The 571122-nt window shown below is 40.3% G+C and overlaps 7 protein-coding genes and 1 non-coding gene across 13 annotated transcripts; 1 reads left to right on the top strand and 7 right to left on the bottom strand.

Annotated features, from left to right (window-relative positions):
* Positions 1–27868: 27868 nt before the first annotated feature.
* On the bottom strand, positions 27869–37498 carry NOC4L (nucleolar complex associated 4 homolog). Its single transcript, XM_051972582.1, has 15 exons — positions 37346–37498; positions 36440–36560; positions 35588–35694; positions 34115–34222; positions 33265–33414; positions 32771–32870; positions 32354–32388; positions 32192–32242; positions 31815–31926; positions 31308–31368; positions 30688–30798; positions 29431–29597; positions 28700–28782; positions 28369–28482; positions 27869–28045 (listed from the first exon to the last, which is right to left on the bottom strand). The coding sequence occupies exons 1-15, from the start codon at positions 37448–37450 to the stop codon at positions 27926–27928; spliced, it is 1545 nt and encodes a 514-aa protein (XP_051828542.1). The 5' UTR covers positions 37451–37498; the 3' UTR covers positions 27869–27925.
* Positions 37499–37563: 65 nt separating this feature from the next.
* DDX51 (DEAD-box helicase 51) lies at positions 37564–47599 on the top strand. The gene is made up of 16 exons (XM_051972581.1): positions 37564–37652; positions 40794–41167; positions 41298–41419; positions 41697–41847; positions 42498–42643; positions 42805–42876; positions 43474–43580; positions 43975–44083; positions 44293–44438; positions 44751–44946; positions 45152–45267; positions 45349–45465; positions 45772–45873; positions 46015–46078; positions 46267–46401; positions 46922–47599. Exons 1-16 carry the CDS (start codon positions 37630–37632, stop codon positions 46946–46948), a joined length of 2007 nt encoding a protein of 668 aa, XP_051828541.1. The 5' UTR covers positions 37564–37629; the 3' UTR covers positions 46949–47599.
* Positions 47600–47647: 48 nt separating this feature from the next.
* On the bottom strand, positions 47648–183184 carry LOC127545356 (E1A-binding protein p400-like). Of its 2 annotated transcripts, XM_051972579.1 has the most exons (55): positions 183116–183184; positions 157515–157558; positions 153990–155325; positions 143948–144035; positions 143424–143531; positions 136354–136745; positions 135720–136016; positions 119137–119322; positions 115439–115579; positions 115273–115351; positions 115031–115086; positions 113654–113708; positions 110632–110721; positions 109476–109583; positions 106806–106993; positions 106297–106474; positions 105816–105952; positions 105189–105358; positions 103725–103899; positions 102903–103039; positions 102179–102365; positions 101827–101993; positions 98574–98713; positions 97931–98173; positions 96718–96882; positions 95191–95358; positions 93179–93264; positions 92373–92668; positions 90236–90438; positions 89973–90142; positions 88738–88934; positions 80117–80228; positions 78573–78716; positions 76993–77163; positions 76584–76667; positions 71635–71766; positions 70902–70946; positions 70651–70804; positions 69817–70043; positions 69494–69667; positions 68484–68531; positions 66962–67098; positions 65939–65995; positions 65770–65848; positions 65127–65456; positions 59706–59751; positions 59508–59617; positions 56586–56790; positions 56033–56139; positions 53231–53437; positions 52642–52795; positions 51944–52038; positions 51348–51491; positions 50921–50998; positions 47648–49885 (listed from the first exon to the last, which is right to left on the bottom strand). In XM_051972579.1, exons 3-55 carry the CDS (start codon positions 155298–155300, stop codon positions 49619–49621), a joined length of 9225 nt encoding a protein of 3074 aa, XP_051828539.1. In that variant the 5' UTR covers positions 155301–155325; positions 157515–157558; positions 183116–183184; the 3' UTR covers positions 47648–49618. The 2 variants fall into 2 exon arrangements, with proteins under 2 accessions (XP_051828539.1, XP_051828540.1); XM_051972580.1 differs by lacking the exon at positions 51348–51491.
* A 1749-nt stretch (positions 183185–184933) lies between these two features.
* On the bottom strand, positions 184934–324417 carry LOC127545360 (E1A-binding protein p400-like). 3 transcript variants are annotated; one of them, XM_051972585.1, is made up of 55 exons: positions 322932–324417; positions 321081–321203; positions 304913–305053; positions 300967–302315; positions 286041–286131; positions 285555–285662; positions 284342–284763; positions 279786–280082; positions 275691–275876; positions 274599–274739; positions 273601–273679; positions 268180–268229; positions 267666–267723; positions 262889–262978; positions 261678–261785; positions 247138–247328; positions 246444–246621; positions 243585–243721; positions 241265–241434; positions 240768–240942; positions 240512–240648; positions 239719–239905; positions 238236–238402; positions 235662–235840; positions 234497–234739; positions 232354–232518; positions 227221–227388; positions 223428–223519; positions 222556–222839; positions 219353–219555; positions 219090–219259; positions 217864–218060; positions 216898–217009; positions 216577–216720; positions 210984–211142; positions 210679–210762; positions 210022–210150; positions 209567–209611; positions 209324–209477; positions 208765–209006; positions 208413–208586; positions 205652–205788; positions 205417–205473; positions 204933–205011; positions 204463–204792; positions 199972–200017; positions 199764–199873; positions 198137–198341; positions 197806–198020; positions 195162–195374; positions 191534–191729; positions 190709–190833; positions 189964–190110; positions 189574–189651; positions 184934–188175 (listed from the first exon to the last, which is right to left on the bottom strand). In XM_051972585.1, the coding sequence occupies exons 4-55, from the start codon at positions 302278–302280 to the stop codon at positions 187909–187911; spliced, it is 9435 nt and encodes a 3144-aa protein (XP_051828545.1). In that variant the 5' UTR covers positions 302281–302315; positions 304913–305053; positions 321081–321203; positions 322932–324417; the 3' UTR covers positions 184934–187908. The 3 variants fall into 3 exon arrangements, with proteins under 3 accessions (XP_051828545.1, XP_051828544.1, XP_051828543.1); XM_051972584.1 differs by lacking the exon at positions 321081–321203 and having other exon boundaries at positions 223428–223522; positions 322971–323137; XM_051972583.1 differs by lacking the exon at positions 321081–321203 and having other exon boundaries at positions 223428–223522; positions 322932–323137.
* On the bottom strand, positions 218504–218641 carry LOC127546115 (small nucleolar RNA SNORA49). Its single transcript, XR_007949975.1, has one exon. It is a non-coding gene; the product is annotated as a small nucleolar RNA SNORA49 (small nucleolar RNA).
* An 8615-nt stretch (positions 324418–333032) lies between the features above and the next one.
* On the bottom strand, positions 333033–358318 carry PUS1 (pseudouridine synthase 1). Of its 2 annotated transcripts, none has more exons than XM_051972588.1 (7): positions 358226–358318; positions 354784–354926; positions 354427–354685; positions 348352–348489; positions 345906–346008; positions 342877–343574; positions 333033–333515 (listed from the first exon to the last, which is right to left on the bottom strand). In XM_051972588.1, the coding sequence occupies exons 2-7, from the start codon at positions 354876–354878 to the stop codon at positions 333471–333473; spliced, it is 1338 nt and encodes a 445-aa protein (XP_051828548.1). In that variant the 5' UTR covers positions 354879–354926; positions 358226–358318; the 3' UTR covers positions 333033–333470. The 2 variants fall into 2 exon arrangements, with proteins under 2 accessions (XP_051828548.1, XP_051828546.1); XM_051972586.1 differs by lacking the exon at positions 358226–358318 and adding an exon at positions 357820–358101.
* Positions 358319–382157: 23839 nt separating this feature from the next.
* On the bottom strand, positions 382158–432309 carry ULK1 (unc-51 like autophagy activating kinase 1). Of its 2 annotated transcripts, XM_051972589.1 has the most exons (29): positions 431553–432309; positions 430870–430962; positions 430481–430522; positions 417255–417287; positions 416873–416909; positions 413778–413951; positions 411278–411351; positions 407985–408086; positions 406243–406301; positions 405019–405101; positions 402247–402297; positions 402082–402167; positions 401513–401669; positions 400217–400277; positions 399764–399853; positions 398725–398856; positions 397491–397636; positions 396966–397064; positions 394936–395198; positions 394564–394754; positions 393796–393905; positions 393544–393687; positions 392151–392195; positions 391215–391405; positions 389365–389543; positions 389096–389214; positions 387516–387673; positions 385651–385786; positions 382158–384952 (listed from the first exon to the last, which is right to left on the bottom strand). In XM_051972589.1, the coding sequence occupies exons 1-29, from the start codon at positions 431640–431642 to the stop codon at positions 384897–384899; spliced, it is 3201 nt and encodes a 1066-aa protein (XP_051828549.1). In that variant the 5' UTR covers positions 431643–432309; the 3' UTR covers positions 382158–384896. The 2 variants fall into 2 exon arrangements, with proteins under 2 accessions (XP_051828549.1, XP_051828550.1); XM_051972590.1 differs by lacking the exon at positions 392151–392195.
* A 39467-nt stretch (positions 432310–471776) lies between these two features.
* MMP17 (matrix metallopeptidase 17) lies at positions 471777–537092 on the bottom strand. The gene is made up of 10 exons (XM_051972591.1): positions 537000–537092; positions 509052–509184; positions 500341–500467; positions 493250–493533; positions 492156–492332; positions 489202–489301; positions 481317–481399; positions 478949–479101; positions 474450–474707; positions 471777–473591 (listed from the first exon to the last, which is right to left on the bottom strand). Exons 2-10 carry the CDS (start codon positions 509089–509091, stop codon positions 473257–473259), a joined length of 1557 nt encoding a protein of 518 aa, XP_051828551.1. The 5' UTR covers positions 509092–509184; positions 537000–537092; the 3' UTR covers positions 471777–473256.
* Positions 537093–571122: the final 34030 nt, after the last annotated feature.

Below are 571122 nucleotides of genomic sequence, written 5' to 3' on the forward strand. Positions count from 1 at the left end.
TGTTACCATACCAAAAATTACATGGAAAGAAAAACTCAAAATATAAAAATCCATTGAAAGAAATGAAAACTGTGAGAGAGGAGAATATAGTGTCCCCATCGTCCTATCCTGTCTGCTACTGGAGATGATGCTTCCAGTAAGACCGTGGAAGATGGCCTTACATTGGAGTATTTTCATTCAATTGCAAAAATCATTCATTTTATCTGTTGTCATCATCTAGTCTTTTCAATCACAGTCAATCCTTAGTGACCCTAATTGGGCTTTTCTTGGCAAAGGGACTGGAACAGTTCATTTTACAGATGAGGAAACTGAAGTAAACAGGATTAAGTGATCTGTCCAGGATCACACAGCCAGGAAGTGTCCAAGTGGGGATTGGAACTCAGGTCTGGCACTCTATCCCCTACACCACCTAGCTTCCTCATCCCGGCTATTCCTCCATGTTCACAAGACCCTCCATGGCTTGGCCCAGGCGCATTAATTCTGGCTGTGCTCCCTGCTTGGGATGCTCTTCCTCCTCATCTCCACTTCCTGGATTCTCTGGCCTCCTTCAAATCCTCAATGAAATTTCACCTTCTGCAGAAATCCTTTCCTAATCCCTTTTAATTCTAGTGCCTCCCTTCTGTCGATTACTTACTATCTAGTTTGTTTGCCAATAGGCATGTGCATATTGTCTCTCCCATTAGATTGTGAGTTCTTCAAGGTCAAAGGCTGCTTTGTCTTTTTTTTTGTAATCACAATGCCTGGATATAGTAGGTGTTTAATAAATGTTGATTGATGACCTATTACTTCACTGACTATCCCCAAGACTGGTTTTACTTGAACTCCATCAAAAAAGAATAGAACAAGACAAATAGCAACAGCATTATAGAAACGGGGGACTTTGAACTTAATCCAGAGTTCACATTAAAGCAAAGGATGAAGATGATGTCTAGAAATACCTTCATCTCCTCAGGCAAAACACATCAAGCATAAAGAAATCAAAAAGAAGACTGAAGCTGAATACATTAAGAGATTTTCTGGCATCTTGAAATCAAAACTGAATTAGAACATGTTTAAAATAATTAACACCTATGCAGCAGCAGACAACCACCACTTTCCTGATCTCCCCCCCACCCCCTCCAGCCTCCACCCCAGTGCTTTCTCTCTGAGATTTCCTTCCTATCATTTTGTATATATCTTGTACATACTATAAATAATTTTTTGCTTGTCGTCCCCACAATTGGGATGTGAAACTTTTGAGATCTAGGATTGTATTTTAGAGGGTTTTTTAAAAATCTTCCCAGGACTTAGCACTGAGCCTAGCCATAATGAGAATTCATTGGCTGACTGAATTGTAAAATTGCAAAATAGACCATAACAGATTTGGAAAGTGGTTTAACAAAACTTTTGCTAGGGCCCACTGTACTAAAGCATCTATTAAAAAACTAACATTTCCTCATCAATATGGAGGGGAAATATTGGAGATATTCTTTGGGCACATTATAAACAGCACAAAAACTACAGGATATCTTTATGGATAAATGACGGAGGACACAGGAGGCTCATGATATGAAAGATGGAACATTTCTTACATCTGAAAGTGATCTACAGAGGTTGAAGACAGATAGTTCATATGTGTTACACTAAGGAGTTTGGTCTCAGGTCTTCTAAATCAGGTCATGGACAACTTATCTATGGTAGCCAATAGGCTTGCTGCCCAGTCTAATGATAGTTACTATGAGAACAAACAAGCCCACACTATCTCAGAAAACAAATATGATCCCATGGATTATTCCCTTGCCTTCCACCTAAGACATTACAGAGGAACAGGACAACAACAGGGAATTATGAGAATTGGGAGAGGGGATAGAACACCAACCCTGAACTCAGGAGGACCTGAGTTCAAATGTGATCTCACTTAAATTAACACTTTCTAGAAGTGAGACCCTGAGCAAGTCACTTAACCCCGGTTGCCTCAGCCAAAACAACAACCAAAAAAATAATAATAATACTGGAGAATTGGGAGAGAGGAGAGATTGGAGATGGGGATAGCTTTTCTCCATCAGCATTTTAGACTTTATAGGGACATTGTTGGGGAGGATATTTGAAAGCTTCATTTTCATAGGAAGTATCATATTTGAGTGCCCTCTTCAATCATTATGAGAATTACCTCCTCCAACAGAATTGCTTCCTCAGATGGCTGAGAATTCTATCCTGTTGCCTTCCTCTCTATAAGTAAGCCAATGACAGCACCTGGATTAAGCAGAGGGGGGTGAAATCTCCAAAATGGAGGTAACACAGTACCTACCATATAAGTAATCACTTAACATATATTCTTTCATCTTCAGCAGCTTTCATTTCCCTTTCAACAGTTAGGAAGAGAGACAAAAACAGCAGATTCCAAGGGAGACATTGACTCCCAGAAATGAGTGTCAATTTTGAAATCATAGATCCACTCAAAAATTAATAACAACAATAATAATGAGGAGGAGGAGGAGAATACAAAACTACAAATTGTTTCAAAAAGTGTTAGGTAAACTCCTGATGGCATTATGGCTATTAAGGAAACATAAGGATAGTTACAGAAATTTATTAGTGTCGATGGCATAGCTCCCAATTAGATATTAACTTCTTCAGGGGGCAGGACTGCATCTTTTTTTTTCATGAATGAATCAATGAATGAGTAAGTTATTGAGTGAGTGAGTGAATGAAAAAGCATTTATTCAGTGTTTGCTATGTGCAAAGCTTTGCGCCAAGTTCTGAAGCTGCAAAGTGAAGAATAAGACAATCTTAGCTATCAAGGAGGTCTCATTCTGATGAGGAAGAGGTTTCTGCTATAAAAAGATAGAAAGTGCTTCTTAGAGTAGGGCAGCAGCACTGATGATAATACATCTTCAAAGTCACATCCATTAAGCCACTGGAAGCTGCCTAGTCTCCAGAAGATGCTTTTCCCGTTCTGTAGTAGCTGTCCATGGTAGCTGGGAAAGCACCAAGTCATGTGTTCACAAGGCTAGCTTCCCTTGAGGATGACATTAGGGCAGGGCTGTAAGTTGGACTCCTGCAGCATCCTCACTGCCCTTTTCAAAGTTCCACACAGCAGTTCCTTACCAGATATTTACTATATTAGGTTGGATTGTCAACTTGCAGATGAGGAAACTGAAGCTTAGAAAGAAGAAATAACTTACAGTCGTGATTCAGCACCAGCCCATACATTTGGAATTAATCTAAACAACTTCAATTGATGCACAAGTTTTAGGGGAAGACAGTTATTGTGAGATGTGATGTCTGCCCACAAAGGGAAGGTTGATTAGCCATCATCCTCCCCCACATCCCCCAACACACACAGAAGATTCTTCACTAAAGCTGAGACCTCCCACCCTCCAGAGATAATTTTCCTCAACCAACCCTAAACATTTTGTTCTACAGTCTATCAGTCAAAAGGAATTGGGTCCTTCCCCTGTTCTACATCATCGAGGCAGAAAATCAATGGAGAACTGAGAAGTCCCCATAGACCAACTCATCTCAGACTCTGCCACCACATGTCAAATGCCCCAGAGACTATCTTTCCTGGCTTTGTCTCCCCCAGAGACAAGCTCGTTCTCTTGCTAGTTCCCATGTGCTTGCTCGGGCATACACACATGCACAGTAGCGTGCACATACCTAATTGGAACTGGAAGATTGTAATGGCACCCCACGGTCTCAAGGGACTCTTCAAAGAAAGGAAATGTGGCCCCATCCTTAGCTGTAGCAGATGGCATCTTCAAGGTGACTAATTTTATAGTGTGCCGCCTGCCTGGGAGCACCAAGAGGGAGAGACAGCTCTCAAATGGCTGACTCCAAGATGTTTCTCAGAGCAGAAAAGGAAAAATATTTGGAGGCAGAATTTTCTATTTCAGTAACCATGGGATTGCTGAAGCTCAGGGCCAAGAAGTAATTTGATTCACCCCTAAGTACTGTGCCTACCCTATCCCAGAAGCTAAAAAAAAAAAAGACTCTCTGTTTCCCAATGTATGACTAATACATATAAATAAGTCATTCTTAAAGAAAGGAACCAAAGTTATGAACCATATAAAAAATGCTCTGAATCCTTAATAATAAGGATAAGGTCATACCCTTTGACACAGATGCTACATTCTAGGAAGTCTTAAGTGTCTGAGGTCATATTCGAACTCAGGTCCTCCTGACTTCAGGGTGGTGCTCTATCCACTGTACCAACTAGCTGCCCCCAAGTTCTCATATATTTCTAGCTATTTACAGCAGCACCTTTTTGTGATAGTGAAGAAATGGAAACAAAGTAGATGTCCATCAACTGGAGAATGGCTAAACAAAATGTGTTAGATGAATGTAATAGAACATTACTAAGCTTTTAAAAATGATGACTATAAAGAATCATTAAACAGATCTATATGAACTGATGTGAAATGAAGTAAGTTGGACCAAGAAAGTAATATACACAGTAACCACAAAAAGTTAAGTGGAAAGAACAATCACACCCACAAAAAAAGTCAAAAGTGAATATTGTAAAAATTACAAAAAACAACCATGACTTGAAAAAAAGACATAAGACACTGCTAACCCATCCCTTTGCCAAGGTAGAAGGTCCACAAATGTTGCACACTGAATATATTTTCAAACTTTTCCAGATTGCTGACCAGTTTTGCTGATTTTTCTTTGTTCTATTCCTTTTTTTGCCTTAAAAATACTATTTGTTCTATGGGAAGGGAAATGAGAAAACTATGCTGATATGAAAAACAAAATATATCAATAAAAAATTTAAGAGTAATGCATATTCACCTCAAACTATTAGATTGAAAAAATGACAATGAATGTTTTCTTCAATTATTAGAGAGGCTCAGGGAAAGGAGGAAAACTAAAATACAATTAGTGGAACAGTGAATGGTCCAATCAATAAGAACTATGTCCCCAAAGCCACTGAATTGTGTATACCCTTTGTTTCAATAATGATCATCCTGAGACATACCTAAATGAGATCAAGGAGAGAGGGAAAATTTTTAAATACCTATGTGTATTTGTGTGTCAACTTTGCTTATTGCAGCAAAGACCTGGGAACCACTCACTGGTTGTGGAATGGCTGAACAAATTGTGGTATTAAAAATTTAGTGGAGGGCAGCTAGTTGTTGCAGTGGTTAGAGCACCAGCCCTGAAGTCAGAAGAATCTGAGTTCAAATCTGGCTTCAGATACTTAACACTTCCTGGCTGTGTGATCCTGGGCAAGTCATCTAACCCCAAGTGCCTCAGCAAAAAAAAAAAAAAAGGATGCAGTGAAATGCTATTGTGCTATAAGAAATGATGATGGGGATAGTTTCAGAGAAATCTAGGAAGACATGTTTGAACTGACACAGACTAAAGTGAGAAAAACCAGAGTAACATATAAAAACTACAACACTGAAAAGGCAAATGACTCTAAAAGACTTAAGAATTCTGATCAAGACAATGACAAACATGATTCCAAATGACTGGTGACAAATCCTGAGAAAAAGTGATGGATTGATGGTACAGAATGATAATTATACTTTTGAATATAGTTAACGTGTGGATTTTCTGTTTCTTTGTTTACCATGCGTATGCATTACAAGGTTTGGAGTTGGTTTCTTTAATGGGGAGATAGTTTATAGAAGGGAAAAATGGATCAATGGTAGATATGACAAAGGTATAAAATAAAAAAGAAAATCACTGAAGTATTGTTAAAATGAATTGAAGGGAATAGAAGAAAGTTCACAAGCAGAGACAAACAAGACAGCTCTGAAACTAACATTGAATTTATTTTATACTTTATTTTTGAAAGCAAGCTGTAGATAATAGAGATATATGGTTTCATGTCCAATTCTCTTTTTTCTTTTCCCCTATGTATATAGACATGCTGAAGTTTGTTGGCATTTGTCAAGTTCAGGATAACAAAAAATAATCATTATTATTTTTTTAAAATAAGGGTGATCCGGTCATGGTACAGAGGAAGAAAGTAGATATTTTCATTTGTATTGATGTATTTTGTTTTTACAACACTCTCATTTGCAAATATATTCCTATTTCCTTCCCTCCCCAGAGAACCATCCACTATTACAAATAATAATTTTTAAAAGTAGTTCAGAAAAACTTAAAATTAACAAAGTTTTTCTTAGTACAGTGTCTGGCACATAACAGGCACTTAATAAATACTTCTTGTTTTTTTTTTTTATTTGGGACTTAAGAAATAAAGCATTTCCATAATATAGCAAAATAGGGGGGAAAGAGGATTAAACATGAAATTGCAAATCTATTATGTACAACTTACATAAATAATAATAAAGTTATCCTGTAGCTTACACAAATATGTGTGTGTGTATATATATATTATATATATGTATGTATGTATAACCATTATTAGCTCTTTCTCTGAATCCAAATAGCACCTTCCTTTGTGTGCCTTTTGTAGTTATTTTGAGTATTTATAAAAATCAAAATGACTTAGTCACTCAAATTTGTTCTTAAAATACTATTGTTACTGTATATAACATTCTCTTGATTCTACTCATTTTACTATTCATTATTTTGTGGAAGTCTAGCCATGTTTTTCTAAAATCATCAAGCTCATCATTTCTTATAGCACAATAGTATTCCATCACAATCATACCACAACTTGTTCAGCTGGTCCCCAACTGGCAAGCATCTCTGGATTAATAAATACTTGTTGACTCTACTTGACTTGTCAGTAAGTTCAATGCCTTATATTCATAGCCCTCAATCTCTAGAAAAAATGGAGAAAGGTACATTTTCTCATCTCTTCTTTCGCACTATAACTTGACCATCTTTACACAGCATTCAGATTGTTCTTTCTACTTACATCATTAGAGATATCATGAACATTGTCTTTTTTTTGCTGGTGACTTCATTTTTTCAGTTCACCTGAGTTTTCCCATGTATCTCTGTATTTTTCATATTCATCACTTCTTCTGTATAGTAATACCGCATGAAATGAATTACCTTATAAAATTAGAGGCAAAATCTGGTCAGTCCCCTTTGTGTTCCTGCTCATTACTGTACAGATATATATTACACACTCTACCACCATTGGATCCACCAGGCTCATCTCATAACTTCCTGATCGATCTCATTCCCTCATCCCATCATCTCAGCCTTTTTTTTTCCTTTGGGAATAAGTGAAAGATGGAGAAAAAATTCAATCCCATGTGACTGATTACTAGTTAGAAAAGTATGATAACAGATGAGAGTCCTGTTTCATCTAGACCTAATGTCTAGACCTAAAGTCAGGAAACATCTTGGTTGGAGATCAGCTTACAACATTTACTTGAGAATCTTGGATTTCATCTTTTTAAACCTCAGTTTCTTTGTCCAAAAAAACCAGCCTAAATACTTATACTACCTAACTCACAAAGTCGTAAAGTAAGCAGTTTATAAAAATAATGCTATCTGATATACATAGGGGTCCAAAAGTCTTAGAGCAATCTTAAACTATTAGTCATAGCATATGGGAATGTGCTTCCCTGTAAGAATCACTAAATAAAAGATATGGACTGAAGCTAGTAGTTGTACTCTCCTCCTCAACCTTAAAACTGCATCATACTTTTGGGGAAATATAGAAGTACATAAAGAACTCTAAATTTGCAAAACATTTTATATATATATAAATTATAACAGCTAGGTGACCTTTGGGTAAAGTGCTGGACTCAGAGACAGAAAGACCTGAATTCTAATCCTTTTTTAGACATTTTGACCTCTCCCACCTTCAGTCTCATCCCCTGCAAAATAAGGATTGTAGGGTTATTGTGAAGATTAAATATGTATGTATGTGTATATATAACACACAAATTTCATTTAATCCTCACCACCTACATACATATATATGTATAAGTGTATGTGTGTATACATTTAGATACAGATATAGATAAAGTGAGTGTTATTAAGTTGTTTCAATCATGTCCAATTCTTCATGGGGTTTTCTTAACAAAGATATTAAAGTAGTTTGCCATTTCCTTCTTCAGCTCATTTTACAGGTGAGGGAACTGAGGCAAACAGGGGTAAATGACATGACTAAAACTAGTGAAGAACAACAACAAATACACACAAACACACCACACACATATATAAATATATATTTATAATATAGTCAGCACTTTAAGGTCATTTAGATTTCATTAGGTAAAAACCCTAATTTTATAATTAGGAACACTGAGTCTCGAAGAGAGACTAAGATAAAATTTCATGGAACTGTGTGTGGGTGCATGTGTGTTTATATACAGTCATATGTACATTTATATGTATATGTATAAACCAATTCATATATGTTTATAGAAAGAATACTTTGCAAACCTTAAATCACAGTCATTATGATTGCTATTATCTTATTTGTACCTCCTAATTACCCTGTGCAGGAGGTGGAGGTCAGGCTCTGAGCTTTCATCAGTATAGGGAATACCCACTGAAAACATTCCTTCTACCCATGCAGATGAGATCCCTGAAAAGTTTATCCTTTTAGAATATTGTCTGGAACACTTGGAAGCACATTACTTGACCTGGGTTCCCAAACCACTGGGAGTAAAAATCAGAATTGGACCACTGGTTTCTGAGTCCTAGCTGCATATTTATGTATGATACTAAAGAAGAGAAAGGGACCTGTAGATGCCAAAATGTTTGTGGCAGCTCTGTTTGTAGTGGCTAGAAACTGGAAAATGAATGGATGCCCATCAATTGGAGAATGGCTGGGTAAATTGTGGTATATGAATGTTATGGAATATTATTGTTCTGTAATAAATGACCAGCAGGATTAATACAGAGGGGCTTGGAGAGACTTACATGAACTGATGCTGAGTGAAATGAGCTGAACCAAAAAATCATTATATACTTCAACAACAATACTGTGTGAGGATGTATTCTGATGGAAGTGGATTTCTTTGACAAAGAGAAGATCTAACTCAGTTTCAATTGATCAATGATGGACAGCTACACCCAAAGAAAGAACACTAGGAAATGAGTATAAACTGTTTGCATTTTTGTTTTTTTCCCCCGGGGTTATTTTTACCTTCTGAATCCAATTCTTCCTGTGCAACAAGAGAACTGTTTGGTTCTGCACACATATATTGAATCTAGGATATACTATGACATGTTTAACGTGTATAGGACTGCTTGCCATCTAGGGGAGGGGGTGGAGGGAGGGAGAGGAAAAGTTGCAACAGAAGTGAGTGCAGGGGATAATGTTGTAAAAAATTACGCAGACATGGGCTCTGTCAATAAAAAGTTACAATTTAAAAAAATAAAATAAAGTAAAATACAAAAAAAAAGAATCATAGGATTTCAGAGTTTTAAGTCATGTATTTTAAATTTTACAGATAGAGAAACTGAGCCTTAGAGAGAGATTTACCCAGGATCAAACTGCTTGGAAGTAAGTAGCAATGCTGAAACCAAACTTAGGAGGCAGAATGTACAGTGGAAATAGAATTGTTTGGAGAACCAAAGGATCTGTGTTCAAATCTCAGTGCCTGCTACCAAAGTAAACCAGAGCAAATCACTGAACTTCCTCTGTGGACCTTTCTCATTGAACTTCCTGGGCCTCAGTTTCTTTGATGGTGATTATGATGATGATGATGATTTGATTATACAATAGTACTTCACAGGATTGTTGAGAGGCTCAAAAATAACATAAAAGATTTGTAAATTTTAAGGAAGGAAAGAAACAAGTATTTAGTAAGTGCATGCTATGTGTCAGACAATGATCTAAATAATTACAATTTTGTTTTACAATTTTTTTATTTACAACTGTTTATAATTCATTTTACAATTATTAATCTAATTTTATCCTCATTACAATCCTATGAGGTAGGTGCTATTATTGTCTCCACTTTACAGATATGAAAACTGAGGCCAACAGAGATGAAATGACTTGTCCAGTCAGGATCTGAGGCTGAATTTAAATTCAATGGTGCCCTGTAGCTGCCATAAAGCACTGTGCCAATGTTAGCTTCTATTCTCTATAAAATGAGGAACTTAGAACAAATAACATCTGAAATCTCTTCTCACTCTAACAATTCATGACTCTAATTGTATCACCTCAGGTCAGTCTGTCCTTGTCTCTGGGATTCAACATTCTCATCTGTAAAATAAGGGGCTACAGTATAGTCTCTAACTCAATTCCAGTTCAGAATCTGTGATCCCAGGCTAATGGACCCACTGCACCATATTGTTCGGTGACAAGGAAAATCGAGAAGCCCAAAGCTAATGTCCTGTTCACTCTTGTGCCATTCCCATCCTTCAAGTTTGGGGGTCACATGAGCCTGGTTCAAAGCTCCATTGGTTCTGGGTCTCTATGATTCAGGTTGTTTTCTTAATTGTCTTCTCTACTCAGCAGTTTGAGTTAAAAGCTTTAAAAGTATGAATGATGACTACAAATGAGCATAAAAGAGTCACAAATTTAGAGGCAGAAGGGACCCCAGAGGCCAGTTAATCAAATCTCCTCCTTTTACAAATGAGAAATCTAAAGCCTAATAAGTGTACAAGGTGGGCCTTAAACCCAAGCTTCCCTGATTCCAATTGCAATATACCATGATGTCTCTCTATAATTGTGTAGCCTTTAATGATTAGAGGGCCTGGGCTGCCAAATTTGTCCCTGTGCCCTATTTATGACAATGGAGTCCCTTATTTTAAAAAATCCTCAAAAAGGACATTCTTTGCTTCCAAAGCCTACTATTTGTAATAACTCATTTAGATTGAGATTTGAATGGCAAATGAAGACTCTATTTTTTCCAAAATATCACTGCAAATCCATCCAAGAACTTCACCCTGAGCCACTAATTCTGCAAGAAAGCAGCTGACACATCAGGCTCTCTGATATCTCTGGCCCTTATTCTAAAGACAGCAAGGATCTGTCCCCAGAAGGCCTATTCACATGACACAGGAGGAACCCACAATTGGGGATCTTTCATAACCCCTGAGCTATGTCTATCATTATTCATAGATGAGAGAATTTCTTAGCCCACAGCCTCACTGGTGGAGCCAAGTCAGAATGGGTTATTGTATATCTATGTGACCTCAGACAAGTGATTTGATGTTGAACTTGGCTCATAACCATGATCTGCCAATTTATCAGCCCTGGAAAGATGGAAATATGCATTACCACTAGGACAGACTAAAGTCTCAGGGATAAGAATTGTGTTGGATAGTCATTGGTGACAGTCATTTCATTAATAACTCTGGTAGGCTACTTCCTGATGCATTGCTTCTGACATAAAATGTCCACTCTACCCTTGACTTTCCTGCTTTCATTTCATCCCTTAGGATTTTGACATTTTAGAAAATACAACTCCTTTTTTAATGCATGCAAAGGCAGTTTCCAACATTCACCTTTGCAAAACCTTGTATTCCAATTTTTTCTTCTTCTCTCCCCCTCCAAGACAGCAAGCAATTTGATATAGGTTAAACTTGCAATTATTCTACACATATTTCCATATTCATCATCTGTGTAAGAAAAAATCAGATCAAAAGGGGAAAAATCAGGAGAAAGAAAAAACAAGCAAACAAAAGGTGAAAATACTATACTGTGATCCACATTCAAACTCCATAATTTTCTCTCTGGATGTGGATGACATTTTCCACCACAAGTCTATTGGAATTGCCTTGAATCACCTTGTTGAAAGTCCATCACAGTTGATCATCACATAATCTTGCCGTTGCTATGTACAATGTTCCCTTGGTTCTGCTCACATCACTCAGCATCAATTCAAATAAGTCTCTTCAGGCCTCTCGAAGTCATCCTGCTCATCATTTCTTATAGAAAACTAATATTCCATAACATTCATATACCATAATTTACCCAGCCATTCTCCAACTGATGGACATCCACTCAGTTTCCAGTTTCTTGCCACTACAAAAAGGGCTGCTACAAACATTTTTGCACATGAAAAACACAGCTCCTTAATCTAATCTAGCATCCAGTTCACCCTTAGGTGGATTTTGAGTTGAATCCTAACTCTTTTTCCAAGGAAAACCTTAGCTGTACTCATTATATTCATCTCCTCTCCCTAACTGTCCTCTTCCTAGCCACCTGCCATGATATACAAAAAAAACCTGACTTCTAATTCAGTGTTTACCACAAACTTCCTATGAGGCTTTAAACAAGTTACTTAACCCTTCTCTGTCTCAGAAATAGTCCTCATCAGCACTCATTCAGTACTCCTTCCACTATCTCCCAGAGCTACTATTGTGATACAAATGAAAAGATAATGAAAAAATGTTGAGGAAATTTTTAAAATTTCTCACAGGAGCCAAGACTCTCTGTTATCTCTCTTGATTCCATCTCATTAATCCTCCCCCAGAGTCAACCATATCCCTTATTAGCAGAAGGCCACAGGCAGAGATATGTAGCTCTGGGAATCATTTGCATAAAGATGATAGCTGAATCTATGGGAGTCAGCTAACAAGCATTTATTAAGTACCTACTGTGTATCAGACACTATTCTAGGCACTCTGATTTCAAAGACAATAACAAAACAGTCATTCTGCTTCAGATTACAGATGTGGAACAACCTGGAGACAGTAGACGCAGGGTAAGCTATGAGAAAAGAAAAGGAGGCATGGAATGGAGAGAAAGGAACCAAAAATGAGTAAGAGGCATACAGTGAAAGAAAAGAGATGTGGGGGCAGGAGGTAAAGAAATTGTATACCCTCATTCTGAATAAAGCCCAGAAAGTAATGGTGAGAGATTTAGCTACAGAATAATGAATGTCCTGCTGGGATAATTAATTTGCCTTAGAGGGGCTTGTTATTTCTCCACGATATTATATTTATGCAAATTTAGCGGGAGAAGTAGAACACTGGCCCGATCGAGGGCTGTGATTCATCTCCCATTACTCATCGCTCAAAGCGTGGCAGAAGAAAGATCTCACAGCAAGAGGATTTCCTTTCTTCAACAAAGGAAGGAAACTTCTAAAAGATGAATGGGGGAGATGGAGCTCTCAGACGAGAATGGTTTCTTCCCAATAAGCCCCTAATTCCCACATACTAGCAAAGGTTTGGGTCCCTTCCCAATCCCACAGGTTTGGGGATGAGCGCTGGCGCTACCTAAGCCCTGTGTCAGCACCATGGACAGAGACAGTAATGGCATAATGGATAGCAAGGATTACATACTTGGGCTACTTTAGTGGGTACCATTACTAGGAAATGCAGCAGAGCTTATCACAGCTGGACTGCCTTGTATCGCCATTATTGGCCTGCAGAGACAGCATGTTGCTGTGAGATTTAAGGAGGAGGAAAAGTAATACCTGCTGTTGGTAGTTATTAGACAGGCCAATATGGAAGAACTTTTGGCAGATTCAATTGTTTGTGGAGAGATTCAGACCCGGGAAAGACTCTAGGGACATGGCTTCATTGTTTGAAATACTCAGGAGACTTCCCAGATGTTGAGCACACTTCTGAGTCTCTCCCATTCTGCTGATTGAATATCCAGGTAGCAAGGGGAGCTCTATATTTCGTGTCTGTGTTTTCCCTGTCCCAGATGTCTGTGGGCTGTGGCCATTTGTTATTTCCCGGGTGGCTGGAGATCAGCCTTCATGTACATAAGTCTATGATGATGACATTTCTAAGACAGCAACTGTTTGAGATTCTGTTCCATCAACCTTGGGGCATGTTTGAGAGTCCCAGCTGTAACACTATGGGCCACATGCTTACATAGCAACAGCAGAATTCTGGCTTGGGGAGGAAGATCTAACACAGGCCCTGGGAACACCCAATTGTCATTCCTGGCTCAGACAACTCCAGTTACTGAGATGAGCCAGATGGGACAGACTTTTTCCTTGGAGCCACCCAGTATTGAAGAAACAGGGCTGGTTCTAGATGCAAACGAGACCTAGATTCAGATCTAGAGTCTGACACTAGGTATGTCACCTAGAACAAGGTTGTCCAAACCTCAATTTCCTCATGTGTAAGGTGAGAATAATAATAGTCATAGCACTTATCTCAAAGGAGATAAGCATAACACATGGGCATCCCCAAAGTCTTAACGCATTTTAGAAGCTTTAGTAGAATTTTAAATGCACTGATTTTTTTTTTTAGTTTGGAGATTTTTATTATTTTCATTGCATTAATCTTATCCCTCCATGAACATCAAATGTTGCTCTAGTTGTAGAGGTCTATATTTTGGCTACTATTATTTTATAGTTGCTATATATATATATATTTTAATCTTTATTTAATAATTACTTTATATTGACACTCGTTTCTGTTCCGATTTTTTTCCCTCCCTCCCTCCGCCCCCTCCCCTAGATGGCAAGCAGTTCTTTATATGTTGGATATGTTGCAGTATATCCTAGATACAATATATGTTTGCAGTACCGAACAGTTCTCTTGTTGAAATGCACTGATTTTAGGGGACATCCTATATTCATGTTAGTTGTTATCAGTTTTATTGGAAGGAACCCAACTTTGGCTAATACTAATATTTAAAATATCATCATCTCTTAGAGACAGTATGGCATCAACTGTACTGCAGCTAGTTGGCAAATGGCCAGTGTCAGGTGGGTAATCAGGAAGACTCATCTTCCTTAGTTCAAATCCATCCTTAGACACTTCCTAGCTGTGTGACCCTGGGCAAGTCACTTAACCTACTTTCCCTTAATTTCCTCATCTGTAAAATGAGCAAGAGAAGTAAATAGCAAACCACTCTACTATCTCTACCAAGAAAACCCTCAAATGCAGTCACAGAGTCAGACATGGCTGAAAATGCCTAAGAAATGATGGTATCCTGTCTTGGAAGCAGAAAGAATTAGATGCATTTGCCAGGAAGACTTGGTACATTCTAGCTGTATAGCCATAGCCTTCTCTCAGGGCCCCAGGCAGGTCTCTAATACATAAGTTACTAAGGAGCTACCAATGTGCTCTGTATCAGTGGAAGAAATTTTCATTCTACTGACTTGAAATGGGTAGAGCACTGACTCTGGACTCAGACATTTAATATTTCCTAACTTTGTGACCCTGAGCAAGTCACCTAACCCCAATTGCCTCAAAAAAAAAAAAAGAAAAGAAAGAAAGAAAAGAAATCACTAGTCCCAAACAAAAGAAAACAAAGTTACTTCCTAGCACTTATATTCCCCACTCCTTAAAGCACTTTCTTATCCATTACTCCATTTTGAGCCACACAAAAACTCCATGAGGTACATTATAATGTTTTGCTCCCCTCATGCCATCCATTTTGCAGCTGAGAAAACTAAGGCTCAGACATGGACATTTGGTGAAATGAATGGAAAAATAGGATCAAGATTTCACAGATGGCTAAAATCTCAGATGTCATTCTGTCCAACCTCTTTCATTTTATAATTTAAAAAATGGAGACCCAGAAATCTTAAATGATTTTCCAAAGATCACCCAGGAAGTAGCAAAGGCAGAATCCTGAGGTCAGAACTTATGATTCCACCTCCACTATTTTTCCCCTGTACCATGCTGCCTTGGTGCAGCAGGTACAAGAATCCAGACCTCCTGGCTCTTCCAATCAGGTAAGCCCCAACATCCAGAGCCTCCAGACAACGCTACTCTTCTTGTCGGCCCCTCCTTTGTCTGCCTTCCTTCCCTGCACCCTCGCTGCCTGAGGAAGCAGTGACTAACTATGAGTGACACCCGCATATGTCACAAGCCTCATCCTGACTCACTGTAAATGTAATTAAACTTCTAAATCCTCCGCCGGGCTTTATTATAACTTCTTCGGTCTTAATGGAGACTAACAGGCTGTCATAAAACTCAGGACGTGTTCAAACCTAAATAGACAAAGACAGTCTGCCCCCGCCCCAGCACTCCTCCCTTCCCATAAAAGAAGGAATTTGATGGCAAGAAAAAATTTGAGTCTTCTATCTGCACACACACACACACACACACACACACAAGCTTGGGCTCCAGCCCATCAGGATGGGTCTCTGAGCCTTAGCATGAGCTGCCATCACTGTAGGAGATGACTGGGACTAGTGCCAGCAGTCCCTGTGATCCACTCTCTGGGGGCCCGGGTTCTAAGGAGCTCTAATGAAACCGGACACCCCTCCTTCAGGGCTGGTCAGATGTAGCCCCAGCCAAGGGTAGTTGGTGGACCTTTGTGACAGAAAAGAGATTTCCATGGTTTGACTGAATGGAGGCTAAGACAAAATGACAGAGAACCATAGAAGTGGAGTTGAAAAACTTGGCCATCACCTCGTCCAATCCACTCACTTATCATTCAATGTCTTTTCATTTGCTTTTTAAAAAATATAATGTAATTTAATTTTTTAGATTAAGATCTGCTTTCTCTCCTTCCCACTTCCCCTCCTAAAAAAAGAAAGAAAAGAAACCTGTTTATAAAGATGTATAATCAAGCAAAAAAATCATTTACAGATGGAGAAACTGAGGCCTAAGGAAGGTAAAGTCATAAAGGTAGTAAGAATCAAAGGAAGGATTTAAGCCAGGTTCTTTGGAACCAAGGCTTGAGACATTGCCTCCTATGCCCTAACCTAGAACCCCACATATATTAGGCACTTAATAAATGTTTGTTAAATCAAAGCGGTATGTCAGGATTTTGATGTTCCCATCAAAGGGAACAAAGTTAGGGGAAAACTGACTATTCCCCAAACCCAAATCTTCACCCCAGACCTGGAAGTCTAGCTTCCCATCCGGGAGAGTAAATTTAGGAAAACCATTCCCCCTACTGGCAAGTCCTATAAATAGGCATTTTGTTTACATAGTCTGGGCATATTTGAGGTAAACTTCTGAACCATTTGGTGATGGGGAAATAAAACGTTTGGAGGAATTTGGCAGAGAGGGAGGAGTCTGACTTGAAGATGAGGATGCAGGTTCTAATTCTGCTAACACTGACTCCCCACATCATCTTTAGCTAAGCTACTTTTATAATCTGGACCATATTTTCCTCCTCATCTGGATCTGGATCTGGATCACTCTTCTGGGCTCATGAGCTCCTAGCTCAAGAGTTGAAATGGATCTTGTCCATTTCCTTACACATCTAGTCCAACTCCTTACACATGAGGAAACTGAGACCCAACATCACACCACAGATGGTACTTAACAGTGATACTGCTGCTGATGATGATGACAGTAATGATGGTGAGGAGGAAGAGGGAAAGGGAGATGGTCATAGTGGTGACAGATAACATTTAGAAAGCACTTTGAGGTTTGTGAAGAACTAAATCCTCAAAATCCAGAGCCAGTGGCCTTTCTACTGGCTCCCTATCAATTAAGCAATTGATAAGCCTCATGCACCAGACACAGTGCTGAGCTCACAATCCAATAGAGAAAGCAAATTTCAAATAACTGAATACACAAGACATACAAAGTAAATTTGAAATCATCTCAGAGGGAAAGCAATTGGATTAAGGAAAACTGGAAAAGTTTCTTTTTTCTTTTCCTTTTTTTTTTTTCCTGAGGCAATTGGGGTTAAGTGACTGGCCCAGAGTCACACAGCCAGGAAGTGTTAATTGTCTGAGGTCAGATTTGAACTTAGGTCCTCCTGACTTCAGGGCTGGTGCTCTATCCACTGCACCAACTAGCTGCCCCTCTTTTTTTTATTTAATTAAAGCTTTTTTATTTTCAAAATATGCACATGTTTAATTTTAAACATTCACCCTTACAAAACCTTGTGTTCTGATTTTTTCCCTCCCTTTCCCCCATCCCCTCTCCTAGAGGGCAAGAGATCCAATATATGTTAAAGATGTGCAATTGTTTATGTATTTCCACAAATATCATCGTGAGCAAGAATGAGCAAGAATGAACCAGTAATCTCTACTCTCAGGGAGCTTTCATTCTATCAGAGGAGACAACAAATATATATATATATATATATATATATATATACATACAGAATAAATATAGAAGACCCCAAAAGTCTTAGTCAATACTTGGGTAAGTCTTTTTTAATCAGAACTTTGGGGATAATCATCTAAAGGAGATCAATATAAAATGGTTTGGGAGGAAGGACACTAGCATGGGGGGAATCCAGAAGGGCTTCGTTTAAGAGCTGGACCCTGGGACCATATGTACATCTATACCGTCTCTTATGTATAAAAGGTATAGAAAACAAAGACTAGGTAACTTGTGGCTAGAGGCACCCCCAGTGGGGGAATCAGGAAAGGTCATGATGATGGCACTCAAGGCCAGTCTTGGAGGAAATAGTCATTCCAATTTGTAGACTTGAGGAGGGAGCAGGTCATAGAAATGGCGGGGAGAGGCACTGCAAATGCAAAGGCATGGAGAAAGGCTCGAAATGGCATTGTACAGGAAGAATAAAAAGGCCACTTTGGCTGGACTGTAAGAGTTGGATTGGCGAGCTCCAAACTTGTTCTGTGCCCTTGCCTTCCCCACCCCTTTCTATTATCTCTTTGAACTAGAAAAGATCTTAAAGCCCATTAAGTCCCCCTTCTTTTACAGATGAGGAAACTGAGGCACAAAGCGAGTTAAGCGATTTGAGTGCTGCTTTCTCTCATAGCAGGGCTGGTTGGCTTTGGCTCCATGGAACACGCTGACCAGGTCTGCCTCAGTGGTCACCTCTGCCTCTTCGCTTCCTTTTGTGGGCTGTCTTCTCCCCCTAGAGTGAGAGCAGAGCTGCTTCCCTTTCTTATTTGTATCCCCAGTGCTTAGCATGGTCCCTGGTACATAGTGGGGGGCCAATAAATGTTTATTGCACCCCAGAGTCCTGGGTGGGATGGGGACCAAAACCTGCCCCAGTCTCCATTCAGTACATGAGCACCACACCGCACTGAGCCAGCGTCAGCTCCCTCCAAGCACACCCTACAGCAGGGTCCCATTCTGGGCCCTCTGGCCCCTTCTCTGACTCCCTCATCCCATGGTCGGAGCCTCCGGAGAGACCTCCCGTTATCTCATTCACTAGAAGCCACACTGATGGAATGGCTGAACTGCCTCTGCTCCAATAAAATTATAGCTCCCCATATAAAGCAGCATCCATAAAACTACCCAGCGGATCAACAAGTTTTATCACCAGCCCCACAGTCGTGGCAGGCTCGAGCTTCACTGCCCAGCTCCCCCCTCACAGCCATTAAGACAAATTTACCATCGTTCCAACTTAATCTAGAGTTTTATTCACCGTAGTAATTCTAATTTTGCTATAATAACTGCACTTGCAGCAAAGGTGATAAAAAGGGGCTGTAAGGGAGCGAAGAGATGATCCTCTCCTGTCGTGTCCTGAGGCTCCGGGTCACCGCAGGACGGGCCCTGAATGAGATTGCATCCCATAGTCCTGAGTTCGAGGGTTCCTCCTGCTCCGAGACCCACAGTTCTGGCCTCCCTTTAGCGCCTCCCCCTGGGACGGGCAGAGGGGCCGGGATCTCCGAGACCCACAGTTGTGGGCCCTTCCTTTAGCGCCTCCCCCTGGGAGGGGCAGAGGGGCCCGGATCTCCGAGACCCACAGTTGTGGGCCCTCCTGTTAGCGCCTCCCCCTGGGACGGGCAGAGAGGGTCCGGATCTCCGAGACCCACAGTTCTGGCCTCCCTTTAGCGCCTCCTCCTGGGACCGGCAGAGGGGCCCGGATCTCCGAGACCCACAGTTATGGGCCCTCCCTTTAGCGCCTCCTCCTGGGAGGGGCAGAGAGGGTCCGGATCTCCGAGACCCACAGTTATGGGCCCTTCCTTTAGCGCCTCCTCCTGGGAGGGGCAGAGAGGGTCCGGATCTCCGAGACCCACAGTTATGGGCCCTTCCTTTAGCACCTCCCCCTGGGAGGGGCAGAGGGGCCCGGATCTCAGAGACCCACAGTTATGGGCCCTTCCTTTAGCGCCTCCTCCTGGGAGGGGCAGAGGGGCCCGGATCTCCGAGACCCACAGTTATGGGCCCTTCCTTTAGCGCCTCCTCCTGGGAGGGGCAGAGGGGCCGGATCTCCGAGACCCACAGTTCTGGCCTCCCTTTAGCGCCTCCCCCTGGGAGGGGCAGAGAGGGCCCGGATCTCCGAGACCCACAGTTATGGGCCCTTCCTTTAGCGCCTCCCCCTGGGAGGGGCAAAGGGCCCCGGATCTCCGAGACCCACAGTTATGGGCCCTTCCTTTAGCACCTCCCCCTGGGTGGGGCAGAGGGGCCCGGATCTCAGAGACCCACAGTTGTGGGCCCTTCCTTTAGCGCCTCCCCCTGGGAGGGGCAGAGGGGCCCGGATCTCTGAGACCCACAGTTGTGGGCCCTTCCTTTAGCGCCTCCCCCTGGGACGGGCAGAGGGGTCCAGATCCTGTTCCCACTATTGCACAAAATGAAAAGGTTGGATTGGAAGGATCTCAGAGGTCTTTCAACAGCATTGAGCGCTGATCCTACGGAACCTTTGGGAGAGCGCGGGGAGTGGGGGGAGGATAGAGGGCAGGCCTGGAGTGAGTTTAAGTCTGGCCTCGGACACTTCCTAGCTGTGTGACCCCGCTTGCCTCAGTTGCCTCATCTGTCAAATGAACTGGAGAAGGAAATGGCAAATCCCTCCAGTATCTTCCCCCCCCAAAAAAAAAAAATAAAATAAAAACAGAGAGAGTAGGAAACGACTAAAAAACTGATAACAAAAAGCTTAAGGAGAGCTTAGAGAGTCGAGGGGAAGTCAGAGGCAGACCTGACCCAGGCGGCCGGCCTGGGCTAACTCCTAGGCTGCCAGCGTCGGCCGGCCCTTACGAAACAAAGGGGCCGGCGCGGATGGCTGCCGAAGCCCTGAAAAGTCTCCGCTCTTGTCTGGGGGAGAAGCTGCGAATCAAAGAGCAAGGCAGGGAAGCAGCCCTCCAAGCGCCCCGGGCCGTCTCCCGTCTTCGGGAAACCCTCCTAAAGGCCGGGGCGGTTGGGCTTTTTGTTTGCTATTATCTGGCTGGTTCCCTGCAAGAGGGGAGGGAGGGGAGGGCGAGGACCACCAGCTCCGGCTCCATCCCATATTCTAGCGAAGAGTCCACACTGACCCCTGCTGGCTCCGGTCGCTCATGACACGCTGCCGAAAAGGGGCGAGCCTTAGGACTATGGGAGTGGGCGGGACCCCACGCGCCCCTCCCCCTCTCCGGCCCCCACGCTCCTTCCGCTGACTCTCCAGGCTTTCCCTTAGTCCTGCTCCCCCCGAGGGGCCCAGCCCCGTGCTGGCAAATCCCCCACCTCAACGGAGGGAGCTGGGGAGGGGATCGTGAGGGTCTTGGGGGCTAGACCCAGGCCGAGCCAGCAGCGAACGAGAGGTAGAAGCGCGTCCTGGGAAGGGGGAAGTAGAGGCAGATGGGGAGGCTGAGAGGGAAACGGAGCACTCTCAAGCATTTATTATCCTTTCCTCTCCCGGAGCTCTCCTCCTCTCAGTCACTTGCACCACCGCCACTTGGTTTGGGGTCAAATCCTGCTTCGGACACTTACCGGCAATATGCTACCGAGTAGGTCATTTAACCCTTCTCTGCCTCAGTTTCCCCGTCTGAAAAATGGGGATAATGATAACAACACTTCCCTCCTAGGGTTGTTGGGAAGATCGAATGAGATAATGTTTCTTTTTTTTTTATTAAAGCTTTTTATTTTCGAAACATACGCATGAATAATTTTACAACATTGACCCTTGCAAAATCTAGTGTTCCAAATTTCTCCTCCTCCCCACCCCCTCCCCTAGATACAAGTAATCCAATATATGTTAACCACGTGTAATTCTTCTATACACATTTCCACATTCAGCATATTGCACAAGAAAAATCGGGTCAAAAAGGAAACAAAATGCAAAAGAAAACAACAAAAAGAGTGAAAATGCCGTTGTGATCCTCACTTCCCACAGGCCTCCCTCTGGGTGCAGATGGCTCTCTCCAGCCCAAGATCCTTGGAACTGGCATCAATCACAAATGAGATAATATTTGTAAAGTGCTTTGCATATTTGTTATGTGCCAGTCACTATCCTAAGTCCTTCACAACTATTATTTCATTTGAGCTTCCCAACAACTCTGGGTGACAAGTGCTATTATTATCCCCATTTTACAGATGAGAAAACTGAGACAAGCAGAAGTTAAGTGACTTAAATATTATTATTTGCATTAACTATTATAGTTCATTCTATTAATATTGTTACAATTATTACGAATGCTATTATTATGGTTATTAATATCCCCCTATGAAGGGTAAATTAGTGATCAGGAAAGCCTGGAACATCAGACTTTAAATCTGTCAGTCCTGCTGATCTCCAGCAATAGACTTAATTAACCAAAAGCCAGAAGCTAAATTGAAATAATCATTGCTATGAATCTCTAGTATTCTTTAAAGTTAGGTAGGAACTGGTTTTTGCCCTGGTTTTTGGTTTGTTTGGTTGGTTGGGTTTTGTTTTGTTTTGTTTTTTCTATTTGATTTTTTAAATTTTATTTTAAAAAATAAGAAAAAAGAAAAACAGAAGAAATACTAAACAAAATGAAATTAAAAAGAGCATTGTCATGTATTCAGCAGAACATCAGGAAGAATTCAAAACATATAACAAAATACCAGTTCAAGAAAGTACATATGTGTATATATATATTAGTATTAGAAATTATATTCATGAATGTCCATCTTTATTTCCTTATAAATTGTTCTTTTGTTCTCTCCTGCACACCTTTTTTTACTTTATTCTTTTTTTCCCTTTCATCCTCCCCAAGCAAGCTCCAGTTAAGAAATTTATTACACATATGTACATACATTCTCATACCCCACATACACACATATATCTTTCCCATCCCTGCTAACTTTTGCTTTCAATCTGCTTCTGAACTTGCCTTGACATTACTTAACCTCCCCCCACCCATGGATCCCACCCTTATCTTCTTCACTCTTTGCTTCCCTATCCACCCGTCCCTCTCCTCTTATTTCTTTAGATTTTGAAGGTTGCTATATCCTTCATATTATATAGATAGTGTTGCCTATTTAACCCATTCCCGATGTGAATACTTTTCAGAATTTCAAGCCCTCCTCCCCCTCTAATGCTTCTGTGTTTATTCTTCCTCTGAACCTCATTTGTATAACATAATTATCATGTTTACCTTAACTCTGCCCCAGTCTTTCTTTTGAGCTATCCTATTGTTGATATCAATCTTAAACATATGGTATATATTTCCCATGTAAAAAAAATAAATAAATGAATAATTTGACCTTGTTGACTTGCTTGAAAATGATCTTATGTTAAATTTTCTATTATGTTCAGGTTTGTCTGACAGAAAGTCCTGAAAATCTGCAGGATTACATTGTCTATTTTTGGATGTCCATTTTTTCTCATTCAACATTATAGATAATTCTGCTGGATATATTTTTGGCTGGAGGCCTAGTTCTTTTGATTGTCGGTAGACATCATTCCAAGACTCACAGTCTTTTACCATGGCTGTGAAATCCTGTACGATTCTAATTGTAGCTCCAGCATATGAGATTTTTTTTTTCTTGGTTAGGAATGGAGAATACAAGTATTATTCTTGTTATTTTATAGCAGTGGTCCTCAAATTATGGTCTAGAGATTCCTGGGGATCTCTGAAATCCTTTTAGAGAGTCTTCAAATTCAAAAATAGTTTTTATTTCCAATATGGTAAATGTCTATAAATATAATCCAGATAAACAAAAATGCTTTGGAGAGATGCTCAATAATTTTTAATAGGATAAAGATACTGAAAACAAAAGTTTGAGAACCACTGGTTTATAGATTCGTTTATTTATAAAGTACTATATCCAATTCACTAAAGATGCAAAGACAACTTCTTCCCTCACACATCATTCATGCAACATATTTGAGGAATACACAGAATTACAGATTTTTTTTCCGAGGGATTAATCCTGGGATTTGTTATCATTGTGGACTGGGCAATAAGTAGCCATAGATAAATAACTTGGGTCTCTTACAGGTTAAATGACTTACCAGGATGTTTCAGAGGTAGGATTAGAATCCAAGGTTATCCAATAGGTCATGCTGTCTCCCAAGCAGACAGTAAGTACAACAAAAGGATTAATGGGGTCAAATAACAGATCCAGAAAGTGTTCTAGGAGGCAAGGACACTTCCAACTGAGGGAATGAGGGAGGACTCCACAGTGGAAGTGTTCCCTGAGTTGGGCTTTGAAGGAAGACCAGATGATAGAGATGAAGACAAACCTCATTCTGAGTATGGGGCAAAACTTCTGGGCTTTCCCAGTAAGTTTGGGAAACAGCCAAGAGTCCAACTTAAGGCTGGAATATGACGTGCATTAATGATAAGAATGATGAGCATTTGTAAATCACTTTCCATTTATAAAGGGCAATGATGTGAAATAAGGAAACTGGGAAGATATGCATGAACACACGCCGGGAGAAGGGAGCAGCACCAGGACAATTTATAATAACCTACCAGTATCAAAAAAACAAAACAAAAATAAACTCGGATCAACGAAAAGCCCAGCTGTGATTGCAGAGATCACTGGAGAAGCGCGATTCCCACATCCTGGCGGAGGGGTAATGATTCAAGCTGTAGAATGAGATGTCTATTTGTAACTTGGGTAAGCTGAGAATTTGTTTTGCCTGACTGTGTATTTATTACAAGGGCTTGGGTCTTGGTTTTGAATTTTCATTTTGGAGGGAGTAGGAGAGAAAAGAAGAGGAAAAAAGAACAGAAGGAATCTGACATATCAGCTTATGTGTGAAATTTAACACATACTGAAAAAGTCGACTCTGTGTTGTTGAAATCCACACTTTCCTGTACAATCTTCTGTCCGATGTTATTTTATGCTATTAAAGTTTAAAACTGCAATTAGGCCTTTAGAACACCAATATATTGAACTGCTTCTTGTCTTTGGTATCTAAGTTCAAAATAACATGAAATTAAATTTTTTTTAAGAATATAAGCCCAGGTCTCTCTAATTTCACGTTTTTTTAATGCTTCTTGACCCATTTTTATAACACAAAGTGCTTTCCTTACTACGACATGAGGCAGATAAGTACTACACCTATTACACCTACCTTACAGATGAGGAAACTGAGGCACAGAAATGTTATTACTTACCTCTGGTCACCCAGCCACTAAGTAACAGAAGAAGGATTTGAATCTGTCAGAAATCTCTGAAGATCTTCAATGAAGACTATGATGATTCCCCAATTACTGCTTGGGAACTCCCCAGGAACAATGGCTTCACTCATGTTGTTGTTTTCCTTTTTTAGGCCTTTAATGAGTGCACATTTTGTTGCACATCACCCACGAAGCTTCCTAAGCATCTGGACATTTATTCTGTGGTGGGTGAGGTGGGTGGACAAAGAGCAGCCAAGTGGTAAAGTGGGGTAGAATGCCTGGAGCCAGGAAGACCTGAGCTCAAATGTGGCCTCAGACACTTCCTAGCTGTGACCCTGGGCGAGTCAATTAATCTCTGCCCCAGTTTCCTCATCTGTTAAAAAAAAAAAAAGTTCCTGGAGAAGGAACAGCAAACCACTCCAGTATCTCTGCTAAGAAAACTCCAAATAGGGTCATGCAGAGTCGGACATGATTGTAAATACCAAAAAGGATTTGGAGTAAGAACTTTAGAGATTAAAACACCACACACACACACACACACACACACACACCCATTTCCTATATGAGAAAACTAAGGCCCAGGGAGATTAACTGACTTGCTTTAATTTCACCCAGGGACAAGAAAGAGCCCAGATTTCAGCTCCAGTCCAAGTGCAAATCAATGCTCTTTCCCCACATCCGCATCTCCCCCCCACCATGTTGTCTTTCTTCTAGAGATCCCTTACACTGAGAAACGTGAGCTCTTATTTGAGCATCCAGATCACTTATCCTTCTTCCTTTGTTCAAAAAACTAAGTACTTTTCAAAGTCTGCTGACACCAAAGAGCAAACCCTTATAAACCCTCTCTTCAGGCCTGTAATAAATTGATTTTTTTTCCCCCTAGGATTAAAGATTACTCAACCTCCTGCTATCTAAGGTGGACATTAATTTTTTTTTCCCCAGTGAAGTAATGGTGACTCAGCTGGGGACTAGCAGAATTACATCAAAAATATCTCAAGGATTTATGCTGGGGGCAGGATCCCATTTCATCCCTAAAGTTCCAGCAATTGAAATCCTCAGCTCAGACAAGCCAAACTTCAGGCTGCAATCTCAGGTTAAATATTGGCCTTGTCAGTCATTAAGAACAGTTGATTTCCTTATTAATACTCTGTTCAAGGCATGTCTCTTTTATGTTTTTAATAAAGGCATCATTTCTAAAATATATTGGAAAATGGTCAAAGGATATGAAGACAACTTTCAGATGAAGAAATTAAAGTCATATCTATAGTCATGAAAAAATGCTCTAAATCACTGATTAGAAAAATGCAAATTAAAACAACTAAGATACCAGCTCACATCTCTCACATTGACCAAGGTGACAAAAGATGATAAATGTTGGAGGGGATGTGGGGAAACTGGGACACTGATACATTGTTGGTAGAATTGTGAAATGATCCACAATTTGATCAAAGGACTATAAAACTGCATACCCTTCAACCCAACAGTGACATTACTGGGTCTGTATCCCAAGAAAATCATTAACAAGGGAAAAGGATCCATATGTGTAAAAATATTTGTAGCAGCTCTTTTTGTGGTAGCAACAAATTGGAAAATGAGTTAATGCCCATCAATTGGGGAATGGCTGAACAAGCTGTGGTATATGAAGGTAATGGAATATTCTATAAAAAGTTCTATAAAAAAATGATGAATAAGCTGATTTTAGAAAAGCCTGGAAAGATTTACATGAACTGATGCTGAGTGAAACAAGTAGAACCAGGAATACATTGTACATGGTAACAGCAAGGATGTGCGATGATCAAGTATGACAGATTTGTTTCTTATCAGTGGTTCGGTGATCCAAAGGAATCCCAATAGACTTTGGACAGAAAATATCATTTGCATCTAGGAAAAGATCTAAGGAGACTGAATGTAATATATTCACTTTTTTTTTTTTTCTCTCTCCCATGGTTTTCCCCTTTTGCTGATTTTTCTTTCCCAGCATGATTCATAAAGCAATGTATATTAAAAATAATTTTTAAAGGAGGGAATTTTAGCAGAGTTGACCTAGATTTCTGGTCATTTCCTGAAGATTACAACTCTAGTGCACAAAGGGAGAGAATGGGGGATGTGTATGGGTATGTGTATCTATCTGTCTGTGTCTTTTTCTCTTCTTAGGCAGTACATGACAGTAAAAAAGATCATTTTAGGTCTGTTCTCACTGGCAACACGAGCTGGGTGATCTTCTACTTGCCCTCAAAATAACTTTCTCTTTATTGCTTTTGCCAAAATGCAGCCAACAACAAAGAGGAGATGGACGGGCAGAAAAACTTCTCTGCTTGTTTGATAGATTAGAGTGTGGACAAAATGGGGCTGGCAGAGAGAATGCTGTCATACTGAGTAAGCGTTTTCATAGAGGCCTTGAGTGAAAAAAAATTGCAGGGAATCAGATTAAAGTGAAGTCCTTCCCTGCTCACACAAGGTTGCCTCGGAGGTGAGCAAGGCCGCACCACGGGAAGCAGATCGGGGATAAGTGAAATGGATTTCCACTTAGGACACAATATGGAAAGGAAAGACAAAAGCACAAAGGCCATCTTAACTAAAAAGAGAAAACAAACATTTATAGAGTATCTATTACAACCCAGGTATTATGCTAAGCACTTAATGATTATTATTTCATATGATCCTCACAACAATCCTGGAAGTCAGATGCTATTATCATCCCCATTTTACAAATGAGGAAACTGAGGAAGATAGAGGGAAGAGACTTGTCCAGGGTCACAGAGATCTGCATGCAGATTGCCACCTAGCTATGGCTTTCCATAAAGTTATATTCCGTTTTGGAACGTTCCCCTTCACACAATACTAGGCATTTTGTGGCAAGTCCCATGTGTTGGAAAGAAATCTCTGAAGAGTCAGAGTACCCCAACACCCCAAAGCATATCTGCCCCATCTTCCCCACAAACAGATACGCCGAGTCATTCTGTAAAAAAACATTTAATCCCAAACTTGGGGGTGAGGAAGTAAAAGCAAGTGTGTCAGTCCAGAGCAAAGAGTTCCATGGCGAGGTCACCTCTCCGACCCAGCAGTCCCTGGGGCTGCAGGAACTCCAGGGGCACAGGGCCAGACCCCTCCTTCTTAAAGTCTTTCTCAAAGATCTGGAGAAAGAGATCGTGGAAGTATAGGGGTGAGTCAGGTCAAGTACTTGGGGGGAATAAGAGCGTGCCAGAGACCAAGAACCAGCCTGTGGCCGTGTGACAGCTGCCTGGTCACCAGGTGTGGCGCGCTGACAGGCTCCCCATCCCTGTCCCGTCATGGCAGAGTCCTCGGAGAAAAGTAAACAGGCCGCCGGCCTGGGCTCCCCAGCAGCTTCCCTCCAGGACCAAGCTCCTCAAGGAAGCGGAGGGGCCATCAGAGGTATTGCCCCCCCCCCCCCAACACACACACACACACACACACACACACACACACACACGCCCACCTCATAAGGGGAGAGCTCCAGCAGCTGGGCAATGCTGACTTCGTGAGGGGACAGGGCCTGGTTGATGGCCATGGCTGCTCTGGCTACCTCAGGGTGATAATGTCTCTGGAGAGCCTTTAAAAGATTGAATCAGAGCAGCATTAGAGGCTCCCCTTCAACCAGAATCACCTCCGCCTCCTGCTAAGAAGCCGTGGTCTAATGGGAGCACCAGCCCCCTCCCCCTCAGCCCCTGTCTATGGGGCCTCCCCCTCCCCCAGTTTCCAGCCCACTGCTCCTCCTGGCTGGGAGGCAAAGACCCCGGCTTCCAAGCGAGCAGCTTGAGCCCACTCACCTTGAGCTCCCACAGACAACTCTCCAGGGCATGACTTTTGGCTGGATCTTCTTCCTCCATGTCATAGGGGTCAGCGGTCATATCTGGGGACAAAAAGTCAGGATAATGGAAACTTTACATTCCAAGAGACCGTGGGCACAAGGCCCAGAAAGAGCTGAGATTTGCTGAGGGCCAAAACTCAATGCCCCAATCTATATAGCTCAGGGCTCCTTGAACAGAACTGCACAGAGAGAGCTGCCTCCTCCCTGTGCACAAGGATGTGGGCTGGGAAGGTCTAGGAAGAGGAGAGGGAGAAGGCACCGACATCCCCATCCAAGAAATCAGGAGCTGCAGATTCTCCTCCATGGAATCCTTAGGTTTTAGTCCTTCTTCCCTCCTGCCTTTTACCAAAATATCAATTTTTCACTTAAGATGGGTCTGTAGTAGAGCAGACTCAAATCAAGACATATCTGAACATGGTGGGGAAGGGTTTCCTTCTTGCTAAGCCTGCCCTTAGGAACAAGATACACCTCCTGCCCTCACAGCTCATCTCTCCCAAATGGTAGCATGAGGATCTCCGTGTCCTGGGAGATACAACAGCCAGCCGGAGCACCCTGGGAGAGGAGGATTCTATTGGCCTCGAGCCCAAAATGTCTAATTCAGCTGCAGAAAGTGGTTCTCTGTCTGCCTGTGCTCAAGGCCAAAGGCCAGGACTGGGAGCTCTCCCGACTCTCACCCTCATCCCTTCTCACCACTGGCCTCCGCACTGGGGCGGTGGATCAGGGCCTTGCAGGCAGGATGTCTTCGGAGCAAGTTGCAGATGAAGGGAATGACCATGAGCAGCGCCTCAGGAGGAGCGGTCAGGGACAGGCGGCAGAGGCGCTTGGCAAAGGCAGCCACCAAGTAAGCGGGTAAGTGCCTATCGGGAAAATGCAGTTAGGGCCAGCTCCGGGTCCTCTGCCCAGGAGGCCCGCTCCTAGGAGAACAGGAGTAGCAAGCACTAGAAAATTAAACTACAGATCTTGTAAGGCAGAAACCACGGGTAACTGAAGTAAGGAAAGAATTCACAAGACACATTTTGGTTCATTTAATGTAGGTTTGACTTACAAAACTTTCCTTTTAAAACACTATCTCCTGGTTAAAGACAGAGCGACTTCGACATGCCCTTCCTCTTTCTCCCTGTGTCTTACTTGTTCTTGTCTAGCATTAAAGGTTTTCCCTGCCTCTACGATACCTACGCGGGACCTTGTCTATGATATTATCAGGATCCGGCCCGCCTGGGCGAGCAGTCATCAGGAGCCCTAGGCTGAGCCCAGCTGAGCCCCCACTGATCCATCTACTTTAACAAACTACATTCGGTACACCTCAACCTCATGCCTTGTAAATTGAGAAGGCTAATTCCCTTCCCTCTCTAACAAGCTTCTCCTCTGAAGGGTCACAAGGCCAATCTCTATACAAGTCAACGGATTTGGTTCTGTTCCATGGCCAAGATGGACCTTCACCCCAGCCAGCAAACCCAGAAGCGTGCAATGGGCCACTGGGCCGGGAGCAAGCCCAGTTACTTCCTCCTCTCAGCAACAGCTGGCTTCAGGCACTCTGACTTCTTCTCCACAGCCCCATCAGGCCCTTCACGAAGGCTCTGGGATGACCCTCCAGCTCTCTGCCCCTGCCTTTGTCCTCAAGGCTGAGCTAACACCAGCCCCCTCACTCCCTTCTGGTCCCCGCCACAGAGTGGTCAGTGCAGATCCCCAGGCTCTGGCCACAAAAACTGACCTCCGAGGCATGAGATGATGTCCGTCTCTCCCATGACACCCAGAGCACATTGAGCCAAGAGGGTCACTAAGCTGGGAGGACCCGGGGCCAACCCCAAACCATCTTTCTCATGCTTTTATAAGCATGCATTTTTTTTATATATTTACTTATATTTGTAAGCATTTAAGTATTTATAAGCATACAAAAGCATATACTTTTACGAGTATAAGAAAAAATACCCCCAGGGCTAAACTCACGAGGAAGACAAGAACAGGTCTGCCAGGTGGAAAAAGCGGGCTCGGTACTTCACATGGAAAACAGAAGGGTCCAGCAGGCTGTAGAGCTTCCGATAAAAGTCGGGGTACTCACTGTGGTGGAAAGGAACAAAGCAGGGACTCAGGAAGCAGATGAGCCGGGCTTCGGGCCCCTCACCACTGGCTCTGATCCCCTTCTAGGAGTTCACCACACATTCTCTCTGATCCTCAAAATAACTTCCGTGTGGGCAGAAAAGAAAGTCATTTCCATTGGAAAAGGAGAAGAAATGGAGGCTTGGAGAGGCTGCCCTACGTTAAATGGCAACCTCAGGGGAGAACGACTGTCCATACACTGATCTCCCACACTCCCAGACCTTCGGCTTCGGATGCCCAACTCTCCAGAGAAGGCCTGGAAGCGATGGCCATGTTGAAGAGAGAGTCAAAGGCATAAAAGAAGGCACAGTCATGGACGACGACATGGCAACTGGGCCAGACAGAAAAGGGGGAAGGCCAAGCTCGGGAGGAGGCGAAGCAGCTCAAAATTCAGGTCCCCAGAAAGATGCCGCCAACATCCCTACAAGTCTCCTGAGGCCCACTCTCTCCTCCACGCCAACCCCACTCACAGGTTATGCTGATGAATAAGAATAAAGAGTCCATTCAAGGCCAGGAGACTTATGGCACCACCTGCAAGAGACAGAGGCGCCCACCCCCATCAGCCAGAGGCCCAGCCCAGCTCTGCCCCCGAGCCAGGCCTCATGCCCTAAGACAGACACACATCCCACCAGAGCCCCAGAGCCCGCCCCCACACAGCCAGACAACCCACCACTCACAGACACCAAGAATAAACAAGCTGATACTTCTATAACATTTCAGATTCAAAGAGAAAGCTTCCACCATCATCCCCATCTCACATGTGACAATCCTGAAGACTCAGAGGGGATGTGATTTGCCTGGGAACCCCCGCCCGCCATCGGAGGCAGGATTAGAAGCCAGGTCCTGGTGACTCCGAGTCTGGCCCTTGGAACCCTCAGCTGCTCTGCCCCAGGAGCGCGCTCATCCCAGACTCAGACCCCGCCTCCCCCAGCTGCAGGACCGTGGCCCCGCCCCAGCCCCCAGCCCCATCCTCGTACCAATGTCGTAGGCCTTCGTGAGGAAGTCAATCATGAGGCTCGGCTGGCTCATGTGGGGCAGGATGGAGTCGTGCATGATCACAAGCACTTTCTTGTAGAGGCTGACGGGCAGCTGCAGTGGGGACAGCACCAAGGTCCCAGCTGCCTGGCGGCTCCCAGCGTCCCCACGCTCCAGCCTCCCACGTAAGCCCGCCCAGCTCCAGGCCAGGGCAGCGCCTTTGCTCCCAGCAGCATTGGAGCTTTACCCGATGGAGCGATTCAGCCACATGCCAAGGTTCAGACACCCAGTCTCTTCAAACCCTCAACCCAGACCCAAGCCCACTCCCCCACACGCACACCTCTGCCAGGAACCCCCCAGCCCAGAGCTTCAGTTCTACCTTGTGCTTGAGAAAACTGAACCACATCTTCTCAAACACGTGCTTGTGTTCCTGAAAGGCAAGGAAGGGCAGGAGCTTAGGGACAGTGGGGGCAACGGGGACAGCTTCAGCTCCCCCCGCCCCATTCCGCCCCGTCCTATACCTTCCTTCCCAAATCTTTACCTTCAGCTGAGTGACCTTCCACTTCTCCAGCATCTCTGTGAGAAAAAGGGATGGGGGAGGGCTTAAAGTCAAAAGCTTATGAAGTGCCCTGAAAGTCCAGCCTGCAGCGAGTGCCGTCACTGAGGTTGGACCATGGGGAGAGAGCACAGCTCGGGCCCCAACCAGCCCTTATTTCTTTCCACATGACTCAGACACATTACCCAGGACTGAACTCTCCAGCCCTCACCGAGCTCACACAAAATGACAATGTCAATGCTACTGATCAATGAGAGTTCTTCTCAGGAGATGAAAATCCTTTCATGCTCATCCCTCCTCTCCCTCTTCCCAAACAAGGACGAGTTCCTTCACCACTCAAAGGCCAGGCCCAAGGCATAAACCCCTCCTCCAGCTTCCCTCCCTTTTCCTAAAGATGCTCACCTTTATGTTTCACATAGAAATTAGAGATGTCACTCTGCTGGCGGGGTAGGCTCACAGAGGAGATCAGGGTGAAGGTGTTGTTCCAGAACGTGGAGGGAACCTGAGGGAAAGACAAAGTCAGCACACTGAAAAAGGCTAAGGCAAGTGCCAAACTTCTCCATTTTCCCTTCACTCCAATCACGTCCCTCTTCTGTGCTGATCACCCAAGATGCTTGCTTCCACCTCCCCCACCCCAGTATCATACCCTTGCTCGTGGCCTCCTGACTGCCAGCCCTTCAGCCAGGATGTAGTTTACAACGGCTAGCTTTCAATCATCCTGGCTCTATCTCTCAACCAGGACCCCTTAAATGCAGTCAGACACATAACAAATCCAGGGGAAAAAGAAACCAGACTATAATCCTAAAGAAAACCAGTCTGAATCAAAGGTCTGAACAAAGGCTGAAATTATGGCCACATCTCACGACACTCAGAGAGCCCCACCAACCAAGCATCACCTGTTGGTGTGTGTCTGTGACCCTGGCCACCAAATCCACAACGGCCTGCATTGTGTGGTATCGAACATCATCGTGTTCCAGGTACTCCTGGAACCGGGAGATCAGCAAGGACGAATCCCCCTCTGTTGGAATCAGGCCTTCCACCACAGACTAGGAGTCAACAGAGGAGACAGAATCAATTATCCACGCACTCTCTGAAAGGCCCTCAAACCAACAGGAAATTACTCTTGCTTTCATCTGTGCTGTCCCACTGTGAAATTTGCTTCGAGAAGTTGGGGAGAAGGCTGGTCTTTAACTGTTGACATTTGGGGCAAGGGTAGAGACAGGTTCTGGTCCTTTTATGGGGTGAGATGGGATAGGGAAGCATTTCAATCTCTCAATCTCATTGGCAGAGATCAAAGGAATTTCAGGGGATTACTTATTTTCAGGGGATCAAAATAAGTATATATGTAGATTTGATGAAGGAAGAAAAAATGGTCTAAACTTATTAAATCAATGAAGCACATTTCCATTATTTACTCCAGGGATTACCTGAGGAGTAACTTTTAATATCAGGTCAGCTCCCTTTCCCAGCTCCCACCCTTTGTCCCTCTAATAACCTGTAAATGCCTAGAGAATGCAAATTAAACAAGGCTGAGCCAAACCACAAGGAGAAAGTGCCTCGTCCACAGCACTCAAGAAACACTTGTTAAATGAAGAATATGCAAAACACAGTCTTATAAAACCTAGCAAGTAATTGCTGAACTACCTATCCTACAGCTTGCTTCCACAGAATCAATAATGAAAAACAAAGCTGTCCTCATCTCCCCCGCCCTCTTCATAATAAAGATCCTCCCGACAAGCGCCATACCAAGAGGAGACCCCGAGGGAACAAATAGTTGCCTTCCCATTTGGATTTCTCCAGCGGGTGTGCCCCCTCCAGCTGCACAAACTTCATGAGTGTGCAAAGGGCCAGTTCCTAAGGAGGGAGAGAAGAGAGAAGTGAACACATTCAGCAGAGGCAGAAAGCAGCCAGCATCTACTGGCCCATGTTACAAGGCCCATCTCTCTGCCCAGATCTCAGGAACAAGGACTGCTGCCTGTGGAAAGGGAAGGGCATAAGCCAGACAGTGTGTTCTTTAGAGCCAGCCTAACTTCTTCATAGCAAGGTTTCAGCCTCTACTTCTCTGAACCTGAGTGCAGATGGAGGGCCTGTGGTAACCCTGCTTGGATGGACTTATGGAAAATGCCACTGAAATTCACTGCACAAAATGACCTAATCATGTTTCTAGTGCTGGGATTTGTAGTAACAGTGATATTGAAGCTGAAATGTAGAAACTGCCCGGACTCCCATTTGAGGGCATTTGAGATTTTTAGGACTAATGGCTCTGTTTTCAGAAAAACAGAATAAACCTCTTTCATTCAAAAGCTTCCGATGAATTACAGCTTTGTTTGTGCAGTCTAACATCAGTCAGAGATCATTTGCTATCTGCATTGCCTGTATCAGTTGTCCATTAATGGCCGGGCCTGTTTCTTCTCATGTGGACGGTTCATAAGGGAGTGATTTGCAAATAGTCACATTGAATCCCATGTTTTCACACTTTAGGCCTTAACAAGTCACTCTATAGAAATCATACTCCAAGTGTCTAAGAGCTAGAAAGACAGCACTGGGGAGACCAGTGGGAAATGAGATGTTCCATTCCAGAGCAATGACCCCACTAAGGAGTGTGGGAAGTAACACGAGCCCACATCTTCTCTCCCATCCACTCCTCCCTCCAACCCACACACCCATTCTGCTCTCCAAGAACTGTCTGTTTTGTGCAGATTTGGCATTTAGCTTAAGGCATCTTGGTGGTAAATAGAAGCTGAAAGTCTGTAATGGGCTGAGGCTTGAGTTGATGCACTGAGGTCCCAAGCACGTGAGGCTAAATAGTAATGGGACCATACTCTATTAATATATAAGCTTGGAGAAAGAATGGCCCCGCCCACTCATTGTGCAAGTCCTGATGTGTTGTATAGGAAATGATGATTTTGGTGGGTGGAGGCAGGGGAGTGGAAAGAGAAGTGGAAAGAGAGACTGCTGGCTGGTTTCTTGACACAGCTACTCGCATTGCTATCGCGACCCCCCTTCACCTCCAATCCCCCTCTGCTAGCTGGCTTCCTGTCGCAGCTGCCCATATTGCTATCACAATCCCCCCTCACCTCTACTGAGAATAAAGATTGAAGCTTTTCCCTTAACCTGAATTCCTGACTCCAGCTGATTTTAAATACACGGTCATCACAAAAGTTAATTGCTACTTGATGGCAGAACCCAAGAATATTCTTCTCTGACTCCCAAACTCACCTTGACCTTGAAAGAACGATGGCCCAAGAGCTCTGAAAGGCTGTTGCAGCAGCTGTTATACCGATGTCTCATCCACACCTTATACTTCCGAAGGGCACCTCCAGACCCTGGGGAGAAGTAGTGTTTCTGTCCTAGAATCTCTCTCCCAACCTATATTCCAACTGAGACGTACTCTGCAATCCCAGACACGTAGCAGCTCAGGCTCCTGAGGCTAAGAAATCACTGCAGCCACACCAGGGCAAAGCATCACAAGCACATGGTAGCTCTCCCCAGCAGCCTCCCTTGGATTCACTTGAGGACCACATTCATGCTTGGCCTAGGTCCGAAGGCTACAGTTCTTCTACCGGATGATAAGTGACCACCCTCCAAAAATATACCTAGCTATATTCTGAAGTCAATTAGGGAAAGGATTTTTGATTACTGTGCAATTTCTTAAAAAAAAAAAAAAAGATTTGGAAGTCAGATGACCTGGATCAGACTTCCAACTGAGCCATTTATTATCCCCGTGATCCTAGGCAAGACATTTAACCTTTCTGACACTCAGTCTCCTCTTCTGTAAAATGGGGACAATGCACTACAGAGTGGCTATGAGGCAAGCTCTCTGTGATCCTTAAACTGTAACAGAAATGTTACAAAATCACAGAAGGAACCAAACAGCTCGTGTTTCTTCAAGAGAGTCTCCCGTGGCAGCATCTCAAGGCCCTTGATCATTCTGGGAACCTCATCCTTTTTTGTACCAACCCCGGCTTTTCAACGCCCTTCCTAAAGGACAGCGGGAGGCACTGCCCCTTCCATTAGCTGGACAACTGGAGGCAGGCTGGTACTTTGGCGGGTGGGGGAAGGCATCCTCACCTGCCATCGCCGCCTCCTCCTCAGGTAGGTGGCCCACGAAGAGCTCCCTCCGTTCCAGCAGAGCCCCAAAGAGTCGGCTGCAGGTGTGGATGGCGCTGAGAGTATCATCTTCCCGATCCGACTGAGGGTGCGGAGGGGAGAGATGGAGAAGGGGACGACGGGTTAATTGCTTTCCCCTTCTCAACAGCTTAAAATTTACTCAATCATTTGAGCCTTCACAGCTTAAAACTTAACTGATTGACTCAAGCTATCAATAGCTTAAAACTTAAGCGGTTTGCTTGCAAGCTCTCAGTAGTTTAAAATGTACTGACATTTGACCTAACAGTGGAAAAGCTGCGTGGAGAGTGGCCAGGGCACTGGACTAGGAAGCATCTTGAGTTCAAATCCAGGCCCAGGCACTTCTTAGCTGGGTGCCCCTGGGCAGGTCACCTCACCCTGTGGGTCTGTTTCCTCATCTGCACAATGAGCAGGAGAAGGAAATGGCAACCACGGTAAGAAACCTTCAAATGGGGTCACCAAGAGTCGGACAAAAAAAACTAAACCAAAAAAGCTAACAAAAGCTTAAAACTTGAGTGACGTGTGTAAAGTAGGCAATTTGTAACTCATTTAGTCGTCTTCGGGTTCAGTGGTCTAAAACTGACGTCAATAGCGTTAGGGTGCACTAAGACTTTGGGGACCCGGCGCATGTTCAGAATTTCACTAAGGAGAGCTCTCCCCGCACCCCCTCCCACTTCCCGTGCCCGCTCCCCGCGGGTCTCTCGCTGGGCACAGCGCCCCCTGCGTCCTTCCGCGGTATCTCACCTACTCAGAATACTTCCTGGGTCTGGCACGCGTGCACATGCGCTCACGCGCTCATCCTCCCCACCTCTTTCCTCCACCTCTCCCCGGCATCCCCTCCACTCGCACCTGCAGCACACCCAGAATATCAAACACGACGTTAGCGCCTCTCCGGCTCTTCAGGGCAGTCTCCAGCCAACGGCCCAGCTCCGCCGCCCCGCGCTCCGGCTCCATGTGCTCTTCCGGACGGTGAATCTAGAATCGCATGTGCTGAAGAGTTTGGAGGAAACTCGGCTCCGCCCCTCCTCTCGTCATCTGCAGCGCCGGCGCATGTCGACGTCATCTCCCCGCGCCTGAGTCTAGTGCGGAGTCCCTGGGGCCGCGTGGGGAGAGCGGTGGAACCCGGCTGAGCGATGGCGCTTTTTCGGATTGCCAGGTAAGCAGGGCTCACTCCGAGCCGAGCCTCGGGCGCTGTGGATTTGGAGGTCTGGCTGCTGACAGGAAGGTCTGGGAACACTTTCCTGTTACTAGCCCCGGCGAAGTTTACCACAACCCTCTCCCCACGTTGCGGGGAAGAGGCGGAGCTAGGAAGAAGGGACAGCGGCTGGGGAGAGGGAGAGGAGAACTGGGGTGTAGAAAGGGCGGGGCTGAAGGCTGGGGCGGAGCCACGGAACGGGCTGATAGGGGGATGGAGAAGGGGCGGGGCCAGAGAGGGACCTAGTAGGGGCAAAGAAGGAGGAGAAGGAAGGGAGTCAGGGAGGGAACTAGTAGGGACAGGGAAGGAGAAGGAAGGGACTCAGGGACGGGGCAATAGGGGCAGGGCTAGGGAGGAGGGGGCGGAGTCAGAGGAGATGCTAGTTGTGGCAGGGGGCGGAGTTGTGGAGAAGAGGCTGGACCAGGGAGAAAAGGAGGAGGGTCAGGGATGGAAGGGGCGGGGTCATAGAGGAAGTTAGTTGGAGTTGGGAAGACGGGTGTAGGTGCAGGATAGGAAAGGTAGGATGGTCCCTCCTCTCCCCCCTCACCACCCGCCATTAGGGAAACTAGATTCAATTCCATCCCACCTGTCTTCAGTTCCTGCTCCTTGCCCACCTGGAGTTTATCCCATTGAGCAGATAAATGGAGGGCTTTCAGTATCACATGTGGTTTCCTCAGTCATCGGCAGAGAACCATTGAAGATGTGATCAGAGCCGAGCTTGACCTGCCGGGAACGTGGAGGATACGTTTCTGAGCTCTTGCTGTCAGCGTGTCTTGGTCTTGATCTGGTCTCTACAACATGCTAGGTCTGTGACTGTGGCCAAGCCACTTGCCTTTTCTGAGAGAGACTCAGTTTCTCCTGCTATGAAATGGGAATCATAAGATCACTTCCGTCAGAGGGGTATAGATCATATGAGGTGATGCATGGGAAGCGCTTAACAGACCTTCAGTAAGAATCTTCTGCTATAAAATGGGTTTAAGAGAGCTCACTTCACAAAGTTGAGAAGGTCAAGTGAAATGATGCATGTAAATTTAAAACATGCAAACTTAAATCATACAAACCTTAAAGCAACTTATGAATACCAGTTCTTTTTATTATAATAAAAGGAAGTAGGGGGTAGTGGAGAGAACGCTGATCAGCAGGAAGGCCTGATTTCCTATCTCATAGTTGACACTAGCAGTGTGCGCCTAGCCAAATCATTTACTTTCTTCAAGTCGAAGTTTCCTAACCTGTAAACCATGGGGAGGTAGACGTAATGACTTCTAAGGTACTCTTCTATCTCCAAATGTATGATAATTTATGGAGACAGCTATATGTCTAGTCAGAGCCAGGCTAGATTCAGTCTTCACTTACCTTGGTTATGGGCTCCTAGGTAAGGATTCTCCTCTCTTTCTCCTCTCCCACCTCCAACCTCCCAAAAAGGGTGGTCTGAAGAACAGAGAATAGACTTGGAGTCAGGAGGACCCTGCTCTCTTACACTTAGCTATGTTACAGTAGATAAGTCAGCTCTTTCAGAAGCTGACCTTTAATGATATCTGTACATGTGAGCCCAAATATGTTAAATGATACTCTCAAGCATTAAAGGTCAGTCATAATGAGAAAAGGATAGTGTTGGGTAAAGCCACTGGATTTGCAGTTAGAAGACCTAGATTCAAATCCCATCTCAACTATATGTGTTAAAAATGAGGGCCATGGGGCAGCTAGTTGGTGTAGTGGATAGAGTCTACTTAACACGTTCTGGTTGCGTGACCCTGGGCAAGTCACTTAACCCCAATTGCCCAGCCAAAAAGAAAAAAAAAAAAGTTATAATAATAATAAGTAACATTTATATAGTGTCCGCTGTGTGCCAGACACTATGCTAAGCACTTTGTAATATTTTCTCATTCGATCCTCACAACAGCCTGGAGGAGGATAGTGTTGTTATTAATAAGTCACTAGCTCAGGATCCCACAGCTAATAAATAGTTGAGGCTAGATTTTATCTTAGGTTTTGCTGACTCAGGACTCGGGACTTGGTTCACTCACTGGGTCACTGTGATTTCCCTTCCCTGGATCTCGGTTTCCTCATGTGTAAATTTGAGAGAGTCAGACTGGATGGTTCTGGTAATGTCCTCATAGCATAGGAGGATTGTGGTTGGACCAATTTGGGGGTTGGGGATAGATAAGAGGACATGAGCAGGATGCTAGTCTTGGAATAAAGAGAGATGAGAAGATGGAATAGAAAGCACTTGGTGAATAATGGTCGTGAGAATCCATGTCCAATGGGGAGGGTGAGAGTCCATGAATGGAAGTAGGAGAGTGGGAGGAGGGTCTGGTTTTCGAGGGAAGATGGTGCATTGAGTTAAAGGCACATTGAGGCTGGTCTGAAGAAGATAAGAGTGAGAAGGACATGATGGTTGTCCGGAAGCATTTGCAGGAGGGCTTTGCCTTGTGCTGTTTGGCCAGAGCAGAGAACTAGGAAGAACAGATAAAGAGTTAGGGAGAGGGACGTTGCCTCTGGACATCAGAATTATTAGGAAGCTTGATTCGAAGCCACCTCCCTCGCCCCGAGCCAGTGCTCTATCTCCTCCTCCACGGCACCCGGAAGGCCCGAGTTTGCGTTTTGTTCTGTAGACCTTTGGGAGCTGCTGAAGGCTTTGGAGCAGAAGAGTAGATGTGATCAGACCTGGGCAGTTCTGAGATGGCTTTGTTATCTGTACAAAGAATGGATTGTAAGGGGAAGAGGGTAGAGGCAAGAAGGTTCAGTGGGGAGACTGTTGTGATCGTCCAGTGCCGACTGTGGGAATAGGAATGAGTGGGAAAGGAGGGGACAGCCTAACATTTGGTTGGAAGTAGGGATCGAGGAAGAGGGATGAGTCCTTGATGTGTCTGAGCCATCCAGTCTTATTGGACCTGAGAAAAGAGGGGCGGCCTGGAAAATGCTGATGATCAAAGGGTGCCAGGAACATCAGCAGGGCCTGGAGTCAGAGCACCGAGACTCCAGACCCAGCTCATTGCCGGCATGGTACCAAGGAAATAAAACTGCTTCTCTCCCCTCCCGCACAACCCCTGGGGATTCTGGGTTTAGGACCTGGCTCAGTACTAACAATTTCCTTTATCCCAGATATGAGGAACAAGAAAATGTGACCAACACCGAGGAGCGAGCCCAGGTGCTCCTGCAGAGACTTCAAGTTCAGGCCCGGGAACGGCAGCTGAGGAAGCAAAAGCAGCAGGAGGCCAAGGCCAAGGCCAGCCCCCCTGGGGACAAGATCCCAGGATCCCCCAAGCCTGCACACCCCAGCCCAAGTTCTCCAGTCCCTCAGGAACCTAAAAGAAAAGCCAAAAAGAGGAAGCGGGGGGATGGGAGCCCCCACAGGTTAGAAAAGTCAGCATCAGAGACAGAGGCCGAGTCCAGTCCAAGAGGGACCGGCAGCTCCAGAAAACCCAAGGGAAAGAAGAAAAAGAAAACTGGGAAGAAGGATCCAGAGGCTGCTGCAGGTGAGGGAAGTCCTCTTCCAAGATGGTGCCAGGGAGCTGGGAGCCCAGGGTGGGCAGGCTTCCCAGGGCAGAGACAAGGATTGACAGAGTTTTTCTCTCATCTCCCCTCACCCAATTCCCCTTTCTTCAGGCAGTGAAAAGCAGGAAAAAGAAAAGGATCCACCAGAAGCCTCAGAGCCCTCGGGAGAGACCAGTGAACCCCCACATAGCGCCCTCGTTCTGGGAGTGCCCAATAAAAAGGCCCTTCCAAAGGTAGGCCAGTAAACCTCCACATGGCGTCCTCTTTCTGGGAGTGCCCAACAAGAAGCCCCCTCCAGAGATAAGCCAGTGATGGCAGCTAGTTCTCACATCTGGGGTGTCGGTATCCTGCTCCCACAGAACTCTGGCCTTTGCCCAGCGTCTCCCGGTGATGGCCCTGATTTAGTGAGGCACCTGTGGTACAGGCAGCCAGAGAGGGCCTTTTGGCTCTGTCCCTGGTCTTAGCCTTATTCCCACACCCTTCTTTACTGACCTGCCACTCTTTTCACAGGTCCAGCCTTTCTTACCCAAATGGCTCGCTGAGCCCAGCCGGGTCCAAAAAAGTGTCAAAAACGACCTCATCCCAATCCAGGATATCCCAGGAATCCATCCTTGCCTACAAAAGAAACTAAAGACCAATGGCATCTTATCCTATTTTCCAGGTAGCCCCGATGCTCGGATCTGCCCCTTCAGTAGCAAGGTCCCTCCAGGCTGTAAAATACTGTCCCTCACAGCCCCTTCTTCTCCGGGGCCTCAGGTTCTCTCTTATGGGAAAGCTGCTTTCCCTCCCTGAGAACCTAGGTGACGGTGAGCCCTCACAGCCTTGGGCAGGCCGGCGGCTCGATGGCCTCGGCTGCAGGGTGGTGTGAGCCCCTGGCTGGGGGCCCTGACCCGCCTGGGTGAGCCTCGGCTGAGGAGCCACGCTTCTCTGACCCCAGAGGTCCCTTCATCACCTGTGGCAGCCTGGCCGCGGGCCTTCCTCTCCGTCAGGCCGGCCACATCAGTGTCTTGCAGCTCCTTTGCCATCTGCTTGAACAGATGCTGGCCTTAGGCCAGTGTTCAGGTTTGTTTGTTCGGCCTCTGATGGGTGTGTCCTTAGAGGGCTCCCTTTGTGTCCCCTCCACCATTCAAAAGGACAGTGACCCCATCCCAGAGCTTCTCCAGGACACACATCAGGTACCTGCCCTGTGTGGCGATTGTGAGAGCCCTAGAGAGGAGCCATTCAAAGCACTTTGCAGCCGTTCGGTCTCAGTTGTTGTTGTGGTCCTTATCATGCCCTGTTGAGCCTCCATCTTGTTCTCCACCTGTCTAGTGCAGGCCGCGGTGATTCCCGCCCTCCTGGAGAGTGCGTCCCATGGATTCCTGGTGGGGAAAGGTGGCTACCAGCCCAGTGACATCTGTGTGTCTGCCCCAACAGGCAGTGGGAAAACACTGTCCTTTGTCATCCCTGTGATCCAGGTAAATGATCAGGAGGGGAGGGGCCTGGGAGACCCCACCAAAGGCTTGCTGAGCTCTTCCTGGTCACAAGCCCCAGTGCTCTTGGGGAAGAGGGCAGCCTCTCTGAGGGACCTTGGCTGAAGAGGCCTCCTGGTGTGGGGCCGTGCTGTGTTTGTCCACAGGTCCTGTTGGAGCGTGTAGTGTGTCACATACGGGCCCTGGTGGTGCTGCCGACGAAGGAGCTGGCCCAGCAGGTTCGTGGGCCTTTTGTTTTCTCTGGTTTGCTGTGCTGCCTTGGGGCAGAAGCTGTTGGCCCAGAAGCCCTTATTCCCTCCCATCCAGGGCTTCCCAACTCCCTTAGGACTCTGGTTCCATTTCAGGGAATCCGTGGAGTTGGACAGGGAAAAGTTAGATTTTTATTTCAATAGAGTGTGCCTATTGTAGTCCTGTCTAAAAACATCCTGGGAAGGGGAGGTTTCTCCAGCCTCCTAAAGGCATTCGGGACAGAGGCTGTTCTGTCCTGCCTCGATTAGCCACAAATATTGTTCTTGGGGGCATCGTGTGGATGGTTCCTTGTGCAGGAAGCTGAGTCTTAATAGCATTTGTCTTAACAGCAGAGGGCTTTCTGCCGCCCCTCCTGCCCCTGCCCAGCTCTTGTTCACGTTGTCGTTCTTGGGGACTATAGGCTTTAAGCTAGTCAGTCCATCGGCAGTTTTTATTAAGTGCCGGGCACTGAGCTGGGTATGAGAGATGCGCGTAGGAAAGCTTGACGGCCCCACCTCAAGGAGCTTGTGCTCCATGGATACAATTCTGTGGGCTCGCTAGTGCCCAACTCTGCTCTCTCTCTCCAGGTGAGCAAAGTATTCAATGTTTATGCCGATGGCACGGGTCTGCGCGTTGCCCAGATCACGGGGCAGAAATCTCTGGCAAAGGAGCAGGAGATCCTCGTCCAGAAGACGTAGGTTTCATTGCGTTTGTGCCGATTCGCTTAGGCCGGGGCAGCCAGCCCTCCGCCCCGGCTGCCAAAGGCAGGGCCCATTTAGCATTCCGCTCTGAAAAGAATGAGTTCCTGGCACCAGGCTCCCTGCCTCTAATCCCCTTCCCATGAATGGGGAGTTTGCCTCTTGCACAGCTTCTCACACAAGAGAGCCCTCACTGACCCCCCTCCAAGGCTCTGCTGCAAATGGCAGGCCCTAAACACTGTCGTGAGGCTTAGGATTAAGAGTGGGCACCAGCTTGGGCCTCTTAGGAAGGGGCTTAGGATTGTGGGAGAAGCTCCAGTGAAAGGGGGGGGCAAGTGGGACAGGAGAGGGAAGCTCGGTCATCGGCTACAGTGCTGAATGGTGTTGCAGGGACTCCGGGTACTGCAGCCTGGCAGACATCGTCGTGGCCACCCCCGGCCGGCTGGTGGATCACATCGATCAGACGCCAGGGTTCAGCCTCAGGCAATTGCGCTTTCTGGTGAGTCGGCCCGAGCTGGGACCTGCCGGGCCACGCAGGTCTAGTCTGGGGCAGTGCCGGGCTCGAGTCTGCCCGCCTAGGCTGGGGGGAGGCCCGGTGTGGCTGGGGGGCCTCGGTGCTTGCGAGCAGGAGCGTTCCCAGGAGCAGGGCCCCGCCCAGCGGGAGCTTCCTCAGGGTTCCCCTGAACACGGCCACCTGCCACTCTACAGATCATCGATGAAGCCGACCGAATGATTGACAGCATGCACCAGTCCTGGCTGCCACGGGTGGTAAAAGCAGTTTTCCATGGCGACGATGCCCCAGGCTCCAGCCCACTCTTCCAGAGGGTGGCACCCCGAGCTATAACTGCTGCCAGGTACTGAGATGGACACTCGGCACCCATCCCACCGCCCACCTCCTGAGGAGAATGGGACCGTGTTTGGCCATTTCTGTTACGTGAAGGTTGTCACTGTCCCCTTTGAGGAAGGAGCCAGATCTGGGAAGCAGAGGAGGAAGGGAGGGAGGGCACATGCCCACGATGGAGAATTTCCCTTTTTAACGGGCCCATTAGAAGAATGGCCCAGAAGAGCGAGGGTCGGCGGCGTTGCCGGCTCCAGAGCCGACAGGCCGTGGGGTAGCTGATAAGGTCCATCCGGGACCCTCACAGACACTGCCCTGTCTCCTTCAGCACGAGCCAGCCTCAGATGCCGCTCCAGAAGCTGCTGTTCTCGGCCACACTGACGAGGAACCCTGAAAAACTGCAGGAGTTGGGCCTCTACCAGCCCCGGCTCTTCTCCACTGGCCTGGAGAGCCAAGAATCCACGGCTCAGCCAGGGATCGAGCAGGACATGGAGGGGAAGTACGCCTTCCCTGCAGGGCTCTCGGTGAGAGCGGGGCCTCCCAGAGCCCATAGGACCACCCCTGGTGGGGAGGGGGGGGTCCCTTGGGGGAGGGGGAGGAGGAAGGTGGCCCCCTAGCCAGACCCAACGCAAAAAGGGAGGGAATCTGAGCATCTTCCAGGCTCCCAGCTTAGAAGAGTGGGCCCACATTACCAGAGGGATCTCATGGCCTCTGCCCTGTCTCCCACAGCATTTCTACGTGCCCTGCAGCCTCAACTCCAAGCCACTGGTCATCCTGCACTTGATACGGAATTTGAAGTTCTCCCGAGTTCTCTGCTTCACCAACTCCCGGGAGCACTCACACAGGTGAGGGCCAGATGACAGGGAAGAGGGGGCGAGAGGTGCCGGTGGGTGCCCCCTCTGAGCTCTGCCTGCCCCTCTCTCCAGGCTGTTCCTGCTGGTCAAGGCCTTTGGAGGGATCCCCGTAGCCGAGTTCTCCTCCAGGTTCGGGCCTGGCCAGAGGAAGATGATCCTGAAGCAGTTTGAGCAGGGCAAGATTCAGCTGTGAGTGTTGTGAAGGGAGGGAGGTTGCTGGGTCAAGGGCAGAGAGCACCGCAGGGCTGGCCAGGACAGGACCCGGCTGCTGCCAGGGCCTGCTCACGCCCCGTTTGTCCTTAGCCTGTGTGTATGTGTGTCACTGTCACACACACACACACACACACACACACACACACACACACACTCTCACTCGCCAGTCCAACCCAGCATGGGACCGGTGAACTAGGCCTCTGGGGGGTGGGGGGCCCTGGAGGAATGGGCCTGGGGGGCGGGGCCCACAGCCCAGCGTTTCCTCTCTTGACCTCCCCACAGCCTGATCAGCACCGACGCCACTGCTCGAGGCATCGACGTGAAAGGAGTGAAACTGGTCATCAACTACGATGCCCCGCAGTACATCAGGACCTACGTGCACCGGTGAGGGGGCTGTGGGCCGCAGGGGCCGCGGTGGTGCCGCCCCTCTTCCTGGGCTTGTGGAGGCTCTAGTTGTGTGTGTCACTAACCTAGCCCCTGAACTGGAATGACGGGCACCCGCCCCCGTGTTGTGATTGATTTCAGGGTGGGCCGAACAGCCAGAGCTGGGCACACGGGGCTGGCATTCACTCTGCTCCTGAAAGTACAGGTAGGTCCCTGGAAAACGCACGTACTGTCCCATCCCTGCCACTTTCCCCGTACCTGTCCCCGCCTCAGACTGTCAATGGAAAGCCTCTGTTCCTAGTAACTAGAGACCACTGTCTGGTTACGCATGAGGAAGGGCTTAAGGGAAGGTGAGTCAGGTTCCCTCATGGCTGGAACCGCTCTCTTCTCCAGGAGCAGAAATTCCTTCAGATGTTGAGAGAAGCGAGAGCCCCGGAGCTGGGGAAGCATCTAGTTCGGAGTGAGCACCTGAAGTCCCTCGTGCCTCAGTATGAAGAAGCGCTGTCTGAGCTCCAGAAAACCATCCGGGTAAGGGCTCAGGGGGCATGATGGGCCGCAAGCTGCCGGCTCCGCACCAATCACGGGGCTGCCTAGTGGGACCGTGGGAACCTGGCAAAGCCGGGCCAGCAATTTAGGCAATGTACTTGAATATCACACTTACCCTATGGGAGTTTAGCAACCACCCGGCTGCCCAGACCCAAGAGCCTTAGCTACCAATATGTCCAAGGTCTGGAGTCCTGGGAGCTCACCAAAAAAGGGAGCAGAGACCTGTGGGTGATGGATGCCTGAGGAGAGCCACAGAGAGCCATCCATCCAGCACTGCCCAGAAGGGCGAGCTGGTCTTACCCACCCAGAAGAGGCCAAAGCAGGAAAGATAGTTTCCCAGGGAGAACCGCCATCAAAGAAGGCAAGAGTGGTCAGTGCTGCTGGCTTAGGCTTCTTGACAGGAAAGTACCACAGCAGCCTGGGCCCCTCCAGTCTCAAGCATGCTGCTCTGTGGAGAATGGATGCTCCTTTCTTTATCTCACCCTGGCTTTTGCCTTCACAGAATGAATGGAAGCAGAAGAAGGCCTGAGTCTGGCAGGGATGGACGGTGTGCGCTGGGCGAAGCCCAAGGAGGCATTGTGGGAACAGGGTCAAGAGCTGCTGATCCACTGGCTTCGGGGACTGATGTGTGCCTGCTGCCAGATAGGTGTGATCTGGGGACTTGATCACTGTCTGGAACTTGCCCAGTAACGGCTAGGCCAGCAATCATCGCAGGAATGGGGGTAGAAGACTTTAATTTTTTAAAGAAAACAGAGGCTTTGTACTTATTTTGATAGAAACAAGTATTGTTCCCTAGTGAAGTAAGAAAAAGTACATCCAGGCTGGTTCTGGACGAATATAGAGGAGGGGACATTCTCCTGGCCAAGCACTAGTATATAGCTTGCACCCCTAAACTTCAGATTGATGCCAGAGCTGCTGGGGGCCAGAGATCAGAGAAGAGTCGGGACCTTCACAGAGACAAAATCAAGGACTTGAGAAATGGAAACCACATGCACCCCATTGGAGATGAAGAGAAATGATTAAGACCAACAGGCTGGATTCAAGTCAGCTGTCAACTCATGTCAGTGAGCGCCTACCATGTATAAGGTGCTACGGGATGAGGGGGAGGCAGACGTCGCTCCATGTGCACGAACCCCTTGGTGCCTCTAGACTGTTTATTCATTACAAGTTTCTAAAATTACAGATTTTACTGTGCACACCTTATTAAATTAGAAAGAATGCCACCAGCTATAAAAACGTACACTTTATTACACTCTCTGTTTGGTAGGATACATCACAATTCCATACAATCCTACATAGTGAGTACGAGCGCCCACATTCGTCAGTAATTTAGACTTGGCCCTGCCTTCCTGGTACCAGTTGATTCCTGGGAAAGAGACTATTTTTTAAAAGTTAAGAAAGGTGTTTCCATCTTTGCTGATCAATGAATGAGCCACAGAACCAGCTGCCTGTGGCAGACCGTGATACTGATCTGTGCAGGACACAGCCATCTGTTCCAAAGCAAAGACAGGATACCTTGGCATGATTCTAAAATGGGCACCAATATGCCAGGGATGCAAAATGTTTCTTTTGTGGCCAAATTTAACCAACTCAAATGGCACCTTGAATCTATCTATTTCACTGTCCATCTAAAAGATAAATGGATGGCAAAGAATAATTTCACACTCGGGGAAACATGGTAACTGAGTGACCTAGAGAAGGGAAACAGACTGGAAAACATTCCAATACCCAGAAGACCTAACAATTGTAATCTATACCAGAACCACTGGACATGTATTTCCTCCTTTAAACTGAGCTCTGTCTCTTGCTTTACCATCTCACCTCACATCAGTAATATTGTCATATCCTTAAAGTTGTTTTGTAAAGCAAAAATGCTTTTATTTTTAATTAAGCTACCACCGAAACAAATAATCCCACACTAAAGGGGAAAAATGCTTTTTAAAAATCCACTTTATCAAATGCAATGGAAAAAATTCTCGTCACAGTCACATGAAAAGAAAAGAGCAGGACCAATTTAAGAAGAGCCCTTTGACCCTCTTAAGTAAGCAGCCTTTATTTTAAAAGGTTCATATGTGGATAAGTCTTAGGACCATACAATATATTTTATCATTTCTTTTAAAATGAGGCAGGCTCCTTTAGATTAGTAATAGACTGTGACCTCATCCTCCAAACATCTACCTGAATATACATTCATAATTCTTATTCACTTTAGTAAAATAATCATATAAAAGTGTATTTTTTGCACAGCTCAGAATTAATCTTGAGTTTTGTTTACTTTCCTCTCTTCCCCAGCTGAAGGCTGAATAGATTTTATACTGAACACAGAAACATCACAAAAGCAAATGAAACTTAAATTAAACCCCAGCAGTTAAAAACTCTCCCAAACTGGAAGTATCAAACTAGACAAATAGGAAATTTTCCAAGATACAAAGTGAATACTCCTTTTACAAAAAGGTTACAGTTTTACTATACATAGAACTAGGATCAACACACTCATTACATTCCAAGAATAACCATTATCACAAAATGAATGAAAGCAAACACACACACACGCACACATACAGCTTCAGGAAAGGTACACAAAACTAACAGCTCAAAAGAATTACAAGAACAGAAAGTGAACTTTCGTTAAAATTTTAACTATACATCCAGATTCAATTCAACAAACATTTATTAGGCACCTACTAATGTGCAAAGCAGTGCTAGGCGCAGATGGTCACACTGACGGACTACAGATTTAAGAGATCACATTACACCCAGACTTATTCTAGGAGGGAATGCTTATGTAAGAGAAGGGTGACCAGTTTGATCCAGAAGCTCGCAGCTCAGCCCAGGCCATCCCACTTGTGAACAAACAGAAGAAATGGCCTATGATATTAGGCTGTCATACTAGACCATCCACTTCTAAGAGGGTAGAGAATGTTTCTAACAAGCTCTGTGGAACTCTTAAAATGAAAATTCTTTATGTAGTTTGAATCAATGCTTAGAAATGATGGTCCAATAAGAGCAAGAATCATCTTTTTTTTTTTTTTAAACAACGAAAAAAAAAAGATTTTGACAATTTCCTTCCCAACCTTTTTGAGTTTTGTGTACAATTAAAGATTAAAATGTAACTTTAAAAGTGCTTCATGACATCAGATGACTGCCTGTTCTCTGGCATTTCCAAATTCTCTCTGACTGGCCACAATCAGGCACCCCTTTAGTTGGATTTGGACAGTGCCTTTAATCTGACCGCAGACATCTGCATATGCCCTTTGGATTGCTGACTTTGCCCTTCTGAGGCTGGAGGGACCTGTCCAGGGTTGGGTCCCCCAGGGACCTGCAGCTGTGGCGTGGCAGGGGTCACGACTTGGTGCTGTACAAGTTTCTGTTGAACTGCCTGAGGAGCCATTGATGTTGCAGGGAGCACTTGTACTTGGTGTGGACCGACTGTGGTCTGGGACATAGTTTGTTGTTGAGGTTGAACCTAAAGATTGGAGAGGACAGGACAAGTAGATGGTTGCACATTAAAAGTCTTGGGCTCAGAGTTCACTTGCTTCCTCTGAAGAGAGAACAAGCAGTTTAGTTTAGTCACTGCTATCCCTCTCACTGAGGTCAAATCCCATTGATTAGCCCTTACAATTAGTACTGTTTATCAGTATCAAGAGGATGAGGACACCAAGAAACAGCACTGAACACTGGCTGCCATGGTCCACTCCCCACAGAAACTCCCAAATTATTAGATCCTTTAGCTTAGTTCAATGTTTTAACATTCCCAAGAGAAATTAAGACTGGGCCTGTCATGACCCCCTGATATACAATTGATTAGATCTGATTCACGTGTCAAGACTACTAAAAAAGCCAGACTGGCCATTTAGGTATTCTAGTATTCTTAGCCATTTAAGGTACAGTCTATTCTGAAAATAGCATCTTAAAAAGAAATCTGGGCAGGTGACTAGAATTTTAGCATTTGTGCCTTCAGACTTACTATTCTTTAATAAATGGCAGCAAAACAGCATTGGATTATTAACATTTATTGAACTTCTATACTATGCTAGGTGCTGTATAATTAAAACCATGATTCCTGTCCCAAGGACTTCCAATCTACAATAGAAAGATGAAAGAGACAGAAGACATAACAAATGGAGTTCAGTAGGACAACAAATAAAAAGGAAAGTGTCCAGTGGTTCAGTATGCCCATCACTGATCATCTTTCAAGGATTGGTGGTCTAGGAAAGCCTTCCCCCAAAAAGTTTTGAGAACAGGTTTGAATAAGAGAAAAAGGAGTTTGCCAGATGGGAAGGGGGAGAATATCCCCAGAGTAGGAAGCAACGAGGAGGAAACAGACCCAAGAATGAGGGGATGGAGCCAATATTCCACTAGAGAGGCGAGAGATGGGAAGTGGGAAGCGTAGGAAAGAAACTGGGGAACAGAGTGACCAGAGACAAGGAGAACATGGATTGAGTTAAACATTGTGGACAAAAACAATGGTCAACTATCTTTAGGAGTTTCTGAAACTCACCTGCTGGGAAACAGAGACCATCTGTTGAAGATTGGCCACAGCTGTTTGTTGTTGAACAACTTGAGGAATCTTTGTAACCTTGAAGAAATATGAGAGCAGGTTAATGCAGTAAGAGAATAAGAATCTTTTAAGAATCCGAATCTTAAAGACCATCAGAAGTCAATGAGACCATCGTTTGCCTAAGGAAACAGCCCTAACTTAAAAGACTTATGGGGCAGAGGGCTTCCTTTCAACCCATTCCCCTCTACCACTACCTCTGAACATGACTTCCCCACTTCCACTCCTCAAAGGACAGGAGGAGACCTTAATTCCCTGTGACTAAAACAGCAAGAGTGAAGAAGAGCTGAACAAGGCCCTTCTAAGTGGCATATTTTGCCCTTCACTGTCCTTTAGAGGTGCTACCTTTGAGACCACAGGAGTGCAGTACCTTTACCGGGGCTGGCACTTGCTGGGCTCCTGTGGGTTTTGGGGCCTGGGGCAGGGGTGTCTTCAGGAACTGGGTTTTAATGCTGGGTTGAGCATAAGCCACTTTCTGCTGCTGGGCCTGGACAGTAACATGCTGTGCACTGATCTAGAGAACAGAACAGCTATCTTCAGAAGAAATTCCCAGAAATATGTAATGTAGCAGAGAGTATAAGTACAGATTAGGGAATCTACCCAAAATAATGTCAAATCTGTATTCCTAATTAAAGACTTGATTAGGAAAGAAAAGGTAAAAGTCAAAAAATATGATAGACATCGATAAGAGTTATTTAAACTGCCTCTGCAAGTGTAGTGTCAATATTCAAAAAACAGAAGGTGAGAAGAGAAAGAAGAGATGAGAGAAAAAAAAAGGGAGGGAAAGAAAAGGATGGCAAGAGAGATTGGAGGGAAGAGACAGATCCCAGAGGAGCCCAAGGGAACCCTGCTGGGTTTCCTGGGAATGGTACAAACTTCTCATAATGCAGTAAAATTCACAGCCTCTATAGTAGGTCAGGACAAATGCATACCCTGTCCATTAAAAGACTCAGAGAAGTACTCTACCTTCTGACTCTGAGGCTGAATGACTTTCTGTTGCTGGTGGTTTTTGAGTTTCAGAAGCTGTTGGACATGCAGCGGCTGAGCAACTACTGTCGGACCTATGCAAGAAAAGCAACAATGGCACTTGGCATATAAGGATGCCAGTCAGTATTACAAGAGGTACTTTTTTCTCTAATATTTTGCTCATCTGTTCAGAAAATGAAAGTTGAAATCAACTACTTAACAGGAAAGCAAACAGGCCTTCCTCTCTTCCCCACTTCCCTACTCCAGTCCTAGACTTTCCATCGGTTAGAGCCAGGGATCCTCAAACTTATTTAAAAGGGGGCCAGTTCACTGTCCCTCAGACTGTTGAGGGCCGGACTATAGTAAAAACAAAAACTTTGTTTTGTGGACCTTTAAATAAAGAACTTCATAGCCCTGGGGGAGGGGGATAAACATCCCCTGCTGCTGCATCTGGCCCGCGGCTGTAGTTTGAGGACCCCTGGGTTAGACCCAAACTCTCCATTCACAGGAAAATGTTCAAGTTCTGTCTCCTATTCTTAAAACAACAAAGTTTCAGCAGGCCAAGGACTATAGTTAGGAACCTGCAATGATGAAAAAACAATAAGTTCCATGCTGAAGTCTGACACACATCATGAAATGGAGTCACTTCACATCTTAAAGCTTCAGTGACTAAAATGCCTGAAGATCCAATTACACACCTGTGGCTTTCTGGGGTGGGCTGAGAGCCCCCCCAATTGCTGTCCTGTTCCCTGGGAGGGCTGTGACTGCCTGCGAGGACGTCACAGGGGATTTGGCAGCAGCTGCGGGGGCAATCTGTCCTGGAGCTGGAAGCTGGGAAGTAGCCACCCGGGTCTAGATGGGAAAAAGCAGGGCCATGTTAGCTTCCCAAGGCTTTGAATCTATTTACAAGCCTTTAAAGACTGGAATCAATCAACAAGTATTTATGAAGTTCCTACAAAGTGCCAGGCCTTGAGCTACCTTCTGGGGACCCCAGACTGACACCATCCCTGGTCCCCAGTACACATTCTGTTGAGAGAGACAAGTACACATAAAACCATGTAGCGCACAAGTCAAGTTAAACAAGTACAAAATCAGGTAAGGTGGCTGCTACCAAGCAGGCTGGGAGGGAGGGCCCCACGGACAGGGGATGCAAGAAAAGCTTGGTCTGCGGGCACTGCACCGCCTGAGGCAGAGGCCAGGGATCTGTGCCAGAGGCCTGAGGGACAAGACCGGTTTGGCCAATTGGTGTTTCCAGGCAAGCTGCTCCAAGCCTGATAGAAAACTCACCAGGCGAGCCACTTGCAGGTTGGCCACAGTGGTGCCGGCCAGCACACTTCCGGACCTAGGGGCTTGGGCCCCGGCGAGCTGGGGGGGCGGGGCCGGTGGCAGCACAGCGGGCAGCGGCGCCGGAGCTGTGTGTGGTCCTGCCGCAGTGGGCAGCTGAGGCGCGGCTTGGGCGGCCAGCTTGTGCTTGGGCAGCTTGAGCGGGTGCTCCTGCGCAGAGAGAACACTTCTCTCAGCCTGTAGTCCTAAGAGTTGCCCGGGCCTGTGCAGCTCCGGGGGTTCTCTCTCATGCTGTTGCAATGCTGAGAGTTCAATAAATTGATCTTTGCACCCACAATTCCATTATATACATAGATACATACACACATGATATATGTATATATTTGTGTACATATATGTATATATAAATATATATAAATACACCATACAGTTTAATATATATATTATATATATATTAATACAAAATATATATATTCATGACATGGAACGGCTGCCTATGTCTTTAATCAGCAATAGTCGAAACAGGAAATTACCATTTTAACTAATTTTAAATCTGTTCATTTCCTACTGAAATGAAATTTATATTATTTGGGGAAATGTATCTTATTTGGCAAATTTATGGTTTAAGACAGCAATAGCTTAATGTATAGAACCTCTTAATTAACTGGAAGCCCAGCCACACTTAAAGGGTCAGCCGTTTTATGCAAACTTATTTATCAGTAATCATTTTTGTTTTTGTCAGTATAAGTGACATTCATTTAAATTTTAACCAATACCTTTATCTATGTCACCATCAAATAATTCTTTATTGATAAACATGAAAATTTCCCCAAGGTCCTATTATGGGCCAGGACTCTGAACTTGAAACAAAGGCTTCTTAGAGTATAATGCTAAGTATATGTATATGTATAATCTAAGCATAATGCTAAATTAGATAACTATTGTCTCTATCAATTCCACTGACTTAGCACCTTGTTTCAAGTTCTGACCCATAACAAGACCCCTTGGGTATCTTCCACTATGATACTAATTCTGATGGTTCAATGTAGTGTGGAGGTTTCCCAAGGATATGCTCATAAATGTTTAACAACTGGCTCTTTAGGGGTAGAAATGGGGAGATATATTCACAGCATACTTCTAAAGCTAATCTGCGTTATTAACATTTTACTATCATACTTTTAACTGTAGTGACAATCAATAAAACAATACATCAAATCCTGATTTGTAGCATATGCTGATTTCTAAAGTGTAAATGATCACACTAAAAATTTAATTAGTCAGCTCAAAGTTATCTAAGGTCTACTTGCCAGCTGAGAGCATGATCTATTTGTCCTACCAATCTGGAAAAGCTTTGGATATGGACCCAGTGACAAATCATATGTACATCATCCAAGGATCAGCCTCACTAAGTTGGGAGAAGCTCATCACCAGGTTGGCTGTAGAGAGTGATGCATTTCTGCCACCCCAAAATACACACATACACACACACACACCTTCTACCAAGTCATTATGAGACTGAAATTAGTATTATGCATTAGTGAAGGAAGTACCCTCAGTGATGAAATTATGCACTCATGAAATACAAAATAACTAGAAAATGAAGGTCATTTGGAAAGTTAAGCAAAGCAAACAAAAAGTTGATCGGCTTTTGATGACAACATTCAGTCCTTTAATAATCTGTTAACAAGTGATTGTTAGTTTAAAAAAAATCATACTATTTTAAGGATGCTTCCCTAAGTTTGTTCCTCCTTCTGACTTCATTAAGATAATAAATAAGTTTAGGTACTGTGTATAAAAATACATATTAATAACAAATATCTGTATGATATTTTATAACTTGCAAAGTTCTTTTGAGATACATTATACAGATACAGAAATAAAAAATAAAAAAAACTATTTGGTACCTATTGATCCCTGAGATCCCCACGAGTGCCTAACATCAGTGAATGTCCTCCTCCTCTGCCAAGGACCACACATCACCAGATCACAAAGGTGCTAGCAAGGTAGAGGGCTTGCCCATCTAACCTCCCTTCCAATCCTCTTTCTCTTTTCTTTCTCCCATCAGGATGCTAATCCCCACAAAACCACTACTTCACTTTGACTCTTGGCCCACTTCCCTTTCCCAGCATTTATAGATTTACTCCCACTTCACTCCCATTCCCACAGAAAGGATATGAGCACCACTGACAACTTGGAGTGTTGTGTCACCAAAGTGTCACCAATTACAACCCTTCTAATAAGAAGGATCAACACCCAACCTTACTGTCTGCTCTGCCACTGCCATATTTCAGCCCTCTGGGCTTCATCATCCCCTGCTGCTATGTATCTGAACAACTGCATCTTGCTATCCCCCCTTCTATTAACCCCCACCAGCCTCTGCATCTGCCCTGAATTGAACCCCCACATATGCACTGTCTCCCCAAAAAAGAATGCTAGCTTCTTGAGAGCAGGAAGGACTCTCTAACTTCCTTTTCTATCCCCAGCCCTCAGCATAATGCTTGGAACAAAGGAAGTGTTCAATAAACGTTTTTCATTCATTCATTCATTTTGTTTGATGTTTTGTCTTTCCATTCTGTCTCCCTTCCCTCTCCACCCCAGGAGTCCAGGGGTCCATTTTATCTCCTAAACTCTCTTGTAGTAGATATACATTCCTCTCTTTTCCTCTCCACCATTACTCTAGTACAAGCCCTCATTAATACCCAAATATGCCAAAGCCATTCTACTGAACAAGCTAGGATAACTTTTCTATATTGGATCTAGAAGCCATAACAGCCTATGGCAGTCCTGGAATAGTGGAATCCACACCTGAGTTGTTGTTTGCTGCTGCTGCTGTTGCTGCTGCTGCTGCCTGAGAAGTTGAAAGTGAGCAGGAGTGATAGTTTTGCTGGAAAGCTGAACTCCTGTGGCTGTCCCTATAAAGAAAAGAGAAGTACTTAAATCCAGGGGAAAAAAGAAAAAAGAAATCCTCAAATCTAAAATTTGAGGGATGATTAAATTAGTGAATCTATAAATAAAACTTCAGCTTATGATACGCTTCTAGAAAAAATGATTCAAGTTTGGAAAAACTGAGATTTTTTGAAAAGATAGTCATGTACTAAAAAAAATAAAGAAAAATAATTTCCAGATAAATTGCTTTACATACAGCAATGAAACCCATTTTGTTGCTCTTCCACTTTTAAATTTAGTATCCGACTTCTATATTCTGTGGTAGAAAGTAAATGATCTGCACGACTAATAAGTAACAGTGGTCATCGTGCATGTTAAAAATTAATGCTGCACATCTATATAGCATTTTCTATTTTTCAAAGCCATTTTAGATCTACTCTACAAATACAAGAGTAAAAAATCCAGTCGTTACCTTGTGTTACCTGAGTCACTAATGACCTTGTCTGAGCCTGCACAGGGGTCAGGTTAGTCATGCCCACCGTGGACGCTGGGATAGGAGTGACTGCTCGCACCCCCTGTGTAGACGCAACAGAGAGGAGCTCGGCAGAAGCAGCAGGTGTGGCAGCGGGCCGAGGCTGGCTATGAACCACTGGAGCAGGAGTGCCACCTCCTGAAGCCTTTTTTAAAAAGAATGCAAAATGTCAACTTTTCTTCAAAGCGGCACAGATACAAACTAAACATTCTTTTGAAAAAGTCAGTATCTCTCAGTTATAGGTTATATGCTAAAAGAGACATGGGAACTATCTGCCACTGATGGCTGCTGCCTGAATGGTAAGCAGACTCTGTTTACACCAGACTGAATAGTGATCAAGAAATTCAATGAGAAGCTATAGTAAGTGACTTCCTCCACTCACAACCCCTCAAAAAATTGGTCTGCAAGAAACATGTAGCCTGCAAGGCTGCTACAAGAACATAGAGTTGCCCTAAACAAGTCATAGTCAGAAAAAGTCAGAAAGCCCCAGGGTGGGGACCTTGGGAGTCCCAGGGAGGAAGCAGCAGAAAACAATACAGAGAACAGCATGGTGCTGCCGCCATGCACCCAAGATTCAGACATCCCTAACATTATTCTAAGATGCCAAACAGGGTCCTAAAGAGCCAGTGCTCTGTCCGTCAAAGAGCCCAACAAATCATTCTCTGGGAAGTGGAGTCAGAACAAGACCGCATAAATGCAGGGCAAGACCATGCAGGAACAGAGCTTGGTTCTAGCACAAATCCTTGATTCAGAAACTAAAGCTAGAGATGAGTCAAAATAAAGCTAGAGAAAACATCTGCCAATTACTGGCGATTAAACTGCAAATCTAGAAATCCAGGAAAAAGAGAGATTAACTTCACAGGAACAAGAAGAGATTTAAAGAAAAATGGATTTTCCACAAGAACTACATAAGTAATTAGAAGAAATAATAGCAAGAGATTTTTCAAAAATTAAATTTTAAAGTGGAAGGATAATAGGTAGTTTAAAAGAGAAAGTGGGAAAAGAAAGAAGAGGAATCTCTGAAAATGAAAATAAACCAAACAGACAGTAACACTGTTTAAAAAAAAACAGTTCTGAAAGACTTCAAAACTCTTATCAAGGCAGTGACCAGTCACACCTCCAGAGGACCTAGATAGCGCTTCACTCACTTTCTGATGGAAAGGTCAAAGACAGTAGGTGGCAAGACATATTTTTGGATTAGGCTTCTGTGAATTCATTTTGCTTAATTTTGCTTAGCTCTTTACAAATAGAATTTTATTTAAGCCTCCTGAGAATCCTAGGAGGTAGGATTATTTCCCATTTTACAAATGGAGAAACTGAGGCAAACAATTAAGTGACTCATCTAGGATCACACAGCTAGTCAGATATGAACTGTGGTCTGACTACAGACCCAGTTTTCTATACACTGAACCACCTGATCTATCTCATAAAAGCAAAAAGCAATAATTTTAAAAGAAGACACACTCTCTATGCAAAGGAGGATATACTGATATCAAGGAAAGGATGTGCAGAGACAAGCTAAGTCTCCCAGAAAAATACGCATCCAACACTTGAACATCCCAATACATGAAGTAATACAAGAAAATGGCTCAGAACTTCTGATCACAGGAAATAAAATGTCTATTGAAAGAATCCAGAGAGCATCTCCAGAAGAAGAGAAGAAAACCCTAGATTGCAAATTCCAAGACATACAGTGGTTAAATTTAATTAATTAATCAATTTAATTAATTAATTAAATTAATTTTAATGACAAACAACAAATTCTGCAAGTGACCAGGAGAAAGACCTTCAAATGAAAAAGAAAAGAAAATTACCCAAGATGATTCTGCACGCATCAAAAACCTTAAGAAGGAACAGAATAATGTGTTCCAAAAAGCAAAGAAGTTCAAGATACAACCTATGGTGACATACCTTGCAAACCTGAGCCTAATCATCAATGAAAAAAGATGGATATTCAATTTCAAAAGAGAAATTTGAAGCATTCCTACAAAGAAAACCAGATTTTAACAGATGATTTGTTTTGTAAACACTACAGATAACAAAAATACAAGAAAGCTATATACGATTGTAATAAATTACCCCTTCTTCCTCAAAACGGGAGGACAATAGAGAAAGGCAATCTGCAACCCCTCAAACAAGTAAGTCAGTTCACTATGGCGATCCTTGGTCTCTCATCTGTAAAATGGGTCAACAAGCACTCACAAGATTGTTGGAATCAAAACACTTTGTGAGTCTTGAAGATATTTGGGATGTGGTTGTTGCTATTATCTTAAACATCCATTAAAGTTTTCCTTCAGTGCTTCACTGTGATGCAGAGGCAACCCAGGATCTTCGAAGGCTGTCAGAAAGTTCAAGTTCTGCCAGATAATGAAGGTAGAAAGGCTTCCAATGAAGGCCAGCCCATGAGCCATTATGTTTGGGACATGGATTCAAAGCAGGAAGAGACTTCAAGATCATCTAGATCACACCCCTAATTTTGGACCAGGTTAAAGTTAATTCCATCACCTTGAAGTTGACCAACTCATGATGATGGTTTTTAACCAAAGAATCTCAAGAAATCATGCAATGAAAAAGATTTCTATCTGCAAAGGTAGAATATGCACCCATACTGATGAAATCATACATGCATGAAGATCTAAAATATTAGAATACTTAACAAAATGATGATAATAGCTAATATTTACAAAGTGCTTTGCAAAAACCATTTAATTTGATCAGGCAGCCATCTCAGTTACAAGATTAGTTTTGTTCTGTGGAAATGGTTTTGACTAATTATACCCCACTCAATAGGATTCCAAGAAAATGGGACCTGGGATCTGCTACCCAGAGTATGAGCCAGAAAGAGGATAAGCCATTACTTACTGCCAGTGGTCCAGGTATAGCTGGCGAGGCAAGCCGCTTATTGATGGGCTGGAATGTAGCTGCTGGGATGCCAGCAACTGTGTTCACAATGACATTTCCATTCACAGTAGCTGAAAGCAAACCAAAGCCAGGGAAAATGGGATATGTAAAAAGTTTTTGCTGGTTTCTTTAAGAAGGTTTTATTATAAAAATTCTTACCTGTCTGGATGCTTGTTCCTGTGACTGCAGGTTTGATTGTTCCAGCCTGTTGAAAAGACAGTTTTAAATCATAACGTGATTTAAATACGGCTAAAATAATATTCAACATTGTGCATGAGGCATTTTATTTTTCTATGCATGCATTTCCATCAGAGTGGAGTGATAGATTAGGGAATTGGAAAACTGGAGCTGAAGCTTCACCTCTGCCCAGGTGGCTAGCTTTGTGAGCATGAGCAAGTCATGTGTCCTTTCTGCTTGCTTTTGTTTGGTTCACAGACAGAGCAACTGTAAGCAAGGCACAAACAAGAGTGACCTTATCATAAGCAGACGACTAGTGAACACCTAGACAAAATGAGGAAAGCAATAAGTAATGCAGGGTAAAGATCAACTTTGATCCAGCATGGAGACATGAGAAAGCAGGAAGGAAAGACTTTGCTTATCTGGCACCTTATATATAGGAGCTCTTTCTCTGCCTAAAGTAGATGTGTTAATAAATTCTTGACTTGTCTTGTGGTTCTTGAATTGTGAGACAGGCAATGAGGGTTTCTACTTACTAAATGCCAGCAGAGCTTCCTTTTCAGGCACTAAATGACCTATGACTAGATGGTCATTGAGGACCTTTTCAATTATAAATCAGTGATTCTGGAATTAATGGTAATTTCACCCTTCAAAAAGAAGGGAGAATTATTAAAGAGAACTGTCCTTCTGGCACTGTTTCTGGGATGGGGATGATGGTAGCTTTGTGGGGTAGTGACTACTCCAACATTCAATTTGTAAATATAAGAAAATGGATAACTGGACATGCCCCTTAAATTTTGGGAGTGCAGTCTTCAAAGTGCCAAATGAATTTATTGTTATTGTTCAGTCACTTTGAAGTCATACTGACCCTAGCCGAGATTAAAATTCCAGAAAAAAAGCCAGAAAAGAGGGGAAGCCCAACTTGAATTTTACAAGAACATAAGATGGAAGCAAAGGGACGTAGGTCACAGAATGACAACAAACCCTAGTGTAATCAAGGAACAGGACCAGCAGCCCCAAGGCTCAAACTGGGTCAAAGCTACCTAAGAAAGTTAAGGACAACAGAAGCTCTTTTTTCCAAGCTATAATGGAGAAGAAAAATTATCACAGAAGGCAGAAGACAAGGAAGAGAAAGAGAAGAGGAAGAGAAGAGGGAAGAAGAGAACAGACAGCAGAGAGAAGGTTGGACTCGCCTTTGGCTTCTGCTATTTTTGCCAAAGAGAATAATCTTTCAACTGGAGAGGAAATAAAAAAGTATATGTGTGTGCGTCTGTATACATATATATATGCACACTATATACATAAAATATGTGCATATGGATATGTGGGTACATATTACACACATAGATACGCAGAGAAAATACAAAAGAAATATAAAGCAGTCAGAAGGGAAGGGAAAGCACTGATGACTTGGGGTGTCAGGGCATGGAAAGGAAAGGGATTAACAGAGTCAGACCTGTATCTTAGGAAAATCCCTTTGGCAGTCACATTAAGTTATGAGGTCCTAAACTAGCTGGTGGCCATGTGAGTGAAGAAACTGGGTATGAGTGAGAAATGGAAGTTGTAGAAATAGAAATGATACGATGTAATAAGTGATTGGTTATGTGGGCTGAAAGTGAAGAATAGCAAATCCCTCAGCTGTAAAGCCAGATAACTAGAAGGATGCTGGCCTCTAAACAATAAAAGAGAAGTTCAGGAGAGGAGTGAGTTTACAGCAAAGATAATGAATTCTATTTTGGAGATTTTGAGTCTGAGGTGCCCAGAGAATATCCAATTCAGAATTTCAGATAGGAAGTTCCTAATATGTCAGGTAACATAGGAGGAAGAGGGCCACCAAAATATTCAAAACAATCTTGTGCTCTAGGAGAGGCCCAAGATTCAGAATTCGGCAGACTGTAGTCATGCTACTCTCATCTTAACCAGACCATATATGCAGTATTATGTTTGCTTCTGGGGGCAACATTTTAAGAAGGGTAACAATAAGGTGGTGAACAATAAGAACAGTGACCAGGTGGGTGAATATCATCATCAGCTCACTAGTATTTTCTCCAGCTTCCATGACTTTTCCCTGATTGCCCCTATACCTGGAATGCTTGTTATCTGGCTCCTGGCTCCCCTAGCTTCCAGCTCCAGAGCTAGAAGAGTGCCCTTTTTCCTTCCCAGACCTCCTAATACCTTCCCTCTGAGATTATCTCCTACTTACAAGGAATAGCTCCAGGTTGTATCTAGTATTTACATGCCATATTTTTCCTTAAGGACAGACAGTGTTTTTCCCTTTCTCTAACTTTCCACAGCAAGCATAGCATCTGGAACATAGGAAGTATTAAATAAAGGTTGACTGATAACTGATGACATTAGCCATCTAATATGTTCTAGATGCTAGGTTCTCAGGATACAGAGACAAAGGTGAAGACAATTCCTGTCCACAAGGAGCTTTCATTCTAGCTGAAGGAGACAATATGTACATGTGTACATTTATACGCAAGAGGCGCAAGGTTTGGTTGCTTGTGGAAGTCACAAGGAAACTAGCAGGGGCCAGGAGCCTCAGACAAGAAGGACTGGCTGTGAGCCTTGAAAATAAGTCAGGATTCCGAAAGTTGGAGGTGAGGAGGGAGGCTTCTCCAGGCCCAGGGACAGCCAGAACAAAGGCACAAAGTATAAGATGTCCTGCCATGGATGAGGAACAGCAAGAAGACTGCTTGTTGACTGGAGCGGATCACACATGGGAAACGGCTGAAAAGGTGTGTTGGTTCTGAAGGGTCTGCTCTGCCAAACAGAGAAGTTCATATTTGATCCCAGAGATGATGGGAGGCCATGGAGTTTGCTGAGTGAGAGAGTGCTGTGGCCGGGTCAGTTTCAGGAATTCGGCATGGCAGCTGTGTGCAGGGTGGACTGGAGAGGGGAGAATCCTGAGGCAAGGAAATCAGTTAGGCGACCACCACACTGGACCAGTTGAGAGCCAGAGGTAGGATCATGGGAGTGGAGAAAAGGATGCAAGAGATATTGTGAGATGCAATGACAAGACACAGCAACTGACTGGCTGCAGGGGATAGGAAAGGGGAACTGAGAAGGACAACAGGCTCATGAACCTGGAGGGTCCAGGAGGAAGGCAGTGCTCTCAACAATTAGAAATTGATAGAAGGCTGAATCTGAGGGTGAAGAGAAAAGAGCTGTTTTGGACATGCTAACTTTGCCCAGTCTATGGCAGAGGACTCAAACTCATGGTCTGTGGGTCTCAGGCAGCTCACATCACTCCCAAAATGTAATTGGGAAATATTTAACGAAATAAAGAAAAATACAAAAGAACACAGATAAGATGAATGTGTGATTTTCCAAGTCTATGCATTGCCCACAGAGACTCTCATCTAGGCTACTGGTCCTTCCTCTGCTTGATGTTCAGCTAGACGGGCCAGCCAGGAGATATGGATGAGCCACTGCAAGCAAGGGAGGACAGGCTGGAGGAGTCATGGATGCTCAGCAAGGAGAGGAGAAGACTTAGCAAGGGTATGTCACTGCCTTCATGTATTTAAGGGGAATTAGGCTTGCTCTGTTGTGTCTCAGAGGGGAGTAGGAAAAAAATTCCTTCCTCAGAAGGAATGGGCAGAAATGGCAAAGATGCTTTCTGAGGTCTGATATTAGGGGAAAACTTGCAAACAATCAGAGACCCCCAAAGGATCCTGGGCTCTTTCTCTTTCCAAAGGCAGTGGATTTGTCTTTACAAGTAAAACTTGTTTCACTGCTTCACAACTAAGTTGTAGCTAGAATTCTTGCTTAGGAATAGTCTGTGCTACAAGTGTGAGTTAAATATGAAAGGATAATATCTTTTTAAAAAAAAATAATGAAATTAAGGGGTGAGGGAGGAATGTACTGGGAGAAAGGAAAAAGGAGATGTGGAATAGTGCAAATTAACTTCCAGAAGAAAAAAGAGGCAAGAAAAAGATTTTACCGTGGAGAGGAAGAGGGGGAGGAAAGCATGAGTAAATGAATTTTAGTCTCATCAGAATTGGCTCAAATAGGAAATAACATACATACTCAATAAGAGTGCAGAAATCTATCTTACCTTGCAGGAAAATAAGAGAGGAATGGAATATGGGAAGGGGAAGAGGGTGATAAAAGAGAGGGCATACTGCGGGAGGGAATAGTCAGGGCAAAAAACTTTTGAGGAGGGACAGGATAAGAGGAAATAGAGAATAAATGGGGGAAATACAATTAGCAATAGTAATTGTAAAAAAAAAAATCTGAAGCAAGTTTCTCTGATAATATTATTATTTTCCGGAAATGATTAGCAAGATGCTCTTAGGGAAAAAAACCTGAAAAGTCCTCCACAAACAAAGTGAAATATACTGTATACAAAGTAATAGCAATGTTCTAGGATGACCAGCTTTGAATGACTTTGCTTTTCTCAGCAGTACAATGATTCACGACTACTCTGAAAGACTTATGATGAAAAATCCTATCTTTGCCCAAAGAAGGAACTGATTTTGTCTGAAAACAGATTGAAGCATTCTCTATTATTCTCCCTATATCTATTTTTAACTTAATTTTTCTGGGGGGGGTTATTTTCATTAAGTGGGAGAGCCATATTTTCTGTCACAACCTGACTTATAAAAATGTTTTGCATAGCTTCACATGTAGTTTCTTAATTGTGGATGGAAATAAGGGAGAGAACCTAGAACTCAAAAATCTTAAAAACAAATGTGAAAAAAATTGTTTCAATGTTAACTGGGAGAAAATATTAAATAAATAAAAATTTTAAAAAGTGAAAAAAAAGGAATGGTCTGTGTTAAATGACAGTGAAGCCCCCTTTGGGCCACTAGACTTAGGAAATCTGTGATTCTTTGAGACAGAGATTTTATTTGGATTGTAATTAGTAATTGTCTACATAAATATAACCTTAAACGTTAAAGTTCACTCATCTTTATTTTCAGTTATTTGTATAATGTCACTCCAATAGCTAACTTAGACCTGGTGAATTCAATTGAAACCTAATACAAACCGTTTATGGTTCTCACATAGTTTCCTCCTCCCTTCCTTCCCTCCTAACCCCTCTTTCCCCTCTGTTTCTTTCTCTCTCCCTTTGTCACCCCTCTCCATATCCCCTTTCTTCTCCCTCCCTCCCTCCTTTCCTCCTTTTCTTTCTCTGGAAGGAGGTGCTATTATATACTCTCTCTCTCTGTCTCTGTCTTTCTCTCTGTGTCTCTATCTCTTTCTCTCTAAGTGGAAATTACTGAGTTTGGTCATATGATTATTTCAAGGGATCTGCACAATATCTCTTTAATAGAATCCTCCATATACATACCACAGAAGATCACAAATAACCAAATAAAGGAGGAGACTCATACAAAGGACTATCCTTCAGCTATACATTTAAAAGAACTATAGTTTCTTTCTTTAAGTTCTTACCAAGACTGTAGAGCTGGCTACAGTAGTTGCTGTAGGCTGCACTAATGCTGCGGGCTGCTGGAATACCTGTGGCTGGGGCTGGGGTTGGGTTTGGGTTTGGGTTTGGGATTGGGATTGGGGTTGAGACTGAGGCTGAGACTGGGGCTGGGGCTGGGGTTGGGGTTGGGACTGAGACTGGGGTTGAGGTTGGGATTGGGGCTGGGGTTGGGGCTGAGGCTGCTGTTGTTGCTGTCCAACTGCTTGCTGGGTTTGTTGCTGGGTGCTCTGCTGCTGCTGTGGTTGAAGCTGTATCCCTGTTTGCTGCTGAGCTCTCTGCTGTTCAGCCAAAGCCTAGAAATAAGAGTGGGAAATACTCATTTCCTATATAGTATTTGTGCCCATCTTATGAGTATATATTATATCATATTGGGATACCCCGGCACAAAAATCAATCTTTTCATCTACCAAAAAAAAAAAAAAAAAGAAAAAGAAAAAGAAAAAACAACAAAGCACTACAGTTGAAGTTTAGTGATGGTTCCCAGGGGGACTGGAAGCATTATAAAGTGTTCTACTATGGAGGTATCCCACACAAGGAGCTCTTCATCATTCTAACATATGGATTATTACTGTGAATAATCAAGAGGCATATTAATGGCTACTTCACCTTTTTCTCCTTAGCAATACGTTCGGCACGTAGGGAAGCAACCTGAATCGGAGGCAGGGGCTTGTCATAAGTGATTCCACTAGAAAAGAAACAAGAGATTGAGAAAAAATTTTCAGAGAAAAAAACTGCTCCCTATAACTGAGAACTGTTATGAATTCTGGGTCCCTACCTTTCAGCAAATACTGATGCATGTTTGGGATTCTTCTGGAAAGGATTCATTCCAAGCCTAAAAATCAAGCAAATATTATTATTGTGATGGCTACTGCTACTGTTGTTGTTGCTGTTATTAACAACCACTGTTCTTCAGGATAAACATGTCTAGTTCATTCAACTGATCATCATATGACATGACATCTCCTCATCTGTCTGGTTAGTTTCTTCTAGATTTATTCTAGCTTGTCACAATCTTTCCTAAAGCATAGTGACCACAACTAAAAAGTCTTTTGGCAACTACATCATATTGCTGATTCATACTAAATAAAACCCCAGGGATTTTTCAAATGAACTGCCCTTAAGTGCAGTTCTATAATCGATACTTGTGCCATTTATTTTTTGAACTTATAGGCAAAACTTTACATTTATCCCCACTACACTTCATCTTGTTTGATTTTTGAGATTCATTTGGACCCAAATGCTGTCATCCAAGATATGCTTTCCAACACTATCATCTGCAGATGAAAAAAGAATACTCTATATATCTTCATCTAACCTTGGGGCTCTTAACCTGGGGTCCCCAGAGTCCTTTAGGGATCTATAGTGAGATTTCAATGGATCTATGAACTCAGATGGGAAAAACATATTATTAATTTTTCACTAACCACTAATTGAAATTCAAATTTCTTCTAATTATGAATTTTTTTTGAAAAATCATTCCAGAAGGAGTTTATAGGCTTCACCAGATTGCCAAAGGAACCCCTGATACAAAAAGATTACAATTGTCTGATCTAAGATTTTGATAAAAATGCTGACTAGAACAGAACTAAGGGCAGAGACCTTCAGCACTCTATGAAAGCTTTTCCTCCCATGGACACAGATACATTAATCATCTTGTCTAGGGACAGATTCAATCAATAACATAATATTCCTAATGGGAAGATTTGAAAGTTCTTGGGCCTGCAGACACCCCCATCTGCCCACTCAGCTTGTAAACACTGTTTATTAAATCAAAAGAGAATAATCATAAATAACTTACAAGGGCTTACTCAGGGGACTTCTCTTTCCTGCAATCACTTTTGCCATTTCAAAATGACTGGTATAAAGTTGGGTACGAGTGGAACCTTCATCTTGGGCATAGACCTGGTTAGTGCGAAGAGGACGACTATTCTTGGTCTATAAAGAAACGCGAGGGAAAGATATGATGAACAACAACCCCCCCATATATTCTGTCTCAATTGTCCTATAGTCCCTGTCCCTTATTCGTGATCCAATGCAGCAAGGCCCTTAAAACCCCAAACAAAGCTCACAGATTCTCCTCAGAAGACTAGAACACCCATCATCAAATCTTCAAGGGTCAACAGAGCCTTTCAGTAGGGGTGACCACACCCTGCAGCTGAAATCGGAAAGCACCCCCAAAAAAGGACAGTCATCGCTTACGTCAAAGACAGGATCCAACTGTTATCTAGAGTATCTACACAAGACATGGCAATCATGACTATAAGACACAAATGTTACCTTCAGATTCTAGGAACAGAGAAAATCATTACCGCTAGCAGAGTTCGGCATCAATCCATTGCCCACACACCATTTCCTCTCACTAGCTCTTAGCATTTATACTCGAGGAACATACTTTCCCTGAACATGGGGAGCTTATAATACATGTCCCCAGTCTCTTTCTTCTAATCCATCTGCTTTAAAGATATCTTACCCCTACTTAAATACCTCCATCGACTCTCCTCAGCTCACAAAACAAACTTCTTAAACCCTGCCATCAAGGAGCTGAACATTCTGACTCCCACATGTCTTTCCATCCCTACCTCACGTGCATTTTTGCTCAAACCAGACTGGTCTACTTACCATGCTGTTAGTATCCCCTGTGCATTTTTGCTTAATGTATTTTCTTCCCCTTCTTCCCAAGTCATAGCCATCGAAAATGCTTCTACCCCTTCTTTCTACATAATCTCTACTTATTCTTTAGCATCAGAAGAAATCCCACATCATCTAAGAAATCTTATCAAATGATCCCCATCCACATTCCTCTCCTAAAGTCTTTTAGCTTCAATGACTATTCTGCCTATTTGGCACATGGACAAACAGACAGATATATAACCATGAATTATCTCTTTGTGTATGTCTACAAGTCAGAATTCCGTCTTATTTAGCTTCACAGTTCCCTCAGTCCTCAGGCTATGATCTTGTCTTAAGTGTGTGTGTGTGTGTGTGTGTGTGTGTGTGTGTATGTATATATATATATATCAATCACCATATATATATATATATATCACAAAAAGTGAATCACAATAAATACCCAAAAAGTATTTATTGACAGACACACATATACACAAATACATAAAATTCACCTGGAAAGACTGTACAGAATATTGGTGAAAGGAGTACATAGAGAATAATGGAGCATGTATGTCCCTATTAGGCAAATATAACTCCTGTATCAATGGTCTAGATATAATACAGGAATTTTTTTAATATAATACCTTATCAGTACAAGTATGACTCCACCATTAACCCAAATAGTTATTTTTAAAACAAATAATGCCTACCTTATAGATGTTTTTGGCCTTCTTTTTAGGGTTCACTTCAAACACAAGCTGTCAAATAGTGAAAATCAATTATTATCAAAAAGCACTAGATTTCATATGTGCCTTATTTATAAAAGGGAGTTTGTTTTATCAAATGCATAAAAAGACATAAAAACAATTTATAGACTAGAGAATATCTTTCATAATCTCCTCTACTCCACAGCCAACTGTGCAAAATGTTATATGGCTATTTCCCTCAATATAATATCCATTTAAGCTTTGCAAAACATTTTACAAATATTATCTCCTTTGAACTTGCAATAACCCTGTGAAACATTTATTTAAATCCTCAATTCATAGATGAGAAAACAAACTGAGGCTGAAAAAGATGAAGTGACTGGCTCAAGATCACATAATTAAGTCACTAGGGTAGGATTTGCACTCATGTCTACCTGACTCTACTTGCAGCATCTGTGCAGCCACTGATAACACAATGCCCCTCCAAGACAACAACACCAAAGCAAAACCAGGGCCCCAAGCCTATTATCAATTCTTGTTGCTCTTAAAACCTAGGAGAGGAAAAAGGGTTATTTATATAAATATTTCTGTAAGAATTGAGTCAACAGAACACAATTGACTGAACAGATAAAAGCAACAATGAAAAGAACACCCCAGAAAGAACTACAAGAGGTTCTCTGTAGCATCCAGAGCTGCAGGGCATTTCCTCCTTCAGGACAGGAGAGACCTTAACAATCAGCCCAGTGACTTATTTCACATTAGCTCATGCTGGGCCATGGATGGGACCATTTCATTCACATTATGTATACAAGCGGTCTTATCTCTGCATTACAGATGAGGGCATCCATGTGCAAGGCCACAAAGCTCATCAGGGTCAGAAGCAGAACTCGGAAACTTATCGCCTGCGTCCCTAGTCTAGGGCCCTTTTCTCTGGCACGAAATGTTGTCCCCATAAAACAGGAAAATGCTGTGAGACACACCAAGATTTGTGAGCATCTCAAAAATTAACTTACCTTCCCTTCTTCCCTTGGAATGATGACATTTTCATAGCGGTTTCGACACTGTTTGGGAGAGCGATAAACTCGACTACAGGAGTTGACAAAATCACTTACAAGATCCCAATTTGGGGTGTGTGCTGGTGACACAATAGTAAGATTTAAAGGAAGTTCGAGCAGCTGTTTTACAGCCTAAAAAAAGAAAAACAAAATCATACTTATACATAGCATTTCAAATTCAAGTAAACATCACAAATGACAAGATTAGAAAATCTTCCCAAATTTTAAAAGAAAAGCAGAAAGTCTACTGTTATCTAGAGAATCCATAAATAGTTTCCCACCTGCAACAATGCCCAGTCTTCACTAATGAGCCACTCGGGGCTGTCCTGCCCAGACTCTGCTGTTGGTGAAGATTTGGTAAACTGGGTCTGCTGTTTCAACAGAATATTCTTCTTCTGCTCTTTGCTCTCTCGGCGCGTCTTAGACACCCCTGGAGTCACCCGGTCAAAGAGGGATCGAGGAGGAATGACAGTCTCCCCATACCGCTGCTTCTTCTTCCGACCAGCAGCTAAGGAGACAGTAGAGAGAGGCATTTGTAAAGGCAAGCACAAGGAAAAGAGAATGCTAAAAGCTTAAGGAGAAATCAAAGGGCCAGCTTCGGGAGAATAACATGTAGGCACTATAAAGGTTGGTTCCACCATTACTCCAGATAGCTGCTGCTTTCCAACATCTTACAGACATTGGACTCTCACTCTTATCCATATTAATTTTGACCAAAGCAACAATGAAAAGGAGCCTTGCCGATCATTAAAATCCCGCCGAGCTGAAACTGTTATTTGTGTCCATTGACAATGAATAAGATTAGGTCTAAATGTACAAATAAGCACCCTGATATTCTAGCTTATGTCTGCAAACATAGGCTGCCCACTGGACTGTGGCACCCCAGCTTAGCCCCTCAGGCCGGCCTCACTGTATTTGTGTAGCTATGGCTCAAAGGCAGCCTCTGTAAGGCAACAAGTCAATCTCACCTGCCCTGGATGCCAGACTATGCCAGAGCCCTAAAAAGTTGCAAGGTACCCAGAGCTCCTCCCAGTATTTCAGAGTAAAGAAAGGTAGGAAAGAAATCTGGCTGTCAATGGTAAGGTAAATTGTCAATGGTAAGGTCAATTAGTTACCAGAGGGCTCTGCTTTGGGTTGTTTGTGCTCCTTCCTCACATACACAGGTGGCAGCTGAGACTCCTGGAGGGGAGTAGCTTCATACATTAAACACATGACAGGATCGATGTAAATATCATTGTCATCCTGAGGCGGAGTGGGAGGGGTCCAAAGCTGCAAAACAGCAAAGTAACGCTTGTGACACAGTTGCTCAGGGCAAACACAGGAGCACACTTCTCTGATATACAAAAAGAAATTCTGTTTAACTTACTGGCATTATCTCAGTTTGTCCATCTGGACTTTCATAAACATATTCCTGTGTTAAAGAGACAATTCCGAGAGTCAGATGGTTATGGGCAATATGTGGTCCACTGCTAATGGAGAAATCACCATGACAACTGGGTAGTTTTGCAATTCCTAAATCACAGTCCATTCTAGGCAAGTTTTCTCTCTACAGCTAAATCTAAGAATGTACAAAGGAGAGTCAAAGCTATAACTACTGACAGAAAGCCAGGGCTTGGGAACCTCTCGAGTTAAGTGCGCCTTTTAAGATAAAACAAAAAGCACTTCTTGCTCAGCTTTTATTCTATCTTGTAGGATATTCAGAGCACATTCTAAGCCAATAATGCATTTTAGCAAGTTCCTTTATAAAAAGGTTATAAGTAGGTGCTTTTTTTTTAAGGCTCAGGACAACAAAATGATGCTCGTGACTTTTTTGTTACACTTTGCTCTAAAAGTCCCTTCAATAAGTGACAAGTGAATGCAGTTTATATGGGAAAGTATTCAAGGGATTCACAGAAAGACAAACCGACAAAAGCAAGAAAGTAGAGAAAATGGGTTCTATCCCTGTCTGATGTCCTGCACAATGCATACTGGATAAATAACCCTAGCTTACAGTTAACATATTCTTTTTAGATGTCTTCAACTCTGAAAATTTTCAAGCACAGATTTTATCATCCTATAATGTAAGCTATCATACATTGCATTTATGCAAGGATATGTACCTTACTATAGGCATCTTCCCTCGTGTAAGTCAATAACTCCTCTTCCTCCTCTAGAAACATGCTTTCTGCTTTTTCCTTCAATTCTCTCATATGATGTAGTTCCCAAATTTTCTTCACATTCTTCAATTTCCTCTATTTCAAAATTGAACAACAAAGAAGCTTTACATTTTTAGATTTTTAAAATATTCATTAGTAGAACTTGATCATGTCATTTGAGTTCCAACAGTCAAGGGAATAAAAGGAGAAGACCCCCCAGAACACAGTGAGATAAAACCTAGACACTTTAGGAAAGCAAATTTCAAAATTTTTTTTAAAATAATAGATATGATCTCATGACCTATGACTTGGAAGGAAGAGACAGTTCAAGAGGGATGGGACTGAATGAATTCTGACATTGATCACAAATGAATCTGAAGAAAAGGGCAGGAAAGTATCCAAAGAGACCAATGTCTCATGAACACATGAACTCATGTACACATGAAAGGAAGCTCCCTGGGCAGTTTAGAATTAAAAACAATGTATACACAGGAGTTGGAACGAGAAAGACCTACAAAAGGCTTTTCTAGAATTACAGCAACATTGCTCTTGGGAAAACTAAAACTCAGAATGAGCTGAGACAAGATAAGGGCATTCTTATATTTTAAAACAAGTAGAATAGGGAAGGAGTAGCTCACTCCCTCATGTGGATAGAGTGCAATTAAAGTGCAAAAAAATAAAAATAATGAAGAAACAGTTAAACTTCTTAACTACCTTTTTCTTATAACTTCTTTATTAAATCAGAGAAGTCTTTACACTGGAAAGTGTAAAACACACATGGATGGTTAAAATAAAGTAAAGCCCAAGATGGATGAAAATGTTGTAAGAAAACCCTCAGCTCTATGCATTAAATAAGTTTAAATCTTGGACCAGATAAATGAAATACCAGGATGGGAAAAGAATTTGCAAATAAAATTACTGTAGTGAAGGAATTGTGGAGATAAGAACAAGAAGGATATGGAGACAAAGTCTAATTTTCAGAAAGAAAAGGGAGATTGTGCCAACTACAAATCAATTATCTTTACCACCAACCTATGGCAACATTTTAGAAAAGATTATCAAAAAGATGTTTTATGAGATCTTAGAATGAGAAATGATGAGAACAAGAAACCAGCATAGGTTCATTAAAAATAAGCCATTCCAAGCTAAGATTTTCTTTTTTTATATAAGGAATTTCTATCCCTAGTAAAATCATAATAATAATAGTAATAATAATAACATAGATGATTCAAGAAAATGGCAATAGTAGTGAAATACATCACTATAGAGTGTGAATATTTAGTGCCAGCCCAATACTTACCAAAATCTCATGACTAGAATTACAGAGGCAGCCAGGTGGGTCATTGAACATATAGTCAGGAAGACCTACATTTAAGTCCAGTCTCAGTTAATAAACTGTGTGACCCTGGACAAGACATTTAATCGGTTTGTTCAGGTTGTTGGGAGGCTCAAATGAGATGATATTTGTAAAGTGCTTAGCATGGTGCCTGCTGCTTAGTCGACACTATATAAATCCTTCTCTTCCCTGTCTTATAACTCTAGAACAGGCTCATTATCACAGGCCAGATAGTTGTCTCTAACTTCTTAGGCAAAATATCAATCCATAAAAACTTAAGAACAAACATTTTTAACAAAAGTCATCATACCAAGCACTAACAATCTCTAACCCATACAGAATAAAAAAATTTCAAAACACAGACCTAACAGAGAAGATCCAAATCCCATGAGAACAAGATGAGATTCAAATCATCACTGTGGTTCTGCCTGCTACTCAAATTGGACTGAGAATTTTTTTTTGAATGAATCTATAGAGGATGAACTTGAATCCTGTCACTTTTATTGCATCAAGAGATATTTTATTCCCTCATGCAATAGTCTGCAGAATATTAATTGTTTAAAAAAACAACTAAGGGGCATAGTGAACAGTCTTGGACCCATTTCTATCTAAACTCCATTAGAACAGATGAGAACAAGATGATAATGATGATGAGGATGATGGTGGTTGATATCTATGGATTACTTTAGTGTTTACAAAATAGATTATATTATCTCACTTGATTGTCACAATGCTGTGTAAGATAAGCACTTCAAACATTAGTGTCTTCATGTTCCAGATGAGGGGAATGAAGCTCAGAGTTTAAAATTACTTGGCCTTATCCATAAAGCCAGTAAGGGCCAGAAGTCAGATTTGAACATAGTCTCTAGCCTCCAAGACCAGCATTCTTCCCATTGTATCTTGAGATCAATGTAAAGTTCAGAATTTCATTTCAAAAATAAACCAAACTAATTGTATAAGTACCAGATAAAAACTGAATGGCTTAAAGGCAGTTTGTCTGAAGAAGACTTAAGGTTTTAGTTGACCATAGACCTGATATGAGTCAAATGTATGATAAGCTCAACCCTAAAAAGCTGATCATCAGCTTTGTGTGAGAACAGTATCCAGACCATGGTGTGAGGGGATACTTCTGCTCTGCACTGCTCAGGCCCCAAAGGCCAATACATTCCAGTCTTAGCAACACAGATTGATACATGTCCAAAGGGACCCCCCCAAAAACATTAGACATGCTTTGCCTAAAGAAGAGATTTCTGGATGGCACAAGGGTAGACTTCCAGTGTTTGAAGACAGATTGCTCTGGAGGACAGAACTAGGATCAATGAGTGGAAGATATGGAAAAACTTTTTAACACTGAGGAGTGTCCAGTAATGGAAGGGCTGCCTTTTAAGATGGTGACTTCCAATGGTTGAAATGCTAGAGAAACATCTCCCATAGATAATGTAGAGGAAATTCCTGTTTCCACTGTTACACTAGACTTCTAAGATTCTTTTTAACTCTAGAGTAATCTATATACCCTGAAAAGGCTATCAGGGAAACTGAGGGTTTTCTCCATCTCCCAACCTAACTTGAAATCAAACAGGTAAGCCCTAAAAGCAACCAGCAAGTACCACAAAAAGTTTGAATTCCAACAGCACAGAGTACAAAACACTCGTGAAAAACCCAAGTAACTAACAAAGCAAAAAGGAAATGAGTAGAAAAAGAAAAATAAAGCAAGTAGAGGAAAATGTAGGATTCTGTTACTTTAATATAACTTTCTAATTATCAACTAAACACAACATTTAGTGAAACTCCTTTATAGGTGGGGTTGTGGATAGAACACTGGGTCCAGAGTCAGGAAACCTGGATTCAAACCTAGCCTCAGACACTATCTTTATTAGTCTCAGCAAGTCATTTAACTAGTGCCTGCCTCAATTTTCTCATATGTAATGTGGAGATCACAATAATACCTATCTGTCATGGTTTTTGAAAGGATCAAATGAAATAATATTTGTAAAAAGTGCTTAGTACAGGGTCTGAAAGAAAGCAGGTGCTTTAATATTCATCCTTTAATGTTCCCTCCATTTCCCTCATAGGATTTAGAGCTAGAGAGTACCTTACCAGTTTTCTAGCCCAGAACCCTAATTTTACAGATAAAGAAACTGAGTTACACAAGTCATAGTAGCAAAGCCAAGATTCAGACCCAGGTTCCCAACTCTGAATTCAGTGTTCTTTCCACTATTCCATGAGAATTTATTTTAGCCAGAACAGGCCTCAGAAAACATCTAGTCCAATTTCATTTACAGATAGATAGGGAGGTGTTATGGGCCAGAACTTGAAACAAGGTGCTAAGTCAGTAGAATTGATCTAATTTAGCATTGTGCTTAACAGTTCTTCACAGTTCAGTACATGTACTTAGTACTTACTATAGTTCCACAAGATTCACACCTTTAAGAGAGCATATATAAGCTAGGAGCCTCAACCAGGATTCAACTGGGCAGAACTAAGGAAGATCAGAGAAATGGTAGCTGTCCTCCTGCCTCCCCCACAGAAACCAAGACACATTCAGGAGGACCTCAAGAAGCTGGCGGAAGCAGAGAAGACAAAAGACTGGCGGCAGAAACTCAAGCTCTTGGAACCAAGGAGAGAAATAGGCCTCTAAGAAAGCTAACTGGACCCCAAGAAAGGGACAATACTTGAAAAGAGACAATAAAGGATTTGGACTTTAATCCCTGGCTGCACTTATGATTACTGAACTGAAACTAAGACTGCCTCCAGAGACCCCAAGGAAACCCCAAAGAGAGAAGAATATTACAGGGAGGTTGACAAACATTTCTAAACACTTAGTTTGTGCCAAGCGCCAGCCCCAAGTCAAGCAACTTATTTAGATGACCCCGGGGTATGCTTCAGGAGTCTGATTTTCCCTCAGGTGTTCTTTCCATGGGCCATGTCATACTTCTGCACAGTCAATAGAAATAGCAAACAACATGAATGCAATTATAAAAAATGTTCATGTCTCTCAGGGAATCTGTTTCATTTCTGTCTAATGTTGAGATACTCCGCTAACTGGGGCAATAAGTAGTCATGGAGAATATAAGTAATAAATAGTAACATGGCAGAGTAGGTACAGAGCTGGCCTTGAGTCAAGAAGAGAAGAGTTCAGGCATTGTCTCTGACACCAGCCATATGGCCACAGGCGAGTCATTTTACTTTTAACTGCCCCAAGACAATGTTCTGATACCACTAGTCACAGATACAATTCTCATCTCCATTGCTAGAGGGACTTTTCCATACCTGGAGATGTTTAAATGGATGAAAGCCACATATCCAAATCAGAAAAGGAAAAAAAAACCTGATGAAGTTTCCATAAAGTCCTTTATATTTCTTAGTTGTAACATTTTATCTTGTAATAATTTAATTCTACAAATATGAAGCCCAACTCAAAAGAGTAAGTCAATGCCCACAACTAACTTATTGGTTATTTTGTGGTAACAAAAGCACATAAAAGCAGGAGAGGAAGCCAATAAATGTATAACTCAAGTGCCCATTGGGATCCTTATACAACTCAGACAATCAAAATAAAATCATAACAATGGCTTACCTCTATTATTTTTTGTCCACTCTCATCACCAGAAACATGGAAGAGCTCCAGATAATTCAATGCATATTTCTCTATAGGAGTAAGCTATTTGAAAAATATTTTAAAGTTCAGTTACTACCAAGTCTTTTTTTAAAAATAAAATTTGAACCAAATTTATTGTGGTTTCTGAAGAACACAATCTATTCTAATTAAGATACAAGACTGAAAGAGGTTTATCTAGTCTATTTCTCTGCCTTCAGACAAGGCTCTATACTTCAATTCTGATCAACTGATAAGTATTTAATTCAAATAATGCATCAGGAGTAATCTTTTTTTGATGCCTCTAGCAAAATACAGTAATTCTGAATATAACAATCAACTGTCACCTTACTGTTATAAGCATTAACAATTTATAAGAGAAAATATATACTTGGTCAACAACTGCAAATAATTCCTCTCTCTGTGAAGGCTCTTCATCGCATTTTAAGTCATCCAGGTCTGAGATGAAAGCTGTTGGGAAAGATTCCATTTCAGCTGTTCTTATTTCCTCTGTGTGTCTGACTGGATCTTCTTCATCCTCTTGTTCGATGCTGTTCAAAGCCTTTTAAAATAAAAGTTTTGGGAAACAAAAAATTTAAACCAAGTTTTCAAAATCTTTTAGCCTGGTTTCAGACTTAACTACCACTTGGCTAGAGAAACAGAAGGCTCTGGTTTCAATAAATGACAAGTTCAGTAAGCATCTCTAAAATGATTTCTACAATATAACTTTATCATTTGTTGAACCGACAGCAGAGTAACTTTTAAAATAATATAACAAAAAATATAATTTACAATAACTTATTTCTGACATTCTGATCTTTGACAGTCAATTAATATTCATTATATTGAAGTTTTGTTACAAACAACCAAAAAAAAAAAAAAAGACTTTCAGAGAGAAACCCAAACATACATATCAAAATGTAGTTACATCAAAAATCTTCTCTAAAATATACTAATGCTTCTATCAAGCTGAAAATATTTTAGTTTTCCTAAATAATTAAACATTGAGAAGTTAAAAATAGCCCTAAAAATAGGAATGCCTTAAAAACTTGATATTCACTAAGAATAAAAATATTTAATTTTGTGATTTAAAAAAGTTTGCTTGGGCCAGGAGATCATTATATACTTCAACAACAATACTATATGATAATCAATTCTGATGGACCTGGCCATCTTCAGCAATGAGATGAACCAAATCAGTTCCAATGGAGCAGTAATGAACTGAACCAGCTACACCCAGCGAAAGAACTCTGAGAGATGACTAAGAACCATTACATTGAATTCCCAATCCCTATATTTTCTCCTGCCTGTATTTTGGATTTCCTTCACAAGCTAATTGTACAATATTTCAGAGTTTGATTCTTTTTGTACAGCAAAATAACAGTTTGGTCATGTATACTTATTGTGTATCTAATTTACTACTGGTCATCCTGCCATCTAAGGGAGGCAGTAGGGGGAAGGAGGGGAAAAATTGGAACAAAAGGTTCAGCAATTGTCAATGCTGTAAAATTACCCATACATATAACTTGGTTTTTGGTTTTTTGTTTTTTTTTTTTTTTGGTTTTTTTTTTAATATATATTTTATTTTATTTTATAATAACTTTATACTGACAGAATCCATGACAGGGTAATTTTTTTACATTATCCCTTGCACTCGCTTCTGTCCCGATTTTTCCTCTCCCTCCCTCCACCCCCTCCCCTAAATGGCAAGCAGTCCTATATATGTTAGATATGTTGTACATACATATAACTTGTAAATAAAAAGCTATTTTTAAAAAAAGTTTGCTTTCTGGAGGGAAAATAAATTTGGCTCACCAATCTAAATAAAAATCATGATAAATTTGGGGATATTAAGTATGAAATTAAAAGCCAAAGCAAACTTTCCATTTTTATCTTATTCCATTGATTCACTTCTCCCATTTTACCTTAGTTCACATTCTATTTACTAGACTATTCGCTATGATTTCTTACCTCTATAAAAGGTTTTGCAACCTTGGGGGCAATTGTTTCAGCTACAGAAGATTCCTGAGAGAGAAGAACAAATTCCTCAGCTTTCACTCTGAAGCCAGTATCATCCACAGGAGAATGGACCTCAAAAAGTTCCTGGATAGTTTGCTGGGAGGGAAAAAAAATAATATGGTTAACTGTCAACATAATTCTTCTATTGGCACTCATATGCATTTGATATTTTACTGGCCTTCATTTAAGAACATCTAAATTTCCAAAGAGAAAACATTTAATATTAAGGAAATGTTGTTTTCAAAACATATGTCCTTGAGAGGGACTGCAGGACAGGTTTGAGAGATCCTAGAATCCAACACACCCTTTTTATAGATGAGGCTCAGGAAGGGAAAGTGACCTGGAGTCACACAGCTATCATGTATGAGTGGCATTTCCAGGACCAGGCTTTCACATCAGACCTTCTTTCACTATACTAGTATCATAACTATATCATAAATGTTTCTTCCTGGCTATGGGAAACTTCATTAAGGCACATTCCCCAGTGACCACCTAATTTTTTTTCTATATTTTTTGATGATATCTTTTAAACAGGAGGTTCTTTTTGGTACTTAGCTGGCAGCTAAATGCTGCAGTCTGACTATATCCACCTTGCCCCTTCCATTTATCTCTAGCATAATGCTAATTTTTACTCTTCAGAGACTTTGGTGATCGATGACTATAAGACATATTGGTAATGGAAAGAAGGGAGAAATTCTGTGTAATTTAAGGAACTTTAAAATTTCCTGAAGATAATTCTGGCCTATACTTCTGTTTAATCAGAAGCCCAACTCACTGTGTCTGGTGTGGGGGGTAGAGGGGTGTACATACAAATATTATATCTATACACACATATACAAATACACATATGTAATATATATGTATATATGTATGTTAGATTGGATATGGATCATTTTGATTTATGTAGGAGGGAATCCTTGTGAGAAAAGAGCCTTTTAGGCAGTATTTTATTCTACTGATCAAATGATTTCTTAAAATGCTCATGAAAATTCCATCTAGGCGGGAAATCAGGAATATAGGTCAATAGTTGCTGACGTTCCTTCATTGCCTTTTTCTATATTTAAAAAGTCCAAGATTTTTTTCACATCTTTGGTTTTCCCCTTCCTCAAAGAGCCTGAGAATTGATCCCTCAATATTGTCACAATTTTGTTGCCTCATTTTTTTTCTTTTTTTTTTTACTTTCTCTTTTTATTATTATTATAACTTTTTATTGATAGAACATATGCATGGGTAATTTTTCACAACACTATCCCTTGCACTCACTTCTGTTCCAACTTTTCCCTTCCCTCCCTCCACCTCCCCCCTAGATGGCAGGCAGTCTTATACATGTTAAATATATGTGTGCAGAACCATACAGTTTTCTTGTTGCACAAGAAAAATTGGATTCAGAAGGTTAAAAATAACCTGGGAAGAAAAACAACATGCATTTAACTTTTCAATAAATAGATTCATTAAAAACACACACACACACTTCTTCTTTACTGAAAGTTAAATACCTGAGTTAAGAATGCCATGGTATAGTCATTTCCTTGAGCTGCTACTTCTCTAATTAAGTCTTTGGTACCATTCTTCAACAGCTTTTCTTCTACGGAATTACCACTTACAAGCCTAGAGAAAATACCAGATATAATATTATACATTAGTGCTTTCATGTCAATTAATATATTTGAAAACTAAGTTAAATAATATTCTTAACATAACTTGCAGTCATATTTGTATAACCCGAGGTCTACCACAATGCCTTACACAAAGCAGGCCACTAATAAATGCTTGTTGAATAAAGAACTTTTTAATTGAGAGAAAATAAATCCCTATTAAGTTCTTCTAATTTTAGATATAATTCAAATAAGCCATCCGAAAAATTAAAGTAGAAATAAACAGGCAAACCACTCTACTTGAAAATAACTTTTTTGTTCAACTATTTTTAATTCACAAATGCATTAAGTGCCTATATAATTTTCATTATGGTAAGTATTTAAAAAGTTAATTGCTTGTTCCTAAAGAAAGAGCATTGTGATTCTTCACAAAAAAACCATCAATACCTATTAAAATTAGAAAAGAATGACCTGAGCGGGTTAATATTTTACCATTATTTAAAAGTCACTACTGAAAAGGAAACAGCAAAATTTCACATATTTCACTTTGGAAAATTATAAATACAGTTGCTTTTCAATAATCATACCTTAGAATCATTAGTTTAGTTATACTGAGAATCTTAGAATCATTAGTTTAGTTATACTGAGTAACAAAACATATTTGCTTCATACATATTCTAATAGATCTGTGATCTCATCAATATGCATATTCCCTTCAGTGTTGTAAAGTACAATCCATTAATGACTGATCATCTTGTATGAAGATTGCCAAGTTCCCCATCTAAGTGTTCCACAAGAAGTCTACTAAATATGTTGAGTAGTCTTCCAATTCTCTGGATTTGGATAAAAAACCTCCTCTAAGACCTTACCATACAAACAATCTATTGATTGATTGTCTATACTGATTGATATAGATTGATTTCTACATTATTCCCATACTTTTTGAGCCAAATTCCTACAAAAAGTAGTCTAAACTCATGGTCAGTGCCTCTACTTCCTCCTTTTTCAAGCCCTCCAACCCTTTTCAATCTGGCATCTGATCTCAACACTTGGTTGAAATTGCTCTTTCCAACTATCAGTATAATTGGCCATATTAATAACCAAATTAACAAAAATCATATGATCATCTCAATTGATGCAGAAAAAGCATTTGATAAAACCCAACATCCATTCATATTGGACATGACCCTCTTCAACAATGAGATGAACCAAATCAGTTCCAATAGAGCATAATGAATTGAACCAGCTACACCCAGCGAAAGAACTCTGGGAAATTGAGGCCATTTTCACACTCAAATACCACTAATCTATCCTGAATTCCTAGTCCTGATCAGAGGAGGTCTGGTAAATATATCAATCTTACCTCTGTTTTGAGGTCCTCAGAAGTCCTCCAGCTCCTATCTCATGCGGATGCAGTTTGAGCACAACAGAGCATCCAAGAATTTTGGTAGACAAGCTTAGACTTTATTCACGTGGTTTAAACTCACTCTATGACTTCCTGCACTCTTAGTACCTTTGCCCAAGCCAAGCTCCAGGTAGAAAACGAGCATGAAAAAGGGTGAAATCCTTCCTCTTCCAAGCTTATATGGGGTCTATGAGGTCACAGGTACAAGCCAATCGATGATGAAGATTACATCCCGAACTTGATGAGATCTCAGAGTGAAATTTGAGGATTCCCACCATGGCTGGAGGTCCCACCCACGAAAGGAAGTCCCTAAGTACTCAACTCCAATCACATTGGGGGACCTTGAAACCATTGGCCTACTACATCTCAATTGTACTTGCCTGAGCTTTCTAATGGACCCTTACAAATCCCCTTTCTTTCAAAGTGGAGGACTGCTCGTCCCATATCAAGCTACTTAGCATCAGCTATAGTTTGCTTGATCAAGGAGAGCACCAAGACCATGCTCAAGAAGGCAGGAAGCAATAGATATATATTAATATATATATATATATATATATATATATATATAATATAATGTATTATACATATTAATATATATATTAAAAACTTCAAATTTTATCTGAGCTGTGGCAATTCTTTGTACCACCTCTATTGAATAAACCGAATCAAAAATTATTTTTACATACCCACGTGCAAGGCTTAGCGCTGTAGCCAATAAACTTTTCCACTCTGGGATGGTTTCACAATACACATCAATTTGTGCACTGATATGAGAGCTATATAATTCACCAGGTCTTGTCCTAGATAATTTTACTACTTTCTCAATAGCTTTTATTGACATTGTAACCACAAGCACTGGGTAAAATTTAAATTTTTTATCTGATTGTGCTGGGAGATTCACCCACTTCATGCGGTCTCCTTGATGAAGGATTTCTATGGGTGCCTTTTTTATAACAAAATTTGATATTTCCAATACTTTTTTAGTTATTTTTTCAGCCATATTAGATAAAGCCAATTCAAATTCTCTTAGAGCCTCTAGAGCTTCTTTTTAAAGCACTGTTTCCTCTTAAAGGTAGTACTACCTTAACTCTTGGAGATACTTTTCTTACAAGAGCAAGGTCATCAGCCACATGTCTTTGATTCAAAGAGCTGTTCTTTATGCCATATGGCAAGGTTGTCCATTCAAATCCTTTATAAGGTTCAGCTGAATTAATGCTGGGCACTGAAAAGACAAATTCCTTCATATCCTCCTTATCTAGGGAAATAAAATTCTTAATCCTAAAAGACCATTCCTCAAGCAATTGAGGAGATGGAAGCCCAAGTTGAAGAGCTTCTACTGTCTCCACGTGTCCATTTACTTTTCTCCATTCACAAATAATCATTAACAATCTCCATTCCCAAAATTTCCTTTTTATAACAAAATTAAGGGGATTCCAAGGGCTTAGAGAAGCTTGTAAATGTCCTTGGTTAAGTCTTTTCTGTCCTTTGCCTAATGAAATTTGAATTTTTTCATTTTTTAAGAAGTCTCTTCCTCACTGATTAATGGGAGACCTTTCAACTGTAAAATAAGTAACTTTTTCTGTGTTAAATTTCCATTTCCAAGAGGTAGTACTAATTTTAGCTATCATACATCCTTTTATGCGAGACACATAGGTATTTGCTGTGGTCTTTAACCAATTACTAGTCTAGCTGGCACATCTAATAGCTGTATTATCTACATCTGTGTCTACCAATCTTTTCAATGGTCTGCCATTCATACAGACGAGCAAAGGACACTCGGCTAGGAAAGCTTCGGTCCATAATATCCTTAAATTCTTTTGCCTAAAGTCAAAGTTTGAATTACTAATACTAAATTGTATTCCAGGAGTGTGAATCAATAGATCTGATGTTACGTGTCCTCCTGGGTCATAGACCACACACTATCTATACAAGTCATTAAGACAGAAATTTCCCAAATCATTCTATAAATAAACACTGTTTTATAAATACTTGTAGGGGGTTGGGCAATCAAGCCAACCTGTGGAAGTGAAAAATCCATGAGGTGAGCAAAGGGGAGTTCCAACTCTCCAAAGACTATCCTTGCAGTTCTATAGGTATAAAACTCCAGTCTCTCTAACTGCAATGTCTGCTTAGAAACTGAGCTGTGTTTTTAAAATTTTTCTGAATACTATCGTAATTACTATCCTCAAGATGCCATAAGTCTGGTTATAAAAGATATGATTTCTCAATTCTTTATGGCTTCACTCCAATCTGGAGAAGCAGTTAGGCAGATGAATAACCATCTTTCCATTGTAGGAATTTCACATGCATTTAAGACAGTTTATGCATTTGCTTATAAATTTTCTGCCTTTAGGTCTTTTTGCATTGAATTTGATTTTGCCCATTCCATTGGCATTTCTTATAACCCTACTAGTCAAGTCATTACTGGACAGACTATTTATACCCCCAAGATATTGGGGGTATTTTTAACAAGAGAAGGGAATTTTGCGACATGCACAAGATGTGGCAATACATACATGTGATTGCTCGCAATTTTTAAACTCTTTTGATTTTACATTTTCAAGTTGTTTTGATTTTACATTTTAAAATTATTTCTGTTTTACATTTTTAAATTCTTTGAATTTTACCTTAGCAATGCACTTCTGGCACACAGAGAAAGTGCAATTAAGTGACAGATTATCTGACTTTTGTTTGTCCTTTTGACAAGAATTTTCCACAGTGATGTGAAAGGCCTGAATGGCATTTGGAAAGACCCAAATTGGGTCAGGGTTTGGGGCCCCGGGTATATTCCTTTCATTCTAGATGCAGACCTAACAGCAGAGGAGTGGATTCCCACCAGAGACATTTGTGACCTGGGGATCCAAGAGAAGGACCAGACAACAGCCCAGAAGGACTGGCCAGATGTCAGCATCCCTCCAGACCCTGATGGCAGCAATGTCCCTCCTGACCATGGTACCAGAGACAGCAGGCACAGCTCCAGTGTAGCAGCTGAAATGGACTGTCTGGGGTGATGTGCAGTATAAACAGACTGTAAACTGGGAGATGACTATGAACCATTACATAGAATTCCCAATCCCTCTACTTTTGTCCGCCTGCATTTTTGATTTCCTTCATAGGCTAATTGTACATGATTTCAAAGTCCGATTCTTTTTGTACAGGAAAATAACTGTTTGGACATGTATACATATATTGTATTTAATTTATACTTTAACACATTTAACATATATTGGTCAACCTGCCATCTAGGGGAGGGGACAGGGGAAAGGAGGGGAAAAATTGAAATAAAAGGTTTGACAATTGTCAATGCTGTAAACTTACCCATGCATATAACTTGTAAATAAAAAGCTATAATAAAAAAAAAGTTAAAAAAATTACTCTTTACAGTGTTACAATGATTTCTCAATTGCCAAATTTGATAGTCTATTATTAGTTGTTATCTTTTTCAGCCATTGTTTAGCTTTTAAAGCCATTCACTGGGGCAGCTGGGTGGCTAAGTAGGTAGAGCACCATTCCTGAAGTCAGGAGCACCTGAGTTCAAATCTGGCCTCAGACACTTAACACTTCCTAGCTGTGTGACCCTGGGCAAGTCACTTAACCCCAATTGCCTCAGCAAAAAAAAGCAGCCATTCACTGACTAGCCCCAATTCATTTTTACAGCTTCACTCCTCTTCCCAACCTCTGAGATGTAATCCCTCAAACATGAAACTCCATTTCCAGTCACTGCATTTGCCCTGGCAGTCTCCTGCTCCCAGCATCTACTCCTCTTCCTCATTTTCACCTCAAAAAATCTCTCTCTCTTCAAGATAGAGCTCCAGCACGACTGTCTACATGAAGCCTTTCTTTATCCTTTAAAATACTAGTATACTCTCTAATTATCTTGTATTTAACTGTTTTATTGATATTTATTCTTTTTATTTATCCTGCGTATACTTTTATATTATTGTTGTATCCTCTATTTGAATGTAAGCTCTTTGAGAGAAGGAATTCTTTTATTCACTATAATTACATCCTCATCCCCAGTGCCTGACACATAATAGTAATTTAATTTAATTTATACCTGATTGATTAAATACTTTGAGGATTATAGTATTCCATGACTCACAGCAATATAGCATCACTGTCAGAATATTGATATTTTTAAATGAGCCTTTTTTTTTCAGGGGAAAGCCTGCAGTCACTAAAAAGAACTTTGCAATTTCTCAAAGGCAATCCAACTTGTTCTCCTCTTATTCAATTCTAGACCTCATTCACTGGGCATTGACTGTGTGTGTGTGTGTGTGTGTGTGTGTGTGTATTTAGATGAGTTCTACAGACTGCCTACTCTACCGCATATCACTGTTTGAACAACATGCTTTCTTCCCCATAACTTTTCCTGTGTGGGCAATTAGTCCAATCTTTGAATGTTTACAAATCTAAGTCAGCGAACTCTTCAGTGTTCTGGGGCCAAATGAAAGCAGCATAATGCTGTTATGGGCCAGAACTTGAAACAAGGTGATAACTCACTGGAATTGATAGAAACAATGCTTATGTTTACACCTTTGAGAGTTCACACATTAGCTCATACATTAGTTCACAAGTTAGGGAGATTTCAAGATTCAGTATGAGATTCACAACTTTACACCTCCCACAATCCCACTATCTCAGAGGAGGAATCAACCTTTGGGTTCACCCTTTAAAAAAATCATATATAAGGAACTCCTGGAGCCAGTTGGGAGGAGTAGAACAAGATTCAGAGAGAGCTGGAGGCTGAAGCTGGCAGACAAGCTGCAAGAGCTCTTGGAACCAAGGAGGGAGATAGGCCTCTAAGAAAACTAACCAGGCTATTTTGAAGGAGACAATAAAGGATTTAAACTTTTAACACCTGGCTGCATTTGAGGTGATTATTACTTGGAACTGAAACTAAGGCTGCCTCCAGAAGCTCCCCAAGAAATCTGCCCCCAGAGAATCACCATATTTTAGAAAAGAAGAGAACACCACATAATGCCATTTCAAAACAAAAAGATCTAGAAGACCTTATCATCTATCTCTCTTCAATTGATTTTGTCCTGGATCTTCTCCATGACAGTGATAAGTATCTTCAGCAAACAAGTATCTCCCTGTTTATGGATATAAAAAGCCAGAGATTTGTAGTAAAATGAATCTTTTGTCAAATCTTTCAAAGAACATTGAGTAATGCTGATGTATTCATGGGTTGGAAGAAAGTCTTTGCAATGTTATTTTCCTCTATTCATGATTCAAAGTTAATTCAATTTATCAATCATTCATTTAGCAATTATTACAATCCAAGTACTGGATTAGGCATTTGGGATAAAAAGACAGACATGAAACAGTCCATGACCTCAAGGAATTTACAATTTAATGGTAAAAACAACATACATGATAATAAGTTCCTACAAAATGTATACAAAACAAAAAGGATTTTCGGAGGACAGAGAAAAAGAGGTATTAATTACTAGATAAATCATGAAGGCTTCTCATAGCAGATTGCACAAAAATCAGGTTAGAAGGGAGTCTGGGAGTCCAAGAGCAAGAGGTAAATGAAAAGCTACTGAGCCAGAAGGCAGTTATACAGTAGTCTTAAGTTTCTAGCAGGCAACACATTGTAAGCACAGGAAAAAGAATGTTATGTAGTCATTTTGTAAAGATTGGTTGAAGACAGAGGAGAAGGTCTTTAAAATCCAGGAAGAAAGAAGGAAACACTAATGGCCAGACCTAGGCTTTAAAAATATTAAAAATATATAAAAGCCCTTTAGTCAGGAGCACCTGAGTTAAAATTTGGCCTCAGACACTTAACACTTCTAGCTGTGTGACCCTCGGCACATCACTTAACCCCAATTGCCTCAGCAAAAAAAAAAACAAAATTAAATAAAAACAAAATTAAATATATATATATATAAACTGGAAGCTTTGTGGAGAATAAACTGGAGAAAGGCAGAGATAGAGAGAGAAAGATCAATAGGAAGTTACTGCTATAATTCAGGTGAGAGATGGTAAAGGACTGAATTAATAATTGTAGTCCAAGTAGAAAAAAGAGGACCAACATGAGAGGTGTTGTAGAATCAGCAAAATATGGCATACTAATGTACATATTGAAGAAAAGGATAGAATATTAAGACAAGTACTAGGCTGCAAACCTGGGTGTCTGCAGAGATAGCAGTGCCTTTGACTGAAGGAAGAGTAGGTTGAGGGTGAATGATGATGAGTCCTGTTCTGGACATAATGGATTTGGTGTGTTTATGGAGATTAGTAGTAAAGAGATGTGGGAATGGACCTCAAAAGATTTATGAGGGCTGGAGATGTCATCTGCATAGACATAAGAGGTGCATAGACATCATGGGGACTGATAAGGTCACCAAGAGAATATATAGGGAGAAGAAAAGGATAAGGGTACAACTCTGATGTACTTAAGAATTTTATTCTTAAATATCTTTTTTTTTTTACTAGATAATCAGTACTACTGTTTCCCTCTTTTACTCATAGATGAATATGTTCTTCTCTTATTTAATTCTGGCTCCAAATCAATGTCCATTTTCAGAGTTTAGGTAGGCTGGATTATTTTTAGAAATCACAAATTTTCTTTACCAATCTCCCAAATTTCTACATGAAACCAAGACCCATTATATTCTGGTGGTACTGTAAGTCAGAAATGCTATGGACTACAAAGAATTAAAAATCAGCATCACTCAAAGGCTGAGAACAACCTGTGACTGCGTGTGAGCAAGCTACAATACACATAAATAGAAATTACAAAGGAACAAAAGATGTCATCAAAGAAACAAATACTTGAAAAAACAGATGGGCTGGCCGTGTGGTGAAAACAAGGAATAACAGAGTCTGTAAATTCCACTCAAATTATAACAAGAGGAAGTGAGGAAGGCAACCAGCATCTTAGATAGAAACCCACCCTCCATGCTGAATGAAAGGGAAGACAGAAACAAGAGTCACACAAGATGGCAGGCAGGCTTGGTAAGTTTCCTTTTGCATTGCTGAAGAGAATAACAATAACCACAGGTAACACATTAGTATAGTAAGTTATTACTTATTATTTTTTCCTATATGTTTTCAATCCCTAATTTTAAACTGAAAAAGAAAATATGGAAAAGCAGTTATATGCAACCTGTATATGTGGATGTCCTTGCATCTTCCAATTCTATCACACCATTCTTGTGCCTTTGCATCCATCACTGGATTTAAGTCATTATCATAAAATACAACTGTGTCAGCTTCTACAAGATTGACACCAGTAGAGCGACTGTGGGTGGAAAGAATGGCACAAAATATCCGCTTATCTCTGTTGAAACTCTTCATCAGTTCCTAAATGAAGAAAAAAATAATTAGTACTGAATGCTATTAACAATATAAAGTTTGGCCTAAACTTGGCCTAAAATGCAAATAAGAAGACCTCTTAAACTGTTATAATGTAAAATAATTCTTGGATTTGTACAGTTGTATTCTGATTTCCTGGTCCAAGAGTTGAGGTTTTAAACACATAACTTCAGACTGGGTCTCACAAGCTATATCTGTCCCTGACAACCTTCTTGCTTCTAATTCTCACAATAAGACAGTAAGTCAAAAGAGACGGGTGGCAAAGAGAAAATGATGAAAGGTGGGAGTGGATGAGGACTGGGACTTCTGAAGTGAAAATATTCTGATGCCCTTTGGTTTGCTTTCTACAATGGATGGCACCTCACCCTCCAAAGTTCCTTGCTTTTGCTCTTCTCTAAGCCTATGTCTCCTCCTTTTTGGCAATTATCTGCCCAATTTTCCCAACTATCTATCAGTATTCAAGTAACATGGAATACTTAGCAGTGTAGCATAATACATACAACATTTCAGAGATCTGTCATTTTGTGGGTTTGGATATTTCCTCCACCAAAATAGACTGCAGCACCTTTATCTATAGCTTGAAAATTTGGGTTAGAGTTGTCAGGACCAAAATCCCTCTCAATCAAACACCCAGCTAGTGTTTAGCATCTCTAGACTCAGGTATGTTGGTCCTAGCAGCATAATAAGGATTAGACTGGAAGCCTCTTGAGCCTGGAAGAAGCTGCCAGAGTTCATGTTTCCCCTGGATGCAGTACTTGAGAACTCAGGAACAAGGCTTTGTAAAAGGAATTCCGTGTTTCCAATTCGAGATTTTTCTCGTCCTCCACACTATTCATTAGGTTCTTAGGCCCCTTATTTACATAAGTTATGCATTTGATTTAGCATATTTTATAAGCCTCAATACCCTACAGAAGTATTATTGTTGTTATTATCATTATCATTACTATTTGATTATTTCTGGGTTTTCAACTGAGTGCTCATATAGGTTCATCCCTGTGAATAGCTTAAAATCTAACTATGTCTCACCTGACGCTGCTCATAACTGGCATATTCATCAATTCTGATGAATGTAAGGAAATGAAAGTTCAAAAATAACTCCAAGATATCTAGCATCAAAATCATCTGGGACAAAATTAGTACTCGCCGGCCTTCTGATTTCAGTTTCTGCAGCAAGACTGCCAGAGCTTCTAATTTGCCTATTTTAAATGAAATAAGAGAGACAAAAATAAGTCAGAAAGCTGTTAGTTAGCCAAACCAATACCACCCAGAGCACTTGTTTTTCCCCATACCTGAATCACACTGTACCAGCCGGAGATCAGGGAATTCTAATGAATGAGGAGCTGCTATCCGCTGCAGTTGTTGTAAATAAGGAGCCAGCTCCAGCTTGAGGTTATGTCTGAAGAGGTTCATTTTCTGGCTGTAGGATGGAGAAGGATTTGACATGCAGAGGTAGGGGGGTGCAGCGATCACGGCTGGAAGCACTCGGAGCACCCTGTGGACAATGTCAAATCCCAAACACATTAGTCCCTGAGGAGCCCTCAGGAGACTCTAAAGTCAGCCAGAGGTTGTACCAAACACTACAAAGGCCCTAGTCTTTCCCCTCCCCACCACTTTCAAATGACTAAGCTGAAGGCTGTCATTGTGCTCCATTGTATGTTATCATATTCAGAAACATTTTAGCTCATGACATCTTTGCATGAAGAGAAACAACATCCTCTGTGGGGTGCCTGCCATGGAATGAGGAAGACCAAGATTCATATCTTCCTTTTGGCAATAACTCTACCTCCAAGTGTCTCCCCAGGGCTTAGTCACTAAGACTTAGGGAGGGATGTTATTCCTATTAATACAAAAACTGAGAAAGGTTAGACAACTTTCTGAAAGTTACATAGACATCAAGAATTAAGGTCAGAGCCAAAGCATAAGACTCAGAATGGTAGGGCACATAGTAGCAAGAACACTGGATTTAGAAGCAAAGGAGCTGGATTCAAATGTTGACTCCACTACTGCTATTTCACTACTTGTGTGATCTTAGATAAGTACCTTCTCCTTTCTGGATCATGCTTTTCACAAATGTCATCTGCAGAATTCAATAACTCCCTAAAGAGAAGAGGAAGGGTCCCTGTACCATCCCCAACAGCAGACACTCAGGCTCTGCAGCCTGACTGGTGAGGGAAGAGGAGAAAACCCGGACCCCTGCTAATCCTCCCCTCAACCAGGCTGCAAGGACGAGCAGGCTCTCCTCCTTTCTTCTTTTCTCCATCCTCCATCACGGCAGAAAAGAATCCAATTAAGTCCTATGTGGCCAGCCACTACTGCCTATGGTCCTCTGTAAGCCTGATTCCCTTTGGATAAATCAGTTTCTTCCCCCTGTCAGTGGGCATGTCATTACTTGGGACCATGCAGGGAAGGCCTGGGAGTGTCTGGGGGGGAGGGGCTGGTACTCCACAAACCATTTGTGCAAGGATCCTGAAATTCCATCTGGGAGATTGTGATTCCCCCCATCCCTTGGGGATGATCTAGTCACATAATTTAATTTTATGAAATACTGCAAATTCTCCCACACATTACAGAAACCTAAAACTTGAATTTGGGGCTCATTTCAACTTCTGCCAGATGCATATGGGGCCATTCAGAGAGTGAGCACAGATCCCAGAGAGAAGGGTAGATGGCACAGCACTTCTGGCTTCACAGTGACACTTGGAGTGACTATGGGACTATTTAACAAGCTTTCACCTACATTATTATGGGTGGCTTACTGATGAATTCTGATGTTCATTAAATAATTAAATATAAATTATCAGAATGAACATGGAAAATGGCATATACCTAAAATGACCTCTAAAATTCAGCCCTTCAACGTGAAGCAAACATTAACTCAAAAACAGTATAAATTCTGCTAATCACAAAACTTTTTTTGGAGCTTACTTTATGGCAAGTATAAAAACCATAGAAACCATAAAATACTAGTATGTAGGAAAGTTTACATTTCAAAACACTTTTTAAAACTCTGAATTGTATTATCACAAGAAACACTCTTCATTCAGCCTGGCTTAATCTCAAAATATTTCAATTTCAATGTACATTTCAATGTATAGAACATGGCTACAATAATAAGTACTTTAATGTGTTTCAATTTTACAGATTACCTTAAAAACTGAATCACAAAAATTCCAAAACTCTCCATAATTACATAAGTAAAATGTACAAGCTATTTAGGACCAACCAAAAAGCAGAAATAAGCACAGAATGTTTTGTTGGGTTTTTTAAAACTCCTCAACAAAAATGAGAAAAGTATAATGCTTATTTCTAAAAATCCATTTTCTGTCAAAACTTCATGAAAGTAAAACAGGTTTTCTAAATACTAGAAAATATTACTGATTCTTTTAGTTTATTCACATGACAGTAAGAACATCTAGAAATGATAACCTTTTAATGGCATCCTGTAGACATTCATTCTGTTGATGTGATGTCAGTCTCAGATACTGCAATGGGTCTGCTGAACTTTCTGGTGTGCCCGAGGAAGGACAACAATTCACTAAGCCGGCCCACCTCCATTTGTCTGCAGGGTAATAATGCTGAGGTGCCTTCCTTTCCCCAAATAATGAGCAAATTCCCAACACATCTTTGCCATAAACAGGAGCTCTGGAACAACGCCGTTCATTGCCAGAAAATATCCTATCGAGACGCTCTTTTAAAAGTCTGCTTTTTTCTGCCAATGATATCTTCATCCACCCCAGAGATAGAGACAAGATAGAAAAGTATGTTTTTTTTTTAAATGCAATAAGATAAAATTGCTAATGATCAACAGTGGCAAGTGGGATTAAGCTGCTTGATATATTAAAACAACATTTTAATACTTGTCACTTCATGAAAAAAACAATTATGCAATGTAAAATTTTAAATTTTAGCAAATACTTGGAATTTTCAGCAAAATTTGTGACAGATAAAACCACTTAATCATCTAACTCTTTTATTTAAGAATTGGACTCAAAGTAAGAAAGACTAAATGTTTCACATTTGCCATATATTGGTTGTGTGACTAACTTCAAACACCTAAGTAACTCTTTAAAACTATAAATTGCCGAGATGGGGTTGAGTGTAATAGAAGGAGGTCCCCTGGAGGAAATTCCTTACACCAATGAAACCATAGAACTGATATTTTTAAAGTTCAAAATAAAAAAAAAAACTCCACATATTTGTAAACTTTAATTTAATACCAAGTAAACAATTACCTGGGTTTGAGTTCCTGCTGATTTGGATATGATTCTTTGTTCCCCAGAAGACAGGTTAACAACTGCAGTTCTGCTGGGTGTACCAGCTGAGAAATAAAGAGGAGGGTTTTGTTTTGTTTTTTTATTTCCCCTTCCAAACATGATTAGAATGCTCTAATTTCACTAAGGTAACAAGACTGCTAAGTAGGAATCCAGAGACCTCTTGGAGTGAATGGGAGTCACTCACCACCCCTGAGTTGTAATTACATCATTGTAAGTTCCTTGTAGGCATTGATCATGTTTTACTTTATTTTATGTTCCCAGCAACGGCACCCTCAGGGCATTACCCACAGCAGTGTTTAGGAATGTTTGTTGAATGAATGAAGGACCTGACCTTTCTGTGTATTGGTGCTCTGCTCCCTAATACTATCACACAAGATGCTATGTCTTGTTAACAAGCTGATGGAATCATTTACAATGCTGTTATTTAAGATCAGAGAACACCTTTATAGAACAAGAACTTAAAAAGGTACACTGCATATAATTCTCACTTTAAAAAGTCAAGATTCACAGAACCAGAGTTTCAGAGTTAAAGGGACCACAGAAGCCAGCTCTGCAGTTGAACAAAGAATGATCTCTACAACAGCCATGACAAATTGTTATCTAGCCTCTGCTTATGGGAAGGGTAGGTGGCGAGTACCTGCTATGCCTGGACTCAGGAAGGCTCCACATGAGTTCAAATCCATATACAGGATAAAGAAGAACTAGCTCAGAGAAGGAAGACATTAGAATTAAGGAGGACTGGGCTAGGCTCCCTGTCAAAGATGGGATTTTAGTGGAAGGTAAAGGAAGCCAAAGAAGCCAAAAGGCAGAGAGAAAGAGGAAGGCATCCCAGCCTAGGGACCACAGAAGCCAGCTCTGCAGTTGAACAAAGAATGATCTCTACAAGCCTAACTATACAGTCTAATAACTCCTCTTCCTCTCCTGTCCTGCCCCCAACCTTCCAGCTCCTTAAAAAGTTTCAGAACCTGACTTCATTATAATGGCTGGTGGGTCAGAGGGAAAGGAGAAATAAACTGATCCTCACCACCTGACAATATTGTTGCACAGTAAACAAGAAGTCTAGATTTTGTGTATTGCCTCATGTTCTTATTAATATTTTTGAGGTTACTGTTTCCCTGGGTGTGCTTTCAATTTTATTCTATAGTTGTTGGGAGGTGGTGTTGGGGGAAGGGAGAGGCAATGAAAGAAAACAGAACACAAAAGGAGCACTAAGGGTTTTAAATGCCAAGCGGAAGATCTGGGTCACCAGTTTACCCATGTCTGCAGGATTGTCTGAAGCAGGGTTGGGGTTATCAACCCTTGCGGGATTATCATGACCTCCATCTTGTCCAGATGCAGCCACAGGCTCTTCTGACTGTCATGTCTCACTGATGATTTGTTATTGAGCCTGTCCTGGATCCCTTCTGTCTCTCCTTCTACCTGGGAAGTTAGTTTCTTAAAACCTGGGTAAGACCTCACATGTAACTGTGTATAATTACAGTGCTTCAATTTCACTGAGATGACATGGTTGATAAAATGGAAATCAGGAGACCTGAGATCAATTGCTGAAGCAACACCACTGATTGTGAGTAATTTCACAGAATCTAGTAGGATTCTTTTAAGCACCTTAAGGATAAAACCCATGTTTATTTCTTCATCGTATTCCACACAGGATTTAATTCACTGACTTGCATACAGTTAATCTTACTGCTAAGTAATGCCTAGAAATGTTTGTTGAATGAATTAACAGATGGGTATCCCATCCTTTCTCAAGCTCCATGAGACAGAATCTGACCTTCCATGTTCTCACAAGAATGTTATGACTATGAATAAGTTATTGATGTCATTCTGGAGCTCTAGAATAACTTTATGGTTAAAATGTGAAAAAGTTTTATTGCATAAAATTTTTATCTAATAAAAGGATTCAATTCATCTGAGAATGTGGAACTAAGACTTAAAGCAGGCCGGGCCTGGTTAAGAAAGTGACCTACCTTGGTGAGCAACTGCTGTAGAACCTAGCATATGTCCTTGATGCTGATTTCCTAGAGTGCTGGGAGCATTTTGCCCAGTTCCAGTCTGAGGCATGGTTTGCATAACAAGAGAGGCTTGGGGACGCAAATACTGCTGTCCTGGTGCAGAAACAATCTGAAGAACATTTCCTGCAATAAAGCAGTTTAATGAAGAGTCATAATTTAAAAAGAAAGTATCAATTACTTTAACAGACAAAGAATAACTTTTTAAAGACTATCTAACCTAAAATAAACATGATGCTGATGATCTTAATGCTATCAACTTTTTATATCAATTCATTGCATCAATTATTTATCAAATACAATGGCAAAATGGTAGGAAAATAAAAGGAACACGTTTTATTATTCAACCCAATTAGCTTCATTCTGATCTGCTATTCTTCTAAACAAATTTTGTTTCTATATATCCTTGTTTACTGTGACAATTTCACATAGGTTTCCAATTATTTGAGAGCATTAAAAAAATTCAGAATTAGGAAAACAGTTTGAAATATATGTTGGAAAGAATACTGCTATCTAAAGCCTACTTTTTAAATCTAGTTCATCAAAAAGATTAGATCCTACTTTATTGGCAACAGAAAAGCAATAGCTTCCAACATAAGAGGCTGGAGGCACTGAAGCAGCCTTGTTCATTCATCTTTGGAGCAGAGTGGCACAAAACAATGGAGGGGGAAGTAGAGAGGAAAGAGCCAGTCCAAAGGACTCACTGGCAGAGCTCTGACGGAGGTGGCACTAAGGGGCCAGGGGACATTCTCAGTCTGTCAGCATTATTAAGTGCCCAAGTGTCAATGCATGTGCTATATAAATAGTAGCTATTGTTACTGTTGCTAAAGTAGATATTATAAAGACAGACAGGAAAAATGCTATGTAGAGGCCCTAATTATTACTTGTTTCCATAGAAGACAAAAGATAGCCCACAAAACCCCTCCAGCATCTAGAGAAATGAGAGACAGCTATGGGCAAGGCCATTCATCAGGACACGGGGAGCAGAGGGGCAGATGTGGGAAGGTCAGTAGACCTGAGTCTCAGGGCAGGAGGTCAGAAGCAGGACCAGCTCGAGTGAGTCACATCCCTGAGACTCACCTGGGGGCCCACATCTTCTCTAGGGCCCCTTCCCTCACCAATGTTTTATGGCTGCATGCTCCTCAGAGAGTTCCTCTCAAGCCCCAGCACTATCACCCCTCTGAGTCTTTCTCGTCCCACATCAGAACCTATCCGATGCTCCTCCCCAGTACCAGACCACATGCATTTGGGGAAGCTCTAGCTAGTGTCCTTCATGACGACCAATGAAGGGCAGTCATCTTCCAGTTAAAATCCTTCCCAAAACGTTTCTGCATTGCCTGCTTTCTAAGAGGTAACAGACTCTGAAAATGCCCTCAAACAAGGCAGGTGTCATGTCTTGGGAAGAACAGCCTGGAGGCGCTCCTTAGGATAATGTCCCCTCTCTGACAGAGGCCTCCCCCCCAGGCCCCTCGAAGGTGACAGCACCTTGAAGCTGCAGAGGCTGGCCAGCAGTGAGCTGGCAGAGCTGACTGTGGGACAGGGTGAACTTATTGCCCTGAAACTGCAGGGTCACGGGACTCTCTGGCTGAGCTATCCTGCCTTGAGTTGCTGCGAAAGGAGCCCGCTGAGCACCCTTCATCACCTCCCCACCTGAAAAAGAAAAAAACAGAGTAAACTGCATCGATGGCTTGAATAATTCTTAGGTTAGTCAGTTAACAGAACAGGAGCCCCACGCCTTTATGACAATATTGAGAACATTACTTTGTCAGTCTGGGATTCAGGGGAAGCTTTCCCTGAAAGTCTCCATCCTCCCATGTGATATACATTATTAAATCTACTTGAATAGTCACATAACACCATGTAACAAAAATAGATACTAAAATGAATTACTTGCCATTAAAAAGAAAAACCAAAACCATAATCAAGCCGTGAAATTTCAAAATTTGCCACCAAAGCAAATTGGCTATGATGTCATGATCAGACAGATGAGACAGGGCTGTCCTAAGCAGGCATAGGACAGACTTGGTGAAACCAAGCTACAGCAAAGTTACAGCAAAAAATCATCCAATCCATGACACAGAAGGCACAGACATTACTGTAGGTGCACCTCCCCGATAACAGAATTACAGCTTCCTTCCGGCTGTGAAGGCAACACCTATGCCACCAAGAGGGCCTCACACCTTCCCACAGAGTCTTCTCCCTCCCTCCTTTCCTTCCTTCCTTCACTTTTTTGACCCCCCTTCCTTCCTCCCTGTCTTCCTTCCTTCCTTCTTTCCTCCCTCCCTTCTTTCCTTTTTCCTCCCTCTCTCTCTCCCTCCTTCTCTCCCTTCTTTTCTCCCTCCCTCCCTCCCTACTTCTCTTCCTTCCTTCTATAACACTTGCAATGAATACATCTTAGATTAAAAGAATATTCCCATACAAATCAGTATTTAACATAAATGAATCGGAAAAAAAGCTAAAGTATTTGATCTGAAGGAAATCCTCCCAATAGAGGAACATGCAGAAGTAGGAAAATAAATTGCCTGAAATCCTACCCTTTCTTGTCCCAATTAAGATTCAGATTGACAAAAGCAATGAAGTGAGTGCATTGGATCGAAACAGTGGGAAACAAATGGCTGAACACATCTTAGGGTGCATGGTAACTTAACCTCACTGTAAGAAATCAATGAGAGGAACCTGGAAAGGGGAGGCCACTTACTAGGCAACCGTGCCTGGGCCTGAGAGGTCAGTACCAGCCTCTGAGGAAGCACACTCTGTTGGATGGTGTGCGAGGGGGCCTGGGGCTGGGGCTGGGTCTGGCCTAGCTGGGAGGCCTGGGCCGAGTTCTGACCCCGCTGTTTCACAGGATTGGCTGTGCTAGTTGCTGTGGTGAAGGTCGCTGCTGGCTGGTGTCTTGGAGCACCGGGAAGAGCCTGAGATGTCTGAAACTGTGCTGCGGCCGCTGTAATCAATAAGGTTTGTTTGGGCAAAGCTGTTAGAGGTTTCAACTATTACTTTAAACAACTTGAATTTAAAAGAAACTTTTCAAGCTGATATTAAGATACATTCTTACAAAATATCCATTTTGGGAATAACTCCTTTTTACAAAAGCCCAATCTAATTGCCTGCTAAAGATTAATAATCTAAGCCAAAGCACATTCAGAAATGGGGCCTGAGTAGTAGTTGCCACTGCCCAGTCCATATTCCACCACTTAGAACTCCTAAAGTAGAATTTGCCAATACACTACCAAAATGCTAGTAAGCTCTGTGTTGCACAGACCTGGTAAGATAGTTTAAGACCTATCATTGTCAGAGTTTTGGCATATTTTAATAGTCTGCAATATAACAGTGCCTCTTCTTACTTTGATCTACAATGGGGGATCTTCCTCGCACTTGTGACTGGCCTCTGGGGGCTGTGGGGACCATACGCTGTATTTGAGGGCTTGGAAAAACAACTGTTTTGCCCTCCGGCTTCTGTCCATACTGCACTGGTTGGAACAACCTGAAAACCAGAATTAGCAAAAAGCAGCCAATTAGACAACATTAAAAATATTCCCATTGTAAATGAGAACAGACTCTTGTTGATCTTTTTAAAGTATGATTCTCAGTCACATTAAAGATATCAAGGATTACTTTATATTGTATCTCATCCAAGTCACACCCAATACAATCTATGCAATAGGAGAGAAGTAACCTATTTTGTATATCTCATGCATATGATTTTCCACTTGACAATATTTTTCAGGGAACAGAAAAGCAGCCTTAAATGCCACTGCAATGGGGCTCCACCTCTATCTTTCCAGCTGTATTAGCCATCACTTTGGGATGGTCTGGAAACAAGAATGTGCTCATCAGATCTGACTCTTCCAAAAGAAGGGATGGACAGGAAGATCAGAAACCAAAAGAAAAACAAAGAGGTCATGATGACCTTAAAGTGGTCCCAAAGCAAAGAGGTCCTGCTTTCTACCTAATCCATGTTGCAAGTCAAAGTCACTGCAGAGACAGTATTAGCAGAAGATGAATGGGGACAATTGTCAAGAAGGGCTTTGGTGATCCCAACTTTTGGGAAAAGAATTCACTATTTGACAAAAACTGCTGGGAAAACTGGTAATTAGTATGGCAGAACCTAGGCATGGACCCCCACTTAATATCATATACCAAATATGAACGTTATGGAATATTATTGTTCTGTAGGGAATGACCAGCAGGATGAATACAGAGAGGACTGGCAAGACTTACATGAACTGATGCTAAGTGAAATGAGCAGAACCAGGATATCATTATATACCTCAACAATGATACTGTTTGAGGATGTATTCTGATGGAAGTGGATCTCTTCAATAAAGAGAGCTAATTCAGTTTCAATTGATCAAAGATGGGCAGAAGCAGCTACACCCAAAGAAAGAACACTGGGAGATGAATATAAACTGCTTGCATTTTTGTTTTTCTTCCCAGGTTATTTATACCTTCTGAATTCAATTCTCCCTGTGAAACAAGAAAACTGTTCGGTTCTGCACACATATATTGTATCCAGGATATACTGTAACCTATTCAACATGTAAAGGATTGCTTGCCATCTGGGGGAGGGAGTGGAGGGAGGGAGGGGAAAAATAGGAACAGAAGTGAATGCAAGGGATAATGCTGTAAAAAATTACCCTGGCATGAGTTCTATCAATAAAAAGTTATTTTAAAAAATACCATATACCAAGATAAGATCAAAATGGGTCCAAGATTTAGGCATAAAGAATGAAATTATAAATAAATTAGAGGAACATAGGATAGTTTACCTCTCAGACTTGTGGAGAAGGAAGGAATTTGTGACCAAAGAAGAACTAGAGATCATTATTGATCACAAAATAGCAAATTTTGATTACGTTAAACTAAAAAGCCTTTATACAAACAAAACTAATGCAAACAAGATTAGAAGGGAAGCAATAAACTGGGGAAACATTTTTACAGTTAAAGGTTCTGATAAAGGCCTCATTTCCAAAATATATTGAGAATTGACTCTAATTTATAAGAAATTGATAAATGGTAAAAGGATATGAACAGACAATTTTCAGATGATGAAAATGAAATTATTTCTACTCGTATGAAAGGGTGTTCCAAATCACTATTGAGCAGAGAAATGCAAATTAAGACAACTCTGAGATACCATACACCTGTCAGATTGGCTAAGATTACAGGAAAAAATAACGTTGAATGTTAGAGGGGATGTGGGAAAATTGGGACACTGATGCATTGTGGGTGGAGTTGTGAACAAATCCAACCATTATGGAAACCGATTTGGAATTATCGCCAAAAAGTTATCAAACTGTACATACCATTTGATCCAGCAGTGTTACTACTAGGCTTATATCCCAAAGAAATACTGAAGAAGGGAAAGGGACCTGTATGTGCCAAAATGTTTGTGACGGCTCTGTTTGTAGTAACTAGAAACTGAAAAATGAATGGATGCCCATCAATTGAAGAATGATTGAGTAAATTGTGGTATATGAATGTTATGGAATATTATTGTTCTGTAAGAAATGACCAGCAGGATGAATACAGAGAGGATTGGAAAGACGTACACGAACTGATGCTGAGTGAAATGAGCAGAACCAGGAGATCATTATACACTTCAACAACAATACCATATGAAGATGTATTCTAATGGAAGTGGATATCTTCGACAAAGAGAAGATTTAATTCAGTTCCAACTGATCAATGATGGAGAGAATCAGTGACACCCAGAGAAGGAACACTGGGAAATGAATGTAAACTGTTGCATTTTTGTTTTTCTTCTCAGTTTATTTTTACCTTCTGAATCCAATTCTTCTTGTGCAACAAGAGAAATGTACAGATCTGCACACATATTGTTTTTAGGATATATTATAGCATATTTAACATGTATAAGACTGCCTGCCATCTAGGGGAGGGGATGGAAAGAGGGAAAAGAAAAGTCGGAACAAAAGGGAATACAAGGGATAATGTTGTAAAAAAAAAAAAAATTACCCATGCATATGTTTTGTCAATAAAAAGTTATTAAAAAAAAAAAAAAGAAGGGCTTTGGCAACATTCAGAACCATCTGAGTAAATACACTTGTCCCATTATGTGCTGCAGACACTGGTGACTGAACCTAGTAGAGAAATCTATGATTGGAAAGTATCTCACTCTAAAACTGATGCAGCTAAAGCCCCTATAGTAGGCTTAATCTGGCTTTCCTATACATAAAAACTTTCACTCTACCCTGTCCTCATTCAAGTCTAAGATCCAACTGATGAAGGACCAGACCCCACAAAGCAAAGCAGGAAGAATATGACCATGTAGTCATCCAACCTTTTTGGGATCAGGATGTACAATTCATTGTACAGGAAATTCCCTGGGAGGACATTCTCCCTACTCAAGGTACATTGGCATTTCACTGAGAGGGACAAGTGAGACTTTTCCAGAGGCATACCATAAGTCTCAAAAGAGAGACTCAAATCTAGATCCTTTAGACTCTCCCTTTCACTCCTATGACTCCTAGAACTGGTCACATTCCTGAATTCTGCCCCCTCTTTTCTCACTTAAATACAAGAGGCCAATAGCGTTAGTTGACAGCAGGGAGCTTTCTCCCATGCAGTGGAGCCTACCTGTTGGGCTTGATCTTGACAGGCCGGGGCCTTGACTGGGGCACAGGTGAGGTGTAGATCTCCTCCATCAGCTTCCTGCTTATCTTTTGTTTGGGTAGCACCTGGGCTTCATAATGCGTCATTTTATTTTCTACCCCAATCAGATCAAATATAGACATGTCAGTGTCCTAGATTAAAACAAAAACAAAGACTTTATTTTCAAAATGTCCAATAATGACATTTAGTCCAAATGCCATACAGGTTACAAGTCAACCACTGACTTACAGGATGTCACCAATGAAGTGGGGACCATCCCTCATCAGGGGAAACAACAGCACACCCAGAGTGGGCAATGGGCAAACATCCCACTCACCTTCCAGAGCCCACGCTCCAGTGCCTGCACAATGGCGGCAGCAGTCCTGAACTCGAGGGCTTCCAGCACATATGAAGCACCTGAGAGCCTGGGGTCAATGAGGTCAGGATGATTACAGATCCTCTGCAGCTTCATCAAGACATGTAAGACACTGACAAACTGTCCACTCTTGAGAGCTTCCTGAGTTCTGTGAACACAGAAAGAGGATCCTGTCAGTCTTCATTCCATTAGCTGATCAGATTGGACATGAAGAACTTATTTTATTTCATTTGTTTATTTATTTATTTAGTTGTTCTGTGAGGCAGTCAGGGTTAAGTGACTTGCCCAGGATCACACATTTAGTAAGTGTCAAATGTCTGAGTTCACATTTGAATTCAGGCCCTAATTCTAGAACTGGTGCTCTAATCTCTGTGCCACCTAGCTGCCCCTCAAAACTTATTTTAAAAGGCCCTTATTCTAGATTCCATTCTTCCACCCACAATCATGCATTTGTGTCATTCTGCCTCAAAGCTACAATCCTTAGAATGTGGGTTCCCAGCTGGCTGGGCGGGCGCAGAGGGCGGCCCAGGACCACACATGACCACATAGCAGGTGGGACCCTCCACCCATCTACCCAAGCATCAGCTGTCAGTGATGGGCAGGATGCCCTCTCTGGACCAGGCCTCAGCAAGGTTTTGGGAAAGGAAAGACAAAGAAGGAAGTGATGGAGTCCTGCAGGCCTCACCCTGGTTGGAGGATCACATCATCATACAAGGCCTTCTGGCGGTTAGAAAGGCGACACTTTAACACATGCTCGTATTTCTTACTGAGCTGCTTTTCAACATCTCTCTTTGATCTTCGTAAAATAAATGGCTGTATCATCTAGAAAAATACACAACTTTGTTATAGAAATCCTTACTATCCATCGTAATGTGTGAAAGAAAACTAGATTCACATAAACAGACTAGATTGCTGATCTGCTTATATAAGCTGTTATTTAAGCCTGAACACTTCTAGTTCATGGAGAGTGAGTGACTTTGATATCCTACCTGCAGCACTGAACACATCACTCTTGTCACTGATGATTCCTGGGTATCTCACTCTGGATTTGAACACATTCACTGAGGTTCCCAGAACCGGCTAACTTCTTATTTCCTTTTTCACTCCTCTAGTCACTTACTTGACTCTAGACAGACAAAACTTCGCTTGATTCCCTTCCTGATGCTGAGCTTTCTCTTACACTGCTCCCTAAATCTGAAAGAACCATTTTCCTTTATATTTACTAAGCTACTTCCTTTTCTTTTTCTAAGTCTACTCTAGATCTTAGCTCCTTCATTGATTCATCCCTGAAGAGAATAAGGTCAAGGGAGATTCTCATCTAACTAAAATTCTGTTTTTCACACACAAATTATCTTGATTTCTTTCTTTCTAGAAAAGTGTCTTTGGGTCATGTACTATGTTTTCACTTATATACTGTACCAAGGTGGCCTACCCTTTGCAAACCTTAGAACACTAACAATAATCCATACATAGCAAGTGATAGAGGGAGGAAAAAAACTTGACATACTCTGTGCAACCTTATGACAAGTTTATGACAATAATCTTGATTCTCTTCATTAGCAGCTTTCACTGGAAAATCCAAATATGGTCTTGAAATCCCAGGAATCAGAAAGTGCACCATAGTCCACAATTCCATCAAGGTATTATGTAAAGGCGTGTCAATCAGGAGCAAACGATGTTGACTGTGAAAAGGAGGAATAAAACAATTCATTAGTCTTATTCTCATCCCTCAGAAATCCTTCCTATTCTGACAAATATTAGCAGTAAGAAATGGGACTAAAAAAAAAAGCTAACAATCAATATTCTATGTGCATTTTATCAAGTTCTTTAACCGCTCAGTAAACTCTCAGGCCTAATGTTTGATCAGTTCAATTACTCTTAGGAAAACAAATCTTTCAGAAATGTTAGCTTTAACTCTTTTAGCTATTTCTTGACAGAAAAAAGTAAGTTTACAGGACAGGAAGTTTTTCCTGAACCTTCCAGTAGTGCTACAGCAAAAAGTTATTAAACATTCAGAATCATACTTTCACCCCAAATGTGTAATACAGGGGTCCTCAAACTACAGCCATGGTCCAGATGTGGCAGCTGAGGACAATTATCCCCCTTCACCCAAAGCTATGAAGTTTCTTTATTTAAAAGCCCACAAAACAAAGTTTTTGTTTTTACTATAGTCCAGGCCTTTAACAGTCTGAGGGACAGTGAACTGACCCCCTATTTAAAAAGTTTGAGGACCCCTCTTGTACTCTTTTACACTCTAAGATATAAAGCTTGTCTACTTAATAACTAGTTCACCTAACAACAACATTTTTCATTTCTAAAACACTGTTGATCCCAATGCTTTTAAACTGAATTTCATTAAATTTGAGATCTCCAGATAAAGTGTAGCATAGGTATATTTCCAACAGTAACCCTTTCAGAAAACTCTGAATAATTTCCTTTGGATTTAACTTAACCATACTCTCATATATAGAGTATATATATAAATAAATATACAAAAACTAGTCATTTATCATTTCTAAAATTTGTTGTTTGCTTGTTTTTAAATAAAAGCAGGGATTCTGAAATGTGGACATTTGGGAGAAGAAGGAAGGGGAACAGACAAATACTATTTCATTACTTAACTTATATGTATTATTTATATAGACTATTCATCTCAGATTATACACTGTTAAAAGTGTATGAGATAATCTTTATATTTACTATATGATAAAATATAAAAATTGAGCCCTAAAGAAATGCTACAGAAAAGTGTAATTGAAAGGAAATTTGAAGTAAGTATATATTTCAAATGGTTGGCATTTTATCCCCACCTAGTAGGGTGTATTCACACACCTAAATATATATATTTGATGGGAATGTTCAATCACAATTCTTCCAACACCTGTATTTTTGCTTCACTTTTAAATAAGGGGTGAAGAATGGTTTCAGTAATTTTCATGAGGAAAAGAAATACTATACATGTCAGACGGACCTCTGGAGACTGAAAAGTGCCTCCCAGTGTTTTTCTGTCATGTTCCTGATCTGCTGCATTTCATCGACAACCAGGTACTTCCATCTCACTTTGGCAAAGGCTTGGTGCCCTTTAAAGAAGTGCTTGTAGGAGGTGATACATACGTTGAAGCTGTTGGGTTCAGTCCATTCCTTCCAAAAATAAAGTAATCAATTATGAAGCAGACATTCCAGACTTGTAGCAATGACCCTAAACAACATGGCAAGCAGTTCTTTCAAAGGAGACAAATGCTACCACAAAACCTGATGAAGCCAGTGCCTCTGAGGGCACTGATACCATCACTTTAAACTTTTCATTAGAAACCCTCCCAAAGGACACGGACCAAAATTAAAACTGACTAGAGGATTTCTCCAGCTCTTATACTCCCCGGAAAAGAGACAGCCCAACCTCTTTTGGTCATCCATTCCATACTGAGAAATGTGCCCCTGTTTCTAACAAAAGTCTCTCCTTCTGCAATGTCTACTTTCTGCTTCTCTCCTATATATGTATGGTTATGGAAAAGAACTGGTTACTGGAAGGTAAAGAAGAAAATGGAAAAAGCAGATGTGGTAATAAAGAAGAAATACTCTCATACCAAGAAGACAATACCTGTCTCTTTGCTCTAAGTTCTCTTTGGCCACCAAAATAAAGAAGAATCTTCAAACCAGGGCACCAACGTTTCAATTCAAGTTCCCACTTCAATATATGACAAGTCCTAACCACAATGAGGTGGGGGCCCCAGTTACCTACAACAAACACAGAGACAAGGAATGGAATAAAGGTGATAACGTTCATATAAGAAAAATCAAAACATGATAAAATAAGATAAACAGAAAACCCCAATATAATCAAGGTTTTGTTGCTTGTCTAAAAGAATCAACATTTCTTTCAGAAATTTAGAAATCCATATTTTCTAAAAGTAAATTTTAAATATGTATATTTGAAACTCTATAATTTATCTTGTAAATATATAGTAGCTACTAAAAGCAATTTACCTTTTTGATATAAAGAGTACTTGTAGTAAAATCTCGTCGTGGAAATTAAGATGCAGACAATATGTCAAATACCTTTAAACATCAGATTTACTTACCTTCATTACACGCGAGATGTGCAAAAAAGGCAATAACCTGCACCGTCTTGCCAAGCCCAGCATCATCAGCCAAGATGCCATTGAGATTCTTCCTGTAGAGTTTGGCTAACCAGTCCAGCCCAATCTTCTGGTACTCTCTGAGAACCCCATATAATAAGCATGGGGCAGTGAACTTTACCTATTCAAGAAAAGAAAAAATAATCCCACAATTTCTGGTGACTACCTTTTTTTCTTTTTTAATAAAGGAAAAGCATAGATGCTTCTCAATTTAGTTCAACAGATACTGTTGGCTTATATATTTGAAAAATGTCACAACTAATCTCTCTTTAAAAATCAATCAACTGACAAAGCGAAATGATACTTGTTCAGAGGAGCGAAGGGTTGTCCTCGGACCTCCATGAAGGATTTAACAAACACCAATGACAGTGCTTTATTTCTAGCCGTCTATGCCAGCCTGCCAGCCGAGGAGCCGGACTATTCCTGCACCGGCCGCCAAACCCCAGGCGTACCGCGGTTGTGATGCGGGCGCTGCCCTTGGGTAACAGGGTTTCTGCGGCCGCCACCACCTCTGCGATGTCTCTGGCCTGCTTCTTGCCAGGACTGGCCCTCTCCGCCCCTCGATACTGCCCAGTGCTGAGGAGCGAATCTATGACCACGACTTCCTTCTTTTCTCCGGCACCGGTGGTCTCTTCTGGGTCTAGAGAAGATAAAATATGATACATACGTGGGTCACTGCTTAATAAGGACAATGAGCTCTGCCATTTTAAAGTGCCTCACAAGAACTTACATGAAATTTAAGTATTGAACTTGCCTGCTGAAATCCAAATCTAAACAATTTAGGTTTCAATAAGACGTTCCTCCGCCTGGGCGTGAGGTGGAAAGCAGAGGTCTGGGGAGCTGGAGCTGACCGCCGGGAGCCAAAGCAAGAGCGGCCCCTCCAGGGCCCCCAAGCAGATCTATGCCAACGGCCCAGTTCTCCAGGACCCACTGCCCACGAGGTTTTCTTGGCAAAAATGGTTCCCCATTTTCTTCTCCAGTGGCCCGAGGCTAACCGAGGTCAAGGGCCTGGCCCAGGGCCCGCAGCGGCTCCGCATCGGAGGCCTCTGGGTTCCAGCCACCCCCGGCTTCATCCCCACTAGAAGGTCACGTACCTTGTAACGCACAGAGATTATTCTACACCTGCATCGCCCAATTAGCGCGACCTTCTTTAACCACGCCATTTTAAGAACTAAAACAAAATTTTCATTTAGGCCCCAATTGTATCTGACTCTTCATGGCCCCTCTGGGGGTTTCTTGGCAGAGATCTGGAGAGGCTGGCCTCTTCCTTCTCCGGCTCATTGCACAAAGGAAGAAACTGAGGCACAGGGTGACGTGGCTCGCCCAGCATCACCCAGTCCAAAGGGTCTGAGCCGGCTCTGACCTCAGGCAGGCGAGTCTTCCTGACCCAGGCTCGGTGCTCTGGCGCCCCCTAGCACTCTTGTGGAGGACCTAAGCAACTCGGCTGAGCTGCCCCTGAGGCGGGCCCTGCCTCCCTCCGGGCCGCGCCTCCCTCCGGCCCTGCCTCCCTCCGGGCCGCGTCTCCCTCCGGGCCCTGCCTCCCTCCGGGCCCTGCCTCCCTCCGGGCCGCGCCTCCCTCCGGGCCGCGTCTCCCTCCGGGCCCTGCCTCCCTCCGGGCCGCGCCTCCCTCCGGGCCGCGCCTCCCTCCGGGCCCTGCCTCCCTCCGGGCCCTGCCTCCCTCCGGGCCCTGTCTCCCTCCGGGCCCTGCCTCCCTCCGGGCCGCGTCTCCCTCCGGGCCCTGCCTCCCTCCGGGCCGCACCTCCCTCCGGACCGCGCCTCCCTCCGGGCCCTGCTTCCCTCCGGGCCGCGTCTCCCTCCGGACCCTGCCTCCCTCCGGGCCGCGTCTCCCTCCGGACCCTGCCTCCCTCCGGGCCCTGCCTCCCTCCGGGCCGTGCCTCCCTCCGGGCCCTGCCTCCCTCCGGGCCCTGTCTCCCTCCGGGCCTAGCCGGAGGCTAGGTGGCCCCCCACAGAAACTGCCGCTGCGGTCCTCCCTCCTCCCCAGCAGGAGGGCCCAGGGGGCACAGCCCACCAGGGTTGGGGACCGGGGACTTTGCCCTTTCCCCCGTGCCGGGAGCATCTCCCAGAAAAAAGGGGGCTGCCTTAGCTGTGGCAGAAAGCGGGTAGGAAGGTAAGTCTAGGTTCCCCAGGAAGTCTCTGGATCGTTCCAGTTAGAAACCCTGCCATTCTCCTTCATTCAGAAAATCACCCTTTTTTGCACTGAAAGCCCTTCATGGTCTGACTCCAAATCACACACACAAAAATTTCAACAACAGGCTGTGAAAATATAATGATCAAGTGCCAGTATAAGTAAGAGCTATGACGACAGCCCCCTCCAGAAAATATTGGGAAATAAGGTCATAGAAATACAAAGAAATCAATAAAATCCGTAAATCATTCCCCAGCAAACACAACCTGGCTCTGGACTCTCCCTCCAGGCAGATTTCACCTTCTTCTGCTTGGTGTCCTTGGAGCCAAACAAGGCCCTTGGCTGACGCCCATCCCCGTCTCCATCCCATCCCCTTGCCTCTCTGCAGCCTGCCAGGAATGCGCTTCCTCTTCAGCTCCACTGCTAGTCCCTACCTCTCTTCAAGCCCAATCCAACGGTGCCTCCTATAGCAACCTTTTCCTGATTTCCCCATTCATCAGTCAGGCAACAAAATCGTGCCTGCCCTCGGGAACCATAGATTCTATTGACAAGAAACATCATGTATCAGTACAAATTATATGCAAAGAATTTCTAGGAGGTAAGGACACTAGGAAGAAAATTAATAAAGGCCTTATCTAGCTAAGAGATTGGGCTTGGGCTGATTCCTTAAAGCTAGAGATTCTGAAATTGAATCTTTCTTTGGGGGGGGGGTTCCCATTTTGTTTCCATTTGTCTCCAAGTGTCTGGCACTTAATAAATGCTTACTGAATTAGGCTGAAAAAAGTTTTACTGGATTTGAACTTAAATGATTAAAATAAATGATCCTATATAAAGTAATTTATATACTCCTGGCAGAAACACACACACACACACACACACAAAACTATTTTATTAGTTCTGGATACAAATGATTATTACAACTTTCTAAAAGAGAAAAATGCAATGTCTTTTAATTAAATAATATATTAGAATTTACCTTCTTCACTAGTAGTCTCTTCACTGTCACATACAGACTGTGGCCATTTGAAACTTCCCACAAAAGCACCTTCATATAACTTGACTAAATCATCCAAAGGCAATTCAGCTGAAGAATGCCAAAAGAAAAATGAGGAATCATTCACTTACATTGCCTAGCACAGTGATACAAAAGTAAATCAGAAACATTTCTTGGCAGACTTTATTTTTAGGCACATTCATTGGACTAAAAGAACTATGGAATTAAAAGTCAACTCAGAACAACCACTTTCTTTCTAGTCTTAAAAGTAATATTTTCTATTTTTTTCCAATGGCATTATGGGAAATTCGGGCATTTTATAAACAATGATTAAGCCAGGAAAGAAAATTTAACATTTTATTAAGAGATTTTTGGAAAGATTCACTACCTGGTTTACATACATGTCACTGATCACCTCAGGAATTTTAATTTGTCTTTATGAATGTTACTAGATTAGTTCTAACACTCTCCTGATTATTTCTTACTTCAAGGACAGATGATGTCACCCTGGACCCTGCCTCAACTCATATAAAATATACCCCCTTTAGAGCAGAACAGGTCTTCAGAAGTTGCAGTGGCCACAAAATTCATGAGCCATTCCAATGAAGAAGCAGAAAAACCCCTTCAAACTTAGCTAGGCTGGTCCTCAGGCAACACAAATAAAAGCTATCATGGGACCCATACTTTCCAACAAGGAAAGACTTCCCCCAATTATGCTAATGATATATAGTATATGGAAATCTGTTCAACTTGCTTTTATCCGAATTATTTGTGATTTCAAGGGGGGAAAATATTGAAAATGAAATCAAATTATTTTATCCATTCATTTCTTCAGGGAAGAAGTAAAACGGGATTTACTGAACATCTCATCTCCTTAAATATTTGCTTCTAGACGACCAGCACTATAAAAACTATAAAAATATTTCTTTTTCAAGAGATTATTACTTCCATATTCAAGAGATTATTTCTTTTGTCAAATAAATTATTATAGGCAATGGTTTATTGCTATCTATTGTTATAAACAACTGCTATCAATAGTGCTAGGTCTTTTTTAGGGCATTACAGTTCAAATGGACATGAATAACAAAATCACTGGGGCAATTCAAAAACAAAACTATGATTAACTCTAATCACTCACCTTCTCGGACTAAGCGGCACAGCTCTGCTTGATGGTTTATATTTGCCTCTTTTGATTCTTGTTCTTCAATTGTCTCCTCCTCATCTTCCACTAAACACAAAAGAAAACACTGAGTGTAATTAGACTACTGCTCTAACATTATATGATTCTATGAACCCATGTCTACACTAGCAAGAGATTTTCTTTTCCTCATATTTTTAGGAAGGAGATTTGGGAGGGCAAGAACTCTAGATTTGGCATAATAAATGTATCTCAATGGAGAACAGTGCTTCTATGGGGAATAGTTCACACCCAAAATTACACCTGAACAATGGCATGACCCAGCAGCACGGGAAGAAGTAAAGACTATAATACAGAGGTACACTGAGAATAAATAACTTAGCTCATATGAATCTTCAGTTCATGAAACTGAAGATTCTTATTTAGGAGTACTACATTCAAGTGGCCATTTTACATACAAAGAAATAAAATCTTATTTATGAAGACATGTAATTGCATATACATCTTAAACACAAAAGATATAAAATTCAAAGCCTAAAATATAAAACCATTTGGGAAAAAATGGTTCTTGACTTCTCTGCTAAATTAAAATTCTAAAATCTACTGTCTTGTGCCTGAATTCCCAAAGAAAACATTTATTCACATTCACTAAGCTTTGAAAGATAACTATATTATTTCTTTAGGCTACAGAGTTCTCGTTATTAAGCAAACAAAAATGAGATTTAAAACTAAACCGGAATAAAGGTTCTGATAAAGGCCTCATTTCCAAAATATATAGAGAACTGACTCTAATTTATAAGAAATCAAGCCATTCTCCAATTGATAAATGGTCAAAGGATATGAACAGACAATTTTCAGATGATGAAATTGAAACTATTACCACTCATATGAAAGTGTTCCAAATCACTATTGATCAGAGAAAGGCAAATTAAGACAACTCTGAGATATCACTACACACCTGTCAGATTGACTAAGATGACAGGAAAAAATAATGATGAATGTTGGAGGAGATGCGGGAAAACTGGGACACTGATTCATTGTTGGTGGAGTTGTGAACGAATCCAACCATTCTGGAGAGCAATCTGGAATTATGCCCCAAAAGTTATCAAACTGTGCATACCCTTTGATCCAGCAGTGTTACTACTGGGCTTATATCCCAAAGAGATACTAAAGAAGGGAAAGGGACCTGTATGTGCCAAAATGTTTGTGGGAGCCCTGTTTGTAGTAGCTAGAAACTGAAAATTGAATGGATGCCCATCAATTGGAGAATGGCTAGGTAAATTGTGGCATATGAATATTATGGAATATTATTGTTCTATAAGGAATCACCAACCAGGAAGAATACAGAGAGACTTGGAGAGACTTACATGAACTGATGCTAAGTGAAATGAGCAGAACCAGGAGATCATTATACACTTCGACAACAATATTGTATGAGGATGTATTCTGATGGAAGTGGATTTCTTTGACAAAGAGACCTAACTGAGTTTCAGTTGATAAATGATGGACAGAAGCAGCTACACCCAAAGAAAGAACACTGGGAAACGAATGTGAACTATTTGCATTTTTGTTTTTCTTCCCGGGTTATTTTTACCTTCTGAATCCAATTCTCCCTGTGCAACAAGAGAACTGTTCGGTTCTGCAAACATATATTGTATCTAGGATATACTGCAACATATCTAACATATATAGGACTGCTTGCCATCTTGGGGAGGGGGTGGAGGAAGGGAGGGAAAAAATCGGAACAGAAGCAAGTGCAAGGGATAATGTTGTAAAAAAAAATTACCCTAGCACAGGTTCTGTAAATATAAAGTTATTATTAAATAAAAAAAAAAAAAAACTAAACTGGAAGTAAATTTTGATCCTTGATTTGCATCATATTCTAGCATTTCCAGGGTTTCTATTACCTTATCACTGTACTTGTAGAAGAAACAAGAATAAAACAATGTATCAGTCAAGTCAAAAATATTTTTCCCCATACCCAATCTGTCACCTTTAACTCCTTCCTTTGGTCTGCCAGACCAGCTATGTCCTTCTTCATTTCCATTTCACCAAAACCTTCACTTCCTGCCCCACCTGTCACTTTTGGTCATTATCACTGGTATCACTGATTTCAATCTTTCAAATAATAAATATAATCTACATGTTCAGGCCCAGTTTAGCTTCAAACAGCTTTTGGGGTATCACTTTAATCGAGCTGACATAGATTACTCTGATATGTGAAAAAAAAAAAACATCCCAACTATAGTGAATATTAGGGGGTAGTGAGAAATGTAAAATGAGTCAATTATGATCAAGATAGTGAAGGGTGTGGATATCAACCCCAAAAGCTTATCTTGAAATTGTATAATGAAGGTAATCATTCTAAGAGTGTCCTGAAGAAAGATTAAGGAAGGTTCCTGCTTATTGCTCCTCCTTCTCACCTGTCCTCCCCTCCTCTTTCCCAATCTTCCCAATCTAAGTAAAACTAGAACATATCCCACTTTCCTCCAAATAACAGTCTTTTAATCATCCCAATCAATCAGTTCTTTGAACTCCTATTGTAATTTCAATTAGTTTCATAGTTTAAGGTGGCATTGTTCTCTCTTTATTTCATATGTGTCAGTTTTATCTCCTTAACTAAACTTTAAATTCCTGAAAGATGTCTTAAATTTCTTTCATAAACATATCTAGTGTATTACTGAAGCATTTGAAAAAATACTTACTGAAAGACTTACTTAAAGAATAATAACAATGTTCAGTTCTTCCTAGATTAGGAAGAGCCACCACTCTGGCACTGACAATTAAAATATTTCTCTCCTGCTAATACTTCTACAGACTAATAAACAAAAGTTGGCAGGAGAAAAGATGGTGGCACTATGCATGCCAAATTATCAACTAACAAAAAAATAACTATCAAAACTGATCCTTAATAATAATTTTTTTTTTACCCTATGAGAGAAAATAGAATATTTTATACTTGAATGAATGGAAAAAAACAAAGATACAAGCATGCAGAAACCTAGCCTTTGAAGAAACAAACCTTCCTCATCAGTCAAAGATGTGCTTGCCTTTCTCTTCTTTCCTGGCGATAAAATCTACAATTTAAAAAAAAAAGGAAACTCCATTATCACTCTACAAAAAAGCAGTGAGTAAACATTATCAATTTCTCTCTCTCTCTCTCTCTCTCTCTCTCTCTCTCTCTCTCTCTCTCTCTCTCTCTCTTTTTAAAGCATTTCATTGAATCAAAATTTTTATTTGAAGCTTAGATAAAATAAAATCTCTGTAACAATTCATATACAAATTAAATTTTAATATTAAAACACATTCCTACTCTATCCCAGTTCTTTAATTATGTTTATTTTTTAAATAGTGGAAACTTTCTCAACTATGTCAAACTTATAAGTCAAGGAGAATTAATCTTAGAAAATATCTAGCTATCAAACAATTAAAAGGAAAATATAATGGGTGAACTCCCAAGGGTCTGTCCTGGTCCTTTCTTTTCTCCTTCTATACTATCTCATTTGGTGACCTCATCAGCAAATATGACTTAATTTACAAATTATCAAATGATTCCCAGATCTCCTGAGATTTAAACCTGCTTCTATACAAATTATCAAATGATTCCCAGATCTCCTGAGATTTAGACCTGCCACATCGATTTCTTTCGGACATCTTGAATTGATTGTGTGGAGGCATTTCAAATTCAACATGTCCAAAACAGAACTCATAATGAGAGTAAGAATTGTATTTTTACATTCCTTTTTATAATTAAAGCCAGACACAGTGGCTAGTATATAATAAGCACTTAACAAATGCCTGTAGACTTGACAATGTTAAATATATAGCTATGAAATCTTTTTTTGTATAATAATAATAATAAGCCCATATCTATGTGCTTATTTATCTTATTAAATTTATAAAAATTCTTTTAAAACCCAAAAAACAAGATTATTTTCAATTTCCTAATTATTCTTATTTTAATTTAAATCAGAAAGCATCTATTAAGTTTCTATTATGTTCAAGATGCAAGACTAGGTGCTAGAACATCCAAATATCTCTTATGAATCATTCAAATTAAGAAGGATTTTGTATGTTGAATATCTTAGTATTACTTCATATAATCCAAAGATTATTTATTCTGAGATTTCACTTATTTAGCATTACTCTAATGTGCTGAAATGGAACCCATGAGCAAAAGTTTTGGAGAAGCAGATTTTGCTTCAATAAGAGGAAATTATTCTAAAAATTATCACTGTTTAATGATGAAAAGGGTTGCCCTATAAGATTCTCTTTTCCCAAATGTATTCAAGTAGGAAGTGAATGATCCCCAGTCAAGTATGGAAGAATATTTTGAGCTAGCTAACCTCTCAAAACCCTTTTAACTCAAAAATTAGAATAATAAAAACAAACCACTTACCATACTGCTTTCATTTTCTATCTTCACTCTAGCTTCTAGTGGCTTTGGGTCCTTACCTGAAAAGTTGGATTTATAATGTTTGTGGGTTTTATTTTATCCAACAATAAAAATACAATACAAAATAATTTATATTCCATAGAATATTTACTGACAATTATATCACTTCCAAAGTGAATGTCTTATGGTTTTGTGAAATGCATTAATTTTAATTAGAATATGTAACATTTCAGTTAACTAGTTACCTTGCCTTGAACATTTCTTAATGTTTAATGCTTGTTTTTGTTTCTCTTGAAATTCAATATGCAGTTTAATTTCTACAACCTAAAAGAAGAAAAATAGAAATTAAAATAAGATAGTATAGGTTTTTTAAATCAAATATAACAATATACTGAAAAAGCAGAGATTTACCTGTTCGATATTAGACCAGAAATACTCAATTTCCCTGGCAATTGACGCAGCGATACGTCTTAACTTGTTCTGTTCCTCCTTTTTGTTTCTCATTTCATTGAGTTTCTTTTCTTCATGGTAACGAGCCACAGTTCTGACCATCTAATAAAAATCATCATATTCTGAATAAAACTCACTACACTCCATGCTAATATTAGAGCTATTTTTGACTAATAATTTACATGTACTCTGCTAGGTAGGATTTTAAAGCATTATTTCAATTAAAATGTTCATCTTCAATAAGAATTTATTATCCTTTGACATTTTCAGACAAAATATTCATGCAAAATTCCACACAGAAATAAATATTCTACTGGATAATTAATTATGATTATAGGCAAAGGTAAATTATCTTAATTCAAAGAAAAAAGGTCAAAGTGAAATCAACACAAGTCACAATAACAAGACACTTTTCTATTAAAAATTTTTGAACTTTCATTTTCAGGAATCTAATTGTAAAGCAAAAAGAATCAAGTCATCTGATAGCCTTACTCGGACAAAGATCTTAGATTGCATTTTGGCTAAAAGAAAAATATTAACAGTAAATGTTAACTTGCATTACACTGATTCCAAGTAAAAGAAGTCAAATTAGGAATTGATAAGGGGGAATGTGATCAATATGTCTAACCAAATTTGCATGAGAAAATTCAATTAAGAGGGAAAACTATGTGTACTATGTGTACTGTATGTACTGTATGCTTAAAGAAAAAGGAAAAGTATAAATGTGAACATTAAGTAAAGGAATGTTATTCTCAAAATAATTTAGGAAACTACAGAATCTCAGAAGCCATCTAATCAAAGCCACATCTCAACAAAATTCCAATCTGCAACACACACTAGCAGAAGTCAGCCAATTTGTTGGAAAGTCTCTAATGAAGGAGAAACCATCCATCACCGCCTTAAGCAGCAGTTCACTCTTTTGGAAAAGATCTCATTGTTAGGACTTTTTTCTTGATACCAATGCTCATTTGTCTCTTTTTAGCTTCTGTCAAGAACTGCTGGTTCTGCCCTCTTGGACCCAGCAAAAAAAGATTGATTCTTTCCTTCCAAGTGACAGCCCTTCAAATGACAAGATACTGTTAGTACATCTCTCCTGAGCTTTATATTCTTCAGGGTAAATTCCTTCAACAAGATCCTCCTATGTTATATCCTGTCATGCAAAAGAATCATCTACAAAGACTATGAAAATTAAATACAAATTGTTGCATTTAAATATTTATAGAACCTTAGCTACTTCACAGTAAGGCTGAGATGCAAAAGAAACTAAAACTCAAAATCTCAGCCACTACTGCCAACTGAAAGATAAAATAACTTAAATTAAGGATTCATTAAAATACAATTTAAAATGACTCCAAAATACAGCTTAATTAATAAAAATGCAACTGAGAAACACCCAAAACCACATCATTTGTGTAAAATGAGGCAGCCCTGATTAGTAGACATACCAAGGAAATTATAGCACCTCCTTCTACCTCTTCCAGGAGCTTTCTCAATTCAATATCTCTCTTTAAATCTTCCATTTCTCCCCTCTCCAGTATTTCTTTCATTTCTGCCTACAAATGTTATTAGTTCTCTTTTATCCCAAAAGACCCTTTCAGCAGCTCTGCCACTTCCTCAGTCTGCCATCTTTGCTTTTCCCTTTGCCTACAAACTCCCAGCCTCATGTCTGTAGTTCTTTATACTTTTTTCTTTTTTTTTTTTACTTCAAATTACTTCCTTAATCTTTAGCAAGCTAACTTCCACCAGCCTCCCCCCCCCAAAAAAAACCCACTCTACTGAAACTTCTCTCAATGATTATTCACGCTTTCTAATTTATAAAACCAAAGGGTCTTTTAAAAAAAAATCAAAATTCTCCTTAAAGTGGAAGCCTGGCTTAATAGACAGAGATGGAAACAGGAGTTAGACAAAAGCAAAATCAGACTTGTTCAGAACTGGTTGAATGGATTGACTCAAAAAGCAATTGTAAACAAATCAACAGCAACTTTACCAGGAGCACTCCACCAGAGCACTGTGTTTTTTTTGTTTTGTTTTTTTTTTAACATTTTTATCAATGACTTGAATAAAGACATAGGTGATATGCTCATCAGATCTGCAGGTGACACAGAACTGGGAAAGATGGCATGACGGATAATGGTAAAAAGCCTGCCAAGCTAGAACATTGGGCTGAATCAACTCTGATGAAATTCCACAGGGACAAATGTGAAGTCTCACACTTGGGTACAAAACAATCTACTTTGCAAATATAAGATGGGGGAGGCATGAGAGCTGTGTTTACTCAACTGGCAATCATGTGTAAAAGGAATCAGACTGTTCTTTTCCAGGACCAGAGCAAGGAATGGAATCAATGGGGGAAGTCATAAAGAAGTCAATTTAGATTGATATCCAGAAAAACCTTGCTAACAATTAGAGCCACTCAGACCAGGAACGAATCACCTCCAGACAAGGTGGAGTCCCACTAGCCAGACATTAGATGGATCTGAGGTCCCTCCAACTCTCAAGTTCTCTGACACTAAAAGCTGGCAAAGAGCTAGGGAAATGCAGAGTCAGGGCCTATAGATCTCTTGGGCAATCCTCTAAAATTCTAGGGGACAGAGACCACACTAGCCTGCGTTGGTGGAAAGAGGATCCTTAAATCAAGAAAATCCCTGATCCTGCACTCTCTCCAGTCCTCCCAGGTCACTGCCTTCTCCCAGACTCCTCCTCTCTCCTCAGCTTGCCCCCTTTCTTCATTCTTCCTCCTGTCCCCACAGGAGACTCCACAGACTCTGAGAGACCTCCCTCTCCTTGCTCTGCTCTCTGCACCCAGGGTTTTTTGTGCCATATATATGACTTTGGTTTTCTATCTACGTAAATGCATGTGTGTATGTGTACATACACACCCCCTGAGTTCACAGACCCAGGTTAAAAACCCTGTTCTTCACCCTCTTTCAGGAGCCTCATCATTTCTTCCAGATGCTCCATTTCTAAGCAGCTGATCCCTAAATTACAGAGCTCTCTGAACTCTACCCACTGCCTAATGGATTTATCACTCAGGTTTCCCTCATCAACACAGCAGCTGGCCCGGGAGTCAGGAAGACAGATTCAAACCCAGCCTTAAACAGCACTAGCTGTGTGCTTTTGTAAAAGCCACTTATCCTCTGCCTGCATCCACTCAACTATAAAACAGGGATAATAAAAGCACCTACCTCCCAAAGCTCTGGTGAGAATAAAATGAGATAATATTTGTAAGGCACTTAGCACAGTGCCTGGCAGTCAGCAGATGCTACGTAAATGCTATTATAATGATATAAGTAACTATAATGTAATGGGAAAGGTGGGCATTTTCATGAAAGAGGCACAAATAAAATGCCATTGGTCGTCTGAAAGAGAAGTCATCTGGGCAGGCACCCCTGTGCAGAGAGGGCAGGACATGGATGAAAACAAGATTCAAAGGAAGAAAGGGTGCAGCAAGCAGACTGCATGGGAGAAAGCACATAGAGGTAGCCCGCAGGCAGTAAACAGGTTGCCTTGCAGCGGTGAGGGCCAGCCAAGATGACATGATAGGATCTGTGACTTATTACAGCTGCTACCCTCAGGGAGTGACGGGCACATCTCATTTCGCTTTACAGAGACTCCAGCTGCTGCTTTTCAGAGAAGCAGTCTGGCCACAAACTTAGTACCTTCTTGGCTGCTGCCATTTTCCATCTTCTTTCTTGAGCAAAATCCGTTGCCATCCACTGCATCTCCTCAAGGAGATAATCCCAGTGAGATTTGGGTCGTGTGGCCTCCTGAAGTTTTGGCAGTCGTCTGAGAGACCACAGACCTTCCTTTCTCAACTCTGCAATTCGTTGATGAGTGTTGTTTTCCTAAAACACAGAATCACAGAATTTTCCAAAGGACTTCAGCAGCCATCCAATCCAACCCAAATCTGAAAAAGAATACTTTTAGTAAATGTAAATTTTTTTCCTTTTGTTCTCAATTGAGAAGATATAAAGGAGGGAATTTTTACTGATTAAAAAATTAAATACAATTATTTTTTTTAAAAAGGAGATATTCTCTATAGTATAGCTAACAAGCCCACTTCTAGTCTTTGCTTAAAATGCCGTGGTGGAAGCTCCCCAGTCTCCCAAGGAGCCCATTCCATCTTGAGGAAGTTCTAACTGTTGGAAAGTTTTTCCCTCCATCCAGCCTAAATCTGCCACTTTTACAATTTCCATCTATTTTTCTTGGTTCTCTCTCAGGAGCCAAACAGAACAAGCCTGATCCCTCTTCCATATTATAACCCTATAAATGTTTGAAAACAAGCATTGGGTCTCCTAAGATTCTTTTCTTCTCCAGGCTAAATATGCCCATTTCTTTCACCCTATCTTCCTATAGCAGATTGGAGGTCCATCACTATTCTTGGTCCTCAGCTGGATGTTCTCCAGATTATCAATATCTTTCTCAAAATGTATTCCTTAGAGGGGGCAGCTGGGTGGTGCTAGTGGATAGAGCACCAGCCCTGAAGTCAGGAGGACCTGAGTCCAAATCTGGGCTCAGACACTTAACACTTCCTAGCTGTGTGACCCTGGGTAAGTCACTTCACTCCCAACTGCCTCAGCCAAAAAAAAAAAAAAAGTATTCCCTAGAAAGGAATAATATAGATATAAATATACTATATCTATAGTATGATGTAAGAAAGACTCCCCTACTCATGGAAACTATGCCTCACTTAATGTTGTACAAGATCATGTTAATTCAATTGCCTATAATATCATCGCACTGACTCATATTGAGCTTAAAAGTCCACCCAAACCCCCTAATATTCTTCAGATACTGGAAGTCTAAACATGTCTTCATTTATCTTGTACTTGTGAGAAGGATTTTTTTTAACACAAGTATAAGGCTTTACATTCTTCCCTATTAAGCTTCACATTACTCTCTCCTGTCTACTGCTCTGACCTGCAAGCCTTTTAATTTGTCACAGAGGAAAGATCAAAGTAGATATCAGGCATGTTATGAAGAGAAAAACAATAGGATTTGGCAGCTATTGAGATGTAAGAGCTGAGAAAAAGTATGGAAGAGAAGATGAGATTTAGGCTGTGAACCTAGAGATTTGGGAGGGATGTTAATATCTTTAACTGTAATAGGGAAGTCATAAAGAAAGGGTGGCTTGGGGAAAAGAATGAGTTTAGTTTTAGATATATTATAGTTCAGATGGTTATGAGACTACAATTTGAGATACACAGTAGACAGTTTGGAGAGAGGAGCCTCGAATTTAGGAGATAGGTCTATTTGTAAAGAGATGATCATTGAATCTGTTGATAGCTGATGAGATCTTTAAGTGAAATACATAGTAGAGAAGGAAAAGAGAAAAAGACCCAAGAAAGAGCCTTAGGTGACCTCCCCAGTTAAGAGGCATGATCTGGGTGATGATCAACAAAGGAGACTGAGAAGAATCATTCAATCAGGCAGAAGAGCCAGGAGAGCAGCATAACAAAAACCTAGAAAGAAGAGAACATCAAGGAGAAGAGGATGATCAACAGCATCAAAGGCTTTAGAGAGATTAGAAGAATTAGGGCTGAGAAAAGGCCACTAGATCTGGCAATTAAGGAATCACTGGTAACTTTGAAAAGAAAAGCCTCAGATGAATGATGAGGTTAGAAGCTAGACTGCAGACAGGTATAAAGAAAAGAAGCATGCAGAAAGTGAGAGTACTGGGGGCAGACAGCTTTCTCAAATTTAAACATGAAAAGGCAGAGGGAGCGAGGATGGTAGTTAGTAAATATGGAAGAATCCTCAAACAGAGGATTTCTGAGGATGGGTCTGTCTTTAAGAAGTAGGGAAACAATCAGAAGATGGGAAAAATTGAAGATAAGTGGGAGAATGGGAATAACAGAATAGGCAATTTGTGGGAGAACAAAGGGTGGAATGCAATCACTCATACATGCCAAGGGGTTTGCTTTGACAAGAAGGAGCTGCTTCTTCCTGTGAGACACAGGTAAAGAAGGAGAGAAGAAGGGAAGGCATTCATATGAGTTCTGCATCTATTAGACTTTAATACCTGTGTTATATGTGGATGAATAAAAGAAAAATAGACCATACAATATTAAGCCCAGATGCCACTGGAGACCACCAAGATAACCAGGATCATTAATGACTACTTTTTAGGTCTAACCATTCAAAATCCATCTAACTGTACTACTGTAAAGCCCATTTCATTTCATCTTTCTCACAAAAAAATCATATGAGATGCTTTATCAAATGGTTTTCTAGGAAGTAAGTGAATAGTACAGTGATAGAGCACTTGCACCTAGAATCAGGAAGACCTGAATGCAGATCTAGCCTAGGCATATTTTAGCTGTATGAACCTGAGCAAGTCAATTCTTTCCTGCCAGTCTCAGTTTCCTTATGTGTGAAAAGAGGATACATATAGCACCCACCTAGAAGGGTTGTTCTGAGTTTGTTTGTTTGTTTTTTAGTCTAGATCTTTATTAATCTAACTAACAGCAATTACTGGTAAGAATTTTTCTATGTTTTCAAATACCTGTCCCATAGTTTCAAGTAAATTACCCGGGCCACAAGTAGATTTGTTTTGTCTTTAAGATCAGGACTAAAGAGTAGGGAAGGAACATGGGTGATAGAATGGTCAGGCCACATTTGCTTGATTCATGAAGTCTTCCAAGTCTAGAATACTCAGCAACTTCAGTTTCAAGAACCAATGCTCTCTAATACTGAAGAGGAAACTTTCCTTTCAAGAACCCTACCTGGCCACATGGTTATCAAGTTTCCAAGTATTTCTCCATCTACTCCAATCATTAGGCAGGGAGCAGAGAAAGAGTTTAAGTATCTAAGGGAATTTATTTCATCTCAATCACATCCCCAAAGTTTCCAATTTTCCATTATGGCATCCCAGACGTAAAATGCACATCTGCCAAGTATATAGAGGTTAAGGAAAGGGGAGGGATAGTAAAAATTAACAGGAAAACCAAAAAGACCTTTCCTATATTTGAGTTTTAGCAAAAAGGATCAACTTCCAGGACCAACACATAGGAAACAGTTAATATTCCCCAGAGGGATAAGTGAGAAAATAAAGAAACCATATTCCAACCAAATATTGTGATTTTGGAAAGTTTTTCTTGGAAAGTTTGATTTGACCTCCAATCTAATCTCAAAAGAACTTCCATTCCAAAACAAAAACCACGAGCAAAACAGTGGTAAGAATTAAGTCCCTGAAAACTGAGGGGGGGGGAGGGAAGGGAGGGGAACACTTTCTCTTGGCTGAGTCCATCTTTATTTAGGAAAAATAAAAAGCTATGAGTTGTAGGAGATGATCAAAACCTCTCAAAGTCCAGAATCCAAATGGATTCCTAAAAACGAAGCACTTGTTTCAAATGAATTCCTTCTTCCCCTCCATAAATGTGACTGGGTTATGCAGATTAATAAAGAGTCTACCAACCACATACACATATACATGATCCAAAGATGTACAAAGTAGGGAAAGCTCTGAAGCAATGAGGAAGGGTCAGGGTAAAGACAAGGGCTTTGCTTTACTCTATAGGATGACTTCCAAAGGAAAAGAAGGGTCAAATTCCAGCTCTGCATTAAAAGTAAGACACTGTCCTCTGCAGGCAAAATACAAGCCAGAGGAGACAGATTACCCATCCACAAGGGGCCTCCTTGCACAAATCACTGTTTTCAGTTTTAAGCCTTAATAGCTTAAAACTGCAGTAAGATCTTTGTGATATCTGGTATTTGGGAAGCATTTTGCAAATCTTATAGTATTCTATGAATGCTGCTGTTTTTATTATCATCATTTTCTAAAATCAAGATATTGGCATTCCTTTGACTTAGGTCAAAGGAATGAAAAAAGAAACAAGATTAGGATATCACAACCTGTTCTTGATGAAGCCATGATGGCTCTAGCCATCACTGATTCCTCTCTTAGACAATCAGAATTATTCAAGTAATCAAAACTAAGCTAACTGGCTTGCATTGCACAGATCCCATTCTTTTCCCTCTAATAAGAGCAGGGAAAGGAGGAAACAGAAAAACATTTGCTCCTCTCTAGTCCTGTGGTATCTCTCTTCTCCAGGCTTTCAAAATTCATTCACCAGGTACAATGATCACATCAACAAGTATTATTTCAGCAACTAAGAATGTCATTTGCCCAGACTAGGTGAACATTCCATCCTTCCTTAGTCCATGTGTCATCCTTCCTCAGAACTCTGTGAAATCTATACTCCTAAAACCCAGGGCCTATGTCAGCCTAGACTCAGCTCTCACTTCTTTACAGTTACCTCAAAGGAGAGTAATCACTTTCCTCTCATTTCCACTCCATTCCAGTAGCCAGTTTTTCTCTGTTGGTACAAATCAGATTCAAATTAAAATGTTTCTGTGTTGGTTTCTGCACTTTTTTATTACCACTAAGATAAGAGAGGAGATGATTATCTATTCTGTTTTAGAAATGAAAGTGTTCACAGCAGGTGTGTGGATAACTGAAGACCCCCTACCATGTTATTCCATGCCTCAGAGCCAGGTATGTCCTGAACTTTATCTATTTCCTGTTTAGTTATCCCTCTAATGATCATTTGCATATTACAAAATAATAGAACCAACAATTCAGAGGCATTCTTAACTAAAGAACACAAACCCTATTTGTCTTACAAGTGAAGCAATCGAGGTTCAGCAAGCCAAGAGAAGAGACTAGAGCCAGCCCACTCAGCAAGGACAGGGCAGCATCCAGGGGCCGGCCACAACAGATGCTCCAAGCTCAGAACCTTAATAACCCAAAGCATGGAAGTTCCTTCCATAGCTGAGAGATGCTGCTGCCTCTCCATTAGCAGGTGAGCTTGTCATGAAGCTTTTGCCTTTCATTGTATTTGTCTCTCCAGCATACAGGGGAGTATCTGTGTGCAGCACTCCCCAGTTGTCATTTAACAAACAGGCATTATTTTCACTTTGGTCTGTGTAGGCTCTATACCTAGCACAGTGCCTGCCTCATAATAAATGCAGAATAAATGCTTGTTGAATAAATGAATGCCAGGATCTGTATAGTAAATTTACTTTTCAAAACCCTTAACACAGAATGGGGGAGACTTGAACCATCATCTAATTTAGCCAATTTAAATGATGTGTTCAATGTCGCACACGTACTTGGTGAGTGTAAAGCTAGCATTTGATCCAGGTCTTCTGACTCTGAATTTAGCACTGTATCATGCTGTCTATGGATCATTCCTGATTCTTATAAAAATCCTAGGACATAAATGAAATTATTAGCCTTATTTCACAAATACTGAATTGAGGGACAAAAAAGTTAATCCGTTCAAAGTCCAACACTATTAGTGCTTAAGTGTGAATTTGATGGATACCCAGGTGTTCTGCTCTCTAGTGGAGGGCTCTTTCCACTAAAGTATGATATTCAGCATTGAAATTTTATTGCGGTTCCCTATCAAATGGTCTGAAGCAGGGCTTAATGAAATATGACTATGGATCAGATCCAGTGTAGCTTTGTATGACTCTTAGATAAGAATGTTTTTTGAATTTTTAAAGAATATTTTGTTATATATAAGATGTTACTTTAAATAAAGTTTTGCTCTAATTAAACAATGTAAAAATCATCCTTGGCTTGTAGTGGTACAAAAGCAGAAAGGGCCACCACAGATCAATCCCTAACAAAGAATTCTCAAAAGAAGAATTGCAATCTATTAACAACCATATGAAAGAATGTTCCAAATCACTAATAAGAGAAATGCAAAACAACTCTGAGGTTTATAAATGTGTAAAGTGCTTAATCTCAGCCCTGGACCATAAGATAAAAATCCACTAACCTTTTCTTTTCTAACTAAAAATAACAGTTAATGGAGTAATTATTTTTAAATATCCCAATGACTTAATTCAGATATAATTATGCTATCCACATCATAAAGCTGTGACTTTTGGAACAAGTAGTTTAACTTTTCCCCTTTGGTTAAATTCTCAGTTTTATTTTGGTTTTAACAATATGTATTTTAAGATAGTATTTAATAACTATTTTCAAGGTGACAAAATCATGATTAAAAAAGTTCATAGGATCATAAAGGTTCTATAGGATAGCACTTTAGCCCTCCTGACACTTTAAGACTGGCTATATTTTGTGTAACATTCTTTTTTTTAAGTTCTACTAGGCTTTTTTATTTAGAGTTTAGAGTTCCAAATTCTATCCTTCTCTCTCCTCTCCCTGATTTGGTAACTGGATATGTTATATACATGCAATTATATAAAACATTTCCATATTAGCCATTTTGTACAAGAAGAACTGAATAAAAGAAAAAAATGAAAATGAAATAGAAAAAATAGCATGCTTAATGAATATCACTTCTTTCTCTGAAGAAGGATAGTATATTTCATCATTAGTCCTTTGGGATTATCTTGAATCACTGTATTACTGAGAAGAATTGTCATTTACAGTTTTTCATCAAACAATATTGCAATTATTGTGTGGAATGTTCTTGCTCTGTTTATTCACTATGCATCAGTTCATGTAAGTCTTTCCAGATTTTTCCAAAATTATCCTGCTTTCTTATAACATAATAATATTCTATTGCAATCATATACCACAGTTTGTTTAGCCCTCCCCCAACTGAGGGGCATACTTTTGATTTCCAATTCTTAGCACCACAAAAAGACCCACTATAAGTATTTTTGTACAAATACATCCTTTTCACTTTCTTTGATATCCTTGGTACATAGACCTAGAAAAGGTACTGCTGCATCAACGGGTATGTACAGTTTTATAGCCCCTTGGTCATAGTTCAAATTGCTCTCCAAAATAGATCAATTCACAACTCCAGTTGTGAACAGTACACAACAGTGCATCAGTGTCCCAGTTTTCCCAAATCCCCTCCAACATCCTATCTTCCTTTTTTGTCATATTAACTACTCTGACCGGTGTAAAGTGGCACCTCAGAATTGTTTTAATTTGTATTTTTCTGATCAATAGTGATTTAGAGCACTTTCTTATATAACCACAGATTTTTATTTCTTTGTCTGAAAACTGCCTGTTCATATTCTTTGACTTTTTATCAAATGGGGAATAACTTGTATTTTTGTAAATTTAATTCAGTTCTCTATAAATTTGAGAAATAAGGCCTTTATTAGAGATACTTGTTGCAAAAAAAATTTTCCCCAGTTTTCCGCTTTCCTTCTAATATTGATTGCACTGAGTTTGTGAAAAAATTTTTCAGATTTTTACATAACCAAAATGACCTATTTTACAATTTGTAATGTTCTCTATATGCTCATTTATCCTAAATTCTTTCTTTATCCATATATCTATCAGATAAACTATTTCATGCACTCTTAACTTGCTTATTATGTGTAAATCTTGTATCCATTTTGACTTTATTTTAGTATACTGTTTACGACGTTGATCTATACCTAGTTTTTAACCATACTGTTTTTAAGTTTTCCCAGCAGTTTTTGTCAAATATTAAGTTTTTGTTCTAAAAGCTTGGATCTTTGGTTTTATCATATATGAGATTAATAAGGTCATTTATTATAAGGAAATTTATACCTAATCTATTCCATTTATCCACTATTCTATTTCTTTGCCAGTACCAAATTGGTTTGATATATTTACTTTATAATACAGTTTGAGATCTGCTTTGTCAAAACTACCTTGTTCCACATTTTTTTCATTGATTCCCTTAATATTCTTGAACTTTTCTTTTTTCAGGTGGAGTTTGTTATTATTTTTTTCTAGCTCTATAAAATTTTTGACAATTTTACTAGTATGACATTGAATTAATACGTTAATTTGGGCAGAACTGTACTTTTTATTTTATTGACTTGGCCTACCCATAAGCAATTAGTATTTTATACTAACGTGTGCGTGTGTGTGTGTGTGTGTGTGTGTGTGTGTGTCTTGGGGTTTTTTCTGGCATATGGACACCCAAGTGTTTTATATTACCTATAGTTATTTTAAATGGAATTTCTCCTATCTCCTGCTGCTGAACCTTGCTGGCAATATATAAAAATGCTGATAATTTATGTGGGTTTATTTTATATCCTACAACTTTGCTAAAGTTAATAATTTCAAGTAGTTTCTTAGTTGATTCTCTAGGATTTTCTAAGAAGATTATCATGTTATTTGCAAAGAGTGATCATTTTGTTCCCATGCTGCATATTCAAGTTCCTTTCTTTTTCATCCCTTATTTGTTACAGCTAACATTTCTAGGACAACATTAAATAATAGAGGTGATAATGGTCATCCTTTCTTCACCCCAATTTTATTGGGAAGGCTTCCAGCTTGTCTTCATCACAGATAATGCTTGCTGATGGTTTTAGATAAATATGAGTTGTCATTTAATGTAAGTTCTATTTATTCCTGTGCTCTCTAGTGTTTTTAATAGGAATAGGTGCTGTATTGTGTTGAGGACTTTTTCTGCACTGAGATAATTCTCAACTAAGATTGATTTTTGAGATAATCATATGATTTATGTTGGGTTTTGTTAAGTTAATTATGTTGATAGAACTAGCTCTACATTCCTGGAATAAATCCAGTTGGTCATAGTATATTATCCTTGTGATATATTGGGGTAATTTCTTTGTTAATATTTCATTTAAAGTTTTTCTTCAATATTAATTAGGAAAATTAGTCTATAATTTTCTCTGTTGTGACTCTTCCTGGTTTGAGTTTCAGGATCATTTTTATGTTGTAAAAGCAATTTAGAAGAACTCTTCCTTTTCTTACTTTTCCAAATTATTTATATAGTGTTAGAATTGTTCTTTAAATATTTGGTAGAATTAGCTTCTGAATCTATGTGGTCCTGGGAATTTTTTCTTAGGAAGTTCACTGATGGCTTGTTTAATTTATTTTTCTAAGATTGGGTTATAGAAGTATTTGATTTCTTCTTCTGTTAATCTGGGTAAATTATATTATATCATAAACATTTCATTTAGATTGTCTTTCTTTTTTAAAGCCACATTAACCAATAGTTTATGTTATTGTTTTATTTTTGTTTTGTTTTTAATAAAGCAGCTTCTAGTTTTGTTTATTACTTCAATAGTTTTCTTACTTTCAATTTTATTAATCTCTCCTTTAATCTTCATTGATACCTAATTGGGGATTTTTAATTTGTTCTTTTTCTAGTTTGTTTTTTTGGTTTCTTAATTAATTCATTAACCTACTTTTTCTCTATCTTACTGATACAAGCAATTAGAGATATAAATTTTCCCCCAAGTACTGCTTTGGCTGTATCCCATAAATTGTCTCATTATTGTCATTTCCTTTAATGAAATTGTTTATTGTCTATATGATTTGTTCTTTGACTCATTTGTTTTTCAGGATTCAATCATTTAATTTCCGATTAATTTTTAATTTTTCCATTGTCTATTATTGGAATGTAATTTTTATTGCATTACGATCTGAAAAGGATGTAGTTACTTTTTCTGCTTTTCTGCATTTGGTTGTAAGGTTTTTTTGTGCAAATACCATGTATGGCTGCTGGGAAAAAAAAGTATATTCCTTTCTGTTCCCATTCATCTATTATAGATAGATTTATTATATCTAACTTTTCCAGAATTTTATTCACCTCCTTAATTTCTTTCTTATTTTGATGAGATTAATTTAGTTCTGTGGAGAAAGTTGAGGTCCCCCACTAGCATAGTTTTACTATCTGTTTCCTCTTGTATCTCATTCAATCTCTTCAAAAAATTTGGATGCTATAACATTTAGTACAGTGTCTAGTATTGCTGTTTCATTGACTATGATACCTTTCAACAAAATAGTTTCCTTCTTTATGTCTTTAAATTAGTTCCATTTTTGCTTTTGCTTTGTCTGAGATCTGAGATTGCTACCCCTGCTTTCTTTGCTTCAGTTAAAACAATCGTTTCTGCTCCAGCACCTTACCTTTACCTTGTGTGTATTTTTCTGCTTCAAATGTGTTTCTTGTAAACAACATGTTGTAGGATTTGGCTTTTAATCCATTCTATTATACACTTCTGTTTTATGAGTAAGTTCATTCCTTTCTCATTTACAGGTATAATAACTAATTGTGTATTTCCCTCCATGTTAATTTTTTGTGTGTTTATCTCCCACTCCCTCTTATCCCTAATTCTTTTCCTCTTCACAAGTGGTTTACTTCTGATCATAACCTTCCCCAACATACCCTCCCTTTTAACAGTCCTTCTCTCTTTGTCCCTCTCCCTTTTTATTTTCTTATAGGGTAAGATAGATTTCTATATCTAACTGAGCATGTATTACATTCCCTCTTTTTTTGATGAGTATAAGATTTAAGGTTTCTCTGCCACTCCCTTCTCCCCATGTTCTCTTCCATTCTAATAGCTTTTTCATACATTTTTCCCATTCAATCTTCCCTCCTTCTTCTAGTGCAACATTCTTTCTCATCTCTTTATTTTGTTTTTTGAGTTACTGTCCCATCAGAGTTACCTTATATACATACCCTCTATTGACATATATTCCTTTTAATTGCTCCTATAGTAACAAAGTTGTTAAGAGTTATAAATATTGGGGCATTTCATCTAAAAATGGCAGAGTAAAGGCAGGAACTCACCCAGCCTTTCCCCCAAACTGCTCCAAATTCTTTTAAATAATGACTAAACAAATTTTAGGGCATTAGAACACCCCAAAAGATGCAGTAGAACATTTTCTAGCTGAAGGCAACTTAGAAGGTCAGCAAAAAAGATCTGTGACCCCAGGGAGGGAGTCCAGTGTGCAATCCTGGTGCAGGCCTAGCTCCAACCCTAACCTAGGATCGGGCCCCAGCCCTCACCTCTGCATCAGCAGCACTGCTGGTGGCTTCTAGGCTCTCGGCTCAGAGACAACAAAGAGGACTTGGAAGGTCAGCAGAAAAGATCTGTGGAACCAGGATGGGAGTCTAGTGCATAATTCCAGGGCAGGCTGCACCAGTTAGCCTTGGCCCCCGTCTGGAGCCCAGTCAATGAAGTGGGACCTCTGAATCAGCAGCAGTACTAATGGCTTTTGGACCTCTCAGCCCAAGAACATCAGAGAGGACTCGGAAGAGTGTGGAGAAGGCCTGTGGCAAAGGGGTGGGAGCCCAGAGTAGGTCATGCTATCACAAGCCCAGCCACTACTCTAGCAGCCCCAGAGTCAGCAAAGCAGAACTTGGTTGCTTTAGCACACTGGATCTTACAGCTACAGTGGGACAGGGACACTACTAATGCTTCAGGACAGAAAAAGAGAGCTTGTGGTCAGATCCCTAGAAAAATTTCTGAAAACAGCTGCATAAAACCCCTGACAGTACACCCTCTACCCTGGAAATAGAAACTTATTTAACAAAGAGTTAAAAGCAGAGTAATAGACTAGGAAAATGAGCAGATACCAAAAAAAGTTCCTAACCATGGAAGTTATTATGGTGAAAAAGAAGATTAAAACACACACGCAGATGATAACAAAGTAAAAGTTCCTATATCCAAAGCCTCCAATAAAAATAAAATTGGTCTTAGGCCATGGAAGAGCTCAAAAGGGATTCTGTAAATGAAGTAAGAGTGAGGAAAAATTAGGAAAAGAATTGAAATTGGTGCAAAAGGAAATTCAAAAAGCTAATGAAAAGAAGGATGCCTTAAAAAGCAAAATAGACCAATTGAGAAAGGAAGTACAAAAGCTCACTGAGGAAAATACTTCCTTTAAAATAGAATTGAGTAAATGGAAGCTAATGACTTTATGATACAATCAAGCAAAGCCAAAAAAAATGGAAAAAAAATTGAAAAAATGTGAAATATTTCATTGGAGAAATAAATGACCTGAAAAATAGATCCAGGAGAGATAATTTAAAAATTATTGGTCTACCTGAAAGTCATGATCAAAAAAAGAGCCTGAACATAATCTTTCAAGAAATTATCAAGGAAAACTGTCCTGATATTCTAGTACCAGAGGGTAAAATAGAAATTTTAAAAATCAACCAATCATCTCCTAAAAGAGATCCCTAAAAGAGATCAGGAATATTATAGCCAAATTTCTGAACCCCCAGAGCAAGGAGAAAATATCACAAGCATCTAGAAAGGAACAATTCAATCACAGTGGAACCAGGATAACACAAAGTTTATGAGCTTTTACATTAAAAAGCTAGAGGTCTTTAGGATATTCTGGAAAGCAATAGAGCTAGGATTCAACCAAGAATCACCTACCCAGAAAAACTGAGTATAATCCTTCAAAGGAAAAGGTGATCATTCAATGAAATAGAAGATTTTCTAATATTTCTGATGAAAAGATCAGAGCTGAATGGAAATTATGATTTTCAAATACAGGACTCTGGAGAAGCATAAGGAGGTAATCAAGAAAATGATATCATAAGGAACTATTAAGATTTATCTATTTCCATTCCTAGATGGGAGGATGATGCTTGTAACTCATTAGAACTTTCTCATTATTATGGCAGTTAGAAGTAATATATATAGACAGCACAAGTGTGAGTTAAATATGAAGGGATAGTATCTTTTTTTAAAATTATGAAATTAAGGGGTGAGAGAGGAATGTATTGGGAGAAAGAGAAAGGGAGAAGTGGAATGGTGCAAATTAATTATCATAAAGAGAGGCAAGAAAAAGCTTTTACATAGGAGGGGGAAAAGGGAGGAAAGTGAACCTTACTCTCATCAGAATTGGCTCAATGAGGAAATAACATATATATTCAATAGGGGTATAGACTCTCCTGAAGGAAAATAAATGAGGAATGGGGTATGGGAAGGGAAAGAGTGATAAAAGAGAGACAATCTTGGAAGAAAGAGTGGTCAGTAACAAAATACTTTTGAGGAGGGATAGGATAAAAGGAGAGAGAGAATAAATGGGGGGAAATACAATTAGCAAAAGTAATTGTAAAAAGAATTTCAAAGCAAGCTTCTCTGATAAAGCCTCATTTCTCAAACATAGAAGAAACTGAGTCAAATATAAGAGCAACGCCCCAATTGATAAATGAAAAAAAATCTGATCTGTGCCCAAAGGGTTTTAAATTCATGCATACCCTATGCCCTAACAGCACAATTACTTGGCATGAATACCAATAGAGATTCAAAAAAAAAAAGGAAAATGACCTATATATATCAAAAATATAGCAATTCTCTTCTCAGGGCAAAAAAAATTGGAAATTGAGGGGATATCCATCAATTGGGGAATGGCTCAATAAACGGTGGTGGGTGTTTATGATGGAATATTATTATTCTATGGGAAATGATGAGTAGGATGCTCTCAGGGAAAAAAATTCTGGATGATTTTAGGGAAAAAAAAACCTAGAAAGTCCTCCATGAACTTAAGCAAAGTGAAATGTACTGTATACAAAGTAATAGTAATGTTCTGGGATGACCAGCTGTGAATCATTTTACTATTCTCAGTTAAAAAAAAAATAATAATTCACAACTACTCTGAAGGACTTACAATGAAAAATCTTATTCATACCCAGAGAAGGAACTAATTGGGTCTAAATACAAACTGAAATATTCATTTTCTCTCCCTCTCTCTCTCTCTCTCTCTCTCTCTCTCTCAACTTAACTTTTCTTGAAGGTTTTTATTTTTGTTAGGGTAAGAGAAAAGTTTATTTAGGGAAGGAAAATTTTATTAGGGTAGGTGGAAAAAGTTTTTTCCCCACAACTTGACTTTTATGGAAATGTTTTACATAACTTCACAAGTAGTTTCATAATTGTGGGTGGGGATAAGGAAGAAAACCTAGAACTCAAAAATTTTAAAAACAAATATTTTTAAAATTGTTTTGAATATAACTGGGGAAAATATAAAAGCAGAAAAAAAGAGTTACAAATATTATCTTTCCATAAAGAAATATAAAAAGTTTGACCTTACTGAATTTCTTATGTTTTCTCTTTCTTGTTTCATTTTTATCTTTTAATGTTTGCTTAAATCTTCTATTTAGAGGTCATTTTTTTTTTATTCAGCCCTGATCTTTTAATTAGAAATGCTTTAAAGTTCTCTATTTCATTAAGTATCCATTTTTCTCGTTAAAGGTAATATTCAATTTTGGGGGGTAGTTGGTTGTAATTCTAACTCCTTTGTTTTTTAGTATATCATATTCCAGGCCCTCTGATTCTTTAATGTGGAAGCTGCCAAAAGCTATGTAATTCTGAATGTAATTCCACATTACCTGAATTGTTTCTTTTTGGCTTCTTGCATAGTTTTCTTTGATCTGTGAAAGCTCTGGAATTTGGCTATGATGTTTCTGGGAGTTTTCAGATACTTTCAGATACTGATTGATGGATTCTTTCAATTTCTATTTTGCCTCCTGATTCTAACATATGAGTGTAGTTTTCTTTGATTAATTTCTTGAAAGATATTATCCATATCTTTCAAGTAGTATAATAATTCTTATATTATCTCTCATGGATCTGTTCTCTAGGTTAGTTATTTTTCCAATGAGAAATTTCACAATTTTATTTTTTTTTTACTTTTTAAATTTTGTTTTTTTGTATCTTAATATCTCATAGAGTTGTTTGTTTCCACTTGTTCAATTCTAATTTCTAAGGAATTATTTTGTTCAGTGAGCTTTTGTTCTTTTCCATTGACCAATTCTATTTTTTAGGAAATTATTTTTCTCAGTAAATTTTTTATACCTTTCCCCATCTACTGATTCTTTATGATTCTCTTGCATTACTCTCATTTTTCCCAATTTTTCCTCTAATTCTCTACTTTGCTTTTTAAATTCTTTTTTGAGTTCTCCAAGGAATTTTTTTGAAGAACCTGGGACCAAATTATATTTTTCCTTTGAGGTTTCACATGTAGTCATTTTAACACCATTGTCTTCTTCTAAGTTTATGTCTTGATTCTTCCTATCACCATACTAACTTTCTACAGTCAAGACTTTGGGGGGTTTTACTCATTTTTCCTGCCTTTTTGTGATTTTGGTGTTTTTATATGAGAACTGGATTCTCATCCTACTGTTCCCAGCTTTTAGTGCTGGTGCTCTGAGTCTTACTGCTGCTAGCTTTCACTGGGCTTCCAGCTTAACTGCTTGCTTTCTCTAGAGGGTAGGCTTTCCTTGGCTTGTAGAGGCAGTGGGTCTCCCTATTGGCCTTCTCTAGGTATAGGATTTAGCAGTTGGCCTACTCCAGGGGAAATAGGGTCTTTCTACTGGCAGACCTCAAGGGTAGGGTCTTGTCCCAGAGGAAGGACTTCACTACTGATCAGCTATGGTGTCAGCCTGGCTGCTGAATTCCACTGAGGCGGGGTTACCAGGATGGGGCCTTGCTCTGCTGCATAGACTACTACTTGCCTAAGGAGCTATTGGTTTACAGGACGGCTGATACGTGATCATATAGCCAGTCCTTAAAGACTTCAATGAGAGTAAATTCTCCTCCCAATCAAGGCAATCCATTCAACTTTATGAAGCTCTAATTATTAGGAAATTTGTTGGTTCCCTCCCCTCAATAGATTTACTATGAAGAACAAATCTTCAGGTCTAAAAGAGGAGGCAATGGTGGGTACAGGAAGAAAGAGCATCAGCAGAATATGAGAGCCACCAAGTTTCTGGGTGAATCTGGACAGTCCACAAGGCCTTTAGCTGAAAGACCTTTAGCTCTAACATTTCATAATACTATGAATTAATAACCATTCAAACCCAGGGATAATGTAAACAATGCCTTTCTAGATCATTAGCTAGAAGCTTGAACAATTCTAGCTCTACCTCTTCCACTAACTAGAGGTGGAGCTTTGGGCAAATCTAGTCAACTCTCAGGGTCCTCTTGTCCCTCTGTGCAATTTCTCTTACTCTGATATAATATCAACACTTTGCTCACTTATCTTGGGTAATAAGGGCTAACAAAGTAGCCTATGTAAAAACCTGTTTGATTATAAATATAAGTAAATTCACTTAAAATACTAAAATTATTCAACTCCATTCACTCATCACTGCACCAAAGCAAGGGATCTAGGAGAGAACCAGGAAAAAATTTGCAGAATTAAAAAGACACAGATGAATCACATTCTGTGCTGCTGGAGGGAAAGGCAACAGTTCCACTAAAAAATGTCAGAATTGGTACATATTTCTATTGCTTACTTTCATTGTATCATTTCTTTTAATGATTTTTAAGCTCTTTGATAATAAAAAGTTTCCTACAATTTGTGGGCCATAAGCAAATAGTATATTATTATCATTATTAAGGCTAGCTTACATTTTTATATAAATTGTTTATAAAACAATTTTATTCCAACAATCTCTGTAGCAAATGTACTCCCAGTCTGATTTTCTAATAAATTTTAAAAGCTTAATAACTTAAGCCCCTTACAGAATTGCTTGAATATAAATGAAAAGAAAATGGTTCTTACCAGTTTTATTTGCTCAGCAAGCTTGTCCTGGGAACTCTCCGGGGGCAGGCCCGTTGCATTCTGATCTGGGGTCTGAATTGTTGGTGCTACAGCTACTGACAAACCTGGGGGCTTGGATACAACAGGGGATAAGGATTTGGTCTCTGGGGAAGTACTAATTGTCTGCAAAGGATATTCAAAGGTTGAGGCTGTGCCTGAAGAAGCTGACGGTGGAAGAGATGAGGGAGGTAGACAATCTGCCAGAAGAGGCTGAGAAGCCTGGGCAAGATCCACAGATGGTTGCAGCAGTGAAACAGTCTGTCCAGAAAACATTTTGTTACTCATGAATATAAGAAGCTATATTGAAATCAGATACAATTTAACATTTACATTCCACTAGAAGTTGCAGATCAAGCACTCTCAAGTTATAAAAATCCATCCTATTAATTTTCAAAGAGTGTTCATAAGTAAAAACACTTAAACAAAAAAACCCTGCCCTTTGCAAAAAATACACATAGATGACCATTTAGGTTATCACATGCAACTTAGAACTCCCACATATCTAGCTAATTAAAAACAAGGTTCTATGTATTCGAAGTAAACATTTCATTATTGGATTATAATTTGATATAGTAATATCAAAATCACTGAATACCTGCTGTTGTACTATAGCCTGAGGTTGAAAGACCTGTGCAGGTGGCTGTCCTTGCATCTGGACATGGAGTGCTGGCACGAGAGGCTGTGGAAGGAGTGCTGGGGGCTGGCTGGCTGGAGCACCAGGGATGGATACGTTGGGTGGCTGAGTCTTCACCAGGACTGGGGGCTGAGTCTCCATCATCTGCTGCTGGGGCTGCTGTGAGATTTGCAGGGTTGAAGGGAGGGATGTGCCTGGGACATTGGCAGGCTGCAGCCGCCCAGGAAGCTGAGGTGGAGGAGTATGTAGACTTGCAGCATTCTGCACAGGAGGACCTTTGGATGGATCATACTGCTGTTGGTTTTGATTTTGTCCAGTGAGCTGTACAGCTTGAGGAGTGGGAGGCATTCCGCCTGCAAACCCAGAAGAAATCAAACAGTAATTTTAAAATGCCCAAATTTAATGGAAATTCATCTGAGAAAATATTAGACAGAAAAAGAGGAAACGCTTAAAAATTTTAATACACTATACCCAAAGATTACATCACCTTGAAAAACTTGTCACAATAGGATTATCTATAAATCATCTAACTTCTCTTGGCCTCAATTTCCTTATCTGTAAAATGGTTGGCTGAGATTATCTCTAAAGTCTCCATCAGTTCTAAAATCTATGAACTATTAACTATAAATACTACAATAAACAATACAAGTCTTATTGCTCAATTCTTTCAGTGAACAACTTTTAAAAGTAATTGATGTGAAATATAATTCCGTTTTATCTTATACAGCATATAATTTATTTTCTATGAATGTTTAATTTATTTTTATATTCCAAATTTTTCCCTAAATCAACACAATCACAGATTCTTAGAGATGGAGAAGAATCTGAGGATTTCTAAACTCCAGCAAAATGTTGGGAAAAAATAATGATGCTGAATGCTCCAGATGTTCTGACCTCCAGAGTCTCCTCTGATGCCCCACTGTGGCATGGAAGTGACACCTGGAATTTTCAAAAGCTATGACAATGGAGCATAAGCTCTCACAGGTGTTTCCAAACTAGAATGTCCTTAAGCATGGATCTGGCATCAGATTCTATGTTTGAGATTTAAGGATCAGCCTAGCTAAATTTAGAGAAGTCCAGCTCCAGGAAGTAAGCTAAATAATAATTTCTTTTGGAAAAAGTACCTCATAAAATTGTCTACTAAAGGAAGATATAGGAGTCATAGTCTGCACTGCTAGAATTAATATTCACTGTATTGAAACCACAAATCTTTTTAAATACTGAAAAGGTTACACAGAGTTTTCCAAAGATCTAATTGAACATTTTAAGCTTTTAAGTAGGTTAAAACCTGTACTAAGACTTTTGGAACAGCCAGTATTTATGTAGTAATTTATAGACTCTAATTGCATACTTCCAGTGATGAGAAGCTTATTATCTTATAAAAGACCCCTATTTTTGAACCACTCCATTCTTCCTCATATTGAAACAAAATCTGCTTTCTTATAAATTTATACCAACAGAAATATTACCCTTTTCATCAAAAGGGTTAAATATGCTCCGTTCATTCAATCATTCTTTATGACATGGTTTTCTAATTCTAAACATCCTGCTAACTGCCTTTTTCCAGGCACACACTAATTTTTTTAATAGTCCTTAAAATGCAATGCCAATAGTATTATAAATTATTTTGCCAAATATAATGAGGGAACTATCTTTCTTGAAATAAACACTATTGTTATATTAATGCAATCTACAGTTAAATTAGCTTTTTAAAGCAGGTAAAGCTATGTTGGTTCACAGTGAATTTGGACCAATGAGATGAAAATGCTCAGATGTTTTTCCAATTTAATTGTTAAGTTATAACTTCTTGATCTATTTTTTGTGAAATCAAGTGTTTGAATACAAATGTGATACTTTATATTTCTCTCTCTTAAATTTTATCTTATCTTGGACCTTTTGTTATTTAATAATTATTCTTTCAGCTTTGTGTTATATGCAAATTAATAAATAAGTATTTTTAAATATTTTCATCAACAATAAGGAAAATGTCAAGCAGAACTAGAGTCAGAACAGAGCCTCCTACTCTTAATTCTATTATTCAATACTATGTAACCTATGATTGATTCATCCTGTTACAAATGCACTCAATGAAACTCCCTCACCTTATCTACAAAAATCTGCATTTGTCAATTGTTTTCCTAAAATCAAGGTCTCTACAAAGGATAACTAATCATATCAAGATATTTCTACTATCGGGGCAGCTAGGTGGTGCAGTGGACAGAGCGCCAGCACTGAAATCAGGAGGACCCGAGTTCAAATCTGACATCAGACACTTAATATTTCCTAGCTGTATGCTCCTGAGCAAGTCACTTGACCCCAATTGCCTCAGGAGAAAAAAAAAGATAGTTCTACTATCTGGAGCATTCCCTTGAGCTACCACTTTAATAACTAATCCAAAAATCTAATAATTAAAAAGAAATGAGATTAGTTTGCTATGATTTATTCTTAGAGAACCCATGCAGACTCCTTTTAACCTCTTTCTTTTCTAAGTATTCACAAATCATTTGTTTAATGATCCATTATAAAGTTCTACTAGGAATCTATATATTCTTCTTGCTCCAAAAAAAAACAGCTAAAAAGGTCCCTTTTTAAATGTTTAACATTTTTGGCAAATATTAGCTCAACACTAGCATTAGACTATTGACATCATTCCTATAAATGTGTTCCCTTTTGGATTCATCTTAGGTTATATCTGGTTCTCCTTCTATCTCTTCTGAATGGCTTTCTAAAAATCTGAACTCCTTAGAGCACTCCATAGACACTTATCAAGTGTCTATTATATGCTAAATATTGTGTGGTTACCTAGATAATAGGAAAAAAACAAAAAACAAAACAAGATCTTATCTTCATAAAGTTTAGAATCTAATAGGGGAGATGAGATATTCCAAAAACAATTACAATATAAGGTATATTGTACCTTATTCCAGTTTTGGAATTTAAAAGTGCAATTTTTAAAAAGAGTAAAATATTATGCATGATAGTTGAGAAAAGGGAAAATTTATTTCTATCTATAGAATTAGGGAAAATTCCATAGGAGTGACAGCATTTGAAATGAGCCTTGAGAAGGCATCTAGGGCCAGGAAAAGAAGCATTTGGAACAAAAGAAATAGATTGGGGAAAAGGAGACCCTGGAGACAGAAAGATGGTTAGGAAGTTGAGGAAGTATTAGTCTCCAGTAAAAAACAAAACAAAACAAAACCAAAAAAAAAAAAAAAAACACTCTAGTCCAAACACATTTAACAAACAAATTCTATGAAACATTTAAAGAATCATGTTTATCTATATTATAAAAACTATTCTCAAAAATAGAGAAATAAGGCTTTCCATCAAAAATATCATAAAATAAGAACTATAGACTAACTTCATTAATGAATACTAATGAAACATTTAAAATAAAACTCTAGTAAAGAAATTATTGCAACATATAGTGCTAGGTTATGGGACCCTGCTGAGAGGGAGTACAGAGGCCACCTCAACCTTTGGTACACAATAAGTTTTCTGCCACCTTGCAGAAACGCTCTTCTTGAGCAAGGAGCAGTGATTGGTGACCATGGGAAAGGGTTTGGTCTGAGGATCACAGCTAGTTGCTCACAAGCAGGGATGTCTTGACAGGGCCTCTCGCCTGTGAGTGGGTTGCTAGATGGCTGGATTGGCTTTCCTCCCATTGGCAGATGCCATGCAAACGCAAAGCCCAGGAGCTGCTTCTCTGAATGGTGATTGGGGATTGCCTACTGTTATGCACTGAGCACACTTGCAAAAATGTCTATCAACAAGGCTGTACGGTTTAATAAACTGGAGCTCTTTTCACACTCTTTGAGTCTCCTGCCTCATTCCTCTCACCTCTGAGATCAAAGGGGTCTTATACTTTGAACTCTCAATCAGGACAGCCGCAACAATAAGTGAGCAAAGAATATGAACAGGTTTCAAAAGAAGAACTACAAATTACCAATAACCATGCCAAAAAAAAATTCTAAATCTCTAGTAATAAGATATAAAGTAAAACAACTTTGATATTTCCCAGAAAATGCCCAGAAAACTGGTAACAAAGATAGTAAAAGGCAGAAATAGTCAACATTAAAGAGACCAGGAGAAGGCAATAAACACACTAAAACATTGTGGAGCTATTAGCTTCTCCAGTTGTTTTGGAGAACAACTTGAAATAAAGTAAAAAAAAATCACTAAACTGTTAATATTCTTTAATTCAATAATTCAACAGGGCTTATGCCACACAGAGATTAAAGATAGACAGGAAGGACCCATAAATACCAAATATCATAGAAGCACTTTTCATAGTAAAAACTATGAACAAAGAGTGTGCCTATTTATTGATTAATTATAACAATCTGTGGCATCTATATAATAATAAATGACAATAAGGGAAAGTCAGAGACACGTAGCAAGACTTGTAGGAACTGATATAGAATGAAGTATACAGAAAAAAAAACAACATATGAAATAATCACAATCATATAAGTGAAAATAAAACTAAATCAAAGCCAAACTCCAAGCAATTGTAATGACCAATATTGCTCAAAAAGGTGAGATAATGAAAAATAATGTCTTCCTCCTCTAAAGAAGTAGGGGACTATGTGGCTAGAATATTGTATAAATTGTCAGATGAAGTTACTGTGTTGGTTGATTTTGCTTAGCTGTTTAACGTTGTTACAAGAGAAAATGTGTGTTTAATGTGGAGGAAGAAAAGAGAACAGTTATCTGGAAATAATTGATGTGAAAACAGAAGGCATCAACAAACTTTAGTTTTAAAAAATAAAATTAGAAATAAACACAAAAAGAAGTAATATAGTCCGTAAGGCAGGTGCTGTAGAAATGGGAAGAGACAGGCTTAAGACACTTTGAGATATTTCAGAGGTTTTTAGAATGAGATTGGCAACTGATTTGATATTGGGAGACAGAATCAGTCAAAAGTGACTCATAGGTTTTGCTCTTCAGTAACTCAAGAATGATGACACCATTAAGCTAAAGAGAGAAGTTAAGAGGAATTTTTTTTTGTTGGAGGTGGAGGGAAAGTTGGGAAGAGGAATGATGATGTTATCGTGGACATCTTGAAATTGAGGGAGTCAGTCTTTTCAGTAAAGTATGAAGAAGAGTCATCTACTAAGGGTGAGAGGGGCAGGAATGTAAATAAGAACTTGAGGAGAGGGAAGTTTTGGAATCACCAGTGATGGGATTTTAAAGTGGAAATAAACAGATATGAATCAAAGGATTACTGAACAAACTTGATAACTAAACTGAGAATAATCTAGAGCTATAACTGTCTTCATAGAATCACAAAATTACAAAACTGAAAGGCCCACACTACCCATTTTGTCCAATCCCATATGCAAAAAATACCCACTACTATATAATGGACATGTAATCACATAGCTGTTATCTAAAGACTTCAATGAAGAAGAACCCACTAACTCTTGAAACAGCCCATTCTATTTCTGAATAGTTTTCATTGCTAGGATTTTTTTTCTTAAACCTAAGACTAACATTTGTTTCTGTATAACTTCTACTTATTTCCTTATTTCTTCCCTCTGGGACAAAATAGAATAAGTTTCATTCTTCACACTCCCACTTCTACCTTTCCATTCCCAATTCCCAAGTATTCTCTTTTTCTAGGTTCAATCTTTCCAGTTTCCTGCACCAATTCTTATGGGAAAATAACTTGAGGCCCTTAACCATTCTGGATGTCTTTCTCTAGATCAAATAAAATAATATTTGTAAAGCTCTTAGCACAGTGCCTAACACATAACAGTAACTTAATAAATGTTCATTTTCTTTCTTTCTTGCATTTTCAGCTTACTAATGTCCTTTATCAACTTTGATGCCTAGAACTGAACACTGATCTATAGATGTGGACTCACCCCAGTAGGATACACCTGGATGCTCCATTCTGTTGGCTGCCCCATTACACTGTTGAATTACATTAAGCTTGTGGTTCACTAAAATCCCCAAATCTTTTTCAGAGAAACATATTACATACCACCTTTTTTTTCTTGCTATGCATTAATAACTGCTATTTATATAACAGTATAAAGTTTATAACCTGTTTTTAACCTGTCTTTGAGCCTGATAACAATCCTATAAAGTGCTATTTTTCTCAATTTTATAAATGAGAAAAACTGAAGTCCAGAAATTTTCAGTGTCTTCCCCAACATTATACATTCCATTAAGTGACAGAAGCAATATCTGAATCCAGATCTTCCTAATTCCAGCATTCCATCCAGCGTATCCCACTGCCTCTTTATTAGAGGTAGCAAGATGATTCCATCAAATACTATGACTGGAGTCAGGAAGACTTGAGTTCAAATCTAATTTCAGTTACATTTACTAGTTGTGTGTTCTGTTTACTACTTCTGTTTATCTCAGTTTCCTCAACTATAAAATAGGATAATAATGATGTCTACCTCGCAGGATTGGGGTGAAGATCAAATAAATATTTATAAAATACCTGGCACATAAAAGGCATTATATAAATGCTATTATTCATGACTGTAGCATCAGAATTCTTCAATTCTCTCTCAAAGTCTACATTTATCCTTTTCCTGAACTTTTTAAAAAAATATGCTTTCTTAGACACATTCTAAATTAATAATACCTACTTTCTAAAACTTGATAACATATCCATTTATCAGTTATATTAAATTAAAGATGATCATTTTAAAATATTGATAGGAAAAAATGAAACTTCTTTTTAGACATAATTTATAAAAACCAGTCAATCGGTAGCCTGTAATTTTTTACATTTTTACCACATACCAGGCACATTCTTGACTTTTTCTCCAAAGCTTCTATAATATTCAGTAGCTCTGTCTTGAAATCAACACGTTACCATTCCCAAGTCTGTACATATTCCACAAAAGCTCATCACCCAATACTACAGATCTAATAAGGGTAGTATGCAAAATGCTCACTTATATGTAATAATCTGCAGTCAACCAGAAATTCTAATGAGATTCTTATACTCATCCACACCATTCTTTCCAGAAAGAAAAATATGAATCTGGACTTTGGTAATGAAATACCTTGTACCGTTGGCATTAATTGCTGAAGAGGAACTCCTGAAGTCATGACTGGATACTGAAAAGTTACCCCATGACAGCCTACATCAATCCGAGGTCTCTTAGGTGAATCTATAATATTTAAATTCCATTTAAAAACCATTTGAGAGTTGTAGGTTCAATTTTACAAAGCAAACACTGTATTATAATGTTTTAATATATGTACACAATATTGTATACACAATTTCACAGAACACATGCAACAGACCCAGAAGAGTGTATTTCAATGACAACATAAACTTTCAAGTTATAACCAAAATAATTCATCAGGAATTATATTACCTGTAACAAATATTAGACCATTTCATTCACAATAAGAACAAATCAGATTTAATAATTACTCAAACAATAGATTTGAAACTATGCCTAGCAAAATTCTAAGAAAATAAGTACTGGAATTTTAAAAGGAAACAATGTTTAATTCTAATTTATTGATATCTTGAAAGTTTTTTTAAAAAAAAAATACACATTGGCTCAATATTCCATACCTGCTTGGATCATTGTTTGTTGTCTCTTAAATGTTTCAATTTCTAAAGTAGTCACAGTTCCAGCTACTGGAGAACCTGTGTGCATTTGCTATATAGAAAACAAAAATGTTATAAATTTTAGTATACATTTAATTAGTATGACACTGAACTTAAATAATAAATTTCTCCACTAATACAGGTAATTCCTATGAGCAAAAAAAGGCATTCTGACTGCGAGGTACCTGCCAATCATAATAAATTCCTAAACAAAAATCATTTTCCCTTGGTTCTTAATTAGTAAAAGAAAATAAGCAAGGCTGATAAGTTTTTTCAGAACATTTTTCCTTGGTTGAAGAAAGAGCAGCCTTGTTCTAACACAAGCTCCATCCAGGTTATGTCATGTCCAGACAAATACATGATATCAAATATATGAACGAATGAGGATTGAGATTCATTGGTGAAATCACCTCTGTGTCAAACTAAAGGGGATTCAGTGTACCTGGAAAAAGCGATTTATATGCACTCAGCTGGAAAATGCTCCTGTTACCCTTCCCCCCAAACCATTAAACAGAAGAGGACAAGCACAATATAACTCCATGGTTCAAGTCAGAAAGAAGCTTAAGTAGACTTTGTAGAACAAGTATGGACCTTTCACATGCAAAGAAAGCCTCAGTTATTATCAAAAATGTGGAAAGAAAAATCCTAAGAAAGAAACCCTAAAGGATTCTGGGAACATAATTCTGTGCTAGCTTTACAAGTTTGGGTTTTTTGTTTGTTTTTTTTTTTTTTTTTAAAGGATCCAAACAAGAACTCAACCCAAGTGAGAATGGGAGAGAAGGACTCTGTCTTCCTCCCTCCCTTCTTCCCTCTTCTTCTTTCTCTTTTTCCCTTCCTTCTTTCTCTCTTTCCCTTGAGCAGTATGATGAAGCAAGCCTATGAATCCCTTCTCAAGATCATGTTTTTAAGTGTATAAAAATAGTATCACAAAGGAAATCAATTATACTGAGTTATCCAAATATTTTTTAAAGCCAAGATCACAGACTCCAAGGTAAGAACCTATGTGCTAAAAGCAGTTTTTGGAAGCAGTTTCATCTGTTACCATTGCATTCCTTGGGGTGAATTGGCTGCTTCACTAAAACACTGCCCCAGCCATATACGTGTGTGACTAGGGCACAGAAGCAAAGAAGAGAGGAATGCACCTATTAATGTTATTTCCATTGAGAAAATCCTACGCGTTTCTGATGCTGAACCTTTTTGATAGTGTCAAGGACTTCAGGTCCTTTAGGAGGCAGGGCTGTGTCCCTCCCCCAGCAGCCAGCTGCCAAACTGCCCCTATACAGGGGCTGCTTCCCAGCCTGATTGGGGGGGTACAGAACTGGAAGCACTGCTCTGCCCATGGCTCTGGGGGTCAGGCTATAGGAGGGGAGAGAGTGGCCTAGGTGTGACAGCTCTATTTGCCCAGCCCATGCCACCTCCTTTCCCTTGTGGAGGAGGTCTCACTGCTAGGTTGGTCCTTCTGCCCTTGGAGTGGCAAATGGTTGATAGTTGGTGAGAATGACTAGCAACTCCCTTCCACAAGATCCCCTTCCGAGACGATTAGTGTAAGAGCTGGTCAGAAGCAAGATAAGTAATCTAGCACTTCCTGTGCCTGTTGATGGCCACTGGTCAGCAGTTGTTGCTGGGGGTGATGGTGGGCCCTTTCTCCACAACCCCTCGATGATGGCTGCAGAGGCAAGGCTGGATGCAGAACAGTGGTCTGGGGGTACTACCTCTCCCGGGTCTCTTATACTCACTCCTTGAATATCTCCCTAGTCTGGATCTAACCATTCATTTCAGGACTCTTCACACTAACTCCTTGTGCATTCCTTTTCCTTCAGCCTGACATATGCATATCCTCAACTCTGAATTTCTTCTAATAGCTGTGTATGGCAATAAAACCCTAGACCTTAACAATGAAGCTGTAGAGATTGATAATAATGTATCAAAAGGATCTTTTCAGGGGCAATTAGGTAGTACTGTGGATAGAGCACCAGCCCTGAAGTCAGGAAGACCCAAGTTCAAATCTGGCTTGACATTTAACATTTCCTGTCTGTGTGACCCTGGACAAGTCACTTAACCCCAATTGCATCAGCAAAAAAAAAAAAAAAAAAAAAAAAAGAAAAAGAAAAAGAAAAAAAAGAAAAGAAAAGAAAAGAAAAGGATCTTTTCAAATCCAGTGAGATGTTCTAAGGAATCACTTATGCTATTTAGGTTACAAAAGCAGCACATATGGGAGCAAGGCTTGGAAGGACTTTGTAGTGAGAAAGGACTATCAGGGCAAGGTATGGAGGCAACACTAGCATCCTCTGGCATGACAAACTGTTTCTTAAAGTAGACTAGGGACAGATCTCAATAGGTTATCACTCTAAGTATAATAAGGGAAGGTTTTACAAAAGAAGTAAGGTTTGACCACATACAGTAGTGATTTAAAAAAAAAAAGTTTTAGTTAGTAGAGAGTAGTGGGCAAGGTAAGAGAAGAAGCAAAACTTTAAAGGCCACAAAGCACAAGCTGTGTAGCACAGTGCCCAACACATAGTAGGTGCTTAATAAGCACTTTTTGAATGAATTGGTGGAGCCAAAAAATTATGCATAAAAAAAAAAAAAAGCAGGAGTAAAGATGGAAAGAAAGATGGAGAGATGAGGTTGTAAACTCTAAATTGGTTACAAGACTAAAGAGTCCAAACTTTATTTCATAAACAGTATAGAGTCATTAAAAGTACTTCATTCAATTAAACGAACATTGATTGAGTACAAGGCACAGAGGTAAGAGCCAGGGATGCAAAGAAAAAGAAAATAATTACAGCTCTCAAGAAGCTGTATTCTACTGGGGCAGGGAGTAAACACAGCAACTCTCAAAATATAAGCAAGTCTGCTCGCTCAAACACAAACGTGTTGCTTTTGGAATGGGTGATCCCATTACATTTACTGTACTTAGCAAGTCCTTTAAAAAACGAACAGTAAAAGAAATTTCTGTTACTTGTAAAATACAGCATCAACAAGGCAGGAAATGGGACAGTTATGTAAATTTAGTTCTGGGACAAGAGGAAAGCATTTTCCTGATTCAATTATATGGATTTAAATACAAAGCAATCAGAAGCTGTAATTATATATAAGAAAGAACTTTTACAATTTTTAAAAACTTTAAAACTGTCCTCTGAGAATTCAATAAGAACATATTACTCTTCTTCGATGAAACAGTAAGAAAAATGTTTAAGAAAATAATTACTGAGCTTTTTTTTTTTTTTTTTTTACTAACTTCATTTTCTGTTTTTGGAATAACAACAAGAAATATTTATAAACACAACTATGTAAGGGGCTAAGGCTTGAGTTGATGCACTGAGGTCCCAAGCACATGAGGCTAAATAGTAATTGGACCATACTCTATTAATATATAAGCTTGGGGAAAGAATGGCCCCCGCCCACTCTTTGCGCAAGTCCTGATGTGTTGTATAGGAAATGACGATTCTGGTGGGTGGAGGCAGGGGAGTGAAAAAGGAAGGGGAAGAGAGCTCAGGCCCCACTTTCTCTGGTAGCTCTTTTGTCATTGCAACGACTTTTCTGTTTGTTTTCTCTTCTTCTTTTTGCTTTTTGCTTTTGCTGTGGCAGATGCAAAAGCAAAAAGAAGAAAGAAGAGAAACAAACAGAAAAAGGTTGTCGCAATGGCTAAAGCAAGCAGTCTCTCCTCCCCTTCCTTTTTCACTCCCCTGCCTCCACCCACCAGAATCGTCATTTCCTATACAACACATCAGGACTTGCGCAAAGAGTGGACGGGGGCCATTCTTTCCCCAAGCTTATATATTAATAGAGTATGGTCCAATTACTATTTAGCCTCATGTGCTTGGGACCTCAGTGCATCAACTCAAGCCTTAGCCCATTACACAACTATTTAAAAAAAAACTTGTAGCAAGGAAAGAAGAGAATTTATAAGAGGTATTTCTCTTGAAGTATGTTTTCCAACAAAAAAAAATCTACATTGACATTCAAGACAAACTACAACTGCACAAAAATCATAAAAAGAACCAAAGGTATCAAGAAATAAACTACGACAAAAAACACTCAAGGTGAGATTTAATAAAAGCAAGTTCCAAATCCAAGAAAAGGATCACTTAATTTCCTCACTTTTCAGAGGAAAGAAAAAAATAATAATAATGCATTAAAATTCTGATGTTAAAAAAACTTTCAAACAAATAAACTTGATTAAGCACAAGTTATAGGTTTCGGGAAAACCATTTAATTCTAGGAAATTTCAGATTTGGAGGAATCTAAAAACTGGGATGAGACTATATTTTAGAACCATCAAAAAGTACCTGAAATGGCTGCTGGGATGAAAAAGCAGCAGAAACATTTGGAGGAAGCTGGGTTGCAATAGCAACAGGAGTCCCAGTCTGCCCATCCTTTCCTGTTACAACCTTTACCTAAGAGGAGATATTTGGAGGGGAAAGGGGGAAAAGGGAAAACAATTTTTAAGTTGATCAATACTGTACAACCACTGCCTGCTAAATTAATTGGAACCTCGGTGAAGAGGGGACATAATTTAATCCTTATCAGAGGATACTCTTATTCCAACAGAATTTACTTTTAAGAGTTTTGTCACTGATAACGTAATTCTCAAGTTCAGTTCAAGCTAGTACCATTTTGTTCCCACCTAGCAAACAACAACAGATCCTCAAGGATGATGTTTTTCAAGAAAAGCCTGAACATTTTACAAGACACAAACCCAGGGATTGACTGACTGGTGGAATACGCCGGAGCCACCTGACAGTAGGTGCCGGAGATCCAACTCAGACCTGCAGAATGGATCTCCTCTTGTGAGAGATGATACAAGGAGACTGAGAGTAAGTTGCTGTTCTCTGACCTCTCTTGACTGAGAGGCAACTGCCTTGTCTGACCTCTCTCCTCTTCTCTCTGCCTCCAATTTATCTCATTCCCAGTCCGCAACATCTGTGTCAGCAAAGGCTGCTCTGCAACTCCTTCAGATGTTATGATCCACAGCTGTGGAGGCTCTAGGATAATTGACCTGTCCCTTAACAACTGACTACCCTGGATTCTAAAGCTATCGATCAGCTTTCCCCATAGGGAAACAGATTTTTGGACTTTGCAAATGCTTAAAAAAAGAAAAAACCAAAAACCAAAAACTATACAGAGGACAAACAAAGAAGGTAACAGTGACATAATAGGATTTCATGTTATCACAAGATAAAATCAATGCCATAATAATAGCTAAAATTTACATAGTGTTTTCACGCCTGTAAAGTACTTTACAAAAACAAAAACAAAAACAAAAAAAAAACAACTTTCAACAGTTAAGCTAAAGAAAAATCTTTCAGGAGAAACAAGCCACTTCCTCAGAGTAAGCTTATTCAAATTTAGTACTCAGTAAAATTAAAGTGTTCTCAAATCAAATGGTACTTTACATCAAGGGTCCAGATACAGCTTGGGAGTCAGAGATGAACCAAAAAGAAAATCAGATTTATTCAGCTCCCAAAAATCAATATGATTAGTACAAATCACAACTCAAAATGTATCATTATCCGAGCACAAAATAATGACTTGGAGTATTTTTTTTTAAATCAACATATAAATTTTAAAATTCCCACTCATTTCTTATTCTGTGACATACTAGCTAATGCATCTAAGACATTAATAGTAGGTAATGACTGTTATTCCCAAGAGTAGTCAGATGATGGGGAGGGAAGTGAGTCTGTGTTCTCACTGGTGTAAGACAATGAAGAAAGAATGGATCTCCCAATGCAGATCAGTGACTGCTCTCAGCATCATATAGTGAGGTGCTTGGGAAACTGAAAGTTCAGGTGATTTGTCCCAGCTTATAAAACTAATGTGTGGTATTGCTAGGATTTGAACCCACTTCTTCTTGACTCCAAGGCCAGGTATAGGTAGCAACCAGGCCAGATTGCCTTTTAGTTTGGATATTTCAAAAGGGATTTCAGAACTCTCTCCAAAGGCATGAATTTCCAATGAGAGGAATTTTCACCACTATAGGGAAGTTAACAAGAGAGAGAATTTGGGAGCAAGAAAGTCCTCTGAACAATGTTCTTCAAATCTCACCATATAGTCAACCTCCTACCCTATCAAACCAAAGAAAACCTGCCCTGCTTGAAATTTTCAGTCAGGACACCATCACCCAAAGTTCTAGAAAGAGCTAACTGTTAATGAGACCTCTTGATCAGTGGACAACACAAAGTTTGGATGATAGAGACTTGAATAAGTAGAGGACGATGGGACCTTGAGGGGAGGATCTCATCCAGGCCTGGGCAAAAAATGTGAAAGATGCCAAGGAAAGTAGGGATGGGAGGGACATGTAGACAATGAAAGCAATGGGAGGGACATAAAAGTAGTGGGTAGAAATGGGAGGAACAAGGTCTTGAGGGAAGGGCACCGAGGACAAAGGGAAAAGCTTGTCAGGTCAGGTTTCTTTTATGCCACTTAGTACCAGATAACCTCTGGAAAGTCACTTCTCCCATCAAGCCTCAATTTCCTCATCTATAAAATAAGCAGGGTGTACTAAGATGACCCTTAAGGTCCCTTTCAGCTAAATTGATGATCCTATTGTCTATATCCTTTCTTCTCTCATCTATAATATGGAAATATTAGGTTGGGAACATGTTGAACCAGAATGATGATCTTAAAGTTTTTCTCCCCCCTCCAAATTTAGTCAGGATTCTTCATATTTCAATCTCTCTTATAATATAAATTTAGAGAATTCAAAATCAATGTTTTAGTTAGTTCCCCTGATAATAAAAAAAATGGAAATATTACAATACAGGTAGCTCAACAATTTGCAATGTATTTCAATTTTTGGAAATATCAACCTAAAAAGGCATTCTTGCCAGAAAGTTCAGTTCTAGTCAGGAGCAAAATAAAAACCTTTTTAAATGAATGCAGGATTGCTATAGTGAAGCAGTTCTCAAAGTAATACAAGAATCCTCCAGGTATCCCCAAGACTCTCTCAGGTGATCCAGGAAAGCAAAACTAATTTCCTAATAATATTAAAATGTTATTTTCCTATTAAGATGCTTCTCCCTTTTCCAACTACACATCTCTATAAAGACTGATATTTATCATACATTTCAACCATAACAACATATTGCAAGAGATTAAAGTATAATATGAGAATCCAGCTGTTTTCTACTAAGGCAAACATTAGATTTGCAAAAATACATAAAACAATGCTACTTGTCATGCTAAATTTTGTTTGATTATTATTTTGTTATTTTTAGCTATTTTTCATTAAAACATGTTATTCATGTTAACATGTCATTAGTTTATTATTGTTATTTTATTTTATTTATTTAGTTTAGTTAATATTTTTAACATGTCATTAGTTCTCATTGACAATATGGTAAATACCAGTGGTTATAACCCACACAAACAAAAAGCTCTTTGTATTCTCAATACTTTTTAAGAATATAAAGGATTCCTGAAATCACAAAACTTGAGAACTACTGGTGTGATTTTAAAAAAAAGCAACGGACTTGGGATCAGGAACTTACTTCAAACCCCTGTTATGACAGCTATTAAAATCACTTCTCAGAGTCTCAGTTTCCCCATCTCTAATATTATGATATCAACACTTGGGCTTCAATCTGTTGTACAGGACATAAGAAAAGTGCTGAAGGCAGCAATGTGAAAAGGCAACTGCCATATACAGTAGCACAAGCTTTAGAAGGAGATATAGAGGACCTGAATTCATATTCCCAGTTCTGCAATTTATCAGCTCTAGGACCTTGTATTGGACAATATCTGGAACACTGTCTAGGAGACTGTCCTCTGAGCCTCGAAGAACTGACTCCCCTCTGCCAGGCTGGGGGATACTGGCAAACCATGTAACTTCTCAGTGCCACAGGCAACTCTCCAAGCTTACGAACTGTCTACCTGCCTTAGTGATGAGAAAGCCTGGAGATCCAATAAGAAAGCAATAATCATAATCACCTTGGATAAATTATCTAATTTCTCTGGGATTTTCTGAGTTTCCTTAACTATAAATTAAGGAGTGAGAAGAAGTCTCTTCCACCTCTAACCTCTTAGCTTTCTTTATATCTGTAGCATATAGTATATGCTAGGTTAGCAAAGAGCTGTTATATTCATGAAGCACTGAATTAAAATTTAAATAAAAAATTTTTCTAAAAATTTGATGGGATATTTTGTACTCAAAATTAAAGACTTGTATAGTGATTTTATTTTCTGACATTAATCCCACATATAAATGTTCAAATAACCTGAAGGCACACTTAATTAACTTAATTAACAAAAACATTTTCACTCTGAATTAGTTTATGGATTTCAAATATTTCCACTAGAATTTAAAATAAAGGATGCATTCTTCAAATACACAAGAAGAAAAAATGGTTAAAGTTTTAAATTTATCATATTTTCAGGCATATAGGTGGTGCAGTGCATTGGTCTGGAATCAGGAAGACCTAAATTTAAATGTGACCTCAGATATTTACTAGTTGTGACCCTGGACAAGTCACTCAACCCTGACTGGCTCTCCCATCAAAAAAAAAAAAATTACCATACTTTTCCTTTAAGAGTCTAGTTCATATGCTCAAAAAGTTATGAAACTGTGCATACACTTTGATCCAGCAGTGTTTCTACTGGGCTTATATCCCAAAGAAATCTTAAAGGCGGGAAAGGCACCTGTATGTGCACAAATATTTTTGACAGGTCTCTTTGTAGAGGCCAGAAACTGGAAATTGAGTGGATGCTCATCAATTGGAGAATGGCTGAATAAATTGTGGTACATGAATGTTATGGAATATTATTGTTCGGTAAGAAATGACCAGCAAAGGCCTGGAAAGACTTACACGAAATGATGCTGAGTGAAGTGAGCAGGACCAGGAGATCATTATATACTTCAACAACAATACTATATGATGATCAATTCTGATGGACCTGGCCATCTCCAGCAATGAGATGAACCAAATCAGTTCCAATAGAGCAGTAATGAATTGAACCAGCTATACCCAGGGAAAGAACTCTGGGAGATGACTATGAACCACTACATAGAATTCCCCATCCCTCTATTTTTGTCCACCTGCATTTTTTATTTCCTTCACAGGCTAATAGTACACTATTTCAAAGTCCAATTTTTTTTACAGCAAAATAACTGTTAGGACATGTATACTTATATTGTATTTAATTTATATATTAACATATTTAACATGTATTGGTCAACCTGCCATCTAGGGGAAGGGATGGGGGGAAGGAGGGGAAAAATTGGAACAAAAAATTTGGTAGTTGTCAATGCTGTAAAATTACCTGTGCATATAACTTGTAAATAAAAAGCTATAATAAAAAAAAGTCTAGTTCAAATTCTAAATGACTGCTTCTAAATTTAAAATCCTCCAAGCTTGATTGAAGAATTAGCTTAAGTATCAAAATCAAGACTGCTACGCTTTTACTTTAAGACAACATTTTGCAATAGACAGATATAAGAGGACACATTCCTGATTCATAATAAATTTAGGATTCTCAATTCTAAACATTGGTTTATTCCTGCATAGTTCCTAATGCTACCAAAATCTTTCCCCCACTGTTTGGTGTTATTATGTACAAGCAACTTTAAATCCAGAGCATACCTTCCTTCTTACAAGGGAAAGTAGTAAGTGTTTAAGAGATCAATAACATCAAAATTTTGATTTTCTTTTTAAAGAAAAAACAGAAAGAATATTGAAGACAGGCGAGATCTGGAAAGAAGGCAAAGTATTCTGCATCAAAGACAAACACATGTAGAGCTTACACTTTGAAAATAGGAAGAGTACTAGTTACATAATTGGAATTTTCTAGTTTAAGAACTTTCACTTAAATGTCACAAGGACTGCCACTATCTTCAATATCAATTTCATTTGAAAGAAAATTACTGATATCCCATGTATATAGTAGTTTTTCAAAATCTTTTTTAATAGCAAAATTTTAATAAATTTCACTGATCAACTTATGCCATACACAAGACACTCATTGTATCTCTAATAACATACATATTATTGAGTATTAGATTTCTTACCTCATCATTAATGACTTCAGATTGTTCTTCTTCCTCTTCTTCAAAATCCAAATCATTTTGCTTAAGATATGCATGTAAGGGTCCATACAATTTCTTCTTAAAAGCTAAGAAATCCATCATATTCCCTTGAAGATGTTGCAAGAAAAATAATTCAATCAAATATTCCTTAAAGTTTTCCTTTAGAGCCTCCATTTCTCTGTAATGATGATCCAGACATTGCTTTCTCATTTGAGCTGTTTCTTGAGATGCTGGTGGAATTTCCTCCAATTTTTTAGGTACTTTTTTCACTCCTATATTTCCTGCAGGAGCCAGAGGAAGGTTGGAAAGACCCTGTGGCACAGTGGCTCTAGAAGGGCTGGTGGGTCCTGGGGGTGGTGAAGTCATCCCAAAGGCTGAAGAGCCTCCAACTCCAGATATTAAGACACCCGAAGGCCTCTCAAACCCCATTGGTCTATTTAACTGTTGTCCTTGAATTACTTGCTGCTGTTGAATCAGTTGTCCTTGAATAATACTACTGATTTGGGGTGGCAAGCTAGTCGTGGCGATGTGACCGGGGCTAGTCAGAGGCTGCATACTGGCACCACTAGCTACTGGGCTCTGGGGTCCAAGATGATGGATAGTGCCACCTGTCTGGGTATGGGGCTGCGAAAGTCTGCGTTCTCGAACGGTAATTGGGGCCCCCGCATGCTGGAGCTGAACCTGCCCTCCCTGAGCAATCTGGGCGATGCCCGAGCCCTCCTGATACACAAAGTGTCCGCCATTCGAAGGGCTCAAACTGATCTGTCTCACAAGGACACTGGCATCCACAAAGCCTCCAGTGGGGCTGGAGCTGCAAATCCCCAGTCCGGGGCCAGGAGTGCCTGCCCGCACACTCTGTAATGTCTGCACCGGCCCAGGGCTGGGCTGAGTTGGGCTTTGAGACTGGACCTGTTGGGGCAGCGGGGAGGTAACTTGAATGTAGGATGGGGAACCATGCTCAAACCTCCTTGGCTGAGAATTGAACTGAAAGCCTGGGGAAGTTGGATTGGGGATTGGCAAAGGGGTAAGGGTGATCTGCTGGTTTCCTCCAACTACTGGTCCAACATTCTGAAGTGTAATGTTTACATTCTGACCAGCTACTGGACTTCTATTCATAAGCTGCTGGATCTGGTAACTGGGAGACTGGGGTGCAGATGGGCTTGCTGAAGCCGCAAATGGAGCTGCAGGGGATTGGGGCAGATTTGAATGGGACTGCTGGTCTTCCCCCTCACTGCCTGTGAAGGACCTGGACCTTTGGAGCTGCACATTCTGAGGACTGTTGCCATGGTGCATTATCACCTCCTCTTTAAAATAAATCCTAAAAAATTCATAGAAAAAGAAATTCAGCAAAAGAAAATATGATTTCCGACCATCTATATCTATATCAGAAATCTTGGAGAACTTCAAAAGTTTACTTTAAGATTCAAAATGTAAGACAAACAGATTCATTTCCCTGATTTTACATCAAATAAACCAACTTTAATGGTAAACAAAACTTGGCAAAAAAAAATCATCTTAAGTAAATTTTTATACATTGTTGCATCTCATCTCAGACGTCAAATGCCCCAAAGCAGAAATATAATGAAGTTTTCCGATATGCTATTTAATATTGCCTATAGACTAATATTGCTTCATTCCTTGTAGCTGGCTAGTGATTTTTAGCTCTGTTTCAATTAGGAAGAGATGGTGCTAAATTTTCATTGGTATAAGGAACTGTCTACTTAGAGGAAACTTTTTCCATTGATCTTGCATCTGTAATTTACAACCAAATTCCAACAAAATCCAACTTTCTAAAAGAAGTATTTCCCAAGCACTCCAAGGCCCTCTCTCTCTCAATAATTTCTTACTTATGTTGTCTATTACTAGTCTGTTTATACTTGTTTGCATGCTGTCTCCCTCATTTGCCTGAGCTACTTGAGGGCAGAGACCCTTTTATCTCTTCTTGTATCCCAGAGCATAGCAATACTTGGCATACAGCAGGACCTTAATAACTACTTGTTGATTAACTGACTGAATCAAAGATCTGCCTGGAGCATGGAGATGTTAAGAGATTGTTATCCTTCTAAATTCGAGAACCAGCCCTTTCTATTCCACTGGGCTGCCTCTGTTAAACCTCAAATCAGAACAAGTATGCTCAGAGTATATTTTGGCTTTCCTAGACTTGAAGATTCAAACCTGTACTATGAGAGACAGCATAGTATAGTGGGAAGACTGCTAGATTTGTCACCAATGGACCTGGATCCAAATCCTGATTCTGTGATCTGCTCACTTGGGTGATCTTCAGAAAGTCCCTTAACCTCTAAGGAATTTCTTAGGTGTAAGATGAGGTTAAAGGAATGAGCACTACGATCCTTTCCAGCTCAGAATCTTTGATCCTATGAATATCTAACATACTTTATTATCTGATTCAGCTCTTTCCTGGTGCCTCTCTCCATTTATTATCTCTAATTTCCTCTAAGTCTCATAGACACATAACTGCTTTCTTGGAGTCACTTCTATTAGTCTATAAACTCCTTAGAGGCAGGGACTGTGTTCTGATTTTCTTTGTATCCCCAGTATATATAGCACAATGTCTGGCACATAGTAGGCACTTAATAAATGCTTGCTATCTGAATGATTATTTATTGAAATTTTTATAAACAGACTTACAATGAGCACTAAGCAAATGAATAGCTATACATGTGTATTAATACATATGTATATGTCTATACACATGTATAGACATATATGTATATATATATATATATATATAGTTTGAAATTAAAGCAAACAGAGAGGAAGGGAAAAGGAAAGAAAAAACAAAGAGTCAAAAAAAGAGGGAGAGGGGAAAGGGAAGGGAAAAGGAAAGAAAAAAGGGAGAAAGGAGGAGGAAAATGTAAAGAGAGGAAAAGAGAATTGATTAGAAAAGGGACAGAGTCAAGATGATAGGAGAGGTAACATTTTTGCCTTAGCTCCTCCATGCATTGCTCTTAATGCAATACATTATGAAGTTAACTGGTCTATTCAGTACAAGTTCTGCAAGGGAAGCAGCCTGCCTACTTGGCTATTCCCAAAACTATGGGATTGGGCAGGCAAAGGAAATTTATATCCTGAATTCTATTACAATTTAGAGCTAATTTTCTAATTTCTAGACCCAAGAGATCACCAAAAATATAATCCATAATTCATCTCTTTCTTTTAGAATATGTGATAAATTAGGCTGAAATGTTTTCATGGTATAACAACTTCCAAAATATACTTTTCCATATCAAACAAATTATGTCAGATATATTGACACATTTGCAAGCAGCTTTGATGTAATTTTTTTTCAGCTGATGATATACAAAGCACTTTAATTACAGATAAGAGACCAAGAACATCATAAAATTTAAATATGAAAGCCAAAATTTGATATTACACTTATTATGAACAAAGACAGGTGATGACTAGTTGTATCCCATGATATATATTGAAATTCTATTATACATATCAAATTGTGTTACAAATATAACTTTAAAACAGTATTACCTGATATTTAGCCCTGCATTTGGCTTGCTTCCTTCCTCCAATACCTTGAAAAGGAAAAGGAAAATATTTCAAATTCAAATTTTAATAATCAATTAATCAATCAACAAGCACATATTAAACAGGTGAGTATGTAGCCAGGATACAAAGATAACTATGAAGCAGACTGCTCTAAAGAAGTTTACTTACCAATGAAGACAATAGGAGGAGAGGGAAAGGAGAGAAGATAATGAGGAAGGAAAGAAAGAAAGAGGTAGAAGGGGAAAAGAGGGAGAAGAAAGAAGAAGAAGGGAAAAAGGGAATGGAAGGAGGAGAAGGGAGGGAAGAAAGAAAAGAAGGAGAGAGAAAAACAGAGGGAGGAAAAAAGGGAAGAAGAAACAGAGAGTCAAAAAAGAAAAGAGGGAGGGGAAGGGGAAAGAAAATAGGGGGGAAGGAGAAAAATGTAAAGAGAGGAAAAGAGGAAAAGAGAGGAAAAGAGATTAGAAAAAGGACAGAGTCAAGATGGTAGGAGAGGTAACATTTTTGCCTTAGCTCCTCCACAACCTCTTCCACAGTGAACTATAAAGCACAACAGACTGAACTGTGATTGGGAAAGTCAAGAAAAAGTCACAGTGAGTCATTTTTCCAATCAGAGTAGTTTATGAAGATAGAGAAGTCTATAGACATGGGGGGTAGAAACCGGCCAGAAGTAAGCCACAAAGGGCTGTGGCAGCAGCAATCCCAGAAGGAAGCAGTCCCAACAGCCTAGGATAGCAAAGCCAGTGGATAGCAAAGCCAGTGAATATCAAAGCAGAAAAAGAACCCTAGAAACCCTGCAGTAGACTGCTACAGCAATTAACATGTGCTGTGGGACAGCTCTGTTACCCATTACCCAGTACTGAATTGTAGGTTCAGGACAGGAGAGATCACAAAGAATCAGAGCCCTAGCTCTGAGCCCAACAATAGAATTAGGCCTCAGTTCTAAACCTTTAGGCAATGGAATGGAATATAATGGAATAAAACAGAGCAAGAGACCAAAACCAACTTGTTTCCCTAAAACGGAGAAGCAGCAATTCAGTGCCTCTGAATGTGCAGTGAGCTAACAATGACTGAGTCTAGCAACAGTCTATAGAAACTCAACTATTCACAAGCCAACAAACCCAGAAATTGCAGAGCTCAGACTAGAAGGGCAGTGAACAGACCTTTCCTCAGATCACATCACTTTGGAATCATCAAAAACTCAACAATACCCCGATCTGACAATAGCAGAAGGACATAACAGACAGAGAGAGGTTCAGACCAGAAACCACAACACCCACCACCACCAGAAGAAATGAGCAGAGTCCAACAATAACATAAAGTCTAAAGTCAAAAGGTAGGCTGGAAAAATGAGCAAACAAAAATAACAAAAAACTGACAAAAAGCTACTGTGGTGACAGAGAAGCTCAAGACAGAAACACAGACAATAACAATCACAGAGAAGACAATGACCTGGAAATATCTAAAAGCAAAGCTTCCAAGAAAAAAGCAATTAAAAACAATCCCAATACAAACTCCAGAAGAGTTAAAGAAAAATTAAAAAGAAAACCAAAAAGTAATCTGAAAAATTAAATAAGAGTCATAGAGGATAAAATAGGAAAAGAAATGAAAGCAATGCAAGAAAATTATAAAAAGAAAGTTAAATTGGTAAAAGAGATAAAAAAAACCTAATAAAAATGATTTTTTTAAAAAATCAGAATTAACCAAATGTTAAAAGAGTTACAAAAAGAGTGCAGAAAATAACTCCTTAAAAATCAGAACTGGCCAACTGGAAGTTAATGACTACAAGAAACATCAAGAAACAATAAAACAAAGTCAAAAAACTAAAATGGTAGAAGATGTGAAAAATCTCAAAGGAAAAACAACTAACCAGGAAAATAAATTAATTGGGATAATTTAAGAATCATTTGGGGCAGCTAGGTGGTGCAATGGATAGAATACCAGCCCTGACAACCTGAGTTCAAATCTGGTCTCAGACACTTAACACTTCCTGGCTATGTTACCCTGGGAAAGTCACTTAACCCCAATTGCCTCAGAAAAAAAAAAAAAAAAAGAATCATTTAACCACCTGAAAACCATGAATATTTCTTGTTCAGAGATATTTCAAGCTACTATAAAGTAAAACTGTGCAGATATTTTTGAATCAGAAAGCAAGTAGAAATAATCCACTGGTCACCTACTGAAAGAAAGCCCAAATGAAAACTCTTAGGACTATGTGAGCCAAAATTCAGAACGTTCATGTCAAGGAGAAAATATTGCAAGTAACCAAAAAAAAAAAAATAATGTAAATATCATAAAGCCATACTCCATTTCACACAATATTTAGCAGCTACCATGGTAAAGGAATAACGGAATGGAGGACAGAGAATATGATACTACAGATGGCAAAGGGGCTAAAATTACAGCCAAAAATAATCTACCTAGCAAAATTGAGTATAATCCTACAAGGAGAAAAATTGATATTTTGTGAAATAGAAGATTTTCCAGGATTCCTGATAAAAAAAACCGAGCCTGACCAGAAATATTTAAATTAAAATTCAAGACTCAAGCACAAAAAATGAAATGTGAATAAAAATTCAAAAGGACTAAACAAAGTTAAACTGCTTATATTTCAATGTGGGAACATGATATATATAATCTCTCAGAAATTTATCATCATTAGAGCTATTAGAGAGTTTGTTTAGATAAATGGTGCAGGTATGGTTCTATTATGTTGGGATGATTTTAAAAAAAGAATGGATAGTAAGAAAGGGATGCACTGGGAGGGGGAGAATGGAGAGAAATAATGGAGGAAATTATCTCACATAAATGGAATGTGCAAGGAAGAATGTATGCAGAAGAGGGGAGAACAAGTTGGGATGGGGAAGAAACAATCCTTGAGCCTCACACTTCTCTGAATTGGTTCAAAGAAAGAAAAATAAACACACACACACATACCCGTGTTTCCCTGATAATAAGACCTATCCCGAAAATAAGCCCTCCCCTTACTGTGTAAGATTCCTCTAAAATAACCTCTCCCCCGAAAATAAGCCTTATTGAGATTGCTACTGTAGTGAAGGTGATCCCCTGCGCTACACACTACATTACAGTACCCTCTGTATGCACTGCCCCCTTCCTCCCCTTCCCCCCGGGTGAAACGCACGCCACGCTCCAAGCTGCAGCCAATCAGAGCTGCAGCAGTGAGCGCGTCATTCTGTTCTTCCCCAGTGATTTGCTTGCTGGCGCCATTGAGAGCAGTGCCGCGGAGGAGAGCTGAGGCAGGACAACATAAAAAACCTGTATGTAAGCGGGAGTGAGGGGGGCATGATGGAGGATAAAAGAAGAATTCAGGGGGCATGATGGAGGATAAAAGAAGAACTCAGGGGGCATGATGGAGAATAAAAGAAGAACTCAGCCAGCACTCACCACGCTAAAGAAATGAAGAACTTCCTTGCAGAGAGAAGAATAAATCAAGTAATGATTCCTGCAGGAATGACTGCCTATCTCCAGACCCTTGATATTGCAATAAACAAGCCATTCAAGGACCATTTGCGCATGGAAGCCAATGACTACATTGAAAATAGAATGGAAAGAAATCAGCGTGGAAACTTTGTGAAGCCCTGTCTGCAAGAAGTCGTGACTCGGGTGAAGAAGTCATGGGATAAAATTACTGACAGCTGTGTCGCCAAGGCACTACAAGCAGGTTACCTGGACAAGACATGTTCATTTAAAGAGAGCTATATTGCTGGACATGACAGATTGGGTCCACTTCCTCTGAAGGAAATAGAGGCGCAAGACATCCAGGACAGAATTCAGGGTATGGACACTTAAGACGATGTTGTTGAAGAAGATGATATGATCATTATTGAATAAAGGTACTTTTTTTTTGTTCACATTTACCTGTTTATTAAAATTGCTGTCAATGCTCATTAAAATAAGCCCTCCCCTGAAAATAAGCCCTCTGGTGTTTTTCTGTCCAAAAAAATAATAAAACAGTGTCTTATTATCAGGAAAACATGGTAGTTAGTTGGGTTACACAAATTCATCTTATCAAAAAAGTAGGTAGGGTAGGGAGTAAGAGAGATAGAGAATAGTGGTTAAAGAATAAGGTAAATTAAGAGAGGCAGTAGTTAGAAGCAAAACAGACTCTTGAGGAAATAAGATAAAAAATAAAAGGATGAGTATAAGAAAATAGAATATAGGGACATATACAGTTAGTAATCATAATTGTGAAAGTGAATGGGATGAACTCATCCACAAGAGAAGAGAATGGCAGAATGTATTAGAAACCAAAATCCAACAATGTTTTGTTTTGTTTTTTTAATAGAAATACATTTGAAACATATTCACAAAGACATAACCAGAAAATTCTTAAAGAAAAAGTTAAATACATTTTAAAAAGGAAATGGACAATAAACCTATGCTAGTAGGGAATCTCAATTTACCATGGTCAACCATAAAATTAACAGGAAAAAATGGAGATGCATAGGATCTTTAAAAAGTCAGATATGATAGAGTTTTGATGAATATTGAATGAAAAAAGAAAGAAGCTGACATTTTTTTGCTGTGTATGATACCTTTATAAAAAATTTACCATCTATAAGTTTATTATAAACCTCACAAATGCAAAAAAGCAGAAATATTAAATGTACCTTTTTCTGATCATAATACAATAAAAATTGTATTCAATAAAGGATCTTTGAAGCACAGATTAAAAATTGAAAACTAAATAACTTAATCTTAAAGAATAAGTGGGTCAAAGAACAAATCACTGAAACAATTAGTAATTTCATTAAGGATAATAATAAGACAAACTAAAATTTGTAGGATGAAGCCAAATCAGTACTTAGGGGAAAATGTAATTATCTAAATGCTAAAAATCAATAAAAGAGAGATCAACAAATTGTGTAACTAAAAAATTCGAAAAAAAAGAAACTAGAAAAAAGAACATATTAAAAATCCCCAACTGAATGCCAAAATAGAAATAAGAGAAAAATCAAAGGAGAGATTAATAAAAATTTTATCACTAAGAAAATGAAACATTGAGGGTAACTAGATGACACAGTGAATAAAATACTGGACCCAGAATCAGGAGGTCCTGAATTCAAATCTCAGATACTTGATATTTTCTAGCTATGTCCTTGAGCAAATCACTTAACCCCAACGGCCTTGCCAAAAAAAGAAAGAAAAAAAGAAAATGAAACACTGAAGTAAAAAATAAAACTAGAAGCTGGTTATTTTTTTAAATAAAGTAAATAAATCATTGAGTATTTTATTTTTAGAAAAAAAAAGAAAGAAAACCAAAGTGCTAATACCAAAAATGAAAAAGGTAAATTCACAGCCAATGAAAATGAAATAAAAGCAATTACTAAGACTATTTTGTCCAAGAAGATACCAATAAAATTGATTATCTATCTAGATAAAATGGATGAATATTTACAAAAGTATAAATTCCTCAGACTAACAGAATATAAAATAGAATACTTAAATTACCCTACCCTAGAAAAAAAGACATTTAACAAGCCACAAATAAGCTCCCTAAGGGGGGGGAAAAAAACCAGGACTAGAAGGAGTTTCATGTGAATTCTACCAAATATTTAAAGAATAATTAATTCTAATACTATGCAAACTATTTGGAAAAATAGGTAGAGAAGAACCCTCCCCAAAAATATGTTTTTTGACATCCAAACCAAGAAACATTATAACAAAGAAAACCACACATCAATTTCCCTGGTATATATATATATCAGTTCAAAAAAATTAAATAAAATACTAGTAAAGATATTACAGCAATATATCACAGAGAGCATACATTATGATAAGGCTGTAGAGTTGGTTCAATAATAGGAAAATCATGAGCATAATTGATTACATCAATTACAAGAACAAAAATAATATGGTTATTTCAACAGATGTAGAAAAGCCTTTCAACAAAAATACAACATCAATTCCTATTTCAAAAGAAACAAACAAACCAAAAAAAAAAAAAAAACACTAAAAAAATATGAGAACAAATAGAGCTTTCATTAAAATAATAAAAAAACTCTCTAAAATCAAGAACTAATATTATCTGTAATGGGGATAAGCTAGAAACCTTTCTGATAAAATCAGAGGTGTTTAAATGCTGGCAATAGTAATAAGACAAGAAAAGGAAATTGAAAAAATAACACAGACAAAGAAGAAACAAAGCAACTATTTTTTACAGATGGCATAATGGTTTTTATAGAACCATACAGAGTTAACTTAAAAACTAATTGAAACAATTTTCAATTTTAGCAAGGTTTCGGGACATAAAATAAATCTACACAAATCATTAGCACTTCTGTATTTTACCTACAAAATCTCGCAAAAAGAGAAAGAAAAAGAAATCCCATTTAAAATAGCTATAGACAATATGAAATATTTGGGAATCTATCTGCCAAGAGATGCAGGAATCACAAGAACACAATTAGAAAAGCCTTCACATAGATATAAATGCCTGGAGAAATTTTAATTGTTCATGAGTAGAGAGAATTGCAAAGCCTGTGCACAGAGGTACAGAAGGATTTTAGTTTAGTGGTGACAGTAATCATCAGAAAGACCTAGCTTCTCAACTACTGAAGGGGACCCTAAGATATGACTTCAGGGATCTCTCAGTAACAAAGAAAAAGGAGTGCCTGAGGTGTAAGCTCAGCAAGAAGATAAGTGAGTTCTCACTGCATGAGTGGGATATAAGAAGTGCACAAGGGAACAACCCAGATCACTGACTTGCAACCATTCTAGGAAAGATCTAGAAAGATACTTTTATCTGTGACAGATGACCTTTAAAAAAGTATATCAATAACCTGCTAGCAAAATGGTATCAACACAGAATATAATGGGCCCTAGAGGTAGCCTATATTAATTGCACTATAAAAGAATGGAAATATGTATCTATGCAAATTACAGGTTGTGAACATGAGAACCAAAGTGGCACTATCCCACTGAGTCAAGATATCCTTGACTATCTGATGGCAGCTATTTGTTTTCTGGCTGGAGAAGAGCAATGACTATTATCAGATTCGTAAGGCAGAGGAAGATTAAAAAAAAATGATTACTCTCATTTGTCCAACTGAATTTTACCAACTCAAATATATTCCTCACGGCATCTGCCGGCTCTTACCACTTTCTGAAAGAATGACAGAGAAAGTATTTACTTTCAAGTGTGGGAATGCCTTGATGACATCATTATCTTTGGGAAGACCCAGAAAGTACATGAAAAGAGATTAATGAAAGAATTGAATTAGTTAGAAGAAAATGGCCTGAACTTTTTGATTAACAAGTGGCAGTTTCTTAGAACCTCTGTCAAATATGGGCATCACATGATATAACAAAATGATATGAGCACTGACCCAGAAAAGATATGAATACTCCTGCTTTGGACATGGCCAAAATCTTCTGACATCTTAGAGTTTTTCTTCAATTTGGTGATTACTCTCAAAGATTTGTTTTTTTAAAAACTATGCTGTGCTAATAAAATTCATTTGGAAGGGGGAAAAGGGTCGAGAATATCAATGGCATTAAATGGGGAAAATTGCAAAAAAAAAAAAAAAAGGGGGGGGGGGGGTCCTAGTTGTACCAGACTTAAAACTGTATTATAAAGTGGCACTCATCAAAATCATTGTGGCATTGACCACGAAATAGAATAGTGGATCAGTGAAATAAATTAGGTTCACAAGACACAATAGTCAATGACTATAGTAATCCAGTGTTTGATAAACCCAAAGACTTTAGCTTCTGGGATAAGAACTCACTATTTGACCAAAAACTGCTAAGAAACTTGGAAAACAGTATAGCAGAAATGAGAGAAATAAGGCATAGACCAACATCTTATACCTTATATCTTGATATAGGTTCATGATTTAGTATTAGAAGCCATTTAGGGGAGCAAGGGATAGTTTACTTGTCAGATTTGTGGAGAAGGGAGGAATTTATGACCAAATAAGAAATAGAGAACATTATGAAATACAAAATGGATCGTTTTAATTACATTAAATGGAAAAGGTTTTGCACAAACAAAACCAATGTAGCCAAGATTAGAAGGGAAACAGAAAGCAGGGAAACAATTTTTAAAGCCAGGATTTCTGACAAAGGCCTCATTTTTTAAAATAGCTCTTTATGCAAAGAAGTTTTCAACATTCACCTTTGCAAAACCTTGTAAGGCCTTTATACTAAAAAATATAGAATTGACTCAAATTTATAAGAATACAAGCCATTCTTCAATTGATAAATGGTTTAGGGATATGAGCAGATAATTTTCAGATGAAGAAATTAAAGCCATTTTCAGTCATATGAAAAAAAATGCTCTAAATAATAATTGAGAAGAAATGCAAATTAAGACAACTCTGAGGTACCAACTGCTTCACATCTCTCAGATTAATTAAAATGATAGAAAAAGATGATAAGTGTTGGAGAGGATGTGGGAAAACTGGGACATCAATACATTGTTGGTGGAATTGTGAACTGATCCAATCATTCTGGAGAACAATTTGGAACTATGATAAAGGTTGGAGGGGACATGGAAAAACTGATACACTATAGCATTGTTGGTGAAGTTGGAGATCCATTTGGAACTATGCCCAAAGTGTTATAAAACTGTGCATACCTTTTGATCAAGCAGTGTCACTACTGGATCTGTATCCCAAAGAGATAATTTTAAAAAGGGGGAGGGGGGGGAACAGACCCACATGTATAAAAATGTTTGAAGCGGCTCTTTTTGTGATGGCAAGAAACTGGAAATTGAGGGGATGTCCATGAATTGGGAAATAGCTGAATAAGTTGTGGAATATGAATCTAATCGTATATTACAGTTCTATAAGTAACAGTGAGCAGGCAGATTTCAGAAAAGCCTGGGAAGATTTATTTGAATTGACGCTGAGTGAAGTGAGCAGAACCAGGAGAACATTATATACAATAACAGCAACATTGTGTGATGATTAACTATATCAGACTTAGCTCTTCTCAGCAATACAGTGATCCAACACAATTCCAATAGACTAGGGATGGCAATGCCATCTGCAGCCAAAGAGCTATGAAGACAATGAAGACTGAAGTATATACTCTTTTTACTTTTGATAGTTTTTTTTTTCTTGTGGTTTTTACTTTTGCTCTGATTTTTCTTTCACAACATGACTAATATGGAAATATATTTAAAATGATAGTACATATATATAAATATACATATGTATGTGTATATATATATATATATAAAACATACCTATATCAGATTGCTTACGGTCTCAGGGAGGGGAAAGTTAGGAGGAGGAGGAAGGGGGGAAATTTTGGAACTTAAAATCCTACAAAAATGAATGTTGAAGACTACCTTTACATATAATTGGAGAAAATAAAATATTATGTGGGGAAAAAAGGAAAAATATGCTGCTCTTCCTAAACCATTGACTCACTTCATTCATGCATATATGATTGAAAAGGCATAGGAGCAGAAAGACAAGAAATATAACATTTTGAAGCCAACAAACCTCTCTGGGAGTCTGGCCAGACAGACATGAAGAACCTTTTAGGGACTTGATTACCTGTTAGACACATAAGCCAGTGTTGGCCTTTACTGATTACAGCAAATCTCCTGTCTTGCATATTGAAGGCTAGCTTAGAAGGCTAGGGAAAAGTGTTATAGAAAAAAAAGAAATGGTCACATAAAATTAGTTGCATTTGTCAGGACAGGTTTGAATGGCAGTGAGACCTTTGAACATGTCTATAAGCTTAAGTTTTGGCTTTGAAACAGATTATCAGAGAGACATTTAAAGAGTATGTGTGTGAAGAAAAGTTCGAAATATGAACTGACAATAACCCACTAACATACTTGTGACCAGTGCTAGGTGAAAAGTTGGATCAGTGTGATCACTGTATATAATGTTCTCCTGGTTCTGCTCACTTCACTCGGCGTTCAAATTCAGCTGTTTTCCAGAGATGGGCAGCAGTGCTAACCACCTATAAACTTAGCATTCATTGCTGACCAGGAAAGATCAGTGAGAACAAAGTTTTAGCAATAACCAAAGAAGGAGTGGAAGCTCCATACAACAACCAAAGAACTGCACCGAAGCAGAAGATGATACAGCTGAAAGACTAGGACTTCCACCAAACAACATGGGAGCAGCACTTGAGAATCTCATTCACTTCTTCTTTACCTCAGATGTCTGTGGATGATAATGAGGAGAGCAGATAACCGACAAAGGGCTGCATGAAGCTATGCAAGCGCCAGTCTTCTGAATGCACCTTACCATTGAGAAGCTGGCAGGAGCTGGAGCTGGGCAATGGAGGACGACCCTGGACTCTAAAAATCATTCCTGTGACATCAAGCAGCAGCTGACGCTCCCAAGACAAATTACTCTATAATAAAATCTCTGAATTATAATTTTGACCATGTGGATTAAGAAAGGAATCTCAAGCTACTGAGAAACATTTTATTAGTCCAAGATGGCCATGAATGTTAGAAAGGACTTTGAGACTTAAACCTATGCTGTGTAAAGCACTCATGTTGGTTCCTCAGGGAACATAAATACTACTAATCCTTGGGAACTTGTCTATATTTATTTTCTATTTCTGAAATGAGCTGTCAAGAACATAAATCATATATTGGTAGTAACAGACCCCTTCACTATAATATGTATATGCTCAAGTATATACAACTGGGAACCAGAAAGCCCCAGCAGTTGCTCAAGTACTGTGGGAGAGGCACTTTTCAGTGACTGGACCTTGTACCAAGACTAAGTTGGGACCAAGTAGAGAATAGGAAAGCAAAATGTTCAGAGAGATGTGAGCTCTGGCTAGGGCAATCCTCGAAGAGACAACTCTCAAGGGGATCCATAAGCTGAACATTTCGGCTGCTCTCTGAGGCTCACATTAGGAACTCGTGAAATCAGAATAAAAATCTCAGAGGCATTAGCATGTGACTTTCTTCGTGTATGTGCACCTGGTATATTGCCAGTGGCTTTATACCCCACCTTTTGATATTTAGCAAGAACCATGCTTATCTATTGATTTGTATTTTGGAAGAGAGGGGAATGCAAATATTCATAACCAATACATCTGCTGAGAAATAAAAAATGGATGAGTGGGATGTAGGATGTGCACAGGGGCAACCAACAAGACAAAGCTTCCCACAATTGCATCTTCATACTGGAAGAATACTAAAAGTAATAAACAATGATATGTTCTGTTCACTGTCAGGTCCTTTGACAATGTGACAGAGTCCTGTTAAGAAATCTTGCCACATAAGTTAGCAGACTGAGGGAAAGCAACTCCTTACTTAGTCATGAAGAGGCTAAACGAAGTAGCCCCTGAGACTAGTAGGAGCCTAGTCAGGATCATTTATCAAAATCACCTAGTGCCCACTGGTGAGGTACTGGGCCTCGTCATTCCCCTCCTGGTTTCTCCATCATGTTTTGGGAATCTCTTCTTTCTACAAGATCACATCAGTCCAAGAATTCATGGGTCAGTATGTGCTATCCCTGGGACCCTCTCCCTCCCTCTGATTGGAGGGTGGAGACCTCTCCTCCTACAGCCTCCATTTATATGCCCAGATCAGTCATCTCTTCATTGCCTACTTCCCTGCATTCTTCTGCATTTTCCCAGAGTGATGAAGAAAATACTTTCTCTTCCCCACATAGTTTTCTTTTATGTGTTGGTTTAGGATTGTCTTTTGCCTTTCTTTTGATCCCCAGTACTTTACCCCAGTGCATGGCTCATAGTAGGCACTTAACATGCTTATTGGCTTACTGCTGGATGGTCAGGTTGAGGCTGAGAGATACTTACAGGTGAACTAATTGAGCCTAGTACTGCTACCCTAGAGTCTCCTTGGGGCCAGATAATTCCTCAGAACACAGTAACACTACTAGCCAATCTGAGCTCCTTATAAAGTCAGATTTAGAAGGATAAGACTATAGTTCTGATGGGGATTATGATCAGCCCTTATCATCCACTAGTACATGTATAGGTACAGATAGGTCAGCAGATCCCAGGAGGATCAGACTCCCTGATAATATCCTAGGTGAAACTAAAGATACATATCCAGACGATAATGCCAATGCTGACCTTGAATATAATTACATAAATGCATAGAGGCATGTATTATTCAAGTATACTTCTGGCTATTATATTTTCATGTTGTGTTCTGTTTCGAAGCTCCAATAGTTTATAAATCTTGCTTGATTTTACTATTTGGCCTATCCTGTTGTAGAGTAGGTCTACCATTATTATGTTTTCTATGCCTATTTATTTTTGTTTGTGGATGTGTGCTAGCCTCTGTGAACTGTAAGTATGACATATCCCACATGTGACTTAGGCCTGCAGTTATTACAGCAACCTGCCAAGTGATGCTCCACGTTGTACTATGTGTATCACATGGATTGTTGTTGTCTCTTTGCTGCGCATAATACTCTAAGGTGATTTCTTTGGGTGTTAATAATGTTTACTCTGTTATTTATTAATAAGGATTTGGTACAAAATTGCATAAGGTACAGGTACCAACCTTGTCACATCTGATTTTGCAAAGACTTTAAAATTTCAAGCTCTGAGATTAAACATTAACAGCTCTCAAAAAACTGTTTCTCACAGCTTGAGAAGAGAGGAAGCTAGCACAAGATCATATCTAAAGGCAAGGGTTTTGCCCAATGCAGGGAGTCTTTTAAGGATCTCTTTAGAGAAAGAGACATGAGAGGAGAAGGAGAAAATATGGAAGTATTGGTTAAATCCCATAGCCCCCTAACCACCCACACACAAAACAGCAGCATGATTGTGTGGAACAGCAACATCTTCACTTCTCTTCATCAAAACCAAACCTCCACAGGAGACATAAATGATGTTTATTTTTCCTTTTTTTTTAAATTGTGAGAGTTCATCAAACAGCTGGAGCACTGAGAGGAAAGAAAACATCCTTCCCCTTAGCCACCTTACTTGAGCTGGGTACACTTGGCACTTACTACTAATTGCACCCTTTTACTTTTATTATTAAAGACTGCATCTAATAGTTCTAATCCTGTTTCTCATAAACACCTCTGGCTGACCCAATCCTTGCATTTCCTGGAGTCCCTGTGTTCCAAACATGAGAGCTGGGGCAATTCTAGAAGTGACATAAAGAATTGTGGCCTTTCCTAGCACAATGCTAGAGCTTTTGGAGAGAGTTCTTGCTCTCTAACTGGAGACATCATCATGACCATTTCAACCTTACACTTCAAGGGTAGAACTATGAAGAAAAAAAAAATCTGCCTCATGGCTTTGATAGTGATTGAGAATTATACTTTTAATTTATAGTCCAAGAATGCTGCCTACAGCACTGGCAAGGCAAATAACTAGCTCAGGGTCCCAGAGCCAGGACAAGCAGAAGCAGGACTCAAATTCTGACTTGGAAGACAGTTCTCAACCTACAATCCCCAAAGCCTCTTAATTTTAAAAATGATATCTAAAATACATATAAATTACTTGGGGCTGGTAAGGGCATCTAAGGAGGCTTTGGGTAGGAATGCTAGAATCTGAGAGTTGGGAAGTCAGTGGCCATCAATTCCTACTTTTATATAAAAGGGATCAGACTATAATATCACTGACAATGCATCTCCATGGTCTCTGCTTGAAGACCTTCAAGAAGGGGAAGTCCTCCATATTTCAACAGTGGAATGCCCTACCTTGAAATTCCACTCTGGGACAATTCAAAAGCTTTTCTTCCTATCAAACCTAAATTTACCCTCTCTGGAACTTGCACTCAAATGGAATACTAATCCCTCTTTCATAGGACAATCCTTCAAATATTCAAGCACAGTCTCTTATCCAGATTAAACATCCCCAGTTCCATCAATCAATATTCACAGCATGAATTTAAGCACATGGATATTATGAGTCTGGCTTTTCTAGATACTTTCCAGCATAGCCCTATCCTTTTCAAATTGTATTACACCGAGCTGAACAGAATATTTGAAGGGAGCACCTTGTCCTTACACTTAAAAATTGATTAGAACAGTAAGATGAAAAGGTAAATAAGTCACAATACGAAGTGAAGATTTCAGATGTAGTTGTGGGATAATAGAAAGAGCTTTTGGGTTCAAATTTTAACTTCATTTGCTCTCTATATGGTTCTGAGTCTGCAAATCACATAAAACCAACACATATCTATTAAATACTTATTATATGCAAGAACTGGGGAGACAAAGGCTAAAAAAAAGATATAATCCTTAAACGTTGGATGAATTTATATTCTATTAGGAGGGATAAGACTTATATGTAGATAACTATACTTACAAGGTAGGGAGGAATAACTGTAAAGGAGAGAACCAGACAAAGCAAATACTATTAATTGGAAAATTCAGATTAAACTTAATGAAAGAGACAGTATCTGAGCTGAGCTGAGGCAAGAATTGAATTTCACAAGAGGAGGATTTAAATAGGCAGGATTATTAGAGGGCATAAGGAGTTCAAGAAATAGATCCCAGTCCAGTCTAGTCGGCGTATGTAAAAGTGAGTAATAAGAATCAGACTGAAAAGGTGTACAGAACCAAGGTTTCAGCGGGTATTAGCTATACCAGTCTGAGAAATTTACATTTTATTCTATGGAAATAAGTAGTAAATGGATGTTATTGAATAGAGAAGTGACATAGTCAAACCAAATCCTTAGAAAGATTCTCTCTTAGCATAACTGGAAAGGATGGTTTGTGAAGAGATTGAAGGCAAAAAAACACATTAAGTAGGAAGCTATTGTTTGGGGTAAGGGATATGAGGGCCTTGCATTAGGGTGCTTAAACATGAGAGCAAACAGAAGAGAAGGGATATGAGGGATTTTATGGAGTGACAAAAGCTCTGACAACTAACTAGACAGGAGGTGAGAGAGGCTACTCACTTAACCTTTTTTGTAAAATTAGAACACTAGGATTAGATTTTGACCATTTATGTTTTCTTTCAGCTTTAAATCAATGCCCCTATGAAAGGATCCTGTAGAACCAGAATATTAAAAATGGTTACAAATAAATGAAGAAAATAGTATTTGAACTCAGACTGAATAAAATCTTAGATTACAGATGTAATTTAAACCCAAAGCTCTGCAGCATGGAAGTCTCTCCTCATTAGTATAAATTGATGTGGAGCAGAATTTAAGAGAGAAGTGAGATTCAGTCTCTTTAGTATCTTTGAGACTTCTATCTTCCAGACAGAGATTTTTAAAAAATGAACACTGCCAATCCCACTTGATACTAAAGGGAAAAAAAGGCTCTGGGAAGAAGCCTACATGTAGAACTTCAATCACATCCCCTATTCCCATCTTGCTATATTTGAAAGTTTAAGGAAGTTCCCCTTAGATGAGAACTGGGATCCTCTCTCTTGGCTGAGCTGAGTTACTTTATTCCCAAGAGCTCTTTCAATCTGTCTCATCTGGTATATATATTCTCAATTTCATACTTTCTTTGAATTCTGTTTTGCTATCAATTTAGATAAATGAGCATTTAGTATTTGCTGTGTTCATTAAGGAACTGGCATTTGGTGGGAAAGGTGTGAAACCTTGAATATGAAACTTGGGGTCCTCTGCTCCCCATTAGGGAGTAGCAGTCAGAAGTTTGATGAACCCGAAAGCCAAATTCCCTCAACACTTAACAATATTTATTCTAATTCAATGCTCTTCTCTATGAAGAGAAAAAAATTAGCAACTGATTCCATCTCCTGCTTAAAAAAAAAAGAAAAAAAAAAAAAAGCTAGATTATGGGGTCCATGAAGCAGGTGTGTTTGTAAAGGCAGATAAGAATCAGGTATGAAAGCTTTTAAATCAAAGAGTTTACACTTCATTCTAAAAGTAATAGAGGTATTGAAGCTTTTTGAACTAGAGAGTGACTTTTAAGGACATCACTCTGGAAGTTCTGTGAAAGATGGAGTGAAGAGAAAAGAGACTTGAAGCAAACATTATTGAGGCAATTGCAATAGTTCAGAAGAAAGGTGAAAAAGGCCTGAACCAAGATGGTTATAACATGAGTAGAGAAAAAAAGCTGAGGAAAGTCATGCATTGGCAACTAAGTGTCAGGAAAGATTGTGGTATCAGCAGACACATAGCTGGAAGTTTCTAAGAAAGTGTTTGAAATGTTGACCTAAAGAACAAAGGAGTGGGAGAGGGAGGAATTGGACTAGAGATACAGATTTAGTAGTCATTAATAAAGAGGTAATATTGAAAGCTATGATAATATCTAAGGCTACCCAAGAAAAAAGCATAAACAGAAAAGACAAGGCTAAAAAATGGAATCCTGGAGAAAGCCAACATTGAGGGAACATGAGGAGCAAGAGGTAAAAGTGAATAAAACAAGAAAAGAATAGCTGGAATCCATACCTCCCAAAATTGCTGTATCACAGCAAAATGCCTGTCAGATGGAGAATGGTTAAACAAATTATGACATATGAAGATAACACAATTTTAAGAAAGTTAGCCTTCCACAAACCTAATTACCAAATGGGACCTTCTAACTAGACCACACCAAATAAGATCCTAATAAGTCTGTTGAATAAATAAGAAAAATGTGATGAAGGAGGGAGCCTCAAAAAGAAATCCAGCTTCTTAACAGCAATCGAAAGGAATCTGGGAGAATGGGAAAACAAAAAGAGGCATAATGAGAAAAGCTACAGATCTGACAGCAAATCTGCTTGAACACGCTCATGGAAAGTCAGAGCAGAAGTTTTTTTGAATTCTCCCCTTGCCATTTTCTTCTAGGCCCACTATAGGGAAGACAGTAATCTTGAATCACCCCTCTTCTGGTTCCAAGAAAAGTTAGAAATTTTTGTAACTTTTCCTTTAGTTTTAGGAAAACTTTCCTTTAGGAAATAGGAAAATCTGTTTTCCTTTCTTTGTTTTAAATATTTCCTTTGTCTTTATAACCACAAGGCCTTGACTACTCTGGGTGTATTTGCTGAAAATAAGAAGGCAGATACTAGAAGGAAAAACATCCTCAGAAAAAAGGAAGAAATAGATCTAACACTGAAATGTATGCTGGGGGCTTAAAACTTAAAACACTAAGAGAAAATTACAGCTCCTTTGATCCATCTTCCCAGAGTAGAGAAGAACTATTTATGTTGGGGAAATCCAACTTGGGAGTAAGTCAGTTTGGTGAAATGGGCAAATAAGAGTGATTGAACAATAACGACTATACCAGAGAATATTTTTAAGCTGAAAGGAATGACTAAAAGAACATGTTTGGAGAAACCTGGGAAGTCTTGAATAAACTTATGCAAACTGAAATGAGCAGAACTAAATATATATATAGTGTGTGTGTGTACATTCACTACAGCATTATTAAGAAAAAACAATTTGTTGAGACTTAAGAATTATGACTGACACAAAGACCAATCACATTCCCAAGAATGGTAATGAGTCATGGTTTTCATGTTTTGCCAAAGAGGTGAGGCAAGAGGTAAAGTTTGAGATATGCATTTTCATAAATAGCTAATGTATTTATTTATTCACTAGTTAACATTTATTTGTCACAGTGGAGGGCTTTCTAAGGGTGAGAGAATTAGGAGGGAATATTGGAAACAAAAAATAATATTTTATAAATGGAAGAAAAAAGGAAAGAATGTCAATAAATCATTAAAAACATACAGACGAGAGCAGAAGCAAGTTCAGAAGAACAGATACAAGGCAATGTTGGAAGTACCATGTTCAATTTGAAATATGTAAAAAATAATATATGTAGTGGAGATTCAGTTTCAGATGCAATCTGTTATTTGTATAGGAATATGTTCAGAATCCAATTCTCCCTGTGCAACTAGAGAACTGTTCGGTTCTGCAAACATATATTGTATATAGGATATACTGCAACATATCTAACATATATAGGACTGCTTGCCATCTAGGGAAAGGCGTGGAGGGAGAGAGGGGAAAAATCGGAACAGAAGCAAGTGCAAGGGATAATGTTGTAAAAAATTACCCTGGCATGGATTCTGTCAATATAAAGTTATTATAAAGTAAAATAAAATATATAAAAAAGGAATATGTTCAGAATTAAAAGGAAAATCTGGGGGGAAATTATTCATGGAAACAAAGTAAACTTTCAAAACTTCAAAACGAGAGAAGTGATCAATAGTGACAAATGCTATAAAGAAAATGAAGTTGAAGGAAAAAACAAATGGATAATTGATGAATATCAGAGTAGTTTTTGAGGGAGTAGTTTCAATATAAAACCAAAGAGCAAAATCCTGAAAGGTGAATTGGTGGTGAGATCATGCAAGCAGTGGATATCAAACTTCTTTCTTAGGGAAAATTGGAAGGGAAGGAGGTAGCATCCTAGCTAGGTTAAGAAGGTGACAGTTTTTGGACAGATGATAAACCTGAAGGTAAAAATATATAGAGAGATTTTATCCAGATGTAACACTGCATGGTCTTCCTCTGCTGGACTTTCAGGAGGACATGGTCAGAAGTCATAACAGGATGGGCTGGGATCTCCTGGATCTCCTGAATCCCTGATGCCATGGAGCTATTGGAACGTGTACTCACTAGAGCCTCTGTGCTTTTTTTCTGTTATTGCCTGCCTTCCCACTCATCCACCCATCTCTCCCCCTCACTGGCTTTTCCTAATTTTTGCCTCCTGCAATTCCTGGCTTCCTTCAAGACTCAGTTCAAATGCCACACTCAGGGAGAAGCTTCTCCTGGCTCCCTCAACTGCTGGTCTCTTAATGTTTGTGTAGTCTCCCCCATTGGAATAAAAGCTCTTCAAGGGCAGGAATTATTTTAGTGCACTCTTCTAATTTCATTGCTTGGCACAGTCTCTGGTACACAGTAAATATTTAAGAAATGATGGCTGCTTGCTTGCTTGATTGGAATGCCTTTTCTCTGTTCTTCAAAGCCCAGTACACATTCCCCATCTTACCTGATTCATGTGGCCAAAGTGGTGTCTCCTTCCTCTGAACACTTAAATTGCTTATTGTATAATCCACTCATTAGGCTCTACAAAGCACAAATTTCCCTATATTGTCAGTTCTCTTGGTGTGTGTTTTACTTACCTATATGGATTATAAACTCCTTGATGCAAGGGATAATGTCTCACAGCCCCCACAGAACCGAGGCACGGTGTCTTTCACAAATTATACACACACACACACACACACACACACACACACACACACACAGAACATAATTGAAAAACTGAACTGAAAAATATAGAATTATTGAATCAGACTTTCTCTAAACAAAATGTTAAGCTTCAGATAGGAAGTAGGGGCCTTCTGATCACTTCTGATCACAATTTACTGCCCCACACTTCTGTCCAAATTGGTCGTCTCACTGGTGTAGATATTCCCTTCAGCAATGTCTATCAACAGCCCTTTTACAACTTGGTATTTTGGCTATCAAAAGTTACTATGGACAAAAAATATCCCTCATTCAGTAACTAAGCTGCTGATTAGGCTAGTGCTTGCACCATGAAACATGGGCCAGAGCAGGACTTATTCTTGAAGCTTCTGGATTGAAAAGAGCTGCTATACCCTGTGTAAGTGTCATTCCCACAGTCTTCAAGAATCTCATGTCATCTCCATGTAAAAGAAGGTAGCGAAAGACCTTAGTGGATACTACTCTACATGTTAAATTAAAAACAAAAACAAAAAACTTGTAATGTGACATGATATATTTTTAATATAAGAGTTTTATTAATTTTTGAACACTTCCTTTCCAATTGATAATAGTATTAAAAGAAGCATGTGATACAGTGGAAAGAGAACCAGTCCTAAAGTTATGGAATTCAAGTCCTGTCTTTGACACTTGCTATCTTGGACAAACAGTTACTTCTCTGGACTTCAATCTCCTCATTTGTAAAGATGAAGGTAATGAACTAGATGGTTCCTGGGATTACTTCCAGATCAAGATTTAGGATCCTGTTATCAAATGGAGGAATTAGATTTGTGCTGTTTAACTTCAAGTAGCAAAACTTGAAGCAATAAGTGGGCAATGCAAATTAACTCTGCTTCCTAGAGCCTGAGCCAAGTTCTTTTTTGTCCTTGGGAAGCTGCAGTCTCTCAAAGTGCACATAGTCATGTTTTTGCAGATAATCAGTGAGAACCGTCAAAAACCAATAAAGTCATTGAGTCGGAATGAATCCAAAAGGAAAGCACATGAGGATTTTTAAAAACACGGAAGCATAAATGGCCTTAATGGGATATATCCAATGTCCTCAGAGTAAAGGAACTGAGGGAGGTGTGAGATATTCGGCCAGGGTGAAAAGGCACTGTGGTCACAGACCACCATAACCTCCATGAGTGTTAAAAGGGGCTTTCCCTCTTGTTTAAAGTGATTATAGAATCATGGATGGAAGGACTAGCTACACAAAAGTTCTCGTCATTAAAAAAAAATCTGGAGGTTTTGAAAATCTACAAGCTCAATGTAAGTGAATGATATGCCATGGCAGTCAAACACTTAAGAACAATCTTAGGGCTGTATTGAGAGGCACTGAGTCTAGTATGAAGAACTGGATCGTCTTGTTGCACTGTAGGTGAATGGATTATATTCATTTCACTTTTAGCAAGAGTGTTGCCAAACTGGAATAGGTCAAGTGGAGGGCAGCCAGATGCTGAAGGAGCTGGAAAACATGCCATCTAAAGACCTGCTGAATGAATTAGGGATATTTAAGGTAGAAAAGAGAGGGACACAAAGGAAGCAGAGGAAAAGAACCTATGCATACAAAAATATTGAAAGCAATTCTTTTTGTGGTGATGACAAAGAACTGGAAATTGAGGAAATGCCCACATCCGGGGGAATAGCTAGACAAGCTGTGGCATATGATGGTAATGGAATACTATTGTGCTATAAGAAACAATGAAGGGGATGGTTTCAAAAAAACCTGGGAATATTTTATGAACTGAAGCAAAATCAAGTGAGAAGAACAATTTATACAATAAAAAATAAACAATAATTGTAAAGATAATCAACTGTGAAAAAGTTAGTAACTTTGACCAATACAATCATCCACATAACTCCAAAAGACTTATGACATAAAATGCTATCTACCTCCATATAGAGAACTGATATATTCACAGTGCAAACAGAAGCATTTGTTTTTAACTTTTTTATTCAGAACATGGTTAATGCAGAAAAGTTCTGTGTGATTGTATATTGAGTATAATATTTCTTACTTTCTCAATAGGTGAGGGAAGGGCAGAGGACATGCAAGAATGTGGAACTAAAAATAAAAATGAAGGGAAAAATAAGTTAATGTACAAATTGATCCCAGTGGTGACCCTGAAGAATGTGCTGTAACCATATTACTAGATCTCCTTTTTTGTGGGAGGCAATAAAATTAACTCAAAACATATAACCTGATTCACAGCATACACATTATATTACTTGAGTAGAACAAATATAGCTCTTTAAAAACAGAAGAGAGAGATATTTAGAAGGGAATAGGATAACTATCTTCAAGTATTTTAAAAAGCTGCCATATGGAAAAAGAATCAATACTAGGTCATGCCGGATTTTTTGCTTTTGCAACAGGGTTTATAAATTGATAGATGAGAGTGATGCAATAGAAATAATTTACCTAGACTTCAGTAAAATATTTATTTAAATTTAAATAAAAAATATTTATTAAATTATTTGCTATTCGAGGAAGAAGGAGAGGAGTATTAAGGAGGTGAGGATGGGAAATGTGAGTTGAATAACAGATTATGTGGATTTGGATCTAAGTGAATGAACAGACTCAAAGAGGAGTTTTTAATGATTCCTTGTACACAGTATTTCACATCCTGACTCTGTTCTTCAACACAGGCTGTCCCTTATGCCTAGAATGCCTCATCTCCACTGTTTAAAATCCCTAGCTTCTTTCAAAACTAAGCTAAAATGTTGCCTCTAAAGCCTTACCTCATTTCCCCAGGTAGTAAAGTCTCCCCAAGTTACTTTGTATTCACTTAGCAAATATTTTGCTTATTTAAATGGATTCATTGTGTTTCCCCCAAAAGAATATAGCCTCCTGAAAAGTAAGATGTGGTTCACTTTTGTTCTACTTTTAGCACCAAGGACAATGATTGGCACATGGTAGGTGTTTAATAAATATTTCTAAATTGACTGATGGTTCAATGTGAATTTAAAAGGAAGTCTCCAGGGTAGTACCCTCTGGGCACTGTGCTTACCCCTTGTGAGACTGAAAATTTTTTACCAAAGACTTAAAGAAAGAAGCGGCAGCATCCTTATCAATATGCAGATGAAACAAAACCAGGAATGATAACTGACACACTTGATGGCAAAGTCAGGAATATGAAAAGGCCAGAACCCTGAGCAAAATCAATATGATGATATTTAGTAGGGCAAATGCAGTCTTATACCACTTATACCTGAGTTCAAGAAATCAAGTTCACTAATACAAGAAGGGAAAGTTATAGTTAGAAAGCAGTATGTCTGAAAAAGATCTAAGGGCTTGAGTGAATCAAAGGCTCACCATGAAACACTAGTATGGTTGAGAAAACAAAGCCCCCGCTACCCCCCCCCACAAAAAAAAAAGCTCACGTGATCCATGAAGCATAGTTTCTAAGAATAGGGAATATTGTTCCTTTCTCTCTATTCTTTTCCTGGACAGATGACTAAAACCTCATGCCTGTCTTTATTCTTGCCATACACTTTAGTGGTTAGGCAACTTTAAGGACCTCCTATGATTACTCTTATGGGAAAATAAGATTTAAAACTGTGTGAAATAACAAGCAAAAAAAACTTAACGTGGATATTTAATAAATAGCATGATATCTAATATTTGGGATAGCACAGAAAATCTTAAAATCTTTGACAAATTTGAGACTTCTTGACAACCCTAATAAATATAAGTTAAGAGACTAGTAGTTTATGAAGAAAGATGATACAGATTGCTCCAATACACCCTTGCTTGATCTTAGGCAAACAATTTAATAAGAAGTTTCACAGTATAGTGAAAAGAATCCTGAACTGGAAATCAGAAAGATTCAGTTTCAAATTCTGTTTCTGTCACTTAGGCAAGTAATAAGTAATCTATGGGACCTCTGGTTCAGTAGGTTTGGGTTGGATCCAATGGGCTTTAAAATGTCTTGCAGCTCTAACCCTCTAATCTCTCCAAATATGTAACTGAGCCAATCTATACATAAAGAATATTTACCTAGTTCCCAGGCAGTATTATAAACTATCATCAGTGGGTTTTTTAATTCCCTTAAATTCTCAAATCACATGCCCACAAGCAAGGAGATAAAGTGTCAGAGGCAGCTGGCACAGTGATACAGAGTTGACTTTGAAGCCAGAAAGATCGGTCCCAAGTCCTGCCTCTGATACAAAATGATTATGGGACCCTGGGCAAGTAAATCACCAGACTTCTCAGTGCTCTAGGTAGCTCTCAGAAAGTGCTGACATATATTGGTAGAGGGTGTTTACTCATCTGGGAGTTCCCTAATCACTCTTTTACTCACTAAAGTGAAGGAAAGACTTCCTATAAACCTCAACTCTTCTATCACAGATGGTTATTTCTAAAGAAGTTTTCTAAAGAATCCTTAGTCTGTTTACTTTTGTCTGGAAACTCAGAAAGAAATAAAAATGCTTCTAACTATCTCCAGAGTAAGCTTTCATAGACACTTTAAAAAGCATAAATAGCCTTCCCTATACATGGGATAAATAAAGTGAGCTAAGAGGTAATTGTTTCCACTTTGCTTCCTAAAACCTTTAAAGGAATCTTCCACTGAGAGCATTCAGAATAGTCTCAGAAGTGATACATTAGGTAATTTATATTCCTGGGAGAACTGAGGGACCGAGTGTTAAATTTAAATTAAAGGGATTTGATAGGTCCCAAGATGAGGGATGAGAGTATATGGCTTAGGGGGAAAGGGATTAGCTGGTAGATAAAACCTGAAACAGATGGGACTAGAATGGGAGAGTGACTAGAGATGCGTTACTTCCTAGAAACAGAGAGGGTGACAGCTCTGAAGCTAAGGGAATGAGATGACAGCTTTGGTTAGAAGGAACAGGAATGTAGGTGACAAGTCTAATCAGAAAGTACAATAATGTAGTGACAGCTCTTGGTCAGAGGGGACTAAAGGTGGGATGAAAACTCTACCCAGAAAGGATGAAAATAAGTATAACCGATTTGAGCAGAGATAGGAAATGGGGATGACATCCCTGATGGGAGAGGACAGAATGACAGTTCTGGCCAGAAGGGACAAGAATGAGGTCCACCAACTTATCAGTCTGTCACTGTGCTGACAACTATCAGCCTGTTATTTTGTCCTTTTAGCTGTCTGTTATTGCCAGGCTATCTCTGGTCCTGTTTCCATGTAGAATAGGCCCATCGCTGTGTCCATCACTGCCAGTCATCCCACAGCCAATACGTCTCTTGCTCCGTCAGCCTGTCCCTCACTGTCAGTGAGCCACTCATCACTGCCTATCACCATGTCCCAATGCTCTAATCTATCATGATAACAATGAGAATGTTTCTAGCAGCCTAACCAGCGCATCACCATGTCCCAACATCCAATAGTTATCAGGGTAAAATGAGTGTCCTTATCTGCCTATCACCATGTCCAATGTTCTGTGTCTATCATGATGATGAGCATGTCCCTAACAGTCTACCTCTAGATCCCAATGTCTTCTATCTGTCATGATGGTGATGAGTGTTACTCTCACCACATCCCAGTGTCCTACATCTATCCCATCAGTCAGTTCTTCTCAGCCTTGTTAGTCTCTCTACCTGTCTACCTATGTCCATCAATCCATTACTCAGTCATTGAGTCAATCAGTCCAACTCATTTACAACCTATGACTGTGACCTTGTCCATCCATCTGCTGGCTGGTCTGTAGGCCTGGTGACACTGTGCCCATCAACCCACTCCTGCCTCTGATGGATACTTAGCTGGAAGTTAGTTCCTTGTTATCTGAATCCAGGTTACTCTTTCCCATCTATCACTCTGTCCTTTTTGTCACCTGGTCAGAACTTGTCACCTGTCCATTGCTCTGCACATCCATCACCTGGTGCTCTCATCTCAGTGGATGGGTCACTACCCAGGAGCACCTATCTGATCCAATAAGTCACTATAAAGGCCAATCACGGTGCAAATCTTTGGTCAAAAGTGTTTCTGTCAAAGTTGGTGGTGATGGTGGTGGCGGATCCCTTTGTCCCTCACCTTGCTGCTGTCTGTCTGTCAGTCAGTCCTCTGGGTTCCCCTAGGGTCACTTCATTAGTCAGTTCCCCTGACAGCAGAAGGGAGCTGGTGCATCAGGGGCCGCAGACACTGAGGGTCATGCAGCATCTCTCTCCACCTCACTTTTCCCATCCACAGAGTGGGGCGACACCAGCGCCCGGCTGCCAGGCACCCCCACACACACACGTGCTCCCTGTCACTGAGCTCAGCATGAACTCAGGGCTGGGAGACCTGTACCCTCTCAGCCCTGGGCTCCTGCTGGGTTTTTCCACCTCCTCCCCCATCCTCCCCTGGCTCCCTCCAGTGCTCTAGCCGGCCAAAGCCAAGCCCGAGGCTGGGAGGAGGTCATGGGCCTCGAGAGGGCCACGACCCGGTCAGTCGGGGTCAGCTGCAGTCCTCAAGCGGCCGAGGAACCAGGGACCCGCAGGAGAAGGGACTCTCCCAGGTCACGCCAAGCCCCGCGCCGGTCAGCCAAGCCCTCCACTCACCCGCAGCGTGACAGGAGATCCATGGGCGCGGCGGCGCCTCCGCCTCCGCCTCCGCCTCCACCTCCTCAATACGAACACAATGACAGCTCCGCCACCCCCGCCCCCCACCCCCGCCCCCCAGCCCTGCGGCGCCTCTGCGCACGCGCTGCGCCTGGAGGACCCGGCCCTGCGGGCGGGGCGCGAGGCGGGGCGGCGGCTGTCCCGTGGCAAGCCGGCGGTCGGGGCGCCCGGACCGGGAGCTCCTCGCGCAGGCGCAACGAGCTCCCCGGCGGATCGCAGCGGGCTGAGTCGGGACCGAGGGAAATCCCACGGCGCATGCGTCAGATGGAGGCTGGAGAGGGAGGAGAGTTTGCCGATGCTCGGACCGCCCGAGAAGGTTCTCGGCTTCCCCCCTTCCTCCCTCCCCCCGAGCCTCGTCCTGCCCACCTTGGAGGAGGTGTACGGGAGCAGAGCTCGGGCGGGCTCGGGCGGGCAGCCGTACCCAGGAGACAGCGGTAGGACCTCAGCGTCTTCATCTGCAAAATGGGAATCCTGCCCTCGAGTTATTTCAGAGCCTCCAGGTCACAAATGCAACTCAATCCACAAACATTTATTAAGCCCCCGCCAGGTTCCAAGCACCATGCTGGGCAGATAAAGAGAAATTAGAAGAAAACTACAAAACTGCCCCTGCCCTCAAGGAGCTCACAGTCTAACGGGAAAATCAGCACTCACACAACCGTACAAAGGAGCCAAGGGCGGGATTGGCCAGAGATCCTCAGCAGAGGGCGGGCGCTAGACTGCAAGGGAGTGGGCAGGGGCTTCTTGAGGAGGGTAAGGGTCTGGGGAAGGGTTCCATCCTCCCCACCGCGGGCCGGGGCCGCGTGGAACAACAGAACGGACAAAGCCAAGAGGACGTTATGGAATGATGACTATGACAAGGGGTGTCCATAAGGCTTGAATGAAACCCCGGTCAGTCTGGCTTCTCTTGGTGCACCCTGTCTGCCGGCCACGCTGACACGGGCCTAATGCCTTCTGAAGGGAGCACTGAGGCCGTGGGTGGGGTGCAAGGCCCTGGGTGCCCCGCCTCTAAACTCCTGCGCTTCCTTCCGGAGGCTGCCGACAGTCAGGCCTCTCTCCCCCTGCTCAAGTTGTGTCCATGGTCCTTCAGTTATCCCATTTGAAAAAAGGGTCCTTCCAACTCAGGGTCTGTGTCCTGGGTCCCTTCCTTCCCCCCTCCTCCTTCCTGGAGAAGGCTGGCTCCCAAGAGAAACTGGCCTTTTTATTTGATCCCTCTCCTAGATGCTCATTAGTTAGTAAATGCTAGCTCAGGTAACCTACTTGCATTGGACTGCTGGGAGGCAAATGTCAGCTGCCCTGATGGTGATGATGAAGATGGTGGTGGTGGTGGTGATGATGTGATTATTGGTGAGCTGGCTGGATTCCAGATGAACATCTATTATCCCCATGATGAGATGAGAAAGCTGAGAAGGTGATTTGCCACCAGGTCACGCAATTAAATGAATTGTTACTGCTGAAAACAGACCGGCGCCTCCCATTTCCCAATTCAGAAGAACTGTGCCAAGCTTTCAGCACAAGACAGCTTTCTAAACCAAAAGTGCTGCCCAACCCTGACAGACTTCTCTCCTTGCCACCAAGAGCATAAAAAAAAAAAAAAGCCCTCCAGCTTTTCCCCTCTAGACCCAAGAGCATGAATTAACAAGAGAAAACTGACCCTCTGTCTAAACCATGTGAAAAGGCAGCTTATTTTGTAGGCAAATAATGAAGATTTAGTGTTTTATTATCACTAAAATACTGTGCTAGGAAAAACAAAAACAAAGATTTATAAAAAAGGACACTTTATTATACCTTTTATCTGGTAGGATGTCAGTGCTCTTTAAAATCCTACTATTCAAGTACAAATGTTTATGTTTACAAAGTATTTACAATTTCAACCTTGTTCCTGTATGTTTTAAAACACAACAGCTATCGGGTTACAGTGTTGTTTTTAAGCCAGCATTTTTATTTATTAAAAGAAAAACCGTTCCCCCTTGAGGCACAACATCTGAATAGTACTTGGACGCAGGCAATGTGCTTCCCCACTGAACGTTTTACAACACTGTCTGACCTGAATGAAAACAAATGTCTCTTAAAGAATAACTGGGTAACTGGTTTCAATGGTGGCCGAAGTAAAATCTCAAAACGATTTTGCTGCTGTGTTCCTGAATACACCCTTGAATCATTATATCGCAATAAAAGAAGCCTGATTTGCATGGTAATACAGAATTTTACTAACAGTAACAGTCTGAAACTTCCTAGACAACTTTGCTGAACCAAACTTCATTATCTTCTTAAAAACAGAAAGCTTGACCTTTCAAACATGACACTAAGGAAACTGGATGAGTCACAACACTGGAAATGGAGTGTTAGCACTCAAACTATATGGAATACTATTTAGGGCAGGAGTAAACTTTTGATGCTATACTCTTGGATACATATGCTCTTGATATAAGTCCAATGAGCTTGTCAATTCAATTTATGTGTTATTAGGATTAAGGAAGTTTAACTAAAATCAACTTGCTGATAATAGGGAAACTAGATTCCTTTTCACCAGCAGTGACAGGGACATGAATTACATACAGCAATTATAAAAACAGAGTAAACGTTTAAAAATTTTTCTTCAATTGTCTCTAAGTTGTCTAACCAGACTGCTATGGGATAACAGGGGGGCTTTTATTTAAACAATAAATTACTTTTTGAGAATTCTTGAGCATTTTTAAAATAAATGCATCCAAATTCTATCATCATTTTAAAAGATTAACTCTGAAGACCTAAAGAAAAACTATCAGGGTGGGCAAATGGAAATAAGTTTGGAGAATTCCTATACATTTTAATTCTGCAAGTTTAGAATACTTGTAATATTTGAAACTGTCATATTGAAAAGCAGCATGCACATATGACATTTTCATTTCAAGTATTTCTTTGTGAACAATTCACTTGAAAATAAAAATTTTAACAAATTATGAAATCTCACAAAAGTAGTGAGTTACTTCAGTACTCCATTCTTTTCAAACAGCTTCAATTTTATGATCCTTAAACATATGATCTTTATTCTCTTTCTACCTATTAAAGAGCTAGAAAAGTGTTTGATTATGTCCAAATAAATCTGCAGGATACTAGTTTTCTTAAATTGCAAAATGGATCAATTTCTTTGACAAATTACTTAAAATAAGAAAATTTAAAGGAAAAATGCATTTACAGAGGATAAATAGATTTTTCAATAAAAATTTTAAGTTCTGAATGCTATAAAACATAACTGGCATTTGTTAAAGGGGGAAAAAAAACCAAAACCAGTATACCTTTATCCTTCCCTGGACATAAATGAGCAAAATATACCTTTAAAAATCTACCCATGGAGAAAAAGTACTATTTAGGCTTTTTCCTTTTGCATACTAAAAATATGGCAAGAGATATGGATGTAGGATGCCATCATCAACCAACATAGCCACTTAACATTCCATCTACTGCCTTCCCTTATTTAAAACAAACAACATCAACAAAAAACCCTGCAACAGGAATCTTCCCTTTTTCTCCTTCAATATCATACAGTTCCATACATAGAAGATGGTTAAGGTTCTCACCTTTACTAGGTTGAACCAAGATTTGCTCAAGTAGAGACCCTGGAAAATGAAAATGTGGTGACTGCCGAGAACATCCTGCTTGATAAGACTAGAATTTTTTTTTTCAATGTATTAAAAATTTGTACACATTTACAATACATAGATCACTTGGTCTATTTCTGGACCCTCAGATGCTCCATCTACATATATATATTTATATATATATATATATATTTCTGCATCTATATAATGTTTCTCAGTTCCCCAAAGCTTGGACATCAGCATGTTCTTGCCATTTCTACTCTCGTTTTTCCATCTGTCTCTTGCTCTACATACGCTGAGACTAAGGTCACCATAGATTATACAACAGTAAAACAGATGGTGCCTATGACACTTCTGTGGCACTTCAGTTCTAACTAGTCCAAGACCTCAAAGTCCCAACATTTTCCTGAACCAATCTGAAGCAGCCCAATGCATGTTAAATAAGCCAATAGACAAAATACAGGGAATGCAGCTAAAATGTGCTTAGATGAACAGAATTACCAAACATTTCCTTTAAAAGTATGAAAACAAATCACTTTAGAAAGCACAGAACACAATGGCTACTCTTTGGAATGAAAACTCAATTACATGTGACTGACTCTAGCTGTTCCCTCCACTAAAAGGACCATGGTTTGTCTTTTCTGGATAAGGTGAAAGCATTAATTTAAATTCTTATCTAGAATTTTTTTTTTAAGTTTTAAAAAGACTTTCCATTTTATGACTCACTGCACAAACCAATGAGCACAAATGTAATGTGCAAAATATATTTCTACAAAGAAATTCTACTAAGTGACTATCAAAACCCAGTACTAGTGCTCTGGAGAAAACACTGCCCTGAATGAAGGAGAGTACTGATCACCATGGTCACTGTTTCCATTAGTTAGACAGTACAGAGAGGTTTTCAGGAAGGATCACTTTTCTGTAAGAGAAGGATACACTTTAATAAAATAATTACACTACTTTGTTTTGACAAGAATTTTCCAAAGGTCAGGTGTTTTGGTGTGAGAATGTGTCCAAGGTTCAGAAATAAATAAAATGTCCTCTATGAAGACAGTGGTTTTCTGCCTTAAGACCAGGAAATAGAAAGGGTGTGCCTATTTTGCAGCTGGAGCTTGACCAAAGAAAACAAATATCCCCGCTTTTCCCATGCTTGGCTCAACTAGGCTTGTTAGCTGTCTTTAACCTGACAGTCGACATTCTCATTTGTAACTTAGCCTGCTGACTCTGGCCATCAGAGCTGGCTGGCCCCTGGGCGGGGTTGGGTACACCTGGGGCCTGAAGCTGCGTGGAGGCTGTTGTCACCACCTGCTGTTGGAGGAGTTTCTGCTGAACCACCTGAGCTGTTGCAGTCACTGCAGGGATCATTTGGACCTGCTGACCTGCAGTTGTTGCTTGAGAGAGTGTCACGGTCTGTGGTGACGCCTAGCCCAGAGAAAAGAAAAGACAAGCTAACTGAAAAATCTCACATATGTTATGAATATGCTACAACAGAAACAAAAAAAAAAAGGAGGGGGGGGTGGCTAAGGCCTCTGGGAGAGAGAACTAAATGAGGAGATTCTTTGAAAACTCTTAGTTCCTAGATATAGAAGTGGAAGGGAGCCTCAGGCATCCCTTCAGCACTCCAACCCCTTCATAGTACAGATGAGGAAATTGAATCCCAGAGTGGGGAATGCCTTGTCTAAAGTTACACAAGGAGGAAGTGGCAGGGCTGAGACTGTCTCCCCAAGGTCCAGTGACTTCCAACCCTGTGTCCTTTTGACTGTGCCACACTGGCTTACTGCATGTATGAATTTATGAAACCATAAATGGGACAAATTAAAGCTGTACATGTTTTCTATTTCTTTTACCCCCTTCTCTAGTGAGATATTAAGTTCCTTAGGGACAGGAACCCTTCCAATTTTGTCTTTCTATCTCTAGAACCTAGTACAGGGTCTTGCACATAGTAGATGATTAAGAAATTTTCGTCAATGAATTTATTTAAAGTGAGGTCTTCAGCTTCCAGCGATATGTAAATGAAGAAAAAAAAAATCCCTGCTTTTATGTAGTCCCCGGATAATCTGAGTGGCCACAATTGCCATTTCACAACACTAAAGTAAAATGAAAGAATACATATTGTCAAGACTTTATGTTCTTGATGAAGACAGACCTCATCCAGGAAATGAACACATGGTCTACTTCTACAAAATTTAAGATGCTTTCGCTTGCTTGCGTCTGTGCTAGGACTTAATCATTAAAGCAATATAACAATTTTTGTCAGATATTGTTTTTTAAATAGATACTGTGGCACAGCTGTCAGTCACGGAGTTGAGGTTCACCCCAAAGGCAATGGAAGGCCCCAGCAGGGGCGAGCAGCCTGCAACAGAGCACATGTAAGCCATGATGGAGAAATGGTGGAAAGAATGTCATCAGAGAAATGTATGTATAAGAAAGAAATTGTGCCAGTCCTTCGATGGGGAAAAGGATAACCAAGGGGCAGACTGTATGCTTTACTGGCATTCTGGCCACATCAAGAGGAAGGGAGGAAGGCCATCTGCTCACTGAGTGAACAAGATGGGCAGGCACAAATGGGTGACAACCTGCATCCCTGGAGAGAATACTCACACTGGTGAGATCAACGAGCTTTATGAGTGCGGAAAACATGGGCTCTTTCTTAATTAAGACTCCATTTTCATGAGGAGCCACAAAAGATGACCATGTAACAGAACACATATTATTCTGTACTTCATAAAAAGGACTAAAAGTAAAGCTAAATCTACATATATGTATATATACGAAAAGATGCCATGTTTTCATTATTATCAAGCTGTTTTCAGATCTTACCTGCTGAGAAGCAGAGGCCACCTGCTGAATACTGGTCACAGCTGTTTGCTGTTGAACGACTTGAGGAAGCTTTGCAACCTTCAATAATAAAAAGTCTGATTACAAGAAATTCATGCACACTGCATCCATTAACTAGTATCCCTTCCTTCAACTTAAATTATTTTTACACAAAAATAATTTGTATTCACAAGATCCAATTTTTAAGATTTCCTTGCAATCTGAATCCTCACCAAGTGCTGATTATTTTACTCTAATTTAAAGTAGCAAAGTATATTCTAAATGTCCTAGTTTTACAGATTACACATATATCCAAACCTACTATTCGGGAGAGTTACATACAATTAACAGGAAAACAAAGACTATTATCAAGTATGCTAATAAAATACTTACTTGTATTTGGGTCTGCACTTGTTGGGTCCCTGCTAATTTCTGAGCCTGGGAAATAGGTGTAGTAAGAAACTGGGTTTTAATTGCTGGTTGGGTAGCATAGGTTACTTTCTGTTGTTGACCTTGGGCAGTTATCTGTTGTGCAGTTATCTGGAAAGAAATATACGATTCTAAGTGATGATAATTAATTTATGATTTGGAAAAACACACACCCAAACACACCAACTTACCAACTACAAAGGGACCAACCAATTTAAATTAAAAATTAACTCTAAAAGGAATAACATTTTTAGCTTACTTCAAGGACCTGTGATTTTATCAATGTAAACAATTCTTTCTACTATCTCAGATCACAACCCTTTTACAATGTGAAAGCCAGCTAATGACAAGAGTCAATGTGGACCAAAAAAAATTCATCAACATTTTATCTGGACTAGTGATGAACCACTCTGAGCATAGCCTGACTGACATCTGACAAACCACGAGCAGTTTACTGCCTCATCTATATGTTAAAGCTTTTCAGACCTGCCAAAGCTTCTTGAAAAAATAAAACTTTTTTTTTTAATTTGGGGGAGTAGCCACTCAATATATAGTCCATGTAAATGATACTCAAAATAACCTCATTTTTGTTATAGCCCTAGCTATGAACCCTAAGACTGAGTATGAGGATAAAACAGAGAAAAGAAATGGTATTTTTCTTTCCTGGTTTGGTGTATCAAAGGGCACTATAAGTAATATATAAAAATACCTTCTGTGGTGCAGGAGTTTGACCTTGAGCCACTTGGGGCTGGATGGCTTTCTGCTGCTGAACAGCTTGCTGCTTGAGTTTCAGAAGCTGCTGGACGTGCACAGGTTGTGCAACCACAGTCTGCCCTACAAATCACCAAATACTCTGTTAAGATAAAGAATCTTAGACCAACTTGATAAATACATCTCCACTTGCTGGGTCACTTATTAGACACTAACCAAATAGGAAGCCTGTAGATATTGATCATCAAAACCTATAACTATGTTAAGGGGGTTATTCTTATTGATGGAGATTTTAAAAGCTACCTCAAAGAAATTAAGCAAACTATATCCCTTTATTTTTAGTTATTCTTAAAAAATAACTTTTGAAAACTGGAAGTTCCAGTCTCCTTGTGTCCAATTATCTGGCTGTTAGCCCAAAGTTTTTGTTTTTTTCTTAAAAGGCCCTGGTTCAGACTTGTTATTTCATCAGTGAAGGAACTCCATATATGGAAACACCTACCAAGGTGCATCAGTTATTCATCTATAACTTAAGTCTTAGGGAATTGCCTGGGGCATAAAGAGATTAATTTACCCAAGATCATACAACTAGTATTAGTCAAGATGCTATGTATCTCAAAGGAGATAATTATAAATAATCATATTTATTAAAGTTTCAAAAGTTTACAATGACATAACAGAACTAATAAAAGTATTTTTTCAATATCCAACAATCTTGGTTAATTTGGTTAATCTTGGTTAACTCTGAACAACAAAAACAACTGAGTAAAAGCTAGAAGTGACTATTTCCCCAAAATTACCACTAGGAGAATTTCCAGAGGAATACCTGCTGTTTTCTGTGGCTGTCCAATAGCAACACTAATCCCAGCAACATTCATAGGAAGTGTTGTGACCCCAGCTGATGATACAACAGCTGCTGGGACAGATACAACTGGTGGTTTTGCCAAAGCCACTTGAGCAGTCTGAGTTGTCTGAGCCTGGATCTGCCCTTGAGCTTGTAACTGGGAAGTAGGAACACGAGTCTAAACAATAAGAAATAATAAATTATTTAGGAAAAATTCAGAATTCTCTAACTTTTTTCACATCAAGAAACTATGCTGTGTATATTTTATGACTACAGTCAACTAACCAGGAAGTACAAATGACAGAGATGACACAGGAAAAATCTAAATTCTTTTATCACATCCTACCAAAAAGCCTGGCTTCCTGCACACACACAAGAACACAATCATAGTTCAATTCACTCATTTCAACATTAATCCAAGGATTTTACAGTATATAACATAGTGACACATGGACACAGAATTTTTAAAGTATTCTTGAGTGCCAGGTTAAGAATCCTGAACTTTAACTAACAGACACTCTGAAAGTTTGAGAGCAAGGACATAATATGAGAAGAACTGTGTTTTGGAAAATGAAACAGGTATAAAAACATAAGATGAAAGCAATTCACAAGATAGATTGGAAGAGAATATCTGCATACAGAGACAATTAAATAAATTTTGCAATAATCCTCAATGAGTTGAAGAGAGCCTTTACATTAATAACAGTAAATACAAAAAGGAAGAGACTAATGAAAAAAGTTAGGAAAAGGAAGATTGACAGAATAAATGCATTTATTCCTCCCTCTCCTTTACATCTATTTCCAATCCCCAAAATTTCTGCTATTTCTCCTCCAAAGCCCTTCTTTTCTATACCATCTGCCACCACTATAAATCTAGGTCCATGGACTCCCATGGCAATTATTTTAATAACCGCTTTTGGTAATCTTACATCAAATTCTTTGCTTTCATCCTTCTTGTTGAATTACTGTTAAGTTTAATCTTTTAAAAGATCAACATTTCTAAAAAAAAACAAACAGTTTTTACTGCATTATTGCCTCCTCCCCTAAATAAAAACATCTGTGAAAGCACATAACACTAGGTGTTCATTATGTTATAAAAATTAAGAAATGATGTAATAATGTCAGTATCTTGAACTCTTGGCCTCCCTTAAATCTGATCTAATCAGTTTTCCTTGAATCAATATTTCAGTCAATCCATTAGCTTACTATAGTTCTACTAGATGCCAGGGCCTGGGGGATATAAATCTCCAGAATGAAATAATCCCTATTCTAAAGGGACCTTAAATGGTCCCTTGGGGAGAAAAATACCCCCATATAAATCTATCCATGATACAAATCCAGAGACCATGTAAGTACAAACGGAGGGAAGAACACTAGAAAGTGAGAGAAATCATCAGGAAAGACAATTTTTTAGCAAAATGGTCCTTGTGAAAGTCTTGTGAAATCTCCAAGGCAGGGCTAAGGAGGGAGGTAGTGCACTCCAAACATAGCAGGCTGACAGTGCAAGGGACAGAAATAGGGCAAGGAGCACTTCTGAGAGGAACAGAGAAAAAGTCAGTGAGATGGGACCACTTAGTGAGGAAAGAGTAGTAAGGTATGCTGAGACTGAAAAGAGAAGTTTGGGCCAGATCATAAAGAGCTTTAAAATCCAAACACAAAAGTTTATATTTTATCCTAGAAACAATAGGGAAGCATTGAAGTTTATTGAGGAAAGAATAGCAAAGAAAGAGTCACACTTGACAAAAATCACTTTGGCAGATGGATATGATGGAGCAGAATTGGGAGAAACTTGAAGTAGGAAGAACTATTAGAAGGTCATTATAACAGTATGGGCTAAAGGTGATGAGGACTGGAACTAAGGCTCTAGTTATAAAAGAACAGAAAGAAGAAGACATGGCAGGAACTGCTAACTGAGGGATATGTGAAAAGCTGTGAAGATAACACAGCAGCACAATGTAAAAATGATGGTATCCTTTCCAGCAAAAGGGAAGTTTGAAAGAAGGGTAACTTTGGGGGAAAAAAAAAAAAAGACATGCTCAATTTTAGATATATTGAATTTACGATGTCTCTGGGACATCCAGTTTGAAATAACTAAAATTCAGGTGAGAGAATGGGGCTGCGTACAGCTGGAAACACAAATGTAGGAGTCACCTACATAGTGAGATGGCAACAGAACTCCTAAGAGCTGACAAAAGGAGGACTACAGGAATCTGATATGAATAAGTCAGCAAAAAAGAGTAAGAAGGAGTAGCTAGGCAGAAAGAAAAACCAGGAGAAAAATCACGTCACAAAAACCCAGAATAGATAAGATGGTGGTTAATTGTATTAAAAACAGCAGAAATGTCAAAAATACTCTTAAATCTGATGGAGAGAACCCTTTCAGTTGAATGTTGTAGTTTCTAAACTGCAAAGGATGAATTAAAGAAAAGGAAGCTCTGCAGATTGCTTTTTCTAGGAATCCAGCTAAGAAAGAGAGAAAAGATAGGACAATTTGAAGAAATGGAAGATAATTCAAGAGAGAGAATCTTAAAATCCTAAGATTAGGACACTAGCAAGTGTTTCTCTTTTGATGATGATGACCAAACTGAAAATGAGAAAGTCTTTCTAGTCCTGAAGAAAGACTTAGATTCAAGTCTTATATCTGAAAATACTAGCTTGTTACTCTAAGCAAGTCACGTAACTTCTTATGGCTCTAGTCAACAGTTTAGTCCTCCTGGTTGCAGAGAAGATGCTGATCTACAATGGTCTACAGTTTCCTCAACTGAAAGTTTCTTATGTCAATGAAATCAGAGGTCCAGTCACACTCTTTATTTACTGTTGACCAGATTGAAAAAAGACATGTTAAGAGTAAACTGGTTGGTTTCAGGAAGATATTTTGTTCAAAAATGTGAGATATAGGGGCAGCCAGGTGGCGCAGTGGATAGAGCACCAGCCCTGAAGTCTGAAGGTCCTGAGTTCAAATTTGGCCTCAGACACTTAACACCTCTTGGCTGTGTAACCCTGGGCAAGTCACTTAACCCCAATTGCCTCAGCAAAAAAAAAAAAAAAAAAGAAAGAACCAAAAGTGTGTGATATCAACACTTCTATTGTTCTGTCTGGTAAACCAATTTAAACTATGTATATTTCTTTTACTTTGATGCAGAATTTCATTATTTATCTCAAATTACTAGAAAATGTAAATTGGAAGTTGTCTAGGACAAAAACGGTCCCAAAATTAGCAGGGGGAATTCTACCTTTAAAACTTTTCTCAAGAAGAAATGCCTCTGAAAAGCTAAAAGGAAGAGTCTAGATTATTTTTTCCCCACACCTTCAAAGATTCACCAATATCTAAAGTCTAAGATTTGATCTGCCATTAGAAAGATCTCTCCAACCTTATCTTCCATTCTTCCTTCACATGTGCCCCTGCCACCTCACCTAGTGATCACTTCTTTGATACCTTATCAAGGTAGGTATCAGAACTCACCACACAAAAGCAGCTCATTTGTGTTGATCTACTCTTCCAAGTCTTGTGTCCCTCCTTTTCAAGCACTCAGACATGCTCTAGACTGTTCTTTGCCTTGGCTCTATGTGCTGGTCACCCCAACATGAACCACATTAAATTAAAACTTACAAGACGAGCAACTTGAAGGTTGGCTACCGTTGTGCCTGTGAGAAGAGCTCCAGGCCTTGGGGCTGCAACTGCTGCAAGCTGTGGTGTCTGCTGGGGCTGCTGCTGTACTTGGACTTGGGTTGCCTGTGGCTGGGCCCCTGGCTGAGCCTGCTGCTGAGGTCCTGACTGTGGAGGCAACTGGAGCTTTTGTTTCTGCATTTTGATCAGGTGTTCCTAAAAACATAAATTGTTCATTATCATGCAACATAGCTCCATTTTAAAATTTACTCCTCTGAAAACCATCAACAAACTGATATACCCTCATGCATAAATTCTTAATACTTAAAGAGAATATAATCATTAATAATAATGATCTTTCTCTCTCTCTCTCTTTTTTTAATTATTAAAGCTTTTTATTTACAAAGCATATGAATGGGTAATTTTTTTTTGCCTGAGGCAATTAAGGTTAAGTGATTTGCCCAGAGTCACACAGCTAGGAAGTGTTAAGTGTCTCAGGCCAGATTTGAACTCAGGTCCTCCTGAGTTCAAGGTTGGCATTCTATCCACTGCACTACCTAGCTGCTCCTGCATGGGTAATTTTTCCAACATTGACCCTTGCGTAACCTTTTGTTTCAAATTTTCCCCTCCTTTCCCCCACCCCTTTCCTTGCTGGCAGGTAGTCCAATACATGTTAAATATGTTGAAATACATGTTAGATCCAATATATTTATACATATTTATACAGTTATCTTGTTTCATAAGAAAAATCAGATCAAGAAGAAAAACTGAGAAAGAAAACAAAATGCAAGCAAATAACAAGTATCTCTCTTTCTCTCCATCTTTATCTCTATCTCTGTCTCTCTCTCTCTCTCTCTCTCTCACACACACACACACACACACACACACATACATATAAGATATATACACACACACAGAGCTTTATGGTTTTTAAAGTGCTTCTCAAATGTAATAATGATTTGAAAATTTATTGACATCCTAGGATTTGTAATTCAGAAAAGGATGTATTAGTCTGTCTCTCAGTATTGAGAACAATCTGGAACAGTCTAGTACTATCATGAATTTTACATTTACCAAAGTAGACTTATGAACTTTACATAATGAAACAACAAAACAGATTCTGATTGATTAGCAAGTCCATTACAAGAAGAAATCAGTATTCCCAAGTCTCATTAAAAAAATCGTTTTATCAAATAAATCAAGAAATACAATTTCTTTAAAATTAAGTCTACTCGTGGCTCTCTTCAACAATGAGATGAACCAAATCAGTTCCAATAGAGCAGTAATAAATTGAACCAGCTACACCCAGCAAAAGAACTCTGGGAGATGACTATGAACCACTACATAGAATTCCCAATCCTTTTATTTTTGTCTGCCTGCATTTTTGATTTCCTTCACAAGCAAACTGTACACTATTTCAAAGTCTAATTCTTTTTGTACAACAAAATAACTGTATGGACATGAGACATATTTAATTTATACTTTAACATATTTAACATGTATTGGTCAATTTGCCATCTGGGGGAAGGAGTGGGGAGAAGAAGGGGAAAAGCTGAAACAAAAGGTTTTGCAATTTTGCAATTGTCAATGCTGAAAAATTACCCATGTATATATCTTGTAAATAAAAAGCTATAATAAAAAAAATTAAGTCTACTAATTATTGATGGAGCTATGAAGTGGTACTACCATTCTATAATTTGTAATTATGTTAAAGTGACAAAAATATTCATATACTTTGATTCTGAGATCTTACCACCTCAAGGAGGTTGATACAATAAAGACTCTATATACAAACAATTTACAGTGATGCTTTTTGTATTTACAAAAAACTGGAAACAAAGTAGATGCCCATCAAGTGGAGAATGGCTAACCAAGTACATTATAGTGCTTGGTCTAATAGAATACTGTATTACCATAAGAAATAAGATAAATGTAGAGAAGTATAGAAAAACTTATATGAAATGATATAAACTGAAGTTATCAGAACCAGGAAAAGAATGTACCAAAGGAGTAAAACAATGTAAGGGGAAAGAACAAATGAAAAATCCCACTAAAGGATGAACAGTTTATAAGGAAAAACCTTGACCCCAGAGAAGAAAAGGTAGTCTCCCACTTTCTTTGCAAAGATGGGAGCACAGAATATTACCTAATGTCATGCTTGGCTGAAATGTTAATTTTTCCTAAGCTATTTTGTTTCTTCTTTTTAAAATTTTGTTACAAATATATTATAAGAAATATTCTGGGAAAGGTTAGAGGAAAAATACATCGTGAAATGAAAGTAGTATAAAAGCAGAATATATCAAGAGCTGTTTAATTGAAAAGTTCTTATGTCTTCAAGAGGAAGAACTATTTAATACAAAAAAATTTTGGAATTCATTTCCTCCTCATTTCTGTCTGCTGCCAAAGGTCATCAGTGGTAAGGTACTGTAACATCCCACAAAAATCAAAATGCAGAAATTCAGCATTTACATGTAAAACATTCTCATTTAAAGACAGAATAAAATAGTTTCGCGCCTCTAAGCTATTAAGTTTTTATGGTGCAAGAAAAGATTTTGGATGACCCAGCTACCAGAATTTTTGTTTTTATATGTTACTTATGCCTCAAATAAAGTTTCCTAATGTTAATTCTCAGGAGCAAACTTCTCACCGGTGTTAACTTCCCCACAGCTTTCATCTGGGCAGGGGACTGGGCTTGGCCCTGGATCTGTGGTACTTGCACTTGGGCTGCTTGCTGCTGCTGCTGCTGCTGCTGTTGCTGCTGCTGCTGCTGCTGTTGCTGCTGCTGCTGCTGCTGCTGCTGTTGTCTGAGAAGCTGGAAATGGGCTGGGGTGATTGTTTTGCCAGGAAGCTGAACCCCTGTGGCTGAAAAAATGTTTATTTCATTAAAGGGCTGCATCTTCCTTCTGATCCCATGTTCAAATACGAGTATGAACTTCAATAATGACTACCAAAAGATGAAAGGGGAATCACACTTTTACCTTGAGTCACCTGAGTCACTAAAGACCTAGTCTGAGCCTGCACAGGAGTCAGGTTGGTGGTAACCACAGCAGAGGCGGTCACAGAAGTGACAGCACGAACCCCCTGGGTGGACGCCAGAGAGACCAGCTCAGTGGACGCAGCAGGTGTGGCAACGGTCCGAGGCTGTGCATGAACTACTTGAGCAGGAGATGCACTGCCTGTAGTCTAAAAAAGGTAGAAAGACACAAATGTCAATTTGCCTCAGACAACCTGAAAGCTCTCTGAAGCTCAAAAGGAATTTTCAAAGAAAAAAAACCAAAGTTTTTAAAAAACAAGAATGAAGAAAAATAAATGAAAGAGTTCGTTTCAAAGCAAAATATTATGCAAATACAAATTAATATACTTAGAGTTTACAGCTGGAATTTCTAACAAACTAAAAGTATGTCATATTATAGATACAACAAAATACAGATGGCTGTATTCACACTTATCACATAATGCTTCATTACAGAATTCCAACTCAGCTACAGAAATAATTCATTCCCTACATTAGGAGAGAACACTCAAGCTGACAACATAAGACCCATCACACCTCCATGTCCCTCACCTGGAAGACCTTTTTTTCCACTGAACATCAGGAAATTGTGTCTATTCTCTGAATATGTCTTTTTGCCTAACATAATAATTATTTAAATTATATTTGGCTTTTTCACACATTATGAACTGTCTTCTCTGTGATGAAAAGTATGACCATTTTTTCCTTGCTTCTTGCCCTGGTTCTTGATCCCTGCAATGAATCCCTCAGTTATCAACCAAAGCACTGGCCATGCTCCCACAGTACTCTTATTGTCACAAGCCTGGCCCATAAACACTGTTCAATTCCAGAAACACTTATTAAGTGCCACTGTGTACAAGGTAGTCTTCTTTCCTGTCTTCACTCGATCTTTTTACTGCAGAGCAGAAAAACTAAGTAAGAACAGCATCTTCATCAAAAGACAAATCTGCTGGATTGGGTTAATTCTCAGCAACTTTCCCAATATATCATATATGGGGAAAACAATTTTTAACAAACCAGAATGCTGACTTTTCCAACCTCTCATTAAACCTGAAGATAATATTCCACTCAACACCCTGGGGAGAGAGATTTCTAACTAGTATGTCTGGAACCTGATAGGGACCTTCACATACCCTTCCCCTTCCTACAATCAGCAACTTTTAAGGGAAAAGCTACTCTTGATAATCTTAATAATGGTTAGGTATTACATTAATGTTTCAAAATGCATCCCCCTTGTGCATCACATGCGATTCTCACAGATATCCTGGGAGAAAAGAAAGGGATTACTATCTCACAAAGTGTCAGTGATTTGCCAAAAAGTGATCAGACTAGGTCTAGAGCTTAGATTAGGTAGTTCCATGTTCTTTCCACTATGTTACCCCAATGAGTATTGAAAGAACAATAACTTCCATTTCTCTCCAGAGGGTACTCAGCAAAAGACTTCTCACCAACTTTCTGTATTTGCATAGCTCAGCATACTACATCAATGAGTCTTCTATTCACAGTTTTTTCATTTAGCTGTTGGTTTGGTGTTGGAAACATCAATGGTCTTCAATAATATTTTAGCATCAACAGATTGGCAATTAACTCACTGTTAAATTTCCAGGCACAACTGGTGAGGCAATACGCTTGTTAATGGATTGAAAGGTGGCAGCAGGGACTCCAGCTATTGTGTTCACTATAACATTTCCGCTAACTGTACCTGCAAAGAAAATAAGTGTTTAAGGAAAATATGCAAAACTGGCATTTAAGAAAAATATGTAAAACTTTCTCATTTCAATGCTTTCTTAGTCTTCTTACCAGTTGACATGCTTGTCCCAGTGGCTGATGTTTTAATTGTTCCAGCCTGTTTTAGAAAGAAGAATCAAGTGACTTAAAAATTTTAAGCTATTACTTTTACAGCTGAAAAAATTTTGAGTTTCTCAAATACAAATGCATTTGTCATATGAAAGTGATGGTGCTTTTTCATGGTTTACAACAGTGAATCTCTAGCATAGAATTTAGTAACGAAGTTTGTGTCCTGGTCTCCACTGGAAGTCAGTCTGGAGATGTCTTGAGACAAACCTCTGTCCAGAATCAGATTGTAGGAGGAAAAGATGTCATTTTCTTCATAAAAGAGTTTATGGATTCCCAGAAATCTATCCACAGACTCTTTGGACCCATGAAGTTTGCATACTTTAGGTTAAGAAGTTTTACTCTATAGCAGAGATTCTTAAACTTTTTTCTACTCGCAATCCCTTTTCACCAGAGAAATTTTTACATGACCCTAGGTACAGAGGTATATAAATATAACATTTACTGAGTGAATCATAATTTCACAATCCCTACATTTAGCTACAAGACCTCATATGAGCTCAAACTACGGTTTCAGAAGCCGGCCTCTATGAAGTGGGAAAATATTGTAGACATTAACTGCAAGACTATGATAATCAACTACAATAGACTTGGTTCTTCTCAGCAATACAGTGATCCATGACAATTTCAATATAATAAAATGCCATCTACATCCAGAGAGAGAACTATGGAGACTGAATGAGGATTGAAGCATGCTTTTTTTGTTCTGATTTTTTTTCACAATATGACTAATATAGAAATATGTTTCAAATGATTGTGCATGTAAAACCTGTACCAGATTGCTTTCTGTCTTGGGGAGGGAAGAGGTAAGAAGAAAAAAATAGTAGAAGTAGTAGTAATAGAAAAAGCAGAAGCAGCAGCTAGGTTCCAGAAGAATAATCCTCTGCAACAAAATACTTTTTAAAGTCTATGTCAATATAATAATCACTATATAAATGTTATCTGACTATGGAGCTATGTATAAATGCAAGCGAATTAGGAGAAGATGTAAGATTTTCATTGCTTTAGGTTTTTTTCCCACCGATGAGTCAATGAGCCTTCAAGTTCCTCAACTTAGAGATTTTAATCATCTCTACCAGAAACCTGCCAAAAATATTCATTAAAACTACAAACTCAAGTATTCAAGAGATTAAAAATGAAAAACAAGGACAAGCACAATATATCCCTGTTTTCTTTACTACATTTGTCCTTTGTAAGTTCAAAGGAAAAGAAAGTATACTTTAGGCTAAGTCATTCTTCAGACCAGACCTGTAATTTCTAGCAGATAGTCATTATACTAAAATTCTATGACATAAAAACTGGATAGTCTAGGTACTTCTCACTAGTATTTTTTGCTTTTTGAAATTTGACCTTGGCTGTGGTACCACAAGAAATTCAATACCCTAGATCAGTAAGTCTCTTATTTGCCACTAGATAAAATACAAGAACCATTGGAGTATCAATCTTCATCTTTGATTAATCCTGAAAAGTTAGAATTGTCTATAAGAAAAAAAAAAACAACGTAATTTAAAACCTTATTTAAAGAACTACATCCAACAAGTTATCTAGATGGCCTAAGTATAAAGTTTATGGAGATTAGATTCCATTTGTTTGGTGCAAGACAAAATACCACTCTGAAAAAAAGGCAGGAAAAAACCCAACAGATCCTGTTTTGATTGAAGAATGAGCCACTTTTTGGTTTTCCTATATTAAGAGATACAGATTATATAAAAGGACTAAAATCAAAAGAAAAGTACAGGCAACTCTACCTTCACAACAACTTTGTTCCCCCACAACTCTTTCAGTAGTCATATCAACTATGTGCTAGTCACCACAGATACAAAGACAAAAATGAAACAATTTCTACCCTCAAGTCACTTTACTAGAAAAAAACACGTATATACATCATCATAAACAAGAATCTATACATAATGAACCTAAAGTAAATTGTATGTTAGATTGAACCAAAATCCAGGAAGAGAACTCATACAATTCAGAACAGAAAAAGTGGCCCTTGCTTTGTTTAGAAAGTAGCAAGGGATTATGTACAGTGAAGGAAAGGATTAAAGACAGTTCCATCTAAATAAGAGAAGCAGATGAAGTGGAGAGGAAAGAATTTCTTCAAAGACAGGCTAGCACTGGACTGTGAAGGACTTTAAATGTTCACATTCTCTTGTCACAGGGTTAACTGACAATCATTGGTGCTCATTCAAAAGGAGGAAATATGGTCAAACCTGAGTATTTATTTAGGAGAGGAGAGAGAATAAGGGCCAGAAGGATGATGAAAATACCACAATGTAGAGGTCTAGGCCAAAGGGCATGAACCCACATGCTGACACAAAAATAAAAATCACTATTATACAACCATCAATATGCCTAAACAAATAGCATAATCTAAACTATATATGCCTGGGGCAGCTAGATGGTGCAGTGGATAGAGCACCAGCCCTGAATTCAGGAAGACCTGAATTCAAATCTAGCCTGATACACTTCCTAACTGTGTGATCCTGGGCAAGTCACCTAACCTCAATTGCCTCAGCAAAAAAATAAAAACAAAAACTAAATAAATAAATAAACTTTATGTGCCTAATATAGCTCTTTGAGCGGTTGCACAGGTGGAATCAACAGGTCTGAAGATGAGGGGCAAATAAGAAGGAAGAGTTGAGAATGAGTCAGAAGCTGTAAACCAGAGGTTCTGGAGAAATCGTACTACCCTTGACAAAAACAACACATTTAGAAAAGGCTAAGGGGCAGTTTTGAGGACAAAAGGATGAGTTTTATTTTGGACATGCCAAATATGGAACATCCAAGTAGAGATTTCTAGAAGGAAGTTTTGTTTTTTTTTTTAAAGGAATAGAGTTCAGGAGCCAGATGAGGACTGAAAAATATAGTTCTGTCCCCTTCCCTCCATTTATATGACTATTCCAAATTCAGATCCTCATCAACTCTCACCCCAACTATAGGAGTGTCTTAATTGGTCTCCTAGCCTAAAACTTCTCCGATATCCCTAGTTGACTAATATTTCTAAACAGGTCTGACTTTGTCATTCCCCTGTACATTAAGTTCCTGAGTGTCTCTCCACCTTTTAGAATTTTTTTTAAAAAAGTCTCTCTTTGACATTTAAAGGATTTTACAAACTGGCCCCCACCAGTTTGTTTCCTCATCTCATACATCTGATTGGCCAACTTGCTCTGCCTTGTCAAGGTTATTATCTTCCCCTCAATGCCTTTACTTAGCTCTTATTTCCAACTTTTGGACCTCCTCAATCCTGTTCAAAGAGCAACTCAAGGGCCAACCTTTGACAATCTTTTCTGATTCTCCACAATGCTATTTTCCATTTTTATCCCTAATCTCAGGACTAGAATTGCTTTTATTTATTCTGTATGCAGCAGGCCAGTCCAGGGACTGGCTCTATTATTAAACTGTGCATACTTTTTGATCCAACAGTGTCTCTACTGGGTCTATATCCCCGAAGAGATCATGAGAAAGGGAAAAGAACACATACGTGCAAAAATGTTTTAGCAGCCTTATTTGTAGTAGCAAGGAACTGGAAACTGAGTGGATCCCCTCAGTTAGGGAATGGCTGAATAAATTATGGTACATGAATGTAATGGAATATAATTGTTCTATAAGAAATGATGAGCAAGTTGATTTCAGAAAAGCTTGGAGAGACTTACATGAACAGATTCTAAGTGAAATGAGTAGAACCAAGAGAACATTGCACAGCAACAAGAATTACATGATGATCAACTGTGATGGACTTGCCCCCTTTTCAACAATGAGCTGATTTCAAGGCAATTCCACTTACATATATGTGTGTATGTGTACGTGTACCATATGCAATATGTATATATCTGTGTAGTATAGAATTATCATGGTAGTTATTTCTCCCCAGGAGAAGCTCTTTGAAGGCATGGACCTCCATTTTTGTCTTTGTAACCTCAATACTGAGTATTATGGTTGGTGCAGGGGATTTACTGGGTGCTTATTAAATTTAAATTAAAATGAAGAATTGAAAAATGGTTCTTGAATTCAGAAGCTCTCTTTGAGTCGGTCTTTTTTTTTCAGTCAGACATATATTTCCTATTCTTGGTTGATTCACCACTCCCATATTAGATATGTACTTCATTTAATAAATCCTATTAACAGTGAATAAAACACTAGGTAAGACACTAGAAAAAAATAATTCAAAGCTAATTATCAATTTCTTTTTTTCAAAAATATAGTAAGTGGACTTTTACCAAAAAATTTCCTCCATGCAGTATTATTTTATCTATGCTGCCAATATCAATTTTTTTTTTCATTTTGATTGAAGCAAAAGAGTGAGCTTTTGTTTTGTGATTTTAGTTTCAAAATGTTCACAAATTCACTAAAGAATCACTTCTTTTTTGGTTCATGCCAATTGGTTTGAACCATATGTTTGTCTATTTTTGTTTTTAAACACTTCTCCCTTCTCACCAATACTGCTGTGCTGGCCACAGTGGTAATTGTAGTCTGCACCTTTGTTTGCTGTTGTTGCTGCTGCTGTTGCTGCTGCTGCTGCTGCTGCTGTTGCTGCTGCTGCTGCTGTTGCTGCTGCTGCTGCTGCTGCTGCTGTTGCTGCTGCTGCTGCTGCTGCTGCTGTTGCTGCTGTTGGACTCCAGGGGGTTGAGCCTGAGGCTGGGTCTGACCTGCCTGCTGTCCAGCTGTTCCCTGCTGCCCAGGCTGCTGCTGCTGCTGTTGTTGCTGCTGCTGCTGTGGGGGCTGGGTGCCTGTCTGCTGCTGGGCCCTCTGCTGCTCAGCTAAAGCCTAAAAGGGCAAAAGGATACAAGAGATATGAGAAAAATCCCAACTAAAAACACAATTCCCTGGAGTTATCACACATTGATAGGAACAGCTTTTTTCTCCAACTAGAGAACATATGATCTGATTAAAATGTAGTTGTATACCTTTTTCTCTTTTGCAATTCTTTCAGCACGTAAAGATGCAACCTGAATTGGAGGCAGGGGTTTGTCATAGTTGATTCCACTGAAAGTAAATGGATTTATTAATGTAGGATTTATTAATCACCCATGCTCTGCTGCATGTCATGTTAATTGCTGCATATACCAAGACAAAAACAAAAAATAAAAGTTTCTGTTCTGCCCTACCTTCAGGTATTTGTATTCTCCTAGCACCGTCTTAACAGCTAAAACCCTTTCTTTCCCAAGCTACTGACTATCAACTGTTTAGTTTTCATGGCCACTGGAGTCTTTAAGGAATACAGTTTAAGTTATCAGCTCAGAAGCCAGATGAAGACTGAAGATATAGATCTGTCCCCTTCTCTCCATTAATGTGATTAACCCAAATTCAGACTCTCATAAATCTCACCTAATCTACTACAAGAGTCTTATAATTAGTTACAAGTCGGCACAAAAAAGCACATCCACATACCTTTCTGCTAGCACTGAAGCGTGCTTTGGATTCTTCTGGAAAGGATTCATGCCAAGTCTAAAATGGATGGAACAGAGAAGAGAGAAATGTTGAAAGCATAAAATTTTTCCAAACCAAAGAATGCCAGATGGAAAGGGAGATGTTTAAACTCTCTACATAAAAAAAGATTTACCACAAGGCACTATACTCACACCTCAAGCAAAATTAACAGAAAATGAGCATTGGAGAAACATACAAAGGCTTGATTGGGGGACTTCTCTTCCCGGCAGTCATTTTCATTAAATCAAAGTGATTTGTGTACAGCTGGGTATGGGTAGCATTCTCATCTTGAGCATAGATCTGGCTTGTACGAAGAGGACGATTGTTTTTGCTCTGAAACAAGAGAGATGAGAACCAATCAAAATTAAAACATCAGCAAGAACCTATAATTACCTCATACATCAAGAACAGGGTTTGCTTATTTGAAAGCTAATGGAGCTAAACTAAACTTTTTTGAGATTAAATACTCACAAACTTCCCTCAATTCTACCAGATATCCATATTAGTACAAACTTATTGAGGTATCCAAATTTGTGTGCCATGGAATTCAGCAGGGGAAATAAGTTTCTATTATAGAGTAAGAAGAATGCTGTACTGACAAACTTTCAATAATGAATGAAAGCACAACCATAGGAAAAGTTTGGAGTTACCATGTTAGATAAATTTTCCCCTGACTCAAATTCTGTTCAAATAAAGTTCTCTTTAAATAATAAGTTCTTACTCCCAAGAAATCTTAAAAGTGCAAAATATTAGAGTTGGAAGAGATATATTTATTTTATTCCAACCCTTACTTTACAGATGAGGAAAAGGAGTCTCAGAGAATGGAAGTGACTTGTCCAAAAGCACCAAGCAAATCAGTGACAGAGCTAAGACTCAAAACCAGGTCTCCCAATTTCTAGTCTGCGGTCCTCCCCACTTCGGAAGTCCTACCTCTACAAATTCTCATCATAAATACAATGGCAATGGAACTCCAATGGAGAGAACCAAGGATTCCTATAGAGACTGTAAGAATGTGTGTACATATATAGCTATAGATATAAGCAGCTAGTTTATTCTTAAGTAACACCTTTAATTAAGAAGGATAACTCCAAGGAAATTTAGAACCAGAAAATATGCATACAAGATTAAGATATCACAAGATAATTACAACTGTTCTACAGTTCAATATATATTGCATTTCCAAAACACAAAATTCAACAAAGACAGTGAGAAAAGGAAAGTGAAAAAAGAAAAAGAAAAAAAGATTGAAAGAGCATCACACAACACCAGATAATTAAATTATGCCAAAATCAAAATTAAGGAAGACTAAGTGGTAAAAGAATTCCTGTTGAGGTGTACCTTTTTGGCTTTGAGGGAGTGAGAATTCCACTTTGGTATCTCTGGTGCCAGCAGACTCTACTCTGCCACACCAGGGACCTGGGACCTAATTCTCCAAGTCTGATTCCCATGACCATTCTGAACTCCGATGGAATAACCATGGAGTGAGCTGCAGGAAGTCTTCTCCTGCTGGTGTTAAACGGATTACTAATTGTTCTCTAATGCCCAGAAGCAAATCCTTTAGCTCTAGGAATGAAAGGCACTGTAGCAAATTCTGAATGGTCAAACTTTTGTAAACAAAAGAATTCTGAGTCTGTTTTTTATGTGTGCTTCTTTGCATTGGCTCTAAAACAAGGTTTTCCAATTTATTCAGAATATCACCTTCATACCTTATAAATATTTTTTGCCTTTTTCTTTGGATTAGCTTCATAAATCAGCTATAAGAGAAAAAAACATTTTAGCTTCATTTTTTCTATATTAAGGTTATGGCTAATTACCATTAATGCTTCCAAAACATACAGACATTAAAGCACTTCAGGAAGTCTCATTTGTGAAGGTACCTCATAATACTATTATGAAGAAAGTTTGTTTTGTTCGAAGCAAACAAATGCTTCATTTTGAGATCAAAAATTTTCCAAAAAAAAAAAAAAAAAAAAAGATGATTTAGAATACAGAAACTAGGTAATTTTCTCAATGAATATAAAATTCTAAATTTATATCCCCCAAAAATATTAATTTGTCATCTAAAATTTTGGAGGACTCTCTAAAAATGCCTGCCTTTGTACCCTGTTACTATTGGAAAGATATAATCATTGTGACAGGAATCTAAGAATCTGGTTAGAGTGGATGTAGATTCTACCACCTATTTTTATTTACATATATATATATATCTCACCACAAATAGGGTATGGGACAGAGAGAGACTACTGCATTCAACAAAATACATTTTTACTGACATGGACTAAAGCCAGACAGATGCTTTCCAGTATTGTATAGTTTTGAGATTCTCCCATTGAGAGTCAAGCAGTCATGCAGCATGGAAGAGGTAGTTGCATGAGGAAAGCCAGATGAAAAAACAGAGAGAGACAACCAAACAGGGTCTGAGAGGAAAAACATTGCAAAGTGGAGACCAGAGTTATCATTATTTGTGGAGGGGGAAAAAATAGTTCTTCTTCCTTTCTCAATTAGGACACCCATTCTAGTCTGTTGCATTTTTTTTTTAAACAAAAGTTAATAAACCATTAACTATACTATAAATGTATTGTAAATTTCTGTAATTTTCAACATTCTTTTTTAAACTTGAAATAATATCTAATTCAGTCCCCCTGAAACCACTATAACTTGACAAGAGATTAAGGGAGGGTTTAGTGATAAAACAATTTGGCTACAACTAGTTCAATAATCTCTTCTACAACCAAACTAACAAGATTATAAGGTGACTTGAAGGAATGAAGTATGCTTATATGGTAACTTCACCGATGACTTCAGAATAGAATTTTGCTGCTGGGTGGAAAGTTTTGCTTCAAATAACAGATTTTTACAATGGCTTGATGAAAATTATTTGATCTAGTAATAAAAATTCTAAATTTCTGTTCTTTTATGCCTAATTTCTGGAAAAGCATAAGTGAGCTTAAACTTACCTTTCCCTCTTCTCTAGGAATGATGACATTTTCATAACGGTTTCGGCACTGTTTGGAAGATCGATAAACTCGGCTGCAGGAATTAACAACATCACTAACAAGATCCCAATTAGGAGTGTGCGCTGGTGACACAACCGTGAGATTTAAAGGAAGCTCAAGCAGCTGCTTTACAGCCTAAGGAGAGAAGTTTCAGATTAAAATATGTCCACAAAAGTATGAATCAATTTCTTTTTCTGCATCTAAGAAAGACTTACTACAGAAAACCACAGAAGCGAGGAATAGCATAAGGGTAGGGAGAGGCGTGGAGTAAGCAGGGAGAAGCAGACTGAAAGAATCATTGGCAAGGTCTCACCTGTAGCAGTGCCCAGTCTTCACTGATGAGCCACTCTGGGTTGTCCTGCCCAGTCTCTGCTGTTGGTTTGACAAAAGTTGGCAAAGGTTTGGCAAACTGGGTCTGCTGCTTCAAAAGAATGTTCTTCTTCTGTTCTTTGCCCTCTCGCCGCATTTTCAAAATCCCCGGAGTTGCCCGGTCAAAGAGGGATCGAGGAGGAATGACAGCCTCCCCATGCCGCTGCTTCTTCTTCCGACCAACAGCTAAGAAAGAGATGTTTTCTTTAGTAAGAATAGGACACTGGTGAAAGTGATCACAATGAGCAAAAGAAAGATACATACTACTGGGCAAAGAGACAATATCTACAAAGTGCTATGTTAGTCAGACCCCATAAAATGTGAACTTTTATCAATTAAAAATGTGTGTCCTATCCCCACCAGTGCAAAAAGGCATGAGCCAAATAACTAGATCCTTCAACCAGCAAGTAATATTGTACACTTTCCTAAGACTAGATACAGCCCAGATCAGCAAACAGTTGATGTTGGTTAAGTCCATTTAGGAATTGTATGGCCCCATTTACCAGAGGGATCTGTCTTGTGTCGCTTACGCTCCTTCCGGACATACACTGGAGGGAGCTTAGATTCAGGAATGGGTGTGTTCTCATACATCAGACACATGACTGAGTCAATATAAATGTCATTGTCATCTTGAGGAGGTGTGGGAGGAGTCCAAAGCTGTGCAAAGAAAATATTTGCCATTACATTTGTCATATAAATGTGAAATCGGCTTGACAGTGAAAACAAAATTAAATGAAGTGACTCACTGGCATAATTTCTGTCTGTCCATCAGTATCTTCATAAACATATTCCTGTAAGGGATATGGTGAATTTTAAGGATTTAAGAGAACACTGAACATTTTGCTTAAGAACAAGAAAAAGGATTTTAATTGTTGTATCCAAAATATGTATGATAAGCATATTGTGGAAAATAATATTCTTTTCCATAATAATTAGTAAGATTTTTACAAAAATCTCACCCCAGATGGCTACTTATGTTTTTAATCAGAAATGGGTCAGTTACATCTTTTTTATGGGAGATATATTTGATTTTAAGTTATACTTTATTATAGTTTTTAATATTAAAATTTATATATTTATAAAATAATAAAATTAAAACTATTTAAAAAATTAATACAACCATGTATGCAATCACAAACACTTCCAACAATGATGCTCAAACACTTTCTTTTCTGGGGCTTTAGGGGTACCCTAATATTACCATGTTGTAGGCATCTTCTCTGGTATACGTCAATAATTCTTCCTCTTCCTCTAACAATGCTGTGGCATCCCTTTCCTTAAGTCGTTTCATATTATTAGATTCCCACTCCTTTGAAGCAATTGCTACTTCCTAGGAACAGGATTTACCAGAAAAGACACTTCTAAAAATCTTGGTTCACAACAAAAAATCATAAGCACAAATTCTATTATGTACTACCACCTTCACTTCAAATTTCTTCTTCCTTTTTCTCTTCTTTTCATAATTTTAATTAAATGCAGACCTCCTTCTCTTACTATCCAATATGGATGCTAACACTTATTACTTGTAATCTAAGCTACATACCATTATTCTTGAACACACTCTCACTCCAATATGAAAATTATATACAAATTCACCCTCTGCTTAAAAAGCTTCTACAAGACTATCAGCAATTATATTCATTATTTGCATAATGCAAGGCAAATAACTTCATGGAAACCAAGATTCCTCATTTAGAGGATTTGTGAGGGAAACATGTATTATTTTAAAACTTAAATACAAAGTACTTAAGTTAAAATGTTACTATTATTTCTCAAGTAGAACTGTGTTAATTGTCTTGAAACTGCACGTTAAGTCATACCCCTTTTAAATTCAAGACACACAAAACTATTCTCTTACCTCAATATCCCTTGGTTTTTCCTGGTCAATGGAAGCATGGAATAATTCAAGGTAATTCAAAGCATACTTCTCAATTGGTGTGAGCTGTTTCAAAATACACATTTGTCAAAGATCATTAGTAGGAAGTTAATAATATTCAAGTCTTTTTCTCATTCCAAAATTTTAAATAATGAGTCACAGTCTATGTCCCTAAAATTGGACTTTCCATGTAGTAATCAAATATTGTTGTTACCCACATGGAGCTTGAATTTTTAAAATGAAAAAATTTTAAATAAAAATTGAAAAAATTTTTTAAATCACTGCACCTGTTCCATAAAGTCAGCTAATTCTTCTAATTGTGAAGGTTCTTCATTAACTCTTGGATCATCTAATTCTGATGACAGAATATCAGCACTTGTTTCAATCACTGTTGTTTCTTCATATTTTGGGGTGTCATCCTCCAAATATTCAATACTCTTAAGAGCCTTGAGAAAACACATTTTCAAGTAAAATTTTACATATTTTTAAAAGAATAATAAAAAGAAAAGTTTCTAAAATGTTTTATTTCATTGGGCATATTACATTACAAAAAGCACAGCCTTCTACCCCCATTCTCCACTGACACTTCCACAAAATCTATGTAGCACTATGCAAAAAAGTTTACAGCTCTATTTTTTACAATTTATTTAGGGAGAAAATACATAACATATACATAAAAGATTCTGATGACAAACTAAAAGAATTTATCTAAAAAGAACGGTACAGACAAGTGAAGAGTGAAACAGTTCTTAGAAGTCTTCTGGTTCACCCTCCCACCCATGAGGGTGCCCATTCAAGAGCATGCTTGACAAACTGAGGTCATGGCTTAAAAGCAGCCATGAGTAGGACATAAGTGAATAGGACAAGAAAGATATGAAAGACTCTGAGTTGGGAATGACCATAAATGTTCTAAGGACAATGGGAGGTAGAAGTACCTGATAAATCATCCAGTCCAAACTTTTCATTTTATAAATAAAAAAATCTAGAGGCCCAGAGAAGAGAAATGGCTGGCCACAGATCATTGAGGCAATAAGCAATGCAACCCGGACTGAACCTCACATGCCCTTTTAATCAATCCCAGTGTTTCCCCCACACCCAATATCTTCTCAGGAAAGACTGAAGGGTTTGTGATGGTATAAGAGAAGTTTAGATAGGATTTCAGGATACAGAACAAGGGCAACTTTAGGGACACTAAAGGTTATAAAACTGCCTGGAAGGACCAAATTTCAGTGTGAGTTTAACTAGCATGCAACTTCTCCTAGTAGAGCAAGTGAGATTATAAACTACCAAGTAGTCACAAGATGAAATTCACATCTTGGAAAGATGGTTATAGTAACTTGAGTGGAAAGCAAAAATTTGAGAGCATGAGAAAATATTGCAACTAACTAAGCAAGATTCACTAGAGTAGGGGGAGAGGCCTGGGAATGAATGCTTCAAAGGAAGGAAAGATGAGGCTTTAGATAAAGAAATCAATAAGAGGTCACAGATTCAAATACAACTCAACAACATAAGAATGAAAAGGAATAAGACAACAACAGGAAAATAGGAATAGGAATAGGAAAAGGAGAATCAGTTTCCAATTTTGGTTCTGCCCAAGTTATCGGATTTGATTTGTGCTTCAAAAAGCTATGGGATTCAAATAAAATGAAATTTGTTTAATTGATCTTGAAGGTTCTGTTCTAGCACTAACATTCTAGATATGCACTGAGTTCATTTTAAAAAAGAACTGAGAAGCAGCTAGTTGGTGGAGTGGATAGAGCACCAGTCCTGAAGTCAGGAGGACCTGAGTTCAGATCTGGCCTCAAATACTTAACACTTCCTGGCTGTGACACCCTGGGCAAGTCACTTAACCCCAATTGCCTCAGGGGGGGCAGCAGTGAGTAGGTCAGCTAAAAGAGATGATGGGAGCTTGGGCTGCACGAGGAGAGGTACAGCTTCAGAGTCTTCCTGTCCTCAGATCTCATCAGATCAAACTCCAACTGAAAAAACCAAAACTTGAAAAGCTAAAATGTGAACAAAGGAGGACAACTGAAGGGAAGGGTCCTGAGTACATGATATAGAAAGATCAGCTAAATGAATTAGGCAAGTTATCCTGGAGAAAAAAAGACTCAGAGAAGGACCTTTAAGTATGTGAACAGTTATCATGTGGAGAAGTCAGACTTTCTTTCTGACCTCAGAGGATACATCATGCACAGAATATGGAAGTCCCCACAAATAGAAGCATACCAAAGTAGAATGGACTATTTTAAGGAGATGTGAGCCCCACTTCTTAGAGGCAGAAGCTGGAGGATCACATCATGTATAAGAGAAATTCCCTTCAATTATGGGCTGAACCATATGGCAAATTAAATACTTTTCAACTCTCAACTTCTGCGATTCTAGATCAGAATGCTAAGGTCTAAATCCTGGGGGATTCTCATAGTCCATACCTGAAAAGTAGTGACATTGGGATAAGTAGAAAACCATGGGGTTTAGTCATTTCCTGAGGTTAAGAATTGTCATAAAGAAACAGGAACAAACAATAATGATCATATGTTAGAGAATTTTGCGAGGAAAAGAAAAAGAAAAGAAATATGAATTGCTAGAGTAATAAAAGAAAGTTCTGGGTTTTTTTATTTCAAAAGTAGAAATCCACACTTTTGAAAGAGCATGAGATAGTGGAAAAGGAGGTGATGACAAAGAAACAATCAGAATTAAACATCAATTAAATATCTAATGCAGGGCACTGTACTAGGTGAAAAAGAATAAAGGGAAGTCACAAACATTCTCCTCAATAATTTGCAATCTAACAGAAACAAGTACAAATATAAGGTACAAAGGACTATGCACTGAGAACAGAGGAAAGGCCCAGACAAGTTGCTATAAGAAATTTAAGGGACTTAAAAAATCTTCATAGAGGGGCAGCACTATTGAAGAACAAGGTCTTGAAGAAAAGGAAGTATGTTAACAAGTGAAAATTAAGGGGGGATACAAAGAGAAATTCCATTCAGAATAACTGTTGATACCATAAAATATTTGGGAATCTATCTACCAAAGGAAAGTCAGGAATTATATGAGCAAAATTATAAAAAAGTCTCCACACAAATAAAGTCAGACTTAAATAATTGGAAAAATATTAAGTGCTCTTGGATCGGCCGAGTGAACATAATAAAGATGACAATACTCCCTAAACTAATCTATTTATTTAGTGCCATACCAATTAGACTTCCAAGAAAATATTTTAATGATCTAGAAAAAATAACAACAAAATTCATATGGAACAATAAAAAGTCGAGAATCTCAAGGGAATTAATGAAAAAAAAATCAAATGAAGGTGGCCTAGCTGTACCTGATCTAAAATTATATTATAAAGCAGCAGTCACTAAAACCATTTGGTATTGGCTAAGAAATAGATTAGTTGATCAGTGGAAAAGGTTAGGTTCACAAGACAGAATAGTCAATTATAGCAATTTAGTGTTTGACAAACCCAAAGACCCTAACTTCTGGGATAAGAATTCATTATTTGATAAAAACTGCTGGGATAATTGGAAATTAGTATGGCAGAAATTAGGCATGGACCCACACTTAACACCATATACCAAGATAAGATCAAAATGGGTCCATGACCTAGGCATAAAGAACGAGATTATAAATAAATTAGAGGAACACAGGATAGTTTATCTCTCAGACTTGTGGAGGAGAAAGAAATTTGTGACCAAAGATGAACTAGAGACCATTACTGATCACAAAATAGAAAATTTTGATTACATCAAATTAAAAAGCCTTTGTACAAACAAAACTAATGCAAACAAGATTAGAAGGGAAGCAATAAACTGGGAAAACATCTTCACAGTTAAAGGTTCTGATAAAGGCCTCATTTCCAAAATATATAGAGAACTGATTCAAATTTATAAGAAATCAAGCCATTCTCCAATTGATAAATGGTCAAAGGATATGAACAGACAATTTTCAGATGATGAAATTGAAACTATTCCCACTCATATGAAAGAGTGTTCCAAATCATTATTGATCAGAGAAATGCAAATTAAGACAACTCTGAGATACCACTACACACCTGTCAGATTGGCTAAGATGACAGGAAAAAATAATGATGAATGTTGGAGGGGATGCGGGAAAACTGGGACACTGATGCATTGTTGGTGGAGTTGTGAACGAATCCAACCATTCTGGAGAGCAATATGGAACTATGCCCAAAAAGTTATCAAAATGTGCATACCCTTTGATCCAGCAGTGTTTCTATTGGGCTTATATCCCAAAGAGATACTAAAGAAGGGAAAGGAACCTGTATGTGCCAAAATGTTTGTGGCAGCCCTGTTTGTAGTGGCTAGAAACTGGAAAATGAATGGATGCCCATCAATTGGAGAATGGCTGGGTAAATTGTGGTATATTAATGTTATGGAATATTATTGTTCTGTAAGAAATGACCAACAGGATGAATACAGAGAGGATTGGCGAGACTTACATGAACTGATGCTAAGTGAAATGAGCAGAATCAGGAGATCATTATACACTTTGACAACGATATTGTATGAGGACATATTTTGATGAAGTGGATTTCTTTGACAAAGAGACCTAACTGAGTTTCAATTGATAAATGACAGACAGAAGCAGCTACACCCAAAGAAAGAACACTGGGAAACGAATGTGAACTATCTGCATTTTTGTTTTTCTTCCCGGGTTATTTATACCTTCTGAATCCAATTCTCCCTGTGCAACAAGAGAACTGTTCGGTTCTGCAAACATATATTGTATCTAGGATATACTGCAACATATCCAACATATATAGGACTGCTTGCCATCTAGGGGAGGAGGTGGAAGGAGGGGAAAAATCGGAACAGAAATGAGTGCAAGGGATAATGTTGTAAAAAAATTACCCTGGCATGGATTCTGTCAATATAAAGTAATTATTCAATAAAAATTTAAAAAAAAAAAAGAAAATTAAGGGGGGATATTCATTTCAGACAGCAACTCAGTAGCTGAGTAACTAATTAAACAAGATTTTTCAGAGGTCAATGTCACAATCTAGAAAATAGGAAGAAAAGATGAGGAACGCAATTCTCTATAACAAGAAGTTTTCTCAAGTAAAAAGACAAGATTTAATACTCAAAACAAATGGCTAAAATCTTCACAATATGTTTATTTGCTAAGGATAAATGAAGACATTATAGAACTGGAGACTTGAAAACAGAAGAGTTGAAATAGTTATTTGGGATGGATTTGGGATAGCTAGGTAACCTAGTGAATACAGCAGTAGGGTTGAAGTCAGGAAAACTCATCTTCATGAGTTCAAATCTGGCTTCAGACACTAGTTATATGACTCTGGCAAAGTCACTTAGTCCTAATGGCCTTAGATCCTCATCTGTGAAGTGATTTGAAGAAAGAAATTGCAAACCACTCCAGTATCTCTGCCAAGAAAACCGCAAAATGGGGCCATTGAGATCCAAACATGGCTAAAATGACTGAACCACAAAGTAGGGAGGAGGAGCGGAAGAACTAAATGGACCTTAATGAAATCAAGGAGATGAATAAAAATATTACTGAGAAGCATCTCTAGCCTAAATACAAATGAATCAGATCTCTGTGGTTTTGTGTCTTTCTTCTATAGACAATTGCTCTGCTCTGAAAAAGCTATATTTCAAAAAGGCAAGAAGTTAAGAATGGCAATTAGGTAATATTAATACAGAAAACTATAGACTTAAAACTCAGAATAGATTCAAATGCTGCTGGAAAGGAATGGAATAATGAATAATGAGAGGTTCAGGAAAGCTAGAGAGCAGCAACTTCAGTGATATGAGGAAGTGAGAGAAAAATATGGTAAAGAGGTTTTGGGTCTCCTAAAAGGACATCCTTTTTGCTAGCTGCTTTTTCAGGAAAAGTTACCTCTATAAAAGGCCTTGCGATTTTAGGTGCGATTGCTTCTGAGGCAGAGGGCTCCTGAGGAAGAACCACAAATTCTTCAGCTTTAACTCTGAAACCAGAGTCTTCTACGGGAGAGTGAACATCAAATAGCTCCTGGATAGTTTGCTGAAAAATTAAAATGATCATGTCTTTCAATAATTAAGGACACACTTTAATACCCAACCTGTAAAAGCTCTAGGTGTGAAGAATAATACAGGCAATTATCTGGTTTTGATTATCAAAAACAATGCAACAAATTGTGTAATATAAATTGATTGAGGATTTTTAACACATTAAAAATACCTGAGTTAAAAATGCCATGGAATAGTCATTTCCTTGAGCAGCAACCTCTCTTATCAAATCTTTAGTTCCATTCTTCAACAACTTTTCTTCAATGGAATTGCCACTCACAAGCCTATATAAGAAGAAAACTTTTATTAAATAATTTTATGTGACAATGAAAATGTGCAGAGCTAGATGTCACTAATACAAGAGCAGGAATTGCTTCTAAAATCGATGATGATAAAGTTTAAAAATATATAGATTTGAAGCTTCCAAAACACTCATATATTTCATTTGTTATTCACAACTCTGTAAAGTTGATGGAGCAGATACTATTCACACTTCACGAGACTCAGAGAATTAAATGACCTACCAAAAGTAACACAGATAAAAAAATGGTATAGTCAAGCTGGAACTCTGCAAAAACAAGAAACAACTAAATAACATTGAGTTGTCAAGAGACATAGATGTCTAGCTAAAAGTTGTTTTCAGAAAGATGTATAAGAAGATATAACTAAGAGTCGTTCATTAAATACTAGAAATAGAATAATAGTCTTTCTGTACAATTCAGAGTATATATGTATGTATGTATGTATGTGTATATACACACACACTTATAATTTTAATGCCTGCAGTCATTAGCAAGAGAGATTCAACTTCTTTCAAAACCTTTTAATTATTTTTTGTAAAATGTTAAGTACAACTATAACATCAATTGTTTTCCTAATATCTGAGTATTTTAAGGAAGAGGATAAACAAATGAAAAGGGTAGGAAAATAAAAATAAATTGAAATAAAAATTGGTGAAGTACAAATGAATAGGAAAAAAAAGTTAATTTTCAAAAAGGTGAAATGTTTTAATCTTGTTTGCAAAAAAAAAAAAAAAAAAAAAAAGCTAATCTTTGTTCTTATTGGATACATGGTTTTGTTGGGAAGCATTGTGAAGCTTTTTGTCACATAACAACAAAACCAGATTCTTGAAGATTACCTGTATATGTGGATGTCCTTGCTTCTTCCAATTCTATCACACCATTCTTGAGCCTTTGCATCCATCACTGGATTTAAGTCATTATCATAAAATACAACTGTGTCAGCTTCTACAAGATTTATACCTGTAGAGCGACTATGGGTAGAAAGAATGGCACAAAATATCCGCTTGTCTTTGTTGAAACTCTTCATCAGTTCCTGAATTAGAAATGGAATGCTTGTAAGAATGATAATAAAAAGTTAAATGGAAGATCAGCAATTAATTGTTGTTATTCAGTCATTCAATCATGTCCAATTCTTTGTGACACAATAGCAGACCAATACCATCCATGATGTTTCCCTGGCAAAGATACTGGAGTAGTTTGTCATTTCCTTCTCTAATTATATCCTTAAATTAGACTGTATTCTGAAATCTAAGCATGCCTAATTCAACTTTTATATGGAAATACTGCACCATGGTTATTTTAATGTTGAAACTCACTTTCGAAAATGTCCTAATTTTTATCAATACATGCTGACATGTTTCTGCACTTACATAGTTATTTTTAACTACTTATAACGAAGAAATCTTCAGATTGTGTGAGGCATACTTTATTTACCAGTCACAAAAAAGGTGGGAAAATGAAATATTCTTCTACAGTAATGTCAGCACCAACTGTGTAGGCCCCAAAAAGAAAACCCAGCTCTTATTGGGGAGGGAAATGTGCTTTCTGATATTTCCTCAGACAATGCCAGAGCACTCTATGGTCAAGAAAGCCCCTGGAGTAAGGCTGAGGAAGAAGGGAGACATGCAATGCTCATTAGTGACAAATACTAATTAAGTTAAATACTCTTTTTAAAAAAAGAACTTCACTGAATTTCAGAATTATACTATTTTGCAAAAAGATGATATTTTTATTATCTGAACACTACTATAGTACCTAAGGCTGACCCTTATATGTCACTGAAGTTACTTTATACTGACACAAAAATACAAATCACTACCATACAACTATTAAGCTGCCTGAACACAATAGCATGATCTAAACTATTTGTACCTAAGTTAGCTCTCTCAGGTCAGAATCAAAGGATTTATGGATTCAGAGAGATTAAGTAACTCAGTTCTTGGTTATTTAGACTGTTCCTTTAAGATGGAAACCATTAAATTACTTAACTGTACTATAACAAATTCCATTCTTTAAAAAGGCTATTGCTAAATCCTCAAGTGATCAACAAGTCCTCTCTTACCTGGCGTTGTTCACTGTTAGCATTTTCATCAACTCTTACATAGGTTAGATAATGGAAGTCCAAGAACATTTCCAAAATATCTAACATCAGAATCATCTGTGATAAGATCAGCACCCGACGACCCTCAGATTTTAACTTCTGAAGCAAAATAGCTAAAGCTTCTAGTTTTCCTATAAAAATAATACCATAAGAATATTTGATGACAAAATTAAAATACAATCCATTGTAATTTATTTTTGCTAAATATCTGACTCTGTTCATACCTGAATCATATTGTACCAGTCTGAGTTCAGGAAACTGCAATACCTTGAGGTTTGTTATTTTGTGTAATTGTTGTAAATAGGGAGCAGTCTGCTCTTTCAGACAGTGCCTGAAAATCTTCATTTTGTGACTGTAAGAAGGTGGTGGTTTAGCCACATATAAGCAAGGAGGAGCAGCCACCACAGCTGGAAGCACACAGGCCACTCTGTGAAAAGAACAGAATCCCCCAGTTATACCAGAAAACCTCTCACTGCCAGGTGGCTGTAGGGGAGCTTTACTATTTAATAACTAGGCTTTGAAAAGTGAAACAATTACAAAATTGCAGAAATACTTTAATGAATCATCTGCAGTATCGTAACAATTCAAACATTTTAAACCACAATACATAAAAAGCTCAGGGCATGGTTCTATGAGTGATACAGACCCTGTTTTTTAAGAATTTTATAATCTAGTTAAGTGATTCTCAAACCTTTTGGTCTTGGGACCTTTTTTCACTCTTAAAAATTCTTGTGGACCCTTCCCCTCACCAAAGAGTTTTTGCTTATGTGGGACCTATCTATCAAAATTTAACCAAATGTGAAATCAAAGTGTCTTAGTATTATTAGAAAAACCATTTGGACCTTATAAACATTGAAAGTTTCTCTGGAGAGCCAAACTTTGAAAACTGTTGCTCCAGAAAAATGCAGAATAACTAACACAAAAACTGAGTTTAAAAGAAAGACTGCATGGATAATGAACCAAGGTAACTCAGGTAACTATATCCTGATTGAGACCCAGATGAAGATTTCTTCAAACAAGATAAAAAAGGAACAATTCGGTTTGTTTCTTTCCAACTTTCCTTCTAATCTGATAGAAGAAAAAATTGTTTATGATGGAAACATTTTAGAAGTTCTGCCAAGGAGATGGAATAGGTACTAGATTAGATGTTATAGTGAGATATGGTTTCAGAAGTGAGGGTGGGGACATATATCAAGCCAAAGACAAATTTCAAAGGAGGAATAGAGGTGAGAACAGGCTCATGTATTACCAATGGGAAACAAAGAGGGTAGGCCCCATGTCACAATTGTAATTGGTCACTCTTGTCATTTAAGGGTGCTTTTGAAATTTCTTGGGTATCAAAGAAAGAACACTGGGAAACGAATGTAAACTATCTGCATTTTTGTTTTTCTTCCCGGATTATTTATACCTTCTGAATCCAATTCTCCCTACGCAACAAGAGAACTGTTCAGTTCTGCAAACATATATTGTATCTAGGATATACTGCAACATATCCAACATATAAAGGACTGCTTGCCATCTAGGGGAGGGGGTGGAGGGAGGGAGAAGGAAAAAAATCGGAACAGAAACGAGTGTCAATATAATGTAATTATTAAATAAAAAATTAAAAAAAAAATTTTAAAAAAATAAAAAAATAAAATAAAAAAAATAAAAATCAAGAACATGAGTTTATAAACATCAAAAAAAAAAAAAAAGAAATTTCTTGGGTATATATTTCTTGTGATATGTGAACAATTAAAATATGAATGAAGATTTGTTTTATTTTTCTTTGATTGCAAGAGCTGTGCATAGACTACAAGGCTTAAACTATTGACTTATCTTCCTGATTACTTAAGTACAAAATAGTAACAGAGAAGCTGCTCAGGCTTAACACAGATTTCAGTCTACTTGTGCTACTATGATAAATGTGGAAGCAGAGGAACTGTGCCCAAATGAAAAAATGTCATGTCTTTGCTGCTAAATAAATGCTCTTTTTTAATCACTATTTTAAAAAAAACTGAAAATAAAATAAAAGCAGTGCAGTAACTAATGGAAGAGCAATGGATCTAGAGTACAAGGAAGGGGCTTAACAACTGGCTGATGCTTATCATATGTATGATACTGACAAAAGTCCACTCTTCTGGGCTTCCTTGGCCTTCCAAGTACTCCTCTCTAAGATGAGGATGTGGACCAGACTGTATCTGAGACTCTTCTTCAGTCTAAATTTCCTCCTTCAATACAGACATTTACAATACAATTCATTTGATTCTTCCAACTCTTCTCTCCTTTGAGAGCAAACAGGAATGCCAAAGCTTCCATGTCACCATTCACCTAGTGACTGTTCACCAAAATGCAGGCACATGTTCCTGCACTATATGAGCCCTCAGAGAGGATCCTGACTGTTTCAAGCCAAAATAAAATTTAGTATCTCCCCTATTTTCCTATTTCTGTCCAGAGATTTAATATCCTTACAAGCTCTAAGAATCGTAGGCTTAACTCCTCACTCTTGCATGGACAATTAGTTGCTGAATCATCCTGTTTTTATCTATGTGATCTTTCTCACATTTTACTTCATTCTCTCTACCCCCATAGGCCCCTATTACTTCCATCTCACCCCAAAAGATTACAGGAAGAGCCTCTGAACACAGCTTCCTTCAAGTCTTATCCTTCCCCAGTCCACTTCTACCAAAGTGGTTTCCTTAAACATAGGTATGACCATCTCAATTCCTATCTAAACTCCACTGGTTTTCTATGGACTCAAGGACAAAATATAAACTTCTCTATTCATGATTTTTTAAAGTTCCACATAATCTGGTCTCAATGACCACTTTCGTGGGACAGTGTCTGTTTCCCTCCCTTCCTATCAGTGAGTGTACCATCCAGTCTCTTCCTTGTCTAGAATGCATTCCCTTCTCAGTTCTGCCACAGAATACCCTTTAAGGCCTTGATTAACCCAAGCCCTCCACACCTAATGGTATATATACTTTTATGTTTACTGGCTTCTCGCTTAAAAAGTAAGCCCTTTAAGACAAGGAATTCACTATATTTGTACCAAAAGTGTCAAGAACATAGTAGGAATTTTAAAAATACAATGGATGATTTCATGTGGATTTTACAGTAATATAGAACTTTGTGGTTGAAAAAGTCTGTTCATCACAATTACCCTATAAAGTAAGCTATACACATAAACATAAGCTTCATTTTAAAGAAAAATCAAGGATTTGCAAACAGTTAGAGTTTAAAAGTATCAGACCTGGGCCTTGAACTCTCTGGTCTCTAAAATCCAAAGTTCAAAGCTCTTTCAAGTATAAGTTTGAGCAAATTCTCAACAATTTTAAAAGAAGAATGTTGAAAAAGCACGATATTCATAAAATTACATGTAAAATGGCACCAAATGAAACCATTTAAAAAAAAAAAGTAAAACCCAAGTCTGCCCAGGTTATAATACCTATTCATAATATCATGGAGGGATTCTCTTCGTTGTTCCAAGGTCAACATCAAACACTGAAGCACATCAGTTGTGTTTTCTGAGGAGGAAGCATAACAGTTGGCCATGCCAGCCCAATGCCATCTATTTCTGTCTGCAGTCCCACGCAGAGGTGTCTTCTTCCAATTAATCAAAGAGCAGATTCCTAACAAATCACTGCCGTAGACAGGAGTTCTAGAACAACGCCGCTCATTACCCAGAAAAATTCGATCCAGCCTTTCTTTCAAAAGTCTATTTTTTTCCTCCTTTGGGTAAAATAAAATTAAGAGCTTGGTCATTGAGGTATGGAAAAGGAAATAATTAAATAATTAAACAAAAAGTTATATGCTTACTTATCAAACAGAAATTACCGAGGTTCTTTGTGAATGGTCTTGCTTTGAACACCGCATGACACTTAACAGTTATGCTCCCTGCTTCTTTGGGGTTAATGATATAAATGAATCAGAGGGGAAAGTTTTATTTTTTCTAGCTTTGTTTAAAAATTATTTCTTAGGAGCACCTAACCTAGTTAAGTTCCCATAATACTTCAGATAAACACTGAAAATGTATAAGCATGTTTTCGAGTAAAATAAGACAGGATTTACTGTTTTATTCAAATTAGACTACAGAAAAGCTAAATTTTAATGGAAATTAGGATAATTAAAATATAATTCTATAATAGGAAATTTTTCATTTTAAAATTTTATTCAAAATCAGCTGACTATTTTTTTTTCAAATAATATTTATTTGCTATAACCTTATCAAGGTAACATGTAATTTCTGAAAACCTATAAAAGCTGGAATCTCCTTTAACAAAGAGAAAGGTTATGGTTAGAATTTAGTAAGTTACAAACCTGTGTTGGGCCTCCTACAGGATTGGCCATTTTTGATACTACTCCAGCTTCTCCTGATGTCAACGAATTAACTGCTGTTCTCCCTGGAACACCTACTACAATTTAAAAAATAGTCAGAATTAATTCATACTTCCCTGAAAAAATTTAAGCTTCTTTAATGAATCCCCTTTTTCATAAAAACAAAACCCAATATAATTCTGAGTGGGATACACAGAAAATGTTTAATTTGAAATGGGCAAATGTGGCATCTAAAAATTTAATATCATGAAAACTTACATTTTATTTTTCTCTTAAAGTTCCCCCTCTTCTGAAATACTGAGCACCAAAAAATCATGCTAGTATCAGTATTAATCACAAGAAAAAGGCAACCCTGAAAAATATTTAATTATTCCAACTAGCTCAAGTGAAAATGAAATAATTGCTTAGAACACTCTAAAAGAGAGACTGAGGTGTTTGGTGTTCTCAATTGCAGGGCTATGATGTTGAAAAGACTCAAGGAAAAAATTATTTCTGCCATTTCAGCCTCTATTGTGTTAAAAATAGAATTAAGAATATTAATGTGACTCAAAATCCCAAAAAATTATTTTACTGAGCTAGAAAAAATAACAAAATTCATCTGGAAGAACAAAAGGTCAGGAATATTAAGGGGCTCAATGAAAATAAATGTGAAGAAAGATGGCCTATTCATACCAGATCACAAACTGTATTACAGAGCAGTCATTATCAAAACAATCTAATACTAGCTAAGAAATAGAGTAGTAATTCAGTGGGATTGAAGGTATATAATATACAGTAGTAAGTGACCATAGTAAGCTAGTAGTTGGATTTTTTAAATGATATCTTTTTTATTTACAAAACAGATGCATAAGTAATTTTTTCAACACTGACTCTTACAAAACATTCTGTTCCAACTTTTCCCCTCCTTTCTCCTACCTCCTCCCCTAAATGGCAAGTAGTCCAATACATGTTAAATATGTTAAAGTATATGTTAAATCCAATCTATACAGTTATCTTGCTGCACAAGAAAAACCAGATCTAGAAAGAAAAAAAAAAATTCTAGTAATCTAGTATTTGATAAACACAAAGATCCAAGCTTTTGAGACTAGTGAGAATTCTATTTGACAAAAACAAATAAGAAAATTAGAAAGCAATCTGGCAGAAATCCTCATATAGTATACCAAGATACAGACAAAATGTATACATGACTTAAAAATAAAGGGTGATACCATAAGCAAAAAAGAGAGCATCATATAGTTTATCTGTCAGATCAAAGATTAATAGAACAATGTATAATTGAATGAGACAGAAACCATTGTCAATCATGCCTCATTCTCTGTGACCATCCCCATATGGAATTTTCTTGGTAAAGATACTGGAGTGATTTGCCATTTCCTTTTCCAGTTCATTTCACAGATGAGGAAACTGAGGCAAACTGTGACTTACATAGGATCACATAGTAAGTGATACCAAGAGCAAATTAGGGCAGCATAGAATAGTTTGGCAAATGGCAATGGAAATGGGAATACATTTCTATTAATAAATTATATTAATAACATCTACCTCCCTCCCCAATCCTTTAAAAAAATAAACCATAATCATATTTAAAATAAGGGTCTGAGTATAGGTATATGCATATCATATGCACACGTGTATGTACACATATATGCAGATAGACCCATATATCTGTATCTATATTTCTCTTTCTTTCTATATATATGCATATATGCATACACATATATATACACACATACACATATATAATATACATATATACATACACATGTACACACACACATATATTTTATCTATTTATCTATCTATATATTTATCAATGAGATTCCCATTGAGTTGTTCTTAGACAATGAATTGTAGTCTATGGAAAAAAAGCTTTACAACAGTCACCCCAAGCAGCCATTCCCCAAGGTGCCCAGTCACATTTGTCAATTAATTGCACTCCAATAGTCAATAAACTTTGGCAAAAGCTAGGTATCATACAAGGAGAGAATAAAGTTCCAGCATTCTTTTTTTGTGAGTTATTTTTTCCTCTCTGCTTCTGTTTCTCTCATTTTTACCTCTTTGTTTCGTTTCTATTATTCTCTTCTTTTCTCCCCAGCTAATGGTTCTTCTCATTTCTTCTGACTCTCTTCATCATTTAAGCCAAAAAAGTTCTTCTTGAACAAAGTACCATTCAGATACACAGATACTACTACTCAATTTCTATTTTGCCACGAAAAAATTTTTCTTAAAATTCATCATTTGGTGAAAAAAACTACTTAACATTTCTCTATTGCTATAATACACTGTCTGGCATACAATAAACAATTAAATGCTTATTGACTGATTGATTGATATCTTGAAAGACCTTAATCTTAAACTTACATCCATTCAAAACAACAGAAAATCACCTATGTGATTTTTTTAAATACATTTATTTTTAGAATATAAATTAAAATGGAAGAACCATAGGTTATAGTGGAAGGCACTTTATTCAGAAAACCATCCAACCTAACTCGACCCTCCAAATAAAGTTAAAGACCAATTGAGCTGTAATACGCCCAGGTTGATATTAAAATACGCAACTTACGTGACTTTACCTACTGCTGAAGACATTAAAGCTAAGGTACAAACTGGGATTAGAGACCCCACTATGCTTAGCCGTAAACCGAGGTAGTTTAATAACAAAACTATTCGCCAGAGAACTACAAGCCACTGCTTAAAACTCAAAGAACTTGGCGGTGCCCTAGACCCTCCTAGAGGAGCCTTGTTCCTTTTACGGATCAGAAGTTGACACTCAAAAGAGGCTAAGGGACTTGCCCAAAGTCATACAGACAGAGAGGGAGGGAACAAATATTTATTAAGCAACTATGTGCCAGGCACTAAATATTATTCAATTTGATCCTTACAACCCTGAGTCTTGGATGTTATTATTTTCCCCATTTTATAGATGAGGAAACAGAGGCAAGGGTGAAGTGACTTATTCAGTCTGTGTTTGACTGAGGTCAAATCTGAACTCAGGTGTTCCTGGCTCCAGCCTAGCACTGCACCACCTAAAGCTGCCTAGATAGTAAATGACAGGTAGAGAGTTTGAACCAGAGTTCTCCAAATACAGGACCAGAAGACTTCCTTAAAAAGGAGGTGACTTTAGACCAAAAAGAAAAGTGAATGACAGGGTGGTGGACTACTGATGAAGAATAGATCAATGATTCCTCTGTTTCTCACTAATCATCACCTGAAGCACCATTTAAAAAATCTGAAAGGGAATAAAGGTCAAGAATCAAGTAGAGTCAGGCAGGCGTGAAGACTGAGAAAGAGGTGAAGAGAGGTTCAATATCTGCAAAGAAATAGGAATGAAACTAAGATCAAGAACAATAAAGAGAAAAAAGCTATGTGAGACGGAAAAAAACAGAGTTGCCAGCAAAATTTTTACCAGTTAAATGGGTTACTAACAATTTACCAAGTCAAATGACACAGGAGTCTAAAAGAAATATTTCTGTTAGTGAGCTGAAAAATCTAAGCACACTGGTAGCTTACAGTAGACAAATGTCAACAAAGCAAAACAAAACAAAAAAGAAAGAAAGAAAAAATAGTAAATCTACATGAAATTAATTGTCACATCTATGGAAATTAGTTAATCACAAGTCTAATTTGTAGTTTTGAACTACTTATTCAGCAAGAGCCACAAAACAGATTCATTTTAATCATTGGGAAATATAGCTGAGATAATTAGGTCTAAGGTAACAGAATTAAGCTAAAGTAATAGAATCTTTGTTTTTGAACAAGAAAGATAATGTACCTGGTGGATTTCCTGGTGTAGAACTTGGAACATTTGCTTGGTTCTTATTTCCCAGGGCATTCAAAGCATTCTGGACAGCACCAGCCTGAGACACTGTCTGCATAACAACGGGGCCTTGAGGGCGCAGATACTGTTGTCCTGGAGCAGAGACAATCTGAAGAACACTCCCTGTAATTTAAATGACATCAAGAATCATTGTGGGGTCTAAAGGACACTATTTGTTCTATTTACTGACTACGTTCATTGTTGCATCGTCCAAGAATATAAACCATCTGGGATATAAAGTTTCAAAAAAGAAAACAAATAACTAAATAAGATAAATATAAAATCAGGTATTGAGAGGAAAAAGATATAAATAACTACACTTATTAAGATAAAAGGAACAAAGTCTCTCCATTCCACTCCTTTGATGCCTCATCACACTATGGGTTCTCAAAAGCAGCAGAAGAAAACAAGACTAGGCAGGTTCAACCAAGATGCAAAGGCTTCCACTATCTGTGGTCCACCAATAACGCCTAAGTTTGGAGGCATTAATCATTAGTTTAGTCAGAGAGTGATAAATTTTGTCAAACACAGCAAGCCTAAAAGAGTACTTTAGTAAATCCTGGACATGTTATAATCTTCTTTAAGTTTAAGCCTAGGAATAATTTATAAGTAATTCAGAATTCTAGCTTTTTCCAATTCCTATCACCTTCTTGAAAAGTTCCTCATTCTAATCTTGTAGATGGTAAAGTCTTCTATCTTCTTAGACTTTTGAGATATGTAATGTATTCTTCTTTAAAGATTTGCCAAACGTATCACTATGCAAAAATGAAGGAAAGTTTAAATGTCCCAATTCTTATGACATACTTACTCCTTTCAAAGATTACTTTGCACATATCATTTACTTCAATGCATTAAAAACATGCAATTTCCTAAAAGACAATTTTCTCTCCAGTACAAACTATGACCCCTCTTTGAGTTAGCAAATGAGTCTAAGGATATTTATGGCCCCAAAAAAGTAATCTCCCTAAGCCAACCTGGTGCTGAGCCATTCCATCTAATCTAAGGCAGGCCGCAGACATCAAAGTTAACAGATCAAAAATGAACCTGTATTTTTAGTTTCCAGCTTGCTAGTTAATACCTCTAAGGGCTTTGTATTCCTGACAGGGTTTTCAAAAAACTTCAGAGTGAAGAAACATCAGAAAAGAATTTTAGAAGAATGTCTCCAATGCATCTATGATGCAAATTTTAATACTATATTTTATTTCCAAGAATGTGTATCAGTACATTTCTATTCATAAGGATTAGCTATATTAGGCTATTTATGGGATTGAAAAGATACCATATACCACAAAGGTGTTAATATGCACATGATGTAAATATTAAAAATGTCTTATACTATTTTTTTTAATTGGAACTCTCTATCTCACCCAGCTAAAAGAAAAGGAATGATTTATGGGTTTGATCCCCACTATTGATTAGCACAAGAACTTTGACTACTTCGGACCTCAACAATTTCACCTCTTCTTATGTAACCTTATAACTGTTCTCCACCAGCCCCTGGGAGCCACCATGTATTAACATGAGTTTGCCAAACTCAAAGCAGACAGCTGATCACCATAGACCATTCCACCTAAGAACTCCCAAGCTCAAGGGATTAAACCAATTTCAGCCTTTATGGTAGAGGCAACAAACTACCCAACTAGGTTTTCCATATGTTATCAAATTTTTTAATGTAAAATATTTTCCACAAGTACCTTCATGTCACATTTGTCAAATTTATATACCTTGATCAATGAATATGCAATTCCAATAAATCAACAAGCATTATTAAATGCCAATTATGTGGCTGGCATTTTTAGGTGTTGGGGTTAAAAATATAATAAACTTTTTCTGAAAGAGTTTACAATTCTATAAAAGGAAATGAGAAATGTGGAGATAAAAATGGCAAGGTTCAGCAACTGATGGGATAAGGAAAAATAAAGAGCTAAGGATGGTGCCAACACAGTTATAAACCCAAGAGATTGGAAGAATGACAGTATCTTAGAAAATAAAGAAATATGGAAGAAAAGAAGGTTCAAAGAGAAAGAAAGCAAACAACTTTGGACAAATTCCACAAAGAAGTTTCTAAGACATATGAAAGAGCCAAAAGGCATTTGGGGTTGGTGAGAATAAAGCTCAGAAGAGTGACTAGGGCTAGATATGCATACACATATTCTCTGTGAGTTCTCTACACTTAGGTGATCATTAAAGTAGTACATGAGATCATTAAGGAAGAAAATGTAGTTACAGAAGAGTGCAGACTACAGGGCATTGGAGAATATCCCTAGTTATTAGGGGGTATGATTGACACACACTGTGGATCACCCTCTCCTCGCAATACCACCTTTCTCTAGGTTTCTGAGACACCTCTCTCTCCTGATTCTCCTTGCCAAACTGAACAGTCCTTCTGTTTCCTTTGCTAGATCCTCCTCGAGATCATGACCTCTAACTGAGGCCAGTCCCTCAGGGTTCTGTCCTAGGACCTCTTCTCTTTTCCCTTTATGCTACTTCAGTTGGAGATCTCATCTGTTCCCATGGATTTTAATGACCATCTCTGTGCTACTCATTTTCAGATCTACTTATCCAATCCTAACTTCTTTGGTGATCTCCAGCCAACTAGATGATACAGCAGATAGAGAGCTAGACCTGGAGTCAAGAAAACCTGAATTCAAATCAGGTCTCAGACATTTACTAGAAATGCGACCCTGGCCAAGTCATTTAACTGGTTTGCTTCAGTTCCCTTAACTGTTAAGTGGGCATAATGAAAGCACCTGACTCACAAGGCTGTTGTGAGGATCAAATGAGAAAATACTTATGAAGTGCTAAGCCCCATGCCTAGCACACAGTAGTTTACTAAATAAATGTTTATATAACCTTTATAAACCTTTCTAGGGTTATAACTCCAGTTGCCTTTCAGACATCTTGAACTGAATGTCTAGTAAATCTTAAACTCAACCTGTCCAAAATAGAAGCCCTCTTCCCCTGCTCTCCACCCTCTTACTGCAAGGCCACGCAGCTAGTCAGGCATCGTTCTCATGTCCTCAACACTCCTTTCCATGGCTCACTACCCCACCAGCCCCCAGGGTTTTTCCCCCTCTGCACCCTCTGTCCCTTTAGGGCAGACTCTCATCATGTCCCCTCTGAATTACTGCAGAAGCCTCCTTGGAGAAAGGAGAGAGGTGGAGTGTGCCTCAAGACTCACCACCCTCCAATTCATTCTCCATTTATTTTCCTAAAGCTCAGGTCTGATCACGTCATCCCTCTCCCACCACTCTCCTCTCCCCTAACCCCTCATTCACTAACCCCAGTGGCTCCCTATCACCTCCAGGAACAAATAAAAAATGCTCTATTTGCTCTTCAAAATCTTTCATAACCTGGCCTCCTCTCTAATCTTTTCCCTCCCTGACACACCCTCTTCAATTCAGTGAGACTAACCTCCTGTCTGTTTCATCAACAAGCCCATCTCTTAGCTTGAACATTCTCTATGGTTGTCCCCATGCCTGGAACACTCTCCCTCTTCCACTCTACCTGTAGAAGTGTCCTTCTGACTGTCCTTCCTGACCTTGCCAAATAAAATGCCACCTTCTACAGGAGACCTTCCTCAAGCCTTCTAATTATATTGCTTTCTTTCTATTCTTTCTTATTCATCCTCTATATAATTGGCTGTGTGTTTCTGTGTGTGTATGTGTAGACAGATAGAGATACAGAGAACTATTTGCACATTGCCTCCTCCAGGAGGTTGTAAGCTCCTCAAAGACAGGACTTTTGCAATTTTCTCCTTAGAACTTAGAATAAAGTCTGGAACATAATAAATGCAGACTGACTGACTGACATGCTATATGATAAGCCAGTAATAGAATCCCAGACATTAAACTGAAAGAGACTGAGAGGTGATCTAGTCTAACCCTCTAAAACAAAACAAAGATATGTATGTATATTAGTTAATATCAATGTTTTTTTCCTTTCCATTATTTTCTCTTAATCAGAGTTGCTTTAATTTGCATAGATCTATTAGAGATTTGAAACTTTTTTCATGGCTCTTGAGAGCTAGGATTTTCTCTTTTGAATAACACCTGTTCATAATCTTTGACCATCTATCAATGGGGAATGGCTCTTATTTTTAAAAATTTCAATCAGTTCCTCATGGATCTCAGAAATGAGTCCTTTTATCAGAGAAAGTTGTTGCAAGGTTCTGTCTCCAATTATCCACTTCCCTACATATTTTAGCTATGTTAGTTTTGTCTGCACAAAATTTTTAATTTTACATAATCAAAAATGTTCATTTTAACCTCTGCTATCCTCTCTATTACTTGTCTGATCATGACATCTTCCATTTCATAGATGCAACAGGAAATGTCTTCCTTGCTCCTCTAAACTGTTTATGATGTGACCTTTTATGTTTAAGTCACATATCCCTTTGTTACTTCTCTTGTATGATGTGCTAAATCTAATATGTGTCAATAGGCTTTCTAATTTCCACAGCAGTTTTTTTGATTAGTGAGCCTTTACCCAAACATAAAGGTCTTTGACTAGATGGGTCTACTCTTTGTTTCTATACCCTCACACATAGTACAAACAGATATTTAATACTTGTTGACTGATTTATTAAAACAACCTGTTTTCAACATGTTGAGTTTGAAATATCTCTGGTCTTATTTCATTTGAGATGTCCAACAGAGAGTGACATGGGACCATGGCTTAAACTGGAATTAAAACTATGGATCTGTAAGTCACCTATGTAGAAATAATTAAACCAGTAAGAGCTCGTTAGCTTTGAAAAAAGAAAAAATAGTTTAGGATTGATCATAAACATCCACAATTACAGGAAATTATATGGATAAAGAGACAATAAGGGAGAATGAAGGCTCAAATCATAGGAAGAAAATCAGGTTCTAGGAATGAAAACGCCATCTAGTTTAAACTGCTCTTCTGATAAGATGAGCAAACTAAAGCCCCAAAAAGTTAAGCGACTTGCCCAAAATCACATAGGCAGTAGACATCAGACTTGGAAAAGATCCAGGCTTTCAGATTCCATATCCAATGCTCATTCTACTGCCCCATGCCAACTTCATCACAAAAATTGTTGTTTTATTGATAAATTGATTTTACCTTGCAGTTGTAAGGGCTGGCCTGCAGTAAGTTGTCGGAGCTGACTGTGGGACAAGGTAAATTTGTTCCCTTGGAACTGCAGAGTCACAGGGGTCTCTGGCTGAGCCACTCGATTCTGTGTCCCTGCTATGGAAGCCAGTTGGGCAATTTTCACAACCTCTCCACCTGTTAAAATAGAATACTTTGTGAAAATCTGAAAGTGTTACACTGATACATAAGAATCACCACAAATCAGCAAGTGTAAAAGACAGACACCACAGGAATTCAGCAGGCATTGCTTTCTAATATTTTTAGAAAATAATGCTTTTTTTTAAAGTATAAAAATTAAGAAGACCAGTAAAAAATACCAAACTTAACTGATTAATCTATTTTAACCAAAACTGGCAGAGACTTTAACTATCCGTTTTGACAACCCATTTTTGAACCAAACTATGAATAAATGTCTTCCACTTTACTCCCCCAGTAACAAACCCAGAAAACACATTATTTTAAACTAATAAGTAAAAATAGGGATTTTGCATTTATTCACATGATATATTTGCTATGTACCAGGAAGCTCGCATATCAACCTATGATCTTCAGAAACTCTCATGATGTAAAAATTCACAATTTCTCAATTTAACTCCATGGAGAAATTTCAGAGTTAAGATGAGAACATTATATCCTGAAGAAAGAGTAGGTAACTATTTCAATGGCATGAACCTATTCAAAATTTTGGTATGGCATAAATAATACCAATCAAAAAGATATATATATATATATATATATATAAAATCCAAAATGTTAAGTTTCACATTTTCACCAAATTTTCCATTATTTGTTGTTGTATTTTAAGTTATAAGATAAAATGTGAAACTGCTCATGTTGTTTAAATGCTTGCTTTGCAAAGCAAAGCAAAGCAAACAAAATAAAACCAATGTGTAATGTGTACAAAGTCTCAGAAGGTAAGTGTACACAGGCTTTAAAAGGATAAGGTTTTTTTTTTTTCCAATACAATGGTTGATATTCGAGTCTCAACGTTCCTCCTAAGGAAGTCAAAACTAGGCTTATTAGTGGTGCAATATAGAGAACAGTTAGTAAGAATATTGACCTAAAGACATCTCAGTGAGAGGAGCAGAAAAAGGAAATTGAAACAGGATTCAGAGAAATCCCCAGCACTGTTGTCCTTCCTCAATCCACAAGTCATGACTCAACTTGGACTATCCATGCTGGAAAATGCCAGGTCTAAACCATTTCTCTTTCAATATAACCAAGCACCTTCCCCTCAGCCCAAAGGAAGATAAGTAAAAAGCTCATTTGTGCAAAGGGGACTAGTCTTGAAAATGTGTAACATGGGGATAATTAAGTGGGCCTCATTCTTATGACAATTAAATGCAGGCAAGCTCATGAGCTGAGACTGGCTCCAAGAGACATGTGAGGGCAACTTGAAAATGGAATTAGTCTCTCTTTACTTACTAATTCACCTGGTTTCCCACGATCCAGAGCAGCACTTGCACAATTTTGTTACTCAAAAATGCCCATAGCAGAATGAAAAAAATCAAAGTGTGGCTGTAGCTGTGTGTGTGTGTGTGTGTGTGTGTGTGTGTGTGTGTGTGTGTGTGTAAATATAACATTTCTAGGATTCACTCCAAGCTTAAATTTGACAAAGAATATCCACCTAAAAAGAAACAATCTTTTTTTTTAAAAGAAAAAACTTAAAGCCAATTCACATAGTTGGAAAAGAAGTGAAATCCAGATTCATTAATTTTCATTTCATTAAATCGGTTCTGTTATAATAGTTGAGCCATGGAATTGACACACCAAAACCTTGATTCCTAACTATGTCCCCATACTATACCCTAGCACACCAAAGCAGCACAGTGAGCAGCTTGAAGAAAGCATAAGAGTTTAATGTTTGGGGGATTAGAAGACAGAATAAGAGAAAGGGAAAGACGGTCCTCTTTACTGACCTCTTGGGAGAAATCACTCTCCCTTCTACATTATGTCAGGAAATGATGTACTGGCTAGAGGCAGCACATCAGACAAGGGCTCAGGGAAAGAAAAAGTAAGGGACAGTAAAGGCTCGGCATACATTCTAATGTTCTTAGTACAACCTCTTTGGAGCAAAAAGGTGGGGAAAACCTGGAAAGGGGAGGCCACTTACTAGGCAACCGTGCCTGGGCCTGAGAGGTCAGTACCAGCCTCTGAGGAAGCACACTCTGTTGGATGGTGTGCGAGGGGGCCTGGGGCTGGGGCTGGGTCTGGCCTAGCTGGGAGGCCTGGGCCGAGTTCTGACCCCGCTGTTTCACAGGATTGGCTGTGCTAGTTGCTGTGGTGAAGGTCGCTGCTGGCTGGTGTCTTGGAGCACCGGGAGGAGCCTGAGATGTCTGAAACTGTGCTGCGGCCGCTGTAATCAATAAGGTTTGTTTGGGCAAAGCTGTTAGATGTTCTTAATTAAGGACAATATTTTAAACCGGTATTTTAAAGAAATTAAAAGGAAAAAGAATTATTTTGCTTTTTTTTTTCTTAAATGATAACTCCTCTCTCTTCCAAGGACAGGCCCATTTATAGCCTATGGAATATGAGAGAAATATTGTGTTTTATTAATTATTACTAATTATTTTTACTTAAGAGCTCATTAACAATTTTAATAGTATATTATCAGAGTTAAGTGGAAAAGTAATATTGAGACTAATTCAATCATGCTGTCAGCCTAAACAATGAATACAAACTATTTCCTAAATAGTAAAATACAAACATAAATTTCACTTTCATGTTTTTTCCCCTCAAGAATCTTTGTATCAAAGGGATGATTCATTTTGTAATTTGAACCTCAGGAAAGTTTGACAGAAATAATACTGAAAAATCTTATGCTTGAACATTAAATTATAACATTTACTTTTTTTGCCATTAAATTCTATGCCTTTTAAAAAACAAAATCCATTTATAATTAAAGATAAGACACAAAATTTACAAAATCAAGATCATGCGATTTCAATCATTTTAAAGCTAAAACAATAAATGATTTAATATGCACTTGCCTACACGAACTCAATTTTTCCTACATTTTCCAGTGTCATTACTGCTAAAAAGAAAAATTCCAGGTAAGTGATCAATTCTATCACTTAGCTAAAAGAAATGTTTGCAACAATATATATGGCTTCTCCAGAGTAATCAACCATGTGGAGAACTTCCTTCATATGTCTGCATGTAATTACAAGGCCTAGGGCAAAACAATTCTTATAAAAATCACTCTTTTAAAAAGTTAACACTTAATTTGACCCTTGAGAATTTCTGAGAAAAAGGAAATGAAGCTGCTACAGAAATACCTTTTGCATCCTGATTGGCTGAGAATGTGGCAATGGGCGGTCTTCCTCGAACTTGCCCCTGGGAAGTTACTGCGGTGGCAGTAGTGGCTGCTGACACTGTCCGCGAGGAGCTCTGTGTACTTGGGAAAGCTACTGTCCTACCCTCAGGCTTCTGTCCATATTGCACAGGCTGAAACAACCTATATACACATTTACCAAGACAAAATGCAAAGAGCAAATTAGAGTTCATAAACAACAGAAAATATGCTTTTTCAAACAAATGAGGAAGTTCTTTGGTTTCAAAATCTTATTCCCAAAGATTCAAAACATGTTTGTTCTTAATCTTAAAAAAGATCATGTATAAAAAAATTAACTTGTTGCTGTGAAGGCTTATTGGTTTTTGGTAATTTAGTCAGTCAATTCAAACCACTTAATTTCAGATATCAGAAGAGCAATTCCATATGATTTCAACAAAACTTCATTAATTTGTGTTCTCTAAATTACAGAGTAATTTTTAAAGATTCTCTTATTACTTTCAAATATATAAATGTTTCCAAGAAGAGATCTTATATGTCTGTTTTTATGAAGTGATGTGACCGATCTACAATTAGCAGCACCAGTTTTTACAGAAATAATGTACAAAAGAAATTAAATGTTTCCTTAAATCAGCTCTACAATATTCTCTACAATCTGTCATTAATAATTTGCTTAGAAAAATAGAACCTTCCAAAAGATGTTATGAGACAATTTAAAGATAAAGTTATACATAGCACAGGACAAACAAAGGATTTCTAATGTCCACATTATGGAAGTTTACATTACAAAGGTTTTGCTTCAGAATTACTTCAGAAATTTATTTTTTAAAAGAGGTAAAAAAGAGGGGATGTGCAATGAAATGTTTAGTCATCTGGTTATTAATATGCTAAAAGACTAACAAGTTCAGGATATGCTTTGTACTAAAAGACTAACTTAAAGTTCAGGATATGCTTAATGCTAAGGCTAAAACTTTAAGTTAACAACAATCTACTGAGTCTCAGACTGTCCAATGCGGGGCAAAGGTCATTCCTTTTTTTTTTTTTTCTGAAATTATTTAAGATTTGTTTTTTTTTTTCCTTTTTTTTTTAATTTTTATTTAATAATTATATTGACACTCGTTTCTGTTCCGATTTTTTTTTCCCTCCCTCCCTCCACCTCCTCCCCTAGATGGCAAGCAGTCCTTTATATGTTGGATATGTTGCAGTATATCCTAGATACAATATATGTTTGCAGAACCGAACAGTTCTCTTGTTGCATAGGGAGAATTGGATTCAGAAGGTATAAATAACCCGGGAAGAAAAACAAAAATGCAGATAGTTCACATTCGTTTCCCAGTGTTCTTTCTTTGGGTGTAGCTGCTTTAGTAACAAAGAGTTATACAGGACTCTAGATAAAGAAGGAACTAAGGAAGGTGAAAAAGCTATGGATGGGACCAGAGACAAAGAAACTGGATCTCTGAAAAAGGAAGCAGATTCAAATCTAACCACCAGTGTGTCAAGTCTATAGCAAAGAGGGATTTGCCAGATCATCATTAAAAAAAGATATCCTACTAGCAATGCACAGATAAACTCCAGTCATTACCCTGGCATCATGAACTAGGTCTATGAAAGTCTTTGTAAATTGAAAACCAAGTACAGTAGGACCTTGCAAGATGATGTTATGAGCAATACTGGGAAAAGGAAAGAGTTTTGTTAAACAGATTATGAAGTTGTTTCAGTTATGCCCAGCTCTTCATGATCCTACTTGGGGATTTTCTTGGCCAAGATACTGGACTGCTTTGCCTCAGCCTTTTCCAGCTCAACGTACAGAAGAGGAAACTGAAGCAAGCAGGGTTAAGTGACATGCCCAGGGTCACATAACTCTATGTGTTTAAGAACAAATTTGAACTCAGATTTTTCTAACTCCAGGCCTGGTACTCTATCCATTGCATCACCTAGCTGCCTCTACAGATTATGATGCAGTAGATTTAATGTCTCCTTTCATCAATGGCTTGGTTTCCTCAGTACTGAGGATGGAGAATGCTTAACAAAGGCTGATAAGAACTTATTAGCCAGATATGTCACAATCTAATCAAAAGTTCTTTAAACTAAAAAAGACAGAAAAGGGAGAAGACTACTTATATTTCCCCAAGTTAGCTACTACAGAGAATAGCTACAAAGATAATAGAAATATGGCAGTAAAAACACCCATCAATTCATAGAAGGTTAAATATTAAAAAAAAAAGACAAAAAGAAAGCCTATAGTCTTTTTTGTCTGTATATAATGCCCAAAGTTCAGGCAACAAACAAGAGGAGCTAAATCAGAGAACCTAAGAAATCATTTATTCTAATCTCTTTACTTTATCAATAAGCAAACTGAAGTATTGGGCCTAAATAAGTTACTCAAGGTTATGAGGTTCATTAACATTAGAATAGTAGGTATCCTGAGTAAGTCTGTGTACCAGTGAAGTGTATCTTTATCAGGAAAAACCTATGTGCTTCTAAAAGGTGGAAAGAATATGAGCATTAGTCCTGTTACTAAACATTTTTATTATAAATTTATGCTTAATACACAACTTACTTGCTGGGCTTAAGTTTCACTGCATTAGGTCTGGCTGGTGGTGGTGATGAACTGAAGATTTCTTCTATAAGTTTTCGAGTTATCTTTTTCTTTGACAACACTTGTGCCTCATAGTGAGTAGTTCTATTTTCTAATCCAATTAGATCAAATATAGAAAGATCTGCTTCCTAATTTATAAAAAGGAAAAGAGGAAAAAAAAAAGCACTTACTTCATGCACTCAGTGACACAAGGAAAATAGTAGTAGCATCTTGTACCCTGCCAGCATTCTCTCTCTTACCACCAGGATTGGGAAACCTTTCTGCTGCGAACGGTCATTTGGATGTTTAAAACAACATTCACTAGTCATGCAAAATTATCAGCTTATAGAACTCATGCAGTGAAAGCTTTCAGCTCATCATCACTTGCAGTTGCTTTGACAAATGATTTCAGGAGCCTTCTACCATCTGCAGGCCAGATGGTCCCCACCCCTGCCTTAGACTCTCCCCACTCCAATGTATTTAAAACTCTGCTAACAAACTCATCTTTTTCTTCTCAGCAATGCTATACCTCCCTGAAAACTATCCAAGAGATCTCTATTTCTCAACAATGCTAGCTAGTTCTCAAAATTCCTTCAGAACCTCCTTGCTTCTTAGCCCATCCTACCACCTACTAAGCACAGTGCAGAGGGCCTGGTCTCCTCAAACTCCCTGACTTCTCCTACCTCCCTTCCCCCCATAAAACAAGCAACAGCAGCAAGTCCCTTAATCTTTCCCAGTCATATGCCAATTCTCAAAAATGCTGAGACAATAAGAAAAAAGGATGTCCTTAGGTTCAACTCCATATATGATTCATCTGTTATGAGCTTGTTACCCTAAGCTTTTTAATATTTCCTTAACCCTCCTCTTTAGATTAGTTATTTTAAATCCCTCATTGACCTTTCTGAAGTTAATAGCAATAGCACTTCCTTAGGGAAGCTAAAGAAAAATTATGTGCTTATTTTATTAAAAAAGTAAATTGGTGGTAAGGGGCAAAAAAACAGATGAAAGAAACAGTGACCCCTATCTTTAAAAAACTGACCAATACCCAAGGCTGGAAAGAAAAAATGAGATGGCCAATGAGGGGAAAATAAATTTACCAAGCAGTTCACATAATGGCCAATGGTTTTATGTAGTGAAACTACAATGAAATTACAGGTAAGAGGTACACAATATTTTTTTCTTTCACCTGGAATTCTCCACCCCCTTCTTTTCTACCTATTCTACTATATTGCCTCTGTTAATCTTATCTGGAAAATTTAAAATGCGTAACATAGGACTGAGCATACAACAACCATTTGATAATATATGTATGATAGTCTGACAGAACAACTTCAGATAATTTCATTCTTAATGCTGGTTTAGCTCATATAGTTATTCCCAGGCACAAACTAACATGTCTACCAGGTATTCACTCATTAAACACATACTACTTTTATTGTTTTCCATTTGAGAATTTACTACTCACCTTCCAAAAACCACATTCCAATGCTTTTAAAATCAGAGAAGCAGATCTATATTCGAGTGTTTCCAAAACATAAGAGGAGCCAGGAAGCCTGGGATCTATCAGACCAGGATGATTGCATATCCTCTGAAGTTTCATTAAAATATTCAGGACATTGACAAAATGTCCACTTTTAAGAGCTTCTTGTGTTCTGTTCATTAAGAAAAAAGCGATAGCTAGGTTATTCAACTTATATATGGATGGTCAAAAAATTATTTATTCTTCTATTTACTAAAGTATAATTATGTATTATCTTGCTTAAAGGCATAATTGTCAAATTTGGATTCCTATAAAATCCAAAATTTTTCTGTTACAATTTCAAAATCTGAGCTTCATCTTTTTTTTTTTTTTTTTTAAACACAAAAAGTCAATAAACTGAATAACTATACATAGCTATAGCAGCCTCTTCTGGAAGATTATATCCCCAGATCAAAAGGTTTAAAAGGGGTCAAAGTCATCTCAGAGATGTCTTTTGGTTCAATTCCCTGCCCTCCTACCTCTCCATGCTACCATTTTACAGAGGAAAAAAACTGAAGTCCAAAAGTGGGAAAGTGAATTTTCCAGTTACTCAACAGTAATAAATGACAGAGCCGAATTTTCAAAAATCAATCCTCTACCTCTGAATATAACACTCTTCCCACTACAGCAAGTTGCTTGACTAAGAAAATTTAATAAGTGAGTCATTGCATGTTTGATGCCATTTCTTTTTGGGTCACATTTGTAGCATCTCATCTCTTTCTGCAGTACGTGTTCTTACCTGGGCTGCAAGATAACATCCTCATATAAGGCCTTCTGCCTACTAGAAAGGCGACACTTTAACACATGTTCATATTTCTTTGTCAGCTGCTTGTCAACATCCCTTTTGGTTCTTCTCAAAATAAATGGCTGAGTCACCTGAAAAAAGATCATATGCAAGTTGTTCTAAGTCTTATTAGAAACTATAATACATACATATTTACTTTGAAGAAAAAATAAATTTTGAAAATTAGCTGAAAAAAAGTAGTATGACATACTCTGTGCAACCTTATGACCACTTTATGGTAGTAATCTTGGCTCTCTTCATTAGCTGGTTTGACGGGAAAGTTCTGATAAGGTCTAGAAATTCCAGGAATCAAAAAGTGTACCATGGTCCACAATTCCATCAAGGTATTATGCAAAGGTGTGTCAATCAGAAGCAGGCGTAATTGGCTATAACAAATCAAGAAATAAATAATAAATAGTATAAAACACTACTATATATCAATTTCTTCTGTGCTGAAGATTTTAAGAAAAGCATAAGCAGCCATCTTTTATGGGAAATGTAAGTGAAGATCTGCCTGAAAAAAATAAAACGGACAAGATGACCTAGTGAGACTTCTTCTATCCCTGTTACTTTATGATTATAGCTGAAAGGTAATTATACAGAACTGAAATTTCTTTAAAAGACAACTTTTAAAAATTAGCATGCATTTAATTACATAAAAGCCCAGAATTACTTAGAAGAAAAAAATACTTTATTGATGTGTCCAACCTTCGTAGATTGAAAACTGCCTCCCAGTGCTTCTCAGTCATGTTCTTTACTTGCTGCATCTCATCAATGACTAAGTATTTCCACCTCACTTTCATGAAGGCGTGATGGCCTTTAAAGAACTGTTTATAAGAGGTTATGCATATGTTGAAGCTGTTGGGTTCAGTCCATTCCTGTAGTATACAAAATAAATCTTAAACATTTTGTTCTGATTTCCTTTTTTTGGGGGGGGCGGGTAAGTGGAACAAATATTCCTAATTCCAAGAGCAATTCCTTGTTAGAAAATTAAATTAGTCACAACTGCAATCATGCAGTTCCTTAACAATTGATCCACATCTTTACAGAAAATAGCAATCCATTTATATTTTCCATATAAATACTGTTTTCTAATGTAGTCATCCCAGAAACTTCCACTGATTCATTAAATAAAGGATTTGAAGATCCTTTTTTCACATTAGGAACAATTGATTCCCCCTGAATTTTGGAAATAAACTCATCATACAGTGCCACCTGAGCAACAGCAAAAGATGGTTTACAAAGAAATTAAAGTGAGTTGAAATGTGATCACATTTATATTTTGTAGAGAAAGTTCATGTTTTGGGATTTGAGGATTCTTAATCTGGGAGTCCATAGATATCCAAAGGATTCATGAACAGATTTCAGGAATGTGTCATATTGGATGGGAAAAAATATTAATCTTTATTTTCATTAACTTTTAGTTCCTTTGTAATCTGATATATTTTATTTTACTCATTTAAAAATGTTGTTCTGAGAAGGAGTTCATAAGTTTCACTAAAATGATTGCCAATGGGGTACATGGCACAAAAAAGATTAAAAACCCATGGATTACACAGGGTTTCTGAAGAGCTATCTATTGCTATGATTGTAACCTAATATAATAAACAGACAATCTTAAATTATAGGATTAATATTTCAAGATGTAAAAACATAGGAGATATCAAAAGTGATTATATGGAAAAAGTCTTTCTAGTAATTTAGGAATTTTCTTTTTAGGAGGGAAAGTTCATTTTCCAATGAAATTGCAGCATTCTGTGATGGACGTAGTGGCAGCCTTGAAAGAGGGAAAAAATGGCTCTAAGTCTTGCCTCTGATAAATATCACCAATATTAGCCAATATTACCCAGATTTTGAACAAGTCACTTATTCTCTTCATGTACAAGGCAACTATCTACAATTTTAAGTTGCATTACACTTAGCTATAGCTCTGCACTGGTTAAGTGAAATTCATGACCAGAAATTCTCCATTACCAGTGTTTAAGATTCCATTAATTTACTTACTATATGTCAAGGATTGCAGACTCAAGAAAAATACATAGTATCTCCAAATTGTAAAGAAGCACTACTCTAAAAATTCACTCTGTGATTATGTGACACTAAGGGCTATTCTTACACAAATAATGTTCTAAGTGATGGTTGGATTCCTAAGGCTATTCCCAAAAGTCATTTTAATCTATAAATACTATGTTTCATTTACATGAGTTAGTATTCTTTGTAGTACATACAGAACACTATACTTCAAATGATTTTCTATGTACATAGTAATCAACATACAATGATTGCAAACTGTCCATACTTTAGTAATAGGTTTTTATAATTGAAATGATTCATCCTTTAATGGCCAACTCTCTGGTCATAAGATTCTGAACTGAACTAAGATGGTGCTCAGAAAACAGAAGATCATGTTGAGAATTTGGTGGGACCTGAATTTATGCTCCAATGGCAAAACCCTCTCGAACTTAGTTACCTTTACATTATGAAAAGGCATTAGATGTAACAGTACATTCTGAAGGTTTTAGCATTTTATTGCTAAGAAAATGTCTTTGGTTTCTAATTCCTGACTACTTGTCAAAAAAGTAACACAATAACTAAAAGAGAATTTCTCATTATCCAGACAGAAATCACATCTCTCCCCACACTTCCCATCTGTGGTCATCCTAGAAAATAGGCCATTTGTATATATAATGGATTTTTTAAGTCAAAATCTCTACTCTCAAAGAGCTTACAATTCAGTAATGATTTCACAGAATTACAATATCTCAGAATTGGAAGGGACTTCAGAGACCATCTCTTCCAACCTCAAACCCAAACAAAATACCCAAAAAGCCAAATAATCTTCTGGCCACTGCCTCAAGACTTCCAGAGAAAAACCAAATATATTCCAAGATAGCCTCTTTAAAAGATGTCCTTTCATATAGTGCATAAAATATGCTATTAAAAACTATATTCCTGGTCATGTCTTACCTATTTAAATTTTCCACTCTTCTTATGAATGTGACTTTTTAAAAGTAAAAAATAATAATACCTGTCTCTTTGCTTTAAGTTCTCTATGACTGCCAAAGTATAAAAGGATTTTCAGCCCTGGACACCAGCGTTTCAATTCAAGCTCCCATTTTAGTATGTTGCAACTTCTCACAACCACAAGGTGGGGGCCCCAATTACCTGCAGAAATAAAAATGATTCTTGGTGTGTCAGAGTTTCAAACATTTTAACTAAAATGCTAAGAAATTAAGATCACAAATAAATACTAATATTAAATAGCATTGTTACTCTTTAATATTTACCATTAAAAACATTTATCTCATAAACAACGGTATTCTTAGCTATGCACTGTCACAGTTTGAAAACAATCACAAGATCCTGAATGAATGCTAATCAATAACTAATTTGATGCTAATTAATGGTAGGTCTGTAGTCACATCAAGATATAGCTATTCCACTCAAAAAGATAACTGTGATCCACCTCTGCCTACACACACTGTATATAACTTTCCCATGTGCCTCTCATCCACATTCTCCCATAATAATTACCCACTATCCCATAGTTAACAGTGGCAACTCATGGCTAAAAACACTATGTTCTTACACTATTTATCAAAGGATGCCAAACTATGTTCTTATAATGATAGACAAAGAATGGGAAGATAGGAGTGGTTTCAATCTATATACAGCAGGAATATCCACCCTGGTGGAATCCCAGATGCATAGAGTACAAAGTTCTTTATAAAAATGAGGTAATCAGAAGTTTGGAGAGTGAACTAAGTCCAAGTCTGGCAAACGATCTTTGAAAATCATAAATAGATCTATACCAAAATTATCAACTTACAGTCAAAAAACATCAGTGGAACCTAAAGAAATATCATACCTGGTCTAATTTCTTGAAGTTGTTATTTGCTAGGCTGAGTGTTCATATTAGTGTAAGTAATCAGTAAATAATTATTTATGAATCATGCACTGTGCTAACAGCTGGTTCAGCTGAGTAAGTGAGCCCTCCTTCATTTTAAAGTCTATAGCCATTTTATCTTCCTTCCAGAGAGGCAAAGGAAAGGAGAATCTTTACTTTTCTAAGTAATCAGTTTCTCCATCTAACACTATAAAGCCAAGGAATCTTCTATTTCTCCATCCTCATAATTAGAAACAGTTGCTTAAAGGGCAAAAGATCTATAAGATCACAGGGCACATAACTGCCCATTTTCCCTCATCTCTTATACTGGGAAGCCACATGTTATAAAGCAATGACCTATGACCCAGATCACCTAAATTCCTCAACGTCTATAGCATAAAGTAAATAAAGCTCTCTGAGCTTTAGTCTACTCAATTTGTAAAATGTAGATAACACATGTACTTTCTACTTCCCACGACTATTATAAGTGCATTTTTAAAACATAAAGCACAATAATAAATGATACTTATGATTAGCATCATCATCAAAAAACATCAAGTATAAAAAAAGTATATAGTAATCCACGATCATGGACTGAGACCTTGAAGAAACCTTAAAGGTTATCAAACTCAACCTCTCATCTTATGAGTAAACTGAGGCACAGAGAAGTTAAATGACTTGACCAATGCCACACAGCTATTAAGGATATGAGGCAAAATTTGAACTCAGTCTTCCTATTACTGTACATACTGCCCTGGGATTGATCTTAAAATATGTGAGAAATATTATCAGCAGGTGTATGTTACATAGCTATTCCTAATAATTAAAAAAAAATACACTGCTGTTATTGCAAAAATATTAATTTCTTGCTGTGTGACCTTGAGCAAGTCACTTAACCCCAATTAGCTCAGCCAAAAAAAATACTAATTTCTTTTGTTTTGATTAGGAAACATTACTACAAAATTGTACGTGCATTTCACAAGAGCATTTATATTTCATGAGAGCCAATGTGATAATATAATGGACAGAGAAATGACCTAGAAGGGAGAAAGACTTTGGGTTCAAGCATCACCTCGGACACATCAAAGTGACATAACTATTGCCAATCACTTAACCTCTCAGTTGTCAGACAACTCTAAGCCTAAGTTGAAAAAAAAAGTGCTGATATCTGGGAGCTAAAATCACAAATCCAATCTCTATCCCTCATTTTATTACAATTTCAGATTTTGAATTACAGCATAAGAAGTTCTTTCAACATTTTAATAAATTAAGGCTGTAAAGTAAAACATTAAATATTGCTTGTTCCAATTTTAGTATAAATAGAAGAAAAATTAATTTTTTGCTTATTCTTCTTCCTACTAGGATGATAATAATTAGCATAAGACTTTACAGTAATATTTTAGTTTCTGATGATGTTTATTGAAGGTTTAATGTTGAATATTATTAGCCCAAGAATATATTCAAAATTCATTAACACACACACAATACTAACACAGACACACACAAAGACAAAGACACATCCTATTCCTCTATAAGTATCAACAATTAGGGGAACAAGAAAGAAAAATCACTAACTCCCCCTCCCAAACAAAGGTACAAACATAGAGTAGTACATCATGATAACAAAATTAGGGTGCAAGAAAATGAAAAGTAAGCTAGAAGCCATAAAAGAAAAAACTAAGTAGAAAGAAAGGCTAGCTAAAAAACTTATAATATATTTGGAACATGTTATACTATTGCCCTTCCAGGTGCTGTGTTCCCCTTGATTTACTAGAATATTTCAAAGATATCAGAGGGGAAGAAGCTTGATAAAAGATTCTAAAGTACCATTAAAAGGAGTATTTACATTAACACTATATTAGCCAAACTCTGAGTTTGCTATTGGATATTAACTGATTAACACAGGCTATTAGCCCACTACTGAAACTCATGCATGCACACACGCACACGCACACACACACAGTGCATATAGCAAAAGATATTAAAAACTAAAACTCTTACCTTCATTACAAGCTAGATGTGCAAAAAAGGCAATAACCTGCACAGTCTTGCCAAGCCCAGCATCATCAGCCAAGATGCCATTGAGATTCTTCCTGTAGAGTTTGGCTAACCAGTCCAGCCCAATCTTCTGATACTCTCTTAGTGCTCCATACAATAAAGATGGAGTATTAAAATTGATCTGTAGAAATCACATACAAACTATTAAGGAATGTTACAAACACAAGCATGTGAAACACCACACATATTGCCAGACTTTTTTCATGAATTGCTTAGTTTTAAAGAATTATTTTTGCAGTAAGACATTATACTTTAGGAGAAGGAAAAAGGAATATTTTGAAAACTGTGGGTGATATAAAAATGAAAGATCTCAAAAAAAAAAAGCATACTAAGAAAATTAAGAAAGGATATCTTGCAGAAAAGATAAACAGCTTTTTAAAAAGATTAAGATAAAATTTCTCAAATATAAAGTCATCAGATCCCAGGAAGTTAAAAAAAAGATTACTCCAATAAGAAAAACACATTATGAGTCTTTATGTCCTATTTAAAATAGCAAAAAAGCTTTGTTATCTATTATAAGATTTTTTTTGGATAAGATGGCAAGAATTTTTTGGGGGAAAAGGCCCACCCTTTCCTCACAGGTTATCCATAAACCCTATTTTCTCTTCCCAGTTTTTATAAAAACTATAAGCATTACCGAGGTGGTGATCCGAGCACTGCCTTTGGGCAGTACAGCCTCTGCCAGAGCAGCTACTTCGGTAATGTCTCTTGTGTTTGGTTTCATAATATTTGGTCTCTCCACACCTTTACACTGATCAATGATGAGAAGTGAGTCAATGAGAACCATTTCCTTCTGACAAACTCTGTCACCTGTAGAGTCTTCTGTGTCTAGAAAATGCAACAAAGTTTATGAGGCTGCAGCCAGTCATAATTTTATAAATGAACTTCTAACGTCCAAAAGGACACAACAAAACAACGTATTGCAAGTAAAGGATTAAAAAGAAGACAATTACTTGTGTCAGGCATTCATAAGTAATTGGTAAAAATCACTTCAGATGAGCTCTTCTCAGAGAAAGTAACATCATGAGCTCCCCAAAAAACAGGTTTATCAAACCTGACTACACCAAGAGGTTCCAGGATAGCTCCTTGCAGTTAGTCCCCAACATACTGAAGAAGTGCACAATATGACTTTTGTACAGCTGTGTAACAAATGACTAAAGGGCCATATAAACTTCTGCTCTAGAATTAGGCCCCAACCTTCCAAATTAAAGTAATCAAAAGCTTCAGCAATCCCCTACAAATAAACGACATATTTCTTCCACAGTGTACAGAGAGAACAAAACACTTTACCAATTACATAGAACAGACCCTAATTTTCCCTGAAAAACCTATCTTGTGCTAGATATTCCAAGGCTACAAGGCCTTGAAAGCCCTTATCCACAAATAAGATTCCCTTTCTTCCAGTCCTTTTTTCACACATACAGTCCTCACAAGTTATTGTTAAAACATCAATCATAATATTTTTGCAGGAAATTAAAATAAACAGTGACTCGAATAGCCATTAGTGGTTTGATGTCAACTTGAAAAATCTCTACTGGACTATGAAGGAATCTGAATTTTACTCTATGTCTTTTTAACATTTTTATCAATACTGTGATATGCTCATCAAATTTTTAGATAACACAGAGCTAAAACAAGAATAGCTATAAAACTGATTCACAATTAAGATCCAAAAAGAAGGGAAAAAGTACAGACTACAATGATAGGACAAGTCTGAGATTAAATTGAACAGTAATAAATGGATTTGGTCTCAAAGAGTCAATTTCACAAATGTCAAGAACAGCATATCTGAAAAAGACCTGAGAGTCTTAGTATACTTGAAGTTCAATATAAATTAGAAGAATGACGTAAGACCCAAGAAAAGCTTACAGAAATTAGGAGGTGTTCTGTCCTCTATCTTATTAATCTATAGCCAGATTATATCTAGAGGATGGAGTTCACTTATAGGCACCACTTTTTAGGGAAAATAGCAATAAGAGAAGAGCCCTTGTCCTAAAATGCAGTTTCAGGATAGCTAGGTAGCACAGTGGGTCTGAAGTCAGGAAGATCCGAGTTCAAATATGGCCTCAGAAACTTACTTGCTATGTGAAGCTGGCAAGTTACTTAACCCCACTTGCCTCCAAAAAAAATAAGAAAGGGGAAATGGAGGAAGAAGAGATAGAAGATGAAGAGGAAGCAGAAGAAAATTCTAACTGCCAAAGTCAATGTATACTTTTTACACATGCCATCCAATCCACCCTCTTATTCCTATTTAATTATGCATCCAACTCACTCAAATTACAGGATCTAAAACAAATATACTGATATAAACATAATGACCAGTTAATTTTTATGACATAATAAGTGCAACAAATATTTTATTCATTTAGTTTTTTTCTTAATGGACTATCAGATACATCTCTTTTGAATAATCATAGATCTCACTGAGGAGATTCTATCATGTAACTAGAGGTGATATACTCTAATCAGCACAGAAGAACAAATAGGACTTCAAAGATTGATAGTGTAAGCCTGCTGACTCGACTAGAAGCATGTGACATGACATAATATTTTCACCCAAAGTAGATGTCTTAATTTATTTTACTTAACTATATTTGTTAGCTATAAGGGAGGACTATTAGGGAAAATGATAGCAATGAGGGAAAAAAATCAATAATGAGGGAAAACAAAGAAACTCTAAAGAGGACAAAAAGGGATAATTTTATTACTATAACAGCAAATGTAATATTCACTTTGTTAAAAGAAATCTGTGTCTAATGGGAGGAAAGGATCTACTACCAACAAAGCTTCATTCAGGCTTTCCATAAAACATCCACCATAAGAGACTCACTAGTAGTGTGACCCTGAATAAGTCACTTAACCTACTGACCTCAGTTCTCTCATCTGTAAAATGAGGTGGAGAATGAAATGGCAAACCATCCCAGTATCTTGGCTAAAACTAAACCACAAAAATACTACTATTATTATTTGTTCCGAGTCGAGTGGTTTTGGGAAGTTTTGTTAGTGATGGTAGTGGTGTTGTTTTTGTTTTTGTTTTTGTTCTGCAATCAACGATAAAATAATTGAGGAAAAAATGCAGTTTTCTCATTTCATTTCTGTCCAGAAGTAGATCATCCAAATTTTATTAATTGCTTTTTTTCTTCTACTTTTTATTCACTGTTACAAGAAATGGTTCTCTGTAAAATTTCTTCATGCATTTGCAATGCCTTGAATCACTTGAGTCTCAATGCAAGCTTTTCATCAATTTATTTTCATTTTCCTCTGCTTTTCATCGTTTTTTAAGGGGATACTGTTTATAACCTTCCACCATCTTACTCTCCATAATGCTTACATTCAAAACAAATACTGTCTTTGGCTGAACTGTTTCTCTTTCTGGCATGATCTAGGGTACACAGACCAAAGCAATTTCAGAGCTCCTTTGGAGTCGCGGTTATGACAATTATTTTACATCAGTTAAATATGTACAGGAAATGTTGACTTAAGATACATATTTCTGCTTTTTTTAATGGTTGTTTTTCAACAATGACAAGTCATTCTTAAAATTATTTTCAATTGTAAATATTCTCCTCATCTTTAGGTTTTCAACTCAATGTTAATACTGATCTTTGCTCTAATTAATTATATAGAAACAAATGGTTCCAATGTTCCCATGGATTTACTTACCATTTTCATGCTAATGATTTTCAAATCTACTGAACAAACTTAATCTCTCTATTGAGCGCCAATCTTACATCTCCAATGAACTGCTTTTCAGACTCAAAGCAGACATCATAAATTCAATATGTCCAAAACACAACTCATTATCTTTCCCTCAAACCTTTTTCTTATGTCATGAAATTTGGTAAACCATTGATTATATCAGCTGCTGTTAAAAAAAAATCAAATTTTCATAATCTGATGTCAGAATATGAATTATACTTGAATTAATTATACATGAAAAAGAAAGAAAGATTATTTTAAATGGGTGTGAAAACTGCAAGGTCACTTTATCAGCCCTGCTTACCATAGACTGTGATATTCTGAAGTACTCTAAGAAATTACAAACTTCAGGCTTGCCTACATTTAAAAACGAAGTTTCGCTTAAAATTATTTGGCTATCACTTTTGAAAACTGCAAAAATATTAAATTATTAGGGTCTAATTCCAATAGGCTTGTGATGGAGAGAGGCAACTGAACCTAGAGAGAGTATTGTGGGGCCTGAGTGTGGATCACAACATAATATTTTCATTTTTTTAATGTTTGCTTGCTTTTTGTTTTCCTTTTCGTTTTTTTCACTTTTCGATCTGATTTTTCTTGTGCAGCATGATAAATGTGAAAACATGTATAGAAGAACTGTACATGTTTAACACACTGGATTACTTGCGGTCCAAGGGAAGGAACTTGAGGAAGGGAGGGAGAAAAATTGGGAACACAAGATTTTGCAAGGGTTAAAGTTGAAAAACATTTCTACAGATATTTTGAAAATGAAAAGCTAATTTTTAAAAAAATTATTAGGTTCTACTTTTTAGCATTGTTTTAATTGGAATTTATTTGTGCCAATTAGAAATTTATTTTACTTATGGAATTTGGGGGATTTATTTATTATACTTAAAGAAAGACATTTTATACCATCTTAGTTTTGATAAATTCCAATTTATTTTTACTTTAAGTGTTGACTAAGAGATATCTGCCAGTTTAAAAGTTTCCAACTAATTTACTTCAAATTTAGTGATTATCTTTTTATATTAGGACAAATTTTAAGTGGTTTCTGAAAAAGAGAAATACTTTTAGAAATGAATATTTAAATAAAAATCTATGTAATTTTTAGATCTGATAAACTTTGTCAGTGAATTAATTACAATAACTTGATGAGACTGATAACCAGTGTTCCCAGTCTTACTGTGATTAGTGAGACTTCACGGTTTGAGGTGAAACCTTTTCTGGAGATCCTGAATATTCTTTTTGAGTCTCAATATTAGTTTTATTCATTTAATCTTAAATGAATACATGAAGAAAAATGTCAGCAGTCAGCAGCTCAATGGTTATAATATCTGAGATCTATGGCTAGTGACTATCTGTACCTGGGAATAAGGGTGAGAAGAGGTGGAGGGAAATGAGGAATACCTTGGGAAGGCTATGGTTGGACTCTCAATTCATTTTCTCATTCAAGAAATCTGCCCATCTGGCTCCATATGCTAGACTACTTATTTATATTGATGTAGGCCTTTAAAATAAATATTGATGTGTTAATCTCTCTAAGGCAAGATAAATTGTAATTTTTTTTATGATGAACGTATTACCAATTGAGATTATAATCAACATATGTTATCTAGGATATGATTCTTAATAACTAAATCTATTCAAAGCTGTGATTACTAGAATTTGCTATTTGAGACCGTATGGGGCTGTAATTGATATTATTCTGAGTCTGACGTCAGATATGACAGATATTAGGTTCTACTTTTAGCATTGTTTTAGTTGGAATTTATTTGTGCCAAGCACAAGAAGCATTATTACGTCATGATGCATGATGTCAGGAACCATATGAAGTTAATACCCATGAACTGCAGGTTAAATTCTAATAGAAAAAATTGAAAGGTGAATCTTGGTGTGGATTGAGGTAGAATTCTCCTGACTCAAATTCTCCAGAATGATATTTCCTCTTAAATGAAAAACATCCCATCTAGCTGACTTTAAACTTGGTTCAATGCTATCAGCTATTATATGACTCTAGCCTGGAACTGACATCAAGATAGAGGTGTATTGTATAGCTATGTCCCGCATCTTTTATGGCAAATTTCTATTATCATGTTTGGTGATCAGTATAAATATAATAATAAACATAATCTTTTATGCTAATACTTGTAATGGGCTGAGGCTCGAGTTGATGCACTGAGGTCCCAAGCATGTGAGGCTAAATAGTAATTGGACCATACTCTATTAATATATATGCTTGGAAAAAGAATGGCCTTGTCCACTCTTTGTGCAAGTCCTGATGTATTGTATAGGAAATTACGATTTTGGTGGGTGGAGGCAGGGGAGTGGAAAGGGAAGCGGAGAGACTGCTGGCTGGCGTCTTGACACAGCTGCTTGCATTGCTATCGTGACCACCCTTCACCTCCAATCCCCCTTTGCTAGCTGGCTTCCTGTCTGCCCATATTGCTATCGCAATCCTTCTTCACCTCTTCACTTCAATAAAGATTGAAGATTTTTCCCTTAACCTGAATTCCTGACTCCGGCTGATTTTAAATACCCGGTCATCACATTTGGCGCCCAACCGTGGGAACCAAGGACCCTACTTTCACTGAAGAAGTCTCCAGTGACTTGGAACTTAGGTGAGTATTGTAATAGACAAACATGTCTATTTCTTACAGACTAAACTAGTAACCTTTTTTGGCTGAAATGGGACAGATCCTAGCTAAAGATTCTCCATCCCTCACCCAGGAGTGGCGCTATAGAAAGCATGCTTAAGCTGATAGAAGATCAAGGGCTACTTATAACTTGGGAACAGACAGATAGACTTCTGGGAACATTAAAACACACCTCCCCTTGGTTCTTAGAGGAAGAGCAAATCTCTCCAGATAACTGGACATTAATTGGGCAACAACTCTCCACATATTACAATGAAAACGGTTCTCATTCAATTTCCATCTGGGCATTCTATTTATACAATATAATACAGTTGGCCTTAAGATACCGTATAAGTTCTAGGAGAAAAGGAAAAAACTCTAGGAATAGCCAAATGGGGAAGCCTGAGATAAAGGAGGAAGACAAAGAACAGATTAATGGCCATATCCCCACAGGGCATGGAGACTTAAGTGAGGCTCAAGGATGTGGTAAATCTGAGGCAGCTTCAGCCCCACCTAAAGAGCAGGTAATTGACTGTCCTTGTCAACTCCACCTTCCCTCCGGGATGGAGGAAAAAGGGGTAGTGACAGCACCAGCACCTCCCCACGAGCATCCAGCCGCTTTTATGACTAGATTGCAAAAGGGACTAATTAAGGCGAAAGTGGAAGGGAGAAATGTTTTGGAATTTCAACACCATATTTTTCCTGTAATTCAACAGTTTAATTCTTCAGGTCAAGAAAGTAGAAAATATGCTCCTTTTGATATAGAAATCCTCAAAGACCTGAAAAAAGCTTGCACTCTTTATGGGGCTACATCAGCTTATGTTAAGATGTTATTACAGAATTTGGCTTTTGAAATCTTGACCCCTAATGACTGGAAATCTATAGCAAGGATATGCCTAGAACCTGGACAAAACTACTTGTGGCTTTCTGAATATAATGAGCTCTGTAGGATACAAGCCCAACAAAATAGTCAAAGTGGAGTTCATGTTGCAATCACCTGTGACCTAACAGGTGTAAGTCCTTATGCAGACTTCGCAGTACAGATTAATTATTCCATAGCAGTATATGAGCAAATTGCTGCTAATGCTATCAAAGCGTGGCCTTCTCTCCACAATAAAGACGCCAAGGGTGAGGCCTTCACAAAAATAACACAAAGGCCAAATGAACCCTTTGCTGACTTTGTGGGACATTTGCAGACAGCTATCACAAGAACAAATGGGGAAAATGCACTAACAGACATTTTGATAAGGCAACTTACAAAAGAAAATGCTAATGAGGTTTGCAGAAGAATCATACTAGGAGTGCGCAAGAATGCTCCTTTAGAGGAGATCATAAGGTACTGTGCCACAGTGGGTACAAATGCCTTTTATAGCCAGGCTATGATGCAGACTTCCCAAAATCCGAATATGGAAAGAGAGGGTCCTTCTTGGCAAAGGAATTCTAGAGAAACTCGTAGATGCTTTCAGTGTGGAAAAGTTGGACATTTGAGAGCTCATTGTAGATATGGAGATAGAATGAGAAGACAGAATGAGAGAATAAAATTCAAAACCCCATGTCCAAAATGTAAGTGAGGCTTTCACTGAGCCTCTGAATAGGGATTGACGCAGAGAAATGAGAGGCAGGGCCCAGCTCCAAGGTATCAATCAAAAGATAGGTGGGGCATGATAGCAACTGAGGTTACACCCAGAGAGTCTTTAGAAATTCAGGACTCTAATGTCATCAACCAACAGAAAAGCAATCAGGATTACAGTTGGGGAGGTTACAGGCCTTTTAACACAACAGGGCAGTGTCCAGTGCAAATAGCTCCACTGTCTTTAGATAATCGCCAGGTGACATGAAGAGATCAGAAAGTTGTAAATAGAAGAGAATTAGATAGGCTAACTGCTTGGGGGAGAGGGTTTGCTTGTATTTTTACAGGAGGAGAACGAATCAGATAGATGCCAACGAGCCATATTCGCCTTGTCCATCACAGAGAGACGGAGCAGACCCTTGAAACGAAGGAGAAGATCCAAGAAATATCGGGTGGTTCTGTTGCTGACTGTGCTCACCATTGAAAGAGCATGGCAGTCATTTCCAAAATATATAAAGAATTGACTCTAATTTATAAGAAATCAAGCCATTCTCCAATTGATAAATGGTCAAAGGATATGAACAGACAATTCTCAGACGAAAAAATTGAAACTATTTATAGACATATGAAAATATGCTCCAAATCATTATTAATCAGAGAAATGCAAATTAAGACAACTCTGAGATACCACTACACACCTGTCAGATTGGCTAGAATGACAGGGAAAGATAATGTGGAATGTTGGAGGGGATGTGGGAAAACAGGAACACTGATACATTGTTGGTGGAGTTGTGAACACATCCAGCCATTCTGGAGAGCAATTTGGAACTATGCTCAAAAAGTTATCAAACTCTGCATACCCTTTGATCCAGCAGTGTTTCTACTGGGCTTATACCCCAAAGATATACTAAAGAAGGGAAAGGGACCTGTATGTGCCAAAATGTTCGTGGCAGCCCTGTTTGTAGTGGCTAGAAGCTGGAAAATGAATGGATGCCCATCAATTGGAGAATGGTTGAGTAAATTGTGGTATATGAACGTTATGGAATATTATTGTTCTGTAAGGAATGACCAGCAGGATGAACACAGAGAGGACTGGTGAGACTTACATGAACTGATGCTAAGTGAAATGAGCAGAACCAGGAGATCACTATATACCTCAACAATGATACTGTTTGAGGATGTATTCTGATGGAAGTGGATCTCTTCGATAAAGAGAGCTAATTCAGTTTCACTTGATCAAAGATGGGCAGAAGCAGCTACACCCAAAGAAAGAACACTGGGAGATGAATATAAACTGCTTGCATTTTTGTTTTTCTTCCCGGATTATTTATACCTTCTGAATTTAATTCTCCCTGTGCAACAAGAAAACTGTTCGGTTCTGCACACATATATTATATTCAGGATATACTGTAACCTATTCAACATGTAAAGGATTGCTTGCCATCTGGGGGAGGGAGTGGAGGGAGGGAGTGGAAAAATCGGAACAGAAGTGAATGCAAGGGATAATGTTGTAAAAAAAATTACCCTGGCATGAGTTCTATCAATAAAAAGTTATTTTAAAAAATATATACATATATATATATAGTGAAATAAAATAAAGTACTAAAGTATGCATATTTAAAAAAAAAAAAAGAAAGAGCATGGCAGTTATGGCATTTGACTCATGGACACAGAAAATTGTTGGACTTCACAACCCTCAGAAATCATTGGATTCTCTGAGACATGATAAGATTGTTGTAGGACTTGAAAACCCTCAGGAATCATTGGATTCTTTGAGACGTAAGACTTGAAAGCCCTCAGGAATCATTAGATTTTCTGAGAAATGATAAGACTGTTACAGGACTTCAAAATCTGCTGGAATCATTGGATTCCCTAACACATAAAAAGACTTTTGCAGGACTTCAAAAACGGGGGAAATCATTGGATTCCCTGGCATGTGAAGCAATGGACAATAGATTGGTTTTGGACTATCTCTTGGCTGCTGAAGAAGGCGTATATGTGACTGCTGTTTACATACTCTCCTTCTAGGACTTCTGGCAATCTTTTACAACACCATGTTGATTTATATTGTTTGTTATACCGTTACTTGCGTGTACAATTCATGTTTGTTACACCACATCAAGCCTGCAATGACTGGGGAGAGTCATCACTAATAGCCTCTGCGTTGTTGCTATGTGCTTGTGTAATACCTCCCATGCTGGTAGGTTTGTGCATACCTGTTTCTAATAAGACCTTTCAGGCCAGAGACCCGCTAGCAACCCCCACTTCCCTTTGGTGCTTTTCATCTCCCTTCCTGAGATGTCAAGGAGGGCGTGATTATCTCCTTTTTAGTGCTTTCACCTCCCTTGCTGAGAAGTCAGGGAGGGTGTGATCACCTCCCCTTGGGGGCTCTGACCTCCCTGAGGAGTCAGGGATGGCATGACCACCTGTCTTCTAAAACAAAAGAAAGCAGGAGATGTAATGGGCTGAGGCTCAAGTTGATGCACTGAGGTCCCAAGCACATGAGGCTAAATAATAATTGGACCATACTCTATTAATATATATGCTTGGAAAAAGAATGGCCCCTGCCCACTCTTTGTGCAAGTCCTGATATGTTGTATAGGAAATGATGATTTTGGTGAGTGGAGGCAGGGGAGTGGAAAGGGAAGCGGAAAGAGAGACTGCTGGCTGGAGTCTTGACACAGCTGCTCGCATTGCTATCGAGACCGCTCTTTACCTCCAATCCCCCTTTGCTAGCTGGCTTCCTGTCTGCCCATATTGCTATTGCAATCTTTCTTCCCCTCTTCACTTCAATAAAGATTGAAGATTTTTCCCTTAACCTGAATTCCTGACTCCAGCTGATTTCAAATAAGCGGTCATCACAAATACTGAAGCACATCTCACTATAATAAGATGTGGTTATAAAATTTGAGTTATTTGATCTAGAATTTTAGTCCAATATTCTGAATTAGGTAAATAAGTGTTTAGCCTTATCATCTTTTACTAGTTATATTTTTCCATGTAAGATAAGGTCCTTTAATTTCTCACAATGGTATGATGATAATTAGGCAAGAATGTAAAGATGTGAAACCAGGATAAAATTATGTTATTAAATGAGGTTAATTATCATAACTGTCTCAGTTCTGTGTTAACAAAAAAGAATAAAAATTGAAAATGTTTTATTATAAACAAGTTATATGTACTAAGTCTTAAATGATATATTTATACATTCCTTTCCCAAAATCTTTTGTTACAATTGTATTTAAATATGGCAGCTTTTGAGATAATTCATAAAAATTCTTAGAAAAAGTAGCCTCCTAAGAAGGGAATGAACAATGCCAAGTATATAAACTGGATTTTAATTTTCAGTTTGTGTGAGAATTGGATGAGGATTTAGTTTCCACAGAGTTACAAAAACTTAACTGGAAAAATACAGAGAAATGAAATTTAAATTAGAAAATTGAAATCTAAGAAATAGGAGTCTAGGAGTCAGAACAAAAAATGTAATTGGGTGGGGATTTTAGATGTGAAAAGGAACCTTCTGGACTCCATCCCCTTTTCTCCTTCCCCAGTTCCTACAGGTGTTATCTTCTACTCTAAGAATGTAAACTCCTTAAGGGCAGGGGCTGGCTTTCTTTCTTCTTGTATTTGTATTTCCAGGGTTTGGTTTTAGTACAGGATGTGATCAAGGGTGGAGAATAAAAATAGGAAATACTAGTGAGAGGCAAAGAGAGGTAGAGATTCACACTTTTGTATCTCCCAATTAATGGAGAATAAGGGGAGAGATTTGAGCTTCAGGACTAGAAATAAAAGACTGCCTTAATGGTTTCCTAAAATGTATCTATTAGCCTAGATACCTACTCTTGCAAGAATGTAAAATAAAGTCCTTCCAAGAATTATCAGTAAATCAATGAAATTCTTGAAAAGATATTTTGTTTCTTAGATACATCAACATGATAATTGGCTAACCTAAAAACTGTAAATTCTCTGGTCTAAAAGGTTTGAAATTTAATTTTCTAGTAATGGAAACATAAGGTCTGAACTGACTCTTACTAATTGACCTGGTAATTGGCAAAGACAATTAAAAATTATGTTAAGACCAAACTGTAAGAGATTTTTAGCAGAGAAGGGAATCTCTGCAAGTGATCTGAACTGGAGAAGCCAGTCAGCCAGAAACTGCTCTGAAACCACACCCACATCAGAAGGCTGCATCAGATAAGAGTCAACAGAACCAGACAGCTGTATGAGATGAGACTACTGTGTCTTATATGTACATTTTTAAAAAACTATTTACTTTTTATCCCTTTTATCTGTAAGATCTACTTACCCTAGGGGATTGCCCCTTTTGATCTTATCAATGCATCACATGGATCAAACTCTTTCCTTTTCCCCTCATAGTGGTTCCCTTCATAATCTCCATAATTAGAGTCTTTGATGAAGCATCTGTCCTATATCAGTGATTCACTGAAATTTTATATCTCAATAGAATCAAATGGGGAATGAGAGAAATGATTATTTGTCTTATATTAATAACTGATAATTGAAATTAATTTTTTAATTTCCCTCATTCAGAAATAAACCTCAGTAGTGTTATATAATCAGTGATGTTATCTCCACCTTTAGGTTGTAAAGACCTTGAGAGCAGGAACTGTCATGTGTCTTTTTTTTTGGTACCCCCAGTGCTAAGCATAGTACCTGACACATAATAAATGCTTAATAAGTTTCTTAAATTCAATTGATACAATTGCTTAATAGCTGTGTGACCCTACACAAATCACTTAATCTCTGTTTGCCTTAATATACTAAAGAAGAAAATAGCAAACCAATATCTTTGCCAAGAAAACCCCCATGGAGTCTGGCCTGTGGGTTCCCACGGTCATGAAGTCAGGTACAATCGAACAAGAAAGAGGTGCAGTTGATAAGAGTGATGGAGCTGGAGTCTGGAAGTACTGAGTTCAAATTTGTCCTAACACAATTAACAGGTGACATAACTCTGGGCCAGTCAATTAACCTCTACCTGACTCAGTTTTTTCATCTGTAAAATATGGATAATGATGATGATAACAGCAACTCTCTCCTAGAACTGTTCTGAGAATAAAATGATATAATATTCATAAAATGCTTTGCATATCTTAAAGAACTCTGTAAATGTTAGCTATTATTCAAATCAATTACACAAAAGTTAAGCTTCCATTATGCACAAGATATCATTACATGCTAGGGACACACACAAAGATTAAAAAAAAGTAGTCCTTGACTTTAAGAGGCTCATATTATAATGAAGGATAGGTCATGTACCTGAGTGAAACTCAAAGTCAATGTGCACAGGTGTGAAGGGAGCAGATAACAAGCCAGTCTATCTAGAATGAAGAAGGCATGAAAGGTATCAAAGCAATAGCTCAATCAGCAAGCATTGGTTAAGTCCCCACTGTGTGCAGCCACCATGGTTAGGGCTGAAGGTATGAAAAGCAGCCCCCTCCGCTCTTGAGCTGCTCACACCAAGCTACATGGGCCAGGCTGCACACTCCATGCCAGAGGCGGCAGGATGACACTTAGGCTACCTGGGCAGACAGGCAGTAACACTCAGGTCTTTGTTTCAGGAGCATTTACTTAGCAACTGGGAAGTGAAGACACAAGGTAGGAAAAGAAAAAAGCAAGAAAGCCTATTAGGAGGGCAATACAATTGTTCAAACAAGAAGTGGTGAAGGTCCACAACCAAAAAGAGAGACTTTGTAGACTTTCCTGTAGGAAGAGGATGAATGCAAGAGATGTTGTATAAAGAGAATTGGCCTGAGTTGGGACAGAAAACCGAGAGAAGGAAAAAGAGAAGAATAATTCTCAGATTATGAACATGAACACAAAAAGAGAAATTGGGAGTAAGGAGGAGTTTGGAAGAAATATTTCGCTTTTGAACATGCGGAATTTGAGATGTGGATGGACTTATAATGGAAAAGTCCAATAAGTATTTGGTAATGTGGGACTAAATCCAGAAAAGTTTAGAACTATACATGTAGATTTGAGAGTCTGCTGCATAGATATCCCCGAAGTCATTGGAGCTGATGAGATTACCAAGGGAGGCAATTTAGGGAAAGAAGAGAATAGGGTTCAGGAAGAAGCACTAACAACACCTACACTGAGGCAGGCAGAAGAGCTACATAGAAAACTTAGGAGAGAGTCAATCAGAGTAGAATTGCCATGCAAGGATGATCCAATTAACATTCTGTAACACAAATCTAGCCAAAAATAGGCAGGGTGAATGCACAACTACCTCCAGGAGAATACAGATTCATCTAACTAGGAACAAAAGAGGTAGAATAATGGGAGCAACTCAGAGTTGGAGGTTTGGTAAAGTGTAACTGGGATTAAGACAAAGTTCTAAGGAATTTAAGAATAGCTAATCATCCAAAAGGTAAAACAAAGAAAAGTAAGGAAATGAGCTAGACACAAAAGACCAAAAAGAGAAAGGAGGGCATATATCATCTTTGGGCACAGGAAGAAACCAAACTTAGTGACTACTCTATTATCCCGTTTACAGAGAATTTGTGAGACAGTCTTTCTTTTGCCTTTTGTTTTCATTTAGTGATAAACATCTACAGTGATGGTTTTTTGGACCACATGTTAATTCCATGATCATTTGATACTGTTCTTAGCATCCTCTGTTCTCTTTTTTACCATCCCAACACCATCATTATTGAAGTGAAAAATGGGATGTACAAGACAGTCTCTAGAGTCTCTGTTTCCTCAGCTGTCATAGCTAAAGAACCCTTCACCTAGAGCATGGCCTACTGGTTATGGGCTTCTCCACTCTTGGCTTCCCATAGGAAGCTCAGTCTGTTGCCAACAGAGTATTTAAGCATTTCCATCTTGACAGAACTTCTCAGAATACATCTGAAAGAGTCTGAAATCATCCTTCATACCATAAGGAGTCATCAAAGTGAGATTTATATAGCATGAATAAAGGTAAAATAAATTCACTAATGTTTATACCAAACAGAATATAGAATAAATGTAGAGAGAAAAATTCTATATCCAATAAAGCAAAAAATCCTCCAACTACATGTTTAAGTGTTCTTCACATCTGGATAGAAAATGCTTTGGTCTTTTAAAAAAAAAAAGGGGGGGGGGGAAGGATAAAATCAATATGATCAAATATTATTAATACAAAAGTTATCACTAATGATTTCTTTTCCATGTTGCTCTGTGACATCAAAAGAAAATAAAGTTCAGTCTGATAAACCAAATGTTCAAGTTAAATCCCTCTGTAAATATGCTGGTACTTAAGGTCAAATTAAAGCCTACCTTCTTCTTCACTAGTCTCTTCACTCTCAGGCTTAGGCTGTGGCCATTGAAAACTTGGCATAAAGGCACCTTCATATAACTTCACCAGGTCAATTAAGGGCAATTCAGCTGGAAGAAATTGAGGAACAAATTGTCACACTAATTTTTTTTTTTCATGAAGAACATTTTCACTTAGCACAAAAAAATATGTTAATAAGAATTAATCAAATCAATGAGAAGACCCAACATATTCACAGGCAAAATTAAAGGAAAAAGAAAAAAGAAGAAAGGAAAAAAATTAGGAAACATTATTATTGTCAACTGAGATCAAATCAGAAAATATCTGCAAATTTGCAAATCAGAAAAGCACTTTGCACAATGCCTTAAACACAGAAAGTACTTAATGCGTGTTCCTTTCCCTTTTCCCCTACTTTTGCAATTAAATTAGGGAGTTAAGCATTTATATGTTAAATTTAATTAATTTGGTTGCCTGCTGCCCAGCACAGTAAATACAATAAATAATACGAATATGAACCTGGAATAAAATAAGAGTAACAATAAAACTGAAATACTAAAACATAAAAGTTTATATAGAAGTAACATGAAAATGGCTAAAAAAAATCTATATTTATCATATTATGGCTATTCTATTCACTATTGTGTATAGTTGTTCAGTGTTTCAGTCATTTCGTCACTCTTTTGTGATCCATTTGGCGTTTTCTTGGCAGAAATATCAAAGCAGCTTAACATTTCTTTTTCCAGTTCATTTGGCAGATGAAGAAATTGAGGCAAACAGGATTAAGTGACATATCCATGATCACACAACTAGAAAGTGTCTGAGGCTAGATTTGAAATCAGGAAGATGAATCTTGATTCCAAACCTAGTAGTTTATCTACTGCACCAACAAGCTACCCCAATTACTATAGGTACCTATTTCAAAAATGTTAAATACATATTTTATAAAAGTACTAGAAGACAGTCAATTCAAAATGTATTATTTACATCAATAAAGAAATGTGAATAACCAAAATGAAACTTAAGAGATTTTATTTTTTAAAATAGCTAGTCTGTAAAATCATTAAAGGTTAAATAATACATGGTCATCAAATAAAAGTACTAGGTAAATATAGGAAAAAGCCAACAGAAAACATTCTAAAGAGAAGAAAGAATATTTATAGATAGGATTTATAAGTTAAATTAAGTAAAACTAAGATATGAAATTTTAATCTACCTTCTTTGGCTAAATTAGAGAGTTCTATTTGATGGTCTATATGTCCTTCATTTGCCTCTTGCTCTTCAATTGTCTCCTCTTCATCTTCCACTAAAACAAATATGAGCAGAAGAAAAAAAAGCCAATGTTAAAATGACCACCTCAGAACTCTTTCCAATTACATATACAAAATGCAATAAAATACTGTTTGGATCGAAGAATATTTCTACCAAGAGCATCAAATAAATGTTCAAATTAAAATAAGTTTATTTTTAAGAAATTTAATTAAATTACAAGAAATTAAAATAAGGATTCTTACAGATTGAAACAGTCCTTTTCCTCAGGAAGCTTCCATGTACATAGATAAGTAAATACAAGCTATACAAAAAATGAAAAATAAAAACCCTAACAAAGAGGGAACAAACAAGGGAAGGATTCCTGAAGGAAGTGGCACCTGAGCTGAACTCTACTGAACCAGGAATTCCAAAAGGACTAGTAAGAAGAGGGGACATTCCAGGCCTGCCCAGCAGGCTGCACAAAGGAATAGGGGAAAAGAAATAAAGAGGAAATTATGGAAGGGGGTAAGGCTTGGGGAATATATTTTAGATATATTGATGAAAGAATATGTTGACTCCTTCGATAGAAAGTTCCCTGAGATGTCTCTTTTCTGTCTTTGCATCTCCAAAACCTACAGTAGTACCCTTAATGGATAATTAAAAAATGTTTGTGGATTGAATGATAGATTGAATGATACCAAGCCTATGATTCTATAGTTATCCTGAAGTGAATAGAACCTGGCCTCTGAGTCAGTAAGTTCTGGATTCAAGTCTCACTTCAGCCACATGTTGGCTGTATTATACTAACACAGTCAAATCACTGAACTGCTCGGTGTCCCCCAGACAACTCCTCCAGATTCTCAGTTGCAGTCAGTCAATAAGCACTTAAGTGAATGCTAAATGCTGAGCATTCTGCTCTGCACTAGACACCAAAAAAAAGTAAAAGGTGATTCCTCCTCTTGAGAAATCCACAATCTAATGGGGAAGACAAATGAATACTCAAATCTTATGCACGATAAATAGGAAATAGCTACCAGAGGGAAAGGCACTGGTATTAAAAGGGGTGGGGAAGTCCTCCTCTAGAAGGTGAGGTTTTAGTTGGGGAACTTCAAGGAAACCAAGGAAGTCAGTCATCGGAGTGGAGAAGGGAGAGTATTCCAGGCATTGGGGAAACTAGAGAAAATACCCGAAGCTGAAAAACGAAGAGTCTTGCTGTGGAACAGACAGGAGACCAGAGTCACTGGATGAAAGAGGATATATGAGGAGACCACAGTGTAGGAAGCCCAAAAAGGGGAGAAGATGGTTGATAAGTTGTGTTTATATTTGCTCCTAGAGGGAGTTTGGGGGGAGGGGAAGAGGTGACATGATCAAACCTAAGTTTTAGCAAAATCACTTTGGGGAAGATGGAGGAGGGATCAGAATGAGGAGAGATCTGAGGCAGGCAGATCAACCAACAGAATACCGACAAAAAGTGATGGCTGCCAGCACCAGCGGGGCAGGAATGCTGCCAGAGAGAAGGGGCCATACTGGGGAGATGTTGTCAAGGTAAGAGCAGCAGGCCACAGCCATTGCGTGGAGCTCAGGAAGTCTGGGGGCTTAGCTCCAGCTTTGGACACCCTTACCTTAAAAGCTCTGCTGGACATCCATTTTGAGAGATCTAAAAGGTAGATGGTGTTGCGAGGTTGGGGCTAGATAAGATCTGAGAATCATCAGCACAGAGACAGTAATTAAACCCACAGGTCACCAGGGAACAGAGGAGAGGTCATGATCTAGAGGAAGACCCGGCAAAGAAGAGAAAGGAAAGAACTAGGACACAGAGCATGCTGAAAACCCAGAGAAGTGGGGATCAGGGAGAAGAGGGCAATCGACCGATGTCAAAGATTACAAGAGGCCAGAGAGAGCAGCCGCTGGATTTGGCTACTAAAAGACTACTGATGACACTGGAGAAAGCCATTTGGGTGTATGGTGTATTGATGGATCATAAGGATCAAAAAGAGTGAGAGGAGAGAAGATGGAAAGCAATAAGTTTGGTTACAAAGGGCAGAAGAGATAAAGGGCTGAGAGAATTAAGTGAGTTTTTTTCAGAATAGGGAAAATATGTTAGTAAGTATTACTGTTAGTAAGTTATTGGTAATAGTAATGTTAGTAAGAATGGGGAACACTGAAGTGGAGATATCTATTGAAGGAAAACAAGATGGAATGGAATCACTTTTAAAAAGTAGCAGGGTTAGGGCAGCTAGGTGGCACAATGGACAAAGCAACAACCCTGAAGTCAGGAGGACCTGAGTTCAAATCTGGTCTCAGACACTTAACACTTCCTAGCTGTGTGACCCTAAGCAAGTCACCTAACCCCAACTGCTTCAACCAAAAAAAAAAAAAAAAAAAAAAGTAGCAGGGTTAGGATGGCTCAGGAGGAAGGTAACTTCATCCTGTGAGGAGCAAATCACAAAACAGAGGAGAGATGTGGGCGACAGTTGAGGAAACCGCACAGACTGTTGGAGGAAAAGAGAGACAGATATCTGTAAGCAAAAGAAGTGGCTAGTGCACAGAGAGTAGAAGATAAATACGGGTGGGAAAAACAAGAGGAAGCAATGGGTTAGAGGCAAAAAGAGTTTGGAAGTAGGAAAGAGAATAACAGATACTATGTCCGTATGTTTTCTTGACTCCATCTCTGTCAGCAGTACCGATGCGAAAGCCAATGCCATGGATGGTGGGAGTAGCCCAAGGCTGACTTCGAGGGAATGGCAATCCAATAAGAGGTCCAAGGACTCAGCTGAGAGAAGACAATACAGACTTGAACCAGGTCACCAAGCCAACAAGGGCAGGGATGATGACCCAGGACAGAACTTAGACGGAACAAAAGTTACAGTAAACAAACTAGAAGAAAAACAAGATTTAGGGTTGCAAAGCAGAGGAAATGTGAGTTGGGAACAGATTGTGATAAAATAAAGGATTTCCAGAATTCATGGACATGGAAGTAGCACAGTAGATAATGGCAAAATTGAGAGTATAATCTATGTATGTCAGGGCAGAAGGTAAGAAGAACCAGACACTGAACTCGTGGGGAGTCGGGGGGGGGGGGGGGGGGGGGGGGGGGGGAGAAGTGTGCGGGGGAGGGGGAAGGGGCAGGAAGAGGGAGCCTGGAAGTCAGGAGGCTACAGCTCCCAGAATTCTAACCAAATGATGAATACCCAAAAGAGGGATGGTGCTAAAGGGAGGTTGTGACAAAGGGTTTGGAAAAAATGGGTATTTCATACCCCCTATTACCAACAGTGAGTGAAAAGGTTGCAGATGCTAAGAAGGCTGGTCAGAGAAGCTCTAAAATCAGGAGAAAGCCCAGTCTGGACTAGTACAAAAAGATGGACAGAACAAGAAAAGAAAAGATTTAAAAAGAAAGAATCCTAGCTGTTACTACTTGTTACTATAAGTGGAGTTCAGTGTTTCAGATAACACAGTGGAAAAAATGGGAGGCTGAAGAAGCTGGAGTCAGAGGTATGGTAAAGGTCCTCAATAAAGGACCAAGAAACCATTCAAAAGGAGTGGGATAAGGAGAGAATGATGGGTTTGAAGTGTTTTAATATAAAATATTCAGCATAGAGGTGGCTGGCAACACAATGGATGGAGTAAGGAAGTCTTAAGTTCAAATCCAGTCTCAAATACTTGGCATCTATGTAAGCTGTGACCTTGCACAAGCCATTTAACCTTTGTTTGCTTCAGCTTTTTTTTTTTTATTATAAAATGGAAATAAGTAATAGCAGGAATAATTCCCACAATATTGTGTTGTGAAATCATATGTTGCTGTAAATTATGCTGCTCATGGTATCTGGCACATGGGTAGACACCATATAAATGTTTATTCTTTCCTTACTTATATATAAAATTTATGTAGCTATGTACATGATTTATACAGGCCCAAAATTTTCCCAAATGAGTTTACAATAATAAAATTAAAATTCAAGTTTAAGTTCCTTCCCTTCCAATAGAAAATAATGTATATAACCTGGATAACTGTAATCACTGTAAACAAACTATGGAATATGAATACAATGTATATCATTCTACTGCTAAGACACAACAAATATGAAGAGTTTAGGAAAATTTGGGAGGTCTTGTATGAAACTATACATAATGACAGGAGTGTACCCAGAAGAACAATTTACAAAATGACAATAAGAATGTAATAGAAAATATAAGAACTCAGGGTCAATGGAATGACTCACTATAGCATCAATGAGCTATGATGGGAAAGAAAGCCTTCCTGCCAGCAACAGGAACATGGATGGTAAAAACATGGGAACTGAGTCAGCATCAGACCCAGAAAATGTAGAGATTGAATTATAGTAACTGAATTTTTTTTTTCCCCAAGGGGAGGTTCATTGAGAAGGAGTCACTAAGAAGTGAGAGCAATGTAAAAAGATACAAATAAGACATTTTATTTTTTTAAAAATTGTGGTTAATGTATCATATCAATTTTTTTTTTTGTTATTGATACAAGTTATTTTGGGCAGACTACAGGAAAGTGACTGTGACATAAAAAAAAAAAATCTTAATTATAAAGCCACAAATAATTAAAGTATACATAAGACAATTCTCTTGGGCAGTAATATTCAATGAAAGCCTTATGGATAGACAATAAATAAAAGGTCCCAAAAGTCTTAGTGGAGTTTTAAGCTATTAAAAACAACTTTTGGGACACTGTAATTGACATCTTTTGAAGGGGAAAAAAAAAAAAGAATACAGACCTTCATCATCAGTTAGAGATGTACTAATTTTTATTTTTCTTCCATATATTCCAGAGTCCTAAACAGTAAAGAAAAATGTCACAAACACTAGGTCTATAAATACAGAACATAATATCCACTGTTCAGAATTAAGATTTGGAGTCTTTGATCATTTTCTCAACCATCTTCACTCATAAAAATTTATATGGCAAAAAATAATTATACCATGTACAGATTTAACATTTCTATTCAACAGTTTATTCACAATTTTCTGTGTATTGCTTTTCGCTTTCAAAGTTCCCAAGTTAGCAACCATGAAAGCCCAAAGCTATCATATTAAAATCTCAGGTTTAATCAAGTTGGATGTTTATAAAAATTTGCTGAAACAACATTATCTACACATATACAATTAAAAGTGTAAAGGCAAAATATAATTTTATTAGAACAAATATTAATCACCCTGATCTTGCTTTTTTATTTGGAAGAAATTGTTTTGGTGTTTTTTTAAATACAAATAAATCAATTCTAAACTCACCATAAACTGCTCGGGGAAAGCATGAAGACCCTTAGACCTTGAATCTTTTCCTGAATACAAAGCAATATATTAGATTTTTAATAATAAATATTTAAGACAACACATTAAAATATAATAATTAAGGATGATACTAACTATGTAACATTCAGAACCACTCAACAGGGCTATCCTCACTCTTAATAACCCCTTTCTAGATACGAAGAAGAGTAAGCATAGGTAATTCTTACCCAATCCATTCTAGTGACCAAAGACAAAAAACAATCCAAAGTAAGAGACTGCAAATTAAGTCTCTTAAGACATCTCTTACAATCTTTCAATCTACGTAAAGTTTTAAAATACACATGCAGAGGCAGAGTTGGATAAAGGAGTTGCAGGAAAGAGCAAAGAGATCTCCTCAAAAGCCATAACTCCTCCAAAGAGATCTAGAAAATGTATCAGGCTGAATCCTCATTGGGGAAATTGAGGAAGTCACAGTGATTTCTTTTTCCAAGACCAGGTCTATAAGGATATAGACAAAGAGGTCTGTATTCCAGAAATCAGGTCTAGGAGGAGCAATCACATATTATACAACAGAACAAAGTTTGTTCCTTGTTCCAGCACAGACAACTGTTTCCCACTATCCAGGTCTGGGTCACAAATTCAGGTGCACCAAGGAATATTTGGGTTCTAAGGTAAAGAACAGTTCCTACTCCAGCTATATACAGAGCAAGGAGGAAGTTCAGAAGCAAGCAGCACTCGTATAGCTTATATACCAGGAGCAGAATGGGGTTTCAGAGTCTCACTTAATATTATGTACTCAAGTCTAAAGCCTGCAGAGAAATAACCATGTTAAGAATCCCAGACCAAAAGGGAACCTACACAGTTCTGCACTAACAGAGTCTTCCAGCTACGACTACAGACCCAAACTCAGGTCATGAACTTACAGAGCTGAGGGGAGGGAAGGGAGGAAGAAGGGAGGTGGGAGGAGAGTAATCAGATTTTATCGTGAATCAAACCACTTCAGAAACACTTAAAAACTTGCAGGTCCCAGCTTGAGCTGTTCCAGAGAAGCTAGAGCAATGAAACAGTCAATACTTCAAGAAAGCAGTTAAGAGGAAAAACCCAGACTAGCCCTCTAGGAGTGCACAGAACCCAGCCCTAATATCAAGTCCTGAAGTCTAGAAATAGACAGAAAAAAAGAGAAAACAAAATTATATCATCATCATTAGAAACTACTATGATAATAGGAAGATACAAACTCAGAAGAAGACAATGATTCTAAAATATCTACAAGTGAAGCCTCAGGAAAAAACCTAAAGAATACAAACTCAACTAGAATTCCTGGAAAAAATCAAGTTTTTAAAAAGAATTTTTAAAATATATTTTTGTCAATAAAATGAGAGTACAAAAAGAACACTTAGAAAAGAAGAGCTACAAAAGAAAGGATTCAAAAAAGAAAATTAACAGCTCAACCCAAGAGGTATAAAACCCTAATGAAGCAATAAACTTCCTGAAAATTAGAATGGACCAAACAGAAGACAATGAGATAAGAAATATTAAAATGAAGTCAAAAGATCAAAAATTAGAAATAAAAAATAAGGTATCTCAGAGCAAAAACAATGAATCTGGAAAACTGATCAAAAAGAAAAAATTTAAGAATCACTGTGTTAGACCTAGCAGGCCATACACCATCCCCCTCTCCCCTTTTTCATTTCTGCAATTAAGACTTGGAAAAATTAAGTTTAAAAAGAAAACTTTAAACTTTGAGGCTCTGACTCCCCTTCACATGCCACTTTTATACAATGAAGAATAGAAAAGAAAAACAGTATCCAAGTGCTTGCCTCTCTGATTTCATCCCTGTCCCAAAATTATCCTGAGAATAGAATTATTGTCAAGGACAATCTCACGTCCTGCATTTATGCCCTCGTTATAGTCCCTATCTATCCAAGAATGGTTCTCCTCCCCTGTCTGTCCTCCCCTGTGGCCTGAGCCACAATCTCCAAGCTGTAAATACCATTCCTCTTTCCCTGCTCTCTCTGAAGTAAAGACAACAACAGCTGCAAGACTAATTGCACTCCTACTTCCATATTCTGCTTGCTAAAAAAACCATATTTAAATGGTGTGACTCAGTTACTTTGGACCAAATGCTTTAGAAGCATATTCCCATTTTGGTCAGCTAGCTTACACTCTTCACATTAAGGATTAAAAACAATCTCTTCTTGTCTCAGTTTCTCTGTTATTGCAGCTGGACTACATAAACCCTCTGAACAACAAAAAATGTCAAGCCATCATATTTCAAAAAATTTTGAAAGAAAACTTCCTGAGAAACAACTTTTATCAGAACAAAGGAACAAAGCAGAAACAGAAAGAATAAACTAATCAGCTCCCCAATGAAACCCCAAAATGAAAACTCTTAGGAACAACACAGTCAAAAATCCAGAAGTCAAAGAAAAGTACTGAAAGAAGCTGAAGAGAAAAAATTATTAAGAAATATCAAAGTCAATTAGGTGGAACTGTAGATAAGAGCACTAACCATAGAGTCAGGAGACACGAGTTCAAATCCAGCCTCCGAAAACTTGTGTGACCTTGGGCAATTCACTTAACTTTGACCATAAAGATAGAGGGGGAAAAAAAGAACTTAAATGAAAAAGATGACTTCCAAGTATTCCTGATAAAGAAATTGGAGCTGTATAGAAATTGAAATTCAAATACAAGAGTTAAGAGAAATATTAAAAAGGTAAACCTGAAAGAACAATCATAAGGGAGTAAATGAGGATAAACTGTTTAAATTCAAACATGATGAGATGTTACATGTATCCTTCATCAAGGATCACAAAAGAGGTCTAATTACACAAGGCCTGAGAGTAGTTCTATTAAAGGGAAAAGGAAGAGAATATGGGAGAAGGTGAGAGACAGGGAAACAATTATTTCAGATAATCAGAGTATTCAAGCAGACATTTGTGCAAATGAAGAGAAGAGGTAAAGGAGAAGCTAACACTTGAACCTCAGTCTGATCTGAATTAAAGAAAGCATACATACAGACACTTAAGATTTGAGTTCAAAAATACATTTCATTCAACAGGGAAACGGGAAAAGAAGGAGGAGAAGGAAGAAAGAGAACTTAAAAGGATGCAGATTAGGGGAAGGATTAGTTCAAAGAAAAATAAGTGCTACTTAAGCCCAAAAAATAAGCCCCACTTCCTCCACAAAAAAGTAAGAATGTACAAAAATATATATATAGTTCTTTTTATGGCAGCAAAGAATGGAAATGTGAAGGGATGTCCATTAACTGGGCAATAGTTAAAGAAGTAATCATATATAAATAGGATAGAATATACTATTATTCTATAAGAAATGATAAAGAAGAGAGTTTTCAATTAATTTTGAAGACTTTTATGAATTGATGCAAAATACACTGAACAGAGCCAAAAGGACAATTTATACAATGCCAATGCCAACAATAGGATAAAAAACAACTAAGTTTGAAAAAAATTAGGAATTTTGACCAATAATAATTGGAAAAGACTAATATTAAAAAATGCTATCTGCCTTACAATGAGAGATGAAATACCCCAAAGAAGGTGGAATAAGACAAATTTTTTTTTCCAAAATGACCAATGCAAAAATTTGTTTAGCTTGACTATAAACATTTATAATTTCATTCTCAATGGGGGTGGGGTAAATTGGAGTAGAAGGATAATGTGGGCCTTTCGATTCCAAGAGACTTGGGATAGAAAATGCCATCCTCAACCAGAGAGAGAATTATGGAGGTTGAATATGGATCCAAGCATAGAATATTCACTTTTTTTTTGGTTAGTCTGTTGTATTTTTCTTTATTGTGTTTTTTTTCCCCTTTTGGTATAATTTTTCTTGCATAACATGGCAAATATGAAAATATATTAAAAAGGATTACACATGGTTAACCTATGTCAGATTGCTTGCTGCCTTGGGAAAGGGAGAAATAATAGAGGGAGGGAGAAAAATTTGGAACACAAAGTCTTAAAAAAAAAAATGAATTACTGAAAACTAAAATACTACTGAGATTTGCTCTTTGCAGATTGAAAATATATACATATAAAAATATATATATACACACATATATAATTATATAATTTTTAAAATTTAAAATAAGCAACATATGCCTAAATATCCTAAAAGAAGCAAGTCAGACTTCTGCCTCACCTAGAACCACATATGAGTTTCCTAAAACTTTAAGGCCAGGCTGGTTTCTTATCCATTTGCCCAATTCTACAAACCTAAACCAAACTCCAAGGATGTTGGGTTTCTCTAATACCAATCCACAACAGGCTTTATAAACTAAGCTAGAGAATTTGAGTGAGTCTAGCTCTAAAGGTATATGCTAAACCTCTCAAAAGGATAGAATCTAAGGAAAGGATATGGTGATAAAAGTAGCTATTCTTCACTTTCTGTGCTGTGCTGGCAACTTCTTCATTTATCCTGCTTTAATAATCATCTCCATGCAGTCAAATCGTAAGATCTGTTGTTTCCCTGGACTTTAGTCTCACATCCTCAATTGCCTATTGAATATTTCAAACTAGATACATCTTAAACTCTTCCCCAAAAGATCCTATCTTTCACAGCAAACACTTAATAAATTTTTGTCAATCAACTGATTGAATGAGTTCCCAAGGTTCACAAGGTTTTTGATACAGGATCCCTAATGAATTAAGTCATCTTCAGCAACCAATACTATGAAAAAGACTTAGAAGAACACATTCAAAAAGATTTCAAGATTGAAAGGAGAAGTAAAAAAACTACTTCAATTAAAAATGGTAAACATAAACTATCATAACACCAGAGAGCTGTAATATGATAATGCATTACAACTTCACAAATGCAGACTAAATGAGACAGACCAGGACATGGGGATCCAATTAGAATTAAAGAAAAGTTTAAATAGTGAAGAATATTTTTTAAAACTTATATTTTAAGTGTGAACTTATATGTGAAACTTACTTTATTTTTAAAAAATTAGTCCCTAACTTTCCTTAATAATTAACAAATTGTATTTTGGAAAATAGTTTTTATAATAACTACAAAACATAATTGGTTTTACTTTTAAATAAGCAAAACATTCCTATTACCCATCAGTAAACACATCTTCATAAGGCAATAAACAGGAGTCTATCACACAAATAATTAGCATATATTTACAAATGCCCCCAATTTGATTATTGGGATAACCAAGTAATTCTCTAGCTGTGACTCCCTTCTTCTGATTCAAGCTCTCAACTTCAGGTAAAGATATGCCTCAGCACCCTGTGTTGGTTATTCCAAATTCTGAATTACTGGAATGTAAATTAAAGAAATTCACCGATAGCATTTGCAGTGTATATTCTAACTTTGCAACTCCTGAAACAAAGAATTTTGGTTTATATTACAGGGAAATTAAAAACAAAAAAGGATCAAAAGACACTATACCTCTCTTGGATGGTTTCTGTAAATTTAAGGCTTTCTTCCTTTTCTCCTCTAATTCAACTTGCAGTTTTATTTCTACAACCTAAAACAATGAATAGTCAAATAAAAGAACAAAGTGCTAAGATCTTCAACTACAAACAAGAATATGTAGAACAAAACATAAGAAAAACTTTAATAAACACAAAAATGATACCCCAAGTATAGGCTTATTTTTTTTGTTCTAAACAGTCAATTAGAATTTTTCAATATGGCATTTATCCATTTGTTTGAATTTAGTTCTATATTTAAGTTCTTGTTTTAATTTTACTGGGACAGAAGAGGAAAGAGTCAGGAAAACAATAGAAATGAAATTCAACTCAACAAACATTTTATTAAGTACCAACTATGTGAAAAGGCACCAAAGACAAAAAATGAAAAGGGAATTTTTATACAGACTGATTAATGCTAAAATAATATCTGGATTTTCTTGGTGTCCCTCAAAAACTCAAGGAACAATTTATATTCATGAAGCTTCCTGGAATTTACAATCTTGCTTTATTACAGTTACAAGTCATTTTCTTTTGATAAAGAGTCTAATCTAGCTAGGAAATAATGAACTAGGATCATCCTTTTTCCAGGTTCTTGAAGTCCTGGTCTCGTATTCTTTCTACATCTCCAAAAATAAGTATTATTTCCTAAAAGGATCCTGAGTCTCTTCTTTAAATACAAATATTACTATTCCAAAATTAAAGAAGTCAACATGAAGAAAAGAGCAAAAGAAATGCCTAACTTCATCAAATGAAACAATATATTTTTTTAAAAAATAAAAGGTCTAAGAACTTTTATTTATTTACATTATTAAGTTATGCAAGATGATTTATTGATCTTGGCAAGAAAATTATCTCTAAACATTTTAAAATGAAAGCATTTTAAAATGAAAATTCTATTTAAGTGCAAAGCTCAAAAGGCCATATAAATTCCTTACAGAGAAATGAAAATTTACACTTGCAGATCAATATTACCTGTTCAATATTTGACCAAAAATACTCTATTTCTCTAGCAGTTGAAGCAGCTATGCGTCTTAATCGGTTCTGTTCCTCTTTCTTTCCTCTTTCTTCATGAAGTTTCTTTTCTTCATGATAACGCGCTGCAGTTCTGACAAGCTATTAAGTGAAAATATTCAAATTTTTAACTTTGCAATGTCAGAAACTGTAAGAAAAATACCAAAAGTCAAACACACATGCTTATTTTTGACATTGATAATTGGACAATTAAAATTTTAAAAACCAGATCCTTAAACACATTTGGTTGAAATATTAAATAATCTAAACTGTCTATCCAAATTATCCCCTTTTATACTTGTTCAATTCACAGCTATAAAGAGCAAAATTTAGCTTCCTCTATGTAAATATGCAATGTATAAAATGGATAGACTTTTGGCAATCTCCTTTCTATCAGGAGCTATATAAAGTTATAGCTACAGGAACTTTGTTCCTTTCTACTCTCCTTCATATTTCCTCCTCCCCAGTGTCTCCTTAAATATAGAAAATGGCAGAATGTGCAAATAGTAAAGTAAGGAGGGAAGGTAAAAAAGGAAGAGCAGTAAACCCCACAGTAGCAACCACACTCATTTCAGGTGATGGGTTCCCAGCTTTCATCTAGTCTCCCTCCCCTCTTATCTGTTAAAACTCAACCTCCCCTAGGAGACCCTGTCTTGATTCTCTTCCAAAAGTTTCCTGATCCCCAAATCCTCTAATAGCCATACCTTCTACAGCCTTTTTTTGAACCCAACTCCTTTTTGAAACTTTCAAGGACAGTTCAATTAGGCTTTTGTAACTCTAATAGGTACAAATTCTGCTCCCAGGATTATAGTGAGATAAGGAATTTCTGACATGCTAGCTTGGCACTTGTAACAAAATTTCCCATAGAAAAATGTCTATTACTACAGACAAGAATTATGGATTAAATGAGCTTTTGTGACAAACTAATTATCACATGTGTAACACTGTTTATATTAAAAAATGTATTCCAAACACCAATTCTGAGAAATCACAAATTAAATTTTGCAACATAGTCCATCAGTAAAATATAGACTACCTATGTTACAAAGCTACCTTCTTTGCAGCTGCCATTTTCCATCTCCTCTCTTGTGCAAAGTCTGTTGCCATCCATTGCATTTCTTCTAAGAGATAATCCCAGTGAGATTTTGGTCGTGGGGCTTCTTGAAGTTTTGGCAACCGTCTGAGAGACCACAGACCTTCCTTTCTCAATTCTGATATTCTTTGATGGATTTGAGTTTCCTAGAAAAATCAGGTCAATAAGTTTTTATTCAACATCTACTGCGCACAGGCCAGAACTATGCAGATTCAAAAGTAATATAAAAAGTGGCTCTGTTATAATTCTCATGGAGAGGATGAAAAGGAGGCAGAGTGGACTAAGACTTCCAGACATGAAAACAACCAAAACATACTTCTAGCTGGTATATAATCAAATATGTCAAGTTGTTCAGTATGGATCACATGCCACAGGAGTTCAGAGAACATTAACAAACATTGATATTAATATCAATTAGGATAATCAAGAGAAACTCCTCCTCCTTCTCTCAATTCTTTAATACTAGAGTTTCCCAAAAGAGTTGGCCTAGCTCTATTCTCTCTATATCTCACAACCTAAAAGACCTCATATATTCTCATGCAATTCCTGTAGTTTCAACTATTACCTCTAGATAGGTAATTCAGATTTAATCTCCAACTGCCTAAGGGAAATCTCAAATGAAATGTCCCAGAGATGCTTCTAATGCTTAAAAATTAGCTCAATAGTTTAACAGAAACAATAAAGTTAGAAAAAGAAGCATTAATTTTAGGAAAGAATAATGAGCTCATTCAGTTTCCTCCCCCTCACTTCTGAATGTCCAGCTAACCTACTAACTTTTATGAATTTAAGCTCACTAGTAACTCTCACATCACTCAAATCCCTCAACTCAATTAAATTCAAGAAATATTTATTAAATAACTATTAGGGATGAGGCACTTTGATGGCTACTAGGGATAAAACTTAACTAAGACAAAACTTGCCCTCAACATGGTTACAACCTCATAGAAGGAATTTAAATTGAAAAGGAATGTCATCTAGTCCAATACATAACTTGAATAAGAAACTCTTCTATTTATAGTACCAAACAAGGCATCCTACCATATCTTCTTGAAGGTTTCCAATGAGCAAGAAGTCACGATCAACTTAAGGCAAGCAGTCCATCACACTTTCAGAAAGCCCTAGTTCTTATGAAATTACATCAATCCTAAAACACCTCTGCAACTTCCACTTAGAACTGATCATAGCTCTGCAAGCTAGGGCCAAGCCAAACAAATCCAGTCCTTCTCCACTGACAACTATTGTCACCTCCCAGGCTATCTTTTCTATATGGTAATATAGCCACTTTTTTTAAAAGCCCCTTATGTGATACTTTCCAGTCCTTTCATTCTCGTGGGATTGCCTTTTGTTGGTCACATTCCAGTGAGTTTATACTTAAGATGTGGTGCCCAGTTAGGAGCAAAGCCTGATGACTACTTCCCTGTACACTTTATCTTTCCTGATGCAATCTAAGAGAGCATTAGCTTATTTGCAGTTATCCCAAAATAGCACATACTAAACATGCCAACCACTAAAAATCCAAGCTCCTCTTCACCAAAAAAAAAAAAAAAAGCTCTCTCTTCTAAATGCATTTGTGCACTTTATTTTGTCAATCTAAGCTTAGAACTTAGTCCTATTTCATTTCATTTTGTTCAGTCAATTCATCATCTATTTAGGTTGCCAAATTTTAAGGAGTCCACACTCTGTAATCCAGTATGTTAACTACCTTTCAAAATTACTTATCAACTGCATATCTGATAAGCATGATATGCAAGTCACTGATAAAAATGTCTAAAAGCAATGGATATCAGAAGCACTAAACTAAACATATCCTTCTTAGTAATTATTGGTTGAATCTAGGCATTCAATTAGTTGCCAAGTCATCAATCTTTATTATTCTTCCTCTCAACCACCAAAAAAAAAAAAAAAAAAAAAAAAAAAAAGGACAGACACAGACAGAAAGAGGACTTGTGAAATGCTTTGATAAAATCTAAATACATCAAATTGTCTATAGATTTTCCATTCTTTATCACTCTTCTTACTCTTTCAAAAAAGGAAATGAATTTAAACTGAAATGGCCTGTTGGTAATAAAAGTTGGCTTTTAATTGTCATTGTTATCCTTTTATGAATGTTCACAATAATATGCTCTGGAATTTGAATAAAAGTTCACTGGTCTATATTTTGCAGAATCTATCTGTGTTTATTTGGCATATCTGCTCTGTTCAGTTCTGTGACAATTTCTTGACATTTCAAAGATCATCAACAGCAGCTTGAAGATCAAATAGGCAAATTCTGTCAATATACTAGGTATATTTGTCCAGATCTAGTGATACAAATTCTTTGACAGCATCACTTAGCACCTAGTCATCTACTCAACTATGTTGGATTCCCATTCCCTGCTAACCAAGTTTTGTTTTATAATTCCCAGTCTAAAAGACTGTTCACCCTAGATGAGAAAACTGGAGGAAAACTATGATCTATTATCATTATCCAATTCACTTCAGAGAGTATTTTTACCCCCTTCTTTGCTCATTCCATTGTCCCCAACATGGCTTTTAAGAAAAATCCTTCTTGTTATCTTTAGCATTCATCACCGTATCAGTTCGTGCTGATTCATATAGAACCACATTACTCTTGCAGTCATTATCAATTACTTGAACTTCTTTTAATCTTATCGGTTAAAAATTTTCTTAGTTTAGGCCTGAATTTCCCTAGAAAATACTAGGTAAGCAGAACCTATCCTTTCTTTAAAGCATTTGAAATACCTTCTTACAAAATCTCACATGTCCATCATATATACATGTCTTTTCTGTCTTCTATCCAAAACTACTTGGTCTCAAGGTTTCTACCTACTATTATTTCTACTTCAATTCTTCCTTAGTGCTCAGAATTGGATCTAAAATAGCCATTCTCCCTAATTTCCTCCATCTTTGGAAGGAAAAAATTATCACGAATTTACAATAAGAAATTTATCAACTGGGGGTAGCTAGGTGGCGCAGTGGATAGAGCACTGGCTCTGAAGTCAGGAGGACCTGAGTTCAAATTTGGCCTTAGACACTTAACAATTCCTAGCTATGTGACCCTGGGCAAGTCACTTAACCCCAATTGCTTCAGCAAAAAAAAAAAAAAAAAAAAAAATTAATTATCAACTGGAACACTTTGGCCAGAGAAAATGTTGTAGCAGTATCTGAAGAACTGAAGTTCTCATACAATATTATAATGCAATGTGATTTTTTTTTTCTATTTCCAAACCCTTCACTGAATTTCTCCTTCTGACTAGATTTATAAAGTATATTTGTCATGAACTTCAACACTCAATAGCAACTCATCTGCTTTGCCCCATGTGGACAACAGGTTCACAGAACAAGATGCAAGGATGCTTTGTAAATGTTTTCCATGTGTCTGAAATTTAACTCAGCTCTCTGTTTTTCCCAATAAGAGTGAATGCTCATTACACACTGGACTCTTAATAAATGTTATTGCCTAACTGAAAGAAGAACCCACATTTATTTACACCAATACTGATGATCACTGTCCTTGAAAGCGTCACATAAGATTTTGAAATACAATACAGTTTTGCCCAAGTCTTTTTTTTTTGGGGGGGTGGGGGGGTGGGGAGGAGGGGTAATAACTTAAAATTCAGTTTAACACAAGTTTGTTGTTCAGGTAATTTTATTTTAATATAGCAATAAAATAACTTTATTTATAATATTAATAAATTTAAAGTTTTCCTGACTAGAAGCAGGGTCAAGTACTCTGTCCATAATATCACACTCCAAGAACAACTCCTCCACAAATCAAGTTAACAAGTATTCAATAAGCAACCATTATGACTCTGACCCTGAGAAAGGGTTTTTTATTTAAAAGATAAATTCTCTTCATTTCTACCAACTGCATTAGAAACCAAAATACTCTAGTGTTCAGAATTTAGAATATTCCATTTTAAATTTGCTATTTATTTAAAATACCTCATTTTAAGACCAAAAAGTCAAACTTTCTTTTTGAAAAGTGAATTTCTTTTTCAATAACCCAAGTACTTCAAAATTTTATATTTTTTTCAAAATTTTATTTTTCTTACCAGAGTTACTTGTTCAGCTAATTTCTCTTGGACACTATCCTGGGACTGCGTGGTATTTTGAGCTGGGCTCTGAGGTTTTGGGGTGACAGGTACTGTGGCACCTGGGGACCGAGATGTAATGGGAGACAGTGACTTGTTGGTTGCTGGGGAGGGCCTATTTACTGGCGATGACCGTGCAGGTGAGGGCACTGGGCCTGAAAGACTTGCTGGTGTGATGGATGAGGTAGATGAGGAGGTGGGTACAGAACGCTGACAAGGCTGGCCAGAATCTGCAGGTGGTCTTGATAATGCCACAGTCTGTCAAGAGAAAATAACGATTAATTATACATAATTGCAAATAGTAAGCTTCAGGAAAACTCCAAATGCCTCAATGTTTTTGCTTTTTTCTATTTTACTTACTTCTACTCATTCAGAGTCTTCTGAAAGTGAATGGTTCTAAAAACAGTAAAGAACATTCCTACCATCAGAAGTTTTCCTCTACCCATTACTAAGAGTTAGGCCAATATGGTACTAAGAAACAAGATTTTCTCTCTTTCATAAAAACGATCCAACATGTTTGTCAAAGAACCAAAACCGAACAGTTTCGGGGCTTAGCCAAAATTAAGATAAAATTGTATGAAATCCATATTTATGAACTTTATTAGTAGAATCCTCTAGATTAAGAAATTCTCAAATGACCAATATATTTAATTTACAAAAGCAATTTTTACATACTATTTTTAAATTAATAAGCATTTACTTTTTCTCCTCTTAATCTCCCCATTGAAAAGAAAAAAAGAAGAATCCTTGTAACATATCAACCAAAACAAATTCCCTTATCGTCTATGTCTGTAACTGATATGATCACTACCAATGCTTAACTCTATTTTCAGAATATCTATATGCTCATACTATCTAAACCCAAAAGAGCTTCATTAGATAATATTCATCTGATCAATATGAGAGAAGTTAACAAAAATCCAATAATATGATAGCATATGGTAGAATTTTTCTATCTCCTCATCTTCTGCAATAAATGTTGCAGCATAAATAATAATTCTTTTCAAGACAACTTTCTTGCTCATGATTATCATGACAAAAGTAATGAAAGATGATCAAGTATACCAAGAAATGTTGCTTCTCATTGCTCTCTGAAGGCAGTTAGGTGGTGAAATGAATAGAGTGACATGCCTGAAGTCAGGAAGATCTGAGTTCAAATCAAACCTTGGGAACTTCCTAGCTGTGTGACCCTGAGCAAAGTCCTTTAACTCTGCCTCAGATTCCTCATGTGTCAAATGAACTAGAGAAGGAAATGACAAACCACTCCAGTATCTTTGCCTAGAAAGGGGTCATAGAGAATCAAACATGATTGAAAAAAGAATAAATAAAATGACTGAACAATTACCTTTAGGATACACCAATTCTCAAACTATCTGTTTGACATTCTGAGAACTTGTAAACTATATTTCCGATTACCTGCCATTTTCTTTTGTCTTTTGGATTCCTCTTTTGGTCATTGAAAAATAATCTCATACTGTATAAATACGTACACATATATTGTATTTAAGATACTGTTTAACATGTATGAGACTGTCTGCCATCTAGAGGAGGGGGTAGAGGGAAGGATAGGAAAAATTGGAACAAAAGTGATTGCAAGGGTCAACGCATATATTCTGTCAATAAAAAGCAACCATAATAATTTTTTTTAAATTCACACAGAAAAAAAGAAAAATAATCTTAAAAACACCAAAAGTTATATAGTTGGTCCAAGAAGCTAGAACAGCTAGATGGCGCAGTGGATAGAGCACTGGCCCTGAAGTCAGGACCTGAGTTCAAATCCAACCTCAGAAACTTAGTATTTTCTAGCTGTATGACCCTGGGCAACTCACTTAACCCCAATTGCCTCAGGGGGAAAAAAAAATCCCTTTCCTAATACAGTCACTACAAAAGCAAACAACTTGGTCTTTTACTTTATGTCCTAAATTGCATTGGCAAAATAATTGCTCCCTTCTTGGTGTTGTTGTTTAGCTCTGTATAAAGCTAAACTGGCCCTCACGCTTCAGAGGACTTCTTCCTATATAACTCAAGTGAATTTCTCCCACAGATGAGGTAAAAATTAAGATTTTAAAAATGTCAAGAGTTTCTTGAAACTATTTTTCCATCATTTATTTTCATAAGCTCAAAAATACAAACCAAAGGCAGAACCTTCCCTTCCCTCCACACACACACATGGCCCAAAGAAGGAAAAGCCCAACTTAAATTTAAAAATCTGCTTGTGGCTAATTGGAAACTGCTCTAAACTGAAGGTTTTAACTTCCCAATTACAAAAGCACAGAATCTTTATTATTGAATGCTCTATTTAAACTGAATGCTCAAATATCTGTTTTTATTCATTTTCATGTTTTTAAAACTAGTGTAAATAGAACATTAAAATGACTCTCAAAATGAAAAACCTATGTTTTCTAGTACATACATCTACTTCAAAGCTTTCCCCCCACCCCACCACTAAATCTGGGTTTCCAGCTTCTAGGTTTGTTGACAATAAGCAGAAATTCCAGAATCTTGAGATGTAATTTTAAATTGCTTCATGAAATTCTATCAGGGAAAAAAAAAGTCTTGAAATACCAGACAAGCTTAAGAAAAGACACCAGGCAGAATATTCCATTATACTCAGGATGTTCAAAATGAAAAATTATTTCAGTATCTTCACTAAACAATAGAATTTAACAAATCAACTATCTATTAAGCACTTGCAGTATGAAAAATACCATACTAGACACTAAACCAGGGGTCCTCAAACTTTTTAAATAGGGGGCCAGTTCACTGTCCCTCAGTGGACAGAGGGCCGGACTATAGTAAAAACAAAAACTTTGTTTTGTGGGCCTTTAAATAAAGAAACTTCATAGCCCTGGGTGAGGGGGATAAACGTCCTCAGCTGTTGCATCTGGCCCGTGGGCCGTAGTTTGAGGACCCCTGCAAACAATAACATATGTATATAAAATGTGTGTGTGTTTATGTGTGTTTAAATAAGATAAATTGTGGGGCAAAATGACAGTGTGAATAACACTATATTTAGAGTCAAAGCTCCTCCATTTGAATTCCGAATGCCACTTACAACTTAGAGACTTTAAGGAAGTTAACCTAAGCCTAAGTTTCCTTACTTAAAACAAAGTTTCTTAAACTGTGGGTTCCAACCCCATATGGAATCATATAACTGACTGTGAAGGTCATGAAAAATTTGGCAAGAGTAAAGACTAAAAATGAACTCAAACTCAAACATGAATGAATCCAAGATGTTTCTGGCATTATTTGCCTATGCTGCATTGAGAAACTTCACTGCAGTCTTGGTTCTGAATATGTGCACTTTGCAATGCACATGCACCAATGCTACCAGAAACAGTTCAGCTCTGATTCAATATGGGATCATGTAAAAGCTTCTCAGGCAAAAGCTCACAAGTGGGAAAAGTTTAAGAAGTCGTGGATTATATTTTAAAGGACTGGACAAAATGATTTCTAGGGCTCTTTCCAACCATATAACCTTGGCACCAGTATGAGAAATCATTTTAAAATAAAACTATTTCCACAAAAATTAAAAGAAAAGCAACAGGCCCAAAAAGGTGACTCTACAAGAAAAGATATTAAGCCCATCTCTTAAAAAAGAATTTATAAAAACAGAAAAATATCTACATGAAATTCTATGTTTTTTTAATAGCAAATTTTAGATTAGAAATGTTCAAGAACAAAAGCTACCTTTACTCCACCCTCACTTCAAGTAATGGAACTGTTAAAAGGGGGGAAAAAAAAAAAAGAATCATATTTACTGTATGTTGAAGTCAATCTAACTGAAAGAATGACCGAACAAACAGCCTTGTAATTCTTCAAAGAACTATTTTCTCTAGATGGGAAAGTTGGAAGATGGGGGTAAGTGGAAGGGGAGAGTACCACACACATGCAGAGAGGAGCAGCTAGGAGTTCTTCAACTTTTTATGTCCTAGCCCTTTGAGCAATCTCTGGTAAAATCCACAGACCCTGTCTAAGAATCATGTTATAAAACACATTAACAAAATACAAAGGGAACCAATGATAGTGAAGCATAGTTATAAAAGTATTTTTAAAAACAAGTTCAAAGATTCCAGATTAGAAACCCAGGCTCTACAATCTGCTTTCTATAAATAATAAATGCTAGTTTTTTATAAAGTTACTGCTCTTTTTAGCATGAACTGCTATTTATAAGAACTAAATTCATTTCTTAAAAGGTAATTTTAAAATAGCAAAAATAATTTAATTAGTGGGAATATTATATTAGGACATGAATTCTGACCCTTATATAATGCCTTATCCAAATATACATAATATGGCAGAAAATGATGCCCTGAAACTATGCAAAATATCTACCAAGGTACAAATCCTACAACCAGCTACTTAAGCAGCTGTGCTCAAAGAACTCAGATAAAAGGAAGAAAGTTTCTCCAGCATATAATATGCCAAATTCATGTAACATTCCTATCCAATTCTACAAAAAGTTTTTCCAAGTTAAAGAAGCTTTTAAAGAATATAAGGCTGTATCTTTGGAATACCTGGGGCTGTGTTGGAAGGGGAGACACTTGCATCTGTGTCTTTCCTTGCATCTGGACATGGAGTGCTGGCGTGAGAGGCTGTGGAAGGGGTGTTGGGGGCTGGCTGGCTGGAGCAGCAGGGATGGGTATGTTAGGTGGCTGACTCTTTACTGGAATTGGGGGCTGGGGCTGAGGCTGAGGCTGGGGCTGGGGCTGGGGCTGAGTTTCCATCATCTGCTGCTGGGGCTGCTGTGAGATTTGCAGGGTTGAAGGGAGGGATGTGCCTGGGACATTGGCAGGCTGCAGCCGCCCAGGAAGCTGAGGTGGAGGAGTATGAAGACTTGCAGCATTCTGCACTGGAGGACCTTTGGATGGATCATACTGCTGTTGATTTTGTTTCTGTCCGGTGAGCTGTACAGTCTGAGGAGTGGGAGGCATTCCACCTACAAAACCAGAAAAAGTAAATACCACCAACTTTGAAGTCTTAAAGCATTCTCTGCTCATTTGACAAGCAGAAAACAATTTCTAACCTCCAAATTACATTACCATAGGACATCAACACTTTAGAACAAATTTAATACATCCAAATTCAGTACAATAACTAAATGGCAGAAAAATGACTAATACAGTATAACTGCCACAAATGTGCATAAAAGGAAGACGTGGAATTTACCAAAGAGATCATTAACAATAATGAATAAAATAAAATAACCAGGATAATGCACACTATGTTTTTTCAAGAGAAGAAAAATTATGTCAAGTGGTGCTGGACTTTCAGATAGGGTAAAAAGGATATAAGCCTTTTCTTTGCTTCCTTGTCCAGTACTAACTTGTTTGACTCATTCTTGTTAAATGCTAAGGGATTTAGGTAAAGAATTTATCCTTTGTTTTGTATGCAAGCAACCATACAAAACAAGGAGCAAAATCTTATAAACAAAAATTCAATGAAAAAAAGATTGTTGACATTTAAATAAACAGATGGCTTTCAGTAAGGGTAAGAATTTTCTCAAGAACTGCTATTGTAATATTATTTTGAAGTTAAGTGAAATAACCCCCATTACAAAAATTAATTTCAGAAATACTTTGCTAGAAAAAAATTTTATTTTTATAAAGTCTGACAATATATGTGTGTGTGTGTATGTATATGTATGTGTGTGTATATATATATGTGTATGTATGTATGTATATACATATCTTTCCTATGTTTTCACATATATTAACACTAAAGTTTTACCTTGCACAGTAGGCATTAGCTGCTGCAGAGGCACTCCTGTCGTCACCCCTGGATGCTGGAAAACTACCCCATGGTGACCCACTTCAAGCCGAGGTCTCTTAGACTGCTCTGTAATAATTTTCCAAAAGTGTGCAGTTTAAAAAAAGATCATCAACAAAGAATATATTTTCGCCCTTCAATCATATCAGGATGAATAAGTAGCTAATAGAGTTATGTATAAAACTGAAATGAAGCCAATTGATTTATTTAGAAAACCTTTCTTCAGATTATGTTTCCATATATGTGACATCTAGATTAAAAACAGAAGGCAATTTAATTACAAGTTAACAAAGTAGAAATTAAATCTGCAAGTGAATCAAAGAATATTTTCCTTCACAAGCACTTGGTAACACTCATGAATTAACTTTAATTATAAGAAAACTTTAATTACAGCTTAAAAAATAAAATAACTCTTGGGACAGATTCTAACCTCTACTATGGACATACCTGCTGGCGTGAATGTCTGTGGTCGCTTAAGGGACTCCGTGTCTATAGTACTTGCTGCCCCTGCCACTAGGTTGCCTGTGTTTATTTGCTGCTGGAAAAATAAATAAATGAGGTTTTGAAAGTTTATGTGCATTGCAAAAAAATGTCATGAAAACTATAATTAAACATTTGCCACCCTCCTTTAACATATGTATGGAATCTTATCTGAATAAGACTCAAATATTTTATTAAGAAATGCTATGAAAAGTTTTTCAAAGTTCCAACTTACCTCTAGAAAGGCTATTATTCGTCACATTATTGTTTTTAAAGTATAATTTCAAACCTTTGCAAAACAAGGTAACTCCTTGCTAACTAAAAGGGTTAATTCTGGAAGAGAGTCTCAGTTATAAGGGTAGAGCTCAACCTACATGAAAATCCAAAAGCACTATGATATTTTCATATAGCAGGCTGACAAGCAAAAATTTTGAAAAGTCAAGTCATTTTTCTAACACAAAATCATAGTAACACTTAAAAACACCTCTAAAAATCATATACTCAAATAACTTTTCTTTAAACACTATCAGCATGGCGGGGAGGAGGGGAAAGCAGCTAGCAAAAAATCAAGTAGATAACAGGGATTTGATTTTTTTCTAAAATAAATATCCTGAAAATATAAAATCCAATCTTAAGAACTCCTACATGTTTTCCATCCATTATTCTGTGCAATCAGAATTGTTGATTAGAATAATGGTCTTCAAATATTATGTAAGCTTAAATATGAAAAAATTACTCCATTCCAATCACTGCTATGGTATTAATAAGTATTTTCTTGTTCAGTTGTTTCATTCATGTTCGACTTTTTGTGATCCTGTTTGGATTTTTTTTTTTTTTTTGACAAAGAGCTGGAGTGGTTTGCCATTTTCTTCTCCAGCTCATTTTACAGATGAGGAAACTGAAGCAAATAGGATCACATAGCTAGTAAGACTCTGAGGCCAGATTTTTAATTTAAGAAGATAAGTCTTCTTGACTCCAGGCCAACTATGCCACCTACCTGCCTAGTATTAGTTGTCCTAAGTATTTTCTATGTGACAATATATAAATATACAGAATGCCCCAAAATTCTCACTGCAGTTTTAAGCTTTGATAGTTATTAAAGCCACCAATATATTGCAAAAAATATACATTTTTTGATTTGTTACCCGATTTTACCAATTAGAGTTTTCTACCTTCTCAAATTTTCTCATATTTAATGATTTGTATGGGTTAAATTTCTACCAAAGTAAAATGTAAAATTTTTTGGTTTTCATATGAAGATGTAAGGAATGTTTGTTGAACTAATTTGGCAAATTTTTTCAATTTATACATTGAATGTAAAGAGTTAAATGTCTTTATGCTTGTTCTCATCATTAAGATATATTTCAATCTTAAAAGGCCTGTACTATAAACCTTGAAAGATGTAGAGCTACAAATAGCCCATAAATTTTTCATTTATACAATTTGTAAAACTAAAGTTAGATACAAATATTAAAATAAATGTTCCTTAAAACAGACTCTGAAGTGCTTTTGACATTAAAGCAAATTAGGTAGATTTGCTTAATATACATCTCAAAGATGTCTCTTTATGATGACCTGGGAAGAAACAAAATTTATTTTTCATATACCACTAGTCTCAATGAAGTGCTTAGGAATGGAACATGAGTAATTTGTAGGTAGATAGAGTTGATAAAGAAAAAGTAAATGGTCCTAATACTTGTTATAATTATCATATGGTATAATGTGATGACAACTGTTAACTCAAACTTATATAATAGCACTTCAGAATTACTTTCTTCACAACTTTGTAAAGCCTATGATGCATATCATGCTATAATTTAAATATAAAAGAGCCAGGACTTTTAAAAAGAGTTTTCTTGACTCCAATGTTAGTCATCTTTCTTTTCTTTTTTCTCTTTTTTTTTCCCTCCCACTCTTTCTTTCCCCCTTTTTTTTTTTGTCAGATGTTTATTTCATGCGTAAAAAAGAAGTTGCAGAGGAGGGACCTCCCCCAGCAGTCTAGATACTCCCTAGCCAGCAATTAGCCTTACTGAGTTTCCTGGGACGACGAAAAGTTAAATGAGTTGCCCAGTGTCACACAAATAATACAAATCTCCAATTATCTTTGTACTACACTATTACCTTTTAATTAGTTCTAGTTTTATGTTAAGTACTTGAAAGGGAAACATGAATTATTGCTCTCATGCCAAAGAGCAAGAAAACCATCAGGTCCAAAACAATAGTTTGTTTTTGTCCAATATTAATATTAAATAATTATGTGCACGGATGGCTAAACTGCACAACTATATAAGGATCAATGAAAATCACACATTTATTAAAGATCAGAAGTCAGAAGATCCAGATCTTCTGGCTCAACTCTACCACTGTGTAACCTTGAGGCAATGCCTCAGTTGCTCATCTACAAAATAAGCTTAATTTATTAATCATCAAGCATGTATTAAGGGCTGATTACATGTCACACATACTAGACAATGGGGATATAGAGATAAAATGAAAAAGTAAGGATGGAGTACTATTACCAAAAAAAAAAAAGAAAAAAACCCTGATTACTTAGTGGGCCAAACTTCTAATAATAAGGCTAGTAAGGAAATCACAGAATCTCAATGAGAAGATAACACTAAAGCCATCCAACCAAACCATTACTGAAGGTTCAAGAATCCCCTCTAAATAACACATCTATTTGAGTAACAGCATTTCTTCTTTCCTTGAGACTTCTAGTTAGAGGGAACTTCAAAGTAACTCATTCTTGAATAAGTTCAAGATAACTCATTCTAATTTGGAATGGCTCTAACTAAAATTTTCCCTTACATCAAGCCTGGGTTAAGCTCTCTTTCTAACCATTGTTCCTGTGGCTCTCTGGGACCAATGAAAAAAAGTCTGACTATCTTCCACATGCTTAAGATGTTCCTTCCCTAAATATCTCTTTTCTAGGCCAAATGTCTCTAGTGATCTTGAGACCCATCATCACTCTGGCATATCTTTGGATATTTTCCAAATTATCAATAGCATTCCTAAAATATGAAATTATCTGACTAGTTGGAGTACATAGACATTATCACCTCCTCCTTTCTGATCCATGTCTCTTACTATAGCATTAGCCTTTTTGGTTTTCATACCAAATTGTTGAATAATTTCACATTACTTCTCTGCCACATACAACATTCCATCTCCTTCCTCTAAACCTCTGCACACTCTCTTTCTTGAAGAAAAGCTCCTCTTCACTCTGACCTAAAGGAATCTCTAGCTTCTCTCAAGTCTAAGCTCAATCCTCCCTCTTCCCCAGGAAATTTCCTGATCCTGGTCATTATTAGTGCCATTCTCTCTCCACAAAACCTATATAATGTTTTTATATTTATTTTATACAGAATTATTTGCATCTCTTGGTCTCCTCCATGAGAATGGAAGCTCCTTCCACAATGAGGGATATTTCACTGTGTCTCTTTGCATCCTCACTGTTCTCCATATCTAACACAATGCTCTGCACATGTCAAGAGTGCAATAAAATACTGAATAAAATCATTCATACTGAGTAACAACATCACAAATTTTTCAGACAATACTTATCAGTTCTTTCCTCATCTTGTATATGAAGTTGACTTTTTGCCCCCAAAAGTAAGATTTTATATTCATTCTTATTCTATTTCATCATATTAGATTCAATCTCTCAGTCAAAAAAAAAATTGAATCCTATCTCTGGGTCAAACTGACTTGTCAATTAGGCTGGTCCAGATTTTAAACAGTCTCTACCTTATTAAACCCAATATTCAAGCCAAACTGAATTATGCATCATTTCCTGAATTCAGAAGGCAAGCAAGTCACTTATTCTTCTCTGGGCCTCAATTCCTCAACTGGAAATGGTCTTTAAAGTCCCTTCCAAATCTCAACCTAGATACTATTGTCAATGTTCACATTGCTTTCCTCATTTGAAATGTCCTAGTGCCTTCATCTCTATCTGCTTAGATGCTCCTTGTCCTTTTACAGTGTCCCTCAAAGACAGGGATTGATTTTTGTCCTTTCTATCCTTAGATCTCAACACAGTCCCTAACTTATAATAAATCCTTGACAAATGTTTGCACTTTATAAAGTCCAACTTAACTGCCATTATCTCCTGATTAAAAGTCTGGCAGAAAGGACCAATATAGCAATTATGGATAACTTCAATTATTCAGCTATTTGCTGCAGCTCTTTGCTTAAGAGCTAACAATTTCTTGATTTAATAGGAAAGAACAAGAACGTTTAAACATTTATTCTGTATTTGATTCTCACTGAAAAAAGAACTAGTAAGAATGAAAACTGTGGAGGCCTAGAGTAGAAATAACTATTATCTCTTAGAGCAAACATACAGCTGATACTGCAATCAGCAAAATTCTCATGTTTAAAATATAAGTGGGAAATAGCTAACAAAATAAATAAAAATATGATAGGACATAGATAATAATATTATAGGCAGCTGGGTGGTAAAATGGATAGAGTGCCAGGTTAGAAGTCAGGAAGAATCATCCTCATGAGTTCAAATATTGACTAAGAAACTTATTAGTTGTGTGTCCTTCAGCAGGTCATTTAACCTTCTGTGCCTCAATTTCCTCATCTTTGAAATGAGTAGAAGAAGGAAATAACCACTTCAGTAACTTTGCCAAGAAAACCCCAAATGGAGTCACGGAGAGTGGAACATGACTGAACAAACAAAAAAATATTTTGACAGCTAGATGGCTGTCAAAATATAACAACAACAACAACAACAAAATCAACATGAAGCTTACAAGGATCCTTATGTACAATTTAGTAGCCATTGTTTTTATTTGAGTTTGACACCAATGTTTCAGAATTTCTGAAAGAAAAGGAGAAGACCACAGAGGTCCACAGTCTTGAGATATGCCCTAGATTTTGAAAGAAATTTCAATGGGTTTAAAGAAAAGCTGCAAGAGAACCCAGAAACTAAAATTCTACAAGGGAAAACAGCACATGAGGGAGAAGAAACTTACAAGAATGAAATTCTGAAGTCGTAAGGGAAAAGTAGGAGCTGTCCAACATAAGAGGCAAAAATGGGAGCTGAGACAGAGTTGGCTACATGAAGAATTCTTCACTGCCCAACTTAGATCTTTAAGAGACTGCACATTGAATGCAGAAGCAAGGACAAGTAAAAGAAGATGAACATAAAATCATTCATGCACCTACAAAAAGAAGATGGAGCTGGTGAGGAAAGTTAAGGACAACCCAAAATAGGAATTTTTTGGCTACCATGGTCTAAGAATCAAAAAAGGTTTAGCACCACTCAGGGTATGTGGGGAAATAACTGACAGCAGAGAAGGTAAAGCTCCTTAATTCTTTGCCAGTTTTCCCTGACAAAGAAGACAAGAAGCTATAAATAACAGAACAAAAATGGCTGCTATGGAACTGATTGTTAGTCAAGATAAATATGGATAGTGTAAGGAAGCATCTAGTTGTTCTTGAGGAAACTAAGTAACTATTTCAAATGTTTTATATATTCACAAACTGAAGGACGAGACTCCTGTACCATATAACTCCAGAGAAGAAGAAATGTTCCAATTTTCAAAAAAAGGAGCGTCTGTCATGTACAGTGAAATGAGTTTATTATCAATTCCTAGCAGGATTCAGGAAACTATTTCATGTTTGTTTGTTTGTTTGTTTGTTTTGATTTTTTTTTTTTTTTTTTTTTTTTTTACTGAGGCAATTGGGGTTAAGTGATTTGCCCAGGAAATATTAAGTTTCTGAGGCCAGATTTGAACTCAGTTTCTCCTGATTTCAGGGCTGGTGCTCTATCCACTATGCCACCTAACTGCCCCCAAGAAATTAATTATTAAAGAGAGTGAGGGAAGAGTTAAAAAATCTAAAAAAACAAAAGTAATGATCACAAAGTAAAAACAACCCAAGTGTGATGAACTTTATTTCCTTGTAACAAAAGGTTACTAAGGAAGTGCCATAGATATGGTTTATTTAAGATTTTAGCAAAGCATTTGATAAAGATCTCATGCTCTGCTTGTGGAAAACAGAAGGATTTAGGAATGCATGAAGAGCTAGGTTCAAAAGAAATTATAATGATTCAAGATACCCTGGAAAGGTCTCTACTAAAAATCATGGGGACTTGTGCTGTTTAAAATTTAATCATCTTCTTTAATGTTTTGGTGATGTCATCACACTCCCATGGATTATGATTATAAGTTTATGCTGATAATTCTCTAATTTATCCACCCTAACTTCTTTTCTAATCTCCAGATTCCTATCTTCTATTGTCTACGAAACATCTGAAATTCAATCTATCAAAAACTGAACTCATTTTCTTTCTCCCAATGACATTTCTTCTTCTCATAAGCACAGGCTCAGCCCTAAGTGATATCCTCAATTTTACACCACCCTCTCAATCTCCTTATCCAATATTTCCAAAGCCTGTCAATTTCTCTTGAATACACCCACTTCTCTCCTGACACTGCCAATTACTCCAGTGCAAGTCTTCATCATTTCACTCTCTATTACAACCCCCTGCTGGTGGGTCTGCCTACTACATGTCTCTACTTTACACGCCAGTCTATCTACCACTCAATTGTCAAAGTAATCTTTCTAAAGTTCAGGTTTATGTCTCTACACACACATACACACACAGCCAAATATAAAATCCTCTGGTGTTCAAAGCCCTTTATAACTTGCTTTTCCTCTACCCTGACCCACTTTTCCAGTCTTCTCACATCTCACTTTACCCTATGTACTCTGCAATCCAAACTATTTTAGGATATATTGATTTTTGTTGAGTCTCACAACTCTGAGCCTTTTCAATAGCTGTGCTCCATTCCAAGGAATGTTCTCCCTATTCATTTCTGGCTTCTTTCAAGTCCCAGTTAAAATCCTACCTTCTGACAGAAGTATTTCCCAGTTCTCCGTTATTTTAAAACTGTCCCTCTGAGATCTCTACTTTTTCTTGTTTCTATAAAGTTGTTTGCATTTTGTCTCAGAAGACTGTGAACTCCTTGTTTCTGTCTTTCTTTGTATCCCTAGCACTTAGCACATAGTAAATAGTTACTTAGTACATGCTTATTGACCTATCTTCACTAAAAAGAAACTGAATTCTGAATAATGAACAAATAAGGTGGTTGACTAATTAATTCTGGACACTACAGTTTAGGAAACATAATGATAATCCTGAAAATATCCAAAAAGAGGACAAAAAGAGGTTGTCCTCTTTTTGGACAACCAGGATGGTAAAGTATACTAGTATTCATGCCATGAGAACTGGCTGAATCTAGAAGGCATATGGAAGGAGTTCCAACTCTTTTTTGTTTAGCCATTGACACTAGCTATAAGACATTGGTCACCCAGCCCACCAACTTTTTTATTAAGCATTCATTGTATGCCAAGAAGGTCAAATCACAATCTCTTTGAGCTTCAATTTCTTCATCTTTTTAATGAGGGATTTAGACTACATGACTTCCAAAGAACCTTCCAGAGTTGGAAGTTATTCCAAGAGAATTAAAGATCTTTTACTCGGCTGTTACTGAAGGAGGTATAGAAGTACTGTCCCCTGAGGAGTTCGCTGATGAAATGGATGAAGTAGAAAACAACAGTGATCAGATTGATTACCAATGGGGATTTTGTCATGGTTTTACTTTTATTCCCCACCTATTCTCATAATATGCCATTATTCTTAATCACAGGTTAAGAACCTCAAAGCAAATCTTACCAAGACTCCCCTCCACAATATAAGCAACAAAAGTATACTGAGTAGCCAGCATTTATTTGTATAAAGATTTCTACTGGGACAATTAGATGAAACAGTGGAAAGAGCGCCAGGCCTAGAGTCAAGAAAACTTTAGTTCAACTCCAGACTCATACACTTAATGGCTGTGTGACCCTGCACAAGTCATTTCACCCTATTTGCCTCAGTTTCTTCATCTGTAAAATGAGCTGGAGAAAGCAATGGCAAATCCCTCCAGTATCTTTGCCAAGAAAACTCCAAATGGAGGCACAAAGAGTTGGCCATGACTGAAATAACTGAACCACCACCAACAAAACAACACTGAGGGGGAGGCCCTATCTCCAGCAGCAGCCCTTTCAATTACAGCATAACTCTAGTTAGGAATGTTTTCCTTATACAGGACAGCTCAAGTTAGAAATGTTTTCCTTATTTAACGTCTACATGCTAATTGTTGATGAAGATTACTTTTAATTACATACAAATTTTAATCAATTTTTTCCATGTGTCAGTGGTCCCTGATTCTCTACACCTGATCATGATAAATTACAATGTATTCATTTTGAAAACTATAAAATTTTATAAAAATAATTCTCTGAACAGAGCTCTGTTTGCTATGGCTTGCCTTTAATTGTTAAATGACATTTTGGACTCATGATAAATAGATTGCAAATTTTCCTTTCCCTAGTATGGTAATCAAAGAAGAATTTTCCCATTTTGGATAAATTATTTAGAACCTAATTTCTTTAACAAAAGTAGTATTTGTACCCATGATACAATATATAACCATGAAATTTTTTCTAGCATTTCACAAGTAAAAGATCTAAGGTCTCTTTCAGATATAAATCTATGATATTATTATAAAAATCCTCTAACTAAAAACAATTTTAAAATGTTAAATTATTTGAGGGGCAGTTAGGTGGATTTGGAATCAGAAAGGCTCACTTTCATGAGTTCAAATCTGGCCTCAGACATTTAATTCAGTTTCCTCATTATAAAATGAGCTGGAAATTTGGAACTATACTCAAAAAGTTATCAAGCTTTGATCCAGCAGTATTTCTATTGGGCTTATATCCCAAAGAGATCTTAGAGGGAAAGGGACCCACATGTGCAAAAATGTTTGTGGCAGCCCTGTTTGTAGTGGCTAGAAACTGGAAATTGAATGGATGCCCATCATTTGGAGAATGGCTGAGTAAATTGTGGTATATGAATGTTATAGAATATTATTTTTCTGTAAGAAACGACCAGCAGGATGGATACAGAGAGGTTTGAAGAGACTTACATGAACTGATGCTAAGTGAAATGAGCAGAACCAGGAGATCATTATACACTTCAACAACAATACTATATCAGGATCAATTCTGATGGAAGTGACTATCCTCAACAATGAGAGAATCCAAAACAGTTCCAATTGATAAATGAACAGAACCAGCTAGACCCAGCGAAAGAACACTGGGAAATGAGTGTGGACCACAACATAGCATTTGCACTCTTTCTGTTGTTTGCTTGCATTTTTGTTTTTCTTTCCAGGTTAATTTTACCTTCTTTCTAAATCCAATTTTTCTTGAGCAGCAAGATAACTGTATAAATATGTATACATATATTGTATTTAACATATATTTTAACATATTTAACATGTATGGGACTACCTGCTATCTAGGGGAGGAGGTGGAGAAAAAGAGGGGAAAAGTTGGAAAAGAAGTTTTTACAAGGGTCAATTTTTAAAAAATTACTCATGCATATGTTTTGTAAATAAAAAACTATAATTTAAAAAAATTTAAAAAAAATAAAATGAGCTGAAGAAGAAAATGGCAAACCTTTCGATTGCCTTTGTCAAATAAATCCCAAATCCACAAATGCTCACAAAGAATCTAAAATGACTGAACAAGCGACTACTTTTGCTAGTATAAAATAAAAAAAGAAGCCAGAATTTTAAATATCTTTTTCTGATCTATTGGCCTTTGCTTTGATTTCCCTCAATTTGCAACCAAAAAAATTCCTGTTTTGACTCAAGGAGGCCTATGATTCATAGAGGGCCATTTCTTCCTCCTCATTGAGCTTATAATCTAAAATATTCAGGTTGTTCCCCATTGGTAATTCCAAAGTAAAGCATTTCTCATGATGGGTTATATAAACGTGATATTATCTACCCCCCTTCAAATATTCATAACAATATTTCTATTTAAATGAATTTCCCAATATCCTCCAAGTCTAGAGTCATTAATTCATCTGTCCCTAAATTACCAAAACAGACAAGAAAAATTATTTTCAATTGCTAAGGTCTTGCATTCCAAAATGAGGAAGATTTCCCACAGACAGCCCATATTTTGCATATTTGCTGAATGTGGATCACAACATAGTATTTTCACATTTTTTGTTATTGTTTGCTTGCTTTTTTCCTTTCATTCTTTTTTCTCCTTTTTGATCTGATTTTTCTTGTGCAGCATGATAAATGTAGAAATATATTTAGAAGAATTGCACATGTTTAACTTAAATTGTATTACTTGCTGTTTAGAAGAGGAGAAGGAAGGACTGAAGGGAGAAAAATTTGGAACAGGTTTTGCAAGGGTGAATGTTGAAAACTATCTTTGTATGTATTTTGAAAATAAAGTTTATCAAAGATTTAAAAAGTAAAAACCTAATCACAACTATAAAGACAGATTTATTTCTCTATTTGTTTTCAACTCGCGATTTCTTACACTTATGTTGAAAGTTTTTTTCAAGTAAGAAATTAAAGTATATTCATTAACTAATTAGTCTTCCCTGAATGCCTACTATATACAATGCACTGTGCCAGTCTGCCCTCAAGTCACCATCATTCTACTACAGGGAATACATGTTCCCAGAGAAATAACTACAGTATCTATTGCTGTTACCCTACTCTTTGTGATCCTATTTGAAGTTTTCTTGGCAAAAATAATGGCAAAAAAAAAAAAAAAAAATGGCAAATGTCATTTGACAGAGAAGGAAACTGAGGCAAATAAGGTTAAGTGACTTGCCCATGATCACACTGCTAGTAAATATCTAAGGCTGCATTTGAACTGAGGTCTTCCTGACTCTAGACCCAGCATCCTAAACACTGAGTCATTTGGCTGCCAGGATTTATACCCTTCCTCCTGTCTTTCCCCGCCCCCCCCCAAAAAAAAAAAAAAAAATTGGATAGAGGCCTTGAGAATCAGAAAGACTTCAGTTCAAATTGTGCCTTAGACACTTAATAATTGTATGTCCCTGAAAAGAGTCACTTTAATTTACTCATTTATAAAATCAATGATGTCTATTTCAGCTGTAAACCTCCAATTCTATGATCAAAGAAGGTAGAAGAAGGAAGAATCAAAAGTGGAAGAATCCATAAAATTGTCTTGAAGGAAGTTGCACTTGAGAGTACCAGGGAATCCAGGAGGTAGAGATTAAAGAAGAAATGAGGGAATAATCTGAAAAAATACAGAAGCTGAGACAGACTGGCAAAGAAAAGTAGCCTGATTAAAGCATTCCATTCACAAAAGAACTGGTAATCAGTCTAGGTAGAGCTACCAAACACCAAAAGCAACAGAAAGCCCTTAAAGTTTTTGATCAAAGGAGTAGCATGGTCACAAAGCTACTTTATAATGATCAATGTGACTGCTATGTAGAATGGAGAAAGAGACTGGGGTCAAGAAATTCAATCAGGAAGCTCTGACAATAATGCAAGTGAGAGGTGATATGTGGCCTGTTGTGAACAGAAAAAAAAGGGACAGAGTCAAGAAAAGCTAAATAAGTGTATCTGACCACATCTGGCAAATGACTAGTTAAGGGGAAGGGAGAAACTGAAAAATTAAGGATGATAAATGCTCGCAAAAGAAATTGAAAAGCTAGGAAGAGTGGGTTTAAGGGAACTAGTTATTGAGTGCTGTTTTGGACTTGTTGAGTTTGAGATACCTATGAGACAACTAAATGGAGATGTCTAGCGAGCAAGAAGAGACCAGGAACTACAATCTCAACAGAGAAATAAGGGCAGAAAGTATTCTTTTCAGAGCCACCCACATAGACAGACAGCTGAATCTAAGGAGGTTAAAGAGCCCACTAAGAGGGAGATGACATATATAAGAGAAGAGGGCCTAGAACAGATCTCTGGGGTTTTTGTACCCATCCAGAGATGGAAAGACATGGAAACAAAAGGATAAGGGCAACAGATATACACAAAGCAAAATTTTAAAGTAATATTTATCAATTGATAGAGTCCCCAACATATAATTTGTCTTACCTTAAATGACCTAATAACCAAATAGAAGCAAATTTATTCTGCATATACACTCCAAAAATTGAAAAGACTGGTTGTCTTGCTGTCCTTGCTTATTTCAAAGTAAAACATAGTTTCATCACTTAAAATGTCAATGAAGTATACAAGAAAGAACAACTGCCTTTTTAACTCTACAACAATATTCAAATGAAGTGTACCCCAATTTGAAATGGACAAATCTCTGAACCTAAACAGACAAATCAAGAAGCATGATTGTTCTTTACAAAAGGAGATTAATTTTATGTCTTCAAAGTGCCTTAGTAGTAGTAGTAGTTGTTCTCCTAAAACATTTAGCAATGATTCAGTCTGTATATGATCAATTTTAAAGGAAACCTATATAATTAAAGCAAGGGACACTTTTTAAAGAGTCAACACATAAAAGTAGGTAGATGGGTTTTTTTTCTTCTGATTAAACAAAGAGGATGGCAGAATGAAAAAAGCTCTAGCTTGGGAGTGAGGAAACCTGGGCTCTATGTCAAATTTCTGTTACAAACTTTCTGTGTGATACTGACACGTCACTGCACCTCTCTGGGTCTCCTTATCTGGACAATGTCAGGGCCAGAAGAAAGGAGCTCCCAGGGCCCTTCCCACGCTAACATTTTAAGATCCTATGAAGAGGATTAGAAAATATTAAAACTAATGCTACTAAAGTTAAGCATGCATCTGATTTAGAAATTTACTGTTATGAAATTTTTCTAGACTTTAAATTTAAAACTCTCATTCTGTCTTGCACTGTACCGCCTTTTCTGTAAATTGTAGATAAATTTCAAAGACACAAGAAAGACCCCAACATTTAAAATGCCACACACAAAGAATCCTCAGCAATGTATAACCAGACATAAAATAAGTTTTAGATGACAAGCATGCTGAAAGCTACCACTGCTTTAAAGATGAATAAGAAAAAATAACTAAAAACTGTCCTGTCACTTAATCATGCAATTTCAGTTTCAGAGTTTATAGTTTTGAGAAAGGTTCATTGTTGTATTATGATTTTTTTAAAATAAGGAATGGGCACTGGGAAAAAATAGTGAATAGCAAATACGTTATTGAAGATTAAAATAATCAAATCTGGATGAATCTAAAATCCGGGATGAGACTACATTTTAGAACCATCGAAAAGTACCTGAAATGGCTGCTGCGGGGACGCAAAAGCAGCAGAAACATTTGGAGGAAGCTGGGTTGCAATAGCAACAGGAGTCCCAGTCTGCCCATCCTTTCCTGTCACAACCTTTACCTGAGAGAAGATATTTTGAGAAAAAAGGGAAAATAATTTTTAAGACTGCTCAAAAAGGCTTTGGCATTTTATCACTGATATTTCACTCAAATTTGGTTGGGAAAAAAAATAATAGGCACTAGAGTGACAGTTTATAAAAGCCAAAGTTTTCCGAATGCAATCTTTGCAGTTAATTCAACTTATCAAGTAAAATATACTTTTGTTAACTTTTTGTCTTAAAAAAAAAAAAAAAGACCTTAAAAATGAATGGCAGACAGTCTTTTCATTGAAAAAAATATATCCAGTCAGTGTACAGGCAACTAGTAAGGTGCCAACTCCATTATCAGAAGAGGCAATATTAAAAGGCCAATGAACCATGTTCAACAGGAAATGATAAAGACAAAGGAAAAATGCACAAAAAGAAGAAATCAATTTACAGACTAAGTCTGTTTCATTGGCAAATAAGCAAAGAGAAACTGAATTTAATTACATCATACCAATTCTGATAAAAACCTTAAAACAATTATATATTTATATCTTTTGAAAGATATGAAATGGTTCCCATTATCAGAAAGTTAAAGAAAACATACAATGACAAAGCCACACCAGATACATCCATTAACATCAATGAGCATAAGCAAAGAGACTAGCATTTGGGTACCAAAGGGCTGATTTCTTTGCAGAATAAGAGATGGCAGAGATTACAATTACATCAGCTAACTCATAAAACAAAACAAGCTTCACCAACACAGATTCACAGCACATGACACAGAAGCACAATATACAGTGCGTTACAGTACAATTCGTCCCTATCAACTTGTTCTGGGCCTGGGAAATATAAACAAAAGATCATCAATGTTTTAAGAATCCTTTAGCTTGGGGAAATTCTTCAATAATTCACCCACTGTACACAAAGTAAGATCAAATCTCAAAAATAAAAATCAGCCTACAAATACAATTCTCAAGTCATATTCTCCATGAAAATCAAAGCCTAAAATGACTATTTCCCAAAACTATAAATCATTTTATATTTCTACAGTTATTGTCACATTTAAATGACATAATAGGGTGACACTATATAAGATCTAGAAAATTCTGCTTCTGATTGGTCCTATGAAGAAGGCATTTTGACTCAAACTTTCTATTTAGGAATGGGAGAAATGGGGAGGAAATCCATAGGTAAAGTAATAACCACAACTTTATTTAGAAACAAATGGGTGTTTTTATGTATATTTATTTAATGACTAGTCCATCCCCTAAAGATTTAGATGCAGAACCTAGAAAATCAACTTGAATGTTTATTGAGCTATTAAATACTCTGCAAAACTCCATTCAATCACCAGCCAAGAGCCTAGAGTGAAGTAAAAAAAAATTTAGTCATGCCAGTTTGGTAAGATTAACCAAACCGAAAGCCCAATTTTTAATGGAAACATTTTAAGTGTCTTTACAATTACAAAAATCACCATCATTATTTTTTTTTCCTTTTAAAACACAGCCATTATTCTTTCCTACAGAAAAAAAGAACTTAAGAAAAACACATTCTTAACATTGCTATCAATCTTTCTTTATGAATAAAATCCCTCTGTACCTAAAAACAAACTCTTAAAAATATAAAATCGATACAAATATTTTATTTACCATTTCAAAGACTTTATCCTTCTTGACATTTTTCTTCTAAATTTTTAAGAAGTAAATTTCTTACCTCATCATTGATAACCTCAGATTTTTCTTCCTCTTCCTCTTCCTCAAGATCCAAATCATTTTGCTTAAGATATGCTTGTAAGGGTGCATAATGTTTTTTCTTAAAAGCTAAGAAATCCATCATATTCCCTTGAAAATGCTGCAAGAAAAATAATTCAATCAAATATTCCTTAAAGTTTTCCTTTAGAGCCTCCATTTCTCTGTAATGATGATCCAGACATTGCTTTCTCATTTGAGCTGTTTCTTGAGACGCTGGTGGAATTTCCTCCAATTTTTTAGGTACTTTTTTCACTCCTATATTTCCTGCAGGAGCCAGAGGAAGGTTGGAAAGACCCTGTGGCACAGTGGCTCTAGAAGGGCTGGTGGGTCCTGGGGGTGGTGAAGTCATCCCAAAGGCTGAAGAGCCTCCAACTCCAGATATTAAGACACCCGAAGGCCTCTCAAACCCCATTGGTCTATTTAACTGTTGTCCTTGAATTACTTGCTGCTGTTGAATCAGTTGTCCTTGAATAATACTACTGATTTGGGGTGGCAAGCTAGTCGTGGCGATGTGACCGGGGCTAGTCAGAGGCTGCATACTGGCACCACTAGCTACTGGGCTCTGGGGTCCAAGATGATGGATAGTGCCACCTGTCTGGGTATGGGGCTGCGAAAGTCTGCGTTCTCGAACGGTAATTGGGGCCCCCGCATGCTGGAGCTGAACCTGCCCTCCCTGAGCAATCTGGGCGATGCTCGAGCCCTCCTGATACACAAAGTGTCCGCCATTCGAAGGGCTCAAACTGATCTGTCTCACAAGGACACTGGCATCCACAAAGCCTCCAGTGGGGCTGGAGCTGCAAATCCCCAGTCCGGGGCCAGGAGTGCCTGCCCGCACACTCTGTAATGTCTGCACCGGCCCAGGGCTGGGCTGAGTTGGGCTTTGAGACTGGACCTGTTGGGGCAGTGGGGAGGTAACTTGAATGTAGGATGGGGAACCATGCTCAAACCTCCTTGGCTGAGAATTGAACTGAAAGCCTGGGGAAGTTGGATTGGGGATTGGCAAAGGGGTAAGGGTGATCTGCTGGTTTCCTCCAACTACTGGTCCAACATTCTGAAGTGTAATGTTTACATTCTGACCAGCTACTGGACTTCTATTCATAAGCTGCTGGATCTGGTAACTGGGAGACTGGGGTGCAGATGGGCTTGCTGAAGCCGCAAATGGAGCTGCAGGGGATTGGGGCAGATTTGAATGGGACTGCTGGTCTTCCCCCTCGCTGCCTGTGAAGGACCTGGACCTTTGGAGCTGCACATTCTGAGGACCATTGCCATGGTGCATTATCGCTTCCTTTTTTCTTCCAATTTAATACTCTCCTAAAGAAAAGAAGGAAAAAAATTAAATTACTTGAAGCATAAACACTATTTTTTATTACCATTTATTTAATGTGATAAAATTAAACATCTAGTAAGAGTACTAAAGTGGTTGAATATGTTAATTCTCCACTAATTTTTAGAATTCTAAAGAGGGAAAATAATCAGAGTGTTAACAAAAGTTGATTTTTTAAACTCAGTCAAGACAAGCTAAAACATTTAAAACATTTGCATTCTTTAATTCACAAACACATGCAACTAGGCTACAACCTGGGAGTTACCATTCAGTCTTCACACTATCATCCTTTACATCTAATCAGTTACCAAGTCCTGTCAGTTCCATCTCCTCAACATCTGACAATGATTCCTCTTCCTGTTCTCCAGTTACATCACATTAACACTAGGAGGGGACCTCAACACCTCTTGCTTTTTAATTGTTCTCCCCCGTTTCCCCTCCCTTACCCCGTTTCCAGTCTTTTCCCTTCTAAAACCCACAACAACCAATTTGATACTCCTAATGCACAGACCCAATCAGCACCTGACAATGTGATAACCTTTTTCCTTCTAGATATACTCTCCCTCTGCATTTTCATGACCTTACTCTTGGTTCTTCTATCAATTTGACTTCCCATTTTTAGTTACTTTTGTCTTCCATGTCATGCCCACTCTGAGTGTCCATCAATGCTCAGTCCTAGGTTCTCTTCTCATCTCTCTTACTGAGTGATCTCATTAGCAATCATGGATCCAATCATCTAGATACAGAAAATTTCTAGGATTGATCCAGACTTAATCTCTCTTCTAAGCTTCAGTAGTGTATATCAACTGCCTGAAAGAAATTTCAAACTGAATGTCCAGAAGACATTTCAAATTTACGTCCAAAATAAAACTCATTTTCTTTCCCAAAAAGTTCTCTCTTCTTTTGAATGTCCCAATTACTATCCACCTTTCCAGATACCCAGCATCACATTTTCATGTCATCTTCAACTCCTCTCACTCAGCCTACCTATTCAAGCAGTTATTGGATCCTATTCTTTCTTTCTTTACATCTCTTATGCATACTGTCACCACCCTAGTTTAAACCTTTATCATTTCTTGTCTAGATTACTGAAATAGCTTTCTAAATGGTTTTCCTGAATCATCTCTACCCATTCTAACTCTTCTTCCACTAAGCTGCCAAAGAGATTTTCCTAAAGCACAAGTCTATGTTACCCTCTAGTTCAACAAATTCCAGTGATTCCCTATTTCTTCCAAGATCAAATATTAAGTGCATAATATGCAAGCAACTATGTACAAATAAAATGTATACAAGATAAATTGGATAAATATCAAAGACAACTCAAAAAAAAAAAACTGTGCACCTGTAATACAAGAAAAAAATGGATATTTAAATATCTGCATAGAATTTATGTGATGAGAATGGAAGTGAATTCAGAAGTATTCAGAAGAATTCAAAAGTCTAATACTCTTGATTCTTTTATAGATGAGGAAACTGAAACCCAGAGAAACGAAGTGACTTGCCCACAATGACAAATCTAGTAAGGACAGAACCACATTTTGTGTCATCAGATATGCTCCTTGCATCAAAGCAAGAGGTCCACATTAAAAAATATCAATATCAAAGAAAACAATAATTTCAAAACAAATTTAAGATATTTATTTCTCTTAGCTGCAGTTATTTATTGAAACGATTTCTGAAGATAAAGGTAATAAAGATCAATTGTTGAACTTTGAGTTGGGAAGCTGTAGGTTTTGAATTCACTTCTGATGTTTGCTATGCTATCCTAGACAAATCATTTAACATTATGTACCTCAAGCAACTCATTAAGACGTATCTACTAAGTTGGCTGAAGTAGTTCCCATAATGAAATTTGCCCCTTCTAAAGAACTAGGTAAAGTTACAACATCTTACACAAAAATGTATCAAAAATAAATTATACAAAGATGTGTTGATGCATTAGTTAAAAAAAAATCCAGTTTTAAAAAAAAGGTTGCTAATATAAAAGAAAAAAATTTCCTAAAGTTTTTGTTCTTTGAAAAAAAAAAGTTTCATTATCATTAATAAATGTTAAACACTGAAACATATTGGCTTAAAAAGGCAAAAAGGATTACCAATTCAACTGATATACCATAACCAAAATATCAAATTTACAAACTTAATACATACTAATAAATTAACACAATATTAGACTAAAATATCTAAAAGATTACACAGGGAAAAATAACGTCCAATTATACTTAGCCCAATTCTAATCAAATGAGATCAATATTTGTATAGTACTTAGCATAGTTCACAATCTACCTTTCCAGCCAGTATCGCTCCCCCCCAAAAAACCTGACTTCTACAAGGATATTGTATAATCAAGTTCATTATTCACATCATTTTCTTTTATAAGTGCTACTTCACCCACCTCCCATTATGATCCCTTTTTTTCCTAAACATAATTACATATTGTCTTCTGTTAGTTTTTTTTTTTTCATTTTGTATCCTTTCTAACGAGATGGTATACTCCTTGAGGGCAGAGACCATGGCTTATGCTTATTTAAATTTTCTACTACACCAAATACAGTACTTTGCACAAAGAAGCTAAAAAAACACTTACTAATTAGTTCATCTGTTCATTCAATAAACATTTATCTTGGGCAAATCACATCATCTCTGGGCCTCAGTTCCCCCATCTGCAAAATGAGCGGGTTGGACTAGATAAGTGATCTCCAAAGTTGAGGCTTTGTTGGAAAGCACTCTGAAAGAAATTAGATACAGACCAACAGTTCATACCATATATTAAGTTAAATTCCAAAAGTTATTATGACTTAGACATAAAAGTTAACATTAAAAGCAAATTGAGGAACAGGGAAGAAATTATGTTTCTGACTATGAATAGGAGAATAGTTAATAATTTAAAAAGATAAAATGGAAAATTTGATTATATATAACAAAAACAATTTTGCACTAACAAAATTAATGCATTTAAAATTCGAGAAACAGGTAATAGAAAAATCTGTAACAAATTTCTCTGATAAAGTGTCATATACAGGAATATATATATATATATATATATATATGTAAGGAATATACAGTCAAATATATAAGACTAAGATCCATTCCCTAAAAGATAAATGGACAAAAAGTAGGGACAGTTTTCAAAGGAAGAAAAACAAAGCTATTAACAACCAAATATATTTTAAATAACTATTAGAGGAATACAAATTAGTTTCACTTCTTAGTCGATGATCTTAGATGAGGACAAAGGAGGAAAATGAGCAATGTTGGAGGGAGTACCAAAAAAAAAAAAAAAAGCACCTTCAGACAGTGTTGGTGGAGCTATAAACTAATCCAATCATTCTGGAAAGCAACTGTACTCCAAAAGTCACTAATCTATGCTATCCTTTAAGACTAGTCCCTTTTCCAATACCACTATTAGGCCTATACCTCCAAAAGAGATCAAAGAAAGAGGAAAAGGACCATAAGTACAAAATATTTATAGCAACCTTTTTCATAATAGTAAAAACTTGGAAAATAAGGGAGTTGGCCACCTGTGGGGAAATGGCTAAACAAATTACGGTAAATGAGTAGAATAGAGTATGATTGATTATGCTATTAAAAAATGACAAAATTTCAAAGTGTCAGAGGAAATTGAAAAGACCTTTATTAATGGATGCAGAATAAAATGATAACTAAATGAACAATTTTTATAACAGCACCACTAAGAAAAATAGCTTTAAAAGACTTTAGATCTCTGACAATGAGAAACCACAATTCCAAAAGAACCAAAGGTATACCATCCACCTCCTTCCAGAAAAGTAGACTTAAAATACAGAATGAGATGTACATTTGTGAATATGACCAATGTGGGAATCTGTTTTATTGGATTATAAATATTTGGTATGAGTTTTGTTTTTTAATTTTTCAATTAGAGGAGGGGGGAAAGAAAACAAAGACTATTAAAATAAATAAATGCCAAAAAAAAAGAATACTTATTGGCTATAATCAAGATTAGACAAATAAATGAAATATTAATCAAAGGGAATGCTTAATATTTTATATCCAACGTGATAAATGTGTGCATTAACAAATAAAAGAATATGTCAAAAAATAAAAACAAAATGAGAGGCCTTGGTCGAACTCCAAGAGGGTTGAACTCAACCATTCAGAGGAGAGTATGACTGGTGACACTGTAGTATTCCCTGCCACAACAAATCTTGGGCTTGCCTCTAAAATCTTTCAATACTCCCCTATACCTCTCCCAAATTGTCCTTTCCTAGTTTCAGGGAACAATCAGGAAGGTCCAAAAACCTGTTGTACCCTAAGTCCAAAAAAGTGTCTCCACATCCTGCCTGGCTCCCTATCATCTTGTGGCTATTTGGGCACCCTTCAGCTCTGATTTAGTCAATGAGTAAATTCCTATGCTGAAAATGCTCTCCATTTGGCACTGTCTCTTAACTGCCAAATCTGATGGCCTTTTCTTAATTTATGTCCTTCTTGACTTCTCTGTAGCAACTGATTCTATGGCTCATTTTCCCCCCTGTCTATATCCTCTCCTCTCATAGTTGTCACCTCACTGTTCCTCTTGGGTCTTTTGCTAGTTTAACTCCCTTTTCTCAGTCTCCTTTATTCCATTACTCACAACACACTTCTCAACAGATGATAAGTTATACCCCAAGGATTTGTCCTAAACCTGTTTTCTATATTCTCTCTACACTCCCTCACTTGATGATTTCATCAGTTCCCAAGTACTTAGTTATCATCTCTATAGAAATGATTCTCAGATCTATATCTAGGGATCTAGTCTCTGTCCTCAACTCCAGTCCAATATGACCAACTACCTAAAATGTTGGATTTGATGTCTAGAATTTCAAACTCAATGTGCCCTGAACAGAACTTGTTACCTTTTGTCTCAAAACCCACTTCTGTTCCAAGTTCCCTTTTTCTGCTAAGAATACTATCTTCCTTCACAGTTTTGCAAGTTGTCCTTGCAGTTAGTTACCTCTGATTCTCTCATTTTCCCTTACAGCCAATCAATTGTCAAATCTTATCATTTCTGCTTCCACAACATCTCTCTCATCTCTCCTTTTCTCTTAAAATGCCATTACCATTACCTTAGTTCAGACCCTGGTCATCTTTCTTCAGAACTAGTGCAATGGCATTCCTCTGTTTCATGTCTCCTCTCTCCAATCAATCTTCCACAAAGCTGCCAAAATGATTATTGTAAAATGCAAGTCTGACATGTCACACTTACTTACTCAATAAATTCCACTAATTCCCTATTGACATTAGGATAAAGTGTTACTTTATCTTTATTATAACTTTGTGATTTCTACTTTTGTAGAAGTTTTATAACATACATAATTATTAGCATAATATACTACATAATTTATGAATATATAATATAAAGGGGATGCATGCCCAATAGATACAATCAAAAAAATTTGGAGATCATTAGTCTAGACAACCTTTTAAGTTCCAGCTCTAAATATAGGGTCTGGTGATCTTAAGATAAAGTACCAATCTAAGGGTACTAGGAATTTGAAAGGCAGGAGAAAGGAGCTAAGAACACTATATTAAGTACCAGGGATACAATGTCTTTTTTTTTTTTTTTAATTCTTGCCTTCAAGCAACTTTCATCAAGTACTATGATAAAAAAAATCCAGGGAAATCTGATGGAAAGTCATCTTGATTGGCAATTGAGTAAGAGCCCCTGAAGTCACAACTTCAATATCATCCATGACTCCTCACTCTCACTTGCCTTTACCAAATCTTCTCTCTGTATCTCTACAACATTTCTAAAATACAGCCTCTCCTCCCCACTCACAAGGCAATATCATCTCAGTGCAGGACTTCATCACTTCTTCCTTGGGACTATTCTATGATGTCTTTAACTGCAGCCTTTCCCCTCAAGAGTCCATCCTCCCTTCACTCATCTGTCAAAGCTCATCTTCCTGAAGTGCAAGTCTGACCACGTATATCTGACCAAGTCTGATCAAATATAAATAAACTCCTGGATCATTGTACATGGCAACAATATTATATTATCAATATATAACAATATATATTATCAATTCTATAGCCGTGACTCTGTCCAACAATGAAATGACTGAGGCCAGTTTCATGATCTCGTGATGAAGAGAGCCCTCTACACGCAGAAAAAGGACCACGGGAACTAAGTGTGGATCACAACATAACATTCTCACTCTTTGTTGTTCATTTACATTTTGTTTTCTTACTCGTTTTCTCCTTTTTGATCTGATTTTTCTTGTGCAGCAAGATAATTGCACAAATATGTTTTTATATGTTGGATTTAACATATTTTAACCTGTGTAACATATATTAGATAGCTTGCCATCTAGGGGAGAGGATGAGGGGAAGGAGTGGAAAATTTGGAACACAAGGCCATGTAAGGATCAATGTTGAAAATTATCGATGCATGTCTTTTAAAAAAAAGCTTTAATAAGAAAAAAATTCAAATAAAAATATGTATAAACTCCTGTTTGATATTTAAAGTATTTCGCAACTTGGCCCTGTCCCTATCTTGTCATCCTTCTTACATTCTATTCTCCTTCTCACACTCTTTGATTCACTAATTCTGGCCTCCTTGTTATTCCATTCTCCAGTTTGCAATGACTGTCTCCCATAACTGAAATGTACCTCCTCTTCACCTTTGCATCTTAGAATTCTTCATTTCTTTCAAGACTTAGCTCAAAGCACCAGTGGCTTCATAAAACCTTTTTTCTGGTCTCAGCTGCTAGCATAGACCATCCCAAAACTACCTTTTATTTATTTTGAAAACATATAGCCATCTCCGTGATGTCATTGTCTTTTGTATTCCTAAAGTTTAGTACAATAAAAACATAGTAGGTTCTTAATAAAATTTTTAATTAACTACTTACAAACTAATTTACTTGGCCTACTATGAATCTAGATGGCCCTATGCCCCAAATCATGCTTCACCTCCCATCCCTTTCAGCCATACACCTATATCATTTTACCACTTGCCTTACTTATCATAACTCCCTCCCAGCCCCTCTTCCCCGGCTTTCCATGTCTTGCTCTCTAGGCAAAGAAATCAAATCATTGCTATCATTGCTTTTCAATATTTCACTGTCAATTGACTGCTCAATACATCAATTCATCACCCCCATGACTCCCCAGACCAAAATTACTTTATGGTACATGAATATAATGAAATTATATTGTAAAAAAATAATGAGATATGATGAGTATGAAAAATATAGAGAAACATGTAAAGTCCCACAGGAACAAAATGAAGTAAGCAAATGGAGGAAAACAATAAACATAATAATTACAATAATGTACAGAACAAAAAAAAAAAAAAAAAAAAAGGAAAGAGGAGGGAAAAAAGCAACTAAGTGATGATTGTGATAAACTTAGTCCCAAAGAAGAATGAAATTCATGGGTGCACAGCTGCCAAATTCAGCTGATATCTAAGTCAGTTTAGTCAAGTTGACTTTTTCCTTTCTTTTGTGCTTTGTTATAAGTGAAAAGACACTGAGACTATGCAAAAGGATTTATCTAGAAATGGTGTTGAGACAAAAATTTAAGATATCAATAAAAATGACTAAATCATGAAGGCCTTTAAATGGCAAGCTGAGGAGTTTATATCTTATCATAGTATTATCAATCTCAAGCTGGATGGGATCTTAAGAATATACTTATTCCAATCCCTTCCTTTTACATAGGCAGAAATTGAAATCCAGGAAGATAAAGCAATTTCCACAAAAGTACAGAAGTAGTAAACATTAGAAATTAAATTTAAAACCAAACTCTCTGATTCCAGAACTCATGCTCTTCCCATTGTACCCCCTTGGCTTCTCTATCCTAAGAAGTCCCTGAAAATTCTTGAGGAGGAAAGTTGCAAGTTCAGAAAAGACTGAAGGTCTTATGAAGACCAAGAGGGAATTGTTACCACAGCACAAAGGCTTAATCTAGAGTGAAAGCTATACTGAATGAAAATAAGGACATTCAAAGGGATGTTGTGCCAATAACATGAAAAAAACTTATTTAAGCAAGAGATTAGAAGTAGAGGAATAAAGATGAGTGAACAATGGAAAATGACTACAACTGAATAACTAGGATAGTGATATCTTCAAGAGAAATTAAGGAAGTGGGAAGAAAAGGTAGCTTTTGAGGTAAAGATGAGTTCTGTTTTGAACATGTTGTGTTTGAGATGCTTAATGAACATCAAAGTGAGATGCCCAACAAGCCCAGAGCTCAGAAGGGAAACTAAGATGAAAATCCTCTACAGAAAGACAACTGAGTCCATAGGAGCTAATTAATCAAGGAGAGAAGAAGGGAAGGGAATCCAAGACAAAGTTTGATAAGCATATACAGCAAAGAAGAAGGAAATAAATGATGATGCAACAAAGAATCACAGATTTAGCGATAGAAAGGATATTAGAAATCATCTAACTGTATCTCCTCTTTTATCCATATTTAAAATTTTAAAAAAAGAGGTCTTCCAAAGTTACCCACATCCTTTAACCAGAAATCATGTAGCTTTTCCAGATCAGGAGAACTATTAGAAAGCTATATTAAAAGAAGCCAAAGAAGAAGAGAATATCCAGGAGGAAAAGATAGTCAACAATGTAAAAAGCTGAAAAGAGGTCAAGAAGAATGAGATTTGAGAAAAGACTATTAGATTTAGGAATTAAGAAATTGTTATTACTTACAAAAAGCACTGAAGTAGTCAGAAATCAAGAAGCTGTGAAGGGCAAGAGAAGTGAGGAAGTAAGAGACAACTCTGTGAAGACAACTTTTTCTCTGAGTTTCTGAAAGGGAAGAGAGAGATGCAGGATAAAAGCTTGAGGGGACAGCAGGGCTAAGTGAAGAACTTTTTTTATGGACTAATGATAAGCATAGCATCATTTTATAAGCATCAGAGACCACGAATAAAGAGACATTAAAAATGGAGTGAGAGGGAGAATGGAGAGGAGATGACAAAAAGTGTCAAACTCCCTAAAGGAATGCATAGGATCAAAAGCACCAGTGAATAGGTTGGCCTAGGTAAGGAAAAAGCACTGACCTCAGAGGCCAGAGAAAACAAGGAAAGGATAAAGGACAAAGTGGAGGAATTTTGAGCTTTAAAAAAGAATGAAAAGATATTCAAGGTGGAAAGAGTCCTTAAATTTCTCAATAAGGATGAGGATGAGGAAGTGCAGAAGGAATAGTATAGAATTGAGGTATAATGGACTATTGGAGAAGTATATAATCAGATTTAAATGTAACTGGGAAATATTTTAACAAAAATTAAAATATAACAATAAAGATAATGTTAGCTTTCTATGTCAATATGTAGCACAGAAGGATTTTTATTTATAGTTTAGTGGCTCCTTTCTGTTTGAGTGTAGGAAGTTTAAAGAGAATAGAGATTTGGAAGAGCTGCTAAATACAATAAAGTACCACAGAGTCAATGGAAAAAAAAAAAAATGACTTGTAGCTTGAACAAGACATTTGATTTTCTATGGCCCAGTTTCCCTACCTGTAAAATAAAAGTACTGAGTTGACTAACCATTAAGATATCTTCCAGCTCTAAAGCTCTAGATATCAAACTTTTATCTCCCTATACTCCATGAAGTAGGCAAATGAAATGATTTTTAAAAAAGAAAATAAAACTATAAGAAATGATAAGCAGGCTGATTTCAGAAAAGCAAGAAAGGACTTATATGAACTGATGCTGAGTGAAGGGAGTAGAGCCAAAAGAACACTGTACACAGCACAGCAAAACTATGTGACGATAAACTCTGACAGATGTGGCTCTTTTCAACAATGAGGTGATTCAAGGAAAATTCCAATAGACTTATGATGGAAAGTGCCATTCACATCCAGAAAAAGAACTATAGATACTGTGAATCAAAGCATAGTATTTTCACCTTTTTGTTGTTGTTTGGTTTACTTCTTTTCTTTTCCTTTTTGATGTTTTTTTTTTTCTTGCACAGCATGATGAATATGGAAATATCTTAGAAGAATTGCATATGTTTAACCTATATCAGATTGCTTGCTCTTGGGGAGGGGGAAGCAGAAAGGAGAGGGAGAAAAATTTGATCTTACAAAGTTAAATATTGAACACTTTCTTTGCATGTTTTTGGAAAAATATTATTAAAAAAAGGAAAGATAGGTGGATGAATTACTCATGTTTAAAACTATAATTTTTAGCCTACATGTGTTGAAAAAACAACACTGTGCTTTTGTGATATCTACATCTAAGAAATTTAGATATAAAAAATTACTGTTTTCTATAAGATATATAACAATATCAATGGCATTTAAATTTAATGATTAATACTGGTTTTAAATGTCCAATTGCATTATCCATACAATTTACATGGATAAGATTACAGTTGGGAAAAAACCCACTAATTAAATGTTTCTATTCAACTTTTTAAGCAACACACTCTCCAAATTGAGAAATTATCAAAAAAGCATTTTAGATATAAACAAACAAAAAAAGAAAATATGAACTAAACAAATAAATCCTTAAGTATTTTCTGAGTGCTTATTAAGTTTAGCGTAGAAGGTCTTCTGTGCCCCAAATTTAAAGTAGTAAAAGAGGTCTTTTATTTCACTGCCTCAAATCTCACTTTACACCAATCTAGCTTCCATATACTTACTATGGAGATTTTTCTAAAGCATAGGTCTATCAGTCTCTACTCAGTAAACTATAATCATCCCTGTTACTTCTAGAAGCAAATATGAAGTCCTTTTAAAGTTCTTTACAATCAAGACCCCAACCTACTTTCCAATATTAATCCCTTTCATATACTCCAGTTAAGTAGGCAATAATCAATCAACCAACAGACATTTATTAAGTAACTATTATGTGCCAGGAACCAATGCTTAGCTTATAGAAGACAAAGGCAAAAAAACAGTCCCTGCCCTCAAAAAGTTCACAATCTAATGAATAAAGACAACACATGAAAAGAAGCTCAAAAAAGGGGGAAGAGTAGAGGAGGGGGAGAGAGGAGGGCAGGTCCCCATCTGAGTCTCTATCCTTTGCACTGGTTTACTCCAATGCATTAAACTTCCTCCTCTCTCTTGCAATCTCTAGTTTTAAGACGGAGTGGATACATCACTAAGTATCACCTTCTATAAGAAATCTTTATTCATACTCTGAACTACTAGTATCGTTCCTCCCAAATTACCTTGTATCTATCCTGAATATATAAAGGGAGGGGGATGGGAGTAAAGAGAAACAGAATGGTAGAAGGAGACATTGAGAAATAATGTGAGAGAGAGAGAGAGAGAGAGGGGCGGACAGACAGACAGACAAAGACAGAGAGAGATAGAGAAAAGAGGCAGATAGAGACAGTGAGAAGAAAAATGAAAGAGATAAAAAAAAATAAGAGAAAATGAGAGTCAGAGAGAGAACATTAACTCTTTGAAGACAAAAACTACTTCACATGTCACTGTATCTCAACACCTAACAATATCTGGGCATACAGCAGGTAATTAATAAACTTGGTTAACTCATAACAATTAGAAAACCATTAGACTACAAGATTGAAAGATATAGGTTGAACTGATTAGTGGAAGTAAGGGATGATATTGGCCAAGACTTGGGGGAAAAATGGTAGTAAAGCACCTTAAAGTTTGCAAGCAGGGGCAGCTAGATGGTGCAGGAATCAGGAGAATCTGAATTCAAATGTGACCTCAGACACTTAACACTTAGTAGCTGTGTAACCCTGGGTAAGTCACTTAACCCCAATTGCCTAATCAAATAAAAAAATAAATAAATGAAGTTTGCACAGCACATTACCTAATCGTATCCTCACAATGTTGAGAAAAGGGTGTTATTATTATCCATTTTACAGCTGCAGAAACTGAGGCTTTCATTTCATTTTCATAGAAGTGAAATATCTTGCCCAGGGTCATACAGTTATTAAGAGTCTGAGGATGGATTTGAACTATAGTCTTCTTGACTTAGATCCTATACTTTATTCATGGAACCACCAGCTGACAGAACAATCACATTCTAAAGATTCAAGATCTCTTTTTTTATGGTGTTAATTCTAATAATAAACATGCAAATTGACAGTTTATTAACATATAAAGAAATAATTTCATAGTAAATACTGGTCTGTTATTAAAAACTTTACTGGCTTCTTTAACAGCTTTGTTATCCTCTATTAAGGTATCTAAATTCCAAGTAGCCAAATAGAACCAAAGTAGGCACAGGAGGGGAAAAGGGGAGGGAGGGGTATTCAAGATCATATTTAAGAACCTTTCCAACTTTAAAATCCATGGTATTAATGTTTAGAATCAAAAAAGTTATATAGTATGAATTTTTTTTGGTTTTATTGGTTGGTGGAGCTGTGAAATGACCCAACCATTTTGGAGAATAATTTGAAACTATGCCCAAAGAGTTATAAAACTGTGCATACCCTTTGACACAACAGTGTTTCCACTGGGCCTATATTCCAAGAAAATCATAAAGAAAAAGACCAATGTGTGCAAAAATATTTGTAGCAGCCTTTTTTGTGCTAGCAAAGAACTGGAAAATGAATAGATGTCCATCAACTGGAGAATGGATGAATAAGTTGTGGTATGTAAAGATAATGGAATATTACTATTCTAAAAGAAATAATCAACAGGATGATTTAAGATAGAAAATGCCATCTACACCCAAAAAAAAGGACTATGGAGATTGAATGTAAATCAACACATGGTATGTTTACTTTTCTTTTCTGTTTTGGTTTTTTCCTTGTGTTCCGATTTTTCTCTCCCAACATAATTCATAAAGCAATGTGTATTAAAAATAACTACTTAAAAAAATAAATCAACATACTCAGAAGATCAAAAAAGAAAAAGGAATAGTATGAACCTAGAACATTCGTTTAGAAAAGTTTAAAACAAACAAAACTAATTTTTTTACACATAAAGTCATAAAGCTGTTGAATTCATTCCCTCAGATACTGTTAACAAATTATTTCAACAAAGACAGACAATGCATAATATCTCAAGGGAAACATTTCATTCGCTTTTACAATTCTCATTATGGAGAATCAAGATTTTCCCAAACCAGGCCCAGAATAACCACTGATTGGACCATAATAATACTATCCTAACAAACTTGAATTTAATTCAACAAAAATATATATAGTGCTTACTATACATAAGACACTGAGCTAAGCATGTCATCTTTTCAGAGATGAAAATAAGAGTCTTTGCCTCTAACTCACAATTTCAAAGAGAGGTAAGAGAAGACAGTCTTCACAGTTTATGGGAACTTTCCCTCTTTCACTCATTCTACATGCCAGCCAACCTGGCCTCTGCTGTTCCCCATGAGGTATCATGGTACAAATGAAAGAATAGTATATTTGGAGTCGGAGAGATAAGGGATCAAATCCCACACTTTCTCATTAGTGAGATTATTTAAATTGGGGAAATTACTTAAAAGTCTCTGAGCACCTCAACTTCCTGAGCTGCAAAATGATGGGTTTAGACTAAATGATCTTAGACTCTTCCAGCTCAAAATCTATGAAATGAATTATGATATGCATGTCATGTATGCTGATAAAAATAAAAAACATCACAAACCAAATATAGTTTACACTACCACAGATTTTCTAAATGGAACTAAAATCATGCTACAAACAACTACTTTTTAGTCTACCCATTCAACTAGTTCCAAGTCCATCCAATAAAAATCTTACCTAGATCACATCTCTCTATCCTATCCACAAAAGAAGAATGTAAATGTCTCACTAAAACCTCAGTAAACTACACAAACACATTATCATGCCTTAAATCCACTAGTCAAGAAATCCTGTCAAAAAAAAATAAAATAAAATTAGTCTAGCTCACATGACCTTTTCTTAAGGTCTGATGTAGATCACCAGTTCCTTTTCTAGATGTTCACTAATTATTCATCCCTTTAAACATTCTAGATTTTTTCTTGGAATTCCAGCTTAATACTTTGGCCTAGGATTTGCACATTTTATCTTTCGTTCTCTTTTTTGAAAATTGGGACAATATTTGCCTTTCTCTACTGTCCTGAAATACCTCTCACCCCTCCATTATTTTTCAAAGAACCCTGACAATGGCTTATCTTCATAGCACCCAGTACCATGCCATTATCTTGGCATGTAGCTCATTTGGGGACATTAACATATCAAACAGTCAAATACCTTTTTACTATGTCCTACTTGCCTAAGATTTCAACTCTTCATTAATCATTTTTATTTTATTCTTTACAATCCAAAAACTTTGGACAGAGATTTTAACTCTTAAAGCATCTCTTACAAATATCCCTTCTGTCTACTCAGATTCTGTCCATTGAACTAGAACAGTCTCTAACCTGTGATTGGCCAGAGGCAAATGGAGCAGGCTAAAATATCAGGGATAAAACAGAAGTTTAATTTTAAAGTGAGGAAAACACTTGCAAGCCCAAGTTCCTTCTCCTGAGAAACATGCTGAAGCAAAGCCAGAGCTTAAATACATGAAAAACTACAAATGGGCTGAACCATGGCACAATCTTTCTCAGGCCTCGATCAGCAGCTCTCATGGAAGGCTCATACATAGACTGTTCCTATCCTACAGGAACAGTCTCCAGGTTGACTCTCACAGTGGGAGACGGAACCAGAGCACACACACATACTCCCTCCCTCCCTCCCTCCTGTCTGTCTCTCTCCCCCCCCCCCCACTCCTAATTAGCTTCCCTATCTTCAGTCGCTTACTTTTCCAATCCATTCTCTACCAACCGTGTCACCCTCCTGCTCATAAAGTTTTAACGTCTCCCTATTTAGGTAAAGGCATAGAATAGAACATTAGGCTTCCAATCAGAAAAATCTGAGTTCAAACCTGAAGACCCTAAGCAAGTCGTTTAACCTCTGTCTGCCTTGTTTCCTAAACTGTGAAATGAGGATTATAATAGTCCTTGCTTCACTAGAGTTACTGAGAATATTAGATGAGATAACATTTGTAAAAAGCCCTGTGCCTAGTATTTAGGAAATACCACAGAAATATATATTCCTTTTTAGGGAGATACGATATACAAACTTTCCCATTTGGCAAAAGCCCTTGAGAGGTTCCAGCCTGCCTTTCCTACTTTATTCAATATTACTCTTCTTCCCATTCTCTCTACCTGTCAGACATAATGGCCTATTAGCTGTTTTGCCAGTACAATATCCTGTTTTCACCCCACCCCCAACTCCTCCCTCTTCATTTTCCCCTTATGAATCGCTGAATCCTTCAAAATTCAGTCCAAATGTGACCAACTCTTGGATAAGGACTTTTCTGATGATTCCTTCCCCAGATGTTAGGGCCACCCCTTGTTTACCTTGTTTCTGTGAATATATTTTCTATTTACTTATATATGTATATATTGTTTCTCCCAAAAGAACATAAACTCCATAACAGAGAATGTTTTATTTTGTTTTGAACAAATTGAAGACAAATGCCTAACAGCAAAAGAAAACTGGGATAGTTCCATCTCCTTCCTGTCAACATTTAGGGTCTTTTAGATCATTCCATTCTTCCCTTGATCCTATTAATCCTTCTCTGATCCTCTATTGCCTTTATTACAGCTACAAGAAATCTTTTAAAATTATGGTTTTATGTCCTTGGTAATCTTAGCTCCTTCTGAAGGACTAAGCACTATGACACTAAGGGCAATGCTTTTGTATTTGTCTTACATTATATTCCCTTACTTTGAAAATTTCTTTTGATGTTGAAATATGTTTCCATGATTGCAAATACACAAAATATATCAAGTTGCTTGCTATCTGGGGAGGGGAACGGAGAGAGGAAAGAAAATTTGGAACTCAAAATTTTATAAAAATGAACATTGAATTTATAATAATGAATGTTATAAAAAATGTTTATCTTTACATGCAATTAGAAAAAATACTATTTATAAAATTTCTTTTGATAATTTTCATTAAAATTTTGACTTGTATAAGAAAAGTCATTAACCTACTCATAACCTTTAATCCAAATAGACTCTATCCAAAAAAGCCAAAGACAAATAGGCCCCACAAAATATTCACAGCATCATTTTTTGTAGTTGGAAAAACCAGAATCAGTGGGATCCTATCAACTGGAGAACTGCTGGTCAACTGGGGTGTATGAATGTAATGGAATACTATTATACTATAAGAACTTAACATGAAAATTCAGAAAAGGATTGGGAAGCCTTAATATGAAGTGATGCAAAGTGAAGTAAGGACAACAGAAAAATGAAGTAGCCACAAACAATGTAAAAAAAGAAAAGAAATAATGTAAATAAAAAACTAGTAAACTAATTATAATGATCAATCTCAATTTGGGAGAATGAACAATGAAATACATCTCCCTCCTCTTGATAATTAGGTGGAAGACTAGAGAGATATAGAATACTACATAGGTTATCAGATTTATCACTGCATTGATTGGTTTTATTTAACTGTTTTTATTGTAAGTGAAGGTTCAATAAAGCGAGAATATACTGGGAAGTGACTGGTGTCAAAACAAGTTATAGCTATAAAACTATAAAAATAAAAAGCAATATAAATTGAACTCTCTAAAGAGAAAATGTTTAAAATAAATGAAAGTCCATGGGTTGAAATAACACCTTACAAATATACAACAGTACCTTTAGGTGATTCCTTTTTTTCTACTTAACAAAAACAGTTTCTCCTTGTGGGCTTCAGATACCTGCAGATTTTCACTGTTTAATTTCAGTGCACAAGATCTTAATCACCCTTTATCTAAACCCTCTGGATTCTCCTCTCCCAAAATCTATGCAAGTGTGAGATCTGCCTGCTTTTCTAAGTGTTCCTAGAATGGATGTTTCATTTTTCTTTAGCAACCAGTTTCCCCTGCTAGTATAAATCAAATCTAGAACAGAAGTTCCCTTTGCTATGCCTCTGCCATTTAAAGAATGAAATTATCTAATTTTATAGTAAACCAAAAAAATATTAGCTGCTCTCCTTTTGACAATAACATATGTATGGATCACTACTATACTGTGCCTTAATGTCAGGACACATTGCTCCTTCCCTCTTTCTGAGTAGGTGACCTATGTTCTACTCCAGTAACAATACTGCTATTTTTGCCTCTGTTTATACCCCAACAGAAACCCCTTTCCCCTGATTCCTGGATCTTCTCATATGACACTATTATTCTTAATATACAATACTATTATATTTCTATTCAATCTCTTTTTCCAAATTCCTTTACTTATAAATAAAAGACATTCCCTTCCAGAACCTGTCACAGGTACTAGTCTCAGTGATATGGCAATTTTGCCTTCTTATTTTGGGATCGCTAGTTCATCTAGTTTGTTAATCATTCTCTGTGTATTTGAGACTAGAGGTTGGACCAAATGCTTCCCTAAAACTTGTGTCACTTGAATGTCTCTATTGCAACTCTTATTCCTTCATTGTAGCTACTTCCTAAGGGATCTAATTAAGTTTATAAATGCATGGAATTTTCTCTTTTCCCCTATCTTTTCAGTATCAAGTCCTTTAAATTAGATTTGAAAGATGCTAAGACAGAAATTTGTTTTTTATTAGCCTATCTTTACATGTATTCCATTTCTGGCCAAGTCTCTTATCATTCCTGCATTTTAAACAATGACTCAAATCTTATTCTAAAACATTATCTTTCTTCTAAAGTCTTGCTTTCAGTAGGAAGTAGAGGTGAAAAGGATATCTCTATCCCTAAAGTGACCAATTTCCGGCTCAAGACGTTCTCAAAGTGGCCCAGATTCCTTCTAGTACTATCAATTTTGTTTTCATGAATCTCATTCAGTTCAACAATCTTGGAAGATTCTCTTAAGTTGCAGAAAGACAGCAATCCTCTATTTTTTTTTTTTTTTTTTGGCTGAGACAATTGGGGTTAAGTGACTTGCCCAGGGTCACACAGGTAGGAGATGTTAAATGTCTGAGACTAGATTTGAACTCAAGTCCTTCTGACTTCAGGGCTAATGTTCTATCCACTGGCACTTAGTTGCCCCAGCAATCCTCTTTATTATTAATGTTCAATCAACAAAGAGCTGCCTTTGTATCTTTTAACAGAGTCATTCACCAGCCATCACTGTTCATTTTTCCTACTCTGACCTTTACAGCATTATCTTTCATCTAGTAACACTTGTACATCCATTACCTAGTACTTAAGCAGCTACCTTTTCCTCCTCTACAACATAGTAGTTAGCTAAGAATTAATAGAGCAATTTGGTTTTGTAACTGGAAAAGGTAAGAGCTTTTATTACCTCTATTTTACAGAGGAAACTGAGTCCAACAGATGTTAAATGACTTGCCCAGAGTGACATTGTCAGTAGTTGAGATCATATTTGATGTTAGGTTTTGCTGACTAGTGAGCCTGCATTCTAATCACTATCACTGGCTAGCTACAAAGGACTCCTGTTACTTCCAAATATTAAGGGGTCTTTCTTCCCTTTCTGCAGTCACAATCTTCCACTTTCCAATTTCCTAATCCAACAGATCAGGGTCCTTCTCTGTCTCTTCAAATTCCATTTCTTCTTTGTTTTTACAAATTCTTCATTCATTTATTTAAGAAAAACATTCTTGCTAGTAGCTTAAGAACTCAGAGGACCACTTGGAGTTCCTCTCTTCACTAGGGAAGATCAGTTTGTGCTGGCAGAAACAAGGAGAACATGACCTGTGCAGGTCACTATGAAATTCTCCCAGTTCTCTGTGCTTTCTGGAAGCAAAAGCCTCAATCTTCTCTTATGCTTTCTTGCACCTGAGAGCAAGCTTCCCAGGGAAACTGCTAAACAAAATGACAGTGAGGGTTATCTTTGTCCTTCTCTTTACCTCTTGTCCATGAATAGACACAACCAATTTTCTTTCTCTGGACGTAGCAACTTCCTTTTCCTCCTCACACTCCTTTATGGGTACTTTTTCTTCTCAACTCTCAAAAATCACACAATCTTAGAGCTGGAAAAGATGACATATGCCATCTTGAATAGCTGAATCTGTTTATTCATTAAGGAAAACTCTAAGGTACTAATTTTCAAAACAATTGTTGGCAGCTCACAACCATTTCTGTATATTTCTCCTATTTTTATAGTTTAAAAAATTGTATTCTCACTGACTAATTTAAAAGGGGGGAGAGACTAGTTAACCTTAATTCAGAAATTAAGAGTCAAAATTACTTTAGAATTTTAGGCCATTTAACAAAAGCACATTAGAAAATAAAATATATCCCTGTCTTTGTTTTCCTTTTAAGATTACATTTTGAAAAGTAAAATTTCTGTGAAAATGTGCACCTCTGCAATATTATGACAGCATTTAAAACCAATGTTAATTTAGTTAAAATATTCTAAATGAAAAGAAATAAACATCACTATTTTGTTACAACATCTAAATATACACAATAAGGTCAATATTATTCAGTATCACTTTTAACTGAGCCATTTACTTAAAATAAAGACTGCATGTACTGACACCATTTTAAATTGTTCTCACAAAAGCAAACAGGAATACTGCATATAAATAAAATATTTTGGTAAAGGGTCTTACTAAATACAGTCAAAACAACCTATTAAAACGGCTAGTCAGAAACTGCTTAAGTCATTTCATGTACTTTTTTTCAAAGCTGGCTTATTAGGAAAATGAACAATTTTCAGACAGTGCCATGGCCTTTTCCAGCTTTAAAATTCTGATTCAATCTTATGGTTGTGGGTTTTGATTTTATTTTTACCTTAGGAGTCTTAAGATTTGGGTTAAATATTTACTTGTTATATTAACCCTGAGAGTGGGAAAGGGGATTAGAGAGATTCACTTGATGTGATTCTCAGTTTCTAAATACGTAAAAACAAAGATGTTTACTAACAATGCTCTGTGCGTGTGTGTGTGTACATATATATATATATATATATATATACACACACACCTAGCAGTATCAAAATCCGGGTGATTAGAATTATTTTTTGATTTATTACAGATTTAGGGTTGGAAAGGAGTTTAAAAGAGTATTCTCCATTTTAATGCCCCTTAAAACTGAGACACATAGGTAGGAAGCAGTGGGGCTGGGATGGGAACCCAGGTCGCTGACACCCCATCCTGATTGCTTTCCACTACCCATCATCACTACACCTAAGATAGCGGTACAGATGGGCTTCTAATTTGCATCGGGTTTTCCTACGGGGTCTGGGAAGAGCCTAGCTGGGGCTGAAAGCAGTAGGCTGTCATGCAGACACCCCTTCCACCCCGGGACAAGGGAGCAGGGAAGGACGGGAGTTGACAGCTCCACCGTTACTTTGGTCCCCTGCCCGGCATCGCTCTGCCTCCAAGGAGGACCCTGCAGGGTGCCAGGCCTGGCAGGATGATGGCGTAAGGCAGAACAAGCCCAAGCGGGGACAGAGAGCGCTCCGCCTGGGATGTGAAGGAGGCGGGAAAGGTCAAGTCGTTCCCCAGTATCAGGGCCTCAGTTTCCTCCTCGGCCGAAATAAAGGGGGACGGCCGAGCTGGCTGTCGGCGCCTCTCATCCTGCACTGCCCGGGGTGCTGACAACAATGGTCAGGGCGGCGGAGACTCCGTCCGCCTGCAGGGGCCTCCGCTTCGCTTCCCTGGGCCCAAGCCGTCCCCCTCCCGCCCGCCACAAAGAGGAGACGACGGACTCATGTCCGGCTCCGGGGGAAGAGCAGGGAAGGCCCAGCAAACCTGCGACGGCGCTGCGCAGCCCGCGGCGGCCTCTCCCACCTGAGCTCCGATCTGAGCTTTGGAACCGCCTCGGCCCTCAGCGCCTCCGTCCGGCGCCCCGTCCAGCTCTCCGTCAGTCCGTCAGTCCGTCCGTCCGGCGGCGGCCCGGAAGCCCCGGCGGCCTCTAGGTCCGCCGACCGGAAGTGGCCCCCGCGCGCCCACGCGCCGCGCCTCCCGGGGCCCGGGCCGAGCCCGCGCAGCCAGGGCCCAGCTCTCTCCACCGCTTGCCTTGGCTCTACCCGCGATTCCTGGGACAGCTTTACCTCAGCTCCCGTCCGGCGGGAAGGAGGTGGAGACCGCCGCGGCGGCCGTTCAGTGCCCTGAGTGGAAGCGAGAGGAGGCGTGACCGCCGCTAGCCCGCGGGGACATACGCCTCCGGCCCTTTCGCCTTCGCGTAGTCCCCCGCTCACCTCAGGGCCCAGACTGAACCCCACTCTCGAGGGCGCGTCGATTCGAGGCGCTGGGGGACGCTAGGGGACGACAGGTGGGGGGAGGGGAAGAAAGACCATAGAAAAGGGAAGGGAAGGATAGAGAGGAACACACTAGCGAGAGGAGACGGGAGAGAGAGAGGCTGGCGGGCGGGGCCGACGGGAAGGAAAGCCACTTGATGAGTGCGGACCCAGGGAGGGGGAGGAGAACTACTAACAATGCGCGTCCTAGCGGCTGCCTTTGTAGGGCTTCAGAAAAGAAGGGAAAGCAATCAATCCGGAGCGATCAGCAACCATTAGTGGTCTAGAGGCTGGAGAAACAGACAAAAACAAGCAGGCGCTGCCCGCGAGGAGCTTCCATTCTAGGATGAAGACAAAAATCAATCAAATAATGAGTTCTGGAACCTCCTCCCCTCCGATCCAGCCTTCACTCTCAGCTGTCCAACTAATTTAACAGATTTAACCTTGTCACCTCCCCTTCTCTATCAACTCCCATGACTCCCTATTAGCCCACCCAGGATCACTTATATGTGAAGCCCATATAACATGGCCCTGCCTACCTACGCAGTTGTCCTACACTGTGTACTCTGGCTTCCTTTCTGCCCGCCCCACCAATCTGGAAGCATTAATTAAGTGCATTCTGTGTGTCGGGGAATGCTAAGTCCCTGCCCTCAAGGAGCTCACAGCATTTAGTGCAGTGGAGAGGCAAAGAGGAATTTAATCTAATGGAGACAAAGGTTAGGTTATAGACGTTCCTTCTTAATGTTTGACAGGATAAAGGTTTATCCATTTTAGATGTCATTAGAATATCAGTAACCTCCCTCCATTGTGTCATCCTAGGGGCCTCCCCCTCCATTAGGTTATCCCCATCCAGGTACCTCCCCCTTTATGTCATTGTTCTTGTTATCCTATAAAAAGCTTGCCCTCTGATACCTAATTGCTGGACTCTTTGAGATGATAGTCTCGTCTATCCCTGGGACCAAGGTCCATTTGGTCCCAGAGTATCTCTCCATTTAATAAACTATTGAATTGGTTTCTAACCTCTGTCTTGCTCAGTTTCTACGGCATTACAAGTTTCCTATAGAAAGTGGGATTTTAGTTGGGACTTAAAGGAAACCAAGGAAGTCAATAGTCAGAATGGAAGAGGGAGAATCTTCCAAACAAACTGCCCAAAGCTGAGAGATGGAGGGTCTTGTTTGTGGAAGAGCCAGGAGGTTTACTGACTGGGAGAAAAGGGAGTAAGATGTAAGAAGACAAGAAAGGTAGGAGAGAGGCAGGTTCTGTAGGGCTTTGAATGCCGAACATCATTTGGCACTGGCTCCTCAAGGCAATCCAATCTCCAGACTGGAGGCATTCTAAGCATGTTCCCCCATACCAGAGATATTCTCCCTCCTGGCTTTCTTAGCTTCCTTTAAGTTCTGAGAAAATCCCATCTTCTAGGAAAAATCCTTTCCTGATCCACCCTTAATGCAAGGGCCTTCCAACTCCAATGATTATCCCATTTATCCAGTCTGTATCTTGTTTGTAAATATTTGCCTGTTGTCCTCTGCCATTTAACAACATGTATCCCAAGTATTAGTGCTTGGCACATACATAGCACTTTAATGCAATCAGGATTGTGACCTGCCCAGGATCATACAGCTACTAAGTATCTGAGCCCGAATTCGAATCTGGTCCTCTTGATTTCCAGAGCTCCATGCTCTATCTACAGCACCACCTATTTGCTAAATGCTAATTGACTTGATAAACTCCAAATTTATCTTGATGTGTGTGTGTGTGTGTGTGCGTGTGTGTGTGCGCGCATTATATATGTATACTTTTTTTATATATTGCCAACTCTTTTGATTCCTTTGTAAATTTAAATTAAAGTGAAGCAGTGTTGCACAAAGTCCTCAAATGTCCAGTAGCAGGACAGAGTCAAGACCACTGGTACTGACTGGAGATGCAGTGGATGACCTTGGTGTCTTCCATGACTAACCAAGCTCTAAGTGCTCTGCAATACCTGCATCACCTGCCTTCAAGGCCATAAGAACAAGTTGTTCTCATCTGTCCTTTCCACCAGGGAACATGCTTGGGGTAGATGCTTCCCTCCCCTCCTCCCTCCAGGGTTTGAGACCCTTCCCTATATATGTGTGTGTGTGTGTGTGTGTGTGTGTGTGATTTGTACATATGCACATATATATAATTTATACATTGTCATTTTTCTGTTGTCTTGTGCCTTGTTTTTGCCTTTTCATCACCAGCATTTAGCCTGGTGCCTGGCACATGGTAAGCACTAAATAAATGCTTGTTGACTAGAAATGTAAAACAAACAACTATATATTCAGAACAAATACAAAATAAATGCAAGGTACTTAAATACAAAGTAATTTGGGAAGGAGAGTAAGAGAGTCAAGAAAAGCTTCTATAAAAAGTAGTGTAGGAACTGCATCTTGTAGGAAGAGAGGGATTCCAAAAGATGAAGAAGGTGAGAAGGGAGCACATACTAAACCCAGAACAGAGATTGAAGGCCAAGGCAGGAAGATGGATGATGTCTGCCCTGTGTGAGGACCAGAGAGAAGAGTTGATAGCTGGACCACAGAGCTCAGAGGAATTAGAAAGAAAGGTTGCAACAATGAAGGAAAGCTTATTTTGTATATACTTTGTATCTACTCAGCATTATAAACAAACATGTTCCCTTTTGAATGGAAGCTATTTGAGAGATGAAAATACTTCATTTTGGCCTTTGTATCCCCAGGAATCCTGTCCAATTCAGTGACCTTATTTGGGGGTTTCTTGGCAAAGATACTAGAGTGATTTGCTAATTCCTTCTCCAACTTAGTTTACAGATGAGGAAGCTGAACATTTATTTCAGTTAAGTGGCTTGTCCAGGATCATACAGTCAGGCCAGATTTGAATTCAGGACCCTCCCTGATTCCAAACTCTTGTATGCACTTCCCTTCCTAGCTGCCCTAACCTAGCACATAGTGTGTATTTACTAGATTCTTGTTGATTGATGCGTGCCTTGAATATTAGTGAGAAAACAAAGGTTTTATAAGGAAGGGGAAAAGCATTTTAGGAAGGATTAGAGAAAAAGAAAAAAATGTATTAAAGGAAGAAAGGAGAGTACATTTAGAGATGATTATAAGAAAAGAAGAATATATGAAGACAGTAGACTGGAAAGGAAAACTGACATGAGGAACAAAAGGGAGCCAGAGAGGAAGAAAGGAAATGAAACATTGGGGGAAAGAAGGAAAACGAATAGAGAGGAAAAATTATTGTTTAGTCATCTTTCTATCTCAATGTAAACATTCTATTCTATTCTGATTCTATTGTTAGATTTATGCTAGTAAGGTTCTTGTCTCATTTTTGTTCATTGAAACTGGACTTACAGGAATGACCAGCAGGATGAATACAGAGAGGCTTGGAGAGACCTACATGGACTGATGCTAAGTGAGATGAGCAGAACCAGGAGATCATTATACACTTCGACAACGATAATGTATGAGGATGTATTCTGATGGAAGTGGATTTCTATGACAACGAGACCTAACTGAGTTTCAATGGATAAATGATGGACAGAACAGCTACACCCAAAGAAGGAACACTGGGAAACGAATGTGAACTATTTGCATTTTTGATTTTCTTCCCGAGTTATTTTTACCTTCTGAATCCAATTCTCCCTGTGCAACAGGAGAACTGTTTGGTTCTGCAAATATGTATTATATCTAGGATATACTGCAACACATTTAACATTTATAGGACTGCTTGCCATCTTGTGGGGGGGAGGGGGGTGGAAAGAGGGAGGGGGAAAAAAACGAAACATAAGCGAGTGCAAGGGATAATGTTGTAAAGAATTGCCCTGGCATGGATTCTGTCAATACAAAGTTATTATTAAATAAAATAAAATTTAATTAAAAAAAAAAAGAAAGAAAGCAGGACACAACACACACGCAAAAAAAAGAAGAAACTGGACTTACAATTTAAACATATGTGTGTATAAGTATGTTTACATACATTGACAAAGTATTTAAAATTTGTTGACGTTCCAGAGGCAGGTGAGCCAAGCATTGTAATAAAGATGAAAGATACAAAATAAAAAATAAATCAGTTCCAACCTTTTAGAAACTTACATGAGGAAGTGAAGGGGAGGAGGGAAACATACATACTTAAGCAAGAAAATACCAAATATTTACAGTCATTTGAAGGAAGAATTGAGGGAATTATTAGTAATTTGGATGATTGGGAAAGTATTGAAGGGATTGAGATTTGTACTGAATCTTTCTTGGAACTAGGTTGTCTGAAGAGGTTGAGGTGAAGAAAGAAAGGATTCTAGGGATGCAGGACAACAGACTGAGATCTGGAAACAGAAAGTCACATAGAGGGACAATGACTCAGACAGTTTGAGTGGAATAAGAATGAGGGAGAGCAATGTGTTCAGTTGGAGCCAGAGGGCCATGGTGGAACCAGCTCCTATCTGCTCACTGGATCCAGTTGTTAAATAATCAGTGGGAGCACTGATACCTCGAAAATCAACAAAGCTACAGATCAGGGCTCAATCTGTTCTTTTGTTCATTGTCTAGAAGTTAAAAAGTACTGGCAAAAATATTAATGGTGCAGATTAAACTAAAAAGTATGTTCTGCAGAAGTTTTTCCTCCAGAGAGCTTGTTGATAAACATTTACCTGGACACATCACAGATTAAACTAAAAAGTATGTTCTGCAGAAGTTTTTCCTCCAGAGAGCTTGTTGATAAACATTTACCTGAACACATCATAGTAAAGTTATAAAAGGCTTTGGATACCAGAGTTTGCATTTTAGTTCAGAGGCAATAGATAGCTGTTCAACTATTTTTAACAGATGAGGAGCATGCTTGGACTTGGACTTTAGGAATGTCAATTTTTTTTCTTTTTGGAGATATTGGGGGGAAAGTGATGGGATTAAGTGACTTGCTCAGGGTCACACAGCTAATAAGTGGCTGCAGGACCAGTGCTTTATTTACTATACACCTTATTTGCCCAGGATTATCAATTTTCTAGAAAGGTGGAAATTTAAAGTCAAAAGAAAAACCAATTAGCAGGCTGATACAGAGATCCAGTCAAAAGTAATATGTCATGCCTTCAATTTCAAACTTGAAGAAAATATGCAACTTCAAGAAGAGCTTTGTTTCAATCCCTTCAAATTTTTATTATATTGAGGTAACATTAGTAGGAATCTTGAAGAAGTAAATGATCATATATGAAAAACAGAATTTGAGTTAACATTCCAGAACTGCCCAGTAATCAAATCCCATTTTCCATGCCATTTCTTCCTATATTACCCCAAGAGTTAAAAAAGAGAAATCTCTCTTTGGATATTTTAATCCATTTTCAATGAAAAAGGGGTAGGTCCTAGGAACAATCTATCTTAAGGTAACATGTTTCTGGACCTACTGAACTGCAAAAAATAGCTTATGACTGAATTTTCTCCCAGAGGAATCTTCATAAAGCTATGATCTCTAAGATTCCCATCCATTTAAACTCTATAAATATCTTACTACCAAGAGAAAACAGAGAAAGCCCTGGGAGATATAGCTTGCATGGCTTGCAGAAACTAGGCATTGACCCACACCTAACACCATATACCAAGATAAGGTCAAAATGGGTTCATGATTTAGACTTAAAGAATGATATTATAAGCAAATTAGAAGAACATAGGGTAGTTTACCTCTCAGATCTGTGGAGAAGGAAGGAATTTGTGACCAAAGAAGAACTGCAGTTTTTTTATTGGTCACAAAATAGATAATTTTGATTATATTAAGTTAAAAAGCTCTTGTACAAGCAAAACTACTGCAGACAAGATTGGAAGGGAAGCAATAAATTGGGAAAATAAAGGCATTTCTAAAATATATAGAAAATTGACTCAAATTTATAAGAATTTAAGCCATTCTCCAATTGATAAATGCTCAAAGGATATGAACAGATAATTTTCAGCTAAATTGAAACCATTTCTAGTCATATGAAAAGATGTTCTAAATCACTATTGATCAGAGAAATGCAAACTAAGACAACTCTGAGATGCCGCTACACATCTCTCAGACTGGGTAAGGTAACAAGAAAAGATAATGACAAATGTTAGAAGGGATATGCAAAAACTGGGACATTAATACATTGTTGGTGGAACTGTGAATGGATCCAACCATTCTGAAGAGCAATTTGGAACTATGCTCAAAGGTTATCAAACTGTGCTTACCCTTTGATCCTGCAGTGTTTCTACTGGGTTTATATCCCAAAGAGATCTTAAAGAGGGAAAGGGACCCACATGTGCAAAACTGTTTGTGGCAGCCCTTTTTGTAGTGGCAAGAAACTGGAAACTGAATGGACGCCCATCATTTGGAGAATGGCAGAATAAGTTATGGTATGTGAAAGTTATGGAATATTATTACTCTTTTAAAAAATGATCAACAGAGAGTCCTGGAGAGACTTACATGAACTGATGATAAGTGAATATAACCAGGAAATCATTGCATACAGCAACAGCAAGATTATATAACGATCAATTCTGATGGATCTGGCTCTTCTCAACAATGAGATGATTCAGGCCAGTTCCAATGATCTTGTCATGATGCACATCATCGACATTCTTAGAGGACTGTGAGAACTGAGTGAGGATCACAACATAGCATTTTCACTTCTTTTGTTGTTTGCTTGAATTTTATTTTTTTCTCATTTTTTTCCTTTTGATCTGATTTTTCTTGTGCAGCAAGATATTTATATAAATATGTATGCTTATATTGGATTTATATATATATTTCTACCATGTTTAACATATTGGATTACTTGCCATCTGGGGAAGGGGGGAAAGGGAAGGGAAATTGGAACACAAGATTTTGTAAGAGTCAATATTGAAAAATTATCCATGCATGTTTTCAAAGTAGAAAGCTTCAATTTAAAAAAAAAAAAAAGAAAGAAAGAAAAAAAAAGTAATAGGCTTTAAAGATGGGGAGGGGGAAAGGTAAATATGATGGAAAAGGATGTCTGGATCTGGAGAGTGAGGAGTAGTCAGATGATAAATTGGGCTTAGGTACCTCCCTGGAATGGAGATTTAAGGAAGAATTCATCAAATCTCCATCTAAAAGTAGCACAAGGGCCGGACAGCTGCATTACTTACTCTCTCCTTAGCAGGTAAAGATTCCAGCTTTTGGAAGACAGTTACCACCAGCAACAGCACAGTGGATGGAATCTACCCTAAGTGGAACCTGGAAGACTCTTCAGACACTGTGTGGCAAATCCCTTAACCTTGGAGTCATTGGGCCAGAAAACATTAGGCAGGAAATGAATCAAAGGTGTTGCCCAATGCCAAATCTCACTCTTTCTATAACCACTACACCATCACTGCTATTTAGGGGTGAGAACTATTAATACCATATGCAGAGCCCTAGTGCTTTAGAGCCAAGAGTGTGAGAACAACAGAGTCCAAACAACCAGTCGCTTGGGTAGCTGACGATAGCTATAGGTACCAGGGGAGGCAGGAGTGATAGAGTGGATAGACTATGGGACAACACATCCAGAAGGCCAGAAGACCCATCTGGGTTCAAATCCTGCCTCAGATTCTTATTAGCAAGAGCAGCTAAGTGACACAGTGGTTAGAATGCTGGGCCTGAAGTCAGGAAGGTCAACTATGAGCTTAGACATTAGCTGTTTGATCCTGAGCAAGTCTCTTTACCCTATAAAATCTATAAAATGAACCAGAGGAGAAAATGACAAACCACTCCAGTATCTTTGCCAAGAAAACCCCAGATGGAGTCAGGAAGAATCGGCCATGAACTGCACTACAACAAACCTGCAGCAAGTTGCTTTACTTTACTTCAGCAACAATTTTCACATCGGCTAAATGGGGATAATGATGCCCACAACACTTAATCTCATAGAGTTGTTGGATACAACATACTTAATTCTTGCTGTTGTGAAGATCAGGTAAACCTATTAAAGCATTTTGTAAACCTTTAAGAATAATATGTCCCGGGGGAAGGGGTAGGGAGGAGGGGAAAAATTGGAACAAGAGGTTTGGCAATTGTCAATGCTGTAAAGTTATCCATACATATAACCTGTAAATAAAAGGCTATTAAAAAAAAAAGAATAATATGTCATCATGTATACATATATTGTATTTAACTTATACTTCAACATATTTAACATATATTGGTCAACCTGCTATCTAGGGAAGGGGGTGGGGGGAAGGAGGGAAAAAGTTAGAACCAAAGGTCTTGCAATTGTCGATGCTGAAAAATTACCCTTGCATATATCTTGTAAATAAAAAGCTATAATTAAAAAAAAAAAACATGTCATCTATTATTACAGGATTCACTGTGGAAAAGGAAGGAGAAGGGAGCCAGGATTTAAACACCTACATACAGGAGGCACCAAGCTAGAAACACAATAGTAATAGCTAATATATATAGCTCTTGCTATATGCCAGTGCTGTGTTAAGTGATGTACAAATATGATCTCATTGATGCTCACAATAACCTTAGGAGGTAGGTGCTATTATTATCCCCATTTTATAGATGAAGAAGATTATATACTGTTATATTTTATCATAATAAGATTACATATATCATTCCATTTCTTGCCTCTGCACAAAGGCAAAGATCCTTTCTCCTTATCTCTCCCGGTTCTTCTTCAGCCCCTTACTTCTCTTCAAGGCTCAGCTCAAGAACCAGCCCCCTTAAGGAATTTCCTGATTTCCATAACTGTTAGTACCCTATGTGTACTTATTTGTATATATGCTGTGGTGATTTAACTGTGAACATGCTGAATCCTCCATTCCAGTAAGCCCCTTGAGAACAGAAACCATCTCATTTTTCTATTTAATCAGTCAGCAAGCATTTATTAAGCTTTTACTATGTGTCAAGCTAAGCTCTAGGGATATAAAGGCAAACAAAAACATGGGTCTTTGGCTTCAAAGGGCTCACATCCTAATGGACAAGACAACATGTAAATTACTAGGGAGATAGAAAGTAGACTGGATGTCATCTCATAAAGAGATCTCTATCTCACTTGCAGGTGAAAAAAAAGGAAAAGTGGTCTGGCAGAAGATGGAATTAAAAACAAATTTGGAAGGAAGCCAGAGAAACAGAGGCAGAAGGGAGGATAGAGAGCATTCCCAGAATGAGGAAACCAGCTTTTGGAATGCAGTTACCACCACCAAGCAGCACAGTGGCACAGAAATGGGAAATGAGTATTATGCCATTGTGCTAACTATGAGGCAAACAGAAATATCAGGAAATGCTTCAAGGTTCACAAAGTGCTTCTTTAGTTTCTCATGATAACCTCAGTAGGTAAGTAGTTAAAAGTAATTAAGGGCCTTGTTATCCCCATTTGATAGAGGAGAAAATGGAGCCCAAGTTCAATTTTGCTATTTGAATCCCCGATGTATAATGTACTACCTGACTCATGGGAGGCAGTTAATAAGTACTTGTTGAATTAAATTGAACCCTTAAGGACACAAAGCTGCTTTCATTTGTCTGTGTCTTCCTTTTAGCACCCAACAAAAGGCCTTTTCAAGTAGGAAATGCTCAGGAAATGTGTTAAATGGTCCAGAAAGAAAAACACTTCACACAATCTGGAAACCATAGAGTAACTTGGTGGGGGAAAAAAACTGACCAGAAAAAAAAGTAACAAGTAGAGAAGCACAATTTAATAAAATCATTTCTTTTTTAAAAAAACAACACATTTTCCTTTTCCCAATGTTCTAGAAGTGGTTAACATTAAAAGAATGAACTAAAAGCAGACTAGAGGCAGTTTATTTCGTGATCCAAACACAGAAGGCTACCATGCTTTGAGATCCTGAAGTCAATGAAAGAATAAAATCAGATCTTTATTTTAAGCATAAAATTTTCAAGTATTCTGACCCTGACATTCTTAGGTCAAGGACCAGGATCCTGACAATTTCCATCTTCCCAGCTCCTTTCCATCATCAGCGACTGATCACAATAAACAAACCAATAAGCTGGGGATGTGTCTATGTGTGTTGCAGAGGGATTTGCAAAGGCCCCCTTGGTGAGATACAGAAACGGCACAGCTCGGCTCCCCTGATGACTTCTGTTCTCTTAGTCAATGATCCCCACCTCCATCACTTCCTTTAAGACTAGCAGGGGCCTATAAGAGAAGAGAACAAATTTCTGATGAGTCAACAAAAGAAGAAACATTTGAATGATGGAGCACAGAAACCATATTCCATTTTCTGAACTTGAAGAAACCAAATGAGCATCATTTAAGTAAGGCAGATTCAGAGCACCACGTAATCTCAAATCTGAATGAGACCTCAGTGGTCACCTAGCCCAATCTATCCAAATAAGAATCTCTTTTACAAATCTGCCCACAAGTTATGATCCAACCCCTATAGAAAGACATTTGGTTTACTCTGGGAAATGAGAATGAACCACTTCCTAGAATTCCCAATCCCTGCATTTTTTATTTCCTTCCTTGCTAATTGTACACCATTTCAAAGTCCGATTCTTTTTGTGCAGCAAAATAACTGTATGGATGTGTATGTATATATATGTATATATAGTATTTAATTATACTTTAACATATTTAACATGTATTGGTCAACTTGCCATCTGGGGGAGCGAGTGGGAGGAAGGAGGGGAAAAATTGGAACAAAAGGTTTTGCAATTGTCAATGCTGAAAAATTACCCATGCATATATCTTGTAATTAAAAAGCTATTAAAAAAAAAACAAAACATAGTTGGTTTTGGGGAAATTACCTCTACCTGCACTCCAGGCAACCAGCTCTACTTCTGGATAGCTACGAATCTAAAGAAAGTCCATCTGACTTCAAACTCCCTAAATCGGCCTCTATGGGTTCTTAGTCCTGCTTTCTTAAGTCATGCAGAACAGTTTTTTTTTTAAGTTAAGTTTTTAAAAATTTTACAAGCACCAAATAAAATAGAATTGAAAATGAGATTTCTCCTGAAAAGTTCTCCATGAGCTGAATGAAGGCAAGTGAAATGTCCTGTGTAAAAAGTAATAGCAAGTTTTTTGGGATGACCAGCTGTGAATGACTTTGCTATTCTTAGCAATACAGTGATCTAATACTAAACAAAAGGACTTATGATGAAAAATATTATTCATAGCCAGAAAAAGAACTGATTGTATCTGAATAACAACTGAAGCATATTTTTTTTCTTGAGATTTTTGGTTATTGTTGTTGGGTTTTTTTGGGGTTTTTTTTTTGGGGGGGGAACTATGTTTTCATTTGCAACATGAATTTTATAGAAATGTTTTACATAACTTCAAATGTACCTTTTCAACGAGGAGTAGGGGCAGGGAGGAAGGGAGAGAGTGTGGAACTCAAAATTTTTAAAACAAAAATAAAAATAATTGTTTTACATGTAACTGGGGAAAATAAAATATTAAAACTGAAAATAAGGTTTGTACATGAAACTGTGAATCTCTATTATGTGTATAGCTTGTTTTCCTTTCTAAATACATGAATTCAGCCATATTACTTTGTTATCCTGCTTGTCTGGGTTCCCTTCTGTTCTCTACATTTAAAAGAAAATGCTTCAAGGAACTTTTTTCTTTTTTACTTTTTTTGCAACTGTATCTCTAAACTCATTCTCCCACTCTGTTGCAAAATTTGAAAAGAAAGGAAGAAAGAAAAGAAGGAAGAGGGGAAAAAAGGAAGGAAAGAAGGAAGGAAGGAAAAAGAAAGAAGGGAGGGAGGGAGAAAAAAAAGAAAAGAGAATGAAAGAAATAAGGAAGGAAAGAAACAAAGAATGAAAAAAAATGTACAAACAAAAAAAAATTCCCACAGTAATTGTGTATGAAAATAGTCATCTCATTCAAATCAAATTAGAATTAAAAATACTTGAAAACTGTATAAAGTCTTTCTAGTCTTTTCCTCTCCATCTTTTCAACTGATCTTCACTGGGTATGGTAAAATAATAACAAGAACAATTAAAAATAACAACTAGCATTTTTATAGCCCTTTTAAGATTTTAAAAAGTGTTATTATAGGGGTAGCTAGGTGGGACAGTAGAGAGACACTGACCCTGAAATCAGGATGACCTGAGTTCAAATGTGACCTCAGACACTTAACACTTCCTAGCTATGTGATCCTGGACAAATCACTTAACCTCAATTGCCTCAGAAAAAAAAAAGTGTTGTTATATGCTATTTCACACTTACTATTCCTCTTAACAACCTTGAGAGATAAATGCTATTATTATTCCCATTGCGAAGATGAGGAAACTGAGGCAGAGGTGAAGTGATCTGCCCAACTTCACATAACTAATAAGTGTCTGAGATGGGATTTGAATTTAGGAATTCCTTTATCCAGGCTCAGCACTTTTACCCACTCCACACCACTACTGCTTTCATCATCCTTTTCATCATCTTCTCTTTTTTTTTTTTTTTAATAACTTTTTATTGATAGAACGCATGCCAGGGTAATTTTTTACAGCATTATCCCTTGCATTCACTTCTGTTCCGATTTTTCCCCTCCCTCCCTCCACCTCTTCCCCCAGATGGCAAGCAGTCCTATATATGTCACAGTATATCCTAGATACAATATATGTGTGCAGAACCAAACAGTTCTCTTGTTGCACAGGAAGAATTGGATTCAGAAGGTATAAATAACCTGGGAAGAAAAACAAAAATGCAAGCAGTTTATATTCATTTCCCAGTGTTCTTTCTCTGGGTGTAGCTGCTTCTGTCCATCTTTGATCAATTAAGGCTCTCTTTATCGAAGAGATCCACTTCCATCAGAATACATCCTCTAACAGTATCGTTGTTGAGGTATATAATGATCTCCTGGTTCTGCTCATTTCACTTAGCATCAGTTCATGTAAGTCTCGCCAGTCCTCTCTGTATTCATCCTGCTGGCCATTCCTTACAGAACAATAATATTCCATAACATTCATATACCACAATTTACTCAACCATTCTCCAATTGATGGACATCCTTTCATTTTCCAGCTTCTGGCCACTACAAACAGGGCTGCCACAAACATTTTGGCACATACAGGTCCCTTTCCTTTCTTTAGTATCTCTTTGGGGTATAAGCCCAGTAGAAACACTGCTGGATCAAAGGGTATGCAGTTTGATAACTTTTTGAGCAGAGTTCCAAATTGCTCTCCAGATGTGTCATCATCATCTCTTTTTGAGATAAAGTCTATCTTTGCCTTTCCTTAAATGAGATGTGGTTTAAATAGGGCAAAGTACAATAGGACTATAACTTCAATCATTCTGCCTCTGCCTCCCTTTAATGGACACCATTAGCTTTTGGAGTTAAAATTTCACACATATATTATTCATTCATAATAACCTTAAAATTTATTAAAAAAACAAACAAACAAAAAAAAAAAAAACAAGTTTTTTCCACAGCCATTGTTTTCTGGACATACTTTTGCTTCCCTTATCCTATACTTGGGAATTTGAAATTTTTTTTCGTTTTTTAATTGTTGAGGCAATCAGGATTAAATGACTTGCTTACAGTCACACAGCTAGTAAGTCTCTAAGACCAGATTTGAACTCAGATCGTCCTGACTCCCAAGCTGATGCTCTATCCACTGTACCACCTAACTGTCCCTGAGAAGTTGATTTTTTGAACCCAAGTATAGGGCTTTAAATTCATTCTTCTTAAATTTCATCTTACATTAGCCTTTCAAGGTATTTCAGGAGCCTGACCTTTTTTATCCACCATCTTTAGTTATCTCTTTTTAAGATCATATCAGTTTTTAATCTGAAAATTATGTCATATGTGGCTTCTTCCAATTCACTCACTGACTAAAATGTACAGTGTAAGGCCAGGTTCATAGGACATTCCACTGCTGACTAAGCTTTGATTCAGGCCATTCTATGTGCTATTTGATCTTCCTTACAGTAACAGTGTTATTGTGAAGATTGTTCTCCTGGTTTTGCTCATTTCACTCTATATCATATTCATAAATCTTGCCAGGTTTTTCTGAAACCATCCCTTTCATCATTTCTTACATCCCAATAATATTCTATCACAATTATATACCACAACTCAGTTACTTATTCCTCAATTGATGGGCATTCCCTTAATTTCCAATTCTTTGCCACCACAAAAAGAATTGCTACAAATATTTTGTTCAAATAGGTCCTTTTCCTTTTTCTTAGATTTCTTGGGAATTCAGACCTAATTCAGACCTAATAGTGAATACCACTGAGTCAAAAGACATACTTAGAATAAAAATCACACCTTAATAATTTTAGTATAAAAATTACACGTTAGTAATTTTATATCCAAGGGTTCTGATAAAGACTTCATTTCTAAAATATATAGAGAACTGACTGAAATTTATAACAAAAGCCATTCTCCAATTGATAACTGGTCAAAGAATATGAACATACAATTTTCAGATGAACAAATTAAAGCCATTTCTAGTCATGAAAAAATGCTCTAAATCACTATATATTAGAGAAAAGCAAATTAAGACAACTCTGAGGTACATTACAACTTTCAGATTAGCTAAGATGACAGGAAAATATAATAATAAATGTTGGAGGGGATGTGGGAAAACTGGGACACTAATGCATTGCTGGTGAACTTGTGAACCGATCCAGCCATTCTGGAGAGTAATTTGGAACTATGACCAAAGGACTATAAAACTGTGCATACCCTTTGTGATAAAGAAGTGTTTCTACTGGACTTATATCTCAAAAAGACCAAAAAGGAAGAAAAGGGACCTACATGTGCAAAACTATTTGTGGCAGCCCTCTTTGTAGTGGCTAGAAACTGGAAACTGAGTGGATGCCCATCAATTGGAGAATAGCTGAATAAGTTGTGGTATATGAACATTATGGAATATTATTGTTTGACAAGAAATGACCAGCAGGATGATTTCAGAACGGCCTGGAGAGACTTACATGAATTGATGCTGAGTGAAGTGGGTAGAACCAAGAGAACATTGTGCACAGCAACAAGATTATGTGATGCTCAACTGTGAAGAACTTGGTTCTTCTCTCAATGCAGTGATTCAAGGCAATTCCAAAAGTCTTAGGATGGAAAACGCCATCCTTGTCCAGAGAGAGAACTATAGAGACAATATGGATTGAAGCATAGTATTTTCACTTTTTTGTTTGTTTGTTTTCTTTCTCAAGGGTTTTTCTCCTTTTGGTCTGTTTCTTCTTACACAACATGACAAATAGGAAAATGTTTAAAAGAATTGCACATATTTAAACTATATCAGATTGCTTACTGTTTTGGGAAGGGAGGAGGTTTGGAAGAGAGGGAGAGAAATTTGGAAAACAAAGTCTTACAAAAATAAATACTGAAAACTATCTTTACATGTATTTGGAAAAGTAAAATACTATTTTTAAAAAAATAATGATTGGACTAATTTGCAGATCTACCAACAATGTATTAGTGTCCCTTTTTTCCCCATCTTTTCCAGCATTTCTCATTTTCCTTTTCTGTCATGTTAACCAATCTGATAAATATGAAGTGGTATCTCAGAGTTGGCATTTCTCTAAATATTAGTGATTTAGACCATTTTTTTAATATGACTATTGAAAACTTGGATTTCTTCCTCTGAAAACTTCCTGTTTCTATCATTTGTGGTAGTTATTACAGTCTCTCTTCAGTCATACCCAACTCCTTGTGTCCCTAATTGGAATTTTCTTGGCAGAGATTATAGAGTGGTTTGCCATTTCCTTCTCCAGCTCATTTTACAAATAAGTTAACTGAGGCATGTCAGGTTAAGTGATTTGTCCAGGGTCACCCAGCTAGTAAGTGTAAGGGTAAGATTTGAACTTAGGAGTAGCTATCTTCCCGATTTCAGTCCCAGTATTCTATCCACTGTACCATTTAGCTGCCCCATCACATCTTTTGATCATTTATCAATTGGGGAATGGCTCTTATTTTTTATAAATGACTCAGTTCTCTACAAATTTGAGTAACTTGATATAAAAATTTTATTTCCTACTTTTCTTCTAATTTTGGCTGCACTGGTTTTGTTGGTGTAGAACTTTTTAAAATTTAATGTAATCTAAATTACCTATTTTACTACTACCTAAACTCTTTCTCTATCTATTAATCTGACAAGTAATTTCTTCCATGTGCCCCAACTTTTGTTTTATAACACCCTTTATATTTAAATCATATATTCATTTTGAGCTCATTGTGTGAAATGTTCATCTATGTCAAGTTTCTGGCAGACTACTTTCCATGTTCTTACTTTTTGTCAAATGGTAATGATCTTACCCCAATAGCTGAGATCTTTTGAGAGCTTATCAAACACTAAGCTCTTTTGTTTCTATAGAGAATATAACTCATCAGTTCCCTTGGTCTACCATTCTATTTCTTATCCAGTACCAAATTGTTTAGATGATTACCAGTAGTAGTAGCTTGAGACATTGTACTATTAGGGTCCTTTTGCATTTTTTTCTTTGATTTCCTTGATATTTGTGACCTTATGTTTGTTACTAATTTTCCTCAGTCTATAAAATAATCCTTTGGTCGTTTTACTGCTATGGCACTGAATGAGTAAGATATTTTGGGCAGTACTGTCATTTTTTATTATATCAACTCAGCTTATGGTATACGAATTTAGCAGAAGAACTATTCTGCAGAAAATGATAAAAGGGACAGTCTTAGGATGATATAGGAGAACTTGTTTGAACTGATGCAAGACGAAGTGAACAGAATGGAGACAATTTGTGCTACAGTAACAAGGATGCAAAGACAAATAACTCATATTTTTGTTTTTAGAGGCAATTGGGATTAAATGGCTTACCCAGAATTACAGTACTATTTTGAACTCATATCTTCCTGACTCTAAGCCTAGTGCTCTATCCACTAGCACCATGGTTCTCAAAGTGTGGTCCAGAGAACCCTGGGGTCTCTGAAACCCTTTCAGAAGACTCAAAAATTCAAAATTCATTTTTATTTCTAATATAGTAAATTATCAATAAATATAACCCACATAAACAAAAACTCCTTGGACAGATCCTCAATAATTTTTAATACTATAAAGATAGTAAGAATAAAAGTTTAAGAACTCCTGCATTAGCACATGCTAGCTGTCTCAAGACAAACAATTCTGAAAGACAACTTAAGAATTCTCATCAATACAATGCTCAAGCAGGGGTCTGATTCCTGAGAACCCATGAGAAAACATAACACTCTTGATAGATAGGTGAAATAAGGGTGCAATAGGAGACAAATAATTTTGGATATCTCCAAAATGAAAATCTGTTTTGCTTGATTATGTATAATTGGTGGGTTTTTTTTAAGTTTATTTATTTTTATAGACATTGTTTTATGAATTATGTTGGGAGGAAAAAATCAGAACAAACAGGAAAAATCATGAGAAAAATAAAAAAGATTATGTATAACTGTTAAAAGGGCTTCATTTTTCTTTTTTTCTTTCAGTGAGGGATGATAGTGGTAAAAGGGAAAGATGATAAATTTTGGTAACTGAAAAAATATTTTAATTTAAAAACCAAAAAAATTAAGATAGTGATAGGGACTAGACTTCTGATTTCATTGATATAAGAAATTCTTGAATAAGAAAACTACTGATGCAAGTTATAATCTCCTGTGTAATCTGGAAAGTTGTTTGAAGTAATAAGAGGTTTTACTTTATTCATCTAAAACCATACAATGTAAATACCATATTGAGGAGAGCAAAAGTAGACAATAAGGCCATTAGGCTAGGTCGCTTAGAGTGACCGATGTACAGTGGTATACCTACCTGTCTGGCCAAAAGTCATCTCTCTCTAATCTAAATTCACACAGCCCCTGAATAATTTTTCTTTAGGTACTTTCACATTTCTACCTTGTATTTAGATGTGGATTCTTCTTGTCTATTCCTTTTCCCAACTGTGAACTCTGAGGTCCGTCACCAAAGTAAGGTGCCTTACACACAGTAGATACTTAATAAGAAATAATTAATAAGAAATCCTTGAGAGGATATAGAGATAGGACTTCAACAAGTACAATCTATTTTGTAGATGAGAAAACTATAGTCTAGACTGATGAAGTGATAAGCCTTTTCTTACAGAAACACAGCACACAGTAGGCTCTTAATATTTATTGATTGATTGACGGGGCAGAGCTAGGATTCGCTCTTAGAACTCCTAATTCCAAATCCAATTCTCTTTTTCTAAATCACTTTGTCTTCATTATGTTTATTAAGGAATGAAGACTTGAATTAAACAATCAAGAAGCAAAACTAAGCACCTACTATATAGAAGTAAGTAGGTAGTGCAGTAGGTATAAGTACTGAGTCTTCAGTTGAGAAGTTCTGATCTGAGATCTGAGTTCAAATCTAGACTCAGACACTTTGGAACTCTGTGACCATGGCCAAGTTACTTTGTCACTGATTTAAATCCCCCAACTGTAAAATGGAGATGATAATGGCACCTGCTTCACTGGGTTATTGTTAGGGTCAAATGAGACAACAGTTGAAAAGCAATTAGCACAGTGCCTAGAATGTAGTAAATGCTTAATAAATCTCATTCCATGTATCAACTATTGGGGCTGCAAAGACTAACGGAAGCAGTCTCTGCCCTTGAGCACTTTACATTGGGGAGGACTGAAGAAAAGTATCCACAAAGTGTTATAAAAAAAGGACTTCTTGAAGAAGGAATCTTGAAGGGTGCTTGTTGTATCAAGTCACAGAGTTTAAAATGGAGAGCATCCCAAGCATTAAGTATACTTGTGCAAAGATACAAAGATAAAAGATGTTAAGTTATGAATGGGGGAGAGTGAGAACAAGCAGGGCAAACGTGTGAAGGGTATTAGAAATTCACATTCCTCTCTTAGGATCAAGGTTTTTCCCCCTTTTCTAGAAATCAATGAGTGCTGGAAATCTGATATACCCAAGCCAAGATCTTAACAGATGATAAAAGAAATTTTTATTTGGGCTAATGGGCACATTCCTGCTTATTAGGTTTGCCCACTGAGGTCTGGGGAAGTGTAGATTCTCTTATGTCATGACAAGAGACATGGAAATCAACATCTCTTATTAAGATTTGAATGACACAGGTCACTTTAGTACCCCAAGACTCTCATTTTAAAATATAGCCCACATCTCATTATAATAGTCATTCTCTTATTAACCACTCAATTGATTTTCACCCTCAGGGAATTCCTTTTTTCATAAGGTTTTATAAATATTGAAGGTTCAAGAGGCTTGGTCTCTTTGGGGAGGTAGCTGAGCTAGTTTTTGTTGGCACTTTCTAGATGTAGCCAGTAAAACCAATTTTAATTTATCCAGAAACCTAGGTGTTTCAGAACCTGTTAATCATCATAAGGAGCACAATCAGCTTGGAAAAACAGGCTACAACCAGCAAGAGGGAAATTTTAAATGACCAATGCAAGAGGCAGCTCCAGAAGATTCCTGAGCAAAAGCGATGCCCAGTGACTCAGGTTTCAGAGAGCCTGGGACCAAATTCAAACCCATAAGTTTCAGGAAGCTGTAATGGCCCTCCCAACAAAGAGCCATTTTCTGAATTATGGAAATTGCCCTGCCTTTCTTACCTTGGTGCTCCCATCATTAGCCTTGGCCTCCTGAGAGCCAGCGTCAAAGTCGTGGTTTGGAAGCGTATTGAGCCAGTTAGTCATGGAATGCTCCTCCATCTCGGTCTTGATGATGGTGGGGTAAATATACTGCTCTTTGAACACAGTCATCTTCTCCTCCTCTTCCACCCAGTCCAGGGGTTCATGCAGCCCATCGTTCCCAAAACGTCGATTGTACTGTTCAAAATGGACCCTCTCCAGGACGAGCCCAAGTCCCGGCGCTTTGGGGATGTCAACCTTCTCCTCTCCCCAGCTGCGTTCCATCACGGACTCGGGCACGTAGCCCTTCAGGACAGCAATCACCAAGCCAATCATCTTCCGGATCTGATGCATCATAAAACTCTGGCCCTTGATCTTGATCACGGCAAACTCCATGCCTTCCCGCATGAAGGGAGCCTCACAGTGCATCTCCATGATATAGCGCCTGGCGCTCGGCTCCTTGGGGCCCTTCTGAGAGGTGAAGTTGTGGAAGTTGTGGGTTCCCTTGTAGCTGGCCAACAGCTGGTTGACTTTCTCCAGGGTCTCTGGGCTTAGGCGGTACCTCTCATCCTGGACGTCATGGTCCTTGTGAGCAAAGGCAAATGTCGGCAGCATGTAGAAATACGTCCTTGCATCACATCTGTTCTTTGAATTAAAACTTCCAGTGACCCTCTTCAAACCTGAGGAGCAATAACGGGAATGGTGGGAAGGAAATACTGAAATGTTATATGCTGCAATGAGATTAGGAGTGTAGATTTAGAGCTGGGACAGCTCTTACCTCCAGGCCTTTGCACTGGCTGTCCCCCACGCCTAACATACCACCCCTTTGAATGTTTCAGATGCTGTCTTCAGCAGGAAGCTTTTCATGATCGCCCAAATGCTTGTGCCTTCTCTCCCAAGTTATCTTGTACTTAACTACTTGGTACGTGTATATATCTTTTTATCAATTTGTGTTTGTACTATCAGTAATTTTATGTGCCTGTTGTCTCCCTGCAGTTAGGAAGTAAGCTCCCTGAAAGTAGGGATTATTTCATTCTCCTAAGTTGTACATCCAGTGTCTGTCATATAGCATATGGAAAATGGCTTAATAAACGTTTGTTGATTAACTATCCTCAGAAATCATACAGTCATAGTTAACTGGTAGCACAAAGGACAGAGCACTGGGCCTGAATTCAAATCCAGCCTTAGATACTCACTAGCTGTGGGACTCTGAGCAAGTCACTTAAATGATGTTTGTTTAGTTTCCTCATCTGTAAAATAGGGATGCTTATAGCATCTACCTCCCAGAATTGTTATAAAGATAAAATGAGATAATATTTGTAAAGCACGTAGCACATGCCTGGTACATAGAAGGCCATATAAATGTTGGCTATTATTCAGAGTATAATAGCTCTAAAACCATAAGGAACCTCAGACGCCATCAGGGATGGGATAGTCCAGCCCCAACACTAAAATACAGACAAAAGAAAGTGAAGCCAAGAGAGAGTAAATGACTTAGCTAAAGTCACCTAGGTAGTGCCCCGAGATAAAATTGGGTGCACTGTGCACTAATACCATGTTGCTCTCTCACCAGAAATTCAACGAAAATGTCTTAAGCATCTCCCATGTACAAAAGGCAGCATGCAACAGAAAACTGTTTCTCAAAGTGTGCTCCAGGTTCCCTTGTGGTCCCCAAGATGCTTTCAGGGAGTCCTAAGAAGTCCAAATTCTTTTCATAATTACATTAAGAGGTTAAGTGCCTATAAAAGACTCCCTGCTTTATCCACAACAAAAGGATAATACAGCTGTCTTCCATTAGGCCAGACATTTGCAAGACTATGTAAAACAAGGCCATTTTTTTTCACTCAACTTTTTTATTTCAGAAAATAAAGTTGTTTTTCATTTTTTAACTATTATTTATGTTAATATATAATGGTTTCATTATCATTAAAAGAATATATTTTTTAAATTTATTTTTAATTTCTAATACAGTCAATATCAATAGTCTACATATACCAAAAGTCTTTGGGGTTCTCAATAATATTTAAGAACTAAATGGGTCCCAAGACCAAAAATGAAAACTATTGATACAGAGTAAAAGAATACTTGCTTTATATCCCAGCTTATTTTTTAAAAATTATTTTTATTTATTTTTATAAAGCTTTTTATTTTCAAAACATAGGCATAGTTTTCAACATTAACCCTTGCAAAATCTTGTTCCAAATTTTTTTTTCTCCCTCCCTTTCCCCTACCCCCCCTCCTCCTAAATGTCAAGTAATCTTATCTGTTAAACATGTACAAATCTTCTGCACATGTTTCCACAATTATCATACTGTACAAAGAAAATCAGGTCAAAAAAGGAAAAAAATGAAAAAACAAAATCCAAGCAACTAACAACAAAATAGGGAGTGATGGAAGTTAAGGAAATCCCCAGAGTCCAATAGGGTAGAAGGAAAAGAATAAGCAATTTATGTAACATTTACTCTGTCCCAGCTCTTTACCATTATTATCTTATTTGAGTTTCACAACAAGCCCAAGAGAGAGGTACTATTATTACCCTCCATTTTACAGATGAGGAAACAGAGGCTGACAGAGGTGCTGCAACTTGCTCAAGATCACATAGCTGAGAAGTGTCTGAGGCTGGATTTGAATTCAAGTCTTCTTGACTCCCAAGGACAGCCAGGAGGCGCCATAGTGCACAGAGTGCCAGGCCTGGAGTCAGGAAAACTCACCTTCCTGAGTTTAAATCCAGCTTCCAACACTTCCTAGCAGCATCCAATCACAACTGGGAAGTCTGGGTCCACCTCTGACCATCATCTTAACTGTAGTTCAATAATAGCGGCGCTGGAAGGGGACCTAGTGGTAGGTCATCTAATCCAACCTGTCTTCACGTATTCATTTTTTAACTCATTTAGTAAATGAACCCAGGAATTCAAGGGCACATTAACCAATTCTAAGAAGGCATTTAATGCTCCACACCCACAGTCCCCAACCCTAAGAAGTACATTAAGCTCCCCATCTCCTGTTCTTACCTAGGATTCTGATATGAGATGGAAGGTGACTATTAATCTTTTCCAAAATGTTGTCAATGAGCCATACCTTCAGGGACACAATCTGGCCAGCAGCAGACACACCCTGGAAAGGAGACACCAGTTAGAATAGCTTGGGGGAGTGGGAAAGGGGGAGTAGGGAAAGACACAGACAAGGAGGACAGTGTTGAAATGCCCATGTAAAATTTCAGTTATGTTAAGAAACCTAAACTCTATATATCTGGAGGCAGGGACAGAAGTCCACTCTATTTCCACGTGCCTCTGACAAAATGACTGAGTACTCACAGTCAGAGTCCCATTCCCCAGGATTGTTTGCCCCTCCAGAAAAATGAGAAAGAAAAACTAGGCAAAAATGAAAGCGATTTGACCTTCTCCAAACTGCTGGTGTGCCCCTATGCCAGATATGAGTGAAACCTATCTACACATAGTTTGGAAAAATGAGATACCTTATTTTAATCTCTCTGAATAATACTTTTCTTTTTTATGGGTAATAAGCAAATTAGATTGCATATCCACAACTTTTACAATCTTCCCAGGAGACAGAATATGGGCAATTCACTAATTTTAAAAAAATGATAAAAAGAATTTATAATCCAAAATAAAATGACTTGGTCAATTAGCTTCTAGCCATCAGCCTGACAATTTAAAAAGGACAAGAGGTTTGGGAGCTTTTTTAAGCATAATCAGATCAACAGAAGATAATTTGAGGGTGGAAGAAGCCTGGTAAGAGGGCAAAACTCTTCAGGATTTTGTTATCTTCAGGATATTGTTAGAAAACTAAGTAAACTTTATCCCAGGGCAACATGCCTAAAGGTCAGGCTTTTGTCTTTTAATTACCTCCATTTTCGTAACCTGAACTTTCCAGAAAAACTTAGGTCAAATCTTGATGACTTAAAGCATAGTAACATCTCCCACCTTCAGGGAACTGAAAACTAGCCCTTAGCTTGGGAATCTTTATCTTGTGACATCACAACTTTTGGCTGTAGTTGAGTTAGTTTCAGAAGCGAAGGTCCAAATGATCTAATAATCTCAAATCTATATCATCCCTAGCTAATTAGAAGATATTGCTCAAGATTTTGCTCTGTCATCTTGTTGACTGCTATAAAAGACCCTATTAGCCCTCATTCAAGGCCTTTGCTTATTGAAGGCCACTGACCCAATTTATTGCTTATTGCTAATCTAAGAAATTTGTCATGCTTCAAACTGTTGTCTCTCAGTTTACCTTAATTTCAATGATGACAATATATATCCCAAGGAGGTCAAAGAAAAGAGGGAAAATCCCAAATGTACAAAAATACTCATGGTCACCCCTTTTCTGTAGTAGCAAGCAAAGTGAGTGACCACACATGGGGAGACCACCATGGAAAAAACCATGGCATCTGAAGGTAATGGAAGATGACTGTTCCATGAGAATCAATGAACAAAGACTCATAGAACTGATGCTGAATGAAAGAAGCAGAGCCAAAGGAACAGCACTCACAATAATTAAGTAAAACCAACACAAAAGTCCAGTAAACTAGGAATCCATGGAATGATAAAGAATTAAGTCCAGACTACTTTCACAGAGAATAAATTTTCCCACCAAAGAAGCAAGCTACCCACCTCCTGCTAGTTTCCAATTAGTGATGGATCCTGTGAAGGAGCTTAATTCTCCCTGCAAGTTTCCACTGAGCTGGAACCAGTCATTTTTTACATGGTTAACTTTGAAGAAAGAATCTGAATGCATGAAACCAATTAAGGGATCCATCATTCATACAAATCAGAACCTCATTGTGGTTTCAGATTTTTTTTTTCTGGAATTTTTTTTCTCTTCATTTTTAAATTTTTAATGTTTTTGTCTGAAGGAGAGGGGAGGCATAGGGGGAATCTAGGAGATATCAATAAAAATCCAATATTTTAAAAAGTACAAGTCCTTCTAGAAGAAAGATGTGCAGAATAAAGAACAGATTCTCAAACATAACCAATACATAGCTGATTTTCCCCTAATAGCTAGATGACAAAGTGGACAGAGTGCTGGGCCAAGAAGCTCTGAGTTTAAATCTGGCCTCAAATATTTACTAGTTTACCAGACTCAGTTACTTACCTGTATGAATTACACCTTTCTTTTACACAGAAAAGAAATCAGATGTGGCCTGTAAGTTTGCAATTCTTTCAATCTCTCCAATAAGACCAAGTTGCTTAACCTGTTTGCCTCAGTTTCCTCATCTGTAAAATGGGGATAATAACAGCACCCACCTCCCTGCATTGTTGTGAGGATCAAATGTGGTACTAATTATAAAGCACTTAGCACAGTGGCTGGCCCACAATAGGTACTATATAAATTTGAACTATTAATTATATTTTGGTTACAAGGAAGAGCTTTGGTTGGCAGGCAGAGAAGTGACATGGATTTTTTTTAAGCGCATCAGGTTTTTGAAGAAAAGGATACCTTGTCTGTCCGTGCACACCTCTGAAAGGACATTTTCTTCATATCTTCACCGTGGTTTTCTGGAATGCAGCCAGACTGAACAAGAGCAGACACCAAGTCATCTTCAATAGTCTTAAATTGGGAAGACCCCAAGTTCCTCTGAGAAAGGGAAGAATGGGTTTTACTTTCTCCTGCTGATACAAAGCAACAAAGGATAACAGCAATACAGGGTAAAAAGGTCCTGCTCTGAGCTTGACTAAAGACTGACTGAAGGTTAAATATGTTAAGGGATAAGGATCACCCACATTTCCCTTAAGTCTGGAGCATGAAAAAAGTCGGATGGTGCTTACTTTCAAACACAACACCAAACTCTCTCAAAACAAAAATGCCAACTGAAATCCTAAACTCCCAAGGGCACGTCAAACTACTTCTGACAAAACCTGACTTGTCAAGGGTCACCAAGCTAGAAAGTGTCAGGGTCAGCATTTAAAGCCAGAGCTTCCTAATTCTAAAGTGCAGCACTTAGAATTACAGAATTTGTGGAATGGAAGGACCTGGCACACAAAATTATTCACACACAAACACACACATACTCAACATTTTATATATAATATGACTTGCTATGTTACTAATATGATGTGTGTGTATGATTATCTAGGGGCAGCTAGATGGCGCAGAGAATAGAAAACCAGGTCTGATATCAGGAAGACCCAAATTTAAATCCAGCTCTGTGACCTTGGGCTACTCACTTAACCCTGTTTGTCTCAGTTTCCTAATCTGTAAAATGAGCTGGGGAAGGAAATGGCAAACTGCTTTAGACAAGAAAACCTCAAATGGGGTCATGAAGAGTTGGACAAAACTGAAACAACTCAACCACAATCTATTTCTATATCTGGACATATTTTACTATTTATTATTTAATATGCTGAATATTTAATAGAATTGATATTTTAAATATTTAGGCTATACTAATATGTGCATATAAGGACTTGCACATGAGATACTTATCTAGATATATATTTTATAATAAAACAAAATATTTCTTATGTCATATGTTATTGTGGAGATAGAAATGAATAAAGGAAGACTTTTTCAAAGCCAATAGAAATGACTACTTTGTGGAGTTGCAAACTAAGCCAACCATTCTATACAGACCTTTTCCCACCCCTTAATATCTTTTTCTTTGATATTATCACATCAGAATCCATTCACAACCATACCCTTAGTCCATAAGCTGTCCCCCTCCATTTGTCCCAGTGACAGATAACAGTTCTCAAGAGTTACAGTTTCACCTTTAAATAATATATATATATATATTTTTCTGTTTACCTTTCTATGCTTCTCTTAGGTTAAGCCAACCATTCTGTAGAGCAATTTGGAACTATGCATATTCTTTGATCCAACAGTGTTTCTACTGGGCCTGTATCTCAAAGAAATCTTAAAAGGAGGGAAAAGGTCCCACATGTGCAAAAATGCCCTTTTTGTAGTGGCAAGGAACTAGAAACTGAGTGGATGTCCATCAGTTGGGGAATGGCTGGATAGGTTATGATATAAGAACGTTACGGAATATTATTGTTCTATAAGAAACCATATCAGCAGGATGATTTCAGAGAGGCCTGAAGAGACTTACATGAACTGATGCTGAGTGAAGGGAAATAAAACCAAGAAAACATTGTACATAGCCACAACAAGACTGTTCAATGAACAACTATCAGACTAGATTTTTCTCAACAGTTCAGTGACCCCAGGCAATCCTAATACACTTTTGATAGAAAATGTCATCCCCATCTAGAAAGAGAACTATGGAGACTGAATGTAGATCAACACATACTATGTGCTTTTTTCCTCAGTTTTTTTCTTCCTCATGGTTTCTCTCTTTTGTTCTGATTTTTTCTCTCAACCTGATTCACATGGAAATGTGTAAAAAAATGAATGTACAACCAACCAAAAAACCCTGTTTTACATGAAATTGGGTGAAACAAAAATTAATTAACTATTAAATGATTTTTTTAGAAGAGATGACTACCCCAGCTTGACCAAATGAAGTTGAGTGACGACAAGTCTTTTAATCCTAAGTGTGTATTCCTTCTGATTGGTATGATAATTGAGACCTCCCTGGCAAAAGTAAGCCAATCCTGGTCAGCAGACATTTTAATGAGTCACCTCATCTCCTTTCCATCCAGAAAATGGGAGTAATCCTAAATAATAGAAATGTGCAGCTATTTTGGTAGAATTCTATAGAATTTGGGGTGAATGGAGGATAGATTAGGTTTCAAGATGGACAATACCTGGGTAAAGATACAAATTATTCTAACATAATTACTCTAAGTAATGACAATTCAAAAGTTTGGCCTTCAGGCAATTTTCTCTTAAGTACAGATAAAGAATGAAGGTAAAAGGGTAAAAATTTTAGCCTCACAGCTCTTGGAAAAGTATTGAACTTATGCAGGCTTAAGTCTTAAAAACAGAATTAAAATCAATTTACAATTTCATATTATACCATATCATATATTACATGTACTTAATATGTTAAGTTGTCAATATAGAATATAAGTAATATCATGTAATGAAAATCTAAAATAAGGTCATGAAGAAACTGAATGACAACAGTATATATATATATGTATATATATATATATAGAGAGAGAGAGAGAGAGAGAGAGAGAGAGAGAAAGAGAGAGAGAGAAAATAGAGTCCCTATGCACACGTGTGTGTGTGTGTGTGTGTGTGTGTGTGTGTGTGTGAGAGAGAGAGAGAGAGAGAAAGAGAGAGAGATGGATGCAGGGTAAATAAACCACAGCAAAAGGTCATGTCCTTGGTAGCAACCAGGTATCTCCAGGGAGGGATATGGAAAGAATTATCTTGTCCCTAATTGGGACCTTGTTGAATTTCTTACATTGGCAGGACTATCTTAAAATGACACAGTAACTATATGCAATCTGGAGGCCTTGCTATAGATGTCAGCCCAAGGTTATTTTGTATAAAATGCTTTCTGAGACAAGGAAATAGCATCATAAGCATCCCTTCCTCAGAGTCCTTTCCTATAAAAGATTTCATCTTTCCCCCTATAAATGCAAGTTCTGCTGAGGAACCTGGTCCACCTTATGGTGTCATAATAAAGCTTTTGTCCCTGGACTTAAAGATGGCCGGAACTTGTGAATTTTTTTCTGGATAACTCCCAATCTTCATGACTTCTTGTGTGTGTGTGTGTGTGTGTGTGTGTGTGTGTGTGTGTGTGTATGTGTAGTATTTAGAACCATGTATGACATATTCTTGATGTTTGGTTGTTTCAATAATGTCCAACTCTTGATGACCCCATTGGGATATTGGAAGTATTTTTCCCATTTTCTTCTCCAGCTCATTTTACAGATGAGGAAACTGAGGCAAACAGGGTAAAATGGTTTGCCCAGAGTTACTCAGCTAATAAATTTGTTGAGACCAAATTTGAATCCCAAAGTTATTTTTTTCCTATAAAAGAGCTCACTGGTACTCCACTTCTTCAGCTAACTCCATTTAATGTTATCTCACTTACTGACATCCCAATGGCTAGTTCATTAGGAACTTAGCTGCCTAAATAGCCACTTCTGCTAGGGAACTTTTAGCCTATTTCTTTCCCCTTGCTAATGACTAAAACTCCCTTTTGGAACTTAGGCTGCTGAGAAATAAAATCTTTGCCTCTTGATTTGGAGATGGTCTAAGCCTACAAATTCGTTTGAGATGCTATGCAACCCTGGGCCGAAATACCAATATATTTTGGAGGGTTCAACGTGTATCCCAACATTTGGTGGCCCATACAGGGAGGCTCCTGGAACCTCAGGATATTTGGGGATCAGTGCTCCTACATCTCCAGATCCATCAATTCCAAAATGGGAAATCCTACGATGGAAAGGTCTTGTACTTTAAGGCAAGAAACACAGGGTTGAGGGTCGTCTCCAATACTACTTGGTGACCACCAGTAAAACGATTTCAACTCCATTAGTTTCCTCATCTGTAAAATGAGTAAGCTGAACTAGGCAGGCTCTGAGGTCCTTTCCACCTCTCCTATGATCCAAACTGTCTCAGGTATGACCTACAACCTCCTCGAAGCCTGAGTCTCAGTCATCTGTGATTTCATCAGCACAAGGACTCCCTCCCCATCCTTGACCACCATCTTTGTGGTTCTCCTGCCTCCTTCACTCCTCCACTAAGATCAAGGATGGTCCCAACATCCTCCAGAGAGCTAGTCCAGACGATACATTTTGGCATCCAAACAGGGACCTCCAGAAGAACACGCCTCAAGGGCCGTAACCATTCTGGCCTCTGACCCTGGCCTCCTAAGATCCACAAGAGTCACCTCCAGGCTGGGGGTTAGCATCCATTCCTGACCAGAACAAGCCCAGGAGGCAGTCTAGCCTCAAACTTCAACCAGACTCGCATCAGTGAGCTCCCTAAGAAGTGACCATTCAGCGCCTGCTCAGCCTCCTCAGGAGTATGGGAGGCAGGGAGAGAGAAGCGGCAGCCCCTCTGAGGGAACCTGATGGTTGGGAAGCTTTTCCATGCAAGCATCAATCTGTCTCTTCGCAGTTTTCACCTCTGAATGTATGTCAGTCCTCCAGGTCTCACTGGGACTCCGTCAATGCAGCCAGTCCCTTTACCAAGCAGAGAGCACGACCTGGGACAAGTCCAGACATGCAGGAGCACGTTCCCCCTCTGATCCCAATGCTCAGCAACCTTCTCACCCTAAAAGTTCACTCTGCCCAGAAGCCTTTTTCACTGAAGGGTTGGTCCATCCAAGAAGCTTCCATCGCCAGTGCCCTGGTCAGGGAAGCCGTGCCTTCATGTCTCTCCAGGTTATTCTGTATTGTCTTCATTTTGCCCTTACTTTTCATCTCCCTTCAAAGTGCCACCTTCCCCATTCGAGCAGCAGCTTCTTGAGGGCAGGGTGTCTGGCACTTATGTCAGCCCTCAACCAAGGCTTCCCGACTGAACTTGAATCCATTGATCATCATATCTGAACATTGTAATCCAATGTGTTATATTTGATACATTTTAAAATCTTGTTCTGAAGAGGAGTCCATAGGTTTCTCAACAAATGTGTGAGAAGAAGTTAGTAGTTTGCATGTTGTCTCATCCATTGGACTTAAGGAAGGCAAAGAAAAGGAGGAAAAGGAGAAGGAAAAAGAAAAAGCAGAGGATCAGGAGGAGGAGAAAGAGGAAGAAAAGGAGGAGGAAAAGGATGAAGAGGAAAAGGAGGAGGAAGAGAAAGAAAAGGAAGAAAAAGAAAAAGAACAAGAGGAGAAGAGGGAAGAAGAAGAAAAGGAGGAACAAGAGGAGAAAATAGAGGAGGAAAAAGAGGGAGGAAAGGAGGAGCAAGAGGAGGAGGAGGAAGAGAGAAGGAAGATGAGAAGGAGAGGAGGAGGGAAAAGAGGAAAAGGAGAAGGAAGAAGAGCAAAGGAAAAAGGAAGAAGAGGAAGAGGAGGAAGAGGAAGAAAAGGAAGAGCAGGAGGAGGAAGAAGAGGAGGAAGAGCAGGGAGAGGAGGAGAAAGAGGAAGAGGAAAAGGAAGATGAAGAAAAGGAGAAGCAAGAGGAAGAAAAGGAAGAGAAAGAAAAATAGCAAGAGGAGGAGAAGGGGGAAGAGGAAGAAAAGGAAGAGTATTGCCTTGGTAGACAATCCTTGGCCATCTCAAAAGACCTGGGAGTTAAAGGTGCCTCCAGTAGCACATCCAATCCCTCCCCCAAGTAAGTAACTCTCCTCCAAACAACTGGAGCCAAACATTCTCTTGTGTTCTTTCCCCTCCCTAGTTTTATCTTCTCTAGTCTAAACATCCCTCTTGAAATAGGCTTTTATTAAATATTTTCTTTAATTTTTTCTGTTTAAATGTTTTTAAAGCATTTTTGGACGGGCCTATGATTTCAGGGGAACTCCCGGAAGGAGCCACTTTCATCTTTGCTGGTGAGTTTCAGCAGCTCCCCTAGGATCAGGAGGTATGGCCTAAGGCTCACTCTTGGTCACCCCTTCTCTGCCTTTTGGAAGTCAGACTTTCCCAGCATAAACCCACTGAAATTACACAGAACAGCTGCCCCTGGGCAGTAGATGGCAGGAATTTATCCACATACCTGCATCCCATGATAACCTTTCCCGGAATAGGCCATCAGAAGTACAATCTTCCTTTTGGGGAGCTTTTTACTGTGCTCCTCATCTTCCTCATTGTTCTTCAGCCTCTTAGCTTGGGGCTCAGTTTCCTCCCACTTCTTCAGGCCCCAACCCTTGCTTCCCCTAACATTAGGGTCTTCCTTGGCCACGGGTCCAGGCTCGGCCTTCACGGGCACGGCTTCCACGGGTACAGCCTCTAGGTGCTCAGCCATGGAAACTTGTCTGTAAAGAACCCAGAAAGGGGCGTCAGAAGGGCCTGGACAGAAGCGTTTGTGAGACAAACAACAGGACAAGGCAACGTGGGAGGGGTACCGTGCTACCTGAGATGCCACAGTTCAGAGTGCAGCAGGGGCAGCAGACGGGTGCGGGCGCTCTGCTGCACGACGGCCTCAAGCTTCACCAGGGAAGCTCCCATGGACAGGAGATGGGACTGACTCCCCGCTCTGGTTACCTCCGGCACCAGCTACAAGGGCACATGGAGAGAGGAAGCAATCAGTCAATCAGCATTTATGAAGCACCTACTATGTGCGGCAGGAGAGAAGGGAAGGCAAGAAGGCAGCTCCCAGGCTAATGTGGGAAACAACATGCATAAATTATGGACAGCAGGCCCGTAAAGAAGGTAAGAGAGAGATCATCTTTGGGGAAAGGTGCTGGGATTGTAAGAGACGGGTGATTGTAGCTAAGTCAGAAAGGAAGCCAACCCATCAATCATGAAGCACCTGCTATGTGCCAGGCACTGGCGTAGCCACGAGGCGAAGATGAGGAGGGAGAGCATCCAGGGGATGCTCAGCGACTAGACAGAGAGTCACTGGTGGAATGGCTGGCAGCCCAAAGACTGAAGAAGAGAATGCATGTGGCCGCATTGGCAAGAGGTTGGGGGTGTCTCTGCTCCCAATGGCCCCATCTCTTCAATCTATCCTCTACCAAGCAGTGGAGAGGCAAGGATAGAGACACAAAGAGAAAGACCAAAAAAGGGGGAGGAAAAGGGGAAAAAGAGAAAAGGGGGGAGGGGAAGAGGAAAGGGAAAAGAGAAAGGGTAAGGGGGAAGGGAAAAGGAAAAACAGAAAAAGGGGGAAGGGGGAAGGGAAAGAAAAAAAGAGAGAAAAAGGGGGAGGGGAAGAGGAAAGGGAAAAGAGAAAGGGTAAGGGGGAAGGGAAAAGGAAAAACAGAAAAAGGGGGAAGGGGGAAGGGAAAGAAAAAAAGAGAGAAAAGGGGGAAGGGAAGGGAAAAGAAAAAGGAGAAAGGGGGAGGAAGAAGAGGAGAGGGAAAGGGGGAGAGAGAAAAAGGGGGAGAGAGAAAAAGGGGGAGGGGGAAGGAGAAAGGGAAAAAAGAAAAAGGGGAGAAGAAAAAGGAAAGAGAAATGATAGATGGGTGATAAAAATGACAGATAGAGAGAAGATAAAGAGAGATGATAGTAGATATAGATGATGACATAGATGGATAGATGGATGATAGAGATGGATGGATAAACATATAGACAGATCTTTAATGTATGAGTCTACTTATTAAGTTATAGATGGCTGGCAGAATGTACATTAGGTAGGTAGATATCCTTATAGGTCTGAATTTGTCTCTTTCCCAAATTGCCTCCAGTTAAAAATACAGACTCATCTGGCACTTAAAAGCTCCTTACACCTTAGCTCTAACCTGCCTTTCCAAACTTGGTACATCTCTTCCTCCTCCACACACTCAAGAATCCCCCCAGATTTGCTAATCCCATTTCAGGGTTCTTGAAAACCTTCAGTGCCTAGAAAGTGTGTAGCTGAAGGGTCCTTTCTGGAGAGGGACTTTCCTGCTCTGCCCAACTCACCAAACTGCTTTCTATGCAATATCTGATTATCTTTGTTCAAGCGGTCTCTTCCCCTTTAGAATCTGCGCTTCTTGAGGACAGATTATGTTCATTTCTTTCTGGATATCCCTGGCCCTGTCCATGGTGGTTTAGTATTAAGTTAACCTCCCTGAAGCCTTATGAGTTGTATTTATGGATTCAGCCTGGGACATGAACATCCCTGGTCCCCTACCCCCACCTTCCCTACCCAGAGAAAGGAGGCAATAGACAGAGAGAAGGCTTGGGATCAGGATCACTCACTCAGCAATGCATTTAACCTTCACAAGCCTCAGTTTCCCCATGTCTAAAGTATCTTCCCCAAATTGATCAGCTAACATATATAAAAATGAGTCTTAAAATACCATAGAAATGTTATCTATTATCTTTTTTAAAATAAAGCTTATTTTCAAAGCATATGCATAGATAATTTTTCAATTCATTCAGTAATGACCCTTGCAAAACCCTGTGTTCTAAATTTTCCCCTCCTCTCCACCCTCTCCCCTAGATGGCAAGCAATTCAATATATGTTAAACATGTTAAAATATATGTTAAATCTATATCTGTATACATATTTGTACAATTATCTTGTTGCACAAGAAAAATAAAGATCCAAAAGGAAAAAAATTAAAAGAAAACAAAATGCAAGCAAACAACAACAAAATGAGTTAAAAATGCTATGTTGTGATAGCTATTGTTATCATTACAATTATTATTAGAATGTTTAGATGTTTCAAACTTCTCTTGAAATGGCTTTAAAAAAACCACAAGAGATTACCAAAGTAACCAATGACGCTTAAATGTAATTATCTAACTATATGTATGTTTATGTGTATTCGTGTGTATTTATATTTACAAACCCCTAATCTAAAATACATCCTCCTACTATATGTATACTGGAAAGGCATTTATGAAGCACTTATGGTCTAGGGAGCAGTGTTAATCACTTCCTGTATGCGAGGACATTTACTGAAGCCCTTACTGCCTAGGGTGAAACAATTATTCATCTCTTACTGTATACGGTGTACAATTCCTCCGACTGCTTGACCCCACTTGGGGTTTTCTAGGCCAAATACTGAATATTTATTTTAACAAACCTCTGCTCTAAAGTACATCCTACTGTATGTATACTGGAAAGGCATTTATGAAGCACTTATGGTCTAGGGAGCAGTGTTAAATTGCTTCCTATATACTGTCGTTTACTAAAGCACTTAGTGCCTAGGATAAGCAATTATTCATCTCTTACTGTATACTGCGGACGGTCATTCGGATCGGGGGTTTTCTTGGACAAGATACTGGAGCGGTTTGCCAATTATCTATCCAGTTCATTACGGATGAGAAAACTGAGGCAAACTGGGTGAAGTGACCTGACTAGTTTACAGAACTAGTTAAGTTTCAACCTCGTAACTCAACTTTCCTGACTCCGGGCCTGGGTCTCTCTCCGCAGCGCCACCTAGCTAGTTCTACTCTGCACTGGAGGGGCGTTTATTTACCGGGGCTGCGGATGGAGAAGCAAGGATTGATCGCTTACTGTATGCGGGGCCATGAGAATACAACGACAAGTTGCGGTAACAAGAGGGTTAATCCAAGACGCTCCAAAGTTGGCAAAGCGACCATCGTCCCAATCTCGTTTTACAAACTGAGGCCCGCCGCCGCCGGGACTCGAACCCGAGGGCGCGCACTCCCGCTGCGCCACGGAGCCCAACGCGGAGCCCAACGTGGAGCCCATGCGCGGGCACGCCGGTGTCCAGGGTCCGGCTCCCGCACCTAACCCCGACCCAGACAGCCCCTCCCGGCGCCTAATCGCCCCCCCCTCCGCCTCCCTCCTTGCGCCTCCAGCTCAGCGCGCAACCACCCCCTCCGCCCCCGCCTACGCAGCCACGTGCGCCCCTCCGTAGCCCCCACCGCCCCATGCCCCCAGCCCCCGCCCCACTTACGGAGCTGCGCGCGCGCCGAACGGTTCAGGACCACGTGGGCGCCCAAACGACCCGGGCGCGCGCGTGGAAGGGCGGGGCTTAGCGACGGAGGCGGTGGCGGCCGGGCAGGGACAATATTAACAAAACGCGCTGCAATAATGGAATAGGAATGGAAAGGACACAGGGATTCTGCGGGATTAAAAGCCACGTTAGTTTCCCATTCCCATTCCCATTCCCTATTTAATAGTCTTTTAGTTTTTCCAATTAAATTCCAATTAAAGATAATTTTCAATATTCGCTTTTATAAGATGTTTGAGTTCCAATTTTTTCTCCCTCCCTCCCCTCCCCCTCACCAAGACCACATCTGATATAGATTATACATGTGCAATCACGTTAAACCTATTCCCACATTAGTCATATTGAACCTCATTTATTTTGGAAATGAAGAAACTGAGACCCTGAGAGAAATAATTCTTCCGATACATCAATCGTAATAACAGCTATCATTTCTATCGCACGTCAAGGTTTGCAATTATTTGATCCTCAAAACAACTCTGTGAAGTGAGGTATTATTATTATTATTATTATTATTATACCCATTTTACAGGTGAGGAGACTGAGTCCCAGAAAAGTCAGGCTGTTAACTTTTGTTAAATGCATGCTGTATAAGAAGCACTAGATTAAGGTAAGAAGAAGACCCTGCCTTCAGAAAAGCTTCCATTCCAAAGGGAGAATGAGCAAGTTCCAGAAACAAACCCGAAATATAGTGAACCAGTGGAAGATCATCTTCGAAATAGATACTCAGCCGCAAGGAGGCGCCAAAGTGCACAGAGCGCTGGGTCCGGAGTCGGGAACAGCTGAGTTCAAATGGGATCTCGGATAACTCTAGCTGTCACCTTGGACAGCTCATTTAACTGCGAGTCCTCCAGTCTAAAGTGGGAAAGGTTTTTATTCCTTGTTACTTAGTCGTACTGGACACCTTGTGACCCCGTGGACCCTTCCGTCTTCCGCGATTTAAGTCCAGGCCCACGTTTGTGGCTTACATGACACTAATCATCCATCTCATCCTCTGCCGTTCTCTTCTCCTTTTGCCTTTGATCGTTTCTTCTCGTTTTGTGGCCAAAGTATTTGAGCTCCAGCTTCAGCATTTGACCTTCCAGTAAATAATCTGAATTAATTTCTTGAAACATTGATTTATTTGACTTCCTTGATAACCAAAGGATTCTCAAAAGCCCGCTCCGGTACCACAATTTGAAAGCCTCACTTCTGCTTTCCTGACAGTCCGACTCTCACAGTTGTGCATTGCCACTGGAAAAAAACAAGGCTTTGACTATACTCCATACAGATGGTTGGGTTGGGGGAAGAACCCTGCAAATACAGAGGATGAAAGTGGTATTGTTGTTTGTTCTTTGTTCTCAAAGAGGACCAGTGACAATTAGGTTGCTGTCTTGACTTGAAAATGAAGTGTATTTAAGTGAGTCAGGGATGTGCAAAGTTATCAGCCTCACTCTCGCCTCCAGAGTCATCAGAGTCCATTGGCAAGACATAGAGCGGGACAAGGATCAATGGCCCCCCTTGCCCTTTTTAAGCTAAGGCCTTGCCCAGATCTCAGTTTGTCTGAGGCAACCCCTCAACAGTTATGTTCAGATGGAAGGACATTGCCTGGCTCCCAGTGGCCAGAGCTCTCTTGATTGTGTATGGAGATGGGCAGCAGGATGCAGCTCAGGCAGAGGAAATAGGTCCATCAGTGCTGGATTAGGCTGTCCAAGGACTTTTAGAAAAAGTCTCTAAGGCCAGCATTCATCAGCTGTTGTTGTCTGTGCTACATGAGTTGGACTGCTTGAACACTTAGACTGAAAATAAAACAGACCATGCATTCAGAAAGCCCAAGAAGTCTGAGCTTTCAGTGGCCATGCAATGATATCAGAGGGAGGGACAACTAGTGATTGTCTAGCAAGAGAAAGGATGTCTTCTGACCAGATGGAGAGAAAGGGGCCCCAGGCAGGAATCTAGCCAGAGGTTGTGATTCCTGCTAAACTGAGAACCAGGAGCCTGGAGAAGGATGGGTTGAGTTGTTCCTCTGTTCTTAAAGATGACCAAAATGAAATCACTATGTCAGAGTCTAGTTACGTGTGTCTGACTGTGGCTGCTCAGACCAGTACGAGTTCCAAATGCTCTACCACAAGTTGGACACAAATAGTCCCTATGCCCATTTGGGGTGGCTTCTCTAACTTTGCAGTTTTTGCATTTCTTCTGAGGTAATTCAATTCTGTTTTGCTCATGGAGCACAGCACCTTTTCTGATGAGGGCACGCCATGCTGAACAGTTCTGTGTCAGCGTCTCTTATGTCATACAATCAATTCCAAAGTTCTTAAGAGAGATCGTGACAGTGTCCTTGTATCACTTTTTCTGACCACTTTGTGAGCTCTTGCCATGTGTAAGTTCTCTGTTAAATAATCTTTTTGGCAATAATACACTTGGCATGTGAGTAATGTGGACAATCTGGAGAAGGCTACTAGATTTGGGACAGAGAGTGAGGATCAGGCTTATGTTATCACTACTCGCAGTAGAACAGTGATTCTCTTCCCTGAGGGAACAAAGTATAAGCAGACGCTAAGAGTGATAGAGATTGTGGAACAGTTTTAACAGAAACAGGAGTCCTGCCAGCAATGACTCCTTACTGTATGATCAGATGGAGCCAATGTTGAAAGGCTCTATGCTTTAGACATTAATGGTCTGTGAAAATTCTCTGAGAACCTCCTTTTACAGAGGCAACTAAATGTGTTGGAACCTTTAGAAGAGACAGACTTTTTTTAACTTTTTATTTTCAAAAAACATGCAATATTCACCCATGCAAAATCTTGTGTTTCTTTTTTTTAATAACTTTTTATTGATAGAACCCATGCCAGGGTAATTTTTTACAGCATTATCCCTTGCACTCATTTCTGTTCCGATTTTTCCCCTCCCTCCCTTCACCCCCTCCCCCAGATGGCAAGCAGTCCTTTACATGTTGAATAGGTTACAGTATATCCTAGATACAATATATGTGTACAGAACCGAACAGTTTTCTTGTTGCACAGGGAGAATTGGATTCAGAAGGTATAAATAACCGAGGAAGAAAAACAAAAATGCAAGCAGTTTATATTCATTTTTCAGTGTTCTTTCTTTGGGTGTAGCTGCTTCTGTCCATCCTTGATCAATTAAAACTGAGTTAGCTCTCTTTATCGAAGAGATCCCCTTCCATCAGAATACATCCTCAAACAGTATTGTTGTTGAGGTATATAATGATCTCCTGGTTCTGCTCATTTCACTTAGCATCAGTTCATGTAAGTCTCGCCAGTCCTCTCTGTATTCATCCTGCTGGTCATTCCTTACCAAAATCTTGTTTTTCAAATTTTTTCCCTCTCTTCCCCCCACTCCTCCCTTTGACGGCAATAATCCAATATATTTTAAACATGTACAATTCTATACATATTTCCACAATTATGCTGAACAAGAAAAATCAGATCAAAAAGGAAAAAAATAAGAAAGAAAACAAAAAGTAAGCAAACAACCAAAAAGTAAAAATATTATGTTGTGATCCACATTTAGTCCCCACAGTCCTCTCTGGATGCAGATGGCTCTCTCCATCACAAGTCTATTGGAACAGGCTTGAATCACAAAAGACAGACTTTTAGTCCCTTTGTAAGTGGCTGAGGTGAGGAATTATTTGTATTTGGCCTTATTTGTATAAGGGTGAATTCCTCTTGTAGTCAGCTTACAATTGAAGGGAATGAAGTTCCCAAAGGAAATGGGTTTAATATTTTGAATTTATTGTCCCTCACCAAGGCCTGCTACACTCCAGACTCAACTTGTCTATCAGTGCAGTTCCATTTCAACTTTTGGGTGGAACTCAACCAGAATGGCTTCAAACTGTAGTTATGGGTATCGTGCAACCATACAAGTAATTTATGCTTGTTCAGGCTGATCAATTGGTGAAATCTGAGCAGGATGTTGGGATGATAGTGGCTTGGGTTGTTGTCTTTGCAAGTAGTCACTAATGGGAATGGGGGGAATAGTCACAGAACCTGCTGTCACTGCCATCCTGCTAGGTGGCAGAAGGCTTCGATACCAGCCCAGGAAGAGAGTTCTAGATGTGGCTCCTAAAACACAGAGTTGAAAAGAAAGGAATTAATGACCGGCTCACTATGGGGTACTTGAAAACTATAAAGGAAAATTAAGCACCAGGGCAGTTGGGACCCCTTCAATCCCACCAGAGCCTGAAGTATACAACAAATCCTTGCTCCAGATGGAAGAAAAGATGCTGTGAGCTCAATATTAGTGCTCACTGCAGAAACAAGAGAACATTGTACACAGTAACAACAAGATTATGTGATGATCAACTCTGAAGGACTTGGCTTTTTTCAACAATGAGGTGATTCAGGCCAATCCCAATAGACTTGTGATGGAAAGTGCCATCTGTATTGAGAGAAAACTATGGAGACTGAATAGGATTTTCACCTTTTTTGATGTTGTTTATTTATTTACTTTTTTTTTCTTTCTCATTTTTTTCTCTTTTGATCTGGTTGTTCTTGCACAGCATGATGAATATGGAACTATGTTTGGAAGAATTGCACATGTTTAACCTATATCAGATTGCTTGCTGTGTTGGGGAGGGAGTAGTAGGGAGAAGAGGGAGAAAACTTTGGAACATAAGGTTTTGCAAAGGTGAATATTGAAAACTATCTTTGCATGTTATTTGGAAAAATAAAATACAATTTAAAAAATTAGTGCTCAATCTCTCAGCAACTTCTAGGCATGTTACTTCTGGTGGGCTCAGATGGAAATCTTTAGAGTTACCTGAACCATCCCATATAGTTAACTCTATATGGCATCAGGTATGAGGGAAAGGGAGGAGAAGTGAAAGCTATTTCTTCTCCTTTGATAAAGATGAAGAAAGCTGGAGTATTTCATTGTACTTACAACCCAATATCAGGCAGGTTACAGCGAACTACAGGGAAATGGACAAAGTAATCAGGCTTATTTCTCTATAGCTGTTCCTTATCTTATCAATGTTGTTGAGAGAAATGATTATTTCACTCTTGTGTTTAATAACAAGTTATTGAATTAGGACCAAGGACCACTTTTCTGGTTTGTCATTCAGAAATCAAGAGTTTAGGAAATCTTGGACAAAGACTTACCTAGTCTAAAATCCAATCAAAGACAGTAAAGAAATTCTAAGTTTAGGTGATTAAATGGATTCCTGCCCATTGTATTAACTCAGACAGCTCTGGGAAAATGTGGTTTCTCCCTGTTGTCAGATAGGTGGTATGGAAACTATAAATCTCTTTGACCAAGTGCTCAATGTCACATATGCCAAGATCTCATTATAACATTCATTCTCTCTTATTACTTGTTAACTAATCTGAGACTATTTCTATCCTCAGGAACACCCACTCTTCCAAAGGCATATGAGCACTGAATGGATTCCATGAGGAGTCTCTGGCATCCGAGAGTGTCATTGACTTATTTGGCAATATGCTAACATTATTAATAAAATCATTAATTACCCAGAAACTATGTTTCTCAAACTATTAATTTTTTCCCCTAAGACAATTGGGATTAAGTACTTACCTAGGGTCACAGTGTCTGAGATCAGATTTGAACTCTTTTCCTCCTGATTTCAGGGCTGGTGCTCTATCCACCAAGCCAACTAGCTGCCCCCTCCCAATCTTTTTAAACGTCACATTTTAAACAAGGTAGTCCAGGTCCAAGGTGAGTGGTATGGCGTAATTAATCTTACTAATTTTTTTTCAGGACTAGTTTGCTTTCCCCAGGGAAGAAATACAATACACTTTCACCATTCTTCCAGGAGGATATCTAATCCAAACTAATAAACATCTATTAAGCATCTATGTACCTAGCATTGTACTAAGTGTTAGGGCTATAATTAATAATAATAAAAAAAATAGTTCTTGACTTCAAGGAAGTTGCAATCTAATGGAGAGGGAGTGAGACAACATAAAAAGAATCAGGAAAGGTGGAGAGGGAGAAGGGACAGGGAGAGGAACACCAGGAAGTAACCCCTATGTGTGTGTGGGAGTGGGGTGGGGGGAGTGCACTTGTTCCATAGAGCTGAAAAAAACAGGGAGGGCAGCAAATGCAGAGTGGAGTGAGCCCCAAAATCCAGTTTCTGCCCTTTCTAAAGGAGAGCACTGGGAGGGATGTTATTCTACTCGCTAATCTTCTAATCCAAAGGGAAAGGAGGCTGAAAGAGGCTAACATGAACTCTCCATCTTAAAGTCCACATTATGGTGGGTAGAAACCTAAAAGAGGCTTCCCTTCCTGAAGGTTTAGAAGTACAGTGAAACTATACTAGTGGAGGTCCTACATCTGATGGTAGCCCATATAGATAGGGATTAGGAAGTCAACTGTCATAAGAGAATTTTCTGTGTTTTTTCTATCAGCTCCATTTCCATCATGACCCTAAGAAAATCCAGCGACCAGATCACTCAGTCAAGTTGTAGAGAATACAGTGGGAGGGTAAAGCCCAGAGAATCCAGTCATAATCTGGAATAGCTACTGACACTAGCTTCCCCAAGATCTAAGAAGGAAGCCCAGATATTTATTAAAGTCTTTAGAATTTGGAAAACTCTAAGAAATTTACTCAAATCTCCTGATGGCCCCATTTAACAAGGCATTAAGTGGAGCCCAGCAGGCTACCCAACAGCCCCTGTCCTTGGTCCCTTATGAACATGGCTCATGTTTCTGAATGTCTCTTTCCATAAAGACCAGGTTGGCTGGAACCTTTGGAAGGCACCCAGAAGGGACCAGGATATGCTGCTCTTAGGCATCTGGAATTCCAAGATCCCTGGAGCAGGCACCCACTGAAAAAAAAAATTTTTTGGGGGGGAAACAATAGGGATCTAATTGCTACTGAACCAGATGACCAAGGATCAAACAATCAACCCTATCCAGAGTTGCCTATTAAAGTATAGGTGATGAAAGATGGAACTTCTAGTAAGAACATGGGAGGATAATATTGCTAAATGAAAACGATGCATTAGGAACCATGTTTTTCTGATCCCCTCTGAGGCTAGTCTATCACAAACCAGGGGTGTGACTATGTCAGGGCCTGAAACTTCTCGTCCACACCCTGAAGGCCTGCCTTCTTTATGGGTCCATTAGGCTCCATTTTGTAAGGACACCGTTTTATTATGGTTCCATCAAGTACAAGCAAGGCACGTGCGACTAAATTCAGTAGCCGCTAATCTCGTAACAGGAGATACCCTGGGGATTATGGCATGTCCTTCCAGTTGGCTGAGCTCCAGGCTGAATGACTGGCATGTATGAGAGCCTTGAGGGATGCAGCACAGCAGATCTTCATCTTTACAAGTTCCTGGACAGAGGCCATAGTTTGGGCCAAGGAGTCTGGGGCCTGGAGAGCGTAAGATTGGACAATCAAAGGCTCTCCAGGAACTGGGCTAAGTGCTTTTCAAATATTATCTTAGGAGGTAGGTGCTATTATATTATCTCAATTACATGTTTTTGGTCAGGAACAATGTGCCAATTTTATAAGTAAGATTTTGCCTTTTAAAACATAGTTGTTCAAAATTATACGATGATCAATTCTGATGGACGTGTCTCTCTTCAACAATGAGATGATTCAAACCAGTTCCACTTGTTTAGTAATGAAGAGAGTCAGCTACACCCAGAGAGAGAACTATGGGAAATGAGTGTGGACCACAACATAGCATTTCCACTCTTTCTGTTATTGTTTGCTTACATTTTTATTTTCCTTCTCAGGTTATTTTTACATTCTTTCTAAATCCAATTTTTCTTGTGCAGCAAGATAACTGTATAAATATTTATAAATATATTGATTTAACATATACTTGGACATGTATTGGACTACCTGACATCTAGGGAAGGGGTGGGGGGAAGGGGGTGGAAAGTTGGAACAGAAGGTTTTTGCAAGGGTCAGTGTTGAAAAAAATTGTCCATGTATATGTTTTGTAAATAAAAAGCTATAATAAGAACTTAAAAAAAAACCCATAGTTCTTGGTGGAATATGCTAGTACCTATCAGAGACATATGTCAAAACAAAAACAAAAATAAAACAACCAGATTGGAGATGTTACAAGAGAAGTAGAGGTTGCAGAAACGGTCCAGCATCAATCTGGATTTTTGGTTATTGCTATCATACATTGCTAGTAACAAGATCATGTGACAAGATTTCAAAACTACTCTTTACCCAAGTGGCCCTCAAACTGACTGGAACTGGTGAAATGTAACTCTTCCATCTTGGGGTGAGAGGACTGTCCTAATTGATGAACAATGACATCATCATGTATCTGACTGACCATGCTGGGTGTCCAACTCCCCGAAGTCATCTCCATCACAAATTGACTTGGTAATGATTCTGAGTCATTAGATGAGAATGAGGGAAAGTTCATTTTAGCCAATGGGGAGGAAGCAGCCCTTCCATAGGGGTCACTAAGGGGACAAAGATTTGTATTATTGCCCTGATGAAGTAGGGAGTAGGATTTTTTGGGTGGTGGGCCATGGTGAGAGATGGTATTACAGAAAGAATATCAATTCTCACTATCAACTTATATCCTGAGATAGGCTGTCTACAAGAGGCTTATGACTTCAAAATCACTTTATTATAGATAATCCTGATGTAAGAGGAAGGATTGTTGACTTTGTCAGAAGTGTACATGCAACTGAAAACAATAAGGTGCTATTTAATACTTTCCAACAACAAAATTGGGGATAATAATAGCACCTTGCGTTGTTTATTCATTTTAAATGTATGGCTTCTTTTTTTCCTTCCTTCCTCCCTTCCTTTCTTCCTTCCTTCTTTTCTTCCATCCTCTTTCTCTCCCTCCCTCTCTTCCTTCTTTCCTTCCTTTTCTTTTTCTTCCTTTCTTTTCTTTTCTTTTTTTCTTTCTTTCTTTTTTTTTTTTTTTGCTGAGGCAATTGGGCTTAAGTGATTTACCCAGAGTCACACAGCTAGTAAGTGTTAAGTATTTGAGGTCAAATTTGAACTCAGGTCCTCCTGACTTCAGGGCTGGTGCTCCATTTACTGCGAAACCTAGCTGTCCCTCCTTTTTTTTTTTTTTTTTAAATTATTTTCATTTATTTCATTAAATATTTCTCAATTACATGGAAAACATTTTGAACAATCATTTTTTAAAATTTTGAGTTCCAAATTCTCTCCCTTTGTATATTACCTGGTACATAGTAAGTACTTGATATTATACTTGGTAATTTTTCTTCATAGAACTGGTTTTTAAAAAATTAAATTGATCTAGCAATGCCTTACCAAGACCCTTCAAAACAGAGGTGTTAAATTCCCACAGCAACTTGGAACCACTTTAAAATAGAATTGGGAAACATTCAACTAAATTAACAAAAATATAATACATCATAACTCAGTGGTTTCAATTTTGTCTGACTCTTTATGAGCATATTTGGGGATTTCCTGACAAAGAGAATGGAGCGGTTGGCTATTTCCTTCTCCAGCTCATGTGAGAGATAAGGAAATTGAAGCTCAGGGAGACTTGTCCAAGGTCACACAGCAAGTAAGTGCCTGAGGTTAGATTTTAAACTCATGAAGAGGAGTCTTTCTGATTCTAAGACCAGTGTCCTATCCCCTATGTCACCTAGCAGCCCCTATAATAGAATATATAGAACGTTACTTTGTGGTTTATAAACAGCCAGGATGTGGAGAACCTACTATAATGAATAGATAAGGGCAACTTAAAATTATTATATCTCTTAAAACATTATTTGATTCTACTAGGGGATTTTTTGAATAGTTTTCAAAGTGTTTTGACATGTAATATTTCTCATTTAATCTGTCACAAAAATGGGAGGTTGACAGGACTGGTATTCTTATTTTATAGAGAATGAGATTCAGGTTAAAGGACTTGCCTATGATCACTCAACTAGAGTTGAAAGAAAGTGCCAGAGCTCTAAGACCAAAGTTCTCTCTTTTACATCATTCTGCCACTTTGGTTGTTAATATACTGTTTAACTTCTATGGAAAAAAAATTTTCCCCTCCTTCCCCCCAAACCCTCCTCTAGATGGCAGGTAGTTTCTATAATAGAAAATTATGGATCCACAAAAAAAAAAGGTGAGAAAGGGAAAGTTTCAGAGAAACCTGGAAAAATTTTTTGAACTAATATAGAATGAAGTGGAGTGGAAGAAATGAAGCAAATAAGGATTTATATGACACTAAGTGCTTTTCAAGTATTATCTTGGGAGATAGGTGCTATTATTATTATCCCCATTTTACAGATGGGGAGATTAAGGCAAGTAGAGATCAAATGATTAGTAGTCAGTGTCTGAAACTAGATTTGAACTCGGGACTTTCTGGCTCCAGATCCAGTGCTCTATCTATACAGAAACTAAAGAAAAACAGATTGAAAGTTGGAAAAATTCTGATCAATGCAATGACCAATCAAGATTACAAAGGACCAGTGATTGAAGTATGCTTCCCACTTCCTCATAAAGAGGTGGTAGACTCAAGGGAAAGATTGAGACATTCATTTTCAGACATGGTCAATGTGAGATTTTGTTGATTATGTAAATTTTTAGAAGGGTTTTATTTTTATTTTTAAGAGAGAAGTAGATGGGAAGGATAGGACTCCCAAAAAGAAAAAAAGATAGAAAAGATACATTGAAGCATTTTTTTTTAATGCACAGAAAAGAAGAGAATAAAGGACAAGAAAGAATCACAGATAAACAGGACAGCTTTGAAAGTCACATGTTGTTTTAAAAAAGGTTGGGGGGGAAGGATCCACATGTGCAAAACTATTTGTGGCAGCCCTTTCTGTAGCAGCAAGGAAATGAAAACTAAGTGGATGCCCATCAGTTGGAGAATGGCTGAATATGTTATGCTCTATGAATGTTATGGAATATTATTGCTCTGTAAGAACTGACCAGCAGGATGATTTCAGAAAGGCCTGGAGAGACTTACATGAACTGATGCTGAATGAAATGAGCAGAACCAGGAGATCATTGTACACGGCAACAAGATTATGTGATGATCAGCTCTGATGCATGTGACTCTTTTCAACACTGGCCAGTTCCAATAGACTTGGGATGAAAAATTTCATCCACAATCAAAGGCAAAACTATGGAGACTGAATGTGGATCAAAGCATAGTATTTTCACTGTTTTTGTTGTTGCTTACTTACTTGTTTTTTCTTTTTTCCTCATTTTTTTTGCTTTTGACCTTGTATTTCTTGTGCATCATAATAAATGTGGAAATACGTTTAGAAGAATTGCGCATGTTTAACCTATATTGGATTACTCGCTGTTTAGGGGAGAGGGGTGATTAGGGAGAGTGGGAGAAGAATTTGGAACATAAGGTTTGTTTTACGAGGGTGAATGTTGAAAACTATCTTTGCATGTATTTTGAAAAATAAAAAGGTATTACTTTAAAAAAAGGTATTACTTTAAAAAAAAGAGTTACATGTCAAATTTTTTATCTACAAAGTAAACTATACATAATAGAGACACGTAGTTTGATATATTATCTTTGTTTTTTGTTCTGTGCATATAGAAATGCTCATTTTATTTGCTAAATGTAGATGTTTTTATTATTTAGATGGGTTTGTTTAGATTTTTATTAACTGTTAGCTAAATCTAGAATATATTTTAGATGCAAAAAAAAGTTTTAGCTTAGATTAAATGATCTCTAAAAAGTTTTTTGCAACTCTAAATCCTCGGAAAACCTGTTTTATTTGTATCCTTGAAACTGGTACCCAAATGTTCTCTGGCCACCAGAGGGCAGTATCTTACACTCAGTTGGGAATGGAAATTCAGCAGCTAAGAGTTTTGAGGTGGCTGGACTGACATCCCTGTGCCCCACCAGTTAACAAGCATCCTGCCCCAAAGCTGCAGGATCGGGCCATGAGGTCAAAGGACTTCACAGACCATCTAAGTCCAATTCCCTCATATTACAAATGGGGAAACTAAGGCCCATAGAGTTTGTCACTGTACATCACATAGGTAGCAACTGAAGGAAATAGGATTGTCCTTTCTCTAGTTCCGAATGCAACATTCTAGAATTTAAGTTTCTTAACCTTCTTTGTGTCATGTTTCCCTCTGGCAGTCAGGTGAAACTTAGGGATTTCCTTCTCAGAATTATCTTTTTTTAAATGTACAAAATAATTGAGGTTTACAAAGGAAAGCTGTTGAAAAACAGCTATCGATCTCTATTTCTTGGTGAGACTAACATGAAAGGAAGAAAAATGGATATACATAAAGTGAAGCTGGAGGAGGGAAGGAGTGGGATATACCTCTTCACCCCAATCCCTTTTTAGACTGTTTTCTAGACTTGGTGTGTCTTGGCTTGTTGTATTGTGCATCTTGCTCTATTTCCTTTTGCCCTTCTCAGTTTCAGATGCTAGTGGTCATCCCCATCTTACCTGAGGTTGGAGTCTTGGGGACCTTGGAGCCTCATTGCAGATGTGAGTTAGGGGAATCCTGAAAAGCTAGATTGCTTTGGGACTTGAGATCTGAGAATGTTTTGAACCTGGAACTGAGACTGGACTCTATGTAGCAAAGTTTCTTTCTTTTTTCTTTCTTTTTTTTTTTCTTTGCTGAGGCAATTACTTACCCAGGATCACACAGGTAGGAGATGTTAAGTGTCTGAGCTCACATTTGAACTCAGGTCCTCCTGACTTCAGGGTGTAGCAAAGTTTCTTAAACTTGTGGGTCAAAACCACATATGAGGTCATGTTGGGAATCATAAAATTATGATTTGGTAAAGTTTGATTTGTATGCCTATTTTAACCTACATAATACCTATTTTACCTACACATCTAGGATCATGTAAAAATTTCTGGGGTGAAAAGGGGTCCCAAGTGAAAAAAGCTCTCTTGGAAACTGAGCTAAGATGCTTCCTGGGAAGTCAAGATTTCTTTGTAAAGGTTAATTTAATTTTCAGTGATTAAATGAATCTAGAGTGCAGAGCAGCCCTCCCCCTCTGCTCAAAGGAACAGCACAAGTCACTTCCACTGGAAGAAATTTGCACATTTGTTATTTATGGACTGACTGAGGACTGATAGGGTTTTAATATTTAAATCCTGTATTGCTATGCAGATGGGTCCTGTATTAGTACTGATGGGAAGCTTAATGTGAGGAACTTGATGACCCTAGATTGCTAGTGTTCGGTGGAATGGGTCATATTATTTGGCTTTTAAAGTGACTTCTACTATCCTGCCTTTTGTGAAAGTAAAACACTCTTCACCTGGTTAGGATGAGATGCTTGTGTCTCCAGTCCCTAAATAGCAGACGATCTTTGCTTTTTGTCTAACTGACTCACTGGTCTTCTAGGTCCTGATAGGACAGTTTGTCCTGGCAGTAGCATAGATCCATGGAGGTCATTTCTGGTATCCTTGGAAATAAGGACTCAGAGAATATTCACTGAACATCTCTCTATAAGGGAAGCTCCTATGGTAGAGTTAAACCCCCAGAGTTTCTGAGTGTATCCGGTACAGGAAGGGATGCTTTGTCCAAACCCCAATTGGATGACCTTGGGCATAAAAGGAATCATGGAAGTGTTTCCACCTAGGATAATATTCTCAACTGAGAAAGGAGAAAGACCATAGAAGTTTCCAGGTCCCAGATCCCTGTGGGAGAGCTCCAAATAGTCTGGAAAGCTCAGGGCCGGACCAGGTTTCCCTGGGAGATGGGAAATTCATTTTCTTTGCCTGTTTTTGGTCTTTCTTTCACTGGTGGATTGCGAACGGCTCTGCAGAGCCAAGCCTAACAAGGAGAAATATTTGGAGAACACTGTGAAACATGACTTTTTTTGTGTCTACAAAATTTGTATTTGGGAATAATCATGATTCTGTCTGTACATGTAAGATTTCATATAAATATATATACACACACATACATAAGTGTATGTATACATATATGTGTGTGTGATTATACAACTTTGTCCATTTGGAGACTTGAGTGTAGTAAGTAAATGAAAGAAAACAGAAGTAAATAAAAGAAAATTGTTTCTGCTTCCTCAGAGATCACAAGTTCTGAATTTGAAAGAACTGTATTTACCAAAAACTTCCCTCATGCATATTTATGGGAAACCCCAATTTTGAAGCAGGGGGAAAATATCTAAAGGAACCTTTGGAGCTTATACATTCAATTGGCCCAGTGTGGAGATGGAGACACTCTTGTTTTCTGAATCCCCTATCTTGTGCCTTTATTCAGTTGAGTGAACATGATGAGGTTAGAGCCAGGATTCTGGGGGAGGATGTGGTAACTGGCACCTGAAACTGAGAAGGACAAAAGGAAACAGAACAAAATGCACAACACAGCACCCCCCAGACACACCAAGGTGGGGGTGGGGTCTAAAGAGAAAGCCTGGGTGAGCGATGATCCTGCCCCTTCCCTCCTCCAGCTTCACTTCATATTTATCTATTTTTCTTGGTGTGACTTGGGCTTGGAGAGTCAAGTCACAACAAGAAAAAGAGATTGATAGCTGCTTTTCAGCATAATTGCTTTCCTTTGTAAACTTCTATTATTTTATGCACTTAAATACATGATTCTGAAAAGGGCATCCATAAGCTCCACCTGATTGCCACAGGGAAACATGACAACAAAGAAAGTTAAGAAACCTAAATTCTAGAAAACTGCATTTGGAACCAAGGAAGATCACTCCTGTTTGTTCCAGTTGCTACCTAGATGCCCATATACAGTGGCTTAAACTCTGTGAGCCTCAGTTTCCCCATGTGTAATATGAGGGAATTAGATGGTCTCTGAGATCCTTTCTAGCTCTAAACCTAGGGATACACAGACTCAGCACTCAATTTATCTCCTTAGCTTTTTTGCTTAGAATCACATCTCTCCAGAACCATACCAAGCAATTCTGGTGCTCCCCATCAACACTAGCAGATTTATTTGAATTTTGAAGCAAACAGCTTAGAAATCTCCCAAGAATGGACTATATAAAACCAAATCAGCTGGGAAATTGGGAGGCGACTTCTCTGTGGACCACTGCCAGGGGCAGGATGGGAACAAGGAGGAGCTCACAGGGCTTGTGGAAGGAGGCCATTGGCAGCTTTCCCTTTGATTTTTTTTTCTTTCTTAATAGATTCTCACTGCAGTTGTCTTTACCTGTTGAAGGAGACACCCTTAATATTTAGACTTCTTTTTCCTCATCCCATCCTGTGCAAAGTTCAACCTTTTCCTCCTGGTCTCCCTCCACTCCAACCCCCAACAGATATAAACTCCAGGAATCAGTCATTCAATAAGCATTTATTAGGCACCTACTATGTACTAGGCACTAAGCAATGGGGGTATAAAAGGAAAAAGAGACAGTCCCTATTCTCAAGGAGTTCTAGTCTAGGAAGACAAAGACATGACTTACCAACTGTCTTATGTCTTCCTGAATCCTATACATAGTAGAATTCAAATTAATACCAGAGAACCAAAGTGATTCTGGCTTTGAAGTTAGAGGCCTTGGGTTCAAATCCAGCCTGTGACTTTATTTCCTACTTCATAACAGGTTCTCTGGGGTCTGTTTCCTTATTTGGAAAATAAGTATTGTATTGGATAACCACTTGGATTTCTCTAGGCTCTGGATCTCTGATCCTAAGAGTGGTTATGTCCTTGGAACCAGTCAGTGGGGAAGACCCTCCCAGGCTGATACCCTGCTGAATCTGCCCTCCATCAGCTGCCCCCACTAGTCTCTGGAGATCTAGTTATCATTTTAACTTGGAAAAAATATGTCATTTATTCTCACCCTCTTCCCATTTAAGCACAGTGCTTGGCACTGGGAGACTGCCTTATGAATGCTTTTTCATCCATTCACTCTTTAAGATGAGGGACTTCAAAAGACTATAAAGGACACTTTCTGGCTGTGTGACCCTGGGCAAGTTACTTAAGCCCAATTGCCTCAGCAAAAACAAAACAAACAAACAAAATACCAATGGGCTTCCTTAGCTCAGATTAAATTCTTTTCAAGGTTAGGTGGGGTCTGAACTAGATCCTAGAGAGTCAGTAATGTCCTTCAAAAGGAAAACTGAACTTTGGAGGAAGGAGGGCTCTGAATGTCCCCAAAATATTGGGTATGTGCTTACCCTCTGATCTAGCAGTGTCTCTACTGAGCCTGTATCCCAAAGAGATCTTAAAGAAGGGAAAGGGACCTGTATGTGCCAAAATGTTTGTGGCAGCTCTGTTTGTAGTGGCTAGAAACTGGAAATTGAATGGATGCCCATCAATTGGAGAATGGCTGGGTAAATTGTGGTATATGAACGTTATGGAATATTATTGTTCTGTAAGAAATGACCAGCAGGATGAATACAGAGAGGCTTGGAGAGACTTACACGAACTGATGCTGAGTGAAATGAGCTCAACCAAGTGAACACTGAACACAGCAACAAGATCATGTGATGATCATTTCTGATGGACATGGCTCTTTGCAACAAGAAGGTGATTTAAGTCAATTCCAAAAGACTTGTAATGGAGAGAGCCCTCTGCATCCAGAAAGAGAACTCTGGGGACTGAATGTGGATCACAGCATGGTTTTATCATCTTTTTGTTGTTGTTTGCTTGGTTTTTTTCTTTCTCATTTTCTTCCTTTTTGATCTGATTTTTCTTGTGCGGCCTGATAATGGTGGAAATATGTATAGAAGAATTGCACATGTTTAACTTACATTGGATTATTTGCTGTCTCGGGGAAGGGGATGGAAGTAAGAGAGGGAAAAAAATTGGAACACAAGTTTTTGCAAGGGTGAATGTTGAAAACTATTTTTGCATATATTTTGAAAATAAAAAGCTATTATTTTTTTTTTAAATGAGGGACTTAAAGCCTTTACCTAAAGGACTCACCTAGAGTCACCGAACTGGTATTTGACTTGGCACATGATCTCTTCACAACTCTTTCTGTTAGAAGGAGGGAAGGGCTGGGAAGATTTATGTTTCCAGGGAATCTTTGGAGGTTAGAAAACAAGCAAAAGAACAAAAAAACCTTCCCCAGCTTAGCTTAGGTCAGCCCCAGACTTGAAAGGCTTGAAAGGTGGAGTATGTCTGGAGGTGGATGGTATTATTCACAGCCTACACGTTTCTCCCCGTTTTTTTTTTTTTTTTTTTTTTTTTTTTGCTGTTTATGTTTTTCAATTTCCTGTTTCAAGGGAAATAAACTTTCATGTGTTTCAGAAAGGCTAAATCTGGAAGCCTTCCCTCCTGGGACTGAAAATCTCAAAGTCCCCAACCTTTTACTTCCTCAATGGCGCCAGCTTTCTTTGAAGTCTGTAGGCTGGGTTCTTTACTCCTCTGGGACTGAAGCCAGTCCATTTACTGCCCACTGCTCACTCCAGATGGGAATTTAAAACAACTCAGGGAACTCCAGGGTGAGCAGAGCTATGGTCTAAAGGAGTTTCGGGGCCATAATTGCAGCATTTTAGGAAATAGTGTTTGTTTTTTGAATATAAGGTTTGCTCTGTGGGGAAGGGAAAGGAAAGGAATAAATTAATCTTCCCTTTTGCTGTCATTAAGATAGCAAATAGCAAGAACTTCTGGGGCTCCAGGAGTATAAAGGCTGAACCTGTGTGAGACTGATGATGGAGGCCTAGAGATAGAACGGTAAGTAGGATAGAGTGCCCCACGGGCCCAACTCCCACACTCCTGCTGGGTGTCCACTTCCTCCACTCCCAATGACTTCCCTGGCGGACCCTACCCTCATCAGTTTGGCAGCACTATTCCCGGAGTGTAGCTTTTCCATGACTACACACTTCCTCCCTTCCACACTTCAACTCCCCGCAGCATCCAGCCAAGTCCAAACCTCCCAGAATCCTGGAAATCCTAGCTGTCGCACCCCAGGTGAGCTCCTTCTCGCCTGCTCGTCACCTCCTCAAGTTTGTTCCAAATGTAAATGTAAATCTACTACGGTCACACGCAAGTCAGTGGGAAAGATGGGCTAGAGAGCCCAGATTGCTAGATGCCCATCAATAGGAGAATGGCTGAATAATTGTGGTATATGAATATTATGGAATATTATTGTTCGGTAAGAAATGATCAGCAGGATGATTTCAGAAAGGCCTGGAGAGACTGACAGGAACTGATGCTGAGGGAAATGAGCAGGACCAGGAGATCATTATATACCTCAACAATGATACTATATGATGATCAATTCTGATGGACGTGGCTCTCTTCAACAATGAGATGAACCAAATCAGTTCCAATAGAGCAGTAATGAACTGAACCAGCTACACCCAGCGAAAGAACTCTGGGAGATGACCAAGAACCACTACATGGAATTCCCAATCCCTCTATTTTTGCCCACCTGCATTTTTAATTTCTTTCACAGGCTAATTGTACAATATTTCAGAGTCTGATTCTTTTTGTACAACAAAATAACGGTTTGGTCATGTATACTTAATTGTGTATCTAATTTATACTTTAATATATTTAACATCTACTAGTCAACCTGCCATCTAGGGGAGGGGGTGGGGGGAAAGAGGGGAAAAATTGGAACAAAAGGTTTGGCAATTGTCAATGCTGTAAAATTACCCATGCATATAACTTGTAAATAAAAGGCTATTAAAAATTAAAAAAAAAAAAAAGAGAGCCCAGATTTCCTGACTCCCAACTACTTTCCATTCCTCTCCATATATAAATAATAATGATTAATAACCAATATCTTGGACATTCAAAGCCCTCCTTCCTCCAAAGTTCAATTTTCCTTTTGAAGGACATTACTGACTCTCCGGGATCTTGTTCAGACCCCACCCAACCTTGAAAAGAATTTAATCTGAGCTGAGGAAACCCCCTTTTTTTGGTTTGTTTTTTTGTTGCTGAGGTAATTGGGGTTAAGTGACTTGCCCAGGGTCCCACAGCTAGGAAGTGTTAAGTGTCTGAGGGCAGATTTGAACTCAGGTCCTGTAGTCAGGAGGACTGACTACAGGGTTGGTGCTCTATCCACTGCGCCACCCAGCTGCCCCTTGCCCATTGTGTTTTACTCAAACTTGGGTGGATATAGATAAAACTCAGAGCTGAAAGTCTGGTGGAAGAGAGAGATTTTCTCTTTCCAGGAAGTGACATGATACTGAGAAGGCATCAACCCGTATTGTAAAGCTACATAAACTAGGACCCTACCGCCACAATTGTCTTTGGTCTAAGCGAGATAGCCAAATGATCATCCTTTTATTAGTAACCCGCTGACCTTATTCATAAAAGGATTAAATTACCCTAAAACTTTGTTTTTCAAGCCTTTTTAAACATCACACACACCTCTATGTTTTGCTGTAGATAAGGTCATGTTGATTGGGGCAGGACGTACAATGGTAGCATTAGGGGCTCCATAATGTCACCCCAGATGGTGATTGGGTCATCCCAAAGAAAAGGAAGGAACCATGGACCGGATGATAAGTCATTCCTAAAATGGGCCATTTATTCATATCCCTGTCCATACTGCTTGGTACACTGTGGGTGCTTAATAAATAATGATTGATGGAATGAATGAAGAATTTCCTAGGGTTCTGAGAACACTCCCCAGCACAGCCCTGTCCAAGATGGTTGAGCTGGCCACTTGCTCACAGGAAAGAAGGGCTGCAGAGAGAGATCAGCATATCCTTCTCAGGACTATAAATGGGCTCAAGCCCTGCAGGCTCTACTCCCCTGTAATCTAGAATTTTGTCTGGACCTTAATGATAGACTTAGGCTAGATAGACTTAGACCCTGACCTAGACCCAGATCCTAACTTAGACCTTGATCTAGATCTTACAATTTTGTTTGTACCCTGACTTTACTCTTGACCTAGTCTAGGTAGATTTGGATCCTGACCTAGACTCAGATCCTGACTTAGACCTTAATTTAGAGATTCTAACTTAAACCCAGATCCTGATCTAGACCTTGACCTAGAATTTTGTTTGTACCCTGACACTATTCTTGACCTAGATTAGATGTACTAGACAACTTAGAGTCTGACCCAAGCCCAAACTTGACCGTGAACATGACCTTCAGACCTCAGCCTAGATCTAGATTCAGACACTAATTCCGAGCCTGAGAATGATAAATCAGAGTGTCCAGCAGAGAGTGAGCAGTCTGGTGAAGGACTCCGTTACATGAGGGACCACAATGTTTAGTCTGGAGAAAGTAGAACTGGGGGATCCAAGGGAAGGATGTGGTCGCTGTCTTCAGATATTTACGAGAATGTATTAGAGGGATGAGACTTATATGCTGTTTGGTCCTGGGAGGAAGAACCAGGAGCAATGGGTAGAAGAGGCAAATAAACCACGTTAGACCCAGGGATGGACCCAAACCCAGATCCAGCTTCATCCCTGCTGAGTGTAATATGAGCAAGAGGTGGGAGTCCTTGATGGAGACCCTAGTGCTCTCCTATTTGTGGCCCTATTCTAAGATTCACAGTCATTTTCAGGTCCTGCCCATTCTGTGCCCAAGAGGTGGTATTTGGACATTTGTATTTATATATATATTTATAACCCCAGAGTCTTCTATAGGTCACTGCCTTCTTAAAAACTCTTCTGTTAACTATGCCCAAAGGACCATCAAACTGAGCATCCCTTTGATCCAGCAGCGTCTCTATTGGGTCTGAGATCATAAAGGAGGGAAAGGGACCCACATGCAAAAGTGTCAGCCCTTTTTGTAGTAGCAAAAAACTGGAAAGTCAGTGAATGCTCATCAGTTGGAGAATGGCTGAACAAGCCATTGGTAAAGGAAGGTTATGGAATATTATTGTTCTGTAAGAAAAAGATACAGAGAGACTTATAGGAACTGATGCTAAGCGAAGTGAGCAGAATCAGGAGATTACTGTACATGGCAACAAGAAGATAAAAGAGGATCAATTCTGATGGACGTGGCTCTCTTCAACCATGAGATGATTCAGGCCAGTTCCAGTGATCTTGTGATGAAGAGAGCCATCTGCACCCAGAGAGAAGACTGTGTGTGGATCACAACATAGTATTTTCACTTTATTTTTGTTGTTGTTTGCTTGCTCATTTTTTTCTTCCTCATTTTTTCTTTTTTGATCTGATTTTTCTTGTGCAGCATAATTGTGGAAATATGTGTAGAAAAATTGTAAATGTTTAATATATATATTGGATTGCTTGCCATCTAGGAGAGGGGTGGAGGGAAGAGAGGGAAAAAATATGGAACACGAGGTTTTGTAAGAGTGAATGTTGAAAATTATCCATGCATATGTTTTGAAAATAAAAAGCTTTAATTTAAAAAAAAAAACATGCATAGTTTTCAACAATGATGCTTGCAAAACCTTACAAAAACCTGTTCCAAATGTTCTCCCTCCCTTTCCCCTACCCCTTACCCTACATGGCAAGCAATCCAATATAAGTTAAATGTGCAATTCTTCACTACGTATTTCCACAGTTATCATATGCATGTGTTTTGAAAATAAAAAGCTTAAAAAATATCTTTCCTGTTAATGCCAGTCTTTATTTGGAATGGGAAGTTGGTTTGTACCAGCTTTCGGAGGCTACCCCAGGCAGGTGGGCCCGATGCTCCCACCAGAAAAATACAGAGGATCACCTGGCCTCAGGTTTTAACACATGGCCCAGGAGGTGAGGGCACAGACGGAGCAGACAGAGTCCCCACAAAGCAAATGGTCAAGAACGAGTCACCTGTTGTCCAGGGTCATTTAATTCAAGACAAACTTTTCAGGCTTGTGGAACCAACCAGATCAGCACTTTTTAACAGACACTGGAATGATGGGGAGGGAGGGTGCGGGCTGGGGGATCAGAGTTCAGAATAAAAAGAAAACATAAACATGAAATTCTTCTCTCCTCAAGGGACAGATTCAAGGGTTCAAAGCAGATTTCTCGAAGTGAAGGCAGGGTTGAATGTTTAAGGGTGTTTTCTCTGATTCTCCAAATAAAGCAACTTCAGAATCAGCCTTTGTGATTCAGCCAGAGGAATTGGGGGATTGGGGAGGGGATGTAAAGACACCAGAACCCAGGAAAAGGCCTTGACTTTGGGAGGATCTAGAACAAGAGGACAAGGTAAACCTTTTTTTCTATAGGAAAGAAAAATACCATCTAGGGCATACTAGAGCTAACTGTAAAGCAAGTTATTATTTTAACAATAGTTCCTATTTATAGACTTTTCAAGTCTGTAAAGTGCTCTTTATGGTAACTCACGTGAGCCTCATAACAACCCTAGAAAGTAGGTGCTATTATTATCAACCCCATTTTACAGATGAGGAAACAGATTGTTGGGCCATCAAGGGTCATACAGCTAGCTGAGGCAGAATTCAAACTCAGATCTTTCTGTTACTCCATTTCCAACTTTGGGCATCTTTACCGCTTATCTCCCAGACTTGGATCGTTTCTCTTCCATATTCTGAATTCCTCCAAGCCTCTGATGGGGCATATTGGGGGGGGGGGTGTTTAAGGAGAACTAGCTCCCCTTTTGGTGGCTGCTCCACCAACTTCTCTCCTGGCAGCTCTCCCCTGGGTCTCCAAGAAGCTGTAGCAGGTGCAGGGGCCACAACCCTTAGATGGGCTTGAGGGTAACCAGGTGATGAGTTAGGGGGATTTCTATCTCAACCAAGCAAAGACTTCTGGGGCCAGAGGATGAGTGGATGGGAATAATTTGTTCCAATGGCCACGAAGGCGGTGGGAGCAGTTACTGCTTCGTTAGCCATTGAAGATAGCTAAGTCATCCCACTGCATCCCAGGCCATTGCCAGTTTTGGTACTGTTTTACAGTATTTACTGAGGGGGCAGCTAGTGGATAGAGACCCAGCCCTGAAGTCAGGAGGACCTGAGTTCTAATTTTGCCTCACTTAATTGTCCTGGCTGTGTGACCCTGGGTAAGTCACTTAACCCCAATTGCCTCAGGAGGAAAATAGTATAAGTAATGTCTTTTGACTCAATTATAAATTAGGTTCAAGGGAGCTGCAGGACTCTGAGTTTTCAAGGTCCAGTGACAAGGCAAAGTCTATTTAGAAGAGGCATTAAATAAGCAAGCAGCTAGAATGACTGGACCTGAGTGCCTAGAAGGGAATCATGTGTAAAAACTGGAGGGGAAGGTTCTAAAAAACTCTAAATGCAAAACTGAAATTTTTATTTCATACTAGAAGTAACAGGGAACTACTGGAGTTTATCGAGTATGTGGTTCAATTGATAGTTTTAGAAAAGAATCATAATTATCTCCCCTCCAAAAAAATCATTTTGGTGGCCCTATGGAGGATAGATTGGAGAGGGGAAGTTTTATTTTATATTAGAGGTAACAAGGAACCATTAAATTTGAGTAGACTATGTATTTCAACAGATAACTTTAAAAAAATCACAATTCCTTCCCCTGCAAAAAAGAAATCATTTTGGTAGTCCTATGAAGGATAGATTGCAGAGGGGAGAAAGATGAGGGAGCCCAATTGGGAGGCTACGGCAGTAATCTAGGGAGAGTCCATGAGTGCTGGGATCCAACATATTCAGAGACAAGTGAATACAGAACATAATTCAAAATAGATATTTTTGGGGGCTAAGGATTAGGAAGGGAGCGCTAACAACTAAAGAAATCGGGAAAGGCCTTTTGAAAGACTTGATGCTTTAGCCATTGACACTTTCCTGGGCATGTCACATAACTGGCTCGCCCATTTCCTCAACTGTAAAACGGGGATAATAACAGGATCTATCATAAATGTAAAATGCTTTATATAACTTAAAGCAGGATAGTCAGGAAGGATGTAATAAGTTATGAAATAATAGTAGTTGTGCTGTGAATAGTGCAGAGAAAATGAAGCAGTTATTGAGGGAGAATTAACAATTCATAACTGAACTGATGGGCTATGCTGGGGTGAGTGATAAATCCAGGTGGTGAAGGAAGATGGGAGCTTGGGAACTCTTTTTAAAGTGCCTACTATGTGCTATCAAAGACTTCACAAATATTATCTCATCTGATAGCCTTGGAGGAAGGTGTTCTTATCCATAGCTCGTATGAGAGAGTGCTGCAATGTTAAAATACACAAGCCTCCAACAATTTCAAATCAGTTTATTTACTTAAATTGATATTACACAATTTAAAGAAAAAAAAAAGGGGCGGGGGTAGGAATCACACAAACAGAACCTTAAAAAAAACAACAACAAAACACATATCAGGCATTAATTACCGTAAAGAATAACAGGATGTCCTTTTCACGCAATCCTGAAGCTATGCATTCATCATTAGGCTGAGGGCTCTCAAAACCTATTAAGACACTAGTTAACACACAAATGTGGCCACAGACACAACTCTGGAAAATGGAGGATGCCAGTAACAATCTCCGCGTCGCGTTTCCCTGTGGAGATTTGCTTGCATTCCGCGATGGAGAACAAAGCAAGAAATCGGAACTCGGCAGGGAAAGTGTTCCTTAACACACAACATGCAATTTGGTGAAAATGTTGCCAAGGTTATGGCAAAGGAAAGAGTGCCCGCCCCCTCCCCCAATCCAAGCAGTGGCAAACAATTTCAAGTATTGAGAAAATGTGTGCAGACATACATGTATGTGCATGTACATACACACCTATGTGAATCATATATACATATATGCATGTGTGTATATATATATATATATATATATACATATAAAATTTGTAAACCACTTGTGGGGGAAGGCAATGGGTCTATCTATAGGTTGAATGGGGTTCTCTTGTGATACATTCAAGTAACTTGAAGCACAGATGGGAAATGGGTTCCAGGTTGACCAACTCATGGCTTTATCTTAAGCACACAACGGGCCCTATACCTGAGTTGGGGTCTCCTGCCTTTCAGGACTGTGGGGAAGGCCCCACTATATGCCCAAGATGGGGGTCTCCAAGAAACTGGATTTGTGGGTTGGGGAGAGGCAGGAGACCCAGGCCATGCTCATCGTATCCCCATCAACTGGCTCCCGACAACCTCTGGAAGTTGAAGGGCCCCATGAGAAGGTCTGTCAGTGAATTTTTTCCTGGAAAGCAAGGCAGGAAGGTCCCCTCTTTGAATGTTAGGGCCAAACATAGGCTTTAGGGAAGTTTCTTGCATATATTATTTTTTAATGGCACAGAACGTGCAAACCCAAACCCCATCCTGTCGTGTCTGGGGAGTCACAAGCGTCCGCGGACATGAGGTGGTCTTTAACACCCCCTCCTTCCAGACGTACACCCCAAGGTTCAAGAGCCCCTCAGGGGCTCACACAATACTGCTGCCAGGACCCTGTGTTCAGAGAAGACCTGAGAGACCACGGAGCTCACAACCGATGGACATTCTCCGTTCCACTCATGCATCCATGGCCAGTCACACAAAGAAAAGCACATAAACAGCCATTCACCCATGGCATCATTTTGGCTCCAAAGTCTCATCAGAATAGAAACATTGAGCTTTCCCTCACACAATCACACAAGCACCCACACACACCTAGCCCCCACCCAAACCCCACCCAACAACAACAACAAAAACAAAACTCTCTATATAAAGTTTTTTTCTTTAAAAAGAAAAACAAAACACTTTTTTTTTTTTTTTTAGGTCTGAAGTGTGTGAGATTTTTCAATGTCTGTTCTGAAATTAGAAAGCCTGGAGGCTTTATATTCATACTGTCTGTCCTTAAAAGAACATTAAATTAAAAGGACTGTATCTTTTCTCTTGGAACGGCAGGTCCCAAGCTGGCACATTGCGGTGCTGCATCTGTTGTTTCCATCACAAGTACAGGATACAGTTCTGTTAAATACACACAACATACACACACTCACACACACATATTTATATATATATATATATGTATATATATACACGCTCGTAGTGCAATATAGTAACTGGGGTGTGAGGGGAGGAAGGGGGAAGAGGACGACAGTTTTTTCTAGCAGTCAGTATGGTTGTGGGGAACCCGGGAGGCGTGATCAAAGGTCCTCCTCTCCAACCACGGTGTGTAAAGTGCTCCTTCTGATTCACAAAGCTAGTGTGAGTTGGCTGTTTAATTTTTAAATCCCCCTAAAAGTCAGATTAAAAGCAAGAGATGACGTGCGTTCTCACTTGAGCGTGTTGAGCACGAAGCCACTGAGAATGCGCACATTTTGGCATTAAGAGATCCAGCACACAGAAATCATCCAAGTTCTCCCAGCGAAGTCGGGCCTTGGGCTTCCCCACCCACCCTGGGCGGCTCCAGCCCGGCCATCTGCAGGGTGCGAGTTTGCTACCAGAGTGCCAGGTGCGGGCAGAGACATTTTGGAAAGTGATTGACTGGCAGAAAGCAGGGGGGAAGGGGGAGAAGAGGGGTGGGAAAAGTAACTGGCCTGATGTCAGGGTTCATGCTTAGGGTCCCCTCCTTGTGTCCCCGTGTCCACTGCCCGCAACGGACACGGCATCGGCGGGCCCCGATCCCTGGAAATGGTAAGAGTTAGTAACGTAGCAGCTTGACTCTCTTCAAAGGACGAGGGACGACGGGGACGGAAGTTCCGTGGTCTCCCCAGAGAGAGAGAAGACCTCCCCCATTTCTGGCCGGGCCGAACCCGTGGGGCCGAGTGCGGTCACTGCAGATCTCCGTCGCTGTTCCAGGGAGAGAGGCAGAGGTCCCAGGGCTCCCGAGGCGGGGCGTGCGTTCTTGGAGACAGATCCAACATCTCTGTCCCGACAAGTCTGTCCGGCCCAGGCTGCATGCCGGGAGCCGGGCCACAGGGGCTGAGCCACAGGGGCCGAGCGGGCGGACGGCTGTCCCGCGAAGCGTAAAGGGCTGGTGGGTGGGCAGGAGGAGCTGTCCAGGGGCTTAGGCACAAAGGCCAGACAGCAGGGCCGAGAGTCTCCGCTCAATGCACATCTTGCCTGTGGTGGGGGGAGAGAGGGAGAGTGAAGACTATTACTGGGAGGGGATAAAGAGGAAGGGCTGAAGGATGTTTGTGGAAATATCTATATGTTAAACACACGTTTAACATATATTGGGGGAAGGAGGGAGAAAATTAGAACACACGGTTTTGTAGAGGTGAATGTCAAAAATCATCCATGTATAGTTTGAAAATAAAAAGCTACAATTAAAAAAATTAAGAAATGAATGAATAAAAAGAAATGATTTAATTTAATGTAAGAAGAAGGGCTAAGACATCGGGGGCGATGTCCCCAACAGCCCATGTGTACAAGGGCACGTTCCCCAAAAGGGAGATTGTGCACCGTCTGGTTAGAATGGATGATACGTACAGGGGAAACTCGGTTAAACGGTAGCCACTGATTGTCTTGGGAGCCGGTATGGTCATCTTGGGTCAGAGGGAGAGCGAGTGGGAATCTGAGCTCAGATGTCCCTTCCAGATTTAATTATACCATCTATTCTAAGTTAACCGGGCAGGGCTGTCTTCCCGTCCCCTCCGAGTCCAGGGATTGCCCTGGGAGGACAGTAAGCCGTTGTGGTCGTGGCACTGAACTTGGGACTTGGGCTCCAAGTCCTGCCTACGCTTCTCATCCGGGTCCAGAGCGGGGCCTTTGGTGGGCGCTCAGGGCTGGCCCGGGTCCCGCTCAGGCGGCTAACTCACATTTGCTGATGTTCTCGACGTCCGCCTGCTCCGTGAGGATCTGCTGCAGGCCCTCCATGAGCAGCAAGGCCTTGTGGTAGCGCTGGACGCAGTCTTCGCGGTGGTGGAACATCTCGTCCAGGGCGGCAGAGCGCACCTACGGGAGGGAGGCAGGGACAGGTGAGGGACCAGGCCTCCCCAGCACCCAGACGCCCCGCAGCCAGAGCCGCCGTTTCTACCTTCATCTCATTAATCCATCCTGACCCACCTGCAGTGACAATGAAGTAGGAAAGCTTCTCACCACTGGGAAGCTGGGGCTGGACCCCCATCAGTAAAGGTCACTTAAAAGCTGCCTCCTACACAGTAATTTATTTTTATTTTGGTCCCTGGGATTTAGCGGTGGAAATTCTTGGATGAGAAAACTTTCCACCAGAGCAAGATCGACACTTGAGTCACTACAATCCTTAGTTATACGACTCTCAGAAGCTTATGTCACCACTGCCACTCAGCTCCTCCTGCCTCTGAGGGCAGATGTCCATCCATGGCTTTTAGGGCAGATGTCAGAGGATTCTTAGTCAAGGGGGACTACAAGCTCTAAGGATTTTCTAAACTTATGGCTATTGTGATGGCAAGAGGACTATGGGGCCGGAAAGTGGATCACAACACAATATTTTCACCTTTTTCATTGTTTGATTTTTTTTCCTAATTTTTTTTCTTTTTGATCTGATTTTTCTTGTGCAGCATGATAAAATGTAGAAATATGTATAGAAGAATTACATTTTTTATTTTTTAAACGTATATTGGACTACTTGACATCTAAAGGAAGGGATGGGGAAAGGGAGGGAGAAAAAAACCAGAATATAAAGTTTTGCAAGGATGAATGTTGAAAATTATCTATGCATATTTTTGTTTTTGTTTTTTGATTAAAGCTTTTTATTTTCAAAACATATAGGTAATTCTCATCATTCACCTTTGTAAAATCTTGTGTTTCAAATTTTTTTCTTTCTCTTCCCTTCCCCTTCCCCACCCCCTCTCTTAGACAGCAAGTAATCCAATATACTAAACATGTGGATTCTTTACATAATTCCACAATTATTATGCTGCACAAGAAAAATCACATCACAATGGCTTTAACATATTCTTAACATGCTTAACATATATTGGATTATTTGCCCATTAGAGGAGGGGGTGGGATTTTGGAACACAAGGTTTTGCAAGAGCCAATGTTGGAAAATTACCCATGCCATGTTTTGAAAACAAAAAACTTTATATAAAAAAAAATTTCCTGGGAGGAAAAAAAAGAAAAATCAAAAAGGACAAAAAATGAGAAAAAACAAAATGCAAGCAAGCAAAAACAAAAAGTGTGAAAGTATTATGTTGCAGTCCACACTCAGTCCCCATAGCCCTCTCTCTGAAGATTGGAACTGGCCTGAATCACTTCCTATGCATGTACAGTAGGGGCTTAATAAACATCACTGTTTATTAAGGGTAAAATGAGATAGTGCCCATGACACTCTGCCTACCTCAAGGCAAAATCTTACAGTACTTTTTGGCTGAGGCAATTGGGTCACACAGCTAGGAAGTATTATGTGTCTGAAGCCAGATTTGAACTCGGGTCCTCCTGACTTCAGGGCTGGTGCTCTACCCACTGTGTTCCCTGGCTGCCCCCCACCTTAAGTAGATTTAAGTCGAACATTACAGAAAGGCCCAGGTCGGCCAGAGGAGCTGGACACAAACCCAATGCCCTCAGAGAATAAGCTGGCCAGCTTCCCGGGGCTCACCCCCCCCCCCAGACCTAGGGCCCAGTAACTACGGAACCCCCCGAGGATCTCCCTCATGCAGAGCGCGGCAGCGGAAGCCCGGATCTGGGCTCGGGAGCCCCGTACCATCTGCACAGCGTAGTTGAAGATCAACTTCTCGGCAGTGATGCTGTTGATTCGGTCCATGAGCTTCTGCTTGTCCAGGAAGAATTTCTGCAGCTGCAGGTTCAGGCAATGGCAGGAGGACACACTTGACTTGTAAAGCTCGTTCAGTTTCCGCACGACTGCAGCCAAAAAAGTGGGGGACGGAGAGAGGGTGCGGTCAGACCCGGCCCCAGATCAAGCACAAGGCCCCCTCCCCCCGGAACCGCCCAGCCAGGGGAGCGGGGTCCCCTCTGCTCTTGGTCACATCCCCCGAACCCTTTGCCAGATGCAACCGCATGCTGCAGGAACATGGGAATGGCGGGTCAGAGACAGAAGCGGAGGAAGAGACAGAGAGAGGGATAGAGGAAAGAAAAAGGGAGACAGAGAAGAAGGGAGGAAGAGAGAAAGGGAGACAAAGAGAGTGAGAGACAGAGAGGAAGGGAGGAAGAGAGAGGGAGACAGAAGTGGGGAAGAGACAGAGAGAGGGATAGAGGAAAGAAAAAGGGAGACAGAGAGGAAGGGAGGAAGAGAGAAAGGGAGACAAAGAGAGGCAGAGACAAAGAGAGTGAGAGACAGAGAGGAAGGGAGAAAGAGAGAGAAATAGAGAGTGGGAGAGAGGGATGGAGGGGAGGAGAGACAGAGACAGATAAGGGAGGGAGAGAGTGTGTGTGTGTGTGTGTGTGTGTGAGAGAGAGAGCTCGGGGAGGGTTCTGACTCAGCGGGCCCCACCCGGCCCTGCCAGGTTGCTGAGAGCGATTGGTGGGGGCCAGCGTGGTGTGAGGGAGACACAGGCTCAGCCCAGGCTCTGGAGTCTGCGCCAGGAATAGTGAGAGCAGGATCACATTTGGACCTGAGGAGAGGCCGGGCCAATGCACCAGCAGCCCCCGATTTCTTTCTCCCGCACCCTGAGCTGCACAGACGCACTTATCTTTGGAATGAAAATCCACACTCAAAATGTCCCTCCATTCACTTTTTGTGGCGGTGGGGAGCTCTGGGTGTGGAACAATACGAGCTCCATCACACCGAAATGCCTTTTCCCCTTCTTTCTAACTTGCTGTAAGGGAGAGGAGGAGGAGGGTGGGATATCCCGGGAAATGGAAATGGGGGACGGGACTAGGCGGGCTGCGCGGTGCCTCTGAATCCAAGATCTCCGCATGTAGCCGGAGACCCGCACAGAACCGCCCCGGCACCCCCACTGCCGGTTCTGAGGGAGGACAGCCTCTCCTCGGCCCCTCCCGAGAAGCGGGGGCTCTGTGAGCTACGTTAGGGGGAGCTCCGCGTGCTTCTGGGGCCGCCCTGCCTTTCGGGGGGGGGGGTCCCACCGCATCCCTCAGCGGCTGTCGCTAGGGCTGAGCTCCCACGGCTGGGATGGGAAGGGGTTGGACTCAGCGTTTCCACCTCTGCCTCGATGACCGGGGGGTGGCAGCCGCCCCATTCTGTTTCCTTCTCTGTAATCTGTTCTAGACAACCCTGGAGCCTCCGCCCCCTTTGGGCCCTGGGCAGGTCTCCCTCGTGCCTCCCTCCATCACGGTCCCCTTCAAGCCCACGGCCCGGGGCCTTACCCTGCTTGACGGTGGAGGACAGGCAGAGCTTCCCGGCCTTGATCTGCTCGATGGCCGTCTGCAGACCGGAGGAGAGCAGCTCGGCCACCTTGAGGTACAACACCAGCTGCTCCGCGTAACTGCGGGCAAAGAACGAGAGCGCCGCGTGAAGCCGGGTCTGCCGCCCAGGCCCGGGCTGGAGCAGTGCTCGGTGTGCGACAGAGCTCTGCCCGCCGGGGGATGCACACACCCGGGGGTCCCCAGCCTCGCCTCCCCCCAGGAGCGCCCACCTCCACTCTCGGCTCAGCAGGCTGATCTGGTCGGCCACAATGCTCTCCTGCAGCTGGTACTCGGAGGCCATGGAGCCGCCCACGTCGCCCGTGCTGCCCTTGGCGGCGGCCATCTCCATGACGCAGTGGACAAAGGCCAGCGTGAATCGGAGGCTGCGGAGGATGTCCGTGTGCTCTTGCTGCAGGGAGAAACGGGGGCCGTGCTCAGGAAGGGGGCGAGGGGGCCCGCGAGCAGCTAACAGAGGGGTGACACGGCCCCTGAAGCAGCAGCAGCCCCGGGGCCCGGCGACACCTTCAACACCTGCCCTCACAACCCGATCAGAAACAATCTCCCACGTGGTGTGGGGCCCATCCATTGTGACGTGGAACCCAAGGGGCCCCGGCCCGGCGGAGAGCGAGGGAGGAAAGCTCCGGCCCCGGCCCGGCGGAGAGCGAGGGAGGAAAGCTCAGGCCCCGGCCCAATGGAGAGCGAGGGCAGGAAAGCTCAGGCCCCGGCCCAATGGAGAGCGAGGGCAGGAAAGCTCCGGCCCCGGCCCGGCGGAGAGCGAGGGAGGAAAGCCCCGGCCCCGGCCCGGCAGAGAGCGAGGGAGGAAAGCTCAGGCCCCGGCCCGGCGGAGAGCGAGGGCAGGAAAGCTCCGGCCCCGGCCCGGAGGAGAGCGAGGGAGGAAAGCCCCGGCCCCGGCCCGGAGGAGAGCGAGGGAGGAAAGCTCAGGCCCCGGCCCGGCGGAGAGCGAGGGAGGAAAGCTCAGGCCCCGGCCCGGAGGAGAGCGAGGGAGGAAAGCTCCGGCCCCGGCCCGGCGGAGAGCGAGGGGAATTCTGTGCACTCCCTTTCTGCTCTGGCTTCCTTCAAGCCTAGGCTGAAGGATTATTTTATTGTTAAGCGACAAACTCATTTAGTTGAATTTCATTAGTGTTTTATTTTCTAAATCCACGTAAAGTGGGCAGGTAGATGGCGCAGTGGGTAAAATGGGTAGTGGGCCTGAAGACAGGAGGACCTGAGTTCAAATCCGAACTCAGACACAACTCTTCCTGGCTGTGTGACCCTGGGCAAGTCACTTTACCCCAACTGCCTCCGCAAAAAAAACAAATCACACCAAAACAAAAAAACACATGTAAAGTTTTGAACATACTGGATGACTTGCCATGTAGAGGAGGGGGTGGGGGAAAGGGAGGGAAAAATTTGGAACACAAGGTTTTGCAAGGGTCAATGTTGAAATCTATGCCCATATTTTGAAAATAAAAAGCTAAAAAAGAGTCTATCTAAATATCTACAATTACCCAAATTGCCCAGGCATGTTTTAATAAAACAACAACCACCACCAACCTAAACCACATATGGGAATCTATTGGGACCAGTCCTCCAGGGCTTTTCTGAGGGAACCTGGGTGCTGTGGGGAAGGTGGGGGGCCCCAACCACCTTTCCCAGGTCACAGAGGACACTAAATGCCCCCACTTGTACTAGCAACCCTCCTCTCCTGTGACTGAAGACAGCCAAGGTGTGGAGGGAGCATCTGGGCTGGGGGCTGGCCAGCTCCCAGATTCCTCCCCACTGAGACAAGGGAAGGCAGGTCTCGCGCTGGCCCTGGGAATTGCCCTTGGGACTCCCCTCCCCCCAATTACAGGATTAGACAGATCGAGGAGGAGGAATAAAAATACTCTCCCTCCCTCCCTCCCGGGGAGAAAGCTGCCGGACAGGGAAGATGAGAATTTCAGGCGGAATCCAGCCAGAGCAGCTTGTTCTAAATTAAGCATTTTCTCTCCCTCTCCCCCCTTTCCTTCTTCAAGGTGACTCACTCTCTCCCCATCTCCCCCCACCCACCAACGTGCAAGCTCTCAGGCTTCCGACTCACCTCCATGAGCGTCTCCTCAGGCAGGTCCGGGGCCTCGAAGGTCACAGCCCCCTCCAGGTTGGCAGTGATGGGATCGGTGAAGCCGTAGCAACGCAGGTTGCCCGGGGCCTCCGCCGCCTCGCCCCCCATGCCAGGGATCAGGTGGCGACTACTGAAGGAGCCGCCCGAGCTCTGGGAACTGGAGGAGCCCACTGTGGAGAGAGGAGGGAGTCCCGGGTGAGGCCCCCAGAGGTGCCCACTGGGGCTCCTAAGCCCACCCTGCCAGGCAGAGAAAGTGGGTCACAGGGCTGGCCCAGAGCGGCTGCCCAGCAAGCCCACACTGCCTCCAAGGAGTCTGAGGAGCTGGGGCACGGAGGGAACCACAGCTCCCTTTCCATGGCACTGCCACCCACAGTGCCAGGGTTCCCCTGCCCAGTGACTGTGAGCAGCTGGAGAGGCTCTGGTGAAGAAATGATTGCCCGTCTTGCTGCACGGGGAGACGCCTTATAGCATTCTTGGGGCACACACGCCCCACCTCTTCACCCTGCCCCAGTGAAGATTCCAGGGCGCCCCAAGTCCCCCCATCCTCCCACCCCCTTGGGGGGCTCTCTGGGGACCAGCCCCAGCTGCTCCCTTTGCACACGCCTCGCCAAATGGCCCCTCTTTTGTCCTGCTTTCTCCCCTTTCCTTGCTCCGCTTTGTGCCAGGGGAGCTCGGGCCACGGGACGATATTCCCGTTTCCAAACCACAGCCCCCTTTCTCCAGGGGCCACTGGGGGCCGAGGGAGGTTGGGGGGAGGGGAGAGCTATGGGTCCCGGCCTGCCAGGAGTGAACTCTGCCGCTACTTCAGGTACAGACTCGTGCCTCCCAATGGGCAGGGGCACAGGCGCGGCCTTCCCTGGCATGTTTGGGCATCAGCAGGCGGGCAAAGAGACGCTACTTATTCTGTGGACTCACGGAGGGTATCTGCATGGGTGTGAAGGAGAGGCAGCCAGCAGGGACCTAGGAGAACAATACATTCCCAGAGGGGACATGGAGGTTAACCCAAGGAACTCGAGGGCATGAAAGAGAGGGCAAGGGCGCCCTGGAGAAGCCCCTTCTCCCCGAGGCAGAGATCAGGACCTGGAGCCCGCAGCAGTCCAGAAGGAGGAGCAGCTACCAGCCCCCAGAGGAAGCAAGAGCAAGGACGGGAAAGGGACCTGCTGGTTCTGGAAAGCCCAGGCCGCGGCACAAATGCCATTCAACACCGTTTCAGGGCCCTTTCAGAGGAGCAGCGGACGATATATAACAATAACAGCACACTTGTTTTTTTCTTTCTTGTTAAAATTTTCTTTCTTTCCCAAATGCTTGAGAAATTGGTTCCTCACAACAACTCTGGGAGGTTGGAGTCATTTCGTGTATAGCCATTTTACAGATGAGGAAACTGAGGTAGAAAGCCATAGCCATCACAGAAGTGTCCCCAAATCCTATCATCAGTCATCAAGAGCTGAAAGGGATCCATTTCAAACTCCTCATCTACACATAAGGAAAATGAGGCTGACACTCAACTCTTCCCAAACCCAGGCCTTGATAAACGTCTTCCTCCCTTCAAGGCTGAGCTCAGGGAACCTCCTGCAGGAAGCCTTTTCAAATGCTCCTAAATCCACTGACTTCTCGTTCCCTATAAAATGAGTCAATGTGAGATAAGCCGAAAAACCAGGGGTCGAGGGACGGTCCCTAACCGCGATCTAAATGCCAAAAGTGAGTTACAAGAGGGAAAATGAGTGGTTAGAGCAGTGGCTGATCCATTGGGGTTTCACAATCTGTCCCTACAGGACAGCCCGAGTTCGGTAACAATCCACTAGAGCCAGAAGTTTAAGGGCTTTCCCGATATCCACTGTACCAGCCCCATTTTCAAACCTAGGTTTTGCTTAAGTAAGCGGAGACTCTCTCCTTGTAAATGGAACAGCAGAGGAAGGGGGAGGCTCCGAGGTAGATACCAAATAATCTTTATTTAATCCCAAATCTCTTTATTGTATCTCTTGAATTTAGGGCCAATATGCCACTTTACACACCCAGGAGGCGCTTAATAAATGATGGCTTCCTCCTTTCAAGGCTGAGCTCGAGGGAAGCCCGCAGGAAGCCTTTTCAAAGGCTCGTTTTATGCTCGTTCCTTTACATGCTGCGACCCCCACTACATTACATATTATACGTGTATCATTTGGACGGCAAACTAAGTTCTCACACCTAGAGGTAGCAGAGACCCCAGAGCCCAGGCTGACCGAGCTCCCACAAGCCACCGAGGGGAGACACAGACCGGAGATTGGAGCCCAAAGCCAGGAAAAGCGGAGGTAGCTGCAGCTGCCCTTACCTGAGAACATCCGCGTCCGAGGGACCTGGGGTGGGGTTGTTCCACTGGGAGGGGAGCCCACCGTGAAGATGACAGGGGAGGGGCTGGAGGAGCCCCCCGCCCTCGCCCCGGGGAGCAGGTTCCCTCCATAGCCAGCAGAAGGGGCTGTGGGGGAGAGAGGTACAGGTGGGTAAAGACCAGGTGCCCGAGCACACGGGGCACCCCAGCTGGCCGAGGAGCTTCGTCTCGGCGGCCCCGTCCAACCCTGCTCACCGATCTCCATGGGCTTCTCCTGAAGGCTTTCGTTGCTCCCCGTGTCGGGGGCCTGGGACCCAAACGCAGCTTTGAGGAGCAGGTCAGTGAGGCGGCCGGTGCTGAGGGACCTGTGGGGATGGGGGGCCAGGCTCAGAGCTTGCCAGGGACCGTGCTTGGGGGTCCTGCTAAAACCCCTCATTCAGTATCTCAGTCCAGGGGGCCCCAGCAGGAACTACACTGGTTCACAGGAACTACTCCCATTGAAGACCTCCCGCCCCTCTCCCTCCCAACAACTTCTAATTAGCCTGCAGCACACACCCGCTGATAACCGACCATACACGGGCCCATACTGGCCCAATGCTTAGGTCCCGGCTCAGGGGTCCCCGAGGTCTCCTAGAACGGGGCTGCAGGTACGCAGTGCATGACTGGCACCCCACTAATGGCTTACATCGAGTCAGAGCCGCCTCCAGGGAGCCCCCTCGGTCTGAGGTCCACAAGGGAAGGACCACGGGGGTCACTGACTGAGAGCTGGACAGGACCTTATAAGGCCCTCCAATCCGGCCTCTGTCTCGTTAGGAGACAGGTCCAAGCAGGGAAGTCACCCAGCCCACCCGTGGCCAGAATTCCCCGGGGCTGAGCACCCACCAAGTGGCAACGGCCTGAGGGAAGAGGGAGAAGTTAAAGGCCACAGATATGGGTCGCTATGCATCCAGTGGGGACCAGGCCTGCCCCTGGCCCAGCCTGCTTGGGGGTGGGGGGCTTTTCCCTCTTCCCCAGCTCCCACACCTGCCAAAGGGTCCCTTGATCTCTTCCACGGGCCTCAGGCCCAGGCTGGGTGGGCTCTGGAAGTGGCCCATCTCCCGGAGGTCGGGCAGAGTCCTGTTCCGTGTGGGGGTGACCACAACCCCTTGGTGGGCCAGGAGAGTGAGCAGGTTCTGGGAACTCGGTGTCTTGGGGAACTCAAAAGCTGGTACAGCCTAGATGAGAACATGGCAATGTTTAAGTGGAAAGTCTTCCCATTGTTCCCCCGAAAACTCCAGCTCCCGCTTTGTCTCCTCCCCCTCGGAGCTAGGACGGCAAAGCCCGACTACATCCTTCCTTCCTTCCTTCCACCCCAAGTCCAAGCTCTGCCCGTCCTGCCCCCAAACATCCAGTTACCTTGGTGGGAGAGCCCAGGATGGGGGGCAGGGGGTTCCTCTGCATGAAGTCAGGCAGCTTCGGGGATGCCCTGAGGGTCCGGCACGGCTGCAGCCCGTAGTGCTGCTGGGGAGGGCTGGCTTGGGGGTAAGCAAAGGGGGCCACCAGAGGGTCTGTGGGGGGCTTGGGCAATTTGGGCTTCACCACGTGCAGGTCGGAGAGGTTGGGGGCGCTGTGCAGACGGTAGCCCAGCCCCTTGGGAGAATGTTCTGGGAGAGAAGCGCCTGAAGGGGAGAGAAGTACAGGTTCACCCCCTTGTGTGAGGAAGGCCCCCTCCTCCGGCTAAACTCCTTTTAACTCAATCTTTCCTTCATTCCTTGGTACGGCACCCATCCACTGAACCCCAAGTCCCCCAATGCAAAAGAATCCAGAATCCCAAGACCCAAGTTTGAGCACGGCCAACCACCACTGAGACCCTGGGTCTCAGGTTCCTCATTTGTAAAAACGAAGGAAAATGAACACGAACAGCTCTCAGTAAGGTCCTGCCAGGTTACAGAGCTGGGCTGAAACAAGTAGGAGCTAACTGCACAAAGTACACACAGGGCCGGGCAGGGCCAAGGGGCAACGGGCTTGGAAAATGTTTGGGGGGAGCAAGAGCTGATGCAACCTTAGATTGCATCATCACGTGTGTCAAGGGAAGAGGGAGGGGATTTGGTAAATATTTTCTTTCTCCCATCTATGCAAAAGCCCATCACACACAAACAATGCCAGTCTGATGTCATGTTTACACTGAAATAAGTCTTCATCCTGCTACCAAGGGATGCAGCTGGTCCTTTGGGACATTCTGACTCCCAGGCCTTTTAGCGGTAAGTCCCATATGGGGGTGGTGAGGGTCCCCCTAGTACTCGGTCTTGGTCAGAACAACTGAGAAGTAGCATGTATCTATTTCTTTTAGAAAGGAAATTCACATTTTCCAGAATAACTGGGTGGGCATCAAGCATTTGGGAGGAAACCCAGAACCAAACACTCGCTGTGAAGATCAGCTGAAGGGACAAGAAAAACTTTAACCTGGAAGAGCTGCAAGGGAGGAGAGACTAGTTTTCTATGTTTATGGGAGAAACTCGGGCATCCCATCAGCAATGAGATCCCTGACACTGGTGTAAGAGAATCTGGGTTCAAATCCCAGCCCAAATGCTCATTACTGGTGTGACTTTAGGTTTGAGCTTAAATGTCAATAGAGGGGATTCCTTCCAAATTTAAATCTATGGATAAAGTACTTTGTAAAATGCCAATTATTAGACCAAAGGTTCTTAATTTGTCATGTGAAAAAAAAATTTGGATAAATAAAAAGCAGGATTATTTCAGAAAACATGTAAAAACCTTACTTTAAACTGATGTAAAGGGAACAAGAACACTGTACCCAGTGACAGAAAAACAACTTTAGTTACACTTATCAATACATCAACCCAAGGAGACTTATGATGGCTATCTGCTACCGAAGAATTGCTGTTGCTTGAATACAGACTGAAGTACACTACTTTTTCACTTTCTTTTTTGATCTTGCACAAAATGACTAATATGGAAATGTTTTACATGATTGCACAAGTATAACCTATATCAGATTGCTTCCTGTCTCATGAAAGGAGGAGGGGAAGGATAAAATTTGGAACTCAAAAAAAAAAAAAAAGTTACAGATTATTTTTAAATATAATCAGGGAAAATAAGATCTTATAGATAGAAAAACAACAACAATAATAAATCATTAAATGTTTTTTTGAAAAATCTGGATAAGGGCATGTCTGGTTTCTTAGTAATTCTCTGTATTTGATACATTTAAAACTTGTTTCTAAGAAAGGTGAGGTCCAGAAGCTTCACTTACCAGATCACCTGCCTCAGAACACAAAAAAAGTTTTAAAAAAAAAGGAAAAGACCATGGCCTCCCAGAGCTGGCCTTTTAAGATGAGGGACCATCCCACAGGTAGGACCTGTATCTCCCCATCCCAGGGGCAGGAGCTTCAGATTCAACACCCCCCAGTTCCCCCAAAACATACCAGGCCTGGAGACCCTGCTGCCACCGCCAATTGCACACATCTCGGTGCCTTGTGGGGAGGGTACTCTGCTCTGCCCTGGACGCTCTGGGATGGTTCCAGCTGTCAGCAATCAAAAAGTCAGTGTCTTTGCAGGAGAAGAAACAAACACCTGACAGCCTCCCAGCCCTGAAATAGTTTCCTGCCAACTCTGAGCTCTAATGGGGCCTTCTGAGACCTGGGCAAGCCCCTTCTCCTTCTCCCCACCAATCCAGGTGCCTTTTATGTATTCTCACTGTCTCCTCCTTTCGGGGGAATGCTTCCTCACTAAGCCCATCCACAGAGATCACACCACCCACTCATCCTCGGTCTTACACCAGAATAATCCCATCCAGGCTCAAAGGTTCCAAAAAGCAAGCGCTGAGTACCACGGTATCAAAATGCCCAAGACAGAGCTCTGTCTGTCAGAAAAGACGCCCAGACAGCCAGGACCCCCTGACAGGGCCGGGAGATCAAGCAGGGTCCAAGCTCAGAGGGCAGAGGACTCACCTTGAGGAGATGGGTTGTACGGCTTGGCTCCCCCCAAAGAAGCCTTTCTGGGAAAGGTGGCTCCGTGCTCGGGGAAGAATGGGGGGGAGATCCCCGGCTTAAAGCCCAGAGGGCTGGTACTGCTGGACCTCCGAACCATGCCGGACCTGAGGGGATAGAGGGGCACTGAGATCCTGCCCCAGCCATGGCCCAGCATGGGGCACGTCCCCCAGGGAAAGAGGGAGGTCTTGAGGGTCCAGGCTGGATCCTTCCAGGCCCCTAATGAACAGGGCTGGGTCAACCTAGAACCCCACATTTTCTTTCTTTTGGGGAAGAAGTGCAAATATATTCTAGCTCCAGGCTATACTGTCTCAAGGACGTTGAAGAGTAATGGGATACTATTGATCTATAAAAAATGAGGGACAGGCCGATTATAGAACAGCCCGGAAAAGATTTACACGAACTGACGCTGAGTGAAACGATCAGAACCAGGAATACATCGTACACAATAATAACAAGAATGTGCGATGAACAACTATGAAAGACTTGGCTGTTCTCAGCGGTTCAGTGATCCAGGGCAATCCCAAAGGAGACTGAATGCATGCTATGTTCACTTCTTTTTTCTCCCCCTTCTGCTTTGATTTTTTTCCTCTCAACATGATTCATAAAGCAATGTGTGTTAAAGAATAAATTAATTAATAATAATTTGTGGAAAAGATGTTGAAGAATATTGAGAATTTTGAGACTACGACCACTCAAACCCTATCCATGTCAGGAGACTTCAAGCTTCCCACTGCAGGCTTAGCTCAAGGGCCATCCAGTCCCCTGGGCCCCGGCTGATAGCCTCCCTAATCAAAATTACAGCAGCAAACTTCGCTTGTCTCTGACACACCTGGAGGTTGTGTGCCGCGAGCTCTCAGAGCCCAACTAAAACCTCGCCTTTTATTGGACGAGTTCCCGAGTCCCTTCAATGCTAGCTCTCTCCCTTTGGACATACAGGCTAGCTTTGGACAGAGGAACTCACACATCCCCCATTGCCCGGAAAGCTCCTTGAGGGCGGCAGCTACTTTTTATTTTTTGTCTCTTTTCATCTCCCCATTACCTGGCCCAATAGATAATTAGTAAAAGTTGACTGATTAACTGTTTCCTCCCAGAAGGATACAGACTCCTTGAAGGGCGGGTCTGGCCCTGGATAACAGGACTTAGTACTTAATGAATAATTTAATTCTGATTTAATATTGTATCTTCATCTCACCGTGGTGTCGGCGGAGTGTACTGGTTGGGGGACTGGAGGTTCTGCTCGATTCTCCTGTAGTTCTGGATCTGTGTGGGGACGGGGATGGGGACGGACGGACCGTATCTGCTGCTGGAGAAAGCGCTGGGTCGGCTGGGGTGAGAGAAGGCAAGAGAGATTTAACATGTAAAGGACTGCTTGCCATCTGGGGGAGGGGATGGAGGGAGGGAGGGGAAAAATCGGAAGAGAAGTGAATGCAAGGGATAATGCTGTAAAAATTACCCTGGCATGGGTTCTGTCAATATAAAGTTATTAAAAAAAAAAAAAAAAAGAGAAATTTTTACACTACCCTGACTATATAGTAAATAAAATATGTATACAAATTAAAAAAGAGAGAGAGAGACATGTTATGAGGCTGCAATGAGGAAGACCCCCTTCTTCCTCCCCTGAGCAGCCCCCTCTGGGAGCAGCTTGGGCTCCTTTGGAAATGTAGCCACCGAGATAAATGCATCTCCAAGGCTCCTCAGGCAGATGTTCCCTCAAAAGGACCCTCTAGGAGAGAGGGCAGCAGAGGGAGCCTCCTTTTTTCTAAGGAAATGCCACGGGCCGATCCCGGCCCAGCCTGCAGCAGCAGGAACAGCTGGATCTCATCTTGGTCACACACATCTGGGATTTTCCACATCTGAGCCCTGGGGACTTTTCCCATAAACTGACCCCCTTCCTGGGCTTGGGGAATTCCTGGCTCTGACACTGTCTGGAATGAATGAACTTTGGCACTTCCCCCACCCCCAGGGGTAGAGGCCCCATTCAGAGGCATAAAACCTGCTCTATTAGCAGACTTCAGAGTTGGGGGGCTGTTCTGGGGTACAGGTAAAGCCGTGGGAAGACACTATGGCAGGATGCCCAGAATGTGACCCCAATGGGGAGATCAGTGAAAGCAGGACCACAGGACGGCACTCCCCGAGGGCAGGAGGCTGTCCTCCCATATTCTAGGGGATTCCCACCCGCCCCCAGCCAAGGACAACCCCCTGACCCCACAACCACCCCCCAAGCCGCTTACCCAGAGGGGCTGGGAGAGCCACTGTAAGGGGGCGAGGGAGAAGGCGTCCGTCCCTGGCTCTCCAGCCCAGCTGAAGTGACCAGGGAACTCCTGAAAAGACAAGAAGCCTTCAGGGCGATGCACCAGGCTGGCGGACCCTCGGCTTCCCAAGGGCAGGCTGCAACTTGGCGACTGAGCCCAGACAGAAAGTGCGCTGGCTTCCAGTCTCCCTGCTCTCCCCTCGCCTCATCTAAAACCCCTTGCCTTGGGACGAAGCTAATTCCAACCTGAAATGAACATCCAGGGTCCCCAGAGGCGCAGGGATGGGGGGCGGGATAAAGATCCAGGCCCCCAAGAAGAAAGCTGTCCCGGGTCAGAAAGGGACGGGGGGGGCCCGTCGCTGGAAGGCTTCAAGCAGGGGCCTGACCACCTGCGGGAGGGATGGGGGGGCCAGGAATGGGGAGGGGGTCTTACCCGCTGTACATCAGACTGTCCTGAGGGGCCTTGGCTCCCGCGGCTTCCCCTGGCAAGTCCGCTAGTCGGGGAGAAAGAGAAAAGCTTATTCATGCACGTGTTTCACCTTTATTGGGTTACCTACACTCTGGAGGCGGGGAGAGGAGAGAAGGGAGGGAGGAAAATTTGCAACACGAGGTTTTGCAAGGGTGAATACTGGAAACTACCTTTGCATGGATTTTGAAAATAAAAAGCCATCATTAAATAAAGAAAAATTTGCTCAGTGGCACAAGGACTCGGGCGGACTCTGGTGCCCAGACATCGGATTCTCCCTGCAACCTCGACAGCCCCTTCCCGTGGTAGCCTGAAACACTATTGGATTCCGATTCCCAAAGCGCCCCCTGACCCCTGCCATACATCTGCTCGCGAGCCCTCCCCTGCAGGCCGTAATGGGGTGGTCTAATTTACCCATCTCTGAGCTGGTACCGACCCACATGGCACAGCGGGTCATTCGGGGGCACCACAAGGAAGCCAAAAACACTGAATCGGAATGGAACCAGATGAGCTCCCAGATTTAAGTCAATACTATCATGACCCTATGATCTAGGTTTGAATACATGGGAGCAGCGCCCTGGCTACCAATCCCACTCAGCCAGCCTGGGGGGGGGAGAGGGGAGGGGAGGGGAGCAGAAAGAACCTTAAAGCAACCGAGGAACCCAAAGGCCCGTTACTCTACCAGAACCTCATCTCCCAAATTCCAGGGTTTGGGACTGGAAGCCAGGGCTCATAACTGGCAACTCCTGTCTGCCGGCCTGGGGCTCGGGCTGGCTCCATCCAAGCCCGGTACTTCCTGTGGGCAATGGGGACTTCCCAGAGATGGGGTGGGGGCGGGGCAAGTGGAAAGGCTTTAGTCCCAGCCAAGGATCATTCAGACAGCAGGAAACACATGAGAATAAAGACAAGCCCAGGGCAAAGCTGGGATCCAGAAATGGTGAGAAACGACCAGGCTTCTGTGTCAGAACCCAAATGAAACCCAGCCCCAGCAGAGAAATGAACTCAATTTCCCCCAAAAGGTCAGATTTGGGCCCAAAGGCCTGTATTACTCACTACCTGTGCAACCTTAACCAGGGTCTTTCCACAAAGGACTGGGTTCCATTCTACATTTCTATGTATCAAGAACCTGACTTGGAAAAGCCTGGCCCCTGTGCCCCTACGGGGCAGGGCCAGGATACAGAGAACCCCCCAACTCCCAGACGCTGACACGGCTGAGGAACTTCGTCCAGAGCCTCCCCCTCCGCCGTAAATAGCAAGTCTTACTTGGGAACTGGGCCGGGACCATGACAAAGTCATCAGTGTCACAGGAAGAGTTCTTGCTGCTGCCGGCTGAGTCCTTGGAGCCGTGGAGGAAACCTGCAGCATCCGGGGCTGGGGAGGTCAGCGTCTTCTGCAGCTGCTGCTGCATTTCCCCGAGGGACTGCTCCAAGCAGGGGGAAAGAGGGGAAGGGCTGGTGAGGAGGGGGGCTTCCTGAAGCAGGGCGTCTGCTCTCATTGGGGGCACCAAAGCAGAGGGACGCCCCAGATCGCCTCGGGAAGAGCCCCGCTACTTATCGAATCATTATTTTTGCCTGAGCACCTGGGACAGTTCCATCTCGGCTATAAATTCATAGGGAGCAAGTGCTCTAAAACCAGCTTTTCCCTCTGCAAGCGAAGGGAGCCGGCTCCCAAATCCTGGTGGCAGGAGGCCGGCCCCACTTCTACAAAGGGACATGACCCGGCCTCCTTCAGAGGATGGAGCCTGGGATGCCCCGTTTCCCACGGGCCCCCTGCCCTGCCTGGCACATTTAACCCCCCTTGGGGCTGAGCGATCCTGTTGGGGACATACTCACAGGAGGCGAGGCCAGGTGGGAGGTAGAGCTGCTGCTGGAGGAAGAACTGCCCGAGCTGGGGTACGAGGGCATGGGCACGGGGGGAGCTGAGGAGAGAGGGCGCACATCAGCAGGGGTCCCCCTCCCGGCTCCAGCCCCAGGACCCGGGGAGATCCCCCTACTCACATTTCTTGATAGAGGAGCTTGCGTCTAGGAAAGGGTGATGAAAAAACTCATCTAAAAAAGAAGAGAAGGAAGAATTAACAGGGCAGCCAAGGAAAGCCAGGCCCCGAGCTACATATCTGGCAAACAGGAAGGCAGGGAAGAGAGAGCCGGGCTTGGATTTGTAAAGAGACAAAGTCCTTCGACTCTGGGCACGTTCCCCAAGGCCTGGTTCCCTCCTCTGAAAGAGGAAGGCGCAGGACTCTACTGTCCTTCATGGAGCAGGGTCTCCCCAGGAGATATGTTCCCATTTATCCAGAGGCCAGAAGGAGGGACAACGTGGGGTCTCCAATAAGCATGGCCGGGGAACGCGAGTATTACTGCGCCAGCAGCAGGAAAGATCGGCAAGACTGGAAGGAGCTGCATCTAGATTTGTAAGCCCTGACTCCGAGCCGGGAAAGCCATGAACACAACATAAATGGAAAGGAGGAAGTCTGCCCTTAACTAGTCACTTAACAAGTCCTTGCTAAGGCTGCGGACTGAATATGTAATTCAATGGCCAAGGTTGTTCCTGAAAATGTATGAGAATGTACACTCCCCTTCCTTCTTTGCATCTTATGGATGTGTTAGACACAGTGTGGATGAGCTGGACCATGTTCTTCCCTAGCCTCCATCCACCTTCATTTCCCAGGATCACTTTGAGGATAAAGTCAGCTATTTGTGACTGTGGGGAACAGAATGCTGGGCCTACAGCCATAAAGACCCGAGTTCATTATAACCCTTTTTGTGGTAAAATGTCGAGAGATGAAAACAATAGAAATGAAAGATACATGTGCAGAATGGAAGAATATTCATCACAGCCCTCATTGCTCTGAGGCTTTAAAGATCTTTTTTTAATTTTGTTTTTTAAATAAATTTTTTAGTTTAGCATCCTTTCTTCCACCTGCCTCTCAATTTTTGAATTCTGCATTCTCTGCCACCTGCCTGCCTCTCTCTCCTCCACCCACTGAGAAAGCAAGAAATGTAATATCAATTATTCATTTGAAATCAGACAAAACCTTTTTCCATATTAGTCAAATTGCAAAGACAAAGCAAGAAAAATAAGTAAAATAAAAGTCAATCTGCACTTTGAGCTGCACTCAGATTCCCATCAGCTTTCTCTCTGGAGCTGAGCATTTTTCATTTTTCATCCTAAATCCTTCTGTGGCTGCAATCAGTCCACAGAATATTATGGATTTAAGCATCATGAAGTACTCTAAGACCAATTTCACAGACGAGATATCTACTTTCCCAGTATTACATACCAAGGTGGGATGTGGGATGGGGGTAGGTATTACAGGATAGCACACTGGGCTTGAGTCAGAAAAACTCTTTCTCATATTAATTTTGTGATGCTGGGCAGCGGACTTACCTTATCTGTCTCAGGGTCCTCCTCCATAAAATGGGAGCACTTAGGGGCAGTTCGGTGGTGCAGGGGATAGAGCACCAGCCCTGAAGTCAGGAGGGCCCGAGTTCAAATCTGACTTCAACACTTAACACTTCCTAGCTTGTAACCCTGGGCAAGTCACTGAACCCCAACTGTCTCAGCGAAAAAAAAAAAAATGGGAGCACTTTGCAAACCTACAAATGTCAATTAATAAAAAACCCTCAGGCTGTCCACAAGGACGCCTTCTACTCCAGCATGCTACGTGGGCAGGCAGAGAAATGCCCTCTGAAGCAGATGTACAATCTACCCTTTCCCCTGCACAACTTCCATCTCTAACACTGCTAGGTGGGCAGGATCCTGGTCTTAAAACTGAGAAGACCACAGTCCAGTTGTAGACATGACCGGGTATATGGTCACGGGACATGCTATGTGCCTCAAGTTGCCCCATCTGTAAAAATGGGAAAAATCAGTAATTTCTCTCCCAGGATCATTTTGAAGATAAAATCAGCTATTTGTGAATATGGGGCAGTTGATAGCACCATAGGGAACAGAAAGTTAAGACTGAAATCAGAAAGACATGAGTTCAATTCCAGCCTCAGGCACATAATTGCAGATTGGCAAATCACTCACCTGTTTACCTCAATTTTCTCATATGTAAAATGGGCATAAAAAGCACCTATTCCCCAGGGTTGTTGTGAGGATCAAATGAGTCAATATTTACATAGCACAAAGCCTGGCACATAGTGTTATATAAATGTTAGCTCTGGTGACTTGGGAAACCTCAAAGCCCATAGAATAATTAGCTATCATCATCATCATTTCATTTTTGTCTTTGTGCTCCTCTCAACTTGCACAAGATGCGTGCTTACCGAATAGGCTCTCGTTCTAAATCCCTGGTCTTTTCCAGGAAAGAAGGACTTTCAAGAGCACCCAATAAAACCCAAAATGGACCAAGTATTGGGTCATGGAGGGCATTACAACACCCTACGGCCTGGAAATCAAGATCTTTCTCCGCATCTGGTGTCCCATCCCACCTCCAAAAATAGAAAGGACAAAGTCCATGGCAATAAATCCTCTACCTGCCCGGAGAGCCAGTGACATGCAAGGTGTGCTGGGGACGTGATACTCTGATGTGCATGTGCTGGGGTCAGGGGGATTGTCAGGGGCAACGGTCAAGGTCAAGATCTAGAGGCTTACAAAAACCTGTTCAGAGCATCCTTTTTATTCTAGCCCACAAATATGGCATTGAATTATTTCCACAATATCTTCACCCCACCAGCTGGGAAATCAGTGTACAAGAAGGGAAATAAACAGATTGAGGACCTGTTGGTCTCTCCTTTCCCAAAGCCTAGGGCTGTCCTGCCACTTACCAAAGTCCATCCGATCTTTATGGTTCCGCTGAAGAAGGCCCAGAAGCAGCTGTCTCAGGGGGCTGGAGGTCTCCCTGGGGATGCTGTGGGTACAAATATATCAACTAAAAAAAGTGTCTATGAGATATCACATCTCATATCTCATATATATTGTATCTTGTTCTAGTCACATCTGACTCTTGGTAACCCCATTTGGGGTATTCTTGGCCAAGATACTTAAGTGCTTTGCTGTTTTCTTCTTCAGCTCATTTTACAGGTAAGGAAACTGAGGCACACAGGACCAAGTGACATATCCAAGGTCACCCAGCTAGTAAACTAGTATTAAGCTTTGAAATCACCTGACGCCAAGCTCAGAGTTCTATTCACTAGACCGACCATCTGGCTGCCCCATATAGCTAGCTATAGATCTCTTTATTTATCTACCTTTTATCTATTATCTACTTATAAAATGAATGAAAAAAGCAAGGAAGCAGTGGCTAAAATTGTCAACCCCATTTTACAAAAGGAGAAGCTGAGTTTAGGCCCAAGCACAGAGCCAACATCTGATCCCAACTTCTCTTAATACAAACGCTGAGTACTCCATGGATTGGGACAATGGTGTCAAAAATAAAGAGAAACAGGGGCCACGAGCCACACCTAGGGAACCCAGGAGGCTACATATTGATTTTTTTTAAATTATTTTTTAACTTTTTTTTTAACTTGCTACATACTGATTTAGAAAACCACATATTACAGTTACCATCTATGCATTTTCATTTGTTCTGTTAAACATTCACCAGCTACATTTTCATCTGGTCTGGGCTACATGGGCCACGTGTTGGATGTCTCTGCCCAGAGCCACATTGGTCAACCTACAAGGGTTGGAGCAAGCATGGTGCCAGGGAACACGGAGTACCAGTGCTGGGAACTTGGCTCTGCCCTGGGTGTTTACAGAGTGCTGGGCTGGGAGGAAGGGAGATTTGGGTTCAAATCTCCTTGTGGACACTCAGTCCACAGAGAAGCTCCGAAAAGTCACAAAACCACTCTCTGGGCCTCGGTTTAAAAAGGAAGCAGGGAACTAAATGGCCATTTTAACCCAGGACTTCTGTGACCTTGGATAAGTTCATTCTGAAACTCAGTGTCCCCTCCCTGACTCTGTAAAATGGGACAATTGGACCCCATCAACTCTTAGACATCATCTAACTCTGAAGGTTAGATGGGGGCAAAGTAAGGGTGGGGTCTCACCTGGGCAGTAGCGTTTTGTTCTTCTCATAGAACAGTCGAAGATCCTGGGGACTGCTGGCCTGGAGGAGGTGAAAAACACCAAATAATGTAAATAATAACAGGCACTATACTGGATTTGCATATTTTTTTTTACCATGTTTAACATATGTTGGATTACTTGCCCTCTAGGAAGGGCTGAAGGAAAGAGAGTGAAATTGGAACACAAGGTTTTGCCAGGGTCAATGGGGAAGAATTATCCTTATATATGTTTTGAAAATAAAAAGCCTTATTAATAATAACAACAACAATAGGCACATCTGGCAGGATTCCAAAGAGATGCATCTAAAGTCATCTCATTTGTACAAGACATAGTCCTGTGGCTCTCTACCCACTCCCCATGAAGACCCTCACTCTCAATAGGAAGGAGCTGACTTAGGATGTAGCAGGTTCCCTCTCAGGAAATGCTGGATGATTCCTTTGGGAGGCGAGTCTGACAGGCTGGAGCAGGAAGCTCAGCTGGGGTTCAGGTTCTTCTTCTGGCTCATGGTTCCCCCTCATGACCATTAATGGGGTCTATTCAGATCTGCCTTTCCACCAAAGGAGAGATGAAGTACTTAGAAACTGAGGGTGGCTTTTAAGACCCCAAGATATTTTGCCTGACAGAAGCAAAAGTATCCAGAAAGCTGATCCAAAAAACAAATAAATAAATAAAGAGAAATAAAGGTGGCATATGCTGTAGAGGCCATGAAAAACCAGTCACACTGTTGAAATGTGGCTGCTTAGGCATGAGACCATATTATAAAAGACTAAGTTGGTAACTATAAATAAAACAGATCATAAATCTTATGAATCTTTTCAATGACAGAATACACATTTAACAAGGCTATAAAATAAAAACTGAACTCCCATTAAACAAAAACAAAACAAACTGCTAGTGGAGCCATGAACAGGTCTAAATCATTAAATCACATTCCTTGACTTCTTGCAATACACATACCCTTCTGATCCAGCACTACTGCTCCTTAGTCTATACCTCAAAAATACCAAAGAAGGAAAAGATTTACAGGGTTTTGTTTTGTTTTTTTGGTAGTAGCAAAAAACAAACAAAAAAAAACTAGCATCCTTTTGGAAGCCTGCCAGATATGCCTGTTATTATTATTATTAATTATTTTATTGAAGTTTTTACTTTTAAAACATATGCAAGGATCATTTTTCACCATTGACCCTTGCAAAACCTTGTGTTTCAAGCCAAGACAAGGAAACTAAAAAACTGCTCATCAACTGAGGTACAGTTAAATGACAGTACGTGAATGTAATTACTGAATATTCTTCTACAAAAAGAAATGATAAAGAGAGACTTTATAAGGAAAGAAAAAATGGGATGGTTCAAGAGAAACTTGGGAGAAGATTAGGGAAATGACCTAGTGTGAAGTAAACAGAACCAGGAAAATAATTTACATGTCAACAGTATAACTGGGATCTAACAGCAATGACCAATGTCAGAGCACATTCATGATTTTTACACGCTATCCGCTTCCTGACACGTGATGGACACCAAGTGCAGAAACAAGATGGGACTTTTGGGAAAGAGTTTGTTTTATTTGACTTTTGCATTATTTGTTACAATTGGGGATGAAGGGAGCAAAAAAAAAAAAGCTATTTTAATTTACTAAAACGGAACACCGAGCCAAGGCATTTATTCCCCTTTTCCTACTCAGAATTGCTCAATGCCTCCAAAAGGACCTCTTCCCGTAAATACTCACCTGGAAGGGGGCCTTGCCTGTCAGACACTGGTAAATGATTGTTCCGATACTCCACAGATCAGCTTTGGCATCGTAGTGTTGGGACATGATGACTTCAGGGGCCTGTTAGAACACAAGATATTTTTAAGTGAGTCACAAGCCTACTATGTATCAGGCTTTCCACGTGTTGCTGATAAAAAGGGGGGAAAACCCCGGTACTTAGCCCACAGGAATGGACATCCTAATGAATGGTGGGGGTAGGGAGGCAACATGTAAACAAATAGTGACATAAGATACCTACAGTGAACGTCTCCAGGTTCAGTAAATGACAGGACAGCCTTTTCCCTGGAGGATTGGCTAAGAGCGGATTTCTACCGCCAAGAAAGTCCATGACCTCACAGAATTCTAGCCCCAGAATATCGGGGTGGGCTCCTCCCTTATCCTTGTATATGGATTTGCAGAAGCATAAAATAAAGGTAGGGGGGATGTCATTGTTGGGAACAATCCTGATGGTTTTGCATGCAGAATGTGTATGTGAGTATGTGTGAATTTTGTCAGTGTGGGATCTGCCTCCACCAAACCAAGTCCTTACCTCTGGGGCTCAGAAATCACAGAATCTTTGAGATCTTGGAGGGATCTCAAATAAGAAAAGTGGCATTTTTTTTTTTTAAAGGTCACACTGGTATGGAATAAAAAGATCTGAATTCAATCAGTCCTCAAGATCCATATGAACTGTGTGACCCTGAGCAAGTCACTGAACTTGTTTGTCTGTTTTCTCATCTGTGAAATGAGGACACAACGTCCCAGGGTTGTTGTGAAATAATATTTACAAAGCACTTAGTATTATTACTATCTATTGTTGTAATTACTGCTAATATTATTACCACCAGCACCACCTTTATGAGGCTGATGGTACAGCCAGGTTTTGAACCCTGTTCTACTACACCCCACTGTCTCCCATGAAAATCGAATTGTTTGGTTTAAGTTGGGGTCAGTTACAAAGAGAACCTGGGCTCTCAGCCCTGAAGGATACACGAAACCCCAAAGATGTCATGATCATGAGGATGGGTGGGCAGTCTTGAGAATTTCTAATGATTTTTTTCTAAATTAAAGGGAGCTTTCAGATAAAAGCATCAAAGAGAAAAAACAGGCCTCCTTAGTCTGGGAGCTGGACCAGAGTCTCCTTCCACAGTCGAGGAGGTGGAGGAGGAAGGGAAAGAGAAGGCTGAGAAACACTATCAGATGGAGACTTGATGGGCTGCCTGAAAAGCAGGCAGGAAAACCACCTACCTGTCACGAAAGACAGAAAAACCATACACTTCCTAAACAGTGATGATTGTGAAACTGAAACCAAGTGACTTCTTCCACCCCAGAGGCTTCTGCAGCTGAGGGACTCAGATGGCAAAAGTGTGCCCACCCTCAGGCCACAAAACCAACAGCCTCCCAAAGTCTGCAGGATTCACGGGGGTCTGAGAAAAAGAAGAGCTGAGGGCTCTCTGAGAAACCCCCACTGGGTGGAAAAGCACAGCACAGGCTCTGGAAACCCCGCAGAGGGGCGACATGCAGCTAGAATCAGAGAGTTTGTAGGTCTAGGTGGGGAAGTGGTAAAAGCCCTGAGAGATGAGGCTCAGTGCAGGAAGCCTGGTGATCACCCCAAAAGCACAGCAGACAACGGAGCCTGGCCTTAGCACAAAGCCCCACTTCAAGAACCAAGGCTGATGTTTAACATATATTTGATTATTTGCCATCTAGGAGAGGGGGTGGGGCAAAGGAGGGGAAATTAAAACACAAAGTTTTATAAGGGTCAATGGCCAAAAATTATCCTTGCATGTTTTGAAAATGAAAAGCTTCAATTAAAAAAAAGGCTTTTTAAATTTTATTTTTATATTTTTATTTTTTAAAGAGGTATGCAAAAAAATTGTTGGTTTTTTGTTATTTGTTTTAACTACTAAAAATAAATTTGTAAAGAAACACACACATGTGCATGCGCAAAACAAAACAAACAAAAAAAAAAAACACTAAGGCTTGGAGAGATACATGAACCAAAGAACCCAGACCACTATAGTCCAGAGATACTTCAAAATCCAACTTGCAGAGAGAATTAATTTCATGACAAGCATAGGCAGATTCAAAGGAAAATGGATTTTCCACAAGGACTACACAAATACAAAAAGTAAAGCGAGAAAAATAATGAAATACAAGATACAAACATTGGGAAAAAAGAAATGAAATTAGACAAAGTAGTAAACCTTACCTAAAACTGAAATCCCTAAAAACAGACCAATCGATAACCAATAATTACACGAATCTACAAGTCTCAAACAAAACTGAAATGTAGGCTATCAGACATATATCAAAAACAACTGATCTAGAAAATAGGTTAAGGAAAAATAATTTTATCACTGGACTACTTCAAAATTATGATTTAAAAAATCTCTCACTCTATTTCAAAAAAATCAATTAAAACTGTCCAACTTTCTTAAAATCAGAGGGCAAATAAAGATAGGAAAAAAACTGCCAATAAGTTGCTAAATCACCAAAAAGACAAGTCCCAGGAATGTCATAACCAAAATTCAGAATTTAAAACTCTTTTAAGCAACTAGAAAGGAGCTCAAGTACCAAAGAACCAATCAAGATCATTCAAGACTTGGCAGCTTCTACTATATGTAAAAAAAGAGCGTGGAAGGGAAAAAAAAAAAGGTGAGATTATCTGTCACCTTATATACACATAGTAATACAAGGAGACCAAGAAAAAAAGAAACTGAGGGGAGAAAGACTCTCACTATACGTAGGTATATAAAGATATATATAGAAATAGAGGAGTGCAGGGAAGGGCTTGGAATCAAGAACAACTCATTTTGAAAATTTAAGTATAATCCTAAAGGGAAGAAAAATGGCTCTTTAATGGAATAGGATTATTAAATATTCTTGAAAAAAAGACAAAGGCTAAGTAGGAACTCAAACTAAAGCACAATATTTAACAGAAACTTAGAAACAGTGTAAAGTTCTTGAGAAGAATGATTTCCATTTATGAATCCCAGCATCAAAGACAATGCCAACCACCAACAATACCAACAGGTATGACTTGCAGTGGGCTCTCCCTAATTAAAGCTATGAGCTATTTTACTGTCCACATGTATATGTATATGCACATGTGTAAGCACAGTGTTTCTCTATGTGCACAAGAGAACCCTTATCCATTATGTGTACATACACATGCGTGGGGACACATGTTACTTCTTTTTTGCACATATGTAGTGATGCATGTATGCAGTGGGATGGGAGGGAAAGGGGAGGACAGGAACAGAGCTCACCATGTACATGGGGGAACCGCAGAGCGTGGCTGCCATCATGTTGTTCTGCAGGTAACGGGCAAATCCAAAATCAGCTATGACAAAGACAGAAAAATGAATTCAGGACTGACCATGCAAAGACCTTGCTTGTTTTCAACTCCCTTCATCCTAAGACACTGAAAATTAGAATACTGACCAGGGGTCCAACTACTGACACAGACTATCACACTTCCAGAGACACACACAAAGACCACTGGGAAGAAGACATTGATTGAGCCAGATGGCCTACCAAGGCTCTAGCAGCCAAAGAAAACGGCTTTTCTTTTCTCCCTTCCTCTCCTCTTCCTTCCCTCCTTTCTTCTTCCCTCTCCTGTTTCTCTTTCTCTCTGTCTCTCTGCCAGGAAGGAGTCCTGGGCACAATTGACCACGAGGGTCCTGGACCTCAGGGACCGCCTCATTCTTAGCTACATGTGATCAGGGTCAGTTGGGGGAAATAGGAAAAAAGTGCTTCTTTGTACTAACTTGTTCCCAACAGAACTCTAGCTTCACGAGGGCACACGATTTTCTTTTGTCTCAGTAGCCCCCAGGGTCTGGCATAAACCGTAACAAGATGCTGAAAATCCTTCTCTCCCGGTTTACAGACAGGTTCACTCAGTTCCAAGTAAAATGCAGAGCTGGACCTCCCATAAACCTCACTCCCCTCCCCTGGCTAGGGGCACAATGGACACAATGTTAGCCTTGCTGTCAGGCAGACAAATCCAGTCTCAAATGCAGACATTTATTAACTCTGTGACCCTAAGAAAGTCTCTGTTTGCCTCAGTTTCCTCAGTGATAAAATGGGGATAACAGCAGCACCTTCTTCAGAGAAGGGTAGTTGTGAGAATCAAATGAAAATATCTGCAAAGAGCCTGACACATAGGAAGAGCTTAATAAATGCATATTCCCTTCCCTTTCCATCACTGATGCTACAGCTTTCCCACAATGAAAGAAATAGCAAGAAACTTAGATTGGACCCAAGAGGGCTTCCTGACTCAGGGGGGCAGTTTGGCTGCTTGCCCAGGGAGCCAGTTTCCACCCAGGAGACTGTGGAAATCCTCCATTTTGAGGGTCTTAGGTTTCTCCTCTGGAAAGAAAATTGGAGATTATTTTCTGAGGGCCCCTCCACTGTTTAGGAGCGAGAGGGGGAGACACCAGGGAATTCTTTCCAGCAGGAGTCTGCAGTGCCTGGATCCCAGAGCTCTTACGGGCCAAGGGCCTCACACCCCCCCACAAGTCATAAGAGCCTGGCTCACACCTGAGCACGGCCTCAGATGACCCCACCTGCACTCATTAGGGGAACTAACTCATTAAACAAACCTATGGGGAGACAGAGCCGGAAGTCAGCTCTGCTCTTGGCTCGGTTACCCATTAACCTGTGCAGCCCCAGCCCCGGAGAGGGAACCTGGGGACAAGACTCTGGGGCCCTGGCCTCTACCCTGCCTACCTCAGCTCCACCAGGCAGCTGGGAAAAAAGGTACAGCCCAGAGGGCTGCCTTTCTCTCAGGGAGTCCATGTGGTCCCAGGACCTTGGATACCTCCTGGAACAAGTTAGTCCCACCCCGCTGGGCTTCAGTTTCTCTCCAAAATGAGAGAATTTCTCCAGATCTATGATCCCAAATCAAGATTTAGGATGAGTTTCTGAACCCATTTTTACAGATCAGGAAACTGAGGACCTGAGATTCAGAGACTTATCCAAGATCACATATGGTAGGTTTATGCCCATCTGAAATTGAGGTTAAAGAGATTATGTCTTGTTCAGAGTCAGAGAGAGATGGCAAATGTCTAAGGCTTTGAATTTGGATCTTACTAATTTCAAGGTTAATGCTCAATGCCAGAGGCAGGTTGCCTCTAGCTTATCAATATGGGCCCAAGTTTGAAGGGGGAGGGGAAGGAGATTTCCCTCCAGGGACCAATCCCTTCCAGGAGAGAATGTCAAGTCAATTCTGCTTTTAGCACCTTCTTTAAATGTAAATGGAAACAGCCACACAACAAACTGAAAATGGATATTGTGAAACTGGCCCCAAAAACCAGAGCTGAGAAGGGGAGGATGGGATATGAGAATGGAACGCTTCAGAGAACACATTTTTCATTATAATGATCATATTATAGAATTATTTTCCCCTTTTCATTGGAGATTTGCATGGTATTTTACGAATATCTCGTTTTATCCTCACAATTTGAGAGGAAGCTGTTATTCTTATATCCATTTTACAGATGAAGTATACAGAAATTACACGACCAAGGTCACACAGCTGGCTAATGTTTCATGTTGGATTTGAACTCATCCCCTTGATTCCAGGTCTGTTGCTTTATCCACTGCAGCATCTGGCTGCCTGGAGTAGGTGCTGAATAAATACTTATGGACCAATAAGAGGAAACAACGTAAAGCCCAAAGATATAAATGAGAGTCTTGTCTCTCTCTCTCATTCTCTCGCTCTTGCTCAAGGAATAACATGGAAACTGGGTCATAAGGGCCACTTACCAATCTTCACTCGAATGTTGTTGGGGTTGGACTTTCGGCCCCCAGAATAGGACAAGAGGATATTCTGGGGCTTCAGATCCCGGTGGATGATACCCTTGCTGTGCAGCATCTTCATGGCACCTGCGATCTGCTGGAGGAAGAGCCGGATGGTATCCTCACTCAGAGTCCGCATGGCTGGCAGAGGAGAGAAAGAAAAAGAAATTCAACCAACCCATCAATGGCTCTTCTCATCTTAGAGACAGGGAAACTGCAGCCCCACAGAGTGGGACTGACATATCCCAGGAGGTATCTAGGGTCTTGGGACCACAGATTCCCTAGGAAAAGACAGCTCACTGAGTCTTGCCTGGAGCTGCAGGGTAGAGGCCGGGGCTCCAGAGTCTTGTCCCCGGCTTTGCTCTCTGGGTCTGGGGCTGCCCAGGAGAGTAGAGCTGACTTCCGGCTCTGTCTCCCTATAGATTTGTTTAATGACCCTCATGAATTTGTTTCTGGGGCTCACCCAGCATGACAACACCCCACCTTCTGGACTAAGGCCAGGAAAACACTCCTGAACAATTCTCCAACCTCTCATTGATTTCTTTCTCTCCAATGTGTGTGTGTGTGTGTGTGTGTGTGTGTAAATATAGATAGATACACACATATTATATATATACGTGAGTTACACATAATATATATTGTATACTGTATGTATATATAAAATGCATATTTATACAATATTTCATTGTATATATATACACACACATATATAAATACACAAGCATGAAACTTTGTTAATGTACACTTTCTAAAAACAATTTCATAATTCCATATGCAATTCTCTTTAGTTCTTTGTATATTGCAATATTTAACTTCATAAAAACACTAGAATTAAAGAACTAAGAAATTTATTTAAAAACATCCTCATGGTACAAGATCTCAAGGTAGGGGTCCATGAAATGTAGGGACATGTTAGCCAACATCAGATGATTCGTTGGTTCTGGTTAAATTTCAACTTTAAATTTTTTTTCTTTGTTATAAAGAATGGGCTCTCAAAGAAAAGGGACATAGGGATACAGGAAGAGATAAACAACATAGAAACAAAAAACAAAAATTTTCCCTCAAAAATTACACACAGGGTTAAGAATAAATTCCCACAATTCCTCCTCCCTCCAAGAGACCCTCCAAAGAAACCGGAACTATTAGGACTCAGGAGGAAAAAAAAACCCTCAACAAAAATCAGGCGTGTGTATGGGTGTGGGTCTGACACCTTGAGGCCAGAGGGGCGGCTCTGGGCCCAAAGGCCTGCAGGACATCTTCCCTAGTCGGGCACAGCATCCCTCACCAGGGGTCTTGGCCAGCAGCGGAAGCAGGGGGCCACATCACAGCATTCCCCCACCACCGACCTCTTTCCAGACTCCCTTATAACAGAAATAGGGGCTTAGTCAAAGTTTGGAAACTGCAAAAGCGGATTATGAAGGAATTGATCCCAGATCATTAGAGTTCTAACTCTGGGCTACCTAGAAACGAAACTTGGCCCTTCCTCCAACTCGGTCCAAGGAGGATTCCTCCGGCCACCGAGCTCTCTCGTGCATATCAGCTGAGGGAGGGATTCCTTCCCCCATTTTACAGATGAGAACACCCAAGGCCAGAGCAGGAAGTCATCTGCCCACGGGGGCAGCAGCCTGTGAGATGCACGCATGGGCACCCACAGCTGGGATGTGCAGCCAGGCCCACATGGCACATCCCCAGACCACAGTCCGGCCCTCGCTCCTTCCATCGCACCGCCCAAGGAGCCGGCAGCGGGCCTGGCCCTGATCGATCCTCCCAGAGATAAGGCTGCAGAGGAAGAGCCCCTGCGGCCCCGGGGGCCTCCTGGGCACTAGGCCGGCCCGGGAGCAGCCCCTGCGGTTATCAGCCCAGCTGAGGTCACGGTCCCAGGCTCAGACGGGCCTTCCAGACAGCTGTCAGCGAGAGCAGTAAACAGGCTGGGGGGCGAGGGCGGGCCAGACCAGTCCTGTCTGCCCGCCGTCCGCCACCTATTTACAGACCCTGTGTGTCTGGGTCCGTGGGGAGCACCGTGGCCCCAGTGGATGCCCTCTGACCCCCGGGGGAGGGGGCTGCAGTTAATGTTTAGCCCGGCCGGACACCGCAGGGGTCTGGGACTAGGAATGAGGATCCCAGCCTCAGCCGGCACCTGGACAAGTGCTTTCCCTGCTCTGTCCCTCCTCCAGCCACAATCCCATTTCTGGGGCAGCCTAATCCTGGTCAGGGTCTTCCAACCAAGATGCTTGGGAGTCCAGGCGAGCAAGCTCGGAGCTGGCTCTGCCCCAGCACAGCAGAAGGGCTCCGTGGTCTCCAGCAAGCCCTGCAGGCCTCTGGCTCTCGTTCTAGGCCTGCTGGAAGCTCCCCGCTCCTGCCCGCTGCACCCCCCAATGTCCCCGCGGCCTGGGAGCCCCCCGAAGCCTCAAGCCATCTCTCACCAGAGCTGTCAGGGCAAGAGCAAGCCAGAGCCCTTCTGAGCGGCCCCGGCCTTGGGAGAGCCTCCCTGCTTTATTTGGGGCTCCCAAAGGAGAGCTGGAGGGGGTGGCTGCAGCCTCAGGGCCACTGACCCCACTGGGGCCGGGAGAGTGACCCCATCGCTCCGGACCCCAAGGCATTCCCTGCCCTCTCGGGATGGCCAGGAATTAACTTCTTAATAACGTATTCTCTCGGCCTGGGGCCTCCTTGTATTCTCCTTGGCCGAGGGAGGAGCGCAGTTTCAGTCACACTGATCCAGCCGACCCTCACGACCACCTGGAATAGATGCTGCGACTGTGCCCCTTTTACAGATGAGGAAACTGAGGCAGAGGGACTTGTCGCACAGCACCCAGGACAGATCCGAATCTGGATCATCCCGACTACACCCTGACAGCCCCACAAGGCCGGGAGGCCAGCGCTAGGAGATCTAAGTACGAAGGAAATGGCTCGTCTGGGGCCGCAGTTACAGAGTGCGCAGGGCAGGATCTGGACCCACTCCCGACTACCTCATTCCCAGGTAAAGCCTAACAGTGGCTGAGGGCAATCCTCAGCAAGCCCCCTCTGCACCTCCCCAGGTGTGGGAGCGCTCCCCTGTTACTCACAGTGCAGGTAGTCAGCAAGGTCACCCCCATTGCAGTACTGAAAGAGACAGTGACATCAGACAGTCACGAAAAAGTGCAAAACTCCCCAGAGCCCCCCAGCCCTGACCCCCTGTTCTAAGGCCCCCCCACCCCTGACCCCGTTCCAAGGGCTTTCCCAGCCCTGACCCCCTGTTCTAAGGATGCTGATACCCCCTGTTCTAAGCCCCCCCAGCCCCCACACCCCCCATTCTAAGGCCCCTCCCCAGCCCTGACCCCCATGTTTAAAGGCCCGCCGAGATCTGTGCTAAGGCCCCCCTCCCTTCCTCCCCCGACAGCTCCTCCTAATCTCAGCTTTAATGCATCCCTGTTCTCCCAGGTGACTGGAGCAGCACCGAGAGCTCACCTCCATAACCAGGTACACAGAGCTGGCCACCTCCTGAAAGACAACAGAAAACCATTGGTGGTCAGTGGATGCGGATTCTGGAAAAGCCCCACCCCCCAGCTCCCAGACAGGAAGCCTGCCTGAATCCTGAAACCAGGAGCGATAAGGAGACCCCCAGAGAGAGAGGGAGGAGGACTGACAATGGAAGGGGAGGACCAGCCCAAGCAGCCTCCCCAGCTTTGTGGGAACAGCCCACTTCAATGCTTCCTTAATGGGAGACGCCAGGAAAATTATAGGTCAGTGCCACAGCGAGGGTGAGTCAGGCCCAGGGACCCTGGCAGCAGGAGCAGCCAGATGCCAGCTGGGCATTCTACTGGCATCTCTGCCCCACCCCCCTTTCTTTCCATGGCCCCTCCCAAGCCCTAGGTGCCGGGAGCCACCCCCAGGAGGGCCCTCCTCAAACTCTCGGGCCCAAACACAAAAATGCCAGATGCTACGTGCAGACAGCCATGTGCTGATCGAGGTAAAAAGAGACAGCACCTGGTGCCGTAGAAAGGGCAACGAATCTGGGTCTGGGCTGGAATCCCAGCCGTCTCTTACTACCAAGGTGACCCTGAGCCAATGTCCTTAAACTATCTGTCCTCAGTCTCCCCATCCGTAAAACGGGGGGACGGACTGAAATGATTCTCTAGTCCCAGCAGCTCCAAGCAGTGCACCTGGATGCCGGGGTGCACCAAGGGCAGCTGGGGGAGCAGTGGACAGAGCAAGGGGGCCCTGCCTTCAGGACACCTGATGCTTCCTAGCTGTGGGATCTTGGGCCCCTCACTCACCCCGACTGCCTCACAAAAACCCCAACAAGGACAAAAGCCCACTTTCTACAGATGAGAAACAAGGCCTGTACACCCTAAACAGCCTTTCCCTGAATCCAACACACTGATTATTCCCAATTCAACCATCATTCAAGCGTCTATGATGCGTCAGGTACGAGGGAGACCACTGAATCACACAGATCTAAGACTAAGAGGCTTTCGAGGTCCAACCTTTACACGAGATGCACACTTGCAGACCAATGCAGGTGTTTATTCTTTTTTATGCACAGCTGTTACAAGGGTTTGGGGAGGGTTGCTCTTTTTTAGTGGGGGAAGAAGAGAAATAGAAGAAAAGAAATTCTTAACTGATTTTTTCTCAGATATGATTGTCATTTCAGACAGGGTCAGCATTTTGGAGAACGGGAACCCAAAACTCCTGATGATTCTGCATAAAGTTACGACATCCTTGACAGTATATACATGGAAATAGATGTATATATATGCACAGGCTCACAAACAAAATAATTCACTAAACTAAGCCTTGGGCAACTTGTTCTTACTTTCCTGCTAAGCAGGCCCAGGCCAAGGAGAGCCCCCGCATTCCCAGGCAGCTAGTTATGAATGTTATGGGGGAAAAAGCTGAACCCTCAAAAAGAACAGGAGCCCCGGGTCGGACTCGAGGGAGGCTTCTGTCCCCCGGTGAGTAATGGCTGGTCATGAATGACACTGAGAGCTTCGGGGCTGATGGGGGGAGGAGAGTACCCCAGGCTTCTGCCGGCGCCGCAGGCCAGGAGTTGGGAGAATGAGGATGCACGAAATGGTCCGACCGGAACATTTACAGCCCCAGCCTGCCAAAGGATGGGGCTGGGAGGGCACAATGGAGAGTCTGGGGCCAGCCTAGGATGGAGCAATGCTCGGTGCAATGGCCAACCTGCTAGGGGAGGTCTTTCTAGTGCCCCCAGCTCTTTCTTAATGCTCCTCGAGGGCAGGAATATTTCATGCAAGTCTTTGAATCCTTAACACCCGGGTACACAGTAGGCATTTAATCAATGTTTGTTGATTGAATAAGGACCTTTGGCCCTCCCTCTTCCAAGACATTTTCTGCTTGGCCTGTAACTACTCCCCCAAAGAAAGGGGCTGCAGAGTACCCTCCCCCCTGTCGGGCTGCTCTAGCACTGAACATAGGCCACAGCAATGCCCACTCAAACAACAGCCTGTCCCTGAATCCAACACACTGTTTATTCCAGTTCAACCATCATTTAAGCACCTATGATGCATCAGGTACAAGGGGGACCACTGAATCATATACACCTCAGACCAAGAGCCTTTAGAGGTCCAACCCATATATGCCCCCTTTTTAAAGATGAGGAAACAGGGGCTGTACTCCCTCAAACAGCCTTTCCCTGAATATACCACACTGTTGTTTATTCCCAATCCAACCATCATTTAAGCGCCTATGATGCATCAGGTACAAGGGGGATCATTAAATCACACAGACATAAGCCTTTAGAGGTCCAACCTATACCTGCCCCGCCTTTTTACAGTGAGGAAACGGGGCCCAGATCAGTCAAGCAACTTGGTCAAGCTTATAAGGACAATAAAAGTCAGTCAAGATATGAATCCAGACCATTGGTCCCAGATTGAGGACTTTCTCCACTACACTGACTACCCTAGAAAGACCAAAAAAGGGGAACAAAATCCTTTGTCTGCAATAAACTTACATTTTAGTTCATTCATAAGACATTTGGTCTCATTTATTAGACCAGAAGCCCTGAAGAACATGGGTGGGGCATCCTTTACCCTGGGCAAATCACTTACTCCCATTTGCCTCAGTTTCCTCCTCTGTAAATGATATAAAATGGGGGAGGAGTATCTTAAGAAGATTCTGGATCAGCACCCCTAGATCGGCCCCTCCCAACATTACCAAGAACGCCCCTCCTACTTCTGACACTGGTCCCACAAATATCTTCCCTCTCTGGCTCTGCCTCTGACCATAGTCCTCTGCCCCAGACCAGCAGAGAGGCGGGGTCATTAATCAGGCCATCTGAATTACTCCTCCCTTTCCCCCAGAACAAATCGCTCATTCAGCAGGAGACAGGACACAGGGATATCTTTGGGACTTCGGAGGAAACCTGGCTGATGTGGTTACTGGTCCTGACCGCAGTCTCATCCCCACCCATGGAAATGATGAAACGGGGCAATCTTTCTTTCTTCCTTCCTCCCCAATAGAAACCAAGCCCTGCTGGCTGATCCTGCCACCCCAGCAGGCTGCTAATGCCCCGAGAGACTAAGCTCCTGGAGGGCAGGCGATGCTATTCTTTCCAGTCTCTCTCCCCCACACTTTCAGCACAGTAAACGCTCACTGGACAGAGACACAATCTCAGAGCTAAAAGGTACCAATAAAAGGTTGCATCTAAATCACACTTCAAAGCAAGAACCTGCTCGGACAAGTGGACAGCCAGCCTTTGACTGCGCTGGGAGGGGATAGAACTAAACCTTCATCTAATCCTTGCTTGAGGTTTGTTTTTGTCTTTAATCAATACTCCAGAAAGAGGTCTCCCTTCCCCTTAACTAGGGTGGGACTCCTAGATTAGTCAATGAATTAATCAGCAAAGCTTTTATTAAGTACACAATTTGAACCTGGGTCTTATGACTGGGAATGCAGCTTCCCAAGTGTTCTAAGTCTCCTGTTCCAGCTGCTATTCCGATGTGCACCATAACCCCTCACACTGATGCTTCTCTGCTACAGTGAGGTGACTCTGTGGATGGATCACTGGGCCTGGAGTCAGAAAAGGCCCAAGTTCAAATCCAACCTCAGACAACACTCACAGTTCAAATATGGCCTCAGACATTTCCCAGCTGTGTGACCCTGGGCAAATCACACACCCATTTGCCTCAGTTTCCTATAAAATGATCTGCAAAAGGAAATGGCCAACCACTCCTCTACTTCAGCCAAGAAAAAGCCACTGGGCTCATGATGAGTTGGATTTGACTGAAAGGACTGAACAAGAACCATAATCCCATCTATCAGGAATTTAGATGGCAAGCCGCCCATGCCAGCGATCTTATGCGAATCTTGTCCAAGCCAACTGAGACCACCCCCCAGTGTGCTGAGTTTCCCCTTTCTCCTGGCATGCTGAGAATTCTGGCAGAAGCTGGGTTGTTCCCCTGTTCTTGACCAACTCATCTTTTCATAATTACCATCAATGAGTTCCTTGTGGGTTCCACACTTAAGCTCTCCCACCCTGGGTCTCCCTGCTGTGCTGGGTATGAGCCCTAGTTTCAGCCCTCTGGAGGCAAGTTTTTCTGATTATACAGCACCTCCCACCCACGGCATCTACATCACAGGCAATTCATTCCATCCTTGGACCCTGGTCTCCCCTCCTCCAAATTACTCTCATCCTTACGGCATAGACTCAAGGTCCTCCATCAGCATAGTGACCCTGCAATTTATCAATAGTCTTCCCAAACCATGGCGTCCATCACTGAATAAGTGTGGTGGGATAATGGCAACATGTTGAGCATTACCATCTTTTTATTCCTCTCTCAATGTAACCCAAAGTTTTGGGGGCTTCCCTATCCTATTACTGATTCAATTCCTAGTGCCTTTGGGTGCTAGGATAGGAGGAAAAGCATGAGCCAACATGGGTTCTCCCACCACCTAGAAAACCATTCTTCATCTTGGATCTATACAGGAGCTCTTGGTTCCTCAAAGAAGCCCTTCTTTGTCCCCTTAAACCTTAGAGAAAGTCTGAATTCACAAAACAGATTACTGAAGAAAGCGAGGGGAAATTCCTTTTTTAAGCAGAGCAAAAGTACAATAGCAGTAATTCCATCTCCTAGGACCAACAAATTACAAGAATCTTCTTCACAGCAGCTCAAAGCTAGATTTTATCCCTATTTCACAGACATAAACATGAAAGGAATCTCAGAAAACTAGTTCAATGTAATCATTTTACAGAGAAGCAAACTGAGGCATTTTAAATCATCAGTTGCTCTGGAACACTGAAATTCAATTTATACAACTTTTTGGTAATAACTTCTACGTAAACCTCCCTACCTCTTACCCCCTACTAAGTTGCTCTATTTCCTCACTCTCTTCCAGACAGCTAAAAGTTCAAAATCACCCTTAAGACACCCACCCCCTCCACAGTATAAACAGTTGTCAATCCTCTTGATATGAGGAACACAAATTCTTTAATCCCTTCTCTCTATTCACACAATTTAGTTCAAGGCCTTTGAAACCTCATTTACAAAGTATGGGGGAAAAAAATCTTTGTAGTCAGTTTCTCTAACATCTCCTTTCCAAATACATAAGGAACAAATTTATGAGAGCAAGAGATACTTCCCGTTTTGATGGAAAGTCAAAAGCACTTTTCAAAGGAAGAATTACAATCATGTGAGAGAAAAAAAAAAAAAAGCTACGAATCACTAATAATTAGAGAAATGCAAATTAAAGCAACTCTGAGGTTCTGCTTCTTAAATACTAGACACCACACACACGACAAAACTCTGACATGAAGCCTTTCCTAGTACTCTTATCCTCCCATTACTTATTTACAATTATTTTACAATTACATTTATTCTGGGTGTACATATCATCAATTTACTTTTGTCTTTGCATCTTTACCACTTAAAGTTCTTGGCACACAATAGGCACTTAAATGTTTCTCAGTTCAAAAACCTCCTAATCAGTCTCTTTGCTTCTAGTTCCCTTCCCTTCTCCATAAAGTTGTTCAATCTTGAGCCCAAGAATAAAACGTACAACTCCTGAGCCTGGTAAGAGGCCCTCCACAAGCTGCAAGCAACAATCCCAGCTTTACTTTTCTTTCTTTCAGACCTTCTCCAGTCATGATAAACTAGACTTTGATCTACTTAAACCTTGGGTCGTTTTCCAGTCAAGTCAGACTCTGTGACCTCATTTGGGGTTTTTAGATAGTGGAGCGGTTGGCCATTTCCTTCTCCAACCTTCGCCATTTCCTTCTCCAACCTTCGCCGTTTCCTTCTCCACTGCTCACATACAAGCTGTCCCAAATCTGGATCAAGTGAGTTACCATATGGCAGGCGCTTCTAGAGTTTCTCAAGTGGGATAGAAGCGACAGCTCCTGCCCCAGCTCCATCCTTCTTCCCCCTAAAATGAGCCTCCCTCAGACAAGCCTCCTTTCCTGGTTCCTAGGCCTTAATAAAGCCGCTTTATAAATCCCCAGGATCCAGACTGAGTAGGGCAGCATAAGGAGAGCAGTCAGCCGTGCTCCTGGATCTGGTCTGGGGGGAAAGGAGCCTTTTTTAAATATTCCCCTCAGAAGGGGAGCCGGAAGCCTCATTCCCGGCACGGGAGGCCCTGTCCCCAGTCCCGTGCAGCCCCAAACAGCCTCTCCCTAGCAACGCCCGGGGCCCTCCACTCCCCCTTGAGCCCAGCCAGCAGGGGCCAGCTGCTGCAGAGAGATAGCGGAGGGAGGTATTGGCCATCTGCTCTCACTGGGAGGGTCCCCAAGCACACAGGGCCAGAGACTAGAGAGCCGATCATCTCCCAGATACCGCTCCCCTCCCTGTTGCTCAGAAGGGCAGGGAGGGCCTGGTGTAGGGGAGCAACCTCACAGCCTGAGACACTGGCAGTCCCCCCTCCAAACCCCCAGGGCTGGGGCCGGGGAGATTCCCTCCATGCAGTAGGTGCTTAATAAATGCTTGCCGATTCAGCCTAACTAGAGGTTCCTCCCCGCAGGTCTTCAGAGCCTTAGCTCCTCAGCCCCACAACCCAAACTCAGCCTCTGCAGCCTCCACAAGGGCCTTCTGGCAAGACAGGTCTCCACAGGCTTGGTTTGATCCCCGCCTTTCCTTACAAGATCTAATGCAATTAAAGTGCTGGACTCCTTCCAGACCCAAGCCTGGCCCACATCTTCTGAAGGGCGACTCGCTGGGCAGACCCTGCTTTACCTGAAGGTAACCCCTGAACCGGGCCGAGGACCAACTCCTAAGCACCCCCATGACCACCATTCCCCCATCAGCCACAGGCCTCCACCCAGGGTGATTCACTAAGTGAGGAGTGGGGAAGGGAGGTCTCTGGGACCATCCAGGGCCAAAGGCAAAGGCTGGGCAGGCAGGAGGAACGAGTCTGGAGACCCAAGCCCCCCAGATACTATGATGTCCAGGGCCTCCCCTCAGGGCCCAAGCCCCTCCTACTACCCTACATTTCACTCCTAGCACTAATATAGGAAGCCCTTCTCTCCTCCCAATCCTTTGGGCATCTGGGAAGGGCTGTGTGCACTTTGTGTCCCTCCTCCCTCCCACCAGAGGCAGCCCGGGGGCCAGAAGCTGCTCCAATCCCGTCTCCTGTCAAGGCTCTCAGGCTGGAGGAGGGGAAGAGCTCAGTGGTCTGAGCTGGCCTGCGCAGGCCCGGAGCATCAAGTTCCATCACATCCTGCTAAATTTGGTTTTTAACAACCACCCGCCGGGAGGCAACAGGTGCTCCCCTGGGCCCCAGCCTGGGCACAGCCTGGACCACCAGCAGTCTGGCCATCTTTTAAAAGAACTGCTCCTTCCTTTCTCTCTCAAGGTCCAAACAAACGGAGGCTGGAGCCCCCGAGGATTTTAAAAACAAGCTCCAGATCCAGCCATTCTCAACGAGACTACACTCTAATCAGACTTGGCTCCCTGCTGCCTTTGCCCTGGTGGTTCCCAGGCCAGGAAAGCATCTTAAGAACAAGGGCCTCAGCCCCACACCCCTCAGAGCCAGGGGGTCTCTCCTGTATTGATATTCTGGCTTCCAAGGGGCAGGACTGTTGGGTTCTGCTTCTCTACCACCAGGACAGAGGGGACCTTTATTTAATAAGAGAAAACCCTACATCTCCACTGGCTATTTAATAACAAATGGTGTGAAAGAAGTCAAAATACCCAAGAAACCTGGGTTCAAGTCCTGACACTTAGAAGCTTAAATATGACCCTGGACTATATCAGTTCATGGAAGTAAAGCAGTAAGGGAGTCGCAAAAACCATCTAGTCTCAAACTTCTCATTTTACAGAAAATTGAAGTAACACAATGGGTGAACATCACAGGTAGAAAACATGAGAGGGAAGCTTCGAACCTTGGTCCCCTATCTCTGCAAACCACTTCCTGGAAAGTCACTTTTCTTTTGGTCACAATTTCTCCATCCCTTCATTTCACACGGGAAAACTGAGTCCCAGAGAGCGAATATGACTTGGCTAGGAAGTGGCAGGGCTGGGATTCAAATCCAAGCTTCAAAGTGGAAAAGACTAATGATGCTGAACACAAAAACAACTCCTGTCATTTCCATAGAATCTATATGTATTTACATAATAATCTACATAAATAAATCTATATAAAATATATAAATCTACATAAATATATATATATGTAAAAATTTCAAGAGCAGGGTCGCAGATTTAAAGCTGGAAGGGACCTGATAGGCCGTGGAGTCCCATAGCCTTATTTTATGGATGAGGAAAGTGAATGAAACTCAGGCTAGCCCTAGCTAGGGTCTGAGTCAGCATTTGAACTGGGGTCCTGGGGACTCCAGACCAGCACCACTATCCACCCCCAGCACACACTTGCCTCTTCACAGTAATTCTGGGATTTGAGCAGCAGGTAAGGACTTCGACAGGGAAAGGAAAAAACAACTAGCCCCAGGAAATATGACCTCCATTGACAAGAGAGGTTACATAACCCACATGGGGAATAATCCCCAATCACTGATACTGGACTTTCCTAAACGTTTTCAGAGAGTTCTGGGCCTTTCATGGGAGTGAAAGGCAACTCTGCGTGGGCCCCCAAGACACGGGGACCCGATAACTGCGGCCAGCCTTGGACCAACGCTGCATAACTAAGGAAGCCATTTTTGAAGAGGGTCCCGGCCCCTCCCCCAGACTTCTAGCCCCTCACACTGTGAAGTCCGCCCCCCCAACCTCCCCATACTCACTCAGTCACACACTCATACACTGACAGTCTGAGCCACACATACACACTCAGTCACACGCTCACCCAGTCTCCCACACACATACACCCCCCCACTCAGACACACAAGCTACAAGACACTAAGCCGGCCAGGCCGGCCCCCCTTTGTCTTTCTGGGAGACTTAAGTCCTTGGGCCTAATAGGATCTCCGAGGCCCCGCAGCCAAGCCCGGGTCTGGTGATCCTGGCCTGAGAGAGCATCTGACCCAGTTAACCCCTTCCTTACCAGCCCGCCTCACAGAGAAGTCAGGGCTGGACACCCGGGCAGGCCGCAGGAAAGGACCGAGTCATTTCTCCTGAGCAAGCACAGCCCAAGCCCAGTCTAGCCCCAATTCCCTTGTTTTTGCTGCTGGGTCAGTCTGGGCTGGCACAAATGTGCACCTCCCATCCCTGGGAGCGGTCCGGCCGTGTCACTCATCTACTCCAGGCGGGTCTATATGACCAAGGGTAAGTGGGTTCCCTTCTGGGACCAAATGTGAACTCCTGTGTGCAATTTAAGGGCAGCTTAGGCGGCTCAGCGCACAGCAAGGTGGGCCCGAATCAGGAAAACGTAAGCGTTCAAACTAAGCCCCGGACACTAGCTGTGTGACTCTGAACAAGTCATTTAGCCCTGTTTGCCTCAGTTTCCTCATCTGTAAAATGAGCTGGAGAAGGAAATGACCAACCACTAAGAAATCCCTCCATAGGGTCATGAAGAGTCAGACACAACCAAGAGTGGGCTATTGGGAACTGACCTAACAACTTGGAATTTTAAACCCTTTCACAACCAAGTATCAATCTTTTCAGGCTTATTGTCTGTCAGGTCTCTCCCCATCTCCCCATGACTAATATTAATTGAGAATGGCAGTTCATAGTAATAAAACTCTTTAGGGTTTCCATATTACCTATTTTTGCTCCTCCCAGGGGGCCCTATAAGAGAGATCCTCATATCTCCATTTTACAAGTGAAACTGAAGTTAAATACCCAGCCCACAGTCACAAAGACTGTATCTGAAGAATGATTTGAACTCCAGACAATTACATTGTGTCTCAAAATAAGGATCAGAGAGCAGGAAGGAATCCTCCGGAAGGCCCAATGGGCTCACTTTACAGAGGAAAGAAACAAGGCTCGCAGAATCCCATAATCATAAAGATGGGAGGTGGGATTTGAACTTAGATCCTCTGATCCACAATTGGAACAGGGGGGATTAGAGACTGGGAGGAAAAGGGCAAGGTAGTTAAAAAAGTAGCAGCAGGAGATGACAATGGAAGACTTACTTTTAACCCTTCCTCCCTAGGGAAGGAAAAAAAAGGGACTAAACATGGGGAGTGAGGGAGGGGCTGCCCTAGAACTCCAGACCCTACCTTATCTCGCAGCCAGGAACTTACAGGCCCCCATGGCTTATCTCCCATCACCCTCAGGGTTACAGGTACAACCCTCCCTCCAGCAGCCCAAGGGCAGCAAAAACCTCCCAAACCTAAGCCAAAACAGGACAGGAAAGGACTGATCCCTCTACAAACTTGCACGTGTTGCACACTTATATATACATATATTCATACGCCTATGTACACACACACCACACAAACAATCCACTTCTCGGCTGCCAAAGCCAGCAGTGTTTGTCCTGTCTACGCAGCAAACAGCTTGAGTCACTGCGATGCTGAGGAATTCCCAAGGTGCTGGGAGAACAGGTTCGGCGGCAGCGTCCTTGCGGAGGGGTGAGCCCACTGCCAGTCTAACCCCCACCCACTCCACCCTGCCCTACCTGGGGGTGGAGATACCTCAAGGTGTCAGAACAGGGGATTCCCCAGCTCCCAGGGCCTCCGGCTCCAGGACAGACCTTCCCAGGTAGAGAAGGTGGGAGCAGGGAGGGGATGGAGGAATGAGGGGAGATAGAGGTGGAGGAATGAGGGGAGATAGAGGTGGAGGAATGGGGGGAGATATGGGAAGAGGCCTCCCTCTGCCATCCTGCCCACTCATGACAAGGCACTGTCCGGGGCCTTACTCCCTCAATCAACTTTTTTTTTTTTTTTTTGCCAAACTGAGAAAAAAACAAGAAATAATGAAGAACATGGCCTTGGAGAAGTGTCAGAAGTCCAAAGCCCAACACTAGCTCTCTGTACAACCCTAACCTCAGAGTTTTTTGGGGCGAGGAGGAAAGCATTTTGTAAACCTTTTAGAACCATACAATGACATCTATTACAAAAGACCAACATAATTCCCAGAAGCACTGATGGAGAGGGCCCAGAAATGGGAGCAGACCCCTAGGCCAGTCCTCACTGTGTGTTTGGGGGCCCAGATAGCCAGAGACTAGCCTCCCCACTTTTCCCTCCCTGCCTGGGGGGATGAATAGAAGCCATATCTGGCCTAGGTTTCTCCAAGTACTTCCCAAGGCTCAAAAGGAAGGGCTGGGACGTCCCAGTATAAGTGTGGAATCAAAAGGCTGGAGGCCAAACTGGATTGGATTTAAAATTCAAATACTACCTCTCCCTGCCCTAGAGCCTTTCCCTTACAAGCCTCAATTCCTTATAGTGTTTAAAAAAAAAAAAAAAAAAAAGGAATTGTGATAAAAACCCTCTTGGGACAGCTAGGTGGTGGAGTGGATTAAAACTGGGCTTCAGGCAGGAGCTGTTTGCCTCAGTTTCATTGTAAAATGAGCTAGAGAAGCAAACAGGTTGACTCCAAGAGAGGATTATGGATTCCCCTCTTTGTTACTGCCAAGGGAGTGGGAGGCTTTGGAAAAGGGAGAAAAAGGGACATTTCTCTAGCTCTTTTGAGTCTTAATAACCTGTTTAAAAATAATCTCCCCATTTTCCAGAAATGTAAATTTTACATTTAAAAAATTTTTTTTTTACAAATTTACCGAGAGACAGGGCCAGAGTAGAACTGCTTTATCCATGATCTCCCTTATAGTTTGGTGTCTAAAGTGGGAATCTACGTAAGCCTTCCCAATTCCACGTCCAGCTGAGTGACAAATACTTTGTATTTTCTATTTTTGTCTGAAGGTTCAGTCACCTTAAAAGTAACTAGAGTCAGTGATTCTACTATAAGGGGATCATTCCTCCCCAAACTCAAATTATCCCAGGCTTCCCAAAGCCAGAAAGGGGAAGTATGTCACATGCTACCTGTAGGATCTTGACCAAAAAACCCTGCATTTCTGGGCCTCAGTTTCCCCATCAGTAAAAGAAGCAGGTGATATTACAAAGCCTCTCAGGTCACCCCTTTCCCACCTCCTCCAGCTCTAAGTCTGGCTGTATTTATTGAGTGACTCAGGTAAGGGAGAAAAGAAGCCAGGAAAGAAGAGGTTAATATAGAACGAACCTTCCTTCCTTCCTCCCCTCCTCCTCCCCATCTGACTTACGCACCTGTTACAAGATGAGATGCCCGCACCACCCCAGCCCCCTCCCCATTGGCAAGCCGGAGCCGGGCAGAGGGAGGAAAGAGGGGGTGGACAGGAAGTCCCTCCCCAAGCCCAGACTGCCTGGGACACAGTGTCTCCTGTCCCCAGTTTTCCAGGTATCTGCAGCCCCATGACCCGTTGCTCGGCCACCTCCAAGGAGGTCCTAAGGTGGTGGCCCCTAGCCTTCGGGCACCCACAAAGGAGGTCTCCTCCCATCCCCCCACAGCCTGGTCCAACCTGGGGCACCGGAAACTTCGGTCCTCGGTAAACATGTTTCAAAACCATTAGTCAGCAAGACCAGCTGTCACTGACACAAACACCCAAGCCTCCCATGGCCTCTAGCCTGGGTGCCCACTCTGACAACAGGATCCAACACCACCTCCCCCCATGCCCGCGGCCCCCCACCCCAAGCCCCAAGGCTGAGTTTCCTGGCTAAGAAAAAGCCCTGGGGGCTGAGGGCTGGGAGAGGTCGCGTTCCCTCCACATGCCCCTGGGCCCTTGGGTGAGGGGCTTCGTGGGAAAAGGCACCCAGTCCCTGGGGAGGCCAGGGGAGGGAGGAGCAGAGCCCCTGATCCCGGCAAGCCTGGTCATAAAGGAATCTCGCTTTAGACTCTGACGCAAAGAGGCGGCTGGACCCCAGCCAGCCTCCAGGAGCAATGTCAACAAACAGCCGAGAGCCCAGCTGGGGCCGCCTTAAAGGCCCCCCCCAGCCGGGGCTCTCAAGCCTCAAAGACTCGGAAGAAACGGGCCAGGTGGGCCTATGCAAGCTCCCGTGAGGCTCGGAGAAAAGCCCCATTCAGGGCCTTCCCTACAGAAGGGAAGCCAGTGCCCCGATCAGCGCCGGGAGAGGGGGCCGGACAGGCACCCGGGAACTTTGTGCCCAGTCTCCGCAAGGGCCCCCAGTCTGCCAGACAACAGCTGCTCCCAGCAGCTGGAGGCTGAGCAAGGCCAAGTGGGCACCAAAACATCTTGGCCTGGGCCTGCCCCCACTCCCCACCTCCTTTCCTTAGGGCAGAGCTCGAGGTCCGGAGGCTTCCCTCCCCCATCCCCGACCCAAAAAACAAAATTAGCCACAGAATCAAAATCAGTACCTGGAAATCATACAAGGCCACGATATTTTCATGTTTCAGTTCCTAGAGAACGAGAAGAGGTTGAAAATAGAGATTAAATGATGATAATAAATAGATGTCTGTAGCACAATTAAAGCATGCAGTCAATATAGGAGAATATTAAATTGTTTATTGACAGATTGAATGACCCTATAAAGAAAACTCTGGAGGCACTGTCCCCATTTTGGAGATGAGGTGAAGTGACTTGCCCGGGGATAAACAGGTAGGCAGTGGGAGGCTTTTGGAACCCAGGTGTTCCTTCTTTTTAGGTCACAATGGAGAACAGAATGTGGGCCCAGGACCCCAATCAGTGTCCCCCCCAAACACCATACACACATGCATACAAATTCTCCCCAAGTCCCTCCATTCACCTTCAGGATTTTGATTTCCTTCCCCAACAGGGTCTGAGACTTGGCCAGGTTTTTCTTGTTAATGCACTTGACCGCCACCTCCAGATCATGTTTCTGAAACCCAAAGACCCGTGTTCTCAGGGAGCCTGGACCAGGAGGGCCAGCGACCCCATTCCTGGAAAACCAGGCCCGCCCGCAGAGAGTCCTATCTCCAGACTGGGTCAAGGGCCCCCAGCCTCCAGCAGGGCCGGGGCCCAGACATGTCAGGGCAGGATCCCACTAGCCCAGGACATTTGGGCCCCTGAGCAGCTGTTCCAAAGCCCTCGGGCCACCCCCTCGGAAAAGCCAATCTGGGAAGTATCTGACTTCAGAAAGAAGTCCTCCTATCTGGAAGGGGGAGTCGGTGGTCCTTGGGGCGAGGGGGGAGTTACTGAGCTTAAAGCTGGGGAGTAGATGTGGCCAGAGGGGAGGGCACCCCCCCTTTCCTCAGCTGGGGCTACGGTCTCCGAACTACAAGGTAAAAGGTCAATGTCAAAGCCCCCTTCTGGTTTCCTCCTTGTGGGGAGGGGGAACTGGCACGGGGAGGGAACGGGGCCAGGCCGCCTCCAGGGGAAATGTGCTGACACTGCATCTCTGGGACAGGATGCCCGGCTGGCTGGGGCGCTCCAGGCTGAAGGGGAGAAGAGGGGCCCCCACCCGCTCACCTCTTTGTGCCTCCCTTTAAAGACCACGGCGAAGGCCCCGTGGCCAATCAGGTCCTTCCGGCTGAACTCAAACTTTCCCACCGTCTCCATCTCCCGGGGCGGGCGTCGGGCACGAAGCCGCAGGGGGGTCTGAGGGGGAGAGGGCTGTAGACGTGGGCTGCGCGCAGGGCGAGGCGGCGGGCGCCGAGGCCCGGGGCCGGACCCTTCTTCCAGCGCGGAGCAGGCTCACGGATGAGCCCGGGGCTGGCCAGGCCCACGAAGGGTTCCCACGAACTCGGGGTGGCTGGGCCCGCGGCTTCTTTCCCCCACTCCCCGGTCCATGGGCTGCTCTCCCCTTAAGGACAAAAGAGTGGGGGGCATCGTTGGCAGCTGGATGGGGCGGGGGGTGGAGAGCTGGGGGCCGTCCTGCTGCTCCCGGTCCTCTCTCTCGGTAGCGCCTCTTAAAAGTCCGGGCACCCCGAGGGTCAAGCCCCGGGGAAAAGGGTCAAAGTCCTCCCGCTCCGGCCGAGCGTCTGATGCAAGAGGAGGGGAAAGATGAAAAAGCGGGGGAAGGAAGGAGAAAGGGACCACCCCCCAGCACCTCCCGCACCGCGCCGGTCCACCTTAAACTCTCAAGTCCACCTTAAGAGGCGCCAGCCCCCGCGGTCCTTGTTTGTACACAGCTCCGGGCGGAGTGGCGAGGTCCGACCCGGGCGGCCGGAGCCGGAGCCCCTCGGCCCGGCCCCGGCCTCCTCTGCTCCGCGGGTCCGGCCCCGAGCGGTAGTCCTGGAGCCCCGAAGCCTTCCGAGCCCCACAAACGCCGCGCTGCCTCAGGCTGGGCCTCCTCTGCTAGTGCCCGGGGGCCGCGGGGTCCGAGCCGGGGCTGCTGCTGGGGCTGCTGGGGCTGCTGGTGGCTCCGCCGCTGGGCGGGGCTCCGCGATCCAGATGTGCAGCAGCTGGGGCCCCCCGAGGCTGCGCTCCGAGCCTGCTAGCGCCGCGGCCGCTTCTGTTGTTGTTGCTGCTGCTGCTGCTCTGCTCCGCGGCCGCGCTCGCCGCCTTCGCTGCTGCTGCTGCTGCTGCTCCGCTCGCCGCCGCTCGGGCTCTGAGACAAAGAGTCGCGGCCCGCCCGGGCCCCCGAGCCTGGGCTGCCCCGGCGCAGCCGCACTACGGACAGACGGCAGCCAGCCACGGCCCAGACGGACGGACGGGCCCGCGGAGGCTGCGGGGAGGGCGGGCCCTGGAGAGGGGGCGGGGCCGCGCTGCGAGGGGGCGGGGCCTGGGGAGCGTCGGGGGCGGGGCGGCAGTTACACCCACTCTTCCTCCCTCCCTCCCTCTGAGGCTGGCCAGGGCACCCCCAGGCTAAGTTTTAGCCATTAGGACAGAAATAGACTTCATTTTTAAAATATATTTATATGCAATTCTTAAAACACGAACGTCATATAATTGCATTATTTGTGATTATATAAACATTAAAAAGCTGACACAAATATATCATATATAATTGTGAAATCCTCAAGTATACAATTCTTAGAATATATATAATGTATACTTTTATTACGTTATAAACATAAACATAATAATAAAGTAACTCATCATGTAAATCTATAATAGATAAATGCAAAACACAAACATACATCTTAGAACTCTTAGGTATTATTTTATTATAATATATTAATGAAATACACAAATATGCGATTCTTAGAACATACATATAATATATACACCACCTATGCTTATATGATGTATATATAATAATTCTGTTATAGCATCAATGTTAAAACAAATTGATATGAATATAATTTTGAAATATGCAATTCTTAGACTATATAGTTGTACTACAATTATAAAAAACTAATAAAGTGAATCTATAATATTAAAATGTGAAATATACAATGTACAGTTCTTAGAATACATAGAATTCTTAGAATTATAGAATATATCTCACCATTATATATACACATATATACAAGAAATCTGTTGTAATATATATAACCATAATAAAATTAATAATATAAGTATAATATATTTGAAATACTCAACATACAATTCTTAGAATATCTATAATGTATAATTCTATTATGTTAAAATATAATATAACCAGAATATATAATTCTGAAGCACACACATATATGATTATCAGAATGCACATATATAACTTTGTTATACATTATAATGTTAAAATAATAAATTAACTGATGTGAATATATAATATATATTGAAACACAGCCGCTTGCAATTCTTAGAATAAATATAATATATAATTTTATTGTTATATAAATTTGATAATGCAAATATAGAATGCATAGTTTTGAAATGTACAAGTATACAATTCTTAGAAAATATTTTATAATAGAATAATGACATTATATGTTATATATAATTTTGAAACAAATATAGATTTAACATACATAAATATGACTTTAATAATAGCTAATTTTTTATTGAGTACTTACTGTGTTCCAGGCACTGTGCTGAGCACTTTCCTTTATTTGATCTTCCAACAACCCTTAGAGGTAGATGTTACTCCAATTTTACAGATTAGGAAACTGAGGCAGAAAAATTAAATGACTTGTCTAAAATCATATAGCTAGTAAATGTTTGAAGCTGGATTTGAAGTGCCAGATGTTCTATCCACTATAACACCTACCTGCTCCACAAACACATAAATATATAATTGTGGAAATATACAAAATTTCTTTATTAGTCTGTTTTCCCCCACTATCCCTCCATTAACCAAATTTTAAAACTCCTCCAGACAAAGCTATCAATTAATCAATAATCCATCAATAAACATTTATTAGGCACCAACTGTTAAGAAGATCCCTTAACATTTCTTAGTCCTGGAGATGCAAAGAAAAGGCAACTGATAGGCCTTGACATTAAGGAGTCTTATAATGTACTAGGGAAATAATGTGCAAACTAATCCATACATGGTTATATACATGATAAATGTATATAATACATGATAAGTAGGTGTGAAGATAATTTTGATATCCCTATTCAATACAGTTCTGTTCATTGTGATTTAATGAGTATCAGTACTTGTGTGTCAGGTATAATAGAATTAAGTTTGCTTTGGTTAATATCATTAAGAGTTGTGTGGGTTAAAAATTAATGAACCTACTATGAAGATTATGTGGGTTAAAAATTAATGAACCTACTATGAAGATTATATTACTTATATTCAGGTTGGGGGATAAATTTATACTTTATAGATTTATACTCTGCTGGTTAGGCTTGTTTAAAAGAGCTAGGGATAGAGATCTGCTGTATTAGGGCCACCCTCCACCCACCTCCTATTGAGTATATCATGAAAGCTGTGCTTGAAAAACCACAGATCCCTTGTCATCAACAAGCTTTAGAACATTGCTGACTGGGTCTTATGACCTTTGGGAAGCCCCTGAATACTGCAGACGATGGTCTGTAAGGGCTGCTAGTGGTAGCCTCTATCTGATGGCCTGGGAAAGCCTGTTGAAAAAGGCCTACAACAGTGGTCCTCAAAGTGTAGTCCAAAGAATTGTGGGGTCTCTGAAACCCTTTCAGAGGGTCTACAAATTCAAAATCATTTTTTATTTCTAATATAGTAAATAGCTATAAATATAACCCACGTGAACAAAAACTCTTTGAACAGATCCTCGATAGTTTTTTAACATGAAGATACTGAGAACAAAAGTTTGAGAACCCCTGGAGACGTTGCAGAACGTTACCCTTAGCCAATCATAACAGTCCTCACCCCGTGATCCAATCCTAGACATTTTTCTCATTCTGAAGAGATTCCCGAGGATTTGGGATTTCTCCAGGACTTCCCCAAATCTATAAAAACATTTTACTCCTGATCTTTGGCCATAGAAAAAAACATTTTTAGGGGGTGGGGGTTAGAGAGAAGAGGGAAAAAAAAGGAGGGAAGGAGGAAGAAAAAAAGAAGGAAGAGAGGAAGCAAGGGAAAAAAGATGGGAGGGAGAGAGGGAAAAAAGGAGAAACAAGCATTTATTACATGACTACTATGTACTAAATATTGTGATAGGTCCAGAATTTAGGGACTAGGAGTCTCCCTAATCAACTGATACCTGACTCAGTTCATGAAACAGCCGGACCAAAGGGTATTGTCAGGGAATGAGATATAAGAAGGCTAGAAAGGGAACAGGGGACATGAAGGGCTTTGAATTGCCAAGATCATTTTGCATTTGATCCTGGAGGTGATAGGGCACATGGAGTTCATGGAAGGGGTGACGTGATTGGACTGGAACTAAATTACCTCAGTGATTGAACGGAGAAGGGACTGAAGTGGGGAGAGGCTGGAGGGGGGCCGAGCCCCTGGCAGCTATTGCAGCTATCTAGGTGTGAGATGATAGGGATCTGCAGGAGAGAAGTGGAAGTGTCAGAGAGAGAAGGGTGTGTTCCAGAGGTGACACTGAAGGTGAAATTGGCAACAGCCAATTCAAATTGGGGGTGGGAGGTAGGAGGAGTCCAGCAGGACCCCTAAATTGCCAGTCTCAGGGACTGGGAGCATCCTCAATACATTTGCTGAGTAGTTCACATGGAAATAAATAAATAAAAGGCTTGCATTTATGTAGCACCCACTAGGTACCAAGCATCTTGCTAAGTGCTTTATAAAAATCTCATTTGATTTTCACAACTCTGGGAGGCAGGTGCTATTGTGTTGTTCAGTCACTTTTTCAGTTTTACTTCATTCTTCCTGACCCCCTTTCGGGGTTTGCTTGGAAGAGATCCTGGAGTAGTTGGCCATTTCCATCTCCAGTTGGTTTTACAGATGAGGAAACTGAGGCAAACAGGATTAAGTGACTTGACCAGAGTCACACAGCTAGGAAGTGTCTGAGGTCAGATTCAAACTCAGGAAGATGAACCTTCCTGACTCCAAGCCTGGCACTCTATCCACTTGGCCACCTAAAGTGGTTTTTGTTTTTGCGTTCAGGGGGTTGGTTTTTTGGGTTTTTTTGCTAATTGAAAAGAATAGTTACTTTTTTTTTAAAAGGCTATTACAATCATACAGTCAGGAGGTGAGGAGAACTTGTACCTACTGTGATTGTTCTGGCTGTGTGAGTGTATGAAGGAAGAACACTTTGGGGAAAGATGTTGGATAGCCTAACAATATATTCTATATGCAGAGGGAGTGGGAATAAAGTATCCAGAATGAGACCAGGGTTGTTAGCCTGGGTGCCTGGGAAGATGGTGGGACCGTCAACTTTAATAGGGGAAGAATGGAAGGGATTTTTTTTTAGGGGGTGGGGGTTAGAGAGAAAAGGGAAAAAAAGGAGGGAAGGGGGAAGAAAAAAAGGAGGAAGAGAGGAAGCAAGGAAAAAAAGATGGGAGGGAGAGAGGGAAAAAAGGGGAAACAAGCATTTATTACATGACTACTATATACTAAATATTGTGATAAGTGCTTTACAATGTTACTTCATTCGATCCTTATCACAACCTGGGGAGGTGGGTGCTACAATAATGCTGATTTGACAGTTAAAGAAACTGAAGCAGAGAGAGGTTAAGTGACTACTGATGTCCTCTTGGTAGTTGTCTTTTGGGCAATCATATCCTGGTTAAAGGCAAGAGAGGAAGGAGCCAGAGTGGAAAGATTTCTCTGTTTATGGAAGGGGACTCTTCTTGTTTTCATTCATAGCATTCCCTCGAAGATGAAGCTAATCAATGAGTTTCCTAGGCAGTAGTGTCAAACTTAAAAAGAAATGGGGCCATTAAACCCTATAGGAAGATCCCGGTAGGCAGCATCTAGACTTTGTTTTAAAATGCAATTTGATCTCTGTTTTATTGTATTTCTATTTATTTTGACCAGTAGGTCTCAACGACGTTTGAATCTGGTACAGGTTGTACTGGGGTGCTATGGGGCCTAGTATTTGACTTCTCTGGGCTACAGAACTGTGGAAGATCAATGACTTGGCTAGAGACACTCAGTCAATGTGTGTGAAAAGGAATTTCTGGGGGCCACTAGATAGCCCAGTGGACAGAGTACCAGCCCTGAAATCAGTAGAGCCTGCATTCAAATCCAGCCTCAGACACTTAACACTTAACCCCAATTGCCTGGGAAACAAGGGCGGGGAGGGAGAGAAGGAGAAGGGGAGGGAGGGAGAGAAGGAGAAGGGGAGGGAGGGAGAGAAAGAAAGGGGAAGGGAGGGAAGAAGGGAGAGAAGGAAAGGGGGAAGGAGAGAGAGAAGGAGGGAGGGAGGGAGGAAGGGAGAGAAGGAAAGAGAGAGGGAGGGAAAGAAGGAGAGAGGGAGGCAGGGAGAGAGGAAATGAGGGAGAGAGGAGAGAAGGAAAAAGGGAGGGAGGGAGAGAAGGAGAGAGGGAAAGATGGAGAGAGGGAGAGAGGGAAAGAGGGAGGGAGAGAAGGAGAGAAGGAAAGAGGGAGAGAGGGAGGGAGAGAGAGAGGGAAAGAAAGAAGCAAGCTTCTGGCTAATTTGTTACATCATCTGTTTCTCCATTCTTCTGTGGAGTTAGCAGCTTCTGGGCAGAGGAAGCAAGGTATCCCAGTTGCCTTTTGTTTCTGTTCCCTTGCACCTCCACCCCCAAGGACTGCCTTCCTCTATTTAGAATATCCTGAAAATTCACCTAATAATTTATTGTCTCTACAGTTAGAATGTAAGCTCCCTGTTTTTTTCTTTCTTTGCCACCTTAACGAGCACAGTACTTGGCACCTGGTAAGCTCTTAAATCTCTAGAAGCTGCTACTACATGTAGATAATCCACTAAGTCTGTAATTAGGAATCCCAGACCTGAGTTCAAATTCAGCCTCAGACATTTAACAAAGAGTGTGACTCTGGGAAAATCTCCTTTGACTTCAGTTTCCCCACCTGCCTCCAGAGTTATTGTGAGCATCCAATCAGATAATATTTATAGTGCTTAGCAGAGAGATAGACAAATAGTGGATGCTATACAAATGCTTATTCCATCTCTTAAAGGCCTATTTACTTATTTTTGAATTAAATGAGTAGGTCTCCTTTGAATGCTAAGATATGGATGAGTTTTGTGGGATGTTGTTGTTCAGTTGCATCTGACTCTGTGACGCACAGGACTATCTCACACCCCTACTGTCCACGGGGTTTTCTTGGCAAAGATCTTGAAGCCGTTTGCCAATTTCTTCTCCAGTGGATTAAGGCAAATAGAGATTAAATCACTTGTCCAGGGTCAGTTAGTGAGTGTCTGAGGCCCAATTTTGAACTCAGGCTTTCCTGATTAGACCTTCGGTTCCCTATCCACTGAATGCCTCCTTTTGTCTGAGTTAAACCTTCAAAATAGCACTTTCAAGCCCTTAACAGAACAATTAATCAATCTTTCATAATAGAAGCACTTATTAAGGGCCTGCTTTAAGTCAGGTATAGACAGCTAGGTGGTACAGTGGATAAAGCCCCAGGAGTACCTGAGTTCAAATTCAACTTCAGATCTGTGTGATCCTGGGCTAGTGACTTCACTCTGCCTCAGTTTCCTAGTCTGTAAAATAAGCTGGAGAAGGAAATGGCAAATAATCTCAGTCTCAGTTGCCAAGAAAGCTCAAGAGTCAAGCGTGAGTCAGTGCTAGGGACACCAAGATGGGGAAACACTGCTCAGTTTCTGCTGTAAAGAAGTTTACAAGCTAATGGGGCAGGCAGGGAAGGCAGGGAAGGGAGACAGTGGATAGAGGACCTGAATTCAATGCCTATAACATAGTAGGAGCTTAAGAGTGACTGCCTCAGTCAATGGCTTATGTGAAAAACAGTAGGATATAAAAACTAAGAAGACTGGAAAGGGGCAGGGGTGGGGAGGAGGGAAGGTCTAGATTTTGAAGGAATTTGAATGGCAAATAGGGATTCAATATTCTTCTTTGTTTTTTTTTAATTTATTTTTTTTATTTTTTTTTAATTTTTTATTTAATAATTACTTTATATTGACACTCGTTTCTGTTCCGATTTTTTTTTCCCCTCCCTCCCTCCACCCCCTCCCCTAGATGGCAAGCAGTCCTTTATATGTTGGATATGTTGCAGTATGGGATTCAATATTGAATCCTAGGAGGTGATAAGGCGTCTATGGAATTGCTGAAGTGAAAAGTGGGGTGAGTAAGGAGGTGACTTAATCAGTAACAAGCTTTAAGAAAATCCTGACTATATATTGTAACCTATTTAACATGTAAAGGACTGCTTGCCATCTGAGGGAGGGGGTGGAAGGAGGGAGGGGAAAAATCGGAACAGAAGTGAGTGCAAAGGATAATGCTGTAAAAAATTACCCTGGCATGGGTTCTATCAATAAAAAGTTATTTTTAAAAAAAGAAAGAAAAAAGAAATAAAAGAAAAAAAAATCCTGACTAATGGAGGATGGGCTGAAGTGCGCAGAAACCCGTAGGTTATAAGGGACGTCCTGACATAAGGTGATCAATGCTCACACCTGGGTGGGGCAGGTTATAAGAGAGGAGGTTCCTTTCAAAGGAGTCACAATTTACAGGTGGAGACAATGTTCAAATAACTGTGTGCAAAGAAAGCTAGCTTGGAGATAATCCAGACTTTTATCTTTATTTCCCAGAGAGCTCTTTATTCCTCTGAATGGCAGATTTGGAGCAAGTAAGAAAAGCAGCCTCCCTTTCATATGTGGATCCCAGGAGTGGCTGCCCAGTAGACTAGGGGAAGGGCTGGCAACCTTTGTTTCCTCCCACCTGGAGCCCCAACCTGAGGTGGAGTGAGAGGAGAGATCCTGTCTTCTCTGAGAATGCTGGATTTAGTGCCTGAAAGAAATCATTATAACTGCAAAGATGGACAACCTTGTGAGGTAGCACATTTTATTTTTTTTAAGTTATATATGTACATTCATTTTTTATGTATTTACATATGAGTGAATAATCAGAAGGAAAGGAGAAAAATCATGAGAAAGAAAAAAATAAAAGGTGAAAAAGAATATGCTTCTCTCTCCACATATGGATAGCATTTTCCATCCCAAGTCTATTGAAATTGCCTTGAATCACTACTGCATTGCTGAGAAGAGCTAAGTCTACCATAGCTGATCATCACATAATCTTGTTACTATGTACAATGATCTCTTAGTTCTGCTTGATCCACTCAGCTTCAGTCATGTAAGTCTTTCCAGACTTCTCTGAAATTAGCCTGTTGGTCGTTTCTTACAGAACAATAATATACCATAACAGTCATTCTCCAACTGATGGGCACCCACTCAGTTTCCAGTTTTTTGCTATCATAAAAGGCTATTACAAACATTTTTGCACATGTGGGTCCTTTCCCCTTTTAATGATTTCTTTGGGGTCCAAGTGAGCACGGGTTGATAGCCCTGTTCTCCAGAATGGTTGGACCTCAGTTCACAACAGGAGTGACACATTTTTGGTGTTCATTTCAGTTCAGATTCTTTGTGACCCTGTTTGGGTTTTCTTGGGAAAGATGCTGGATTGGGTTGGCCATTTCTTCCTCCAGCTCATTTTACAGATGAGGAAACTGAGGTAAACAGGATGAAGTGACTTGCACAGGGTCACACAGTCAGTATGTGTCTGCAGACAGATATGGACTCAGGAAGAGAAGTCTTTTGGATTCCTGGCCAGAGATAGGATTTTGTCTGGATGCAAGATCGGACATCTGGACTCTTTTACAGAGATTTAGCCAAGCAGGGAAAGAGCTCAGTCTAGGGGAGAAGTGGAACTGTCTCCTTACCTCTAGGATCAAATATAAATGCTTCTGTTTCCCATTTAAAGTTCTGCACATCCTCTTTCTCCTAGCTTTCTAGTCTTCTACATCCCCCACCTCCAATTCAACTTTAGGGTAGAGCCATTCTCCATCACCTGTGATCTCACAGCCTTTATGTCTTTCTGCTTTAAGCCTTAGAACTCCTGGCTTTTTCCAAGATTTGCCTCCAAAGCCTTCTGCAGGAGTCCCCCCCCCAGCTGCTGCTGCTTTTACTCCAAGGTTACCTGGTATGTTTGACATATACTCACACATCCTCTCCGCAGTGAGAAAGTAAGCTCAGAGAGCTGGATTTATTATTATTATTTTAATATCAATACCTTTAAACATTATCAAGCTCCTGGCATTAAGCCAAACAATGGAGATACAATAGGAGGCAATAGATACCTGCCTTCAAGGAACTTACTATCTGATAGAGGAGCTGCAGGTTGGACTTATTTTTGCTTTTTCTTTGTGACAGTTCCTGGCACAGATAATAAATGTGTATTAACTGACTGACTAGCCCTGGGCTCTGCCATCAGTGGAAGGCATTAATATATGTATGGCAGTTAAATTCAAATAGGGTAGCCATACAGAAGACTCCCTCTGGGAGCATATTGATGTAGGAAATCATGTTAATATTATCTGCTTTATTGTATTTTTAATTCATTTTGTTAAATATTTTCCAATTATATTTTAACCTGGTTCCTGTCTCAGTAGGGACTGTTGTGGACCAAGTTGATACCTCTGGGACAGATGGAGTGAATTTTATCCTCTAGAAAAACTGACCTTCAGTCAGTCAGTCAGATGATTAGCCTAAATTAAGTTTTTAGGGCCTGGAATCCTGCTAAGTACTGGAGATATAAATAAGAAAAAGAACAGTGCTTGACCTCTAGAAGTTTACAATCTAATTAGGGAAAACAACATACTCAAGAAAGCTGAAAAGGAGACTGGGAATGATGAAGAAGAAAGGAATGCAAATTAGGTGGGAAATGGGAGATGGCTGCTCTGGACACCTTCCTTAAACTGAGGTTTTTATAGGAGGTCTCTTATCTGAGAGGCAGCTAGATGGCTCAATGGATAGAATACTGGGCCTAGAATTAGGAAGAACTGGATTAAATTCTAGGCTCTAATACTTCCTAGCTGTGTGATGCTGGACAAATGACTTAAACCTGTTTCCCTTAATTTCCTCATCTGTAAAATGGGCTAGAAAAAGAATTGGTAAACCACTCCAATATCTTTGCCCAAAAAATCACAAATGAGTCATCAAGGGTCAGATATGACTAAGACTATTGAACAATAAGATTGAAACAGTATGTTCTATGGAAAGAAAATTAAATTTGGAGTTAGGAGAGACTTTGAACTGAAAATCTACTCTGTATCCCAGTGAGGTCTCTGAGGGTATTGTTGAATTATCAGTAGTAAAGTTTTTGTATTGGTTTGTTTTTGTTGTTGTTGTTGTTTTGGTTTGGAGACAATTGGGGTTAAATGGCTTACTTAGGGTCAAACAGCTAATATCAAATTTGAATTCAGGTTCTCCTGCCTCCAAGGCTGGTGCTCAACCATTTCACCACCCAGTTTTAGTGATCTTTCTGGATGATACAGTTCCAGGTGACATGATAGGAAGCCTATAAAATTCATTAATCTCTCACTTCCACTAGCCTCTCCCTCATCTCTTTAAATCCCTAAATCTCTTTGAGATTCAACTCAAATCCCATCTACTTCAAAGGGCCTTTTCTAGAAGATTTTCTTAGTTTTTAGTGACTCCCCATGATTGTGTATATTTTTGAACATAAATTCTATTATCAATGAGACAGTTCTTGCTCTCAAGAAGTTTATAATCTACAGGAGGAACCCAACCACGTGCCAGGTACTAGGGGTACAAATATACCATCTAGCCAACCTGTGTCACTACCCTCTGCCTAGATGCTGTTCTAGGAGCCCCAGGTGCTCATGGCAAGAGTCAGTCAGTCCCCAAGAAGTCTCTCCTGAGCCCCCCAGAAGACCTAGCCTTTGCTTAACAAAAGTGGGAGTGAAGGAGAAAGTGAAAAGTACAATATAGGCTTTAGCTCTTAGTGAGGGATGGGGAGGATGGGGAGGGCAGAGCTCTCTGCCCCTTCAAAGGAAAAATAGGCCTGGATCAAATGCTGATTAATTGATGGCTTATTCTGTCCAAGAACACATAGTGCTCAACTGTTATTGTTTATCCTTCCTTTAGAAAGAGGACCAATGACATCAGGAAGGTGAGTCCTGACTTGCTTGTGAATTGGATTTAAGGGAAGCAAAGTTCTCAGCAGCCTCTTCTCCAGTCATCAATGTCCAGTGGCAAGACAAAGGTCGAGATGACTTGTTGATTCAGGGAAGTGACCTTGACCTTTCTTAAGTAAAGCCTTTCCCAGGTCTCAGTGTGTCTGAATTCCTGTCCATTCAATGACCAAGAGCTGGGTAAGAATTGAGATTAAAAACAGACTAATTTACTCTTTTTTTAAAAATAGCTTTTTATTTACAAGATATTATTAATGGATAATTTTTCAGCCTTGACAGTTGCAAATCCTTTTGTTCCAACTTTTTCCCTCCCCCCCAGGTATTCAGAAAATTCAGAAAAATACATGTTAAATATGTTAAAGTATAAATTAAATACAATATATGTATACATGTCCAAACAGTTATTTTGCTATACAAAAAGAACTGGACTTTGAAATAGCGTATAATTAGCTTGTGAGGGAAATAAAAAATGCAGGCAAATAAAAATAGAGGGATTGGGAATTCTATGTAATGGTTCTTAGTCATCTCCCAGAGTTCTTTCGCTGGGTGTAGCTGGTTCAGTTCATTACTGCTCCATTGGAACTGATTTGGTTCATCTCATTGCTGAAAATGGACAGGTCCATCAGAATTGATCATCATATAGTACTGTTGTTGAAGTAAATAATGATCTTCTGGCCCTGCTGGTTTCACTCAGCATCAGTTCGTGTACAGACTAATTTACTCTTAAAAAAATATCAGTCCAGGAGGGAAAGACACCTCGGGGTGCCAGAACAGCTAACAATTGCCCTTTACCCTCATTCTAAGCCCTCAAAATCTACCACTGAGCCACAGAGGCTTGGTCTGGGGGCTATTATTGACCCCCTGAAGGAAGGCAAACTGAAGTGGAACTAGGGAATGCCAGTCTGAGGAAGGCTCGAGTGTCCCGGAGCATACCAGCAACCATAATAATAACTGTTTATGGTTTGCTACATGCCTCACAACTTTGACTTGCCTTGCAAAAGAGAAGCAAAACTTCCAGGAATTAGGTGATAAGGTAAAGAGTCCTGAACCTTCTGTCCTTGTCAGCTCACATCTAAAGTACTCTGTCTAGTTCTGGACTGCAGAGTTTAGCAAGAACACTGATAAGATGCAGGAAGTCAAGGGGAGGACAGTTAGGGTGCTAAGGACCTTGAATTCAGGCAAGTTTAGGCAGGAGAAAAGAGACTTAGAATCAGGAATGCCTGTGTTTCAATCTTGGCCTTAAACTTTTATTAGCTGAGTGACCCTAGGCAAGGAACAAGTCATTTTGGCCCTCAGTTTCCTGATTTGTAAATGAGATCATTGACCTCTAACTTCTCCTCCAGTTTTTTTTCTAATTTTTCAAAAACATTTTTATTTTACATTTTGAGTTTTAAATTATATTTTTCTCTCCTTCACTGAAATGGTAAGCAATCTGATGTAGGTTATACACATATATATATATATATATATATAATTATGTAAAGCATTTCCATATTAATTATTTTGTACAAGAAGAATCAAAGAAAAAAGGAAATGAAATGAAAGACAACATGCTTCACTCTGGATTCAGTCAATATCATTCCTTGTCTGGAGGCAGATAGTATGCTTTATCATTAGTCCTTTGGTATTGTCTTTGATCATTGTATTGCTGAGAGTAGCTGTCATTCACAATTCTTCATCTAATAATATTGCTATTATTGTGTACAATGTTCCCCTGGTTCTGTTCACTTCACTATGAGTCAATTCATGTTAAGTCTTTCCTGTTTTTTTGAAATCATATTTTCTTATAGCACACTCATATTCCATTATAATCATATATCACAGCTTGTTTAACCATTCCTTAATGGATGTACATTCCTTTAATTTCCTATAACTAGAGCTCCTATAACTAGTTTTTGTACAAATAAGTTTTCCGCCCTACCTTTTTTGTTTGTTTGTTTTTAATCTCCTTAGAATATAGACCTAGCAGTGGTATTGCTGAATCAAAGAGTATGCCTTTTGGATATAGTTCCAGATTGCGCTCCAAAATAGTTAGATCAGTTCACAACTCCACCAGCAGTGCATTAATGTCCCAGTTTTCTCATGTCCTCTCCAACATACAACATTTACTTTTTTTGTCACCTTAGCCACTTTTATAGCTGTAAGGTAGCACCTCAGTGTTTTAATTTGCATTTCTCTGATTGATAGTAGTTTATAGCTTGATAGCTTTGATTTTTTTTGTCTAAAAACTGTTCATATTCTTTGGATGGAACATGGGGTTCAAAAATGCTGAACTTCCAAAAACATATTGGGGTTTCAGGATCCCTATTCGGTCCACTAAATGTTGTGGAGAGGAGTTGTGATCACAAAAGTGGGCTGGAGTTGCAAACCAAGAGGTAAAGGTTTTAGATTTCACTAAGGCATTGGCTGGTGTGCTAAATACCATTAACTAGGGAAAACCCTCAACTAAATTCCCTTACCACTTTCTGAGGGAAGATGCCTTAAGGCAAGCCAAATTAACTAGCAGCCATAAGACAGGTGGTTCCTAATGAACCTACAAAGAATTGAGGCATTGTACTATTGATTGGCAAGCCAAGGAATTGAGGGGGAAGGAGAGAATAGAGGTAGAGGTAGGTTTTTTAACAGAGGAAAAATAATCTGGAAGTTGACACCATAACTTGGCCTTCTGACAAATATAATGTAGGGTTTGTCAATGCCAGGAATTGAATAAGGAACTGAATCTGGATTTATTGCAATAAAGGCTTACTTAGGATAACAAAAGACTTAAGAAAAATCAAAAGATCTATTTACCTCAGGGAGAGTTTGGCTTCCAGATTATTTACTATAATTCTGGCTCTCTCAATCCTAGCTACCAAGGACTAAGGACCTCATCACTTTGACCATTTATCAGTTGAGGAATCACTTGTATTTTTATAAATTTGATTCAGTTTCTATATATTTGAGAAATGAGGCCTTTATCAGAGATACTTGATGTAAAATTTCCCCCCAGTTTTCTACTTTCCTTTTAATTTTGGTTGCATTAGTTTTGTTTGTGCAAAACCTTTTTCATTTTATATAAACAAAATTATCTACTTTCCATTTTGTAATGTTCTCTAGATCTTCCTTTGTTCTAAATTCTTCCTTTATCCATAAATCTGACAGATAAACTATTTCATGCTCTTTTAATTTGCTTATGGTATCACTCTTTATGTGTAAATTATGTACCCATTTGGACCTTATCTTGGTATACTTTGTTTCTGCCACACTGTTTTCACTTTTCCTAAAAAAATTTTTTTTAATAATGAATTTTTGTTTCAAAAGTTTGGATCTTAGGGTTTATCATAAACTAGATTTTAGTCATTTACCCTTCCAATTCTAAATCTCATGAAGGGGGGGGGGCAAGATTACTAATCTTTTTATAGCTTTGAAGGGCCTTCTGGAGGAGTAAAAGAGATTAGATTAGATTTCCTTTAGTGCCATAGAGCAACAAAGAACAATGGGTGAAAGTGTTCAAAGAGGCAGTTTTAGCTTTGTCTTTAGGAAAGATTTCCTAATAGTTAAAATTGTCCCAAAGTCAATTGACTCTCTGGGGGAGACCACTGGAGGATTTTAAGCAGCGGTCTATGGAAGGGACCATTTAGCAGGTCTATCAAAATAGCTGTTGTTTGTCCTTCTGGAAGGTGATGCTGACTTGCAAATGAATTGGATTTAATTGATGTAGGAGAGCTGGAACCTTTTGAGTCCAGGGTCAAGATAATAATGAGTCCTTTTGGATTAATCTTCGTGACCAACAAGATCCCATCCAACTCTGGTATTATGTAATTTTGTCGTGGTAACAAAAGGTAGAGAGACAGACAGACAGACACACAGAGACAGAGAAAAGAACAAGGAAAAGGAGGGAAGGGAAGAGGGGGTAAGATGTTAGTGAAGGGATTCAGGATTAGGGAATGGAGCAATCTCTGAATTGGAGGATAAAGGGGGAAAGAATTAGGGACAGCTTGGTTCCTCTTTTCCCCCTTTTATTTTCCCTGTGCAACTGAGGCAGCTAATGAATTTTTTTCTAACCACCTGATTGATACTAAACTCCCTTACTATCCAGAGGAGGCCAGACTGAATCAATCAGAAAAGGGAGACGAAATGAGCATTCTTATGCGGGACACATCAGAAATTTCTTAAACCAAACTATGGAAAAAGGTTGACACTCCACACAGACCTCCAGAATTACAAGGATGGAGGCTGATCTTATTCCCAAGGCTTTTCCCCTTTACAGTGAGAAATAAAGAAGAAAATATTTGCCATTTCACCAGAAGCTGGATTTTGGAAAGAAAGTGTGGGTAAGTGAAGAGAGAAGAGAAATTTAGGGATCCTATGTAGTCTCTCTCAGGACCACAGGTCTCTAGAGGTCATTACTCCCCACTATTAACCTAGAGAAATGGGGAGCTGCCCAAGGTCATAGTTCATGGTAGATCCTGAGTTCAAATCCTGGTTTTGTGTAGTCTTTCCCAGAGGTCCTCAAACTACGGTCTGCGGGCCAGATGCAGCAGCTGAGGACGATTATCCCCCTCACCCAGGGCTATGAAGTTTCTTTATTTAAAGGCCCACAAAACAAAGGTTTTGTTTTTATATAGTCAGGTCCTCTGACAGTCTGAGGGACAGTGAACTGGCCCCCTATTTAAAAAGTTTGAGGAGGCTGGGTGTACACCATAGCCCTGGACGCTGGGCAGACCCCTTCACCTATCCTGCCCCTTCCTCATTCTGAAGTTTCTGCTAAAATGGCCTCTGAATCAGAAAAGGTTTTAAGAGCCAGAATTAGAGCCAAGGGGGACCTCGGGGATAATCCAATCCTAAGGGGGAAAATGGGGCAGCAGTCACCCAGGGAGTGACAGAGCTGGAACTCAAATATAAGTCTTCTGATTCCAAGTTCAACACTTTTTGTGAGCGTGGAAACAATAGGGATTGGGGTTAAATGACTTGCTCGGGATCACATAGCAAGTGTCTGAGGATGAATTTGAATTCAGATCTTCCTGACTTCAAGGCCAGTGCTCCATCCTTTTTGTCACCCCTAGGAAATCTAGCACTTTCTATAGGGCCATATTGTATCTTCGGTAGAATATCCAAGATTTGATGTTATGGGTCTCAAGGATTCCCTATAGTCATTAGATAACATACTGGATAAATATGTATGCATATGTTGAATTTAACATATATTTCTACCATATTTAACATATATTAGATTACTTGCCATCTAGGGAAGGGGGTGGAGGAAGGGAGTAGAAAATTGGAATACAAGGTTTTGCAAGGGTTAATGTTGAAAAATTATCCATGTTTTGAAAATAAAAAGCTTTTTGGCTTTGGGCAAATCACTTAACCCCAATTGCCTCAGCAAAAATAATAATAATAAATAATAATAACAAAAATAAAAGGCTTTAATAAAAATTATTTTTTAAAAAAAAAGAAAAAATAGTTCATTCTAGGGGTGAAAAAGACAATATACAGGGTTGCTTATGCCTTCACGATGGAGGATCCACTTCCATTTTCGAGCAAGGGATCCAGGGGCTGTCCTTTCTTTACAGAAGACCCTCAACATCTGCACCTGCAACTACCTCCTGGATACTTCCAGCTGGATGTTTCAGAGGCATTTCAAACTTAGGATGTCCATAATGGAGCTGATTATCACTCCCAGAGCACTTTTAGGGAAAGAAAAGAAACAAGCACTTATTTATCATACCTACTAAAGTGCTTTGTGGTTCAGTCTTGTCCACTCTCCCAGACCCCTTATGAGATTTTCTTGGCAAAGCAGTCGGAGACATTTGCCATTTCTTTCTCCAGTGGATTAAGGTAAACAGGTTAAGCCACTTGTCCAAGGTCATTCAGCTAGTGAGTATATGAGACTGGCTTTGAACTCTGAGTATCTGGACTCCCTAAGCCTAGTGCCCTGTTCTCAGGGTCTTTGAATTGCCTTTTAGTTTCAGGCTCCAGGCTATTATTCCAAGATGATTACACCACAATTACCCCACTAATTCTACCTTCCAGTCAAACTGCCCCTCTCGCCCCATCCACAGCATTCTATTGCCAGCCGCATGCCTCTGCACAAACTAGTCCCCCATTCTTGGAATTCTTGACCATCTCTCCCCAGCCTCTGAGAAGCTGTATCCCCTTTCAGAATGTAGGTCAAGTACCAGCTCCTTCCAGAAACCTTCCTGATATTCCTCTTCTTAGTCTCTCAATTACTCAAACATTTTTAAAAACACATGCATTGGACCAGGCTCTGTATTAAGCACTGAAGACACCAAGTAAGGCAAAAATATGGTTCTGGTCCTGGAAGAGCCTACATTCTGATGAGAAGATAACAGGAACAGCTTGCGACAGACAGACCCATTTTACAGATCATAGGATTAGTCAGGCAAGTAAACTAAACTTCTATCTGCTGGGAATACAAATAGAAAGAATAAAACAAAAAAAAAATCTCAAGAAGTTTACCTTCTAATCAAGGAGACAAAAAGCACATACACACATTTTATATAGATTTATGCATATATATGTATATTTATGTGTGTCTATATAGGAATATAGTCATTATATCAAATCTCAGTCCCATTGCTAGTCTGGGTCCCTAGAGTTCAGCTAGCTACATTTCCCTTTAGGACCAGAAAAGTAAACTCAGAGGCTTGGTCATTTTCTCTACTGGCAGCTAAGTATTCACTTACATTGGATAGAGCCGGGGACATGAAGATAGGAGAAACTGAGTTCAAATTCAGCCTTAGACTCTTGTTCAATGTATCATCCTGGGCAAGTCATTTAACCTTAGTTTTCTCAATTGTAAAATCAAGATCCCTCTCAGGATCAAATGAAACAATTGGAAAGACAAAACAGTGTCTGGCCCATAGTAGGTGCTATATAAATGCTTTTTCCCTTCTATCCCCCCTCCCATTGTTCCCAAGACTTACTTGTGCGTTTTGCCCACTTATGCACTTATAAGAGAAATACAATGTAGAAGGAAGATCATTTCAGAGGAAAGCCTTTGAGGAGGTGGTTTGAGGAGATGACTTAGAAAGGCCTCTTAGAGAAGGTGAGATTTGAGTGAGGTCTTGAAGGAAGCCAGGGAAATTATTAGGTGGAGGAGAGGAGGAAGAGTGTTCCAAGCATGGGAGTCAGAGAGCACGGGGCAAATAGAGCAGGGTCATTAGATTATGGGATTCGGGGAAGGCTGTTCTCTCCCACCCCCAAGGTATTTTATATTTATTGTATGTATTTATCTGTGAGCATTTAAAAAAAAATAACTTATTATTGATAGAACCCATGCCAAGGTAATTTTTTACAACATTATCCCTTGCACTCACTTCTGTTCCGATTTTTCCCCTCCCTCCCTCCACCCCCTCCCCCATATGGCAAGCAGTCCTTACATGTTGAATAGGTTACAGTATATCCTAGATACAATATATGTGTGCAGAACCGAACAGTTCTCTTGTTGCACAGGGAGAATTGGATTCAGAAGGTATAAATAACCCGGGAAGAAAAACAAAAATGCAAGCAGTTTATATTACATCTCCCAGTGTTCTTTCTTTGGGTGTAGCTGCTTCTGTCCATCATTTATCATTTGAAACTGAATTAGCTCTTTTTATCGAAGAGATCCACTTCCATCAGAATACATCCTCAAACAGTATCGTTGTTGAGGTCTATAATGATCTCTTGGTTCTGCTCATTTCACTTAGCATCAGTTCATGTAAGTCTCGCCAGTCCTCTCTGTATTCATCCTGCTGGTCATTTCTTACAGAACAATAATATTCCATCACGTTCATATACCACAATTTACTCAACCATTTTCCAATTGATGGGCATCCATTCATTTTCCAGTTTTTAGCCACTACAAACAGGGCTGTCACAAACATTTTGGCACATACAGGTCCCTTTCCTTTCTTTAGTATCTCTTTGGGATATAAGCCCAATAGAAACACTGCTGGATCAAAGGGTATGCACAGTTTGATAACTTTTTGGGCATAATTCCAAATTGCTCTCCAGAATGGCTGGATTCGTATCTGTGAGCATTTTAAAGAAAGGTCCTTGAGCTCTGGGATTCTGATTGAATGGATGAACCAAGGAGTGAAAAGACATTTATTAAGATTTTTCTATAGACAAGGCACTATGCTAATCATTAGAATACTTATAAAGCCAGCAAGATGGCAGCCCTTACTAGGGAGAAGAAAGACAATTGTATAACGGGAAGTGACTGTGGAGGTCTGGGCCCAGACAAGATGGAAAAAAAGGGGCATAGTCCAAGTTCCTGAGAAAAGGAAAAGAATAGAAAGACATGAAGAGGGTTGATCACGCAATTCATTTCCAATTGAATTTAATGTAATTCAACAAGCATGCATTTAGGCTTAGGTTTATTCATTTATTTTGTTGAGTCATCTTTCAGTTGTGCTGACTCTTCATGATCCCATTTGGGGTTTTCTTGGCAAAGATAGTGGAGCAGTTTGTCTCGTCCTTTTCCATCTCATTTTACAGCTGTGGAAACTGAGGCAAATAGGGTGAAGTGACTAGCCTACTTCTTTCAGATTCCAGGCCCAGTGCTCTATCCACTTGATCCCTAACTGCCCATATTAATCGCCATCCCCGAGTTGTATGAGGAATACAAAATGAGTAGCCCCTTGTCTTCGTGGAATTTACATTCATCTGAGAAGAAACTATACATGTTCAGATAAATGCAAAATATATATAAAATATACCAAGGAAATTGGAGAGAGGAGGCCATTTACTAATGGAGGAAGGGGTCAGCCTCTCCACAAATAATCGTCCAACTTTAAAGGCTTAGCAGGAGGTACTGTAGCTAGTGGATAAAAGGTAGGTATGTTCAGGAGTATATATAATATGGATTGAAATCCTGGCCTGGAAAAAAATCCTGAAAAAGCAGGACTTTCTAGTCTGGAGATCCTGGGTAAGTCAATTAACTCTCAGGGCCCCAAGTAATTGTCTAAGCTCTGCATCAGGGGAGGAGGTATTCACCTGGGGATTTCACAATGATGAAATCCATGTGTGAGAAAAAAAAAAAAAAAAAGGAATTCTGGAATTGAGACTGGAGACTTGGGGAAAAGGATGGGGAATAAGTGGAAATTATCTTGCCTGACCTTAGGCTGTTTTCAGACCTCCAACCTGATAATTGTCTATTCCCAGGAAAACTCTTCCCTTTTCCCCCTTCCTTTCCTGTCTTCTTCCCCTCCAGGCTTTGGTCTGACATGCCCCTACCTCCCATCTTGGCTGAAAACTTTTTAACACTTTGCCTTAAGTCTGGCTTGATTCCCACAGCCGGCCCAACTGGTTACTCTGAAATCATCAGCATAGCCCCAATCTTTGCCATCCTCCCCAGGGCCTGCACCTTCCCTCTGTTCCTTAGTGACTCAGCCTGAGGCTGACAGGAGACCGGCCTGCAGTTGATGAGTGTGTCTGGCTACCGTCAGCGGGCCGATTGGGCATCCAAATGGCATGCAGGATGGAGCAGGGAGCTCAGGGCCCTCACCACTCGGGAATGTCCAAAGCCCTGAGTCACGGCCAGGGGCCAGTCCCTTGGGGATGTCCCTCCTGAATTCTCAGCATCCTAGAAGAGTTGTCTGTCGCCTCTCTCTCTGCTCTCGGGGCATAAGGGACCATCCTTGCAAAGCCCTTGTTTCTGAGGCCAAAAACCATCCAGAACTGAGAACTCTCCTCCTAGGTTGTGTTCTTGTCTGAGCCTCCGAAAATAAAACAGCAATCCATGTTCCCACCTGAGACTTGTTCTCATCTATTCTGTCCCTCCTCCTCCACCACTCAGAAGCAGCACCTGGTCTCCAGCCACAGGTGTGTCCTGCCCCTATTCTCCTCACCTGTTCTGAGAGCAGGAAATTGGAGATGAAAGGTATAGTGCTTCAAGACAAGTTTATCCTTTGACCCCCTCCTTCCTCCCTTTTCATGCTCCAGTTATTGCTGACTGCTCTCCCCACCCTCTCTCTGCCTCTTTCCCCTTGGTGATTCTTGTTATCTATTAATCTTCACTACTTAGATATTGATCACATGGGCTCTCACCAACGGCCATAAGTAATTGTATTTTAATAGGGAAATTGAGATCATCCAAAAATCTTCCAGGTGGGGCCTTCTGTCCCATGTGGAGCTGGTACTGGAGGGTGAAGATACTGATTTTTTTCCCCCTGAGGCATTTGGGGTTAAGTAACTTGCCCAGGGACACACAGCTAGAACATATTAAGTGTCTGAGACTAGATTTGAACTCAGGTCCTCCTGACTTCAGGGCCAGTGCTCTATCCAGTGCACCAACTGGCTGCCCCTTGAAGATATTGATTTTTGATGTGGAATAGCAGTGAAGTGGTCTTGGCTATTGAAGGTGGTTTATACCTGGTTCTTGAGCACAGAGTACTTACCCTTTTCTGACTAGCCTTCTCTCCTGATTTCACTCCTGAGTCTAAGCTTCTCCATTTCCTCAACATCAGCCTCCTTACCACAGAGATGAGATTTTCTTTGTAGGGCTCTTCTCTCTCAATCTCAGGGAAGTCTGCATTCATGGTCACTGCTATCCTGTCTCCACTCCTGATGTAGTCCAGACTTTTCCACTTTCCTTGCCCAAGTTTCTCTTTATGTGACTTCCTTCTGAATTAGAAAGTAAGCACCCCAAGGGTAGGATTGTCTATTTTATTTGTATTTTTTTGTATTATTGTATTTATTTGTATTAATCGTAGTTAATAAATATTTTCTCTCCTTTCACTCCTCCCTTCTTTCTTTCCTCCCTTCTTTTTCTCTCTATTTTTCTTTTCCTTCTCTTTCTCTCATTTTGTATCTCTCTGTCTTTTTTTTTTTCCAGGGCTGCTCATCCACCTTTGGCTTCTACCTGTCCCCCAACTCTCAAGCTGTAGCATGCACGGCGTCCACACTCCAGGAAATCATTTTAGCAGATGGACTAAACCAGGCTGAGGGTAACGGACAGACCTTAAACCCATTGGTGAGTTGGGGGGAGGGCGGTGTTAACCCCAAGCAGGTGACGATTTCTCTGGCAGAATGGGCAAATGTGAACAATTTGTTCCAAGGGCCTTGAAGGGGGCAGAAGCAGGTGGTGTGGAGTGCTTAGACCTGGGTCAGACATCAAAGACCCCAGAGTCCTCCACAGCATCCAGGCTAGGACTACACCCAGATAGTTACTTCCTTATCTAAGTCCCAGCTAAAATCCCCCCTTCCACCTGAAGCCTTTACCAGATTCTTCTTAACACTAATACCTTCTGCAGGTTGATCATCTCTAAATCTAGCTATTTGCATGTTATCTCCTTCATTAGACCAAGCTCCTTGAAAGCTGGGGCCTTTATTTGTATCCCTATTACTTAATTCAACTCTTGGCACATAGTAGGTGCTTAATATTGATATTCTCACTGACAGGATGTGGATCCTTTGGGAGAGGGAGATTGTTGTGGAAATTGATCCACACCAGAATCGGTACCTGAATGTTGCTCAAATTGCCTCAGTAATAACCTGCTCTGGTGGTGACAGATGGCAGAAACAAAGGGGCCTGACATAAATCAGGATCCCATGTCAGAGTCATAACTGGATACCTTGACTCCTGGGACAAGAGTTATGAAAATAGCCTCAATTCAACTTTTTTTTTTCTTAAGTAAATGAAAAAGTTATTTATTTAGTCATAATAGAGAAAGATAGTCAATACAGATAAGCTTTGGAAACAGTTTAACTCAATTTCTGAAGAACTCAGTTGAAGAGATAAAATTTTTGCAGGACAATGACTGCTCTGAAACCAGTATAAGCAGTTGAGCTGGGGATTCACCAAGACTGTGGTCCCTCGGGAGAAGAAACTGGTCACCTGGTGGCTTGCTATTTGAGTTAATCTTGCTAATGGTTTGAGTTATTCTTGCTAATTAGGTGCTAAGCTTACTAAGTTGTTTCTACCCTGTGGACAGACTACTAGGGCTCTCGATATGCTCTGCACCCTTTAAATTTTTGTGGCCTGGGGCAAAACCCAGTTCACTTGCCCTAGTTCTAGCTCTGTCTTCTGGTCTACACCCTACCCTAACTGGCCTGGCCAGTGATGATGACCTGAGAGCCCCGCTGGGTCTATCTAGCTGTGAAGGACCGAGTCCCACTTCTCTTCTTGGACAGTTGGTTTAAACTTAATTCCCTTCTGCTTTCTGGCAGGCATTCAGTCTCCTCTAAGGGGACACTTGAGGGGGAGGAGCTGAAATGTTAAAGTTGGCAGGAGAGGGTAGGGAAGAGAACCATTTCTTCCTCCATCCCTGGTTGGGGGCCAGTGGTTTCTTATCTCACAAGTAAAGCCCACCTTCCTCTCCTAGTCAAGAGAAACCCTGGCTAACACCTGGGTCTCTGGGTCCTCCTCCCTTCAGCCCTATTGATAAAGAAAATACACCTTTAAGAATTGGGCCTTCTCGGGCCAATCCCTAATTAGCCACTTGAATCACTCTTCTAGGAGGCTACTTTCTCAGTCCTGACACTTCTAGGACTGGCTGTTCCTAGGCTCTGCTCTTCAGGGCTCTGACACTTGATAGATGACACCTGATAACAGGTATGGGGTTATATTGACCTGTGTGGGAAGGGTGGAGAGTACAGGGGGGAAAGAAAAAAAAAAGTCTAGGCAGATTCTAATTGGATCCCAGTTGCTGGGAGCTCAGGGGGTGACGGAAGAGTGATGGTTTGATTACTAGGTTCCACTTCCCAGGAAAACAGGCTGGTAGTGTGCCCAGACTCAGCTGCGGGCATCCTGCCTGGGGCCTTGAAGGTCAGATGGCATATTTGCCTCGGATCTCAGATTTCGCTGGGAGCTGCTCCTGATGTCAGGGGAAGAGAGGCTGTTGAGGTTATTGGGAGGTCAGAAATTCCCAGGGGGCTGATTGGTCAGAGTTTGGGAACCTGGGAGGGGTTAGTCATGGGTAGGGCACCCTGACACTGCCCAAGGATGTTCAGAGGGTGAGTGTAGGAGCTGCCAGCTGGGGAAAAGGAGACATTCCTGAGCCGGATGAAGGAGACTGACTGAGTGTCCCTCTCAGGCAAATGCCATTCCTCTGAAAGGGCTCTGCAGAATGCAGCCCCTGTGTCATCCCATAGATATGGTATCTCTGATTAAGCCTACTTTAGCCCATCACTTTCATGTCTTTCCTCCCAGCTTCCTAAAGTCCACAGCAGTGCCTGCCTCCAATCAATCTCTCTCTCTGTCTGTCTCTCTCTCTCTCTCTCTCTCTCTTTCTCTCTCTCTCTCTCTCTCTCTCCCCCCCTCTCTCCCCCCTCCCTTCCTCCTCTTTCTCTCTCTGTCTCCCTCCTTCCCTCTCTTTTTCTCTCTCACTCTGTCTCTCTCTCTTGTTCTCTCTGTCGCTGTCTCTCTGTGTCTTTCTCTCTTAGCAGTGTCTCCTGTTTGTTGTCTCTGTGTATCTGTGTTTTTCTGTCTGTCTCTGTCTCTGTCTCCTCTTTTCTGTCTTTGTCTCTGTCCATCTCTCTCTCTATCTCTTTTGTGAATAGTGCCTCCTATTTCTGTTGTCTCTCTGTGTATCTCTGTCTCTTTCCTCTCTCTCTTTTGTCTCTGTCTTTCTCTCTCTTTGTTTTTCCTGTTAGTAATGTCCCCTCCTCAGTCAGTATTTCTTTAAATATTACCTGTCTACTCTTCAAATCTGATCCTTACTGTTACTCCCAAGCTCAAGAAGCTGCTAGTGCTCCCTATCACCTCTAGAATAAAAAACAAACTCCTCTGTTTGTTATTTAAAGTACTTAAGAATCCTTTTCTTCACACATTTTTTCCCCCAGCCCAAACAACCTAGTTCTTGTTCCTTGTACTGGACATTGTACATCCCTCCTCTTTTGGAGTTTCTACCTCCATTCGTAGCTCAACTAAATGGAGGCCTTTGCTAATCTCTCAATGTGTTGTTCTCCTTACCATTCTAGTCTCTTAATCCTCTCCATTACTTTGTATATATATGTGTGTGTGTGTGTGTGTGTATGTATAGACACACACATACAACTTTGTAAATTGCATGTACAATGTACATATGGATATATGTACATTACACATGTATATATACATATATACATTACTTTGTGTGTATGTATTATATATATATCTGTATGTAGATATATTTTTCTCCCCCTTAAGTTGTTAAGTGGTCAATGTAAGCTACAAGACCAGGCACTGACTTTCATTTTTGTCTTTCTATCCTTAGTATATTGCTAGCACATAGGCGACACTCAATAAATTTTCATAGGATCAAAGGCTCAGAGCAAGAAGAGACCTTAGAGAACATTGAGTTCAAGTATTCCAATTTTATAGATAATGGCACTGAATCCTCGTGAGTTTAAATGCCTTGTCCAAGGACCTCAGTTATCAAGTTTTTGAAGTAGGACTTATCAATGATACCCCAGTAATTGTTGCATGGAATGGAATTGAATTATCATGGCCCCCAAAGTTTCAAGACTACTAAGTCTCTAAAGGCAGGGAAGACCTCCCTACCCCTTCAATCCTCCCTAATCTCCCAGCCTCTGTAAAATGAATATAGCTCCTCTTGGACCATTTACTCTAGTTCCTACTCACAGATTTTGTGGTATTCTCTCTTTAAAATATATTTATATATATATATGTATATATATATATATATATATATATATATTTAATATTTTCCCCCAGTTCATTTAAAACAATTTTTTTTACATTTGTTTTTAAAACTTTTGAGTTCTAGATTGTCTCCCTTATGCCCACTCTAGCCCCCATTAAGAAACCACAGGTGAAGTTATGCAAATCATGTTCATAAAACTCATGTGATAGAAATCATGGATCTTCTACCTTAATTAAAAAAAAACAAACCCTCAAAAAAACAAGTTGAAAAAGAGAGAGAGCGCATGCTTCTCTGGGTATGGATAGGATTTTTCATCATAAGTCCTTCAGAGTAGTTGGGGATCATTGCACTGCTGAGAATAGCAAAGTCATTTACAGCTGGTCATCCTGGAATGTTGCTATTATCTTGTATATAGTACATTTCACTTGGAGTTCATGGAGGACTTTTCTTCTGAGAGCATCCTGCTCATCATTTCCCATAGAACAGTAATATTCTATGACAATCACATATTGTGGGGTTCTCTTACTCACTGGTTCGAAGGAAACCATTCCTCAGTAAACATTTAGTGAGCAATTTCAAGATGCAAGGATTTGCTCTTTAGACCTTCCCTCGATGAGCTCACATTCTAGCAAGGCAGATTTTTGAACATGAGTCCTAAAATCTCCTAGCCAGAAAGGGGAACCAAGAAGCTGGCTTAGTCTAACCTGGAGATAATGGTAGAAGGAAGTCAATCCATGGAAAAAAAGAGAGCTTTAAAAAAGCAGGCTTAATTCCTTGTAATTGTTTTGTAGAGTTAAGACTTATCCTAAAGTTAAGAATGGAGGCAGTTTGGTACAGTAGTAAGAATGTCAGTTTGGAGTCAGATGCCTGGATCTGAATCTTGGCTCAAGTATTTACTAATTGTGTGACTAACCTCTGTGGGTCTCATTTTCAGCATCTTTTCTGCTCCTATTCTATGAAGTGATTCATAGGACTTGGGTTCCATTTTTGCTTCTGCTTCTCACAACCTATATAATCTTGACCATATCTCTTAGATTCTTTTGGACCTCAGTTTCTTCAGCTGTAGAATCACTTTGACTTTATCATAGATGCATAGGGTGCTCTTCTCAGCTTTAGATATAGGATCCTATAATTTTATCTACTTATACATTTTACTCTTTTCCAATGTTACTGTAGACTTCTTCTCTCCCACAACTTGGATCGATGTAAAGGTCTGAAACTCTTGAGTCGATGCACTGAGGTTGGACAGCCAAGCACTTAAGGCTAACTACCGATTGGACAATACTCTAGAAGCATATGCTTGGAAAATGGCCCTTCCCACTATTCTGTGCTGGCTCGATAATTGGTGTATACAGAGAATTGTAAGGAGGGACTAGGGGGTGGAATAAGACTAGCCAGGGTCACTTCTGGGTGGGAGACAAAGAAGGAAGGTTGCAGAGATTCTGCTTCCATCCAATTCAATCCTACTTCTAAAGACCAAGGACTTTTGCTTATCCTGACTCCGGCTGATTCTAAGGTATCCAGGGGGCTAACTTGGTCATCACAGATCCCCAGCAAGAAGGTCAAAGCTTCCTTCTGTTGGTAGACTTCTAATAAAGGCACCTCTCAAAACAGCTCGGTTTGCTTTTACAGAGCTCTGATTGTTATAAAGTCTAAATTGGTCTTTCTGCAACTTTCAGGGCAGGCAGCATGGCAGAGTAGAGAGTTGGACCCAGCTTCAGAACGGCCTTAGTTCAAAGCCTGAATCAGCAGTCTATTGTCAGTGTAACATTAGTCAAGTTACTTTGGGCTTCACTTTCTTATCTAGAAAAGAAAATTGGACTACATGATTTCTCTAAGATTCCTGCCAAGTTCAAATCTATGATATTATTGTAGCCTCCCTTTTCTTTTTCCTCTCCAACCCCATTGGGGTAAGTACGGCCAGAATTGTAAACAAAAGCATGGAACAATGGAATGGGATTCCCTCACCATTTGTAAGGGCAGAGCCTTTCCCTCATTTCAGAGCATGTATAATGTTTCTTGCTTTTTCAACCCAACACATGGAGCTGGGGAGCTTTTTTTGGCCACGAGGGGCTCATAGTGAAGTAATGAAGGGTCTTCTCCTTAACTGAAGAAGGAGAAGGGCTGATAGTACCTGAGAGCTTGAGCTGGAACTAAGTGAGCTTACAAAAGTTTTGAGCGGATGATCAGATTTTCTCTTCTCTGATGATTTTCAAAGAAGGAAAACAGCTCTGAGCTACTGTGTGATGGAAGAGTAGGTACACACTGAAATCCTCTAACCTGGTTGTCACGTGTTATGAAAGCATAGTGTTTCTCACCGGCATATAGAGTGATAGCCATATATTGAATTTGGTGGGAATCCTATGGAGAAAGAAAGGAGGTAGAAGGCAAAGAGTCATTAAGCATCTCTCAGCTTCGTATGTTCTCCATATATGTATTTTGCTTCCTTTGTATTTTAAATATCTACTCATTTTTACTTTTTCTAGGCTGTATGTGTTTGTGTTGGGGAGGGGGAAGAGTATGCTTTTTTTTGCGGGATGATTTGTAACTTCTTGCTATATCCTCTTAAATTCCCTTTTGTAAAAGCTAATTGGGGCAGCTAGGTGGTGCAGTGGATAGAGCACCAGCCCTGAAGTCAGGAAGACTGGAGTTCAAATTTGACCTCAGACATTTAACACTTCCTAGCTCTGTGACTCTGGGCAAGTCACTTAACCCAATTGCCTCAGGGGAAAAAAACTAATTGACATTATTTGGTTGATTGTATTTATTAGCATATCAGGCTGGGATTTATGAGAGATTGTATTAGAAAACTCAATTCCTTGGGATTAATCCCTAGATTCCTTAAGGGAAAAGTAGTTGGTTGTCCTCTAAGAACTATTTGATTAGAGAAGTACAAATTAAAATAGCTCTGATATGCTATCTCCCACTTAGATTGGTTAACTTGAAGGAAAAGGGTAAATAGTGGAGGGGATATGGGAAACTAATGCCTTGTTGGTAGAGTTGTGAACTATCCCCACCATTTTAGAAAGTAATTTGGGATTAAACTCCAAAGTGCTATAAATTATAACCTTGCATACTCTTTGACCCAGCATAAGTAACTTTTATCCCAAAGAGATCAAAGCAAGAAAAGAGAAAAGAATCTGTTTTATGGCAGCTCTTTTTATGATGGCAAACAGTTGGAAATTGACTGAACAAGTTGCAGCATATGATTGTGATGGAATATTATTGTGTTCTAAGAAATGACAAGCAAGATGCTTTCAGAAAAATCTGGGAAGACATAAACTCATGCGAAGTAAGTTGAGCAGAATCAGAACATTGTACATAGCTGTTGTTCATCCTTCTTTCTCTAAGAAGACTAAGACATTGTGAGGGTGATGTCTTGATTTATGTGTGATTTGAATTTAAGAGGGGCAGTATTACACAAAGTCATCACTCTTGCTCTTTGCCAGTCACTGAAGTCCAGTGGCAAGACAAAAATCAAGACTTTCAGAGTAATAGCAATCTTTATTGTAAAGATAATTGTGAAAGGCTTAGCTACTCTGCTTAAAATGATGATCCAAAACAATTCCAAAAGACCCACACTGAAAAATGATGTCCACTTTCAGAGAGAACTGGTGGAATCTGAATGATTTAAGCATATTTTTAAACTTTATTTTTCATCTATGTTTTCTTTCTTTCTTTGCTGAGGCAATTGGGGTTAAGCGACTTGCCCAGTGTCACACAGCTAGGAAGAGTTAAGATCTGAGATCACATTTGAACCAGGTCCTTTTTACTTCACTCTATACCTGCACCACCTAGATGCCCCTCATCTGCGTTTTCCTTTACACCATAGCTCATATAGAAATATGTTTGCATAATTGCACATGTCTAATCAAAGTCAACTACCTTGCTTTCTCAATCAAGGAGGGGGAAGGGAAAGAAGGGAAAAGATTTTAAACTCAAAATTTAAAAATATGAATGTTAAAATTTTTTTTTACATGTAATTGGGAAATATTTAATGAAATAAATAAAAATATATTTAAAGAAAAGAAACCTAACTGTCAATATGAGTGGATGTTAAAAGAGTGATCCCACAAGGGGTGTTTCCCTTTGATTCTATTTATCCTAGTTCTATGAAATTGAATAAACCTAATCCCTCTTCAGCATAGCAGTCCCTCAAAAATCTGGACAAATTTTCATCTCCTTCTAAGTATTCTCTATTCTTCCTGGAGGGAAGCAATCTTTAGAAAATACTGAGGAAAATAGATAAAGAAGGGAGTTAATGGAAATTGAGTGAATGCCCATCAGTTGGGAAATGGCTGTGGTATATGAATGTTATGGAATATTATTGTTCTACAAGAAATGATCAGCAGGAGGATTTCAGAAAAGCCTGGAGAGACCTACATGAATTGATGCTAAGTGAAGTGAGCAGAACCAAGAGAACATTGTACACAGCAACAAGAACATTCTGTGATGGTCAACTGTGATGGATGGGGCTCTTTTCAATCATGAAGTGATTCAGGTCAACTGCAATAGATTTGTGATGGAGAGAACCATCTGTATCCAGAGAGAGGACTATGGGAACTGACTATGGATCACAACATAGTGTTTTCACTTTTTTGTTATTGTTTGCTTGCTTGTGTTTTTCTTTTTCATTTTTTTCCTTTTTGATATAATTTTTCTTGGCAGCATGATAAATGAAGCAATATGTTTAGAAGAATTGCACATGTTTAACTTACACTGGATTATTTGCTATGTAGCAGAGGGGGGAAATGAGGAGAGAGGGAGAAAAATTTGGAACACAAGGTTTTGCTTGTATTTTGAGAAATAAAAAGCTATCGTTATAAAAAAAATTATAGTATGAGCCAAAAAATAGGGAAGAATGGAGTTCAGTTTGGCAGTTGGAGGGAGAAATCATATCCAGTTGGGGATATCACCAGAGACTTCTAGGAAGAGGTGACACCATTTCATTAGTGAGTGTAAACCACTCACTAAATCTCCCTCAAGGCTCATTCGTGGGCATACCGAAGGTTATCTTTCCCAACCCTTCCCCCAATCCTGTTTAATGAATTTAATGAATTGATGGATATCTAAAGTAGATATTTATCAGTCAACCAAGTTTGGAGAATTAGTAACCATCATAGCTGACATTTAATTAGTGCTTTAAAATTTGTGAAGCACTTTCTAGCTTTTCTTTCTGCTCTTCACTGTCTGCTTCCTACCTACTTCTCCAGGATCATTTTACTTAATTCCTCCTTCAGCATTCTGTGGCTCAGCCAATCTGTTTCCTCCACAAGAACAATCCATTTTCCAGCTTTATGATTTTGAACTGGTTAAAACCCATGCTTGGAGTGATCCCTTTTATCACCACCAAGATCACTTCCTACAGAAATTTTCCTGGTCTCTCCCTACTACCTTGAATTTATTTTGTATACATACATGTAGAATGCATATTTTAAATAAATATGTATATTTGTTGCTCAGTCATTTTTCAGTTGTGTTTGGCTCTTTGTGACCCCAATTGAAGTTTTCTTAGCAGTGATTTGCCATTTCCTTTTTCAGCTTATTTTACAGATGAGGAAACTGAGCCAAGCAGGTTGAGTGACTTGTCGGGCTCACACAACAAGTGTCTGAGGCTATATTTGAATTCAGGTCTTCCAACTCCAGACCTGGTGCTTTATCTACTGACCTGGCAGCCACATGTGCATACACACATACTTATATACACATATAGATCACACTTATTTTATATCTACCTATCTAGTATCTATCTTTGTATCTATATGTCTAGGTATCCATCTATCACTTCACCCTACAGAATTACTTTGAGAGTAGAGACTGTTCTTGCCTTTGTATCTCCAGTGCTTAGCATGGTGCCTGACACATAGTAGGTGTTCCATAAATACTAATTATCTTGACTTGAGGAGGAGAAATCAGTGGGATGGAAGGGCTTTCCGGATGATTTTCTATAAAAGGAAAGAAAACATTCCTAATGGAAAAAACACTGGATTTAGAGGCGGGAAACATGGGATAGTGCCCAATCTCTGACACTAGCTGTGTGCCCACGGTTACTTTTTCCTTCTTCCTCCCTCCCTCTCTTCCTTACTTCCTTCCTCCTTCCTTGGCAATTAGGGTTAAGTGACTTGACTATGGCCCCACAGCTAGGAAATATCTTAGGCTGGATTTGAACTTAAGTCCTCCTGACTCCCACATCTGGTGCTCTATCCATTCTGCCACCTAACTGCCTGCTATGGGTTCTTTGATCTTTGGGTTTTGGTTCTTTAAAATAGTGCTAATTATACTTATACCATGTAACTCACAGGGTGGGGAGGACTCTGCTTGATAGGAGTTATCTGGTTTAAGTCCCAGATGGGCTATCTAGTTAAAACCCCATTGAATAGATCCAGACCTGTGAGAGACAGAATATGGAGAGAATTAGAGGACTGAGATTATAATAATAATAAATTGCTAACATTTTTATATAGTGCTTACTTACCAAGTATAATTATTATCTCATTTAATTGTTCCAACAATTGTGGGAGGTAATCCCTTTTACAGATGAAGAAATTGAAGCAGATAGAGGTAAAGTGATTTGCTCAGGATTAAACAGCTCATAAATATCTGAGACTGGATTTGAATTTGGGACTTTGTTACTCTAGGCCTGGTGCTATCCTCTGAATCAATCTAGATTTCCAAATCTCATCCCTTCCAGGCCTCATGTTGAAAGAACAAGTTCTTTTTTTTTAAGGGGGAGGTGCTGCCTTGAAGCTCTTGGCTTCTCACCCCCCTTCTCTTTCCAAGTTGGACAATTTCCCCTATTTTTCTTTCATTAAGGAAATCTCTAAAGTAGGGGTTCTTAACCTGGAGTCCATGAACTTGTTTTTGTTTTTAATATTTGATAGCTATTTCAATTGAAAAGTTCCTTTGTAATCCGATGTATTTTATTAGATACATGAAAAAAGCTGATTCAGAGACAGAGTCTAAAGGTTTCATCCTATGGCCAATCAATGCCCCACAAAAGATTAAGAATGCCTAATGTAAAGATTGACAGCTCTTCCCCTGTTGCCTTGGCTGGCTGTTAGTGGCTGGGCAGGTGGAAGGAGAAGGTCTCCTAGTGTGTTTGGCTTGGCTCCAAGGGGAAGGACGTTGGCTGCGGCCCAGCCCAGAGAAAATGGGTTTTTCCCTTCTCTGTAGTCCTTTGTGTTCAGATGAAGACCAGGTGTGGGCCCTTGGATAAAGGTTTATTTCCAGTTAGTATCCAGAGCAGAGATTGAGCCAAGACTGGGGGGTTGAATATTAACTAGGCAGACAGAGGGGACCTCCGGAGGAGGGGCACAGAGCCAGACAAAACCATCTCCCCTCATCTCTCATCTACCCTAAAAGAAAAGAGGACGACTGTGGTGTTCCTAGACTTGGGTCTGGTTGGTTTTAGGAGGCTCCTCTCTCCCCTTTGCTTATACCTGAGCTACTGAGAACTCAGAAATAGTCCACTGCCATATTAAAAGCCTATAGGCTCAGAGCTAGTCAGTTGTTGCCCTGCCCATACCCTCAAAGTGCCCCTGATTTCCCTTAACTCACCTAGCTAAGGGGAAGACATTTATGGATGGTAACTAGAAGCCTTGAGGGTACCATGGGCTTATCCTGAGATTCCCAGCTCAATCTCACAATGAATCAAACAACAAGCCTTTTTTTTTTTTTTTTTTTTTTTTGAATACCTACTATGTGCTGGGTATTGGTGTTGGGGGATATACATATAACAATGAGAGATGAGAGAGACTCTGGCCCCAACTTGAAGTAAGGGTTATCTCCCAGAAACCTTCAGTTGCTGGGATTCTCGGTATGCCCTTTGTTTCATCCTCCCCCAGAAACCTCAGATACCTGGAATCTTGGATTCTCCATTCCTCCTCCTTCTTTTCCCAGGCTGCACTTCTCACAGTTGGCTTCCTTTCAAAGTTTCTTAAATGTCTGGTAACTGGGCAATAAAGTGGGTAGAGTGAGGGACCTAGATCAGGAAGCCCTGAAGAGCCTCAGACACTTACTAGCTGTGTGACAGCTAGCCACTTAATTCCTGTCTGCTTCAGCTTCCTCATCTGTAAAATGAGGATGAGAACTGATCTATCTAGCACCTTAGACGTTTGTGAGCACACTTGGAAAGCCTTTAAATGCTGTAGAAGTGTGAGATGTTGTTATTTGAAAGGAACATGACATATAATCATTGAGCTGGAAGGAATCTTCTATATCTTCTGGCCCTGTCGCCTTATTTTACAGGTAGAGAAACAGACCCAGAGAGCTGAAATGATTTGCCCATAGATTGTTGGTGTCAGTGAGAAAGTCCGGGGTATAAGTATGATCTCTGACCCATACTAGCTGTGTGATCACTTTTCATTACTGCAGGTGATTCTTTAAGACTATAAATTGTCACCCACATGTGCAAAAGTGTTTGTGGCAGGTCTCTTTGTAGTGGCCAGAAACTGGAAACTGAATGGATGCCCATCAATTGGAGAATGGTTGAATAAATTGTGGTATATGAATATTATGAAATATTATTGTTCTGTAAGAAATGACCAACAGGATGATTTCAGAGAGACCCGGAGAGACTTACAGGAACTGATGCTGAGTGAAATGAGCAGGACCAGAAGATCATTATATACTTCAACAACAATACTATATGGTGATCATTTCTGATGGACGTGGCTCTCATTGAGATGATTCAAACCAGTTCCACTTGTTTAGTGATGAAGAGAATCATCTACACCCAGAGACAGAGAACCATGGGAACAGAGTGTGGAACACATGGGAACATAGCATTTTCACTCTCTCTGTTGTTATTTGCTTGCATTTTGTTTCTTTCTGTTTTCCTTTTTCTTCCTTCTTTGATTTTTCTTGGCAACAAGATAACTGTATAAATGTATATTGGATCTAATATATATTTCAACATATTTAACATGTATTAGACTACCTGCCAACTAGGGGAGGAGGTGGGGGGAAGGAGTGGAAAATTTGGAACAAAAGATTATGCAAGGGTCAATGTTGAAAAAATTACCCATGCATATGCTTTGTACTTAAAAAGCTTTAATTAAAAAAAAAAAAGACTGTAAATTATCCATTTGAATTGGTACAGAGAGTGCCTTCATCCAGAAGATCTGGGACCAGTGAAATAACTGGCCCAATCCAAAAAAGGGGGGAAAAAACAGTAATAAGGAAGCATGAAATCATCAAGGGAGTGAGTTCTATTGCAGGAAGTGGAGATGTTTAGCTTAGAGAAAAGAAGTCTTAGGTAGGAATGAGATGTTGTTCTGGGTACTTAATAATTAATTTTCAGGAAAAGGGGTATAGACTTATTTTGATTAATGATAGTAATAACCAGAATTTATATAACTATGCATTTTGCAAAATATTTTACAAATATTTGTTCATTTGTTCCTTATGACAATCTTAGGAGGTAGGTGCTATTATTATCTCCATTTTATAGATGAGGAAAGTGAAGAAGACAGTGGTTAAGTAACTTTCCTAGTATCATATGACTAGAAAATACCTCAGAAATTTGAACTCAGCTCTAAGCCCAGCGCTCTATTCAAGATACCAAGAGTGGGGAACAATGCGTGGATATGGCCAATTTCCTTCTCTTGTGTCAAAAGAATTTACTAATAATTAGAGCTGTTCTAAGTTGGAATGGCTGCCTCAGGATGGAATGAAACCTCCTTCATTAAAATCCTTCAAGCAGAAGTCAGATAACTCATCATCAATTCTAATTTTTAAAGAATCATTTTGTACCTCTTTCTGATTTATTAATTTTCTTTTCATATCTTGCTTTCATAGCGCTCATTTGATTTTTTAAACTAATTTTTAAATTTCCTTAAAGGAAATATATATATCTTTAAATCTTCTAGGAATCCATTCACTTTTTGAAGATTTCCCAGTAGATTTTTTTGGAATAATTCTTTTTTTTCACTATTTGTGTCTTTAGCTTCCCTGTTACCAAAGTAGATTTTTATAGTCGGAGTCTGTTTTTGTTTTTTTTCCCCCCCTTCTCATTTTTTTCCTAGTCTATTTCTTGACTTTGGATTTGATATTGTGATAAGTTTGGTATACTTCCAGTGGGGAGATGGCTAGCTTGAACTTTTGTCTTCAAGTCCTTTTATTGCTTTTGAAGCTCAGTGTTCAGCCAGTTTTCAGTGCTCCCCAAATCTGAAGTCTGCTTGCTGATCTCCTGGTCAGAGCTTTGCAATTCCCTGATCCAAATTTAGGCTTCTCAGTTTGTTTATGGTTGGGAGAGTCAGTAGGCTCCTGGGCTATTTTCCTTGTTCAGTCCTAGACTGAGTTCCCCACCAGTCCTCTTGGCTCTCATTCTGTGATCAGGAACTGAAAATTGGATGACAGAGCTTCCGAATGTCATCCATTGCTTGTTAAGGATCCCCTGGGATATTTTTCTGCCCTAAATAGGTTCTCTTTCACTCCCTAGGTGTTAAGAGTGCTCCACATTCACACTCTCTCCCTGGGGTCCATACATTTCTCTATTTCCCTAAGCTGCCGTGGGCTAGGGAAAAAATGACTCATTATGATTTTATTCTTGACTTTCCAATCAGAATATGGACTGGTATAATTTCTAAATCTTTGTGGAGAACTATAGTAGTGGAGAACAATTGATGGATTAATTACTATTTCCTCTCCTTCCTCCTTCCCCCTGCACTACGAGTCTAGAATGCCAAAGAGGGATTCTTATTCTGGGAGATCACATAGTTGAAAAGAGATCCAGGGGAGAGAGCTGGGTGGGTTTCCTGGGTGACTATTAGAGCCATTCTCCAGGCCACACAGTTGGTCTTGTAAGAAGGGGAAAAAATTGCATCAGCATTTGGGGGCAGGGTCTTATTTCTTTAGGAAGGGGACTTGGACCTTTCCTGCCCCTAAGGACTGATGGATGGCTGATGCAACCTTGGCCTCCTGCCCAGTCACCCAATGAGAGATTGTAAATTCCAAATTCCATAGCCTACTAAACAACTTGGCTGCCCCAGGATGAGTTGGAATTCTGGGCCTGGGCCACGGAGGGAACCCTTTTATTCTTGGCTTCGTTGCTGAGCCCCGCATTCCCCTACTTAAATTAGCTGTTGAGCCTGGTAAAAGAGGGATGGGATTCGCCCAGCTGCTGTATGCTCCTTCCCCAGAAATTACATGGTATGTATTTGCATTGAATTTTCTGTGTATATGTTCAGTTTCCCTCCAAGACAGCAAGCAAAAGCTTCTTGAGGGTAAGGACTGTTTTATTTGTTTTTGTATTCCTAGGGCCTGGGGCATATTCTGGAGTGGTTCAGTCTTTTCCAATTGTATCCTCCTCTTTGAGACCTTATTTGGGGTTTTCTTGCCAGATACTAGAGCGGTTTGCCATTTTTTTTCTCCAGCTCATTTGACAGAGAAGGAAACTGAGGCAAACTGGATTAAGTTGCCCAGGGTCACACAACTAGTAAATATCTGAAGCTGGATTTGAAATCTGCAGATTTCCTGACTGCAGAACAAGTTCCCTAAGCCAATTCTACCAAAGCCCTCCCAAAGGGAGGGAATAAGTAATTGGTAAACTCCTTCTATCTGCTGGTCATCTCCAGCCCTCAGCTCCTGCTGAAAGTCTGCAAGAGACTTGCTTTGGGATTTCAGCCTTGCTGACTTCTGGACCTCAGATTTAGAATCTACTCATTATCCTTGACCTGCTGCTTCTGTAATTCCCCAGCCTGGTCAGGGTTATATTCTTATTATTTGGGGGATTAATTGGGGGTGTTAATCTGGCTCTCCTGTCACTCCCTTATGTCATTTAGGACAAATGACTTCCCCTGGGGGAGGGCAATTGTTAAAACTACAATTTCCTTCCCTGCCCACTGAAGGTATGGGGCTGGATGACTTTCCTTTTCAGTTATAAATTATGCTTTTACAACCCAACTTCAGCTCCCTGAACCACTCCTGACCTGGCAACCCTTTTCCTGACTCCTGACCTCAAGTGCCTTCATTATATACTCTAGCCCTCTGGGGCCAGCAGGGTAGGAAATTGCATCAGGGTCAGTGGGAGGGAGGGGCTTGCTATGCTAGGGTGGGGACCTGGGTCTTTCCTGCTCTAGGCCTCCCTAGCTGATGCAACTTTGGCTGCTACTTTCTATAAGCCCTAGAGATTGTCCTTGTTTTGGTAAGAGAGAAGGGTTTCTTACCTTCCAAGATATCTGCCCTCTAACATCTTCAGTTCCATCCCACTGGTATTTCTTAGTATCCAAGATGTATGACCAGCTCTCCACTAAAGAGACTTCTCAGGTCACATTGTTGGAAGGTGTCATTAGTATTATTAAGCGGGTATTTGTACTTGTATTCTCAACAACTTTGCACACCCTTAACAAAGGCTTGCTGATTGATTCTTCTCAAAGGCTATTTGAGGGGAGGACAAGACCTGGTAGGTCCTGCTAGTGGAGAAATGGACTGACTATGTGTTTGCCATCCAAGGCCCATCCTGGCTAAATTCAGAAGCAGGAGAGATGGAGCTGGAAGGGTCCTCAAAGACCATCTAATCTCACTTCTGAATTTTACATGAGGTAACAGGCCAAGAAAGATGAAGTTACTTGTGCAAGTTCACTTGGGGATTTGGTTAGAATTAGAATTCATTTTCAGAGTAATATCAGATTGTACCACAGTTTGGTTGCAGGATGAGGGATTTTTTTAGTCCCAGAAAGTCTTGGAGACCATCTATCAAGGCAGAGAGCATAGGAGCATAGATTTAGAGCTATCTTAGAAGGCCTTTTAAGTCCAAAAACTAAGGCCGAAGTCGGGCCTTATGAGTCTGAATCAAGCTTTCTCGGGGCATCCCATGGTCTTTGTGGGTGGAATGAACATCTGCACCAAATAAAGCCCAGAGCCAGAAGCTTGTCTGGGGCTAATGATCAGATTGGAGTCTGGGGTGGGTCACTTTGTCCCTATAGGTAGTAGTGAAGGAAGGGAGGGGAGTTGAGAGTCTGGCAGACTCAAGGCTGGGGATCAGGGAAGGCCCCTCATTCACCAGCTCTCTCTGGCCTTGGGGTTTGAGGCTGGACCAGTGAAGAGTACGGTTTTTCTATCGGAGAATCTGGATTCACAACCGCGGCATTTACTACCAGGGTACCTTAGGCAAATCCCCACCCTCTGGGTCTTTCCCTCTGTAAAATGAGGGGGGTGGGACTACATTGTCTCTAAGGTTCCTTCCAGGTCTGGATTTATGACCCAATAACCCTATAACCCTCCTATAATCCTGGCCAACCAAGGACCTGGGAGCCAAGACCCTGGCAAGAAACTACAGGAAATCACACACGGCGCTTTCAATTTCCAGCCTGGTCCCAGCTGCTGACTCTGCTTCCCTCTGGTGGCGAAACTCACAAATCTTGGCTGCATTTCGCCCTGCTCTGGCCAGACCTGTGGACCACAGGGTTTCCTCCATCAAGGCTCACTCACACAGGGACAGGCTAAGGGCCCACCTTGGAGCATGGGAGACAACCGGATCTCTGCCCCCGACCGCCTTATCCTGGCACAGGCGAAATAGCTCTAGGCTGAGTCAGTGGACAGGGACTCTCCACCTAGCTCTGAAATTGTGACCTTAGCTGCCATTTATCCCCTCTAGCTGTCAGCTCCCTTTTTTTTTGTAAAATCGGAGAAGGTATCGGTTCTCAAACTTTTCGGTCTCAAAAAGTTATGCTTTATGTTCTTAAAAATGATTGAAGATCTGCTATCCCAGAGCTTCTGTTTATGTGGGCTGTGTCTGACCAATATTCATTGTATTAGAAATTAAAACTTCAATATTTATTGTAAAAATAGTTTTGACCTTGCAGACCCTTCAAAAAGGCATCACACTTTGAGGACCAGTGATGGACAGAGATGGAAAGGACCTTAGAAATCATCTTGTACAACTCCTTCATTTTACAGATGAGGGAACCTCTGAGGCCCAGAGAGAAGTGATCTGTCCTCATGAACATACTTAGTAAGTGTTTGATGCGCCCTAGAATCCACTCCCACCCTCCAGCTGGAGATGGGACTCGTCTCAAGGTTACAAACTTCTCGGTGAGGGGCATCTGGGCAGTAGCTATAGCCCTGGACTTGGAGCCAGGATAGACCTGAGTTTAGAAACATAGACACACTCAGGCTGACAAATCAAGAAGCAGGATGAGTCTACACAGCAAGAAACTCAAACACCAGAGCTGTATACAAAGCAGGAAGAGATTGTGTTTGATTCAAATACCACACAGAGACAATGAGGCAATCCCTAGATGTCTACCTTCTGAAGATCTCCAAGCTAGTTCACTCCTCACCTGCCTTTTGGGAAGTTTCTGTTGAACTGCCTGCAGGGGATATTGTGTCCTGCCTTCCCAGGAAAATGGGCCTCGGAACTAGACCAGCAGTGGCCAAACAACTGCTCACTTCTTGCGGGACTGAGCTATTCTTTGATGAGTCTCTTAACTCATATTCTATCCCCTGGAGCCCATGCCTCTGGGTGGGGAAATACCAGGGAGAGGACTGTTTCAGAACTGAGGGGAGTCCTGACTGAAAAGACTTGGATGTTTCCAAATAAAAGACAGATAGCAAGCTGCGTTTGTACCCTGTTCTCCCATCTGAACTGTGAGGTCAAGATGGCCACTGGGGGAGATGGGATGGGCTTGCTGATGCTTCTTGATACTCAGCTGAGCATGGGAAGCCTCCTTGAGGGGAAAATAGAGCAGGATGGTCTTGGGATCCCCCTGCTCTGTGAGCCCTTTCCCTGGGGGAAGGGAAAATAGTGGTCAGAGATGATCACTTCCCAGGAAGGGGCCCAGACAGCTGGGCCTTTGCTTCAGACATAGGGTAACAGGATTGGTTTTCCTTGTGGAGGCATTTTTCTGGCTTGGAAGAATGATGTAGGAGCCTCACCCTGTGCCCTTCTGTGTCCAACAGCCTTGAAAATTTACTGACTGGCCAGAGTCTGACCAGCCCGTCCAGGAGGGTGGAAGACTTGGTGTTCCTTGTTGCTTCCCATCCTCCCCACTCCCACCTGTTCCAGGGGCCTCTGGTTTCTGAGAGGCCAGGATGGAAGAGCTTTGGGCCATGGGCTGAATTAAAAGAAAAGAGTTGATTGCAACTCCAAACTGCGCCATTTTCTCCTGGAGAATATCTCACCAGCCCTGGGCGGGGGGGCCCCTGCCCTTGATGTTGGCTGTGAGTGGTCCCTGGTGGAGGGGGGGCAACCCCTGCTCTTCCCTCTCCCAGCCCAGCACCAGTGCTATCAAAGCGTCGCAGCCATCAGGGTTGCTGTCCAGATGCCGGCCAGAGCCAGCTGGGCCAAGAGCAGCTTGGAAATGTGCCCCAAAGAGGAAGCGTTGGAAGTGCAGGAGCAGACCTCGTAACCACTGTCCGAGCGGCTCTCGTCATGCTGGCCGGGCCTCGAGCGGGCCCCAGTCCTGGCTCCCTCGGCTCTGACTTCATTTTCAGGGCCGTCAGCCTGCAAATCGCTGCACACCAACCAGTCTTTGGCGGTGGACTGTGGGTAGCCGGGGGCAGCCTCCAGCTCACTGTCCAGTACTTTCCAATAGTCTTTGCCCCTGAAGAAATACGAGGCTCCTGGGGACAGAGACAGAGACATCCATACATGGGGGAGGGTGTTGGGGCTGAGATCAGACCTTGCTCCCATTATTCCCTCCCTTCCAGGCCCCAGCTTGTTCCCATTCTGAGGCCTGGCCCAGGGGCCCACCCTGCAGGAGGGTAGACTTGAGACTAGACATTAGAGAGGGCTGTTTGGGACTGTTTGGGGCAGAGCAGGAGCTCAGGAGTCAAATCTGCCCTCAGATACTTAACATTAGCTGAGTGAGCTTGGGCCAGTCATTTAACCCCAATTGCCTCCCCCCAAAAAAAAACTTCCCCAAATTCAAGAACCCTCCCCCCAAAAAACATGACCCCCCCAAACGTCTGTTTAATGGGACAGATTTTTGTCTAAAGGCTGAGACATTAGAAGTCTCCTCTGTATATCTGTAAGTACCTTTGTATGAATGTATATATAGGACTCCTGATTGCCTTTCTAAGATTACTTTGTATCTACTTTGTATATCTTTTGTATACATCATCTAAGAGTATATACTTTGTTTCCTTCATTAGAATATCAGCTCTTTGAGGGCAGGGACTGGGACACTTGTGTTTGGGATTAAGTATGTTGTTGCTGATCATGAGGATTAGTGTTTTTTTTTTTTTTTTTTAAGGTTCTCTGGGTTCTAGTTCTAAGTGATCAGAACCACTCAACAGGGCCATGCTGAGGTTAATGTGGCCATAGTCCAATGATAGACATAAGATTTGGAGTTGTGGACTTGGGTTCTTGTGTTCTGAGTTTTGTGGACAAGCCCTGGAAACCTTTGAGAAGCTTCCTGAGGAAAAAAAAAATAAAGAAGGAATAAAAAAGAAGCTTCCTGTGTCTGGCAGGGGACTCACCATCAGACCAGCGCATGGCATCGTCCAGGATGCTGGGGATCCCCCTCCACAGAGGGCTCTCTGCGGGATACCCAGGGTCCATCCTCCGAGCGTGGTCATCATAGCGCCAGTACAGATGGTCCTTAAAGAAATAAGTCTTGTCATTGTGGGCCCAGGAGAAGGCAGCATCGATGCCACCTGGCGGGAGGCTGAAGTCGGAGACAGGCCGAGGGTATCCTTCCTCAACGTTATTGTCTTTAAAGACCCAGTATCTGTCTCCTGGGGGGAGAGGAAACAGGCATGGAGCAAGAAAATGGCAGCTGTAGAGTGGTGGGAGTTGGGGAAGGTAGGGGGAAGGTAGGCAAATCTGTCTCGGGGGTGGCCTAGAATAGTGCTGCCCTACGGATGGAGGAGGGCACCAAATGAGGCCCATTTCCAACCCCTCGAGCTTTCAACCCATAGGGTCCAGCGGAAAGAACACTGGATTGGAGTCAGAGGGGATTGGTTCACATTCCTTGCCTTTCCCAGCAAACCTTTATGATCTTGGGCTAATCAACTGCTTTTTCTGACCCCTTAGTTTTCTCACTTGTAAAATAAGAAAGCTGATCTACATTAGAGGTGTCAACCATATTCATTCTAGATGCAACAGTCCTGAGTTCAGCCTCAAACAAATTAAAATATAATTGGGAAATATTTAATAAAATAAATAAAAAACAAAATATTTAACAAAATAAAAATAACAATACATAAAAATAATCATAGAATAGTATATTATATATTATATTTTAAAACTAAGTCAAACTATGTGATAAGCAGGGATTCTTCTATATGGGTCAGGGCCATATATACAATATACACCCATATATCAGTCACCAGATATAGCTGATATTGCTTACGTCTTTTCTAGCCTGACATAGAAGAATCTATGATCTTTCCTTTTATAGCTAGGGAGAGTTTCTAGAATGATTGTCCTTGCCTCTATTCTTCTGTTCTCTTACTCATTTCTCAGCCCTCTTGTATTTAGGCCTCCAACTTCTTCATTCAATTGAAAATCTCTTTCTGAGGTTGCTAGTGACCTCCAAATGGCCACGTCCAATGGCCTTTTCCTTCTCCAATTCATCTTCCATTCAGATGTTAAGTTAATATTCCTAAAGCATAAATCTGACATCACTGCCCTTCTCAAGATGCTCTAGTAACTCCCTTTTGCCTTTAGTATACAAAATTCTCTGCTAGACATTTAAAATTCTTTACTGTCTCTCTCTGTCTGACCTACCTTTCCAGGCTTGTTTTACATCTCTCTCTTTCCACTAGGTGATAGAGTGAGTAAAATACTGAGCCTGGAGCAGCAATACCCTGAGTTCAAATCCAGCTGTGGGCCAGTCACTTAACCTTTGTCTAACTCAGTTTCCTCATCTGTAAAATTGGGATGTTGATATCCGGTTGTTTCAGTCATGTCTGATTCTTTGTGACCACATTTTAGGGTTTTCTTGGCAAAGATACTAGAATGGTTTGCCATTTCCTTCTCCAGATCATTTTAGAGAAGAAGAAGAAGAAACTGAGGCAAATAGTCTTAAGTGACCAACCCAGGGCCATACAGCTAGTAAGTGGCTGAGGCTAGATTTGAATTCTTGAAGATGAATCTTCCTGGGTCCAGTATTTTATGACTATGGCACCATCTACCTACCTACCAGGTTACTCGTGAAGAACGAATGAGATATTTGCAAAGGGCTTAGGATGGTGCCTGGAATAGAGCAGACACTTAACAGATCCTTGTTTCTATTCTTGCTCCTGCACACACAGACACAGACACAGTCACACACAGTAGTTCCAATCCAATTGGCCTCTTGTGTATGATACTCCCCCCACCTCTTTGCCTTTGCAAAGATGATCCTCCCAGTATGAAACAATCTTCTTCCATCCTTTTGCTGCTTAGAATCATCAGTTTCTTTAAAATTCAGCTCAATTACTATCTCCTACACAATGCCTTTCTTGACCCTTCAGATGTTAGTGCTTGCTTTCCCAAAATAATTTTGTATTTATTTTGTGTTTCCTTATATGAATCCATATTGTTTTCCCTGATAGAATATAAGCTTCTTGAGGGCAGAGACTGTGCTGTTTTTGTCTCCGTAGCTTCTTTTATCATAGACCTTGAAGTATAGAATGTGTTTAATAAAATTTTGCAGAGTAAGAATGAATTGGGGCCTTCTCATTTCTCTTAATACTTTCTCAGTGATTGAATCAGCTCCCATGGGTTCAATTATCATCTTTATTAAGGTAATTCACAAATCTATATATCAGCCTTGCAATTGTGAGAAATGGATGGACATTTAGTTTCCACAGTTCAAAGATTAAATTGGAGAAATGAAACAAATTAGAAAATGAAATCTACAAAGACATCAAGGAATAATCAAGGGTGGAAGTTTTTAGATTTGAACAGGAGTTGTCTGAACTTGTTTCCATAAGAATGTAAGCTCCTTGGGGGCAGGAACTAATTAATAACAATCTTTTAGTTTTAGTTTCTTAATTTAACCTCAGTTTCCTTAGCTTTAAAATGGGGATAATAACTATCTCATTGTGAGGATCAAATGAAAAAGTATTTGCTAAGTGGTTTGCATAGTGCCTGGCACATAGTAGGTACTTAATAAATACTTACTTCTTTCTTTCTTCTATAATTTCTCACCTCAGCCTAATATTATATTAGCTTTTTTTTATGTCAAATCACACTGCTAAATTAGGCATGGACCCACACTTAACACCACATACCAAGATAAGATCAAAATGGGTCCATGACCTAGGCATAAAGAACGAGATTATAAATAAATTAGAGGAACATAGGATAGTTTATCTCTCAGACTTGTGGAGGAGAAAGAAATTTGTGACCAAAGATGAACTAGAGACCATTACCGATCACAAAATAGAAAATTTTGATTATATCAAATTAAAAAGCCTTTGTACAAACAGAACGAATGCAAACAAGATTAGTAGGGAAGTAACAAACTGGGAAAACATCTTTACAATTAAAGGTTCTGATAAAGGCCTCATTTCCAAAATATATAGAGAACTGACTCAAATTTATAAAAAATCAAGCCATTCTCCAATTGATAAATGGTCAAAGGATATGAACAGACAATTTTCAGATGAAGAAACTGAAACTATTACCACTCACATGAAAGAGTGTTCCAAATCACTATTGATCAGAGAAATGCAAATTAAGACAACTCTGAGATGTCACTACACACCTGTCAGATTGGCTAAGATGACAGGAAAAAATAATGATGAATGTTGGAGGGGATGCGGGAAAACGGGGACACTGATGCATTGTTGGTGGAGTTGTGAACGAATCCAGCCATTCTGGAGAGCGATCTGGAATTATGCCCAAAAAGTTATCAAACTGTGCATACCCTTTGATCCAGCAGTGTTTCTATTGGGCTTATACCCCAAAGAGATACTAAAAAAGGGAAAGGGACCGGTATGTGCCAAAATGTTTGTAGCAGCCCTGTTTGTAGTGGCTAGAAACTGGAAAATGAATGGATGCCCATCAATTGGAGAATGGCTGGGTAAATTGTGGTATATGAATGTTATGGAATATTATTGCTCTGTAAGGAATGACCAGCAGGATGAATACAGAGAGGCTTGGAGAGACCTACATGGACTGATGCTAAGTGAGATGAGCAGAACCAGGAGATCATTATACACTTCGACAACGATATTGTATGAGGATGTATTCTGATGGAAGTGGATTTCTCTGACAAAGAGACTTAACTGAGTTTCATTGGAGAAATGATGGACAGAAACAGCTACACCCAAAGAAGGAACACTGGGAAACGAATGTGAACTATTTGCATTTTTGATTTTCTTCCCGAGTTATTTTTACCTTCTGAATCCAATTCTCCCTGTGCAGCGGGAGAACTGCTCGGTTCTGCAAATATGTATTGTATCTAGGATATACTGCAACATATTTAACATATATAGGACTGCTTGCCATCTTGGGGGGGGGGGAGGAGGGAGGGAGGGGAAAAAACGAAACATAAGTGATTGCAAGGGATAATGTCGTGTAAAAATTATCCTGGCATGGATTCTGTCAATACAAAGTTATTACTAATTAAAATAAAATTAAAAAAAACATCACACTGCTGATTATTCTTGAGTGTGAGGTCCACTAAAATCCCCAGATCTTTTTCAGATAAATTATGTGTAGCCATACCTTTTCCATCTTGTGCCCGGGAAGCTGGTTATTATTATTATCATTTGTACTCCAATTTCTGTTTAAAGGAATTATACAGCGTTGCACAACTCATATATGTCAGGTTTTCCAAAACTCTGAGGGCAGTTTTTCCCCTCTATGCTGTGCTATCTCTAGTCATTCTCATTTATTAAAGCAGGTCCTCTAAAGATTCTACAAGGCAATATTTTGTTAATCCAGTTCTAGGGTACCTGAAAATAACTAAACAGTTTCTTTATAAATGTAAATTTCAGACCTGTCCTAGATCTTTCACTAGGTCAAGGTGGGAACCTCTCACCTTTAAAGAAGACAATTTTATGGTCGCTGGTCCTCTCATAGACAGCATCCACACTATCCAGGTGGAATGGGAGACCCCTCCAGAAGCGATGGATCTGGGCAGGCTGGAGAGAGACCAGATGCCTGTCCCGGGTCAGCCTCCAGAAATACTTGCCTGGGAAAGGAGAAAGCGCATGGGTGTAGGTGAGCCCAGCTCACCAAAGCTCTTCCCCTCCCCTTATCCTCCCACTCATTTGGAATACTCAGATAAATATAAAAATGCATAACTAGAAGAGACTTTGGGAACCTCTAATGTAAACCCTTGCAGCAGTTGCTGGTGGAGAGTGCTGGTATTGGAGGCAGGAAGATTCATCTTCCTGAGATCAAATCCAGCTTCAGACATTTACTAGCTGTGTGACTCTGGACAATCTTGTCTGCCTCAGTTTCCTAATCTGTAAAATGAACTGGAGAAGGAAATGGCAAACCCTTTCCTTATCTTTGCTAAGGAAACCCCAAATAGGGTCATAAAGAACAGAATGTGACTTGAATGACAACAACAACAGGGATCTTGTTAAGTATTAAAGGTACAAAGAAAGGGAAAAAAAAAACTCAAAACAGTTCTCTCTCTTGAGGAGCTCATAGTCTAATGGGAGAGACAACAAGCAAACAACTGTGTACAAAAGTCAGCTAGGTGGTGCCATAGTGCACACAGCACCAAGCCTGGAGTCAGGAAGACTGCCTAGTTCAAATGTGTGTGATCCTGGGCAAGTCACTTATCCCATTTGCCTCAGTTTCCTTATCTGTGAAATGAGTTGGAGAAGAAAATGGCAAACTTCTCTAGTATCTCTGCCAAAAAAACCCTGAATGGGGTTCTGAAGAATAGGACATGACTTAAATGACTCAACAACAAGGATAATTTGGAGATAAATGAGTGTGCTTGAAGGAGTATCAATATATATGTTCAAGCTCTCTAGTATGAGGACTGGAGCTGGGGAAGAAAATAAGAGGATGGATGAGATCATGAGGAATATAGAGGAGGGTCCTGGAAGCTGAAATTTCCCATTAGACCATATAGCACCTTGCTCTCTGAGACTCAGGTTCTTGGTCTACAAAGTGAGAGTGGGTGGAGCAGATGATGTGCCTTCTAGTATTCTCACTGGTCATCCCTTCATCCTGAACCACTCTCCATCCTCATTCCTGTCCCTGGGCTTCCTTCAGGGCCCAGCTAAAATTGTATCTTCTTCAGGAAGCCTTTCCTGGTCATCCCTACTTCAAGCATCTTTCCTCTGTGGATAACCTCCAATTTATCCTACATTTGTCTTGTTTGTGCATAGCTCTTTGCTGGTTGTCTCTCACATTGGACTGTGCTCTCTTCTAGAGCAGAGACTCTCCTTGCTTCCCCAGTACTTATCACAGTGACTGCTGAATAGTAGACACTTAATAAATGTTGTTGACTTGACTGTTATTATCTTGGTCTTACAGAAAAGGAAACCAAGTCACGGCGAGGTTAGATCACTTGTCCAGTCATAGAACTAGTAAGCATGTAAGACAGAATTCAGACCAAGTCTTCCCAACTCTCAATCTCTCCACCATGACACACTGCTTAGAAAAGGAGAAAGACACTGGGTGGCCAGTCAAAATCAGTCTTAAGTATATTAGGAGTACAGAAACATCAAGCAGTCAACAAGCACTTTTTGATTACTATTATAGGCTAAGGACTGTGCTAAATGTTGTTGATTAAAGTGACAGTCAGCCAAGGACAGGAAGACAGGATTTCCTGGTCATGGAGAATGAACACGTCTACATGCATATATGGACACGATAATACATACATCCTTAAAATCTATGCTCATAAGCACACATATTCATCATCCACCAAATAATAATACTAATAATAACAATAACAAATAAATATGATATTTAAAGATTTGGAAATCATTTTATAAATATCTCATTTGATTGACGCAACAACCCTGTGTGATAGGTACCATTACTCTCATTTTTTAGATGGGGAAACTGAGGTTGAGAGAGAGGAAGTGATTTGACTATGGTTATATTTTAAAAGTGTTTGAGGCAGGATTAAAACTCAGATCTTCCTGGCTCTGAGTTCCATTTGTTCTCCATTATGATACCTAGTTGCCCACAGATACTGATGAAATCATAACAAAAGAGTCCATTTGTATGTGTGATGTCTCACTGTTGATCTTCATTAATTCAGCTGTCCTATCTCCTTCAAAAACCTTCTCCCAAAGATTCACTCCCCTCTTCACTCCTCTGTCTCCAGCCCCATTCTGGGCTTTGATGGAGAAAAGGACAGGTGTCAACTCCTAATCTCCCTGGTCCTCAGTTTCCCCATCTTTCAAATTGATGCCCACTCTCTCTGCTGCTACCTTTGAAGAAGAAGGCCTCCCCTCGGATCTGGGCCACAGCATCAAAGTTAGCATTGCACCGATGGGGTACGTCCTTCCTTAGCCTGTGGAGAGATCCCAGCCCTTGTCTGGTCAGGTGAGGTCTTTCTCTGAGATACCAGCCCCCTTCCACTTTGGATAATTCAAAATACCAGATAACCCGCCAAACCTTGATAATCCAAAGGCTTAGAAATAATTTAGTTCAACCCTGATAAAAAGTAATCACAATTAAAAACTGCGAGAGATTTAAAAAACAACAGGGAGCAATTCAAAATGGCAAGGAATCCAACAGTAATTTTTCCCAAACTCAGGGTTCCATGGATATGAATTTTCAGAAAGGTTGATTGACCTTAAATACTTTTTGCTCAGTCAATTGCTTTTTCTTAGCCTATATTCATTGATTTTTTAAAGAAAAAAAATAACAACTATGGAGATATGCTTAGCACAGGGTCTGGCACATGTGGGCACTTAGTACCCCCATTAAATGGAGGAAGTGCTGAAAGAGTGATTAAGGGCAAATATCTAATTTTTTTTTTTAAAGGAGAAGGATGGAATGGGAATGGGGCCTACAAAATATAGAACCATGGGATGGATTTTGATTTTGGTAAAATTTTGAAACATTTACATTATTAAGGGGTAGTTACTGAACTTCTAGAAAAGGAATAAACAATCACAAAAATTCAGATTAGCCTTACTTTTTCAGGCACAGGCTATATTAGACTAACCTTATTTCCTGTCTGTACAGAGTTGTTAAACTGGTAGATCAGGGGAATGCTTAGTTTTAGTTAAGTATTTGATAAAAGATCTCTATTCTTGTTAATTAATGCTATTAATTTTTAAAAAATTTTTTATTTTATTTAATAATAACTTTATATTGACAGAATCCATGCCAGGGTAATTTTTTACAACATTATCCCTTGCACTCGCTTATGTTTCGATTTTTCCCCTCCCTCCCTCCCTCCACCCCCTCCCCAAGATGGCAAGCAGTCCTATATATGTTAGATATGTTGCAGTATATCCTAGATACAATATATGTTTGCAGAACCGAATAGTTCTCTTGTTTCACAGGGAGAATTGGATTCAGAAGGTAAAAATAACTCGGGAAGAAAATCAAAAATGCAAATAGTTCATATTCGTTTCCCAGTGTTCTTTCTTAATGATATTAATTAATGATGGAATGCCAGTTTGGGAATAGGTCTCCAGTGGAGGGCCTTAGGGATCTATGCTGGGACCTGTGCTAGTTTTATTAAAATATATTGTCTGCTCCTTACATTTGCAGATGACACAAAGTTGAGAAGTATAGATGAAATATTGGATGACAAAGATAAGATTCAAAAAAGATTCTAACTGCCTATAAAATTTGGCTGAATCTTTTAAAATGAAATTTCATATCTATCTATCTATCTATATGGGTGCTTGGTTTCAAAAAGTCAACTTCACAGGGATAATTAAGTTCAGTTGAAGAACAATGACGTTAGAGTTAAAGAACCTCGGCTTAAGACACCTAAGTAAGGCAGTAGATAAAGTACTGGGTCTGGAGTCTGGAGGACTGAGTTCAAATCCTGTTTCAGAGAATTACAGCTATGGGATCCTAGATGAATCATTTAAACATTGCTTGCCATAGTTTCCCTAACTGTAAAATAGGGATAACTATAGTACCTATTTCCAAGGTTGTTGTGAGAATCAAATGAGGTTATTTTTGTAAAGTGCTTGGTATAGTGCCCGGTCCTCAGTTTAATAATTGCTTTTCTTTCTTTCTTTCTTTTTCTTTTTCCTTCCTTCCTTCCTTTCTTCCTTCCTTCCTTCCTCCTTTCCTTTCTCCTTTCCTTTCTCCTTCCCTCTCTCCCTCCTTCTCTCTCTCTCTCTCTCTCTCTTAAAAGCCCTGTCATGCTAGTTATGTGATCTTGGGTAAGCACATCCTTACTGGACTTCAATTTCCTCATTGGTAAATAAATTGAACTATATGTCTCTGAATTATGCAAATGATTGAATTATATATCTCCGTGGCTCCTGTCAGCTCTATGATTCTATACAAGATGGAGAAGAAGTGGCTGAGACAGTAGCTTGTCTGAAGAAGATCTGAGGGTTTTAGCTCAAGATAAGTTGATAGTTTGATATGGAAGTCAAAAAAGCTGATGTCATCTTAAATTGCAAAGAAGCATAGAATCCAGGAAAAGGGACTTCTAGTTCTTCTACATTTTGCCTTAGCCAAACCCAGCAGGAATATTATATTCAATCCTGGATGCTGCATTTCAGGAAGGCCATGGTAAGGTGGAGAGCATTCAGAAAAGGGCAAAGTAACTAGGGTGGCAAAGACTCTGAATCCATGCTATATGAGAATCAGTTGAAGGATTTGAGATTGTTTAACCTGGAGAAGAGAAGGCTCATCATACCTTCTTGCAATTGCAATTGCAATACTTAATTGCAATGTACAAGTATATGAACTGTTATCCTATGGATTCAGATTTCTAAAAGACATAGATCACCACCTTGAGTCCACAGTGTCTACCAGATACTAATCCTTGTCTTCCTTAGTCCAGTTATCTACGAACATGTCCTAGTTCATGGAGTGCTTTGGCATCTGCCAATAATAAAGAACTGGAAGAAAGCACTTTTCAGTTATTTGAAGAAAAAGTTCCAGATACATAAGGAAAATTTGATGTTCTGAACCCCAAAAGAGAAGGGATCTCACGCTCAGAACCATTCCAGGGTCACTGTGCCAGAATGGTGATTTCTCACTATATAACGGTATTTGAGGCAAGTCCATTCATGGGGAGAAATTTGCAAAGAGAAATTCATCCTAAAATTCACTGACTCTAATGTCTTCTTTCTGGCAAATGCTGGACCTGACATACTTGGTACCTGGTTTTCCATCTGTACTGCTAAGACTGATGGGTAGCATGGAAAGCATGTGGTCTTTGGCCAGGTGGACAAAAGGTATCAGTACTATGGAAACCATGTAAGAAGTGTGTGTGTGTGTGTGTGTGTGTGTGTGTGTGTGTGTGTATGTGTATGTGTGTAGCTGAGGAGAGCAATCCCCCTCCATGCCCTCAAATTCTGTAATCCTGCAATTTCCTTTGAATTTTATTTTCCTTTTTCTTCAATAAGTCTGGTCAAACTGCAGAATTAAATAGACAATTAGAAAATAAAAGCATGTATATTTATGAATGTGCATTTGTCTATATTAATGAAGTCAGGAAGACTCATCTTCCTGAGTTCAAATCCAGGTGGCCTCAGATACTTGCTAGTTGTGTGATCCTGGGCAAATCATTTAATCCTATCTGCCTCAGTTTCTTCATCTGTAAAATGAGCTGGAGAAGAAAATGGCAAACTGCTCTAGTATATTTGTTGAAAAAATCCCAAATGGGTTCATGAAGAGTGAAACACAAGTGGAAAATGACTGAAAAACAACAAAATATGTATAAAATTCATTCTTCTTAAAATCTTTCTTAATTCTAATGCTTTCCTTCTCAATTATTTACTACTTATTCTGAATGTAGCTTGTTTTGTTTACATCTTGTCTCCCCCATTCGATTGTAAGCTCCTTGAGGATAGGGACTATTTTTTGCCTCTCCGAATCCCCAGTGCTTAGCACAGTGCCTGGCATAGAGCAGCTGCTTAATAAATGGTTATTGAGTATATACATCTTATATGTGGAGTGCTGTGGAAAAGGAATTTGATTATAAGAGATCCTGCTTTCACAGAATCATTCTTGATATCCAGAAGCTGGAAATAAGAGTAAATAGGAGAGAATGAATACAATAGCATGAAATAGCATGGTAAGGGAAGTTGTTCGGTAAGAAAGAGGTGTTTTTTTTTCCTTAAAAATTTTTTTAAAGCTGTACTGGGGAAAATAGAAATCCCCAAAATGGGGGTTTTGTTGTTATTCAGTTGTGTTCAATTCTTCATGGCCCCATTTGGGGGTTTTCTTGGCAAAGATACTGGAGAGTTTTGTCATTTCCTTCTCCAGCTCATTTTACAGATGAGGAAACTGAGGCACAAAATTTAAATGATTTGCTCAAGATCACCCAGCAAGTAAGTATCTAAGGTCACATTTGAACTCAGGTCTTCCTGACTCCAAGCCCAGTGTTCTACCCACTTGGCTGCCTAGTTGTCCCCCCAAAAGGATAAATGTCAGGCACTTTTATTTGGGTAAGTGGGACAACACAACACTATCTGAAATGATAGAGAAGGTTGAGCTGCTCAATTGTGACCTTGCTTAGCTTTTTTTGCCAAGAAGAGTGATTTTTGTACTGGAAATGTCAATATTAAAGTGCCAACCAGGAGTCGATACTCAGAATAATTAAGAAGATTAAGCAGATCTCCTGTTATTTTTGTGGGAAACAAGCCTGTGGGCTGGAAGGTGATACAGTTAAGATTCAGCATTGGTCAGATACTTAGGCTCTCAGAGTAGTTAATGGCTTAATATCAATGTGGTCAGAAGTCTCCAGTGGAATGCCCCAAGAATCTGTGCTGTGTCCTGTGCTATTAAATATTTAAAAATTTGACCTAGATTCACATGTGCAAAAATGTTTGGGGCAGCCCTTTCTGTAGTGGCACGAAACTAGAAACCGAGTGGCTGCCCATCAGTTGGGGAATGGCTAAATAAAGCGTGCATATGAATGTTATGAAATATTATCGTTCTATAAGAAATGATCAACAGGATGATTTCAGAGAGCCCTGGAGAGACTTACAGGAACTGATGCTGAGTGAAATGAGCAGGACCAGGAGATCATTGTAGACGGCAACAAGATTATACCATCAATTCTGATGGACATAGCTCTTCAACAGTGAGATGATTCAGGCCAGTTCCAATGGTCTTGGAGAAAGCCATCTACACCCAGAGAGAGGACTATGGGAACTGATAGTGGATTACAACATAGTGTTTTCACTCTTTTTGTTGTGATTTGCTTGAATTTTATTTTCTTTCTTATTTTTTTCCTTCTTGATCTGATTTTTCTTGTGCAGCAAGGTAATTTTATAAATATGTATGTCTACATTGGATTTAACATATATATATATATATATGTATATATATATATATATTTACCATGTTTAACATAAAAAGATAAACTTGACCTAGAAAAGGACCAGCTCTTCAAATTTGCAGCTGACATAAAGCTGGGAGGCACAGCCAATGCACTGGATAATGGCAATGGGATCCTAAAGGGTCTTGACAGCACTGGGTTAAATCTAATAAAATGAATCCAACTAAAATAAATGGAAAGACTTGTATTTGAATGCAAAAAAAAAATCAAACTCACAAGTACAAGCTGGGAGAAGTATGATTAGGTAAGATTTGGTCTTCAAATGTCTTGGATTTTTATTGATTTGCTCTTCAAAAGTCTTAGGTTTTTACCTATCTATCCACCTATTTATTTATTTTAGTGGACTGCAAGCTCAGTGAGTCAGCAATGTGATGTGGTGGCCAAAAAGTCATTTTGTTCTTGGGCTCATTAAGGAGAAGCATAGCTTCCAGGAATGAGGAGGTCCCACTGTCCTCTGTACTGGAGAGCACACAGCTGGAATACAGAATTGTGTTCCGTTCCAGGCACTATCGTTTAAGAAGGACACACCGATAAGTGGGAAAATATCCAGGGGAGTGTAATTAGGATAGTGAAGGGCACTGAATCTATGTCATGTAAAGGAACTGGGATTTTTAAGTAGAGAAAAGGGAATATGCAGGGGGTGTGTAATTGCTGTCTTCAAAGTATCTGGGAGGTTGATGTGCAGAAGAATTCGATTTGTCCTGTTTGGCCCGGAGAGCAAAAGAAGCAATGATGAATAGAAGTAGTAAGGAGACCAAGTTAGGCTCAGTGTGAGGAAAGACTTCCTAATGAACAGAACAGGTCCAAAGTAGAACAGACTGCCTGTGGGCTGGGGGCGACTTTTCTCTCTTGTGGGAAGTCTTCAAGCAGAGGCTGCTCTGATCCCACGCCTGGAACGCAGTCCCTTCCTTCTCATGTCTGCCTCACAGGGTATCTCTCTCCCTTTAACACTTAGCTCAGTCAGGAAGCCTTCCAATGGCTAATGCCCTCCTCCCAAACTAGTTATTTTATAGTGCCTTCAGGTTTGCAAAGCACTCTACATATATACGCTGTCTCATTGGATCCTCACAACCATCCTAGGAGGCAGGTACTGTTATTATCCCTCATTTTACAGATGAGGAGACTGAGGCTGAGAGAACCTTGCTCAGGAGCTCACAAAGTTAATGCATATCTAAGGCTGAATCTGAACTTAGAGCTTTTTGACTCCAACTGTGTGATTTTATCTAGTGTGTGTGTGTCTATAATGGATGAATATGTATATGTGCATGTGTACAATGCATGTATATATGCACACACACGTGCCTAATGTACGCACATGTTTACAGTATATACACATATGTATAACGTGTGCATGTATCATGTATGCATGAATGTGAATGTGTAGATAGTGTAGGTATGTGTGTATGTATATGCGCATGTATACAATACAGACATATGAATACAATGTAGGTATATGTATACATTTACAATGCACATACATGTGTATAATGTATATACATGTGTATAATGCACACATACATGTGAATGTGATAATGTAGCTGTGTATATGTACATACAAGTTATGCATATGTGTGTGTGTATAATGCATACATATATACAATGTAGGTATATGCACATGTGTATAATGCATGCACACATATATAGTGTATACGTGTGTGTATATAACATGCATGCATGTGAATGTGATCATGTGTTTATGATATGTATATGTACTGTAATACTACTTAGGAATATGTGGATGTGTATAATGTATGCATATGTATACAATGTAGGTATGTGCACATGTGTATAATGTCTGTACACGTGTATAGTATATACATGTGTGTATACAACATGCATGCATGTGAATGTGATCATGTATTTATGATATGTGTATGTATATGTACTGTAATACTAGTTATGTATATGTGGATGTGTATAATGTACGCCTATGTATACAATGTAGGTATATGCACATGTGTATAACACATGTACATGTGCATAATGGATGCACAACACATATAATCTGTATACATGTATGTAGGTATAAGATATGGATGCATGTGCATGCACACAATGTATGTATATACATGTGGGCATATAATGTTGCACACATGTAATTCATGCACATGTGTTTAATGTGTACACATGTCTCTGTGTATATAATGTGTATGTGCATTTACACGTATAGACAATGTATGTATATGTGTTTGTGGATAATGTGTGTGTACTTATTCACTTTTTCTCTCTGATGTATATGTAATTTTTTTATGTTTGTCTCTCCACACAGGTAGGGCAAGTAGGGATTATCTCACTTTTGTCACCATATGCTTGGCACTTACTTGTTCACTGGTTGACAGTGAGGATTTCTTTCAGTTAACAGTTGGACTCGATGTCCAGCTCAGATCAGATTCTGTGCTTCTGCCTGGGACAGGGGTAGCAGAAGGACCCAGGGATTGGCTGGAGCTTGGAACTAACCAACATGATGGAAAACCTTCCCTTCCAACACTCCTTAGAGCAGGAGTTCTCAAACTAAGGCCAGCGGGCCAGATGTGGCAACTGAGGATGTTTATCCCCCTCCCCCAGGGCTATGAAGTTTCTTTATTTAAAGGCCCACAAAACAAAGTTTTTGTTTTTACTATAGTCCGGCCCTCCGACAGTCTGAGGGACAGTGAACTGGCCCCCTGTTTAAAAAGTTTGAGGACCCCTGCTTAGAGTATCGAATCTGCATTCGGATAAGGAGATATGGCGGGTCAGAGGATTTGGTGGGACAGACACAGCCCTATCTCGTGGGAAACTCTGCCCTTATCCCCCCACTTCGGGCTGGCTTGGTGGCTTACGGTACTGTGGTGCGATTGTCTGGGAGCTCTGGGAGAAAGGGGTGATTGTCAGTCTCAGTGGCCTCTGGCTTGGCTGTAGGGGAGACTGACTCCCGGACACCTGTGATGGGAGATAAGAAGAGATGTGAGAAATTTTGCAGTAACTCCCACCTATTCTTCTCACTCCAGTTATCTCCCTTACCTCCTTCCTGGTCTTCCCCAAGCCTTTCTGTCCAACTCGGGACAGGAAAGGAGGACCAAAAAAAAAAAAAAAAAAAAAAAAAAAAAAGAAACCCCAGCAACATCGAAAAATGCTGAGTAGGGATAGCACAATGTACAGGGCTGGGAGCCAGTAAACCATTCACTTATCACTCACTCGTTTCAGGAATCTGGACAATAACTCTAATTCTATTACAGAAATCTCCAGTATCATTTGCTTTGAAAAATTATTATGGTACTTTGAACAGCATAGCAGAATAAACTCCATTCAAAAAAAACCCACTCAAGGCAAGGAATTGGAAATTGAGAGGATGCCCATCAGTTGGGGAATATGATATAGTAGAATATTATTGTTCCATAAGAAATGATGAGCAGGCTGATTTTAGAAAAGCTTGGAAAGATTTACAGGAACTGATGCTGAGTGAAACAAGCAAAATCAGAACACTGTACAATAAGATCATGTGATGTTCAGCTGTAATGTTCAGGCTGGCTTTCTGGAGGACCGTGGGATCAGCCTGATTCGTTAGTGGAGGAGTGAGGGAGGCAGGAGAGCCACACGAGGCTGGTCAAAGATGGAATGTCTCATTTCCAGTCCTCTCAGCCCTTATATACCTTAGTACAATTACCTCATTACACTGATTATGTGTGAACTAGAGAACCCTTACATCACCATGCTAAGTACTAAGTATATATGTGAACTAGAGAACCATCAATTCCACTGAGTTCACACCTTGTTTCAAGTATACTTCTCCAGAGTTCCGGCCCTCTACATTCAGCTATTAGCTGTAGCTCTTCTCAGCAATTCAGTGATCCAAGCCAGTTCCAATAAACTTCAGATGGAAAATGCCATCTGCAGTCAGAGAGAGAATTCTAGAGACTGAATGTGGATTGAAGCACACTATTTTCACCTTTTTTTTCTTTTGTTTCATTTTTTTCTTTCTCATGGTTTGCTCTGATTTTTCTTTCTCAACATGATTCATATGAGAATATGTTAAGGAGGAAGGGAGAAAAAATTGAAACTCAAAATCTTACAAAAATGAAAGTTGAAAGACATCTTTATGTGTCATTAAAAAATATATATATACTTTTAAAGTAAAATAAAAGTCTTATTCATGCTTTACCTTGTTATCTTGTCTCAGGCCATCTCTTCTACAATCTGGCCTCCTGGCAAATGCCCTTTCCTTCCCCCATCACTCTCACCCCTGTTCTAGAATCATGGTCAAATCAACTCTGCTGCTGTTCCTGGATGAGATATGTCAGTCTACTTCCCTTTGACTCAACTCACCATCTCTGTAATTTCCTAGACCAAAATGTCCCTCCCTTGGCCACCATCCTCAATGACAAATATGGAAATATGTTTAGAATAATTGTACATGTTGAGTCTATATTGTATTATTTGTTGTCTTAGGGGAGGGAGAGAGAGGAAGAAAAAATTGGAACACAAGGTTTTGCAAAGGTGAATGTTGAAAACTATTTCTACGTGTATTTGGAAAAATAAAATACTATTAAAAATAGGATGTAAGCTCATTGAAGGTAGGGACTGTCTTTGCTTTGTATTAGTACCTTCAGAGCTTATTATTTGGCACACAGTAGGCTTTTTTGATTTTAACTTTAGCATTTTTCTCCCAATCACACATAAAACAATTTTAAACATTCATTTAAAAATTGAGCATCCAAATCCTCCCTACTCTTCCTTATCTCACCACTCACTTCCTAAGATGGTAAGAAATTTTATATTGTTACATTTGTGCAATCCTGTATTGCACATATTTCCATATTAGTCATGTTGTGAAAAAAAGCAGCAGACTAAAAAGGAAAAAAAAAACCATGAAAATAATTAAGAAAGTGAAAAATAGCATGTTTCAAATCTGCATTCAGATTCCATCAATTCTTTCTCTGGAAGCGGATAATATTGTTCATCATTAGTCTTTTGGAATTGTCTTAGATTGTCGTATTTCTAAGAAGAACTAAATCCTTGTACAATGTTGCTATTACTGTGTACAATGTTCTAGTTCTTACTTCACTTTGCATCAGTTCACACACCAGCCTCTTAAATATTTTCCGCTCCCATTTATTCTGAATTGTCTTGGATTCCTTAAAGCTCTGCAAAGTCTTACCCCAGTTCAGAAGCTCAAAGTGGATTTTGCCAACTGTCTTTTGATTCTGGCAGCTGATGCTCCCTTTATTGTCATGAAATTGAATACGAGATCTTGGTCCCCGCTGAACACTTTTTTCACTACCTGGCTAGTAGCTCATCTACAAGGATGAATGATGAGCTGGCTGCTGTGATTTCTGCCCTGAGTGGAATCCACCTAGCTTCTGACTCAGACCCCTGCCCTCAGGCTCTGGGTATAAACTAGGAGCAGATGCTATTTTTGCCTTGGTCTCTATGCCTTGACCATTGACTCAACTACTTGTACTTGTTTTAGTTCTGGGGCTAAAGCCCTCCTTCGTATTCTTTCCCCTGCTTGTCTTTGAGATCTGCATCTGGTTGAAATGAGTCATTAGGAAGATGGATCAGTCCAGTGGAATTACATGGTCCCCTATCCTGTCTGCCATCACTCCTCCCCCTTCCCTCTCTCCCCTCCACATCTGAGGCTACAAGGCCTGCCCTGGGCTTCAGCCTCAGATGGGAAGTGGGGAGACTATGAAAGGTTGAGAGGCCAGAGGGTACTCTGTGGGTGTGAGGGTATGTGTGGGTAGTACGTGAGGTCAGCAAAAGAGAGGAAAGAGTCAGGGCCGGGTGCGAAGCTCACCGTACAGTTGCCAGATGCGAACTTTGTCCTCATAGGGCAGGTCATATTTCAGGGGGTCGCCCACAGGACCCTGATAATAGGGTCTCATGATGGACTGTATGGCTGAGATGTGGGTGAGTCCAATGGCATGGCCAAACTCGTGGACAGCCACAGCAAAGAGATCCGTCCCATGAGCATCTGAAGAAACATGGAAATAAATACCTGTTAGTTCTGAGACCAGGCCAGAATGGGGCTGAGGGGTCCCTGGTAGCCAGATCATCTGTTCCAAGCACAGGCTTTTGGATGCTTTTTGGAAGCAGAAAAAGCTTCAGAACTTAGCATAGTGTCTAGTGTATAATGAGCACTTAACAAATGTTTATTGATTGACTGATTGATTGAAGAGACTCAGGGGACTCTCCGGGATGTACCTTCAACTTCTCTAGCTTGAATCTTGATTGCCCAGAGGATACTACAGAACTCTGGTTCTGGAACCCTTGCAGGATTTCTTCTCCCATCAGTCCTACCCCAGACATCGCCCGCTATCGATCCCATCAATATTTCTATTTCCCAATAGTGCATTCTCAGGGGCCCTGGCTTTTGCTGTTGGCCCATTTACCGTGCACTTATAAGAACTACCAGGCTTTCTCATCTATGCTGTATCCAAAGCCTTCTCTCTGTATTGTCTCCTAATGAGAACGTGAGGTCTTTGGAAGCAGGGATCGTTTAGTTTTCTATTTATATTTTCATTGCTCATTTACAGGGCCTGACACATCTTAAGTGCTTAAAATATGTTTTTCAATTCCTTTCCTTGCCGTGTGAACATGAATTTACAGAGGTGGTGAAAGAATATGGGTGTATTTTAAATTTATAGGCAGATGTGTGTCTGGCAAAAGGCAAGAAAAAGGAAGCGAAGGAGGTTTTTTGGGCCCATTGTGGGCTTCTTAAGCATGTGGGCTAAGTATGGGGAACCAGGGTTCCCATATAAATGGCGCAAATATGGGCTTTCTTATGCTTTATGGAGTTACTGTGGATTCCTCGGGACTATGAGGGATCCATGTGGCCTCTTCAGATTATAGAGGTAGGTTTGGGATCCCTGAGCTATAGTTGCTCCTTACCTGAGGATCGGAAAGTCCAGGCTTCATCATCATCAAAGTGAGTATCTCCAGCAGTGTGGTGATCTCCGGGAAAGAAGGCATGGGCCACGGTGCCCCCGGGGCCATCGAAGGGGTACCCATCATTGTGGTCTGCTTTGGAGAAGTCAATCTGGATGTCGGCGTTGCTCCCTGCTACCTCGTGGAAGTTGAGCGGCGTGATGTCACTCCACACCTTTAGGGCATAGTACATGAGTGCCCGGACCGTGTCCCGGCCCAGGGAGGAATCCCGTGGGAACGTACGGACCCTATTGGAGAGCAGAGAGTGGGCGAAGCCTGAGTATCACTTGCCTCTGACCTGATCTTACCCAAGTAAGAGGGGATAAAGCCACAGTAAAGAGGCTTCATTCCCTTAAAGCATAACCAATGACCTCTCCTGGCTTTGCACGTCAGGGTAGGGACCCTGTTACTTCCTCACTCTCTCTCCTTTCCCATATTGGGAATGTAATGTTGAGAATTCTAACTGTCCACTCTTGGGAAAGTGCTGTCTCAGGAGGTAGTGAGTTCCCCTTACTGGAAACCTTCAAACAAAAGTTGGTGTTGGATGACTTCCTCTCCCCTCCTCCCCCCTCCTGCCTCGTGCTTTTTTTTTTTTTTTTTAATAATAGCTTTTGATTTTTCAAAATACATGCAAAGACAGTTTTCAACATTCACCCTTGCAAAATCTTGTGTTCCAATTTTTTTCCCCTTCCTCCCCTAGACAGCAAGTAATCCTAAATAGATTAAATGTGCAATTTTTCTAAACATATTTCCACATTTATCATCTTGTGCAAGAAAAATAAGATCCAAAAGGAAAAAAAATGAGAAAGAAAAAACAAGCAAGCAAACAACAACAAAAAGGTGAAAACACTATGTTGTTATCCACATTCAATCTCCATAGTCCTCTCTCTGGATGCGGATGGCTCTTTCCATCAGAAGTCTATTGGAACTGACCTGAATCACCTCATTGTTGAAAAGAGCCATGTCCATCAAAATTAATCATTGGATGACAAATTGTTGGTTGTATGATAAAAGGAATTAAGAAATAGCAAGATATAGGACATAAGATACTAGACTTTATATGAGGAAGACCTGAATTAAATTTTTTTCCCCTAAGGCAATTGGGGTTAAGTGACTTGCCTAGAGTCACATAGCTAAGAAGTGACTTCTGAGGTCAAATTTGAACTCAGGTCCTCCTGACTTCAGGGCTGGTGCTCTATCCACTGCACCACCTAGCTGCCCCACCTGGGTTAAATTTTGATTCAGATGTATAGTAGTGACTTTGGACAAGTCACTTAAAGAAAAAAAACTCATTATGCCTCAGTTTTCTTATCTATAAAATGGAGGAAGGGGCTGAGCTTGAAGGATTTTGAGACATCTTCTATCTCTGAAATTGATCATTTATTCATGAATTCTAGGTCAGTTAGACTAGATAGCTTCTCCAATCTCTTTCCAACTTTAAGACTATTTCATACTAGCTGTCTTTAAATACTTAGAAATCGCAGATCCTATGGGGTGGCCAAATGGTGGTAGAGTGAAGACCTGAGTTCAAATGTGACCTCAGACACTAATCTAGCATGTCACCCTGAGCAAGTCACTTAATTATGTTTGCCTCAATTTCCTCATCTGTAAAATTAGAGAAAATGGGATATCACTTCATTATCTCTGCAAAGAAAACCCCAAAGGGGGTCATGAAGTCAGACAGGATTGAACAACAACAAAAGATTTAGAGTAAAATGGGATTTTAAATATCATCTGATACAAATCCACTCGAGGAAATTGAGGTCCAAGGAGGTATGTGAGGTGCCCAAAGTCAAATTAGTAGTAAGAGGCAGAGGTCTGCACACGTATATTGTATCCAGGATATACTGTAACCTATTCAACATGTAAAGGATTGCTTGCCATCTGGGGGAGGCGTTGGAGGGAGGGAGGGGAAAAATCGGAACAGAAATGAATGCAGGGGATAATGTTGTAAAAAATTACCCTGGCATAGGTAATCAATGGGTTCTATCAATAAAAAGTTATTAAAAAACTCAAAAAAAAAAAAAAAGAGGCAGAGGGAGAATTCGAACTCAGATCCTCTCACTCCAAATCAAGGACTATTTCCACTATATCATGTTGACTCATGGGAATGATGAATCAGATGTGTACCATGGACAGAACTAGGGACAATAGGACACAGTTTCAAATGTAAGGAAACACTTGGAGCGGTCCCCAGGCAGAGCTGCTGCCTCTGGAGGAAGTGATTCCCATTATCTGGAAGTCTTCCAGCAGAGACTGATGATCACTTCTCAAGGGAAGGTTGTGGAAGGGATTGGGATTCACGTGCAGTTTGTCCTGGGCAGTGGCTGAGGAGTCTTCCAGCTCTGAGATGCTGTGATTCTGGGACAGAGAAATCTCCAGATGCCATAAATACCCCCCAAAGTTTCTCATCGCATGTGGGAGGAAGGGGGGAGAAAAGGGACTCAGGGAATCGGGCTATGCAGGAGGTGCATAGGAGGGCCCTGGAGAAATTGGGTCATTTAGGCTCGAGATAAGATGGTTTCTTTTAATTTTATATCACCAAAATGATCCATTTTACATTTCATAATGCTCTCTACATCTTGTTTGGGCCCAAGTTGTTCTCTCACCTATATTGGAGTGTTAACCATCTCGGGGATGGGAGAGAGCTGAAGAGGGAGGGAGCCCTAGAATTCCATACAATCTGGAATTCAAAACTTAAAAAAAATGTTAGAAATTGTTTTAGTAATTAGGGGAAAAGATCAAACATTATTTTTAAAAAATGAAAAAAAAAGAGAGAAAAATGATTTCTAAAGTTCCTTTCATCCATACCAATCTATGAGACCTAGATTTCTTGCTAGTCTGGGTGTAAGCCGAGGCTGGGATTGAGGCTTTATAAGGTTATTCATTGATCCTATCTTTCACTGAGGTGCTAAGGGAATGGATCCAAACCCAGATCCCGCTTCATCCCTGCTTAGTTCAACATGAGTGGGAAATGGGAGTCCCTGACAGAGACTCTAGGGCTCTCCCACTTGTGGCCCTATTCTAAGGTTCACAGTCATTTTCAGGTCCTGCCCATTCTGTGTCAAAGGGGTAGTACCATTCATGAATATCTATAACCCTAGAGCCTTCTATAGGTCACCACTTTCTTAAAAACTCTCCTGTTCACTGTGCCCAAAGGGCCATCAAACTGAGCATCCCTTTTGATCCAGCAATGTCTCTACTGAGGCTGTATCCTAAAGAGATCATAAAGGAGGGAAAGGGACCCACATGGTCTTCTCCTATTAGAATATAAGCTCTCTGAAGGCAGACTCCTGGTTTGTTTGCATTTGTCTGCTTAATGCTTAATGCAGTGTGTGATACATAATAGGTTAATCAATGCTTATTCATTCTTTCTTTTCCTAGGAAGATCATAGGTTTAGAGTTGTGAGGGACCTTTAAGATCCCACCAATTTCAATTCAGTTTGTGCTTGAGGAAATTGAAGGCAGAGAGATGAGGTGATTCTCCCACATGGGTTATAAATGGCAGTCAGAATTTGAACTCAGATCTGGCCCTCTTTCTACTGAACCAAAGGGGCTGAATTTCCATGATCTTAGGCAGTGACTGATTTTTTCTGTATTGGGAAAGGGCTTTTTTGAGCTAAGGGACTATTCTGGCCCAACTCTCCCATCGTACAGGTGAAGAAATTGAGGTCATCACAAAGCAGACTAGTGGATTTGAATCCAAATCCAGTGCTGAGCCTACTGCCCCAGGCTCCCTCCACAGAACAGGCTTCCCCTGGTCCAGGGAGGGGTCAGGTTCCCATTCTGTCACAGGCCCCTTCCCCCTTCAGGGGCTGACTCCTCCAGGTGGGAAGGGAAGCAGGCCTTGCCTTAATAAGCTGCTTCCTGACACCTTTGGATGACTGCCGGCTCCATCCTTCCTCTGGCCTCCACTCAAAGTATTCCATTTCCAGATTAATTTAATGCAGCTTCACCTAATAAACGAATTGGCTTCCAAGGGCCTCAGCCAGGTCTTGTAGTCATCATTTGGCAGACACCGTGGGAGGGCCATGGCCTGGAGGAGCCCGGGGTGGGAAGCCGGGTATCTTCAAAGGTCTGAGGCCTGGAGAGACTGGGAGGAAAGGGGCTCAAGGGGCTATTTTGAACCTCCACACTGGCTGATCCATAAAGGCTTACAGGATGGTGTGTTGGGTCTTGAGGAAGGAGGCAGTGGGATCTAAATGGTGGGAGAATTGAGTTTATTTGAGGCTAAACTGGGCCTGTTTTCCAAGAAAGGACTGCAGAGAAGGGGATTTGGAGGACATTCGGGGTCATTCCCTTTCTCCCCTCACTTCCCCCAGCTGAAACCATATTCAAAATCTGTATTAGCTTCTTCCTGTCCCAAGTCACCAAGGGAAAAAATTAGGTCCAGATTTTTCAAGACAAGTTTCACCTGCCCCAAATACCTCTTAATTATTATAGACACAAGGAGCCAGATCTACACACTCTCTCTCTCTCTCTCTCTCTCTCTCTCTCTCTCTCTTTCTTTCTCTCTCTCTTTCATTCAGTCATTCAATCAACATTTATTAAGCTAACTCACAAACAGAGATCATTATGCAAGGTATATTTGAGTTGCAGGGAGATGCAGATGAAATGGGAGCCTTGCCCAGGCTGGAGATAAGATGCAAAAACAGATATAGAATCCAGAGTCTTAGTGTTGAAAGGGTTGTCGATCAATAGATATCAGACAGTCTATCACTACCTATTTATCATGGCCTTGCTCTGGGCCTGGTCTTGGGGTCAGGGGATGGGGATACAGAAGCAAAGGTGAGATAGTCCTTGAGCTCAAGAATCTCCTCTATATTGCAACCAACATGTATTTATTTATTTAAATAATAGCTTTTTATTTTCAAAATAATGCAAAAATAGTTTTCATCATTCCCCTTGCAAAATCTTGTGCTGCAAATTTTTCTCCCTCCCTTCCCTTAGACAGCAAGCAATCCAATATATTGACATGTATTTATTATTCAGCCTTTGCTTGAAAGCCTCTGACAGTGAGAAGCAACTAGATGGTGTATTGGATAGGACACTGGATCTGAGTTCAAATTTGCTCTCAGATATAACCTTGCTGGGTGACTCTGATTTTCTGTCTCAGTTGTCCCATTTGCAAAATGGGCATAAGAATAGCAGCATCTACCTCTCAGCAGTGTCGTGAAGATGAAATAGGATAATAATATTTGTAATTTGTTGTTCAGTTGTATCCAACTCTCTGTGACTTGGCAAAGATACTGCAGTGGCTTTTCCTTTCTTCATTTTACAGATGAGGAAACTGAGGCAAATAGGGCAAAATGACATAACTAGTAGGCATTTTCCTGATTCCAGTTCCAATTCTCTATCCATTGAACCACCTAACTGCCTTAATATTTGTAAAATGCTTTGTCAGTCTTAAAGTGTCACATAAATACTAGCCAGTAATGAAAAGGAACTTTGAGGATTCTCATTGCACTTTGGGTAGTTCTTACCACTAAGAAGAACTGACATCAAGCTTATAGTTGGCTCTAGGTCCTTTCCCTTCCTTGAGACTCCAAGCCTAAACCTTCCTCTATGGGACATTTTCCAAATTTTTGAGATAGATCCTTTCAGTAGGAATCATTGAATAATAAATGAAGAAATAAACTTATTAAAGGCCTACTAAGAGTCAGACACAGTGGGTGTAAGCAGAGAGGATATGAAGCAGGAGGTGAGTCAGTTCCTGTCCTCAAGTAGCTGACAATATAATAGGGAACAGAGACAGACATTACAATGAGATCATCTATCCAGAGCTGGAAGAGATTCACAAGGTCACCCAGTCCTGTCCCCTCATTTTACAGGCAAAAAAAATGAGACCCAAGGTCCAACAGAGAATAGAACAGGTAGAATTTGAACCCCGAACCTGAGGTTCCGGAATTGGCTTTTTCTCTGTTGTACTACAGAAAAGAATCAGAAGGATGGTATCTATGAAGTTAAAAATGAGAGAATATTTGATAGTACTGGGAGCTCAACAGGACCTCAGATTGCACAGTGATCAAGGAGGATAAAGACTTAAAAAAATCTGCAAACTTCTGCATTTTTTGGGTCTTTGGTGATCTTTGAGAGAGCAGTTTCAGGACAATGGTGAATGAAATGGGTTAAGGAAAAAGTGGGTAGTGAGGAAGAGGAGGCATCAGGTGTAAAAAAGTACTGTCAGTGAAGGGAAGGGAGAGAGCCGGGGAGTTAACCGAACAGGATCAAGGGAAGGATTTTTTTTTCAAGGACTGGAGAAACTTCAGCGTGTTTGTAGGCAGAGAAGGAGTCAGGAGAGATTGGATATGTCGGAAGGATGGATGGCCCAATGTCTTGAAAGAGGAGGGAGCGAGGGAGGGAGATAGCAGTTACAAGACAGAGAGATCCGTCTTGATGAGAAATCTCTTATTTTGTGACTAGAAGAAAGGGGAGAAAGGATGCTGAGAAGGTTTGAGGGATGGAAGAATGAGGGAGATGGATGCCTTCAGGATGAGGCAGGACAGTTGGAAGGGCTTGGTGGTGGAGGGTTTGGGGAAAGAGATGGGTGCATAGATGCACCCAGAGACACACAGGTAGGGATGTGGATTAACACGTACTCAGTAAGGACATCGTTAGGAAGCTGGATGCTACCCACAGGGACATGTGCTTGTAGGGATGCTGATGATAAAAATAATAATAATGACCACAGTGATAATGATAGCTTGTAATTAACATTTATATGCTACCTACTACGTGCTAATCATTTTACAGATACCATCTTACTTGATCCTTATAATAATCATGGGAGGTAGGTGCTATTGTTATTTCTTAATAGTTTTACAGGTGAGGAAACTGAGACAAAGGTTAGATTTCTTGCCCGGGGTCGCCGGTATCGGAGGCTAGATTTGAACTCGGGTTTAGCGCGCTATCCATTGCACCATTGCCAGAACATACCGACCATGGATACCTCTGGCCCCCAGATGTGAGAGGCAGTTGGGACTGTAAAGGACCCCCGGTCACCCTGCTGGGGCTGAGACCCCTGCCTTGGGGAGAGGAGCTCGGGACGCACATACCTCCAGGACAGATTTCTCTTGTTCCATTTGGTTAGGGCGGGGGTGGTCCGCTTCCTCCGGGCCCCGGGTACAGCCAGGTCTGGTAGAGAACAGCGTGGTGTCTTCATCAGCTTGAGGGTTGCCTCATCTATGTGGAAGGCAGTGGGGAGGGGAGCAGAGGTCAGGAGCACAGGCAGGTCACCCAGGTGGCTCGTTTTACCCAATGTGGGCTCGAGTCCTTTCCCCAGCCTCTTAGTCCTTACTTCCTTCCCACATCCTGAGCATCCTCCCTCTGTCCTAGAGGAGATCCTGATATTCCATCCCTTATGCTGCACATCTGGGGATGATGTCTCTATCTGGTACATATGTGCCTAAGGCAGGCCTTAGGATGGGGCCGGATCCTGCCCTCCGTGCCTCCAGGGGCATTCTGGCGAGCTTCTGGTGAGCTTCCCCAGCCCTGTCCAGTCAAAATGGCCCTAGGAGAAGAGCTGGTCCTACAGGCCGCAGCCTTCCTCATCACTTCCCTCATTTTTTTTTTTTTTTCCTGAAGCAACTGGGGGTAAGTGACTTGCCCAGGATCACACAGGCAGGAAATGATCAGATTTGAACTTGGGTCCTCCTGATTTCAGGGTGGGTGCGCTATTCACTAGCACCACCTACCTGCCCCAACTTCCCTCATTTTATTGGGGAGGAAAATAAGAACGGCCGTGCTCATGGACGCACAAGTCAGAAATGGCAGAGCTGGAATTTGAACTTTGGCCTTCTGAATGAAAAGAAAACTAATATTTCTAAAGTGCTTTAAAGTTTGCAAATCAGTAAATTCCCATCACTCTGCGAGGAAGATTCTTTTGGCATTTTAAAGGAGAAATCAGGGCCCAAGAGACTGAGTGACTTGCCCATCTTTACCCAGAAGGTCCCTGTTAAAACTTGGATTTGAACCCAGTGACTCTGGGTCCAAGCCTTCTCTCCACTATGCAAAGTTGCCTCACCTGGACCAATGCCCTTTCCACTCCCACCCCCAGGAGCAGCTCCCCGGAAAGCAGCCCCCCCCCTGCACTGACGGCCAGCTGCCTTTGGTCCACATCTCGGGCCCCCTCTCCCTAATCCCCTGCCCCTCTGCTTTCTCAATCACCCCAGATTTGGGGGGAAGATCAAAGCCAGGCAGGGCTGGGAGTTCATGCTGAGCACTTCTGGCAATCATTTCCTAAAGGTCTATGGCCAGAAAATATTAACAAAACCCAGCGGAATGCAACTTTTAAAGCAAATTAATTAAAAGATACAATTTACAAGAAGCAGGGTAATGAACTTTTCCCTCTCTCATCTTTGCAGACGCCCAACAGCAAACCAGGAGGCACTGAACCGTGGCTGGGGCTGCTCCTCCTGGAGCTCGGGATAAGTTTGGAGGAAAAGAAAAAGATTTAATTAGGAATCTGCTGGGCTCCTGGATCTGGGGGCGGAGTGGGATCAAGCATCAAAATCTGGGGTGGACGAACACCGAATCCTAGATTTACAGCTAGAAGGGACCCTTATTTACAGAGGCTCATAAAGGTTATACAATCATGAGAGCAAATAGTTAGCATTTATGTGTCACTTTTAGGTTTGCAAGACATTTTACTAATATAATCTTTTTTTTTTTTTTTTAAATCTTGGAAACAACCTTATTACCCTCATTTTATGGCTGAGAAAATTGAGGCAGGCAGAGGTAAAGACTTGCCCAGTGGTGTACAACTAACTAGGAAGTGTTCTGAATCTGGATTTGAACTCAGTACATCCCAACTCTGAGCCCAGAGCTATATTAAAAAACTGGCTATATTATAGATATATAACTGGAAGGGATCTGAGGTCACTGAGTCCAACCCTCCTTATTTACAAAGAACAAAATAGAGGCTTGAGGGGTTGCTAGGGCTCCTGGAGTCCAGAGGATCTGAGTTCAAACCCAGTCTCAGACTGTGTGACTCTGGGTAAGTCACTTAACCCTTAGTTTCCTCTTCCCCTTCCCCTCAAAAAAACCATCAAGGTTCTTGAAGGACAGAAGAACATAAATTTAAAGTTGAAGAGAACCTCAGAGGTCATTCCTTCTTATTTTACAGAAATTTAAAGTTAAGGCCCAGGGTGACAAGTGACTCCCCTGATGATCATGTAGGTAATAAGTGGCCCTGCAGTTTCCAGGGGATGCTCAAAATCTGGGCAGAATTATAAAACCATGGATTTTTCATTATTATTGAGCTTGATACTGTTTGTATTGATACTGTTTCTTCCTTTTTCTTTTATAGAGGAGAACATCTACGGGAAATGACCCAAACAAGATAATACAGGACTAAAGGGGGAATGGCCTAGGGTGGAGAGGGGAGTGGAACTATCAGTGGAAAGCAACACAGAGGTTAGAGACCATTGTCCTGAAACTGCTCTCTCAAAGGTCACCAAAGACCCAACAAATGCAGTAGTTTGGGGATTTTTAAAAGTCTTTATTCTCCTTGGACTGGGAGCCTAGAACTCTGAATCTGATACTATCTGCTGCTCATTCGTGGCAGTGGGCCAGTCATATAACTTCTTGGAACCTCACTTAACTTCATCTGTCAAATGGGTACAATAATGCTCAGCATGACCTCTTCCAAGGATGTTGTAAGAAAAAAGGCCTTAAGGTAAAGTGTCATTTTTATTTATAGGACTGGCTTCATTGTTATTCAAGGACCTGCCTTTTCTCCTAGAGGAAAGCAGACTCAGCATTTACTTAGGGAAATTATTTTCTCCAGGTTCTGTCTGCTACATGGGTAGGAAGTATCTCAATTACAAGCCTGCCTTTATACTCCAGGAAATCCAAAGCTTTCTACTGATGCAGTAAGCCCAAGAAACACTGGGCTGGTGGGTGATCCTTGGGATCCTTTCCCAAAAATCCTGTTTGATTTTGTGCCAGGAGAAACCTGAGTTTGAATCCTGACTTTGACACTTACTTATGAGCTCTGTGACGTTGGGCTAGTGACTACTTCCCAGAACCTTTGTTCACTCTTTTATTTAAGTCGATTTTTTTCCTATTGGGTCTGATTCTTTGTTCCATTTCTTGGCAAAGATACTGGATGATTTGCCATTTCCTTCTCCGGCTCATTTAAAGATGAGAAAACCGAGGTAAATAGAGTCACACAGCAAGTAAGTGTCTGAGGCCATATTTGAACTCAGGAAGATGAGCCTCCCCGACCCCAGCTATCCACTATGGCGCCCGCTCATCCATAAAATGGTGATAAAAATGCCAGTGGTACCCACCTCTGGCGGCTGAGGGGAGGCTTGATGAGATGGTAACGTATGGAGGGGACCGTTCACCTTTCATGCACTACGTGGATATTGGCTATTTTTATTCCGTCAGCGGATGCACTCACCGCCCTGCCAGGAGGGAGGGCAGGAGGAGCCCCTAGCCTTGTTCTGAAGAGGTCTGAAGCACAGTGAGCAAAGCTACTGAGGAAGACGGGCTCCATCTGAAGGACGACACCTTATTTCAAGCTAATAAAGTTGTCAGACTCCTGGTGAGCGGAGAGCCTTGGAGAAAATCAATGGGTCCCTGAGGACATTCGGAGGAAAAGAACATCCCTATCTATAAACAGACTTCACCTCGAAGTATATCTCAATATCTGTCGATATTTCTTTACATAAATTGAGATGAACGACTCTTTGATAGATTCATCGGACTGATTCATAGAACCTTTGAGCAGGGACTTTAAAGGTCATTCAGTCCAAAACTCTCATTTTACAGATGGGGAAACTGAGGCCCAGAAAGGAGAAGGGACATTTTCAAGTTCACGAAGAATTGAGTGGTTTGTGTTTCTCCCTCCATCCTTCTCCCTCCCTCCTTTCCTTCCTTCCTTTTTCCATCCCTCCCTTCCCTTCTTTCATTTCTTCCTTCCCTTTTCATCTTTTCCTCATTCCTTCTTTCTTCCTTCTCCTTCCTTCCTTTTCTCTCTGAACCACAACTGCCTTCTGATGTGGTCAAGTGGTGTATATCTCAAACCTCCTTATACATTGGGTTCCTGGCTGGTCTATAAACAAAAAGCTGATCTCTTGATTCTGGACATCTTCTCCATCTGTCCTCGATGCCTTGGTAACTCTCCCTTCTCCACTCTGTCTACTGAACTCACTGAATTCCTTCAAGTCCCATCTAAAATCCAGTTCCTACAGGAAATCTCTAACCCCTCTTTTTTTTTAAATTATAGCTTTTTATTGACAGAACATATGCCTGGGTAATTTATTACAACATTGTCCCTTGCACTCCCTTCTGTTCCAACTTTTCCCTTCCTTCCCTCCACCCCCTCCCCTAGATGGCAAGCAGTCCTATACATGTTAAACATGTCTCTAACCCCTCTTAATTCCAGTCCCTTCCCTCTGTAACCATTTCCTACTTATCCTGTATATAACTTGCTTGCGCATATTTATTTACAGGTTGTCTCCCCCATTAGATTGTAAGCTTCTTAAAGACAGGGACTAGCTTTTGGCTCCTTTTGTATCCCCAGTGCTTAGCTTAGCACACAAGAGGCACTTAAGAAATATTTATTAATTGATTGGGATGAAACTGAAAATATTAAGAAATAATATTTTCCTTTAAAACTATTTCCAGACTCCTGAGAAATGCCTCTTAGAAAAGTGTGTGATAATCAAGACATAAAGGGGAAAGACCCTTTGTTAGGTGAATGGATTAAGGGGAATAACCAAATTTAATCCTGGTCTGGTTTACATCATGGCCTCCCCATCCACCCAAAGTGCTCAGGGGAACTCTTCTCCACTGAGGAAAGGTTAAGTTACTGGTGGAGGGAAGGAGATTCCTTTGTGTCACTCCAGGGCAAGAACAGAGATCTGGGACTTGGTTGCTTAATTCTGGAATGTTAATCCAAAGATATCTTTTCCTTGATCAAGATCCTCAGAGATGTTACCTGAAATCTTGATTCAGAGAAAATAATGTCAGAGGGCATGAGGTACTATGTCATTCTGGAGATGTGTTCTTACAAGCTCAAAATGAGCTGTAGAGCAATGATAAATTAAATGAATGGGCAACTATGTGGCTCGGTGGATAGCGTGTCAAGCCTGGAGTCAAAAAAAATCTGAGCTCAAATCCAGAAACTTATTAGCTGTGTGACTCTGGTGGAAACACTTAAGCTTGCTTACCTTAGTTTCCTCATCTGTAAAATGAGCTGGAGAAAAAAAATGGCAAATCACTCCAATATCTTTGCCAAGAAAACCTTAAATGGGTCATGAAGAGTTAAAACAGAATAACAAGAAAAAACAAAACACTGAACAACAATAACACTAAGAAAAATTCATAAAGAGTGTGAACTAAGAGAGTTCACATTCATCTATATTACATTATTTTTGTTTAGTGCATTTTACCTCAATTTTATTTGTCTCTAAATACTACCACGAGTCTGTTTGGTTCAGCTGCAGTGATATCAATGCAGTGACCTTAATAATCATTTTGTTCATTTATTTCAGTCATGACCCCATTTGGAGTTTTCTTGGAAAAGGTATTGGAATCATTTGTCATTTTCTTTTCCAGTTCATTTTACAAATGGAGAAACTGAGATAAACTAGGGTTAAGTGACTTACCTAAGGTCATGCAGCTAATTAATGTCTAAGATCAGTTTTGAACTCGGGAAGATGAGTTTTCCTGACTCCAAGCCCAGAATTCTATCCACTTCGACACTGAGCGGTCTTCATTTTTCTAGGTAGCAACAGTCATTTATCTTCCACTAACTGGGACACTTCGTGAATATAGCTTTTTCAGAAACACCAGATTGTAGACGAGGGGTGGGTTTATGAATTATTATGGGGCAACATCAACTCGGGGTTAAATTGTCTTGGACTACAAATTGCATTGTTTCAGAACTAGAAAAAAATCTTATTTATATTAAAATGATAATGGTCTTACACTAAAAAACTATACTTTAAGCATGTGAAGTTGGGATCCTTTGTGATGTATATGTACACATATATCTTTTTTTAAAGCTTTTTATTTTCAAAACACATGCATAGATAGTTTTCAATATTCACCCCTGCAAAATCTTGTGTTCCAAATTATTTCCCTCTCCTTCCCCCCACCCCCTCTCCTAGATGGCAAGTAATCCAATATATATAAATCTTTTGAAATATTGAAAGGAACACAGTACTTTGTAGTCTTTATCATATCACATTTTTATAAATATTAAATATATTCCTGTTTATTTTTCTATGTTCTGTAGCTATAAGAAGTGTTTCAAAAATATGTGAATGTATACAATAATAGCAAATGGTGTGATGCTGCGTTGTGCAAAAAAATGTGTTATATGTTCAATTTTGTTTATGTCAGGAAAAATATTTAGAGCAACTCAGGTAGCTTTGCCAATGGGGCACAAGCCCGGCAGGCCCTGGCAAGCTGGAAAGCTTCCAGCATGGCCTGAGAAGTAACTTGGCTAGGGGCAGAGGGCTCCACACCAGAGGCTGCCCGCCAAGTACTATTTTGTATGTATGTGTGTGGGTGTGAGAGAGGGGGAGGGAGAGAGAGAGAGAGACAGAGACAGAGAGAGAGAGACATAGACAGAGAGAGAGAGAGAGAGAAAGAGAGAGACAGAGAGAGAGAGAGCGAGAGAGAGACAGAGAGACAGAGACAGAGAGAGACAGAGAGAGAGAGAGAGAAAGAGAGAGAGAGAGAGAGAGAGAGAGAGAAGAGAGAAAGAGGGAGGTAGGGAAAGAGGGAAAGAGGGAGAGAGAAAGACAGAGGGAGAGGGAGACAGAGAGGGAGAGAGAGAGAGAGAAAGAGAGACAGAGAGAGAAAGAGAGAGAAACAGAGACAGAGAGAGACAACAGAGAGGCAGAGAGAGAGACACACACACACACACAGACAGAAACAGAGAGAGAGAGAGAGACAGACAGACACACACAGACAGACACAGAGAGAGAGACAGAGAGAAAGAGGGAGGGAGGGAAGGAAAGAGGGAGAGAGAGAGAAAGACAGAGGGAGAGGGAGACAGAAAAGGAGAGGGAGAGAGGTTGCTAATAAAAATAGCTAAGGCCTGAAGAGATTGGGAATTTTGCTAGTAAAGAAAGTGCTTGAATTGTTGAAGACCTTCTTGGGATCCTGGATCTGAAACTGGAAGGGACTTCAGTCTATCTAAATCAATTCTCTTACTTTACAGATAAAGAAACTGAAGTCTAGAAAGTGAAGTATCTCGTCTGCTGTCACCCAGGCAGTAAGTGACAGTCAGGATTTGAATCCAGATCTTCGGTCTCCAGAATCTTTAGATTATACGGGTCTGCCTCGGGGGAGTGTGAGCTCTTGTGGTGCTGAAGAAATCGAGGTGGGCTGTGATGCTACATGTGCTGTTCTTCACACCCAAGATGTGTTGGAGGGGGGATTTCCATCTCTGCTGGTGGGTCGGGGGCTGCTGTGGGGGTGTAGAAGGGGGCACTGTGGCAGGGGCCAGGAGCCTGGAGGAGGTGGAGTGAAGCATCCAGGGCCTTGCCTCATTGGGGTGCACCTGAGGGAAAAGAGGCCCTTTCTTGCTTTCTTGGCTGGGTGCCCAGCCTGCCTCAGTCAAAGGTCCGGGCTGGTTGGGGGGCAGAGGACCAAGGCAGCAGGAGGCATTGAGCTGCTCAAGACCAGTCCGATTCCTTTGTCTCATAAATAATGATAATTAACAGTGTTCAGGGAAGGCAGCGTGTTGGGGGAAGGACTTGAAATGACTCTTTAGTGAGAGGTAACTGTCCCCTTTCTAGCATCCTCTTCCTCCAGAGGAGGCTGGGCCCTCTTGCCAGTGGTCCTACTTACCCTGGAGTTTTCAATCTCACACTTATGTGTAAATTAGTCAGTCAGTCCACAACCACTTATTAATCGCTCACTATCTTTGAGATACTGTGCTGAGTCAACGTACATTTATTAAGTACCTACTCTGTGCCGGGCAAAGGGCTAACTGCTTCACAGGTACTTCACTTGATCATCATAACCATGCTGGGGGATAAGCACTATTATTATCCCCTTTCACAGATGAGAAAACTGAGGGAGACAGAGATCAAATGACTTGTCCAGGGTCATATAGCTAGAAATTGTTTGAGGCTGGATTTAAACTACATTCTTCCTGACTCCATGCCTAAAGCTCTATTCACTCTGCACCCGGGTCAAAGTGCTGAAAATCCAGAGAAAGACTTAATATGTAGTCCCTCATGTACACATATATTGTATTTAACTTATACTTTAAATATTTAATATGTATGGGTCATCCTGCCATCTGGGGAAAGGGATGGGGGGAAGGAGGGGAAAAAGTTGGAACAGAAGGTTTTGCAATTGTCAATACTGAAAAATTACCCATGCATATAACTTGTAACTAAAAAGCTATTAAAAAAAAAATAAAATGCAATCCCTGCCCTCCTGAAGCTCCCATTCTAAGAGATCACACATTAGGGCCAATGTCAGCTTTCTGGGCCTTGAATTGGGTACGCTGTGACCGAGGGGCACAATCTAACAGATGAGAAAAGCAGCCCTAGTAAAGAATACTTTCCCTCAAATCAGCTGATCCAGGTTCCAATCTCATTTCTAATGCTTGCTCCTTGTGTGAAGTTGGGGAAAATTCTTTTTTCCTGGCACTGGACCCTGGGATGTGTCTGGGAAGGACACGCGTGAGACGTCAGTCTGGGCTCTTTGTGGGCCTCTCAGGCCTCCTTTTGCCATCTCCAGCTTCCCCTCCCCAGCCCCTGGCCCCGGGCCCAGCCCCAGTGGTACTGACCAAGGACACCGGTGGCCTCCAGGCCCCCGAATCGCTGCATGGCTGCAATGGCCTTGGCCAGCTCCTCCTGGGTCTGCAGCTGCCCTGTCACGGGGTCCGGCGGGGGCAGGTAACCGAACCGACTCAGCCACTCCTGTGGAAGAGGAGAAAGGGCAGGTAAGGCAGGGCCGGGTCTGGCGGCCGCTGCCCGGCTGAACAGGCTGGTCGGTCACTGCTGGCGCTCTGGTGACCTTCATGCATTACTATGCTGACAGCTAATTTCCCAGCCAGCTGCAAAGTGCCCTGGATAATGGGAACAGAGAGGAGGAAATGTTGGATTATGTGCCGGAGACCTGCTCATTTATCTTCCCCGGGGCTGGCTCCCAGCTGCAGCCCGTTCCATTACTGGGGGATGACTGGAGCCCCCACGGAGGGGACTCTGATTACAACTCCCCACATCCCACCCACAGGAAACTCCGACCCAGAGCTGGACGTGGAGCAAAAGCTCAGCCGTTCTCTCTGATTCCGGCCTAGCCCCCCGCGCCCTCCAGCTCTCCCGACTGGGGGTTCTGCTCCCAAACACAATTCTTTCCCTCCCCAGTCTCTTGACCAGAGGTGTCAAATCCCAATAGAAACAGGGACCATTAAACTATACATATGAAGTCCTGGTTGCCGCATGTTGTAATCCAAGTTGTCCATTTTGCCTTCCATAATGTGTTCTCCAGTTCTACTTTGGTCATAATTGGTAGATTATCCCTTGCTCTCCTCATTTGCTTATGGGTATCACTCTTTATGTCCAAATCATGTACCCATTTTGACCTTATTTTGGTATAGGGTGTGAAATGTAGGTCTCTGTTGAGTTTCTAACATGATTTTCCAGTTTTTCCAGCAATTTTTGTCAAATAGTGAATTCTTATTCCAGAAGCTGGAGTTTTGGGGTTTATGAAATAGTACATTACTATTGGTCGCTCATATTAACTTAGAAAACCACATATGAACTTTATCTTCTACTGGTTCATTTATTTTGGTAAATATTTCCCATAATCTAGTTAGGGAGCGTTACTGGTTTTGTGGTTTGACATCTCTACCCCAGACTATCCTCCCACATTCTTGACCACCCCAACCGTACAATAATAATGATAATTTACATTTATTTAGAATTCAAAGGCTTACAAAACACTATACGTGTGATTTCATTTTATGCTTAAAACAATCCTGGAAGGTAGATGCTTTCATTATCCACACTTTACAAATGAGGGAATTATGGCTCGGAAAAAGTGATGTTACTTGCATAGCTAGGAAGTGCTTTTCCTATGATATTCCTAAATCTATCATGTTTCATCATGCTCAGCTAGTCAGCCAAATGGCAAACTGGATAAAGATCTGGATGTCAGGAAGACCTCAGTTCATGAAGAGCTTTATTTTTTAATTTTGTCGAGGTAATTGGGGTTAGCGCTAGTGAGTGTTAAGTATATGAGGTCAAATTTGAACTCAGTTCCTCCTGACTTTAATACTGATGCTCTATCCACTGTGCCATCTGGCTGCCCCCATGAAGAGCTTTAAAAGCCAGAGAATTTTATATTTGATTCTGGATGTAATAAGGAACCATTAGAATTTATTGAATAGAAGGGTGTGTATGTATTGTGTGTATGTCTGAGAGACAGAGACAGAGAAAGAGAGAGAGAAGGACGGAGGAAGGCAGAGAGGGGGGAGAGAGAGAGACAGAGAGGAGAGAGAGAGAGACAGAAGAGAGAGAGGGAGAGAGATAAAGACAGAGAGACAGAGACAGAGACAGAGACAAAGAGAGAGAGAGAGAGAGAGAGAGAGAGAGAAGGACGGAGGAAGGGAGAGAGGGGGGGAGAGAGAAAGAGAGACAGAGAGGAGAGAGAGACAGAAGAGAGAGAGGGAGAGAGAGACAGAGAGAGACAGAGACAGAGAGGCAGAGACAGAGACAGAGACAAAGAGAGAGAGAGAGAAGAGAGAGAGAAGGATGGAGGAAGGAGAGAGGGGGGAGAGAGAGAGAGACAGAGAGACAGAGAGAGAGAGAGAGACAGAAGAGAGAGAGGGAGAGAGACACAGAGAGACAGAGACAGAGAGGCAGAGAGAGAGACAAAGAGAGAAGAGAGAGAGATGAATGGAGGAAGGGAGAGAGGGGGGAGAGAGAAAGAGAGAGAGAGAGAGAGAGAGACAGAGACAGAGAGAGAGAAACAGAGAGGAAAGAGTCAGATAGAGAGACAGAGAGACAGAGAGAGAGACAGAGACAGAGAGACAGGGACAGAGACAGAGAGAGACAGAGACAGAGAGGAGAGAGCAAGATAGAGAGACAGAGAGAGACAGAGACAGAGAGAGACAGAGGCACACAGAAAGAGACAGAGAGAGCGAGATAGAGAGACAGAGAGAGACAGAGAGAGAGACAGAGACACACACAGAGAGAGGAGAGAGCGAGATAGAGAGAGAGAGACAGAGAGAGAGACAGAGACAGAGACAGACAGAGAAAGAGACAGAGAGACAGAGGAGAGAGAGAGAGGGAGAGAGACACAGAGAGACAGAGAGAAAAACAGAGAAACAGAGAGAGAGGGATCAAGGTATACTTGAAGGATGTTTTAAAGAAAGAATTGGAATGGCCAGGTTTTGGCAGCAGATTGGATATGAGGAAATGGGTAAGAGAGAGAGTCAGGATTGTAAGCCTGGGTGATTAGGAGAATGGTGAGGCTCTCTGTAGTACCAAGGAAGTTAGGAAGAAGGAACAGTTTAAGAGGTTTAATTTTGGCGAGGTAATTGGGGTTAGCACTAGTGAGTGTTAAGTATATGAGGTCTAATTATATATTTTACACATATTATAGTACACATAATTAGATTAGTTTTGTACATGTTGATTTGGGACACCCAGTTCGAGATGACCAATGGGAAGGAAGGAAACAAACATTTATTAAGTGACTACTGTATACTGATGATTACATTATACCAATTGCTTTATTAAGCAATAAGGATACCATCAAAAGCAAAAAACAAGACAGTCCCTGGCTTTAATGGCCTTACATTCTAATGGGAGAATATGATGGGAGGAGGGGAGAAAATAACCAGAAGCCAGGAATAATAGGGCCAAGTAGTTGAAAATGAAAGCCTGGACATTCAGAAAGAGAGATTAGGGCTAGATAAGGAGAAGTAAGAATAATCTGCAAAATCCAGAGAAAGAACTATGGACACTGAATGTGGATCAAAACATAGTATTTTCACCTTTTTTTTTGTTGTTGTTTGATCTCTTGTCTTTTTTTCTTTCTCATATTTTTTCCCTTTTATCTATTTTTTCTTTTGCAGCATGACAAATATAAAAATATGTTTAGAAGAATTGCACATGTTTAACTTATATGGGATTGCTTGCTATCAGGGGCAGGGAAGGGGAGGAGAGAGGGAGGAAAGGTTGGAACACAAGGTTTTACAAAGATGAATGTTGAAAACTATCTTTGCATTTACTTAGAAAAACAAAGTCCCATATTTAAAAAAAAAAAGAGTAAAAAAGAATTATCTGCATAGAGATGATCATTGAATCAAGCTGAAGAAATCATCAAGAAAACTAGTCTAGAGCTGGGTTTCTTAAACTTTTTCCACTTGTGACTTATTTTTGCCAGAAAAATTTTCACTTGATCCCAGGTATATAGATTTTCAAATCAAACATTTACTGATAATAAATCATAAAGAAATTTATTTTAAAACAACTCTTTGGTATACATATAATTTTACTATTTATTAAAGACCAAAGCAAATTTGCATAATGAGATGGATGTGCTTGTTTATTTTAACATAAAAAATAAATCTTGGCAGAATATTTGATACCTTTTACTGTTGTCATATTTTTCACAATCCCCGCATTCAATTACTCGACCCTATATGAGGTTGTGACCTCCAGTTTAACTTGCTTTGGTCTAGAGGGAAAAAGAAGATGGACCAGGACAGATCCCTACAGTATGTGTAAAATATATGCAAAGTAGATACAAGATAAAGTTAGAAGAGAAGCAGGTAGCCTGGACACTGAGCCTTATCCCTACTTCCAACAGAAATGATGATTCTAGACTGGGCTTGTGATTTCATCCGTAGAGAAAGCTCTCTCCATACCTGTCTGTATCCTCTCTCCTGGGGAGCCATAGATCATAAATGGACTGGCTTGATTTCAGCAAAATTATCTTTCTGAGAGTTCAAATCCAGCCTCAGACATTTGCTAGTTTTGTGACTCTGGGAAAATCCCTTAACCTTGTTCGCCTCAATGAATACAGAGAGGACTGGCGAGACTTACATGAACTGATGCTAAGTGAAATGAGCAGAACCAGGAGATCATTATACACTTCGACAACGATATTGTATGAGGACATATTTTGATGGAAGTGGATTTCTTTGACAAAGAGACCTGAGTTTCAATTGATAAATGACGGACAAAAGCAGCTACACCCAAAGCTACACTGGGAAACGAATGTGAACTATCTGCATTTTTGTTTTTCTTCCCGGGTTATTTTTACCTTCTGAATCCAATTCTCCCTGTGCAACAAGAGAACTGTTCGGTTCTGCAAACATATATTGTATCTAGGATATACTGCAACATATCCAACATATATAGGACTGCTTGCCATCTAGGGGAGGGGGTGGAGGGAGGGAGGGGAAAAAAATCGGAACAGAAACGAGTGCAAGGGATAATGTTGTAAAAAAAATTACCCTGGCATGGGTTCTATCAATATAAAGTAATTATTAAATAAAAATTAAAAAAAAAAAAGAAAGCCATGTGTGTGAGAACTAAGTATGGATCACAACAGCATTTTCACTCTTTTTTTGTTGTTTGCTTGCATTTTGTTTACTTTCTCATTTTTCCCTTTTTGACATGATTTTTCTCGCTCCGCACAATAATAATAGAACTCTGTATAGAAGCATTGCATATGTTTAATATATATTGGATTATTTGCCATCCAGGAGAGGGAGTGGGGGGAAGGGTGAGAAGTTTTGTAACACAAGGTTTTATGAAGATCAATGTTGAAAAATTATCCATGCATATGTTTTGAAAATAATAAAAAACAAAACAAAACAAAACAAAACAAAAACCTTGTTTGCCTCAGTTTCCTCATTTGTAAAATAAGTTGGAGAAGGAAATGGCAGATCATTCCGATAGAATTTACTGTAAATGGAGTCACAAAGAGTTAGATGTGACTGAAAATGACTGAAGAACAACCACAAACTCTCATACAGAGAATGCTGTCTTAGGTACTGAGTTAGTCAATGTATGACAGGATGGATCTGAACCCAGAACTTCCTCCTTCTGAGATCAGCTCTCTATGCACTCCCCAATTTGGTTTCTAAGGTCTCCTTCATCATCAACATCACAGCTCTCATTTTACAGCAGGTACTGTACTGAGCACTGTACTAAGGCAAAAATAAAATCCCCGTCCTCAGGGTGCTTGAAGTTTAATGGGGAAGATACCCATGAGATATATAGACAGAGTAAGCTGGAGATAATGAACAGAGGGAAGATGTTAGCATTTAGGCAACAGAAAGGAAGGAATTAAATTTACCTTCTCTTGATATGAATGATGTGATTTTATAATAAATCACTATTTTAGTCTAACTCCTTTGTTTTACCTTCCTTTACTTCAGATCACGTGCAAGGACAGCCACTAAGACAGAGTCTTCCTTGTCTCAGACCCCTGACAGACCAAGAGATCAGGTAGTCTCTGTTTCCCCCCTCGCTCCTAAATACAACAAACTGCTCCCAAAACGAGTGGCTGACTGGTAATGAAGCTAATATGACCTTGTGTTTCCTCCCTACAAAAAGCACGCGTGAAAAATGGTTCATGTTTGGAAGCCCTCAGCCCATAGAGACACTGTCTTTGTGCCAACTGATGCTTCTCCCTGCCTTGGCTAGTAACCATGGATGTAATAAAAATCCTTTTTATTATTCTTCATTCTTTCAGTAGTCTCTTTGTGATCTAATTTAGGGTCTTCTTAGCAAAGGTACTGCAATGGTTTGTCATTTCCTTCTTCGGCTCATTTTACAGATAAGGAAACTGAGGCAAACTTGGTAAGTGACTTGCTTAGGGTCACACAGCTAGTGAGTGTCTGAGGCCAAATTTAAAGCCTGATCTTTCTGTCTTCAGATGAAGCACTTGGTCTGCTGCACTACCTAGCTGTCCATTATATGTATATATATGTATATATCTGACATATTCTAAATTGTAATGTGGTAGGTTCTCTTTCTGTAACAAGCACCATATGAATGTTAGTTATTATTATTCATTTCCACCCCTCTCAAGTTTTCTCCTGGCCAAACACCCCTAATTCCCTGAAGAAGGCCTGTTTTAAGTTGATGATTCTCTGAAAGCTACGTCCTAGAGAGATTGAGCGATTGATACGGCTAACTAGGAAGTGTCAGAGCCACAACTGGAACCTGGGTCTTTTGACTCACTGTTTTTAACCACACCTTCCTTTTATGTCAACCCAGAACTGAATTTTGGGGCATCTGGGCTTATAGGTCAGGTCCTAACGGTGCATTTCTGGCTCTGATGCCTTTTCTACCCTCTGTCCAGATGTAGGCTGGGCCGGAGGCGGGGGACTGCCATGGGAAGGCTGGAATGGGAGGTGGGGTTGGGAAAAATGTTGAAAATCTGAGGCCCAGGGAAGGGAGGGAGAAAGGGAGTGAGCTGGAGAGACGCCGAGGGGAAATCGATCCGATCTGGGCCATTACTTTGATTGAACTAGAGAAGGCTGCCTTTAAATCATATAACTAGAATCAGGCCATAGAATTTTTATCCCCCACAACCCCCCTTCTCCCAAGGGAGGGGGGCTCCTTAGGCTTGGGGACAAAGGCCCTTTGAGTCTCCCTGAGCCTGCAGAGCTCTGTTTCAGAGATGGCAAAGACCCAAGGGGCCTGCTCTGGGCTACACTGGCTGGTGGTTGGACTGGCTAGAAGCTGAAGCATGGATCCCTCCAAGTTCCTTCCAGACACAGAAGATTAGCATCCTATTTCTCCTCTTCACAGGACCCCATGCAGAGAATTTTTCAAAGGTAACCCAAGGGTCCCTAAGTAGGAAAGAACAGAATTTCCCTTTCCCTCACCCTCCAAATCCCATTTCCCTCAGCTGGCCAAAAGTCCAGGAACTCTTTCACATGAAGAAAACCCGAGACTGGGTCCTTTGGACCCACTCACTGAGATCCAAGTTGTAACAGGCATGGAAACGGGCTTTGCAAGAGCAGGGAGTAAAGGGATCTTAGAAGCCATCTAGGGTCTGTATACCCAAAGAGATATTTTTTTAAAAGAAGTAAAGGAAAAGGACAGATATATATAAAATATGTATAGCAACTCTTCTCTGAAGGAAAGAATTGGAAATTGATGATATGTTCATCAATTGGGGAATGACTGAATAAATTGTGGTATATGATTATGATGGAATACTATTGTTCCATAAGAAATGCTCTCAGAAAAACCTATCAAGACTTCCATGAGCTGATGCAAAGGGAGAGGAAAGAAGGGAGAGAATCTGGAACTCAAAGTTTGGTGGTGGGGGGGTTGGAACTCAAAGTTTTAAAAACAAATATTTAAAATGGTTTTTATATGTAACTGACTGAGGAAAAATAAAATACTAAATAAATTAAAAATAAGTAAAAAAAAAAAAGAAGCCATCTAGGGCAGAGCTTTCATTTTATCCAACTTGGAAATTCAGGCTCAAAATACATGCTCAAGGACATACAGGCTGAGCCCTGATTCCTGGGTCTTCTGACTCCAAATTCAGTTCTCCTTCCAGTGTATCATGTGGATATGAAGGAGATGGAGGTCCTTTCCTTCTTTTCCATAGGTAAGGGTCACAAGAGTTCTGATAGCTCAGGCCAGAGACTCAGGATCAAGGAATGGATGCTACAAAGAATCTAAGTTAGGTTCATTGTCAGCAAACCTTTTTCATAACAGGGGGGAGGGGTGTCCAATAGTGGAATGTGTTGACTCAGGATTTGGGGTTTTGGAGTCTTCTAGCTGCAGCTCCTTGGGATGTCCAGGTTTTTTTTTTTCTAACTTGGGTTGATTATCTGAGCCAGAAGGAGGTGAATATGAGAGAGAGACAGAGACACAGAGAGAGAGACAGAGAGAGAGACAGACAGAGAGAGAGAGAGAGAGAGACAGAGACAGAGAGAGAGAGAGAGAGAGAGAGAGAAAGAGAGAGAGAGAGAGAGAGAGAGAGAAAGGAACAGGAGGAGGAGGAAGGAGAGAGAGGAAAGAGAAAGAGTGTGGTGGGGAGGAGACCCCAGGGGGAGGAGAGAAGGGCAGAGAGATGTGCCCAAAAACACTTTCCTTACCCATCCAGGGATTTTCCAAAAGCAGAGCTAAGTGTAAAAAATTTAGCTTCTCCATCTACCAGTGATAAAGGCTCGGCCAAACAAGACATAAATTATTGTGCATTGTAATGAAAAATTAATGGTGCCCTTGGCTGCCTCTGTGTTTCCCCAGAAAGGCTGGAAGAACGGCCTAGGGGTGTCTGGGAGTAAGGAATGAGAGGACAGATGGATGGGAGGGGTCTTTTCTGCTCTTTCTCTAAGTCAGCCTCATTGGGGAGGACTGTGTGTGTATGAGAAATCTACAAAGAAGCAAAACTTGAACCCAAGACTTTTAATCTATTGTTTTTTCCACCTTGCGTCCTCTACTCTCCTTTTTCCTTTGAAGGGCATTCACCCCAAAGTCAGAACTGCTGCAATGAGTCAATATTATGCTGGAACAGGACTTGCAGTCTCCCATCTCCACACCTTTGCACCTGCTGTTCTTCCCACCTGGGATGCTACACCACCTTTTAATTTTCCTGATTCAGCTCAAATCTCATCTATTCTAGTAGGTCTTTCCTAGTTTTTCCTGTTCCTGTCAGAGGGCCTTCCATCTACTCTGTGCACGTCTTATGCCTACAGAGTTATCAGTTATCTTCTCTATTAGAATGTTAGTTCCCTGAGGACAGAGACTTTCATTTTGCTCTTGTTTATACATTCAGTGTTTAGCTCTGGCCCTGTACGTAGTACTTAAATAAAGACAGGCTTATTGACTTAAGGGAGACCAAGTGGACCAAGCACTGGGTCTGGAGGGGAAGCCCCGAGTCTCTTTTGTGATTTCAGACTTTCACTAGCTGTGTGACTCTGGGCAAGTCACTTAACCCTCTTTACCTTAATCCATTGGAGAAGGAAACAGTAAAACACTGCACCAACTAGCTGCCCCTGGCTGTATTTGTTAATGATTATTAATTATGAATTATCAATCATTTAGGGTCGATGATTATTGTTCCTCAATATTGGCCATTGTCTATTGGATCCCTGGCCACTCATCAGCACTTGCCAGAGGTAAGAACCTGACAATTATGATCTCATTTGATCCTCATAATAACTATGGGAGGAGGAATAATAATATTCCCATTTTAGACTTGAAGAAATTGAGGTAAACATGGGTTAAATAACTTTCCCAAAGTCAGACAATTTTAAGTGTGTCTGAGGCTGGATCTGAACTCAACTTTTCTTGACTCTGGCCTCAGCATTCAAGCCCCTGAACCACCATGTTTCTTTTACATATATTTTGAGAGTTTTAAAAGAAATCCCCAGGACAGCTAGGTGGTGCAGTGGATAGAGCACCAGCCCTGAAGTCAGGAGGACCTGAGTTCAGATGTGACCTCAGACACTTAACACTTCTAGCTGTGTGATCCTGGGCAAGTCACTTAACTCCAATTGCCTCAGCAAAAAAAAAAAAAAAGAAAAGAAAAAAAAATCCAAATTTAGCAAGTGGGAACAAAACTACTCCACTTGTATCCTCTTCTGTATCTTTTCTGAGCACTTTTCAAGAATCCTTTATTGATCTCTGTCTCTACCCACTAATCCATCCCATCTTCAGTAAAATCCTTCTCTTATAACAAATACACATAGTCCTTCAAAACAGATTAATGTGTTAACCATGACAAAGAATGCATGTCTCATCCTGGATTTCTAGTTCATTACCTCTCTGTCAAGAGGTGATCCCACCCACTCATTCCTCAACTCCTTATAATCTGGCTTCTGACCTTACCACTCAACTGAAGCTGCTCTCTCAAAGGTCAGCGGGGATCTCTTAGCTACTAAAGCCAGCAGCCTTTTTTTTCAGGTCTCTTCTGGCTTGATCTCTTGGCTCAATCTTGCCTCTTGAACAGTTTTTTTGGTCGTGATTTTGTGACACTGTTTTCTCTGACTTTCCCCATTTCTTCTTCCATTCCTTTATTGATTACTCATTGAAAGTGTATTCCAAAGCTGTGTGGAAGCCTTTCTTTCTCTCAATGGGTGATCGCCTTGATCCCCATGGACTTAATTAATTATCATGTCTCCCTCAAATCTAAACACCCACACTAAATTCTCTCTTGAATCCCAGACTGACGTCTCCAACTGCTTGCTGGATATCGCCGCTTGGATGGAACCATCAAAAATTCAAACTCGGTACATCCAAAGCAAAAGATAGTATCTTTTCTGTGAAACTTGCCCTTCTCCAAATCTGTTTTCACTAGGGGCAACAACATCCTTCCAGGTTAGTCCTCTTGGAATTATCTTTAATTTTTCTCTCTTCCTCACTTACTTCCAATTAATCACCAAGTTTCACTGTCCCAATCATGTCATGTTTATCTCTAGTGCTCAGCGTAGTTCCTGACAGCACACTAAGCAAATATTACTTGTTGATTAATTGATCGACTAGATCACATCCCCCCCTCTTCTCTAAGGAATTTTGCAAGGAAGATCAGGGGAGCACTCATGTCTTTTGGGGATCCATAGTGTTCTTGAAACACGTCTGAGTCAGAGTCTCCAACTAGCCTCAGCCTCCTCTAGACCAAAAATAAATCACTAATGAGTAGCCACTGATCCAATAGATAATGACCAATATTAAGGAACAATAACCATCAACTAGTAATAAATGACTGATAATCCATAACCAATAACCATTAATAAATACAACCAAAGGGACAGCTAGGTGGCACAGTGGATAGAATGCTGGAATTGGAGTCAGGAAGACTCAAATGTGGTCTTACAGATTTCTCAGCTGGAAGACCTTGGGCAGGTCACATTTAAGCCTGTTTGTCTTAATTTCCTCATTTGTCTAAAGAGTCAGAGAAGGAAATGGGAAACTACTTTTGTATCTCTGTCAAGAACACTCCAAGTGGGGACATGAAGAGTCAAACAACAACAACAACAAATATAATCAATGACTGATCATAAATTATCAATAAACTACATAGTAAATACTAGTAAGTTGGGATTTGAACTCAGTTCTCCTGTTTCCAGTCAAGTTTCCAGCATGCCATGCTAGTCATGAGATACCATGGCTAATAGGCAACCATCAAATAATTAATACTTTAAGTCATTACTAAAACTCAGAAATTTATAATTAGTTGGACCAATAATTAACTATCAATTAGCACTGATGTTAATAGTTATAATAATTATAAGTAAGGTGGCATTTATGTTGCATTTTAAGATTCACAAAGCATTTTACAAATATTATCTCAACAAATTTAGGAGGTAGGTATTATTTTCCAAATTAATTTCCCATTTACATAATGCTTTAACATTTAATTACCTTGAAAAAGGTAGAAAAGGATCTAGATCTCTGAATTGATTTAATAAAAATGTTATTAATGTTAGGATATTCCTAAATGAGAAAACATCCTCTACCAGTGCAGGTTGGCCCCTTCTCCATAACTTAAGAGTTATAGAGAGTTGTCTAGTACACCGAGAAGGCAAATGACTTGTCCAGGATGACATAGCAGCATGTGTCATCTGGGTTTTAATACACTATGCCATACTACCTCTCACTGAGTTAGCTATTTCACTTGGTACTAATCCCATTTCACAGAAGAGTTCAACTGAGTTTCTGAGAAATTCAATGACTTGCTCATAGTCCCATAGCTTATAAGCACATGATTTGGGATTTGAACTCAGATGTCTTGAGCCCATGTTCAGTCATATTTCCATCATGCCTTGCTAATAATGAGGCGTCATGGCTAATGGGCAACCATTGATCAGTAATAGTGAATGACAACTTGCCAATGAGTGGCTAATAACTAAGAATCAATTTCTCATAGCCAATAACAAACAATCAATAATCAATACTTTGAGTCAATACAAAAACCCAGAAATGAATAACTGTTAGCCAGTGCTCAAAAACCTGGGCTTCACTTCTTGTAGAGGCGAGGAACTGGAAAATTGAGTGGATGCCTCTCCGTTGTAGAATGGCCGAATAAATTATGGCACATGAATATAATGGAATATTATTATTCTATAAGAAATGAGCAGACTGATTTCAGAAAAGCCTGGAAAGATTGACATGAACTGATGGTAAGTGAAGGGAGCAGAACCAAGGGAACAAGGGTACAAAGTAACAAGATTATGTGATGATCAATTGTGATGGACTTGGCTCTTTTCAGCCATGAGGTAAGTCAAGGCAATTCCAATACACTTGTGATGGAGGGAACCATCTGCATCCAGAGAGAGAACTATGGAGACTAAAAGAGGGTCAGAGCATCGGATTTTCACCTTTTTTTTTTTTTTTTTGGTTGTTAATTTTTTTCCCTTTCTCATGTTTTTTCCCCTTTTGATCTGATGTGTGTGTGTGTGATGAATATGGAAATATATTTAGAAGAATTAACCTATATTGGATTGCTTGCTGTCTTGGGGAGGAGGGAGAGGGAAAGAGGGAGAAATATTTGGAACACAGATGAATGTTGAAAACTATCTTTCCATGTATTTGGAAAAATAAAATACTATTAAAATAAAAAAAACAACAACTCTGGGCTTCAGAGTAAACAGCCCTCATTTTGTCCATAACATTCACCCTATTTTTGAACCAAGAGTAATTCTCAGATCCTTATTGCCAAGGATTAGATTTTTCTGGTTTAGAAATACAGATTCTGTGAGATAGTCCCCGATAGGGCCATTCAAACTTGCCTGAGGCTACACATAGAGCCCTAATCTTGGTACTAAGCTCTAAGTAGGGAAAACATTCTTTGGGGCAAATACCACCCAGGCTGGCTTGAGTTGGAGCCAGGAGCAGGTCTCCTTTCCTTGTAACCTTTTGCTCAAATATTTATTTAAGCCATAAATACTGCTTTCCCACTTCCCTTATGAGAGGGTAGTGTTCCTCAGTTCTAAAAGTAGCTTCCATCTGTATAAAAGAAACTTCTCTGTTGACCATTGCATTCTAGGAGGTTCAGGATATTCCTAGGGTCAGGGAAACAATTCAATTTCTTTTTCCCAGCTGAGGCCATTGAAGTTAAGTGACTTGCTCAGGGTCACACAGCTAGGAAGTGTTAAGGATCTGAGGCCAGATTTGAACTCAGGTCCTTCTGACTTCAGGGCTGATGGTCTCTCCACTGAGCCACCTAGCTGCTCTGAAATAATTCAATTTAGCACCAACTACTTGGGGCCATATGTAGAGACCAGTGGCTGATGGAGCTGGACTTGGAGTCTGGAACATCTGAGTTCACATCTTGCCTCTGACACTTCCTAGCTATGTGATATTGAATAAATCACACCACAGTTCTCAGCCTCAGTTTCCTCATCTGTAAAATGGGGATAATAACAGCACCTCTCTCTCTCCCAGAGTTATTGTGAGGAAGAAGTGAAGCAAAATACTTTCCTTATTCATCATGCTGCAAAAACACACACACACACACACACACACACACCACAAATCAGATCAAAAGAAAAAAAAAACAAGAGAAAGGGAGAAAAATTAACAAAAAAATAAACAAAAAAGTTAATAAATGTGTAATACAAAAAGGCCCCATCACTTTGCTTGATGGATGTGACATTTCCCTGTGGAGGATGCTAGGGATCTTGCTTCCAAGAGAATTATGATCTTTAAGGGAAGATGGCTTGGAGAGGCTGTGCATCACGCATGAACAGTCTGAAAACTGGTTTCAGTCGGCTAACCATGTGGTTTCCAGTTGGCTGCTGAGCTGCACCTGCTGGCATTTTGAAAAGGCCTGAGTAAGCTTTGGCCTGGGTGGCCGGCTTCGCTCGGTGACTCTGGCCCTCAGCGACTTGTGGGAGACTATGGCAAGGGGAAGGTCCTTGGGGCCGTTTCCGGCCATGACAGCCCATGGCACGCTCCACCCAGCAAAGAAACAGGCCTTGAGTTTTGGCCTTGAGCTTGTTTTTCTATTCTGGGTGAAGGGAGTGGGGTCTCTGACCTTGGGGGTTTCAAAGGTTCAGAGAACCGGGCCATAGGAAACCGGATTCAGAATCCCAGGCTGGGACAACACAGAATGGATGCCCTGAAGAAGAAGAAGCAATCTTTGGGAGCGGCCTGTGGGACTCCAGCCAGTGGAAGGACTTGGCCAATAGTCAGGTCTCATCAATATGTGAACTTGGGGGAGCCAGTGTCATGTAGGAAATGGGCTAAATTATGAGCCCAGTCTCCCCTTCCATCCCTAGTGATTTGGGGACATTATGTACCCAGTGCATGGAGGGAAATGTTTGCATGTTTGTTCTTGCTCTATTTTTGAAGTAAATATCCCTTTGTAAAAACAAATTTGTGTTAATAGTAAAAACCAAAAACAAACCAGGAGCTTGAGTCATGACACAGAAAGAGAGATGGGGGAGGGGGAGAAAGAAGAGAAAGAGAGAGAGAGAGAGAGAGAGAGAGAGAGAGAGAGAGAGAGAGAGAGAGAGTAATAATAGTACCTCCCTTCTGGGGGCTGTTATGTACACCAAGTGAGATATTTGTAAAGTGCTTTGCACAGTGCAGACACTTAATATATCCTTATTCTCTTCCCTTTTAAAGTACTAGATTCATTCTTCTTCATCATCTTAATTATCTTCATCTTCATCATCATTATCATCCTTATTTTCTCCTTTCTCTTCCTCCTCCTCCTCTTGTTCTTTTCTTCCTTCTCCTCCTCTTCTTCCTTCTCTTCCTCCTCCTCCTCTTCCTCCTCCTCCTACTATTCCTCCTCCTCCTCTTTCTTCTTCTTCTTCTTCTTCTTCTTCTTCTTCTTCTTCTTCTTCTTCTTCTTCTTCTTCTTCTTCTTCTCTCTCCCCTCTCCTTCCCTCCCTCCTTCTCCCCCTCTCTCTTTCCTCATGTCTGTCATTCTCTTGACCCTCAGGGGTCAATGACTCAGGATAAGTGGTTAGAGAAAGAAATTCTTTGAAAGGAGTTGAGGAAAACAGGCTCAGCAGGAAGAAGGGGGGACTCTGAGCCCTCTTATTCCAGCTCAGAGACTGTGGACTCTAACTGGAGGCTGGCCAAGTTCCAGGGGGTCTCAGTGGGAGTGGGAAAAGACTGAGGGAGGGGCAAGGAGCCTCACCCAGGCAGTAGAATGCTGCACCCTCAGGAGTGGCCGGACCCCTTGGAGGACTGAAGCAGGGGCCCAGGGCCCTTGTGGGCTGACCTCATGCTCAGAGGCTGGGGCAGGGGGAGGGGCAACTTTGGTTTGGGAGTGCAGTCTCTCAGCTCTTGCATCTTCTGGGCAACTTAGTTCCCTTATTCTGAAACTAGTTTCCTCTTCTACCAATTAGGGCGAACACTTTCTTCACAGCTTTCCTCATGGGGCTCCTGGGAAGAAACACCAAAACGCTACAGAAATGTAGCAGAGGATTGTAACCATTTAGCAACATCAATACAACTTTCGCAGGGCCGGACTCCGGGGGCCCCCACTGGGAGTTCTTCCTCAGCTGGAGGGATGGATATGGGAAGAGCTCCACAGCCAAGTCCAGGAGAAGAGTCTGCTTCTTTATGGTGCAGGAAGGGAGGGAGCTCTCTGGATAGGAACAGTCAAGTATTCCAAGTACAGAAATTAATACAACCTTGTCTGCCTTGTAGAAGCGCTAGGTGGGGCAGGGGACCTGGAGTCAGGAAGAGCTGAGTTCAAATTCAGCCTTAGAGAAGAGAGGGAGAAAAAGGGGAGGGGGGTTAGGAGGAGAGGGGGAGGAAGGAAGAGAGCCAGAGACAGAAACAGAGACAGAGACAAAGAAACAGAGACAGAGAGAAATAGAGACAGAGACACAGAAGAGAGGAAGGGGAGGGGAACTATTCCCAGAAAGTTACTGAATTGTACATGTGCTTTGAGCTTCTATTAGACTTACATCCAAAAGAAATAAAAGGAAATATGTACAACAATATTCTAGCAGCTCTTTTCTTGGTAACCTCAAATTGGAAACTAAGGGGCTGTTTTCCTACTGGGAAATGGCTAAACCAATTGGGGCATATAAATGTAATGGGATATTATTATGCTGTAAGAATGATGAAATGGACAATTTCCGAGGAAATTGGGAAGACCCTTATGAACTGATGCAGTTGATGTAAAGTGAGCAGAACTAAGTGAACAATCTATACAATGACAACATTATAGAGAAAATCAACTTTGAAAGACTTTGCAACTCTGATCAACACAATGACAAGTCGTGAGTACAAAAAGAATGAAAATGAAAAAATGCTATTCATTTCCTGACAGAAGTGAAGGCACAGCATTTTCAGGCAGAGCCAATGTAGCTATTTTTTTCCAGTTTGATTAACTTTATTTTTTTTTTTTAATAGAGAGTAGTAGGAGGGAGAGATCAATTTTTGAAATGTTTGTTAATTGAAATAATCAACTTTATTTGAGAAGAAACTAGTTCTGATCTATTTAACAGTTTTAAAGAAGAAAAAACCAGCATTTAGCCGAAAGCAAGAATAATTCCTTCAAGAAAGATGCCGGCCTTGTTGCAATTTCCCTGACATAACATTGCATCTCTCAACTCTGCATTGTTACTGACTGTATTTTACTGAACTGCAATGTTCTCCTTCCTCATCTCTGACTTCTGGCTTCCTTTCAGCTGAAGTCTTAGCTTCTTTAAGAAGCCTTTCCCAGTCCTTAATCTTAGTGCCTTTCTTCTCAGATGATTTCCAATTTAGTCTTTTTATTTCTTTTGTACATAGTTTTTTGCACCTGATCTTTCCCATTAAGTAGTAAACTCCCTGGGTATAGAGATTTTTTTTTCTTCTGGTTTTCTTTCTTATTTTTTAAAAATATGTTTTAATTTTGTTAAAAATTTCCAATTACATGTAAATATTTTTAATGTTCATTAAAATTTTTTTAAGTTCCAAATTCTCTCCCTCCTTCCTGTCCTTCTCCCACTTAGTGAAACTGCAGACAATATAATATTGATTCTACACATAGAGTTGTGCAAAACATATTTCCATATTAGGCAAGTGGGGCAAGGATTGTCTTTTGCCTTTCTCTATATCCCCAGAGCTTACTTAGTATAGTGTCTGGCACACCGTAGGCATTTAATAATTGACTAAGTGATTCATTCATTCCTTCTAATCCTTTCATTGTACAGTTAAGGAAACTGAAACCTAGCTAGGTTAAGTAACTTATCCATAAAATAAAATATGAAAAAAAATAAATAAAATATCAGGACTGGAATATGAACTCAGATAGGGCCTAGTTCAGGATCAGTTGTTTCCCACAGACGCAGAGATGGGATCCCCTTTTTTCTTCCCCTCTTTTCTCTTTGTGGTTTGTTGTTTAGTCATTTTTCAATTGTATCGATTTTTTTGGGATTTTCTTGGCAAAGATAGTGGAGTGATTTGCCATTTCCTTTTCCAGATCATTTTACAAATGAGAAAACTGAGGCACAGAGGTTAAGTGATTTGTTTAGGATCACCCAGCTAGTGCCTGAGGTTTTATTTGAACCTGGGTCTTCCTGACTCCAGACCCCGTGTTCTATCCACTGCCCCTCCTAGCTGCCCTTTCTCCTTAGCCACTGAGTTATTTGTGGGGGTAGGGATTATGATGAGACACTTCAATCTGGTCCCTGGTGATGAGGCTGAGTCAGGGCCTCTGGGTTTGGGACACAGTCACCCACAGCCAAAAGAGCGAGTGATCACCTTCCCGGAAGACTGGAGAAGGAATGAGCTGGAGCTGGAAGGCAGCCATGTTCTTGGGGACATAAATTGGAAGTGGCAGAGGCTGCCTCCTTCTGATGGACATAGGTCATGGTGTCTGGTTCCTAGCTGCTGGCTGTCTCTTGCCACAAGGGATCAGGGTCACCAGTCTGGCCCTTGTCCACTTGCCTGCCTGCTCACCTGTCTCTTGAGGCCCTCTGCCTTCTGTGCTCTCCATTCTTGCCCTGCCAAGTGTCCTCCATGTCCCCCTGAACCTCCGCTTCTTCCTCCCCACAAAACCAAACAACAGGATCATAGGTGTAAAGCTGGAAGAGACTTTAGGGGCCATTGAGTCCAACACCACTGCCTTATAGACAATAAAACCGAGGCAGAGAGGATAAACCCTTTGGCCTCCATCTATTTCGGTTCAGATCCAGCCTCAAGTTCTCCACTGATCCATCTCTAAGACTGTAACTAGTAGAGGAAGGGAGGTGAGAATAAGACTGGGACATGTTGGGGGTTCTGAGAAGTGGGACAGTGGCCACAAGCTAGAGATGGGGAATGTGCCAGAGGCTCATCCAAAACTGAAAGGAAGCTCAGAGGTCTAGCCCATTTTACAGATAAGGAAACTGAGTCTCACAGGAGTTAACTGACTTTAAACCTTCCTTCCCCTTAAAGGTTGTGGTGAAGACAGAATGGTGACTTCTGTGAGCAGTCACGGATGCTAATATGATATACAAGCACGGAAGTATGTTCTGTTTCACATAGAGACAATTAATGGTTCTCCCAAATTTTTGAAAACTCAGCCTTCCTCAGGGTCTGAGGTGGCCCCTGCCTTCTTGCTCCCAGGCCCTGGCTTCCTCTCTCCTCCACCTGGCTTGGAATGGGAGCAGCAATGTCCTGCGAAAAAACCACCCGGAGAGAGAACACGGCACCTCTATCATTTACTTACTTAGCTAGCTCAGCTCAAGTCTCTTAGGGACAATTTCTCCCCAGATCTCCAGATTAAGCAGGATTCTAGGAAGGAAAGGCAGAAGCAGCCAGATGCTCCTGGGGAAAACAGCTGCAAGACCTAAGTCCTTTGGTTTTAACTTGGTCTTTCTCTAATTAGCCTCCCCACTGCTCCCCCCTTTCTCCACAACCTCCTCCATCTCTCCGTCTCTCCTCCATCTCTCTGTCTCTCCTCTCTCTCTTCTCCATCTCTCAGTCTCTCCATTATCTCTCCTATCTCTCTTCAATCTATTTATCTTCTCTCTTTTCTTTGTCTTTTTTATCTCTCCTGAGTTTGTCTCTCTATCTCTTCTCAGCCTTTCTGTCTCTTATCTTTCTGTTCATTTCCTGTCAGTGTTTTTTCTGTGTCTCTGCTTTCTCCTCTCTATCTCTCTTCCATTTCTGCTCTCTGTCTTTGGTCTGTCTTTCCTCCATCTCTCTATCTCTTCTCCATCCTTCTTTCTCTCAGTCTCTCCACTATCTCTCCTTTCTCTCTTCTCTTGTTTTCTTTAACCAAAATTAAAAAACTCTGTCTTTCTTCTATTTCTGTTCCATCTGTCCTCAGCCTCTCTGCCTCCCTTCGGCTTCTTGTTCCCAGCTCTATCCTTGGTATTGCTGGTCCCCAGCTTTCTCCTTTGCAGGTTTAGCTGGTGCTCGATGCCTGGGGCTCCCTTCCACTCACAGAAGATTCTCTTTTGCTGTTTGCTGGGCAATGATTCCTGAGGGGGCTTGCTCTTATTGCCTGAATAATGGTGATAATGATGGTCCCTCAAGTCATCACATAGGAAGAGAGGCAGGAAGAAGAAAGTAGGGGGAGGGAAGGAAATTTTGGCAGAGAGGGGAATGGAGAGGTAGAATAAAGGAAGAAAAGGCAGAGGGATGGTAGGGAAACAGGGAATGAGAAGGACAGAGGCAGGGAGGAGGAAGGACAGGCAGATGGAGGGGAGGGAAGAGAGAAAGGGAAGGCAGCAGAGGCAGAGGGAGGGAAAGAGAGACAGGAGGGATGGAGAGACAGAGGGAGGGAAGGAGAGATAGAAAATGAGAAGGATAAGGAATGGGAAGGAAAGAGAGGAAAGGAAGCAGAGGCAGAGAGAGATACAGTAGGAAAGGAGAGACAAGAGGGAAAAGGGTATGGAGACCTAAGGAGAGGAAGAAAGAAAGGAAGGGAGAGAGAGAAAGGAAGAAACAAGAAAATAAGCACAGAGCTCCTCATTACTGCAGAATAAAGACATATATCTCCTAACTTTGTATAAACACATAGATAGAGACTTCCTTTTCCTCTCCCCTCCCCAAGTCCTATATTCACTCAGTCAGTGACTGGAAAAGAGAGGAATAATCCCCTTTGGCTCACAGCTTCTAGCCTCAGTCTGTTTTTTGCTTCCTTTTCCCTCCTAGACAAAAAAAGAGAAATAGGGAGGACTAAAAGGTAGATTTCCTTTAGAAGATCCTTTTTTCCCCCAAGCTCAAGGCCCTTTCCCCAATTCTCTCTCTCTCTCTCTCCCTCCCTCTCCCCCCGCTCTCTTCTCCCTCCTTCCCTCCCTCCCTGCTCTCTCCTTTCTCTGTGAATGGGTGTGTAAAATGCTAGGGACAGATTCTTCATTTCTGCACACCCACTTCCCACTCATAGGGCACACCAAAGAACACTTTTTGTGAACCTGAATTTTCATTCCAGGCTCATGTTTGACCAGAAACTGGTCTCACAGATCATCTAAAGGGATCCTTGATCTGGGGGTTCATAAACTTTTTTCCTCTGAAGTAATAAAGCTTAAGTGACTTGCTCAGGATCACACAACTAATAAGTGTATGAAGCTAGATTCGAACTCAGATCCTCCAGACACCAGAGCTGGTATTCTTTCCACTGTGCCATCTGGCTACTCCCCATGAACTTTTTTTTTTTCCTGAGCAACTAGGATTAAGTGACTTGCCCAGGGTCACACAGCCAGGAAGTGTTAAGTGTCTGAGCATGAACTTGTTTTTAAGAAATATTTTGATTGTTTATTTTCAATATAACTGGCTAACTTTGTAGCCCTCTCTATTGTATTTCATGCACTTAAAAGCACTGTTGTGGGCAGGGTTCCATGACTTCACCAGATGGCCAGAAGGTTCAGGACAGAAAAAGGGCACCCACCAGGACTTGCCCCCCCCCATGCTCACTCACAGGGATCTCCCGAAGGAAGGGGGTCCCCCAGACCAGTTTGTCCCCAGTCCTCCCACAAGATTTCTGATCTCCAGCCGGCCCTTTAGCGAGTCAATGTTCAAACCTTACCCACCCCAGTTCAGTCTCGTGGCCTTATTAACCGCTTGGCTCAATGAGGGCAGGCTTCCCTAAGGAATTAACCCCAGCTCTTCCCTCTCTACCCCCACTTTCTTTTTTCTCCTGGGCTGGAAGGATTTCTGCAAGGGCATTTTATCCAGTCCCCAGCCTGAAATCAGAGCTTCAAAAAATCCCCTTTCCCCACAGGTCCCCTAAGATTGGGCCTTAACCCTATTTTTCTGGGTTTTCTGGGCGCTGACTGGGGGAAGGGCAAGAGAAAGGAGTCTCCTGGGTGAAAGGCTTCCCGGCTGGGGACTCTCAGGGAGGACCGGCAGGTGCAGCGGCTGTTCTCACGACAACCACCAGAGGTCGCCCTTGACCCACTGATGGAACCGGAGTCCTCTGCAGCTCGGGATCCACCTGTCCTGTGCTAGATTTCGGTCCCAGGGTTCTCCCCCCACGGCTGGTACGACAGGCCAGGAGAATTCCCTCCTCCCGCTCCAAGGCTCTTCTGACCTGACTACTGGTGTGCCCCTAAGCCCCAGCCCCTTCTTACTCGGGGGGCACCCTCTTCCCATGATCACCCAGCTCTCTGTATCCCACTTTCTGATGAATGGGCGATAACAAATGCTGCCATAAAGTGATCTCCTCTCTCTTATATTCTCTCCACCTGACTCTCAGCAGCTCCCAAAGGGGACTGACCAACTAACTCACACTAAGGTGTGAGTGACCAACAGCTCTGGCTTGTGAAGTGGTGGGCAGGACCCAGAGCAGGGGCTCTTAAAACTTTTTCATGTCCTGGCTCCCTTTGGCCGTGTGATGAAGCCCATGGACCCCTTTACAGAATCATGTTTTTAAATGTATAAAATAAAATAAAATACCAAACATTACAAAGTCAAGAACAATAAAGTGCATTTTCCTTCCATCCATTTTCATGGATCTCATGGAAATTTATCCACAGATTCACTGGGAAGGGAATTGGAATAAACATTTATTAAGTGCCTACTGGATTCAAGGCACTAATGCTAATCTCTTTAAAATTTTGCCTCATTTAATTCTTGGGCATGTTTAAGTAAGTACTTCTAGTCTACAGTCACGAAGGCTAGAGTTCAAATCCCACCTCTGACACTTAGTAGAATGTGACAACTGTGTCACTTCACTTTAGTTTCCTCATTTGTAGGATGGGGATGATGACACTGCCTATAGTTTGTGGTGTTGTGCAAATCTAACCAGTTCTGTATTCAGAGGACTGCAAATCCCGTCTTTCCACCCCCTCCCCCTCTTTCTTTGCTGGTCCTTCCACAAGCCAAGATTAAGATAGAAATATGAACTTAAAAAACCACCTGTATGATTTGAAGGAAATCACTTAACCACCAGCCCTCAGTTTCCTCTCCTGTAAAAAGAGGGAGATGGAGCAGATAGAGCTAGAAGATCCCTTCCAGTTCTAGGCTCAGAGGATTTTGTGATAGGATTCTTGTCTGCCTCCCAGGGTTATCAGAGGGATCAATTGTTGTCCTTCTCTCAGGGTGATTCCATTTTAAGAGCCCAGCAGTGCTTGTTCCAGAGAACAAAGGACTCTGGGAGAAATTTGCAAATTAATGGGAAAGATATATATATATATTTTGATGGAGGTGGAGAAAAATCCTTCCCAAGGTTCTTAACATTGTGGCAGAATTGCAGACCCCTGGGTGGATGGTCTATTGTGATGTGGGAATGATAATTATGGGAAAGGGTCAATGAGAAAGAGAGACTTCATCCAAATGCCTCAGCTTTAAAGAGCTGAAGACCAGGCAGGGAGACGTTGTCTGGTAGGAGATGGAGCTCAGAGGCACACAGAAACTTGCATCGGAGATTGGTAACTACAAATGTATTAAAGATGAAGAAAAATCAGCAAATGTCCCATTTATGACTTTGTGTTTGAAACCTCTTTCATGTGGGGAACTGAGCGTTAGTTAAAGTCTGCTGTTGATTAAAGGCAACCTGCTGGCCACTCTCTATCTAATTCTTCCACCGAGGCACACACTTTCATCCTGGGTGACTCCAAGGCATCTTGGGCTGAAAAATTCCCTTAATTGAAGAATATAGTTGGATCCAAGGAGGGGGTTGCAGGGAGAGTGCCAAAGAGAGGGCATGGGCAAGGAGAGGAAGAGCATGTAGTTAGAGCTGGGAGGTCAGGATTTGAAACCTGGGTGATCATGGGCAACCGCCTCCCTTCATCTCTTGGGTTCCTCCATAAAATGGAGGGACCTGATCTAGAGAAGTGTTCTTAACCACTTTTTATCACGGCCTCTCATTTGGCAGTCTGATAAAACCTTCACTCCTTTTTGGAATAAGGTTTTTAGATGCATGAAGTAAAATAGGATTACAAAGGAAGCCAGTCAGCGGGAAATAAAGATATAACTGTTTTCCCAAGTTCATGGATCTCCTAAATCTATCCGCCTCTCCTCTCAGGGATCCTGGCACCTAAGGTTAAGAAGAGGTTTCTTACATTCCAAGCAAGATCTTTAAGCTCTTGGGAATTGTTCATTTTAAAGGCCAGTGTGGTTGAGGAGAAGGAACCCATTGATTAGACTATGAGCCCTGGGAGGGAAGAGATTGGATCTTAGTTAACATCTATATGTACCCCCAGGATTTGTACTGTAGTACAAATACTACCTATAGTAAGGGCTTAATAAATGTTAAGAGTGTAAGGATCCCAGTTGCAAGAGTCCTCAGAAGCCACCTCATCTCACTGTTTCATTTTACAGATAAAGGAACTGAAGCTAAAGAACACGTCTAAAGTCACAGGGAAAACTGACTAAAGAGCTAAGATCTGAACCCAGATCCTGTGACTAGACTCCATTTTATTTCCTCTGTAACACTCTCCCACCAGTCATTGTTGAACTGACTCCCTTTGGGAATGGATGCTCAGTGGCTGCCTGTGTTCTGTGAGCGGGGAGGTCTCAATGTCCTTGATCGGGCATCTCACTGGGAGCAGTTAATATTAATAACAGCAACAACTCCCATTTCACAAGGTACCTTATAACAACTCTGTTCATATACTGTTGGTTCCATTTTACGGATGAAGGAACCAAGGAAAAGAGAGCTTTTGATATTTAAGAATATCTCTCCTCCCTTTGCCCTTCCCAGGACCTGAATTTGTACCATAAGAAATGCAATCCCTTGCATTTTGGAGATTCCTCCATTCCCCCCAGAATATCCTACTGAAATGAAAATATCCCGAAAGAAAACAACACAAACTGATATAAAAAAACTGAAGTAAACAGCATCATAGCATTGGAGCTAGGAATAACCGCAGGGGTCATTTGGTTCAATCCTCTGATTTTACAGATGAGGAAACTAAGGCTCAGAGATGTTAGATCATTTGTCTGAGGTCACAGAAGTATTAGGAAGATGGGGAATTTGAACCAAATCTAGCCCTCTTCTCTAGGTGAACTTCAAATTGCTCCCTGCCCTCAGGGATATTCATTCCAAAGCATGAAGCAGTCTGCAGAAGGGGAAGGGAACAAAGGGTATAGGAATGGGATCCATAGGTAGAAAGGAAGATGATCCATAGTTAGAAAGGGAGAGAGAGGAGATTCAAGGGGAATGGATGGTTGGAGAGACTGCAGAAGGGATGGAGGAGGAGATGGAAGGAAGCATATGGACCTGAGATGCTGCCTGAGGTTTAAGGGAAATTGTCACAGATCAAGACAGATTTTACTCCAACTGAGGAAATACCCTGAGAATGATGTCAATGACTAGATATGCAGAGGGCTGCTGACCTCAGGGTGGCAGCGGGGTTCCTGGGAGAAGTGCAAAGGGCTCCACAAATGAGGGTGAGAAGGGGAAGCGAGGGGGCACTTCCTCCCAGTCTCTCCCGCTCCAGAGCTCAGGTCTTCTCTTGGACCCATGCCCTGAAGAACAGTAGGGGCTGAGCTCCGTCTGAGGGGGAAAGGAGAGGAGGGAATAAAGAAGAAATGATTCTAGCTTGGACAGCAGCCGGAGTGAACATGTCCACAAGATGCTAGGAACTGAGTCTAAGGGAAAGGAGGGCTTCAGATCCTGGACTTCTTGGATTCTACGGGCTGCTTGGACAGGATCAGTGGGAAGAATCTGGCTCCACTCATTGTTTCCTTTTCTCCTATCTATTCTAAACGTGTATGGGGGAGGCTTTAACATCTTGGACTCAGAAACACTCTCCTCATAGTAATCTGGCACAAACATACATACACACACATGCGTGCATGACTCAGTGTCCAGGAAAGCTGGGGGGAAGGGGAGGTCAGGGATGTCACGGGGAAGGATGGACCAGCACACACAGAGTGATCCGGGCAGGTGGAAAGGAGGTTGCCCCTGGGAAGGGGGTGCGCTCGGGACTGGCTTACAGCTCTGCCTCAGTCCTGCTGGACAGAACCTTGGCTGACCTGTATGTCTGGGTCACCCCCTCCTCTCACCAGCCCAGAGAAACTGGGGAGCCTCCGGAACCGTGCCCCCCGACCCGAAACAAAGGCGGCCCCAGGAAGCGGAACACAGCCGGCCAAGCACGCGGGAGACCCCACAGGAACCTCCATTAAGGAATGCAAATGTGGTCCCCAGGCAGCGGATGTGGGAGGGAACTGACACTTTTCTGCCATAGTGGGGGTGGGAGGAGGCAAGCCCGAATACCCAAAGAGAAAGGGATCTGGGTCCTGTGGGCTGAGGATGGGAAAGTGGGGTGAGGGGGTCACAACGGAAGAACACAAGCTTTGCCAGGACAATTGGCGAGCAGAAGGGCTTCAGAACCAGCCAGAACCCCCCGCAGGATGCAGCACAGCTCAAAAAGGATGCCTACAGGGTTGCCAACACATGGACCAGGGACTCACAGGAGATAATACAGCCGCTTGCCTACATATATTTGCGGGTACCTCAGCTGAACTGCCCCCCATTCCTTACCACTATCAGAATCAGCCTCTGCTCCTTCTATCTCCTTCAAATAAATGAACTGCCTTCAACTATCACCCCAAGCAGTTTTAGCTCCTCCCCATCTGTCTGCTAAAACTGGCCCTAGCATCTCCCCCCAAAACAGACAACCCCGACTGATGTGTCCATCCTCTCTCTCTGGGCTTCTCCAAACTGCACGGATCCTCATCTCCCCACCCTGAACCTGACCTTGTGCATACCCAGGCCTGTGAGTGGGGAAGAAAGGACTCCCTTTTCCCTAGCTCAGATCACTAACACAGGCCCCAGATAAGGCAACAGGGCAAGGATGCCCACTTAGCTTCTGCACAGATCCTGCTAGTGTAAAAATGAACGGAGGGCTTCAAAGGGTGGGCGTGTGGGAAGATGCTTTCAGAGAGCATAGGTCAGATTTGCATTTCAGGGGAGGGACTGTCCAAACAGATCTAGCAAGTGGGTGACAACATTCAAGGCAGATGGCACCACCACCAGGAAGCCCTCCCCTGACCCAAGCAGGACTGCTCTGAAAGCACAGAGATACTGGAGCCTCTGACATGTGTTGAGAGGGGGAAGATGGCGAGGAGGCCTGAAGTTTCACACCCAAACAGCCTGGGAGAAAACAAGCTAATCCAGGTCCAGGCTTTGCTCTGGGGACCACACATTGCAAGCTGCAGAATTTGACTTTTCTCTTGTCCTCTGACTCGGGTTAGTTTCCAGGGCGACAGCAGCAGCAACAGCAGCATCCCTCACAGGGTAGGAAAAGGGGAAAAAAATAGTCTGCACTGGAAACTCGCCTTCGGGTAGAAAGATGGAACCCAGAGGGCCGATGGGCTGATATTGAAGGCTTTCAGGAAAGACCTGGACCTGATCTCACTTCCTGGATCTGGATCCTCTGTATGACTGACTGCACAATAGCTCACTGACTCAATTTCTCCATTTATAAAATGGGTACACCTCTCTACTCTATCCCCTGCCACGGAGAATAAAATGTCTGTGGGTACTGGAGGCAGAGAGGAAGCCACCAGAGGGGCCTGAGCTGACAAGCAGGTTTCTTAAGTACTGGGCAGGCTTAGGGAGCTTTTGAGGGGCACCCTCCACATCATCAGGCTCCCGAGGAATTTACAGCTTCTGCTCAGCTGGCAGAAATCCTTCCAGGAAAAGCAGCAAAACACAATCCAAGCCAGAGTTACCCAGGGCTCCCAGCTTCTGAGAAATCCTCTAGGACCAGCTTGGGAAAGGAAGAAGATGCGCTGGGAAAGGGTAGGGAAGAAGGATGCTCCGGAGAAGAGGGAAGAATCGGACTCAAGAATGTCTCAGTGACAGGTCCAGATCCGGCGACAGCCAATTTTCCTGGGTGCCACACTCCCGGGAGACCTCCTCCTCGAAGCCCCAAGCACTCCAGCGGGCTGGGCACCTGCTTGCCTCTGCTTCCCGCCCATCGACACGAGCACACGGAGCCTGGCCCCAGGCCAGAAAGATGGGGCTTTTAAGCCTCCGATGCTGGGGATGGGGAGGGGCGCCCTCTGGGTCCTGGGCCACGACAGACCCGCAGCTGCACCAGCTCCCAAGGAGTGGAGGGGTCTTGGGACTTCGCCCTGGCCAGCGGTGCTCCCTCCCCATATACACATAGCGCTCCCTTTTCCCACCTGTCCATCGGCTAGCACGTTCGGCGGCCCCTCTGCGGGCAGCTGGCCCTCCTCCCCCCTGCCCGCCACCCATCTTTTCCCTGGGCTGCAGACAAACTTTTACCCGCGTGGCTCCGCGGGGCCGGGGGCGGCGGGGGGCCCGGCCTGCTCCTGCGCTTTGCCCGCGGGCTCGGAGAGCAGGGATCAGAGTCCGAGGCTCCGGGGAATGACTGTCCCGGCTGGCCGAGCGCCCCTTCCCTGCTGCCGCCCAGCCTCCCCTTCCCCCGCGGTCCCGCACTCACCACTCCCAGACTCAGATCCTCCGTGCGGGGCGCGGGCGCCGCGCTGCCCCCCCGGCCCTGCAGCCACAGCGCGAGCAGCAGCAGCGGTGGCCCCAGCCCCCGGGGAGCGCCCCGCACCATCGCGTCGCGCCCGCTCCGGCTCGGGCTCGGGCTGGGCTTCGGGCTCCCGGCCGCCGGACTCACATCGCCCCTGGGGCTCGCTGGCTCGGGTCCCAGCTCCGGGGGCTCTGCGGGCTCACATCCCCGGCAGCCCCGCGCCCGCCCCGCCAGCTCCCCGGGCGCCGGCGGCTCCGCTCCGGCTCAGCCCTTCCGCGCGGTCAGCGCCCAGCTCTGCGTGCGCCCCGGGCGCACCCGGCTCCTTCCCGGCTCTGGCTCCCGGCTCAGCCCCCCAGCGCGCTCCTGCCTCTCGGACCGCTGGTCCAGACGGCCCTCGCTCCGGGCTCCGTGGCTCCCTTCCCCCGGGCCAGAGAAACGGAACTAGTGCCTCCACCTCCGAGCCGCCTGCCGCGCGTCCCTCCAGCCCTGGACACTGGCAGCTCCACAGCCGCCGAAGCCTAGCAGTGACGGGGGCGGGGCCATGCTAATGAGTCTAGTCCAGAGGGGCGGAGCCTGAAGGCGAGGGGGTGGGGTCCTCCCGCTCCACCCCGAAGCCTTAAAGGGCCCGCGCGGGCGCTTCGGGAGATGCTGCGGGCTGCAGGCAGAGGGCTCTACTGGGGCCGGCGATCCCCGGCCCCCGGCTCTTCACGGCCTCAGCGGAGCTGCCCGGACAGTCCATCCGTTTGTGGCAGCCCCAGGAGCGAGTTTAAGCTGCTGGCGGTGTGTGTTCCCCAGTGAATCGGATAATCGCCCCTCCTGGTAGTTAGACTCGGGAGCTGCGCTGGAAGCTGGCCAGAGCCGGGTCCGCCGGGCTCCTCTCTCGCAGCCTGCTGGCGCTGGGGACATCCGTGGTCTGGGCGGCCTGGGGCTCCGGCTTGGGACTCCGCTCAGCCCGCGCTGAGGGTCCCTCGGTGCCCGCACGGAGGGGTCGGGATTGGGCTGGGGGTACTGAGTCAGCCGGTGAGCGAGGAAGAGGGTCCATCCGGGGGCTCCGGGGGTCCCCTCTTGCCCAAGCTTCGGCTTCGGCTGACCCACACTGCCCTTGGAGAGGGCTTCTGAGAAGAGGGCGCAGGCCCTCCCCACCCCAATCCTGGGTCACCTGGAGCACTGGGCACAGCCCCTCCTCTCCTACCCGCCCCCCCTTGCCCCACGTGCTCGCAGACTACCTGGACAAGCTCCTAGGGAACCCAAGATAATGCGCGTAATCCTGTCCCAGTCCCTTGTCCTGCTCCTTGTTCCTCCTCTCGCCCGCTATCCCCGGAACTCACCCGGGATGATGCCAAAGGGCAAACCCGCTTCGCTCAGGGGGCTCCTGGGCCCGGGGGGAAGAGGGAGGGAAGAGAGCGGCAGGGACAAGTGGGAAATTGCTCGGATCCTGGTTTGAGAACCAGAAAGGACCTTCCACATCATTTCGTTCCCTCCCCCTCACTCTACGGAAAAAACCTGAGGTTTGGAGACAAGCGATTTGGCCGAAGTCAGACAGGAATTTAATCCGTGGGCCGTCAAGCCATTCTTCGAGCCAACTCTTGGTCTGAACTGGGGGGGACTCCCCCCTCCCCATGCTGTGTCTCCATTTACGGGTCAGCTACACCTCTCAAAGTGTCAGATCCGAGCTGACAGGGCCGGTAGAGGCCATCTGGTGCAGCCCCTTCTTCCCAAGGAAGAGGAGAAGGAAACCGGAGTCCAGAAGGTAGGCACCAGGGACGTGTCCAAAGGCACTCAGGCAGTCCTCGGAAAACTAGATCTCCCGACTGGCGGTGGGGCTGTTTCCGCGGTGGGGAGCTCACAGTCTGGGTGAGAGAGGGAGCGATGAAACAGCTGATGGGGAGAACTGTGGGACCCGACTCGGAAGTGCCTGGGGCTCGGAGGGAGAGATTTACGGAAGAGCTGCCTCTTGCCTCTCCCCCTTTCGGGAAGGACTGGCAGCCCAAGGGCAGATTGGTGAAGATCCCAACCCTAACTCCTCAGTCTGACTTGACTTTATAAGCCCCCTCCTCTTTGATTTGAATCGAGCTGCGATTTCATTTCTGAGAAACTCCCTGTGAGGAGAATCCCTTTCTCAAAGCAGATCTATACAGTTAGGCATTTCAGACTTTTCCTTGCTAAGATCACACAACCAATAAAAGTCACCGGCAAGACTCGAACCTAGTCTTGCTGACTTCTCTCTCTCCATCTCTCCTTCTCCTTCTCTCTTTCTCTGTCTGTCTCCCTCTCCCTCCCTCCCTCTTTCCCTCCTCCCCTCCTCTCTCTCTCTCTCTCTCTCTCTCTCTCTCTCTCTCTCTCTCTCTCTCTCTCTCTCTCTCTCTGTCTCTGTGTGTGTGTGTCTCTCTCTCTGTCTCTCTCTCTCTCCTTCTCTCTCTCTCTCTCTCTTTCTCTCTTTGTCTCTGTCTCTCTCTCTGTCTCTGTCTCTGTCTCTCTCTCTCTCTCTCATACACACTCCGCCCCCACATACTTAGAGGTAATGGGGTGACTTGCCTGGGGTCACACAGCTAGTGTGGGAAGTCACATTTGAACTCAGGTTCTCCTGAAACCTGGTACTGCACATTATCCATCTATCTGTCACCTGGCTTCCTCACTCACACATATATTTATAAGATAAATGCAAAGTAACTTTGGGTGAAGGAGGCGGCGGGTGTGGGTTGCATAGTGCCTTTTAACACAATTCCTTGTACAAGTAATGTTGTCCATCTGTTCATTTGTTCTCACTCTGTGACTGGCCCACGACCTTTTCCAGGCATGAATATATGAATCTTTACTCTTCAGAGAAGACTGAGGCCATTGCCCTTTTCTCTATGGCTTGACCCCAACTCCATGTTCCCATCCATCTTCTAAGGGAAATTTCTGAGATGAAAGGATGGTGACTTTCGAGCTGGAAGGGACTTCCAGGATCACCTTGTCCAATAATTTATTTTACAGATGAGGAAAGTGACTCACAGAAAGGTTAGATGTCTTTCCAGAGGGCACACAGGTGGTACATAGCTGAGCCAAGATTCACACTTAGCTCCGGTGTGTGCATGTGTGTGTGTGTGTGTGTGTGTGTGTGTGTATACACTCGTGCATCCATGCGCATGTGCATGTGCAAAGGCTGAAGGCAGGTGTTCTTCCCTGCAGCTCTGGAAAGCGGATCCTTGATTCCTGTACCCACAGCCTGAGATTATCTCATTATCTCAAATGAGATAATCTATGCAAAGTATTTTGCAAATCTATGTAAATATCGCCCTGTTTTCTTGTTCTGGTTTCAGAGAATCTGAGAATTTCTGAGTGCACAGGAACTCCTGAAGTCTTTTAGCCTAATACATGGTCATCCAACCTTTGTAGAACTCTACTGAGTATGGTCCATGAGGCAGTCTCTCCCACTTTGGGATGCTTCCATGTGTAAGGCAGTTATTATTGGGTTCCTCCCCTCACCCCCCCACCCCTTACCATGTCAAACCTAAATCTTCTGTGAATTGCTTTTTGACATTATTCTAGTCTTGCCCCCTAGGGCCAATCAGAACAAAGCTTATCCTTCTTCACAAGACAACCTTTCAAATACTTGAAGAGTTCTCACATCCTTCCCAAGTTTTTTCTTCTCCCAGTTAACTCATTTCCTTCACTTGATTCTCAAAGGGCTTGGTTTTGATTGAGTGCAGGGATGAATGAAAAAAGCATCCATTAATCAATAATTTTTGCAAAGTGCTGGGGATACAAATAGAGAGTCTAATTTCAAGAAGTTCCCATTTTAATTGGGGAAAGAAAGTGCACTTAAGAAAGTTCAACAACAGAGCAGATGGAAAGAGCCTATGGTCCCTAGGGTGCCAAGGTAAAAGAAATGGTATTCCATCTTCTTTAATGCCATTTCTACTGATAAAACCATATCCATTAGTAATATGGAGCCATTCCATAGTGTTGAGGACCTTAGTGGTGGTAAAGACTTTCTCTTCTGAATCAGGGGAAATGAGGGCTGCAGCACCCTACAGAGGGAGTTGTTGGATCTTATCTCTACATCTACACGAGTTCTTTCCCTGGATGGTATCAGGGTCCCGGGCTATCTCCATTTGTGTCTAAAGAGAAGTGTATGGTCAAGGTGGTATTCAGGTGGTTTAATCTGTCTGGTACATATCTCCAATCTTTCCTTCAGGTACTTTGTTACTCTAGCCCTTTATTGTTCTGCTTGTACCCTTTTTTGTGTATTATCCAGTTAATTTTTTTTTTTTTTTTAGAAAATTGCTAAATAATTCACTCAGAACTGAACGAAGTAACTCAGATAGTCTGAACAGGGCAAAAGGGAAAACAACTACTATTATTCTTTTTTTTAAAATAAAGCTTTTTATTTTCAAAACACAAGTATAGATAGTTTTCAGCATTCACCCTTGTAGAACCTTGTGTTCCAAATGTTTTCTCCTCCCTTTCCCCCATCTCCTTCCCTAGATGGCAAGTAATCCAATCTATATTAAACATGGGCAGTTCTTTTACACATATTTCCACAATTATCCTGCTGCACAAGAAAAATCAGATCAAAAAGGAAAAAATATGAGAAAGAAAACAAAATGCAATCAAAAACGATAACAACAACAAAGTAAATATACTTTATTGTTATCCACACTCAGTTCCCTCATCCTCTCTCTGAATGTAGATGATTCTCTCCTGCACAAGACCATTGGAACTGGCCTGAATCATCTCATTGTTGAAGAGAGCCACATTAGTCAGAATTGATCGTCGCATAATCTTGTATCGCATCACATCACCTAATGCTGTATACAATGTTCTCTTGACAACTATTGCTCTGTCTCTTAATATAATATCCTAACATCTTTATGCACTTTTCCTTAAAAGTTATTAAAACCATCCTTAATTCTCAGTTGACTGAGGACTAAAGATAATTTCTGGGCAGTTTGCATATGAAACATTCAGAGTCCAAGGAAACCAATAGATGCTTCCTTGTGGATTATGATGGGCAACTCAGAAAAGGGAATTTCATTCAGCTGTATTAATTTCTTGTTGTTTTCAGTCATATTTGATTCTTCATGACGTCATTTAAGGTTTTTCTTGATGAAGATACTGAAGTGGTTTGCTATTTTCTCCTCTAGCTCATTTTACAGATGAGAAGACTGAGGCAGACATCAGTTAGGTGACTTGCCCAGGGTCACACAGTTAAGTGTCTGAGATTTGTATTGAGGTCTTCCTGACTATGGACCCAGTGCTCTGATCACAGAGTAACCTTGAGGGGACCTTGATATCTATCGTTGTTGAATATCCATCCTTTTTCTGCTATGCAGTAGTTTTCCTTTTGATAGCTATTGAATGACTGACCAAGTCTCATTTTGTTCCAGTATTGAACTGTATCAAAACTAAGTTTGATTGATGCCTTCAGAGACTGTAATTTCTTTCTTTGAGATGTTACCCGCTCCTGGTGATTAGAGAATAAACTTTAAGTGGTTATTCAGCAAGAAGTATGCGCTGTATGTGTGAGTATGATCTGTGCCCTGAAGATAGATTACGTAGTCAACTGTTCTGAGCCCTCCAGCTTTGTTTAGCCTTTCAGCCTGTTAATTTAAACCTCCTTCGAATTCCATGGAGGGAATCTCTTCAGGACTCAGTTTACCTTCAAAGCACTCAGGAGGGATTGATTTTTTTAGGATCAAGAAAGAGGTTTTTCCCATTATCAGAAAAGGACAAATTCAGAACTTAGCCCTTCCTGTGACTGATGATGCCTTTGAATTGCTAATGGTCACCATCAATTGCCTTGGAGGAGGCTCTTGAAAAGCTTAAGATTTAAGGGATTCATATTTGTACAAACTATTTGGTTTTGAATGGTTTTTTGGAAATGAGTGCAGCTGGATCAGCGGTCCTCCATCTTCTAATGGCTTCTGGACTTTGCCAGCCATTGAGGGGTAGCAGGAGGGCCCGACAGTGAGAAAAAGAAAACTAAGGCAAATCCCTGGAATCTGAGGATTGTTCAGCAGCTGTGCTCTCTGAGATGTTTTTATCTTTTAATCTGGAATTTGAGAGATCAACCACAATTTGGCCACCGGGATTTTGTTGTGATTCTTTTGTGCAAGTCACTGAGGCAATTAAAAGGATGATGCTAGATTCTCCCGGGAGTTTAGGAACATTTCTGCACGTGAGAAATTAGACAAATGTGTCAGTGGGAACTCATTTCATTAGCTGAGGACAGGCAGAGGTGCTGCATTGAAAAGTTTAAAAAATTCTCTGTCTCTGTGTCTATCTGTCCCTCTCTCTGTCTCCCTACTGAATCTTTACCCCATTTCTGTCTTTCTGTCTCTCCCCGTTGTTTCTTTCTCTCTTACTGTCTCTGTTTCTCTCTGGCTCTCTCTTCTCTGTCTTGCCACCTCCATCTGTCTTTCTTCCCTGTGTCTGTTACTTTGTCTTTCACTGTCTCTGTTCTGTTTCTCTCTCTGATGTCTCTCCCTGCTCCACCCCTCAATCTGTCTTTGTTTCTGTCTGTCTGTCTGTGGCTCTTTCTCTTTCTCTATTTCTGTTTGTCTGTCTGTGGCTCTTTCTCTTTCTCTGTTTCTGTCTGTGGCTCTTTCTCTTTCTCTATTTTTGTCTGTCTGTCTGTGGCTCTTTCTTTATTTCTCTTTCTGTCTCTCTCCTCTCTGTGTTTCTCTCTCTCTGTCTCTCTGTATCTCTCTGTCTCTCTGCCTCTTTCTCTGTTTCTCTCTGTCCCAGCCCAGGAAAGCAGCGACAGACCCCAGCGGCAGCAGCCACAGGCACCTCCTGAGCACTTTTGCCAAAGGGGGCAGAGTCAGACCGGCAGGGATAGTGCCAGGGCCCTCAGCCCTACATAATGCTCTCATCCCATCTTCTGATGGACGGAAGAGCCCATGCCCCAGTGGTGGCTCTTCTCCTGCCCTGACACAAGGCTGATGGTTGATTCTGACAAAGTGGGCAGAAGTGCAGGGCAGTGGCCAGGCGCAGCGGGCACACCAGGCCCCGGCATCTGCAGAAAGACATTCAGAGTGGCTCTTAGTGGCAGAAGAACAGACACTGGGGTGTGCGGCGGCAAGTCAGGCCCTCTGAGTTCCCTCACTTTCTGTAATGTAAAGTGGGCCAGCTCCTTCACAATACCTGGAGCTCATGGTAAACCTCCCTGAGAGGGCTTGGAGCCCCAAGGAAAGAAGCTTGCTTTCTGGTAACAAGGAAGAGGAGACCATGCCCCTCAGGGGTCCTCACAAAGGAAAAGGAGCAATCTTTCAGAGACATCTCACGGGGACAAGATTTTATTGTTGTTCACATATTTCGGTCCCATCTGACGCTCCATGCACTCCATGACCCATTTGGGTTTTTCTTGGCAGAGATACTGGGGTGGTTTGCCATTGCCTTCTCCAGCTCATTTTACAGACGAGGAAACGGAGGCAGACTGGGTGAAGTGACTTGCTTAGGATCACATAGCTAGTAAGTGTCTGAGGGTGGATTTGAATTCAGGAAGATGAATCTTCCTGATTCCAGACTCGGCGCCCTAACCACTTCTCCTACTAGCCGCCCATTTTCAGGCTATAGCTAAGAAATTTTTTTTTGTTTGTTAACTGCTGAATGACCTATAAGTGTCTCGTTCCACTATCAAACCTGAACTGAGCCAGTCCCTGCCTGCTGTGGTAGCCTAGGTCATGGCTGCAGGTCGCTTGTAGTCCACTAAAACTCCCAGATCTTTTTCTGCTCAATCTTCTCCATTTTATACTTATAAAGTTGATCTTTTTGACCCAAGTGAAAGAAATAACATTTTGGTTTCCCTAAAGCTCAGGAAGTAAAAAGGATAAAACAATCAGTTTCTTAAGCCTTGGTCAAGGATCAGACCTTCTAACCCAGCTCTCTGTCTCCTCTGTCTCTCTTTCCCTTTTACGTACAAAGATGAATGACCTTGATCCCCTTTGAGGGGTCGAGGACCTGGAAATCAGCCCCTTCTGTTCTTTCTTTTGGCCCCTGACCTGGGTAGTTACTTCTCCCTAGAAGATTTGTGAGCCCTTGCACAGGGAGACTGAATCTTACTCATTTCTGTCTCCCCTTTCTCCAGCCACAGTAGATGTCTGGGAGTTTTTGTTGAACAGAGTCACCTTCTTTCCCTCTCCTCTTCTCTTTGAATGAGAGGTAAAGTGGCTGGGGCCAGGCCTGCGTCTCCTCCTTCCCCCTTCCAGGTCTTTAAAAGCTAACCATGATCAATCAAGGACCCTGAATGATCCTGGAACATTTATCTGAGGGGAGGGTTTGGTGTAGACTGTCTCTGGGGAGAGGCAGCCTGGGGATCAACTCCTGTCAGAAGCCGGACTATTACTACTAGGTCAGCTTCAGGGTCTATGGGCTGGGGACAAGGCGGTGCTAGACTGATAATGTTTAACAATGGTTTAGCAATAGTTAGAAAAAGTAAGACAAGCTCTCAGGTTTAATTATTGACATTTTCTCCATCACTTTTTAAAATCTAAATAATCAACGATATCATAAATTGGATTATGATTTGTAGCATTTGCCAATTTTCATGGGGTAAATGCTCTCACTGAAAATCCAACAATGGAACTAATAAAGGTTTGAGCTGATACCAGCTCGGATCCTTGGCCCCAAGGGATAAGCCATGGAGGAATCCACCTACTTAAGGCTCTTCATGCCATTTATTCTTCTCCCTTTTCTCAGGCCTCAGTCTCCCATCTGTTTTGAGCTGGATATAAATTAATAATTAATTGTCAACCAAATGCCATCAAAGACCTCATTTCTTTGGTTGGTGAACTCTTTTCATCAAAGCAGATCCCAACTCTTTATATCTTAGTGAAGGGTCTTAGTTTTTGTTGTCTAGAGCCTAAGATTTTACAGGTTCACAGGGGAACTCCTGATAAGTGGATCCCTTTATCATGAATGAAGAAAAGAAGGGAGAAAGAAAGAAAGGGAGAAAGGAAAGAAGGAAGGAAAGAAGGGAGAGAAGGAGGAAGGAAGGGGAGAGGGAAGGAGGAAAGAGGGAAGCAGGAAGGAAGAAAGGAAAGGAAGTAGGGAGGAATGAAAGAAAGGAGGAAGGAAAGAAGGAAGGGAGGAAAGAATGAAGGAAAGAAGAAAGGGAAGGAGGAATTAAGGAAAGGAGGGAGGGAGAGAGGGAGGAATGAAGGGAAGAAAGAAGGGAGAAAGGAAGGGAGGAAGGAGGGAAGCAAGAGTGAAGAAAGCAAAAGAGGAGTTAGGAAAGGAGGGAGGGAGGAATGAAAAAAGAAGGAAGGAAAGGAGGGAGGGAGGAAAGAATGAAGGAAGGAAGAAAGGGAAGGAGGAATTAAGGAAAGGAGGGAGGGAGAGAGGGAGGAATGAGGGGAAGAAAGAAGAGAGAAAGGAAGGGAGGGAGGAGGGAAGCAAGAGTGAAGAAAGCAAAAGAGGAGGAAGGAAAGGAGGGAAGGAGGAATGAAAAAAGAAGGAAGGAAAGGAGGGAGGGAGGAAAGAATGAAGGAAGGAAGAAAGGGAAGGAGGAATTAAGGAAAGGAGGGAGGGAGAGAGGGAGGAATGAAGGGAAGAAAGAAGAGAGAAAGGAAGGGAGGGAGGAGGGAAGCAAGAGTGAAGAAAGCAAAAGAGGAGGAAGGAAAGGAGGGAGGGAGGAATGAAAAAAGAAGGAAGGAAAGGAAGGAGGGAGGGAAGAGTGAAGGAAGGAAGAAAGGGAGGGAGGAATGAAGGAAGAAGGGTTGAATATTTAGTAAATACTTACTATGTGTCAGATATTGAGCTAAGCCCTTTTTAAATAAAATACAATAATCCTAGGAGATAGGTGCTATTATTATCTCCATTTTACAGATGAAGAGACTGAGGTAGACAGGGGTTCAGTGATTTGCCCAGGATGCCCCAACTAGTAAGTGTCTGAACCTGAATTTGAACTCAGGTTTTCCGCATCCCAAGGCCTGACGCTCTGTTTTCAGTCTGACTTATAGAATCTTGGGTCAGTGCCTCTTTTCTCTTCCTGGCTCCATTCCGAGGACCAGGGCCCACAGAGTACACATTTAACAGTATGTGCTGGTAAGTGTCGGAGACAATTAGGGTGGGTGCAAAGATGGAGAGGGAGGAAGGGCAGCCTAAGGGAAAGAGCAAGGGGCAGTGTGACCCCAGCAGATGGCGAGGATGGGGACGCCTGTGTAAGAGCCGGCTGTGACCAACAGCCGACTGCTTCCCCTGTCCCTGGGAGGAGCAAGCCCCCAGTTAGGGAGCCAGGGTCACGAGAGGAGAGGGCAAGGAGCTCGCTTCCGGGGGTGGGATGCAGAAGGAGTCAAGGAAGGAGAGTCAGGAGAAATGAGTGAACTCTGATAAAGCCCAGCCCCTGGGAAACAGAGGGGCTTTCCCTGCCAGGACACATCTGGACAGTTCTCTGGGAGCTCCGTGGGGGCTTCCCCTCCACTGGACCCTCCATCTCGCCTTCCTCTGATTCTGAGGTCCCGGGATATGTCTCCTCCCCTGAACGGAGAAGGACTATGTCTCACCCTCATATTGGGGGATTCTGGGAAGAGGGATTCGTAAGAATGAGACTTTTGCTTCCCCTCAGCCAGATTAGTGGCTGGGCAGGGGAAGGAGTGGAAGGGTCAACAATAGGAGGAAAGAAGGGAAAGAGAGAGGGAGGAAGGGAGAAAGAAAAGAAAGGAGGGAAGGAAAAAGGAAAGGAGGGAGGAAGGAAGGGAGGAAGGAAAGAAGGAAAGGAGGGAACAATAAAAGAAGGAAGAAAGGGAAGAGGAATGAGGAAGAGGAGGGAGGGAGGAATGAAGGGAAAAAAGAAGGAAGAGAGGAAGGGAGGAAGGGGGAAAGCAAGAAGGAAGAAAGGAAAGGAGAAGGAAGGAAAGAAAGGAGAAATCTCCCCCATATGCTGGAGGTTTTTGTGAGAATACAGACCATGACTTTCCCTTTGCACAGGGTTCAGAACAGGAGTTCTGAGGTCAGGGGTCAAGAGTCCCCCACTCTCAGATTGGTGGTTGCTGAGGGGCGTGTCCATACTCACTCTCTCTTTCTTTTAAATATCGTTTTCTTTATTATTTAAAAATATTTAATTTTTAGTCTGTAGAATAAAGGAAGCATTTCCATAACACAGTATAATAAAAAAAGATGATTGCCCATGAAACTGCAAATCTATTACGTACAATTTGCTCTTCTTTTATGATATAATAAAGGTATCATGTAACTTTCTCTCCTTTTTTTCTTCCTTCCCTTTTCCTCTCACCCTAGAGATGGCAACCATTAGACACAACTTGGTATATACATGTGTGTGTCTTATATATGTATACGTACATATACACACATGTACAGGTATGTAGACACAGACATTCTACAAACACAGACATGGGTGTATAGGTATACAGGTAGACACAAATAGGTATATATATGCTTATACACACACAAAACATATCCAATAGGTATTTATATGCACATATACATGCACACACATGTACACATAAATATATGTGCATGCGTACAACCCAGAGCACATCTGCAGATATACTTGTATGTATATGTAGGTACAAATTGATGTGTGTATATGTGCATGTATTTTTTAGATATACATACATATAAACCTATGCATGTATGTGTATATAGTCACAATATATATGTATATACACATATGTATGAGAGGGTTCTGTGAGGAGAGGGATCATAGCTTTATAAATCTTTATAAATAAAAAGTACATGAATACTAAATAATATTTATAGAGTGCTTTAAGATTTGCAAAGCATGTCACAAATATAATCTCTATTTTTAAAAAACAGGTGATATTGGAAATATTTGCTCGGCAAAGTAGGTGTTTATCCTTTTACAGATGGGGAAAAAGAATCAGAAAGAGGTGAAAAGATGGGCCATAGTTACAACTGGTAAGTGTAGGAGGTTGGATTTGAACTCAGGGTTTCCCATCTTTGGGTCTGGGGATGTATCCAGCCCTGCAGGAACACACCAAGCAGGTCCGCCTCCTTCCGTCAGCCTCACAGAGTTCTGTGCCGCTCTCGAGGTCTGACTCAGCCCGTCAGTAGCTTTTTGCTCGGCCTCTGCCCGTCCTGCCTCTCACAGCTCGTGTCATTCACTCGCTGCGACTCCTGCCTGCTGTACTGTACCCCTGTGTCCCCAGCCCCCCGAGCCCAGCCTCCCTTTCCACTTCCTCACCGAGATCGTCCAGAAAGAGCAAATATTTCTAAGCCTCGCAAAATCTCCAGCGCCTGGAGATGTTATTAAAGGAGGAATCAATTCCAGTTGGGAGGATTCAAGTTTACCTCTTGGTATTTGAGGAGAAGAATTAAAAATGCAGAATTGTCTCTGAGACAAGATCCGAGTATCCCAGCCCCGGGTTCCGTGTTCAATCACAGCATTAAATCTTCAGGTTTTCTCCCAGACGGCCCCGGGCCTGTGACTTATCTGAGTTATCTCATCCAGCTGTCTCTGGGAGTTCTGAGCCAACCCATTCATCAGAGAAGCCTTCCCTTGACAGAAAAAAAACTGCAGGTTCTCTGTGGAGGAGCCCAGCCCCCACCCCCCAGCCCCCAACTCCCAGCTCTTAGGCCAGCCTGCTCTACGTACTTTTCTCTCCCACCCATGGGGCAGACAGGGTGTGACGGTGGGTAGATGACTGGAGCTGGTCTGATTCTCACTGACCCAGTCACATCTCACTAAGGAGGAGAGAGCCAGAGCTGGAAGGGAGCTTAGAGGCCAGAGTCCAACTAGAGATCAAATGATTTGCTTGAGATCATACAGGTGTGAATTACAGAGTTGGGATTTGAACTCAGGTACTTGAACCTTGTCTAACTTGGGGTGATTGTCTGAGCCAGAAGGAGGTGAATATGAGAGAGAGAGAGAGAGAGAGAGAGAGAGAGAGAGAGAGAGAGAGACAGAGAGACAGAGAGAGAGAGACAGAGAGAGAGAGAGAAAGAGAGAGAGAGAGAGAGACAGAGAGAGAGAGAGAGACAGAGAGACAGAGAGACAGAGAGAGACAGACAGACAGAGACAGAGACAGACAGACAGACACAGACACACATAGTGAGTCAAAAAGAGAAAGACAGAGAGGGACAGAAACAGAAAAAGAGAGAGAGAGAAAAAGAGAGAGACAGAGAGACAGAGACAGAGATACAGACACACACAGTGAGTCAAAAAGAGAAAGACAGAGAGACAGAGAGAAAGACAGAGAGACAGAGATAGAGAGATAGACACAGAGGCAAAGAGACACAGACAGCACATACACACAGTGAGACAGAGAGGGACAGAAACAGAAAAAGAGAGAGACAAAGAGAGAGAGACAGACAGAGACAGAGATACAGACACACACACAGAGAACAACAGAGAGGGACAGAGACAGAGAAAGAGAGAGAGAGACAAAGAGGAGAAAGAGAGAGGAGACAGAGAGAGACAAAGAAAAATAGAGAAAGAGCCAGAGAGCCAAAGATAGATACAGAGATGCAAGGACACAGATATACACAGAGACAGAAGCAGACAGTCAGCGTCATAGACTGTCATAGACAGCCAGAGAAAAACTCAGAAGAGACAGTCAGAGAGTCAGAGTCTGTTTAAGAAAGTAGACACCAGAGAGAGCCAGGGATCTCTGTCTCTCAGCTAAGATCTCAGTTTGACTGAGGCAACACTGATTCAGAGATTAAGACTAGGTAAGAAAAAAGAGGGATAGATAGAAAGACAGATAGATAGACAGGGGCAGAATTAAGACCCCAGAGAGTTATCTTGTGTCCCTGGATGGGGAGAGCTGATTTATCTAAATAGCCTCTGTCCTAGGGATGGAAACCATGGATTAAGGAGCCACCTTTCCCAAGAGATGGCAAGTCAGAGGCAAGGATGGAGGGGAGCATTCTGATCTGAACACAGCCCGACCACCCATGTGCAAAGCCCCATCTGGAGGAGTAGAGGAAGGAGCTGGGGCTGGGAGAAGAGCCATTTGGGAAGGACTTAGACTATTTCCTCCATTACTGTCACTGGAACTGTGAAGGTTCAATGGAATAAAGTTGACTTCCTAGCAGCTCTAAGTGCATAATTCTCCTTAGGGGTCTCCCAAACCCTAGAGGGGAAAACTATATAGATCAAGGAAGAAAGCTCATCAGAAGATGAGGATTATGCTTCTCATGCAATCCCTATTGTGTCTCTCTTCTGGGGAAATCTCATCTTCAGGATGGTACTAGGGCCCCCATAGGAAAGTGGAAGTAGAGAGAGGCAAGCAAGAATAGATCTTCTGGCTTCTAGCCTCTTTCTTTTTCTTCTCCTTTACTCTATCTCTTCTTCCCTCTTTCCCTCCCTCCCTTCCCTCCTTCCTTCCTCTCTAACTCTTCCCTCCCTCTCTTCCTTTCTTTTTCCTTCCTTCCTTTCTCCCTCCTTCCCTTCCTTCCTTCTTTCCTCCTTTCCTTCCTTTCTTGCTTGCTTCCTTTCTTCCCCTTCTTTCCTTTCCCTCCCTCCTTTCCTTCCTTCCTTCCATCTTTTTTCCTCCCTTCCTTTCTTCTTTTTCTTCTTCTTCCTCTTCTTTTCCTTTTTAAAAAAAATTTCAATAGTATTTTATTTTTCCAATTACATGTAAAGATAGTTTTTAGCATTCGTTTTTGTAAGACTTTGTGTTCCAAAATTTTCTCCCTCCCTATCTTACCTCCCCTCTTCCCAAGTCAGCAAGCAATCTGATATAGATTAAACATGTGCATTTCTTTTAAACATATTTCCATATTTGTCATGTTGTGCAAAAATCAGACCAAAAAGGTAAAAATCATGAGAAAGAAACGAAGAAATAAAGTTAAAATCCTATGCTTTGAACCACATTCAGTCCCCATAGTTCTCTCTCTGGTTGCCATCCCAAATCTATCAGAATTGCCCTGAATCACCTCATTGCTGAAAAGAGCCAAGTCCATCAGGGTTGATCATCACATAATCTTGTTGTTAATGTTCTCTTTGTTCTTCTTGCTTGACTTAGCATCAGTTCATAAGTCTTTCCATAAGCTCTTCTTTCTTCAATCCATCCTCTACTCAGCTGTCAAAGGGATATTCCTAAAGCATAGTCAACATTCCACTCTCCTGCTCAAGAAGCTCTAGTAGCTCCCTCTTGCCTTTAAGATAAAATACTATCTCTTTTCCGTGACATTTAGACTTTCCCATAGTCTGGTTCCAGCCTATCTTTCCAGATGGAGCTGAATTATATATTTTTCTTCTTCATGTACTTCCCATTACAGACAGGTTGTCTTCCATGCTGTTCCATTTATACAACTCCAGCCTCCTTGCCTTTGTATGTACTTTATCCCACAACTCTTAGAAGCTCCAGCTTCCTTTAAGGTTCAATTTATTATATGAGGTCTTCCTTGATTCTCCAAGTTCTTAGTGCCCCAACCAAAGTAACTTAGTAATATATTGGATTAACATATACTTTAACATATTTAACATATATGGGACTACCTGCCATCTAGGAGAGAGGGTGGAGGGAAGGAGGGGAAAAGTTGGAACAGAAGGTTTTACAAGGGTCAGTGCTGAAAAATTACTCATGCATATGTTTTGTAAATAAAAAGCTTTAATAAAAAAATTAAAAAAAGTAACTTTGTGTTGATTGAGATTATATTTCTTTTGTCTACTCATCAATTAGCATGGTGTGTTCCTAGCAAAAGGTAACCTCTTAGAAGGCTGGGACCATCTTGTTTCTCATCTCTGTATTCCCAGGGACGAGAATAGAGTCTGCCACATAGAATGTACTTCCTAAGTATTTGCTGAATTGAATTAATTCCAAGCTTATAGGCTCCTGTAAGTTATTGGTGTATTTTAATTCTTTCCATGGAGTGAAAGGAGAACTGTCCTGTTTGTGATAAATATTGTTAGCCCGAGTGCTTGTAGCAAAGCTCAGGGACCTTTCACCAACATCTGTGAAGAACTAAACATGACTGAAGGTAGCTAGGTGACTCAGTGGAAAGAGCACTGGGCCTAGCGTCAGGAAAATCTTAATTTAAACAGAGCCTCAGACACTAGCCAAGTGACTCTGGGTAAGTGACTCGATCCTTTTTTGCTTCAGTTTCCTCATTTGTAAAATGAGCTGGAGAAGGAAACGACAAAGCAATTCAGTGTCTTTGCCAAGAAAACTCCATGGTCCACAGCAGTGGTTCTCAAACTTTTGTTTTCAGTATCTTTATCCTATTAAAAATTATTGAGGATCTCTCCAAAGCATTTTTTATTTATCTGCATTATATTTATAGATATTTACCATATTGGAAATAAAAACTATTTTTGAATTTGTAGACCCTTTAAAAGGGTTTCAGAGATCCCTAGGATTCTCTAGACCATACTTTGCGAACCACTGGTCTACAGGGTCACAAAGAGTCAGACATGACTTTACAATAAGACAGCAGTAATATTCTGATATTCCCAGGAGAAAATCTGGGTAGTGTATGAGCCAGAGTTAATTCTGGTTATTTCCCATAACCCCGTATCTGAACATTGTATGGGTAATCCCAGAATAGGGGATGCTGGGCTATCATTTACACGTATGTTATAGTTTGGGCGATAGACATTCTTCATCCATTTGATTTTTCCTGTGTGGATTGTTAAGCTAGTCTCCTTCGAGTGGTTACATATGTTAACTAAGGAAGCCAGATAATATTTTGGGGCTTGCTGCACCCTGCACAGAGATTGTCATGTACAAAAAGAGCATCTGAAAGACCTCAGTATCTATAGAGAATCCCTTTTTTTACTGGGACATTTTGCTGGTCATCAGTCATCTATGATGTGGTGAGTATTTGCCAGATTTATGTCTCATCTGATGTTTAAAGGCTTCTTGATGAGCATAGTTATCTCTTGGTCATCACATCTCTTGGGGAATTTCATATAACTCAATGAATGCATGGGAAACACTTGAATCCTATATTCTGTCTTGCTGAGTCAAAGACCTTTATTGAACCAATTAACAATCAATAAAGTAGACTCTTGTGTTCTCTATAGCTTTCTATTAGTCATGTGACTCTGAAGATGTGGCCTAATTACAGAGAAGTATTTTCCAAAGACTGCTTGTCTTCTCTTCATATTTCATCAAGGATACCTTAATGTACATGTAGATCATTTTTAGAAAAATTTTTATAGAGATAAGAAATAATAATTAATAATATCCTTATTTAAGAAGTGTTTTAAGTGTTACAAAGTGCTTTACAAATATCTCATGGGAACCTTAAAAAAGAGGTAGATGCTACTGTAATCCTAATAATAATATTTAATAACAATATTCTTACAATTAGCATTTTATATAGAGCTTTAAGGCTTATAGAATGTTTAACAAATAGCTCATTTTATCCTCATAACAATCCAGGGAAGAAAGTGATATGCATCAGCTACTTGGTCTTGAAGAAGAGGTGAATAAGTGTATCTTTTCCCTTTCTTTGTAGAGTTGGAGGACTATTGGTGTATTGTCATTCAATCGTTTTTCAATCTTGTCTGGATATATATATATATATATATATATAAAATAGCTTTTTATTTTTCCAAATACATGCAAAAGATAGTTTTCAACATTCACCTTTAGAAAATCTTGTGTTCCAAATTTTTCTTCCTCCTTCCCTTCCCTCCCATAGACAGCAAGCAATCCAATATTGGTTAAACATGTGCAAATCTTCTAAGGTTATTTCTATATTCATCATGCACAGAAAAACCAAATCAAAAGGTGAAAGAAAAAAACACAAGGAAAAAGCAAGCAAGCAAACAAACAACAACAACAAAGTGAAAATACTATGCTGTGATACATATTTAGTCTCATAGCTGGCACTTTCCATCACAAATCTACTGGAATTGCCTTGATTCACCTCATTGTTGAAAAGAGTCACATCTGTCAGAATTGAGCATCACAAAATCTTGTGTACAATGATCTCCTGATCCTGCTCATTTCACTCAGCATCAGTTCATGTAAGTCTCGCCAGTCCTCTCTGTATTCATCCTGCTGGTCATTTCTTACAGAACAATAATATTCCATAATATTCATATACCACAATTTACTCAGCCATTCCCCAAGTGATGGGCATGCACTCAGTTTCCAGTTCCTGCCACTACAAAAAGGGCTGCCACAAACATTTTGGCACATGTGGGTCCCTTTCCTTTTAAATGATCTCTCTGATACAACATCTGACTGTTCTTGATGCCATTTGGGGTTTTCTTAGCAAACATGCTGGAGTGGTTTGCTACTTCCTTGTCCAGTTCATATTACTGAAGAACTGTGGCAAAAAGGATTAAGTGTTTTAAGCTAGTTAAGTGTCTGAGGCTGAATCTGAATTCAGGTCTTCCTGACCCCAGGCCCAGTGCTGTATTCACTGTGCCACTTAGCTGCCGCCCTATGGGTATGGAATATTGTATAAGCTGCTAAACTTGGTAAGTATTTTGATTAATTTTGCTAACCTTGTCTCCCCTCCCCTTTTTATTCCTTGCTATGTGGGGTGAGTCATAAGGTTGGGGTGGAGGGAGAGATACTCTTAAAAATGCAGGTGACATGAAAACAACAGTCCTTAAACATTAACATTCTCTGCTGTTGGTGATTCCTCCACCCATCCACCCACCCTACCGCCAGCAGACCTGGACCTCCACCACCACTTCAGGGGTGGGACAATGAGGGGATTCCAAGCCAGCCGAATTCTCCTCCCTTTCTGCCATGGATCAGAAACCGAGACATAAGTTCACATTCGAATCATGAATCGAGAGAACTCGATCAAATATGCAGCTCCTTACTTTATAAACAAGAAAACTGAGACTCAGGGAAGATAAGATATTTGCCCAAGATCACACAGGAGGAAGCATTGGTCAAAACAAATCTAAGTGGTCTCCCTGTGGCAGACATTATGCTGAGTGCTGGAGATAAGTCCAAGGAGGACATTCCAAGGCGGATTTGAATCCAGGTCCTCTGCGTGGGCCATTGGGCCACACGGACTGCTGGCCCAGAGGGCTGGCCGACTCTGTGGTCATCGCTGGTCCCCGTGGCACCAGATGCAAAGGTCACAAGCGCAAGTGCAGGGATGACAGGCTGGGCAAAGTCTGAGGGAGGATTTCTTGGCTCTGACAACAAGCCCTCCCCGCACCTGGCAGTGTCTTTATCATCTTTATTGATCCAGCATTGGGACTGTTTCTTTTACTATCATAGTTGACTATTCAAATTTCACCAGCTTTCAGGAGGGAAATTATAGCCTCAGGCAGAGAAGAGTCTGAGCTCTTCTTACCTTTGTTTATAATCGATAAGGAAGAGTTATTTTTGTGCAGTAACAAGTATAAGTCTTTCTTCAGGATCAAACCATCTTTTTCTTAAAACAATAACAATCAAAAAACCCTGCAGAAAACCAAAACCCTAACGCCAACCAAAGAGCCTCCTCCCCTATAGCCCCAACACTGACATCTTTCTCTGTAAAGTTCTCTGGGAAATCCATAACACTGATTCCAACCCTAAACCTTTGTTTCAGAGGCCTTATAGTCCAAGGATGGAGGAGGCAGGGTCTTCTCTCTGGGAAATGGCAGCCATGACTCAGGGGGAAAAGAAGAGAAAGTTTAGGACTGGAGTCCACAAGCATTTATGAAGCGCTCGCTGTGCGTTGAACACTGTGCTAAGTACTGGAGTCACACTATATACACACACATGTAAAAATAATATTATGCATAATATTTATATGACATAAATATAGTCCATAATAAATAATGTCACATGCTATGTACACAGATACATTTATATAAATATGTATACAACACTTTATTGGTGGTGAATCGTTGAAGTCATGTCCAACTCTGTAACCCCATTTGGGGTTTTCTTGGTAGAGATACTAGGGTGGTTTGCCATTTCCTTCTCCGGATCATTTTACAGATGAGTAAACTGAGGCAAACAGGGTTAAGTGACTTGCTCAAGGTCATAAAACTAGTAAGTGACTGAGGCAGGATTTGAATTCAGGAAGACAAGTCTTCCTGATCTGAGGCCCCACATTCTATCCATTACCACCCAATTGCCCTATATAAAAATACATATACATGTATATAACATATACATGCTTATATATGTGTATATATAACAGGATCTACATGACTGTATATTGCCTATTTATATACTACACCAACATATCATACATAATACAATACATATTTAGGTATATATGTTTATATATTACAATATGCTACACATTATATATGTGTATGTTTATAAACACATAAATATATGAAGCAGGTGCTGTGCAATCTTTAGAGCTTGATCAGATATCAAAGATGCCCAGGTCATCCACTGCATCCCAGGCCATCACCAGTCATCCTGACTTTTGTCCTGCCAATGGGAAGAGAGGGAGAAGCTGATGACTTTGTGCAATTTTGCCTCTCTTAAATCTAATTCATTGAATGTAATTGGGGAAAAATAAAAATATTTTAAAAAGAAATCTAATTTATGGTCAAGTTAAGATATCACTCAAGATATCATTGGTTCTTTTTTGAAAACAAAGGATGAACAGCATTAAATATGAGAACTTTCTTTTTGCCACTGTCTTGAGATAAATGTTCAACATTGAAAACCCATCATTTTCCAGAAGATGGGACTAAGAGATGGAACTGCTCTTTCAATCAGTCAACATTTTTCCCCCCAATCTTGTGGTATCTTTCTCCCATTTTCCACTCTCAAATGGTTTAGTTTAGTTTAGTTCTTTCAGACATCACCGATGGTGGTTCAGCCTTCACATCTGCTCTGTTCATTCAGGACCCTTGGAAGAAGTTCATCTAAGCTGAATTCATCAAGGGCAGCCAAGATGGAAGCAAGACCAAGTCTTATTATTTGTTATGCAGGGAATTCACTCATGTCCGACTCTTGGTGACCCCATTTGGGGTTTTCTTGGCAGACACATTGTAATGGTTTGTCATTGCCCTTTTCTCTCTCTCTTTACTTGTCTTGGGTTATCAACTTTCTTTAAGCCTTTTGTTTTTTGTCACTTCCAATCAAAAGTTATTCTTGATAATAACTGAAATAATTCTTGAGGAGCTCTTCTCTCTTGTCCAATAGCTTTATCCCATTCATGCTCAACAAAAATTCTTTTCCTTCGTTCATCTTCTCCTTTCTCCTACTATAACTGAAAAAAAATTTCTTTTGTCTTTAGCTTTTCTCTAGCTCATTCTGAATTTTTATCATTCCTGACACTATTTTTAGAGGCGTGTGCCATGAATATATTTCTCTTCTTTGTTGCTTTGGTAGGTTAGGTGGAACAGTGGATAGGATGGCAAGCCTGAAGTCAGGAGGACTCACCTTTCTTTTTTTTTTTTTAATTTTTATTTAATAATTACTTTATATTGACACTCGTTTCTGTTCCGATTTTTTTTTTCCCTCCCTCCCTCCACCCCCTCCCCTAGATGGCAAGCAAGGACTCACCTTTCTAAGTTCAAATCTGATTTCACACACTTACAAGCTGGGTGATCCTGGACAAGTTACTCACCCTGGTTTACCTGAGTTCCAGCTGGAGAAGGAAATGGCAAAACACTTCAAATATTTCTGCTAAAACAACCCCAGATGTGGCCATAAAGAGTTGGACATGGTTGAAATCCATGAGTAACGACAACACTTGGCCTTGCTTCTATATTCTCTATACTTCTTTTTATTTTTTATATTATTCATGTGTTTTTAACATTCATTTAAAAAAAATTGAGTTTCAAATTCTCTCCTTCCCTCCAGCTCCTCTCAAACCTATTTAGAAAGGAAGAAATGTGATATCAATAAAACCTGTAAAATCATGCAAAACCTTTTTTATTAATAATATTGCAAAAAAAAAGCAAGAAAAAAATGAAGTGAAAAATTTATGTTTCAATCTGTACTGAGACTGTCAGTTCTTTTACTGTGAGTGGATAGCATTTTTTATCATAAATCATCATAAGTCAAGTATTGTCTTGGATCGTTACGTTAATCAGAACAGTTAAATCATTCACAGTTGATAATCATTACAACATTGCTATTACTTTGTACAATGATCTCTCACTTCATTTTGCATCAATTCATAAAAATCTTGTCATGTTTTTCCGAACCTCCCCTGATAGTTTTTTAAACAGTATAATCATCATGTTATAACTTGTTCAGTCTTTTCCAAATTGATGATCATCCCCTTGATTTCCAATTCTTTGCCACCACCAAAATCGTAGCTTTAAGTCTTTTTGTACCCATAGGCCCTTTTCCTTTTTTTTTTTTTTTTTTTTTTTTTTTTGATTTCTTTACAATATAGCCCTAGAAATGGTATTGATGGGCTAATGTGGATGCCCAGTTTTGTAATCCTTTAGGCACAGTCCCATATTGTTCTCTAGAATGGAGACTATCAACAATTCATTAATATACTTATGTTCCCTCCTCCCTTCTAGCATTTGTCATTTCTGAAAGATGTGAGGTGGTACCTCACACACCTCAAAATTGTTTTAATTTTCCTTTCTTTAATTTATAGTGATTTAGAATATTTTTAAAGTGACTACAAATAGCTTTGATTTCTTCTGAAAATTGCCTATCTAGATCTTTTGACTATTAATCAAGTGACTTATTTTTTATCAATTTGATTTAACCTCCTTTATATTTGATAAATGAGGCCTCTAAGAAACTTGCTGCAAAAATTTTTGATATTAATTTATTGTCTATGGTGCCTTTTAACAAAATGTAATTTCCGTAATTATCTTTTTCAATTAGGTCTATTTTTGCTTTTGGTTTCATTTGAGATCATGATTGGCAGACGCTTCTGCCTCTTCACTTCAGCTGATGCACAAGAGACCTGGTTTTTGTCCTTCATTTCACCTCTGTGTTGCACACTTTGTTTTATAATCTAAATTAGTGCATGTGTTTCCCATGCAACATTAGGCATTTCTCTTTTTGAGCGAGGCAAATGGGGTTAAGTGACTCGCCCAGACTCACATAAGCATGAGCTGGATTTGAACTCAGGTCTTTCTGACAGGGCAGATAGAACACTGCTCCTGAGGCACTTTCTAGCTTTTTATTCTGGGCAAATTACTCAGTCCTTGACAGCCTACTCTTCTTCCCCTCCCCAACCTCCTATTGAGCTTATATCTTATTCCTTGGCACATTTTCTTCACCCCGTGACCCTAACTTACTTGCCATTATACAGACAAGACTTCATCTCTTGGTTCAGTATTCCTCTGAAGTTGGTGCCCTCTGGCCCTTGACTTAAGGGATGGATACAGAGAATTTGGAGGGGCTTAAATGAGGGCCATTTCTGTCCCGGGTCAAGTGTTGGACTTGCACTCAATTAATTGTTGTTTGTCCTTCGTTTTCGAAGAGGTCCATGACAACAAGGGAACTGGATTTCAGTAAGGGAGGTGGGCAAGGTCGGCAGTTTCATTTTTCCTCCAGAGCCAGCTGGCCAAATAGAGAGACCAAGATGGCTGGAGATGGCTCTGGAGGCAGTGGGAGACCATGGCTTTTTTAAGTTAAGGTTTCAGTTTGACTGAGGCAACATCTGATCAGTGACTAAAGCTATGTATGAAAGACAGAATGGTCTCTTTAATCTAATCCAAAGGGAAAAAAAATCAATGTGGGAGGGTCCATGCCCCACCTCGCAAATGTACTGGCTGTGTAACCCTGGGCAAATGAATTAAGTAAACTTGGCACTGCACTAAGCAGTTCCCTAAGACTATAATCTGCAGAGAAGGTGCTGTCCGATATTAGTAGAAGATGCTGTTCACCAGAACTCCCTTACACACACACACACACACACACACACACACACACACACACACACACACACACTATGCAGGTCTAGCATTTATTCCCATCCCTAATAATGTCTTTTATGCTAGACTCTTTAAAAAAAATTCATTGTATTTTAAACAGTTGATACTTTTACTTTTTCAGTGAATAATTAAAAAAAAAAAATTAACCCGTCCCTCACACTATCCCACCTCCCATTGAGCAAATTGATAAAAATATATAAAACTGAATATGTAACCACATAGTCCAACAAAATAAAAGTTCCAAGTTACCCATATCCAAAAATATTTCACACGTTATCACCCTTCTGGCCAGAAGCAAGTAGTATATTTTACTTTGATCCTTTTGGACTCACGACTTACCATTACATTTGATCAATAAAGGGCTGATTGTATGGATCGCAGAGAGCCTTTGTTGGCATCCTGCACTACAAACGGACTTGTGGGGCCATAGGACAGGAGGCAGGCAGGCCGAGCTTGGTCAGCGGCTTTGCCATCTTGGTACCTGCCCGGCCCGTCTTGGGCCTGAGCCCAGCAGACCTGAGGCTGCCGTAGGGACCACATCAGCTAAAGAAGCGGATGGGAGGATAGGTGATCAGTGTCTGCGGAGGGCAGCCATGATTCCCCTAGGAGGCAGGGGTCTGAGCAAAAGTCCTTGTCGATATTCATCGAATGACAGAGTCTCATCGGAGGTCTGGGCGCTAGCAGCAGGAGTAGGAGGTGTGGAAATGGGAACAGTAGAGTCAGTATGAATTCCCCTTTCCAAGGGGCTGTGACTTGTCCCAGGTGGCAAAGACAAGGATTTGGAGCCAGGCCAGACGGAGAAGCCTGTTGTGTTAATCCCATCCTCTGGAACCCGAGTTAGATAAGGAACTGGAGCAGAGTCGGGCTGAGCCCCTCTCTGCGGGCGTTGGACCCGCTGTCTCCTGAATCACTCCACAGAAGTCAGCCCAGAGGCCTCTGGATTCCTCAGTCAGCTTTTCTTAGAGCACAGCAATGTTCCATTGACAGTTTGTGCCACCAGGATGTCCGCTTGGATTCAGTTCCTGGCTCTCATATTCGGTGGCTAAGAACATTAGGAGGGTGGCTAGGTGGTGCAGTGGGGAGAGCACAAGGCCCAGAATCAGGAAGAGTTGAATTCAAACGTGACCTCCGATGCTGGGCAGCCCTGTGCAAATCACTTAGCTTCTCTCTGCCTTCCTTTCCTTATCTGTTAAATTAGTGACTCACTCCCAAGGTGGTTGTGTAAGGATCCAATTAAATAGTAATTTTATTTCATTTTGCTGCGCTCAATAGTTATGTTTTTTCCTCTCAATTACACGTAAAGATAGTTTTCAACATTCATTTTTGTAAACTTTTGAGCTCCAAATTTTTTTCCCTTCCTCCATTTTCTCTCCTTTCATTAAGACAGCAAACATAGTGATTTTAAAAGCTCATTTTAAAAGCTTATTAGCTCAGTGCCTGGCACATAATAAATGCTATATAAATGTTAGATTTAAAAACTTTTTTATTTTAAGGGTATATTATTTTCCAATTACAAATAAGGATGGTTTTCAACATTCATTTTTGTAAAATTTTGAGTTCCATTTTTTTCTCCCTTTCTTTCTTACTCCTCTCCAAGATAGCATGCAAACGGATATAGGTTATACATGTGCAATCAATCAATTTTAACATATTTCCATATGAGTAATATTAGAAAAGAAAAATCAAAACAAAAGGGAAAAATCACGAGAAATTCACCACTACTACAACAAAAAACTGTGAATATAGTATCCTTCGAGACATTCAGTCTCCATAGTTTTCTCTGGATGTGGATAGTATTTTTTTACCCAAAATCCATTGGACTTGTCTCTGATCATTATATTGCTGAGAAGAGCTACGTTTGTCACAGCTGATGAGCAATCTTGCGGTTGCTGTGTACAACATTCTATTTCTGCTCACTTCACTCAGCATCAGTTCATTTAAGTCTTTCCAGGTTTTTCCTGAAATCAGCCTGCTCATCATTTCTTATAAAACAAGACTATACCAAAATGTTAGTTGTTTTAAATACTATTACTAGTATCTTTTTTCTCTGGGTCTTAACTAAAGAGATTGTTAGACGACATATAAGGACCTTTTCAGCCCTAAATCACAAGAATGTTTTCTTAAAAAAAGATACACAGAAATTGATGTATACAGAAGACCGATTCAATAAATAACATTTCATACTTCTTACACAGTGATTTATAGTTTCCAAGGAATTTTCTCATAACTTAGTGAGGTAAGTTTGCTCTGATTTTTCTTTTTTAATTTAACCAGAGATTAGAAGGTCCAAATTTTCTGGAGGGGCAGTGACATGCCTGAGGTTTGGCACCTATGTGAGTATTATAGCTGAGACTCCATTTCAGGTCTTTTAAGAGTTTGGAACCATAAAGTTTGAATGTGAAAATCAGATAGACTAGGTCAATCAATCAAACCAATAAATCAACAAATCTTTATTAGGCACCTCTTATGTGCCAGCCTTGTGCTAAGCCCTGGGGATACAAAAAACAGGCAAAGGAAAGAAAATAAAAAACAGCTCTCAAGGAGATAATAATGGAGGAGATAAATGCAAATTTGTACAAAGTAATCTAAAGAAAGGATACACAGGAAATAATTAGCAGAGGGAAAGCATTTGAAACTGAAAGGTGTAGAGAAAGGTTTCCAGTTTAAAAAAAAAAAAAAGGATTTTTGTAAGTCTTAAAGAAATATATAGAAAAAGGAGAATTTTTCAGGACCTGTAACTGTTCTTCCTGTTTTAAACATTCTTTAAAAAGCTTTTGTTTTTTCATTCTTTGATATTTTATATATTACCAAGATTATAAAATATTTGGAAGCCTGCCTAAGAATACAAATACTATCTATTTCACAAGGTTATAAGGAAAGTTCCTTGTGAACCATAAATCACTATGTAAGTGTGAACTGTTATTTATTAAACTGACCTTTCATGCCAACACATATAAGACACTGGAGTTAAGACAATTTCTACTGGGGCTATGAGTACAACTGCAAAATGTTCCTTACAGAAAAAAATAAATAGACCAAAATAAATGGAGAAATATTAATGAGTAGGCATGAGTAAGTAGTCACATCAAGAAGTCTTTCCCAAATCAATTTACATATCTATTGCCATATCAATCAAACTAGAGCTAGAAAAAATAATATTTGCCTGGAGAAACTTTAATTTTGATCTTTGGATCAAGAATCTAAAGGGAAATAATGAAAAGAGGTCAGAAAGATGGAGGCCTATTTAGTTGTATTAAAATCTCACATTATCCTACAAAATGAAATCACTGAAATTAGTATTGGTTTAAAAAAGATAGGCTATCAAAGAAATGATTAGGACTTATTTTTCTCAAATATATGCCAATAAATTTAAGAATTTAAGTGCAATGGAAGGACACAACAATAAAAACCATCTAGAGATAACAGAAGAAGTGGAAAATCTATATAAACCTATTTTAGAAAAATAAATTAAACAGGACATCATAAATGAGCATCTTGGGGAGATAGGGTAGACATCAGGCCCAGATGCATTTCTAAGTGAAGTCTACCAAACAGTTAGAGATCAACTAATTCCAATGTTAAACACATTATTTGGAATAAAGAAATGAAAAAAAAAAAAGGGATGTATCTGATACCTGAAACAGAAAAATACCTGACAATTTAACCAGTGAAGATGGCTAAATTTTTACATAAAATTCTAACTAGGAGATAAAGATTATACACTGTGACCAAATAGAATATATGTTAGAAATTCAGGGATGTTTTAAAATGATTTAACACTAATCATAATTGATCACATCAACAACAAAAGTAACATCATGTGATTATAAAATTGATGCAGAAAAAAGCTTTTGACAAAATATATTTGCAAGCATAGATACAAATGGATTTTTCCTAAAATGATAAATGATAAGATCTACTTAAAGTTGTAGTAGGGATATATGAGAAGCTTCCTAGTAAGACCAGTAGTGAAATAAAGGTGTCCAAATAGTGCCCATATTGAATAATATCATTGATATTACGTACTTGGGAAATCTTAAGGTATTCAACTAAAAAAGCTATTTGAAACAATTAAAAAATTTAGTAAAGTAGCACAATGCAAAATAATACATCATCAGTATTTCTTCTATTTATCACCAATAAAACCCCACAAGAAGAGACAGTAGAAAATACATCTTATTTAAAATAATTGGCAGTATATAACACAATTATAAAACACTTTCTATACAAATAAAAGCCGGATTTAAGTAACTGAATTGTTCATGATTGGGTATTTTAATATATTAGCTATACTAATCTATTTATTCAATCTGAATTCAATTAAATTATTTTATTGAGCTAGAAAAATAACAAAAATTAGTTTGGAAGGGCAAAAGGTCAATAATGTCAAAGAAAATAATAGAAAAAAATGCAAAGGAAGAAGGCTTAGCAGTACCAGATCTTAAACTGTATTATAAAGTAGAAATTATCAAAACTATCTGGTAGTGGCTAAGATATAGAAAAATGAATCAGAGAAATAGAAGAGACATATAATATACTGTAGCAATGATAATAGTAACTTTGGGTTTAACAAATGTAAAGATTTAAGCTTCTAAGATAAGAATTCACCATTTGGTAAAAATTATTGGGAAAATTGGAAACCACTCTGGCAGAAACTAGATATGGACCAATCTCTTACACCATTTACCATGATATAGTCAAAATGGATATGACCTAGATATGAAGTGAGCTATCAAAAGTAAATTAGGAGAACATAGAACAGATTACTTATCAGACTTACAGAATTCACAAATCAAACAAGAGATAGAGAACATTGTGAGATATAAAATGGTTAATTTTAATTACATTAAATTAAAAAGGTCAAATCAACTAAAGGACTTATGAAGGAAGATGCTATCCACTACCAAAGAACTGTTAAGTACAAGTATTTACTTTTCTATATAGCTATGTTAATATCTTTATATCAAATGCCTTCTTTACTGTGGAGTTGGGAGGGAGAGAAGAGAATTTGAAACTTAAAATATAACAAAAAAAGAATTAAATTAAACTGAAATAAATTAAATAGGTTTATTAGTGGAACAGTTTAGGTATATAACATTTAAAAGCAGTAGTCATAGCAGCAGTGTTCAATAAATTCAAAGACTCCAAATACTGATGGTAAGAACTCCTTATTCTGCAAAACTTCTAGGAAAACTGGAAAACAATTTGTTGAAACTTATGTTTAGATGTTACACTATATATCAAGAGAAGCTCCAAAAAAATGCATGAGACACAAAATCTTATGTCATAAACAAACTTGAAGAATTAGAAATGAGTAATTTTCTCTTCTATGGCTGGGGAAAGATACATGGACAATTTTGTACACATAGAGTTGGATTTTTGCATGAACAAAAATCAATCCAGTTAAAATTAGAATGAGAGTTGAGGGGGGAAAACTTTGATAATGGTCAAATGTGCAAATGTGTAAGAATTACAGCCATTATTGAAAAAATCATAACCCCACAATTACTGTATCCAATCAGAAAATCAAGTTATGATGTCAATGCCCAAAGTGATATTTCTACTATAAAAGATTTACTTGTATCCCCCCCCCAAACATTTTTAGGGTTCTAAATTCCTTTTAGGGTTTGCCCAGTAGTCAATGGTATAATTCTTGCCCCTCATTAACTCTTTTTGGGGGTTATTCATCACAATAGCCAACACAGATTAAGACCCTTAACTCAAACTTTTAGGATTAACCCCATAATCCCCCACTTGCCATGTGGCATCTCTGCTAAGGATCTCGTTTTTCTCCTTGCTAATTGCTAAAACCCTTTTTCCTTGCTTTAAAAACCCTTATGGATTTAGCCTGCTGTTTGGAGGGTAACACAATCTTTGCCTCTGGGGGCGGGAGGATTGGGGAGGGGGGAGAGGGGATTATGGCCATTCCTTAGTAGTCAAAAGATTTAAACAGGAAATTCTCAAAGAAAATGCATTCTATTCATATCTAACTTTATGAAAACATGCTCTAAATGATGATAAAGAGAGAAATGCAGATTAAAATGACTGAGACCTATCAGATTGGCAAAAAAGACAAAAAAAGGAAAACTGACAATTGTTGGAGGATCTTTGGAAAGCAAGCAGGCTGATATGTTCTACTGTTGGCAGTGTAAGTTGGTATAGCCATTCTGGAACAATTTGGAAATATACCCCACAAAATCATAAATTGTACATAAACTTTCCTTGAGACCACTGGCCAATCCCATACACATGTGCAAAAATACTTAAGAGCAGATCTTTTTATTATAGCAAAGAACTGGAAACAAAAGAGAATTGGGGAATGACTATACAGATTATGGTATATAAGTATAATGGAATATTATTGGGCTCTAAAAAATGAGGAAGGTGTATTGTTTCAGAAAAATCTTGGAAGATTTATATGAACTAATGCAGAGCAAAGTGAGCAAAACCTGGAAAACTAATAGTAAGAACAATATAAAAAGACATCAATTTTGTAAAGAAAAATTATCTTTAAAAGATAAAAATTCAGATCAATCCAATGATCAATCAATACTCTAGAGAAATGAAGAAATCTATTATTAACATCTTTGGAAGGATAGTAGTCTCAAGATGCAGAATGAGACACATTTTTGTATATGGTAAACGTGGCAATTTTTTTTTTTTTGTTAAGGATTATATCAAAAAAAGGAAAAAGGATCATTGAAACAAACAAAAAAAGGCACAGAAATGAAGTTCAGAAAGAAACATGAACTTTGGTAGTAGCATTGAATTTATTATGTATTTAAAAACCAAGATAATAGGAATTTGTAATTTTAATCTTTAAAAAAATCTTTTATATAAGAAAGTATTCATTTTTGCTGATTAAATCAAGAATAAAAAATAAATTATTTTGAAATCTTTTGTTTTCATACCACTTTCATTCCCAAATATTTCTATCCCCTCTTTTGACCAGTCTTATACCAGAGAAAAAGCAGCATAACCAACACATCAACTGAATCTGACAGCATAAATATTACATACCCACAATCCCTCAAATTCTGAAAGATGAGTTTTTACAATGTCACATATGAAAAATAAACAAATATGACTAGGTTCTGCCTTCTTTTCTAAGAATTCTAAAAGCCATTAACTTTGACAGCCTGATGTAGCAGAGGTAGCTGGTAGTAACATTTACTGGGTACTTCCTCCCCCCGGTCCCTGACCTTTCCCAATACTGGCATGCTATCACTGCAGTGTCTCATTGCTATACTCAACAACCAAAAAGATCTAACATCTTTGCTCTGCCTTAATGGACTATGTCAGAAGCCACTGGGATGGGTAGGAAATTATACCCAGGGCTGGAAAGCAGCAAGTACAGATGGATGATCTGGGAGGACCCTTAATGTTAAGGCTTTGATCTTACCATACCCCACGTGGCTGATAAAACCTGTTCCTTCATAAACCCGCTGATTTGTGCAATTGTAAGGTTGCCAATACTTCTACTGCCAAAGAGAAAAGATGCATTCTTTCTTACTAATAAATGCATTACTTACTAATAAAAGCATCAACTAGAATTCATAGTGCAGATCAATATATCAATATTTCTTTCTTGAAGTAATAAAAACAGTTGCCAGCTCTAGATATTTTTTAAACAGGGCAGTCACATGTTAGGGTCTTTTTAGCTCTATGATAAAAAATGACTTTCTCCAGTTTAGTTTTTCTCTCCCTGCACCCCTCAAAAACCAGTTGGTGTGTCCACTAAGACTGTCTAGGTATATAATTTATAAAGCCAGGAAAGGTTGGTCAAATATTGGAGGAATATGCTTCTACCAGAGGTAATAGATCAGTCCTACATTGTAGGGAGCCCAGGAAAGGAGGTGCAGCCCTTCTTATTAATGGTACAATTCTTGCAGAGCAGGGAAGAGGGAGGATATATCCTTTCTGACATTTCGGATACTGGATTCTGATCTATTTACTGATCGTAAGATTCAAGATGATCATATAATCAGACTATAGTAATTCTGGCATTAAAGTCTTCTGAGTATAACAGGAATATTAAGAAAAAACTTGATTTAAAAAGGCTAACTGGAGAACTTCAGCAGAAGAATCAGAAGTTAAAGTATACTCATCTCTACTTTCAAAGTGATAATGAAGATGACACATTGTAATGATTTTTTTCAGTTGCTTTATTTCAGGATTCTAATATACACATTCCTAATCTGTCTTGATTAATAGAACTGTATTGAAAGTAAGTTCACATATTCAAAATAGGTCAAAAGTATATTGCTATTTTTCACTACTTAAATTACAATCCTTTTTAGATGAGGAAATGAATTTGACTGGATTGTTTAAAATTATGATGGGCTGGTAAAATAATTGTTAATAGTGGTAAATATGCTATAAGAGGCCACTTTAAATGCATCCTAGAGCTACTTATCAAAGGAAGCCTTTTCTGTTCTTTGTCTTTTCTTCAAATTATCTTGCATATATTTAACTTTTTACATAGTGCATTCTATCCCCATCCCCTTTCCCAGAGCAAGCAGTGACTTGCACACAGTAGGGATTTAGGACTTAGATATTTGTCAGATTGTGCTGGTGAGGTCAAGATGTCGTTTATCAATTTAGAGGATAAATATCTCATTTTTGCAGTTAACCAAAATCCTCAACGGTGTGAATCAAGCAAAACTAACTGAAGGTTGTTGAGACTGGACTGACGGTAAGAGTAAACTTAATTCAACTCATTAATTACTGAACACCTACCAATGAAGGTTTAACTAATTAAGTTAAATCCTAGGGTCCCAAATAAAAATTATAGAAAGACTAATAAACAAGTCACAAACTAACACAGAACTTTCTGGCTTCCTTATGCTTCCAACACTTCAAATGAAAGGCTATTTGGTTTGTATTTAGTTCCTGGGGGAGGGGGAAAGGGGGTGTGAGAGGGAGGAAAGGGGGAAATCAACTTAGAAAAGAAGTATTCTCTCATGTTTTGACATTTTCTTGCCTCTCTTAATCTGGAACCAGCTGAGAGAAAGATCCTTTGAAAATTCAAAGATTTATCCCCTTTATAAGGCCTGAGTTGCTAGCTCTGGGTTAAGAGGGTTGAGGTAGGGCTTGGAAATATCTCCATGGAGTCAAACTTTCCAGGAAACTTCTGGGGCTAGGAGTCACCTCTTGGGGTTTCAGACCTTTGGTCCTGAATGAAGAAAAACATTTACCTATAAACTCACTTACCATGCTAAACTCCCCTTCTTCATCTTAGTCCCTTGTTTAATACTAGCTTTCCCTTCTCTTCATTTGCTTTATCTAAACAAACACTTCTGAAAAGTCAGTCTAACCGCAAACTTCCTCTTCTCCAGTGGTACATATAAATTGCACCTCTTCCTTAGCCTATACCATGTAATAAACTATGTGGTGATCTGGGGACCTACCTCATTGTTTACAAGAATGAATAGGAAAGTGACCTAACCAGAATGTCCTTAGACAAAGATGGACATATCTTGAGCACCAAGAGAGTGACAAAGTGAGATATAATTCAAGTAGAATAGCTGCTCTCTATAAAATCACATCAACATGGTTTGTTATGCTCATGTGTTCTCAAATGGGAAAATATAAAAAGCCTGCTGTGCTGTGTGATGTATGGGTAATAAGGTTTCAGGAGACTGCTCAAAACTTCCTTGGATTGTAAATTCCAACTTCCTTTGTGGGCCCACAATAACTATTTAAATACTACATTTCACTATTATAATGAAGCAATCCTTGAAGAGTTCTGACCCTGCTGGAGCAGTTAGAATGACTAAATCAAATCCAGCATGAAAGCTGCCATAACTTTTTATCCCTGCTAGAGATGGCTCTGAATAAACAGGATAAACAATGTCAAATAGGATCTGACAAAGAGTAATGGGAAAACAACAGAAATCCCTACTGTAAATTACCAGAAATAAAAATAATAAAAATCTTCCTCCAGTATCTTTTTTCTTAATGCCAAAGAGTTTATATGAACCTCTAGCAGTGACCTCCTAGAGCTGAACTAGTAAAATAACTGGACTAGTTAATTTTGTACCAACATAATTATTTCCTGTTTCCTTATCTAGGCAGTTTTATTTCTGGTTAATGATCCCAACCTTTCCCTGCAGGGGGAAAAATAGCAAAATGAAAACATTTTAGAACATTCTCTGTGGGACCAATAGCAATTTGTTACAGACATATGTATGAAGTCATTAACTTTCTTCTGTTTAGAAGGAAATGGCAATTCCTTCCAGCCAGGTGGGCCTCCTTCCTGTCCTTGAGGCCCTCATACAAGGTTCACTTACCTGTGTCTCTCTGCCCCGCATGGCTTACAAGGCTTCATGACTCACCTAAACTCTTTGACCTTTATTAAAATTCTCAAACCCTAGCTACAGTATG

This window comes from Antechinus flavipes, chromosome 1 (genome assembly GCF_016432865.1).
Source record: "Antechinus flavipes isolate AdamAnt ecotype Samford, QLD, Australia chromosome 1, AdamAnt_v2, whole genome shotgun sequence".
NCBI lineage: Eukaryota > Metazoa > Chordata > Mammalia > Dasyuromorphia > Dasyuridae > Antechinus > Antechinus flavipes.

Excerpts from the sequence above, each read along its gene's own strand:
- PUS1 (XM_051972586.1), bottom strand. The coding sequence starts at position 358,017 with ATGGGCTCCACGTTGGGCTCCGCGTTGGGCTCCGTGGCGCAGCGGGAG. Across the intron at positions 354,927-357,819 it reads TTCTCATGGCCCCGCATACA|CTGGTGCCGGAGGTAACCAG; the intron begins GTAAGCGATCAA and ends GTGCCCTTGTAG. Across the intron at positions 354,686-354,783 it reads TCTGAACTGTGGCATCTCAG|ACAAGTTTCCATGGCTGAGC; the intron begins GTAGCACGGTAC and ends GGTTCTTTACAG.
- NOC4L (XM_051972582.1), bottom strand. The coding sequence starts at position 37,450 with ATGGAGCCGGAGCGCGGGGCGGCGGAGCTGGGCCGTTGGCTGGAGACT. Across the intron at positions 33,415-34,114 it reads TCCCTCGGGGTCTCCTCTTG|TCTGTGGTGGAAGGCCTGAT; the intron begins GTATGGCGCTTG and ends GTTGACTCCTAG. Across the intron at positions 28,483-28,699 it reads GTTGTCTGTGGGAGCTCAAG|GCTCTCCAGAGACATTATCA; the intron begins GTGAGTGGGCTC and ends AATCTTTTAAAG.
- ULK1 (XM_051972589.1), bottom strand. The coding sequence starts at position 431,642 with ATGGAGACGGTGGGAAAGTTTGAGTTCAGCCGGAAGGACCTGATTGGC. Across the intron at positions 398,857-399,763 it reads GGCTCTCCCAGCCCCTCTGG|CCGACCCAGCGCTTTCTCCA; the intron begins GTAAGCGGCTTG and ends CTCTCACCCCAG. Across the intron at positions 387,674-389,095 it reads GTCCTCCACCGTCAAGCAGG|TCGTGCGGAAACTGAACGAG; the intron begins GTAAGGCCCCGG and ends TTTTGGCTGCAG.
- MMP17 (XM_051972591.1), bottom strand. The coding sequence starts at position 509,091 with ATGCAGCGATTCGGGGGCCTGGAGGCCACCGGTGTCCTTG. Across the intron at positions 493,534-500,340 it reads AAGAGAAATCTGTCCTGGAG|GGTCCGTACGTTCCCACGGG; the intron begins GTATGTGCGTCC and ends GCTCTCCAATAG. Across the intron at positions 492,333-493,249 it reads CTGGACTTTCCGATCCTCAG|ATGCTCATGGGACGGATCTC; the intron begins GTAAGGAGCAAC and ends ATGTTTCTTCAG.
- LOC127545360 (XM_051972584.1), bottom strand. The coding sequence starts at position 302,280 with ATGCACCATGGCAATGGTCCTCAGAATGTGCAGCTCCAAAGGTCCAGG. Across the intron at positions 218,061-219,089 it reads CTAACAGTGAACAACGCCAG|GAACTGATGAAGAGTTTCAA; the intron begins GTAAGAGAGGAC and ends TTTCTAATTCAG. Across the intron at positions 205,789-208,412 it reads TTCCTAGAGAAGAGGGAAAG|AGCAAAAACAATCGTCCTCT; the intron begins GTAAGTTTAAGC and ends CTCTTGTTTCAG.
- LOC127545356 (XM_051972579.1), bottom strand. The coding sequence starts at position 155,300 with ATGCACCATGGCAACAGTCCTCAGAATGTGCAGCTCCAAAGGTCCAGG. Across the intron at positions 115,087-115,272 it reads TAAGAAATGTTCAAGGCAAG|GTAAGGACCCAAAGCCACTA; the intron begins GTAACTAGTTAA and ends CCAACTTTTCAG. Across the intron at positions 76,668-76,992 it reads TATTTGCAGTTGTTGACCAA|CTTACTCCTATAGAGAAATA; the intron begins GTATATATTTTC and ends TTTTTCAAATAG.
- DDX51 (XM_051972581.1), top strand. The coding sequence starts at position 37,630 with ATGGCGCTTTTTCGGATTGCCAG. Across the intron at positions 37,653-40,793 it reads GCGCTTTTTCGGATTGCCAG|ATATGAGGAACAAGAAAATG; the intron begins GTAAGCAGGGCT and ends CCTTTATCCCAG. Across the intron at positions 42,877-43,473 it reads CGAAGGAGCTGGCCCAGCAG|GTGAGCAAAGTATTCAATGT; the intron begins GTTCGTGGGCCT and ends CTCTCTCTCCAG.